The 576,716-nt window shown below is 42.3% G+C and overlaps 14 protein-coding genes and 1 long non-coding RNA gene across 26 annotated transcripts in view; 7 read left to right on the top strand and 8 right to left on the bottom strand.

Annotated features, from left to right (window-relative positions):
- The first annotated feature begins 9,197 nt into the window (after positions 1-9,197).
- bgnb (biglycan b) lies at positions 9,198-25,005 on the top strand. Of its 2 annotated transcripts, XM_061797737.1 has the most exons (9): positions 9,198-9,415; positions 10,278-10,445; positions 14,936-15,197; positions 18,961-19,073; positions 19,499-19,712; positions 19,810-19,920; positions 21,837-21,930; positions 23,326-23,464; positions 23,543-25,005. In XM_061797737.1, exons 3-9 carry the CDS (start codon positions 14,951-14,953, stop codon positions 23,741-23,743), a joined length of 1,119 nt encoding a protein of 372 aa, XP_061653721.1. In that variant the 5' UTR covers positions 9,198-9,415; positions 10,278-10,445; positions 14,936-14,950; the 3' UTR covers positions 23,744-25,005. The 2 variants fall into 2 exon arrangements, with proteins under 2 accessions (XP_061653721.1, XP_061653633.1); XM_061797649.1 differs by lacking the exon at positions 10,278-10,445 and having other exon boundaries at positions 9,199-9,415.
- Positions 25,006-26,418: 1,413 nt separating this feature from the next.
- Positions 26,419-38,698, top strand: b4galt3 (UDP-Gal:betaGlcNAc beta 1,4- galactosyltransferase, polypeptide 3). 2 transcript variants are annotated; one of them, XM_061797442.1, is made up of 7 exons: positions 26,419-26,691; positions 27,830-28,313; positions 28,697-28,932; positions 29,578-29,768; positions 34,583-34,705; positions 35,271-35,375; positions 36,301-38,698. In XM_061797442.1, exons 2-7 carry the CDS (start codon positions 28,028-28,030, stop codon positions 36,650-36,652), a joined length of 1,293 nt encoding a protein of 430 aa, XP_061653426.1. In that variant the 5' UTR covers positions 26,419-26,691; positions 27,830-28,027; the 3' UTR covers positions 36,653-38,698. The 2 variants fall into 2 exon arrangements, with proteins under 2 accessions (XP_061653426.1, XP_061653510.1); XM_061797526.1 differs by having other exon boundaries at positions 26,419-26,590.
- A 3,428-nt stretch (positions 38,699-42,126) lies between these two features.
- Positions 42,127-59,128, top strand: atp6ap1lb (ATPase H+ transporting accessory protein 1 like b). Its single transcript, XM_061797862.1, has 7 exons — positions 42,127-42,400; positions 50,889-50,926; positions 51,418-51,500; positions 52,672-52,910; positions 53,110-53,160; positions 53,888-54,131; positions 54,731-59,128. The coding sequence occupies exons 1-7, from the start codon at positions 42,267-42,269 to the stop codon at positions 54,965-54,967; spliced, it is 1,026 nt and encodes a 341-aa protein (XP_061653846.1). The 5' UTR covers positions 42,127-42,266; the 3' UTR covers positions 54,968-59,128.
- Positions 59,129-64,548: 5,420 nt separating this feature from the next.
- LOC133489155 (voltage-dependent calcium channel subunit alpha-2/delta-3-like) lies at positions 64,549-166,631 on the top strand. Of its 6 annotated transcripts, XM_061798325.1 has the most exons (37): positions 64,551-64,933; positions 65,123-65,204; positions 87,103-87,219; positions 94,566-94,625; positions 105,604-105,766; positions 107,624-107,755; positions 109,202-109,413; positions 110,251-110,325; positions 113,823-113,912; positions 114,326-114,439; positions 116,707-116,785; positions 122,473-122,606; positions 124,050-124,067; positions 128,722-128,793; positions 129,508-129,588; positions 130,366-130,440; positions 131,328-131,411; positions 131,486-131,557; positions 132,772-132,833; positions 132,904-132,971; positions 133,963-134,008; positions 134,821-134,918; positions 135,014-135,107; positions 135,202-135,297; positions 135,556-135,677; positions 136,275-136,352; positions 152,270-152,331; positions 152,776-152,820; positions 152,904-152,966; positions 154,072-154,142; positions 156,559-156,634; positions 156,760-156,812; positions 157,367-157,422; positions 159,172-159,286; positions 164,039-164,151; positions 165,101-165,183; positions 165,305-166,631. In XM_061798325.1, exons 1-37 carry the CDS (start codon positions 64,815-64,817, stop codon positions 165,395-165,397), a joined length of 3,273 nt encoding a protein of 1,090 aa, XP_061654309.1. In that variant the 5' UTR covers positions 64,551-64,814; the 3' UTR covers positions 165,398-166,631. The 6 variants fall into 6 exon arrangements, 4 of the variants coding, with proteins under 4 accessions (XP_061654222.1, XP_061654097.1, XP_061654309.1 ...); XM_061797993.1 differs by lacking the exons at positions 164,039-164,151; positions 165,101-165,183; positions 165,305-166,631 and adding an exon at positions 162,470-164,032; XR_009791841.1 differs by lacking the exons at positions 156,760-156,812; positions 165,101-165,183; positions 165,305-166,631 and having other exon boundaries at positions 64,550-64,933; positions 164,039-164,174.
- LOC133489383 (leucine-rich repeat and transmembrane domain-containing protein 1) lies at positions 140,677-147,830 on the bottom strand. Its single transcript, XM_061798442.1, has 4 exons — positions 147,548-147,830; positions 144,931-145,315; positions 144,629-144,834; positions 140,677-141,985 (listed from the first exon to the last, which is right to left on the bottom strand). Exons 1-4 carry the CDS (start codon positions 147,648-147,650, stop codon positions 141,477-141,479), a joined length of 1,203 nt encoding a protein of 400 aa, XP_061654426.1. The 5' UTR covers positions 147,651-147,830; the 3' UTR covers positions 140,677-141,476.
- Positions 166,632-183,110: 16,479 nt separating the features above from the next.
- Positions 183,111-193,608, bottom strand: wnt5a (wingless-type MMTV integration site family, member 5a). 2 transcript variants are annotated; one of them, XM_061798803.1, is made up of 6 exons: positions 193,168-193,604; positions 192,717-193,095; positions 191,383-191,531; positions 189,295-189,542; positions 185,994-186,286; positions 183,111-184,946 (listed from the first exon to the last, which is right to left on the bottom strand). In XM_061798803.1, the coding sequence occupies exons 2-6, from the start codon at positions 192,717-192,719 to the stop codon at positions 184,488-184,490; spliced, it is 1,152 nt and encodes a 383-aa protein (XP_061654787.1). In that variant the 5' UTR covers positions 192,720-193,095; positions 193,168-193,604; the 3' UTR covers positions 183,111-184,487. The 2 variants fall into 2 exon arrangements, with proteins under 2 accessions (XP_061654787.1, XP_061654795.1); XM_061798811.1 differs by lacking the exon at positions 191,383-191,531 and having other exon boundaries at positions 192,717-193,608.
- A 1,911-nt stretch (positions 193,609-195,519) lies between these two features.
- LOC133489445 (ERC protein 2-like) lies at positions 195,520-334,490 on the bottom strand. Its single transcript, XM_061798565.1, is given in 18 exon segments — positions 195,520-197,533; positions 234,574-234,632; positions 236,741-236,902; positions 240,698-240,845; positions 270,578-270,738; positions 279,094-279,165; positions 279,167-279,247; positions 281,770-281,863; positions 289,708-289,901; positions 290,201-290,242; positions 295,704-295,892; positions 298,296-298,433; positions 308,352-308,519; positions 316,473-316,640; positions 318,156-318,311; positions 327,531-328,235; positions 331,074-332,212; positions 334,124-334,490. Coding segments are annotated over 16 exon segments (3,357 nt in total). The 5' UTR covers positions 331,926-332,212; positions 334,124-334,490; the 3' UTR covers positions 195,520-197,533; positions 234,574-234,605.
- A 945-nt stretch (positions 334,491-335,435) lies between these two features.
- Positions 335,436-346,522, bottom strand: apeh (acylaminoacyl-peptide hydrolase). Its single transcript, XM_061798683.1, has 23 exons — positions 346,368-346,522; positions 345,794-345,923; positions 345,597-345,723; positions 345,426-345,513; positions 344,615-344,687; positions 344,395-344,486; positions 343,771-343,845; positions 343,535-343,672; positions 343,225-343,316; positions 342,343-342,383; positions 342,095-342,216; positions 341,880-341,940; positions 341,699-341,796; positions 341,527-341,578; positions 338,761-338,849; positions 338,519-338,657; positions 337,960-338,043; positions 337,563-337,643; positions 337,068-337,156; positions 336,318-336,508; positions 336,085-336,187; positions 335,853-335,959; positions 335,436-335,778 (listed from the first exon to the last, which is right to left on the bottom strand). Exons 1-23 carry the CDS (start codon positions 346,377-346,379, stop codon positions 335,670-335,672), a joined length of 2,193 nt encoding a protein of 730 aa, XP_061654667.1. The 5' UTR covers positions 346,380-346,522; the 3' UTR covers positions 335,436-335,669.
- Positions 346,523-346,845: 323 nt separating this feature from the next.
- Positions 346,846-353,396, top strand: capza1b (capping actin protein of muscle Z-line subunit alpha 1b). Of its 2 annotated transcripts, none has more exons than XM_061799311.1 (10): positions 346,846-347,033; positions 347,923-347,986; positions 348,810-348,861; positions 350,207-350,270; positions 350,380-350,586; positions 351,371-351,450; positions 351,636-351,714; positions 351,804-351,875; positions 351,978-352,040; positions 352,167-353,396. In XM_061799311.1, exons 1-10 carry the CDS (start codon positions 346,995-346,997, stop codon positions 352,305-352,307), a joined length of 861 nt encoding a protein of 286 aa, XP_061655295.1. In that variant the 5' UTR covers positions 346,846-346,994; the 3' UTR covers positions 352,308-353,396. The 2 variants fall into 2 exon arrangements, with proteins under 2 accessions (XP_061655295.1, XP_061655205.1); XM_061799221.1 differs by lacking the exon at positions 346,846-347,033 and adding an exon at positions 347,052-347,309.
- A 46-nt stretch (positions 353,397-353,442) lies between these two features.
- On the bottom strand, positions 353,443-367,808 carry LOC133489772 (CTTNBP2 N-terminal-like protein). The gene is given in 6 exon segments (XM_061798878.1): positions 353,443-357,528; positions 357,530-357,691; positions 359,113-359,217; positions 359,571-359,795; positions 364,893-365,000; positions 367,173-367,808. Coding segments are annotated over 6 exon segments (1,746 nt in total). The 5' UTR covers positions 367,179-367,808; the 3' UTR covers positions 353,443-356,388.
- Positions 367,809-367,953: 145 nt separating this feature from the next.
- LOC133489818 (cytochrome P450 3A40) lies at positions 367,954-373,081 on the bottom strand. Of its 2 annotated transcripts, XM_061799005.1 has the most exons (13): positions 372,927-373,081; positions 372,331-372,424; positions 372,190-372,242; positions 372,008-372,107; positions 371,805-371,918; positions 371,263-371,351; positions 371,025-371,173; positions 370,814-370,941; positions 370,627-370,705; positions 368,859-369,019; positions 368,554-368,780; positions 368,291-368,453; positions 367,954-368,211 (listed from the first exon to the last, which is right to left on the bottom strand). In XM_061799005.1, the coding sequence occupies exons 1-13, from the start codon at positions 372,995-372,997 to the stop codon at positions 368,104-368,106; spliced, it is 1,536 nt and encodes a 511-aa protein (XP_061654989.1). In that variant the 5' UTR covers positions 372,998-373,081; the 3' UTR covers positions 367,954-368,103. The 2 variants fall into 2 exon arrangements, with proteins under 2 accessions (XP_061654989.1, XP_061655076.1); XM_061799092.1 differs by lacking the exons at positions 371,805-371,918; positions 372,008-372,107; positions 372,190-372,242.
- A 61,949-nt stretch (positions 373,082-435,030) lies between these two features.
- On the top strand, positions 435,031-463,798 carry LOC133484798 (uncharacterized). 2 transcript variants are annotated; one of them, XR_009791664.1, is made up of 6 exons: positions 435,031-435,136; positions 443,756-443,776; positions 452,574-452,735; positions 453,798-453,854; positions 456,472-456,656; positions 463,252-463,798. It is a non-coding gene; the product is annotated as an uncharacterized LOC133484798 (long non-coding RNA). The 2 variants fall into 2 exon arrangements; XR_009791084.1 differs by lacking the exon at positions 443,756-443,776 and having other exon boundaries at positions 435,039-435,136.
- An 8,612-nt stretch (positions 463,799-472,410) lies between these two features.
- Positions 472,411-570,235, top strand: kcnd3 (potassium voltage-gated channel, Shal-related subfamily, member 3). The gene is made up of 8 exons (XM_061799437.1): positions 472,411-472,702; positions 474,617-475,796; positions 553,552-553,720; positions 565,142-565,243; positions 566,316-566,348; positions 566,433-566,525; positions 567,366-567,619; positions 567,853-570,235. The coding sequence occupies exons 2-8, from the start codon at positions 474,694-474,696 to the stop codon at positions 568,025-568,027; spliced, it is 1,929 nt and encodes a 642-aa protein (XP_061655421.1). The 5' UTR covers positions 472,411-472,702; positions 474,617-474,693; the 3' UTR covers positions 568,028-570,235.
- Positions 570,211-572,867, bottom strand: LOC133490028 (neuromedin-U receptor 1-like). The gene is made up of 2 exons (XM_061799572.1): positions 571,050-572,867; positions 570,211-570,480 (listed from the first exon to the last, which is right to left on the bottom strand). The coding sequence occupies exons 1-2, from the start codon at positions 571,989-571,991 to the stop codon at positions 570,325-570,327; spliced, it is 1,098 nt and encodes a 365-aa protein (XP_061655556.1). The 5' UTR covers positions 571,992-572,867; the 3' UTR covers positions 570,211-570,324.
- Positions 572,868-573,149: 282 nt separating this feature from the next.
- ddx20 (DEAD (Asp-Glu-Ala-Asp) box polypeptide 20) overlaps positions 573,150-576,716 on the bottom strand; it is a 7,663-nt gene continuing 4,096 nt past the window's right edge. The window contains exons 8-11 of the mRNA XM_061799703.1: positions 576,481-576,563; positions 576,287-576,392; positions 575,360-575,461; positions 573,150-574,962 (exon numbers count right to left, since the gene is read on the bottom strand). Of these exons, the coding sequence (XP_061655687.1) occupies positions 573,830-574,962; positions 575,360-575,461; positions 576,287-576,392; positions 576,481-576,563 (1,424 nt within the window). The 3' untranslated portion in view covers positions 573,150-573,829. The remainder of the gene's footprint in view (positions 574,963-575,359; positions 575,462-576,286; positions 576,393-576,480; positions 576,564-576,716) is intronic.

Consider the following 576,716-nt stretch of genomic DNA (forward strand, 5'->3'; position numbering starts at 1 on the left):
CAGACCTCCTAACTACTTGAAAGTGCTAAAGTGATTATTTTCCTATTCAAGCTGTATCTTTTAGCTGTAAATGACATACGAAAGTGACAAAATATCATATCATTCACAAATTCCATCTACAAAAGTATTGATAGCTTTTGAATAGACGCATATCGATCCATCCATCCATTCTCCACATGGCTTATCCTGTTCAGGATTTTGGGCGAGTAAACCAATGCACCGGGCATATCCCGTGTTCCAAATTTCTCATTGATTAGAATGCTCTAACTTATGCTTCAAGTTAGGGCACTTTAGAAAGGTTGCAAAAATATTGCGTTTCCTCAAAATCAATTTTCAAATTGTAAACGAAACTGAAAACATGACTATCTTTCAGACAAAAGGATTTGCCCCTCTCTTGTGTCATTTCCTGCCAGAAGATACTCATTCAACCAATAAACATGAATTCTTATTTGGGCCAGGGAGTGAGTAATTTCGGGTTTGACGGTATTTGATCATCCACGCAAGAGCAAACAAGTCGGTGCACAAATACGTGGAGACAATAGAGTTTCATTTGGATGCCAAGCCCTCCAGCTCCAGACCAACACCATAATCAACGAAGCCACAGTAAGAGAGACAGAGAGGGATACAAAAAAAAGAAAAAAAAGAGAGAGAAGCACAGCATGCGTCTGAATCTACACAATGAGAGCTCGAGGAAGTTGAAAGAACAAGAAGAATGCTATCTGCCAATCCCCCAGCGTACAGTAGCACGAGGCTGGCCTGCAACACTGGACTGTCCCCTGTAAGAGGGGACGGGAAGTCGCTGTTGGAATAGATAGCGAGGCTAAATAACGTGATGTGACATTGAAAAGCCAGAGACTGCGGTGCTCAGGGCCAATGAAAAATATTTGCGCGGCTGGTTTTTGGACGAGGTGGGAAAAGCTCCCAGATGGTGCGGCTCGCCAAACTGCCTCATTCTGGGTGCTGGAAACCCGGAGAGGAAATCAGAGAACTGAAGAGTGACAATGCTCATCCTGCCAGAAAAAAAAGAGAGAGAAGAGAAGAGAAGACACAATTCCTATGTTTAATAAGCATTATCCCACAAATAAATTTGATCTTAATTCTTGATGGAGCCTGTAGTTGACACCATGTCCTCTACGTGGATTACAGTACGGTTGCACAACCACGTTACTGCATGGACTCTTCTTTCTTCTTTTCCTTTGGGCTTGTCCCTTTAGGGGTCGCCACAGCGCCTCATCCTTTTCCATGTAAGCCTATCTCCTGCATCCTCCTCTCGAACACCAACTGCCATCATGTCTTCCCTCACGACATCCATCAACCTTCTCTTTGGTCTTCCTCTAGCTCTCTTGCCTGGCAGCTCCATCCTCATCATCCTTCGACCAATATACTCACTATTTCTCCTCTGGACGTGTCCAAACCATCGAAGTCTGCTCTCTCTAACTTTGTCTCCAAAACATCGAACCTTGGCTGTCCCTCTGATGAGCTCATTTCGAATATTATCCAACCTGGTCACTCCGAGAGTGAACCTCAACATCTTCATTTCTGCCACCTCCAACTCTGCTTCCTGTTGTCTCTTCAGTGCCAGTGTCTCTAATCCGTCCATCATGGCTGGCCTCACCACTGTTTTATAAACTTTGCCCTTCATCTTAGCAGAGACTCTTCTGTCACATAACACACCTGAGACCTTCCTCCACCCGTTCCAACCTGCTTGGACCCATTTCTTCACTTCCTGACCACACTCACCATTGCTCTGGATGGTTGACCCCAAGTATTTAAAGTCCTCCACCCTTGCCATCTCTTCTCCCTGTAGCCTCACTCTTCCCCCACCACCCCTCTCATTCATGCATATATATTCTGTTTTACTTAGGCTAATCTTCATTCCTCTTCTTTCCAGTGCATGCCTCCATCTTTCTAACTGTTCCTCCACCTGCTCCCTGCTTTCACTGCAGATCACAATGTCATCTGCAAACATCATGGTCCACGGGGATTCCAGTCTAACCTCATCTGTTAGCCTATCCATCACCACTGCAAAAAGGAAGGGGCTCAGGGCTGATCCTTGATGCAGTCCCACATCCACCTTAAATTCGTCTGTCACACCTACAGCACACCTCACCACTGTTCTGCTGCCCTCGTACATGTCCTGTATTATCCTAACATACTTCTCTGCCACTCCAGACTTCCGCATGCAGTACCACAGTTCCTCTCTGGGTACTCTGTCATAGGCTTTCTCTAGATCTACAAAGACACAATGTAGCTCCTTCTGACCTTCTCTGTACTTTTCAATCAACATCCTCAAGGCAAATAATGCATCTGTGGTACTCTTTTTAGGCATGAAACCATACTGTTGCTCGCAAATACTCACTTCTGTCCTGAGTCTAGCCTCCACTACTCTTTCCCATAACTTCATTGTGTGGCTCATCAACTTTATTCCTCAATAGTTGCCACAGCTCTGCACATCACCTTTGTTCTTAAAAATGGGCACCAGTACACTTTTCCTCCATTCCTCAGGCATCTTCTCACACACTAGAATTCTATTGAACAAGCTGGTCAAAAACTCCACAGCCACCTCTCCTAGATGCTTCCATAACTCCACAGGAATGTCATCAGGACCAACTGCCTTTCCATTTTTCATCCTCTTTAATCCCTTTCTAACTTCCCCCTTACTAATCATTGCCACTTCCTGGTCCACCACACTTGCCTCTTCTACTCTCCCTTCTCTCTCATTTTCCTCATTCATCAACTCCTCGAAGTATTCTTTCCATCTAGCTAGCACACTGCTGGCACCAGTCAACATATTTCCATCTCTATCCTTAATCACCCTAACCTGCTGCACATCCTTCCCATCTCTAGCCCGCTGTCTGGCCAGCCTATATAGATCCTTTTCTCCTTCTTTTGTGTCCAACCTGGCATACATGTCATCATATGCCTCTTGTTTGGCCTTTGCCACCTCTACCTTTGCCCTGTGTCGCATCTCAATGTATTCCTTTCGCCTCTCCTCGGTCCTCTCAGTGTCCCACTTCTTCTTAGCCAACCTTTTTCCTTGTATGATTTCCTGTACTGTGGGGTTCCACCACCAAGTCTCCTTCTCTCCTTTCCTGCCAGAATATACACCAAGTACTCTCCTGCCTGCCTCTCTGATCACCTTGGCTGCAGTGGTCCAGTCTTCTGGAAGCTCTTCCCGTCCACCGATAGCCTGTCTCACCTCTTCCCGAAAAGCTGCACAACACTGTCTCAGCTTCCACCACATGGTTCTCTTCTCTGCCTTTGTCTTCCTAATCTTCCTCCCCACCACCAGAGTCATCTTACACACCACCATCATATGCTGTCTAGCCACACTCTCCCCTACTACTACCTTACAGTTGGTAACCTCCTTCAGATTACATCATCTGCACAAGATGTAATCCACCTGCGTGCTTCTACCTCCGCTCTTGTAGGTCACCCTATGTTCCTGCCTCTTCTGGAAAAAAGTGTTCACTACAGCCATTTGCATCCTTTTTGCAAAGTCTACCACCATCTGTCCCTCCAAGTTCCTTTCCTGGATGCCGTTCTTACCCATCACTTCTTCATCAACCCTATTACCTTCACCAACATGTCCATTACAATCTGCAGCAATTACGACTCTCTCTCTGTCTGGGATGCTCAGAACTACTTCGTCTAGCTCCTTCCAGAATTTCTCTTTCCCCTCTAGGTCACATCCTACCTGTGGGGCATAGCCACTAATCACATTATACATAACACCCTCAATTTCAAGTTTCAGCCTCATCATTCGATCTGATACTATTTTTCACCTAAGACATTCTTAGCCAACTCTTCTTTTAAAATAACCCTGACTCCATTTCTCTTCCCATCTACACCATGGTAAAATAATTTAAACCCTGCCCCTAAAATTCTAGCCTTCCAAGATGGCGCCGACCAGTGTGGTCGCCTCGGTAACGCGCTCTCTAGTATTGTTTTTGTTTTTGTGTTTTTCTTCCGTCTTTGGAGACCTTACACGACTCACTTACGCAAGGGGAGACCTGCTAACCATCAAGGAGGCTACTCCGGACTTTTTGTCACCAACTTTCGCAAATCCGCTCAGTTTTTCCCCCGAGTTACTCACCGGAGCGGCGTCCGCGGTTTTCGGCGCATGGAGACGGAAGCGGCGCCACAGAGGGAAACGGGCCGGCATTCAGGTGAAACTCCGCAAGAGAGGACACAGGTTGGCGTTCCCGTCGATCCACCTCGCGAATGTACGCTCCCTACCCAACAAAATGGACGAGCTTCTTCTTCTGTTAAAGACCAGTAAAGACTTCGGACGTTCCGCGGCCATGTGCTTCACGGAGACCTGGCTTTGTGAGGCTGTACCCAATGGCGGCGTCATGCTTCCCGGCTTCCTCATTCATCGAGCGGACCGCGACATGGAATCATCGGGGAAAACAAAGGGCGGCGGGATATGCCTCTATATCAACGAAAAATGGTGTGCGGACGTCACGGAGCTCAGCACACACTGCAGCCCGGATTTGGAGTCGCTATTTTTAAACTGTAAACCACTCGCCACGTGAGTTCGCATCGTTCATACTGGCTGGAGTCTACATACCGCCTCAAGCTAACACGAATGCCGCACTGCTAACGCTCGCCGAACAAGTCAACGAAATTGAAAAAAAAGACCCGGACTCACCCCTCATTATTCTCGGGGACTTTAACAAAGCTAAACTCAACCACGAACTCCCTAAATACAAGCAGCACATCGACTGTCCTACCAGGGAAAATAATACTTTAGACCACTGCTACACTACGGTAAAAAACGCATACCGTGCTATACCTCGTGCAGCCCTGGGCTCGTCTGATCACTGCTTAATTCACTTGATACCAACGTACAGGCAAGAACTTAAATGCGCGAAGCCTACAGTGAAAACAGTGAAAAAGTGGACCAATGAAGCAAACATGGTACTTCAAAGCTATTTAGACTGCACAGACTGGAGTGTCTTTGAAAATTCAACTGGCAGCCTGGATGAATATACGGACACTGTCACATCCTATATCAGTTTCTGTGAAGAGGTTTGTGTACCAACAAAATCATTTCACACATTCAACAACAACAAGCCGTGGTTCACTGCTAAACTTAAGCAGCTTCGCCAAGCTAAGGAGGACGCATATCAGAGCGGGGACAGGGCCCTGTATAATCGAGCTACAAACTAAACTGAACTGACTAAAGAAATTAACATTGCAAAGAGGATCTATGCAGCAAAGTTGGAAAATCAGTTTAGCGCAAACGACTCTAAATCGGTCTGGCATGCATTCCAATCGCTGACTAATTACAAGCGACGATCCCCCCAAGCTGAGAACAATAGCACACTAGCCAACGACTTGAATACCTTCTACTGCAGATTTGAAAAGGACAGTTTCACACCACACACCCACCCGGCCGCATCCGCGACCACAATCACACCTCTGACTTCTGCGTTAACCATCCATGAACAGGATGTGAGACGCATCTTCAAACAACAAAAGATTAACAAAGCGGCAGGCCCGGACCATGTGTCCCCATCCTGCCTCAAAGTCTACGCGGACCAGCTCGCTCATTCTTCACTCAGATCTTCAATAGATCTCTGGAAATGTGCGAAGTTCCATCGTGTTTCAAACGCTCCACCATCATTCCAGTCCCCAAGAAACCTGCAATCTCGGGTCTGAATGACTACAGGCCTGTCGCTTTGACATCTGTGGTCATGAAGTCCTTTGAACGTCTTGTGCTGGACCACCTCAAGAGTGTCACAGGTCCCCTGCTGGACCCCCTGCAGTTTGGCTACCAAGCGAACAGGTCTGCGGATGATGCAGTCAACATGGGACTGCACTTCATCCTAGAACACCTCGACAGTGCAGGGACCTACGCGAGGATCCTGTTCATGGACTTCAGCTCAGCGTTCAACACCATCATCCCTGAACTCCTTTCATCCAAGCTTCTCCAGCTCAGCGTCTCACCTGCCATCTGCTAGTGGATTTACAGCTTTCTGACGGGCAGGACACAGCAGGTCAGGCTGGGGGAGGCCACCTCATCCACACGCAGCATCAGCACTGGGGCGCCCCAAGGTTGTGTCCTCTCTCCGCTGCTCTTCTCTCTCTACACGAACGACTGCACCTCAGCGAACCCGACTGTCAAACTCCTGAAGTTTGCAGATGACACCACTGTCATCGGCCTCATCAAGGACAGTGACGAGTCTGCATATCGACAGGAAGCGGAGCGGCTGGAGCTGTGGTTCTGTCGACACAACCTGGAGCTGAACACGCTCAAGACTGTAGAGATGATCGTGGACTTCAGGAGGCATCCTTCGCCACAGCTGCCCCTCACGTTGTCCAGCTGCCTTGTGTCAACCGTCGAGACCTTCAAGTTCCTGGGAATTACAATCTCTCAGGACCTGAAGTGGGCGACCAACATCAACTCCGTCCTCAAAAAGGCCCAGCAGAGGATGTACTTCCTGCGGCTTCTGAGAAAGCACGGCCTGCCACCGGAGCTGCTGAGACAGTTCGACACAGCGGTCATAGAATCAGTCCTGTATTCTTCCATCACAGTCTGGTTTGGTGCTGCTACAAAAAAGGACAAACTCCGCCTGCAACGGACAATCAAAACTGCTGAAAGGATTGTCGGTACCCCCCTACCCACCCTTGAGGACTTGCACGCTGCCAGAACTAAGACAAGGGCGTGCGAAATCCTCTCGGACCCTCCACACCCCAGTCACCAGCTCTTCCAGCTCCTTCCCTCAGGTAGGCGCTACCGATCAATGGAAACTAGAACTAGTAGACATTCCAACAGCTTCTTCCCTCTTGCAATCAACTTCTTAAACAGCTAACCTATAATTCCATTACAACAAGCTGGCAATTTTTTGACTTGAGTTCGTTGTTACATTTCTGTGGGGCCAATTATGTATTACTCGTGCACTCACTGTGGTTGTCTCGCCATGCTGCACTATTTGCATATACTGGCCACTCATGCCAGAGTAGCATCTGCTCCATTTGCACACTGATTGAGGAGTATCTGTAACATTTGCACAACCAACATTGTCCCAGATTATCGCACTACTCGTCACTTTAAACCGCATACACTCCTTGAAGTCTCAGCGCCCTTTGCACAATGGTCATTGCACCGGACTATTGCAATATTAGTCATTCAGACTGCTCTAAGTGCTAGAGGACTCTGCATCTTTTTGCACAATTGTTTTTTGTCAATGTCTTTATGTCTCCAAAGTGTTCTGTAAATTGACTGTCTGTTGTACTAGAGCGGCTCCAACTACCGGAGACAAATTCCTTGTGTGTTTTGGACATACTTGGCAAATAAAGATGATTCTGATTCTGATTACTGCCTTTCCACCTGTTCTCCTGGACACACAATATATCAACCTTTCTCCTGATCATCATCGTCATAGTCCCAACATTCAAAGTCCCCACATTCAGTTCTAGGCTCTGTGCATTCCTCTTCTCTTTCTGATGAAGAACCCGCTTTCCACGACTTCTTCTTCTTTGACTTCGACCCACAGTAGCTGAATTTCCAACGGTGCCCCGCAGGTTGACGGCGCCGCTGGCGGACGTTGTTAACCCGGACCACGACCGATCCGGTATGGAATTCTTTGGATGAACGCTCATATTTGTTTGGCAAGGTTTTAAGCCGGATGCCCTTCCTGACGCAACCCTCTGCATTTATCTGGGCTTGGGACCGGCCTACAGTTTGCACTGACTTGTGACCCCCATAGGGCTGCATTCACGTACTGCATGGACGATTACGAATAAAGTTATCATAAAGTTATTATTATTTTCTTTTTTTTTAATCTTGAATTTGGATTTTGTATCGCATAAAAGCTCGTCTTCACAGAGTCTAACAAAGTTCAAACAAAGCACTTACTGACAAGACACCCACCAGCCACAATATTAAGCACACATGAATCTAATCAGTTCCAATAGAAGATGTATGTCTAAAATTCACAGGAGCAGCTAGAGCCTAGTGTGTACTTCAATCCTACGTATGAAGAAAAAATTCCATCTGGATCTAATGAGACTTCGCAGAGATACAAATATTGCTTGTGCCTTTTTATCTCCTTTTGTCCCAGTTTATAGTTTTTAGTCCTGAGCAAATGTATTGCGTCCCTCAAATTTCTCTATGCTGCTTTTCCTCATGAGGGTCGCAGGTGAGGAGGGCCCTATCCCAGCTGACGTTTCGACGAGAGGCAAGGAAAAGAGTGTTTCCATTACAGTGGTGCCTGAGATACGAGTTTAATTTGTTTTCCGTGACCATGCTCGTAACTCAAAGCGCTTGTATCCTAAATCATGTTCACCCATTGAAATGAATGGAGATGCCATTAGTTCGTTCCAGCTTCTGCCCCCAAATGTTTTTGAAGTGTTTTTTTAATTTTTTTTAATTTAATTGTACTTTTTAAAAATAGAGAGTAAAAACATAAGGAAATATGTTGTACAGACATACGAAATCCACTTTATGGAGCCGGTCAAAACACTTCAAGAAGCCCCAGCGATATTAGTCGTTCTTCGCAGGGGATAAAGAATATGCCTGTGAGCATTGTTATATTATCTGTCTGCAAGTGTGACTCGACTGTTTATGTTCAAATATCTGTTACTCAAAAGGGAGAAATATCTTAACACCGATGCTATTTATTAGCCTGTCAAAGGCGTTTTGCTTTGTTTTGTTAGCATTAAGCTAAGCAGCCTTTCCTAAAAACAAAGCTATGTGCTTATTTTAAATATGCAACATGTAATTCTTTTGGCTTTAGGTTTAGTTTGACAGTAAACTTCAACTGGGAGTGGCAATAAAAAGAAAGAAGAAGAAGTAGAAGAGGAAGAAGAAGAGATTAGCAGGAGTTCCTAATGGGGTGGTCAGATTCGGATTAAGATGATGACAATATCCTGTTCATCCTGTTTTTTAATTGTTGTATTTCGGATTGTGCTTGTCTTGTCACTTGCAATAAACTGTCACTGACAATCCTGGAGCTCCACCATGGTGCTCATCACTTTACAAGATGCATATTTAACAATGCTTGTGATGATGTCCAATCATCAATGTTGTATTATTATTATAATATTTAAGACTTCTAACAATAAAACTGCAACACTTTTTTCTCTAGAGCAGCAATCACAGCTAAATGGTACTGCACTTCTTCTCCTCCTCCTCCTCCCCCTCCTCTATCCCCAAAAAAGGGGAGAAAGGAGGCTGGCTTGTTAACTTTATGGGCTGGAAGCCCTGGTTCGGCTCGCAGTGGCGCACGGTGTTGGAGGAGCAGAGGCTGGATGTCAGAGGACCTTGAGAAATACTGTAACAATCCCCGAATGTGATGAACATATAAAACCAATCATCTGCAGGATAATCTGACGCACAGAGGGAGGCAACACTGTTCCATCTATTCTTGGAATTTGGAATTAATATCAGATTTCTATTCAAAAGGTAGGGGATTTTTTTTTTCCACTATAATATTATCTTTTAATTGTAACTTTCGTGTTTGACATAGCACTATCAGGTCTGCAAACACAAATGTAAAACTTTTGATGTCTGGTTATTATTATTGAGAATCAACAGAATTTAAAATACAACTTCTCGGCATGGTGCAATTCCTATAATGCAACAAAGATGATATTCAGTGTCGTTGTTATTATTTTTCATCCATCCAAATGAATGCGCTGTAATCTTTTATTATTATTTTTTTGGTCATCTAAGACAATTGATCGGTGTCGTTGATAGAATAAAGTGACTGTCACAGCAATCATCTGCCTTCAACCTTTATTCCAGATTTACACTAGATGGCGCAAGCTGTTGGTAAAGAGAAATACTCCTTTCCTACTGTTTATCTTAAAATTAGCATTCCCTTTTCCTCTCACCAGACTCTACATATAATACCTCTGCTAATATTACATTCGGCTGTCACACGAGAAGTGTAAAATAAAAAAAACGTCTCCCCCGGTGGCCCCGTTCGGTCTCGTCCCAATGACCTCACGCCCACCGAATGAGCCATTGGTGCCATTGAGTCACCTTAACTGCGTAAAGTCAGAGCAAACAGTGCGGTGTCACTGGTCAGACACTGTCAATGAAACGTGCCTGTTTCCTGCCCCTTTACTTTTCCCCGCTTATTAGCCAGTCTGGCTTTACCAACACACTCCCACATGTGTCGCCATTCACCTGTCTCGCTCAGCCTCCATTTCAAAGTCATGTGTCATCGGCTATTCATCCGACTACTACTAACTGCCGCATTCATAAGTAATTGTTTTGATTGGGATCATCTCACAGGCTGTTCCTGTTCTTTTGTGTGCAGCTTGGCTCCCTGCAGCTTGCCACCACATCCAAGCTGGGCTGCCTCACAGAGGCTGCCAAACACTTCCCCTTTTTTTAGGAGCAGCAGTCACCAAATTACAGCCGCTGGGGCACTTAACTCCACACGGAGCCTGCTACCAGACACGCCTAGCTCAGCCTGTGTGCGGAGGTGTGTGAACTGGACTTGTGGAAATAGAATAGAATAGAATAGAATAGAATAGAATAGAATAGAATAGAATAGAATAGAACAGGCCATTATTAGTCCCACAATGGGGACATTTCAGTTTTACAGCAACAAAGAAGACGTTAGCAGCAAACACACACACACAAAATCTATGCATGTATTTACTATATGAATGAGCAGAAATAAACACAAGTTTATGCAGATGTGCATGTGAACAAAGACATTAAGAAGCAACAGCAGCACTTTGTAGCCTCAACGTTTGTGTGTGTTCGCCTGCATGTACAAAGTTGAGAAATCAACTAAAGCAACCCTGAAGGAAGGTTTAATTTAATTTCGGACTAAAACACCTTGTCAACGTGCATGCGGTGGCGGTGAGTTTGGCCCACAGGCAAATACTTGTGAGTTTTACGTTTGTGTTGTTCTAGCTTTATTGGATTGCTTTTTATATTGGATTTCTGTTCAGAATAACACAGACTTGTTACAAAACACTTTTGGTAAACATAATAAAATCCCCCCAGGCCATGAATAGCTTTTCTCTCCACATAACAATAAAAAGCTAAATCTGCAATTGGCACTTTGCGGTCCCTTGGTCTGCCCGTGTGCTCATCAGTAGTGATGCATTGACGTGGCAGGTTTCACTAAAAATTGCGTACTCCTCTTGGACGTTGCGTTCCTTTTGGATCATCTGCTAGCAGGGTATGGTAATGTTATTATTAAGCTACCCACTGACTAATGTTGCTATTAACCGACTGACCGACCCACCCATCTGTACCCACCCAACCAAACCGGTGGTTGGAGAACAATGACGTGGCAGCTTTTTCTTAAATCCTGACCCAATCTTGACTGCGCTTCCATTCAGTATCTTCTGCTCAACGGAGCAATAGAAACAAATAAGAAAAATGGCTACCTTTCTGAACCCTCACCCTGCTGCTTGTGGTACAGGATGATAATGACAGTATATTATCTACATTGTGTGACAAGCTGAATGTACATTGTATAAGCAGTTTTAAGGATGCTAGGTAGAAAAGCGCTCGTCTTACAAGGCATTTGAAAAGTGACTCAATGACGACCAAACACGGTGCGGGCTGTGTCCCAGGGTGATTGTTCTTGCCACCCAGAAAGCATATAATATCATAAATACATATGGAGTTTGACAAGAGCAAAACCCGCCTTGTGGGAATGACAGCAATATCCGATATTAGTGATGGATGAAAGGTCTGACAGCTTCCCACCACATGATGGATAGTCCATACAGAAAATATTAAGCTATTCTCAGATCCTGGGTGAAGGAACCTTAAATGGCAAATAACTATGCAGCCTTCAATCAATGTGTTCCTTTTGAACTACATCACTAAATGTGTTAATTGAATTCAATGACTGAGTATGTCGCAAGATGGGTTTGTGCAGGAATTTACAGTACAGGTATGGAATTAACTGTAACGCTAACCCGCTAACCCTAACCCTGAGCAGAAATTAGGGATTCAAGATGCTTCTTGCACTTTGGATGAACATCATGAGACTGTTGGTCTAAAAGTATGTGGATGTGTGAGCATCACAAGACACATGCATTTTCCAAAAGAGCATAACTGAGGCGTGGTCACGTGTGGTCAATTTATTGGTTTCATATTGGACGGAGTAAACTATGGTTTAACTTGACTTTATTCCCGTGTTTCCTCAACCAATTCCTCTTTTTCTTGTGCTCGATAATTTCCCTGTCAGACCCCATCGTTTCGCCACTGGTGCCGAATTGTCTCGCCGGTTTACATCTTTTTTATCTTATCTATATTATCTTTGTCCATTCTTGTTGGCTCCATTTTTTTCTTCAGAATTAAACTGGATGTAGAGAGGAAAGGAATTCCTACAGAAAAAAGAAAAAAAAGTGGCTGGGATGTCGTTGTGTTAATGGTAGCTCTCTGTTTCTCTGCAAGTAGTGCTCGCTCGCCTTTATTCCTTTCCATCTTTTCGTCCTCTTTCCAGTTCTTTCCCCTGAGCCCTCATTTCACGCCACATCCAGGCAAACGGCAGACAAATCATTGGTTTGACCATAGAAAACCCACTGATTAGGGCACACATTTTTAGATGGACAATATATTTGTGATATCTCCCATAATTTTGTGCTGCACACGTCGGAGAAATTGTAGGTGTGTGTTGGTGTTGTGTTGCAGCTCTTCTCTGTGTGCCATTGTGCGATGCTAGATAAATGTGTCGTCGTGGCTGTGTCCTGTTGGCTTCATTCTTCTGACCAAGCCAAGGCCACAGCTGTTATTTCTTCGCTGCAAAACGGTATAATTTGGCTGCTATTTATACTGCAGGGAACAGTCTGCAAGGGCCAGATCAGGTCCACGTCATGCAGTATTTTTTTTTCTATATGATTTAAAGTAGAAGAAAGGAACAGAACTGTTATCTTGGTCCCCCACCTCCCCATACTTGTGAATGTGCTTGTGGGTAACAGAAATCTAAAATTATTTTCACTGACAAAGACATTGTTGTAAATTAAGAAGCCAAACCAATTAATGTACCCACGAATTACGAACAAAACATGTCTTGAAATAGACATTTAGTGCGTGAAATATTTTATCCATGTGCAGTACACAAGTCTGAACAGAAACATGGGTGTCAAGGCTGGTTCAGCAATAATATAGACCATTAAAGTATTGTATGCAGTTGAAAAGCTTTTCCTCCCAATTGAAACCCAAACCCGTGATAGAGCTTAATGATTTAAAGCAGTGGAAAAAAAACATTAAGCTTTCCAATACCACCATAATGATCAACAATAAAATGCGTGTCGTAAGTGTTCATCAAAATCGAGCCAAGAGGTTTGATTCCTAAAAAGTATATTTAATACTATCGTCACTGTAACATTATGCAGCTAGAACATTAACACTGTGCTGACATAGGAAAATAAAAAAAATACACACTTACAAAATGAATAACTTGAAATCTATTTGCACATAACAGTTAAATAAAAAGTGTACAAGCAGTTCATAAACATTAAATGCAAATGTATTGGACTTAAAAGTTGAATAAACTGAACTGCACTTGGCCAGGGATTCTTTCACATACCAGTAAAGGGAACCCCTTTACTTACTGTAATTACTAATTTAAAGGATGAACGTAAAATATAATGATGATCAAAAGGCTCTACAAACAACTAAAAATGCTTTATAATGAAACAATTAACGCAAAAAAAGTTATTTATTCCAAATACTGTCTACGACAATCCCTTCATAAAACATTTTTTTTTACATTTTTTGTGCTTTTCAGATAATCTCCTGATACATTTGATGAAAACATTAGAAACTCAGTGAAACCCAAAACTCAAACTGAATATATTCAATAGCTCAATATCAGTCTCTCTCTGAACCACTGACTGTACATTTTGCACAAACTTATCATTCCCCCGCTACTTGTCAAGTTTCTACTCAACCTTGTTTATGTTACAAACCAGAAGGAGCTGCTGGCGCTGATGGCACGCAAGTCGCTGGCACCCGAACCTGAACACCAGTTCCAGCACCTTGTGGGGTTATGCAGCTATGCATCAGAAAATGGCTTAACGCGACAACGCTTGCGAGCTGTGTTTTGCTTCGTGGGATTTGCCTTAGCGCTAAAGAGCAACAACATTTCCAGCCGTATGGATCAATTAATGGAATCACTCTTATTTTTGATTAGACCAGTGATTCCCAACCAGCTTTCTGTTTGGTGATATGCCGAGAGATTTTTGTAAATTAACCCATTAAAAGTTGTGAAACAAATGGATTAGTCTGAGTGGGAAAGGGTGTTTGTATAGTCAGCACAGGCAGAATAAATCAAGCCAACACATACTCACATGTCTGTAGATCTCAATTAGCAACACGTGCAGCTGGGACATAATGGAGTTTTGCTGACACGCCATGCAATAGGAACACGCACACACTTGCGCTTAGCCTGCTAACTCTGCGAATGAATTGCATCTTTGTTAGGCTGCACCGTTGCAATAATTTCCACCTCGAGAGCCACGAAGAGACCTGACCTCAGCTCGGTGTGCAGGAAGCAGACGCCGACATTTTGTGGTTGGAGTGGCTTCAATTCCCTGAACTGATTTTTGGCTCCCTCTTGGTGCGGTGTAAACATCTGAGCTGTGTTGTTTGGATTCATCAGACCGTATCATATTATTACAAAGTGCATTAATCACTATACTTAGCTCAAAAACACCGGCAATCATTGAACTGTTAAAAAGCAAACGGAAAAACATTTGCTGTTGGCCTACCTCTCCCCTTTGTTGGGTGGGAACACATCAATTTGAAGTCAAGCGGACATGTCGGACATGAAAAGAGTTTAGAGACTATGACGGGTCTATGGCGGGGTGAATGATTTGTCCTCTTTTTTGGTATTATAATAATTTTATTAAAAAGTTGACAGACTTATTTGTAGTCTAATATGTCGAATGCTGTTCCTTTTCATTCTGCTTTGTTTTTTTTTGTTTGTTTTCTTCCAAGGTGTGCCAAACCAAGATGCAGCCCTGTTGTTCCTTCCTGTTATTACTATGCGTGGCCCAGCTGCTCTCCCCGTCCGCTGCCCTGCCGTTCGAGCAGAAAGGCTTCTGGGATTTTGCCATGGACAGTCTGGACATTGACATGAAGGCCATGATGAAGGATGAGGAAGAAGGATCAGCCATTGAAGAGTTGCCCCCTCCTGAGATGCCCACGTGCCCCTTCGGCTGCCAGTGTCGACTCAAAGTGGTCCAGTGCTCTGACCTCGGTTGGTGAGAGTGTGCTTGTGTGTGTGAGAAAGTGGGTGTGTGTGTTTGGGCGCAGGGAGGCAATAACATGGAGATGTATCTGTGATACATACAGAATGTGCAAGATTTTCAAAAGGGCCCGTGGGTGAAGCAAACGTGACGAGTGAAATCCAAGTGAGTCGCACGCTTACTGGAAGTCTGAGCCTCGTACGACTCTCACAACTCCAGAAAGCGGAGACGTCTTTTCTTCTAATATCAAACAGAAGGATTTATCCCTTGGGAAAAGTGTATTTTCAAAAGGTTCCAGATTCTGTGTGCAGATACTGATCGGAAGATGAGGTTTAGTCAGAAAATAAGTGGAGCTGTGGTGGGAACTGGACAAAGTTGATGGACTGAGAGGGATCAAATGAGTCAAGGATTGAGGTCAGCGGAGAGAAAAGCACTATGATCTTGGACAAATAACAGATACTTACAGTATATGATGGGTGCTGACAGGCTACTTCACATTTAGGTCAATGGGTTCTCACATGAATTTAGTATGAAAGTGAATAATATGTTTGGTTTCACAAACGATAAATCACATCCAAATGGACCTCTCTGTAGTGAAATACAATTGACTTTAGAACTAAAACCTTACTTCATAGTTCACTTCTCTTTTGAATTAAAAGGGAAATGTTTTTGACATCTAAGGAGTATGGATGCTTTCAGTTCAACTTTCGGATTACCATAACCGACGGGTAATATAGTCGAGAATCTACACAGACTTTATGCTCAAACAATTTCCATTAATATGATGAATTTTATCTGTCAAAATTCCCATTTCAAGTTCACATCAATAAGCAAAACTATATCAAACATGATGTTGCGATCAGCTACAGTGTTAAGGATTTCCTAATGGTTCCATTTAAGTTTGATAATCAGGTTTGCTTAGACTAAAACTAATGTGATCTTCCATATTTACAGGTATGAAGACCCGCAACCGTTGCCCTTTTTCTGTTGGGACACAATGCTTTTGTTGATTCATCACTTTGCAAACTCTCTGCATTTACTGTGGAAGCCTGGCATTTCTGCAGAGGATAAATGTGGAAGCATATAATTTCCTGAATGCTTATTTAGAACAGATGTGTGTTCGGCAGTGGCGTCTGTCTCCGCTCCGTGTGCATCCCCACATGGTGTTAAGTATTTGTCTGGAGGGGCGCTGGGGTTTGACAAGGTGCCAGTTTTGTCAGTATGCGGTGAAGCCTTTGAGCTGTGTGGCTTTACGGGTGAAATGGTTTTAGGTCACTGGGAGATTCATTTTCTCAGTGCACTTCTTGGATGTTTGTTCAACTTTGTTTATAAGGACTATCAGCTTTGATGCCGCATTCCGCATTTGAAGGTGTCGGCGGTAGCATGCAAGCTGAAAGCTGCTCTGGCACAAATAAAACATGTTTTTTTTATCCTAAACTCACCGAATGAGATTATGCTCCCAGACCAGCATATTGTTGAGAAACAGTCAGGAGTCTATTTGAAATATTATGTTCTGAAAGCTGCCTTTGCTCCCACAAAGTGAATTCAGTGTATGATTAAGGCTACCATGCAACTTGAATGCGTCTCAGAAATGCTTGCGTGGATTTGAACCCAAGCTGGACGGCATCCCGCCGTTCGATCCCCGGTGGTGAAACAGAGGGCGCGGCTCGTTACAGCCCAAGCCATGTCTAAATTTAACTCTGAATGGACAGCTGTGACTGGTAGATGTGGTTGGTGGAACGCTGGATGCCAATGGGAGAGCTGGTACTCGCTGCCAAGCTTGACCGGCTTGCATCATGCTCGCGGTCGAGATGAAGTTCGCTCTGGTCGGGATTTTTTTGAGTTTTGTGGCTGGTTTGAGAAACGGACCCCATTTGATACATAAATGCAATTTGCTTTGTGATGTGGTTAATGATCAAGACAACACAATTTGTCATTTGTGACATCCATGAATAATGAGACACCAACAACGTTAGGCTACACCAAACGGTTAACAATCGTGATTAGTGCTAGCGCACTAGCAATTAGCAATTGAGGTCAACAAACACTAACTACCATTCAGCTCAAACATACATCATGTTATATGTACATTACACTTGACTAGTACAGGTGTCTTAAAAAATCACTTACAGACGATGCTTAAACAAGAAGAATCCATAAGAAAACCTAAGATGGAGTCGCTTCTTAGCTACAATGAAGTCAATGAATGAACTTCCTGTTTTTGTCTTCTTTTTGATTTCTGGCAGACTGGGCACGTTTAGTTCATTGCTGCCCCCGACTGGTTAAGTGAGGAACACCTAAAACCGAGCCAAACTATAGCATGGTGCTAGTGGTTATATTCTTGTGGAAGTTGCAAACATCCTTTCCTCATTTTGGGGGGGGAGCTCCATGTCCTAATATTGTCTTTAATAGAAACATACTACTCCATAAATAAATGAATGCACAAACTACTTTGCTGTGCGACACACGTAACATCATAACATAACAGATCACAAACTCAAAACCGAGAACATAACAATTGCAGAATCAGTCAACTTTTATTTGATAACTGTTTATTAACCTTATTGTTGGTTATTTGGTATTGTTTGATGCCACACTTTCGACATTATTTCTCATTTTGGGTAGTGCTCTTCACTGGCTGTTATGATTGCAGCACTGTGTGTATCTGCAATAAATGTCTGGAGAATAAAGATGGACATCAGTGCAAACTTGGTTTCGATGGAGCTCCAAGGCATAATTTTTTGTTTATTTTTGTACTTGACTTATCCAAGTTATTCGACCCCCACCCCCAGCTCCCGACTATTGGCAGTTGGCGAACCAGTTTTAACGGTGCATTACCACCTCCAACTGATATTAACCATCCACTGCAAGGAAATCAAAGTGAATTGATGGTGGCCAAATGTTGTGAAGTTTGCTGCTACGGCCATCTAGTGGTGGGGGTCTAAAACTTGTAATTCAAGCCAGTCGTATCTCCACCACTGTGTATAGTTTTTTTTCTCCAGATTTTTGAAAACGGCGACACGCCGCCTTTACCAGCGACGTCTAAGGCTATTTGCCGGAATTGAGAGTTACTAGTAACTTGGCCTATTTCTACCACCACTACATCGTGCAGTTAGCCATCAATATGCCTTCAAGCCGAAAAATGCATTTTCCTTTAAACTGTTAAGTGTTATGTAGGCTAGTGTCTCTGTTGTGGTGACCCACGCGCGGCTCACGCAGCGAGGCAACAACGAGTTGGATGGCTCCACTACGAAGTGGCCAGCTATTAGCTAAAAACACTCTTCTCTGTAATGTGTCAAATTTACAACACATCTTTGGGACTTTTGGTGGGTCTTTAAAGTAACAAAAAAAAAGGCAGTTTCTTGTGTATGTGTGGGTAATGTATGTAAGTGTGCATGTCTTTGTACGCAATCAACCTGTTATGCGCTACTTTGACATCTGTGAGTGACCTCCATGGTTGTGTCTATGTCCATCTCTCATTAAAGTAATGGCTCAGAACCACAAAGTGTTCATTTGACATTGTGTGGCATTGTGATTGGTTTATTTTTCAGGCTTTAAAACCAACTCCTTACTCTCCTTAAGTCTAAATCTGGATATCTGAAGTGATTGCACAGTGAACACAAACCAGCTTTTAAGGGTCTTGGTTCACAAGTTACCCGTGGAAGTGTTTACTTCACTGCCAGCCTTCCCAGTTTACATGGATATTTGACTTCTAAAGCCGTCAATGGCAGTTAATGGCGTATGACTCCCTGCTGTGTTTTTGTTGGTCTCCAGGTCTGAGTGAGGTGCCAAGTAATATTCCTCCTGACACCAGGTTCCTGGACCTTCAGAACAACCATATCACGGAGCTGAGAGAGAATGACTTTAAGGGCCTCACCAATTTATATGTAAGATAAACATGAAATCTGGACACATTGAATGCGGCGTTTCTGGCGCCCTGCTGGTTGTGTAACTGACTGACAGATTTATTTCTTTTCTGTTTTTTTCTATCCTCTACCCTTCTCTATGAGTGCTTAAATTTTGTGAAAAATGAAGTCTGAGGCCAAATAGGAATAGTCAACCTCTGCTTCTCTTTTTTTCAGAGAAGCTTTACTCACTTCTAACCGACATTCTCTAGCACCGATACTTCGGCTGGCAGACAAGACATTATGCAATAAGATTTCTATTTGAACTCCTTACATCAGTCCTAGTCTTCCTCAATGTTTCAGGTGGAGAGATATTCATCTCACTTGAATTCACACATTCTGTAGGGAATACATTCTTTTCTGTTGACTATTCGGGAGCTTCTACATAACAGACTCGCTTTTCACAGGGATTATCTCTGAGGAACAACTACATCTCTAAGGTCCACCCCAAGGCATTCATCCCTCTGCAGAGCATGCAGAAGCTGTACTTCTCCAAGAATCTGATGACCATGATCCCTAAGAACTTGCCTGCCTCCTTGGTGGAGATCAGGATCCACGAGAACCGCATCAGGAAGGTGCAATCTGGTGCCTTCTCAGGACTGGGCAACATGAACTGCATAGGTCAAAGACCCCGAACACAGCTCTGTGTTGTTCACTGGTGCACTGATGATTGAAAGCATCTTTGTTTTTAAATAATGTTCTGCCTTCTATCTTGCAGAGATGGGAGGAAACCCCATCCAGAACAGCGGTTTCGAGCCTGGTGCCTTCAAGGGCCTCAAACTAAACTTTTTGCGCATATCAGACAGCAGACTGACTGGAGTGCCCAAAGGTAATAGCTCTTTGTGGCTGATATGCAAAATATATTTAGGATAGAGCCATTGGGCAAAGACGGGACAGCAGTTGAGTTGTTAGTTTTGCTGCCTCACAACAAAACAGGCTGGTACTTTCTGTGCAGCTATTCTCCGGGTACTCGCTCTTTCACACACAGTCCATTTAACGCGTTAAACGAAGATACCACACTTCCTGTTGGTGTGACTCAAAGTGTGAATGGATGATTGTCTTCACATGTCAGCACTGTGACAAATTGGTGATCAGTTCAGCACAACTCTCATCCTAAATCATCTCGGATCGACATCAGCCTCCACATGTACCTCAACAGGATTAGCAGTGTAGAAAATGATGGATGAATTTATGGTTGGCACTATGATCCTCTATGGAGCTAAATGCCTTAAAATATGTAACAAAAGTATTCACTCACAGCCAACTGAATTATTTTGTTTCCAAGCACATCCTCTTAACCGTTTGTAATGTCCATTGTCTCATACTGTTATTGTTTATATTATTATTCTTTTTACTTTAATCGTTTCCATTTTTTGAGAGATAACTGGCCTAGTATGAAGTACAATTAATGCATTTATCAACCTAAAGCCTGACAAGAAATTAGAACAGTCCAAATTGGAAAACAACAAACAGCTATGAAAAATATATTTAGTCAGTCTCAGTGGAGTCCTTCTTCTTTTCCTTTGGGCTTGTCCCTTTAGGGGTCGCCACAGTGCGTCATCCTTTTCCATGTAAGCCTATCTCCTGCATCCTCCTCTCGAACACCAACTGCCTTCATGTCTTCTCTCACGACATCCATCAACCTTCTCTTTGGTCTTCCTCTCGCTCTCTTGCCTGGCAGCTCCATCCTCATCATCCTTCTACCAATATACTCACCATTTCTCCTCTGGATGTGTCCAAACCATCGAAGTCTGCTCTCTCCAGCTTTGTCTCCAAAAGATCGAACCTCGGCTGTCTCTCTGATGAGCTAATTTCTAATTTTATCCAACCTGTTCACTCCGAGACAGAACCTCAACATCTTGATTTCCGCCACCTCCAGCTCTGCTTCCTGTTGTCTCTTCGGTGCCACCGTCTCTAGTCCGTACATCATGGCTGGCCTCACCACTGTTTTATAAACTTTGCCCTTCATCCTAGCAGAGACTCTTCTGTCACATAACACACCTGACACCTTCCTCCACCCGTTCCAACCTGCTTGGACCCGTTTCTTCACTTCCTGACCACACTCACCATTGCTCTGGACGGTTGACCCCAAGTATTTAAAGTCCTCCACCCACTAATCACATTATACATAACACCCTCAATTTCAAGTTTCAGCCTCATCACTCGATCTGATACTCTTTTCACCTCCCAGACATTCTTAGCCAACGCTTCTTTTAAAATATCCCCGACTCCATTCTCTTCCCAGCTACACCATGGTAAAATAACTTAAACCCTGCCCCTAAACTTCTAGCCTTACTGCCTTTCCACCTGGTCTCCTGGACACACAATATATCAATCTTTCTCCTTATCATCATGTCAACCAACTCCCGAGATTTTCCCGTCATAGTCCCAACATTCAAAGTCCCCACATTCAGTTCTAGGCTCTGTGCTTTCCTCTTCTCTTTCTGCCGAAGAACCCGCTTTCCACCTCTTCGACTTTGACCCACAGTAGCCTAATTTCCACCGGCGCCCTGCAGGTTGACAGCGCCGGTGGCGGACGTTGTTAACCTGGGCCACGACCGATCCGGTATGGAATTCTTTGGATGAACGCTCATATTTGTTTGGCAAAGTTTTAAGCCGGATGCCCTTCCTGACTCAACCCTCTGCATTTATCCGGGTTTGGGACCGGCCTACAGTTTGCACTGGCTTGTGGCCCCATAAGACTGCATTAGAGTCCAACAGAAACAATGCATGTTTTTCTTTCAGATCTCCCCGAGAGTCTCCATGAGCTTCATCTTGACCACAATGAGATCCAGGCTGTGGAATTGGAGGACCTGAAACGCTATAAGAACCTGTACAGGTAACCTCCAGTAACAAGCATTTTAAGCATTTTACACAACATAGAAGTGAGCAAATTTGGATTTGGTTTACAATTTCTCTGTTTTAACAATCATTGTCATTGGCTGTTGATATCCATTTTAAATAATTATCAATTTAACAGGAACATGCTATATGTGGGATGGGCAGCACAAGTGAGTGTAAGCAAGAATGGTTTTTTTTTTTTTGATAAATCCAGATTCTGCCTAAGAAAGTCTAAATTGTCAGGACAGAGCGTGTTGCAGACGCTAAAGTGGTTTGCGCACCAATTAACTGACTGACACCTTTTGGTGGAGGCTGCGCCTTCGTTGAAGACAATTTCTTTGAGAGGAACGGCTCGCCCCCACACAGCAGTGTTTTTTCGAGACTACCGCCGGAATTTGGCCGTAGAAAAAATAGCCTGCCAACAGTCCTGACCTCAAACCTATATGGAACACGTGGGATCATATTTAATTCACACAGAAATAATCTACCAAAACACACAGTTGTGAACTCTTTGTTTTATGTTTATTATGGTTTTCCTTGTTATTTCAACAGAGTTAACCCATATAGAGAAGGAATGAAAATATGTCAGTAGGGATTTGAAGTTTTTGTGTGTGTGTTTTAATGATGATTACTGTATTATAACTTTAATCAGGTACTATGGTACCTCGATTTATGGGTTTTTCGAAATGTGAGCCGTTGCTGGGCCAATTTTTTGTCTTGACTTGAGAGCTAAAATTTGAGATATGGGGGGGCTAGCTATTATGGCAATATAACTTCACAACAAGCAGCAGCAGCTTGGCAGATAGTGAAAAAGTCTTCAAAAATGACACATGGTCTGTGTTTAACCAAACCACATTAACGTTGTCTTGCAAAACTCTGCTAAATGCTAATTCTTAATGCAAAACGCCATAGATGGGCTAATGAATGTTGCTTTAATTATAAACCTTTAAACAACTTAAATTTGAATACAAGGGGTAGCAATACATACAGAAAGAGAACACAACAATACTCACATCTATACTGTATATATTCTTTAACACGTGAGAAACGACTAATATCATTTTATTGTAGCGTAGTTGAGATGGTCCTCTGTTTCATCATCAAAGCTACGTATAATACGGATGTCTGGATTATGATGCCACCTAGTGGCCAAGGCGCACACTCCACAATGAGGAGCAAAAAGCCCATTGAATGAACATGAAACATAAACTGTTGATTTACATTATATCCATCCATCCATCCATTTTAAATTTTGATTTTATTAGAGTTCTATTTTTTGGGACGCTGGTCTGGATAGTGACATTTCTAATCATTTAAATGCAACAGCAGCCACACAATCTAAGTAGAATTGACTAAATAAGACTATTTACACCCCGATTTCTTTTTGTTCCAGGTTGGGTCTTAGTTTTAATCACATCCGTAATATCGAAGGTGGAGGTCTCGCCTTTGTACCGCGGCTTAGAGAGCTGCACCTGGACAACAATCGTCTCTCCACTGTTCCCAAAGGCCTCCCTGATATGAAGTACTTGCAGGTGTGTCTACAGTAACCCTTGGCTATGTCACGTTTTTGCTCAAGGATGAGCCACAAATGTTCTACTTTTGCTCTCAAGGTGGTGTACCTTCATAATAACAACATCGGCAAGGTGGATTTGAACGCCTTCTGTCCTAAAGGAGTAGCAGGAATGAAGAGGGCTTTCTACCATGGCATCAGTCTCTTCGCCAACCCCGTCAACTACTGGGAGGTGCAGCCCGCAACGTTCCGCTGCGTCAGCGACCGAATGGCCGTCCAGTTCGGAAACTACAAAAAGTAGAGGAGGAGGGGGGGGTTTGCTTGGAAATGCGGTTTAGGAGGGTCGTATGATGGAGAAATGAACGAGACAATTTAAATTAATAAAAATTCTAAATGTTTGGGAAGATTGACATTTTCTTTAATTGTTTTTCTTTGTTGGGAAGGAAGTGGATAAAGTTTAAGTTTAAAGTCAGTTGAGAAGATAATTCTCATCTCGGAAGAATGTTTGGCCCCAACAAAAGGAGTAAAAAAAAATAAAATAATAATAATAATAATAATAATTGCCCCTTGCACAATGCCGCTTTTTATAATTGAAGCCTATTTCTATTGTATTAAGATTACCCGTTGACACAACTCAGAAAAGCCTTGTTATAGATATTTAAATTTAGAAATGTTTGCTTTTTATAACTGAATGTTGTAATACTGGAGAGTTGTCTTTAAATCTTTAAATTGTGCAAATTATGGTGTTATGATCCAACACTATTTCTCACCATGTTGCAACCAACAACAAGACTTACAGAAACCTAGATACTAATTTGACTTTAGGTGGTTCAATAACATGTTTTCTTTGGACTTGGGGTTCACTTGACAAACGGGGCTCTTGTCAGCAGTAAACATGTTTTGTATTCATCTGACTGAACTGCCAGCCTTTCTGCGTCAAGAGTCTCTTGTGCCTTTTATCACTATTTCGGTGTCTGTAAGTAGTCCTCGAGTGAGCACTAAAGTCGTGGGGGTGTGCCCCATTTAGAGCAACGCACACACCAGCTTTGCTTGCGGACAATAGAAAATATTGTGTACACGTAGTGCTGCAAACGCAAGTAGTGTTGATGCATTGTTTTGCACAGTTTTTTGCTCACTTTTCTCTGTGCTTGGTAATGCAAACACGCTTTTTTACCGTAGATATGTTGTCCTGTCTCCACTCTGTAATCTGACAAGCTACTGCTGCATGTGAATAAAGACATTTCTAAATGCTGCATTAAGCCAGAGAGCAACCTCTGGGTCCAATATCATATTGAGGAAACATTTCATGGAATGAATCATACACATTCTATTATTATCATAATATAACTGTTATTATTTTAATTGTTCAGATTGTTCGAGAAGATGTCATCGGGTCCTTATTGGAGTTTACGCATACTGGCTTGGGGACATGAATCTGTCGTCAATTTAAATCCATATTCTGTTTAATGGTGCTATACAGTATGTGCATTTTTTTTTTCCCAGTGTAAACCTTCACAGATTATTACCAACACAACAGAATGCAAATAAATGATGTCAAAGATGTCTATGTGCCATTTTCCAGAGATAGGTCTATCAACTGAAGTCCGACCATCCGACCATCTACTCATGCGTCATCTATGCACCCATCCGACCATTTTAAATAAGCCAGATACGTTTAGGTGTGAGACACACTGGACTAGTGTTGAATCAGCATTGCGCGTCACTACTATTGCAGAGCAACAAACGATCTGTCAAGGCGAATGTAAATATACGTAAATAAAGCGCAGTGTTCCGTCTACCCTCAGTCCAGCAGAAGAGGGAAACGCTGCTGCCCATGGGCAAGAATAGGAAACAAAGCATTCACCCTGTGGCCTGCTTCGGACAATTCGACGTGGGGAATTTAGTGTGACAAATGCATCCATAAATCAATAAATAAAGAAGGCATATTGCGCCAGCAAAATATTGGCTCACGAGACAAAAGAAAATCCATTGAGATCAAACAGAAGGGCAGTATCAAAATTCTGCCCGCCGGCTCGATGGACACGCAGAGATTCCGGTGTTAGGTCAGGGGTGGGCAAAGTATGGCCCGGGGCCCCCATGCGCCCCGCTTTGTTCTTTAATTTGCCTTGATGAGTTATATTATCAAGACTCCTGTAATATTTGTTGGATCATTTTTGTTCAAAAATGGGTGCATTAAAATGGATTTTTAATTCATTTATCTCTTCCAAATAAATACAATAAACAATAATAAATCAATAATATTATAATATATAAATGAATAATCATAGTAATCATCATCATCGTCATCCACAAATGACCTGGCCCATCTCTCTGTCATTACTTCAATTTGTATTTTTCATTTTTTCCTCGTGAGGGAAAGTTTCTTGGCACCCGCTGTATTTATTAGTTTTCTATGGAATTGATACATGTATCCTTATTTTTGTTATTATGGACATGTTTTGTTATTTTGTCTTGATTTTTTAAAATATATATATACTCACAAAAAAAAAAAAAAAAAAACACCTTTCTGAACCTGTGGGTGAAAGGAGGACAAATGGAGCGGGGAATTTCGTTTCATTTTTACAGAGCAGTTCTCAAGGCAGCCTTGGTGGCGTATTAGCCACTTCTAAAAGGACAGACTGGCAACCAAACCCCCTTTGTGGAAGTTTTTTTTTTTCGGGTTGTCTTTGAGGGATTTGGAAAAACACGACAGCTCGATATTTCGTCATCAAAAACGCGTGTCTGCAAGCCATTAATCCGAGCAACAGAAAAGTCAAGCCCAAGTCACAGTCAATCGCTTCCTGCCACCCGGAAGTAACCTGCTGCCTATTGTTTACACACATGGAAAGCTCTATGCCAGCGATTTATAATGACAGGCAGAATCACTTCCAATAGATGACAAATGGTACAATTCACCTGCTGCCATAAATACAAGAGAATAATCTCTCTTTGATTGGCAGGGTATGTAAATAACGTGGCACTCGGCGATGACGCGATGATGCGTCGACAGCTGGAGGACGACATCATGCACGCGGCCGCTGCGGCCGCGCTCTCGCGTGTCAGCCCGTCTGCATCCGACCCATTTCGCCCCCAGACGAGCGATTAGGAGGAGGAGCGAAGAGCATCTGCAAACAAGCTGGATCTTTTGGTCCGTCGCCTCTTTTTTTTTTTTGGGGGGGGGGGAGGCTGGCTGCGGCCTGCGGATTGTCGGCGGGCTGGTTCGGGAACGTCGCAGCGATGTGCGAGCTGGTGAGTGCGCAGGAGCGGCAGAGCTTGCGAACGCAGCAGAGTTAGCAGCTGGCTTGTGACCGACGAGCCGATGCGTGCACAGAAAAGAAAAAAAAAAGATGATGAATCGCCTCGCACGGTGTCGATTTGCACTGTTTGTTATTGTCCTAGCTCATTCCACAGCAGCTGCTCCGTGACTGTCAAAAAAAAAAAAAAAAAAAAAAAAACAACAACAACCCCAAAATCCAGCGTGAGTCGCGTGATGAATTTAGGCTTGCTCTTGCATGTAATTGTTTGGACTGACAGAGAACTGTGAGGCGGGATTGATTTGATCTGCAGGCAAATGCCACGTAGCTGAATCACGACGTAAACATGACATTTAGTTGGGCTTGCGTGCGATTGAAGTTTGCGGCAGGGCATCGTGTGGCTCGTGCAATGTGACTTCTTTTTTTCGCGCAGTGCATGATGAGGGGAGAGAGGTGGAGTTCTCTGCAATCTCCACCTCTCTCTTCCCGTCATGCGCTTTGCACAAACGTGCACCTTGTCCCGTAGCAGCTTAAATGAAACCCTTGCAAAAGGACTCCCGTTATGATCGCAAGTCATTCTTCTATTAAAAAGAAGTAACGACGGTTTATACCTTGTATTAGTCCAGAGAACGATATTAAGCTGAGGAATTGGGGAAAGCTCATCAAATGTGCTCATCTGTTCCAGGTTTAATGGCAATTTACATCTTTAATTTAAAGACTCCAAAATGTCTATAGTCCAGTTCACCGGCAACCATTATGAGGACAAGCAGTATAGAAACACTATGGATGGTGACTTACTAGAATTGTGCTTGGTAGAGCAGAGACCTTTAGCACGGCTGAGCTGTGAACACGTGGAGAGACATTTGCGGAGGACCATATTCATGTTTTGTTTTTAGCATGTCACTTCCTGGTTCTGCCTGTGCATATTAATGGGGATTTGGTGCATGGATTCTGTGGTGAACCATTCATGCTACTGTATAGTGCCTTACGCAGTCAAGAGTCTTGGACCGACACCAAAATCTGGATCTGCACCAAAACGGAAATGGTTCTTCCATGGCTCATGCCCCACCTTGATACCGAATTTCATGAACTTCCTATTGGTGAGCGTCTTCTTCCTTTGTGTGTTTTCTCAGTGAGGCCTCGCGGTGATGGCAGTCCCGACTGAGCTTCAGCATGACTAGCATCTGTCCCTGATGATGGCCGCCCTCCTCGTGCGGACGTGAGCCTTCCCCCTGTGCCGTCCCCGCATCCCCTCCTCTTCCTCTCCTTTGCTCCACGCCCACCCCACAACTGCACCCATCCTGTTTCCGTGTGTGGAATCGGCATCCCTTATGATGGCATGCTGCGGGCGCTCTTTGGACTCCCCGTGCACACTGGCCTTGCTGGTGGGCTTCCAGTTCGCCTTTGTGCTCTACTTCTCCCTCGGGGGCTTCAGAGGCTTGGTGTCCGTCCTGGTTCACACCACGGAGCGAGAGTTCGACTACTCGCGACCCCACGACGTCTACACCAACCTCAGTCATCTGAGAGCGCCGCCTCCCCCACCTCGGAACTCTGGCACCGGACCTCCTGTGGCGGGACCGCCACTGGCCGACTGCCAGATTGTGTCCCCGCTGCTGGGTGAGGACGCAAATACGGTGGACCCCCGCGATTCGAGGGGGATCGGGATCGGGCTGGACTGCGAAGAGCCAAAATTTGCGTAGAATTGACGGCCATTCGAAATGCAATTGAAGAAAAATCTTAACCCCAACAATTCTTGAATAAGCAGGGATAAACTGCCAACAAGTGTTTTTGGGATTGGTTATCGCCCCCCCCCCCCAAAAAAAAAAAGAAAGGGGGGAAAAAATGTTAAAACTGAAAAAAAGAAATAATAATCATAATCCACGAATAGGTGAATCAGTGGGTGTTCGAACTGCGAGTATGCGGGGGTCTACTGTACATAAAACAAAGTTTGATTCGTCTGATTGGAAGGATTGTATGTCAAATCTTTCCTTTCCCCACAGTCGGGCCCGTGTCTGTGCACCTTTCGTCACCTCTGACTTTAGAGGAGATCAGAACGAGGAACCCGTTGGTGTTGCCAGGCGGACTCTACCGTCCACCGGACTGTGAACCTCGGCACCGCACTGCCATCGTGGTACCGTACCGGAACCGGCAGACGCATCTTCGTGCTCTCCTCTACCACCTCCATCCTTTCCTGCAGAGGCAACAGATCCACTACAGCATCTATATAGTGCAGCAGGTCAGGAGAACAAGTTATCGATCCAAACTGTTCCATTAAAGTTATCGTCAACGTTCATATTAATTAAATGTTATTCTGTACATCTTTGAAATCAGGTTGGTGAAATTGCAAGCGTTTTTGTTAAGAAATGTCACATTGCTCATATGATTTGCAACATATAATTATTTGGACCAAAACAATGGGAAAGATTTGGAACAGTTACTTTCAGCCCACTTGAGATCAAACTGGGGTGACCTGTTGTGACCTGCACACTGAAATGAGTTTGACACCTTTGCTGCATTTATAGACACATGCCAGTCTGGCAGGTGCAATTCAAGTGTGTAATTATTATTATTATTGGGTGCAGCGTCACTCTGAGCTGCTACGTTGTTGGTTTCGTTCTGATGTGCTGAATCCATGCAAGAATGCAACTTCCCTTCCACAGTTCTTATTTTTCAAAGAGAATGGGGGAGAGACAGATACTTGTGTAGAATATGGCATGAGTGATGCAGCGACGTGTGCAAGAACCCTTTCACAGGTATCGCATTTGCGAAGAAAGCATGAACTATTGCATGAGGTCAGAAGAAGGTGGCGTGATCGACGGAATGGATTCGTGTTGCTTCCGCCAATGTTTTTGGAAAATATCCTGCATGTTTTGTCTCGCAGTGGGGGAACGGAACCTTCAACCGAGCCAAGCTGCTGAACGTTGGCGTGCGGGAAGCTCTCCGAGATGAAGACTGGAGCTGCATCTTCCTGCATGATGTTGACCTGCTGCCTGAGAACGACCACAATACCTACACCTGCCACAAACAGTTTCCCACACACCTGTCTGTGGCCATGGACAAGTTTCGATACAGGTAGACGCTCATCATGAGAATGCGTATGACCAGTTGAGCTCTACAAGTGTTAGTCTACTTGTGTTATAGTCCCTGTAAAGTTACAATACAACCGCAATTCCAATGAAGTTGGGACGTTGTGTTAAACATAAATAAAAACAGAATACAATGATTTGCAAATCATGTTCGACCCATATTTAATTGAATACACTACAAAGACAAGATATTTAATGTTCAAACTGATACATTTGATTCTTTTTAGCAAATAATCATTAACTTAGAATTTTATGGCTGCAACACGTTCCAAAAAAGCTGGGACAGGGTCATGTTTACCACTGTGTTACATCACCTTTTCTTTTAACAACATTCAATAAACGTTTGGGATCTGGGGACACTAATTGATGAAGCTTTGTCGGTGGAATTCTTTCCCATTCTTGCTCGATGTACAGCTTCAGCAGGGTACAGGGTACAGGGTCTCCATTGTTGTATTTTACGCTTCACACATTTTCAATGGGAGACAGGTCTGGACTCCAGGCAGCCCAGTCTAGTACCTGCTCTCGTTTACTACGAAGCCACGCTGTTGTAACACGTGCAAAATGTGGTTTGTCATTGTCTTGCTGAAATAAGCAGGGGCGTCCATGAAAAGCCGTCGCTTGGATGGCAGCATATGTTTCTCCAAAACCTGTATACCTTTCAGCATTAATGCTGCATTCACAGATGTGTAAGTTACGCATGCCATTGCCACTAACACAGCCCCATACCATCACAGATGCTGGCTTTTGAACATTGTGTCCATAACAGTCCGGATAGTTCTTTTCCTCTTTGGCCCGGAGGACACGACGTCCAGAATTTCCCAAAACAGTTTGAAATGTGGACTCGTCGGACCACAGAACACTTTTCCACTTTGCGTCAGTCCATCTTCGATGAGCTCGGGCCCAGAGAAGCCGACGGCGTTTCTGGGTGTTGTTGATAAATGGCTTTTGCTTTGCATAGTAGAGTTTCAAGTTGCACTTTCGGATGTAGCGCCGAACTGCATTTACTGACATTGGTTTTCTGAATTGTTCCTGAGCCCATGTGGTGAAATCCCTTACACATTGATGTCGGTTTTTGATGCAGTGCTGCCTGAGGGATCGAAGGTCACGGGCATTCAATGTTGGTTTTCGACCTTGCCGCTTTCATGGAGTGATTTCTCCAGATTCTCTGAACCTTTTGATGATATTATGGACTGTAGATGATGAAATCCCTAAATTCCTAAATTGAGGAACATTGTCATTAAACTGTTCGATTATTTGCTCACACACTTGTTCACAAAGTGGTGAACCTCGCCCCATCTTTGCTTGTGAATGACTGAGCAATTCAGGGAAGCTCCTTTTGTACCCAATTATGGCACCCACCTGTTCCCCATTAGCTTGTTCACCTGTAGGATTTTCCAAACAGGTGTTTGATGAGCATTCCTCAACTTTCTCAGTCTTTTTTGCCACCTGTCCCAGCATTTTTGGAACGTGTTGCAGCCATAAAATTCAAAGTGAATGATTATTTGCTAAAACCAATCAAGTTGATCAGTTTGAACATTAAATATCTTGTCTTTGTAGTGTATTCAATTCAATATAGGTTGAACATGATTTGCAAATCATTGTATTCCATTTTTATTTATGTTTAACACAACGTCCCAACTTCATTGGAATTGGGGTTGTACATACTGTATATCGTAAATTTGACACGCCACAGAGAAGAGTGTTGTTAAAATCCCTGCCAAATTTGAACAATAAGAAAATTACCAAGTGTATAAAATGAGACTTCAAAATCATGAAAAATCTCCGCTTTCATACATTGTCGGCCATAACCGTTGAATGCTGAAGCCACGCCCCGCTCATCTGCCAGCCAGCAGTCAAATATCACTACTATCTCTTGAAAAATGTATACTACTTTGTGTAGCATCATTCTTATGTCAACATGTTTGGACCGCAAAAATCATCTTAAAGCCTCCAGTGGCTGGAATATATCCCACTAAGTCGTCACGCTGCTTCTCTATGCCGCGACAACGGGGCACTCTAAAGCGACCACGCCAGCGCAAAGCCTCTGTCCACACGCTAGCTGTCATGTCGGACTTTTTCCCCCCCCTTCTTTTTCGCTGTTCCCTCTGTGATCTGCACACACTCATGGCTGATAACAAGGCGCTCTAAAACAGCAGTTGCACCGGATAAACACTGATGAGAACGAAGGCGCTCAAGTTCTTACATAGTGGGGGTGGAGGACTAGCGCTGGATGCCAAGTGGAGCACCGGGATAAACACAACTGGAGACTATGACATGGCAAGACATGTGACAACGACAATGGACCGACAAGAACTGAAAGAAACCAGGGAACTAAATACAAACAAATTGACGAGACAACGAGGAACACCTGGACAAGACACGAGTGGCTGGAGAGAGCTGATTGGTCGACACAAAGTAGACGAGAACAGGTGGACACAACAACCTAATGAGCACACGACAAACATGGAACATAGGAAAACATGGAACAAAACTAGACACAACCCAAACCAAAACACAGACCATGACAGTACCCCCCCTCTAAAGGAACGGATCCCAGACGTTCCCCAAACAACAACCAAAAAGTCACCAACCCAGGGTGGGCGGAAGGGGGCCTGGAGGAGGGTACAGAGTCCACCCCTCAGGTCAGTCTGGTGGCCATCCAGGCTACCCGAGGTGAGGTGCTTGGCTGAGCGGTTCAGGAGGTCGTCCAGGATGCCAAGCACCAGGGTCTTTACAGGGCCATTCAGGCAGACGGCCACAGTGCCGAACCCAATGGTAATGCAGGGGCCAGGCAATAGGGTTGGGTGGCGGCCGCTGGACGAACGCCGCCGGAGCGGGGTCGGGCGGCGGCCGCTGGACGAACGCCGCCGGAGCGGGAACGGTCGGCGGCGGCCGCTGGACGAGCGCCGCCGGAGCGGGAACGGGCGGCGGCCGCTGGAGCAAGGACGGGCGGCGGCCGCTGGACGAGCGCCGCCGGAGCGGGAACGGGCGGCGGCCGCTGGACGAGCGCCGCCGGAGCGGGAACGGGCGGCGGCCGCTGGACGAGCGCCGCCGGAGCGGGAGCCTGGCGCAGCTGCCGAGGAGCCGGAACGGGAGCCTGGCGCAGCTGCCGAGGAGCCGGAACGGGAGCCTGGCGCAGCTGCCGAGGAGCCGGAACGGGAGCCTGCCGCAGCTGCCAAGGAGCCGGAACGGGAGGAGCCGGAACGGGAGCCTGCCGCAGCTGCCGAGGAGCCGGAACGGGAGCCTGCCGCAGCTGCCGAGGAGCCGGAACGGGAGCCTGCCGCAGCTGCCGAGGAGCCGGAACGGGAGCCTGCCGCAGCTGCCGAGGAGCCGGAACGGGAGCCTGCCGCAGCTGCCGAGGAGCCGGAACGGGAGCCTGCCGCAGCTGCCGAGGAGCCGGAACGGGAGCCTGCCGCAGCTGCCGAGGAGCCGGAACGGGAGCCTGCCGCAGCTGCCGAGGAGCAGGAACGGGAGCCTGCCGCAGCTGCCGAGGAGCAGGAACGGGAGCCTGCCGCAGCTGCCGAGGAGCAGGAACGGGAGCCTGCCGCAGCTGCCGAGGAGCAGGAACGGGAGCCTGCCGCAGCTGCCGAGGAGCAGGAACGGGAGCCTGCCGCAGCTGCCGAGGAGCAGGAACGGGAGCCTGCCGCAGCTGCCGAGGAGCAGGAACGGGGCCTGCAGTCGCTTCCTCAGCCTGCCGCCATTGCGGTTTGGGAGTAGAGGGTACGGGAGTGGAAGAGTGCACAAGTTCTCGGGAAGGTGAACTAGGAAAAATGGCTTGGTGGCTTGGGGGGCAGGTTTGACTAGACGTGACTTAATTGGAGCCGTGGAACGTGTGGGAACAGGTGAAAAATTAAGTGACTTGTGAACAGGGGAAAAACAACGAGGGGGCAAAATTTGACCTTTACTTGGGCGCCTCCGCTGGCCACCACGCGGCGGTCCTGGGTAGATGGCCAAACGGGTGCCCAAGAAAAGGTCCGAGGGAAAGGATTTGGATTCACTGGGGTTGGAAACGGGGAGACGTGACAAAAACTGACGAGGACGGGATAAACTAGGGAAGGAACCAGAAAAATCTAAATCTGTGTCAGAATCAGACAGGAGGTTAACTAAATCGGGGCCATCTTCACAATCAGAAAAATCAGAATCTAAAGAAACATGTGGATGTAAAATAGTAGGGCATGGTGAATAACTAGGACAAGTGGGGGGACCCGATGAAAAGGACAGAAAAGACTGAACGATAGGGCTTACTGGAGGAGGGTAGGTATGGATGGCAGGCTGAGGACGGTGGGAGGCAGTTTGGTGGTGTCCAGGGTGACGCCATGTTCTTCCTGCTGGGTCCTGTTCTGGTCGGTTCATTCTGTCACGTACGTGGTTAGGGCGAAGGCGAGGAACGCAAGGCAAGAACATGGTGGACCCAATTGCAGGGAAGCAGGGAGGCAAGGCAGGAGTGCGGGAATCTCAAAATAATAATATTTAATCACAATGATAAAAACAACTGGCGACTATGACATGGCAAGACATGTGACAACGACAATGAACCGACAAGAACTGAAAGAAACCAGGGAACTAAATACAAACAAATTGACGAGACAACGAGGAACACCTGGACAAGACACGAGTGGCTGGAGAGAGCTGATTGGTCGACACAAAGTAGACGAGAACAGGTGGACACAACAACCTAATGAGCACACGACAAACATGGAACATAGGAAAACATGGAACAAAACTAAACACAACCCAAACCAAAACACAGACCATGACAGTTCTAATTATGATCTTATGTTGACTGTGTGACCCTCCTAGGCTACCATACCCGCAATACTTTGGTGGGGTTTCTGCAGTGACTCCAGAGCAGTATATGAAGATGAACGGCTTCCCTAACCAGTATTGGGGCTGGGGGGGGGAAGATGACGACATCGCCGCAAGGTACAAAGTTAGTGTGACGCGGTCGATTCACAAAGATCATCTTTGGCTTTGCTCGCTCATCATAGTCTTCTGTGTATACTTTCACTACTGCATGTTTATTTGCCGAACGGCAACACAACAAAACAAATAACAGGTGGCATAATATGAGTGCAGCTGCGGACAAAACTGTGCAGCTGCCGTAATCCAAAACTGCAAATATCAACAATTCACGTGGGAAGACCAAAAGCTTGCAAACATTTGAATATGAGGAAAACTGATGTAATAATGTAATTACTGACACTGCCTCCTAATAACTTCAATAGTTGCGTGCAGTTTTGTGCATATATTTTTTTAACTAACCTCTTTGACAATAATATGAAAAGAGGGAGGAAAGTACCTAAACCTAGAATTGAATGTTGAGCGCCCTTCTGCCTTGAGATGCCAGAGACAACATAGAGAGATTCCACCTAGCAGTGGTACTAATAATAGTCATAGCAGCTAGTCTTTTATTTTGAATTTTGCTGACTGATTTTCCATGAGTGTTGATAATCTGCTGTTTTTCTCGATTTTTCTGCTGCTCCACCAGGGTGCGTCTGTCTGGCATGAAGATTGTGCGCCCCCCAGCGGCCGTTGGTCATTACAAAATGATTAAGCACAGAGGAGACAGAGGGAATGAGCAAAACCCACACAGGTACGAACGACTGCAGCAGTCGCCTCACTATCACTGTAAAGTGCCTTTGGTGTATTGTCAGAATCATGAAATTGTGAGGTCTTATTATAAGTGGCCAAACATTTGCACACATACCAGTACAATGATAAGACTCTAAAAATGTGTACATCCATTTTATATATATATAATTTTATAATATAATAATTTATTAAAAATTAATTAAATTTTAATTGAATCGTTTAATTTTTTTAAATTAATTTAATTTTTAATTATATATGTATATATATATATATATATATAAAATTAAAAATAACTGATTGTATGATACATTTAGATGATTTTTACATATTTTAGTGTCTACAAACGCATCATTTTGATCATTTATATTTTATGTTCATGATGGCATTGCACATTTCCCTCACCTTATGGGGTAACTGCCCCTTTAAGAAGCCCTCCTCTGTTTTCGCTTCAGCGACATTACGACCAGCATTTACTTTCGTCAACGGAGGCTGCAACAGTGGCGATTTATAGAGTCAAGAATTGCGCTTTTCATCCTATTATGTTTGTAGTTAGATGTTGTCAAACTTAACATGTCCACTCGGTCATAGTGAAATATTATTGGATGTAAAAACCTTTCAGTAATTTGAAATCAATTTGTTCAACAGTACACAGTCCCCTTGCTAATGGAAGCACATTGCTCAGTGAACGTCCACCATGTGCTCTGTAATTGCTAACATGAGCCAAAAGTGTCCACCCTGTGGGAGTCTTACCAATATGCATTTTAACAGCATAACATCGACCTAATACAATAAGTATGAAGGTTAATGGAAAATGTCGTCTTTTTAGGGTGAAATGGGAATGTATCCAAGGCACCCTGTTGTAATATTGACTCGGTCGTCTTGTAACCCTTGCAAAGCGTAATGTCAAACTGATTTGAACATTCTAGGTTTGACCTCCTGAAAAGGACCAGACTCAACTGGCGCTCTGACGGCCTCAACTCTCTGACTTACGAGCTCCTCTCCAAAGAACGGGAAGCCCTCTACACTAACCTCACAGTCGACATCGGAGAAGAGCCCCATCGCCCTCAGGGGAAAACTGCAACCCCTGTTCATCAACGTAGCGCCTCCAAGACCGCAGCCACGGATAATCGGGAGACCAAGAGGCCAGAAAGCAAAGGATCTGCGGTGGTAAATGTCACTGCGACGAGACCCGACGGCCTGAAGACAGAACCTCCTCGGACAAAGGCAGCTAATGAAACGAGACAGGAGAAAACAAATGTGCATGCTTCTCACCTGTAGCACTCAATGGCTTTTTATTATTATTATTTTTTTTAAAGATGCGGGAATGCCTACAGGACTCGGTGGTAGACCAGATTTCCTCGCTCGCGACGGGTTTTGGATGCCACTTGGTTTTCCCTTTGGGCTTTCTAGATAGACTGGGTTGAACAAGTAACATCTAGCGCGAGTAAATAACCCAGCTGCAAACCTGCAACTCCATCCGGCGTGCTGCCAATAAACTTGTGCCTTCTCTTATAAAGCGCTTTTATAAACTAGTACCGACCTGAGATTCATGACTTCGCCTGCCTTGCGGCAAACATTTCGAAAGCAGGGAGGCGCGATTTGAAAGATTCCATGTTTGTCCCCGGATTGCTGTTTTATATCAGTGCATCGGTGTCTCTAGAGATTATATTTATATAGAGAAACCTCTTTATTTGTTTACTGGTTTGTATTTTTTGTTTTGTGCCTCACTCTCTTTGAGTTTTAGTTTCTAGACAATCAAATCACATAGGGCAACAGAACTCTATTCTATGACTCAGCATATAATAGCTATGTATCATGGCTGTCAGATTATCATACACTGGGCATGATTCGTTATGATTATTCTCCTGTTACATGGAGTAATGTTTCTTGATATTGTGCTGTTATTCACTTACCAGGTATAGGGAAAGCAACCTTGCAGTAAATATTTTAAGGCACATCTCAACCTAGTGTCTATAGTGACTATCGTGACAATTAAACACTGTGTACAGACTCAGATTGAAATCATTTTATGGAGGGCATCGCTATATATTATGAATCATTATCAGAAGCATCAAATTGCGTAAGTGGGTAAGTTTGTGAATCTTGTTTTCATTCATATCATTCTAACATGCATGGAAGCAATTTAGAAGGAAGACATTGGACTCAGATGACAGACATGTTATTTATGTTTTTTAACTCAGCCATTTTGAATGTTTTTGATCCGTTTTACAAGAGGAGACGTATGTGTTCGCGGGGGAGAGAGCGAATCCAATGCGCTGGTTTGCATCTATTGCTGCTCTATACAATGGTGAATCGGAAGACATCATTTGCAATATGATGCTTTTGTCTATGATCTGCAATGAGCATTCCATGTAGTGCAGATAACAAATTTGAATGTATTTAATTATTGTTGTTTTTCCAGTCGCTTGTGAGCTACATGACTCGTTTCATGGTAGATGACGTCTGTCTCTCCTTGTGCCTATAATATACTCTATGTCCATCTCTCTCGTTGTACTGAACTCACATTATCGAAGGCGTGCTGATGGCTTTATAACATGAGCTCATCAAGTGGCACAAAGCCGAGTGGAGCCTCGGAATGAATGAAACTGCAGCGTGTGTGACATGAATGTTAAGTATTAATGTTCACCATTCACAGGATTCAGCCAATCACGTGTGTGCATTGCTCTGCGTAGAGGTTTTCTCATTTGCATCACATGAGAAGATCCCGCCAGCTTAAAGCTGTACAAGTTCATTCTCAATTCTGGCTCACCCAAAACAACATGCTGGACATCAGTTACTCAATGGATGTAGTTTAAGAAAGAAAGAACAAAATCTATTGAGAAAGAGTATCTATTAAAAAACAAAACAAAAGAACTTTCAGACTTTTACCTTTGGTTCGTATTGACTGAGTGTATAAAACAAGAATTTGTCCGCCTTTGGCAACAGTTTCATTTAGTTTAGTCATACATATTTGTTTGATATGTAATTTCAGCGATGTTATCAGCAGATTTTGAGTTTACGTTGGGATTGTTCTATAGTCTATAAAAGTGTGAGTTTTATTTCATGTAGAAGAATTAACTTGCAATGCTGGCCGGCTTTTTCTTTACTTGTATTTGTCTACATGTGCAAAATATCAGAAAAAGCATATTTTGAGTTGCAGACTATGTACATACACCCACAATAATTCATAATTTGTTCAATTAACAATGTACCTCTGACAGTGATGTGACAACAGCATAATTATCTTTGTAAAAGCAGATTCTTTTATAAAGCTCTTGAATTGACACTGCCGATTGGAGCAAATAAAGAATAATTCTATAATAATGTGCGTGTTTAGTGTAAGTGTGTTCCAGCATGCATCACAGCAACAGATTACTCGTAGGTTATGATATTACAATAGCAAGTCGATTCATACCAATAGCATCATTGTGCTGTGAACACACTTGGACCGCACTGAACCTCCCACACCATTTGAGTGTGAATGTCGATGACAACTGGTCACTCGAAGATCAGCAGCCATGTATAATAATCAACACATGGCTGTGAAACTGCACAAACCTGTTACATCACTGCTAGCGTGAGTGTTCTGTGTGGGCATGAAGAACAGGATTAAAAAAGTTGGATATGAGATCATTCCTATAAATAGACAGTGACCCCTCCCGGCCTTTTATGTTCGATCTGTTTCATAATCGCAAATGCTGCATGACTCACTGAGAGAAGGCCAAACGCAAAGTTGGGTGAACAAAAGTACAGCCGAGGTGCATCACAAACGCATGGGAATAAAGTCGATAACAAGTGTCGCAGAAAATATTTGCGTTTCTGTATTAACGATCATGTGGGGGAATATCCTCATTCCACCTGGATGCTTTCAGCGTGCTTTACGCCAGTAAGTGACAGCAGTGACGGTCTAGTTTGCACTTTCCCTGCAGCAGACTGACACACTGGCCTGTTGAAGTGACTGCAGCAGCCTGAGACAGCCTTTAGTCACTTCCTGTTACTGTGAGCCCCGTGAAACAGCTGACCTATCGTAACCCCTGCAACACTCGAGCCTCTAGGCACACGATATTGTCGAGCCTTCATATTATCCTTCGACACATTTGCTATTGTAGTTTTCTCAAGACAAGACTTCATCATTTAGCAACCATGTGGTAGAACGAGAAATTGTATGGGATTGATATTGGTGTTCTTAGGTCACTACATGTGAATGAAAATAGACTTTGAATCGCCATTTAGGGGAAGAAAAAAACTTCACAGCTCAGGTTAATAAATCTGAAGTCAGCACAGAGAATGTTGCTCAGTGGAGTCCAGACTTTGGCATTGCTAAATTCAATGCGTACCAAATTTGATATGCTCTCATTTTGTCAAAAGGATTCATGATTTCTGACAAAGCTAAAAATAAAATAAAAGGAAAATTATACCATAAGCATTTTAATCCTGCACCTAATTTCTATTGGTCAGTTCCCACATGGATATGTTAGTTTTACAAATTATTGACCAATCTAAAGTGATGAAAATGGCTTGCTCTCTTTGACGGTGCAATGTTAATGGCTCCACAAACTCTACTCTTGGACTTCTGAAACCCCGGCCAGCTTGTGTGCGGGATTGTTGACAATCAATTAATACTTATCAATTGTGATTGATAAATATGACTGGAAGAATAGACAGGGAAAATGTACTCAGCTGAATTTGCACATCTTTCAGTTTAGCCATATTGTGTCAGTTATCATATGATATCGCAAGCGGCAGCTTTTAAATACTTAACAAAAGAGGGCCAAGCACTGATCCCTGTGGGACTCCGCAAGTGACATTATAATACTCAGCGGTCACATAACCATGGCGTACTGGTATTACGGGCCAAGCACTTTCTTGGCTTAAATTTTATCTCTCAGATACGATGCACCATGTAATCAATAGGGTCCATGCTTAAACATCTACAATTATAAAAACCATCATTCGATGAAATCTGTAACTGGTACAACACTTATAATATTTTATCGACACTATATTGCCAAACGTATTCACTTACGAGCCTATGAATTTAAGTGACATCCCATTCTTAATCCATAGGGTTTAATATGACATCATTATAGCTTCAACGCTTCTGGGAAGGCTTTCCACAACGTTTAGGATTGTGTTTATGAGGTTGTCTTTTTTACCATATTTCTAGAAGCCTATCTGTGAGGTCCCCCCCACTGCCGGGAGAAAGGTGTGACCATAGAATTGTCCAAAATCTTACAATAAGAGGACTCTGGATGACTCAGCATACGAACAGATTTTAGCCAATTCCACACTCCCAAATTTGTGGCAAGAGTTTAATGATGGACCCTATCTGTTCCAACATGACTGTGCACCAGTGCACAAGGCGATGTCCATAAAGACATGGATGAGAGCGTGTGGTGTGGAAGCACTTGACTGGCCTGCACAGAGTTCTGGCCTGCACAGAGTTCTGGCCTTACTCAACCTGAAAGAACACCTCTGGCATGAATTAGAGCGGAGACTGAAAGCTGGGCCTTCTCGTCCAACACCAATGGGAGACCTCACAGATGCGTTTCTGAAAGAATGGTCAAAAATTCCCATAAATACATTCCTAAACCTTGTGGAGAGCCTTCCCAGAAGTGGTGAATATAGCTCCAAACAGTAATCTGATGTCATTTCCTTAAGGATTTGAAACATCCCATTCTAAATCCTTCACTTAAGTTCATATGCAAGTCATAGTATATCTACTGGATTGACCTTGATGATGAGAATGAGTGACCACTGATCTGTAACCTACCGTCAGCAAAGAATTGCAAAAGTGACTGACAGGATACTGACTGGAAATATCGTATTTACTGATCTTACCTTTGATCACCTCGTTCATCTTGTTACAGTCATCAGTCGACATAAATGGTGTTCTTGCTTTCACGTTGAGAAATATAACATGAAAGGTAAGGGAGATCAGTTTATCTCGGTGAACCGAAGTCAATGAAGTCCCATTACTTCTCGGCAATATTTACTCGATTATTTCCGCTAGATGTCACGATAAGGATAATATCTGAACGTTAACTGTGTTGAAACTGTAAACGAAGCACTGCTCTTGTGAGAGGAAAAAGGACAGATGGAGTTCTTGTGATGCATCGATGAGAAAATCTCCCACGATAGTAGGTCAAAACATTTTGTTATATAACCACTCTCGATATTTTGCTCATTGGTTATGGAAAAATAAGATAATGGACGACGAGGTGAGATATTCATGACAGATGAACACCATGGCGGAAATCGAATCAGTGATCAGGGTCAGCGGAGGTCGGACCTTTTCTCCTGTCTCGTCCCCGCTGCTGCTCAGCTGCTGCTGTCATCCATATTTGCAGCCTCACTGGACAATTTCCTCAGCTGCGAGCTCGCAACAACGCATAGATCAAATGAATTAATTCTGCTTTTGTGGCAGCACACTGGAGATCTAGGTCACGCAGTCGTGGCGCCGATCCCCCCCTTTTGTCAACCTCCCCCTATCATCCTCTGGGATCTGACCTTGACATTCCCAGGTTTTTGCATGTGTGTGCTTGCGCTTGTGACTGTGTGTCTGTGCAAATGTAAGGATGACATTGGCTGCAGCAACGGTATGTTAAATAGAACAAGACGCTTCCTAAATGTGGGACTGGCCTGCAGCTACCTGTGTATAGTGGATGGAGAGCGCAGAAGTGGATGTGGGAGGCTGAGTAGTGTGAAACAAGCAGAGTCGAGGAGAGGAAGAGGAGGAGGAGGAGGAGGAGAGTGCAGCGAGGGGGACTGTGACGCACGCCGATGCTCTGTGCTTTCCGCTGATTGGCCCCGGCCAGTGCCGCTCACAAGAGCTTGCGGAGCAGATTATGAAGCGGCACTCCGGCAGCGGCAGTTTCCTCTCATTGTCTCAATGGCTGCGCACGCATTCCTCCTGTGCTCCATCGCCTTGCTGTCTGCTCTCAGCCGGCCTGCTGTGACTCTCTCCGACGAAGCGCTGCAGCCGGGACTCAGCTATGATGAAGTGCCTGAAATCTTGGACAGAAGGTAAAGCCATCCTCCTCTCCATCGCTATGAACGGAAGAGGTGTGTGTGTGTGCGTGTGTGGTGGTGATGCAAGGTGGATTCTTCCTTTTGTATTCCTTCATTTCGTCTTACCTCTCCATCTCACCTTGGCCGCTTGTCTTATAAACAGTGAAGGCGGCTTGTGCTTCCAGAGTGCTGCACTGCGAGCCTTTGTTTGCCTCAGTGTTGGGGACCGCATCAGACGCCACTCATCGATCACAGATGAGGCTGTCGTCTATGTACAATCGTGTCGGGTCCGAAAGGAGGACGCAAAATAAGGCTGGGGGGGCTGCGGGCATGCGAGAGGTTGGAGGGGGACACGGACAGAAGGTAAACAAGGATGGGACAGGGAGGAGAGGATGCATCAGGGGTGGTCTGCTGGAGTCAATTTACTGATGCAGTCATTGAGAGAGAGAAAGCGGGAGGGAGTGAGGGAGGGAGGAGGAGGGATGGCGGTGGTGGTGTGGGGGACAGAGTGAGAGACGGGGGAGATTGGGGAAGGGAATCTGTCTGCATGTTGCAGTCCTGCAGGTCAAATGTGGATCAAACATTCAGAGACTGAACATCAGTTTTGGGGCCTTGCCGGCTCACAGAGTCGTTACAGACACCAAAAGCCATGTCCGGCTCGTGAAACAATTCTTTAAATGTACCTTTGCAGGATGAACAGTTGACACGATTACGCTCACCAACAAAAGGAGCAGATACATAATAAATAAAAGGGTGCAATAGGTCAGGGCCAGCAGTAGCTGATCTGCAGGGACTTGAGCTTTGGAAACGCAGGGTCACGGGCCAAGTCCCCGTGTGTACAAAAGAAATCGCAACTACAGTAGTTGTTGGAGAGGAAGGCTTTAAGTTGCTACTGGCGGTGCATTGCTTTCCACAGCAGAGTGTCATAAAGCTAGTGTGGGACGAACTCCCACTCAATGCCTTGTTCACAAACTCCACGCAGCTTACTTGCGAACAGTCTGGGGTTAGGTCAACTGGAATAAACGCCAGATTCTGTGGCTAAGAACAAGCGGAAGACACAATGAATGGCTGGGATGGAGGGAGGGCCTTAACTTAATGTTTGGTTTTGTTGTACAACCCCAATTCATATGAAGTTGGGACGTTGTGCTAAACATAAATAAAAACATCCATCCATTTTCTGAGCCGCTTATCCTCACAAGGGTCGCGGGAGTGCCGGAGCCTATCCCAGCCGTCATCGGGCAGGAGGCGGGGTACACCCTGAAATGGTTGCCAGCCAATCGCAGTAAATAAAAACAGAATACAATGATTTGCAAATCATGTCAACCTATAACTAATTGAATATACTACAAAGACAAGATATTTAATGTTCAAACTTATAACTTGATTGTTTTTAGCAAATAATCATTAACTTAGAATTTTATGGCTGCAACACGTTCCCAAAAAGCTGGGACAGGTTCACGTTTACCACTGTGTTATATCACCTTTTCTTTTACTACGAAGCCACGCTGCAGAATGTGGTTTGGCATTGTCTTGCTCAAATAAGCAGGGGTGTCCATGAAAAAGACATCGCTTGGATGGCAGCATATGTTTCTCCAAAACCTGTATGTACCTTTCAGCATTAAAGGTGCCTTCACAGATGTGTAAGTTACCCATACCTTTGGCACTAACACAGCCCCATACCATCACAGATGCTGGCTTTTGAACTTTGCGTCCATAACAGTCCGGATGTTCTTTTCCTATTTGGTCTGGAGGACACGACGTCCACAATTTCCAAAAACAATTTTAAATGTGGACTCGTCGGACCACAGAACACTTTTCTATGTTGCATCAGTCCATCATAGATGAGATCGGGCCCAGAGAAGCCGGCGGCGTTTCTGGGTATTGTTGATGAATGGCTTTTGCTTTGGATAGTAGAGTTTCAAATTACCCTTACAGATGTTGCACCAAACTGTATTTACTGACATTGGTGTTCTGAAGTGTTCCTGAGCCCATGTGGTGAAATCCCTTACACATTGATGTCGGTTTTTGATGCAGTGCCGCCTGAGGGAACGAAGGTCACGGGCATTCAATGTTGGTTTTCGGCCTTGCTGCTTACATGTAGTGATTTCTCCAGATTCTCTGAACCTTTTGATGATCTTATGGACCGTAGTTGATGAAATCCCTAAATTCTTTGGAATTGTACGTTGAGGAACATTGTCCTTAAACTGTTGGACTATTTTCTCACCCACTTGTTCACAAAGAGGTGAACCTCGCCTCATTTTCTCTTGTGAATGACTGAGCAATTCAAGGAAGCTCCTTTTATACCCAATCATGGCACCCACCTGTTCTCAATTAGCCTGTTCACCTGTGGGATGTTCCAAACAGGTGTTTGATGAGCATTCCTCAACTTTCTCAGTCTTTTTTGCCACCTGTCCCAGCTTTTTTGGAACGTGTTGCAGCCATAAAGTTCGAAGTTAATGATTATTTGCTAAAACCAATCAAGTTGATCATTTTGAACATTAAATATCTTGTCTTTGTAGTATATTCAATTAAATATAGGTTGAACATGATTTGTAAATCATTGTATTCTGTTTTTATTTATGTTTAACACAACGTCCCAACTTCATTGGAATTGGGGTTGTATTTTACTTCTTACTAAGAATGAGATAATTCTATTTTCTTACAGTGAGGTGTAAAGCCGCCCCACTTAAATAACACATCTTGTATGCTCCCTTCCAGATTATGATGATGATGATTATTATAATTTCACAGTCCTACAAGACAAGCCCCGTCACTGAATGATTAATTTTATGGTATTGCCGTAATTACACTGAACTTGTATTTAACTTTCACACCTATCTGCTACCAGGGCTACATTGCTTTTTTTCTGAAGGGCCTGATCCCATTTTCCCAAGATCAAAGTTTGTACATGTACAAAGTTTGTCACCTTAGTAATGTGACAGCTCAGTTTCAGCTCTGACACACTCCAACATGTTGTTAAGTAATTTTCTGAAAACTTCCAAATAAAAAAAACCTGTTGGCTGAAAGTGAAGTGTGCTTCAGAATGGATTGCTGCAAACCAATTTTCAATATTTAAAAAAAATGCAGACTGTAAAATACTTCTTTTGCTCACCAACCAATATATTGACCAAAAACAGTTAATTAATGTACCAGCCAATCTTTGCATGTAAAAGGTATAACCAAACTTTGTCAATTTGGGATCTGTGTGATTGTAAAAAAATACCATTACATAAAAAGTATGCATACAAGCGGATATTGGGAGATTAAAACTGGTGCAGCATAAAAATGAGACATTTTTCTTTTTCAAATACTGTATAATTCAGTAATATTAAGATACGTTTTTTTTTTTCTTATTTCCATACAAATAGGATGCTGAACGAAAAAAAAAAAGATAAGTTTTATATCAGCATATGATATATAATAATAGTATGCTGTTCTATATAAACGAAATTATACGAATGTTGACCATTACACCCCATGTTTTTCCAAACATGCTGCTATAATTCTGAACACTACTGTAATACTAAAGTATAACATGTTACGACACAAAATAATGTAATTACTAATAATGTCGGCGACGCTACAATTCTCAGACATCTTAGAATGACCTCATTTCTTTCGAAGCACAACAGAATTCCCCTCAGGGGAAATTGAACATCCAAAGGACTTTGTGTGACATATGACCTGCAAATGCAGACTTCCTCTAGTGCGCCGCTGTTGCTAAGCAGGGCAGCAAAGGGACGCTGCATCAAGATTAAGTGTTAAGCCATATTTTGCTGTCTAGTCAGAGTTTGTGTGTGTGTGTTTATTATTATTTATTATTAAATTTCTTATTGTGTTGATCCAGAAACCAAGGAGTCTTGAGTTTAGTAGCCAAAATCCCGTTCGATCTCTGCGGCAAATCGAATTGTTCGTCAGCTTCGACGTTTGACTCGCCGTTAAATTAGAAGCCGTAATGTAAATTTCCACGAAAATGCCAACAGGGACGAGGAACACCTCATCTTTATCTGCACGAAGAACTCTCTAAATAGGCCTGCCTGCACCTGCCCACCGTGGGATTAAATCGTGTTTTCTTTCACCGAGTACTCAATCCGAATGATGTTGGTTCATGGGCTGAGAAAGAACTCTTTCAATTTTGGTGTACATCCGGATAAAGGTGTGGCTCAATGAACTATTTTTCCTTATTCTGAATATTGCATATATATTATTATGAAAATAAAAAAAACAGGCAGTTCATATAAAAGCTCATATAATTTAGTGCTGACCCAAAGTAGGATTGTTTGACCTTGGCAGAGGTCGTGATGTTTATTAAATCTGCTGTGTTTTGAGCGATCTATACCTGAGCCACATGAAGCAAACATTGTTTGTCATTATAAAGAATTACAGCAATGCCAGGGAAAGACACAAAGACGTTTGTTTTTCAGGTCTTGATTTCTGTGTTTAAGCGGCCGAAAAAATTGTGACATCATAGATAGTCACTGCCCAAAATAGAACATCCCATAATGTAGTTTTGGACCTTAGCGATCCATCATTGCTCCATTATGAGGAATATTGCACCTCTACCTACAAGATTACATTTGATTTCTATTGCATATGGTCGTTATTTTATCATCATAATAAGCGATTATTGTAAAAGAGTAGAAAAGAGTGAGCTGGAGAGGCCGGATGCACGCTGGACCGACTAGACGAAGAACCATGCCCAATTTAGTCTTGACTTTATCGCAAATTCATGTCTTTAGAATGTGGGAAGAAGCCATAGATCCCGGACAAAAGCCACGTTAGCACGGGGGGAGATATGTAGTCCACATGAGTCCTTTGTGGTCACATCACAACAATCCCACGACGTCAGGTGGCACACTGGCGGGCGTGTACGCGTTTCCGGGATATATCAAAAGGGAGTGAGGTGAGCCAAAGGGGTGGCGTCGATTACGTAAAAGGGCATGTTCGGCACTCGGGCACCGTGTGACCGGCTCAGCCAATGACGCGGCCGCAGCGGTCCCAGGTTGCTGACCTCGCCAAACTGGCATAAGAACAAATACGAGGGCTTTAGCTAAAGCACTTGTGCACTCCTCTGGTCCCCTTCGGCCAGCTGAGGCCTTAGTGGGCGTGAGGGACGGAACCCTAGTAGTAGTTTTGCATGCGCAACTCTGATCATTTTTGTCTTTTTTTTTCTTCCCTCTGTCCAGTTATTATTTCACAGAGACATGAGCCATTAAGCGATTATCATACCCTTGGCTGGGCATGTTTCAGGCTGATTTCCTTGATAGAGGGACCCTACCAAAAACAAAACAAACAAACAAACCAATTCAGTTCAACAATCCCACATTCTGTAATATTTGACTCCATTTTTTACATCAGTTCTAGCGAGGAGCTGATCAGGTCACAAGTCATTGTCACCTTTCCCAGTCAAAATATGTCGACTAAGGTTTGGTGGTGAGTTCTCGTTTTGAATCAGATCAGCGACAGAAATGCAAGTCAGCCAGCATTAAGTTTGTTTTGTTTACTTGAACCGTTTGGTGTGGAAACAGATGCGATGCCTGACATTTCCAGACGGGTAGCACATAGAGGCTGTGCGTGGAATACTTCAAAACAACATTAAAAGGACTGTAATATTTATGTAAACTTAAGTTATTATTCGTCTTTGTATGGTATGATTATTGTTGGTTGGGGGCACGTCATGGAGAGAAGGAACATGGCCTTACTGGGATATGGATCAGCCTCATTTTGTTTGTTTTTCACGTTGAATTGTTATTGTCTCACAGATTGCTCAAAATGCTCAGTCAGCACTTGTACTGTCCAGGATACTGCCGACTCTGACTCGATTAATCTCTAACTTTGTTAATCTCCTCAAATTGCTGGTGGCCTTCGTCTCTCGGCGGCCGCGCTCTAGTCGACCTGGGCTGTGTTCACCGCTAATCCTAATCCACCTGGCACCCGACTTTACAATATTGTCCAGGTGGAAATTGCACCAGATGGGTGGATACCTGCTGCAGACCGCTGGGACTTTTATATAAATACATTTGGCAACCTGCAGCACTGTTTGCAATCACTTCAGAAGGGCAGATTTGACCCAACCTTGCTTTCAAAATGTTGTTCTTGAAATCTCTGAATCTGAAAATGTGTTATGCTCAGATAAAAACAAGATTAACTATTTTGGTCATATTTCCAAATGATATGTTAGGCGCAAGCACAACACTGCTCATTAATGGCAATTATGAAGAGTTTGAAATAGCAGTCAGTGTGTTAGCACAAAACTCAGAAAAAACCTAATATATCAGCTGAACTTTATTTTGGGTTAAGAAGAGGCACTTTAAAAGGTGACAGGTGTTTGCTGACTCCCATTTAACAAACTTGGGAATGTGACTAGTTATTTCTAGCGACACACAGCCACATCCCCAGTTGGAAGAGGGTGTGCACACTTGTGCAACCACATTATCTCAGTTGTTTATTTTACTTCCAGTCTCAAGAAGATGACAGCGTAGCCACCACAGGTCACTTGAATGACGTTTGAAATGATCTTGGTCTCCTTTTTTTAATGTCACAAAACCTGGCAACCTGTGTACTTTTCATATGCACTGTACTTTTTGAATGAAATCACATGCAATGGAGAAAATATAATCATAAAGCCCAGTCTACTTTAACCTTGCAGAGATTTTATAGGTGGACTATAACTCTCCCTGTAGCACGACACTGAATGGTTAATGTCTGAATGGAATACTGAGATTTATTTTGTGTGTGTGTGGGGTGGAAATCACGTCAACTGTGTCTGAGCCATTCTGCACATCACTTGGATGCAGGAGCCAGGAAAAAAAAATAAATTAAAAAACCCTTTGGGCAACAACAAGCACGTAGAAAATAGGCTGAACATCTCAGTGACGTCAAAAGATTTTGTTCTCCATGAAAGAAGCCAAAACCCAGCGCAACTGCTTCAAATTCACAACTTGACTGTCTCACAGCAATGCATGAATGGAGAAAGTATCTTTGCATCCAGATATTGATTATTTTGAAGGAATTACAAAAAAAAAAAAAAAAAAAAAAGTTGGATGTAGCCACCCCATTACCCAATAAATGACTTTTAAGTGTTTGAACTTGACATAAATATTGATTCCATCATGTTTTGATTCCAGCAAGGTCTAACGGCATTCATGCACAGCTAAAGTGTCTCATTGGCTGTCATTAGGTGATAAATAAACATTTAAACCGGAAAAGAAATGTGACACAGAAGGCAGAGTGTAGCTGTCATGCTACCTGCAAAAGGTCTTAGGCTTACCTTTAACAGGTCAATTATAAAAAGCTATTGTGTGACGAGTAGCGAGCGTCCTAGATGATCGCAGATAGGTCGGCGCAGACCACAGAGTTAGAGCAAAGCATAGCGACAAGTAGAACGGGACCACCCGGTGCCGCCCAGTAAGCCAATTTCCACTGTATGAAGTCTTTGATTGGACGGTTAAAAGGAAAAAGGATTAGCTTCACTTGAGCAGTCGCACACGTGAGGCAAATGCATGTCCAATATGCCCCTGAAGCGATATGCGTGTCAGTACCACATCAGTGATTAGCAGTCCACCACAGACTGGAATGGTGGCAGTGAACTCAACACAATTGAGGGAAAACAAAAAAAGCATCTGTTTGGCAAAAAAGTGAACAATTCATCCCAAAAGAGGCTGCAAGCTGTTTAATGCCACTCCCAGTTCAAGCTGAATGTCAAACTTAGCCTTTCAGTCTGCTAGCGTAGTGCAAATGCTAATTAGCGCCAATGTTGTTAACCGAAAACAAACGGTGCAGCAACAACATGTACATTGACAACATAACAGCACTCACTTTCATATATGTTGTATCGTCTGCGTATAACAACTAATAATAGGGCCGTACTGTGAGCCGAGAGAGGAGTTAGGTGTTATTATGAATCCCGCCTCTGCTGTATCCAGGCGGGACTGAATGCAACAGCCAATCATAATGCAGCTGAGTGTGTCCTGCCCATAGATATGAAGACGTGATACGCCAGAGCGTTCTAGAAGCCCGGCTAACCAACGAGCGTACGTGGCGGCCATGTTTGGCAGGTTGACGTTTCCATCATAGGCAACAAATGGACACTGAAATTAAGTTGGAACTTATTTTTTCATTACTGTACGCTTTTATAAAGTACAACATTACAGTATGAAGGGCTATTTTTCCAATTTAATATACACATTACAATATGTTTTATTTGTGTAAGGCAGGAACAGGTTAATGTCATTTCCATTCATTTCAATGGGAAAGGAAAATTTGAGATACAAATATTTTGAGTTCCAAGCGTGGTCACGGAGCGAATTAAACTCGTTTCTCAAGGCACCAGTTTTTGACATTTCTGCTCTAGCCTATGTCTTCTGAACTTCCTGCAGGAAAAAAAAAAAAAAAAAAAGATAAAATGTGTAAACATTACGGAACATTATTTGCAATAAATCTTCAATGTGTCACTTCCTGCCGTGTTCTCCAAATCTGATGTTGTCTTTTCTTTCCCCCACAGCAGAGAGAACCCCAAACAAGCCACAAGAGTCACATCAAGTAAGTGACAAACGTGGCGTGATGGAAAGGCCTGATTCAATCAAGCCGGCCATGCTGACAAATGCATTTTGTTCCTGACACACGTTTGCTTCACTGTAATGCAAACAGAAGTGGGATGTCTTGTGTTATCTATGCACCCCAAATCCGGCAGATTACCTTTCGGCGGTCTGACAGAAAGACCGATAAACACTGCTCCAATTGACATCATCTCGTGATGCGACCAAATGAGGATATTTGTAAATACTGAATAATGGTGTTGCTGCAAAAATAAAAAAAATAAAAATAAACAATGATGCGTCACAGTGATGACGCAAAACAACTGGCAATAGAGAGGAGCCTCGGCACGGAGGTGTAGGGGATCTATTTGTGCCTCTGTCTCAGTAGCATGCGTGTGTGTTTGTGTGAAAGGGGCTGAACTTTTTTTGATTACGTTGAATCATCTGAATGTGCATGCTGATATAACCTCGCCCTGTGAAAATATGTGTTTTCAGGTCAGGACGGCGAGTATGGCTTAGAAAACGAAGAGGTCATTTTAACGCCCCAAGATGAAAACCCACTCAGGAGAATCCTGCAGGTACGCACGCACCCCACTTCTGCCTCTGCGCCATTGTCTCGTCTTGATCTGCACGTCACACTTGTGCATCCACTTCTTGTACCCGCGTGACAGCCAAACAGAGCACTCGGCCACTGTGCGTGACCTCGGATGTGAGAATATTCCTAGGTGTCACGTTCAGCAGAGGAACCTCTTTGCCTGCACGCACAAACACACGCATGCACAAACACACACACAGCAGCATTCTCCAAATGACACATCTGTGTGGCCATATGTCAGACATGCTTACATCTGACTTCTATAGATGAAAGCATCCTAAAAGTTTCCGGTTCTTTGAAAATTTTCTTTTCTTTTAAAATACACTGCATTCACAAAGGTGGCTATTCCAGGCATGAAATACAATATGTACCATATGCAACAACCCTTAGCCAGTTAGTTATTCATAAATGATGAGAGAAAAGGCACTCACAGTAAAACAGTTGTGGATTAGCACAAAGCGATTCAAAAGATGGATTTATATGACAGAAAAGCTGGGAAAACCCAACATTGCGCCTGTGTCGGGTGTCAGGAATGTTGCTTAATTTGTCAGAGGAACAAAACGACTTTCCGTTCATTTGCTGGATCCTCTGATCATCTGCAATTATGGTTTTAGTTCAACACTACAACATTTGTATCGATTAGGGTTCAATCAACTAGCCAATGCACAGTTGAACCAGTTTTCACCAAATTGGTAAACGTGGGATCAACATTGCTTGTGCGGTACAATAAGGATTCAGTTACTGTCTCCCTCTAGTGGACAAAATGTAGTAGGGCCGCGTATCTGCTTTTGTGTTCTATTATCTGTCAAGAGGGCCGTGTAGTTTGCAAGGCAACGTATTACAAGCCATAATGTGTTGTATTTTGAAGCTTTTAGACAGTCCCATAGCTAATTGAGTTGAAGTTACTTCAGCCAGCACTACTGATTCTGAAGGCCCAGGGCAGATTAGCTTGACACGGTAACACATAGAGGCTGAAATCTGATTTGGGGAGAAAAACCAAAAAAATAAGTAACATACTCTTACTGGAAGCAGTGCAGGCAAGAGAACACTACAACATGAAGAGAACATACTGTTGGTAACAAATCAAAACGACGTGAAGTTAATACTAAAAGTTCAACTCAATAAAGTGCCTACGTCGTTCTTTGTGCTCTCAGCCTTTCAAGTGGAACCATGCAGCGATGTCTCACAGCAAGAGGAAGCTGCTCCAGTCGCTGATGGGCCCGTACGGCCCCTTGAGCGTGTCCTACAATGGGAAGACCTGCATTCTGTTCAAGGCCAAGCGCCTGGCCATCCGCTACCGGAATCACACCTTCATCGATCTGACTGAGAGCGTGTTCAATCCCAACTCACCCGTGGACACCAAAGGCTCCGTCTGCACCAAGGAGAAGGCCACGTAAGGAAGATTAAGAACCCACGTCACATGCTTCTCCTTGCGGTCGATTTCTTGCTTTCCTCCTCTGCAACTAAACTGGCAAACATCAGGCACTTGTCTGAAAAAAAAACAACAAACTCTAAAGCAACACATAGTAATCAAAATGTTTCAAGGTTATTTTTGACTGAATTAACACATTTTTAATGTTGTTCTTGTACAGGCTTTCATTAAAGTTTGGTGATGTGGAAGACTTGCGAGGTCTCGTAATCAGGTACCTTTTGTCTTCTTGCTTGAAATGTTTTCAACAATCAGCAACCTTTTATGGACATTTATTTTATTTTTTTAACTGAATTCATCATCCTGCAGTTAAGGAAGACTGCTCACAAAATTGAATGCATGCATCATAAATAAATACAGCAATAGAACAATAAATAGTCCATCTAGTGCTTCTAGTGCTTTCTGTTCAGGGTCACGGGTGAGTTGGAGTATAATCGGGATTCACCCGGGTTACCAGTCAATCGCTGGGCACATTTAGACCAACATGCATTCAAACTCAAATGCACGCTGGCTGTGGATGATTTCAGAGTCTCGAGGAATTTGCAAAACAATAAAGGAAAGGAAAAAAGAACGGCTCAAGCCCAAATTCTAACCCGAATCCTTTTTCCTTGTGAGGCAGATGCGCAAACCAAATACATCATCAATCAATCAATCAATCAAACTTTATTGATGAAGCATGTTTCATACTAAAATATTGTAAGTGTCACAGTTCATATGTTATATATTCCTGCTATTACGTTTTGTTGCTGCAGCAGTTAAATGCCCAAAACAGCACACGATTACTTGTAATATCCATTATATTACTAAATAGCAGTATCCAGAAAGAGATGTTGTATTCCTTTCCCTGAGGTTAATTTCTGAAATATGAGGTTGTTTTTTTTTTTTTTTTTGTTGTTTAAAAAAAAACCAATTTATTTATTGATGTACGCCATCTGCTCCAGGCTTCAGATGTCAAACACCTTTTACGAGGCAGCAGGTCAAAACTGGTTCACCCTGGACAGCGTGCACATCCACTACAACTGGACGCAAGAGGCCACGTTCAACGCCAGCGAAGTTTACGCGCCCGCCACCTCGTCCTACCACTGCCAGCACGTCAGCAGTCTGCACAAATATGACACCCTACTGGTGCCCAGCTCCCACACGGACACGTCCGCCAACTGGCACATCACTTTCACCGATTTCCAAGTACGATTTTAGAAAGGCGGTGCGGGCGTTGTTCCCTCAGGCTCCCACCAGTGTCTGCCAGTGATAATAATGATTTTCCCACCTACTGTTTAATTTAGTAAAACCGAGGCTGGTTTTGCTGACCCTGATATGGATACGCGTGTTGAGAAAAATCTAATAATAGAGCAGCTATTAGTCATAATTTTCTATGCCTGCCTGTTCAGATGTATGTCATGACTCACTTTGTATATTTGTGCAACTATTTCAAATGGATCTGTTTTAATCAACTAGCATTGTTGATTTTTTATTTTTATTTTTTAAACGTACGCTGGCATGATATTTCAGGATGATGGTAGCGTTCACTCTCGCTGCTACTTTAATTCCCCCCCCCCCCCCCCCCCATCCCATTTTCTACTTGTGTACATGTGTATGTTTGCCAGCCGCGTTTCTTAGTGTGCCATCAGTCTGTCACACCGTATGTTTGGCAGTCTGTTGGTCTGTCTGTACTCAGCGTGCTGGGCCATCTGCTAGGCTGTCTCAACCTGCGTCCGCTAAGTCCAGTAAGAGCCACTCGTCCTCTTTAATTCGGCCTAATCTCAGCTCTCTGCCTTCTCTTTCAGATTCAAGCCTTCAATGTGCAGTCGGACAAGTTCGCGTCGGCCAGTGACTGCGCCACTTTCCTGACGCCGGCCATCCTAATGGGCTTGGTGACGTCTCTGATCCTGCTCCTGGTCTTGGCCTACGCCCTTCACATGGTGGTCCACCTCAAGCACATCGACCGCTATGAGGAGCACAAGGCCACCGTCTACTTCCCCCGCAGTCCAGAGGCCGAGTTGCCGGACAAGAACAGTCTGTGAGGAAAGCGGACAGGGGCGGAGAGAGGAAAAGCGAGGCTGAGGCGGAGAGCAAGTCATGGAAAAAGTATCCTCCACAGAGTATTTCTTGAACAAAATGCCTGTCCACGTGAAAACCTTGTAAATCGCTCGGAAGTAAATGCAGGATACTCTTTCCTCATTGACTTGTATCTTGGCATCCATTGTCTGGATGCTCAAGCCTCTCCTGGGCCTTCAGTCCGTGATCCAAATGTCAAAGGTCAAGGACAGTCCCGGTGCCCTGAGGGGCAACAAGCGGCCTTTACCCCAGCCAGCCATGCGACCCGTACTTGGCTATCTGTCGCTATCACAGCTAACATCTGATGCTCTCGATTAAATGTCTCACAAGTGTCATATTACAAGCTTCCGTCGCTCGTCGTCTTTCCAGCTTTCTCTAAAGTATCCTTTGTCTTACTGCTGCAACAACTATATTCTTCAAAGGGCCAGTTTTAGTCCTGCTAGCTGCATGCCATAAAAAGCTGCTCAATCTGAGCTAGTGCAGTGTTTCCAGATAATCGGAAAGTGTTGCATGAAGCGCAGTTTAAAATAAGCCAACGGGGCACAACGCAGAGTCCGCCAGAATGAAAAAACAAGGAAACTCTGGTCTGGCGTCTGGCTGGAGTGAGCGGCCCTTCAGAGCTTTCGATGTCTCCCGCCCCGTCCCTAAACGAGACTGCTGCTTGGGATTTAACTGTGAAATGGCCTTGTACCGGACCGGACTGGACCGGACGGGCGATGAGGGCGGAGGGGGTCCTACAAACTCAAACTAGCACAACGTCGGTTAGTAGTAAAAGCACTAACGATCGAGAAGACTTTAAAGACTACACGGGGAACAATGCTGCAAAAGAGGAGCGCATCCCTCCGGTGAAACGGCTCACCCGAGGGTCACGTTTTTGGACAAGCGAGGCCATGGCTCCTCCATCCGAGACACTGAAAAGTGAAGCTTCAAAGGTCTTGCCACAAAATATGGTGAGTGGGATATTGTGGGAAAAGAGCTAACCGTTCCAGCTATGTGCAAAAAAAAACAAAAACAAAAAAAACATACAGTAAATGTACAGAAGTGTCACTCTGCGGAGGTCATTTTTTTCTCCTTTTTCTTTTTGTCTTTTTTATATACGACGTAACCATGACAAATTGTTACTGGTGCAGGACAACGACGCTCATATACAAGTTGTAGATGCATCTGGATCTCTTTGTAACTACAGCTGTTTACTTCAAATACAGCACAACTAAGAAACGTAATGACAAGACATTGTGCAATGGGATGAGGATTAGTGATATGATTTCCCCCCCTCCCCTTAAAATGTTTGTTTGTTTTAAAATGGGGTCTGATGAAGTCAAGTCCAGTCTGATCGAACTGTAAATCCAAATTGCTGCCATAGAGGGACAATGCGATGAAATGCCGTACAGCAAGTGGGACTTACAGATGCCATTATTATGCCAGACGCCACACTAGCATCAGGAACAGCATCAGTAAGTCATTAACACTGGTTTAAAAAAAAAAAAAAAAAAAAAAAAAAACACAAATAAAAAAAGTCAGCATGACAGTAAGTAGATATCTTAACATTCGATATGGCAGTTCTGTTAATCTGTAGCAGTGTCAAACGTGTTCTTTGGTCATAAGTGTATCCTACCAAGTATGAAGTGAGTGCGGGTAGTTTGTCCAAGGACCAAGTGATTGAACAATAAATGATATTTAGAGGATATGGCGTGCTTTGTTGTGTTGTGGACGAACACGGCTAATATTCCCATTCACGGTTTTACATGCGTTGTATTGCATGTTTATAGCCTGAATTCCACCAATATGAAACTGAGAATACCGCCCAACGAAATTGCCGGATTAATATTTTCATTCAATGGTTACATGCGATCGATTAAAAGAAAAAATAATAGTAAAATAAATTAAAAAAAAAAAAATAAATAAATATATATATATATATATACATATATATATATATATATGTTTATATGTGGCTTGTGATTGGCTGGCGACCAGTTCAGGGTGTACCCCGCCTCTCGCCTGAAGATAGCTGGGATAGGCTCCAGCCCGCCCGTGACCCGTGTGAGGATAAGCAGCACAGAAAATGGAGGGATATATGTATATATATATATATATATATATATATATATATATATATATATAAAATCACCCCCCCCCCCCCTTTGGATTTTGAAACACATTCTGGGAAAGTGACGTGAGGTGTCGCATAGATACAGAAACAAAAACAGAACTGTACTTTCCTAGGCGAACCAGTAGAGGTCAGAAAAAAGAATGTCCAGCGAGAAAAGCTTCTTTAATTAGTGATTGTGTGGTGACAACGTTGTGAAAAAGAAGAAGACAAAAATAAAAAAATGAAAAAAAAAATCAGAACTGCACGTTTAGATACTTAATTCTCGGTGGTTTTTATAGTTGAATGATTCGGTGTGACATTCCTTTACATCCTCTAGATGTCACTGTTTGATTGCCTAGTAATCATCTGCCCTTGCTTATGGTAAGCCAATACAGGACTCAAGTGTCTCCAACTTAATGTTTGCTTGACGCGTAACAAGATTGACAAAAAAGATTCGGTTGAAAATGCAAGCTAAGAAAAATATACCAGGAAGGAGAAAAAGGATTCCTCAGCATCTTTCAACGGATTTCTTTATAATGGCCTGAAAACATCAATAATCGCTAATCATTTGTTGGCTTCAACCTCTGAAAGAATCTCCTCATCACACTTTTTTTTTAACATTTCAGCATTAAAAAAAATATATAGCTAGCTCACATTAACAAAATTTGCAGTCAAGACAATCACAGACTCAAAATTCCCCCCCGTCCCCTATCAGCACAACTGGCACGGTGGGGCCTAATTTTAGCCCCCCTAGGCATGTTATTATTGCAAATGAGGCGCTAATCAACAAGGCAGCGCAGCCCGTGGGCCAGCAGCGAATATTAATTCCGGGGGTGGGGGGGATCGCGCTGTTCCACATATGCTGCTGCACAACCAGGAATATAAATATTCTTGTAGGCTTTGTAGCAGGAAGTTTCACATCTGAAATAACAAGATTCAAGTGGAAAGCAAGCGAAGCAAAAATAATGAGGGGAAAGGGGACGTTTATTACGGGAAGGTGTTGTATATAAAACAGAAGCAGGTGCAAATCATTCGTCCAGAATGAGGAGCGCTTGCGAACACAAAAATAATACAAGAGTACCGACATTGTTCGCTTGTTATCGCTCCAAATAATGACAACACACCTCTCCCGTTTCTTTGAACCAGTTTGACTTCCTGTTAGAGGATCATTTCATACAATTTGTTTGGTTTTACGCAGGCACGGGGAGAACATGCGAACTCCTCTAATTAACCCCAAATGAATTAAAGTGGAAGCATATGTAAAATTCTCCCAAGGACTCAAATAAATGCCCCTAAAATATCATAACACTTTGGTTGCAATTGATGACAGAGGGGATAACTTTTATTGTTTTAAATGCATGAATGAAGAAAAAAAAGGTCTGCTGCGAAAAGGGCACTTTTTTTTCCAACTGTGGCGAAAGGGCAGGTGCTTGAGCACTACTTGGGGCCTATGTGTGCACGTGCCTGAAAAATCATTCATGTGCTCTTTGAAAGCAGTTTGTACTCTTTCCTATTTTGAAAACTTCTCACGGAGGCTGTCTTCATAAGTTTTTTCTTTTTTTTTTAAATGTACTGTATATATTCCAGTAATGCAGTGGGTTGTTGGTAGCCTTGCTTATATTGCGTTTTAAAATGGATTCCATCTGTTCTTTTCAAGGTTTAGGTTTTGTCCTGAGATAGTTTGCCTCACCCTAATTTGTCCACTGTGCGCATAATGTATACATGCACATAGTCAGAGCTGGATCAAGGCATAAGGGAACCAAGCGGCACAAAAGGTGTTTGTTTGTGTGTGTGTGTGTGTGTGTATGTGTGTGCTTTAAATTTTTTAATATTTTTTAAACACATTAAACATGGTGGGAGGAATCAAATTCTGCTGCTTTGGGTCCCATTAAGGTTTGGGCCAGCACTGTACGTATAGTCATGTACTGTATGTAAAACAGCGACATCTGGTGGATACTGCAATCATGGCATCTGTTCTGGCGCAATGCCCCGCTCTGTGGAAATCCTAATGTCTGCAATAAAAGTGTTCATTTTAGTACTCTTTTGTTCATTATAATACCGAATGTATGATTAATACTTTTTTTTGCATGATAATAAACTACAGTTTATAAAAAAAAAATATTTGTTGACAATACTGCTTAGCTGTAAAGCTTGAAGTCCCCTGTAGTTGTATATTTGTGTGTGTGTGTCATTGTTAAAGCTGGGGAAAGCTTTAACAATGTTTCCCCACTGCAGACAAAAACTGAAAATGGCAACTAGTTGTCGGATAGATGTTTGCTTCTTAACGCAGGTTGTGGTGCCCTTGAGCAAGGCCCTGCTCAAAAGGTGTGGCGTTGTTTGCGCGCCTCTTTCACTTTGACATCTCTCCTCGCATGCCTCCGTGTCTGCGATCTGATTGTCTGTGTTGTGTACAGCAAAAACACTGTTTATTGTTATACTGTTTTCTTTGCTCACAAAGCCTTTTTATTTCACAAATGATAGTACAATCTCTCAAGCTGTCAAGTACTTGACTGAGCAGGTCTCCCTGCATTCATTCATTCATTAGTTGTCAGGGGGATTATCTAAATAAATTATATTTTAATGTATATTTATATAGCATAAGGTTGATACAAAATTAGCACACCAAATATTGCACATTTCTAAATCTGTTGTATATCAAATGGGCCATGTAATGCAGTAAATGTAGCTCTACAAAATAATTTTCACGGCTAATAAACATATTCCTGCTGTTCAATGGTGTAGGAGGAGAAAATGTAATTCTGCTGCGTTATTCACAAAAAAATATGAATGATATTTAGGACTGTGGGGTGAAAAGGAAGTTGTAATGTTACAAGAAGCAGGGACGGTCAGGGAAGGCAGCGCATTAGCTGCATCATGTAGAGTAAAAAAAAAAAAGAAAATCATGAAAAAGTAGTATTTCCAATTTGAGTTCTCTGGTCTGTGATTTATCTTGATTATTTTTTTTTTGGAATCCAAAAATGATTGAATTGCTGAATTTGCAAATTGCCGAAATATGAAACGTGGCAAGGGGCAGCCCGCCTCAACTCAGATTGCAATCCTTTACTCAAAAGCAGAAATAGCACAGAGCATGAGCACTATATATTGGTGAAATACTGGTACTGCAACAGATCCAATATGTTTTCAGATAATGTCAATATGCACTCAGATTTTCAATAGTCAAGCTCATGTATTTAATATTTACGTTGCATATTTAGTTTTGCTGGTCGCATAAAACCACAGATAAAAGCACAAGGTGAGGCAAAAAGTATTTCGCCTCACGGAGGGGGACTCATCATTGGGCAAACACATGCAATTGATTAGGCCATGAGATTTCCAGGGACAAAACGTCTCCTAAAAACTTATCACTGGTAAAGTTTTCGTCGATTTAAAGCAATTATTGTTGTTTTGGTCTTAATTGACGTGCTTAAAAACACATGAAAATTACTTCCTCTATCATGATCATTTCGACTACTGAAGCACGTGCAATACTACTGTAGATGTCTCCTTTCAAGTTCAAGTAGGTGCAGCCGTTAACAAGTCAAACATGAAATTACTAATTAAAATGCCTTAAAATCTTACATGTGAATTAAGGATTTTTATCCATAATTTGCTCCTGGATGCCCCGTTGAAGCTGCCAACTGTATGCCACTATGCTTTAGGCAAGCCTTGCATTTATTCTTGGGTGAAATGAACATCCGTTGGGATTTGACTCCCATTTTAAATCAAGCTTGTCAGCCTGCAGGTGTCCTCTGCTGAGTCACGTCTGCTTGCAAACCAGCGAACGTGTAAACATTATGCCTCACTTTTAAATGATCAAGAGAGTGTTACACCACTGTGGATTTAACCAAGCACAAATGTGTAAGATTAAAAGATTTAGACCTCATAAAATAGTCATACGTTACATTTCCACTTGCCGTTTTATATCCTGTACACTAAAATCCCCTTATCCTTGTCAGCTAGTGAGAGGTTGTTTAGAAGCTCTTTGATGACCTCTGCTGACATAAATAGTAGGAATGATGGACTATTTTATTTTTGTTTTCATTCTGTATTCTTCTGTATTCATTCATCTAGGAGAAACACTTAGGAGAAAAAGACAGCAATGGACCTATGCCGCAAATGCATTTTAATTAAAATGCTCGCGCACCATTTTCTAATGCTGAACCTGTTCAGGGTCAAGGGTGACACCCAGGACTGGCCGCTAGCCAATCACAAGGTCCATACACAAACAACCGCTCACAATCACAGGAAATTTAACAAGCATTGATGAACACTAGAGGAGCTGAATCATCTATTCATCACTGTGCTTGATATTGACAACCACTATGGAGGATAACTTTTGCCCCGAAAGATTCAATTAACCTTCGTTGTCAAATAAACTTACTTGCGGCCAAAGCCATCCTTGGTGTTTGGCCAAGATCAGCGATCAAACGTTTCATTCAAGGACATGATCCATTTCGGCCGGAGCAAAGCCCGACGAACGTCGCCCTGATGGATTTGACAAGTAAGTGACATTGAGCAAACAAACTACTGCAGACCGCATACAGTACATGACTGCGTGAACACAGTTGCAATTATAACCAGTGTAGTCTCTGTCCAATAACTCCGATGAGCAAAACAGCATGGGGTAATTACTTAAACATGGTTTTGTTCCATTTTATGTTGAACTTCTGAAACATGGTTGGACAATAATGAACGAAAAGCTGCGTATGCGCACCGATGAATCCACATGTCAAGTTCTATCAAGCACACCCATCCCTGTGCATCTTTAGTTTCATCAAAGTTGACCTTGAGCCTAATGAGCAGCTGGAAAAACAATAACAAACAAACAAAAAATAAAAAGATAAAGTGGGAGCAAACAAAGTAGGAATATTGGAGAGATGAAGTGCTAACAAAAATGCACTCACCGGCCTCTTCATTAGCTACAGGACACAGGGGATCCAGTGAACGAACTGCGATAAAAAGTAGCAAATGACACTCTTAGGAAGATACTAAATTAACAAAATGTTTATTGTTGCGTTAGTGGTATAAAAGGCACTGCTTTATACTGAGAGCTATTTCTAATACAGTGGTGCCTTCTGATACCAGTGACACGATTTAATAGTTTTTGGAGATACGTGCCGTCGTTCGGCCGATTATTTTTTTTTGCTTTGACTTGCAAGCTCAAATTTGAGATACAAGCGCTGAAGATGGCGGTCAGTGAATGCAACTTAAATCCGTTCACAACAAGCAACATCCATCCATCCATTTTCTGAGCCGCTTCTCCTCATTAGGGTCGCAGGCATGCTGGAGCCTATCCCAGCTGTCATCGGGCAGGAGGCGGGGTACACCCTGAACTGGTTGCCAGCCAATCGCAGGGCACATAGAAACTAACAACCATTCGCACTCACAGTCATGCCTACGGGCAATTTAGAGTCTCCAATTAATGCATGATTTTGGGATGTGGGAGGAAACCGGAGTGCCCGGAGAAAACCCACGCAGGCACGGGGAGAACATGCAAACTCCACACAGGCGGGGACGGGGATTGAACCCCGCACCTCAGAACTGTGAGGCTGACGCTCTAACCAGTCGGCCACCGTGCCGCCACAACAAGCAACAGTTGGGCAAATTGTGATCAATTCTTCTTCGTCGTCTTCGTCAAATAAATGCCTTCGAGCTGTGTATTGTCACTCCCAGTTGAAGTTTATCATCAAACTATACATGCACAACAAAGAGGATTACACGTTGAGCTGAAAGCTGCAGTGTGTTCCTTCTGTCGCCCCCAGGATGGAATTCAGTATTACAACAACAGAGCCGAACCCTAACCCTAACCCTAGCTCCCTGCTGCTCACAGTGTGATTCTAAAACCTTTTTATTCGGTTTTTTGAAGGACAGCCGATAAGGAAAAGAAGAAAACGAAGAATTATTGTATTATTATTTTATACGATATTGTATTTTGTGCTACATGAAAACACAAAATAATAGGCTTAGTTAGTGTTTTACAAATAGGGGGACAAGGGACCGCGCTTCCCGCATTGCTACATAAAATTTATCATTTCTTTTATGTCATTTTGGGTGTAGCGCGGGAATGACGGTCGACTTGAAATATAAAGGCTCAAATATGTACACTGAAAAATACAGCAAGATGTTACCGGTCCCGATAGGCTTAATCAGTTGACTCATGTTCTCTAGTAGTAGCTTGGCTGAATTATTTACAATATACATATTTTATGTCAGGCATCCAGTTGGGCAGTTAAGGGGTTCCTTGGGAAGATGTGTGGATTTCGTAAGGTAGTTATTATTTTCTTTCGTCATGGAAGCCTGTCTGCATTCGTGATGAAGAGCTTGTGCATGCATTGTTTGGGGCATATATTTAACATCAGGCACCTTGTTGGGCAGCTGAGGGGTCCTCGGAAAGAGGTTTTGTTGGTTCGTGGCAATTCTTGGTTTTGTTTTCACAGTACTAATTGTATGAGGTTTTTTTTCTGCTACAGAAATGCAAAATAAAATGTTTAAGTGAGCTTTTTACAAAAGGGGCCGCGCTTTGCCCATTGCTAAGTGAAATGCGTCATTTCCGTGGCGTCATTTTCCGTGCGCCACCGAGTGAGCCAGCATGGGAAATTCACTTCATATAAAAAAAAAAAATCAAATATTTAAAAATACAGCACGATGTTAGAGGACTGCTTTGGTACTGGAGTGAGAAGAATTAGAAAAGACAAAACCTGTTGTGAAGCAAATTGTTTAGTGGAGTTTTCAATTGGTTTTAGGGGGGCTGAGACATTAAAACTTGGCCTTCAACCCCCCTAAAATAGGCCAAGCACCACAACTGCTATTCAGTAAATGTTATTCAGCGTCGTCGATCCCATCACAGAGCTTTTCCAGAATATTTTGTAGCTCCAAGAGAAATGCGAGCTGCCACACGGGATGTGTCGCCCCAAGGCCTCGCATCACCTTTCACCTGCAGCCAGATGCTCACACCCGTTGCCAGTGCCACGTCGCGATGACATGACACAAATGTCATGTCATCGCCCATCCGCCAAGACGCTGAACAATGCCAAACACCCGCTTCCCATTCACTACTCCTTTTGTATGCACCCACTCCACTTTTTTTTTCTCTCCTCCATCAGCACTTTGTCAGTAATCTGCTTGAGTGAACTGGCCATATAGTGCATGACTTGATGTGACATGAAAGCTAAAGGACATCTATTAAATCCCTGTCATAAAGCCACTGTGTGTGTGTGTGAGAGAGAGAAAGAGAGGGGGTGGAGGGATATGAGTGTGTGCTTGGGTCAGAAGTATGGCGTAATTCGACAACAGCATCCTCTGTAGCCAATCCTCAGATGCTGTGAGAGAGAGAGAGAGAGAGAGAGAGAGAGAGAGAGAGAGCGAGAGAGAGAGAGAGAGAGAGAGAGAGAGAGAGAGAGAGAGAGAGAGAGAGAGAGAGAGAGAGAGAGAGAGAGAGAGAGAAGCGTTTTTTTAATCTCCCCCCCGGTAGCTAACACGTGAACCTCCACTCCACTTCTGTCTCTTGTCCTGTGTACGCAAAGGTAGCGGCTGTGGACTTTTCCCATCCGAGTCGTGTGCGCCGGAACCGGTTCGTGTTCGTGAGCCAACTGTCGCCACCATGCATCTATCAGCCAGACAGCTTGGCTGATTTTCCTGTTCTTTGAATTCCCTGGAGGAGGATACATCCCCCGAGTGGCTGCGTAAAACCAACGCGCACTGTGCGTCAGAGACGAGCAGAGATGCAGGTTGAAGGGGGCAAGGTCCGCGCGTGGAGTGCGTGTCTTTTCTTACTTTTCTCAACTCTGACTTTCAGTATAACTGAGGTTGGAGGCTCCCACCAAAGCATCCCTCCATCCGTGTGAGTACATGCTTTTCTGAACGAGTTTTGACTCTCCCTGTACTATATAAGATAAAAGTTGACGATTTGTATCCATTCACTTGATCTCTTTGTGACTCGTGCTTGTCGTTGAGCTAAATCAATATTTGTGAAGTTATTAACAATGATTCAATCCTCGTATGGTTATTCATAAAGTATTTTAACCTGCAGAGTGAAGCTCTGGGCTTCAGCATTTGGTGGGGAGATGAAGTCAATCTCTGCAAAGTACTCAGGCTCCCAGCTGCTGCAGAAGGTTAGTTGACTTCACCTTAATTCAGTCCCCCCCCAGCATGATTGCAGGTATACCTGCACAATAACTTACCTTGGTTGCCTTATTAAGCTACATGAGTGGGCTAAATGAGAAGCAGTATTATGCAGTGCAATTGAACACTGTACAAATGTCGTTGGAGCATGTGCTTTTAGTCACTTAGGTGAAGGTGAGGTGGGATGAACTACTGAATGGAAAATGATTTGAAAGGATTTTCTGAAAAGGATTTGTGCCTTTTTAAATGAATATACTGTGTTCAGGCACTCACATAAATGCATTCACTCAACATAAAACTACGGGAGGGCATCCAGTTGCCATGGATTATTATTATTTTTTTAAAGTAATGTGCTGTAATTAGTAGAATTATTGAATAGTTATTTTTGGGCTACTAAAGCACTGCTGATTGAATATTATCCACTAAACGGTCCAGAAAATGGATGAATGTATGGTGAGCAAGCAAAGCGGCACGTTTTCAACACATACTGTATTTCAGTTTGTATGTTGCTGGAGGATGTGCCATATTTTGGAGCACTGTACATTGTTCCAGGGGTTAGTACTTGTGCACGTGCTTTCACTGACGCAGTGAGATTTATGTTATTGAAACATGTCCATTTCTGAAAAAGAAACTAAAAAAGAAAAGTTGTACCTTGACATGTAGGCTTGCAACTAAAGCTTGTGTTTCCTTAAAGGTTCTTGACGTACCCTTGACACCTGACTTTCCAAGCAGACTTTAGCACTTGCTGTTCCAACACAAGAATGCAAGAATTTCAAATGGTCTTCCTTTGCATTGTGGCATTTTCAGGAGAGGGGAGTCAATGAAAGAAGAATGACTAACTGTTGAATACATACAGGTGGGGATAAGGGGTCATATTTACAGGGTCGTTGGTTCAGCACCGCTGTGGCGAGGTGCTGCGGTTCATGTGTGTGAACATGACCACACACTGCATATTCGCATGCACCATCATCACACATATCCCACTGTATGCCTGCAGGCGTGGATTTCAGGGTGTTATCTTTTTGCTGGCATAAAAACTGGTCCCCCTTCTCATTTTTTTGCCGCCTCCAAAGAGGAGATAACCCTCCTCACAGCGCGACGACCTCCTTATAAAATGCAAATGAGGGCCACAGGGTTAACTGAGCAAAGAAGAGACTGCAGACCTTGTTGCTGGAAAATTGTATCTTACAACACCAACTGGGGATGTTTCACCTTATTGTATAGGCATAAGAAAAGAGTGCTACTCACCTTTCCCACCGAATGGCGAGCGAGCGTTGTCAGATGTGCAGCCGGTGTATTGTGCACGTTGGTTTCGACATGACGTAGACAGATGAGGAGCAACAACAGATCCTCTCAAGACTTTTATACACGTGCACGAAATTATCGGCAAGCTTTTCACACCAACTACCACCTAAAAAAAAAAATAATAAAAAATACTTGGCTCTCGAAGTACCACCCACATGACCTAAAATGTACATTTGATATAATTGTAAGCCACTGTAACATTATGCACAGTTTGAGTATCAACATTGAGCTTTAATATATTAAAAAAAACTGCTTAAGGGATGATTCAGTTGTAAGCTATTGCGCATTAAAGTTAAATACAGCTGAACTGTATCTCCACTTAAAGCTTCGGATGGCTGGAATATATCCCGCATGGTTGCCAACAACGAGGCGCTCTAAAGCGGCCGCGCCAGCCTGGAGCACTGGTCCACGTGCTGGATGTCAAGTCTGACTTTAAAAAAATATATTTTTCGTCCCTCCTCGCACTTCCGTGTTTCTCTGCGTAATGCGCGCACACTCACGGACAACAATGAGGCGCTCTAAAGCGGTCACGCCAGTAGACTATCGGAAGGGAAGATGCATTTTCGGGGTGTAGGCCTAGCTAGCTAACTAACTGTATGTCGCAACTGTGCCAGTTCATTGAAGTGATCAAAGGTGCTCAAGTCCTTATTGGTGGGGGAGGTGGGACTCATGCTGGACTCCAAACTGCCTCACGCCCTCCCGTTTTAGCCACACCCCCAAATCATGCAAACTGATATATTGAAAAAAAGTTTAAAGCTTTATCGCCACAGTTGAGTACTACATAGGTTCAGCCTTTGCACATTTTCAACATGCAAAAACAAAACATTTTCCCGTACAAAACAGTTGTGGCTTGTGGGAGATTCATAAAAATCCTGTGAGCTCAATCTGGATTACATTATTTTGACCAAACTGAAAAAGATTTGAATCCTCAAACCAACCACCTTTCACCTGCTGTCCTGATTTGTCCTCCCTCTCCATTTCCTGAATCTATCTCACAGCTCTCATTTCAAGGTTATATCAATCAGGGAAATTTGTGTGTCTGTGTGTCCCTGAATAAGAAAACCCTGATCAATAATATATATATTTTTTTGGACACTGCACAGTGTGTGTCACAGTGAAACTGCAGCTTGCAGACTTTTGAAACATTAAACATCACCCACTGATTGTCACAATGAGCTCTGTGTATTTCACCCTCTTCACTGCTATTCTGCTGAATTCTTTCATTTCATGTATCATTGAACATGTTGTCCCTCGTCTCGCCCGCGTGTGTGCTTGTGTGTTTGTGTTCGCATGCGCAGTATGGCGGCTCTACTGGTTTTCAGCTCACTGACATAATAGCTTCCTGGAATCAAAATAGTGGGACAATTTTCCACGGAGCAATCGTTTCAAGCCCTCTAGTGATGGAAGGTATAGTACAAATTACCACACTAGAAACAAGAAGTTCTTTATGGTTGAGGAATTATGTTGGCTGAATTACATTCAAGATGGACAAAAGTATTGGTCCATAACACTTTGCTAACTTTGCCAAAAGAGCCTCTAATTATTATTTGAATTTTCAATGTTCAACATAACAATGCATTTTGGACATTGAGGGGAGAGGGTGTATAATTTTATAATTTAAGATTTAAAAATATAACACTGAACATTAATACGACTACTACTAATAACAACAATAATAGATGGGACTTACTAGATGAAAAGACCCCATAGTTGCATCACATATGTATAGATGGTAATAAATACATGCATGTAGTCTGGATGTAGTACTGTGCAACGACTGAAGAGATGTAATTAATAAAATAATAAAGAGAATAAAATAAAATAATAAATATGGATTGTGTATGTCACACACCATCTTCAGTCCCTGACGTCACCAGACTTCTTAATAAATTTAGTAATCCTGCTCACACTGCTGGGATTAATTTGTCACCCTAGCTGGTAGATTTCCAACAGTTTGTTGCACACATTGAAGGATATGAACTTCCTCAGAAAATAAAGGTTGACCATTCTCTCTTTGAACACTGGGTTGATTTCGGCACGCCACGCCGATTAAAATGTCCTTCCCTCGAAGTGTTCCTGTTGATTTTAATGGTCTTAACAGGTTTGTGCATTATAGACTGTGTGTGAGTTTGCATATCGACATCAAGCATGCTCAATCCGTGATCATCAAAATGCCGTTCTCACACAAGGAGACGATAAGAAGGTGTAATGATGTGTGACAGCTATGCGGGAATCCATTTGCCTAAATGGTGAAGAAGAGAATGTGCGTATGGCTTGGCGTGCCGTGCATATTACGCTTTCTGATCCCATCCTACTTTGCTGCCCTTCAGCTTTCCGTCGTGATCCACTGACATTTCTGATGACAAAATGGCCAAAAGACGGACGCTCCCACCAGAAGAAGCGGGGGGGAGGCACACAGTGATATGAGAACGTGAAAGCTTTAAAGGCCGTAATACTGCACGTCAGTAATGGAGAAGTGAAGACGATACTCGACCGAGATTGAGCAGAAGCCACTCGTAGGACAGGTTTCCACTTTATAGCAGCCCTAACAGTCAGGAAAATCAATGCAAATGAAAAAAAATGGAACCCACACTTCACACATTTTCTTCTGAATATACTTATATACACACACACACACACACACACTTCCACAGTGCTGTGAAAAACTATTGCCCCCCTTTTCAAATTCTTGTATTTTTTTGCATGGTTTCCTCACTTTGTTTAAGATCATCAAACTAATCAGACAAGTCAAATATTATTCAAGTGAACTTTTTATTAATTGATTTAATTTTAAATGGTGATTTCATTTATTAAAGTTAAAAAAACTATTCAAAGTTACCTGGCCCTGTGTGAAAAAGTAATCAACCCTTGTTGAATCATCAATTAATTGTGACTAATCATAATTTTTGGTTAATTTTCACTGATCACACCCAAGCCTGATTACCTCCAGACCTGTTCAATTAAGAAATTGCTTGAATCTGTCCCGACAAAATCAAATCGGACAAAAGATCTAAAAAAAAAAAAAAAAAAAAACGCAGCAAAATGACACGATCCAAAGAAATTCCAGAACAGTCGAGAAATAAACTAATTGACATCTATCAGGCTGGAAAGGGTTACAAAGTCATTTCTAAAGCTCTAGGATTCCAGCGATCCATAGGGAGAGCAATTATCCTCACTTGGAGAAAACATGTAACAGTGGTGAACCTTCCCAGGAATGGCTGGCCTACAAAGATTACCCCAAGACAACTGCAATGACTCATCCAGGAGGACCCAAAGGAATTCAGGACAACTAAAAAACTGCAGGCCTCCCTTGGCTCTGTTAAAGTCAGTGTTCATGACACAACAGTAGGAAAGAGATTGGGCAAAAATGGCATCCATGGCGGAGTTCCAAGGCAAAAACCACTGCTGACCAAAAACAACAAAGGCTCATCTTTTTTTGCACAAAAACATGTGAATGACTTCTGGGAGAATATTATATGGACTGACGAGATGAAAGTTGAGCTTTTTGGAAGGTGGGCATCTCGTTCGATCTGGCGTAAATGTAGCACAGCATTTCAGAAAAAGAACATCATACCAACAGTCAAACAGGGTGGTGGTAGTGTGATGGTCTTGGGTTGCTTCGCTCCTTCAGGACCTGGACAACTTACTGTTATTGATGGAACCATGAATTATGCTCTTTAACAGAAAATCCTAACCGTGTCCTAACCATCCAAGTCTGCTCTCTCTAACTTTGTCTCCAAAACATCGAACCTTGGCTGTCCCTCTGAGGAGCTCATTTCTAATTTTATCCAACCTGGTCACTCCGAGAACGAACATCAACATCTTCATTCCCGCCATCTCTTCAGTGCCACTGTCTCTAATCCGTATATCATGGCTGGCCTCACCACTGTTTTATAAACTTCATCAGCCCTTCATTCTAGCAGAGACTCTTCTGTCACATAACACACTTGACACCTTCCTCCACCCGTTCCACCCTGCTTGGACCCGTTTCTTCACTTCATGACCCCAAGTATTTAAAGTCCTCCACCCTTGCTATCTTTCTCCCTGTAGCCTCACTCTTCCCCCACCACCCCTCTCATTCATGCACATATATTCTGTCTTACTTCAGCTAATCTTCATTCCTCTGCTTTCCAGTGCATGAATCCATCTTTCTAACCGTTCCTCCGCCTGCTCCCTGCTTTCACTGCAGCTCACAATGTAATCTGCAAACATCATGGTCCACGGGGATTCCAGTCTAACCTCCTCTGTCAGCCTATCCATCACCACTACAAACAGGAAGGTGCTCAGGGGTGATACCTGATGCAGTCCCACCTCCACCTTAAATTCATCTGTCACATCTACAGCACACCTCACCACTGTTCTGCTGCCCTCGTACATGTCCTGTATTATTCTAACATACTTCTCTGGCACTCCTGACTTCCGCATGCAGTACCACAGTTCCTCTCTGGGTACTCTGTCATAGGCTTTCTCTAGATCTACAAAGACACAATGTAGCTCCTTCTGACCTTCTCTGTACTTTTCCATCAACATCCTCAAGGCAAATAATGCATCTGTGGTACTCTTTCTAGGCATGAAACCATACTGTTGATTGCAAATACTCACTTCTGTAGCCTCCACTACTCTTTCCCATAACTTCATTGTGTGGCTCATCAACTTTATTCCGCTATAGTTCCCACAGCTCGGCACATCTCCCTTGTTCTTAAAAACCACACTTTTCCTCCATTCCTCAGGCATCTTCTCACGCACTAGAATTCTATTGAACAAGCTGCTAAGAAACTCCACAGCCATCTCTCATAGATGCTTCCATACCTCCACAGGAATGTCATCAGGACCAACTGCCTTTATAATCATTGCCACTTCCTGGTCCACCACACTTGCCTCTTCTACTGTCCCTTCTCTCTCATTTTCTTCATTCGTCAACTCCTCAAAGTATTCTTTCCATCTATCTAGTACACTACTGGCACCAGTCAACATATTTCCATCTATATCCTTAATCACCCTAAGCTGCTGCACATCCTTCCCATCTCTATCCCTCTGTCTGGCCAGCCTGTATAGATCCTTTTCTCCTTCTTTAGTGTCCAACCTGGCATACATGTCATCATATGCCTCTTGTTTGGCCTTTACCACCTCTACCTTTGCCCTATGTCGCATCTCAATGTATTCCTTTCGGCTCTCCTCAGTCCTCTCAGTGTCCCACTTCTTCTTAGCTAACCTTTTTCCTTGTATGATTTCCTGTACTGTGAGGTTCCACCGCCAAGTCTCCTTCTCTCCTTTCCTGCCAGAAGATACACCAAGTACTCTCCTGCCTGCCTCGCTGATCACCTTGGCTGTAGTGGTCCAGTCTTCTGGAAGCCCCTCCCGTCCACCGAGAGCCTGTCTCACCTTTTCCCGAAAAGCTGCACAACACTCGTCCTGTCTTCCACCACATGGTTCTCTGCTCTGCCTTTGTCTTCCTAATCTTCCTCCCCACCACCAGAGTCATCTTACACACCACCATCCTATGCTGTCTAGCCACACTCTCCCCTACCACTACCTTACAGTCGGTAACTTCCTTCAGATTACATCGTCTGCAGAAGATGTAATCCACCTGAGTGCTTCTAGCTCCGCTCTTGTAGGTCACCCTATGTTCCTGCCTCTTCTGGAAAAAAGTGTTCACTACAGCCATTTGCATCCTTTTTGCAAAGTCTACCACCATCTCTCCCTCCAAGTTCCTTTCCTGGATGCCGTACTTGCCCATCACTTCTTCATTACCCCTATTACCTTCACCAACATGTCCATTACAATCTGGACCTATCACGACTCTCTCTCTGCCTGGGATGCTCAGAACTACTTCGTCTAGCTCCTTCCAGCATTTCTCTTTCACCTCTAGGTCACATCCTACCTGTGGGGCATAGCCACTAATCACATTATACATAACACCCTCAATTTCAAGTTTCAGCCTCATCACTCGATCTGATACTCTTTTCACCTCCAAGACATTCTTAGCCAACTCTTCTTTTCAAATAACCCCGACTCCATTTCTCTTCCCAGCTACACCATGGTAAAATAATTTAAACCCTGCCCCTAAACTTCTAGCCTTACTGCCTTACTGGTCTCCTGGACACACAATATATCAATCTTTCTCCTAATCATCATGTCAAGCAACTCCCGAGATCTTCCTGTCATCGTGCCAACATTCAAAGTCCCCACATTTAGTTCTAGGCTCTGTGCTTTCCTCTTCTCTTTCTGCCGAAGAACTCGCTTTCCACCTCTTCTTCTTCGACTTCTACCCACAGTAGCTAAACTTCCACCGGCGCCCTGCAGGTTGACGGTGCCGGTGGTAAAAAGTGGGGAAACTATGCAAAAAATATAAGAATTTGAGAAGGGGTCAAATACTTTTTCCAAGGAACTGTATATATATTTCCCCAATTGTGTTGTATAAATTTCTAATCAGCTGAATTCTTTGGGGTACAACAATGGAATGTCGCTTGTTGCATTCCATGAGTCATAATGAATTGCACTTAGGGTTAATTAACCACATCGAGCATTACCCTCTCATCTTATTCTTCTTGTGCTGATGATTATCCATCCATCCATTTTCTGAGCCGCTTCTCCTCACTAGGGTCGCGGGCGTGCTGGAGCCTATCCCAGCTGTCATCGGGCAGGAGGCGGGGTACACCCTGAACTGGTTGCCAGCCAATCGCAGGGCACATAGAAACAAACAACCATTCGCACTCACAGTCATGCCTACGGGCAATTTAGAGGCTCCAATTAATGCATGTTTTTGGGATGTGGGAGGAAACCGGAGTGCCCGGAGAAAACCCACGCAGGCACGGGGAGAACATGCAAACTCCACACAGGCGGGGACGGGGATTGAACCCCGCACCTCAGAACTGTGAGGCTGACGCTCTAACCAGTCGGCCACCGTGCCGCTGCTGATGATTATTTTCAAATAAAATAAAGTACAATTTTAGATGTGTAATACATGTTCTCAACATGATTCCTTTGGGAGAGAGATGGTGCTGAGCGACTTGGCCACAACATTAGGTACCCCGTCACAGTAAATAATGAGGTACAAAAAAAAGAGCTGTGTCAAATATTCTGCCTGTACACAGATATTGATCCTTCCACTCAGTGAAGTTTAACTGTATGTAAGGAAATGTACTGCGTTACAGTGAGAGGTGTGTTTTTAGGATTGTTTATGCATACACTATAATCCTTAAACGAACACACACTTCAGATGTTCGTGTGAAAAAAGATGCCTAATTGCCCTAAGTTTGTGTGAACACAGTCTCATATTATGCATGTGTGTGCAAAATATATGGCAGACCTCTCAGTATTATGCAGTGCATTTTTTACACCTTCATGGTTATTAAGTATTTTTGTTTGGTTTTTTTACCTTTATCTCTGCCTTTTTTAGACAGCGATGACTTAGTGTGAGTGTGGGATGTGCGATGTTGCCAATCTGCTGTCAAGGATGGGTGACGTTTAAGGCGTTCCACCGTTACACCACGTGTCAGTACACGGGAGACGGCTACAGATTAGATTAAGTTTTGTGGAAATTGACTCGCTGATAGGCCCTGTTTGGCGTGACTGGTGGTGAGATGAGGTGAGGGTGTGTGTAGGGGTTTGTACTTAGCGCAACCTCAACCCTCCACTTCCCACACTCACTCGTTCTCATCCACCAAAAATTATCGAGCGAAATGTGTTACTTTTTGTATGATGCTCAATTGTGAGACATAAAGAGTAAAAGAACAAGGGGCAATGTCATGTCGAGTTAATTACAATGTCAGCAGGAAGGAGTGCAGTCTGTGTTTGGATGCTTTCATTTCCTAGCAAGCCAGCGTTGGCCAATGCAGCCACCTACTCACAACGTAATTAGTGCTTTGTTGGTGGGAAAAAAGCGTTGTGAATCAAATCCACCACCTCTGCTGCAGAGAGCTCAAGTGTAGGGCAGCAAGGCCTTTGGCCACCAGATTAAAGTATTTACATCACATGCGCTGACGCCGTATTTGTGGGCTTAGGAAAATCAAAATGTCTTTTGGTGCCTTGTTCTGCAGTGTGCCTCTTTGATTTTATCGCCAACCTCTCTGACAACGCTGATGTGAAGTGTTTGATTTCGTGGCTAATTTGTGTTAACGAGGAGTTGTTTTTTTCCCCCCCCTCATTCACTTAAATATTTTGGAAAAAAATGCATGCCAGCAACACTTTGCACGCAGATGAATCTTGTGGAAACACATAAGATAAATATATTCTGTCATCAGTGACTCAGGTGTCACTCTGCCTCCGTTGGCCTGCAGATGACGAGCATGTCGGCGTGCAGCAACGCAGGTCAACAGGCGCATTCATAAGTTACAATCACACACACGCACACCTTTGATCCATCACATCAAGTTTGATTTGTGAAAGTCTCGAGGGAAAACCTTAAACTTGAACCCTTATTTTGAGTATTCAGCCTCGCCCAATTATTTGACAACACTTCAAAATCTCCTCCTCTTCCCCTGCAATCACTTTGTTTTAATAATGGATAGAATGCAGCTACGGCACTAAAGAATACATGGAAGGGGATCTTGGGACATGAGGCCTCAGTACACTGAAGTTGTGCTGGCCCAGCACAATGTCCTGCATCGGCGGTCGCAATATGCGTGCCAAGTCGACCGCTACGCCGTCGTCCACAACAAAACAAATGCTCTTATTTTGACTCAACTTTATAGAGCATGGCACTGCGCCTCTTTCGCGCATCGCGCCTCAGCAGATAGACGTTCCAGATGAGCGGAGCGACTGCCCCGCCCGCTGACGACCTTCACCTGCACTTGCTGGCGTCTCACGTAAACAACACATTTCCAACCTTGGGCTGCAGGCAGCAGGAATGGGACTGCATGTCATCAGAACGTACGCAAAGTGCACATTTTCTTGCAACTGAAGCCTCAATATATTTATTTCAAGCATTGCTTTTATTGGTTGAAGGCTTAATCTGCAGAGCTGCAGGCACAGCAAACGTATAAAGTCTACACAACCATGTTCATTTTTTTTTGTGTGCAAATTTTGGTGATATAAAACAAATTAAGATCACGTTAGATCATTTCCAAACCAAAAAAAAAATATATTTTTGACAAGGGAATTAAAAATAAACTGTGATACTGTGGTTTCAAAAATGTGCACACCCTCTTATAAGTGCAACGTGGCTGTGTTCAGAATTAACCAAATCATATTCCAACTGGTTAAATGGGAATCATCACACAACTTCCACCGATTAAAGTGTCTCTGATTAACCCCAAATTCATTTCAGCTGTTCTAGGAGGCTTTCCCTGACATTTTGTTTTCTTTTTTTTTGTTGTTGATTTCCAGCAGAAGCCTGAACTTAGCCAACAATGACTGAGAATAGATTAAAATGTACAGTTTTTATAGCAACTGTAACTCAAAACTAAAATTGGTTAATTTACTTGACCACTAATGATTGCTGATGACACTACCGGCAAACCAAAACATGCACACTTAAACAATTACATGCATTCTTAAACTTCTTTCAGATAGACAAGGCATAATATTGTATTGTATTAATACAGTATTACTTTTTAACATGAGAATAGTATAATATCCAGTTTCACTGCAAAACAAATTGTTGTATACTTAATTACTCCAGTGAGGGAATTCAAGGTGCTTTCCTGTAACTAATTTCTATTAGCACTACTGGTGCAATGTAAAACGGCAGTGAATGACCAGATATTTTCTTCCTTCACAGTGAGTAATAAACTGGTAGACAAATACTGACTGGAAGAACAGCTTATTAGAGAATTATTGAATTAACGACAAGAAGATGAAGCGGTGACTGCTGACCAATTGCTCACCATTTGTTTGCTCAGGTGAGGACAGGAACCGGATTGTGAATTGGTACTGGTCTTCAAAATAATGAAGTTCAAAATAATGCGTGAATGCATTATTGGTTGCCCTGGGTCCACACAGACGCACCCACACCTGATTTCTTCTTCCTCCTCCTCCTCCTCCTCCTCCTCCTCCTCCTCCTCCTCTTCCTCCTCCTCCTCCTCCTCCTCCTCCTCCTCCTCCTCCTCCTCCTCCTCCTCCTCCTCCTCCTCCTCCTCCTCCTCCTCCTCTTCTTCTTCTTCGTTAGTTATTTTTGGTGGTTGACAAACCATGTATTGGTGGATTACTGCCACCAGCTGGTATGGAGTGTGGATCTTGAGTCATACTTTAAAAAAAAAAAAAACAACAACAACCTACCGCATCCATTCATCCATTTTCTAAACTGCAGAATAATATATGAAAAACAAAATTAGCAACAATAATGAAAAAAAACATCCTTCAATTACAGCTAGCAACTGATATTCTTTTCTTTCTGAAGTTTGTCTCAGAATCTCTAAATTGGCTTTTTTATACTTTTATATAATTTTTCTTTCAAATTTCCTGCCTCGGCCTCGTATATTTCACAGCTAAATAAAACATGTTAAACTTTTTCTAATTACCCAGAGTGACAGCTGCCTGTTATCGTGCTCCCCCATCTTAAATAATAAGCTGTTCAGCCTTGTACGTCCAAATACTATCCTTAGATTATTCTTCTTTCTTCTCTTCAGTTTTTTTCCTGCTTTCCTCATTGCACCAATTTTACTTTTGTATTCTGTAATACCGTCTTCCTTTCCTCATTTCCATACCTGGCCAGTTGGTGGCGTTCTAAACATCCATCCATCTATCCTCTGAACTGCGTATCCTCACCAGGGTTGCAGGTGTGCTGACGCCCATCTCAGCTTTTGGTGAGAGGCGGGGTGTTAAACAAAAAACCTTTCACACCTACACACAATTTCGGGTCTTCCATCAACCTACCATGCGTGTTTTTTCTTTTTGCAATTTGGGCAGAAGTCAAGTACCTGGAGAAAACCCACACAGGAACGAGAAGATGCAAATTCCTCACAGGCGAGGCCGGATTTTTTCTCCCGGGACCTCAGAACTGTGAGGCTGATGTACTAACCGGTCGCCCACCGTGCCGCTGCACTCTGAGCAAAAACTAGCATACAGGTTTTAACAACTTAATGTACAATTTCTATAATTATTCATCTCAATTTTAACAATTTATTTTGTATTTGATTTCATTTTGAACAGCCAATAATCCAAAGTTATTAACATGAAAACATAACCAGTTCAGCACTCTTACGTCTTAGAATTTACAATAAAAACAGCACCAAATAATAACAGAACTATTCTCTCAAAACAATGCTGGCAAAATGTTTTCCTTTTACCCTTATTTTTCTGTATCTTAAATTGCAGCAAAATTAATGCTGGAAGGGAAACTCGTGTTGAAGATGCATGCCTGAAACAGCTGAAAACCTTTCGAAACACTTATACATTGTCAAAAGAAGTATTGGGAATAAGAATGACGAAACTAATACATTGCAGCATGTTGAATATTCATAGAAAGTAGTCACAAAGTGAAGCCTGCGTTTGTGACCAACTTGGGAACGTTGTTTTGTAATATGCTTTTCTCTGGTGAGACTGTCAAAATCATGGCACTCGATTGATAGTTACTGCACCGCGATTGTCTGCAAGGCAATTAGATCTTATAATTTGAACAATTTTGCTCTGCGAATACAGGATTTGATTTTGGTTTGGAAAGAGAAAAGTATTTTTTCTTCTCACAGGCATCAAGTTGCCAAAGTCATCGGGAGTACACGTGTGTGTGCGTCGATGGTTGGACATTCTGATCACACTGCATGTAAGGACATGCCAGCCATTAGAGAGCGCATGAATTTGGCTTCCACTCTTACGGGTGATGGTGCGTACCGAACAGACGCCGTGCACTCTGGGAAACATTCCGAGCTCCTTTGAGCAGCAACGGCGACGAGACGTTCTGCGGCATACGCGCGTGCTTGCATGCTTATGTTAGTGTTCATCTGTTATCCTGCTCTTCCACTCAATAAGCCTCAGGCAGCATTTAAAGCTGCAGAAACACACACACACACACACACACAGGAGGTCTGGGTGACTTTGCCTCTTCATGAATGTTGGTGCATATTTTTGAAATTAATAGAAAGAGCAACATGGGTTTTGTCCACCGGCTGGACTGTAGACTCTTTTCTCTATGGTTTGCATCTGTTATTATTAATGAATGTTAACATTAATTTGTGAATAATTGTCAAGTTTTAATTGGACATGGGGATGTAAGAGGGCGGCACAGCGGTTGACTGGTAAGCACGTGTGCCTCACAGTTCTGAGGACCGGGGTTCAGATGCCCGTAGGTGTGAATGTGAGGGCGAATGGTTGTTTGTTTATATGTGGCCTGCGATTGGCTGGCGACCAGTTCAGGGTGTACCCCGCCTCTCGCCCGAAGGTAGCTGGGATGGGCTCCAGCGCGCCTGCGTGAGGGTAAGCGGAACGGAAAATGGATGGGGGATGGATGAAGATGTAACGCTGACACATGAAATGTGATCACCGACACTGCAAAAATACAAAATCGTACAGAATGAATTGATCTTATTTCGACTGAAAAAATCTCAAGGTGCTTATTTTAAGACAGTTTTGACTCTTTTTTTCAAAATTTTCAGCAAGAAGAAAAAAATGACTTGTTTAAAGAAACAAGATCTTATTTTCAAAAATGTTACCAAGTCAGTTCATACTAGTTTCATTTACATTTTTTTCCCACTTATTTTAGGGACCAAATGTCTTGTTTTGAATACTTTTTTCATTTATTTTGAGGTCTTTTATTCTTTATTCTTTCAAGTGAACCTTTTTGAAACTGAGCTACTTCTTGGGTACTGATTAATGCAAAGGTCTCGTCTTATTCATCCATCCATCCATTTTCTGAGCCGCTTCTCCTCACTAGGGTCGCGGGCGTGCTGGAGCCCATCCCAGCTGTCATCGGGCAGGAGGCGGGGCACACCCTGAACTGGTTGCCAGCCAATCGCAGGGCACATAGAAACTAACAACCATTCGCACTCACAGTCATGCCTACGGGCAATTTAGAGTCTCCAATTAATGCATGTTTTTGGGATGTGGGAGGAAACCGGAGTGCCCGGAGAAAACCCACGCAGGCACGGGGAGAACATGCAAACTCCACACAGGCGGGGACGGGGATTGAACCCCGCACCTCAGAACTGTGAGGCTGATGCTCTAACCAGTCGGCCACCGTGCCGCTCGTCTTATTCATACTTTTGAAATAACAAATTTGCCCAAAATACCTTACTGGGTATGCTTTAATAATATTCATCATGTGAAGACTTACCATGTCCAATAGTGATCAACAATGACTTAACAAGGTAGGAAACAGATAAATATCAATATGCAACACTTTTATTTTTTTTTTTATAAATCTCTAAATAAAAAGTGTTACATTTTCAAATGATCACTTCTACAACATTCCTATAAAATCACAATGTCCCATCACTTGTGAACTACTTTTAGAACAGACCTGTGATATACAGTAGTCCTTTTGGTATTTATTATTATTATTATTTTTTTTAGTAATTTCACACACAAAAGGAAATCGAAATCAAAATGACAAATCTTGTAAATAATTCTCATTTAGTTGTAAAAGTTTCATTTGAATGCCTTTTTACAGCTGTTTGCAACCGATCCTATGCCGAGACCTCCCGTTTTTTTTTATTTTTAAATACTGCATGTTCTCGCAGCCCCTGCAAAAGTCATAACTCATTTGAAGATGAGGATTACAAGTTTAATATAATTATTCACCACCTTATTAAAGACACTAAGCATTTTATGATTCAATTATTTTATTTTGCACTAAGTGATGGAAACAAACAAAATAAGCCCAGCATGTTTTGTCAAAAGATTATGCATGCTTTCAAATTTCTCCATGCATTTGCAATGATTTGTCACAAATCAAATGCTACTTATTTACTGATAGATTTTAGCGTGGCCAGTCTTTTAAGAAAAGATCTGCTGATGATGATCGAGTTTTGTCTGCGTGATTAGCACTTACGGTACGGGCGTATGTTACATGTGCTCTCCGTGCAAGGGATTTCTGCAATCGTCCGTCTCTGCGCCACCAGATACGAACTCGGACATACACGCTTTTGAGGCAGCCAGGACAAGCGCGAAATTAATTGTTCCACTCGGTCTCCGGTCGGCGCTCCCCTTTTGAGGGGACAATTTGTCGCCTGGCGCACGAGCGAGGCTATGAAAGGAGGAGGGCAGAGCCACGATTTTGCTATTTTGGGGAGTTTCCCGCTTGGGTTCGGGCCCACGCTCCTGCCACCCACTTTTGGAGGAGTGTAACATCAGTCAATGGTTGGTTGTCATCCGCATGTGGTCGCCCTCTCAGACACACATAAATATTCTCGGGAAAATGTCAGAAAACCAAATTAACTTGAACCAGGTGACGCCCTTTGGGCTCTATTATCACCCCATGTCGGCAGCCGCCCTCATCACTCCTTCACTCTCTCCTCCCAGTGATAAAAATATAATTACAAACATGGCTTTGGGGAGTCAAGTGTTGCTCTGTACAAGTAATGAAAATACAGCATGTTTGTTGTTGTGCACATGGAGCAACGAAAGTGTGTCTTAATTAACCCATACACACTCCTGTTTCCCAACTTTTGTTGAGTGAAGGCAAATCATTTACTTCGGAAAAAATCTCACAACACACCACCAAACAGAAATGCCAAAAAAACGAAATAATGATGATCTTGTCTCAATTTACGCTGCGTTGAAATCTGGGCTTGTTTAACACAAAGCTATTATTTTGCGGATAAATTGGTCAATTGGACCTTCCGCCATCTAGTGGAAGAGAAGTTCATTGTTCTGCTTGACACTATATGTCGCTGGCATAGATAGATGACCAAAAATGTGCACTAATGTGCTACGCCACACCATTTGGGAATCATCACTTGTTCACTCCTTATTCACAAAGAAAGGTCCTCTGGTTTGTGAGAATCCCTCATGGGAGTACATGCAATAATTTTGCAGGGACCACTTCTCATATTTATAACTTTTTGACAAAGATTTTTAAGGACAAACTATCCGAGACCAAGACTTGCCCGAGACCAGAGCTCGTCGTGACCAAGACAAAAACTGAGACTTTTGGGGGGTCGAGACCGGGTGAAGACCAAGGCCGAGACAAGCTGAGAGCTTCACAAGACCAAGACCAGAAAAATCTATTTTGACGAGATGAACAGTTAAAGAGCTTTCGCTATTAATTTAAAATTTCTTATAAATACATTGGACAGCCAATAATACAGTTTCAAGGCACAACATGCAAAAATGTTTTTTTAACTAAAAAAAATTTAACTCCTGGATGCACTTAAAAATGAAGATTTAAAGAAGCGCTTAGTTGCTTTTACATAAGATACTGCATGCAGCATTTGGGACCTAAACATGTATGAGAAGGTCTTATAATAATGCCCCCTCTACTCTCTACTCTCAACTGGTGCAGAGGAGGGAGGAACTGAGAGTACTTTCAGTGTCAACTTGTGGAGTTGTGGGAAATCTGTCATGGTTTTTGTCCCAAAAGACAAATCGGTGTCAGAATCCTGGCACATCCCAACATCAAATTTTTTGCTCATTTGAGTTCAAACGTTCGAGAGTCCTGTCCTGAGCGCCGCTTTTTATGAGCCGTGTGCTTGTCCTTTTCATCACATTCATGAAGTTAAAGAATAGCAGATCAGCGCTGGTCTTGACCCATCTCGACGGAAAACCCTGAGTCCGGCCAGTCCGAGACCGAGACAAGACCGAGACATTTCGACAGTCCAGTCCAAGACCAGGCCAACGTCAAAATTTAGTTTTGAGACCGGGACCCGTCTGGAGGAATTTCCCACAGTGCGTACATACAGCCGCACTCGACTGTTTTGTTTTTGTGTTAATCACCACCGGACTCCTCCACTTGCAGCCTGATTGCCAGCAGAAGGCGAGCTAAACAAACAAGACTCCTCTTTGTGAGTAAAGCATAAAAAAAGAAGAAACAGCTTGAAGGAGAGAAAATATCATCGTAGACACTTATATTTCAGCAGGCGAGCGCGTCTTCCAAATTCGGCTTTGAAAGTTGAATAAGAGAGAGATGGGATGGAAACAGTATGATAACCACATACATAAAAATACTGGTTATTTCCTGAGTTCCAAGTAATTTCCATCAAGAAGTCCATAGAACTGGCCTCTTATTAACAATATAGCACATAGGAAATGTAATAATGATCAAGGGGTTAGCACGACATGCGCCTGTTGACATTTTGAATAGCGATTTGAAAGGGGAATCAGAGAGAATCAAACAGCTGTGAGATTGTGTGGAAATGGGCTTGGATGAAGTGCGTATCAGTGATGCGTTAAATGAGCTCGGATTTGGGAGATCGGGGTTCAGTCGTTGGGTGAAATGAAGTTTTTGCTCCTCCATTAATCACTTGATCATCAGCTCCCAAGGGGCTAATGCAGATTGTCACAGATGATGTCGCTCGTTCGTCTAACACTCCAACACGGAATGGGACAAATGGCTGGGAAGAGCTCAAACATTTTTCTTGCAAAAGAAAGGCCGTCCCTGTATTATTGTAACGTGAAACAGAAGAGGTTGAACAAAATGCATTTGTTCAGATTTCGAATCTGCTTTTCCCCAGAGAAAATCAAGGAAATAATTGGTTCTAGGATCTCATCACCTTTCTTAATGGTCAACGTGATGCTCATATACTGTATGTATAAAAAGATGCTGTTAATAATAAAACATGAAAAAAAAAAAACTCCTTTAGAGGAGAACCTTTATGAAGGAATATTGTGAACAAATGTATAAACAGTTGCAATATTGTCACAGCACAGTTGCGAACAAGTAAAAGGAACGACGTAATACACATTTGAATGGTTATTGTTGACGAGAAAATGTTGGCATTTTGCAAGGACCATTGTGTTCCTCTCACCTTATGTCATTCACAAATTCATCCACAACATTCTTCCAGAAATAAATATATTGATGGCGGCTGGCTGATTTCTCCTATGATGGATGCAATTAAAGTAACCTTTTTGTATTAACGGTCCAACCGAGTCCACAAACTGGAGCCATGTCAGGCAAGCAGTGATTCTGTGACAATGGCAACATTTGCTTTCATCTGCCGACTGGCAAGTGAGGCAAAATCGCATTTTGTGCCACACTGCGCAGCAGGACATCCTGCTTGACTGGTGAACATGAACAGATGCTCCATTTTAACTCAAGTTACTGCAGCCAAAGCATAGATGTGTGTATTTCATAACTTATAACAGTTAACTCATTTCACAAGAGTCTGACATACAGGCTGAAATATTGACACATTTTATTTCATAATGTCGGCGTCTGAAGCACAAGACACCCTCAATCATTCTTGCAAATATATTGACAAGGAACGATTTCGTACAGCGTATTATTAGAATATTTTAGCCTGTATTAACAGGGGCTTTGGTCTAACCGTGTTTTTGACCAAGGAGTTGGGTAAGATGAGATGAGTTAAACACTCCGCAATTTGAGAGCTTAGCCCGTTGGCTCATGCTCAAGTAGAAAACTGTTTTCCTCCCTAAACATGAACCTGCTATAGTCACTCTTTCGATGTTCTAGTAAAATTAGAAAGAGTCAGTTTTCCTTTTGTTGTCATTTGAAATGCACTCTGTTTTATAGTATACTTTATTTTGGTGTCCTTACAAGACACTCTATTGTGGGTATGATTGTAAGTCTGCAAAAATGGAAAAGAAACAAAAATTGTTCCATCCTAACGGTTGTGAAAAGAAAGGGACAACGTTCTAAAACCCGGTTTGACGGCCTGACTCTCCACCAACAACGCCACCCACACGCCGTAGTGAAGTGTTGCATTTGTCACCCACTCAGGGGGATTATTGCCGTGATATCACGATGAATCTGCAGTGATTTGGCTGTTGAGTCATCAGTCACAATGTACCTGAAAGTTCATGCATGTACTTTGCAGTGCGGTTCCATGGGTGCCTTTGTGAGGGGAAAAGAGCATCTATATCTTTACTTAGTCAGTGTTCTTTAGTATGTTTATGTCAAATATTTTGAGATTATATTTACTCATTATTAAATCTGCACAGCTTCCTATTTTTTTTATTTTATTTATCTTACTATGTTGGAGTCACAGCCAGTAAAATAATATGACATTTACATACCATGTCAGTGTATTTCAAAGAGAGATTTTTTTTTTTTCCGGAAAAGTGCTGCCTTGCCGTACGTAATACAGAGATAAAGACAGAAATCCCTTGAAGACCTGAACATTTACAAACAGGAGTTTTACCCACTTACCATCATACTGTAAATTGGACTCCTTAAAAAAAAGTGCCTTGAAGAATCTAACTTACTTTGCTCTAATCTCTCTGATTGCTCTAAAAATCCTATCTACTTAAGAGCCTTTCATTCTTTAATGGGCAGTTCTCTTTTGCGCAACCTCATACCGCATGAACATTAATGCTATTGGTTGTTGTACAACCATCTACAGTATCTGTCTGCCTGTCTGTGTATCCGTCCTAATGGTACCTGGTAAAAATGAGGTTTTTACAACACGTATTGAATATTATATATTCATATATGTTTCGGTGACACGGCACAAGGATGCAGTATTCCTATATATTGTGTGCCCCTCGCTCGAGTAGCGTTACAACATGGCGCACACAAAGTCTTTGCCGTGTGTCTGTTGGCTTGTCATATAGGCAAAAGTACAGACGACAGTACTGAAAAGTATTGCGTGGGCCTTTTTTTTCCTACTCCCCAGTGCCATAATAGAGTCGCAGGTATATACAACCATAATAGAGTCGTAGGTATATACAAGGAAATCCTCACCTCTCGTCTGCGCCGCTTCCCCGCTGCACCGTGGCGGCTGCGAAAATTACTTCCCTTGCAGGCGGTTGAGGTCCCGATGGCCGTAGGAAAAATAGTTGGCACCGCAGCTGGTTTCAGCCTCTACCTCTGTATCCAATGCTTTCTGCTAAGTCTTACTCAAAACACCCCGGTTTGAAGGGATCGGCACAGTAAGAAAAGAAAATTTTTAACACCTTTGTCCTCTGACATTTAAATGCCTGAATTATCTCTTGCCGTAGTATACATACTACTGTATATCACATATATATTTCTATATACTGTATATCTTTGTGTGTGTGTGTTTTCTGGCGTGTGTGATCTTGCTCAGTGCATTTGCAGTCGAGAGTGTACCAATTTTGTTGCATTACAACTTGAAACGACCACAAAGTATTTTCTTCAGATCTTGTTAGCACTGTTTATTGTCAGTTTACAACTGTGTCTTGTTCCAGCACCACAAGACTCACTGCACTTGCTCAAATTGAGTGCATATGCACCTCAATAAAAGCTGGTGTGTCCCCACACACACGCATCACAAAAATCATGGCCATGCATTTAACGTGCCTGAAAACCTTACACTTGGCCATAAAGCACTACATTTGTCCATGTATTCATTGTTAGGACATATTCGTTACAAATCCTCAATATGTTTAAGCACAATCAAGCAAGCCAAAATATATAGTTTCTTTTAAGTATAATGCATTACAACGTCATACTACCTTCTTATGAGAACAGTCTGTTTCTTCTCAGCCAATGACTTGAATATCAAAAACTGCTGGATCAATTCCCACCCTCCCATGAACTCGTCCCTCCTGTCACCCTGCTCTTTTGTCTGCTACCGTGCAGGAGCATCTTAGAGCATGTGCCTAGAAGATGGGAGGGCACACCATATGATCTGACCGTAATCTCCCATTTAATCCCCTCAAGAGTGAAAAATCCCTACCAGGAGCTTTGCACATATTTTAGAAAATCATATAGTATATGCTCCCTTGCTCATCTGTGAGTGTGTCTGTGTGTGCGTGTATGTAAATTTTATCAGGTATTCCTCATATTATGGGGACATAGATCCGTCTTACTTAACAACTAAACGTGTGTGGGGTTATGTGTGGTTGTTGGAATTAACCGGATTTAATGTCACTGTCTCAAGTTAAGGTGCTGTTGATGGCAAGCGTGTGTGAATGGATTTTTAGTGGGATAATGGGATTCTGCGTGGGGCAGTAAGCGAGGAAGTGGTGTGTCACTGCCACTTCCTGTGTGGTTGGTAAAATGTGAAGATGGCTGATAAATGTCTTGGCTGAGCTGCTTGATTTGACATTGCTATAGTAGGAATTTTATCCGTCGATTCATGGATCAAACACCAGTTGTGAGTTTTGCTTGTTAGTTATCCAAAAAGTACTGAAACATTTAACAGTTGTATATGTGCTTTCAAGAGTTTTGAGAAGGTCATATCAAGTTCACCTGTAAAGGTGACAGTGCATTTAGGTTTATCCCGAAATTTTACACCGAGGCCGAATAGCTCCAACTTTTTGTGATGGTCTATATAATAGCATGTACTGTAAGTGTGCAATGTGGTCACTTTTTTTTTTTTGCAACATTAACACACCAAACACAACAGAAATAAGCACGTTTCTAGTATTAGTTGTGGGTAGTTTAATCTTTTCATAAAAAAACAACAAGTTTCAAATGATTAATTGTTCAATACAATAAAATTACCCTGTCAAATATCTAATTTTCATGCTCATTTGTCAGATATGAATAAAATATTATCAGTGAAGATGGTGGTGCTAATGGTTGCGTTACACCATTTCCCCCCCACCCCCCCACCCCTGCAGAAATACAAGGAGTTCGACAGGGCTGTGCGTGTGGAGGAGATTGATGGTCTGCGTCTAGTGAAGAGACTGGCCCAGAACATGGAGGAGATGTTTCATAAGAAAGCCCAGGCAATGAAGGTACTACACATATCGTATTGTATTAAAGTATACAATGAATTCAACCAGTAAGAAGATCAGTCAATTATAAAACAATAAAACATTTATTCAGGCGGCACGGTGGCCAACTGGTTAACACATCTGCCTCACAGTTTTGAGGACTCGGGTTCAAATCCCGGTCCCGTCTGTGTGGAGTTTGCATGATCTCCCCGTGCCTGCGTAGGTTTTCTCCGGGCACTCCAGGTTTCCTCCCACATACCAAAAACATGCATGGTAGGTTGATTGAGGACTCTAAATTGCCCGCAGGTGTGAATGTGTTTGTTTATATGTGCCCTGCGATTGGCTGGCGATCAGTTCAAGGTGTACCCAGCCTCCCGCCCAAAGATTGCTGGGATAGGCTCCAGCACGCCCGCGACCCGCATGAGGATAAGCGGAACGGAAGATGAATGAATGAAAACATTTATTCAATTCAGTTGAACTTACCTTAACTTTGTAAAGTTACATATCTGCATGTGCACAATTCCCAAGGGTGTCAGGTGAAAGTTAACAACACAAGAAAGGTTGTTTCACTTTATTTATCTTCCAACCCCAAGTCCAGTGAAGTTGGGACATTGTATAAAACATAAAAAAAATGAATACAATGATTTGCAAATGCTTTTCAACCTACTACATACATTCAATTGAATACGCTGCAAAGACAAGATATTTAATGTTCAAACTGATATTTGTTTCTGCAAAAATTTACTCATTTTGAATTTGATGCTGCAACGTGTTAGAATAAAACTCGGATAGGCGCACATTTACCACTGTGTTACATCACCTTTCCTTTTAACGACACTCAATATGCATTTGGGCACTGAGGACACTAATGGTTGAAGCTTTGTAGGTGGAATTATTTCCCATTCTTGCTTGATCTACAACTTCAGTTGCTCACTAGTCTTGGGTCTCTGTTGTCATATTTTGTGCTTCATAATGTGCCTGCACACATTTTTATTGGGAGACAGGTCTGGACTGCTTGTGCTGTCGCTATTTGTTCTTGTTTAGGGTCCTTAGTTTGACTGAATGATTGAAGTCTTTCTAATCCCAAATTCTGCTGATAGTATCGAAAAATCTTTAACATTAAAAACAACATAAAGGTTTTGTTTTGCCTTTAATACTGTATGTTGCTCAATATGCATGATAGATTCTCAATGCTGCTTTTGTGACTATGTTTTGTGAGCACATCTTCAGGTCTGTGAATGTGCACATGTGTGCTAGTCTGTTGCGTGCTCCTGTCGCTCCAGGTGATAGATCCTATCAGGGCAAAATGGTACTGGTAACACAAATTAGATTTCTCTGGGAGAGTCCAGTCAAAGGAGAGCAGGCAGAAGATAGACAAGCACAGATGGTGCTAAACCATTTACATGTTTTAGCTTTGCCTCTGCCTCCATTCTGTTATTATTATTATTATTTTATCATTTGATGGCTTTGCATGCTTGTTCCAGTGTGTGCTTCATTTTTCCATCTGGACACAGAGCTGATCTGACTTGCCAAATAGGCTTGTCATTATGCGTTTTGGAAATTTAAATTTCAGTTGTCAGTTTTAAATTATTTCGATAACCATTGCAGGTTTTTGTTTCTTTAACACAACGGTACTTGAAACCAAAAAAATGTCTGTAGCCTGTAGATATAAGGACTCCGTGGGTTAATGGCTCCTCTCGAGCCCTCTTCCTGGATGCAGAATGCCTGATAATTGTTCATCTCAGGGGATTGTGAGTGTGAAGTAAATATTCTGAGAGCTAAGAGAGGGGATAGAGCCGGTCTATAGTCAATTAACACCAATGTAAAAAAAGATTTACACTGAGGCACTGACACTGAGAGCAACAATGTTGGCTGAAGTGTGGGTGGTTCATATGCAGCCATAACAAAACAGCAGCAGCAACAACAAAAACACTTATTTAATGAGACAAATGACAAATGTGATTGAATGCTGTAAAAAGTCAGATGTCCAACAGAAAAGTCTGATGTTTGGGCTAAGTATGTTTCCCAAAACAATGACACCATAAAAATGCAACTTGTATTGATGAAAAAAAAAAGGCTCAATATGTCTGGTGGTATTTGATAAGCTGGAAGTGCCATATAGATGTTGATACAGGAAATGATGAAGACAGAAAAAAAAATGAAAGAGAAACTTGGAAATGTGGATAAGGGAAGAAAGGGAATGGAGACTTTACTCCTTATCAGGTGCTATCATTGTTCCACTTCATGGCCACCTTCCTCATTTTCTCACCTTTCGCTGAATTATTAGTCATGAACACACAATGGGAGTCCATGGCAAGTCCCCTCTCTTCATCTCACATTCTATCCAATTTCCCTCTGCCTATATGAGCAAAACTCTAATCTGTCAGTCCGAGCTTGCATGCTCGCAGCTGTCCTCAAAAATCCCTCTCTCTTTTGTCTGGTTTCGCTCTCTCGCTGTCTCATCCCTGTTGTTTCCTCCTCTTTTTTTTTTTTTTTTTTTTTTTGGGGGACCGTGTATGTGGCGCTCCAGAGATTCAATTTCCGTGCAGGCGCTCAGCCCTGTCCGTCACCGTGGTTTTATCTCCCAGTCTCTTTATCAATTCCCCCTCTTTATCTCTCGCTGCCACCTGCCGAGGGACAAGGAGTGCACCTGTAAATATGTATCTTTTTTTAAAAAAGTAATCTTTAGTTGAAATTGTGTGTTACAGTAATGGTTTTGATTTGAAAAGGGGGTGATGGTATGACAAAGCACTACTTGTCAGCTTGTGTGTGTGTTTATGAAACTGGTTGTTTGTATTTTGTTTTATTTATGTGGTTGTATTTTAGCGTCTTAGTTTTCACCACCACTGTTGCATAGACAGTAAAAATGGACTGTCCATATTTGTATGCCAACACATGCTTACAAGGAACCAGCAACTACTGTGTGTTATCCAAGTTAAAGTGGAGCTCTTGTAACTGTTTGAAGTTGAGCCGTAGTCTATGCACTTCAAAAGCCTCAATTTTCAGCACTGTTTGTCCTTTAATGGCACATTTTCTTCAATCAGTCTGTACCTCCTAATATCCTTTTTTCCTGTGGGAGTCACTCCTGTGTAGTCTTCAACCTGATTACCAGTGGTGAGCAGGGGACATGTCCATGGTGATATGTGACAAATAAAAGCACACACATACAAATGTAATTTCTCTTTCCATGAATTTAAAATTCTAATTATTACAGCAGGCACCAGGATTATTTAATACAGGTTTTCAAAAATACATACAATCATCGCTTGCAGATTAATATTCTTATAAAGCTGTATTTCTTGTACTGTAGCTGTACTGTATTTGCAAATGCGGTTTATTCATGTGCTTTGAATTTAACTGAAGTTTTTCCTCAGCGACCACGAAAGCTGCAATCCGCTTTGCCTGCCGGGACCCATCAGCTGCCTCCGGAGTCCCATAGCCCCCCAAAAGAGCCAATGAGATACTTTCTTGAGCTTGACGACATCCCTCAACACTGGTTTCCACTAACAGGTTTGGGGATTACTGCCATGAGAACAAGTGCGGCCATGACTCAGGTTCGCCCCCGTGTCCTAAAGTCTGTCAAAGGTGGGACTTAAAGCCCCTTATGACAGGGGCCATTATTGCCATACTTTCCCTCAGAATCTTTTTGACATCAGAGACATGTTGACGGCGCCGCCCCTCTCTTCACCCGAGTGTCCGACAAATGCAACCGCAAGTCCAATGACACGAGCACAAAGTCAATCATCAAGTTTTGGCCTCGGATGTCCTGGACAATCCCTGATGAGCGCAGAAGTTGATAACTAAGCACCACTTGGGTTTAGATTGAGTTGGCAGTCCTACCAATCACGTCTCACTGTCGTTGCCCATCAGGAGTGCTCTCCGGCACACCCTCCAAGGACTCCAAAAAGGGTGGGTACGCTGAGTTGATGTTCGGTGCATAGGCACAAACATCAGTCAAGGACCCGTTACCCCACCCAAAGGCAGAGGGCGGCGACCCTCTTGTCCACTGGCGTGAACCTGAAGCTGTGGGACTTAAGTATGCCCACAATTGCTCTGCACGTCTCAGCGTGGGCAACTCCAGATTGGAAAATAGTTAGACCCCTCTCAAGAAGGCTGGTACTCGTACCCCAAGCTCTATGTCGAGGCGAGCCCAACAATATCTAGCCATAACCTCTTGACCTCACACACCAGCTCAGGTGGTGAGCTCTTGGGAAGGAGGACCCAGCTGGGCCCCATGGGCCATTTCTACTGGGATAGCAATGCTAATGTTCATGGCTAGGGCATTCCAGAGTACTGGAGCCTGAAGAGAAAAGGCTCTAGAACCTGCAGACTTCTTTTTGGCTCTCGGAGTCACCAAAAGACCAGCGTGTTGCAAACCGTAAGTTTTGGAATGGAACACACGGTACCACTAAGATAGCAAGATAGGAGGGTTCTAAACCATGTAATATTTTACTCGGTAAGTAACAAAACCTTAAAATCGCTGGGCCGTTAGCTTATGCAAGTTGGCCAGTGTCGGGGTAATATGATCAAACTTTCTCATCCACGTCAGAAGTCAGCATTTTGTACTAACTGCATGCTTTTCATATGAGACAATAGTCAATGCGAGACGTGACAAATGCATGGACTATGATCTCTGTGTCACTAGCGGACAGAATAAGCCGTATCTTAGCAATATTGTGGGGACGAAAAATCTTTGTTTTGGTAATATTCTTAATTTGCAAGTGAAAGGTGAGCGTTGAGTCAAATGTAACATTTTTCTTAGATGAATGAAATTTTTCTTGAAAAATGAAAGGTAAATGGAGTCATGAATGGTGGAAAAGAGGCCTGTGAAGTAAAGAAAAAACAATTGTGTAAAGTTTGAAGGAAAGGCAGTTGCTGATGTAATGCAGGACATGCTGTCTCCTTTCATGTTTGCTTTGTTTCTGTTCCACCGATATCCTTTTGTCCTATTGGCTCTGAGTCAATGCCAATGTGCCAAGCACAGGAAGCAAAGTGAAACTGAGCCCTTTTCCATTTTGTCGAGGCTGCAACTCTCTACTGGGAGCTCTAGCAATATTAATTGCTGTCCCCAGTCCTATTGAACAGCTAAACAGTGCTGATCCCAGTGCAACTCAGCCCGTGCACCTCAAGCCAAACATCAAACTTATAGCGAAAGATCTAGCAGATTGAGCCTGATCCAGCTGCGGTTTAGCTTGCATTTAATTATTCTTCCAGTGGAGGAACATATATGTCTTCAAGAACAATGAGCCAATCAAGTTGACTGCTGAAACGGGGGTCTCATTTGATTTTCAAAAGTAAACAATCAAAATCCTTTATCAGGCAAATTCTAATCACAGGTTGTCACATAATGAAAGGTGCTAAATGAGTGCAAAATGTCAGAGGAATTTACTTGACTTTGGGACAGGGGTGTGATGAAAATGATAAAATGGGAAGAGAAAATGGATTTCATTGAAGGGAGAGATAGTAATTGCTTCAGGTTAGAGAATTATACAGTATGTACTGTGAAATAATTACTGATGCCAAGGATGGTTCTGTTTTCATTATTTTTAGCAGGATTAAGCCACTACAAAACACATTTCCTGAAAGTTTTTGGAGGGTTGGTAGTGCGGGTAATATTTTTTTTTAAACTGCTCTGCACCGCTCCTTAGGAATGGTTTATGTATAGTGAACTTATTTTGATGTCCACCTTTACTTTCAACATTTTCTTGTGGTTCTCTGAGAAGACTCAAGCTTGATGAACGTCTTCATGAAAGTGACACACACGCACACACACACACACACACACACACACACGTGCACACACACACACACAGAGTCAAAACAATTTACATTCAGTCACACATACAGTGACATTTGCAAAAAGTGGCAGCAGAATAGAGAATAAGGGCTAATATCTTAAAACATCACAAATGGGGGAAACGGAGTCGACCAGGCACGCACACACATCCTCACACCACCCAGTCGCTCAAAAATCTAGTTTTAAGTATTTCTATTGACATGAACTTCACAGGTGGCGCCTGACATTTTGCTGTTAGAGGGAATCTAAGTGTTCAGACCTTTAGAGAAAGTGACTTTCCTATTCTATTCTCTCCATCCCCTCGCTACACTGTCCCAATCTTTGTGTGTTCCAAAGGCATTGTTTTCCGGCTCTCAGGCAGATGCACAACCCGCCTCTTCATGCCCATATGTGTGTGGTTTTACGGTTTAAAATAGAAGAGGTTAAGGTTTGTCAGAAACAGAGCAGAATAAACATAGAAATGAATACATATACGGTATCTGCGTCACCAACTACAGAATAATATGAAACATTATTCAACGGGCAGGTGTGTTGCTGTGGTGGAGAAATGATTGGCCAGCATTGGATTAGCACGTTGGCTTCCTAAATCAGCCAGTGAGTGATAGCGTAACACACAAATGCAAACACGGCACAGGTGAAGATGGGAAATTGCAGTCGTTTTACCAATGAAGTCATTTGAATGGAAATGTGAAATGAAAATGCATTACTAAAACTGCAGTCACCAGAGCCAGCTGTGAAGCACAGCCAGCCAAGCTAGTGGCTGCATGTCTGTAATCCCTCAGTTACCCATAAATAGACATTAGCAGCTACGATTTATTGGGGTGAGTTTCGACGTGTAAAACAGCACCAAGTGAAGATTGAGTTTGTTTTTATAACGTCCACTGACTTGTGTGACTTAGACATAGCCTCGGCTGCTAAACCAGTTAGGAAAATAGCCTCTTTTCACAAGATGGTCAAATGTCTGCCAGCTTTGTGTTTGTCCTGATGGCTTTCAGTATTTATCTAGCAAGAACAGCTGTGTGGAGTTCTAAACAGACTTTTGTGCATGATTAAATGAAATCCAACGTGGCAAAGGAAGCTGAAGTCAAAAATCCAATATAGAGTTACAGTGCACTGGCTGTATTCACAATAGAAAATATTTTTTCAGAGCAATAACTTGCTTTTGAATGGTATCTGATCCACAATGTTTACGGTAGTGGGAGTCAATGTTTAGTATTGTTTATTTTGTGCAATCAACATCACTGACTTTACCTCTATACAGCGCATAGAACTTACTATCATTTGCACCGTATAATTTTGTATTAAGTATTTTCTCGTTCGTGAAGCTTGTAATATTTCCTTTTCAATTCTATTGCTCGTTTTTATTCTTCAAATCTTGCCGCTGCACCCCAATTTCATTGTATCTGCTCTTACAATAACATTATTCTATTCTATTCTATTCTATTCTATTCTATTCTAATCTAGTCTAGTCTACTTGTTGACAATCTTCATTCATTTTAGCGTCCGGACCTACCGTACATTATTGAAATGCTTTCTGCTTTTGACACGGTCTTGTCTTCTACATCACCAGAGACTTGTTGTGGCGGCAGAGGAAGCCCACCTACAGCACGAAGAAGATCCGGACCTGCAGGTGAGCATGCACGCTTCCTGTCGTCAACACACGGTCATTAGCAACATTGCTTGTTCTGGTAAACTCGTCAGAGTCAAAATAATATATTTTAAGTATCAAAGAAGTCCATGACCGTGGCAAAGAAAGGATTAGAACTATTCTTCTGCATGATTTACTTTTTAAAAATTGTTTTTTGCTCTTGTACATCTCTCAGTAATTCCATTTCGCAGTCAATGTCTCAGCTTGCACCTGTCATCCTATCAGGTGCTCACAGTTCCCCAGAAGTTACCATGCCAACAGATGAACAGACTTACATAAAAAGCTGCATGATTTAAAATCTAAAGGTGCCATAATTATCATACATACTAATTTTGCATCTGTCCATTTTGCGAGGGGTGGTGTTGAATATAGATCAGCGGAACGAAAATGAAGACAAATAACCATTTTTTATTTGTCCGACGAGATGCGTTGATGAGAAACAATTTATATAAAACGAAAACAGTAAAAGGTCATTATGCAAGTACTTCAGACAGAAGTGTTGCAAGTACTTCGATAGTAGAGGTTTTGAAGTCTCAGATGCTCGCCAGGCCAGCATCACAACACAAAAATCTTTACTAAATCAAGTTAGTACTGAAGTGTGAGTGATCTTTTGCCAGTGAATGTTACATACTGTAATTTCTCATTTATAATCAGAATCAGAATCAGAATCAGAATCATCTTTATTTGCCAAGTATGTCCAAAACACACAAGGAATTTGTCTCCGGTAGTTGGAGCCGCTCTAGTACAACAGACAGTCAATTTACAGAACACTTTGGAGACATAAAGACATTAACAAAAAACAACAACAAACAACAATTGTGCAAAAAGATGCAGAGTCCTCAGTTCGAATGGCTAATATCGCAATAGTCCGGTGCAATGACCATTGTGCAAAGGGCACTGAGACTTCAAGGAGTGTATGCGGTTTAAAGTGACGAGTAGTGCGATAATCTGGGACAATGGTTGTGCAAATGTTACAGATACTCCTCAATCAGTGTGCAAATGGAGCAGATACTACTCTGGCATGAGTGGCCACTAATATGCTCTCGAGTATAATACGCATCCCCAAATTCAAGAATTCCCTTCTACCTATGGATATTACGCTACTGTTTAAACCAGGGGTGTCAAACTCTTTTTTTGTCTCGGGCCGCATTGTAGTTATGATTTTCCTCAGAGGGTCGATAGAACAGTGAAACCATATAAATCATCAAACCATTATTACCATTACACAACAAATTGAGGGATAACTAGTTTTGAAATCAGAAGACAAGGATAATAGTTTGTTCAAGTATTGTTTAAGTTACTGGAGAAAAAGTGTTTGGTAACAGAAAAATACAATATCTCAACATTATTGGGTACAGATTTGAGCAAAAATCACGGAAGTTGACGAGCATGATGTGCTTTTGCAGGCCACGGAAAATGATGTGGCGGGCCGCATCTGGCCCCCGGGCCTTGAGTTTGACACCTATAGTTTAAACTGTACAGTCTCACCGGCTTCTCCTTCGATTTCCTCCATTAGTTTCGTTTATGTTGAACTGCCGAGCTGCTGCACACTTGCCTTCTGACACGGCAACAGTGATCACTTTCTTTTTAAAAGCAGCGAAAGTAGCTTGCCCCCCCTTGATTGCCTGACATGTTTTGAATTTGGGGGATGCGCTCTGTGAAGTGGCAGCACAAGAAATCAATCTGCCCAAGACGCTGAATGCCCGCGAGGCCATCTTGATTGTCGGGGGTGCGTTCGCAAATGTACTCCGGCGCTGCTCTGCTACACTCTGGACTGTTCGGAAACTCAAAACATTGTTCGGATGTGCGGAAGACGCACACTCTCAGAGTAGAGTTAGGGCGTCAGATTGAATTTCCAAACGCAGCAACTCGGTGAGCAACAAAATGTTCACATATCATATATACATTCATAACATGAGACATATCACATTGAAATAAAAGTACACCTTTTTCACATCCCCTAGGTACCAGTGTACGTTTATACAACCTTATACCTATTTATGATACGCTCTGTCAACTTTTGATGAATTTTTTTTTGGGGGAAAAAATTATATTATACACCAGAAATGATGTATATGCATATGTAAAAAATCTGCCTCTGTCTTCATTTTTGATGCTGTTTGCATTCAGCAGCCACCGTGTAACCTCAGAGATGAAACTCTGTTAGTTGCTCATACAAATCCTAATCTTCATCCTCTTGTGTAAGGCACGAGGATCTTTACTAATAGTTACAGAAGATTAAACGATACATGGGAGGAAACTCATCAATTTTCTCAGAGAAGAATAAATCATTTGAATGTTATGTCTTGGTTTACATCTCTGTCATATCTCTGTCATATCTCTTTCTTAATAACTATCTGAACCACTTTCTCTTCCCTCACCGTTCTGCTCCAAATGCATTTGAGCAGCTTTAATTTGTAGAGGGCAATTTAGCTTTATATGTTCGTGTATGTGCAAGAGCCGGCGGGGGGGGGGGGGGGAAATGAAATAGCAATGTGAATGTGTGGTTGTGTGCTCTTGTCATGTTATTTATTTTTTTTATTTTTTCAACTGTGCACATCTGAGTTGGGAGTTTAGAAACGTAGGAGGAGACGCAGCAGGAAGTTGAGGTTTAAATGTGATGCAAAGCCGACTTTGCCGAGTAGTTGCTACTCAGCAACCTTTTGAGTCTGGGGAAGTGCTCAGTGAATTTGGGTTGATGCTGTCAGCTGTTCAAGGTATCAGAGTGACTGTCATGTTATTTTCTGCTCATGCTACGGTCCATTTATTGAAACTACTCGTAGTGGCTGTGTTCTGAATTTCAATCGCTTAATAGGTGTTCTCTTTATGCTCCCATGTCTAGTATTGCTAGACATTGCTTCTTTTTGTATAAAACCACTGAAATGGTAAGACCTTTTATCAGAAATTAAGGTATGGGCATTTTCTGTATGATGTATTGTTTTATTGCATTTCAATTTGTGGGAGAAAAAAAGCAATGGGGCCATCACAGAGCTTTTAGCCTCAAGGACACAGATTATTATTTTTTTTAATAGCCACACTCATTAAATCACACCATGAACACAGTTGTAATATAACAACACGTGCATTTAAACATTTTACTACTAGACAGCTGGTGAAAAATATCATCCCAATTAAATGTTGTTTACATTGTACAGTCAGTCAGTATTTTCCAACATAATAATACATAAACTCCAAGTTGGTAATTGTGTTACATACGGTGTTAGAATATAACACTTAGAGCACATAATGCTGGGAAAGTCCAAACCATCCTAATTAAAAATCGCACCCGAATATCAGACCATAATAAAAAAAAAGTCATTTTGTTCTACCATGACACGAAAGCGACACGCTAATATTCGTTAGTTGTACTGCGGTCGTGGATCGTAATCAATCTGCAGCACTGACATGGAAGATGGAGGGCATCGGGTTAAGTCAATTGCAGACTTAATGTTCTCATTTGATGCAGATCAACAATTTCACTCCCGCCGCATTTAAATTCAATGGTAATTGCCCAAACCCTGTGAATATATATTTGTTCACGTATTTCTACACCTGCAAAGGTTCGCATACATGCGTGCCTGGCACACAGCTCCAATGGTGTTATTTCTGATATCGCTTTCTATTGCAGACCATGGTAAATAAATGGTAATTATCACCAGCTGGGTTAAAAATACCCATCCACCCTGTAGGGTGGAACCTCCTCCATCACGATTCAGGGTGTATTTGTGTGTTTTTTGGCTATTGGATACATATTTGGCTGGCAGGGGTTTGCTTGGAATTTCCTTATCTATCCATTCCAGACCTCTTCTGCTTCCAAGAGAAATTGGCACGGTAATCTGCTCTGATTTCCCTCCCTCGCTCTTTTACCCGCAATGCTCTTGTCCTGTAAACAGGAACGAATAGAGCAGTCTGCCATGCCCTGTGCAGCCAATGAAGTCCATCCATGGAGGACAGAGACAAACAACCAATAGCAGAACCTAGTGCTGCTTCCTGAAAATGGACGTGGGAAGAAAAACGTCATATTTTTGTCCCCCCATGATCATATATCTATGGCATTACCAAAGGAGTGCATAGACGACGTCACATGTTTGTAGATTTGCCAGTTTGTTTGTTTTCCTCGATCAAAGCATATTTGACGTGTGCTGGTGCCGGCCGGCATAATCAGACGCGCACAATTTCGATGACAATGATTACTTCTATGGTTTGAATCGACTGTACTGTTTACATACTGTAGTGTTGTTCTTTTCTGCCTAAGTAATTTATTAGATTGAAGCAACACTAATATAATTTTCCCCAAAACAAAATATTATTTACCTTTACCATTAGGGACAAAAGAGAAAAAAATGCTCACTAAAATATTTTGGATCGCGATTGGGATTCTGCCATCAAGTGTGTAGCTCGTTGAGTGACCGCTGCCGACAGCCGGCCATCGGCGGATATGCGCATAACTACGTGAAGGCTTCTCGCAGCGTCACACAGATGCTATTTTTAGCCCGTCTAGTTCTTTTTGCAATGTTCGTTAGCACGAACTAAGCAGACTTTCTGAGGGCAAAGCTAATTGACTTCATTACTAATTTCCTGTGGACAGAACATGGGCTGCGGAAAGATGCTGATGGCGACTAATAATGACATTTATTGTACCTCTGTGTAATCAGAGGCTTGGTGTTCGTACATTAGTAGTTCCTCTTGGCTGAACATACCTTGCCTTCACCTAGTCACAGAAATACAAAAATACTTGAGACAGCAGTACGACTGCAGTAGAGCTGTTTTAAGGAAAACAATAAACACCACTGTTACACTTTGCCCTACCTTTTCATTGTTTGTTGATGTATTTTTTTTGCATAAAGAAGGGCATTGAGTACAAATCATAAAGTAGTTCCCCTCAGGTTTTTTCTCGCACTGTTGTGTTTACCCCCAAATTACCTGTATCCATGCCCCCGGTTGTTTTCCAGTCACATTTTCACACACGGGGAGTGGTGGAAGTTGAAAGTGAACACCAGAGGGTTGAGGCGTCACGGTCCTTTCTGGTGCCCTCCTCTTGGCTGTGATTCAATTTTATGCTTTCTTGTGTGTGCGTGAAGCCAACAGAAAATAGTTTATATAAAGTGTGTGCATTCATTATAGGAGGAAATTTTGACTTTTTGTCTTCGAACTTTGAATTCTCTTTTCCCGTATGCCAAAGGGTACCTATCTACATTCTCTAAAAGATTTTGAAATTTGTCGCAATCTTCCACCGCAAAAGGGTGATTGCTATTACGATACCTCTTGCCAAAATACTAAACATGCCAAATACGGATGTTGCAAAGACTGTTAGACACAAGAAAACAATTGTACTGTATTTGGAGTGTAAACGCACACCAGTGTTTAATTTCATCACAACTAAATGAAGCCTATACGCAAAAACACCCCTACTTATTGTTAAGCATGATGGATTTTTTGGGATTCATGAAATTAGAGGGTTACCAAGGGATTTCAACAACAAAATGTGCTACCTACTGTAATAGAGCTCCAGTAGGTTTGGCTGTAAGATTAGAATAGATTACAATAGAATAGAACAGAATAGAATAGAAGAGAATGCCTTCTGAGCAATATAAAGACCATAAGCATGCATCCAAAGCACATAAAAATGGCCGAGGAGGAAAAAGTTGAATGTTTTAAACTCAGGTCATTGGGTTTCGGTGACAATTGAGGCTGGAGTCTCCCAGGTGTGCTGTCCAAAATTATTAATTGCAATATTTTGAAGGAGGGGCAGATAAATCAATTCACATGACAAAACATGCTTTTATGCTGTTGTTGGCTTTCCACAAATTGTCAGAGCGATAGATTTATTTATTTTTTTCCCCCCTGAAACTGTTTTGTTTGTCTTTCACTAACACTTCCAATTCCAACACTTCAAAACTCCTTTTGTGCTTGCAGTGCTCTCCTTAATTTCTCCCAAACCACAAGAGCTACATAAAGTGCAAAATCCTCATCTAAATATAGCCGTCTCCTCTACTTTTACACCTGTTGCCAACAGCGCCCACTATCTGTTGGAGTGAGCGAACAAACAATTAGATGCCTGCTTTTTGGGATCGTAGTAAAAGATTGCAATCTTAGCAGATCACGTGTAACACAACCACCAAGAGCGCGCAATATCCGTTAGCCTGAACACACAATTTAGCGCTCGCCATTTGGGGTCTTAGTATATCAGTGAAAAAAAAAAGTTGCTTTTTCTGATATCGGACCCTCACAGATTGTTTTCAATTTATAATCCCACCAGTTTTATGGATGGATGGATTTATCTGATTTCCTGCTGCGCACAATTAGCATTTTATTCTTACAACAACAAAAGAGAGATCAAATACTGTAATCACCAATCAGTGTGGCAAATTAATTTGAAAATATTAATGAAACATACACGTTTTACACCGTCAGATTAAAAGAAAAAGAAAGAATGAAAGAAAGAAAGGTAAACAAGGCACAGAACAGATGTACGAGTATGCAAATATATCTTTTGAAACAGGGAAGTAAGATATGCAGCACTTTTTACTTGCTCTTTTATCCTCCTCATCCTCTCGTCTTCTCTCTGGCCCACACTGAGTGGGTGCTGATGGTGCATATGTGGTCTTTCGGCGTAAAGATCAGGTTGTTAACACCATGATCAGGGACTGCATTAGTGGCACTGGGCACTCCTTCACTGACTGTACTACTGGAATTGAATAATTGACTTAACACATACACCTACACATGGACATGCATGCATACACACACACACACACACACACACACACACACGTACAGGAGCTTGCACAGATGCAAACACACACATTTACACACCCACACTCACTCCAAAACTGCTGAAACTTCCAGGGTAATGGGTGCAATTTAAATCAAAATTAAAGCCCACATGCTATGAATTTAAATAAGTCTATTAAGAGCCTCATTAACCACTGTTTGTTGTATTTCTTTCATCTCACTGTACATTCCATATACTTTGAACAGATAGATTAAAGTCTTGTCACTGTGTTTAAATATTCAATAAATGTTCAATTACTTTATCAGGAGGTCCTGTATCCCACCAGGATAATCTGGATATATATTAATAACATTTTAGGCTATATCGGTCACAGTTTGCATGTTTATAACTACTTAGCTATATGTAAAAAAAAAAATGTATCACTTTCATTTTGAGATTTGTACTTAACCACTAAGAAGAGAAACTAGACAGAGATTAAGTTAATAAAACATGAAAGAGGACTGGGTTGAGGTAGTTTCAGTGCAGTGAAATTGAATTCTGGGACAAGACAAATGGCGAAGCGATTGATGAGAACCGAAGATAATGAACACTGGGTCGTCGGAAGCAGCCCAAGCAAAGAATAGCGAGAGGCAGCGATACAGTAGGAAGGGTAGATTAGATTAGGGCATATTAGCAGGAAAGGAGTGCCATTAAAATGCATGGGGACCTTGTAAATGTACCGATATACCGTAATTGATAGCAGTGTGGTTTTCATTCAAATGTATCTGAAAAGACTTGTCTTTCATTAATAAATTTGATGAAAATAATACTCCCTTACGCTACCCACCATTAGCATGGACGCGGCTTTTCCTTTCTTGTTTTTTTTAGTCCACGCAGTTGATTACACGCATGTACATGCATGCACAGTGACTGCTGTCATGAAATGAATGCATGACTTTTGTGCGATTACCTTTAAAATTAATAGTAGCTGCTGTTTTGGCAAATCTTTTTCTGACAGAATAAGTAAGGACGCAATCTTGTCTTTGTGGGATTTTATTATGAGAAAGAAAGAAAGAGAGATATTTGCAAATAGAGGAAAAGGTACAAGTCGTCACGAGTTGTTACCCCTGACTGAAGTGCAAGCAAAGAATCACCATTATACAGAAGTGAGAGCGACAGAGCAGAAAAGAAAAAAAGAAAAGAAATACACCCCTCTCATTCCCCAACATTCTCACACAATTAGCTTCGTCCAGCTGCACTCCAACCTATCTTTATGGGAATGCGTGCATGCAGAGGATGATGAGAGGGAGTAGTCAAAACAGTCCTGAGCACATTTGCAAGGACACACAAAAGTACTGTGTGCTAAGAGCTATGGAACAATAAAACATGCAAAGGTTACATAAAACTAATATGTGATATATATGAAACAGGCGGCACGGTGGCCGACTGGTTAGAGCGTCAGCCTCACAGTTCTGAGGTGCGGGGTTCAATCCCCGTCCCCGCCTGTGTGGAGTTTGCATGTTCTCCCCGTGCCTTCGTGGGTTTTCTCCGGGCACTCCGGTTTCCTCCCACATCCCAAAAACATGCATTAATTGGAGACTCTAAATTGCCCGTAGGCATGACTGTGAGTGCGAATGGTTGTTTGTTTCAATGTTCCCTGTGATTGGCTGGCAACCAGTTCAGGGTGTACCCCGCCTCCTGCCCGATGACAGCTGGGATAGGCTCCAGCATGCCCGCGACCCTAGTGGGGAGAAGCGGCTCAGATAATGGATGGATGGATATATGACACATGAATCTTCCAAATCACTGCCAAGCTAGTTTCCAAGTCCAACCCAAAATAAAGCAGCTCAAATGTACAGTATGCCGTAGAAAAACAAAAACTGGATTTCTCCTCGCTAAAGTGGCTACATTGTGATTTAATGCGATTCAATTTGATAAAAGACGCAACACGGTGTCTCCTTGTGTTACTATGCTTATACACCCCTTTACACACACTTTTCTAGTGTTTATCTGGTTCTGGGTCCTCGGTGAGCTGGAGACTACGCCTAGGCGGGGTACACCCGAACAACTGCCATTCACAGTGTATACAAACAATGGATAATGCAAGACATATAAGGTACCAGGGTGTGTCTTTCTAAGTGCAAACCAAAACCCATGTGATTTCTGTCTTTGTTACCATCAGATTTAAGTGGTTTGTTGTGCTCCCTACCTGAGTAGGGGAGGCATTGTGTTCAGGTTTGCTGAGTGGGTTTGGGCTTCCTCAGGGGGAGATTTTGACTATTGTAATGGTCTTCTGACTGGAGTCCCCCAAAAGAGCATTAAACAGCTGCATCTCATTCAGAATGCTGTAGCTCGGTTTCTGACCAAAACAAAGAGATCAGAGATCAGGTCAGATCAGATATTACTCCAATTCCAAAGTCTCTACACTGGCTCCCAGTCAGCTATAAAATAAACTTTAAAGTTCTGATACTGGTATTTAAATCACTAAATAGTATAGGTCCTGAATACATTAAAGAAATGCAAATGGAATATAACCTCAGTAGGGCTCTGAGATGTACAGACTCAGGTCAAATAGTGGAGCCCAGAGTTCAAACCATACATGGCGAAGCAGCATTTAGCTGTTATGTTGCACTATAAGATGCTAAAAGAAGTTAAGTCAGCCACAAGTGGGAATGTTTTTAAGTCCCGGGTAAAACTATTCTTTTTTCTCATGCTTATGATTGAGCATTTAAGAGCTTTTTCAGGTTTTTTTTTAAAGTCGCTTTTGCACTGTACACAGTAATTTTAGTAAGATGACTTTTAGTTTTCTGTACTTTGTTTTAAATTGTTTTTTGCACTTTGCTTTTAAAAATGCTGATAATCATGTAAAGCACCTTATGTATGAATGAATAAATTATGTTTTGCCTTTAACATCAGTGAAGATCACTGATGCTTGGGAGGAGGGGTTGTGGAGAAGGTGTTTTTCTAGAGTGTTCTTAATGATTCCTTATGACCTTTAACAAGTCTTATGCTTTTTGTTATAAGATCTCAAGGTTATGTGAAAAGAACAAATCTTTACCATTTACAATCTGACGGCCGGACTTTAGCAATCAATCCAATGCCAGTGTTCGAGAGAAAAAAAAAAGGTAAGATAACAGCAATACCTTATCAAGGTCAACATCATGTGTTCTAAATTCAAAATTGATTGAATTTAAATATGATATCAATACACACATCAAATTAACAACTGGATTAGATTTAAAGGAGTTCTGGAATTAGATTATCTGTGTCCTGACTTGAGGATAGTAAACTTTATAGGAAAGTCTAGGAATGATGTTTGTGCTGCACTAGTTACTTTCTTTTTAAAGGTATGGAATAAGTGGTGGCACATCATTAAAAACTGGGGATCGAGTATGTCGTATATTTGTAATGATCTTGTCTGGGAGAATTCGTCCATTCATTTTCCAAAGTGCTCTTCGTCAAGGGTCACTTGGGAGCTGGAGCGTGTCTCAGCTGACTTTGACCAAGAGACAGGGTACACACCCTGGATTGCTTGCCAGCCAATCACAAGGCACATAAAGAAAAACAACCATTCACACCTATGGACAATTTAGCGTGACCAATGACCCTAACATGCATGTTTTTGGAATTTGTCAGAAAGCCTCAGTACCTAGAGAAAACCCACACAATCACGGGGAGAACATGCAAACTCCACACAGAAAGTTTGGGATTTGAACCCTGAACCTCTGGACCATGAAGCAGGTGTACTAGCCACGATGTCACTGTGCTGGCCAGGCCTAATACTGTCTAATGCTAACATGTATTGATGTGAATTGTTTTTCTGTCGCCACTAGCTTAAATGGTGCAATCTGCGTGTTCCGCTCTCCCCTCAGGCCTCAGCCATGGGTGGTATCTCAGCTTCGGGGATGCAGGGAGCCATGTGTGCTATATTTATCGAGCTCCATCATTTATTAATACTCTTTCCAGCATGTGCAGCTCTAAAAATACTGCAAAGACAGGGCATCACATGCAGTATGTTGATAGGGAAAGAGTGTGGAGGCAAAAGGGGAGAATCGTTACCTCAGCATTTTTCCACACTAATATCATGCATGTCTGTGATGATTCAGGTTACATCAGCAACCATAATACGCTGACTCAGCAGTTCTGTGACTGAGATACCCTGTGCACTGATTGCAGGTTTAAGTATATTTCTTTTTGTGCAAATTCCTTTCGATAGCCTACGTTTTGTCTCTCTCTCGTCCCCAGTACGAGTACTTCAATGCAGTGCTGATCAATGAAGTGGATGAGGAGGGGAATCATGTCGAGCTTGGTGGAGAGTTCATCCTACAACCCAATGACCACTTTAACAACCTGTCAGTCAATCTTAGCCTCAGCGTGGTCCAGGTGCCCACTAACATGTACAACAAGGGTACGTTTGCCTCCTCTTTTTGCAAAAATTAGCTCACGCTGTAATGCAGACAAATATTTTTTTTACTTTTTCAACATAAGAAAAAACCCTATTGTGGATTTTTTTTCTTCGGAGGAAATAATTGCATTGAATAATGCATAGATACTGATGAAGTTTGCATTATGCACTTTATTAAACGTAGCACTTTTGATTATTTCAGCCACACACTTAGTAAATGCAGTGTTCTAAAGTCAAACACTGGTCTAATTCACCATTCACACAGTCATACCAATGAAGTCAGTCCTTTGAACAGTGTTTAGTGGACAGACTACAAGTCGTGTGGGATTAAGTCAGATACCCGAGGCAGAATTATATTGAGGGTGCGTACAAGGGAAGAAAGTAGGTTAAGTCAGACTGATGGAAGGTCTGAGAAACAGTTTAATTATTGCTAGGTGATGGGAGGGGGAAAAAAATCAAATGAGAGTGACAGAACGAGATTGAATGAAAATTCTATGAGAGTGAGACTGGAAGGCTAATGTGAGGAGAGGAAGCGTAATCTTGATTTGATTCACTGGCAAATGAATAGAATGGTGCACAGACAGCGAGGGAAAGAGTTTTTAAATCCTCAGGCTTTGTTCACTGCTAGTGAGAATGTGGACGTATTTGCTGGGGCTGCAGGGAGCTTGTTTGGTGGGCAACAACTCACCCGTTTGGAGAAAAAAAAAAGACTAAGAGGCTTGGATTAGAGGAAAGAACGATCCTTTGAACATTTTCATTTAAGCACTTGTGCTTTGAAGTCAGGGTCGCATGTCTCTGATTCCCAGAACTCTTGTGGTTACGGACTCATCATCCTGTTGCACTTGTGACAGAAGGCAAACTAAAAGTCAAATGTGCTTCAGTATAATACGGCAAAACAACATATACCTTAAAATAATGCAAAACATTGTATCGCAGCTTTGTGAGTGTTTACTGTATGTATTGCATCCACAATTGTCGGGGCTCTGCATTTTGCAGATTGATTTTGTGAAATGGTTATACAAACTCAAAAGTGCAAAAAGCAGAGGTATTGTTGTGCAAATGTTTCCGATCCAAACATGTCTCCCCTCCAATCCACGGAGGTGGCTGGCTGTTGCATATCACGCTCGCTTCCAAAAGACCAATTCATTCCTGGCTTATTGGCATGAGTGATGACAGCACAACAATGGTGCCAGCATTGGAGATGATGAGGAACGTCTTATCTGCTTTTCTGTCTCCATTTCATATGTCTGTCTGTTTGCAATGCTTTTGCTCGCCTCTCCATCCACACTTATTTTTCTCTTTATGTCAGGCTTTTGTGTATGTCTTATTTATTGAGTGTGCTGTGTGTTCACCTTTCTTAATTTAATCACCCCACATTTCTTTTTCACTCTGTGCTTCTCAGAGGCCTTCATCTTGATTTTTATGTATTTATTTATTTTTTGGGTAGCATAATGATCCCCTTGAGTTTGAACTTATTTGACTTCTGATCAACTTTCCCACTTAATGAGACACTAAGTGAGATGAAGTGCTAGGAGAACATTCTATTTGCATTGTGACCTTCATGTTAGCGAGACAGACCAGCAAACCAAATATTTCTAGTTAGTTTGACCTATATGTAGTTCTGACACTTTCTGTGCAAGGCAGTAGTCATCATTTTCTCGTTAAAATGCAAATGAGTTGGCAATGTGTGCCACACCACAGTCTGCTTTGTATAGCAGTTTGACTGAAACCACAACAACACTGTGTACTAATGTCAGTACTTATCTTAATCTATTGAATTGTCAGTTCAAATTGAACTATTTCCTACCTGTGCCCTCTGCCCTTTCTCCCCTTCCCCCATCCCCCACCTTGAATCATTAGACTCCGCCATCGTTAATGGAGTGTACTGGTCGGAAGCGTTGAATAAAGTGTTTGTGGATAACTTTGAGCGAGACCCATCACTCATATGGCAGTACTTTGGCAGTGCCAAAGGCTTTTTCAGACAGTATCCAGGTAAGGGTTTGTTCGTTTTCTTGTCTTTTTGCTGGAGGGTGCCTCTGTGTGTTTTGTCACCATCTTTCGGAAATGTGGGTGTGTGGGAATGTTCAGTGACTTTATCAGCTCGACATTGGAGCCCAGCAGGGAAGCAGCATGAATATGAACATACTGTAACATAATTATGTAGCTAGCTATAAGTAGGGTTGGGCATCGTTTGAATTTGAGCGATTCCGGTTCCTTAGTTCGATATCGGTTCCAAACGATTCTCGATTCCGATTCTTTTAGGGGGCTGGGTCAAAAATGTTTGCATGGTTTATATAAAGGGTGTCCAAATTATGAACATCCATTTTCTTAGCAGTCCGCAGCACAGACTAAAATGAACATTTGGCTCGAGGTTCTTTATAACCAGTATCAATATCAAACCTACGAACTAAAAGGCAATGTGTGTGGAACTAACCCAGTTGATTTAATATTCATTAATTAATGTTTCAGATCAAAGTTAAATATAGCATTGTTAAATAGTTATTTGAACTGTTTTAACTATTTTATTTTATTGTTTCACTCACCCAGTTGACTGAGAGTTGACTTCACTGACAGCATTGTTATGCAATATAGCTGCCCCTGTATTCTGTTTCATCACGTCAAATGGTTTATATGTGCAAGTTTTAACTTGACTTGTAAGCCATTGTAAGCTTGTAGCCATTTATTTTGAAGGGTACGCACCGGAACTCAGCATTTTGGCACGAAAAGTAACTTCACACCGCACCGGTCATTGTTTTTGATATATATATATATTTTTTTTTTCTAATGTTTTTTTTTTTTTTTTTTTTAAATGGATGGAAACAAATGTTATAAAACGCTGATTCTTTTCCCTACCCACCGATGAGGCACAAGGTTAGTGTTTGTGGTACTGTGAGACAACGTTTATGTGAATTTTGTCCCAATTCATTATGATGTTAAGTCTAAGTTTTAGCCCAATGTTGAGTTTTTTTTTCTTCTTTCTTTTGTCATCGGCGCTTATATTGATTTGAAGACTTAAATAAACGATAAAAACCATCAGTGCAAAAGGGCAACCAACCGTTTACCTTGTTAGCTGTCTCAATGTTAGCATAGACATATTTTATCGTTTCACTCACCCAATTGACTGAGAGTTGACTTCACTGAAGCGCTTCTTCTTCTTCGCGGCTGGAGGACTAGGCATCGAAACTGGGAACTGAAATTCTTTAATTTTAACGGTTCCAATCGGTTCTCGATTCTCGATGCCCAAGCCTAGCTATAAGAAAAATTAATAGTTGATAGATTGAGCTTTTTAGACGAAGCAGTACAACAACAAAAAATGTTTTCAGTTTATTTTATGCTCTGGAAGTTCCAAATAATGCAATAAAACTGAAATAGAAGCTGTTATTTGGTGCTCTTGTGACACTTTCTGGCAATGTAATGTCCTTTTTTCCACTGTCCAAGGGATCAAATGGAAACCAGATGAACACGGGGTCATTGCTTTTGACTGCCGTAACAGGAAGTGGTACATCCAGGCTGCTACCTCACCAAAAAATGTCGTGATTCTCGTCGATGTCAGCGGGAGCATGAAAGGTCTCAGACTGACCATTGCCAGGCAGACGGTTTCCTCCATACTGGACACTCTAGGAGACGACGACTTCTTCAACATCATCGCTGTAAGTTCACACAGATACCATAGAAAGGACGATACACGTACATTGCGTTTTAGAACTCACTCGGTTTTGGATTCCGATAGACGAGCCAAGATCCTCTCTCGCTAAGATAAAAAGAAATGCTGGAACAAATCAGCTTTCTCTCTTGTCACGCTCACAGCCAATTAGCAGCTTGCTGAATGAAGATTTGAAGCACAAAAAAAAGACAGTTGTTGATTGGATCCCGCCTCAGGCATCCAAACCATTGTTACTGTGTGTGTGTCACCATGCACACGTCTGTGTCTGATGCTATTTCACATCAAAATGTAGCCTGTCACATTGCCAGCCCACATTCTGTCTCGCCACAGAACAAAGTTGTCATTATCATTTCATATCCTAATCACGTTATTTAGAAAATGATTCTTCTAGAAAGGAGAAGAAAGATTGGGAAAATATGTTTCCCAGATTCCTTTGCCTCATTGTCTCGTTTCCTTGTTATTTTCAATCGTTACTGTTGCATTTTGCTCATAATTACACAAAAACTTTTCAAATCCGTAAGAAACGTTTCGTTTCGATTATCAATTGTTCCAAAGTAATCTTAGTTTCTTGTGAGTGTTTATGCTACTTTGTACAAAAATTAATTGGGGAGGGTAGTTATTAGCCGATGTCTGTTGTCTTTTATGCACTTTTATGTTTTTAATTATCGCGGAGTGGCAGGCGTTTCATTTCATGGATATTCTGTGTGTGCGGCACATTGCAAACCCTCACATTAAGCATTGTTTAACCACTGAATTAAACAAGTATATTGTACATATTGGAACTACTAATGATAACTTACTGATTCCATTTGTGTTGTTTTAGTACAATGAGGAATTGCATTACGTGGAGCCTTGCCTGAATGGAACGCTGGTCCAAGCTGACGTCGCCAACAAAGATGTGAGCCCCCTTTCAGTCTCCTATTATTCCCATCCCTCAAAAGACAGACACTTTTAAGAAAATAAAAAAAAAAAAATTCAAACTAATCAATTCGCTGAAGCTGATTAGGGGTGGTTTCAAAGCTATATTCTCATCAGGTGACTGGTTTTGTTTGGTTGAATCAATTCTAACCATAATGTTTGAATCTGGGCTGTTTATGAAATTTATTGCTCATGGGTGGCTTCTAGAATTGATCTTCTGCAAAAAATACGCCCTCAACCATTTTCTGAACTAATCACAATGATCAGAGTTTAATTGCTCCCATATTTAATGATACACTAAATGTCCATATCGTCTGAATCCTTTCTTTTTTTTCATTTGAAATTAAATCCAGCCTATGTTATATCCCGCCATTTTGTTTCCCCTTAACCTGCGTCGATGGAACGTATTAGTGAATAAACACCATATCACGTGCATGTTAGCCAAATGGTGTGCGGAATTGCTGGGCCAGCACGACGAGTAAGGGCGGGACGCCACCCAATCCCAAGGACCTAGGGCGGTCGCCCAGCCCAACCGAAGCGCCCCGACCAGCCCCGACCAGAAATGTGAATACCCACCATCCACCGTATTACGATGGTTACCAGGTCCCCGACTGGCAACCATTATCCCTGTACCGTGATCGTGTGTGGTGGGGTGTCGTGCATTAAAGTAGGGGAGACTGGTGGGGGTGAGGCGAGACGATCACGGGACAATGATGACTCGCAATCGTCACCTTCACCCAGACAAACCAGCTCCCCAAAGGATGTGCGAATGTATGTAGTGCATTAAAACTTCAGGGGGAGAAAAAGCATGGCGGGCCAGAGAGCAGGTCAGAGTGCCGGAACACCTGGCCGAGTGTCCTCCCCAGCTTGACACTGCCCTCCCCCTACTGACGGGTGTATGATGCATTTAAAACTGGAGGACCGCCCCACCCGGAGGACAACATGGACAACGACCCAACCTACGAGGAGGAGGGAGAACAGGCCCAGGCCCCCCAGAGGCCCCACACTGCAGATCCGGAGCTAAAAGAATAGGAGTTCGAGTACATGCAAGTGACCCTATGGCGTACACAGGAGTCATAGATGAGAAGATATCATTTGGCTACATTACTTTTCTGGGTGACATTCTTTCCCAGGCAGACAAGAATCAAGGATCGAGGTTCATAATTTTTATGCAAGGTGACCAGTTTTTAAAGTTGTCCATTTGGTTATTGCATTCAGCAGAGATATTTTCAAGTGTTATATGATAAGATTTTGCCATTTGTTGATGTTGGTGGTTCATCTTCCCAGTTTAAAAATTTTGTTCTTTTAGGGATTGCTAAAATTACAAGTATCGGTTGAGCATGTTAATTTGCGAGGTCTATACCTTTTCGATGACTCTAAATTGCCCCTAGGTGTGACAGGAGTGCGAAAAGTTGTTTGTTTGTATGTGCCCTGCGATTGGCTGGCAACCAGTTCAGGGTGTACCCCGCCTCCTGCCCAATGACAGCTGGGATAGGCTCCAGCACGCCCGCGACCCTAGTGAGGAGAAGCGGCTCAGAAAATTGATGGATGGATGGATACCTTTTCGATCACCCGATAGACAAAGACGAGGAGAAATTTGAATCCTACAGTTCAAAACTGAGGAGAGTTTCTGTGTTATTAGCGACCAGAAGCGCTGTAAAGGTGTATAAAGCCAAAGAGTGTGAAAGTAAGTGTCTGGAGGGGTTTCAGTACAGTAAGTGCATGTTTGATTTTGAATAGTACATTTTATGCATACTATATTGCGTAATGTGTGATCTACGGAGTACTTTAAACTTGATCAGCTGTCGATTACTGATTTTTTTAATTTTTTTTTGTCATTGAGAATGTATTTCTCCAGATTTGTGCCCAGTATTCATTGTCAGGAGACACTAAGAGGTGTTTTTCCCATTTTATGATTTTATTTTAGATTTATGTAATTTTGCTGCTGATGGTGTTGAGGGGAGCTGCAGCCTATTAAAAGACACGCTCACCCTGGACTGACAAATAAAATACAATAAATAAAGTGCACAACCCCCAAATCCTTGAGTTCAAAAATATATTTGATGAAAGCGCACCAGTGCATACATACACAAGACAAACTGAAAGTAACCATCTAATTCACTCGTATCCATCCATATTAATACTGACGTTAGTATCAATAGCATCGATATTTGGATTGATGCAGCCTCTACTAATAGTAGGCCATATGCCATCACTACTTTGAACGCACATTCTCCAACGGACACACTGCTGCGATATGAAGTGTGTGTCCCGCTGTGTTGGGACTTTTATCGGAATCTTAACTCACAAACATACAGTAAAGTACTGTACAAGTTTTCTTTCTGTCACACTCAAATGCAGCAGGTAATAGGTGCTGTGCTCCAGGGTGAAACCTTTTATTGGAACTGATTAACCTTTTTTTTTTTTTTTAACGCCAAAGGAGAGGGATGCTTGAGGTTATTTTGACGCATTTACTATATAATGTTAGTGATGTGTGTGTGTGTGTGTGTGAGGGGGCGGGGGGTCGACACTGATAGGGCCTTAACACAGCTTCGGCCTCCCACTGAGCGTGGCGAACCTTCTCTCCTCTCAGTGGAGCCAAATACCTGAGGAGTTAAAAAGAGAGGGAGTGGAAGGAAAAAGTGGGGAGAAATAATAATTGATTATTTTGTGGCTAGAATGTTCAGACAGTTGCCCATAGATACCAGAAAGTAAAAACCTGTATACATTGATGTTCCCTTTTTGGTTGGGTAAATTACAAATCAATAGAAAACATTCCATGTGTATCCTAATTGAGACAGAGAGCATTGCACCATGCAAAAATGCCAACCAGAATTGTCTTCACAATATGCAACCAGGAGCCCAAAATGTTCTAAGCCTTCAGCAAGAGTTCGTTTTACTTGGATTTACAGTATGTGAAATGTTTAACAACCAATCCCAACCAAAAGTTAGCATTTTATATTTCCATTGGGCAGGTAAAACAAAACCAAAAAAAACTTAGAAATAACTTTTTTTTTAAATATGAGTCTCCACCAAATGGTTGAGGTGTGACGTGATGAAAAATAAAGAGCATGATAATGGTAAAAACAGGACGAAAAGTAACTTAAAAAAATACACAGTTTAAAGGTGTGGGAACATTGGATTCACTATATTTTCGTATTGCGTTGTTTCATTTTATTGCTGTTTTTGCATGTGAATATTAAAAAGAAGTATGAAATATTACCTTAATGACTACTTCTATTGCTATCGTCATCTTATCTGTCTCGGGTGCAACTCCACACCTTTATTTGAGCTCTACAATAACAACAACAATTTTTCCTTTATAAACATACCAAATGGTTGAGCTGACATCTGCGGCAATGGAATCTATGGCCCTTTAAAACTAAATATTTGCTTTCTCAATGTGTTCTAATGACTGGTTGAGTGTCCTTTGTCACATTGATAGTTAAACCGATTCCCTGAACTATATTTTTTCAGCATTTCCGGGAGCACCTTCACAAGCTGTTTGCTAAAGGCATCGGAATGTTAGACATCGCTTTAAGTGAGGCCTTCAATCTTCTCAGTGAGGTAAGTAAGAACTACACAGATGCATTATTGCGTCATCACTATGCTGCAATTCATCATCTATCAATCAAATCGATCATACCGAATTATGTCAACTGACTCATCGTTGTGGGAACGTAATCAGACGTGCCAGTACAGCGTTCTCAATTTTCAGCATGGATTTAACAAGAAATACAAAACGAAACTTAAACAACGGAATGCAGTAATCTTATCTCAGTGAAATAGTCTCACGACAGCTCATCAGTCATTGAAAAAGGTTTGCTCTTTATATCAGTTGCAGTTTGATTAAGTTAATAAAAATTGATTAGCTGGATCATATTCAATGCAATATTTTGTTTTGTGGTTATTTTTTTTAAATTTGCATTTCTTCTCAAGTAACTCTGTCTTACTTTGTCACTCGTTCTCCGTCTTCCCAGTTCAACGAGACCGGCAGAGGCAGTGAGTGTAGCCAAGCCATTATGTTGGTTACAGATGGAGCAGTGGATACCTACGATGCCATCTTTGCCAAGTACAACTGGCCAGAAAGGAAGGTAGCGTATTATATTATGCACACAACACATTATTGTCAAGATTATGTTGAAGGGCAATTTTGTATCAATGTCACCAACTCTACACAACAGACTATGAATACATTTTACATTTAAAAAAAAATAGAGGGCAAGTTTGAACACGTGAGTTTTGAGCAGTGATTTAAAGGTGTCTAGGTCTGTGCAGTTGTGAATGTGTTGGGGAAGGAAGTTCCAGAGGGATGGAGCTGCAATGGTAAATACTTCTTTCCCACCAGGTTCTGTACTTGGTCCCCTGTGGTTGGGAAAGAAGTTTAGAATCAAAGGAGGAGGTCTGGTGATGAAAGGCTAAAGGGTGAGGAAAATAACTTTGAACTGGATGCGTTGAGGGATTGGGAGCCAGTGGCCACAACATGCTGACACACGATTGTTTTGTTGTCAACAAGGTTTTGTGAAAATAACTGAGTAGTGAAGCAAAGGTCAACTATTGAATTATCCCCCTTTACCTTCTTTCTTGTTAGATCTTTAAAAAAGTCGACCCCAGAAGCAGTCTTCAGAACCAGTTTTGCCGCTCTTACTTTTACAATGACAAGGGAAGGAGGAGATGGAGACAATTTTCTTAGTAATGAATAAGGATTTAGGGAGTTATTCATTGATGTGTGTGCACATACAGTGCTCATTTTGATGCCTTCAAGTCCCTGTAAAGTGAAGGAAAACCGCACAGAAGAGTGTTGTTAACAAACATGCCAAATTTTAGCCACGACCAAAAAAACAGGGAAACTGAAATGATGAAAAACAGTTTAACGCTATATCTCCACAATTTAATACAGCAGTTAGTCTTTGCAGAGTTTCAGTATTTATCTTCAAATATGGACGCATTATGTACAGTATGTAGAAACAAATCTCTAAAATCAGTTTCCAGGGTCTTTAAGGAATATTTGATTGGCAATTTACACATAATTAGCCCCTTATGTGCACTGTATGTTTGTTGTTGTTGTTGTTTTTTAACCTAAAACGGCACTTTGCTTTACATATGGTTATATTCCCATGTGGGTTTTGGTGGGCCATAGTGTGAACCCCCTCTCACCGACTTGTGACTGCTGACTCAAGGCTGAAAAAAAATGAGAATTGGAAAAGGTTCCTATTGTTCAATTTATAAAATGTCCTGCTGATAATAGAAGTCTTCAGTCACTGTCGCTCTACTGAGATTCTCTCCCTCTTCTGCTCTGTCACTTTTCCTTAAGCTTAGAGTGACAACCAACTCGCTTTGTAGCGGAATGAAAATTACTTTTTAATAGCATTCGCTCCAGTATATCCAAATGTTAATCATGAATTATTTTCAGGAATCACACCTATAGGCATCAAGCAAACAAATGTGCTTTTGCATTTATGCTGTAAATATTTGAAACGGTATTCAGTAGATGTATGTGTGCATTCAGGTAGGTTGAAGATTGCATGCAGTGACGTGGGGCCACGGCTTGTTTTTACCTCCGGTGCACTTTGCACACTGCACTGAATCTCTTTCATATTTAATAAGCAGTCTCCTGTTCTTTGACTTCTCAATGACCAGAGAAGTGTACTACTGAGACTTCTTTTAGGACTATAATGTAAACATAGTGTGTCATATTGACAAGGCAATCCAAATGCTCCATGTTTGTGTGAATGTAAATGTTTATTGTCCAGGTGGTATAATTAGATAGCAACTGTTTTAGAACAGCAGACAATGAAGTATCAATATTCATATTAAAAATAAATTATGGACTCTGCAACAGGTGGCTAGCTATAATCATTTCTCTCTTAAAGCTGTAAAACAATATACAGTCTATATGATGCACCATAGTAACAGTGGGGGGAAAGAAATACTTTTGAAGAGAAGCAGCCTAATAAATATATGATTTTGTCAAGTGCAGGTATTCAAAATAAACGCACGCTCATTTAAACATGTAGTGGCCCATTCAGTAGACGTTCTAGTACACACACACACACACACACACACACACACACACACACACACACACGCACACACTCACACATGCACACACACGTGCACACTTTGGTTTCATAAACATGATATTAATGAAACTAAACTACAACGAACGCTAATTTTCATTGTAAAAAAAATAAATAAATATGTTATTAAACTAGTAGAACAGGCCAGCTAATCACTTCCAAATACAGAATGAATTTACTTGTCTTGTTTTGATTGCATTATCTACTCCATGCTGGCGGGGTGGGCCCCGTGGAAACATGATTAAGATGACTGACAGTTGCTGTCTGCTGTTTTTCCACAGGTCCGCATATTCCCTTACCTGATTGGCCGAGAGTCAGCCTTTGCAGATAATCTCAAATGGATGGCATGTGCTAACAAAGGTGAGATCAACACACAGCTGTACTTTGTTCACCCATTTATTTATTTATTTTGCTAAGAGAGTTTGCATCGGCGGCACGGTGGCCGACTGGTTAGAGCGTCAGCCTCACAGTTCTGAGGAGCGGGAATCAATCCCCGGCCCCGCCTGTGTGGAGTTTGCATGTTCTCCCCGTGCCTGCGTGGGTTTTCTCCGGACACTCCGGTTTCCTCCCACATCCCAAAAAACATGCATTAATTGGGGACTCTAAATTGCCCGTAGGTGTGGATGTGAGTGCGAAAGGTTGTTTGTTTGTATGTGCCCTGCGATTGGCTGGCAACCAGTTCAGGGTGTACCCCGCCTCCAGCCCGATGATAGCTGGGATAGGCTCCAGCACGCCCGCGACCCTAGTGAGGAGAAGCGGCTCAGAAAATGGATGGATGGATGGAGTTTGCGTCATGTGAGAGTGAGATACAAAGAAACATTATTAATTTATTTGGGCATTGGTGTGTGTGTATCCCTTGAAGATATTTGGGGTGAGGATGAGCCAATAGAACTGCACAACTTGATAGGACATTTTTTTTAAACCTAAAATAATTCATGCTTTGAACATGGGTACCAGCAAATCAATGCTGCGTATTATACATAGGTAGAAGGGAATTCCTGATTTTTGGGCTTGATTTTACTCGAGAGCGATGCAGTTTGTAACTGAAATGGACATAGCCTGCAAGCCGCTCAGTTAGAGTGAGTTGATGCACTTGATTGAATGGCATGCACAAACACAAGGGATTCTATTTTTGTGACCGCCGTAAATCTGGGCTGAGGCGGGTTAGACCGGGCGTTGGTAATTTCGCGGACGAGCGCAAGGCATTGTATTTAAAAGAGGAAGGTCTGCGCCGCTGTCGGCGTGAACACATCAGATTTCAATCATATCCAATCAAAGTGGCTCCTCCCTTTGAGCTGGTGAGAACCGCTGGCGACTTAAACATATACTGTACGTCCACGGAGCTCAGTATCTGTCTGCCTGTGCCCCGATCAAATTCAGGCGGCAGTTGGACATGGTCTGAGCAGGCGTAAATTTAGATCATCTTTCTGCCACCAAATTAAATTATCTCCATGGACATTTGCGCTCCGACGCATATGCGCTGTTTACGGAAATAGCCCGACATGTTGTGTGAAGCTGTTAGTAGATGTGAGACGAGAGCAAGATTGAAGTCTCATATACTGCATGTCTACAGCCGGGATGCTGCATTTTTAATCTCACAATCACAGTGTGCATGACGTCACTCACGTTTACATCATTTTAGCAGTGGCTCTCGTCACTCTCCAAATCTCCTCTGCGATGCACGTTGGGCTTCTCGTTGTTGTATTCATATACAGCGACAATTGAGTTTATCCTCCAGTATGCTATCACCAGCTGGTTTGACAGTTTAACAGTTCAATCGAGAGCTAAGATTTCTAGTTTAGTTAAAACAGCAGGTAAGATTATCCACTGGACCATTTTCACGCAGACAAATGCCATTTTATCAGACAGTACACGTGCTAAACTCTGAAGTTGTTCTCGTGTACTCTGCAAGGCAATATCGGCTTCCCCTGTGCAGGCACAATTGTTACATACATTATTTTGTTCCAGTTTCAATCAAGCTCCTTAACAGCTAGAAATTAGTTTAAGGGTTCTCTGTTGGGAAATTAATGTATACTCCAGCCATTGCATTTTACATATTTATGATGGAATGGATGTTTTGGTGTGATGATGTGTGAATACTTGTGTTGATGCTGTGATGGAATGTTTGTAGGTGATGTGGAGGTGTATGTGTGCAGGCAATGCATTGGTAGAGCCGTCCAGTGTTGGTTTGTATCTAGTCCGCTACTGTCTTTCAAATAAATGTATTTTGTGTGAGATGTTTGTTTCTGGCGGCACGGTGGATGACTGGTTAGCACATCTGCCTCACAGTTCTGAGGACCGGGGTTCAAATCCCGGCCCCGCCTGTGTGGAGTTTGCATGTTCTCCCTGTGCCTGCGTGGCTTTTCTCCGGGTACTCTGGGTTCCTCCCACATCGCAAACACATGCGTGGCAGGTTGATTGAAGACTCTAAATTGCCCGTATGTATGAATGTAAGTGCAAATGGTTGTTTGTTTCTATGTGCCTTGTGATTGGCTGGCGAAGATAGCTGGGATAGGCTCCGACCCAAGTGAGGATAAAGCAGTACAGAAAATGGATGGATGGATGGATGTTTGTTTCCCGTGTACAATATTCATGCGATGTGGGTTTTCCCCTGGCTCTGAGAGAAATTTCTCCCTGGAGGAGATGAATAAAAGTAACGTGAACCTGAGACAAACAGAGAAAAGACCAATAACGTCGATATTCTTCAAAGCGCTGCAATATTGCAAACGGCCCAGCATGATGGAAAAAGGATGGAAAGTGTAAAATAGGGAGAATCTAACAAAGCTCTTTGTAAACAAGCTGCCAGTTAAGGCGCATGCAACAACAAGCGCCGATACTCTCCTCCAAAGAGTCAACAAACAAAGAAGAAACAGTCGACCAAGATTCTTGGTAAAAGTTTTTCAGAGGTTCGATCAATGGCCAATGACCATGCCAACCATCAGTTCATTACATTTAGTAGATTGTTTTCATGTTAACCTCACAAATAGACTGTGTTGGAGCTTTTATTATACAAAACCAATTCCAATGAAGTTGGAACGTTGTGTTAAACATAAATAAAAACAGAATACTGTGATTTGCAAATCATGTTCGACCTATATTTAATTGAATACACTACAAAGACAAGATATTTAATGTTCAAACTGATAAACTTGATTGTTTTTAGAAAATAATCATGAACAATTTTATGGCTGCAACACGTTCCAAAAAAACTGGGACAGGTGGCAAAAAAAGACTGAGAAAGTGGAGGAACGCTCATCAAACACCTGTTTAGAACATCCCACAGTTGAACAAGCATTCACAAGCAAAGACGGGGCAAGGTCCACCTCTTTGTGTGTGTGAGAAAATAGTCGAACAGTTTAAGGAAAATGCAAGGAATTTAGGGATTTCATCATCAACGGTCCATAATATCATCAAAAGTTTCAGAGAATCTCCCAGAAACTCCGCCAGCTTCTCTGGGCCCGAGCTCATCTAAGATGGACTGACGGAAAGTGGAAAAGTGTTCTGTGGTCCGACGAGTCCACATTTCAAATTCATCCATCCATCCATTTTCCGAGCCGCTTCTCCACACTAGAGTCGCGGGCGTGCTGGAGCCTATCCCAGCTATCATCAGGCAGGATTACACACTGAACTGGTTGCCAGCCAATCGCAGGGCCCATACAAACAAACAACCATTCGCACTCACATTCACACCTACGGGCAATTTAGAGTTGTCAACCTACCATGCATGTTTTTGGGATGTGGGAGGAAACCGGAGTGCCCGCAGAAAACCCACGCAAGCACGGGGAGAACATGCAAACTCCACACAGGCGGCGCAGGGGATTGAACCCCGGTCCTCAGAACTGTGAGGCAGACGATCTAACCAGTCGGCGAACGTGCCGCCCACATTTCAAATTGTTTTTGGAAATTGTGGACGTCATGTCTTCCGGGCCAGAGGAAAAGAACCATCCGGACTGTTATGGACACAAAGCTCAAAAGCCAGCTTCTGTGATGGTATGGGTCTGTGTTAGTGCCAATGTCATGGGTAACTTACACCATTAATGCTGACAGGTACATACAGGTTTTGGAGAAACATATGCTGCCATCCAAGCAACATCTTTTTCATGGACGCCCCGCTTATTTCACCAAGACAATGCCAAACCACATTCTGCACGTGTTACAACAGCGTGGCTTCGTAGTAAAAGAGTGCGAGTACTAGACTGGCCTGCCTGCAGTCCAGACCTGTCTCCCATTGAAAATGCGAGACAAGAATGGGAAAGAGTTCCACCTACAAAGCTTCAACCATTAGTGTCCTCAGTTCCCAAACGTTTATTGAATGTTGTTAAAAGAAAAGCTGATGTAACACAGTGGTAAACATGACCCTGTCCCAGCTCTTTTGGAACGTGTTGCAGCCATAAAATTCTAGGTTAAGGATATTTGCTAAAAACAATAAAGTTGATCAGTTTGAACATTAAATATCTTGTATTTGTAGTGTATTCAATTAAATATAGGTTGAACATGATTTGCAAATCATTGTATTCTGTTTTTATTTATGTTTAACACAACGTCCCAACTTCATTGGAATTGGGGTTCTATTTATGCAATTATTTTTTTTAATGTATATTTGTTTTTATTATAACGAAAGTTGATTATCAATAACCTAAGAGTTAGGTCTTCAGATAATTAAAATTAGTTACACTCATGACGTACTTTGACAACACCTCGTTGTGTGCATTCTCACTAACGCATGGAGCCAAAAGAGCTCCGTTAAGTACATATTTATACTTTCATCTTGAATAGCTCATATTGCTGCTGTCCTGGCTTGTACCAATGACAGGTGTACGATGTCACTAGAAGCAGGGAGTCGTCATTTATTTATTTTTTTTGCTTCCCAGCTCATCTCCCTAGTGGCTCAGCCCGAAGGACGCCTTTAGGCCTCCGGAGGGACTCGTCATTCTTCACTCAGCACCGTGATAAACAATGCTGCTCCACTGAGGCAGCTTGTTTCGTGCCCTATGTGAGCCTTTTCTGTGTGTGTGTGTGTGTGTGTGTTGTAAATGAGTATCTGGTGAAATGATAGCTGGATCCCAGCCTGTCTTAGTATGAAAAGAAGAGAACACGGTTCACTTCCTGGTCAAGCTGGAAAGTCATGCCGTCTCTTTCTATTGAATTATTAGAATTTTACTACTACTTTAATAAATACATTCTTTTGCAACAAGGGAAAGTTATGTTTGAACATTTGTTCCCTATTGCCTGTTCTAAGTTGCGATTGTTGTGACGTTTTGACCGATTCTTCCCCATCACACGTCGATGTTTTGTATTAGTCTGGAATCCTCTGGCGCTGGCCCCTTTCTCCATGTGGAATAAAGGTCACTGACTGAACCATTGACCCCAAAATCTATTTCCTCTAGCTATGTTTTTCTCCTTGACTGCCTCATGGTGATGGTGACAGTTTGTTTTTCTGGATGAGTGGAAATGTGGCCTCTCTCGTTCCCCCTATTCTCCTTGTCACTTTTTTATCCTCTCTGTCTGACTTTACTGCTTCCCTGCCCCCTGTTGAGATAACAGCGCATTTCCTTCTGCACATGGACATTAGCATCATAATGGCGACGTTATCGTCATATGAAATAGCATCACATTTGGATTCAATGAAGTAGTTTTTGCATAACATTTCCATATCACTCACCTATTCCCAAACCCATGCTGGTTTTGCTTTCACGTGACTGCAGGGAATGATCTCGCAATTGCTTGAAAATGTATCGAGCTTCATCTCACAGCTACACTTTCTCATGCTGCCTGCTGAACTGTATTTTAGATGCAATTCCTTCGCGTTTTTCAACTAAACTGCCAGAGATTGTTCTAAGAAGATTCTGATGCTTTTGGAGTATGTTGGGTGGGCTGTAATGCAAGTCTTTTTTTTTTTTTTTTTTTAAATGACGCCCTTTAGAATTTTCACCCCTGTTTGAAGTGAGACTGGTAGAAAAGTGAGTGAGGAGACTCAAATTCCAACTATATTATTGATAAATCTATTGGTAATTCACAGTAGTTTCTTGTCCAACTTTTCTCAACAGGTTACTTCACTCAAATATCAACACTGGCAGATGTCCAAGAGAATGTGATGGAGTATCTCCATGTGCTGAGTCGTCCCAAGGTGATTGACAGGGAACATGATACGGTTTGGACTGAGGCCTACATTGATAGCACCGTAAGTTTACACAATCAATCAGAAAGATACAGTATGCCAACGTTGTGTGCGTTTTTTTTAATGTACTTTAACTTTTTACTGAGCAGGGTAAAACATTTAAAAAAAAAAAGAAAAAAAGAAATGGTGTTTTAACAATCGATTTGTTTGTGTGACTTTGTGTGTGTTTGGGAGTAAAAAGGTATCAGTTCTCTTGGTTTTAGGGAGATTTTTGGAGAATGTACCAAAATAACTTTATCACCCTTTGCTGTGTTCCTTTACTTACAAACACTGCATGGACAAAAGTATTGACACACCTATTCATCAACATAAGTATTTGTATGGCGCATACGTAGACTTAAATATGAGTGAGCAGCTACAATGTCAGATCCAGATCCATTAGTTCTCCAGCACCCATTGGACACAATATAAAATCCTACATGACTGCAACAAATTACAACCCAATCTACCGGTAATAACATTTGACAGCAATGCAAGATGCTAATAAATGTATTAGCATGGTGAGTTTAAATGTTTTTATTGTAGACTATGGCTAAAGGTATCTCTCAAAACCAAGTATTCCTTGTTGCTCTTTATTAGAGGAAATCACATCAATGTGTCGATTTATACCCAAAGAATACCTGTCCCATGTCATTGGTATTATCTTGGTTAACGTAGTGACTTTCACGCGGCTGGTGTGGGATCAATTACCCTCATTGCTCTGTTCACAACTTCCCCGTGCTGAGGGTGCAGTCTAGTTACCAGCGTGTGGCTCCAGCCTCTGCTATGACCCTGAACAGGATGAACGGTATTAAGATGTATGAATACCTATCCATCGTTAAAGTAAAGGCTGGTGTGTGTAGGCCAAAAGTCACACAAAAAATTCCAAGGTACAGATTCAGAATACTTTATTAGTGCCAGAAGGGCAATTCAGTTTTACGATCAACTCGTCCATCTTTTATGTTATTTTGTCCCACGTTTACACAAATTCTGATTCCATCGTTTCTGTGTGTAAATCAAAGTCTGTTAAAAAAAAATGGTTGGATGAGTTTGATACAAAAGAGCTAGAGCGCCTCAACCCCCTCAAATTCTTGGATGGGATGAACTAGAATGGAGATCCCAAATCAGTGACATCTAATCTCCTATATCTTCTTGTTTCATTTTCTTCTGGATAAAAAGAGTGGCCAAAATTTCCCACATAAACCTCTAAAATCATGTTGAAAGTTTGTAAATTCATTGGCCAATTGTCCATACTTTTGTCTGTTCATTGTGTATTTTTTGTCACATTTACCTCTCGGTCTTCTGTACTCTCTACTCCAAGTGGTAAAAGCTTCTAGTATTAGTATTAGTAGTATTGCTTGTTGAACTCTTTTATTGAGTAGAAAACCATGATTTCTGTCACCAATCCAAAAAAGGCAGTGACCTTTCCTGTCCTCTTCATCCTTTTTCCTCTTAAACTGGCGCTAGCTCCCTCAAGCACAAAAGGTAAATGAAAATTGTGATTTGAGATGGTTGCTGTGTTGTGATGTGTTGTGTTGTGGCCTGTGTGGTCATGGGGTTGCTTGGTGCTGTATGTGATTTTGCTCTCAGATTCCAAAACAATAAGCCAGACAGCATAGTTTGGGGAAACAACTATTACACTAGGGGCTCTATTTTCGTAGACGGCGGATCTGAAGCGGCACGCAAAAACTGGCTTATCTTGATTTTTGTGCCAGCGCAAGGTTGCCAATTTGGCATACCGGTTCTGCGACAAGCTGGGCGTACTGGCGCAATGAGGGTGTGTCCTTTGACATGCGCCCGGCACGTGTAACAATTTGGTGGCTGAAAGTCGACCTAAACTTACGCCTGTGGTTTCCGCCGCAGCAGGTAGAATGCTGATCGAATGCGATTTTAGTGAATTTGATCGGGGTGGGTGGCGGACATACAGTATTTAGGTGTAACTCATTCTGGATTTAATAACGGCACTCGCTCACGTTTTCTGTTGCCACATCGTCCAAGAGCAGTGACAGTGCTACAGTCACGCATGATTCGCTGCGTCCTCTTACGCACGGAGACGTCGCCATGCTAACAGTCAATGCGTCTCATTTAAAGGGAATGGGAGGAGCCACTTTGATTGGCGGTGAATGAAGTCGGCTGTGTTCACTCCCATAATGGCGCAGACTGTCCTTTTGTAAATACGCCGGCTTGCGCGTGTCTGTGAAATTATGGAAACCTAAATGGCCTCCGTGCAGATTTATGCTGCCCACTGTGCCGGATTTTCGCCAGTCATGAAAATAGCGCCTTCAGTGTCCTACTGTCACTCTTCTTTCGGCTGTCGTTTCTAAACGTTCATTGTGGTTGTTGTTGTTAGTGTATCTCTTGCATGTTTGCTCAAACATGCAAACACATCTGTACAAATGCTTAACTCTCGTTCATCAGTGGTTATGCCATGTCAGCAGTGCATGTCACAATTTCGGGGCTGGTAATGTGACCATAATCGAGGCAGCATTTATTTATTTTTTGGGTGTGAAAACAAGCCTGCCTCTGGTATTTGTCTCAGTCAGATTTTATGGAATAACTTATTTTTATGTTCTGAATGGGTAATTCAGCAGCCTAGAATGACTGATGGGATAATCTGCTCTGATGTTTTTGTTTCTTTAAATCATTTCAGTGTTTTATTTGATTACACAATTAACATAAACTTGGAGTAGATTCCAGTTGGCAGATATTTGACACTTTTCGAGTGATAGACACCAGGGCAGCTCAGCAGAAATCACAAATAGCTACACTGTTGTCTGTCGTTGTTGTTGTGATTAACTCTATTTGCTTGCTATCTTCCTAACACAGCTCCTGCCCGTGGTGCTTTTTGTGTAAACAAAGTGAAATAGACAAACTCAAACAGACACCCTGTGGACTATAGTGACTAAAATGTATTTAACTATGATTGACTCCCCCCCCCAAAAAAAAATAAATAAATAATGTGTAACAATTTGTCTCGCACAATCTCAGCAAAAGAATGTAAAAATGTTGGACATATTGTGATGCTGAGGATGATTTTGACTTTTCAGACATCCAAATGAACATTTTCTCCATCATGACACTGAAACAACCTGGACAAAAAGATAGATAGTAACATTATGAATCCAGAGGGATTGATACTAAAGTGCAGATGTTAAGATGTACAAATCACAGAAAATTAATGCACATTCTGAGTCTCTTAAGAGTCCATCAAACAAAGTGACTGTGCTCGTGTCCGCGTCCCCCTCTGATCAGCCACTGATGAGTTGTTGTAAAGCCATAGGGTCAGCGGAACAAATTCGTTTTTGTGTTTGTGGTTTGTGGAGCAGGTCACAGACAGAATTCTGGTGCTGGACATTCTCCTCTGCCAGACCAGAGTCTCTTGATGCTGGGTGTTGTCCAGGATGGCCTGGATTTGATCTGTCTGTCTATCTCCCATAGAGACCCAGAAGTCTAGCTCTGTGCCCACCACACCTAATGACTCATCATTTATGGCTAGTAGCCAAAGTATGTAGCTTTCCAAAAGTGTGAAAAATATATTACACTGTTTAGTTTTTGGTGGAACGGTGGACGATAAGTGGTGTGGAAAATGGATGGATGTTTAACTTTAATGGTTTAGTGTTTATTCATTATGAAAGCTTTTATATAGGATTGTACCTGGGCTGCAACAATCCCTTTAGCAGGATCCTAAGGGGTGCATTGCGTACTATCCTGTGCTTACACACCAGCATTATTGAGCTCAGTCTCCAAGGAAATAAGGGTCACCTCATCCACAAGCTCTTGCATTTGTCACGTGAACCTAGATTACAAGGTGCCCCCTTGGACATCAAACATAGGGCATGGGTTTGTATCAGTGTCTTCAGAGGGATGTTGCAATGTGTGTTTGTTTGTGTTTCTGAGAAGGAAACGTTTTTGAGCCTGTGAGCTATCAGAAAAAGGGGTAGGCATCAATTTGTGTCCTCCAAGGTGCAATCGATCTCATGTGGCTAATTATTCTCCCCGACTGCCTGTTCCTTTTTGAGGTCAAAGGTTTACAGGGCAGTCTTAATGGTACATACTTCACTCATATGGAGACCAGATTCACTGCATAGCCGGTGTGGTACTATCCTCTAAAGTGGTCGTATGTAGTCATATTTTATATGTCGTCGCTGTCGGGCGGAATCTCCAGTCACTTTTCAGGCAAAATAGACCAGACATCTTGCTTGAGTTTCCATACACCGTTTTGTTCAAGTTGGCATTATACCTTCGATTGGTCTCTTATATACTGTTGAACACAACAGCCAGCACCCCAAAATTATCTTCAATCGCTTAAATGGAGAAAAATTGCTAATTTATTAGGGTGTCATCGATGACAATTCCAAAAAACACAGCGGCGGGTGCCGTCCTCATCACAAAGCTTGTCAACCCAAGCAATCCACTTCCACGGTGACGTTGACTTTTAAATATGTCACCTGTTGTCTAGCTCCATACAGCCCCCTTCATCTACTTATTACACTTTTTTTTCCATTTCCCAGCATTGTACAACAAGCCTGAATTCCACCAAATGGATTAGCATTCCAGCACAAAGGGCTAGCCACTAGCCAGTGGATGGAAATGCTCAGCAACCGATGATGGCAGTACACAATAACTCCGAGCCCATGTGTTTGAAGACCTCTGATGTATGATCCAATATACTGTACCTTTTTATTTTTAGATGAGGTCCTACTCATTCGCCCCTGCCCTTTGATCGATGCCATTTTTCCAATGGAGAGGTATCTCCGTTGTTACAGCACCAGTACTTAGGTGTATTTCTTTTCTCCCTTTGATGTCCTCGATTGTTATTACCATCGGTCAAAGCTCAGGTCACTGCTTCCTTTTTCCTCAGCGTCTGATTGAGACAGAACGGATGCTAGTAGTTTCCTGTCATTACTTGTTATTGTCGGTGGTGAAAATAGAGGTGATGTGTAATCTGTTCTATCACATAATAGTTTGACTGATCGCTGCGGCAGAAATGGGGAGACATTAATTGGGTCAATATCAACTGCCTTGGGTGTTCTCATCAGAATCACGCAGTCCTAATGAAAATGCAGCAGAATAATGAATCTCTGAGGTCTTATTATGAGTGGCCAAACATTTGCACACATGCCAGTACAATGATGCATATCTTAAAATGTGTTTCCTTTATTTCATAGCTTTTGTTTTTCATTGGATGCATGTGAACCTCGCCTCTTAACTTTATTGTAAGAAATACTGTACATACACACAAATACATGTTGTACCTGAACAAGTCCAATGAACGAAAGTTTATGAACTAGTTCCTATTTTGGGCGAACGTGAACTGAATTTAGTTCATTTCTGCATGATGAACGTTATTGGGAACGCGCTCATTCTGGCATTTTTGAACGGGAGTTCATTTTCATTCAAGGCTTCCAGGTTTTGTTACAAACTTACAGGACAAAAAAAAAACGCATCTTAACACACTATATAAAAGCCTTCATACGTCGGAGCAGCCACATGCCAAGAAGGGAAGGAGACACAGGCATGTTTGTAACTGTAGAAGGGTTAGCAAGCAGAAATGCTGAGGGTACCACCCAATTGACAACACATTATATCCCCGCAGACGTCAAATACTTCAAAGTACATTTTCTAAGTATGCATGCTTTCTTAGTGGACAACCATAACACACAGATTGTGAAGGAGTGCCCACAACAGTGTCAAGCGTTCATCAAGAAATTGAAATCACAAGCGTAGACAGGCAGCCGCTTGAAAGATAAATATCGTAATTATTCCGGCAGTCTTGAGGGAGGAAAGATACTCGCATCCGATGTCGAAGCGCCGCCTTTGGATGAGCTTATTCCGAAGGAGATCAAAGAGAGGCTGTGCTTGAACATGTTTTAAGTCGAATAATGAACATGAATAAAACATGTCATATAAGTTGGGTGGAGCCTGAAGAAGATAATTGAGGATGACTGCATCTGCTGCACAGTTACTCGCAGGTGCGCTATTAATAAGCGTCACAAGTCGGGTTCATAGAATGTGCGTGACAATGGCGACGTCATTTCTTCTAAACATGTTAAATTATGTTCCGTTATTGGTTTCGCTTCTTTCTCCTCCCTCGTGTCTTTTTTTCTGTCCCTCATCTCATCACTCAATATCTTTTTAGCTGGATGATGATCAAGGTCCAGTGCTGATGACCACTGTGGCAATGCCTGTGTTCAGCACTAAGAATGAGACCGTAAGTATTAGCGCCGTTATTCCGTTAACATTCAGGTTTGGGCAAATTTGAAATGAATGATCTCTTTCTTTGACAGGCTCTTTTGGAAAAAAAAAAAAGGTCCCAGTTAGTTTTTGATTGAAATGATCGATCTTACAAGGCCCACTTATGATTGAATTGTACGAATGTTTAAAAGAGTGATTAGCCATTGTGAGCTTGTCAAGAACATCAATTTGAAAATGTTCTGCATCTTTCAACAATTGGTCCTTGGTGCATTTGTCTAGCACGCCCCAAGATGCACTTGTCAAACCATGAGCTCATCTTAATCGACTATTGCATTGTTTAAAAAAAATAAATAAATAAAAAATAGCTGTAGCTCAGAAAAGAATACTCGATGTTGGAGAGATGCTAGTTTGCTTCCTGGCTACTGCTGAGGTGCCCTTGAGCAAGGCAGCAAGTAGATTTTATTATTAATTTAATTTTTTGGATTTTTTTTTATTTATTTTTTTTAGATATGTTTAATTATTCAGAAATGCAATTCAAACTGATGAAATGAAGTGGCAATCCCAGCCCAAATGGCACGCTGAGCGACACCCACCGTTGGTGCTCCACTCCACACACACACAAACACACAGCAAAGTTTTATGTATGAAAAAGTAGATCACGTTCGATGTGTGTTCTGTCAGTAATCTTCAAATACTTCTGAAATGTTAACATTTTATTTTATGTTTTTAGCGGAACCATGGCATTTTATTAGGGGTGGTAGGAACAGACGTCCCTGTTTCAGAGCTACTCAAGACTATTCCCAAATACAAGGTACTCGATGCTATTATTATTTTTCTGAATCTCCAATATAATTATGGACATAGACACAGTAATTGGATACCAAACTGTGGAGAGGATGAAAAAGAGATTTTGATTAGGTTTGATGCTTATTGTTTTTGCCTTCTTGCTCGAGTCCTGTAATTAAGTAAATTATACACCATGCTCACTAATGCTACTTGATACTCATGTCGCCTTTTTTTTTTTCCTCCCCATGTGCAAGTATTATTTGTCAAGAAATTGAAGAAAATTTTCAACCTTTATATTGTCCACCACACATAATGAGAGAAAACAATCATAAGAATTAAAGAAGACATTATTACAAATCACAAACTTCATTTGCGTGTAGTAGAATTAGACTAAAATAGGATGAATTTTGGATTGGTTGCTTTGTGCAGAGGGTGCATTTTGACTGTTACATAGAAATCAACCAGATGTCACCAGCATTAAAATTAAGTACATGCACCAATGCTGCTTGTTAGCTTTCATTGACACTATTAGTATCCTGTGTCGGTTTTCAATTGTTTATTATTTGTGTTGCAGTTTGGAATTACTCTGCATCATAGGATGGTGTTTCTAAAAATAATTTTAAAAATAAAATAAAAATGAACCTCTCACTATGAAGCAGTGAAGTTGTAAACCAGTGCTGAAAATTAACTGTTGCACTGAGACCCTATTGTCAGCCTGGTTTCTTTGTCCAGGCATTGTTGACTTTAAAAAAAAAACTTAGTCCACAATGAATCTGTTTGTTGTGTGTGTTTATTCTCCTAGTTGGGCATTCACGGCTATGCCTTTGCGATCACCAACAACGGCTACATTCTCACCCACCCAGATCTGCGGCCACTTGTGAGTACTAGTGGCCCGTCGGGAACGACTCTTAACAAGTTCACTCATTTCGGACCACACTATTGGAGCCACCTCTAAGTTGCATACACGACTGTTGGAACATATTCCTTCATTACATTGCAGAAACTAGTTTTGTTTTTTTTAAAGTTGGGAGTTCACTTGTGAGTTAATTTCAATTAAAACCATATATTTTGATATTACACCAGAAAGTCAATAGGCACAGAGACATGCATATGTCATTATACAGTAACAATGTCTTGGCTATGCGTGTTCTGTAGAAGAGGAAAGTGCGTTCAGAGTCCTTCACTGCACCTTGCATGCATACGAAGATATAATGTTTAAATGGTTGTGATTACTGTTAACTCCATTGTATTAATTGGGTCCTCTCACACATGAGGCAGAGGTGGAGGGAGGCTGATGGGCGAATTAGTAGGATGCAGTAAAAATGGAAGGATGAGAGGAGAAAAGATGCGCAGCAGGAGGAGGAGGAGAAGAGAAAATAGGCAGTGAGACAGGCCGACAGATGGTTTAATAGTGGTCTCATTAAAGATGTTAATGAGTGTTGGGAGGCTATCTTCGCTGATAGATGAACGAGACGTCGTAGTACACACGCGCTGTACTGCTCAACACAAACATGTTGACACACAAACTGCAAGAAAGGATAAAACAACATAAGGTGGCTTCGAAAGCTGTTGGACCACCACATGCTGTCAAAAAAATAGATTTCACCCGAACCAATGAAAAATAGACCATCACTTCATTCAAACAAAATGTCAAAACAGGTTTTGGAAAACATTCAGTGAAAATTTCACACAATTATGAAGTCATCGTGTCACAATTTCTGTGCTGTCTCTCTGTTTTTGTGCACACGTTTACTGCCTGCCCAGTATGGCGACGGCAAAAAGCGAAGGAAGCCAAACTACAGCAGCGTGGATTTATCTGAGGTAGAATGGGAGGACAAGGACGACACGGTGAGACTCGCGTTGCCATTTTCTGCCGTCATGCAACCGACGTCGGACGCTCAGCATGTTCTTTGTGCTTCTAGCTGAGGAACTCCATGGTCAACAGGAAGAAGGGGACCTTCTCAATGGAGGTGAAAAGGAGCATCGACAAAGGGGTGAGCGATACCCCCCCCCCCCTTTTTGTTTTTTAAATGGACAACATGATAACAAAAGCATTTTCCCAAGATCCTGAATGGGTTTTCAAAGGCAGCACCACTTTTGCCAAGAGGTTATACAGTGATGTACAACATTGACTGGGGAATTTGTCTGATTTGGTTTGTTCTGCATGCACGAGTTGTCTGCCTCAGTGTGTGAGCCCCTTATCTCAGACATGCACATGTTGCTGAAGACGAGAGAGACAGCAGCCTGATGTGTCTTTTGGACACACACACACAGTGTAGTGTGTAGGTGTGTGTGTGTGTGTGTGCGTCTTACTGAGCCTGAGTGCATTCGTGTTGCACTTTCAAAGCTTTGTCGAGAACATTATACATTCAGCTGATTAATAAGCATTCAATATGCAAAACTACATATCTCCAAATACAGTACACACATTCAAGCACAGGACGCTCATGCATATTCATGATAGTCTTGAATAGAAATATTATACGCCACTCGCAAGTACTCCCATAACCGCTAGATGGAGGCATGCTGCAGCAAATGTCATCAGATACAGAACTGCACAGCTGTGAACCCTGGATGTATTAAAAATGGAGAGAGGTGGGTAGAGTAGCCAAATATTGTACTCAAGTAAGAGTACTGTTACTTTAGAATAATATGACTCAAGTCAAAGTAAAAAGTGGTCCTCCATATATTTACTTGAGTAAGAGTACGAAAGTAAAAAGCTACTCGAGTAAAGACTAACTCGTGAGTAACTTCTGATTCAAAAATATAAATCAGACCATGAACGTCAAATACATTCCTAGAAGAAAATAAAAAAATAAAAATAATATTTAATAAAATCCACACACACCTGCCACTGTTTCAATTTTAAACTGTCCATAACAACACATGCATTGGGCCCTACAGAAACATTATATGCTTTTTTTTCCCCACTTAAATGACTTCACGAAGAAGCGTTTTGCTGACCAGACGTATTGATTGTGTGTGGGAGGGGCTATGTGGAAGTCTTAAAAATAGATTGCGCACGCAATAGTGGATAAATAAAAGCAGCGAGCGGCATGTCAATCATTGTTAAAGTAGCAATACATCTCATAAATACACAAGTAAAAGTAAAAAGAATGGTACATTCAAACTACTAAATGTTACATGAGTAAATGTAGTGCTTTACTAGCCACCTTTGAAAATGTATAATCCCCGTTTCTTTTTACAGAGGCGTGTACTGGTGCTGCATAATGATTACTACTACACAGATATCCAGGGAACTCCTTTCAGGTGACAAAAAGACACGTTTTAGCTTTGCTCAACGAACATTACAGAGTAATGTGTTTTATTTTATTGTTAGCCTTGGAGTAGCACTTTCCAGAGGCCACGGCAAGTTTTTCTTCACAGGGAACGTCACTGTAGAGGAAGGTATGCTATATTTATTTATTTATTTTATTTTAAAGCTACATGATATTAAGTATGCATACAGTGGATATTAAAAAAAAGTCTGCACAGCTCTCTATTCAAATGCCATTATTTTTTTTTGCTGAAATAAAAAAAATGAGCTCAAGCTAAATCATCCCAAAACTGTTTCCACCATTAATGTAAAACTATAATCTGCACAACTCAATTGATAGATAAAGACAATTTAATCTTTTCCAGAGAGGAAGTAAAAAAGTTTTTTTTTATTTCAGTTGAGTTGTACAGGTTATAGGGCATATTGATGATGATATTGGTGTCATTTTTTAACATTTCTTTTATTTTACCAGGGGTGTGTAGACTTTTTACATTTATTTACTAATCATAAGTCACTCGCCTTCTCTTTTCTCACTGATTTAGTTAACTCTCACGCTGTAATGTATATTTCAGTGTTATAAAACACTGGTGTTACTCATTAAGATTCGGCTTAATATTGTAATGGTGAAGCACAACTGGGTAGCTGAAAGTTGGCAATAGTCGAGTCAAGAATGCAATCGTAGCTCACAACTTCAGTACCTAAGTGAACATGTTCAGTTGAATTTCACTTCTCAGCTCGCCATCACACATGTTGAAGTAGCAAACGGAACCGAAAACCTCACAATTAAACAGGAAGCTTAATATTTCTTTAGTGGCTCTTTAGATGTGTTGGCGATATCTTGATCGATGCTTATGTCAACCACAGTGTCTAGCTTCCATATCCAGCCTCATGCATGTAAATATTCATGTCACGGTGGTCTCTTTGTAACGCCATACATATCCATCATCGGGAGCCGCCTGAGCATGACTTGGCTCTTCCTGATCCAATCAGACCTGCCAAAACCAGACACAAAATACATTTTTCACGCATGCTGCATGTATTTAAGAGTGTAAGGCTTTTAACAGCTTCTCCAGCTGAACTTCATGCTTGTTCATTTGATCTTTTTTCTTTTTTTTGTTCCAGGTCTTCACGACTTAGAGCATCCTGATGTTGCCCTCGCAGATGAATGGTATGAATATGGAAGACTTCAACGTTACTTTTCGTGTTTAAATCAACTTTTCAAAGTGAAATCAACTCCATTTGTCGATCTGGAGAAATTTGTTATCATTACACTGGGTTACATTTTTTTGTTTGCTTTTTGTCTATGTTTTTTTTTCAACTGGAAATTTAGGACAATTTTGCACCGGATTTCGCTTGCTCACGTCAGGTTTTTATGCCAAGTTATTAAGAGTTTACTAATCAAATGCTATGAACTTTGCTTACTGTAAAGTGAATAGTAGGCATTGATAAAAGTAAGTAACTGTAAATTGAATGTTACGACCTCATTGTTGAAAATTCAGGGCTAAAGCGAACATACCTGTACATGTAAACAAAAACGTGGCCATAGTTAAAAAATTTGACCTGATTGAGTAAAAACAATGTGATATTTGATTCAGCACATCAAAATTGTCCCAATTCAGCTAAAAAATATTTAGACAATAAATTTGTTGTTGACCAGTGTTATTGTTTTATTTGATGCTATGTTTTTGAGAACCATAACATTGCTTTTGAATTAAAAACACTTTATATAGCTTCCATTGTATCTATGATAGGAAAAGTAAGTGACTAAAACACTGTATAACATTACTGATATAAGGATGATTTTTAACTTAAAGCAATTTACTAACATTGCAACCGGTTTCCTAAAAATATTATACTTGCAAAAAAAACCAAAAAACTGTGGGTTTAGTTGCTTTTCTTGAAAATATGTCCCATGTGGAAAACATTTGTTGTCAATTGGAAGTCTGTTTATTGGTCATTTATTTATCCGTCTCGCAACAGGACATACTGCGATACAGATGAGCACCCAGAGCACCGCTACCTGACGCAGATAGACGCAATCAAACTCTACCTCGGTGGACATGAGCCCCAACTACAATGTTCGTGAAAGTCAACAAAAATCCACCTTAATTTACTGATTGACTTTGTAGACATTTGGCTGGTTACATTTCGGGCCCGTTTCTTTTCTTGTCAGGTGATAAGGAGTTGATTCAAGAGGTCCTTTTTGACGCTGTGGTTACTGCCCCACTTGAGGCCTATTGGACCAGCTTGGTGCTCAATAAGTCTGAGTAAGGCACGCACGCACGCACATACACGCACACATGCGGACTAATGTGACGCTTACCTGTCATCCCATGTTTTTAAAAACATTTTGAAACACAGGAACTCTGACAAAGGAGTTGAGATTGCCTATCTGGGCACAAGGACCGGCCTGTCCAGAATCAACCTGTTCGTAGTACCTGACAAGCTTACGAGCCAGTAAGTATGCCGTGTCTCTTGATATCTGTGATTTTAATACTTCCTCTTTGGAAGATTTACAATTTGGTTACCTTACCTACAGTACTTACTGTCTCGCTTACTTCCAATAATGAACACATTGTTAAATTATACTGCATTACCTCGCTAAAAGTGTCATACACATAGAGGTTTTCATTAAGCAACTTGTGCCCGGTGCTTTTATATTCATTTTTGAAGAATGCATTGATCGTCTCTGTGCTTTTTTCCGTCTGTCTCAAGAGACTTCCTGACTGCTGAGGACAAAGAAGGGGTTTTCAATGCCGATCACTTCCCCCTGTGGTACAAAAGGGCAGCAGAACAAGTTCCTGGCACCTTTGTCTACTCTCTGCCCTTCAACACAGGTTAGTGGATGACAATGCTCCAATGTTTGTCTGCAAAGTTGGAAATGTTCCGTTGTAAAAACAAGGTATCAAACAAAATGCTTACAAATAATGAAGACTACATACATTTAGGTCTACAATGTTTACTTATTCTCCACCCAAACATTTGGTTTCCTGCTATTGTATAGCCATGCATCCCTCCCTCCTCTCATATTAATTTTGTGCTGTGTCCTTGTGGACGCTTCTGATTGCTTTGGGTTGAAATCAGATACATGAGGAATATTTCCAGCCCTTTCTGTAGTCACTTGGCCAGAACACGGGTGCACACACACACACAGCTAAGCTTCATACTTCTTCTTTCAAAGGGGGAACTAGTTTTTATCAGTCGTCAGCCTCAGGCTTTCCATTAGTCTCAGCTAATGCAAGAGAGCTCAAAGCCTCTTATTTACTGGCACTGACTTCGCCTTGGATTCACTCACTCATGGAAGGAAGCTGCAGCCACCAAATATTATTCTTCTCACCGATCTCCCTGTGGTCAGTTCAGAACTCATATAAAGAATTTTCAAATGATTCATGAAGTGTGTGTGTGTGTGTGCGTGTGTGTGTGTGCGCTTGTAGGATCCGAAAACAAGAGTGTTGTATTAGCCAGCACAGCCATTCAGCTACTGGATGAGAGGAAATCACCCATAGCTGCGGGTAAGTAGAGGATGGCAGCTTCTATCCAACAGTCTTCAGTTGACACTGGCTGTAAAATTCTCCTCTTACCATCATGCAGGAATATTTAGCCTGCGGAGCTGCTCTGCGTTTGTCGGCCCCTTCTTCTTTCCCTCGTCCCTTTCCTCTCAATACGCGCTCGCTGCTGAGCGAACGCACGTTCAAAAGAAGGTGAAGGTATACAATGAACAGACTCTTGCACCGAGGAGTTTTCAAGCCTGCAAAACATTAATAGATGTCAGGTTCATAAATAAAGTGTGTTTTGCCAGTCCATTGAATTAGCACAATTGTCATCTCACACAATGACGACACAAAGTGTCTCGTCAAAACTGAATTATTACAGATAATTCTGCAACATCAATTTGTCGAGGACAAATGATGGCACTTTTGCTTTTCATGTGCATCGGCTTTCTCATTCCATCCATCCATCCATCCATCCATCCATGGATCCATCCATCCATCCATCCATCCATCCATCTTCTTCCGCTTCTTCCAAGGTTGGGTCGCGGGGGCAGTAGCATTAGCAGGGACGCCCAGAATTCCCTCTCCCAGCCACTTCATCTCTCTATCTCTTCTGGGGGGATCCCGAGGCGCTCCGAGGGCCAGCTGGAAGACATAGTCTGTCCAGCGTGTCCTGGGCCGTCCCCGGGTTCTCCTCCCGGTGGGACATGCCTGGAACACCTCACCAGGGAGGCGTCCGGGAGGCATCCGATGCCCCAGCCACCTCATCTGGTTCCTCTCGATGTGGAGGAGCAGCGGCTCTACTCTGAGATCCTTCCGGATGACTGAGCTTCTCACCCGATCTCTAAGGGAGAGCCCGGACACCCTGCGGAGGAAACTCATTTCGGCCGCTTGTATCCGGGATCTTGTTCTTTCGGTCACGACCCACAGCTCGTGACCATAGGTGAGGGTAGGAGCGTAAATCGACCGGTAAATTGAGAGTTTTGCCTTTCGGCTTGACTCCTTCTTCACCACAACGGACTGATACAAAGTCCGCATCACTGCAGACGCTGCACTGATCCGCCTGTCGAGCTCTCGTCGGACCGGCATCTTCCCCCACCATCGGAGCCAACTCACCACCAGGTGGTGATCAGTTGACAGCTCCGCCCCTCTCTTCACCCGAGTGTCCAAGACATGCGGCTGCAAGTCCGATGACACGACCACAAAGCCGATCATCGAACTGCGACCTAGGGTGTCCTGGTGCCAAGTGCACGTGTGGACACCCTTATGCTTGAACATGGTGTTCGTTATGGACAATCCGTGATGAGCACAGAAGTCCAATAACAGAAGGCCGCTCGGGTTGTGATCGGGGAGGGAGGACGTTCCTCCCAATCGCACCCTTCTCACTGTCATTACCCCCATGAGCATTGAAGTCCCCCAGCAGAACGATGGAGTCTCCAGCGGTAGCGCTCTCCAGCACCCCCTCCAAGGACTCCAAAAAGGGTGGGTACTCTGAACTGCTGTTTGGTACATAGGCACAAAAATCATTCAGGACCCGTCCTCCCACCCGAAAGCGTATTCCGGGGTGAACGCCAATGTACAGGCGCTGAGCCGGGAAGCAATAAGTATACCCACACCTGCTCGGCACCTCTCACCATGAGCAACTCCAGAGTGAAAGAGAGTCCAACCCCTCTCAAGACGACTGGTACCAGAGCCCAAGCCGTGTGTGGAGGCGAGGCCGACTATATCTAGTCGGAACTTCTCGATCTCACACACCAGCTCGGGCTCCTTCCCTGCCAGAGAGGTGACATTCCATGTCCCTAGATCCAGCTTTTGTTGCCGGGGATTAGATCGTCAAGGTCCCTGCCTCCGGCCACCGCCCAGTTCGCACTGCACCCGACCCCAATGGGCCCTCCCACAGGTGGTGAGCCTCATCATCATTACAGATGCCTAAAATTCAGTTGAGTGAATTACCGGTATGTGCATCTGAATTTTCGATACCTGCAACTCCAGTTTGAGATATTGACATCATCATTAAGACTTAAATTAAGATGAAAAGGGACAAGTCAATATCTTGAATTGAGGTGAATTAAAGATATCTTGAACTGGAAATTTGACTACTCAAAATGGTGTTATAGAACTCTTAAACTGCAGTTAAAGCAGATATCTTTAATTCACATAGTGGATCTCTGCAACTGAATGACGTTGCAGATATCTGAAATGACAAATATGGATAGGAGGAAAGTAGTTGCGGATATCTTAGATGTTTTTTTGACGAGGCCAAAATAAAAATTACAGATATCTACGACACATATCCTGTCTAGCTGTTAAAAGTGTGATGTAATTTATTGTAAAAAGGTAAGGTAATTAATGTAAAAAGGGCTTGCCTTTGTCCAGTGGGTATTGCCATTCTTCTCTGCTCAATATTATGTAATACACAGATGCACAAGAATTAACGGACAAAGCTTTATCTTGGGAGAGAACAACCGTTGGGTTAGGATTAACCAATTGGTAAGACAAGCGAAGGAACAGAGAAGGGCAAGAAAAGAGAAACATTTTCACGGTGCCTGGCTGCGTTGACATGAGAGCAGTGCATTGTGGGTACTATAGGCCTGGGGGAAACCATTGGAGCAGAAGGACAGAGATGGGAGAGTCTGTGTGGTGCCACAGCTCTCTCTCTCACAAGCAAGCAAGCACGCACGCACGCACACATGCACGCACACACATGCGCACACACACACACGCACACGCACACAGATACATCAGACTCCTGGCAGAGCGGAAAACATGCAGCAAACCGTATTCTTTTCTCAGTATTCTTCTAAGGTTGCATCCTTGTGTCAGATCTGTAAAGCTGCAATCCAAGTGCCTCGACTCACTTTAACAAGGAGAACCTATCATTACAAAGGCTGCTGATGTACAGTCATGATGATCATGGCTGTCAGATTGGGGGATGTCAGGAAGAATGATTTTATATAAGAGAGTCAGATGGGAGGGGATATGTAGGCTGGAATGCAAATTTAGCGTGGGCCAGTTAGGGCCAGTTTTCGCCGGCCTGCGTTCGACTGAGCTGTAGACTTGCAAATACACTAACGGACTAACTTGACAGGACAGGCTGATGACATCACATGCCACGGAACCCCGTCAGCCTATCCCGCCCCTCCCCGACATCCTCCGCCCCTGCGCCCCGCAGACATCTCTTGAGTCACAACGTTGCCCAACGCACGCACACACACACGTGAATGCCAACGTATCTGTTCGGGTGTCTGCGCGCGTGTCACAGCCTGTGCCACGTGCGGTGGGTTTGCTGGCATAACACACAAAGCACATAAAATGTCAGGTCAGCCGTTAGGACCAAGAGCATCTGCGTATATTTACTGTACATGCTTCAGTAAGCTATAATTCAGTGCTGTGTTCTCATTATGCATATTATCGCACATGCAACTGTAAAATGAAAACATTGAACTGCAAATGGTGAAACCTGTAGATTTTTAGCTTTTTTTTTTTATAGTGTAGTATTGTAAAAACAACTACGAAAGTAACATGATTCTTGGTTTCTTTTATGAGTTTTATTTGGTTTAGGGTTAATGTTCGTAAAAAAAAAAATTTTTTTTGTATAAATAAATAAAAAATACATCTTTATCTCCATTCGAGAAAAAGGACCGCCGCAATTTATTACTATTACAAAGTGAAATCCTTCAGAAGGATCATAAATTTAATCAGTCAAAAAGTATGCAAGCATCTCATCACTCCGAATGTGGTTGTGTTCATTAATCACATTTAAATTCGTGCTAAGTTGTAGTGACCGAATATTTTTTCATTTTTTTTATATCGCTTCTTGCTCTTAGTTTATCAGTTCACAGTCCCCCCTTTTAATTCATTTAAAATGTTCATAATTTCCGAATCGCTGGTATCAGTCACAGCCGTGAAAAATAATCGTTATCTTTTGGCCAAATGCCTTTTCTTTTGTGTAAAATGATCATTTGGGTGTACCTGGAGCACCCATGTGATTTTTCTTATGCAAATCTCCAAACGGAGGATAATGAAAGCTTATATTAACGTCGTTCTTTCCATTCTGAGAGTGCTTAACGGGGACTGGTTTCCTCTTTTGGCTTCTGTAAAGGAAGTTATCATTTATTTCTTTTACTTTTTTTAGAGTAATGTTGCCCCCGTTGCTTTGCAGTATTATTATTTGAGTAGTTTCAGAATTGTACAAATTTCTCCATTTGAGCATGTCCACCTTCTTACTGGTCAATATATGTAAATACTGTTGTTGGTTAAATATATTTCCATTTATTTTGTATCATACATGCTGAAAGATTGGTATACGTAATTGGCATGACTCACAAACAACAACTCAACCGACTGTTCAGTAAACGTTTTTCATGTGTTTATGTCATTTTGTGCAGCGGTACAATAATGGTAAATAATCTGTGTACCCATAAAATTCTTATTGCTTCAAAGAAGTTCCCATCATCCCCTCAAGGGTTGTCAGAAAAATATTCTTAATAAAACATATTTTTCTCTGCAAAACTATATCACATTATCGGGCGCAAACAATTTAATTCTCTACAAATATTTGCATTCAGTACACATACACACAATCACTCTTTTTTTTGTGTTACTCATCATGAACAAATGAAAACATTACAGACACCAGCTGCCAACTATGAATTTAAAAATAAGTTTGATATTAGACAACAAAACTATAAACAACAGCTGAAAGACAACCACATTCTGAAATGAATTTCAAATACCAGAGTTTTACAAAAACCTAGAAATACAGAGTATTAAATATAGCCGTCTGTATCTGTGATATGCGCTTCTTGGAGAAAATGGAATATATTCAATTCAGTACTTTGGCCTGCCCCCGTGAGTTCACATGGTTGCAGTTCTTTTCAGTGCATAGTCATATACCTGTGGAATTTAATTAGCTACCCAGGTTTCAAAAAATGTCAACTCACACAAACATGAATAATTTCCCACTCTTTTTTTTTTTTTTTTCCTCTCACAGCACCTACACACACACACACACACACAAACACACACACACACACAAACACACACACACGCACACACACACACACACACACATGTCATCCAAAGATGATTAGGTTAAAGGGTTGAGGCCCGAGTTTGACGTTCAAGGGTTTGTGTTGTCATCTCCTAGGCAATGGCATTCTCCAGTGGTTCCTTCTCATCTAACCTGGCATGATCGGCGGCACGAGCCGCTGCCAACTGTTCATTTTTCTTCAGTTCCCGCTGATATTTGGCCATGATGGCAGCATAGGCGCAACCGTATACCGCTGCAGCCAGCATCATCAGACACACGATCCCACACACGACTCCTGTGATGATCACTGTGGCGATAGCGTGGCGCAAGTTGACTGGTCTCTGCCTTTGCTTAGTCTCGCACTCTGGGATATTACCTCCTCCGCCCCCGAATCCCTCCCCCATTGCCATCGGGACGTGGAGCGCGTGGCTTGAGGGATGAGCGTGGTTGCCATGGATGTGGCCTCGCAGCAGCCTCTCCGATTCCAGATGATGGATGTTGGCAAACAAGTAATGGTAGCTTGTGGTCATGCAGGTGTGGAAGAGCTGGTAAGGGATCTTCTGCAGGTCTCTGTCCCGCATCTCTGTGGGCTGGGCGCAAAGGACCTCATCCACCACGCCACCTTGAGGGCAGAGATATCCATCATCATTTATGTTATAATCCTTTTGGAGTCACACTGTACAGAGGACCTCAGCCATAGCTCAGCCTTAACCAGTTCATGGGCTTGAGAGGCAATATTAATCAATCTCGCCTATAATGTCTTTCTTGAATGGCCTCTACAGAGTCTGTTGTGATTAATGGTAGGACTTCAACCGCCGCCCTCTGTCGCCCCTCTGAGTCAGTATTTTATTTGTCTCCTGCTCTCAGCACACTTTTTTTTCCTAGCTCCCTGGGTGATCTTCTCTTAACCACACATTCTTGTTTCAAGCCCCATTGTTCTATTCTGTGGCAATTGTACCCCAATTCCAATGAAGTTGGGACGTTGGGTTAAACATAAATACAAACAGAATACAATGATTTGCAAACCATGCTCAACCTATATTTAATTGAATACACTAGAAAGACAAGATATTTAATGTTCAAACTGATAAACTTTATTGTTTTTAGCAAATAATCATTAATTTAGGAATAAGCAGGGGCGTCCATGAAAAAGCCGTTGCTTGGATGGCAGCATATGTTTCTCCAAAACCTGCATGTACCTTTCAGCATTAATTGTGCGTTCACAGATGTGTAAGTTACCCATGCCATTGGCACTAACACAGCCCCATACCATCACAGATGCTGGCTTTTGAACTTTGCGTCCATAATAGTCCGGATGGTTCTTTTCCTCTTTGGCCCAGAGCACACGACTACCACAATTTCCTAAAACAATTTGAAATGTGGACTCGTCGGACCACAGAACACTTTTCCACTTTATATCAGTCCATCTTAGATTAGCTCGGGCCCAGAGAAGCCGGTGGCGTTTCTGGGTGTTGTTGATAAATGGCTTTTGCTTTGCTTAGTAGAGTTTCAAGTTGCACTTACGGATGTAGCGCCGAACTGTATTTATTGAAATTGGTTTTCTGAAGTGTTCCTGAGCCCATGTGGTGATATCCTTTACACATTGATGTCGTTTTTTGATGCAGTGCCGCCTGATCGAAGGTCACGGGCATTCAATGTTGGTTTTCACCTTTGCCGCTTACATGCAGTGATTTCTCCAGATTCTCTGAACCTTTTGATGATATTATGGACAGTAGATGATGAAATCCCTAAATTCCTTGCAATTGTACATTGAGGAACATTGTCCTTAAACTATTCGATTATTTTCTCACGCACTTGTTCACAGAGAGGTGAACCTCGCCCCATCTGTGCTTGTGAATGACTGAGCAATTCAGGGAAGCTCCTTTTATACTCAATCATGGCACCCACCTGTTCTCCATTAGCCTGTTCACGTGTGGGAGGTTCCAAACAGGTGTTTGATGAGCATTCCTCAACTTTCTCAGTCTTTTTTGCCACCTGTCCCAGCTTTTTTGGAACGTGTTGCAGCCATAAAATTCTAAGTGAATGATTATTTGCTAAAAAAAATCAAGTTTATCAGTTTGAACATTAAATATCTTGTCTTTGTAGTGCATTCACTTAAATATAGGTTGAACATGATTTGCAAATCATTGTATTCTGTTTTTATCTATGTTTAACACAACATCCCAACTTCATTGGAATTGGAGTTGTAATTTACCGCTTTTAAAGCAGGCAGCCGGTGAACTGCGTCTTTTACCGTGCAATGGTTATTTTGTTATATACAGTACATCTACGGTACATGCCAGGGTAGTTCTGCATGGGAAAATAACATGAAAACATTCACCACTGAAGAATTGTATTAGTTCATGATACGCTTGTGTTCTCAATGCCACATGACTTCAGTTTCATTCAGAACTTTAAAACAAGATCTGCTAATTTACTAACATTGGGGAGGAAGCGCCATCCGACAACAACAAACACCACAAATTTTTTTTATAAATTATACATCAACTGTGTACTACTCAGAGTGCATTATTGTTAGAAGAAAACAGACTAAAGGTTAAAGTGAACTAATAATCACCACCAAGGACCTAAAGCGCTGTACTGTGATCCCCTCACTCTAAAGGGTGTCCCAAAAGTCACTATACGCTTTCACTGTATTTCGATTCAGGCATCTCTTCGGACAGACGTGAGGCCATCAGCACTTGTCAGCTTTCGCTTTGCAGTGTTTCAAAGTACATCTTTCCCTTGCCCGTAGCTCGCCAATTGACATCGGAGCAGTGTTGCAAAATTGCCGCTTGGCAAGATGTTTTTCTGTCCCCAACTACAATTCAACGCCAGTTTGAGAAGCTTTATGGCCATCACACTGCTCCAACGCAAAGTACAATATACGCTATGCACTGCTCTAATGCCAATTGGAGATCCGTGGGCTAGGTAATGATATACTTGGAAAAATTGCAAAGCCATAGCTGAAATGAAATAGAAAAAAGGAAGTGTGTTGTGACTTTAAGGTCACACTGTACTTACACATTGAATGACACACTTACTTGCACACACACACAGACACACTTGTTTTTTATTGGATATGCTGCACCAGGTTTTGTAAGGCTATGAAACAATTATTCTATTCATGTGGGTTCAGACAACCCATTTGTGTTTTACATTCTTCTTCTTAATACCAGTAGTTCACATCAACATTGTAATGTGTATATTGTATTAATACAGAAAGGACCTTGGAGTAACACCAAATCATTTTGAGTGCACACACCTTTGAAGAGGTAGGTCTCCAGCCACAGTTTGAGGCCTATAAGGTGACAGTCACACCTCCAAGCGTTGCCTCGTAGCGTGAGACTATCCAGGCGGCCCAAGGACTCCAGCAGGGACCGGTCTAATCGTGTTAGCCTGTTGTGGGCGAGCCCCAGGTGGCTCAGGTTCCTCAGAGTTTCTCCCATGGCTCCGGACAAACCCCACAGGCTTAGTGAATGCACAGTGAGAAAACAACATGAAATCCAATCACCGAAATGATTACAATTCCCTCACGGTCCGATTGGGACAATTGTGATGTCTAACCTGTTGTGTGAAAGGTCAAGGTGTGAAAGTGAGTGAACGGGTCCAAACAACCGCTTATCGAGCTCTCTCAGGCTGTTGTAGGCGAGACTGAGATGCTGCAGAGTTCTGAGCCCCAGAAGAGCAGTTGGGGAAACAGATGTTATGGAATTATTTGATAGGTCGAGAACACGAACGAGGGGTATTTCTCGAAAAGCCATCCATCCCAGGCCTCTGATGCGATTGTCTTGGAGATATAATTCTTGGGTGTCTGGATGTAATCGTCGGGGAATGTCATACAGGCCTCGACCCCGGCAGTCCACAGCTTTGGTGTTTGTGTTGCAGCTGCACTCTTTTGGACAGGCACGTGACAGAGAGAGCAGCGAGAGAAGGCAACACACCAGTATCACTGCAGAGACAGAAAGTAGCGATTATGAATTAGACATATAGAAGCGCAACAAGACGGTAAAAGTAATTTGATCGAGGTACTGTACTTAAAAGCACTTTACATAAACAGCCTAATAATCAAAATAAAACTCAAAACAATAACATTGTATTTATGTCCTGCATTCAATAACATTTTGGAATGTGTACCACATTTCTACTGTTTGGATGGTACTAGTAAAAAAGAAAAAAAAAAAGAACAAAAAGAAAACCACGTGATTCCAACAGGACCTTGCGGATGCTTGTGGCATGAACCAAGAAGCTTTTGCATTTTATTGCGTATTAAAAAAAAACAACAAAAAAAAACAATTACTGCCATCCACAGCATTTATTTGTTTGGGCTTGTGTCAAATTAATAATTTGTCATTTGAGTTTGGAGGGATTTTCTTTTGAAGGGGATAGTTTAGTTTGTATGAGGGCGTGTGGCAGTGGAGGAATTCAAAAGACTAATAGACTTTTTGAAACTGAGAGTTACTTCTTGGCTATTGATTAATACAAAGGGATACCAGTTTGATACAAACTTCTGAAAAAAAAAATAAAAATGCAAAAATTATTTTGGGATAAATCATCTCGACCATCTCTATGACCATACACCACAACACTGACCTTTGGACTATACTTTTTTTTTTTTTTAAATAGTCATTTACAAATTTACAAGCTTGTTTGAAAGGAGGAAATGTCTGAGTATGATGAATAAAAAGAATGGCGTCTCACTAGTAAATGGAAGTTTGTTCTTTTTTTTTAAGAATAACAACACAAATTTTTTTTCGATGTATCTTACTACTGAGCTATTTTTAGAACAGCATGTTCACCATGTTGGTGACTGCTACTTTAGAATATTCAAACTTATGATTTGGAATAATAAGGATGTCATACCTTATGTTACTCTACATCACTTTCTACAGTCGCACTGATCTTCAACTACCATCATAAGGCAATGTGTGTACAGGGTAACGTCGCGAGCCCAAAGTATAATTATGGTCTTAGCCATAACATCAAATTGTTTTGAATAGTTGAACGTATTTTTTTTCACGTTTGCTTGAATGCAGCAAAGGTCTGAGTAAGAATAAGAACGATGCTCACTCCCACCTCGCCAGGCTGCTTAGACACGGCCCCCCGCCCCCGTGACGTCAAAATCTCGTACTCTTAACCCCGCACCCACTCGCTACCCACACACAAATCCATACATAGCAGATATTGGGTGTCTGATTCCTTTTGAGTTGACTTCACATGTCCATTCCTCCTGGAACATCGCAGTAGTATTTATAGCATGGACTGGACTAGCTTGAGGCTAAATGTAATGCGATTCAGGCCCAACTATTGAGTCTATTTACAGATTCTGAACTGATTGGCTCACCATGTTTTGCTTTATGAACCCAACAAACTTAAACATTACAGTGAAACAAAGTTTAGAAAGCATCTAAATTGTGGTCACGTCCACAACATTCAACACATCTCCAATAGAAGCATGACTTCACTGATATTAAAACGTTATTAGGCCTAGTGTGTCAAAAACAAAAAATAAATTTTAACTCCAATTCATTAATCAAAATGCTTTTTGGCAAAAACTTGAAACTTGATGAACTTATGAGGAAGAAATATTGAGCATGATTCATACACATTCCTAAACAAGTGTTTCCTTGAAAGAGTGCGCCGACACGTGTGTTCTCCTTCCACCCAGTCGCGCTTGTCCGTATGCACGGAGCGCATAAACAGAGCATCAAGCTCAGTGGAGCATTGTAGTTCCAGAACAAGGTCAACACTGGAGAAGGGCTCTTTGCTCGGATGTGTCCCTCCAGCGCCAAGTAGCTGCATGCAGAGAGGCTTGCTACCGCTTGAAGTCAGCCTCGTTCCAACACATGAGCTTTTTTGGAACAGCCAGCGATGAGAGGTGATGCAAAAAATACGACAAGAAACAAAACGACCTCAGCTGAATTGCTGTTGTATTTCAACTCTTTTAATTCCGGAAGAGTTATGAGCAAGGGTAACTTCCTTGGGTCGGAGGAGCTATTTAAATGTAATCTATTGTTAATATTATCATTATTATTATTAATTTTAGCAGTAGTGGTCATAGTAGAAGTAGTAAGCCTTTGCTGAATTAGACGACCGTTTATCCAACATTCTGAGAGTCCACCAGCCCACCCACATGCACACATACATAATTCTGAACCAAAATATTATTGAATTGCTGTCTTACCTCTCATATCTGCCAGCCGTCCTTTGACCGCTTGAGTTTGCTGTCCTTTTTTTCTTATCTCCCCTTTTTGGGTCCTAGTGACTGACCCTTGTTCAGGTTCCATTAGCTGTCATTGACGCTGAGATGAAATGTCCTGATTCTCATTTTGGTTGCCCGATATGGTCAATGAGCAGTTTTTTTTTTTTTTTTAATATTTTTTGAATTTTTTACAAAGGCTTGGAAATCTGTGTTGGTTTTTGAGAATCCTCAACACTGCCTCCAAGCATGAAACCCCATCAGAGGGACACAGAGATGACTGCCAGCCAGACAGCCAGTGTGGGAATCAATGAATCTCTCTCTCTCTCTCTCTCACTCTCTCTCTCTCTCTCTCACTCTCTCACTCTCTCACTTGCCCGCAGCTTGTTTCTTTCTGTCTCTTTTATTTTCCATCACACTGTTTTTGTGCTTCATCGTATTTTTTTCCTCTTCGCTTACCGTTGCCTTCATTTTTCTTTCTTTTTTTGTTTGTTTGTTTGTTTCTTCAAAATCGTACGCCTGCTTCTGCATGCTTGCTTACTCCCCCCCGCCCCCGTCCACAGTTATATCAGTAAAGTGTCATACCCTGGCGGACAGCTGTGCCCCTTAAATCGTAAGGTCCACGTGCACTTTGACATTCATCTCTGCTCCTATTTCTATGCCACAAGCTTAAAGTTGAATTCGGAGTCTAATACTGAAATAATTACATGCCGTGCAAGAACACATTGAGAGGATGCCCAATGTGGTGGCATGCTCTAATGCTAATACGCATGAGACACGGGCAGAGGGGATGGCAGAACATGCTCCCAGCACAGCAAAAAAAAAAAAAAAAAAAAAAAAAACAAGAAGCAATACACACGAATGCACACATGCACACGTAGACGAGCATGATATTAAGCTGCTGTGGCAAATCTACACTGAATTCTTTTTGCTAAGCTCTCTTGAGCTCTTGGGTCACTTGAAGGCGAGGCAAAAATGGACAAAGGATGAGGCAGATTAATGAAGGAATATTTCCGTGGTTATTATTATATTTAAGATCTCAGCATGCCCTTGGATTATGTCCTCTGTGCTATTTGCCTCCTTGTCCACCCATATCCCCATCCGATCTTCGGATGAATGATTTCCCTTCACCCTGCCATATACAACTGTCATTTATGCAGTATATTGGCAATTTAATTTCATAGAATGACGCACCCCAGGGCTGAATTACTCTACACATTATAATACTTGAAAACACAATAGATCACTGCACAGCCCGCTACACACACTGGCAAATATTTGATATGTATTTGTATGTTAAATGCCTTTGGATATTGTCGGTCATCCAGTTCATAGTGGACTGTAATGCATGATTTGTGCATTTTATTATTAAAAAAAATAAATACACAGAAACCACAAGCAAGTTTGTCAGAATCCGAGTCAGCTTTATTGACCAAATGTCTAAAGACACAAGGGAATTGTTTGTGGTTGTTAGTGTGACTCGCACACTTTATAACAGTACAGACTAAATAGCGTAGCGTCTCCAATAGACAAACCAGATCCAGACTCAGATACTTTTCTATTCAGACTCAGTTAAAATGAAATTATTTGACATGTGACTACTGCGATGCAGCCTAACTGTTCAGGAAAATATAATCCAGTAACCTCTACGTACATATACAGTCAAAAAATAAAAATAAAAAAAAGACTTGCTCAAATTGTGCAAACTGCCATGAAAATCATTGAGTTGGATAAAATACGCATTGCTTCAAACACTACAAGTAATGTACAGTTCTCACACTATTGCTTCGGCTTTGTATTGTATTTAGTTCCGCACTCACTCAAATGTCCTTAGGTTTTACAATCTGGAGTAGAATTCCAATTAACTGTAGGCATTAAGCCGGTTGTCATCTCTTCCTGCCTGGGATTGTGCTGCATGATGGGATGCTGGTGATGGGTGGATTTGGAGTGGACTTTATGACTCTCCAGCTCAGAGCATAATATTGCACACCCCCACATGCTTAAATCATACCTAGGGGAATGTATTTCTCCCCTATAGTGCAGAAACTTGAGCATGACAGATTTAGGCCTTTTGCACTGAGGTTCTAGCTAGAAGACGATGTGGCTGTTTCTTTATACCTGAAATGCACGTTGACAGTTTTTCATTCATTTTGCATGAGAACTGAATGTTTCCCGGCGGCACGGTGGACGACTGGTTAGAGCGTCAGCCTCACAGTTCTGAGAACCCGGGTTCAATCCCCGGCCCCGCCTGTGTGGAGTTTGCATGTTCTCCCCGTGCCTGCGTGGGTTTTCTCCGGATACTCCGGTTTCCTCCCACATCCCCAAAACATGCATGAATTGGAGACTCTAAATTGCCCGTAGGCATGACTGTGAGTGCGAATGGTTGTTTGTTCCTATCTGCCCTGTGATTGGCTGGCAACCAGTTCAGGGTGTACCCCGCCTCCTGCCCGATGACAGCTGGGATAGGCTCCAGCACGCCCGCGACCCTAGTGAGGAGAAGTGGCTCAGAAAATGGATGGATGGATGCATGTTTCCCATCTGTCCATCCATCCATTTTCTGAGCCGCTTCTCCCCACTAGGGTCGCGGGCGTGCTGGAGCCTATCCCAGCTATTATCGGGCAGGAGGCGGGGTACACCCTGAACTGGTCGCCAGCCAATCGCAGGGCACATACAAACAAACAACCATTCGCACTCACATTCGCACAATTTAGAGTCGCCAATTAACCTACCATACATGTTTTTGGGATGTGGGAGGAAACCGGAGTGCCCAGAGAAAAGCCACACAGGCACGGGGAGAACATGCAAACTCCACACAGGCGGGGTCGGGGATTGAACCCCGGTACTCAGAACTCTGAGGCAGACGCTCTAACCAGTCGTCCACCGTGCCACTTGAATGTTTCCCACCCTTCTTATTTTTGTTGCTCACAGTCACTACTTTAAAAAAAAAAAATTATTTTATTGTTTTGGGTAGTAAAATCATATCGTATCTGTTTTGGCATTATGAGCTAGGCTCTCTTTGCATTGCCAGCATCTTAAATTAGCTTTTCCTCTTGGGTTTTCCAAGTGGGTGGAGAACTGGTGGGCTGCTGAAAGGATCTGGCAAAGCTTATGATGAGATAATCTGCACCTGTTCCTCTGGGCCACAGCTAAAACAGGCCACAGCGGCACACCACTGCCTTTAACAATTGCACAGACATACAGAAGAGCACTGCAAGTCCCCCTTTCATCAAATGATGTATTTGAGCAGCTGAAAGTTCATTACAGTGATCATTAACGTGACCTATAACCTGCCCAAGTCATTTGAACATTTGAACCTTTTCGAGAGGGAAAGTAAAAGTAAACAGCTGGAATAATGTGCTTGTACAAGTGTGCAGACGCTATTATAACCGGGGTGGGGCTATGTTCAGAATTGACCAATCACATTCAAACTTATTTTAAATAGAAGTTAGCACACACCAGCCGCCATTTAAAAAAGCTGTATTTTATTTGGGGTTAATCAGAGGCACTTTAAATGCTGACAAGTGTGTGCTGACTCCAGTTTAACACGAGCTTGACTGTGATTGGGTAATTCTGAACACAGCCACAAGTTATAAGAGGGTGTGCACACTTGTGCAACCACATCATTTCAGTTGTTTATTTTCACTGAACATGTTTTTCAATTGAATTGTACAGGTTGTAGGTCACATTTATCTTGTTTTTTTTCTTTTATATCACAACACACTGGCATTTTAATGGGGTGTGTACACTTTCTTTTTTTAATAGCCACTGTACAGCTTTTGATACGACAAGTGTCTTTTTGCCTCCCTGGCTGAGCACCTCCTGTACTACTACTGTTCTATTTGAGAAATATGTTCATATTGCAGGATTTTTTTTTTACTTTTTATTTTTTTGTGACAAGGCAATATGTAATACAGGAGTAGAAAAAAAGTTGAAACAGGATCTATTTTAGACAATACCATCCATCCATCCTTGCTATTTTGCATAGTGCGTATCCTGTTGCGTCCGGGTAAAAAAAAGTCTATCCCAAATGAGTTCGGGTGAAAGCCAAAATACACCTTGGACTGGTCAGCAGTCCATAACAGAGGCAGAGAAGCACGCACACGCACGTTCAAACCGACACTGAGCGGGAAATGAACCCGCGCTGTCAGTCGAATGAACCATCCGTGATTATTGTAAGCAATGCCGTGTTGAAAATGTAGTCACCTCACCTCACCTCAATACGAAGCCACAATATCAGTCAGCAATATCATCTTAGATTTTTTTTTCCCCAGCAGAATAAATGCATTTGGTGAGATTATAAATGGATGGATGAAGGCGAAGAGAGATGTGTAAGCAAATGGTGAATATTAATATATTTGTTTTCCCTATTTTGGGACCAGCTGAGATTGGGACTATGGAAGAGAGATCAGCTCCCCAGAGGAATTAAAAAAAACAAAAAAAACAAAAAACAAGAGGGAAGGGGGCAATTTCGTTTTGGTGCAGGGGGGTGTGGTTTATTCTGAGTGTGCCAGTCATATAAAGTACTGCATTTACATTACGTGCAAATGAATATACTGTACTAATGAATACTTCCAAATAATTGACTGTAATTTACCTTTTAACTTGTTATTTAGCTTCATTGCTAGCAATGGTTGCGTTTTGAACTATGTGAAATTGTACTGGACCTTTTCTCATGATCTTACTTACTGGCAGTTTTGTGATTTTCAGCCGTTGGCATCCAAATGAAGCTAGACTTCTTTCAGAGGAAATTCTGGACAGCCAGCAGACAGGTACACAATCACAAATACACATTACATACACAGGAATAAGTTGAAGATATAGGGGGGGGGGGGGGGGGGGAAGTGCAATAAATGTTTCACTGGAAGCATTATTTTGAAGCGCAATTGGATACAAATGTTATTTCAGGAGGGCGGCACAGGTACAAAATACTTTTGAGAATGCTTGTAAATTTCTAAAGTCAATTAACTGTGAAGAAAGCAAGGTTGGGTATACAAAGAACAGCATTTCGTTCTCTCGTTAGTACTTCAGGCAACGGTTGTGAATGTTTCCTAAAGGTGTTTTTCATTTGACTTTCAAGGGTTGTGAATCACCGCGTGAAATGTATTTCTTTTTAAAGCATGAGTTTATAAGATAATAAAGGTGAGCACCTGGCAAAGCGGCTTCGTGTGCTTCAGCTTTCCTAATATTGCACATGCTTTTCTTTGCTCTCACAGTGTGCTGCCCTCGATGGGAAATGCTCCATAAGTTGTGACGATGAGGTCTGTCAGCTTCGATCCGACGTTACTTGTCCCTTTCTTATGCATCCACTTGAACTTTTTTTTTTTTTTCTTTATTTCAACAGAACATAAACTGCTACCTCATTGACAACAACGGCTTCATTCTGGTGGCAGAGGACTATACTCTGGTTAGACATGCATACTGTATGTTATATGGGGCCAGTAAAGTCTTGCACAGGTCAAAATGCATATTGGGGATAGATATTGTTGGTGATGAGCAAGTTAACAAGATTATAACGTGTATGTGTCAGAGAAGTTGTTTTGGTGTCTTCCGTAGCGCATGGAATTTAGTTCACTTAAAAAAAAAAGTCAAACAAATAAAGGGGTAAAAGGCTTATTCCACTTTAAGGTCCAGTATTTACAAAGACACAAACTTTCATCGTAAACGGAACAAATGTGAATGTGCAACGGTACCTTTGCAACGCGAACTATTCCCACATTTGAGCTTATTCATGTGGATCATCGAGATTAGTAGATGGCCATTTTAAGTCAAGATGGCGACACACGCATGAACAACTAATCCAAGTTATTTGGTGAGCAAGCATCAAGTTAAAATAAAAATAACTATTTGACAAACTCAATATATATTTGAGCCAGTCATTTTAGGACTAAGTGCTGCACAGTATTATCATCACTTTGGACCTATACTGCCCCCAAGTGGTATGGATAACGTAATAATGAAGATGGTAATGTACAGGTACAGTAGGCTATTTGAGAAAAGACCTAAATAATTAAAACATACACGATCCTATTATATAAAACAGTTTTGCTTGCTAAATAATCTCTGATTGAAATAAATCCACTCAATAGCCTTTGTAGCGGCTAATAATAAACGCTAATAGTACCATGTACTATAAAATACTGTCCTCTATGTCTTTGAAGGGCTTTGAATTGGAATGTTTGAATTTTTTTCCGAATAAACCTGGCACGTGTCAACGTGAATAATGTTCTACCAATAAGACGATGTCACATTTGACTTTGATTGCTCTCGTTCTCGTTCTCGCTTTCTGTCTTGCCTCCATCCCTCGCCCCAGCATTTCTATTTCAAGCCAACGAGTCGAGGTTTGCTTCCGAAGAGGCAACTTCTCCTTGCCTCTGTTGCCAAACTACTTGCTCATGTGGGGTCCAGTTGTTATTCTTCAATGTGTGAGGAGCGTCCCTCTGGACATGCCTTGAGCTCACTTTTCTTGCGATGTAGAAATAAAGTTGGCTTGACTTGTCACTGTCTTTCAGACAGGGAACTTTTTCGGGGAAGTCGAGGGAGCTGTAATGAGTAAGCTCCTGCAGATGGGCTCTTTCAAGAGGTAAGTCACATTTTTGTCTGTGCGTGCATGTTAGAAAATCCACACGTCTAATATCACGGTGCACAGACGGGCCACAGAATGAGAGCATGTCTCCAATGGCGCTGACAGCTCTTAACTCGGCCAATCATGTTGAGCTATTAAGTGTCGAACTCCGAACCTTTGCGCAGCGTTCTTGGTTTGGGGATTACCGCAATTTTTTATTTTTATTTTTTTGCTGAAATGAAGGAGAAACTTGAAATCACAGACACACCGCATCTGCAACACATCCTCGGGATACAAAGCCTGTTGTAGAGATGCTGTTCTTGTACAAAAAAAAACCAAACTATTAAACCTAACTGCACAGTATGTTGTCTTAAGTTATTTACAGTATTAAGTGTGGCTGCCTTGTTTTACAGTCCCACACTGTAAAATATATAGTAACTATATAATCATATTATAAATATATAATAATATGTAAATAAGGATCATCCCAATTATTATAGGGATGAATCTGAAGTGCTGACGTTACAAGTTGCCAAAGAGGCCTGTGAGAGATTTCAGGGAATCTTCAGGGTTGGATGACGAGGATTAGTTTGAAGTTGAACGTGACGTGATGTGTGAATAATATTGCTGGTAGATCTTAATGCTAATGAAACCAGTACCGTGTTAACGCATTCCTACTATGGCCATCTGTGTAGAATCAACGCGCTAATGTGAACAGTTTTGATTCGGAATAATCCTCAGTTTGAGGTCAATATGAGCTGCCAGCTTACAGTATTTGTCAGGATCAACTTGGGTTTTTTTGTTTTCAGCCCACTTTGCTGATTAAACGTGACGATCATTTTCTAATGCGAGCATCAGAAAAGGCAAATTGATGAGAATTGGCAAAAAGTTTGCAGGCAATATAACAAGCACAATGTGCGGTATTACTCTGATGTATCATATTTAAACATTCGTTTGCTGCGTACAACATAATGGCACCTGGCTTAGTGCTAATTGGTTCCTGGTGGCGTGTTGCAGTTGTGTCATCGGTACTGCGACTGAGGTTTTAACATGACCCGAGGCTGCGTATGGAGCTGGTCCCCACAAAAGTAACTTAGATGAAACGTGTTTAACTGCAGACATGTTTTTACATCCACGTATAATGTACATCATATATATATATATATATATATATATATATATACATTTTGAGCAACACAGGCTGTCAGACCCAGAAGGTTTTCTACTTCTCCAGCAGTTCAACTAGCAATGCGATTCCTCAGTTGTTGTTTTTTCCATATCATTTGCATACCACGTCGAAAGCAGTACATAAGCCCGCTCTCACACAGCTCCTGTGAAACCACTTTTAAGTTGCACTTTTTTCCAAAGTCAAAGCACAAACCTTTGCAAAGATTCTTAGTTGTTTAGGTGTAATGTTGTGATGTAGTCATAACCATTCACTGCATCTTGGAGTTGAGAATGCCGTGAGAGAGCAATGGAAAAGATATGCAGTGGATATAAAAGGTCTACACGCCCCTGTTCAAATGCCAGGTTTTTGTGATGTATAAAAATGACAATAATATAAATCAATTCAAAACTTATTCTACCATTTATGTGACTGATAACCTGTGTAAATCAACTGGGGGGAAAAAAAAAACACCAGGTAATGTGTTTGCACAAGTGTGCACACCCTCCTCTAACTGCAGCTGTAGTTGGGTGCAGAATTAAACATTCAATCTCATGTAAAATGGGAGTCAGCACACTGCTGCCACCATTTTAAGTGCCTCTGATTAACGTCAATAAAAAAAGTTCATCTTTTTATTTTGATTTTTTTGATTTACATCACCTCTCCAAAAGATTTCCTTTTTTGTAATAATTATTATTTGTGTTGTATGGGTTATAGGTCACATTATTAGCGGAAAAAGTTTTCAAATGCGCTATCTTGGTCTCATTTTTTTAAGATCACAAAATACGTTGCAGTTCAACTAAAACATACAAACATACAAATACACACAACTGGAAAGATCAATACTTGACCTGTCGTTATTTGTGGGTCTTGCCATTCAATGGGCCATATCAAAGTAAGCTAAAGATTTGTTTTTGCGGGGGAGGGGGGGAGCTGAAATAATCAATAATATCAGAACAATGGAATCTTCATCATCGCCACAGGTCTCCTTCTGCCTTTGTGTGGCCAAAGTAAATGTTTCTATTACTGCAAATAAAAAGCATATAATGTCAGTGTATGTCTGATACACATTCATTAAAACCTCAGTGCAGACCTCTCACTCTGGGGCTTTACTAAACCCTTAAATACATCAATCGCCCTCAACTGAAAAGGCAAACTTTTAATAGTGAAATGATGTGATCCAAAACGTTGATAAGTGACTTTCTTGGGATTATATTGTCCTCATATAAGTGACATCGCCAAATTGAGGGGTTTCTTGTGTCTCCGCAGGGTGACTCTGTATGACTACCAGGCGCTGTGCTGGGTGTATTCAGAAAGTAGTGACAGTGGACACACGCTGCTGGATGTGAGTTTTGTACTGGTTAACTAACCTATTTGTTCACGATCTCTGGGTTAAGCTACATCAAGACATGAAGAACGTGTTGTTTGTAGTGAGGGCACTTCTGTATTTGTTGTTCTTCTCTCCTTCAGCCTTACTTTGCCTTCCTCTCGGCTGTGAAGTGGCTCCTTACAGAGCTTGTCATGTAAGACTTGTGATGTGTCGGTCTCTGGTTGTAATTGAAATCCTCTTCAAGTTGTCTTTTGTTGGAGGATTCAATCACGTTAATGTGTTTTTGTGTACCATCTGTGTATTTGTTCGTGAGCCTCCGCTCATTGCATGTCGACGTGGTGGTCGCCGCCTGCTGTTCCCTGTAGCCAGTGCATGCCTATGATGCCACGCTGTGGCGGAAGAATGATCTGGGTGTTTTTTTGTTTTCTGTCACCGCAGTGCATCTTGGCAAGTGTGAGCAGTCAGTGTGAATATTATGCTTTGTCTATGTTTTTCATTAAAATGTCTGCTTCCATCAATATTCCACCTTATTTTAAATATAACAATGTAGCCTAGATGTTTGTTTTTTTCGCCCCTTCACTTGCACTTTAAACTTTATTTGTAAATGCTAAATATTTAGTTCATCACTTGCAGAGATGTAAAATATAGAAGAACTTTAGACTGATGACTGCTGTTCATTCTGCTACGGTGTGTGTTGAATTGCATTCATCTTGTAATGTTACAGTCAAAATTCTCTTCATTTAATAGATTTTTGGTCGAGTTCAACTTGTACAGCTGGTGGCAGTCCGACCTCACTGCAAAAGGTAAGGGTACATGCACACACACACAAACACACACGCAAACACACATTTATTTGGGCTTTATTTATTCATGTTATTTTTAATTAATAAAAAAAAGACCCTGTGACTGATTCTCATCAACAGTATTTTGGGAAAATTAATTGAAAACATTGTATCATTCAATGATTTTTCACAATACTTAAATGTCCTTTTAAAAAAAAACAACAACTTAAGAGTTAGTTGTATGATTAAGTCTTAAAAGGAAGTAAATGTTTTTATTTTGATCATAGCAGAATGGTCTTAAACTAAGCAGCTAAGCTTAAAATAAATACATAAATGTTGTTGGCATTTAGACAAAACATTGTATTTTTACTGTACCTCTGGTTTCCATCTTATATGAAAGATAAATAAAAAAAGAAATCAGGTTCTCTACTTTATGAGTAATATAAACATGAAGATTTCTCTTTCAAATTAAGCATTAATAACAACTATTTTTCCATCTGGAAAGGCCTACCCACAGACCAAAACGTAAACTGATCCATAAACTGTTTGAACAAAAGTCACTGAGCAAAGACCAGGACTGTTCGACTGCATTTACGTCAGTTTGACCACGGAAAAACAGAACAGAAGAGGCAAGAATCCAAAAGGCAAAAATAAAAGCGACAAAAACATGAGATTGCCCCAAGCGACCTCAGCCGTGGTATGTGTCTGTCAGCACACAGGTTTTTTTTTTTTTTTTATTTATTTGTGTGTCCAAAAAGAATTGCTTAGGTGATGTACAGAACTGTGCACTGCATTGGAACTTGTGGTGAGCAATATCTACTATGGAGTGTATTCATGTATGCTTTTCATTTTCTTTGTTAGCTCGAATTTTCTTCTCACACACACATTTGATTTGATTATTTCAACATTTGAAACATTGTGACGGCTGATACTGTGAGGTATACTGGAATACCGAACGCCTGCCTGGGAATAAAGCTTAGTTATGAATGCTAATATTTTGTGTTTGGAGGAGAGAGAACGAGAGAGAGAGAGTGGAGAGAAAGTCACTACTTTCCTCACATGCGCTTATCGTGAATGAAGGGAAGCTGAGCGTTTCTGTTCACCCAACAGTTCACAACAATTTCACAGCTGGCTGCCCTCAGGTTTTAGCAGCGCTCTCGCCAGCTTCTCACAATGCACACATAGGCCCGTGACACCCAGATGACATGCACCAATATAGAGCAGTCTGCAACACCTACCGACTTGAACTAATCCCACACATTAATACATGCAGCCTTTGTATACACATGCACACATTAATGGCCAATAAGTGCAATTAAAGGAACCCATTGAAATTACAGACGTAATCCACCTTCCCTTAAATACTTGCTTGGAAAAATATGTTAAGAGGTTATGAAAGGAAGCCACTTATGTTTAAATGTTTATTTTTGGCATGCAAAGTAGGATTAGCTGCGGCTTTGATAAGGCTGCCTTGAAACATGTTTACACTGTAGTTTGCTTTCAGACCTCTGGGTGGCAGGAGAGTTCAACATCAGCCTCCTAGTTTGGGTCCAGGTTTTCTGTACATGTCCTTAACAGCACTACTTCAGAAATTCAGTTTTCTCTCAAGCGTGTATATTTACTAGGATGTGGTGTGTCTGACTATTTGCTTGCATTCTATTTGCACAACTATTTTGGCAGTTCAGGTTCCAGGAACTCCTCACAAACTGGTTCGCTTCTTTCTCTTTTCCTCCCCACCTCATCCTTCTCCTCTCGCCTTTTCTCGTTCAGCTCAGAGGATGGGCCGAACCATGCAGGTTCCATGTGACACCGAGTACCCGGCCTTTGTCTCGGAGAGGACCATTAAAGAAAACACAGGAAACGTCGACTGTGACGGCTGCATCAAGTACGCGAGACACGCGAACGGACACGTGAACGTACATTCGTGTTAACAGTATCTAGAGCGGTGATTTCCAACAAGGCTGCTGTGGTGTGCCACGAAAGATCATCAAGGGTCTGAAAATGATGATTATTTGTAAATTAAAAATATATCATTGTTCATCTTTCGATGCCAACGACGTATAATGACAGGCACAACAATTAAATGCTCCTCCATTAGATGGCAGACATTCACACAAGATGAAACAGTTAAACAATTCCAGATTTTACACTGTGTAAGTTAATTTGGGAATAAAATTGAGACGAGATCATGATTATTTCATTTTGTGACCATTTTGCTTCGAATGTAAAATTGGTGCTTTGGCGGTTGGGAAACACTGATTCTCGAGCAGCAACAGTCAGTGTGTACCATAAGGTTTTGCAATATTCCAGGGACTTCAGCAGGCCTCTGAGAGCTCATTAAAGCAAGTTCCTACATTTATATATAATTTTTTTTGGGGGGGAAAATGTATAATCCATATAAATCATTTGTCTGGTAACACATGCTTGCAGTTGGATACGCGAGGCATGTTGAGAGGGGAAAGGAGAGGTGGGAAAAAAAGGCTTCCTTTTAAAAATGGGAAAATGAGTGTGGTCCCCATTAACAATTTGCGCTTTTCTGTCAGGCAATTGTGGGGTGTTCTCCGGAACCCTCCAATGGGGCCTTCATTGCTCCCAGCTGTGGCGCTGCCAGAGAACTATGCGTGTGCGCAGTCCTCATGCATCTCTTTATACAATCTCACTGCAGGGATGCATACATTAAAACTGTTCTAACTGATACTGTCAATTTATTTAACAATGTTAGGTTTATTGTTTGCAACTCCTGTGTAGTCTGGTAACTTTAGGCTGACACATGCAAGTTGCTGATGTGTCGAAAAAAGAAGCCATTTTGTCAGATAGGTTCCGGAGATTTCTTGATTGAACGGGTCTGGAGGTAATCAGGTTTGGGTGCAGTAAGTGAAAATGAACTCAGCTTTCAAAAAAAATGCGATAGTCACTGTTCATGCATGATTTAAGCAGCGGGGCCATTACTTTCTAAAAAAAAAGGGCCAGGTAGCTATGAATATATATATATTTTTTGTCTTCTTAATAAAATCACCATTTGAAAACTGTATTTTATGTTTACTTGGTTATCTGACACAGATTACGCAGTTACAAAGACTAACTTGAGTAAGAAATCTACAGTGTTTTAACAAATGTATTACACAGCAAGCAATTTAAGATTTATGCCACCGCTGCTCTAAATTAAGAGCAGTGGTAATAACCCCAATTCTTTTTCAAGAAGTCGTTTACTATAATGATTAAGACATTGGTATGTAGAAGCGTTTTAACCCAAACAATATTTTTAATGATTAAAATATAATTAGTATTAATTTCAGATGCCCTGTTGAAAAAAAAAATGAAATTGTAAAGCATATTATCATATAAATCACTATAATTATCTTGATTATAATTATAGTGGTTTACTTGCACTCCAGCTTCCGTGGTTGAATTTTATGCTTGGATTATTTTCGGACTTCTCAGAGAATCCCTGTGAGGCGCCTCGACTTTGTGTTTAAAAAAAAAAATTTATTTTGATATTCCTCATTATTTTGCAAAAACACAGAACGAACTGAAAAAAGCACTTCTTTATCCTGGAAGCTCTTGTGTAAGATTTAGTTTTTTTTGATGATGATCAAATCCATTTGTTAAGCACTGTATCAGCAGTTTCATCTGCTGGACCGTAAAAAAATAATGGGGGTTCTGTTGCTTGTTGCATCATTTTGCTCTGACTTCTACTGCAGTATCAAAGTGAATTTCATGACCACGAACCGATTTTGCTAGTGTGTCCAAAAAAAATGTGGCTCTATTTTGTTATTTCATGGTAATGTTTCAAGTGTTTGAACTACCAAAGAATCACACCCAGAAAACCCTCACTGAATTAATGTGTTGAACCGCATACAGTAATAATGATCATATTTCTCAACTACGATGACAGACGAAAACCACACATGGAATTGGAAAATATGAACCCACATGCTCATTAAGTTAAAAGTGAGCAAAGAAGGTGCATAACATTTTTCTTGGTCCATAACAAAGCATGCAAACTTAATCAAATTGAGAGCATTTTCACTCTCATTATCATAGTCTTAACCTGAAATGTTCTATGTTGACTGCCAGTGGTATTTTGTTGTTCACCTCCTGCTAAGACTGAAAAAAAATCACAAAGCTTTACGCTGCTTGTGTGTGAGTGTGTGTGTGTACGCACACACATGCGAATGTGGTGTTTGCCGTGGGTAGGATATGTTCAAGGCCATCGGGCAGACAGTCAGTGAATGTTTTCCCCCAAAAGCAGTGGATTCACGATGAGTGTGACAGTCTTGGACTATGAGGGACCGTTAGGACATGATTCAGGATTAGCTCTCTCACTTAATATTCAAATACTTTCACACACACAAAAAAAACTACTGAAAGGCTCTCATAAGGACTACTCAAAACACTTTCATCCGCATGAGTCTTGCTGTCATTAACACTACTCAAATGCTCTCATACGCACGAGTCTTGCTGTCATTAACACTACTCAAATGCTCTCATACGCATGAGTCTTGCTCTCATTAACACTACTCAAATGTGCTCATACGCACGAGTCTTGCCCTCATTCACACTACTCAAATGCGCTCACGCGAGCACATCAATCACATTCTCGCACACATCACTGGCATTCACGAGTTCGTGTCAATCATGCTCACACATGAATAGTGTAAATCTTTTATTAGGTAGTTCAATACAAAAAGTGAAATTATAGAGATGAACTGCACACTGCACACAGTGAAGTATTTCAGCACATAGCAAGTAAAAAAATAATTCCCCATATTGAGAAACTAAAATATAACGTCAAACGAAATTGTGAATTAATACAAGAAATAAAGTGATTTTTAACGTAGAAATTAGGCTGGAATTTGCCCTCTGAAAAGTACTTAAGTGTTTAATCACTCTATGAGTACTGAAGAAAAACGTTTCAACTATATTCTAATTTATTGAGATGTACCTATATTTAAAAAAAGGCATGAAATATTTTCACTCTGACTGTGTGTAGTCTGGAGTGCATATCTATGACAAGAGTTTCACTACGACAATTAAATTCCTTCATTCCCTTTGGCCACCTCATTAGGTACGCCGGAGCAGGGGAGCTTCCTGCCTGCAACGAACCGTGTGAAAGCATTTGAATAGTAAGTGTGAGAGCTATCCATCCATCCATCCATTTTCTGAGCCGCTTCTCCCCACTAGGGTTGCGGGCGTGCTGGAGCCTATGCCAGCTATCATTGGGCAGGAGGCGGGGTACACCCTGAACTGGTTGCCAGCCAATCGCAGGGCACATACAAACAAACAACCATTCGCACTGACATTCACACCTACGGGCAATTTAGAGTTGTCAATTAACCTACCATGCATGTTTTTGCAAACTCCACACAGGCGGCGCTGGGGATTGAACCCCGTAGCTCAGAACTGTGAGGCGGATGCTCTAACCAGTCGTCCACCGTGCCGCCGTGTGAGAGCTAATCCTGAATAATGTCCCTAACGGCCCCTCATATTGGCTTGTATGCCGGCTTTGGTCTGTCACGGTCAGTGACTGTTTCAAAGTGTGGTGCAACTGAAGGCTGCTTGCGGTTGGTTGAAATGGCCACACTATTAAATTAGGAGACTATTCCTGTAGTTATTAAGTAATGTTTGGTCTCAGCTGCGAGTTCAATTCAATTCCCTTTTATTTACGGTATGTACTGGCACAATAAAAGTAACCAAGACAGTTTTTTTTTTTTTTTTTTCAAAGAGAGTTTTTGGAAGGAAGGAACATTGAGCCTTGTGGGTGGGACATGTAATCAACACGTCAGGGTGAAAGAGAGACGAGATAGAAAAATGAAGATATGTAACTGGGAATATGCAAATCGAATCGGTACTGGTCGTAGTAATAGTTATGTGAGTTCAATGCCTTCTACACTGGGTACACGCCACAATTTAACATGATCCAGTACAAGAGCTGTATCAAAAAGTCTGCCTTGACAAAGACAATATTTTTCAAATAAGATATGAAAGGGAATGTATGACGCAGTGAACTCCTACAGCTCAAAGACTGAGCAACATTATCTTTGAAAGACAATATATTTACAGCTTCTTCTTTTTTCTTTTATTTTTAATTAGTGGGTCTCATTGCCTCTGATAAAACGTCCTTTGTGACTTCAGTAAATCAACCGATAAGAGAGAAAGAAGGGGAGGGAGGGAGAGAGGCAAGAGATAAAGGGAAAAAAAGAAGACGACATAAAGAAGAGATCATCTGTCTGGCTTCTCTTCTTCATGAACTTTATCACAAACTGTTGGCCAGGGTGCTGAGGCGAGCCAGCCCCGACAGTAAGCGGGAGCCATGACGCTATGAACAAGTGTGGTTCCCCTTTGTCTCCTTCAGCATGTTTTATATTCGGCAACACTTCATTGAAGCGCACCTTGGATTGCGTACAAGAGAAAAGTTGAAGAGGACAAATTGATGAGGATGATGTGTTGCTCGTCTCTGAGTGTTGATTGACATCTGGCAAGTGAGTTTTGATGTGCATTCAGTGGAGTCTCTTCTAGGCCAGAGGAGATTTGTAACGCCAAGCTGTAGACGTATATTTCGTCCTTGTGTTCTTTGAACTCCCAATATCGATATACTGTCTTTCTTGATCGCTTTGCCTCTGGCTGTGATTGGCAGGTCCTTTGTGATTCAGCAGATCCCCAGCAGTAATCTCTTCATGGTGGTGGTGGACAACAAGTGTGATTGCAGCATGTTCGAGCCAATCACCATGGATCCTGTTGAAATCATGTATATCCTTTACTACGAACAGCCTGGACCGCAGCACCGGGCTGTGGGTCAAATACATTTACCCATTTAACACAAAGAATGATAATATTTCAAAAGTGGCGCGCCTATTTAACAGTCGCGAATATTAAGCATGGACTTCTAAATGTCCTCTTTCCTAAAAATATAAATCTAAGTATAAGTTTCTCGAAACAGAATCTGTTCTTGACAAACGACGCAGCAGAAGGCCCGCTACTCCCACCGCCATCCTCAAAAAGCTCGATTCAGCGGATGCTGTTTTATGTTGTATGGTGTTTTCACTGTTTGTACTGAGGACCAAAACGAAACAAATCCCGGAGCTTTATTGTGTTTTTTATCTCTGGTGACGATACTTGACTGTAAGCCGGGAAGTGCTAATGTGCTCTTTTCTGTGCTATCACCAAATGAAATCAGTCAATGTTTGGGAGAGTGAAAAAGCTTGACCCGTACTGACTTCATGTTATTGTGCATCATAATCTTCAGTTTAAAGCCTTTGAACAAACTGAAGTTGGCACGGGGAAAGCGTTTTCTCTCTCAGATGCATTAATTGAATCAAGCTTTTGTTGATGCTGAATTCCAGTGCAGCCCTTCAAATAGACTTTCCCCCCCGTCTTTGCGCAAACGCCTGCTGTAGCAGTTTGGTGTTTTGAACATTGTGTTAAGGAGCAGTGAAATGGCCATAAACCTTCTCAAACCGGTGCTAAACTGCAGTTGGGGAACTAAAAAAAAATAATATTGCCAGGCAGTTCAGTTGCCACAATCAAAGGACTGATATCAAATTAGAAACTGCAATACCTGAACTGTCAAATGCTGATGGCCTAACGTCTGCACGAATGATACCTGAAACGAAATAGAGAAATGAAGTGTAAACCAACTTTTGGGACACCTTTTTATCCAGAAGATAATCCTTATTAACCACCTTAACTTTTCCCTCACATAACGAATCTCTGAAATGTGAGCGACTTAAGATGCAAAAGGACAGAAGGCGTCCAGATACCTGTCACCCGTTCCACCCAGAGGTATTTACACGCTCGAAGAAACGTCAGCATGTCGTGTTCTCAGCTGAGCCAGCATGTGGGTTATATTAAAATGTTCCATAGCTGTTGTACATCATCGTGTTTGGCCCGCTTCGTTCTGCAGGAGAACTCAATGGAGTGTGGAGGAGCTCACACTCTCACGTCGTCCTTTTCTGCAACACTGCTCTGCCTCCTCCTGGCACTGTTCCCCAGGTGACCAGAGCTGGGGGCATCTATCCATCCGTCCATCCAACCAGAACTTTCTGTCAGATCGATTTGGCATGTAAAACTATCACAAAGAAGTCACGCACACAAAGAAAAAACTCTAAAAAAAAAAAAAAAAAAAAGCACACACCAAAACACTCCTAGTGTTCCAATTGTAGTATCTTTCACCACCTTTTCCTGAGTTACCTCCTGACGACACATATTCAGGAAAGGACTGAGCGCTCCAATGTACTGTGATCAGTCAGGTGCTATAGCAATATCACATGCAACAGGAACTTAGCTTTTGTTTTTTTTTGTTTTTTTGTTTTTTTGGGTTGTTGAGATTTTAGCGTGATGACAAAGTGTTGTCAGAAGTGGGCATTCAAGTATTCAAGTCATGGACCACCCACGAGCTGGAGACTGGTGCACTTTCTCCTCTAAATGACTTGTCATGGACAATTATCATTCTGAATATTTAAAAACAATGACGATAAAACTATTGTATGTGGCTGGGTTTAAAAAAAAAAAAAGTTTAAGCGGCTTACGTTTTGAAAAAAAAAAATCTAATTCTGTTTTTGTTGTGCTCTATCTGTACAGTACTGTAGATTTGATTCAAGAGTTTAATATTTAATTTACATGTGGCACCCATAAACTGTGACTATGAGATTTTGAGTCCTCTGATGTGAGTAGTTGTTAAAGTTTAAGCTTTGCCTTATTCAGCGATATTGGTCCTGTTTCTGTACTTTTTTTCGAAATAAAATCACGTATAAAAGGGCATAAAGAGCTTTCACCAAGTTTATCGTCCCAGGTTACGGACAGATTTTGACTTGAGTGTTTGAATTCAATAGCAACACACATCTGCACATGTTCAGCAAATCGACACAAACAATCCTTTTGATATTCATTTTCAGGCCATGTGCGCACGTGCATGCAAAATGATTTTATGGCATGTTGGCTCAGTCTTACTGTGTTTGTGCAAACAAATTAGTACAAGGACTAATAAACCACAGAGGTTCCGTGAGAGTATCCTCGCCGCCTCATCCATGGTTGTCAACATGGAGGTCCCCAAGGTCACACGCTTCACCTCCCCTCTCCTTCGGCATCTCTGACCCAGTCACCTCCGTGGGCCACACTATTTTGACAAAGTATAGCTCACTGTTCTTGCAATTCTGATCTCTCTTGTATGTTTCAGCAGTTCTGTCCCTTGAGCAGAGCTACAGTATGTGACTGTAATCACTCCCAGTTCATCCTGTTCTTCCTCTTTCAATGCTCCAAAGGCTCCCTGACGAGCTGCTGGGTCATTTATCACTCTATAATGGGCTGAGAGCTGTTTGGGGTCAGCACACATTAAATCCGGTCTGTGATTCCTTCCTGGTTGCCAGATGACTTATACGAAAGTGTGTTGCAACACAACATTGGAGGAAAGGCAGACTCGTGGAAAGCAATCTTCTCTCTGGGGACTCTGCCACAATTGCAGTCCTGCTGCCACCACCAGATTGATAAATGTTCATCACTATTTCTGTTATGCTACCAATAGAACATGATTCATGTTTTGGTGATAATCTCACCAAAATAACAGCACATTTTAGGACAGCATAAAGCAAAAATGTTGAGTCTAGAGTCACTTAGCAACGACAACATATATTCTTGCAAGTTCGGCGGTCGCTGATAATGGTTCATCCAAACGGTGTTCAATGGCGTTGAGGTCGAGCTTCCACACCAAAGTCACTCATCCAAGCATGCCTTTTATGATTTTGAATTTACCATGGATTGAGTCACAACTCTGCATTAAATATAAATTGCACATTGGAAGGAATGACAAAAAAAAACAAAAAAAAACAGCAGACATTCAGAGCGAGTGTAACATTGCCCCCCTTCTCCCTATAGTGCAGCGTTGTATAATGTGTATACTGTATATTTATCTTGACAGGACTGTCTCGGCTCATAAATCTGTGGCCAAGACAGCCACACCCAGAAAATGTCCATCAAAAGCAAGAGAAACATGGCTGAATGTATTTTACGGTTTAGCAACCACATTCCTGATGTGTGGTACGCTGCTGTTTGTGGTGGGAAGGGGATCCTCGCATGGAGCAGAGTCGCTCAGCACTCGAGAAAATATCCTCAGAACGGGCCTATGCACATTCATAAACAAAAACTGTTTACTTGCCATTATCTTGACTACATAAAACGTGAATTTTAGGTATTGCACATAAATCAATTACATACATATACAGTATGTTAATGCTTTTACTAACACCCAAATGGACACTAACTGTTCCGCATACACATACAGAATCTTATAAAGTACCTCAAAGCAATACTTGAGTAAAATTACAAACAGAAAATAACTTTGGGAGAGGTTAAAGTCACTTTGTAGAATATTACTTGAATAAAGGTCTTAAGTACATTAAATGTCAGATACTTTGAGTACCGAAAGTAATTTTCCCATATTAAAATGTAGGCCTACTTAAGTATGTGAATTCAAAATATGTAACAAAGGAAGTGGTTTGAATTGTGATTGCTTTCGTCTATTTTATTGAGTTGACTTCAGTGGAGTAGTTAAAAGATATGTCCAAAAGGAACATGGATGTTGATGGAACCTATCGGGTTGGATGGGGAGTTTTTGAGCGACAATATTTCTGTCACTTTAGGCGGGCATCAGCGGCACTTCATCCAGTGTACGTAAAGCATTCGCATAAATGTGTGCGAGGTTATCCTCGTTATCACCGCTGTAGTCATCTTGGACGTTATCTGCTGCTGGAGATGACATCAGCAACGTCCATCTTCGAACTCAAATACATAAAAATAAACTTAATCCTATTCTAAGCATATTCGACACTACAAGTTCGACCAAATGAACGTTATTTTCTGGTAAGATACTTGTACTTTTACTCAAGGTTCACTTTCAGGTACTTCATACAAGACTAATGGAGGGCCACAGATATGTTGAAATGGAAATGATTTTGGGTAACTGAACCACACCAGGACCACACACAGGCTTGGCGGCCACAACAAGCCATGGTGAAGGCAGGCTGGGAAAACACACAAGCCGTTCTGTCGGCATTCTACTTGGTGACTTGCAAAGCCTCACTGTCTGTCACGTATACTGAGGGAAGAAATCTCTTGTGACATGAACCTCTAACTATTCAGAAAAAAAAAAAAGTTTTTAGCATCTTGTCTGTCAAGAATGCTCTCTGCCGACGATTACGCATTGCTTATTGTGTGGATTACGCAGCGTAACTGTAATGCAATGCATTTTTTTGTTGTTGTTGTTGACATGGGAGATTTGGCTTTTATCCCTTGGCCTCTAAGCATCTATGACAGCTCCTTTCTTCTCAGTCCTCTTTTACCTAATCCTTTATGCTTTGGCCACATCCATCACACTTGCTGGCTGCAGTTGCGATAATGAGCAGACACACAGACACAAACAAGACACGCACACACAAAATCCCAAAGGCCCATGTGAACTTGCAGGTGTTGCCGCTGTCAGGGGAATCCCTGCTAAGGTTCGGAGAAACCACTTGAAAAGCGTCACCGACGTAGCTACAACAGAACTCTTGGTCACTTTGCTGAGTTTACGGATGTGAAAATTGTTAAGGATTGTGACAAGGTTGGACTACAAAGCAGTAGCTAACAGAGCATTGTTGCAATAACTCAGCAGCCTCTGCGTATTCCAAAAACTAAAGAAACAAATAATAATTGTTAAATACGAAAGCGCGACAACTGGAGAACAAAAAGCACTACCAAACACTCAGGGGGGTAGATGAAAACTATGTTGCAAACAAAGGCACCACAAACAAAAGGAGCTGAGGAGGAAAACAAGTGGCTCCAGAGAGAACGGTATTGGGAAGGGGGAGCAAGGAGCGTTGCCAGGAAGACACCAAAAACTCACGGGACAAGGCGCGGAACAAAAAGATGTCCAACATGGAGTAAATCATAACCAGGAGTGAGACAGGAAGCAAACTGCAATCAGCTCACACAAAAGAACGAAAGGAACTATCCGGTGTCTTCCTGGTGTGGGTGCAGCACTTAAGACTAGGGGTTGATTTCCGATAGCTCCCAGGTGCGTCTCGCCTTGCTCCAAAGTTGCGCTACACTTGGAGTTGAGGCAATGGGAGGCAATGGAGGTTGTTGTCCTCTCTGTATGATTGGTCACAGCGACCAACAACGACCGTCTGGTGGCCCCTCATTTGTCTCCACACCGCCTTGATGCATTCAGGACTGCTTTAGGATCCTGTACATTTCAACATTACCGCAGGGCAAAGGTCATAGCGTGTTAGAAGATGGTGCTCCCTTTTCCTGATAGAAATCCCAGCATGTGATGATGGATGAAGGCTTGTTTTTGTTCTATGGTTTTTCTGGCCTTAGCGTGGTTATGTTCTGCTTTTCTAAAAGTCTATTTGTGCGCGCAACGGCTGTGAGTGGGTTCGTGTCCATCTGTCATGTTTGATTTGTTTCTTTATACCTCAGCTGGAGAGCTGCCGCAGCCAATCCTCTATGAGGTCAGTGCGGACGCAACTAAATATTTTGGCACATTAGTGTGCATGTACTATGTACGTGCGCGTCTTATGTTGGGCCACAGACACGCTACACGACCAATACACTGGGCCTTGCGATCCAAGTTTAATTTGTTATTTTGGCCACTCTCGTGCACTAACACAGCGTATCTCAAATTGTCTTTCACAATGCAAATGAATGGAAATGGTATTCATCTGTTCCGGCCTACCTCCCCCAAAAACTTTTTCCAATGGTTTTCTTAATTAAGAAAAATAGCACTCTATAATACCGTACTCATAAAAACATATTGTAATAACATAACTAAATAGAATGTAAAGAATTAAACAGTTTGTGTGTATTTAATACCTCAAATCAAATCATTGCGCTTGTCCCTTGCTTAGCCCTGCGTCTCCCCTCTTTCAACCATCATTTCTTCTTCGACTGTTGGACGAGCCAAAGGCTCGCTGCTGACGTTGACCAAAGCCTTGTACGCTCTCCTGTTCTCTCTCAATCTAATCTGCCCGTGCATACGACGCATACGCGCTCGTTTAGAGACAATGCTCTCCTGTGTGCTGTACGCACTCGTTAGTATATTACACCTTCATATGACGCGTCTTTCTGCCCTGCTCTGTGTCAGCATAACTGGCGGTAGCGTTTAGGGGACATGACATCACAGCGGGCTAATGTCGGCCCACGATGCCGTTTGTTGTCGGAGATCCGCAATCTGCTTGGGAGGCCGGTGGAGACAGTTAATTAGTCTTTTCATTTGTGTAGCACTTGCAGCTCTACAGTTCATGGTCAGGTTGTAATTAAAATAATCAGGGCTGCAGCGTATTACATGGGAGTTTGCCAAGGTTGAAAGTCGTACCGTATTTCTTCTGTTCCCGTCTTCCCTGTGAGATTGCCAGTCTCAAGAGAGATCGGGATTCCTATGTGCGTATTAGAGAGGTTATTATCAATGAAGTGTGTTTTCTGAACGTTCTATTTGTCATTGGTGGGTTAGGAAAATACCACAAACCTACAATCTGACCTACACAAAACAGAAAAGGTAAGAAGGTAAGAGAGAGCCCACGCATAGAGACGGAGATTGCGAAAGCAAGCATATGTAATAGATATTCATCACACAGTTCAACTTGTGAATCTGACAAAAATCATCATTCTTCAGCTATAAATCCTTACATGAAGCTTTGTGAAGGGTTTAATTAGGATTTATGTTAAGTGAAGGTTTACCTCGCACAATTAGTGGTTAGGGCAAGTCCCCGGGAAATGAATGGAAGCCAATTTAATTCTTTTTGAAGTAAAAACACGGCTCCAACCCCATGGTTATGTGTGTGCGTGAGACACGCTCAAAGAGAGGGCTTTTATAATGAAGACAACTGCGGGAGAGGCACCCCCGCCGTGACCCCGTCCTAGCCTCCCGCAGAAAATGTTAGCGTTATTGCTGTCATCATTTTCTTGGCCTTCGCATGACAGAATTGTTCTGACACTGTTTTGCGATATACACTTTAGACCGTTTAATGGCGACGTCTTGGAATTTAAAACAACAACAATTGCTCGTGTAAACACGTGAGCTTCAATCGTTAACGTTCACGCGGGAACTCATATCAAACTCGAGGCCCGTGGGCCAAGTCCGGCCCGCCACATTATTTCATGTGGGCCGCATAAGCAAATCATTTCCGTCAACGTCCAAGACTCTTGTGGAAATCTGTTATAAAATTTCTAATTTTCACAAATAATAACACTGAGATATTGCAAGCATTGTTTTCTTAACAAACCCCTTTTTGCAGTACCTTTATGGGGGTTGGGAGGGTTTAACACTAACCCTGTTTAACGTTGCGGCGCTGGAAACCAAACGTCCTACCTAGGCAATAACTTTTGTATTTCACGAGGACCGATTGTCAAACATCCCAAACGAGAAACATTTGGAAAACATCGATCTGCCCTAAACCAGAAGTTGCGTCCTAAAATGAGACAACTGGAGACAAATGAATCAATTTTACTCATCACTAACTGTTTACTGTTTATCCTACTTGTCGAAAAGTAGATAGACATATAATTTGTAATATTTTCATTTTAATACTTTATTTTCATTTTCATTATTTTCCTTTTCAGGGGAGCGGTGGGGAGGCACCTTAGCGCCCTCTATTGAAACTAGTGAATTCTATGATGAAGGTGAAGAAACATTAATCTGAGGGAAACCGTAGCAACAATGTGGCGCACGACAAAAACGACTTTGACACCCCTGCACTAAAAATAACGGAACTTTTTACACACATGATGTCATTTATATGCTGTCATGGCGTGTCTGATTAATTACAGTGAAACTGATGAAACCACACTCATTTTGGGCCTGGGTCTGGGGAGGTTCCACAATTTTAAATGCAATAATTAGTGCACTATGAGGGTTTAATTATATGTACAACAACAACAGCATAGAGCAGTGGTTCTCAAAAGTTTGGTATGGTGAGGGCTCCCCCTACTGGTACCTGAAATAATCCTAATTAAAGGTTCAAACTGTTGCTACAGCAGTTTGAGCTTTTTTATGATTTTGTTTTGTGAAAATACAATTTAGTATTTTTACTAAGTACAATTCAGTTGTATTTAACTTTTAAGTATAATGGAATTGTATTTAATAATTCAGGAATTTATTTATTTAGGTACAATTTAAATTTTACTTAATGTACAATATATTTAATTTGAATCAGTAAGTACAGTTTATTGTTTTTATATATTTGAAACACAGTGTTAATATTCCAATTGTGCGTAATATTGGATACACTTTTAGGGATAAAACCTGCGCCGTTTTTAGGAACACTTGGGCCGACGACATTACTGTATTTTAATGTTGCTCTTTACGGTGGTACGTCGAACTAACATACTTATTTTTGAGGTGGTATCAGGGTCAAATGTTTGAAAATCACTGGCCTAGAGGCTTGTAAATACAAAGAAGTCATAGCCAGTTATTTCAGTGAACATCGCACTTGGCGGGTGGCGGGAAAAAACAAATCGTAATTTACGGTTAAAACGTCTAAGCGCCGTGATCGGACCTGCCGAGTGTCATTTACTCTACGCCGATGCTGCTGTAATTGGTTTGGCGAGCGATGACGTCATCGTTAAAACACGGCAGCTCGCTGTCCGAAGCCGTATCGAATTGCACGAATATGCACATCGCTTGTGTATCCCCTCTCTTATACTCTCGTCCTGTAGACTTTTATCATTTGCATGATTAATCCCACCACACTTGAGTTGTACAGCTGGGTTCACGACCCCTGTCCTGCATGCTTCTTCTCCTGTCCTTGTCCTGTTCTATCTTGTCCTGTCCTTCCCTCACAGGGTTTAGCACTACAGCCCCACGCAACACTCATATTTCATGTTTCAATGTTGTAGATAATGTCATGATTGACTTCACTCATCCTATTTACAATTAGTAAATTCTCTCCCTTCTAGAAACTTTGTTCTGTTCGACTGATCGACTCTGATTCTCAATAAACCTTAATTATAATACTAAGAAACCAAAGCGGAAGGTTAAAAAGTCCACTGTGAAACAGTAAAACTGTTTCGGCATAAAAGGGAGAGAGGTTTTCCATTCTGCAGCCGAAGAGGACAAAACAAAAATGTTGTAAAGTTTTTTTTGTTATATGAAAGTTAAACAACTAATTCCATAAATTGTTGTAATAATGTGAACGTTAATCGAGCTTATGTCTGTTGTGCAAGGTCAAAATTCAACTCTAAAGTTTGCTACAGAATTGAAACGATAAATCGGATCTTCAATGATAAAATAGATGAGACATAACTAGAATAGCAACGAAGCAGAGTGTATTCTCTTACAATTATTTCATTGAATATTTAAATGGGGGGTAAAAAAAGCAATATCTGAACTATTTCTGAACTTTACAGCAAGGGCAGGAAGCATTTGATGCGCGATGTGACTTTATAGCATCCGTGGGGAAAATCTCGCAACATTAACGCAACATTTTGCAGAAATAAAAAGTCAGTATATGAACAGTTACAAGGCCTCTGTGACTTGCAGTAGTTTTATCTCTCCGCAGCTCCACTGCAGAGGTAGAAGTCTAAAAGGATCATCAGTCTCTTAAAACCCGTTGGGTAAGGGCTAAAAAAAAAAAAAAAAAAAAAAAAAAAACACGGCCTGACTGAAAACACCTGCATCTTTAGAGTCTAGTGTACAGAGAGATTCAATATCTTAATCCAACGTACTCCTCCATGTGCTTCACATAAACACACGTGTGGGTTAAACACACACAAATCTCCAGCAACAAAGTTTCTACGTTTAAGCAAAGACACGTAAAAGTTCTGCAGTTATATTTCATGTCATGTGTGTTCCATGACGACTCAGCCCTTTTTTACCATCACTCACATTTTTAGAATCGTTTCCCTCAATAGGTACAGTGCAATGAAATACAATCCAGCGTTATGGAGATGGCCTGGACCCAAAAATGCTCTACGCTCCCCCGAAAAACTTCCTCTTCGGTCGTTAGGGGGGCGGCGGGGTGGGGTGTGGGGGGGGCAGTCTCCTCTGTAGACAGTGAGCTATTTGTGCCGTTCTGCTGCATGTCTGCTGCAAGGATGGGTGACTGTGAGCAGTACAAGAGGAGAGGAATTCATAGAACATCATAATTGTGAATACGCCAGCGATGGAAACAGTTTTCCGGAGTTAATAAATCACATCGCACGGGATCTTCTAACTAAAGATGACGTCGTCTTGTTAACAGTTGAACAGCAAGGCTCTTAGATAAACCGCTTCACATTCTATTCAATGAGTCAACTGAAAAAAAACGAAATAAATTAAGTAACACCGGACAACTTTTTTTGCAATCATGCAATAAAAAGAAAATATAAAATATAACTAATATAAATATAAAAAATATATATATAAAATATATATAAAAAAATAAAATAAAATAAAACTCATAAGGAAACATTTACATTTAACAGACTTATCATTGTACTTGTATGCTTGGCCACTTATAATAAATCCTGAGAGTTATATTATTCTGCTACATTTTCATGATGACTTAATGATTCTGGTGAGGACACCAAAGGCACTTTATAGTGAAATTGTTGAACGCCAGTACAATCTTTGTGATGCAAATGTTAAAATTCATAACAATCAAAAAAATAATAATAATTCGTTGATCCCCCACTTCAGTGTTCAGAAGTCAACGTACATAATAATCTCATACGGCAAGATGTCCTGTAGTTTAATCCTTGCATGTTTATTCAAAACATCACTTTGGGTTTCTACCTTGAAAGCTTTTTTTTTTTTTAAGAATGCTAAATGTGTGTGTATGGATGCTTTGGTCCAATACAGCATGTCAAATCATTCGCAAGTGGGATTTAACACACAGAGACCGTAGAGGTCCTCAGAGGTCACATCACGAGAGGACAAAGAGGCCGAGATGCACACATGGACACACATGTATTCTTTTATTTCCATTGTTGCTCTTTTGTATAAACAAGGACTTTAGAAAAATAAGGGAGGAGAGACAGGGGGATGAATCACAAGCGATAATATCGGATTTGGGCCAGAGTGAAAAGTGAAGGAGGGTCACATGACGAGGAACTGTTGGAATCTAATAATTCCCAGTTTTGTTGCAGGGCTGAATATGTTGAGTCGACAGTTCAGGATATCACAACTTTCCCTTTTCACCTGATCTGATTTTACACCGCCGACTCTGAGGCAATTTTGACACACTCTCCTTTTTTGTCTCAAGACTTCGGTTTCCTTGCAATAAGCGATATACACCAGCAACATACAGTAGTTGACTAACATTGAGCTCTCAGATTTCGCTATTGGATGCACCGAGGCCCCTTTTTTTGCACCAGGAATTTGTGTCGCACATTTCTCTGTCAAACACCAGTGAATTTGCTACACTAAGTCATTTAGTCACTAAGGCATTAATATGCTAAACACAAAAGTCAATCATCAGTTCCATAGCTTACTGCCACTATTCATCGAGTCAGCGCTAAAACGGATTTCCACTTCGGCGAATTTACTCAAAGTTAAAACAGACGAAATATGTAATTGCTTTAAAAGTGATAACCGGACTTCTTTTTGGAACTCTGGGCTCAACCCAAACTACATGAATTCCACTTGTGGCATTTGTGCTTTCTGGAATCCAGCACAATATTATTATTATTATTATTATTATTATTATTATTATCCTTCTATCCATTTTCTGTACCACTTATGCTTACTAGGGTCCCAGGAGTTATTATTAATATTATTAGTAGTAGTAGAAGTAGTAGTAAATTAACTGTTAATGGGCTCTAAAAGTAGTACATGGTCACACATAAATTCAAACATGCGTGAGCACACACAAATACACGCACACACACACACATGCTTGCGCCAGAACACATTCATCAGGTCTTCATAGCCGGGCCCTGTCAAGCTCCAGCCCCAGGCCTGTCGGCCTCCAGCCAGGGACTCGAGCGTCAGGCTCTGCGCCAGTCTGTCATGATGCCGGGCCGCGGTCCAAACTTCCATCAGCTTTCATGTGAGTTGGACACCAAAATGGCCGCAGAGGGGGTGGGCCCTCGGTACAATGAGCAGGTCAGTCACGGCAATCATTGCGCAACCTTGAACAGGTTACACACAGATGAAATAGAAAAAAGTTTGCTTTCCAGTGTGATTGAGTGGAGTTGTTTAACTTAATTGTTTAATTTGGAGGCTTTATAGAGTCTAATTAACAGCAGTAAATACAGATTTATTTATGTTTTATTATTATTGCTCCACATGCTGAGCTGTAATTTGTCATATATTCCTGATTCTCCAAAAGTCAATCATTGCATTTTTATGGCACCTGCACTTTGATTACATTGGAGCATAGCAGAAAATGGCAACACAGCGCTGAATTATGTCTTGTTATAAAGTCCTGCGCCAAGTGTCAGGCGAGAAGTCGCGCTCGCATCATGCAGCCGCAGAGTGCTCATCTCATCGTCTTCCTTGAACTCCGCAGCACTGATTTGAACTCGTGCGACGTGCACCGCAAACAATTTTGGTCAACTAATAGCAACATCCAACAAACTTGTGCTGATTGACGGTTGTTGGTCATGTTTGAATGTGAGTTAAATTATGAAGTGATTATTAATCTGAAACATACGTTTGCTCACCATTTCCTGGACTTGATATCGTTAGAGAAGGAAATGAGTTCACCAAAACACAGGACCAAATGATCAGCTAATATTTCTGGCTCCGTTTTTTTTCCCCCCAAAGTCTGAACTTTGGTCTTTGTCAATATAACTTTTGCCCACTATTCTTATTTTACATTTTCTCTCTGTTTGATATTTAGAAAAAGGATTTGTGTATTGATGATGTAAAAACAGATCAGTTTCACTTTCTGGTCCCCGAGGTCTGCCAGGTTCCTGGATTCCTCCAAAACCGCACTCATCTGTACTCATATAGTCATAAACTCCAGTCAGCCCTGAAGCAACCTAAAAAAAAAAAATATTTTTTTGAAAGATTTAAAAAAAATCTCCCACTGAGCAGTGTAGTTAGAACTAAAGCAATTTCTCAGAAGAATACTATTTTGTTGTTGTTGCATGTTGAAATGCATTTAGTCCTTGTCAAAGCAAACAAATAGGGTTGGGGGTTAAAGGTTAAGCTTTTACGGTAGGGGGTTAGGGTTACTAAAGTAACCTTACCTTACCTAACCCTAAGGAAGCAGCCAACAACGCCCCAACTGGAATTAAACTAGGAAGCGTAAATATTGCATGACAGGTTTTTGCCCACAGAGGGATTTGGGCTTTATTGGATCTCGAGTGAGACGTTACCTGCGTCTCCTTCATTTTCCCTTCTGCGGTGCGTGTATTCATTAACCACAAAGACCTCGGTGGACAACGTCTATTGAAACGCCTTATTTCCCCTTGGTAATGGTGGCACTAACTTGCCAAAGGTGTCCGTCATATGGGAAAAGACACGCAAAAGCCATTGGGAAAAAAAACAATTGGAAAAATATCCTGTGGTCTCTTCATTTTTCTTGAACGCTACAAGCGTGTGTGTCTTCTTCTCAGTGTCCAAAATGCTTGCTGCGGCGACCTCGTTGGATGAACGGAAATCCTTAATGATAACACTGGCAACGACATGGCTCGCCGTTCCACAACTGCGTGACTACACTGCAATGATGTCTTGCGGAAATAATTTACTCGGTTTGTTTTCAACAGAGCTAATGAGGAGTGAGTAAGAGGAGGTTTTTTTTTTTTTTTTTTTTCAAAAGCTTCTATTTGTTTTTAGCAATTTGCCATGTTTCCTCTCAAATTTAACCACTTAAAATAACAATAGCATGAAGTCATTTTAACCACTCAACCCCAGTTCACCCGCATTTGTCACAGCGTATTGGAGTTAGCGTTAGCATTGTTGTAAATGATCAAATGTTACAACACAGATGTCATAACAAATTTTATTTTATTGGCTAGGCTATTCATTTTTGTTAACTTTATATTCGGTTATGGATGTTCGGTTATTGTTTGACTTAGTTTTTATTTTCCTTTCCTTACTGAGCAAATATGCAACAAATTCATACGCAGAATAAAGGGTTGGGAGTCCTTTTCACATCTCATAAAATAGCCCAATGAATCTAAACAGTTGCTTCAAATAAGCAAAGCAGAAAGACCGATAGATGATCTTCTTATTGTTGTCATCCTTTCTTTATTACATGCTAATAGATAGGACGTGACAAGTGGCTTACTGCTGATTGACAGGCCCCAGAAGCCGAGCTCCCAGTAAACGCGAACTTCCAACACTTCACTGCTATGCTTCATTAATGCGAGCGCTGACTTCATCTGAGAGACCCAAAGAGCATCCGTCACTGTCCGATTTCTTCGTCTGACATTTCCTCTTGCTGAAGAAAAATGTGCTTTGACAACTTTCAGTTCATCCCAAAGTTTCATTAAAGCTACAGAAACGGACAAATGGGATGTTATTCTTCAAGCATCCCCCTTGGGTTTTGTAGTGTCATTTACCTTTAAGCCTCTGTCCCAGCTTATTCAAGAATTTCTTCAATGCATTATAAGAGGCGTCAATTATCCGTGGATTTTCCCTAGACGCAGTCTGTGAATGGCGGGGGGCGGGGGTTTTAGGGGTCTACTATATTTGGAACAACCTTTTGCACGTTACATCATAATCTCATCATCTTGGAGTAAACATCGTCTGGTCAGGTAATGTAACAGTAACATTTGCACCGTTATTATGTATGACTCTATGAAAGGTCTAAGTAGGCGACCTAGAGTTGCCGTGGTAATGACAGTGACGCTTGTCTTGTAATTAAAAGCCAGTAATCAAGGTTATTTTTGGGGCTAGCATACTGAATTATCGCTTTGTAGTGCCTGGATTGCCCTGCGCACTGTTCATCTTTCTTTAAAAAAAACAAAAAAAACCCATTTGATCCTGTTTTTAGTCAGCGATAGTGTAACTTCTGATTCTGTAATCGCATTTCTATAAATGTATACACACACACACACACACACACACACACACACACACACACACACACATACACGCGTGAGAAGATCCCTTGGTATCACGAGTCTTCCGAGCATTGTTCACATCTGACAGCATAATAACGATTATGTTCACACGGAAGGGGTGAGAAAGTGCAAAGTGATTCACGGGGAAGTGTGTGTAACTTACAAAAACTAAATACAAGTATGCCATAGCGAGGATAACACGTTTTATTGAAAACATTTGATGTCGATGATGCTTTCCGTGAAGTACATATGCAAACATCTTATGTCCACTGTGCTGTGTGAGAAGAAAAGATCATGTGTCCAAATGTTGAAAAGGCTCCACTGTGAATGTTTACCTTGGTCACACAAGTTCTGTAAATGCAATTAAAGCACACCTCGAAAGAAAAATGTCACTTGACAAAACGGTCATCCGGACATTTAATATGGAATAACAGATTGGAATCCTCCCCCGATGAATGTGATTATCTTTCCACATCTGTGAGCAATAAAGCGAGATGAGCTGCAACACTGTGCTATTTCAGGGCACATGCGTGCGCGCGCGCACACACACATCCCACACGCAGCTATTCTGCTCGCTGACATTTCCACTTTGCAATTACCTCATGCGATATCATTTATTCTGCTTTGTAGTTGGACTGACAAATGTGCACTCTAACAGTGGTTGCTATTGGAGGGCAACCGGGGATAAGGAGTTTGACCCAGAATAAGATTAACTGGCTAAAATATTTGAAAAGATGAGAACGGTGATTGAACTGACTTTGATTTACTCGAGTCATTATTTTCCCTTTGCGCTCCACGTGCTCGCACATTCTATACATAAACAAGGACAAAAAGCCTCAGTCATGGCACACTAGGAAACTGTGACCTCTTTGTCTAACCTTTCTATTTTCACCCGGTGTTGTGCCCTGTTGAAACAACTTGTGGTGCAAGCGGTTTCTGGGGGGGATACTGGGATAGAACTGGCAGGGAGGCGAGCGAGAGCTGGCAGCTGTGTGGCACCAGCCCGTCTCTCTGATCCAATCCAGACTTTTTGCAACGTCACAGTGTGGCGTCCTGCCCTTCTTCTTTAAAAGACACAACCCACAATCCCAAATAGTTCTAAATGGAGCACTGCGGGGCACACTTATTTTGGCCCGATTGTAGCTATGCGACTTTTACAGTAAGAACCTCGGAATGGAGCAATCTGAGCCTCGGCTTGGAAGGCTGAGCTTTGCCAGAGCCGTTGAACCTGGCAGCTCATGGATTCACTTCTCTGAGCAAAAGGTGCCCAGATCAATAGTGTGTGTGTGTGTGTGTGTGTGTGTGTGTTTTTATGGCGTTGCCTTGGCTCTGGCCAATGACACTTCACTGTGCACAATGTAGCTGTGATTTGATGTGGCAACATAAGCAGTAATAAGTAAGAAGACTCCTATGGACCTAAGAATCCACCCCGCCATTACATGGCCTGTTTTCAAAAAAAAAAAAAGTTATAGCAGAGGTTTTGTTTCGCAGATGGTAAGCAGTGGTGTAAATGTATCGCATCAATTTGCACGGTTGTTACCCTTTCACTATGTTCCACTGCATGAACACAAGTCAAACAATTTATTAATCTTAAAAAGCGGTGGTTAGCGAAGGCACGCAGCCTTACATTAAGCAGCTGCTCGGTTTTAAGAAAACACGACTTGTCACGTAATCGTCCTTTAAAACGGAGGAGGAATTTTAATGTGCTTGATGAAGAACTCGCTCAAACTGACGTGGGCCTTTTTGTGCGGCGTTTGCAAGTTCTGGCCCGACCCGTGTGGGTTTCAACCAGGTGTTCTGGCTGCCTACTACGGTCAATACAGTCTATTTAGCTGCGAAAGTCGCCACCAACGTGGGTTTGAGATTAACACCAGGCTGCGACCTTGAACAGAATAAGCAGCGGTGGTTTAAACGAGGGAAAACACCTACAGCAAATACGAATTCTAGTTGATTTGCATGGAGAAACGGCGATTAAAGCAGAAGAAAAGTCAAAAGTTTGGGTTTCCTTACATAGACTGTTCCAAGTTAGAATAATTGCGTGTGTGCGTATACTTGTGGTGAAGGTTAATTATGTGTACAATGTCCAAATAACAAATCCTCCTGACCACAACCTGCGAAAGGAAGTGTTGTTCTGTACAGAGCAGGCATGAAAATATTTCCCCAGCCTCACAAACGGTTTGAAAGCAAATGTGGTGAGGTCGAGCTAAATGGATACCTGGGCACCTGTGGGCGTCAGGTTTCCTCCACCATCTGCTCACTGTGCACCTGGAGTTTGTTTTAGGCTAGGCTTGAAGTACTTCGAGGGGCCTGGTGCATCACGACGAGCGTGCCGTTGGAGGGGAATACACGCTCTTCCAAACCACAGTGTTGACAGAAGGTCATAATGTCTCCTTCACCGTTTTCTTACACTTCTGCTCACTTTAATTGCTCTCCTTATTGGCCGTGATTGTTATGATTTAGCACAAGTAGAGTACACCTTCACAATCTATTAAAATGTGATTAAAGGAAGATAATCCTCGGTTTCGATTGACAATGCCAAATGCATTCGTTGAACAATGTGTATTTCAGTGTTTGTAGTTTTTTAGTAGTGGTGTAAAACTACACTGCATTATATTTAAAAGGGTTTCCAACGCAACTGCTTGACCCCGTCAAATAGCAAAAAGGTTTCAGGGAAATATTGAAAACACTTATCGGTATGATGTAATGCTTCAACACGTGAAAACACATCTGCTGGGGTGTTTTCATTTATGCTGATGAACATTGGAATCACTTGAATATGTTGAATGAAATATTAATTAGGCAGATTATTTTCCTGTCTTCACTTCATTTGTGACTCATCAGTCTTTCTCGATTTTCCGTTGTGACTGCTCTTTTCTCAAATTTGTTAACAAAGACGGTTAGTGGTGCAAAAAAATAAAATAATACAAAAAAAACCTAAATGCAAGATGGAGGAGGAAGTGGATCATCTCCAAGCGGTAACACCGCTGCAACATGAGGACACCTTTGAAACATTTGCATCACATCCATTTCTCGGTGAAGACCTTTTGTTAGAAAAAAAAATTATATATATTTTTGTCTGGACACTGTCAAATCTCATTTGCAACCAATGGCCCGCATTTGCGGGAATTTTTGTAGCATAATATACTGTACCATAGAAAATATTGATTCGGAAAGTTGTGAAGAACTCAATGAGCACTAATGACTTTATGCACGTGTACCTAATAAAGTGGCCAGGATGAGAATGTCATATTGTATTTTGACGGACTTTGAAAGGGTTCGGGCAGTGTAACGAAAGTCGAGCCACTTTTTATTGGTCCTTTAACTTCACTTTCATTTAACCACCCCGTCTGTGGCTCCTCTCACATTACTCCAGTTTGTGTAATCCCTTGTTTCTTCTGACCTAATATTCTCTCCTGTTCTCTTTGTGAGCTCCAGCAGCCTCCGACAAGGTCCAGTCTTCCCCCCCATCCAGGCACTGAAAATCCCCATCTCCTGACAAAAATATGATTAATGGTTCCATTTACTGACCCACTGTCAGCGGATTGTTGAACGCGGCTTATAATTCGACCACAAGCGAGACGCCTTCAAGGCACACCATCTCCGGGTCTCCTCAGTGCACAGTTAAAACAGCTGTCATTTCATAAAGGTTGGAGAATTGTGAATGAAGCGCTCCCCACTTGGTCATGTAGACGTGTGCGGCGAGCCAAAAAAGACAACTTGCCAAAGATGATATGAGTAAATAGTCTGGTTTTATATATTTATTGAAACAAAGTAAAGCATTTAGCCAATTTGTAAAAAGTAAAATATTTGCTATTACACATAAAGTTGAACAAACCTCAAATTGATGAAGGAAGCTTATAAATATACATAAAATTTAGTTGGACTAGTGGAGATCGTTCGCTTTATGAGAGGCCAAATACGTGATATTGGTGAATGGGAGCCTCCGGTATGTGTAAAATGTGTCTCACGCTAACACTGAACAAAGGTGAGAAGAAAAACTGCGAGAGGACAAATAAGGTGCATTTCCCTTTACGAAAACTTTGAAGAGTTGCGAGAGTGATGTATAACTTTTGGAAAAGTGACTTCCACATAGAGTGTCCAACTAAAGGAGTCATGTTTTGCTGCTATAATGGAGGATCCGGTTAAAGAAAAAATAAATACAGTTTACTGATCAGTTGACTAGACAATATATATACACAGAACATGGACTATTTCACCAATGTAATCAAAACCTTGCCCATATATACTCAAACCAGGTTATGTATTGTAGACTATGGTAAATGAATAATCTGAATTAATATGGAAAACAGTGTTGGCTATAATATTGATATATTAACTTATGCACTGCAGTAAAAAAAAAAAAAAAGATTAAAAAAAACAGCTGAACAGACACATACAGACAGGTTTAAGCCTCTGTATCAAAGTGCATAATGGTGGCGAGGTTCTGCAGCACCTGTGGATCGCTAAGGTTTCTGGGACAGCTTAATAAATAGCCCGGCCCCTAAAACAGTCCTCTGACTGAACCCATTTTTCTCCACAGACTCGTACGAACCAACAAGATCCCTCACGCTCCACGAGTGGAGAGGGGAGAAGTTGGGCTCGGGGATGTGAGAGCCGGTTTGGGATCGAGCCCGTGAAAACACATCCGTCCTTGCAACACAAAGGCACTCTCCTGTCACCGCAGCCACACAACAAACCAGGACCTTGAAGTCAACTGCGCGTCAAGTATCACGCTCTACTTTTTCTTACAAAACGGGAAACACAGTCCAATTTTGTTATCCATATGACAATTCTGACAAAAGAAACAAACCTTTCCGGAATTAATGGAGTTGTTGGGAAGGGATGACGGTGTTTCCAGCCATTTTAGGCACTTGCAGGAGTTAAAAATCAGCTGGACCAACGTAAAACAATCTTAAAATAAATATTTTATGATACTCTCAGTTCCTGAAGATGTGATTTTTTTTTTTTGGGGGGGGGGGGGGGGCAGGGTGTGAGTCAAGTCTTTTTGCAATGGCATAATTGTTTAACTCTATAAATATAATTTATATAGTTTCTCTCTCTGTCTCGGACTTCTTCGCTCACACAGGTGCACGGCCATCGTCTGCTACTCGCCTCTCGTCTCACTTGCAGACGAATTGGTCTACGATTTTGGTGCAGCGCTTGCACTTGACGTAGCAGCACCAGTGGAACTTGCAGTGGCAGCGCTCCACTAACTGGGCCTTGAACTGGTCGTAACCGCGACCGCAGCACATCAGCTCGCACCCGTCCATCCCCTCCGAGGTCTTGTTGCAAAGACGTCCCACAGTGCCCAGTGAACCGGTGCTTTGGTTCTTCAGGCAGTAGTCTGGACTAGACTCGATGTACACCAGGTCGTGGCTGGTGGGTGCGTTGAACTTGTTGTTCATCTGCACCAGCTTCCCACGCGAGTTGAGCTTCATGGCGGCGGCGCTGTCGTACTTCTCCTTCAACGCGTCGCCCACTTTGCGGAAGTCGGCCAGCTGCAGCCAGCAGGTCTTGAGACTGCACGAGCCGGACACCCCGTGGCACTTGCAGGACACGTGCGCGAGGTCGGACACAGTCTGGGGTTGAAAGGGACGACAGCACCGATGAGCGCACTTATATGGAAAGTGAACAAGTCAGGATTTATATTAATTTATGCTGCAGTCACACATTTCTGCATTTTACTAATGAGCTCATTTAGCAGTATAGGTTCTCAAACGTTTTACACTGAGGACGTCCTAAAAAACATATAATACCAACATTACGAGCAACGTGAAAATGCAGTGGATGTGGGGTTATAAAAATGAGAAAGTATATTTAATATTATTGTGCCCACTTGGAACAATAACACTGCACCTAAATACTGGAAAATTATATTATACTTAAACCATTTTATTCAAATGTATTGCACATAAAAGTCAAATGCAAATTGTACCTAAATGTTTAAAAACCGTTCTGAAAGATTAAATGCAAATGATTTGTACTTAAAAGTTAAATGCAACTGAACTTTCCTTGTATTGATCTGGATTGAAAAAAAAAGAAAAAAAAAAAGTATAAACCACCAACATTATGCAGAATTATTCTTTTGCATACCACTAGAGGGAGCCCACATACTCCTACCACTGAGAATCACTGTTTAGTGCAGTGGTGTCAAACGTAGGGCCTGTGGGCAAGAACCGGCCCGTCAGGGGGTTCAGTTTGTATGCTTTGATGAGTCAGTTGAGTTTGTCAAGATTTCCATGTGGATGTGAAAATGTACCAAAATGTAAATTCTGATCCCGTGCATTTGTGCAATGCAAAGTACTGTCCAATGAAACAGTCCACTCTTCGAAAGGGAACTGCCTGGCTACAGATATCTTGGCACCATGTTTGCTTTGAGGTGGTTTCAAGATGTTTGGGGAGGAAAATGAAACCCCAGAACTGTCAGAGTGCTGCTATCTACCCCTCAGATCTCAGGACCCGTGGGGGAAAGCGGACAGAGCCGTTGTATGATTGACCTGGCTTGTCTCCCTTCCAGCTTGGGCTTTCATCATGAAAATCATGCAGAATGCTAGAGCATGCGGCTTTATAGCTCACAACTTTTAAGAAGCAAATATAGAGATTTGACTGCATGTCTGTGCACGTACCCTTCTCCCAGCCTCATTATTATGAAGATTCATCATGAGCCGGGCACTGTCTTGCGAGCCTTTCGGGTAGCTCTTCTCCCTCTCGCGAGCGTCCACAAACTCCTTGGAGAACCTGTAGCCATAGTTGAGGTTATCGCCACAACCGCCCCACAGCCAATCTCGTGGCAGGTCTTTGGGCCGAGCGGCACGGCTGCACCCGCAGCTGGACAGCTCCCCCTCTCTGCAGGCACGGCTCACTGCGTTCACGACCCCCGCAGCGCTGATGGCGTAGGTGAAGGCCGTCTCTCGACTGCCTGTGCACAAATGACCAGAAATGTTACCAACGCATTTGAAAATCATGCAACTACATTCATGACACACGGATTTGACCCACATTACTTTTATTTGCCATGGCGATGTCACTTATTGCAGAACACCTAATCAGTTCTGCAGGCTTTTGGTCAAACATGTTGAAAAGTGGAGTTTGGTTTGCTATTGCTGGGGTTGAGCCAGAGAGTGGACAGCGCCCTCCGGTGACAAAGAATTCAACCCACAAACAGCTGAGACTTTTCCCGAATGGAAAACCACAAAGCCTCTTTCACATTGTCTGTCACGACTGACGGATTCTGGGTTTTTTGCCCATGAACCCCACCCTACCTCATTATTTTCTATAGAGAAAGAAACTTAAAATACACCTCAGCCGTTTGGCGCTCACCATTATGACCAAAGAACAAAACTGAGGGGAGATGTGGCCAGAAAAGGCAAAATAAGAAAAAACAGCTGACAAAAGCATAGGAAGTGTGTGATATAAAGTGGAATTGCACATCTCACAGAGCCCTGAGGCCAAGCAGCAAGCACTGTAATGACAAAAGCAGATGGACAAACAGAGAAAGAAAAACTGAAAAGCTTCGTCAATAGAAACTCAAAAGAGAGGTAACAGAAACGACAAGGAGCTGTTTGGGTTAAGAAGCCTGTCAGAAAGTTTGAGCTATATCCAGCTGGGAAATCCTGGAAGGAGTGGATCCAAGAAGGGAGGATTTACTACTCAAATGCTTTACTTTTTTAATTCATCCTTTGAAAATTGGCGTCGTATCAGACTTGTCGACAGACTCAAGTGTCTTCTCCTTCCCCGCTGCCTCGCCTTTAAACCACCCTGAAGAAAAGCAGCAAGGCAGAGAAGCTGAGCCCAACTCCTCCACTCCTGCTTGGGGCTCGGTTTTAAATCAAAAGCAGTTTCCTCAGACAGCAGGCAGACAGTCAGACTATGAGAGCAACGTGTTTGTGTGACCTGGAGAAGACCAAAATGTTAGGGAGGATTCATGTAAAGAAGGAGCAAGTAGGATAGTGGAGGATCACCAAGGGTTAGGCGCACAAATACATTACAGGGTAAACTGCACTGATAAAGAAACTTTAGCGCTAACCTAGACTAAGATCTATGTTCAGTATAAGATATTTGATACAAAGCACTGAGGTACAGTGGTGCCTTGAGATAAGAGATTAATTTGTTCCGTGACCATGCTCTCATCATTCCCCATTAAAATGAACTGAAATGCCATCAAGCCGTTCCAGTCTCCCAAAAAAAAAAAAAAAAAAAAAAAAAAAAAAAACTTTTTTTTTTTAAGGAGCATAGTAGCACCCTGACACAAGGCCATTTTGACTTAGGACCCAAATGCAGCCCACCGGAAAAGTTGGAAGGGATTTTAATAATCAATTTGAGATCAATTGTGGCAGGTTAAATCAAAGCCAGGATGTAGCGCACTTCACTTCGCAGTGGAGCGGGTCAGGCTTTGAAGATAGGGACGTTGGCCAAATTAACGCAATGTTCCATAATCCACAGTTAGGAGGTCAGGAATGCTGAAATCTCATTATTGTCTTAATCCACAATGCACAGAGAGTAGAACGGGGAAACACATTTCTGGCAGAATCCACAGCTGCTATGGGGACAGCAAACGTGGTAAGGCAGAAATCTTACTGGGTCGTGTTTGGAGTATCGTGCTTGAATCACAGTCACACACTCTGACACTGATTGCATCATCAACAAGGCCTTAAATAAGGGGTGTATCCCTGTGGCTAGTAGAACGTGATTGGCTTTGACAGCACTCTATAATACTGTACTTGATAAAAAACAAACATGAACATGAAGAATTAAATAGTGTTTCTCACACTTTTTGCTTCAATTAAATGGACATTGTGCTGCTCATTCTGGCTCTTTGTACTTTGGCCTCTTGGGGGCAATATAATACAGACATACGAATATACATAGAGACTCCGCATTCCTCAGTAAACCCCACTAATTTATTCTCAGAGAATAAAGCATATAGGCTTGTGACTATAGTTACATTATTTGTGTACTTGTGCTTCTTCACTGTTTGGGTTCAAATATCTGTTGCTTAAAGGTTTATAATAACGTCACATAAATGCTACATGCTACCCATCAATGAGATTTCCCATTTTGTGTTAGCATTAGGCCAGTGATGGCTCTGTGGCTGTTTACAATATACAATGTGCAATTCTGTTTGTTTTCTTTTTAGATTGACAGTAAACTTCAACTATGAGTGGCAATAAACAGCTTTTTAAACAGATTTTTTTTTTTTTAAAGAATTGGTCGATATCTGCCACCATGCAACCAAGTCCAAACAAAAAAAAAAAAAGAAATTGTTTGAATGACGGCTCTTATCTCGAAATAAATCGTCGAGTCACTCGTATCTCAAGGCAGCACCGTATTAGATTCGCAACATCCCAATGTAAACCACAGCGTCTCTGGATCATCCACACCTCCATTTTCAGTTTTCTGACAAGCTACAGTATTTTCTAGTGCCGCTAACTGTGCATTATCCAGCATAAAAGAAACTCATACAACATACAATGTACATTCCTCTTGCCAGGTCAGCCGAAACTAAGAAATCCCGTAATTCAGTCAAAACTGCAGCAACACTGCTGACATCACAACAAGCATATTGCCTGGATGTATTATAATCCATCTGGAAGATTATGATCAATATAACTTGACGTCAATTATTATTATTTTTTTTCCTTTCCTGAGATGCAGGCACGTCTCCAGAGAAAACATTAAGCGGGTTTATCCGAGCAGGGTTCATAAAGTTCTGCTCGCTCGTATGAGAGATCAGAACATACTGCACTTAAGTGAAACACACATAATTTTTAAGACAGTCTCCCGTCCATCAGTGAGAAAACCTCATTTTCCGGTGTGTTCCATACAAAAAAAACGCAACCAAGCTAACTACTTGCTCCGTGCATGCCGTGTGTGGTGTGTGTCAGCTTCCAAACACGGATCTAAATCCATGTCCTCCGTCTCGCTTACCTATTTGCATGACCCGTCCAAAGACAGAGGAGTTGTCCACCGTGCTGCAGTTCCAGCGCCGATGTCTGAATTGGTACTGGCACTCTCTGATGCCCGTCTTGGCACCTTCGCCGATGTACTGCATGTGGTCCTGGTAGAGCTGGCACAGCTTCTTCTGGCCCTGCGAGAGGCCCGCCAACTGGCTGCACAGAGGCTGGGCACCGATGATGTAGGCCTCCGGGATCAGCGGCTGGTTCATGGCTAAAGACCTGGGGCGGGTGGGGATACAACGCAGGTGTTTTCAATCGCGAGCCAAAATGAGCTGTCACGAAGAAAAAACTATATATAATGAACAGCTGATTGGTTTTCTGCCTCTCAGACTTCTAATCCACAGAGCAGCCTGAAATCTTCATGACATTGTATTGAAACGTTATGATATGCAGAGTCAAGCACGTAAGCGGCGGGCAGAAAAGAAATGCACAGGAGGAAAGAAGGAAATGAGGAGAAACAATAAAAGTCAAACATTTTTTTTGGAGGGTCTCTGGCAGTTTAAATAAAGAAATGTTCAACTCCTCACATGTTGAAGGAGTTGAGTTGAGAGCAGCTCAAGTCAAGAGTCAATGTCCCATGACTGAGTGTTTTTTTTTTTTTTTTTTTTTTTTTTTTTTTTTTACAGCTTTTGGAAGCGTTTATTTTGCTTGAGAGAGAGAGAAAAAAGTGTATACATTTTCCCATTGCAGGATTTCTCCACTAAAACTCTACAACTTTGCATACCTTTGAACTATAATCCACCACAAGACCATAGATAGGTTCGCTCACTTATATCTTTCTTAATGTACGCTCAGCTGAAGCTATGAAGATGAAACTGCACCCAATGTTCTGCTATTATTAGCCGATTTTTCGCGTTTACACAGCAAAACGTGCGAAATAAAGATTCGGAGAGAGACATTAAGGAATAGCAGCACAACTCCATGCAGGCATCTGGTTCCAGGGGCCACAGGACAATCCGAGCGGCCCATCCCCAAGCCCCACGAGAGAGACAATTAGCCTCTCGTGTAACTTGATCGACTGGGGGAACTGCAACGGAATATACACACACACACACACACACAGCAGGAAAATAGAGTCTACATAGACACTATGCAGACATGCTAACCCCCCTTAAATCATTTAGCCCTGACGTTCTCTCAAAGAGGAAAGTCATTGCCACGTCATCGGTGGCCTTGCTCAATTAAAGCAAATTTAAATGAAATCTGTGCGAGTGGAGTTGAGCTCATGCAAAAGCTCGCAATTACACGCAGTGACAAATCGGTACATTGACGTGGCGATTCCCAACACACCGTGCCGTGACAGATCCTCTAGGTCGCCGTGGGTAATTATCTAATTTGCCCGAAAATATTACAAATATAGTGTTATTCATCTGTCTAGCTATGCCAGCGACGTATAGTGACAAGCTGAACAATTAAATGCTCTTCCAATCAAATGGCAGAAGGAACAATTAACCTGTGCGTCAACCTGTTGCCTTTCAGAAGAAGTCACGACTTCCTGCAGTTTAGCAGCTTTGTGTTCAATTAAACAGGCCCAAATTTCACACCGAGTAAAAATTATTTCAGTCTCTGTACTTATCGGGACATTTTTGTTTGGTGGTGTGTGCGGCGTGCAAACTTTCTCATTTAAAATGTCTGTAAAGTTTGGGGAACACTGCATTATTGTGTGACTAACAGCATCGTGCAGAAATAGAGGCAGTTTTCTCCTTTAATAGGAGCAGGACATGCATGTCAAACCATTTGGACTCAGACCCATGAAAGCACAGTAACTCTGCATTTCTATAATATTCATAATTTTGGCTTGGCAAAAAGTCAAAGAAAACGGGGGAGAAAAAGTTTCTTCCGGAAAGGTTCATGTGCAACAATCAGCATGTTGTGTTACTTCAAATATGGGGAAAGTGGAGTCAAAGGAGACTTGCAAAAAAAAAACACAATTTTGTTTCAAACCAACTGGCAAACAAAATAAACAGGAAAATCAGCTGCACAATTACAAATGTGCAAAGTCACAAACAAAAAAGAACAGTGCACAGATGGGCAAATGCACCATAAGAGCAATACGTACCACCAGGAGTTGGCCTCCACCACCACCTGCATGAGGAGTGTGAGGAGTGTGAGCGCAAACACGCAGTGTCTGGAGTCCAGCAAGCTGCCCAGGGGCCAGCAGGCTGGCAGACACGCGCAATCCAGTCCCAACTTCATTGCCGCGCCGGTCTGAGGGACGACAGGGACAGCGGGTCACTTATGTTTGCGCTCGCAAGTGCATGCCGCAGCTGGTCTCTTGCGCGCGCGCGCATGTGGGTGTGTGCGAGCTGACTGATTTTTTATTTTATTATTATTATTTTTTAAATAAATGACGATTGCATTACGAAACAAAATAAGGAATAAAACGTCCTCATTGGAGCAGGCCTCGCAAGTCAGACATTTTCTATTCACGCGCGCGCAAAGCCAAGTTCGCCAACACTCATCTCGCGAGCACGCGCGCGGGGATAAGTGGGTTTGGGGTGCCTATTTCGTTGAGGCCACAGGTGCATGCCATCGATATTTGCAGCCAGTAAAAAAAAAACTTTCAATGGGAGTTGAAATTGTCGTGAATAATTCTCGCCATTTATGATTTTCTTTGACGCTTCGATAATTGCGCGATGGAGTGTCTAGAAATGGATGAGGCGTTGCTGGCTTGTGCAGTCGGCGATCCCCCACCCCCCACCCGGAAACATTTGACCCCAACAAAAGCGCCCCTGCTCGTTGACCTGCTGACCGAAAAGCATTTATGGAGCCAAAAGCGGCATCGATTTGAGCCCACTTCCGCTCCACACCAATTAGAGGAACGTCGACAAAAGTCATCACGGCCAAGCAGAGGCAAATTTCAATTCAGTAAATACCATGAGGCAATTATTTTCATTTTTAAATGAATTGTTTTTCCATGCCGAAACTACTTTAATAGCAATTAGGAACCAGGACGACGACGCAGGCCATTAGACAGTTTATCATTTCATTAAATGTATTGGCCAATTGAGTTTGATTTCATGCAGGGGCTGAAAATATTTGCATATATTTATGTCAATCCAAACAATAATAAAAAAAATATATATCCCTATTTAAACCCTTCACGAGATACGTGAGAAATATCTAATTATTGAATTTTCTCTTGCCTTTGTTTCTCCCCTCGTGACGTTCAAACCAGGAGAGGGAGCCAAGTGCTACGATTTGCTAAATGACAGCAAAGCAATTCGTTACAAGTAAGAGCTAGTTTGAAAACTTATTTCATGGCCTGTTATTTCTTCTTTATTTCATTTTCTGATCATCATGATGTCAAAAAAAATAATAATCCATAACAACACTGACATGTCTGGCACATGTAAAATCAAAATTGCAGTGACTTGAAGATGCTCGACTCACCATGGAGCTGCAAGATGTAATCCACTTTCTGCAGGCGATGTCAAACCAATAATCCCAGTGGTGCCCTGATGGGACAATTTATTTCCGTTCCCCTCGCAGTTTTATCCCAATCTGTTGTACACTCAGGTGGGTGATCAAGTTGGCAGTTCTTCGGGTTTTTCTTTTTTTGGATACCCCCAAAAATAATCACGACACAATAAATAGCCGTGGATGCGCGCTCCGTGCGCCAAAAGCACTGGACAGCAGCGAAGTTCAATCAAGGAATTCTGCGCAGTTAATGAGTGGACGAGTGCAGTTCTTTCTCGAATTATTGGAATCTTTTAGTCAACTTTTAGCTGGAAGAAAGGGGGGGGGGGGATCTCCACGGTTTGGGCCAATTCTGCTGGAAGGGCATCCGATTAAAAACAAGAAATCCCAGCCGGGCGCGCGCTCAGGTCGTTGAGCGTTTTACCTGCGAAAAGATCCACGTGTTGATCCGCGCCACGAGCGACTTGTCAATTGAACTTCCATTCTGCTCTCGAACGTCTGTGCCGATCCGTCAGCCCGAGCCGTGCAGGCAAACCCGTCATCCGCTTTGCGACAATGGCTCAGCTCCAAACAAACAAATAATAAAATTTAAAACAATTTTTTTCCCCCCCAAGACACCAAATAAAAAATAAAAAAACTGCTTTCCAAACGCTGCGGCTTGACGCGTGGACGGCAAAAGCAAACAAACAAACAAACAAACAAAAAAGCAGAATATTTTGATTTAGTTTAGTTTTGTGGAGGATCCCGAGTGTCGTCGTCCCCCCACGCCGCGCGTGTGTGCTCAAGTGCAGCGGACTGCAGACGACTTGTCCTTCCCTCTCTCGCTTTTCCTCTCCTCTCTCACCTGCTCGTGTGGCCTCCTCCCCCAAATGCAGCGTGGATGCGCCGGGGCGCACGCGCAGTCTCTCCCGGGCCAATTGAATTGAGGAGGAGAGAGGCGAGGGTGGGACAGGCTGTAACATAACAAACCTCTCTATTACCTAAAATAAACTGGAGGGGGAAAAAAAAGGAAAAAAAAAAAAAAAAAAAAAAAAAAAAAAAAAAAATCACCCGAGGCTCTTTCTTACCTTATCCATTCCAGAGCACAGTTAGTTTCCCCTTTAGCAGATCGAGTTTCGTCTCAGCAAAAAAAAAAAATTAAATTAAAAAAAAAAAAAAAAAAAATCGTATCGAAATGCTTTTACAGGCTGCTCTCATCACCTACGGGCCTTTCCAGGACGGCAGCCTATACTGTAATTATTATTCTATGCTACATGATCTATAAACACGCAGCAGAAAGCCACAGGCTCACACCTCGAATATTATTCGGTGAACCCGACGACCGGTGTCGAAGGTCACAGTCTTTGAATCATTTTGCGACACTATGTCGCTTGGACATTTCTCACCGGGCACACTTGACTGGCGGGACAACAGGAAAATGCAGGTCCCAGGATGAGAGAACCACTAATTTAGAGATACTCGCACAATATAACAAGCAAGAGATGTGCAAACATTTATTCTGTTTTAACAAAGATAACAACACTGAGTTTACTGAACGGTAACACATTCCTGCTTGCGGCCTGAGCGGATAGTTTAATAAGTGAAACACTGCAGCGAACAACAATTGAGCCGAATGGGAAGTGGCACTGAGAATTTATGAGTCACAATCATGTTCCATTGCAGTTCAGTCGGTGGCGGCAACGCACGTAGCAAGCAAGTCAAGAATGGAAAAAACAAAAACAAAACAAAAAAACATGCATCGCTTACAGTAATCAAAGGTGCAAAGCCGTGAAAGAACGAGTAACGGATGCCCCCCTCTAAAAATCTTAACAATTACCTGCAGTATATTCATAGTTTAAATCCTAAGTATACCACAAACAGATATCCTTTACACGTTGATGTCGGTTTTTGATACAGTGCCGCCTGAGAGATCGAAGGTCACGGGCGTTCAATGTTGCTTTTCGGCCTTGCAGTGATTTCTCCAGATTCCCTGAAAACTTTTGATGATGTTATGGACCGTAGATGAGGAGATCCTTAAATTCCTTGCAATTGTACGTTGAGGAACATTGTCCTTAAACTGTTCGACTAGTTTCTCACGCACTTGTTCACAAATAGGTGAACCTCGCCCCATCTTTGCTTGTGAATGACTGAGCAATTCAGGGAAGCTCCTTTTCGACCCAATCATGGCACCCACCTGTTCCCAATTAGCCTGTTCACCTGTGGGATGTTCCAAACAGGTGTTTGATGAGCATTCCTCCACTTTCTCAGTCTTTTTTGCCACCTGTACCAGCTTTTTTTGAAAAATGTTACAGCCATAAGATTCAAAGTTAATGATTATTTGCTAAAAAAAAAAAAAAAAAAAGGTTTATTAGTTTGAATATTAAATATCTTGTCTTTGTAGTGTATTAAATTAAATATAGATTGAACATGATTTGGAAATCATTGTATTCTGTTTTTATTTATGTTTAACACAATGTCCCAACTTCATTGGAATTGGGGTTGTACAAAGCTTGTCTGTTCGTCAAGATGTATCACTGCAACGTGCTTCCTTGACACCAATTAGTGTACTACTTTCCTATTTAGACAAGCTTTGGCGGCATCTTAGGACGTTTCAGAAGCACAAAAACCATGAATGCAATATTTTTTTTAGCAAATAGCTGGTGATAGGTATCACAAAGAAAAAAAAACGCAAATAGGTGAATTTGTGAATGGTGAGGGATTACAGTAGTCAGCTGAGATAGACGTCGGCTCGCCTGCAACCCTATTAAAAAGCAGTTTCTAAAGATGAATGGATCTCATTTTATTGTGCAGGTGTACCTGGTAAAGTGTTCTTGAGTGTACAGTATATTTACAGCAAAAGTTTAGCAACAGGACAGGGAGTATGAAAGGCGAGATGACACAGACACACACACACACACACACACATTTCTACGAATATTCTAGTATTTGCAGGTCAGCTGTTGGCAGGCTTGCGTGCCAAGGTGCATCCAGCTGGTGTTAGCAAACATGCTCAACTTCATTTTGGATCCCGCCCACTGCGCCCTCAGGAACCTCCCTCCTCCATCACCTCCGCATCCACCCCTGAGTTCTCTGAGGGAGAAAAGCCGTGCAACATCTGGCTGAGTTTATGAGAGCGGGAGAGAATTGGTAGACCATGAAAACTGGGAAAAACTTCAAGAGGCTATTGTTGAAAATGCCATTAGTGGCGGTGAAACTTTAATCTTGTGAAAATAGCCATTGTTGCACTCCGTTTGACCGCTAAACACTGACAGTGTCAATGTTATTGACATTAGTTCACATAAAACACAGCTCGTAGTTCCTGTGAAAGCAGAGTTTATTAAAACAACAGGAAACACGCTGACCACTGGAAAACACTGTGGATCAAGTCAAGGGTGAACACCGTGACCCCGCCCACAAACATTCACAGTCATGGTGAAAGTAGCACTAAACCACCCACACACATATATAAACCGAATAACAAAATAAATCCATACTTTATTCCAGTAGAGCAAATACAACAATAAAAAAAAAAAAAAAGATTTTTAGATTTGAGTGACAACACTGGACATCATACCGGTATTGTCGTCAACTCAAGAAGCATTTGGTTTTGAGGCCCAAAGTCCTTATTTTGTCTTTTACCTAAAACACCAATCATAATTTTAACTTTTTGTGTTTTGGTTTTTAAATCTATGGTTTATATAATCTTTGGAAGCATGGTTCAGTTCAGGTCTGCTTGGCAGCTTACTGATCAAAAGTCGGAAGAGGGGAGTTGCACACGTAACGTTTTCTGTTTGGGACATTTTATGGCTTCAGGAGCATTTTGTGTCTTTTGATTCCTAAGGCTCAGGTCCAATCATCCGTGGTTGTGAGTCACTGTGTTTGAGACTTCACCTTGCAAGTTGCTTCTTGATGAATATTATGCACTACGCGAGAAGCAGAAGAGCAAATTAAATGCATCACTTTTCAAAACCAAAAATACTGGCACACAAATATGAATGGAATGTCATAAAAAAAAAGCAAAGAAAACGATGCTTAATCAAACAAATGCACAGCAGGCTGAACAGAGAGATATATTGCTGCTTTTATATAAATTGTAATTTGATCCTGGCTGGTTAAAGCGACACTCCAACTCATGTGGGCGACTTTCAGCCTTTTCAACAAAATCAAGCAGGAGAAAGTCCAACAGAACTTGGGTCCATTTGCTGTGTAGCTTTACAACACGATACAGTCCGATATCAGAAGAATGCTTCTGCAAACGTGCGTCTTCATTGGCACAGTACATCGAGAAGGTCTTGGTGGATCTGAGGCTGTGAGGTCCATGTTGTGATACAGTATTTACAAAAGTCCAATATTTCGTGGCAGAAGTAAATGCATTACTACTGTCGGGAGTCGAGTTGTACCAGAGGTTTTTAGGTAATTCCACTTGCTCTGGCTTGGCTACATTCGTATCAAAAAGCGTTGGGCCAATTGTCACTCGATTGAAAGGTCGAACTCAGAACTGAGAAAAATGGAACCCCACGCCCAGCAAACAGGGAGGAATATAAAGGCAGGACGGCACATTAAAACCAAGCCCATCAATGATGACTGACATGTCATGATATTTGTCAGCAAAGAAGATGACAACATATTTGGAGCTTATCAGAGGTGAGTGGAAGTAGTGGCTCCTGAAATGGGCGTACAACTGGCGGTAATGATGACGGGGGGGGGGGGGGGGGGGGGGTGGGGTGGGGGGATGGGAGCCAGGGGAGTCGCAGTAATCCGTATGCGTCACTGGAGCTCCCGGACATTTTGATACCTGGCTGTCCGAGCAGCTGTTGACAAAAAACAGGATGAAAAAGCATTTATGTGAGAGGTCAAATACCAAGATAAAAAAACAACAACAACAAAAGAAGATAAAGTGCTAAAATTGACAGTAATATGAAGATTCATCATCCAGCCGGTTGTTTTAAAGGTAATCCGTCATCTCTTGAAATGTTACAAAAACATTGCTTGGTAGTGGACAGATAAAATGTTTTTCCATTTCTCTACCACTTTCTTCCCAAATGTCTGGCGCGCCTCTACAGCTCCTTAAGAATGCTCTAAAGGCAGTTGGCAGCAGCCCAAACATCAAGTGCTCATTAATAAAAAAAAAAAAATAAAAAAAAAAGGGGTAAAGAAACTCGATTTGGAATGTGTCTGTTATTCAGGCAGCAACAACTCACTGCTTTCCTGAGGGTTGTACAAAAACAAAAAACAAAAACAAAAACAAAAAAAACAGTGATGTATGTCTGAGGGCGCCCCATTGCCTCAGCCCCAAATGCATACCAATCATTGGCTTCATTATTGTGAGTCACACTCATTTTAAAGCTGCTGACCATCAATACAAATAGATAAGCGAGGGAAAATATTAGAAGAGTCTTAAAAGCAGATAAGCAGAGTGAGCTGTTTATGAAGTTGGATCATATGGAATGGGTCCAGCTCTGCAGGGCTGCTCAAACTCTGATCGATGATCATTCGTTAAAGCCAGGAGTAAATAAACGGGGACTGCAACTAAAGTGCCATCATTTGTTATGCAAAAACGTGTGCATGTAAATATGCATGCGGCTATAAACCATAGCATGAGGTTTTCTAAATTTGTGCATGGGAGTCAGACTCAAGTTTCTCTTCTGTTGCCTGCACTTAAGTTAATGATTTGGGGGTGGGGGCATAAAATCAACAAATATGGCCCCCGGCAGACCATAATAGAGTACGAACTGCCTGTTGATGTGCTCAAAGAGCGCTCCTCTTTCTTCTCTGTCAACACGTCTCTCCACCATCACACAGCAGATGCATTCACTACACAAACTCACACCTGCGTCCTTATTTTTAATAAGGATCCGTTTCGCGGTGTGGCCACGCATGCATATGCCCTCATTGGAATAAATACAACCATATTAAGATAAACAACGATACGATTTATTTTTCGTCGGACTGTTAGGTGAGCGCCAAAGACTCGGACGGGCTGCTTAAAGCCTTTCAAGCCTGAATGTTCTGCATCATCGGCTGACAAACTCAGAGACGGCTTGTACACATGTTGGGTCAAGGATTAGGCTCCACCCACAATCAGGTGAAAATCCGAACGGGAAGAACATGTCGGAAGGGCCCGAGATAGGGCAACCTTCTTCGGCCACGACCTCCCACACCTGGCCAAGGGAAAAGGGCAATGCGCCAGGTGAACCGTGCGTGCAAGAACAAATAGTAGTAGTAGTGGCGCACAAATGCACTTCAGAATACAGAGTGGCATTTGAACTTTTTGGATACCTTCATTAGCTCAATAAGAGGGACGCTCTATTAGAAACAACCCACGAGCAATTGCGATCCGGATAAGTAGCTCAGACAATTCGTGGCTTGAATGAAGATAAACATACCGCTGAATGGGTGAGCAAATGATTAATTACACTGAACTGTATACTGAAACGTCAATCAAAAACGTTTACCCTCTAGTCGACGAGACAGGAAAACAAGCACTTGAGAGATTTCATCGAAATTCGCATGCAATACGACCAGGAGGGCTGTATGTCCATTTCTCCTCAGGCGAGGTCATATACTGTTTACGCACATGCACAGGCAGTTATCATTTGCCTCGTGCGACAGGCACCCCCCCACAAACCACAGACGTCTTGCTTTGTCTCACAGCAAAGTGATAATACAATATCAGACAGAAAGAAGAGCAAGTTCTACTTTCTTATCCTTTTATAAAAACAAAAGATTACATGAGGTTATAATTGACACAGAATACATTTTACAAGTGCAAAGAATTTTTTTTTTTCTATCATGTCAAAGTCTCAAAACTTAAATGTAAACCATATGAAATGAAGATGTTCACATTGCGATTACCACAGAGAGAGAACTCTCCTGAAGTTCACGTCCACAGACACGACGTCCATTCCCCCGTCTACCTTGGAATCCAATCAGCCATTCCTATCTTCTACTCCCTGAGTGGCCCTTATCCACCTCCCCATTCCTGCGCTCTCAGAATCTTTGCTGGTGCAGTCAAACAGGATGAGCACTTTCTTATATAGTGTACAGCAATGACGCTTCCAACAGAGAAAGAAAAGTGACCGCCGTGTCAAAATGTTGCAAATGTCAAGAGATGGCGGTCTAGTTGACATTTGTCATCCTGTATTGTATCTAATAGCTTTGTCTTAATTAAACAGTTGTTGGGATGACCTGGCAACCGTTGTTGACGTATAGTTTCAAAATCCTGAGCTTGAATTTGTTGCTTCACAAATCCTCAGTTACTCGAGCTGCTTTTCATTTAACCGACATGTACCAAAATATACATTGCAACCGTCGGGGGAGCCATTGAGTAAAACCAGCCCAATTATTTCTTACTGCTAACTTATAATTACATCGTTACAACAAACATCACTTATATGATGTCAAAATTAAACCCTATTATAGAAACTTAAAGCACATTTTAAAAATGACATCCCAGGACGAGAGTGCATCTCCTCAGAAACAAAGGCCTCGAGAGTTTACTATTGCTATTATTCCATTTCTCATTTTCCTACTCTTTCTTTTTTTCTTCCTGACTTTTACAACTTCCTCCTAGATGGGGCTGCAGCCCTAACCCAAACAAAACTCAATTTTTTAGTTATTGGCCCTCGTGGCATGTAATGGAGAATCAAGCTAATTATCCCTACAGCTGTTTTCACTTGCTTTTTATGTAAGCAATACCTGGCTGATCCAGAGAGCAACAGTGAGGCCCTTCTTAGCGCTCCAGGCCTCCAGGCTGGCTGGAATTAGAGTGCAAAATGCCAGATTTGCGTCCTCCCCCAATGCTGCCCATATGTACCGCAGCACCCATCTCCCAGCATACAGCGTGCTCTAACTAAAGCCAAGCCGACACACACCCTTAACATCAAAATGTTGCTTTTGACCCCGTCATACACCCCTCCAATTCCTCTTTTGATGTTTAAGAAAGTGACTGTTCAATCATTAAAACGGACTTGTATGACAAGTGCTCATTTTCTTTAACTTAGACGCTATTATGTCCCTTATTAATGAAGGAGGTGATGTGGCTCGGACCAAATTGGAACCATCTCCTGCTGTCGCAGAACTAGGAGGAAAGCGCAAGCGCGAATGCAAAAAGAGAGGATAGAGACAGAGAGGTAATGGCAGAAAGTGGCATTTCTAGGATGGTTTGGGGGGGGGGGTGGAACGTGAAAGAAAACAATCCCTCACAGGCTAATTACATAATTTGCTTCATCTGAGCAAACATGCAAGGGGAAAGTAAGAGTGAGTAAGCCTCATATGTCAGACTGTGAGGTGCTGAAGAGACGTCCGTGCACACACGGCTGCAAATGCTTTCAGGGGCTGGACAATGGCTACGATAGACAACCATCAGAATGCACTACCAGTGTAATCTTTTCTACAACCTTTTAATCCTTTATGCCTGGATCAGACTACAAGACAAATTTGATCTCTCACGATGGCACTATGTCCAACTACTGCCTTAAAATCCTGCCCCGTCTCAGTCAGAACACTGATAACACTACACGATAAATATTACGATATCACTGTTTCCCGTCTTTTATGATCAGTGGGGGACTGGAAAACATGTCAATGCTAACGGATACAGTCATTATCACGGCGCTCATTTTGATTGTGGTAATGTTTTGTATTTACAAAAAGGAAAAGAAGAAGAAGAAACGTGTGTGGTGTCTTCCCTGGGTGCTCTGGAGAGGACAGTTTGGGCTCCCCATTCTTCAAGGAGAGCTTGAGGTAATGTAGGCAACATAATGTTAGGTAGCAAGCTAGATAGCTTGCTAGTGCTAGCACTAACGTTTGTACATAACCACTATGCCGATTGATGCTCTAAAGTTTTGGTAAACATTGGCTTGTTCGTGCGAATAAATGTTGACAACGGTGACCAAGGGAGGCAAGGCTCTGTTGGAAGACACAATGCAGTTGGTCGACGTCAAGGTGCTATGTCGCAGGCTTCTCGCTGATATGTCGTACTACGCAGAAGATATCCCCAAAAATGTAAAATGCTAGACTTTTCATTTTGGCATCGTACAGCCACATTTTTGATAGTGGATTATGTCAAACTACAAGGAGATTTGTCATTCCCGACAAAAAAATGTCAAGCTCCATCTGGAAAATCACTTGTGATAGCAAATCGGGCTGCTAACGGGGCTAAAATCTTCCAGTCTGATCCAGGCAAGGAAAACATCCGTTCCGTTCAGATACCACTAGGTGGAGTTGAATGCTGATGAGAAAGCTTCAGTGTCTTCAAAAAGCAGAGGCAGTGTGTATCTGTGCACCATTTCCAGGTACATATCAAACGAAGTCAATACAGAAGTGTGCACTTTGAATACATTTAGACAGAGAATCACAAAAACTACTAAAGAACAAAAAAGACTGTCAGCTCCCAAAGGAAAGAGAACAATCCCCCCTTTACCTCCTTTTTTTTGTCAGTCTCTAATCCTGTGAGGAATGATGGAGGCCTGTGTGGAATGGTGGGAGCTTCATGGCCAGGGTGTGTCAATGTACTAATGATACAGGTGGAATTTACAGAACCAGTTCCTAATGGAGAAGTTTCTGTTTGATACATTTTGTGCACACAGATGTTAACCTCCCCGAGCGTGTATTTGCATCATGCAGTCCCAAAGCTTGAAGACAAAATGCATGAAAACCAAGAGTGTACTGTATGCTAAACACACGCAGTGTACAAACTACAAAGGCGTATGCAACCAGACAGGAAGAGAGAAAAAGTGTTATTGGCAGGACATATTCATTTAGTGCTGAAAATGCCCTGAGGTAGATGATGAATAGTATAATGTTCATACAGGTCCTAAATACAGGTTAGTGCAACGACAATAAAAGGTGCTAAAAGGTGCATGGAAATCTATCTCTTCCCTCCCGAATTCCTCTGTCCTCCTCCCCCACCTTGTCTCCCTTGATTTCTCTCTTACAAGTTCATCTTGGACTAATCTCTCATTCACTCCTGTAAACTGCTGCTTCTAATCACAGGATTCCTTTGCTCATCCATTCTTTTGTTCTGAGCGCAGAGGCAACCTTTACGTTATTTCAGAGAGATGTCAGGAATTCTACCAGCTGAATCCGAGTCAATTGTCTTCCACGATCACAACAGCGTTAGCAACCTCAGACACATCAGGTGACAGGAACACTGAAACTTTCCTGCTTGACTTCCATTTACAGTGCCATATATGCCCCCAGGAGTAAAAAATTTCCCCCCACTGTGTTTTAAATAGAACACCTTACCGTACAGAATAAGAACAGGGTGAATTTGCCCTGGAAAGGTCCTTCATACTCCCAAATCAAAATATATCACGAGCAAAAAAATAACAAATGCATCAGTTTTGTTTACGCTCCCATGTTTCATGAGCTAAACTCAAAGCTCTAAGACTTTTTCCATGTACACAAAAGCCCTATTTGTCTCAAATATTGCTCACAAATCTGTCTAAATACGTTTCAGTGAGCACTTCTTCGTTGCAGAGATTATCCAGCCACTCAGCCCTTATGGTAGAGCAATGAACATTCAATTCATGGGCAACAGCAGCTCTGGTGGACATTTATGCAGTCAGCAAGCCAATTGAAAGCTTCTTCAAAATTTTTTTGCTGTGTGATAAAACTACACATTTTAGAGTGGCCTTTTATTGTGAAATTGCACCGATGCAATAATCTTATGTCTAATCAGCACCTTGGCATGCCACTACTATGAGTGCGAGTGAAGTGCTTACGAGGACAGATTTAGTAACATGAAAACAATGAGAGGAATAGGCATTTTGTGCACATAGAAAGGGTCTTAGAGCCTTAATTTCTGCTCATGAATAATGGGAGTGAAAACAAAAGTGTTACTTTTGTACTCAATGTGTGTTTAGTATATTTGTAACCATGACAATGGAGGTTCCATAAGACTAGGAAGAAGCACACAGCAAACAGATCTTTCTTAACCTAACGTAATATTAAACATAATTGTCATCCTATTTGTTTATTTTTTTTTGAGTGTGGTACTGGCACCATAAAAAATGGTTTTAGGTGCAGTGTCATACTTACGACAAATTTGCATTGTCATAGTTCGCAATGTAGGTCCAGGGTTGATCACTGTCAGGTCAGGGGAAGTATGAGTGTGTGATGGAAGGTTTGAGTAGAAATGATGGTGGGCTGTCATAGAACTAATTCCAGTTCCACAGGGATTGAAGATTAAAACCACATTTCCACCGAGCAGTACAGTTCAGTTCTAAGTTCTTGTGCAGGGTCGTTGAGGAATGGTGATAGCTGCATCCACTATCTGTGACATCAAAGCAGCACAACACAGAGTAACCGGCCAATTCAACTATTACAGTGTTTGTGTATAAAAAAAAAAAAGAAAGAAAAAAAAACAATACCATATTAAGATTCTATTTCAAAATGGTGCACTTTTGTTAATCCCATTGCATTCCCTTAGCCACATGTGAAGTGATCATTTGGTAAAAATGTCGGTAAAGTAGTCGGGACTTGTACTACTTTGGGCTACAGCTGGATGGCAAACATGGCTGGTCAGAGAATCCAGACATTGTATGCAGGAAGGACCAGAGTGGGCTTTGACATCTGAAGGAAACTCCTACAAATCTTACCACTCTGTGGTTGGCATGCTTCTTTCCTTGGCTGCGGTATGCTGGTGGCATTAGGCAGAGACGCAATGTGGCTGGACAAGACGGTCAGCTGGCACTGTGGTTGGCATGAAGTTGTTCTCTGCGGTGGCGGTGTCAGAGAGCGGGACCCTGTGTAACGTCATACAGCACGGCAGTCTTTGCACTTGACTATAATAAAGCAGGCGGGTATGTTCAGTGGTGAGCCGCAGTCTCGGGGCTCCTGTATGGGCAGGAGCTTGCTATTATAAGAGGAAGCACACACTGGACCTGTTGCTCTCCGCTCTGCTTTTTTACTTTGTTTTTTCCTGCCTGCGCTTTACTTTACCCAACCATCTGTCTGCAACACTTTGACCTCAATCTAAACCTCTCAATTGAGCTTCAACAGCCCGTTAGCACCCAGGTTTCTGGACCTTGAACATGCCAGAATGCAGATACCAGTGCACGCCTGGTTGATGGGGGTGTGGGCGGAGGGGACAAAGTGCAACTTGAGCCCACATTAAAGCATCTCCATCAGGTAGGAGATCAGGGGAGGCACCCATTCTCTCAGTGTCTGCGGGGGACTGGGCTTCTGGAGCCCTATCTCACCTCCATCTGGAAAGAGAATCTGAGGGTAGTCTGATGTTCTGATAAGAGGCCATGCTGACTGACATGGTAACAGCCTCTCACCCCCATCTGAAAAAATACACTTTATGGATGCAAGCCTCGCAATGTTGCTTTCTCATAAGGGCATGGGAGGGAAGGCTGAGATTTGAAAGTTTAGAACGCAAAAGTGCACACACAGGCATGATGACATTTACATGAATATAAAGAGAAACATAGATATCATAAATATGAGAGGAGGATATGACTAGTGAAGGCCAGACTTATTTCATTCACTAGAAAAGTCTCCCATGCCAACTCTTTTACATGTGTTTGCATGTCACACAAAATACGACCTTGCTCATTTTCTGCTGCACCCCTGAGCCGTTTCCGGATGTCATAATAGCCCCTTGGCTCCATCCTCTGCTTGATGTCTTCTCAAGATGGCACCAAAGCCAGTGACCCTTCAGTTCTCACTCCCAAACCAACGATTCACATCTCCACTCTCCGGCCCACACACTCACCATTTCTCCATCTGTTCTTTATTGACCACAGTTCAAGTTCTGTCTCTTAACTGATTTGCCCTCATAACATACTCAGCTGGGGAAGTAGCAACTTTTCCCAGAGTTCCGTTTGTCAACAGAGTTTAAAGTTTTAAAATTCAACACACCTTGATTAGACATAATACAGGCCACGAAAAAACATTTCCCAAAACCCTGCCTGATTGAGATAACACAAAATGTTAATAAAGGGCTGGTTAGTGAACTTTATCTGCACCACAGCACTAGACATTTGTGAATGTGTGCCAAATGTGAACGCAGACCCTGAAGAAGTGTGCTTGCTCCGAATTGGTGCAAAGACAAAAGATGTCGAACTCCGGATTGCAAACGTAGTGGTTTAGTCTAACATCTTTTGCGAAAACGTTAAACAAATGAGCATAATCCTTCAGAGTCCAATCTGCTCTGAAAGAAAAAAAAGGGGGTATGATGATAAGCCCAAACAATCTTTACGTAGGAGTCTGTTTCTGCTGACTATATTTAAATATTTCATTCCATTTTTTTTCCCCCCCAATTGGATTTCTTATATTAGTATGCCGTTATGCACAACACTTTGCTATAGTTGATTTAACCAAATGGATGAGTGGCTACAGACTAGATTGTTAGAGCTTGCTGTCAAGTGGACTGAGAGTGTTTGTTCTAGCGCAGCTGCAGCGTGATGCTTAATGCTAGGTAAGTCCGGTCTCAGGAAGAACCAATCATCTTGTTGGCTAGGTCTGCTTGCTGCCCCTCGGGTCAGAAGGAGCCCCAGGACATTAGACACATTGGATACACACTGGGGAAAAGAGCTTTTACAATGCTTGGTGGTCTGCTACTGATCTCTCTACCTAATGCCAAGCAGCTAAGTGCCAATTCTGAGCAGTGCCAAATAGATCCACTCTGGAGGGAGATAGCAAAAATAACACTGATGACTGGATCATGGTTTTAATGATTCCTTGCTTAGTCACAATCTTTAAAAAAAAAATACCATGAATGTCAGATCAAACAGTGTGTGTGTGTGTGTGTGTGTGTGTGTGTGTGTGTGCGTGCGTGCATGCGCGTGCGAATGTGCGTGTGTCGATGTTTGCATGCACATGTGTGGTAAATTCTCCATGCTGTGGGATCCCCAACACCTCCAGGCATGAATCTGAGGCAATGAACACAATGGGGGAAAAGTGATCATCAAAAGACATGGGTTTGGAGGGAAATGCCCACTTTTGCAGCCATAGGGGGGAGGGGTTAGTGGGAGTGAGATACGAGAGACAGAGACTATACACTATTTACACACTATTCTGTGAAGAACCTCAGCAGAGGAGGACCACATTTGATAAGATATTTCAGACGGAATACTCTGAACTCTAAATTGCCTCTGCTGGGCTGTAAACTGACTAAAACCACTCACACTCTGAAACGCATCATGAACATTTGAACACTGTGGGATGCTCTGTACAACGTCATGGAAAGGGCTACGCAAGTAACGCTTCAATGGCGATAGAGCCAATCGTAAATAAGTCTCATAGAAAGTGACAGAGCTCGGGTGTAGTGTGCAGATAAAGAGTAAATAATTCTTAACAGTTTTGACAAAGTGCTTCATGTATTTTTGATATTTATTGCAGAAATACAGCGGAGCCCATAAACAAGATCCAAGATAGTGGTTAGGCAAGCATTTTACATTTAGTCTAGCTGTAGGATTCATACAGCAGGTTATGATGCACTGTTAGCTTAAGCTAAGCAAATAAGCTTTGTTATGATAGGGAGGAATGATGTACAGTCCAGCTGGAATGATATTGTACGTAAACATGTCCTCGCCCTGTTTATGAAAGTCTGAGAAGTGGAATATAAATGCGCTAGCTAGGTTAGGATCACCGTTTCCTTTTACAAAAACTTATGATGTGCTGTTCCAAACATCTAAACATCAAGGCAGCAAAATAGATTCCCATCGTTCCACTAAAATAAGCGGTGAAAACATATTGAGCAAAGTGCTTGCAGACTTCCAGTAACTAGAAAAGAATCAGACAGCTCATTCGGTATGAAATGTTACTTTGTGAGGCTGTGTGCGTGTGTGTGTAAACTTCCATCCATTTGTTTGGGCGGTGCTGGGAATAGTATCGGCTTAACGCTGAAAGAATTCAGGCCTCCCGAGCAAGGTCATGTGCTGATGTTTAGTAGGAGCTTTCTCAGGTCACAGATTGTGACTTTCAACCATCACTCACATTACCCCACATCCTTGAGTAGGCCAGTTAAAATGGCATAACCCGCATTTCTCCCCCGGTTTGCTGTAATGACAGATGACAGCCGTCTCAGTCGACTTACGTAGTTGAAGGAGAAGTCAAGCAAAATAGCTGCAATGAAACAAATGCCCTTCGCATATACAAACTTAAGGCAGGGTCATTTGGAATTTTGAAGGAAAAAAAAATGCAATTCTTCAGCATACCAAAACATTTTGATTGATTCTATATTTCCAATGTTGTAGGCACAATTTAACGGGAAATAACCTGTACAGGGTGAGCAATTCAGAAAGACTGAAGATAAGTTTGTTTTAGTAAAACTTGAGTGATCTGAACCCCTCGACCCCTGCAAACACATTTGGAACGAACTCTAATGTAACTTGTGAGTCAGGCGCTCTCGCCCAACACCATTGTCTGACCTCAAACGTTTCCTTTCGGACAGACGCTTGCTCACACGCTCCAAAATCTTCCCAGAAAATTGGAAGCTGTTATACTATAGATTCTATGGTGGGACTAATGCTGCATTAATACTTTTGATTTAATGCATTATCTACCGAGCGACTGAGCGACCGATCTGCCTGCCTGCCAGAATAACACGGGGAACCCGCACAGGGAAAACATAGTCAACCTTGAACTGTCTTGCAGTGATTGCACAATGCAAACCAGTCATTTACTGTGTGAAAAATAATTAGGTGGTGTGGTGCAAAGAATGTGGGAAATGAAAACACACATAACTGACAACTTTTTCATGTAAACAACACAATGCTGGACTAGATATAAACAGTAACATATGCTGAATGTGTCATCAGTGAGACATAATATGGATGGGCTCGAAATGTAAGATTTGCACATGGTGCCAAATCTGAGCCAAATAAGTGGTAAATACAACCAGGAGTGGTTAAGCAAACAGAGACTGGTCTGATGGCCTGAAGTGCACGGACCATAATGTACCCAATGCTTGATTTCAGTTCTGCTCCATACTGAACAGGAATGCCTCCATCGAAATCTAGAATCCTGCTTCATAATTGTTTTCACTGCACTTATGTGTGTGTGCGTGCGTGCATATTTGTGTGGGAAAGAGAGAGACTCTGAAACTAATCTGCAATAGAAGAAAAGTTCAAAGTTCAAAGTCTGCAAACGAAATCACTTGAATATAGAAGCATTACCATTAATTAGCAGCTGTCGCCAAACACTACACACATGGGGATTGCAATGCCTGTTGGTGACACGAATACATACGTGTAGTCTTCACGTAAGGCTGAAACCATAGATTTGCTTTGGATACCGGTTCCTTTAATCATTTTTTATAATTCTAGTTACCCGAAACACTCGTGTACACATTTCACCCCTGATTATATATTTTATTGGTACAGTTTGGCGGCCATTGGCTGGATCTCGATTCGTACCCGGAAATGTAGTTTTAGTTGTGTTTTTGATTGGCCGTTACATCTGTGACATTGCGATGCTGTTCACCTGCGTTTCAAATATCTAATCTCAGCAGAATTAGTGGCTGACGGACGGCAACACATTAATACTAGCTGCGGAACTCTGCACACAGCGCTGCACAACAGCCAGTGTTGCGCTGGCATAATTACATTGTCTAAACCCCACCTGGGACAAGTGGGTGGTGAAAACAAACGATCGTTGGAGTGGACACATATTTTAGTTGTCAGCAGTTTAAAACCAGCTCATTCTGTATTTAATAAGGACACCCGCTCACGTTCAATGCTCCACTCATGCACGGATCGCTGCGTCGTCTTCCGCATAGAGAGATGTCTCCATGCTAGGCTATTGCGCCACTTTTAAAGGGAATGAAAAAGACTGCTGAGATTGAAGTCTGTGCCGACGCCCACACCAGCGCAGACGTCCCACTTTTAAATGCACTGGGGATACGCTGGTCCACGAAATTACCAAAACCCGGCCTAGCCTGCCTCCTTACAGAGTTACGCCAAGCTCAGCGCTGGTCACGAAAATAGAGCCCTAAGTGTTTGGGTGTAAACTTCTTATATTCTTTTTACGACATCACAGTGTCTATCTATCAATACATCCATTTCCTACCACTTATACTGTTCAGGGTTGCAAATACGCTGAAGCCTGTCCTAGTTGACAGGGGTCGAAAGACAGACTATACCTTGGATTGATCGCCAGTCAATTGCAGGGCACAGACAAAGACAACCATTCACACTCACATCAACACCTACTTGTCGGCGAGTTTATTGTGACATTTCTATATTTTCTACCAGCCTATGTAACATGCCTGGCTCAGTGGCTCTGTGTTGTTGTTGTTTTTTTCTGGGGTATGCCCGAAAGACAAGCCTTGTTGCAAAAAATATTCTATGAAACTTTCTATACAGTTCCGAAACATTCAAGTGAGGAAGCAGCAAATGACAAAGGCCAAAGCATGACTCAAGGAATAAGAGAGGCAGAGACAGAAACAAGAAGTGATGTTTAAAAAATGAGGGGGTGTAATAACAGTGCTTAAGTCCTGCTCTTTCATTGAGTAAATCTGGCCAGGGCTTTTTCCACAGTGTAGGAATCTCCTGCGGCGCAGATCAAAGACTCGCCCAGAGACAGGGTTTGTGGACGGCACGAGGAACAGGTGACAGCTCTTCCACATATGGAGACATTCACACACGCATGCACGCAAAAAAACCTTCGTGGCAACACCACACACATCTGGATGAACACACGCTGAGATCAGAAAAGCACAGAGTGACAGCTTCTTTTGTGTCACGAAGAGCCTGGGGGAAGCCTTTCGGAGGAACTCTCATAAAACCGTAGATCTATCATCTGGGCTTGGAGAACCACTTAAAAGGAGTCAATGCAGGATGCGCACATACCACACACTAAAAATGCAGCGGGTATGACAAAGTGCATTCAGACGTAACAAGTTTAAGCACGACAGGCATCATGTGAGTTGAACATACTAAATGAGACCGAACATGCACAGCTGACACACAGATACAAATGCAAAGGAAATATGTGGAGGTGGAGAGGAGCCTTATGATGTATAGATCTAATATAGAGAGCGCCATATTCAGAAAGGGTCAACATAAATCTTATTCAAAACCCACTTTCTCCTATTAATAGCGAGGCATGGATACTTAAATTTCCCACAAAAAAGAAAGGACACATGCGCTCTCATAACAACCGACAAGAATTCAGTCTGTTTAATCAACAGTTGTACTGCAGAACATGGGCAAAAGTAGCCATGCCAACAACATCAGCGTCAAAATAAATTTACCCCGGGTGGTCTCTATTGCAGCAATGTTCCCACTTGAGTGAGGTGTGGTTTGGAACGATCCAGAACATACCGTGCATAATAGAACAGCTATACACAACAATTACAACATTAGACACACCTGTGTTGTATAAAAAAAATGCTGCCTTAAGACATAAAATGGGAACGGTATAATACAGTTGAATTGCAACAGAAAGATATACTGTATAAGTATCACGTGAGTTACAGTACTTTGTATTGCTACTAGGGCTCGAACCCTAAATGAGACCGTTCGCACAGTCACTTCAATATATATATTCAAGTAAATCCTCAAATACAACAAAAGCGCAAGTGCTACACACTCTCCCATCTCAAAAGGCACCCGCTAACACTATAAATAAACACTGCAAAAATTGGAATTAATCCCTCACATTTAATGTTTTATCTTAGATTAAAAGAAAATGATTTATTTTGTTTATCCTAAAAGTTTAACCTGAAAGTTTTTATTTCACGTAAACCATGTTTGAATGTTGGAACAAACATTACCAGAGTTGGTCAAAACGTTAGCTCTTGCTAGCTTAGCTTGGTCATGTTTAAAAGCACAGCGAGCTTCACACAAGGCACACACTTTTACAGTTGGGGAGAGTTTTACAAGTTCCAACTGTCTGCGAGGCCACAAAGGCATCCGAATGCAACTGGATGAACGACGCTTGAATGTGATAGGCTGAACCCTTCAGGGGGTGGGGTCTGTTCAACTGAGGACGGCGGCGAGAGTGAGTGAGTGATCTTGAGTTTGGAGGCGCGCATAGCGAGTTGATGACTGACAAAAAAAAACATCAACGACGTCATCGGTTATCAAAGTCGACTCGACTATCAAGTAAGCGTTGACAACAAAACAAAACAAAAATCTTTAGTCATTCAACCCCTACTTGCTAGCCAAACAGAGGTAACAAAAAGTGGCGCTGTTATTTTGGTACCCTTTGCAGCTTTTGACAACAGAAAGACGAAACAATGCGTACTTTAGCAAACTAAATGCAACTGTACTGTTTGGGTGGAAACAGAGCTTTCAGCGCACTATAAAATAAAATAGTCCCACCTGAACCGTGCCCATTATGACCAATAGCTTTCGTTGTTTTCACAGAATATGAGAAGATTACACAGCACTATAGTGAGCCAATTATGCTCTTCACTAAAACACGCCTCGAGCACCAACAGCTTCGTAATGATGATGGCTTAAACGTTTTCACCAATTCAGCCGGCCATCTTACACGCACAAAAACATACTTGGCTGGTAAGGTAACACACACACACACACACACACGCACACACACACACACACACACACACACACACGTTACACTCGGCCACAGAAGCTGACAGAGTCAAATTGAATCCTTGTGGTAAATGCATAGAACATCCATCCACCCACAAAGGGCCATCTGTGTGTGTGACTGTGTGTGTGTGTCAATGTGTGTGTGTGTGTGTGCATCTTCCCAGTCGGCCGCCATCAGCCGCCAGGTCAAGGATTGTTTTATGTTGAAACTAAGAAACAGTTGCAGACGAACTACACGTTTCAGCCTTCCTCTTCCTCATCTTCTCGACATCCTTTCTCCACTAGCACTCCAAACGGCATCACCTCTGACCCAGTGCCAATTCACTACTGTCATTATGCAATTAACACCAATTAAGTCATTTGGCTGTAAGAATGTGTGTGCGCGCACACGGGCGCGCGTGCGCCAGTGCGTGGGTGTGTGTACATGCGCATGATAGGGCAATTACAACAGCACAAGGGAGCCTTTTGGAAGAGGCGAGCACTGCAATCAACCAATCAGCCTTCAGATGGCTTTGACATGAAAAGAGAGCGCGGCCTCTTCTAACCCTGCGGGTCAGCCCCAATTTACTCTATTTACCCACTCAGGAATGACTCTCTGTGTGTGATGAAGGAGACAGAGGGAGGGAATGGAGATGTGGGGGATTGGGTGCAGAAGAGCCTTGGGGTTGTTGGGCAGGTGAATTGTAGTGGGTAGGAGGGTGGGCTAGATTTGGGGTGGGATGGAGTGGAAAGCGAGCGTGAGAGAGAGAGAGAGAGAGAGAGAGAGAGAGAGAGAGAGAGAGAGAGAGAGAGAGAGAGAGAGAGACAGACAGACACCTTCAGGTTGTGTTTGCAACGCTAAAAGGCCAGCATTTGGAGTCAATTTTCTGACTACCCTTGGAGAGTGGTTGTATGCACACACATGCACGCACGCACGCACACGGGCGGGCGTACACACACACACACACACACACACACACAATATTTCCATACCTAAGAGCAAAAGAAGAATTTCACAATGATAAAAGAGTCACAGTCAATAATTATTTCATTATGTAATTTCTTGATGTTTTGATTAGACTATGATTAAAATCCCCCACAGCATGTTTGAATCACAAATTGCCTTGAAAAGTGCATATCATAGCCGTGCGTTTTCTAATGGAATGTTTCTGGATCTTCTGTTTATTAGGAATAAGTAGTTTGAATTTCAAGGAATACTGATTTTGTGTATTGCACTATGAGACTGCCATGAGAATAAAACTATATTGGTGTCAGTGGCATGCAAGGGGTGGGGCAATGGATATTCATTTTTTTGTTGTGAAAGCTTGTGATGCGACCCAGTAATAATAAGTCTGCAACGTTGCATCACCATACACCTGCAAACTAAAAAACTAGTGGTAGAACCAAAACAGTCCAGGCACGTTCGTCCGCGTCGCTCAGTGTGCTGCGGGCTTTAGAGGGAAATGGAAATGTGCTTGTTATTCCTAATAAATAGCAAGCTGCTTGGTAACTAATGCTGACATGTCAGTCTGGGATTCCAACTGGCAAAAAAAGCAGTCTGTGACATTCAAATATATCAGTGATGTGACTGTGATAATGAAATGCAGAGTGGGCCACCGACTGTTAGCAAAGATATGTGAAGATTTGTCCTGATACTGGAACAGCACACAAAGCTCAATTCACACACACAAAAAAAAAAAAACAATGTTTGCTTTCTCTCCAATTCGACAAGTAAAATTGTATTGATTTTACATGTGAAAAAGCGTGTGTTTGTATTGCTTTTTTGCACAGAACAAACCGACCCACAGATCAACACCCCAGCTGTGAGGGCTGGTGCCAGGGCTGGGATGCAGACCAGTCAGCTAAACGGGACCAGTCATCTCTTCATCACACCAAACAGCCTCCTGGCTACACAACAAGGGGAGGCAGAAAAACTGAAAACAGACAGAGAAACTTAAAGAGAAACGAGAGTCAGTATTTCCACAGCTCCTAGTCAATAGTATCACATATCTAAGGAGGGGGACTTGGAATAGCCTATATCTTCTGTGTTTGTGTATTAGTACAAAACTGTCCTGCTTCAGGGGTTCCGAATGTGCACTTTAATCAGGACAAGATGACTCTGCCACAGGAAGTCCTCCAGCAAAGGACAGGAAGCAGCAACACAAGGACCACATCATTAGTCTCGCCGCTCTCTCCAAAGCCCCGCAGCCAATAAGAGACTTGGACATGAAGAGAGGGGGTGTGACCTGTGGCATGTCTTTATGTCCTCTCTTTGTCTGCATGTAGCCCACAGGCAGGAAATTAATAACTTATTTGTTTAAAGAACGTAATGATACCACGCTCTGAGTGTTTAGTTGAGCCATAGGTGCGCAAAGAGAAGGTGTGGCCTTCAAGCTAGAACACCATTAAGTACTAGTTTAAGATCTATGCACAGTGGGTACGGAAAGTTTTTAGACCCCCTTCAATTTTTCACTTTGTTATATTGCAGCCATTTGGTAAAATCATTTAAGTTCATTTTTTACTTCAATGTACACACAGCACCCCATATTGACAGAAAAAAAACGGAATTTTTTAAATATTTGCTGATTTATTATAAAAGAAAAACTGAAATATCACACAGCCATAGGTATTCAGACCCTTTGCTCAGTATTTAGTAGAAGCACCCTTTTGAGCAAATACAGCCATGAGTCTTTTTGGGAATGATGCAAGTTTTTCACACCTGGATTTGGGGATCATCTGCCATTCCTCCTTGGAGATCCTCTGCAGTTCAGTCAGGTTGGATGGTGAACATTGGTGGGTAGCCATTTTCAGGTCTTTCCAGAGATGCTCAATTGGGTTTAAGTCAGAGCTCTGTCTGGGCCATTCAAGAACAGTCATATGGAGTTGTTCTGAAGCCACTCCTTCGTTATTTTAGCTGTGTGCTTAGGGTCATTATCTTTTTTGAAGGTGATCCTTCGGCCCAGTCTGAGGTTCTGAGCACTCTGGAGAAGGTTTCCGTCTAGGATATCCCTGTACTTGGCCGCATTCATTGCAACCAGTCTTCCTGTCCCTGCAGCTGAAAAACACTCCCACAGCATGATGCAGCCACCACCACTCTTCACTGTTGGGACTGTATTGGACAAGTGATGAGCAGTGCCTGGTTTTCTCCACACATGCCAGGCTTTAGATTTAAGGCCAACAATTTCTATCTTGGTCTCATCAGACCAGAGAATCTTATTTCTCACCATCTTGGAGTTCTTCAGGTGTTTTTTTTTTTTTTTTTAACAAACTCCATGCGGGCTTTCATGTGTCTTGCACTGAGGAGAGGCTTCCCTCGGGCCACTCTGCCATAAAGCCGACTGGTGGAGGGCTGCAGTGATGGTTGACTTTCTAGAACTTTCTCCCATCTCCCGACTGCATCTCTGGAGCTCAGCCACAGTGACCTTTGGGTTCTTCTTTACCTCTCTCACCAAAGCTCTTCTCCCCCGATTGCTCAGTTTGGGCGGACGGCCAGCTCTAGGAAGGGTTCTGGTCGTCCCAAACGTCTTCCATTTCAGGATTATGGAGGCTACTGTGCTCAGCAGATTTTTTTTGTAACCTTGGCCATATCTGTGCCTAGCCACAATTCTGTCTCTGAGCTCTTCAGGCAGTTCCTTTGACCTCATGATTCTCATTTGCTCTGACATGCACTGTGAGCTGTAAGGTCTTCTATAGACAGGTGTATGGCTTTCCTAATCAAGTCCAATCAGTATAATCAAACACTGCTGGACTCCAATGAAGGTGTAGAACCATCAAGGATGATCAGAAGAAATGGACAGGACCCGAGTTAAATATAAATAAGTGTCACAGCAAAGGGTCTGAAGACCTATGGCTGTGTGATATTTCCGTTTCTCTTTTTTAATAAATCAGCAAAAATGTCAACAATTATGTTTTTTTTCTGTCAATATGGGGTGCTGTGTGTACATTAAAGAGGAAAAAAATTACTTAAATGATTTTAACAAATAGCTGCAATGTCACAAAGAGTGAAAAATTTAAGGGGGTCTGAAAAATATCCGTACCCACTGTAGCGTTTTGTTGCCATACCCTCACACAACATACACAAAGACCTCTCCAAAAAGCCAAAGCAGCAGCCTGCCGACCACATTCTCACCACCCTTCTCTGTTCTGCAAGCCATCATGGCTAAAGACGCAAATTTTTGTTGATGGCTTACAGGTGGCCAGTGCAAGGTGAACCACTTCCACGTCGCTGGCCGACAGACAGACGCATTCATACGGGCATGCCTCTACGTACGTTGACAGTAAAATCAATCCTTTTACAAAGCCAAACATCAAAGGCAGCAACACACACCATATTAAAACATCCCCAGAAAAGCATATGCCCTCTCGTAAAGAATTTCCAACTCAGGGTCAGAGTCAGTTCCAGGACGGGGGAAACTACCAGAGAGCGACAAACACTTCCATAAATTTCTCTTTTCACATTTACGATTTATTTTACCACTAAATAAGTGTTATAGGTACAAGTATTAGTTTGCAGTATTTTTTTTATTGGAACAAGACTAACGAAGAACTCTCTTACTCTTCAACTGACAGCTTCAATCCAAACAGTATGATGTAAGTGTTCCAAATGACACTGATATTGTGTAGAATGATGTCTGGGCTTTACATAATGCATATCCGACAATTTGCAGATTAACTCCGAAATGTTGTCCTTCGTCGAAACATGCCACAGTTAATCTTCTGAGACAAGCACTAACACACAAAACTACAAATACAGCGTTTCAATCTGTATATTTCACCCGCTGTTGATTTTTAAGCTTGAGTTCCACTTAAATTATAAGATCAAAACCCTTTTTTTCCTGTTAACATTTTTCACTTTTTCTCCACATGCTATAGATATTTCATGGAACTCCATCTGCCATCTCATAAAGGTTCATAGCTAGCCGGAAGAGGTCTGTCGTGTGTGCGTGAGCTCTTTGAAGCTAGACCCTGAGCTTCATTAAACACAAGCCTCAAACTACTTTCTTGGAATGTGTCGATACTGCATGTGCACATACAGAGTCAATAAAAATGACCTGTACTTAGTGTCGCTGAGCAAAGTGAGAGGACCAGAATTGATCAACCACATCAAAAAAAATTGTGCAAAACTTCAAATACATAGTGTGCCGACACCAAGAAGGACCACAAGGACTACGTGCCACAATTATCCGAGTGGATAAAGACAACAAAGAAGAAAATGTACAACAACTCTTGTCCGGGTTTACGGCATAACTACTGTAGATTTGAATTCGTTACCAGTGTATGTTATTTTGTGAAAAGTTGAAGGGAGAATTTCACAAGACTGACATCAAGACATGACAGTCACATTTCCACTGTCACAGTATGATTTGGCCTGATAAATCTTGATCCGGTTTGTGTTTCCGTTGTGGGGCGGGCGTGCAGGCGAGATGGCGATAGCCTCGCCAGGTACAGTGCCGTGAAAAACTATTGGCCCCCTTCTCAAATTCTCTTTTTTTTTTTTTTTGCATAGTTTCCCCACTTTAATGTTTAAGATCATCAAACAAATGTCAATATCCGACAAAGAATGAATGAATGAATAAAGGAATTAAACATAGCAGCTAAACGTGAACATGGAGTAATGCTGACTTTGCCATAAACAAGCAACACAAAATGTATAAATTCATCTCTCTGTACCATACTACTGTGACCAAGTGTGCTATAAAGTTGAACATTCTGAGACCTGTAACAATAAAAACAACCAAAAATATCTCACATATCGCCTTTAACCAACGAGACCATACTGCTTGGTGGAAACACGTCGAGTGACATCATTTAGAATCAACTTGTTTTTAGAATATGTGAGGCACTTAGATCATTTAAAAAGAGCTCGGGGAGATGCCAGAAGAACATGTAAGCTCATAAAAAAAAGGTTGCCACTGTTTAGCAACCAACAGTACCAGGAGGTATAATCCTGAGTGAAAGACAGTTAATTATCTTCTTTCATCTTACAGTTTGCACGGCATGTACACAAACAAACATGCAAACAAGGTGGAAGGAAGGGATAATCCTTGTTGAGACGTGCAGGTAATGATGGGAGGACCTCCTCGCACGCATTGATGCAGGGTTTACCCCCAGCACTTTGATACACCTCCCTGTAATTGCCTGCGTACATTTTTTAGGCCCAGGTTTAGAGTGCATGTGTGTGCGGGAATTTCTTTTGTTGTTCTGTCCGTCAATCTAGTTTGTTACACTTAATCCCAAGGATGACACCCTCAATCCTATCTGTCAATCTGGGCCTTTGTAGCAGCACTCAGGCAAGGAACTTGGTTTCGCACTCTCTCCATTCCCTGATACGCACACACGGGCGCACGCACACCGACAAACACTTGTCAGATAACACACCGGAGCGGATCACAAAGAGAACAAAGCATTTTTGTCCGTCAAGAAAAGCAAACAATTATACCACATCAGTGAGTGAGTGAGTGTGTGTGTGTGTGTCTGTGTGTGTGTGTGTGTCTGCTTGTGCGCGTGTGTGTGGAGGCAAGTGATGAGCGAGTAAGAGCAGCAGGAAACGAGCACTGCACAGGACCTCAATTTAAAATCCACAGAAATATCATTCCGTAGCCATTCATTATCATGTTGATCCCGGCTGTTCTTGTAACGTCGTCCCGCCCACCCCACCGTACTGCAAGGGAATGCAAATAATATCCACAAAACATCTTTCAGCGGTTTTTCATACAATTTCTGCTCGGCCACAATAAAAGCTTGGTACTGTATTTGATCTTTCGCTGCACACCCACACTAATACCTTTAAGGTGCACGGGTACTGAAAATGTATATCAAATGTTATTATGTCAACACACGCACAAAGGTCATGCCCAGTTCAACACATTCCTGCTACTGCTACCTTGTACATCCCTATTTAGATGAATAAGATGAACCATTACAATGGCAATGATGCAGGGAGGTTGGTATTAGATTACGTAAGAAATAAGGAGAGATTAAAACGGACAGAATAGCAATTGTCTGGGCACGGCTTGTTGCCTAGTTCAAAAGGGACGTCCTCAGCTGTGTATATTTGTAAAATGCAGGGGCATGCATATAGAAACACACATGCGCACAAATAACTGATAGCTTAGTCCGTTATTACCTAAGCAAACAGAGTAGTCCGAAAGGAATGCCTGCTGTGAAACAAACTAGTTCCAGACACGAGTTTTGCATTACAGCGAGGGGGGGCAAAAAATAACCAAACTGAACGTACACACTCGTATGCAGACTGTGTGAGAGAAATAACTGTGTAAAAATAATTAGCAGGTTAAAACAACATAAACACGTTTGGGTCCTCAGTTCATTTTTGCTGTTGAGCAGACACTTCAAGTTATTATCTTCACTACTAAAACATACGGTGCCTTTTTGGAGTACTGAGGATGAGCACATTCGTGTCTGTGATGTTTGGCTAAGTGGCAACTATTGGGTGAAATTGTTAAAAAGTGACACATATGTTTGCAATGACTGTTTGGATGTGTTTCCTAAAAAGAACACGGTGCCTTCCAAGGCTAACAGCTTCACGGCCGAAATCAATCAATCTTTGAGGAATTCTTGGGAATTATTATTTTTTTTTCTGAAAAATAAATACATCATCTTTACCAAGTCCTATGCTGAACTGTTAAGGGATATGCACTCAATAATTCCCCATCATCATTTGATTATTCATAGCGGGATAAATACGGCAAGAGAGTAAGAGGTGAAGGCAACAGACGGAACGTGGCTGACAAATGAAATGCAGGAGAGAAAGAGATTGCATCCACTCTGGTATGCCATCTTTCAAATCTGTCAAAATTGGACAGGATGCCCACAAAGCCGGTCCCCACCTTAGGTCTCTGAAATCTCACATAAACAAATTACAAAAATACTTTCTCTGTAAAAGAGTGGCTTGCGCGTTCCCTAACTGTGCAGTGAAACCTGAGCAGGGCCTTGTTTATATGTGTGACAGAGTGTTTACATTGTCCTCCATTCCCATTGCTTTAGATGAGGAGCACACTGGGCCTTCATTCCTGTGCAACCTGTCTGTCTCCCAAGTTAAGGTGAGAGAACAAGTGCTGCATCTGCACGGGGAAGCGAGAACGACTCGTGAGGCTTTGCTGTTTTTTTTTTTTTTTTTTTTTTTTTTTTTTAACTCAAGATCAAAAGAGATACATTGGTTCAAATGAGTACAAATGTAGAGAGCAGAACCAGAGAGAATAGTTGAAAAGTCATCCCGGACCAAAACTGATTGCTGTGAGACAAATCAGTATAATGTCTGTTTACAAACTTACAAATAAAAATAAATCTTTGCTCATCTACATAATCCCAAATGGCTCTTTGTCCTGCTCTTTATAGGAACGTTTCTATATGCTCCCTCCAAGCTCCAACTGACCACGGCCATCACAGACAATCTCGAGTTTGACACCTCCAATGAGTGATGCTGTTCTAACCCGAGTCGGGTGAGGAGGAGGAGGAGGAGGAGGAGGAGGAGGACCACCCAGCAGTGGATCCAGCCTAGCTGCAGGGATGAAGCTTTGCAGCGGATGCACTTTGACAGGCGAGACCTCGGCCGCTTAGAACATAGACGTGGAAAACTGCTGCACAATGGCAGCTATTGATGACTGCTCTAAGATTTGAATCTGCCATTCTCACCACCGCTCCTCTGAGACATACGGCGAGATATCTCATGCCCAACTTTGTCATAAATTTCAGCTTTTTGTGTTTTGTACATAGAATTCTGGGATATTATATATTGACTTCACTATAGCAGCCTATTAGTTGATGTTGGATTGAATTGAACTATACATCAGAAAATCACCCAAAACAGGCAAACCTACAACTACAATTCCAATGAAGTTGTGACGTTGTGTTAAACATAAATAAAAACAGAATACAATGATTTGCAAATCACGTTCAACCTATATTTAATTGAATACACTGCGAAGACAAGATATTTAATGATCAAACTGATAAACTTTATTGTTTTTAGCAAATGATCATTAACTTAGAATTTTATGGTTGCAACACGTTCCAAAAAAGCTGGGACAGGTGGCAAAAAAGACTGAGAAACTTGAGGAACGCTCAGCAAACACCTGTTTGGAACATCCCACAGGTGAACAGGTGGGTGCCATGATTGGGTATAAAAGGAGCTTCCCTGAATTGCTCAGTCATTCACAAGCAAAGATGGGGCGAGATTCACCTCTTTGTGAACAAGTCCATGAGAAAATAGTCGAACAGTTTAAGGACAATGGCCGAAAACCAACATTGAACGCCCGTGACCTTCGATCCCTCAGGCAGCACTGCATTAAAAACCGACATCAATGTGTAAAGGATATCATCACATGGGCTCAGGAACACTTCACAAAACCAATGTCAGTAAATACAGTTCGGCGCTACATCCGTAAGTGCAACTTGAAACTCTACAATGCAAAGCAAAAGCCATTTATCAACAACACCCAGAAACGCCGCCGGCTTCTCTGGGCCCGAGCTCATCTAACATGGACTGACGCAAAGTGGAAAAGTGTTCTGTGGTCCAACGAGTCCACATTTCAAATTGTTTTGGAAATTGTGGACATCGTGTCCTCCGGGCCAAAGAGGAATAGAACCATCCGGACTGTTATGGACGCAAAGTTCGAAAGCCAGCATCTGTGATGGTATGGGGCTGTGTTAGTGCCAATGGCATGGGTAATTTACACATCTGTGAAGGCACCATTAATCCTGAAAGGTACATACAGGTTTTGGAGAAACATATGCTGCCATCCAAGCAACGTCTTTTTCATGGATGGCCCTGCTTATTTCAGCAAGACAAAGCCAAACCACATTCTGCATGTGTTACAACAGCGTGGCTTTGTAGTAAAAGAGACTACTAGACTGGCCTGCCTGCAGTCCAGACCTATCTCCCACTGAAAATATCTGGAGCATTATGAAGCGTAAAATACGACAACGGAGACCCCGGACTGTTGAACAGCTGAAGCTGTACATCAAGCAAGAATAGGAAAGAATTCCACCTCCAAAGCTTAAAAAATTAGTGTCCTCAGTTCCCAAACGTTTATTCAATGTTGTTAAAAGAAAAGGTGATGTAACACAGTGGTAAACATGACCCTGTCCCAGCTTTTTTGTAACGTGTTGCAGCCATAAAATTCTAAGTTAATGATTTTTGTTAAAAACAATAAAGTTGATCAGTTTGAACATTCAATATCTTGTCTTTGCAGTGTACTCAATTAAATATAGGTTGAACATGATTTGCAAATCATTGTATTCTGTTTTTATTTATGTTTAACACAACGTCCCAACTTCATTGGAATTGGGGTTGTATTACGGGTTCTGTTTTAGACACACAGAAACAAACACAAACAAAGCAGCCAGCAGCCCCATTAGATGCAATAGTAATTCAGAGGAAAAAGAAAACAGGTTGAAACTGAGATTAAGTGGCAGACATTCACTGATTCAAAGCAACCTCCAAAAGTGCAATCTTGGAGATAAACAACCAGGCAGAGAAAGGACTGTAATTTAGTCCAATCTGAACATTTCACTCTACTTTTGACATTACACCCTCAAGGTCCACACCGAAGCTATGAAACAGCATCTGCAGTTGGGTACATGGAATCTTTTTACATCTAACATCTTAAATCTGTATGTAGTCCACCTTTAGCTAGACACAAACTAGTCCAAATTCTATTATGGATAGCACTTATTCTGTTCAGCGTGGCGGAGTGAGAGGCAGGGTACACCTGAGATTAATTACCAGTCAATTTAAGTGCTGACATCGTTCACACTGCAGGCAAATCCCAATCTGCCACAGCAAATATAACAATTAAGTATTCATTCACATTCACAACAACAAAAACCCTCAAAGTTTAAATGAAGTCTAACATTGATTCTTTTGTTCATGTGCGAGGAAGGGGGAGCACCACGCAAGCTCAGGGATTCAAACGACTGTGACGCTGTGAGACAGTTGTGACGAGATAATAAGCGGCAAGGGTGCGTGTGAATGCTGAAATATTTGTGCTCAGCTGCTCACTGTACAAAGACGTATGACACTTTGTGGTTGTATGTAAACTCTCTTAGCAGCGGTTTTAAGTGGTCTTTAATGTGTGCGATACTGTGGTGATACTAATTTATGTGCCCACATTTGAGCGAGGTCAATCATTATACAAACTTGAATTGATGGATTCAGACATACATCTCTATAAATGCACACAAGTACATGCATTGGGGCTGATTTTCTTACAATAAGCGAGAAAGAGGATACTTTTGAATCAAATTTTAAGATGTCACTGCAAAATATACTTCTTGATCAAGTAAAAACTCTCCAAACCGGATTGAGCCAGGCAAAAGTTTACTCACTGGTACTCCCAAAAATGTTAACAACTTTGTTGTGACCAACAAACACAAACCACCAGTGGAGTACAAAATTAATGCTTTGTATTTTTCTCGTGGCCTAAATACATCCAGTACTATAAAAAATATTGCAAATAAATATAAAAAAGTTTTCTAATATTTGATAAGTTTTAGAGTTTATCCAAACTTACCTTGGTGGTGTATGGGAGGGTTGATTTTGGGTTCTATCCATCCATTCATTCATTTTCTACCACTTACTGGACACTATTTTATGTCCCTTACAGGTAACCAACCATATAACATGATTGATAAGGGAAAAAAAGTAATGCTTAAAAATAAATGATTACATAATAATAGGACCGACCGACAGTTCATAGCATGTGACGGCAGCTCAAAGGAGTGGGTATAAGCTATATTACTATAACTAGCCAGCTTCTGTAGCCGGGAATCGGATCGCCAAGGTCCCCGCCTTCGGCCACCGCCCAGCTCGCACTGCACCCGACCCCTATGGCCCCTCCCACAGGTGGTGAGCCCATGGGAAGGGGGACCCACGTTACCCTTTCGGGCTGTGCCCGGCCACCAGCCGCTCGCCTACGAGCCCCACCTCCGGGCCTGGCTCCAGAGGGGGGCCCCGGTGACCCACGTCCGGGCAAGGGAAACCTGAATCCATTTATTGTACTCGTCATAGGGGTTTTTGGAGCCGTGCTTTGTCAGGTCCCTCACGTAGGACCTGTTTGCCATGGGTGACCCTGCCAGGGGCATAAAGCCCCAGACAACTTAGCTCCTAGGATCATTGGGACACACAAACCCCTCCACCACGATAAGGTGACGGCTCAAGGAGGGGCAAAGTTCTGTCGGAGGTGGGAGTTGAAACTCCTTCTGACAGGGGATTCCGCCAGACGTTCCCGGCAGACCCTCACAATACGTTTGGGCCTGCCATGTCGGACCGGCATCTTCCCCCACAATCGGAGCCAACTCACCACCAGGTGGTGATGAGTTGACAGCTCCGCCCCTCTTTTTACCCGAGTGTCCAAGACATGCAGCCGCAAGTCCGATGACACGACCACAAAGTCGATCATCGAACTGCGACCTAGGGTGTCCTGGTGCCAAGTGCACATATGGACACCCTTATGCCTGAACATGGTGTTCGTTATGGACAATCCGTGATGAGCACAGAAGTCCAATAACAGAACACCACTAGGGTTCTGATCGGGGGGGCCGTTCCTCCCAATCACACCCTACCAGGTCTTACTGTCATTGCCCACGTGAGCATTGAAGTCCCCCAGCAGAATGATGGAGTCCCCTGCGGGAGCGCTCTCCAGCACCCCCTCCAAGGACTCCAAAAAGGGTGGGTACCCACCCTTTTTGGAGTCCTTGGAGTCCTTGGAGGGTGTGCTGTACGTTGGCTACCCTCTCGTCCCCAACGTACAGGTGCCGAGCTGGGGAGCAATAAGTATACACACACCTGCTCGGCGCCTCTCACCGTGGGCAACTCCAGAGTGGAAGAGAGTCCAAACCCTCTCGAGAGGACTGGTACCAGAGCACAAGCTGTGCGTGGAGGAGAGTCCGACTATATCTAGTCGGAACCTCTCGACCTCACACACCAGCTCGGGCTCCTTCCCTGCCAGAGAGGTGACATTCCACATCCCGAGAGCCAGCTTCTGTAGCCGGGGATCGGCTCGCCAAGCGGAATGCAGCTTTGGTGGTCACTGAAGCAAAAACTCGGGCATGGGAGGAGTTCGGTGAGGCCATGGAGAAAGACTTCCGGACGGCTTCGATGAAATTCTGGTCCACCATCCGGCGTCTCAGGAGGGAGAAGCAGTGCACCGTCAAAACTGTGTATAGTGGGGATGGGGCGCTGCTGACCTCGACTCGGGACGTTGTGAGTCGGTGGGGAGAATACTTCGAAGACCTCCTCAATTCTACCGACACGCCTTCCCATTTGGGAGCAGAGTCTGGGTTCTCTGAGGCGGGCTCTCCTATCTCTGGGGTTGAGGTCACTGCGGTGGTTAAAAAGCTCCTCGGTGCCAAGGCCCGGGGGTGGATGAGATTCGCCCGGAGTTCCTCAAGGCTCTGGATAGTGTAGGGCTGTCCTGGTTGACACGCCTCTGCAACATCGCGTGGACATCGGGGACAGTGCCTCTGGATTGGCAGACTTGGGTGGTGGTCCCCCTTTTTAAGAAGGGGGACCGGAGGGTGTGTTCCAACTACAGGGGGATAGCACTCCTCAGCCTACCTGGTAAGGTCTATTCAGGGGTGCTGGAGAGGAGGGTCCATCGGGAAGTGGAATCTCAGATTCAGGAGGAGCAGTGTGGTTTTTGTCCTGGCCGTGGAACAGTGAACCAGCTCTACATCAGGGTCCTCGAGGGTGCATGGCAGTTCGCCCAACCAGTCTACATGTGTTTTGTGGACTTGGAGAAGGCGTTCGACCGTGTGCTTCGGGGAGTCCTGTGAGGGGTGCTTCGGGAGTATGGGGTACCGAACCCCCTGATACGGGGCTGTTCGCTCCCTGTACGACCGGAGTCAGAGTTTGGTCCGCATATCCGGCAGTAAGTCGGACTCGTTTCTGGTGAGGGTTGGACTCCGCCAAGGTTGCCCTTTGTCACCGATTCTGTTCATAACTTTTATGGACAGAATTTCTAGGCGCAGCCGAGGCGTAGAGGGGGTCCGGTTTGGTGGCCTCAGTATTGAATCTATGCTTTTTGCTGATGATGTGGTTCTGTTGGCTTCATCAAGCCGTGACCTCCAACTCTCACTGGAGCAGTTCGCAGCCGAGTGTGTGAAGCGGCTTGGATGAGAATCAGCACCTCCAAATCTGAGACCATGGTCCTCAGTCGGAAAAGGGTGACGTGCCCTCTCCAGGTCGGGGATGAGATCCTGCCCCAAGTGGAGGAGTTCAAGTATCTTGGGGTCTTGTTCACGAGTGAGGGAAGAATGGAACGGGAGATTGACAGGCGGATCGGTGCAGCGTCTGCAGTGATGCGGACTTTGTATCGATCCGTTGTGGTAAAGAAGGAGCTAAGCTGAAAGGCGAAGCTCTCGATTTACCGGTCGATCTACGTTCCTACCCTCACCTTTGGTCACGAGCTGTGGGTCATGACCGAAAGAATAAGATCCAGGATACAAGCGGCCGAAATGAGTTTCCTCCGCAGGGTGTCCGGGCTCTCCCTTAGAGATAGGGTGAGAAGCTCGGTCATCCGGGAGGATCTCAGAGTAGAGCTGCTGCTCCTTCACATCGAGAGGAGCCAGATGAGGTGGCTGGGGCATCTGATTCGGATGCCTCCCGGATGCCTCCCTGGTGAGATGTTCTGGGCATGTCCCACCGGGAGGAGACCCCGGGGACAACCCAGGACACGCTGGCGAGACTACGTCCTTCGGCTGGCCTGGGAACGCCTCGGGACCCCCCCGGAAGAGCTGGATGAAGTGGCTAGGGAGAGGAAAGTCTGGGCGTCCCTGCTAAAGCTACTGCCCCCGCGACCCGACCTCGGATAAGTGGTAGAAAATGGATGGATGGATGGACTATAACTACAGCAATATATCAACGGTAAAAATAAATGTCATCTAATTGTCCTTTTTGGCTCTGTAAATGGGCCAAAGTGCTAATGTTTATTGAACAGTGTGAGTGCAGACCAGTGAGGGACAGGAGAGGGTGGGGTGAGCGGGGGATTGTGCCCAAGTAGGGCATGGTTCCAATAGCCTAGCATGAGTACTGTACAGACTGTGTGCCCAGATATAATTTCAGATTTATTTATGAAAATACAGAGGAGCCAAACTAGTGTGCGCATGTGTGTGTGTGTGTGTGTGTGTTGGAACTAAACATTAAAGGCAGTGCAATTGTAACATTGGAATGTGTGACTTTTTTGTGGCAAGGCCGTGTACTTGGTGGATGAAACAGCAAACAAACTAAGCCCCCTTGGAACGACTTTCATTCAGGCTGAAGGGTTTCGAAACGTCTTAGGTTTCAAGCCTAAATGAGGAGTTTATTCTGCAACCTTTCAGACTTAAGGCCCTTAAAAATTTTACAACGCTTGTCATATGTGAACCCCGCAGCAATAGGCCCGTGACCTACTTTTGGTTTTTGAAGCCCGACGTCATCAACGATTTTGCTGGTTTGAAAAGGTCACTGACACCACATTAGAGCCTCTCAAGGAAGAGAAGACGATCATAACTCATGACACATCCATTCTACAAGAGGTGTTGTCATTTTGACAAATGGTCACGCAGCACCTTAACTTTTTACAAGCTTCCTACATACGGATGACCTTTGGAAAGTGTTGGGCTAGCGTGAGACATAAACTGCAACCCACTGTTATATGAGGCCTAATTAGCGGTCCGGCTCTAATGTTGAGTGTCAATCCAAGGGTTGATGATGTTGTTAGCGCATGATACCCCGAGCTGTGAACGCTGCTGACTCTGCACTGGGACGACGTTTAGCGGGAGGCATTCCTGTTCACTTTCCAAGGAGAGCCCAAAAGCAGCTCTGACATTTGCAGAAATGTTTTTAAAGAAAATCTCCATAATCATATTCCTTCAGAAATAAAAAAAACATTTCTGATATATTCCTTCCTCTGGTGTCAATCCTGAAGATGAATGCTATTTTTGTTTTTAAATATGCTTATTAACTACTGCACTGGTTCTCCAACATTTGCACATAATACCACTTGAAAACAAGTACTTGCTCTCCAAGTACCACCATAATGACCAACATTAAAATAGCACAGTAGTGACCTAAGTCTTCATTAAAAGTGGGACAGATGATTGGTTCCTAAAAAGTTATACATTATTGCAAGCCACTGTAACATTTTTGCAGTTTGAATATTTACCACTTCATTTAAATTACAAAGCATCCATCCATTTTCTGTACCACTTATCCTCACTCGGGGCATCTAAAAATATTTCTGACAATGCATTTTTTTTCCATTGCAGCGAGTTGATTTATGCTAGGGTCAGTCGCCTGGTGTGCGGTTGGAATCGCTGGCTGTATTCTTTGAATATATTTTTGCGTAGGGTCGCATTGCTCAGTGTGTGGCGGGCTTTCGGCAAGACTTGAGGCAGTGTGGTATTTTCAGTGGTTTTATCTGCATGTGTTGGTAAAGCGTGGCGCATGAAATCTGCAGAAAAAGTTAATGCTGAAAAAGGTTGTGATTCTTTTTTTCCATTTTTTCTGCCTCTAAATTCTGCTCACTCCCTCAATCAGTCATCCTTTTGTAGATAATTTTTCTCTTTGGGATATGATCTGACTGACCCTCACACCATTCCACTGAGGGCTCTCCTTTGCACATTGCATTTTTTTACCCTGTCATCCCAACATGCACACACACTTGCATCCACACACTTGCACCCACACACACACACACACACACACGCAAACCCTGGCTTCCTCGTAGTGCCTCCACAGGTGCGAGGATCTCCTCAGGGAAGGGCTTTTGTGTGCTGCCATTTCGATAAGCTCACAAAACAGACTTGTAATCCAGTCAGAATTTCTCTATCTTCTTTCTTGAGCTTTCTTTCACATACGAACACACGTGGGCACAAACACAGCAGAGTAAAACAATAAAAAAAAATTTCATCAAATATTAGACATCATCAACCGCAAACAGGAGAAGCACTATTCCAGACAGACACAATCACTCCAAGCATGTCCAGACAGACAGAGCTGGCTTTCAGTGGTTCAGTCCAAATATGTAATTTACATATGCATTAATACATCTCACGCAACAGAAATGCCATTTTGGACACAATGCACAAGTCAAGGTGTGATATAAGGTACAAGAGGTGGTGAGTTGAGGCAAATGGGGATGTGAAAGGTTGGTCCGTCTGCCCGCCCGCCACCGATGACCCACACGCGGATGCACAGATCCAGTCTCAAGAACACAAGAATGTGAACTGGAGATTAAATCATAGAGGAGTGATAAATCACTTCCTTGCTCCATAATTGCTGGTATTGCGTGCGGTCATGTCTCAGTGTGTGTAATGAGTGTGTTGTGGGAGGAGCAAAGGTGCTTACTCAGGCAAGGAATCTTAACATCCACACACACACCAGGTGTCAAAATTATTTGCAGGGGTTTCGGGACTGAATACCGAATTCCCATGAATAATTGACGGTGCCCTAAAAGTGATTATATTTGCCTCTATTAATTGTTTATACAAAATTTAAATATACCACAAACTATGAACCCAAAATACTTAAATAAGCATGTCAAATGCTTACAAAAATCTGAATCATCTTTATTTGCCAAGTATGTCCAAAACACACAAGGAATTTGTTTCCGGTAGTTGGAGCCACCTGGGTCAACCAAGTCTATTATTCCTGTTAATGGACCTAGTTTAGAAGAACAATTCCCGTGAGCTTGTGTTAATGGTAATATTAAAAAAGTTTCATTTAATCACATAATTTGAAAGCCTAAACCATTGTGACACGAGGATGTCAATATTGGACGTCAATAATAAAAGGCACTGCTGTAAGATGTACTGACGTACATTTGGCACACACAGTTGTGAGTGTACAGGTGTTGCCGAGTTATTGATTTCACTCTTCTCATGTTCAACGTGGTGGGACGACCTTTGACCTCACAGGCTGTTGATGCTGACAACGGGATGAGGGATGGCTTTGGTCAGACGCCTCTTCTGACCCCCCCCCCCCTCATCTGTGGTTCACTGGTCACCAAAAAGATACTTGCCAGCACGGCTGCAAGCACGCATTAGATGTGCGCACAGCTGCACACCCAAATATTACATAAGACACACATGTGTGCGCATATGGCGGCACGGTGTACGACTGGTTAGCACATCTGCCTCACAGTTCCGAGGACCGGGGTTCAAATCCCGGCCCCGCCTGTGTGGAGTTTGCATGTTCTCCCCGTGCCTACGTGGGTTTTCGCCGGGCACTCCGGTTTCCTCCCACATCCCAAAAACCTGCGTGGTAGGTTGATTGAAGACTCTAAAATTGTCCATAGGTGTGAACGTGAGTGAAAATGGTTATTTGTTTCTCTGTGCCCTGTGATTGGCTGGTGACCAGTTCAGGGTGTACCCCGCCATTTGCCCAAAGATAGCTGGGATAGGCTCCAGCACGCCCGCGACCCTTGTGAGGAGAAGCGACTCAGAAAATGGATGGATGTGTATATATATATATATATATATATATATATATATATATATATATATATATACACACACACACACACACACACACACACACACACACACACGCGCACACCTGTCTGCTTTTCTCAGTAAATGAAGTGGGTCTGAAGGAAAAACATAAGTCACATTCTTGCGACTTTTCACACGTAGTGACACAAAAATGAAGGCCCCTGAAGGAAAATTATTATTATTATTTTTTTTTTAATAAATACTAACTAATGTTTTAATAAATACTAACTAATATACAAACCTTAAGTAAACAGCATCGGAGAAGGGGTTCCCCGAGTAGCAGATGAAACAATAGGGTCGAGGAGATTATGTTGATAAATAATGTTAATTTGAAAGTGCTTTTTGAGCAGTTTTTTTTTTTCTATAGGCGATATCACATAAAAACCTTCCCCAAAAAGGCATTTTTTGTCTGAAACAAAAACTAAATTTCTCAAGAACCCAACATCTGATTTTCAAGATTCTTGGTGCGTTGCACCTAGGTTGAAGTGGCAATTCCAACCAGAATTTGATTTTTGGCAGAAATATTGTCACGTTGGTACTAGTAACACTTTCTCTCAGTATATAATTTAATGAGATCCACTTTCATTAAAACCATATTTTTGTTGCCTCAAATAGGGGCCTGATCAGAGGGTCCTTATCAGTTCTTGTCCCAGACAAAACTCTAGACTGAAATAAGGATATCACTGGCAGGTAGCCTTTTGATAGCTGATCATAGAACCTGTTATCCATTTCATGTAATTAAAAATGGACACGTGCCCCCATGCTTCCAATTATGACGCTGTCATAATTAGAAGTACTTTGCTCTCAAAACAAAGAAAAATTGTCTTCAGAAATATGTGGGAAACCTGGGTAGTATTACATAACACTGAAGCTTGGGGTTAAGTTATTACTTACTTTTAAGGCTTTGTGACTGATTGTCATGGTTAAGATAATAACTCAAGAGTAATTCTTGGAAACAGAAAACGAGCAATGGTCGCACAAGTATGCCGTTTTGTTAAAAACATGTCACTCACACTTACACTTGTGGTTGCAGTCGGGATTGGAACAATCCAGGGCTGTCGAGCATCCAGCATTTATTTGACCAACAAACACTTTCTTCCTATATACATCATCACTACATGCCATCTTCAGCAAGCAGCACATTGCCATGTGCAAAAGTGACTGTTCGTCTTAAATTTGAAAAAGGCACTGACCGATGGGTGGAGATGAGAACAGGTTTGCTCAAGCATCTTGCCCACCATGCGCTCAATGATAACTGTACAAGCGATTTCTGTCTTTCCAGGTATAATCTACCTAATTTCCCCATACGTTTAAACAATGGACTCCAAGGTACAGTGACTGTTTCTATGTCAAAGTTAAGTGTTCGTGGTATAAAACACAGTACTACTCCTTTGTAAAGCTATTTTACTATTGTACCAAAACAGAATGATGTCGCTTTTTCTTGTGTCCACAGGTTCTCTTGAATGGTTTCGTAGACCTTCAAGCCCGTTTTAATAAACAGGAGCCCTTGGCCTTGGTTCGAGCCGATCAGATTCAGGCTTTAGGCGAGCAAAACAATTTCCTTGACAACAACTAAAGTGCATTCCAGAATATTAAACAGCACTGACAGTCCCTTTCGTGATGAATGCGCTTTTCTCCTTCCTCCTGCATGCACGAGTGGAATACTTACAGATGTACATAATGTGGACACACAAATGCTGCATTCAGTAAAAACACAGCATGAGCAAATGTAAGCCATCTTTTTGACTTGTTTTAGCCGGAACAAACCTGTCCCCACTAGGAAAGCCTCTCAGCTTCTTTTCTCTCCATTCAGTACAAACAACTTCACGGTGGGAATAAAAGCATAATGTTTCCAGAGAACCTCTTCCCCCCACACTGCTTCACTTTTTGGCCTGAAGTTCTCGTTCACTTTTTCATCGAACCCCCCTTTCGTGTGCTCTCTGCCCAAAAGGGCATTCTTATTTCATTAGAGTAGGGGGTGTCTTGGAGGCCAAGAGGGTAAACAAAACCTCTGTAATCATCAGCAGGGCATACGCAACCAACAAGCCAATCAGCATTTGGTGTTCTTATAGAAAAACATCCACATCTATATCAGGATGCTCCAGTGAGCGTTGCCAATTCCAATTTCAAAGCTCAGTTTGTGTGGAATACAAAGGCCAGCCTCACATTGGCAGTCCAGGGAGCATCTGTCAAAGAAAGCATGAATTCCTGCAGCAAAGACTGTGATGTCCGCACAGACGCGCAGATCCCTGGCTATTTTGCTGTCTATTTGGCTATCTGTGCTGTCATCTCTGTTTGTTCATATTAGGGAGGGCTCACTCAGGGACAGGATATGGGGATTAGGTCTGGCCTTTTTGCGCTGTAGCTACACACCACTAAATAGCTCCCATCTGGTCTTCCATAAAGGGTGGCTAACACACGTTAGCTGTGCTCGCATTGCACACTGCCAGAACAACAGCAGCGGATAGATGAACTGCACTGATATTGCTAGCCACAACACCACTTTGCGCTAAAGGCTAATGTGCCTGGCTTATTGTATTAGATTGGGATAAGAAGAGCCAATACGCACACACGTCAATGCGCGCACACACACCACCGGCATATCTGATTAGCAGCAGGCTAAGTCAAGACTCTGAGTCCTAGGTTTACCTTGAAGGAATATATATTACAGAGCAGCCCACAGAAAAAAATGGATGTAGAAAGAACAGCATGGAAAAAAGATGGAGAGATGGAAAGACAGAGAATTGGAGCAGTGTGGTCGTTCATGATGGTGAATCCTGACACTGCTGCCGCCCCGCACATATGGACTACATTACAGACTATATAGACTGCTCCGGTACTATATGTCGTGCTTGCTAATGCGCTTGTGCACAAATACACTCTAAACTAAACCTATCGTGGCTACACTGTGGAAAGACAAACCATTTGCTCCGACACACTAACAGAATTGTAATCCGTTAAGCACCATCAGGCCAAAGTCCATAACGGCTAAGTCACTGAGGTTAGAAAGACAATCCGCTTGTGATGGTCCACCTGTGGATTATTGGTGGGAATTAATGAGATTCATTGGAAACTATGAGTGCACGATGCCGCCTGCTATTCACTTCACTTGGCACATAAAAACATAGGCAACCTCCTTCTCAGGGCCTCGAAGGCCTGTATGTCTTCATCCATGCTTCATTCCGCCTGACTTTTTGTTTTAAACACACACGTATTAGCGCCAAGCAAACCAAAGCACAGGTCTGCGTTGAAAGGCATCTTGAGTCCATGGGGGGCTTCGATATAAAACCTCCACAACAGGAATTACCCTTTATGATTCTGCATTCTTCATTTTATGCTTTTTCAGCTTGCACTCTAAAAAAAACCCATCATGACTGTTCAGTGTTCTATTGTAATTAACTACCTCACACACACGGGAACACAACAGGGTGGGGGAGAAAATTTTACTATGGCTCAAAAAAAAAAAAAAAAAGGCACGGCTTGGAGGAGATTGACTTGTCCATCTCTGGTTTGTGTCACCGTGTCGTTTTTATCACCGCTGGACCCTGGTACACCCACATTAGGCTGCTTAGTGCATTTAGATCTAATATGCGCAGTTGCCTATATAACCATGCAGGCAGTGAATAGAAAGCACTTGAAAGAACCAGCAAATGTACCTTCACCATAAAGGCAGCTATAAATCTTCAGGCAACGGAAATTCATAAGCAACGGGAAGGTTGTTAGACTTTGTCAGAGTCGGGTAATGGTGTGGTTCCTGTGGTTGAATCAACATTGCTGGCCAGTGATTATCCTAGCTAACTGTAGGCTATTGTGTAGTTGATCATTAACGCATCTGGGCCGGATATACAAACATGGGTACTCACTTTGTTGACAATGATCCAACGATGACGCCAAATCATGCCCAAATGCCCTCTTCATCCTCCTGGGATATAAACAGGGGAGATACATCACTGTCAGTATAAACATTTTAAAAGCACACTTTCAATGCACAGACTATAATACTTTTTTGAAAAGTACATTGTGACATTCCTTGCGTTGAGTGCTTGTGACAAGCTCGGTAAGCTCGCTGGGCTGCAACTCTGCAGTGACTAAAATAGCCTTTGTATGCAACATGCTAGCTCTTCAAAATGCTAAATGTTAGCATGCAGCAACTGGCTGTGACATAGGCTCTAAACAAAACCAGACATATAAATACTCATTCTGGCAGGTTAAACACACAGACGGACACGCACTCACACACAAACAATCAGGAGTGCCATGTGCAATTTCTCACAGATCTGAAGAAAGCAGCACGTTAGGGCCTAGAAAAGCAGCAACAACCCAAAAGAAAAGGTTGTATAATTCAGAATTTGATAAACACTTTCAAAATGTTTTCTATTTCCTTCGGTGCTTGCTGCCAAGTGTCTGGTAGTGGAGCTGGCATAGCTAAATGAGAACAACATGGACACAAATATGCCCGTCAAAGCGCACACACTTCATGCTGAGCCACAGAGTTGGGGTACATCTCAAGAGAAAAAAAAGCACTTCCAGTACTCGTCTTCGTCAAATATATTTCACCTGTACCTTGACAAATAACAGTAGAATATGGTTAGAGTCTGTATTTATACCGTATAGATAGATAGGCGGATTGCATTTATGGAAAACAATCTGTGACACCTTTTTCAAGAGTTTGTGTTTTTATTTACAAAAAAAAAAAAAAGTCGCCAAAACAAGTTTTATCCATTTTTATTTTAAAACTGTCTCATGTAAACAGGACTAGATGCTAGGCATGTGATACCTTTACGAACAAATAAATAAATATGGCTAAGCCACTCCAGAAACTGATGGTGGGAAGAGAAAAGAATGAGAGTAAGGCACAAGACCACGTTGAAGAAAAACAGAGTAATTAATCATGCTTAGATGAAAGAGAGAAATAAAAGGAGGTGTGGAGTCTCAGCACGGGGACTTCTGTGACATTCAGACTGTGCGACCTGACATACCCCATCAGCACTACACACACGCACGCACGCATACACACACGCACACAGTTGCTCCTTGGGGGCATTGTCGTAATCTTGGGGGTCAAAGAGCAGATATAAGGAAAAGCCACTCACTTAACAGTAAATGTGATCTGACCTGGAGATTCCAATGAAATATGAGCATGGTTTGGATTTGGTCAACACTGTTTGGCTTAAAACACGACGTTATCCGTACTAAATATTATAGAAGAATATACAATATAAACTCATTAATTTTAGTTCAAAATGGTACAAATGGACACATTCATATACACTATTCTAATGCATTCTATAACTCAAACCTGAAGAGCTGAGTTTCTGCACACAATCTCCCGTGCATATTTCACTAACATTTAGACAGCAGTTTCAGAAACATTTAATCAATTATGAATTGTGTAAAAGCACATGTAAAAACAGACATTTCAACCAGTGGAAATCCCCAGGTATTCATCATAAGCTGCCAAACAGTCACACATACTCAAGACTTTATTCTCGCTGTTCGGATTTCCCACTTCCCCCCACGTCAAATCTTCATGGGGTCCTATTGCATTAATAAAAAAAATAAAAAATAAAAAAAAGTCAACAAAAGTGGGAGTATTTGAAAGTGTATTTTTTTATAAATAGCAATTACATCTTGCATGGAAATATTACTTAATGTCTACATAAACATACAAAGTGATGGAAACATTCAAGTGTTGAATGGTGTCGTGCTGATAAGAAATAAAAGTGTGTTCTTCAAAAAGGCACGCGAAGACTAATTACCGCAGGCTTGTCTGGTAATCATAACCAGACAGAGAAAAACAGGTCAGGAGAGAGATTCTTAAGCTTAGATAAATTCATACACAAATTCCAAATTTGTCTGCTTTGACTTGGCTGGAAGTATCAACTTTGACGAACATAAATAGGGAAGTGTTGTAGTTGTGAATGATAAATGACTGAACATGTTGAAAGATGAGAAACCATCACATGTCCTTTTGCGGTATCAAAGATGAACTTGACACTGATGTGTGTTTGTGTGGACATTCAAACTGACCTGGTCCATAGAGAGTCTGTGGTTGGCATGCGGCGGTCCTCTTGGGAGGCTTCTGTGATGTATATTTGCAGAGTGCAAGTGGAGAGAATGGTGAGGATGATGTTGAGAGTGGATCCGATCTTCCTCATAGTTATCGGCCATCATCTTCATTCTGCTCTGAGTCTGCAAACCAATGAGAAAGCAAAACTATTCGGTTATTAGGCTGTTGATGGGCTTTCTCGGGGTGGAACATGTTGAAAGCCATCAAAGACGTTAAAAGCAGTGGTGTTGACAACACCTGACAGGTGATAAATTACATAAATCGGAGTGTCTGATGGAAACACCATAAGTCTGTCAAATATTATCCATTTCTCAGCGTAATAAGACAAATGGCAGTAAGAAATGTTAGGAAGTGTTGCACAAACCCTGAGGCTGCAGACATTCCCACACTTGCATTAGATTTAGATTCCTGAGACTAAAGTTATGCTTCAATGTCTGTCGTCCTGGATGTCCCAAAATGGCATTTTTGTGTGTTTGTGTTAGAGAGCGTATGTATGCGAAATAGGCTGTCGTTCTGCTAACATTTTAGCACGGGAATAGAGATAACAGCCTCCACAGACATTAGGCTGACTTGTGTAAGGCCAGCTTTCAAGGAGGTAGACATAGATGGAGTGAGTGCAGTTTTATTGACAGGTTCAGCTCTATATTTTCAAATACTTTCCCAGGGGTGGGCTTCGGTGCTGTAGGTGCCATGAGGGTGAAAACGAGTCGAGGGAAAGATAAGAGCATGGCTGTAATCCAAAATGATGTGGCATGTGTTGAGTCAGCCTTAAATGAAGAGACCAGAAGCCATGGTCAGCTGTCACAGATACAAGGTAGATACAGCCCGGGGACACACCTGCTGAGATAAGCAGTCAGTGCCTAATGACTGAGGAAATGAGGAAGGCAGGATCACAAGAGAGGATGTGGCTCATATTAAAGAGCTTAGCCGTTCCATTCAATTGGAGAGGAGTTCCTTAGATAAGGCAAGAACCTTGACACCATGGTTAGGGGAGGAAGGACGAGGGGTAGGAGGGCTCAGACAGACAACAAGATGCTTAAGGACTCGACTGAAGTTGCCTGCCCTTCTTGACCTCAGGTGTTGACACTCCCAGGTGTGACTAGGTGGAACAACTGTTACACAGCGGACACCTGTCATTGAGACTGGGACAATTACATACCACACACACGCACACCATACTGTACTAAAACATAAGCCCCCCACCTTCCCCCCAAAATAAAATTATGCTTATGATGAACTAGCTGTCTGTGTCCTTGTACATAAAGATAAATATTAAAGTGGAATGTCAATTCACCAAGGCTCAACAATCCTACCGTTGTCCTGTTTATGTCTGATTTGATTTTTACCATGAAGATTCAAGCTTTATTATTAGGAAATTTAATTCACTGCCATTGACGGCTTTAGAAGTCAAATATCCATGTTAACTGGGAAGGCTGGCAGTGAATGAGTTAAGATACTATAAATGTTGAGAAGAGTAACAGTTCACACATTCCAAGGGATTATTCCTCTCAAGAATTCAATTGATGTTGAATTGAAAACAGTACCCGTTGCTTATGCTCTAAGTCCCAACTTTCAACAAGTAATAAAACTTTGCACGAACAATTCTGTCAGTAAAAACAATAACAACAACAATATTTTGTATAAAATGACAGCAAAAACAGAGTAAACATATGTAATAGCATCTAGGCCTGATTGTAGATTGAATCGGCAGTAACAGATCCAGGTGGCACCCCTCAGTGGACTGGTCAAAGCAGAGTCATAAAAAATGTGCCATTGTTGGCGAGACCCTCTAAAACCATGCCCTATGTGTTACCACAAGAGATTTCCAACCTGTTTGTATGTATTGAATGTGTCTCTGCATGTGTATCCGAGTGCAGCTGTTGGTGTAAACATATCACTGCTCAGCTCACAGCTGCTTGGGTCAAGTCCTGCCTAAATCTGAAGCTTAACCTGATTAGAGCAGAACTACATTAACACATGGATACATGGAAGGACTTGAGATGAACTAGACATCTGAGGAAAGTCTTCAAAAAGTTTTTAACCGTGCTTTCTTCATTTCTTTAATCAGGTCTGTTTGTAGGCATGTTTGTGTTTGTGTGAGCACGCATTCCTGCCTAACATTACACATATTTTTCCCAGTTGGAGTGACTGAGACACAGTGACCCTGCTTCAAACAGACCGATTGTATTACATAGATTCCTTCCCATGGCACACCTCAGAAAACAGTATTCATCTCGCCACAGTGGAGGGATGCATTTCTTGGGGATGGATGCATAATTATCTCAGACCTAAAAGGTGGAGAGGTATGACTACAAGTACAAATGCATCATTTCTCAGTTTTAAAGAATCGCTGATGCTTGGGGGCAGACTATGAGGGCACATTCATTCTGACTCTCCTGATGAAGTCTAATAATTACAATTTTCAGGTGCGTGAGTTAATCTAAATCTTTGAACTTCAAAGGATAACTGGAAGTAAGAAAGCATGGTTGATCTTAGACCGCAAGCTCACACACACACACACACACACTCACACGATATACCGAAAGTGGTTGATGGAGAGGTCAGACAGGGCACAGCTATCTGTAAATCTATCTTCTTCTCCAGATCATTTTCTCCTCAGAGCCCCTGAGTCCCATAATTCTTTGGCATTTCCTGGTCAGTTTCTTTCTACCGGTGGATGTTGATGATCTGAGGCGGGCAACCTATCCTTCACATGTCAGTTGGTCCAAAGACAGCAGGAAAACGTGTGGGTCTTGTTGGGAGACGTCACGAGAGCTCATGAAAGGAAACGTAGTGCTATAAGATCTACTCTTGGGAACTACTAATCTTACAGCCTTCATAACATGAATAGATTTAGTCGTCGCATGCTTTAAGGGCCCTGGTGTTAGGTGGTCGTTGCATTGCCTGGTAAATCCATGCGCTTGGATGTGATATTTCCAAGGATTTATGTGTATCCCAGGAATTTGCCAGAACTTCAAAATTAACAATCCTTCATCCCATCTTTCTCCTTCATTCCAGACCACATTGTTGCAATTACAAGCCATCACATCATCAGATGTAACTGTAACCTCTGCTTACCCAACGGGAAAACATGATGAAACCAATGGTGATAAACAGATAATGAGCTTTCCCAGAAATCCCTTTAAAAGAACTGCAGTGCCTGGTAATTGTTTACGAGGCACGTACAAACATGCAGGTAGGTGAACATTTACCACTGCATCCTATGACTTTGAAATATGACTTTCCCAGAATGCCCTCTGATTCAGGACACAGGCAGACTCCCTGCTGTTGGATCATTATTGCTAGTGTTCATTTTGGTTCAGTCAGCCATGTGGTCTGACGAGCACCTAATAAACCACATACCTCGGTTGCCATTGGGTTGTATTGAACAAAAAAAGGTCAATCTGGCAAATAGGTGATGACAATTAACATCTGTGAGACCAGAAGCTATCAGACAGAATGCTCCGCTAATGACTCACCCCTGAATCACATGCAGGTCTGCATTATATAGACATAATTGCAGAAACATTCCTGCCGTATCAACTGAAGTGATATTTGCCTTTTGCATGGATGTGGAACCACAGCCCGTCCTGGGTTTGTCGTATGATGACTGAGCACAAAAATCTGGTTTGAGGCGGAGGAGCCAATTCTGTTTACAAGAAATTATTAACTTCTGCCTGTTCTTGGTTTAAAAGTACAAAGTTTGCCCGAGAGGCTGCTTTGCAAGCAAGGCCTGGTGATCTGCAGCAGGTTTGAATTTGTCGTCCTGCTTTGATTTACCAAAGCCACAATGTCCTAAATTGTGACCACAAGGCGAGGCTCCACATCATTCACATGCCAGTCACCCATTTAAACCACAATTGCTGTATGTCTACTACATTCTTCATAGCTTGGTGGGCTGTGTGTGCTTTATGTACCTGCTGTTTGAGTTGGTGCATGAGCCGGTCCTTCTCCCGCTTTAGAGCCATCACTTCCTCTTGGGCTTTCCTTCGCTTTGAGGGAGACAACTCCAGAAGGGCTATGTTAGCATCCTTCTCACTGATAGCTGCCAGTAAAGCTTGCTGCCTAAGGAAGACATGGTTCAAAGATAGTAAGAAGTTAATCATACGATATTTATTTCATGTGACACCAATAAACATTTGGCTAGTCTTTATATGTCTACAGATGTCACAGACATTCTGCAATCGAGAGACATCTTTCAAGAGGTCTGCTAAGTGCTCTGGTACCACATTGTGACTCATGGTCACGTAATAATGGAATGAATGAGTAGCCTAAGGGGCAATGACATCTTCCCTGTGTCACTGCTGGTTCCCACGAAACGTGTACAAATACTGTAAGGGTCCACAGGTGCAGAGGGAAGAAGCTTAATCATACACACACAATCAGACATTTAAATCTACGCCCACTATCCGGGGGAAATTATATCCTGAACAGAACAATGATGACTATACCCGGGAATAAACTTGATTTTGTAAATACAGTGGTGACAAATACACTAGTTACGTGCACTAATGTAAACGCACGCCTCAAAAACGATGGGCTAAATGTTGAGATGGTCACCATTTGAAATCCTAACTATTCCACTCTTCCCAAAAGACCTTGTACAAGATTGTTGTGTTTCTGTGAGATTTGGTGAGGTTTGAAGACAATGTTCTCAAATGAGACAGCCTGTCTCACGATCTCTGTTTGATGGATTTGCGGTAAGGACATTCAAGTTGTTGTTTTTGTTTTTGCTCCACAACAAACTTATGCAAGTGTGCCCTAACGGACTTTGCTTGTTTGTGCAAACAGTCATGCTGGAACAGAAATGTGCCTTCCCAAAACTCTTCCCAAAAAGTTGGAAGTAAACAGCTGTCCAAAATTATGCAAATACAAGGTGAGCTTAAACAATAATGTAAGATAAATTAAGAGAAACTAAGGCCACTTTCACATTAGATTTCTAGTTTCAAAAAAATATTTTGCCCGTCTCTTTCAGACCAATTTTATCAAAGTCAAACAACGCATGTGCACATTTACACATTCGTTTCGGCTCGGTTAAATGAGATAATTAGATGTATACCGGTGCCAGCGCCCCAACGACAGTTGCTTTCAACACAAAGTGAATGTGAATCGCTAGTGAACATCACACTTTCTTACACACAGGCGGCAGTGACTTCAACCACACATTTTGCCTTTCACACGGGACCACGAGCTGGTAAAAGGCTGGAAAAAAAAAAATGCTCAGATGAGCAAAACTAAGCTAAGCTTATATGGCTTTCATTAAGATTCAAGAGGTATGTTTTGTTACATTTATACAAATAGAAGAAGATTAGTTAAGAAATGTGACTGACAAGGCGCTGACAAGAAAATCCTACTGATGGACGTGATGTCTGCTGCAACTGGGTCCAAATCCAAGTTTTTTTTTTTCTTTCCCGATTGTGTTTATATTAATGGGGTCAATGGCGGATTTTCCTGCAATCCAACACCCAAGTAATTGTTCTAAATTATATATGCTAAAAAACAGCATCTGTTGATGATGGAGCCATAACCTCCTTGGCGGAGGTAATCAGGAGCATGTCAGTACAAGGTAATGTGTGGGTTGAGTTTAGTGGAAGAGGAAGAGAGAGGGCACATTCAAATTGCACTTCGGGCTCAATTAAAAATTGACCTGCATTGGAGTGTTTTTATTCCATGATTCAAGTCCCTGCAGTAATAACTCAATTGCAAAAATAAACACACTGAGCCCCGACCAAAGTCTCGCTGGCCTGGAACTCTACATTTGGTGTTTTTAGTACAATTATCCTTGCACCGCATCTGGATTCTCCCATTCAAGACCATTAATAGGCCGCTGTGTGTTTGTGTGCGCTCACATGGTTACTCCCATTCATGGCGGTATTTGTGTGCACACGGGTGTGTGTTCTGACATGTGGATCGGAGCAGCTAATCACACCATTAATCACGCGGCAGCTCTGACGTGACACTTTTCGTCTCCACACACCTTCACTGTTATTTCTTTTAATGCTCACTGTAATGGGAACGCACACAAACACGTGCACACACAGACCTACATTGCACCAGAGCATGTGCTTTCATCTGAACCCAGTCCGCACCAGACCGCATTTCAATATTGTGTTGGTGTCATTAAACTTTTACAGTCTGACAATCTCTGAGTAAATACAAGTAACTCAAACTCTATACACTATTCACTACTGAATGGATGACAAGATGGACTGGAATGCGACTAATCGAATGATCGAAGATCAATTGTTGGACCATGAGTGAGTTTGCAGAACTCGAGAAAAGAGTTGTGAGAAATACAGTAGATCTAAGTAGGTCTAAGAGGGCAACACAGTGTGCCCACAATCATGAACATGGCCAACAAGTCCAATACACTTCAGGAAGTGGCCATCTTTACAGCATACTGCCAGATGTAAACTCTCTAAGTCAGCTTCCCAACCCAAGTATCTCCATACAGCTCATCTTCTTCTGCATTATCTGCACTCGAGCACAATTTTAGGAGGCTTATCTATGAATATGTCATAAAAAAAAGCTGAACAATAGGGAGGACGTTTTTAAAAACCCAATCAGCAATCTTGTGATGAGATTCATGTCATGTATGGCGGAAGAAAATAGTGAGATAAAAGGTTAGCAGTTGTGAAAGACAAGTTTATCTTATCTGAGAAATATGGAAAACAGAGATCCATCTCTCCGACCCCCACTGATTCACTTCATCAAATGTTGCTACACACCCATAGCTCAAGATGTCTTTTCAATCGCTTGTAAAAATAAAAGACAGGTGGATTTTTTTTTTTTTACCTGTTGAACAGTGATTCATTACAAAAAGAAAATCATGATGTCATACTTTTTACGATTCAGCTTGGATGTAACACATCTGGACCTTGTAGAGATTTAAGTGCAACAGGTTCTTCCCCCTTATATTGCAAGCCAACTCTCTGTAGAATTGCATTTCTTTCGTTATTGATTGACCCCCAGACCCTCTGAGACGGACCCCGGAATCAACGGCTGCCCTGTCCCCTCCAGTTTGTAAATGAGCTCAGCAGATTACAGTGCTGTCTCCCTGTGGGCCGCACTCTGAGTGGTCCTGTAGGGGTATACTGACTGATGTCTTCCTAAAACAATAAAAAGGATCATTATTATGATTAGCCAGCCAATAAACTCTGTCTCCCACATCCTTAATCAATGAAATTGTGTGCAATGGATGCATAATGTGCGTCTGTGGGCTGATTTGTCCTTTGAATCCAACTAATTTGATTGACCATTTGGCCTCCAGTGTAAAACAGCAGGATTCATCCATGAGGCCGACACACACAAGAAGAATGCTTGGACTTTTTACAAAGTGAACAATTGTGCTTTCCCACCCTCTGGTCTCACTCCCTGCTTAATATACACTTGGCGTGTCGTTGACCAACAAAGGATTATCTTCATTTCCTGTCCGGTTGGAAGGGTGACAATGAAATGTTGTTGTCATGACAAGCGTGTAATCGATCTTCATAAAACTCAGACCGTGTGCACTCAGAAGTCATGAGGTGCTATAATAAGAGGGGAGATAAATCCTAAATCTCCAGAATTACAGAACATTTTTATAAGTCTACTAGATAACAGCTTTTGGGTAACAGAATAAACATAGTCCTTACATGAAAAGCTGCGTGTTAATGCACATATCACGTGTTGGTTTTAGGACCACAAGAGCTCATGTTAGCCTCCAAAATGGCAAGCATATACTGTAGCTTGGACTGACATCTTATTTATAAGGGGGTGGATATCTTAGTTCAAGTGCAACATGTGATTCCAATTGAACTTCCGTAGGCCCAGGACATATTGAGACCCTCAGATATACATTGGTGGGAGATGGATGGTTAGAGTACATGACCGTGTGACAGGAGGTGAAAGGAAAAGGAGTCGGAGAGGTCAGAAATGGAAAGAAAATACACACAAAGTAAAAAAAAATAAAAAAATGGGGGGGGTGGTATTGCGGACAAATGAGGAGAAAGGGCTTGGATGAAGGCACCCTTAGTGGTGGGACTGCTGTTGACAGACTGTGATGTCACAGGGTAAAGGAGACGCTACCAGGCCAGACCGATCTCTGAGTAATGAGGGTTAAGAAAACAGATTTTTAACACATTCCAATGTACAGGATATTGCTGGAAAAGCATAGCTAATCAAACACACACAAAAAATGCAGATCAAAAGGAAAAGGTTATGGATGAGAGAAAAGTGGTAAAGAAGTAAAGGTAACGATTTAAGAGTGCAAGTCTCTCATAAATCAGTTCAGTTCACTTCACGTTGTTATTCCTTGGCGTCACAGGAAGATGTGTTTATAATTTGTGTTATGACTTACTTGAAATTATGTGTGTGGAGAGTCAGCCGGACAGAAACAGATGCGTCCGTGGGATGCCCCAGGGAACCATCAATACTGCCCCTGAAAACAGCGCACTTTAGCCTGTCTGTGCGCACATTTGTGCTTTCATGTCTTCCATGAAAGTGTGATATATTCCTTCAGCAAGATCATGGGGAGCCTACTGATATCAGTTCCCTGAACATCCATGATAAAGTTTGTGATCAAGACTCCCCACCGCTTAACTATCCAGCTCTGCAGAGACATCCCATGGGGATTTTATAGCCATTCCTTGATTGCAAGTGTGTGAAGCTGCAGCATGGGCTGCTGGTGGTGTAGTGTTGGGATGAGGGGCGGGGGGCTAGCTATTCAGTCTGCCTCTGGTGAGAGCAAGCAGAGGACATGAGAAGGGACATTGTTGACTGACACTGTCATTTATAGACTTGAAAGTCAAAGGAGGAAGCGCAAAATGTATATTTCCAGCATTAAGACTAAAATATTAATTATTACATAGTAATTCTGTGCTTCAGGCAAAAATGCTTGAATGTTAGCCACCCCCCCCAAAAAAAAAAAAAACCATGACAACAGATGGTTCCCCCAGAACTAGGCGAGTTTGTGTGTGTTTTCACTTCACTAATAAAATATACAACCCACTTACTCTGCTCACTCTGACTCCCTCACTGGTGCTCTGACCGACTGGTCTAATTGAAAGGGTATGTATCAGTTTTACAGCAACAAGAGGAAAAACACAAGGGGACAAAAATCAACAAATCTGCCAAAAGTAGCTAAATGTTTAGAGTGGGAGCAGAGACGAGGAGAGGTGGCTGACTGCTCCCAGAGATGAGCAGGACCAGACGGGCCACCGGTGCATTCCAGGCGGGAAGTCAGATAGAGAGGCACAAGCACAGAGTAGGACCAGGTGGCCTTGTGTGTAAGAATGCAGATTAATGACACACACAGAGCTCGCTAACATTTGTCCCAAACTAAACTATCAGATTCAGCTAGTGACAATATTTATCATACGCAACAAGATCTACAGATGCACTTAAAGAGGAATTCAATGTGTTTTATATGATCTATTAGAGTGGGGGGGGGGGGGGGGGGGGGGAATATACAATACTGTAAAAGTTCTACGCTGATGTACGAATTTGCCAAATTGTGCACTACAGTTCAATTTGACAGTATTTCATTTAGGTTTCAGTGTCAACTTGAGCTGAAGACAAATGGACGATACGTGTGACTGTATGTCCAAATGTAGTTGGAGAACCCTGGTAAAATAAATTAAATAAAAATAAAATGTTGGAAGAAAAAAAAAAAAAAAGAGCAGCTGGTACATTTCTCCCAACCATTCACTTCCAGCCTTACGTGTAAGGCACTGACAAGACAATAATAATTATTAAACTGTTGGTAGGTTTATTTTTCCACTGAGGGCAGAGCCAGGTTGTCTGTGGTCTTCATGCCGAACACATCCTGAATCGGACTCCACATCTGAAGCAAAAATGTCAAGATTGAGATAGTGATCTTGAAAAGCAAATAAGCATACGAGTACCCAAAGCCAGTGCTTTTATTATACACCAGCTCTCGCTTCCAGGTTCATTGTATCAACCTTACAGGATCAGCAAAGGCTCGGGTGGATCCTTTCTGTAAACCCGCATAAATAAATAGAGAAAGCTTGATCGGACACCAGGCAAGTGAAGCTTGTGATGCAATTGGCAGTCCCCCCCCCAAAAAAAAAAAAAAACTTACTACAAGACTTTCTGCCTTTTACATCAACTCAAGCATAACATACGGTATATTAGGTTTGTCAAATTGTCTGGCAGAGCCTGGCACAGGGCTCCAACACAAACTAACAGATGAAGTCTGACCCCAAAAACTTCAAAAAACAGCAGTTCGTAATTTCTTAAAGGGGAGGTTTGCTTTCAGCATTTATTGTTTATCTGGTTTTCTTTCCCCAAGTACCACAAATGTAGACAGAGCCTCTAAACATGCACATGCACAGACATCAAGCATCTGGGTTCTTTAAAGTGCCCTGTCACCACTGAGAAAGGTGAGCGAGGTGAGTCAAAAATGAGTAACATGGCTGCCAAGACTTCTTCCTTTCATTCATTTATATTAAAAAAAGAAAAGAAAAATGAGGCAAAGAAGAATGCCATTTGAAGAGCTCAGATGACATTGAAGAAGCATAATGAAGGGAACTAAATAGAATGCAGGCTGACACCAGGGGAAAATAATTTGATTAGCGCTCTTCCTGGAACCGTCACTTTATCATGTTGGAGCTAAATTGTCAGAATCATCTTTATTTGCAAAGTATGCCAAAAACACAAGGAAATTGTCTCCGGTAGTTGGAGGCGCTCTAGTACGACAACAGACAGCCATTTGACAGAGAATACTTTTAAGACATAAAAACACAGGACGGAGAGTCACTGAGAAATGAAATGTTACCAGTAGTGTTTACGTTTTGTGTATTTATTTTTTGACAATTGTGCAAATGATGCAGAGTCCTCTAGCAATTTAGAGCAGTTTGAAATGACTAATAGAACAATAGTCTGGAACAGTGTCAATTGTGCAAATGGTGCAGTTACTTCCCAAGCACAAGTGGCCCATATTGGTCAACAACAGATATGTAAGTAGTGCCGAGTGTCGAGACTACTACAGCGAGTGCACGGATAATGTATGATTGGCCCGACAGAGCCGTAGCAACAATCTCAACACAAAATTAGCAGCATGTTACAATAGAATTGTAAGTTAACTGTTAAAGAAGTTAATGGCAAGAGGGAAGAAGCTGTTGGAACATCTGCTTGTTTTAGTTTGCATTGTTCAATAGCGCCTACCTGAGGGAAGGAGCTGGAAGAGGTGGTGACCAGAATGTGAAGGGTCCAGGAGGATTTTGCATGCTCTTGTCTTATTTCTGGCAGCGTGCATGTCCTCAAAGGTGGGAAGGGGGGTACCGACATTTTTTTCAGAAATTTGTCTGGAGCTTTATGACAAAGCATGCTCTAAGACCCCTTATGATGAGTACAAATATTGGAACTTTTTTTTCCCTTGCCTGGACGCAGGTCACCGGGGCCCCCCTCTGGAGCCAGGCCCAGAGGTGGGGCACATTGGCGAGCGCCCATGGGACCCGGCCGGGCACAGCCCGAAAAGACAACGTAGCTCCCCTTCCCATGGGCTCAGCACCTGTTGGAGGGGTTAAGGGGGTCAGGTGAATTGTGAGCTGGGCGGCGGCTGAAGTCGGGGACCATGTTGGTCCAACCCCCGGCTACAGAAACTGGCTTTAGGGACATGGAGCATCACCTCTCTGGCAGGGAAAGAGCCTGAGCTGGTGTGCGAGGTTGAGAAATTCTGACTGAATATAATCGGGCTCGCTTCGACACACAGCTTGGGTTCTGGTACCAGTCTTCTTGAAAGGGGCTGGAATCGCTGCCACTCTGGAGTTGCCCACGGTGAGAGGCGCCAAGCAGGTGTGGGTATACAGACTGCCCCACATCTCGGTGCCTGTACGTTGGGGTTCACCCCAGCGGATGTGAGGGTAGATTCCCTATGCCTACAGGTGGGGGAACAGGTCCTGACTGTTGTCTGGGCCTACACACCAAAAAACAGCTCAGAGTACCCACCCTTCTTGGAGTCCTTGGAGGGCGTGCTGGAGAGCACCCTTGCTGGGAGTTCCCTCGTTCTGCTGGGGGAATTCCCCTCTCACGTGGGCAGTGAGACCTGGAAGGGCATGATTGGGAAGAACCCCAAATGGACTTCTGTGCTTGTCAGGGATTGTTCATAACGAACACCATGTTCAGACATGAGGGTGTCCATATGTGCACTTGGCACCAGGACACAGTTTGATGATCGACTTTGTGGTCGTGTCATCGGACTTGCGGCCACATGTCTTGGACACTCAGTTGAAGAGAGGGGCGGAGCTGTCAACTGATCACCACCTGGTGGTGTGTTGGCTCTGATGGTGGGGAAAACACTGGTCCGACCTGGCAGACCCAAACGTATTAAGGGTCTGCTGGGAACGTCTGGAAGAGTCCCCTATCAGAAGGAGGTTCAAATTCCGGTAGAACTTCGCCTTCCTCCAATGGGAGGCGGGGGACATTGAGTCCGAGTGGACCATGTTGCGCAAATCCATTGTCGAGGTGGCCATCCTAAGCTGTGGCTATAAAGTGGTCGTGCCTGTCGTGGCGCGATCCCCGAACCTGTTGGTGGACACCAGCGGTAAGAGATGCCGTCAAGCTGAAGGAGTCCCATTGGGCTTTTTTTGCCTGTAGGACTCCTGAGGCACTGATGCGTACCGGCTAGGCAAGCGGAATATGGCTTTTGTGCTCGCTGAGGCAAAAACTCGGTCATGGGAGGAGTTTGGTGAGGCCATGGAGAACGACTTCTAAACGGATTTGAGGAAATTCCGGCCCACAATCCGACGGCTCAGGAGGGGGAAGCAGTGCACCATCAACACTGTGTATAGTGGCGATGGGGCACTGCTGACCTCAACTCGGGATGTTGTGAGTCGGTGCGCCGAATACCTCCTCAATTCTACCAACACGCCTTCCCAAGAAGAAGCAGAGTTGGGTGCTCTGAGGCGGCCTCTTCTATCTCTGGGTTTGAGGTCACCGAGGTGTTTAAAAAGCTCCTTGGTGCCAGGGACTCGGAGGTAGATGAGAGCCGCCTGGCGTTCCCAAAGTTTCTGGATGTTGTGGGGCAGTCCTGGTTCACACGTCTCTGCAACATTGTGTGGACATTGGGGTCAGTGCCTCTGGATTGATAGACTGGAGTGGAGGTCTCCCTTTGTAAGAAGGGGGACTGGAGGGTGTGTTCCATCTACAGAGGAAATCACACTCCTCAGCCTCCCAAGTAAGGTCTATTTAGGGGTTCTGGAGAGGAAGGTCTTTGTGGAAGTCAATTATAAGTTCAGGAGGAGCAGTGTGGTTTTCGTCCTGGCCGTGGAACAGTGGACCAGCTCTTCACCATCAGAATTGTCCTTGGGGGTGCATGGGAGTTTGCCCAACCAATCTACATGTTTTGTGGACCGTGTCCCTCGGGAATACTGTGGAGGAGGCTCTGGAAATATGGGGTCCCTGTACGACTGGTGTCAAGAGTTTGGTTTACATTGCCGGCAATAAGTTGAATACATTTCCGGTGAGAGTTGGACTCCGCCAAGGCTGCCCTATGTCACTGATTCTGTTTATTACCTTAATGGACAGAATTTCTGGGTACAGCCGAGCTCCGGTTTAGTGGCCTCAGCATTGTGTCTCTTCTTTCTGCAGATGATGTGGTTCTGATGGCTTCATCAAGCCGTGACCTTCAACTCTCGCTGGAGCGGTTCACAGCAGAGTGTGAAGCAGCTAGGATGAACATCAGCCCTGCATGATCCTCAGTCTGAAAAGGGTGATGTGCCCTCTCAAGGTCGGAAATGAGATCCTGTCCCAAGTGGAGGAGTTCAAGTATCTCGGGGTCTTGTTCACGAGGGAGGGAAGAATATAGGAGGAGACCAACAGGTGGAACGGTGCAGCGTCTGCAGTGATGTAGACTCTGTATTGGTCTGTCATGGTGAAGCAAAACCTGAGCTGAAAGGCAATGCGCTCTATTTACCTGTCCCTCTGCATTCCTACCCTCACCTATTGGTCGCAAACTGTGGGTTGTGACCTAAAGAACAAGATCGCAGATACAAGTGGCTGAAAAGAGTTTCCTTTGCAGGGTTTCCGGGCGGTCCCTTAGGGACTAGGTCATCTGGGAGGGGCTCAGAGTCGGGCCGCTGCGAGAGGCTCCAGATGAGGTGGCTCAAGCATCTGGTTAGGATCCCTCACAGACGCCTCGCTGGTGAGGTGTTCCGGGCATGTCCCAAAGGGAGGAGGCCCTGGGGACGGCCCAGGACATGCTGGAGAGACTATGTCTCCTGGCTGGCCTGAGAACGCCTTGGGATCCCCCGGAAGAGCTGGAGGAAGTGGCTGGAGGAAGTGGCTGGGGAAAGGGGAGTCTGGGCTTCCCTGCTTACGCTGCTGCCCCTGCGACCCGACCTCGGATAAGCAGAAGAAAATGGATGGCTGGATGATTAGCCCCGCGTTATAGAAATTCATAACCACCCCCTACCTAAGGCTGATAATATGCCACTCATGCATTATTCATTGACAAATTCAAAGTTATGTAAAAATATTCACATTAACAAAAGTGAAAATACCTCATTGATGAATGCATCTTTAGCCACATCTGGATAAAAAAAAAAATAAAAAAAATATTTTTCTTGTGCAATGCTAGGGATGTATTGTACGTGTCAGTAGAGCAAAACCTCCTTGGAGATTGGCTTTATATCCGTATTATTTAACTGTTTTAACTTATCATAGTCCTGTAACAAGAGCCTTTTGTGTAGTCAATTAATGCTTTGGTATGTGATGTGGTGAATGCTGTCTGCTGGACTGCAGCGACAGTAAACAGTTCAGCTCTAACATGTCTGAAGAGTAAAGCACTGTACAAATACGAGGTGGATGTCTTCAGCTTTGTATCATTTTAAATCAAATCAAATACTTTGAAATACACTCTTAAACAGGACGGCCACTGTAAAGAAACAGACTGAATCTCACTACCTTTCATCACCCAATCAACTCTCCTTATACATCTTTGTTATTGAAATCACAGACCGGCCACATCTCCGCTTCAGGCTTTTGTGTGCCCGATATTCTTTATTCAGATCCAGAGTGACCTCTACTCATTCCAGAGTGGGGCAAAATATTAAGTTCAAGGAGGTTATTCAAACACGTTGAAACAGCAATGCTTGGTCTAAGTATTACCCTGAACCCTTCAATTACCCTCCTTGCTTTCCTCTCTCTCTCCTCATTCCTCGAGCCTTTCCTGTCCTCTAAAAAAACTATCGCTCACATTGGTCATTTAACTTCCACTTGGAAATACATTGAAAACTCTTGACACTGGGCCAGAAAGCCCTAAAATATCATGTGCAAAGAGTATAACCTGGTGAAGTGCCATTACAGAAGCACGCAGACTCGCACTAAAATTGCACGTGTTTGCACGTACATGATGAAAGACTGGTCTTGCGTCCCGGATCCTCAACGTGTTTTCTGAGCTCCAGTTGTAGGTCCTGGCAGTGGACCACAGTGGAACCACAGCCGACATGCGGTGGAATGGGAGGCCACCGCACTTATTTCCAGGAGCCATAGTGACACACAGAACAACACGCATACAAAGTTATAGCCGCATGTTCACCAATTTCCTTGATAACACTGTCCTGACGATGTGATGCTTGTTTAGTTTAAAAAGTGGTTTGAGGTAAAGGGACAGATCAGTATCTGTGTCCCACAGTATGAAAAAAAAACACCCCAGACAATTATGTAACCAACGAATGTGGTCTCCGGAACACAGGCTAGCTAGGACTTGGCCCAATGCAAGTTTAGTGTGCATGGATGCTTGAGACAACACATGTGAACTGTCCTTTGGTCTGGATTAGCCCCAATATGACTGTTTTCCTTGGAGGCGGGACTGTCGGCTTTCCCGTCAGAGAGTAAAGGATACCCAAGTTCACACTAACATTCAACCCACACTCTGCCGATTACAGCTACAACCATTTGGTGCTACTTCCAGTAATAGTTGCTCTGAACAACTAAACTAGAACGAAAGTCCTTTGACCTCCTACGTTAAAACCTCCCAAACCTTGTACAATTTAGAGATCAACCAAAATTTTGAGATTAAACCATTAACATTATCACATCAGTGAATCTTACATTATCATTGAAAAGTGGCTTTACTCCACAGGTGTGTTTTGCTTTTTCTGTCTTCAACTGAAAGGAATTAGAATGTGACATGCATTAAAAACAAAAAAATATGCTTTTTATCTCCTTGACACCTATTAGTACCGTGGTCACCAACCTTTTTGAAATTCAGAGCAACTTCTTGAGTACTGATTACTGCAAAAGATTTACCAGTTTAATAGGCACTTCTCAAATCCCAAATCAGAATCAGAATCAGAATCATCTTTATTTGCCAAGTATGTCCAAAACACACAAGGAATTTGTCTCCGGTAGTTGGAGCCGCTCTAGTACAACAGACAGTCAATTTACAGAACACTTTGGAGACATAAAGACATTGACAAAAAACAATTGTGCAAAAAGATGCAGTCCTCTAGCACTTAGAGCAGTTCGAATGGCTAATATCGCAATAGTCCGGTGCAATGACCATTGTGCAAAGGGCACTGAGACTTCAAGGAGTGTATGCGGATTAAAGTGACGAGTAGTGCGATAATCTGGGACAATGGTTGTGCAAATGTTACAGATACTCCTCAATCAATGTTTTCCTTTATTCATGTTATTATTCATAATGAATAGAGACAATGATTATTTTCATGATTTTTCACAATAGTTATCAATAATGACTTCACAAGATAGAAAACAGATTAATATGTAATGTAACACTATTTCTATAAATCTCTGCAAGTGTTTACATTTTCAAATGATCCCTTCGATGACATTCCCAGGAAGTCACAATGTCCCATTAGTGGTGAGCTATCTTTACAATGTGATCCTTGGGGGCTGCCATGTTGGTGACCCCCGTATTAATAGGTTGTGTCAAAGTGGGGTGCATTTGAATGAAAATGTATCTCTGATATTCTACAGTAACCCAACAAAAGCAAAACTTTCTATCCATCAATCCATCCATTCATTATCCTCACTAGGGTCACGGCTGGAGCCTATCCCAGCTAACTGCGGGCAGGAGGCGGGGTACACCCTGAACTGGTTGCCAGGCAATCGGAGGGCACATATCAACAAACAAGCATTCCCACTCACATTCACACCTACGGGCAATTTAGGGTCTTCAATTAACCTACCGTGCATGTTTTGGGGATGTGGGAGGAAACCGGAATACCCGGAGAAAGCCCACGCAGGCACGGGGAGAACATGCAAACTCCACACAGGCGGGGCCGGGATTTTAACCCCGGTCCTCAGAACTGTGAGGCAGATGTGCTAACCAGTGGTCCACCGTGACACACAAATATTTCTACAAACTACTAAATACAACATGAACAGAAGTTCAGTGGCAGACTAAAGAATACGTCCATCCATCCATCCATTTTCTGAGCCGCTTCTCCTCACTAGGGTCGCGGGCGTGCTGGAGCCTATCCCAGCTGTCATCGGGCAGGAGGCGGGGTACACCCTGAACTGGTTGCCAGCCAATCGCAGGGCACATAGGAACAAACAACCATTCGCACTCACAGTCATGCCTATGGGCAATTTAGAGTCTCCAATTAATGCATGTTTTTGGGATGTGGGAGGAAACCGGAGTGCCCGGAGAAAACCCACGCAGGCACGGGGAGAACATGCAAACTCCACACAGGCGTGGACGGGGATTGAACCCCGCACCTCAGAACTGTGAGGCTGACGCTCTAACCAGTCGGCCACCGTGCCGCTAAAGAATACGTTTCAGTGAAAAAAAATCATTAACATGAAGATTCTTACTGTAGCGCAATTTAATGCATTGTAAAAGTGTCTTGAGAAATGTCTCAAATTAAGAAAACAGAATACCATTACTTCCATCCATCCATTTTCTACTGCTTATCCGAGGTCGGGTCGTGGGGGCAGTAGCTTTAGCAGGAATGCCCAGACGTCGCTCTCCCCAGCCACTTCATCCAGGTCTTCCGGGGGGATCCCGAGGCGTTCCCAGGCCAGCCGAGAGACGTAGTCTCTCCAGCGTGTCCTGGGTCGTCCCCGGGGTCTCCTCACGGTGGGACGTGCCCGGAACACGTCACCAGGGAGGTGTCCGGGAGGCATCCGAATCAGATGCCCCAGCCACCTCATCTGCCTCCTCTCGATGTGGAGGAGCAGGGGCTCTACTCTGAGATCCTCGCGGATGACCGAGCTTCTCACCCTATCTCTAAAGGGAGACCCCAGACACCCTGCGGAGGAAACTCATTTCGGCCGCTTGTATCCGGGATCTCGTTCTTTCACTCACTACCCACAGCTCGTGACCATAGGTGAGGGTAGGAACGTAGATCGACCGGTAAATCGAGAGCTTCGCCTTTCGGCTTAGCTCCTTCTTTACCACAACGGACTGATACAAAGTCCGCATCACTGCAGATGCCGCACCGATCCACCTGTCAATCTCTCGTTCCATTCAGAACTTGAACTCCTCCACTTGGGGCAGGATCTCATCCCTGACCTGGAAAGGGCGCACCACCCTTTTCCAACAGAGGACCATGGTCTCAGATTTGGAGAGATTTGTAAGTGCACCTATATACAGTATATATGCTCTGCTAAGTTCCATACACAATTACCACATGTAGTAAATGCTAAATGCAATCTAAAAATGGTTCTTTCCTTTTTTGTGTGTGTATTTATGAAGGTGGGTCAAATGTTAGCAAGGCAAAAACATCTTTAACTGCTCTGCTTTGAGACCAGGCAGCAAGAACAGTGCAACATCTTTATAGACTGAGACGCAAACACACTCGAACCACATACTAATTTTGACTTCATTAAGTCAGCTTTACTGCATGAACATTTAGGGCAAAAAACAACAACAAAAAAAGCTGCAATAAACAAACAGATGTGAATAGGCAGAACGAGGGTTACACATCACACACACATACACACACACACACAGAAACACTGAGGATGAGATCAGGGCGATGATTAGAGGAGCACTAACCAGGTCCGGACAGGTCTGTTGTGCATTTAAACAGATCAGGGAGGATCATAGGATCAAAGGGTAACGTAATTAGCACTTGGTCTTTCATGAAAAGTCATTTTTATTTGTTATCTCAATACGAATAGGGAAACATTTGGAAAGAGACACACATCGAAGTGCCAAACTGGTTATCAACTTTAACACCTATAGAACATGCACAAACACACACACTTAAAAAGACATCCCCACTCACACGCAGACAAGACAGTAGAGCCGGGCCACACTGCTCTATAATCTGCGTAATTTATATGTAGGTAGTGCAGACAGATCTCGCCTCTGGTGTACTCGGTCTTGTCATTGCATTTTGCTTATACGGTGTAAATTCCCAACAGCCATAGTTGTAGTTATAAGTATACAGTAGTTATAATAAATATGATTCATGTGCAGAAGACTCGCAGCTTTAGTTACTGGAAGATGGTGTGTGTGTTTTTTTTATATTTTACAAGCGAACAAATAGAAGAGCTGAAGCTCCATATACACGTACACGCGAGCACGCAACGGCAAAACTATTTGCCTTGTAATCACAAGTGCATACGCTCTTTGACGTTCCTGCTTGATGATGTCGCAATGTCCACAAACGGGCATACTGTAAATATAAACCTATCCGCAGATGACATAAATGCAGACTGACTCAAATGTCAAGTGCTCAGAAAGCCCTCCCACACACCTGTTCATGTCTGGTTTCTAACAAAGAGACCGGTAGTTTGCAGTCACATGCTACAGACAGAACCGCTGATTTCCACCTAGCACTACACACGCACAGCCAAGCAAGCTCCTTGGGTGGGTTACATCATAGTTATTTTAACAATGGCTTCCACTCAGGCTTTTTTGCTGGCTATGGTTACACGAAGGAGCGTGCTGTACTGTATATGTGTTTATGAGCACCCAGTTTGGTGGTGGTGGTGGTGATATTGTGCCACTGCTGCACCTTGGCCTTCAGAAGGGAATGAAAAAGCAGATGTGAACGTGATGCATTATTGTGAGTAAGCTATTACGCTCACTTGTAATGTTTCCTGCCCTTTTTCACACGCAGTTAAGTGTTCAGATTTCAGACAATTTTTCCTTGTCTCAAGCGTTTCTTTACTTGAACTATCCATCCATCCATCCATTTTCTGAGCCGCTTCTCCTCACTAGGGTCGCGGGCGTGCTGGAGCCTATCCCAGCTGTCATCGGGCAGGAGGTGGGGTACACCCTGAACTGGTTGCCAGCCATACTTGAAATAAGTAGCACAAAAAAGGTCAGTGAAGTGTTTTTTTTTCATCCTCCACTTGAATTTAGTTTCCTATTTTTTTTATATATTTCAAATATAAATTAGATTGAAACAAGTAAAAAAGGTCTCAAAACAAGTGACATTTTTACGTGGTGAGTCTTATTGTAAGTGTAATCAGATTAGTTTGGAGGCTTTTCACTCGAAATAAGATAAGGTGGTAAAATGGTAAGATTTTGAGTGTTTGCAGTGCGCTTGGAGGTTACGATAATTTATGTGTTTGTGTATATTGCTATCTTAGTTAATTGTCCGTTTGCATGTATCTGCATGTGTGATTACTGTGCGCTAACCTGCCAACGTGACATGTCCGGACACTGATGTGAGAAAAGCGAGGCACTGAGCCTAAAAAACAAACCGTGCCAGGAGGCGGACCTGAACAATGTGCTGCAATTACTTTATTACTTATTATTTGCCCAAGGTGTCATGTTGCCAGAGTCACCGGCACCATAAAAGACAGTATGGTTCAACGCTGTGCTTGTGTGTGAGTGTTTGCTCTGGCGGAGGCTCCCTTGTGACTGGTTACATCGGACATGCTCAAACAAAGCCAAGTAGACTACAGGAGCAGCAAGCATTTAGGGTCTGCCAGCGAGCATGAGCGCTCGTTTGGTTTCCCTACTTGCCATCATCTGGTTTGCTTCAGTCTCTTCCACACAATTTTCTGGGCTTTACCACCATTTGGATGTTCAATTGCTGCCGTCGTCCCGTGTGGCTTCAATGCTGATTTATTTGTGTGCATTAAAGGTGAGATCCACTTGCAAGCCAAAAAGCTGAAATGATAGCAGGCAGGCTAAGCCCCCGAATAAATACATATTAGCAACGGCTTAGCCGAGAGCTTGGTGGGCCCTGCGTCTTCATTCCACTTAGGCACGGGGCCAAATTTGTCTGCAGCCACGTTTTCTTTAGACGCCTACTGGCTCGCTTAATTTGCTGTAGTTGTTTAGTTGCTGGATACGGCTTAAAACCAGCACATGATGTTTTTTCTTGTGTCCTCGCGCCTACATGGATGATAATGACATCCTTTCATGGTAGAGACAGCAGAACAATGATGAGGATATCCAGTTCCAATCAAATCCCTCCCAAACCCCCAAGGCCAAGTGCAGAGTGACGCTATCTCCGTACATGTTGCTTGGCCAGTATATGTGAGGCAGATCTGTTTCAAATTAATTTGAAAAAGAAAAGCCATAAACCCCATCTGGGTCAATCTCTCGTCACAAAGCCCGTTTAAACACGTTTAACTTCATCTCCTCGTCGCTCCTCCGACCTCTCTCATTGTATTAAGAATGTCGCCCAACACCTTATGACAGCGACGTTTCTGTATGCTCTGCAAGAAGTCAAGGACATGACTGAGACTTCAAGGCCGTGTTCTACTTGCGGACTGTGTGAGCATGTGTGTGTGTGTTGGGGGGCATGCCTGTATCACTTGTAAACTCTAAAAGTTAATAATAGCCATCTGGCCAACAAACTGATTCCTAAATTCTTGTTTTTCCTGTGTCACTAATTTATCACATCATGATACATTTTTCTTTTAACCAGACTATTATCTCCAACTAAGATGAGTGCAATGAATGAAATGCGATGTAGAATGGATATATGTTTTTAACGGTAATGCGGCAAATTAGGACAACAGCCTTGTTGCCTGCTCACATATGGTAACTTCAATTTGTAAATATGTCAGGGGTCTGCATACCTCAGTATGTTTGTCCTGTGTGTGTAAACCTTTTGTAGCTCTCCAATTACACACACACGCACACACACACACGCACACACACGTGTTCTTTATGGGCAAGCTAATGGAGCTATGCTCTTCCTGCCCCTGTGATGTGGTTTACTGTTGTTTGATGTGCTCAGGAATCCAGCATAGGAGAGCACTCCGACCCGATCTTATCACATAAAAGCCCTGGCAATGGAAGAAGACACCCAACTTGCTTTTTTTTTTTTTTTTTTTTTTAAACTTAATAGAAATCAGTGTGCTTGTGAGGTTGTATGTTTGTGAGTGCCACTGTGAGTGTGTTCGTATGTGTGTATGCACATGTGTGCACCATTTCTTCTAATTCAATCAAGTGTAACCTAAGGCCAAATACACACTTTTGATTTTTGTAAATGCTGAACTCAGAGACCTGTGTATAGAATGGGGCAGTGAGTGCCAGGGAGTGTTGTGTTGTAATCCAATACATATTGTCAAATTCGGTGAATATCTCCACACAACACTCCATCTGTGTGCGGGCTGAGGAAAAAAAAAAAAAAAAAAAAAAAAAAAAAAAAAAAACCTAAATTTCTCCTACATAGCTTTAGAATAAAGAATCAAAGTTAGCTTAGATGGTGACTTAAATATATGATACTGAGCTCAGTATCTGTCTCCCTGTTATACTCATCAAAGTCACCAAAATCGCGTTAGTTGACCTTCCGCCAGGATTTTGGACATGGTCTGAGTAGCCGTAGGTTTAAACTGACTTTATACCACCAAATTGTCACACTGCCAGGTGCATCTTTAAGGACATGCGGTCGGAGGCGGCGACTTTATTCGGTTGACTATTGTATGCTGAAACAAAGACAATACAGTATATCCTTGATCTTAATAAAGACAGACACATACTGTGTGTATGCAAGCTCAACTGCAATTATTCAGGAATGCTCACATGTTGCACACTGTCTTTTTGTCTCTTTTACATTATTTTTCATTTCATCTATATATAGCTTGAATGCCAAACTGTCATCTCTTCTCACACTGTCCATTCTTGTCTATGCAGAACTTCTGTCTTGTTTTGTTAGTGGTGACCAGTCCTTTTTCTTCCCACTTGTTCGGCCCACATGAAGGCCGCCTCTGTCTTACTGACGCAAGTTTTACAAATGCTAGACTACACACATTATACTGCGGTTGCCATCTTGTGTAAGGAGACCATTTGCCTCAAATAGACTCTGGCTTTTTTGTTCCTTTTCTTTTCTTTGGATCACCACTAATATCTCAAAAATGACAGTTTATTGCAGAGTTGAAAAATCGCAATCGAATGAAATGTATTGTGCTTAAGCCATTTTAGAGCCTGCTTTTGAGATAAATTTATATTTTTTTTCTTTGCTCGCTAGAGACGACACAAATGACAGAATAAAAAGGAGCAAGCAAGAGAAGTTAAGCATGTCACACTGCCGAGCCACTGGAAGAGTCTGCTCATCTTTTTTTACTATGAGCGCCCATGCTCACATGGTTGTTCTTGTGTGCCTGAGGACTGGCATGCAAACACAGAAAAACAAATGCTTGTAGGCACTTGTTTTTGTGTGCACATAAACACATCAGAAAGATACACAGATTCAGCCAAACTTGCTCGGGCTGTTTTCTGCCGTTGCCGAGAAGCGCATAATGATAATTACGGTTTAGATCTGCATCCATAAATTAACCAAATCAGACACACGTTCGCAATCCACAAGTGCCAGCGGCTGCTGTGGTAAATTCATAGTGGGTGGTGGTTCGGTCATTCTTCTTGATTAAAACCTCCTGGGGAGGTGCTGTATGCCTGGCAACAGCATGCATTTTCACAGTAACAGTATTTTGAAAGCAGGTTCGATATATTTGAAGAGCACTACCATTCGGGTCACCATGTAAACAACTTGACCGGCACTCAGTCGAACTATGTCAAGACTAAACAACCCCTTTAATGTATCAAACCCAAACTGAACACCTTCCCAAAAAAATAAAAACAAAACAAAAAAAATAACCTCATAGACGTGATGAGAAGAATGAATCACCTCAAGGCTCTTTATGGCTCGAAGCCTCGTGAGTTTTTGACTTCTCACACCCTAACATTTACAAATGCTCTTCAACCGGTTTCTGATTAATGTACCACTAATTCATCTCAAAACTAAATGCACTGCCTCAAATTTTTTTTTAAACGTCTTTTATGCTCCTTTCATATCAGATAACGATTGACTTATACTGTAGAGCAGGGGTGTCAAACTCATTTTTGTGAATCCATATAAATGAAAGATTACCTCATATACTGTAATTACATACAGTATACACAACACATTGATGAATAACCTGTTTTGAAATAAGAAGCCTATAAAAACATGTTTTTCTTATTTCTTTTTAACGTGGGATTGGTAACAAAAAAATGCTTGCAAATATCTCAATGGTATTACACCAGAACACAATGAGCAAATTTGATTTGCTTTCGCGGGACACATAAAATGATGTGGCGGGCCGGGTCTGGCCCCCAGGCCACCAGTTTGACACCTGTGCTGTAGAGCAACATCCAATTTATAACAACTGTCTTATTTATCCTGTCATGTTTTTTTGTTGTTGTTTCTGTATATTATAACAAACTTCAGCAGTGGGCTTTGCATGTTTTATATTCATATTCTACTTTCAAACGTCTACCTGCACCACTGTGAATGAAGGTCAACTTTAGAGCTGCCATCCGCTAAGCAAAGTATGAGAGAGATGAAGGGGCAAAAAAAAATAAAAAATCTAAATCAAAAGTGAAAGTGACCTTTACAGAGGATTCAGTGAAACAAATTTCAACAACAAGATGATGAGAACGTGTAGAAGCAAAAGTGTTTAGAAGTAAATTTTCCATCCATCCATTTTCTTTACTGCTTATCCTCACGAGGGTCGCGGGCTGCTGGAGCCTATCCCATCTATCTTCGGCGGGAGGTGGGGTACACCCTGAACTGGTTGCCAGCCAATCGCAGGGCACATATCAACAAATCACCATTCGCACTCATATTCCCACCTACGGGCAATTTAGAGTCTTCAATCAACCTACCACGCATGTTTTTGGGATGTGAGAGGAAACCGGAGTGCCCGGAGAAAACACATTCAGGCACGGGGAGAACATGCAAACGCCACACAGGCGGGGCCAGGGATTTGAACCCCGGTCCCCAGAACTGTGAGGCAGATGTGCCAACCATTCGCAGACCGTGCCGGCAAGTTAGTTATGTTTACAAAAAAATAAAAAATTAAGATTTGTATGAAGAGAAAAACAGCCAGGTGGAGTCGGAGTCACGCACGCACACACGCAAGCAAGGATAAAGACAGACATGTATTTACACAAACCAGAGAAAACTGCAACAAGAGTTGGAGATCAGGTGTGTGTGTGTGCGTGTGTGAGTGTGTGTGTGTGTTTGCGTGTGCGAGTGTGTGTGTGCCTGTATACAAACCACAGAGTGTAAGAGGTGTTTACAGTGTGTGAATATGTGCCAGTAAGCTCCACTGGCTCACTTTGCATGGGCACAGAAACATTTTACATGCCCATTATGGTAAACCATGAAGGCATTCCTCTCAGCCACCATTTTAAATTGCTATTTTACAACTCAGCACATTCTATAACGTTACACACCCAGCTGTATCAAAGTCAAATAATCCCAGTGTATATCCCCTCCTACTGTGACAGACCCCCGACCCCCACCCCCACCAACTTCCTTCTCCTCATTCCATCAGTGACCCCGAGGGCTGGACTGTAGTTTAGGAGGCTATCACTGGTCACATCTGGGTGCTGTGTCCTGAGCGGGCTCTTTATGGCTGCAGGGACTGCCTAATCAATCGCGCGCTCACGTGCACACACGAACACGAGGCTTTCAGTCAATTAGCCCTGAGATTTATACAACCACACAAACGCGGGGGTGTTAGTCTCCCAAAAGCCAATCAGATTAAGCCAACTGGAGACTTGTACGCCAGCCAAATGACACTTATTAGCTTTTTGTGTGAGAGTGTGTGTTGTGTGTATTTGTGCATTTGCAAGGGACACTAATTAGCAGAGCTAGTGCACCTACTTCCCTACTTCCTCAGGACCATATCCTGGGATAGTAATTATTAGGTACGTGTGATAAATTCCAGGCCTTCTTCCACCCGTCAAAAGATAGAGCAGCAGGCTGAGGGAGTGGCAAACGAAGAGGAAAGAAGTTTATACTGAAAGTATCAGGTCAGTGTCACACAAGTCAATGAAGTAAAAGACAGGAGAGACTATCATACATACTTGATTCTCAGTATTTGGTACTTGCTTCTGCAGTATTGTCCCAAGTACCACCTTTGATGGGGCCCCTCTATCTTTTGCTATGCCTGTCACGTGTGTTTCAAATCTTCTCTACTTTAGCCTCCAAAATGGACATGATTTATTTATTTTTGCCCCTGGAAAAACGATTTCATTTATGTCTATAACTTTAACTAAACACTTGTGACGACACATTATAAGCAGTTTCTTCCGAGCAACAACTAATCACATTGTATTGAGGAGATGTTTATTCAGACGCTCAACCATACAGTCTTTTGATTCCAATATTGTGCAATCACTACTAGTGACCGTAAATTAAAGTTATAGAAGCCATGGTCCAATTCGCTGGAATCATATACTTATGATTTTATGCAAAAATATGTAAAGGGCGTCCTTGATTTACGACCTCCATCCCTACAGCTGCGACATAACCCAAAGTTGAAGTCAGAACGCGCCGTAACCTATCGCTGACTTGTGCTAATACAGTAGAAAAGCCAAAACGACACCCAAATATTTGTATGAAAAACACTTGGCCATAAATATCAAACATTGAAATGAAAATCAGTAGGTAGGTAGGTTAGCATCCGACTCATTTAGGGTTGCAGTGGTCTCAAGCCAGTGGTGAATGGTCTTCTCTGCTGGCCTAAACATTAACAGAAGCACTGGTCTACATTTCCAACCAAAATTCATATATATGTTTCATGAAAGTGTATTAACCTATTCCCAACAGTCTATTCTCTTCATTTTGAAGTGTTTCTCTCATACTGCTTCCTGTATGTGTAGTAAATGTTATATATTTTGTCCAATCAGATTTTAGCCTCTATGTATGTGCTGCCATGTGAATCTAATTTGCCGCAGGGCCTCAGAATCAGTGGTGCTGATTGACGTAAGCGTTGCCCAAACAGTGTCTTAAACCAATCAGATTTCAAATTCGTCCTCGCAGTGCCAACAGGCTGGCCCTCGATGACAGTCAGCATTTCAAGTCATCTAATTGGTTGGACAGAACAAAACGGGTTCAACCCAACTTCAGCTAGCAAATCTCAACACATTAATGCATTTAAAAATCAAGCATCTCTGGTGAGTATGATGTATTTATTAAATTTTTTTTGGGGGGGGGGGGTTTCATCACGTGATATCATAAATATCAATTCTGAACTGCTCTAGACTGTGTACGTGGGACAGTTGCTGGCTGTTATATTGGGTTTTTGAATAGTACAGTACTGATGTTTTCTAGAATTGTGATGTGATTTGGTGATATAAAGAGTTTGAATAATTTGGGCATGTCCCCATTGAAGGCCCAGGTACCAAATGAACGGCCTGACAGAATCAGAATCATCTGCATTTGCCACGTATGTCAAAAATACACAAGGAATTTGTCTCCAGTAGTTGGAGCCGCTCTAGTATGACATAAGCCACCGTATAAACTTTACACTCGGTGGTAACCTAGTAAATGTGTTAAGCACTCGAATATACTATATTGTTTCCAAAGACCTAGCTGGTATACAGTATATATTCTTCTTTCAGCCCACTTTTCCCCCCATCTTAAGCTCTCTTTTCTCTTTCCATTTATCTCTAAAACTCCTATGTTGATCTGGCCCCCCCACTGACCAAACGGAGAACGGAGAGGTAGTCAAGTAGGGCGGAGCCGTGCCCTGACATAATAACACAGCCAGCAAGCTGACAGCCGACACACATGTCGAAGGTAAACACGGGTGTCAGAGGGCACCGGAGCACAGACAGACATGATGAATGGCCCCGAGTTCCCACGAGGCGACACGCACACAAACCTGTTCAGGAAGAGGAAGGTGATGTGTGGTCAGCTCCACCTCATCACTGCAACACAGAGAATCCCTTTCAGCCACCTTCAATGTCTCATCGTTGCCTTAACACAACAATCGCACTTTTTTGAACACCATACTTGTGCACGCGTGCATCGGTAAGTGAGCGTCTAATCGCTCGCACAAAGCATCGACTGTGCGCATTCTTGTCTGTGTACTGTATGCAAGATCTTTTGAAGGTGACTAATTTCACAATCACATATGTGAGCACAATGCTAATGCAGCCCGATGCTGTAGGCTGGTCCCAAGCCTGGATAAATGCAGAGGGTTGCGTCAGGAAGGGCATCCGGCTTAAAACTTTGCCAAACAAATATGAGCGTTCATCCAAAGAATTCCATACCGGATCGGTCATGGCCCGGGTTAACAACGGATAACGGTAACGGATTAGTGGCTATGCCCCACAGGTAGGATGTGACCTAGAGGTAAAAGAGAAATTCTGGAAGGAGCAAGATGAAGTAGTTCTGAGAAACCCAGACAGAGAGAGTCATAATTGGTGCAGATTGTAATGGACATGTTTGTGAGGGAAATAGGGGTGATGAAGAAGTGATGGGAAAGTACGGCATCCAGGAAAGGAACTTGGAGGGACAGATGGTGGTAGACTTTGCAACAAGGATGTAGACTTTGCAACAAGGATGCAAATGGCTGTAGTGAACACTTTTTTCCAGAAGAGGCACGAACATAGGGTGACCTACAAGAGCGGAGGTAGAAGCACGCAGGTGGATTACATCTTGTGCAGATGATGTAATCTGAAGGAGGTTACCAACTGTAAGGTATTGGTAGGGGAGAGTGTGGCTAAACAGCATAGGATGGTGGTGTGTACGATGACTCTGGTGGTGGGGAGGAAGATTAGGAAGACAAAGGCAGAGCAGAGAACCATGTGGTGGAAGCTGAGACAGGACGAGTGTTGTGCAGCTTTTCGGGAAGAAGTGAGACAGGCTCTCGGTGGACAGGAGGAGCTTCCAGAAGACTGGACCACTGCAGCCAAGGTGATCAGAGAAGCGGGCAGGAGAGTACTTGGTGTATCTTCTGGCAGGAAAGGAGAGGAGACTTGGTGGTGGAACCTAACAGTACAGGAACTCATACAAGGAAAAGGGTTAGCTAAGAAGTGGGACACTGAGATGACCGAGAAGAGGCGAAAGGAATACATTGAGATGCGACATAGGGCAAAGGTAGAGGTGGCAAAGGCCAAACAAGGCATATGATGACATGTATGTCAGCTTGGACACTAAAGAAGGAGAAAATGATCTATACAGGTTGGCCAGACAGAGGGATAGAGATGGGAAGGATGTGCAGCAGGTTAGGGTGATAAAGGGTAGAGTTGGAAATATGTTGACTGGTTCCAGTAGTGTGCTAGATGGATGGAAAGAATACTTCGAGGAGTTGATGAATGAGGAAAATGAGAGAGAGGGGAGAGTAGAAGTGTGGTGGACCAGGAAGTGGAAATGATTAGTAAGGGGGAAGTTAGAAAGGCATTAAAGAGGATAACAAATGGAAAGGCAGTTGGTCCTGATGACATTTCTGTGGAGGTATGGAAGCATCTCGGAGAGGTGGCTGTGGAGTTTTTGACCAGCTTGTTCAATAGAATTCTAGCGTGTGAAAAGATGCCTGAGGAATGGAGGAAAACTGTGGTGGTGCCCATTTTTAAGAACGCGGGCAAGAGAGCTAGAGGAAGACCAAAGAGAAGGTTGATGGATGTCATCATAAGGGCAGTTGGTGTTTCTAGAGGAGGATGCGGGAGATAGGCTTACATGGAAAAGGATGACGCGCTGTGGCGACCCCTAAAGGGACAAGCCCAAAGGAAAATAAGAAATGTGAGCACAATGCTGCTGTACTGTTGAACAGTAAAACAGCAAACGTCTATGTGTGTGCATTGTAAAATATGCGCACTTTTTCCATGTTTTCATGGCGTACTTGAGTCTGGAGTGAGAGCGTCTAGGCCCTTCAGACAGATCAGTGAGCGGGGACATGACCTTGCCGCTCCAGCTGGACTCTTGAGTGTTTTGCTGCCGTAACCACGGCGATGGCTTTACAGAGACAGGATGTCTACATCGGGGATTTGAAAGTCATAACGTTGCTATTGCTCCAAGCTTCATTATGCCATGCTTGCTTGTTTGCTCAGACTTGCCAATGAAAGGTCACAGGAGGAAACTTGATGGACAAAGGAGTGAACATCAATTACGGTACGTGACGTTGGGATTTAGGGAACGGTAAGACTTGGCTTAAGACGGAACAATTTTTTTTAATAAACAGATGTTCAGCTGTTATACAGTAGAGGCTTAAAGTCTTTAATGAGTGAAAAGTTCGGAGTACATTTTGGTTTTTCAGACTGATTCCATGATTTCTTTGGAAACCTGAATTGGTTATTTGTTCTTTGAAAGATTTTGAGCAGTGTAACTTTATTGTTAAGACAATGAAAACCTTATTTTTTTTAATTTATTTTTTTATTTTTTATTTTTTTTTATTATTAAGAGGGCCAGTCAAACACAATTGGTTACACCTGCCTAATCTAAAAGTAAGAATCTAGTCCAGGACATAATTTCTAATATTTTGTCTTCTGCTGAATAAGCAAGCAAACCATTAGAAGCACATCCAGTTGTAGCCCATTGCAAACCTAAATCACAATCATAAAGATGGACAGTGTCATTCAAAACTGAGCATTAATGACCTTTGCAAAGGCAGAAGTTTTGATTGTATTGAATGACAGTTGGCAGTTCTAATATTGTAGATAATGACGATTATCTTTTGGATAGTAATAATCGTCAAGGTCTGCCAAAGAGGATTGCAAAAATCTCACCACTCCTCCTTGATCTGCTAACCGGTGCTGAAGAAATCACTCAAAGTGCTGTTCCAAAGTTTGCCGCCGTGGAATGTTTATTGGTATAGCGGTACATGGTGGCTTACAGAAACACCAAACACGGCTTCCTCCCATGTCATTTGCAGCTCCACTCCTTGTTTTCTCTGCCCTTTCTTCACTCACTCCTTCCATCATTCCCTTACTTCTTTTCCTCATCAACCACCCTCTCAATCAATCACTCCCTAAATCTACCATCTTTTTTCTATCATTTACTATTCCCTCCCTAAATCATCTTCTGCCTCTCTTGTAATTATTCTGTCTTTTGACAAATGTAAGTGTGATAGATGCCTCATCTTTCAAATGTTCAAGCAAAAACATTACTACTTCTAACAAATCTCCTCTTTGATGTAAACAGTACAACGCATCGCGTCATGCTTCAAACTTCTGCCACTTCTCTTTGCGAGACAAGTGAGGTGCGGGAAAGACCTACGGAAGGAAGCGGTCAGTTTTTGAAATAAAATAGTCTGCAGATGTGCTGCATACAAATGAGCCAAAAAAAATAAATCAAATCACTTTTCATCCTACTTTCTCTGCTGCCTGGTACCAAATGATCCACTAGGCCGCCGCTGCCACGTAGTTGGGCACGCCGGCTCTCGATGCATTTAATTACGAGTTCTAGTGTGCGTGTGTGACTACTGAAACTCCAGTCTGACTGACATTAGAATGAACCTGGCGTATAATTTTGATATTTGTAAATCTACATCTGAAAGAGACAAATCAAAAGCTCTTCGATCGATTAGTCTAATTATTACTTTTAAAAAGACTTTTCAACACTGAATAACCAGGAGGCTTTTGCTCTGGCACTCACCCCCGCCCCACAGACACACAAACACACACACATACACACACACACACATTTTAAAACATTGTCACATTGTTTGCTACAGCTGGTCATTTTCAATTTTTTTTCCCCATTTAAACAAATGCCACACTACAATTGAATGAAAGAGAAACTTGGCGCACACACGCGCGCACACAAACTTTTCTCCTGATTTCTAAGATTTAAATGGTTCAATGTGTGCAGACCGAATTGGATTGCAGCCTTCTCTGCTGCAAGGACCTCCCTCCATCTCACATTCTCCCATTACTTCACATTCTGTAGCCTCTCGGTCCCGTTTGCTTGTGTCTGCGCTAACTTGAACCAGAGCTGTGCTGTGGGAAAATGGTCTGTGAGTGTTTGGCTGTGTGTATGCATTTATCTAGAGGAGAGAGTGATCATATGCAAGCATGTGTTCTCATTCGGCATTCGTATGTCCGAGGCACCTTAAGATGCAAGTGAGTCTCACAAAGCTTCGCTCCACTCGCAGTTCAATGGTCTTCTAATCCTCATCGTCGGTGACCCCAAACCGATGCTTCTGACCTCCTCATGCACACTGCGTTGCATATGTAGTGCAGACCACACACACACACACACAATCATGGCCTCCGTGCCCCCTCCATCACCTTTTGTGAGTGTAGACTTACACACAAAAGGCATATGTAATTTTGATATTTGTGTCAGCCAACCATCACACTGATATTCTTCCTCAAATATGGCTGTAATGCTAATAGAAGAATGATTTAAGACTAGCGCCAGCAGACTATACAAGAGTAATTCAATTGTCAAGCAAATGTTCTGTGTTTGCATTTTCACATCTAAAAAGGAGACACAGCTTGTGACTGTGTCCTGCTGGAAACCACTGCTTAGATGGGGGAAAGTGGAACCGATATTATACCATATATGTGTTTCTATCTGTTTATATGCACACATTCTCTTTGCAAGACAATGGAATTAAAGGTTCCAATGACTATGTGTGATGTCATTGTCTGGCACTGGGTGTTGGTGTTTATGTTACTTTTCTGACGGCTATATTTTCAGCAACATGCACCTTCTACCAGAGATGTCAAAACAAACGCATATGCAGTTCCTCCACTGACACATTACTGAATTCACTCACACATTCATACACTAAAACACATCCAGTTCTACGTTTTTTTTTTTTTTTTTTTTTGTTAAACACAAAAACATCACATTTTATTACAGCTGCTCTCTCTAAGCTGAGGCTGCAGCACCTGTACTCAAACGCACAAAAGCAACAACTGATCCGACTAAAACTTCATGTGATATCCATGGGGGACTCATATGCATATATATTGCTTTATCATTTCATCTTACATCCAACTTGGGGAAAGCCCTTTTTGCTCCAGCATGACTGTGCCCCGGTGCAAAAAAAAAAGCAAGGTCAATTAAAGTTGCGAGCAACCCCCATGCCCCTTTGGGATGTGTAGAATTTGCTAGATTGTGCCAGAAGGAGGCACAGAGTTGGCAGGAAATCGGAGCTTTCATCAGACGCAAAACGTTTGGCCTGACTCTGACCTTGTATTTGAGTTCTCTATACGTGTGCTCAACCTTTGCTGCCATACTATGCCCCCCATGCATGTCATCCAGCTTTCTAGGAGGTTCAGATTCAGTCGCAATCAGACAAAATCTTTCAGGCAACTTTGAAGGACACTTTGAAATGGTTCAAATGACCATAAAATGGACAAAAATGACAGCCATCCTGTGTGCTTCAGGTCATGGGTTTTTGAGACTCGGTTGTGGGTCTGCTCATGATAGACACGCCTGAAATTTCATTGAGTGAATTTGGACAAATAAAAGCTGGAGGGAACCCCTACCAAAGGTTTTCATCAGGTTGACATTAGTATAAAAAATAATAATAATCAGTGACCACAGCGTACACCAACGCTCACTTTAAAGCAGCAGGGATACAGCCGCAAATGTTGTTGACACACTTATTCATTCAATCCATGCATTTAAGGAAGGAAGGAAGGTAGGTAGCTAGGAAGGTAGAGTGGGTAGAGTGAAACTAACTTCATTTCCAGAATCTCCTCCAGCTGTTTCCGTCTTTCCTGCCGCAGGCGGCTGAGGTGTCCATCTCGCTCGTGCAAGGTCTGCTGAGTGGAGGCCAGATGCAACTTTGTCGCGTCCAGTTCCTGTCGTGTCTTCTCCAGGGCCCCTATCAGCTCTTCCAGCTAATCAAGGGGAAACATACTTTGGTAATAGACAGTGCCTAATTGTTTATGTCTATTTCATATACACCAGAGGTGTCAAACATAAGGCCTGCGGGCCAAAGCCGGCCCGCGAGGGGGTTCAATCTGGCTCGCAGGATGAATTTGCTAGTGAAAAAATACATTTGGGGTTGGGTATAATTTTGATAATTATGCTTATGTAGAAAATGGGGTGCAAATAATTTCTAAATCTTCATAAATTGATTTAATTTGAAGTGCAATACTATATTTTTTGGTTCCAAATACCTGTGACTCAACATTTTGTGCCTTTGTATACAATCACTGTGATCAGGTATTAAAAAGTGATCAGGTATTAAAATGTGGATGCTAAAATTTAAGCAAAAAATTCTGAAGAAATCTGAGGTTGTTTTGTAAAATCATAAAAATATAAAAAAATGTACTTGTATAGCTTTGCATTAAAAGTAAGGGGAAAATTGTATGACATATGCAATGATTTTACTGGCCCGGCCCACTTGATATCCAATTAGGCTGTATGTGGCCCCAAAACTGAGTTTGAGTTTGAAACCCTGATATGTATACACTGATCAGCTACAACATTAAGTACACCTGTACGGTATAGTGGGATCCATAAATGTATCAAAATTTAACAGGGGTAAAGAAGTAAAAATAAAAAGACATAGTTACACGTACATGTCACTAAATAAGGTACCGAGACTGAATAGAAACACATCTCCGAATGATTCAATGCAGCTCACAATAACGTGCTGACAGTTAAATGAATATCTGCTCAATCTAACCTACGCAACATTACTTTTCAAAAGACTTTTCAATATAGATGTTGTATTGGGTCTTATTAGATTGTGCGGGTGTAACTGCCGGTCAGTGTGGCTTGTGTGAAAAGGATAAATTTAGGCGAAATGAATGAATGGAATGTATGGCTGCTTGAAAATGGGGGAGGTCAAATGACCGCCGTCCGTTGCGGTAGCAGCTAGTCTTTTCTCTCCTCCTCTCCCTTTGGCTTGCTTATTTTTATTTTTTATTTTTTTACTCGCTGCAGTGTTTGTCTAGCTGATAGCAGGTGAGATCAATGAACATGCATGCCCTCCAACCATTCAGGCCCACTTGTCCCACCTGAGCGTCTGACATACAGGATGTGACCTTAGGGCATCATTATCCGAACACAGGAAGTATGTAATTGTGTGACAGCAAGCGCTTCACAAAAGGATGCACCGCCGTAGTACCACAACGCCATTGTAAAACTAGAACAATTCATCTTTTTTCAATTGTGGCTTTCCCAGATAAGACAAATTATTGTTGGATCTAACATAAAGAAAGGGAAATAGAAATGAAAGAAGTGGAACGCACTCCACGGGGTGGGGCATAAAAGAAGGAGTGGGCCTCTTTTATGATGGGGCCAAATCGTTCGCACATTTTCAGGACGCTCTCCATCTCCGCCTGTTCTGTAGGTGTGTTTCGCAGATGTCAGACAGTCTGCTCGCTGTTCATGCAGATCACACGCTCGCGAGAGTAGAGGGGGATTAACATTGCAGAGTACAGTACTTTGAAATGCAATTTTGATTCATAGTAGCCTGGAAACGTACTGAAGCATCGCTATAAAACTAAATCGACCCAACATCCCTGGCAACAACATTTAACCTCACAACAGTCCAACAGCTAATTCACCCAGAAAACAACATATCAAAATGTCTAACATCACGAATCAAAGTCTGACAGCACATGAGAAGTGGGGGCATTGATAAATGGATGGCTTGGAATGATTTTCATTGTTTGATGTTTTTGTTTGAAAAGCTAAACTCTCCATTATGAAAGCCAAGGGTCACCTACATCACACATGGATCTGTCAGCCCCACACTGGCCCACCACCCAGACTAGCCCGCGTGTCACAATCACATCATTAATAAGGAATACAATGCATTTTAGTGAAATTAGGGCCCTAATCAGCTTAGTGGCGAGCCTGTGCGTGCTAATTTAGCTCAACTTCAAGGGAAAGACTCACAGCCTGGCTAAGGCTTACTAAGACTGGTTAAGCTGATTGAGGGCTCAGAGGTAAGGGCCAAATCCCCCTTGTCCATTTTCATCGGTGTCGCTGGTTCAAAGGGCGGGTTCAAATGCCACAGGGGGGAGTGTGGGGTGCAAGAGATTTGGACAGATAGTGGGACAAAGGCAGAAAGAAAAGAGTGGAGATAATTGGGCGAAACGAGTTGAGAAGAAAGCTGGCTGAGAAAGAGGCTCGGGACGATGGCGGCAGGGGACGGACCGAGACTACATTGACGGTGTGAAGAAAAGCAACCCAGAACATTACCACGCTCCATTTTAGCCAGTCAGGCTGATGGAAGACTTTCAGCGCATTACATCTCATGAGACTGATTACTTTGAGACACAGAGGAGAAGAAAGAACATTTCAAGGGGGGCAAATGAGAGAACGCCAGGAATGGTGCCAAGATCAGGTGATGTTTTACTGACTCAATACAGAGAGGTTTTTTTTTTCCCCCCTCCTTAGTCTGGGCCACGGGTGGCAGACTGACAACGGTGGAACTGCATGCTTATGTTCACATGCAGCCTCCGTCTTGCGTGCATGACGTCATGTTGGCTTGCAGTGTTCAATGCGTTGACAGCAGCGAGCACAGAGCATCATGGGCACAGAGCAGCTGGAGCCCTGAGCCAAATGGTTACCTTTTGTTGGGGAGACAGCATGACTGCTAGATTCTGGCTCAGTATGCATCAAGTCCATTCACCAGCGTGACAGCACAATGGCTCAGTATGTTCTCTGCATGTAGGGGCCCGATTTTTTGGGGAGGCGTTCCGCAGTTCACAGGGGGGGGGAAAAAATGCCTTGGTGCGTGTGAAAAGACCCACCACCATATTTATACATTTCGTTCCCACCTGTCACTAAAGCTTGCTTGCTAAACACTAGTTGTACACACACAGACTGGAAATAGAAGAAAAAAGAAAGAAAAAAAAATCAACATCTATCAAAATGCATGTATAATGTACCAAAAATGAACAAGTAAATTCCAAACTTTGTGAGCTGAAGATAAATATATTATTTATTGCTGGAAAAAAAAGTGAATGCTTAAAACTCCAAGCCAAGAAGTTTTATGGTCCACAGATTTTAAACTAGCTTGATGCTCACCTCAAACCCGCCCGATCTCTTTTCATCTTCAAGAGGCTTTTAGAAATTGAATTACTGTCCATGTAATTCTGTTTTGCGTTGAACCTACTGACTGCGATCGATGTTCTTGTCAGTAAAGTATTAAAGACCCTTTAAAGTAAATGCAGATAGTTGTTTCGAAATAAATTAAATTACATTATTGAAAGAAAATTGCTGAAAACCTGTGCAAAAGACTAATTCCAAGTAATACTGAAGTGTTAGCTTTCCAGTTATCCTAATTATTATTATTTTGGGCATGGCTATACGATGCGACGATGCAGGGACGGATTTTGGCGTCCGACATAAACTCCCCCCGCCAGTTTGCAGTTGCAGTTTGTTCGCATTAGTGGTTACTTGGTGCAATTGCGAGTTACTTAATTATTACCTGGTAGCTCTCGAGCTAGCTGGTGGCTAGTGCCTCTCATGGCGGCATGAAAAGCCTTGCAACGACCCGATGGGATGTATTCCAGCCACCGGGAGTTTTAAGCGGGTATATTTGAGGCTTGAACTTAATGCAGCCCTATGGGGAGCACAAGACAGTGCAAACTGTAGGCCGGTCCCAAGCCCGGATAAATGCAGAGGGTTGCGTCAGGAAGGGCATCCGGCTTAAAACTTTGCGAAACAAATATGAGCGTTCATCCAAAGAATTCCATACCGGATCGGTCGTGGCCCAGGTTAACAACGTCCGCCACCGGCGCCTTCAAACTTCAGGGTGCCGTTGGAAATTCAGCTACTGTGGGTCAAAGTCGAAGAAGAAGAAGAGGTGGAAAGCGGGTTCTTTGGCAGAAAGAGAAGAGGAAAGCACAGAGCCTAGAACTGAATGTGGGGACTTTGAATGTTGGGACTATGACAGGAAAATCTCGGGAGGTGGTTGACATGATGATTAGGAGAAAGGTTGATATATTGTGTGTCCAGGAGACCAGGTGGAAAGGCAGTAAGGCTAGAATTTTAGGGGCAGGGTTTAAATTATTTTACCATAGTGTAGATGGGAAGAGAAATGGAGGCATGGTTATCTTAAAAGAGGAGTTAGCTAAGAATGTCTCGGAGGTGAAAAGAGTATCATATCGAGTGATGAGGCTGAAAGTTGAAATTGAGGGTATTATGTATAATGTGATTAGTGGCTATGCCCCACAGGTAGGATGTGACCTAGAAGTGAAAGAGAAATTCTGGAAGGAGCGAGACGAAGTAGTTCTGAGCATCCCAGACAGAGAAAGAGTCGTGATTGGTGCAGTGCAGATTGTAATGGACATGTTGGTGAAGGACATAGGGGTGATGGGTAAGTACGGCATCCAGGAAAGGAACTTGGAGGGACAGATGGTGGTAGACTTTGCGAAAAGGATGCAAATGGCTGTAGTGAACACTTTTTTTTCCCGGAAGAGGCAGGAACATAGGGTGACCTACAAGAGCGGAGGTAGAAGCATGCAGGTGGATTACATCTTGTGCAGACGATGTAATCTGAAGGAGGTTACCGACTGTAAGGTAGTGGTAGGGGACAGTGTGGCTAGACAGCATAGGATGGTGGTGTGTAAGATGACTCTGGTGGTGAGGAGGAAGATTAGGAAGACAAAGGCAGAGCAGAGAACCATGTGGTGGAAGCTGAGACAGGACGAGTGTTGTGCAGCTTTTCGGGAAGAGGTGAGAGAGGCTCTCGGTGGACGGGAGGAGCTTCCAGAAGACTGGACTACTGCAGCCAAGGTGATCAGAGAGGCAGGCAGGAGTACTTGGTGTATCTTCTGGCAGGAAAGGAGAGAAGGATACTTGGTGGTGGAACCTCACAGTACAGTACAGTAAATCATACAAGGAAAAAGGTTAGCGAAGAAGAAGTGGGACACTGAGAGGACTGAGGAGAGGCGAAAGGAATACATTGAGATGCGATACAGGGCAAAGGTAGAGGTGGCAAAGGCCAAACAAGAGGCATATGATGACATGTATGGCAGGTTGGACACTAAAGAAGGAGAAACGGATCTATACAGGCTGGTCAGACAGAGGGATAGAGATGGGAAGGATGTGCAGCAGGTTAGGGTGATTAAGGATAGAGATGGAAATATGTTGACTGGCGCTATTAGTGTGCTAGATAGATGGAAAGAATACTTCGAGGAGTTGATGAATGAGGAAAATGAGAGAGAAGGGAGAGTAGAAGAGGCAAGTGTGGTGGACCAGGAAGTGGCAATGATTAGTAAGGGGGAAGTTAGAAAGGCATTAAAGAGGATGGAAAATGGAAAGGCAGTTGGTCCTGATGACATTCCTGTGGAGGTATGGAAGCATCTAGGAGTGGTGGCTGTGGGGATTTTGACCAGCTTGTTCAATGGAATTCTACCGCGTGAGAAGATGCCTGAGGAATGGAGGAAAAGTGTGCTGGTGCCTATTTTTAAGAACAAGGGTGATGTGTAGAGTTGTGAGAACTATAGAGGAATAAAGTTGATGAGCCACACAATGAAGTTATGGGAATGAGTAGTGGAGGCTAGACTCAGGACAGAAGTGAGTATTTGTGAGTATGGTTTCATGCCTAGAAAGAGTACCACAGATGCATTATTTGCCTTGAGGATGTTGATGGAAAAGTACAGAGAAGGTCAGAAGGAGCTACATTGTGTCTTTGTAGATCTAGAGAAAGCCTACGACAGAGTACCCAGAGAAGAACTGTGGTACTGCATGCGGAGGTCTGGAGTGGCAGAGAAGTATGTTAGAATTATACAGGACATGTACGAGGGCAGCAGAACAGCGGTGAGGTGTGCTGTAAGTGTGACAGACGAATTTAAGGTGGACGTGGGACTGCATCAGGGATTAGCCCTGAGCCCCTTCCTGTTTGCAGTGGTGATGGAAAGGCTGACAGATGAGGTTAGACTGGAATCCCCATGGACCATAATGTTTTCAGATGACATTGCGATCTGCAGTGAAAGCAGGGAGCAGGTGGAGGAACAGTTAGAAAGATGGAGGCATGCACTGGAAAGCAGAGGAATGAAGATTAGCCGAAGTAAGACAGAATATATGTGCATGAATGAGAGGGGTGGTGGAGGAAGAGTGACGCTACAGGTAGAAGAGATAGCAAGGGTGGAGGACTTCAAATACTTGGGGTCAACTGTCCAGAGCAATGGTGAGTGTGGTCAGGAAGTGAAGAAACGAGTCCAAGCATGTTGGAACGGGTGGAGGAAGGTGTCAGGTATGTTATGTGACAGAAGAGTCTCTGCTAGGATGAAGGGCAAAGTTTATAAAACAGTGGTGAGGCCAGCCATGATGTACGGATTAGAGACGGTGGCACTGAAGAGACAGCAGGAAGCAGAGCTGGAGGTGGCGGAAATGAAGATGTTGAGGTTCGCTCTCGGAGTGACCAGGTTGGATAAAATTAGAAATGTGCTCATCAGAGGGACAGTTCGATGTTTTGGAGACAAAGTTAGAGAGAGCAGAGTTCGATGCTTTGGACACGTCCAGATGAGAAATAGTAAGTATATTGGTAGAAGGATGATGAGGATGGAGCTGCCAGGCAAGAGAGCTAGAGGAAGACCAAAGAGAACGTTGATGGATGTCGTGAGGGAAGACATGAGGGCAGTTGGTGTTCGAGAGGAGGATGCGGGAGACTTACATGGAAAAGGATGATGCACTGTGGCGACCCTGAAAGGGACAAGCCGAAAGGAAAAGAAGAAGATTTGAGGCTTGAACTTGAGATGTGGAGGCAAAAGAAAGGTGCTAAACAAAGTCGTATTTTTTCAAGTTTCAAGCATTCAGCAGACACAGCCGCAAGGTTTGAGACCAGAGATAACGACTGGATGTTATATTATTTTTTTAGACTCATTTTATATACTTGGTTGTTAACAGGGTTGTTAAGACAAATATGGCAGGGTTGTTAACAACACTTCTCTATTGTGTGTCAAATTTAGAAGGGCCTTTAATTGTTTATTTATCCTACACTATGTTAACTTTTGTAACTTTTTTACTTGGTTCCTCTTTTCCCATGTTGTGTGGTATACTTTGATACATCATGGTGCTGATGTGTGTAATGCTGTAACTGCTTGCTGACATGTGAATAAACATATATTATGTTACTGGAGTCATTAATGGCCTGGTGTCACAAATACAGATTGGAAATTAAGAATGAAAGGAGTATGAATAACACTGAGGTTTCGTAAACTGAGTTCAACCTCCTTTTTTTTCTGCCCACACTTTTCTTTTATATTCCTCTGTCAGTATTTGTCTTTCTCTGTGTGTGAGTGAGGAGGTATTAAACTCTGCCGCAGAAATGTTGTAGTTGAAACCGCTAGTGGCTCCCGTCTTTCTTATGACACATAACTAATGTAAGGCCATTCTCATTCAAATGCAAACACACACACACACACGCAAGGGGGAAACACACTCATTCAACTCGTTTCTTAACTTACCAGCAGACACACAGTAATGCAGACACATCTGTGAAACACACTTAAGGCACGTACCAACCTACCAGCCATCAATCACAAAGACTGCAGAACACACAGGCTTAAAATCTGAAACTACATTACAAAGATAAAAGTCCTGGGAAGCCATCGCTTAATAAATTGAAGAATACATTTGGGTTCTGGATTCTTAATTCCCCACGGTTCTTCTTCATACCAAAGTTTTTTCAAAAAAATGTATGCTTCCAGGGCCTTTACCGTCCCAGTGTGACTACCCAAAAGTGAAAAAAAAAGCAAAAGCTTAGAGGCATGATTCAGTGAGTTTGTTGTGTATGAACTTTTGGGATGAGCTAAGAGATCAATGAAGGCCCACATGCATGTACAAAACCCACGAGCTCACAACAGTTCTTCTGGATGAATGTAAAAAAAGAAATAAATAAATGATTAAAAAAATAAATTTAAAAAAAAACAAATAATAAAAAAATAAAAAAAAGGTACACAAGACACACTCCAACTCTCACTCCAAGAGTGAATGTCCCAATACTTGTGTCTTGCGTTGTCTCATTAATTATAACGACAAGCGAATAAACTCTACACATGCAAAGTCTTTCATGATGCAAACCTTAATGATGCCTTATTTGGAATAATGTGTCTGGAGCGTCACATTATTGGAGTAAATGATTGAATGATTTAACCCCATCTTGCCTCCAGTTACACAAGTTAGCCACCGGAGGGTGTACCTCATACTCTTTGGGCTGCTTTGAAAAAGTTCTGCAGCCCTCTAAGACATGAATGAGTGTGCGCAGGAGGTATCAGGTCCACCTGTCTCCGGGCCCGAACGCGGGCCGTCTCCTCTTGAGCCCAGAGCACTTCCCTATGTCCTGAAGTGTTCATTGCTCTCCCTCAAGGTCTTCTCCAAATCCCCTATCCTCTCAACTGTCTCCTGCATGGCATCCCGGGAAGCTGACAGCGGAAGCTGTGGGGCAAGAGGATTTTATTTTAAAAGGTTTGGAAGTAACATGATGATGACGAGAGTATTTTAAAATACTCCACACTTTTTTATACTGTATGAGCCCATGATTAAATGATTGTTACTGTAAGGTAACACAGCTAAATTCATAAAAGAAATGAAAAAGTCCAAATATGATAAATGTTATGAACTTTGCGGACTTCCATATGACGACGAAAATGTGAGTGTGCATTTTCACATGCGGAGCAGGCAAGCGTGTATGTTCTGTGTGTGTTTGTGTGTGTGTGGCCTCTACAACACCCATGTTGAGTAGGAAAAGGATCACTCTCCACATTGGCTGATGGAACTGTGAAAGAAAACACTGAAGTGAAATAATAAACCCACAGCTTCCCTCGGACGCTTTCATTTCGGGGTCGGTGTGGGACTCGCCTTCAAGTTCACGCGTTCACGCTGCGCAGTAATCTTTGGGTCACATGGGCAACGGAGACAAGGTCAGCTCAAACTTCAGTCGGTGGCCGCATGCTTGTTACAATATACTCACAAATATTTTGAAACCAACAGGCTTTACAACCGCTTATAAACACCACATCGCAATACGGGGATTCCGAGGACTCAAATCATAGGACACCCAAATGAAGTAAATAAGTCATAGGGTGATACTGACAGCAGCAATGGGATTCTCCCTGCGGGTGATGAGAACGGTGCCAAGCCGGGCAAATCACAAGCGGAAACTTGTTGCTCGTCACGTCAGCGCCACGCAGCTGGAGGTAAGCGACAAACCCCTGCGCACATACACAGAGGGAGGCTGTGTGCGTCAGCCCTCCAGCGCTGTAATTGGACGTGACAGACGGCCAGTAATTCGATGCAACAGAATCAACAAGTGCTGCTCTGATCCCGCCCAACTGAGATATGCGCACACACACATTTATAGGAATCGACCCTACCCGCCCAACCCCCTACTGCGATGGTGCCGCTGCCGGGACCCTGAGCGAAACCCTACCAGAAGGCTTGTCCGTCAATATGAATACATGTACATCCTTTGCGTGTTATGTGACTTTTATTATCAACGAGAGACTAACGCTGTCTTTCAAGGATGCACAGAGAAGGGAAAAATGGGTGTGCATAGGGGGGGAAAAAAGAAGAAATGGAGCGATAATTGGCTCTACAGCACCAGTCATCACCCAGGTCCCCGAGGAAAGGTCATTATCGAGTCTGACCCTTTCTGCTGGGATGGAGGGATTATAATCATTACGATAAACCAGAAGGAGTGACAAAATGCAAACTTCCAGCAGCTGTGCACCCCAGACACACACACACAGAAATACATACACATGACTCACAAAAAAAGTTTGGGATATTCGGCTTTTGGGTGAAATTCTCACTTTACAGGTGAACTTAATTTGACCTTCCCTAAACTTTTGAATACACATGCAGAGTAAATCCAATGTTCTGGTTTCATTACAACTGATAGTTCAACAACTCTTCTACATGCTGCTCACATTTTCAAATCATAAGACCAACAACTAGTTACTGGATACAGAGAGACTGAAAGAGTCACAGAAAGGCATAGAAGTTGGAAATGTGTTTATCGATTCATGGATCAAAGACACGTGGTGAATTTTGCAGTTCAGCTCCTTGTTAGAGAACAGCAACTTGTGCAAAAAGTAGTGACAACAGTTGAAGAAGGTCAAATTAAGTTCACCTGTAAAGGTAATAGTGCATTTTACGTTCATGGTAAAAGTTCACCCGAAAGCCAAATATCACTAACCTTTTATTAGTAGTAAAAGCATACACTGCATGTAAATCCACACACAGCATGATCCAAAGGATAAAAAGCAAAAAACAAATATATATATTATTTTATTTTAATGGTTTAATTGATATTAAGTATGTGTGTGTGGTGTATATAAAATGTTTAATTTGTATGAATGTATAATTTAGTCAGGTGTACAGACTACGGGGAAAAGAAAATTGCGAAAGACCGGGGTAGAGATGGAGGGAGGTGTGGTAGATTTCTCTCTCTCTTATGGTAAAAAAGTAATAAGAGGCCACTTTGAGAGCTTAAAGTGAACATTTCCGAAGTGTGTTTTCTTTGTGTTGGCCTACTGCAGCGTAATGCGATGGAGACGATGAAGCGGAGAGATGCTATCTCTTCATCCCACATAAACTTTCCTGCATGGACGGGGAGCGGGAAGATGGAGGCGCTGCCCAATGTGTTTGTGTTTACCCTCGGGGCATGTTTTGTTCCTCGCCAGTGCAGAGATAATTGTAGAACGGCAGAGGTGAAAAGTGAGCAAGATAGGGGTTGGCCGAACAATCTTACCGCAAAGACAATTTCATTAAACAAAGATGATAAACGCAACACGGTAAAGTGTGCAGGTAGTACCTATGTCCAAAAAAAAAGAAAAACACAGCTTTGAATCCCACTTTTGTCATAATAAGTACTTTATATATACACTTGTATATTTTTTAATTAATTTGATTTTCCTCATTCTCACACAGACAATTATAAATGGATAATTTCAAACCTGCGATAAAGAGTGTGGATGTCCATCAGGCTGGGCATCTTTCCTTTTTTCACCAGGCACCATTTGCTTTTGGATATGAGGGGACTTGATTTGCCTTAAGATTTAAAAAAAAAAAAAAAAAAAAAGGTAAAGGTAATTAATAACCAATTAATTAGTGATCGTTGATAGTGTGATTTTTAACATGAGTGATACAGAATTGTACAAAAACAAAACAAATGTGTGACTCGTGGCAGATGAGATGAGTGACGCCGTAAGTCTGTCAACTGCAAAGCACACAGACAGGAAGTACACGCGCCGACAGATGCCTCAACTCCCTCCTCAGGACAGTTCCAATGAAAAATTTGGGTGATGAGACCAAATTTGTTAATTGCCTTTCGAGTTCAGCAGGCCTGTGTTTATTTATTTCATTCAATCAGGTATTTATTCATGGTTTAGACTTTCATTGAACATACCATTTCAATAAGTAAAAAGGTAGTGTCAAAATTGTTAAAATGTACAAGTTTAGCACTCTCTCTATTTTGAGGGGTAAAAGTGAAAATGCAAGAAAGCTGACAGTGACAAATTAGCGCAAGAGAACTCTGTGGCACTGTAAACAAGCTGTGAGCAAGCAGCTGCTAAAACGTGCCACATTATTATTCCACATCCATGCTGGTGTGTTTATTTTGGGTCAGAGCTACAAGCTGCCCCCACATGTGGGCAAATATTTGCTGTCATTTCCCCCAAAATGTTGTTTGTGTGTGCTAAACATGTGAGTGATGTCGGCGAGCAATTCATTTAAATATGCCTAAAAAAAAAAAAAAAAAAAAAAAAAAATGATGAAAACATTTAACACACACACGCAACGGGCACGCACGCGCACACTGCACAAATTCACTGCATGCAGACCAAAAGCAAATTTAGTTAGTCAAGATGCATTCTGGAAAGAGAATTTCCAGCTTTGTAAGGAAAGCCCTGTTCTGTTCCATGGCAGTTCTTTCGTCATTCACACCAAAGTATTGTTGGTGTCACAGTGTGCAATTTCTTCCGTCACGTCAGCTGATCACCTTCTACTAGCCAGCCAATCTGTCAGCCAATCATGTGCTACTGGGCAGAATTAGTGTCACCTCCCTATTTAAGGCCTGGTTGACGATGCAATCGTTGTCATAGTGTCGCACGATCTTCCGTGTAAGACCCGAGAACGCTACCCCGTGAATCCACTCTACTTCCCGTCCATGACCAGCACTTCTCAAGGTTGCCTGTTCCTGTGGCTGTTGGACCAGTCTTCTGTTATGACCTCGAGCCCTGCTATGTCTGCGTGATTCCGCTACAAGGTCAACTCAGTGTGAGTTCCCCGTTTTCCCTCTTCTGCTCTCTGCGAATCGTGGAATAAAACAGTGAAATTTTAGCATTTACTGTTATCTGTGGATTACACACCATTGATCATCTGGGTCAAGGCCAACCTATCTTCAAAGCCTGACCCTCTCGACTGTGACGTGGGAAGTGACTGCCCTTAACTACACTGAATGTGATCTCAGGTTGATTATTAAAATATCTTCTAACTTTCCTGGTGTGCTGCATTTGGGTCCGAAGCCACACTCACCCCGTGACAGTTGGATGTGTTCGATTTACAAGGACTTGAGCGCTCTCACCTCAACCCCATTAAATACCTTTGGGATGAAGCAGCGATTCTGAGCCAGGCTCTCTGATCTCACAAGTGTCATTCTGGATGAATGTAAAAAAAATTGAATGTTGCAATTAAGAGAAATGAGATCTACCCTGTGTCCTTCCCCTCCTCCCTGTCTGATGCTCACCTGCTCCTTAATCTGCCTTCCTCACCTGCACCTCATTATCCCCGATTACCTCATGTATTTAACTGTGTGTGTCATCCTGTCGCATCGCAAGTTCATTGTCGGACCTTGTCGTCGCCTTCCAGCATTCCTTGTTCTCGTCACTGACTCATAGTAAGCTTTGACCACATATAATTATTGACTTTGACTAGTTTTTGGATACTGTTGCAGCTAAACGGTGGACCTTTTTTGTGAAGTAAAATCTCCTAACCTTTATACCACCTTTCCTTAACCTTTGTGGAATACTTCATCAGGTCAAGAAGAGATGAAAAGATGCCTCCTTTCGAACATAGGAAAGGACAGAACTGTTTGAAATGAATTCGACTCCACTTTTCCTAACCGTCATGGTTGCGAGTATTGCTGATGTACATCTGTAGCACGCTTTCTTTTCTTTTTCTGTCCTTTTTTCTAGCTCACTCAAAGTTATATCCCTCAAACATTTTTGTAATTGTTGATAATATTTTGTGTTTACAGAGGGGTTTTTTTCTGTGTGGATAGTAATGTTAGTCTTACAATTATAGAAGCTTTTTTTTATCTTCACATTGCTCCTGTTTTGTAAACAGAAGCGAACAGTATTTGTTTACATATACTGTTTTATACTATTTGCTAATAAAAGTTTTTATTTTATTTATTTATGTATTTATTTTTTTAAGCCTGAAACTCTTTTGTGCTTTCACAAAGTTGGTAAACTTTGTCAGTGGTCTGTTGCTTTACGTTTTGCTGCTATGAAGGATTGTGGGTAACGTATCGCCTTTCTTTTCAGAAAGGTTGGTAAGAGTGAGCAATGCTAAAAAGTGGGTGAAAGATTTCATTGAGGCACCTTTCCTGAGCATTTTTGGTTTGAACAACCTTTCCTCTAAGTACTCCCGGTCATCTCGCTCGAATAGAGAAGGAAAAGAAAGTTCCTCAGCAAAAACAACAATCCGAAGAGGACCGGTGTATTTTTTGCAACTATCTTTTGTCTCTGAGTCTTGGATTTGAATCCTACTCCATGTACTTTCCATGACAATAACAGATTTATACCAGTATCTCCTTTAATTCTGTTGCAAGTCATGAAATATATGTAGCCTAAACCCTCATCTAGAGGAGTTGAGGGGAGGAATCGGTTTCTACTGCAATGTTTCTGTGTGTGTTTGTACAAGCTCAGACCCATGTCCACTGAAAAGTCGCTGGGCCATGAGGGCATATCAGCTCTCACATGGCTACCGGCGCAGGTGTGTAAACCAGCAGACATGCTGGTCTCCTTTGATTGCGAATAGAGTTCCATCAAAGTATCCGGGCAAGGTTGATGGGGTATAAAAGTGTGAATAAAAATATCGGGGCTGCATGTGCACGCACGAAAACGTGATCGGGAGAACAGTGTTTTGGTGCAGTAAGATTTCTAAGATAGACAGAGTTGGTGGAAAGAGAATGGAGAAATGCACTGTGCATGAAATCTGATACATTTGTAAGTCATTTTTCACATCCTTGTGGTTCTTCCACCTGGAGCACTCTACACATCCATGTTCCAAGACAAGCAGCTCCAATTTATTCCTGGCTCCGCGAGCAACTGTGTTTTTATCTTTTTTTAAGCATATTTTCCCATCAATCTTTTCCCATACGTGTCATTGTAATTTCTTTTATTGGTCTCAAATGCTTTTTAGGTTGGCAAAAAAATTGTGAACTACTGAGATAATTATCAATGATTACCAATTACTAAAATCATTAAGCCACAATTTTAAGATTCCAAGTTCCACAAGGTTTGTGTCCCACTGAGTGACAAAACATTTGTAATATGCAGGGACTGTGTATATTGTATAAATGTATAGAAATTCTGTCAACGTTATTTAAGGCACTAAAAGGACAGTTGTTGCTGAAAAGACATTTACATTTTGCAGTGTGCGTCACATGCAATTCAACATCCTGAAGGCCAGTGAATAGAAAGTATTAATCTGATCGTAATATACAAACATACAAAATGTTTACTTTTTTTTTTTTTGCAAAGCTCATTCAGTAGGCCAAACACTACATAATCGATATTTGAAGGACAATCATTCCTGAACATTTAAAGATGATGGGTTGAGTTGTTCTGACAAAAAAAAAAACAATATATCAACAGGCAAACAGAAACTTACACTTAAATTGGACTAATATTAAAGGTTAGTAGGAATAAGATGTTCAGACAGCATAATTAGTCTCTCTCTTTATAATACCTATCGCTTTATACTGTGTTTTTTTTAAAATAAACAACAAAGGGGAACTAAAGCCTCCGATTTTAGGTAGACAAACAGCAGGTTATGACTAAGATGATCAGTTTGTGGGGGGTAAAGAAAAAGTAGATATAATCTGAAATACATACATTTTTCTTTCCGTGAAGTAAAAAAATAAATAAATAAAAAAAATACTGCACAAAGCATGAAAAGGAAGGGAGGGAACAGGAACTCAGAAAGTTTAGAGTGAGGCAGTTGGGTCAACATTGAAGTTTTATCTGAGGCATTTGTCTTGATGCAGTGCTGAAAGATCCAAACAGGACAAGATTGTTTATTATTTATAGATTGTTTATGGTGCTTATACATCTTATCACAGTCAAAATACCATTTGACATTTGCCGTTACATGTACAGTACGACTGGTGAAACTGGGAAAAGCCAAAAACGACTTAAAGAGTGTTGTTTAACACTGTGCTTCAACATATTGTCCGCCAAAAGCAAGAAACGATGAGTCCTTCAGTATGCACTATAATGCCCTTGCATATTTGCAAAAGCTCGATGATTTCAACATCTGAAAATTCTATGAGTTAGGCTCCAAATCTATCCGAATGTGTCTTGGGGGATGGTCTATGAATAAGTCTGGCAACAAGAAATGCACACTGAAAATGGCACTAAGGCAATTACTGTATATGCACACGCATAGAGTAAAGTCTCCCTTACATACCAGAGTGCTTACCATGTCACTAAATGGGATATGGTCACACTGGGAGGAAGATTTATTTTCCAAAGTTACGTCCCCGTACAGGACCATACAGGAATGATCAAAACCACATGAGTAAAACAACATCGTTTCTCTGGGCTTTTCCCAGATTTGTGAAACAAACCATCTGACGGTTCCCATTTGGTATCTCGCCCGCTACCTTAAAATGTGCTATATTTGTGAAGTATAAATTTTTACCATATAAAGTTAGAATTAAAACAAATATAAACTCAAGATTATCCCTACGAAAATGTCACAGTGAGATCTAAAACGGCATTATACATTGTCAGCTCTGTCAGTTGGTTGTGAAAGTTTCATCTCACCTGTTTCGCCTCATCTCCCCGGAAAAATTGTTTTGTCATTTTCAGACACTCACACAGAAACATTCCGCCGCCCACGTCTGCACAGTAACATTCTGTTGCACAGTGATTCCATTTCAGGGAGCTCTGGCAAGTTAGTGTGCATGAGAGATCATCATGGGTGCTGTGTGAAATGATCCAATTTCACAGAATTTGTCCTAAAATGCAGATAGATTCATAACAAATATACATTTGTGCACAGTGACAGGCAGAACAAATGAATGCGCTTCCATTAGATGGCAGAAGGTAGGCGACAATAAACTGCGGTATCCAAATGTTGCTGTTCAAAGAAAACAAAAAGTCATGGCTTCTTGCGAGTGTATTATCAGATTTGTGTCCAATTAAACGGCAGGATTTCACACTAAGTAAGTAAATTTGTGAGTAACTTGAGACAAGATTATTGTTATTCAATTATTCAATCTCATGTGACTTTTTTTTTTGCTGGTGTGCGGTGAGATTTTTCTTTTGTAATACGGGTGCCTTGGCCCAATAAAAGTTGGGAAATTGCTGTAGCACACACTAACGCTCTCTCTCTCTCTCTCTCTCTCTCTCTCTCTCTCTCTCTCTCTCTCTCTCTCTCTCTCTCTCTCTCTCTCTCTCTCTCTCTCTCTCTCTCTCTCTCTCTCTCTCTCTCTCTCTCTCTCTCTCTCTCTCTCTCTCTCTCTCTCTCTCTCTCTCTCTCTCTCTCTCAGGTTTTCTCATTTTAAATGAAGACTTGAGAATAAACAAATACAACTACTCCTGTATGTCCGGTATCTAAAGCTGCATTATACAGTATCAACTACCCTGGGGTAAAAATGATAAAAAAAATAAAATAATAAGTAAGGGTAAAAATAATTTGTATGAACTGATGATGAATTAGAGTTATACTGTCCCATATAAAACCCGACTCCAATGTAATGTTGTAGGAGTCATGCATAATATTTTGTTTTTGTTTGTTTTTTTTTTTCCTTGGGCTCCTTTCTGAAATTGTGCTTAATTTTCTCTGTGTCATTTCTTTTCTATGTGTAAAAGAAGTAGTTAATAGTTATGAAAATGCCATCCTATACAAAGTCAACACATTAAAAAAAAAAAAAAAAAGGTGCAACTAGATGACAACACTGACGCCTGTTGCAACAAAATACAGAGGAGGTCACAAAATAAAACACAATCAGTTTTTTTCCTTTTTTTTTTTTTTTTGTAAATAAAACCTCCTTGCTAGACTTTTCCAAAACTCTTCTTCTTCTCTTCAAACTCAATAAATGGTACTTGCTCTGAGAATGAGAAACGATATCTATGGACGCAGTGGATTCCCTCCAATAACCCTCCAGCGACTCTCAGCTCGGAATTCCCAACTATGCAGAGCCAGAAGAGGCTGCGAACTTGAACTGCACGCAAACAAAATACAAACGTACTTCGGGGCTGACGGCTGCATACACGCAGCCGATACATGTGGAGCTTGAGCTCGAAGCGCGCAACACACACAAACGCACATGCACACACACACACACACACACACACACACACACTCTGCGACAGCTACTATATTCATTACATTTGATCTTCCTGGGTTCCCACAGAGGCTGATTTAGTAAGAGGCTGATTTAGTTTCCACACCAAAATGGAGAGTCTTTAAAACGGCTAATAAATAAGACAGGAAACATTGTTGAATCCAGCCCATGCACACCGAGGTTCTATTAAACCAGTCAGAGACAAAGCGATTCAGCACCATAAAAACTTCTCTCTTCTTTGCTTCTTTGTTTTTCATACTTTGACACACAAATGTGCACAAAAACATTCAAAATGTAGGACCATTAACATTCGACCAGAACGACAAACTCTTTTCAGTAGAAAGCCACACCATGTCAATCCCAATGCATACATCAGGTGATAATTCATAGCACTCTTCCAGTTTGAAGCAGGGTACTATAAATAGAGCATCACCTATAGCATCGGCATACAACTGACTGCATCTCACTCTATCGCAAAATCACAGATAAAAACGCTTATGTTTATGTACGTAATAAACCACTTTTGGGATATTTGAACTCTCACACAAGTGAAAGCAAAGAAAATGAAAAGGGAAAACATGCATGACACGACTGATGAGAGCAACAAATCTGGAAATGGTGCTTTGATAACTGTGATTTCCTGCAGAGAAAATGTATGGCACCATTAACTGCTCTATGGGTAAACCAAGCTTCCAATCATATTGAAGCCAATATGGCAGTTTAAGCGTTACGCATGGTAAAGTATGAAAGAGGTACGGGGAAACCGAGCATCCGATCATATTGAAGCCAATGCGGCAGTTTAAGCATTACGCATGGTAAAGTATGAAAGAGCTACGGGGAAACCGAGCATCCAATCATATTGAAGGCAATACGGCAGTTTAAGCGTTACGCATGGTAAGGTATGAAAGAGTCTAAGCAGTCATTTTCACGTGTGTGTCGGCAGTGCTGATGGTACAGTGCGTATGTGTTTAACAGGTACACACACAAAATGTCTCCTTACCCAGGGCTGCAAACATTTAAGCACCCAAAACAAAAAGATAAAACATTTAGTAGAGGGATTAAAAGTGAGACATGTACACAAAATACTGTACACATTTGTGGGATTGCATCAGGGAAAAAATGAGGATGGAAGCACTTTCTATAAGTGGGTGGAAGAAATGGAAGAGTTTATATCGTGCGGATTGCTCCTTTATAAATAGAGCACTTAGGAAGGACTCAAGAACTTAAAATGATCTGGTAACTGCGAAAGACAGTGTCTAAGGACACCCAGAAGGGGCCTATACATGCTGCCTGTGTTCATTTAGAAGACACTCACCTCTCAAGATCATTTATTCTCTTCTCTCTGCCAGATCTGTCTATCTCAGCATCCTTCAGTGCCGCCATCAACCTCGCGACCTCCACTTGTGACTTTCCAGATTCTTCCCTGTAGCGAGCCACTTCCTGCTCCAGAAGCTTCAGGCGATCTGCGATGTCGGGACACTTGCGCAATGTGTCCTCTGGGTTTTGGGCCTTGGGGGAGGCAAGTTCATGCATCAGGTGCACAGATAGTCAAAAGACCAACTTTGGACATTCTAGATGTCAATGCATCAATCAATATTTACAAGGGCTGAAAGGGATATATATATATATATATATATATATATATATATATCTGCCGATTTAGGCCAAATGTGAACTACACATTCAGTACTAGTCAAACAGATGTTCTCATTCAATGGCATGAGAAGGTTTTTTTCCTCCAAACTTTTCACTGCTCTGTTTGAGATAAAGACACAAACACAGGAGGGACATAAAAACATGGAACCTACCGTGGAGCTCACAGCTGGTAATGGATCTATTTTGGCTGGCATCTAGAGCATGAGATAAGTAGGAGTTGATTATTGTGTGTGAAGAAAAAAAAAAAAAAGTCATACTGGCTTGTCCTACTTTTAACTTTAGTTAACTGAAAAGTCGGGAAAGGGTCAGTTACACAATACCCAATTTTTCACTTTTGATTGTAATTCGGGTCTCAGTTTAAGTGAAGCAGAATCAATACATTCAATTTCATCATTTTTAATCAGTTACCTCCCTGGGGCAAGCTTCATGCAGAGATATCGGTTCAGTAATTCATTCTGTTTCTTAATAACTCAAACTGTAATAACTGAGAAATCCATACGCCAATAAAGGGCATTGGGCTTAAGTTGGTTGCTATTCACTTTCTTCGGATTGAGTTGTATCAACAAAAGTTGGAAGTGCTGTGTAAACATATATATATATTTTTTTTAATATACATTACCATAGCCCCTGAGTTTGTGAGACTACACTTTGGATAATTTCGACTGGAACATCTGGCCTCTGCAGTGGACAAAAGATGTCTTAGGGTGTCGTGCATTTAACAAAAATTGGAATTTGAGCATCAGACACGAATTTTTTGCGACAGTTTCCCGTTGCCCAAGAAAGAATCTTACTGATACCCTTTTCATCAGGCAGGGCATTTTTGGTTCAGTGCGGTAGACCATTTTTCAGAACAAGATAGCAGTAGTAGAAGAGGTAAACGGTTAAATGAGTGTGTTTGTGTAGAGGGTTCGAAATTAACACGCGCCAGACACCACGTGCCACTAAATTATTTGATTGGCACGTGTATGACAACAACCAACCAGAGACGTCATTTTCCGGTTCCACATCCGTTCGGAAGTTGCAGGAGTAAACAGAAGCCGCGCTTCCTCGGCTGCCCCGAGGGCGACCTCGAGACCCCGACTCAACCATCCTCGGAACCTGCTGAGTTGGCGACGGCCCGTCCTCGCCACGGTGACGGCGGTCCGCGAGTGCACAACGCTGGTTGTGTGACGCCGCCTCCAAAGCAACGTGGAGCCATGCTATTATAACTAGCCAATGTGTAAGACACGTCGGCACCCCCAAAAATAAAATTATAAATAAAATGTTGAACTCCTCTCTAGCTTCTTTAGTTTTCAGTGTATAGACTGTGTGGTTGTGGCAATATTTCGCCCATTATATTTCGCCGGGTTACAAAAGCCATTTCTAAAGCTTTAGGACTCCAGTGAACCATAGGGAGAGCCATTCTTCTCACATGGAGAAAACATTGAACAGAGGTGAACCTTCCCAGGAGTGGCCGGCCTACAAAGATTATTCCAAGAGAACAGCAATGACTCATCTAGGAGGCCACAAAGGAACTCAGGATAACTTCTAAAGCACTGCAGGCCTTCCTTCCCTCAGTTAAGGTCAGTGTTCATGACACACCAATAAGGAAGAGACTGAAAAAAAATGGCATCCATGGCAGAGTTTCAAGGCGAAAACCACTGATGACCAAAAAGAACATAAAGGCTCGTCTTACTTTTGAGAAGAAGAAAAAAAACATTGAATAATTCTCAAGACTTTTGGGAGAATATTATATGGACTTACAAGATGAAAGTTGAGCTTTTTGGAAGGTGTGTGTCTCGTTCCATCTGGCGTAAATGTAGCAGAGCATTTCACAAAAGAACATCATACCAAAAGTCAAACATTGTGATGGTCTTGGGCTGCTTTTCTCCTTCAGGACCTGGACAACTGTGACTGATGGAACTATGAATTCTGCTCTTTAACAAAAATACTGAAGTGACCTCAAGGGTTCTGCAGATAATGATCCAAAACACAACAGTGAACTTTTAAGTCTGCATTTTTGCTGAATTTAAACAATTCTGCAAGGAAGAGTAGGCCAAAATATCTCCACAGAGATGTGAAAGACTCATTGCTAGTTGTAGAACAAGCCTGATTTCAGTTGTTGCTGCTGAGGATGCCCCAACCAGTTATTAGGTTTAGGGGGCCATTACTTTTTCACATTGGGCCAGGTAACTTTCAAATGCAATCACCGTTTAAATACAGAATTTTAAGATCAGTTGGGTTATATTTGTCTGATATTTTATTTGTTTGATGACTTTAAACATTAAAGTGGGGAAACTGTAAATAAAATATAAGAATTTGAGAAGGGAGCCTATACTTTTTGACAGCACTGTAATACTGTATTATAGAAATGTGTGTAAAATTAGGGCTGCACACATATACACGTTGCTTGTGCCATTATCGCGATGATCTTTTTTCGATATATTATGCAACACTTTGTAAAATGATTTTATATTTTAGGCAGAAAAAATAGGCTAGGCCGGTGGATTTGTTTTCCAAAAGTGAGTCAAAAAGTTAATTTTGGGCCCTGTTTGTGTTCAAATGTTGATCAGATGCCTTCTAGTAATCAACATTGCTATAATTATTGTCAATATAGCTTGAAGTATTGATGATAAAGGGAGATTATGAGCACATCTCATATCTCTTTATTAGTGCGATACCATCATTTAAATATAACAAATTAAAGAGTAGCTGGTGTCGCAAAAATAGCTAGCAAGTGGTGTTCTCAAGCTTTTTAGGAAAGATCACTTCCTTCCGAGAACATCTCTCAATGTCTCTTTGAAAAGCTAGCGTTTACTTCCTGCAGTCCTTTACTAACCGTGGGATGAGCGGATGTGGTGTTTTAAACAACTTTGAGATGAAAAAGCTTGACTAACAGCTCGACTGAGTCAGACACCAAACATCTGCAGGGAATGTGTCTACCTTTTGACATCAAACCCCAACTGCAACTACTTGAAGGGAAATTCCTCACAAGACATGAAAGTATTTACTGGAATATGTGACAAAGCAACCACTTAAATGAAGAAAAGTGGGGAGAGATATGTCTCAAAATTATTTGCACATTATGCAAATCCACAAATATATCCGGGATTCACACCTGTGTTTTTCAAATCTACAAACATATCCACGATTTACACGTGTTTTGCAAATCCACAAATCATTTGCACCTTTTTTCAAATCCACAAATATATCCGCAATGTAAACGTGTTTTTTTGAATAAAAAAATAAATGCACGTGCTCACTGATCAACAAACCCAACTTCAACAATTCACAAGCAAAATTTAATATTTACAAATGGTAAGTCATGATAAATGCACACACAACATAAAAAAAAAACGTGTATATTTGTGGATTTAAGAAAACGCGCAAATTATTTGTGGATTTGCAAAAACATACGTGTGAATCGCGGATATATTTGTTGATATATTGAATTTGCTAAAAAAGACAAACAGTCCCTGAGAATTCTGAAGTTCAGTGAGCGTTGACCTGAAGCTAAGTCTGCTATTCACCAGGGAGAAAGTTGAGTGCAACTCTGAGAACCCTCTACGGATGAGGAGAATAGGTAGCATTTTCACAGTATGGCATCTAGAATATAGAGTTTGACACAAAAAAAAAAAAAAAAAAAAAAAAAGCCAATCATGTGAAAGATCCCTTTTTTTTGCCAGGCAGGACATTTTTGGTGGACAATTTTACATTGCAATAGTCAATGTAGATACAAAATAAATAAACTGATTTGTAACACACTGTACCACTTTTACTACCTGATTGATTTGTCAACAGAGAATCATCACTTCCAAGTAACAGCAGAAATGGAATTAGATGAAGGCAACACGGGGTCATTCACAAACAAAGCTTAACGCCACATGGAGAGCAGAACATTGAAGAAGAACATTTTGGATTTCAAAATCCAGCAGAATGGCCACATCAGAGCAGTAACAGAAGATCCCAGCATGGGCGAAATATTGCCACAACGACCCAGCGTTCCACAGAATGATGAGTGTGGACATTAACACAGGCAAAATACTGCAGGGATGACTTTCAGGAGCTTCATGTTTCCCCTCTTTGTTGACATCAGCAAATTGTTGTGTTGTGTTGTATAAATAGTGGGAATGTTCATGTGCACAACTGAAAAGTATGAAAGCACGTTCACCGCTCTCCTACAGGATGAAAAAGAAATTTGCGGCTTGTCACATTGTACTTCATTCTAAAAGCACATTCATACTGTACATGCTTATTTACGTACAGTACATGTGCGAAAGTATGTCGTGCTCATCGACGCATCGAAGAACGCACACAGAAACACCCTAAGCCCTTTTTTAAAAAAAAGTTTACAAAACAGGTCTCGCTGCTAGCCACGTCACTAAATAATCCAATTATGGCAACATTTCTGTCAGACTAAATCTGATGGCTCCAAAGAGTTACCGAGCTGCCATCCCTTTTTTTGTGGCCCAACACTCAACACGATATCATTTTACAGGAATGAGATGTGTGTATGCTTTCTATGACTATAAAAGAAAAGTCTCTCATACATTCTGCCGGATGACAGTCTATAAACTGGTGAGTGAGGGAAAAGGGAGGAAAAAATACTCTTACTTGGCACCCAATAAGGGATGGACAGATTGTTATTTTTTCATAAATCACATCCTTTTAATATCATCCTCTTATCCTCTTTTAAGATATATCTGCTGCAGGACGCCCCATCGATGGGGAGTTGCTAAGATTATTGTGGATACTCGCAGGGAGGTAACAGAGAGGAATTCAAGACGCATTATGGATGTAAGGAATATTTGGATTCAGCAGTTCCTGCAGAGTTGTGAACTGTGTGTACTTTTAAAGACATCAAACACATATTTGATGACAAGCTGATTTAAGTTGCGTTCGGATAGTTGGCAGACATTCAACACAAAGACGCGCCATGTAAAGCTGCTTGTCTGGGCATGGTCAGAAGTTAAAAGAAGCCAAGCCAATGAGTGCACGTAGAACACTGCGTCTCAAAATAACCCTTGTTTTGTGCTTTTCTTGTCCTGCGACGTTTGTATAACCCCATGAAGGGTGCCCTGGCTAGTCCGCCAAAGACATTTCTTGATTGAACAGGTCTGGAGTTAACCGGGCTTGGGTGTGGTCAGTGAAAATGAACCAAAAAAAAAAAAAGTCATTAGCCACAGTTAATTCATGATTTAACAATAGGGGCATTACCGGGCCAGGTAGCTTTGAATATTTTTTTTGCCCTAATAAATAACATCACCGTTTATAAACAACATTTTATGTTTACTTGGGTTATCCTTGTCTGGCATTTGTTAAACTATGCAAAAATATAAGAATATGAGAAGGGGGCCAATACGTTTTGACGGCACTGTATCTAGCACTCACAATCTTCAGGGTGTGCAGTGCTTGAATCAACAAGCAAATCGTTTTGCCCATTTGTTATATTGGTCTTGGATTATTTGAGTTTCATATCGTAGTGAGAAATGAATACAACAAAAACCAAAATTATACAGCACTGAATGTGAACCTTTATAATGTTATCTACCCCAACATCATTTGTTTCAATTGCTCCTCTCGGGTGCTGTTTGGCAAATAAATTCTTTAAACACACACATGCTCACATTTCCACGTTTTGAACCCTCCTCCTCCCCGTGCTCACCCCATACAGACCTCTCCATCGGGCCTTTGGCCTTGGTTTGGGCCCAGGATAGGAGGCTGGCTGGGGGACAGTTTCTGAGGTTGGAGGGCTATGAGCTTGTCCTTCAATTCCTGGTTGTCCTTCCTCAGTCGCTCCAACTCCTCCAGTTGAACCCTGTCCGCCCGCTCCTTCTGTTCCCGAAGGTTCTCAATAACTCGCTCCTAAGAAGTGGGGAAAATTGAGAGGCATGAGATCTGAATCTGGTAAAGACCTTATATGATATGATCTACTTGCACGCTTATTCCCATTAAAGCTATAAATCATTTCACTTCTAAAACGCAAACGATTGTCCATCTTGGGTGACTAATCGTCTCTGTACTATCATTAATGAATCATAGCCTCTTAGTGAATAGGCTCAACAGCATGATTTGCAAAGGGCAGCCAAACTCATAAATAGAAGTCTTAAATAAGACCACCGTAAATAATGGAGAGAGAGATCAGAACAAGACAAGAGTATCGAGACAGATGTATTGAAAATGGATAATACAGTACTGGAGATCGGTTCTTTACAACCCCACACTGACTCCTGATAAACCAAGTTGGAATGTTTAGATCATAATTCTCCCTTTTCTCTAATCACAGCAGCACGACTTTGGGCATTGGCCCGAAACCACGTCAGCAGCATGGGTGGGAGAGCAGACAAGGTGTGTATAGTAGGTGTGTGGACTGGAGTGATTATCAAGGTGTTTATTCTGGTGTTTATTTAGGCACGCAATGCAACTCAGAATTGGGCCTTTACGATGTGGTATTGCCGCATGATTGGCAGCTTTAAACCCCTGAGTAAATTGGACATATACACCCTCTAACGAGAGCTGGCAGAGCAATGCATGCATAGCAGCTTTTGCAGGCGCAAGAGAGAAAAAAGAGACAAGGATGTTTCCCTCATATTAGGAGCTATCGCAAAGATGTTTGGTGTTTTGGGATGGAGAACAGGATGTGATAAAAGAAAAAAATGCCAACGTGAGGAGGAACGCGAGGCGTGCAAGCGCACCGTGAGAAATACACACGATGGCAGTTCCAGGCTCGGTATGGGCACAAAACCTCAGCGTGTTAAGATCCACAGGAGTGTGGCTCGCAGGTTTGTGATTAGCGATACACATGCTCACATTTCACAGCCGTTGCTGACCGCAAAGTAGAAAAGGCTTGCTAATGCTCTTCAGCTGAATTCCACTGTAAGGAGGCTGCGTCAGAAGCGGGTTTGGGGGGAAACAGATGGGCTAACACAGAAAGAAAATAGCTGCTGTCGGACGCAAGCCTCGTATTTCCAAATATGGTCGGCTTAATATTTGTTTCACAAATCGTTAATATTGCTCCGTCTCCACGTTATCTGTCATTTGTGCACACTATTAACGAATTTGAAGCATTGGAAATAGCTTGAGGACAAATGAACTCTCTTGGACACTTCAACTTTCTGAGAAGTGTCATAAAACTCCGCTTCTTTCTCACTCCGCGGGAGCCACGCGGAATTTTGTCACCACAAGATTAAAAGTCTGCAAGATGTTTTTAAGACAGTAAAGTGTGAAAATAGTTAGGTTAGATACATTTGAGTCAGCTTGTTTTGGTAAAAATGGATAGCTGTAACACAACAGGAACTAGTCAGCCCCAAAGGTAAGTTTGCGTGCAGACTCATTTCCGCCTATTACACTGCTTCGCCAGCTCATTCTTTTATTCATTGTCACTTATGGCTTTAAGACCTTTGAAAAGGAGTTTGGGAAGATGATGTATACACAATCGTTTCCTTTTAAGAAGTATGAAAGGTTTTTTTTGTCCGGCTGGGGGCTGGTGTAAACGCATGGCCCGCGGCGGCGACGTGTCCATGCTAGCGTAATAAATTCATACAATTTTTTTAGCACATCAAACTCGCACTTGAACATGACTTTGCGGTGGTGTGTTGATGTTGGCGTGCAATGGCATATGATAGCATTATAAAGTATAATTCAAACTTGAACGACCCAGTGTTTGATAACGCCAGCAAGATGTTTTTTTTTGTTTTGTTTTTTTTTCCTAAAAAAAATAAAAAAAAAAATGTGATTTGGGACATGTAAGGATTCTCCTCGACACCCACGATATGTGGTTTATTGCACTCGTATGCTATGTATTTGAAAGATCATCAAGATTGAAGGCTAGACGAACATATTCCCACCAAAATTCTGCATAGGGCTTAATCCTGATTCAATGCTCTCTTCAACTCCCTCCTGCTTCCACTTTCACAGTTTTCTCACATCTTCTCATGTGGTCCAAAGTCTATAAAATAGGAGGTATGTGTCCATAAATTATAACAGTGAGACACAGCGAAAGAAGTAAGCTAATAAAGTCCTACCAGATTCCTTAAAAATCTGTGTACATGGATGAGTAAAAGTTTCCACACCATTGAAACCCAAATAGTTGTCTAATGGTTTCATTTTGTGAGTCTACAGTATCTGACAAGGCAGTTTGAGCATCACTGCCAATATATTGCTGCTTTATTCAGATAAGACAATGTGCACACACATACTGTAATCTCTATAGCATTCAATGGTCAGCTTTGTGTATTTTTAATGAATATTTGCAGCGTTTGCTTATACCTTCTCCGAGAGGGCCTCCTCCAGCGTGGCAAGGGCTGTGTCTGTGTTGCTGGAATCGGTTTGAAGACCTTGCACCCGATCCTTCAACCCAGTCAGCTGTTTGTCCTTGTCCTTTAACTGCTCCAACAGGTTGTCGATCTGGCAAAAGGAGGTGAAATGTGTGGCAGTGAGGATGATTTTAATAGACCTTAGAGAGAACAATGTAACACAATATTTGATCTCACTGAAAACATCACTAAAATGAGAAAAGTAACGTCTCCAGCTACTTTTATTTCAAATGCAAATGGACCCAGATAGGAATATGAGTTTAACCATCAAAAGGTTTGTAATACAAGTTGAGAATTGAAAGCAACAAAGTGCTGAAAAGAAAGGAAAAGAAAGAAAAAAAAGCACTCCAGACCTGGCAGACTGAGCTAAATCTTATTTATTCACTGGGACGACAAAAAGTCAATCCAAGCTGAATGTCGAATTTTGTCTTCAGACACACAAAGCACCTTTCAGGCAGGCACTCATTAATACCAGATTTAACCCAAACAGCGTTTTTTTTTCTTTGTTTGTTTCAGAATGGACCGTGAGTTTAGCAAAATCATTTGTATTATACTAGTAAAATGAGAATTGAATAAAAGCAAGAAACGCACTTGTGACCAGAAGGAGGGGAAACAAAAACAAAAAAACAAATGGGAAGCCACATTCCAGTCATGGGTACACAGATAGAGAATGTTGAAATCTCCACAGCTATTGTACAAATGAATCCAATTAGACTGCAGGCTTTGGAGTTCTCCGCTGTCTGGAGGCCAAGCAGCCAGCTTTAATGGAGCCATCTTGGGTTTGGCAAAAGGAAAGTAGCAGGAGTCAATGGCAAAAATAGGCTTCTTCCCTTCACTAAATCTTGATTGTTCATGGCAGTCATTGGTACGTTGATTAATCAGTACTTAAGCGATAGGGACAGTAAACCCTTCAGGCAATGATGAGAACGTTTAACACGAGCTCTGACAGAATTCCAGCAGCTGACGCTTTCAGTGATTTCATTTGTTCTGCTCTGTTTCTTTAATTCGATGCATGTAAAAATAGTCCGGCATTGTAACACAAAATGTTATGCGTCTTGAAGAGGTCACAACATAGATGCTACCTTTTGGGTATACTGTATAGAAAAAAAAAAAAAAAAAAAAAAAAAAAAAGAGTATTCCAGAAAGTCTTTTGAATACAATGGAAGCATTTAAATACAAACTTTTACGAAATACTGTACACCTGAAAAACTGTCATACACATTGCTCCCACTCCCTATGGACACTACAGAGCCCTATTTCAGGTCAAATTCAACACATTGGCCCTGCTCTTAGATAAATCATTACACTCTTCATGAGGCTGATGTTTGCTTTGGCTTCTTCACATAAAATAACCACCAGTCAGTAAAATATTGACCTTGACATTCAGCCTCCCGTGGAACCGTCTTGTAAAACCCAACTTAGGTCTCGGACCGATAGAATTTGTCATTGGAGTCACATCAGTCAAAAAGAGAATGTGACATTTTGTCCAAAATGTCAGAAGCTCAGAATTTTTGAGGAGACAAGCTTTTTTTGGGTATGGCTAAGATGTAGTTGACTGTGTGCCGTTCTGGAAAGTAGAGCCTTCCTTTAGGAGCTTGGGTGTTGCTGATGAGAACAGCAGTGTAGCTCTCGGTGCATTTTCCTAAATGCGCACATGCGTTGGCTTTTATCATCACGTTGTCATGCATGGCATCCGCCCTTGAACTGTATACACCTCCTGCTAGAGCAGACCTCCAACAGTGTGCTGCTGCCATGACTCTGCAGGCCTGATGATGCACTACGACTTACTGTATGCGTCAATGCCATATTTTCACAAAGCTCCACCTGCAAATATTTATGGCATTACTGATAACTTTATCTACAAGGTGATGCAACCAGACTACGATATCCTTGAAAAATGGATTGTTGGAACAACAGTACCATTCTGTGACACTGACATGGCACCAGCAGGTTGGCGTTTCAGCCAAGAGGGCGAAATAGCGCAAAACTCAGACATATATAGTATAGTATGGCGATACAATAAGGCTGATAGACTCTGAAAAGGTGGCGGGATCAACTAGAAAATGATATAATCAGATAATGGGGAGGCAAATAAGCAAAGCAGGCTTACTTCACGACCAAATAATATAAACCGTTAATACAACATCAAGGTTAACAAAATAATAATATGCACATCCGATCACAGTTTGGCTTGCCATTGCATTGTGGTTCCAGTTTGTTGGTAACACTGTTATTAGAGCTCAGCTTGATGTGATGAGTGAAAAGCTGTTGAAAATGTGTTTCTGGCAAAAACACTGTGACCTAAAAGCAACATCTTCCAGAGGAGAACCACAAACTCAGTTGACCCATCTGTCTCCCATCCAAAGAAAGAACAAGAACTCAGTGGCCTCCGGAAGAATCATTTCTGCAGAACACCGAGGAGGCCCGGATGGATCGTGACCACCATAACATTACAATTGTTTGTGCAGTTTTTCCGCAAGTCTCTTGGACCAATAAAGTGCCGAACAAGAACCTATTTGTCTCTGTAAAAGCCAACCTATTTTTCAGTTTTCGCCACTTGTAGTCATTTACGAATATAAAGTAGGACAGGAGTTGTTGTAGAAAGCCAGACATTGATGTACACAAAGACACACAAACTGTAGTTTAAACATAATGTAGCAACAGATTGTGAAGAAATCCAGGTCACAGTCAATCACACTGCCAGATTAGAAAGTAGCCCTTATACTGTATATGCCGTGATTAAAGCAAAACAAACACCTTACACACGCAAATTTGTCAATGTCAATATATTCATTCTAAATGTGTTGTAAAACAATACGCTCCAAAGTGTACACCTGCATACTGGACCCATCTCCAACTACGGCAGCTTCTTGATTCTCGCATGAATCAACCATCACAGATGTGCTCCTGCTTGAGAGCTTTCAGACGTGACTTTTCAGTCATGGAGCTCAGAAGAACACATTTGCACCTTTTCAGTATGGCCTTCATCTAACCGCTCTCTCTCCATCGCATCTCAGTCTGTGCCTGGAATATTCAACAGGAGGCAAAGAGCTGATGGAAGCTGTGATATTATGTCAACTGACGCCCCCTTGTGGACGGTTCTACCTGCTGACAACTTTCCAGGTTCAAACAGGGAGGAGAAGGAAGGTCAACGCACAATTCCACAATGAGAAACAGAGATCAGCCATCTCGCCATCCATTTTCAAACGCGCTTGTCCTCACTCGGGTCGCAGATAAGCTTAATTGAAACTTCTCCTTGAGCTTCAGGAACAAAAGAATCACGGCTAGCCTAAACTACGTGACATTGTGTCATGTCACGAAGATGTTAACATACTGTATAAGCAACTTCATGCAGTCAGGATTGTACGACTTTTGTCACGTCGTCATAAAAGTTTGGCCTCTCGTCAGTCAAAAGGATGAGGAATTGCACACGGCACCACAACATGCTATAGAGTATGTCCTCCTCCTCCTCTCTGGACACAGTGCTGCATCCATACATATTGATTAGAAACTAAGACACATATGTGGAGCGCACACACACACAGAGAGAGAGAGAGAGTAAGAGCTCGACATAGAGGGAGTTTCTTCAACTGAGCACAACGAGCAGGGAGGTAAAGCTTAAGCTTTGGAATAAAGACAGATTGTACTTGTGTGCGCCAAGCTCTACCTGACCGTGTGTGTCTGTGTGTTTTGGCTAAGTTGAGTCACGTCTCTGCTCTTTAGGCTCAAGACCATATCTCGAGCCCCCCTTCAGCTGCAGAATGCTATGGTAATTGCTGTGTAATTACCCTGTTGCTTGATTCTCCTGCTCCCAGTTCCATTAGGATTTTTTTTTTCTTTTTCTCTCTTTTTTTTTGTTTGGAGAGGATGGAAAGCAAGAGAGAGAGAGAAAAAAAAAAGTTACCCACCGAGTACTACAGCAGATGCAACTTCTCAACTTAGTGATTTACCAGATCTGGTGTGAGACGGAGCAAACGTCATCTTCCCTAATACGTTACAATAACAAAGCAAGTCAAAGAAAAGGTCTGCGTCTGATAAAGTATCGAATTGCAAAACTTGTGGTCTGTTGGGACAAAGCAGGTGAGCTTGAGATGTGGTTTGCCATTATCAGGATACAGGCAGGCGTAAGATTTTATCGGTGTCTTCAAATGCATGTGATTTGGGGGACTGAAGTGCAGGTGTTGTGGTCAGGCAGAAGATGGACTCGGATCGCTGACACGCGGCCCAACGTTAGCTTCGTGCTGACTGATGTGCAGCCTGCACGGCTCCAATCAGTCAGCCTCAGGCTCTCGACATTAACCCGTCTGATTGCTGATAGGAGTAGCAGAGGGATACAAGAGCTGAAGGATGGGGGGGTCTATCGCAAGCTCTTTACCGGAACTTCTCCAGTTCCGACTTCTCGGCTTATCTGCAGCCATGTGCCCGTGTTCTGATTGGTCAGATGGAATCCATTAGGATGAAAGACATTGGTGGACTTCACAGCAGCAGGAATGGATGTGTATAGTTCAGAGTAATCTCAGATGATCTGAGAAGTACAGCTGATACACACACTCAGTCACTTAGCTGGAATACCTCCAGGGCCATCCACGATGTATCTAGCTCTCTGGATAACTCCCGGGCCCGCGTCCTTTGCAAAAAGTTCACCGATACCGCAGTTGAGACATTCTTTGAAAACATCAAAGCTTGAGAACTGCACAAATTCAGCTCAATAGGTTCTGCAAGTTCCTTCAGGAAGATAATCCGGAAGCAAAATGCAAAACATACGCCTTCTCTTTTAAAACGACTTGGGGTACTTTTACACAACAATTAAAAACATATTTCATTTTACTCTATTCTGCACATATTTGGGCTGAGTTTTTTTTTCAGGGGGGGAAAGTCAGTTGGTCTATTTTGAGACCAGTTTTAAAAGCTTTGGTTTTCAAAACCATTATTGTATAAAGAGTTTTATCCATTTGCAGTCCAAAAAGTCACTCAGGCTCAATATTAAAAAAGCATTTGGCTCATTTATCATTTCCCAATCACACTTCATCTTCAATACCCATTTGTTTTCCTGAAATAATGATGAATTGATGAAATGAAATACAGTTAGAAATTCTCATTTCCACTCAAACAAAGCCTTAAATCACAGCAAGAGGTGCTTTGACATTTAAGTGTGTGCATGCGTGTGTGCATGTATTTAACACATAATAAACACTGTGCCGGTGGTGGAATAATATTTCGCATTTAATCAAAATGCAGCACCCTCTCTCGCCATCCATATGCATTCAACAGTGTCGCTGTTGTTTCAACTCGGTGTGTAAAACATGCAATACGAGGGGGGAGGAAAGGGTCTAAGTGAGTTGTTTCATGAAAGTATGGGTACAGTACATACCACAAATCAGTCAGATTTTGTGCTTCCATTTATTCAATGAGGGACATGAAAACTGACTGTTTTCAACTGTAGCTCATACATTATGAGAATTGGTCGAGGGACACAGCATTTTTCTTAACTACAGCAAAGAGCAGAGTGAGGAAAGAAAGGAAACATTGAAGCCAAGAACGTTTCTTTTTGTCTGTTACACTATCTGCACTAGGCCCAGAGGAAGCGATGACCCCCGGACCAGAGCTAGTGCCGAAAGAGTCTGGAAGACGAGGAGCTAGTGACATAGTCCAGGGAGACCTGAACCCACAGGGATCCTTGAGAGAGAGGGAGAGAGAGAGAGAGAGAGAGAGAGAGAGAGAGAGAGAGAGAGACAGAGAGACACACACACACACACACACATACACACAGAGTGGACCCCACTATTCAAAGGCCGGACCTCAAATAGCAAAAATCCACAAATAATTGATGTAAATTTTAAATACATTGAAGACTCTATATATATATATATATATATATATATATATATATATATATATATATATATATATATATATATATATATATATATATATATATATATAGACATATATATATATATATATATATATATATATATATATATATAGACATATATATATATATATATATATATATATATATATATATATAGACATATATATATATATATATATAGACATATATACATATATATATATATAGACATATATACATATATATATATATATATATATATATATATATAGTCAATTGCAGCCAAGGCAGAAGTAACTGAAGCTGCCCGTCTGCGGTTACCATAGGGAGGGAACCTGATAGTGGATACTATCCTTCCACACACAAAGCTTGGCTTTTTAAAAGCATGAATATGGATTGAGACGACCACAATGTTTGAACATGAATAACACATGCATGCCAAAACCGCACCACAACCATCTCTGCCTCTGTGCCTCCGACAACACCCGCCAGCAAACGAGAGGAGCGGCGAGGGAAAGAAACACCCCGCCCCCCCTGCCCCCCCCAAAAAAAGAAATAAATAAATGCATCATTATGCATTGGTCACGGTGGCATAGACGAAGGGGTTCCAACAGAGTTCTCACTGTTTCGCGCTGTGATACTGGAAACCAAAAAAATTAGAAAGTAGAAACCTCGCAAATTCACATTCATTTGTTCACTTTAAAGGGCACTTGCTCATTATTCTTCGTTAAATTCAGGCTCGAATTGTTAGAATCAACCTGAGGCTCAAGCTACAGCAGTGACATCATGGTGCCACGCTATAAGTCATAATGGCTGGCCATGGAGAGGCCCTTAGGAAACATTGACAATAGTCTCCTGAGACAAGAAATACATACGAGCAAGTCAAGTATCCCTTGCTCTATTAAAGAACAAGTACAGCACAAATGAGGGGTTAAAGTAGAGCTTTTTACCACTCTAAAGTTCCACGTCAAAGCGCTTCAGAAGTTAAGTTTAAACAGATGAAGTGAGGTACACTATATGCCGCTACAGTACAGAAATAAGGGGGAGAGAAACAGCAGCAGGATTGGTTAAGTACAAAGCAAACGCCAGACTGCCAAACTTTTAAGACAAAAAACACTAACAGAAGATCCCTTATTGATATCATATATTTTGAGTTGCTTTCATTTGTCTTTAACTAACCGTATACACCCACATAAATGGTCTACAGACTGTTTTCTGCTGCGACTTATTCAGATGTCTTTATCTTTTGTATCATCCTTAATTCTGTTGGTTTTGACTGCCTTTCCGTCCTTACTCGGGTTCCCGACTCACAAGGTCGATGATGACTGCTACCCACCAAGAGCTGTTGCTCTCAGAAAAAACTTTTTTTTTTTTTTTGTGGCTCCCGTACTGTGAAGGCTTTTTCACACTGCACACTTAGCACAGCGCAGCAAGCCATCAAGCCATCCATTCATTGTGTATGCGCTGCCACGACACAGCGGCCGGCTGGAGGAGCCGAGATTGTGCTAGAATGGCCCGTTCCGAGTTCGCTGCTCAAAGTGGACAGCGAAAAATTGCCGATTCAAAATACACTGAAATCATCATATTAAGCTGTATGAAGAATTCATTTCAAGAGATCAAATTCTTGGCAATTCTTGACACAACAACGAAAGGCAGCTGGATGCTCACTTGGACTGGTGTGGATTTTGGGTAAGCACAAAAAGACATTGTCAGACACAGAAATAATGACAGAATTCATTACTGAAGTGGATAAAAAGGGGACAAGACAGCTCAAATTAAGCAAATCTCTCAGTTTTTCTTAATTTAGTTCGTCAAAATCGAAATTTCATTTTATTTTACTTTTGTATTTTTTTGTTGTTTTGAATGAAAAGGACGTTTTGTATTTGAGTATCCCCGACCTCGACCACCCAAAGGACATGCCAGCTCACTGCCTGTCAATAAATACTTCCTCACTGGGGAACACTGGGTCTTTGAAAATTAAAGACTACAGTCTAGATCAGCTTAATGTGAAAAAAAAATCCTTGACTCACGCCATACAAATCAAAATGCTGCAACTTAAAGATCACAAATAATTACAGGCAAACTCAACAAATTACTATTGCTGGCTGACATTTTCTTTCAGTTCTGCTTTCATATCAAACATTTTACACACTGTAATTGTCTGTTGCAGACACAAAAATGAGAGAGGCAACAGAGAGCACATAGCAGAGCACCCCAAATAGCAGAGTGAATCGTAAAAAAAAAATATATATAAATAAATAAATAACATTTTTAAAAAATAACATCCATAAATTCATGAAAAGGGAAGGAGGGTTGACCGAAACAGCAATTAAAATAGAACTACTGTACACTGAAATTATCTTTTCTTGATCTATCTTCACATCAAACATTCCCAGATATGACTGGAGCAAGAGGGAACAGGGATTTGTATGTTGTCCTTTTAAATCGCTACCTAGCTTTACCATTTCAGGTGGGGAACATAACAAACAAGTTGAATTTAATGATCCCAAATGGGAAATTGTAAAAAACGTAGACGTAACATAACATTTCATATTAAATGCTGTTTTGCACAGTAAAGGTTGCACACAGCACAGAGGGTCACGCTTAACTCATTCACTGCCAGCCTTCCCAGTTAACATGGATATTCGACTTCTAAAGCCGTCATTGGCAGTGAATGTGTTAAGTGTCTTACAGAGAAACGCTTGGACGTATTACATATTCATGCAGTCAAATGTGCAACCACACAGAGTACAGATAGAATAACGTGACCTTTAAAGGCAATTTTCAATTAAAAATTGAAAGGCGAAAGAGGGAGATCTAAACTGAGGACATGAGGAAAACAAAGAGTTGACAGGGGACCTCCATGGGCGTGTGCGAATTTGGCCTATAGAGGGAATGACAACATGTTAACCAGAGGTGCTCACAGGCCTCATCTAAATGTGTAACCATTCAATGTCATTAAGGCTGGTGAGCTATGCATGCTTGTGTGTACATGCACGTATATGCTGGATGGTCAACAAGTGAGTATTATTTATAAAGAGTTTCTTTACCATTATGAAAAGTGGAGTTGCTGCAAACAAACTGAATAGCTAACTTCTTAATCGTTTTTCTAGAAAATGCTTGGTATATAACACTAATCTAATACAGTGGTGGCTTGAGATACAACTGACACAATTTATTAGTTTTGCGAGATACAAGCCTTCCTTTGGCTGATTTGACTTGCAAGCAAAAACTTGAGATCGGAGCAATGTATGGTGGCACTGAAGTCAACTCATTTCAGAACAAGCAGCAGTTTGGCAGATAGTAAACAACTCTTCAAAAAAAAAAAAAAAAAAAAAAAGGGGCTTCAACATTGTTTATTGCCACTCCCAGTTGAAGCTTACTGTCAAACTAAAAATAAGATTATTTGTTTTAAAAAGAACCACATACTGTAATTAAAACCCACTCGCCTAATGGGAAAAGCCATAGACAGATTAACGATTATCATCGATATCACCAAAGTGTGCACACCAGAAGGAGCAGCACAATGTCCATAGAATTGAAGCAAAAAAAAAAAAAAAAAAAGATTGTTAAATTTCGTCATGATTGTCTGAACCCAAACTTGCGAGAATGTAAAACCATTATGTAGACAACCCGCAGTTCTGCTAGTTATTGCAGACTACACGGGGAGCCCGCTATCGTGATTTCCGGGTTTGGTCATGTGACCTTTGCAATGCAAGCGTGAGGGCACTTGTTACGTTAATTTCAGTCGACAGCAGAGGGCGATATTGCCCAACATTGCTGCCCCCTGGGATCGATGAAAATGTATTCATTTATCTGTTTAATTCTTATTCCACAAACACAGTATCAATCGTATATACCGTATAAATCGTTTACCGTGTTTAGCCTAGTGGGGGCACATATAACATATTGTTGCCCAAACATTTTTGTGTTTCCGACCTCTTTAAAGTACTTCCGCCTTAGACCACACCTTTTGCATTGACTTTGTTTTGGAGACACGTGGTGACACACAGGATGGTAAGAAAAGATACTAAGTCACAATTTTTGTGTTCAACATACTGTAATACAAGTGTGGAACTAGTTGACACGTTAACTCAACACAGGATGGAACACTTGCGTTATTCTTTGGTCGCTACGGTAAGTGGATGCACCTACCTTCTTCTGCAGGACATTGACCTTCCTCTCCTTGACATCTAACATATCCTTCATGTCTCTGATTTCTCCCGTTAGAGTGCTTTTTTCATCAGTTAGGTCTTGAAGTTGCTTGTTCTTCTTTGTCAGGAACTGCTCTTTTTCTTCCAAACGCACCCTTAGAGCATCTACCTAAAATTGTCACCAAAAAAAAAAAGGAAATAAGGTCACACAGTTTACATGTAGTACCCTATGGCATTGTAAGACATAAGCAGAACGTTGAGGATCGAGAAAACTTGAGCTCAATATAAAATGGGAGCTTGTGCAATATTTTTTGAGCCCAGGTGGCCCACATGGAGTAAGTGGTGAAACTGACATGTTTCACTTAGATTTACTTGTTGACTTTTGAAAGTAGTACACGTTCAGCTTTGTGCCAGCGAAGTAAAATCGTGCGTGAGTGTGCAAAGTATGATCATGAGCAGAGCTGCCAAAGCTCTTACTGTCTACACACTTAACACACACACACGCACACGCAGACAACTCACTAACGTCCCTTTAGGACATATATCAATGTTCTTCTTTACCGCCTGCTGTGAGGAACCCACACACACATAAAAACTTCTCTGGCTGTCATGAATATGATAAGCATCTCTCTGCTGTGACTCATCACCAAATTATATTACCAGCATCTCTTGGACCATTTCAAGAGATGAAACTCCATGTTTGTTTATTGTGCTTAATCCAAATTATTATTATTTTATTTTTTTAACTCCGTCATTATTACGCACGGTCTCGAGCATAATTTCTTGGATTGCTCAAGATTGATGTAAACACATCTTTAAGTATTTAAGAAGCTTTTTTTTTTTTTGGAGTTTTTAAAAAAGTTCCACATACAGATGAGGAAAAACTGAAAACAAATGCCTGCAGACTAATTAGTAAGTAATGTGTACATGCTTTTGTTTTTTTTGTTTTTTTTTTTTGTTTTTTTTTTAGGAAAAACTGTTTATCCATATTTAAAAAAATAACTTGGTCCATTTTGCATTTATTATATCTTCAAAACCCTATTGTCATTTATTTATCATTTCTTTTTGGGGGGGAGGGGTTGGTAGAAAAAAGAGGTCAGTACACAGGCCTTAGCCACACAGTGGTTGCCTCTCAAGAAAGTAGCATTAGTAGCAGGGCAGGACCCGCCGGTGTAAGATGGTGCGGCACGTCTTATTGCGCAGACAAGCAGAGCCAGACAACTGAGCCAAGTTCTGCCCTGCTGCTGCTGCTGCACTCGTGCGCACACACAACCACTCTCGCAAACCAGGTGACACCGCTAATCCCTGCGCCTTTGCTAACATTAGCGCATTCACATCAATGCGCGCTGAACTCCGGGTTCTGCAACATGAGTGCAAAGAGCCCCGCTAGCCTCCAATTCCACCTGGAAAGGAGCAATTTAGCAAGAATGTTCTAGAGAGGCTGAACAGGAAATCCCCACTCTCACCTGCACTGGCCCACTAAGCTGGGATAGTACAATAAGGACACCCTGCTAATACCCTCTAAAAGCACTGACCGCTGCCAGACAGAAAACTGGAAAAAAGGGAAACTGAGATGAGGAAAGAGAGCTCAAAAGATCCCAGTGAGTTAAAACAGAAGGCGAGATTAGCAAAAAATAAATGTGAAATCACCGATGTATCACTCCACTATAGAATGAACAACAATGAAAGACTTCTTAGCTACACCCTCACTGGGCCTGGTTTCTGCAAATAATATACAGTAGTAGTCTTTGTCTGCTAACAGCTAAATGGTTACAAAGATGAACTGCACAGTATTATTATAATTTACAAACCGAAACAGTACTGGCTGATAAATGTTAAATGAACTGATGAACAGCAAATATATCTGACCATTAAAATTCATTCAGTTTTCGTCAGGATTCTGTGGTTGCACAATGCGTACTGATTGGAATCTTTGGTATTACTTGAGAAAACATCTACAGTATGTATGCTTGCCACATGCACACACAAAAAAAAGCACATATATGAAAGGTTAAATTGACATCCACTTGAGCCGACTTCCTCTTTCTTTCAAAGATAGCGAAAAGTGTATTCTGGAAACTGGTTAGCAAAGTGAAAGCAGAGGCTCAAAGAAAACATCTTCTCTGTTTGTCCACACCTCCCTTTTTCCTACCTCACATTTCATCATAAAAGTTTTTCTGGCAGCAAAATCTGTAAAGGTATCAGGCCCAAAGTGGGCTCCGGACCGCAATAAACATCCCAGGGACCATATGAGTCGACCACAGTCAAGACGGCAGAACCAGAAACGACGGAAGGACCGAGTCCAGTGGACACTTAGGCAGCTTACGTAGCAACTGCCGCATTCCCACGAGGATACATATTCATTGTGGGAATCTAGTCAAGGCAGTGGTCTGAAAAATTTTCCTAATACACCGCAAATATCCTGATGTAACATTTTAATCGTCTGTGACCTTCAAATGAGTGTAAAATGATACGACACAATATCGACAGTGGATATGAAATGGCAACACCCCCTGTAAAATTTCAGGTTTTATGATAGAAAAAAAAGTCATCCCAAGATAAAACACGTTGTTACTTTTTCCATTTTAAATGTGAAAAGAGGCCTGTTCAAACAAACTGGAATCATTTACGGGAGGAAATAAAAGTAAAAAAAATAAAATAAAAAAATAAAAAAACTTTGGTTGCATAATACTTTTTTTAACCTTTAGATTGCATTGCAGCATTCAATCTTCTGGAGATTAATGGGCAATATATTTTCTACCCTACTGAAACGCTCAATATTATATAGTTCTTAGAATTCATTCAGATCTGGGTTACGGCTGGGTCATTCCGCAACTTTAATCTCGAATTCTTTGGTTGATTTGCGATGATCCATAAATAATTTTGTGAATTTTATTAAACCACACGACCAAGACATTTTTCTCTTTGCTTTTGGAAAACTTTATAAATGTTTTTTTTTGTGTAATTCCGATGGGCTTGTGTTAAGACCAGGGGTCACCAACATGGTGCCCACGGGCCCCCAAAGACCCCATCAGTAGCCCGCAGGCCTGATTTTAAAATAGCTCACCAGTGATGGGAAAATGTAACATGATCAGTGATCAGTGTCTTCACATAAAGGAATACTAATTAATACATATGATTAAGAATAATTTTAGCAAATTTGTTATTTCAGAAGTGTGGATCAAACTGTTTGCCTTTCACATTTCTCAGTACCTAAGAAGTACCTCTCACTTTCAAAAAAGTTGACGACCTCTGCATTGGAATATAAAATGGACAAGGGAAAAAAAAAACAGATTGTAACCCCGTCACACACACACAAAAGTCATAATTCGAAAATAAATTGTTTTACGTCGAGACATGAAATTCAGTCATGGTCTATTGTAAAAATCGACGGATTTATGGCACAGAGGAAGAAAGTAGTACCAAGCTGTCACTGTGCGCACTCTCCCTCCATCATCATGACCACTTACAGCATTGACAGACACATGGGACGCAAGCATACAAAGAAAGAGCTCCCACTCCTTAACTGATAGTGTTCTTTCTATGAATATTCATCCTTGTCATCAAGTTTGCAGAAAATGAATTGTCAGCTCCTCATTTTGTCTTCTCATGATTCGTCCTACCCTTAATTTAGTTTCATCTCACCAAGCATAAGATGCAAATGTATACCAAAGCTGTGTATGACTGATGAAATACTCCACATCCAGCTTGTGTCAATGTTTGTTTTTCACATTGGGGTTCACGGAGTATTAGTGTAAGAACTTAAGAACCACTGAACCATACAGAATAGGGTTTATGCCACGGACGGGCGGGACTTTTGAAAAAATATTTGTGTCACCACAAGTACTTCGGGGGGCCACAAATCACCATGGCGTCAGGGTTCGATTTTTGTAAACGCTATCTGCCAGTCAACGCAACGGCATGCTCCCAAAGTAAGATGAAACGGCTCAAGTTTCAGCAAATAAAAAGCACTGCTGTCCATCATTAATGTGTGCTTATGTCTGTTTTTTGTTTTGTTTTTTGAAATAAATGTGCCTTTGTGTGAGGCTTCTCTAGTCTTTGCCCGTGTGAACGGCAGCCACACAGCACTCGGCACCACTGAGCGAAGCATTGGCCGAGCAATATGAAGAGCGACAAGGAGAGCTTTTACGATTGTGTGAACATTGTGCAAACGAAATATATTGCGACACGTTGCCTATTCGATTTTGGAGCTTGTGAGTCCAACCTGGCCGGGTGCCGTCCTGCTCTCTGTCCCTAATCAAGTGGCCGGCCTCAAAAACAAAAACGGCTTGCTACTTCTTTCATCACGAAAGAAGGAAGAAAAAAAACAAGACAATGTTGTGTTGATGTAGTTTGCTTTGCTTATAGAGGTTAGTAAAATGTCAATGTTTGTGTCGTCTCGTAATGTGGACTCAAGAATTGAGTGGGCTCTAGTGAGCTAACATGAATAGCTATGCTAGCTACGTCCATGTTGAACACACATTGAAATTTTCTGTGCGCCTTGAGTGAATTGTGTATAATACAGTCATTTGGCGTAGAGATCAACGGAGCGGAAGAGGCTGGGCGGGATCAGTCCTTAAAACCGCAAGTGCGTGGCATAACCCCCGTGGGTTCATGTTCACTTGCATATTCATGTCAACACCCCCCAAACACCCGACAAGAGTTAAAAGTCAGCAATTCCTTCAAGTAACTGTTTCATGTCAAACCCAGTGTGCTGAATTGGAGCGAGAAGAAAAACAGTTTTTGCTTATTTGGTTTTACGGCGCAGAAGAAAGAGAGTGAAAAACTCTACTCCACAGTGAGAGAACATCTGCGGGGCTGTATCATTGGCTTCTTTTTATGTTTGCAAGTTTATTTGTGTGCACGGATTACAATTTGCGGTTAAGTGGTAAAGTAAAACGGTGTGACCCTGAAGTGAGACAAACTTTGAAAGAAAAGACACCATGTGTTGTTTCTGGCTGTCTCAGCGGCCTCAATTCTGATAGCAGAACGAGCCAGGCCATTGTTAGTGTGCATGTGTGTGTTTCATTGATCTTCAGTGTGTTTAGACAACGGAGAGGTTCCACAAAAGGACACACATGGGATACATCATCACAAAGATGACGTTGTATATCTGACATATGAGGTGGACAATATCAGAATGCACATTTTGTACATTTATCTGCACATTTTCATGCATATTAGCGATCCCTTTAGCACATATTCACCTTGATCCCTGAAAAACACATTAAAGATCCCATCCCTGTAATGACCTCCATAACTCCACTTTATGGTTTTTCCACATGGCCTCTACGGGGGCTTTATTTTGGACCTTTCTGTGTTTGTTCTGAGGAGCCCAAACGCATTACTGCTTACACTGCAACCCAACCCACACGAGCCAAAGAACCAGGGCCTGAGAATGGTAACCATAGTTGGTTAGTTTCGGATGAGGCCGACTCAACCACCTTAAAGTTATCTTTCTTGATCTCTGTTCACATGCAGCCTCTTTTTTCCCCCTCCTTTTTGGAGTGGGAGGTTCTCCACTTCCGTTCGAACACAAATGCAGAAAACGCATATATAGCCCCTACACAGCTGGATTATCATCATCAACTGACGTCGATGAGTTCACACAATCGTCAGAATTCTTACTGATCACGTCATAGATTGATTGTTGCACAATTGTCAAAAGAAAAAAATATGTACCAGCATTACCGGTAACCTTTCATTTCTCAGTGACTCTCCGTACTGTATTTTATGTTTTTATGTTATATTAAGTCTTTTCTGTCAAATGGCCGTCTGTTGTCATACTACCGGAGAAAAAAATTCCTTGTGTTTTTGACATGCTTGGCAAATTAGGATGATTCTGATTCTGAAGATGCCAATCCCAAGTAATTTTCAATCCCAACCTATTTGACTGCGCCTGTACACACAGTAATATTTGTAAGTTTATAAATGTATGCATATATACTGCCCCATGCCCCATTTTAAGGAAATCATCCATCTGATTTCGATAATTACTTCATTCTCAGTCCGTTCAGACAATAGCTAAAAACAGTGGAGGATGGAAAGCAAGCGAATAGGGAAGAAGAAAATGAGACAGTGAAAGAGAGAAAGAGAGCGAGAGGGGCTCGCTCCAGGGTGGCGAATAGCCAGGCTGAAACCACAAACATCTTCTATGCCTCACTAACCACTTTAACAATCAATCAGGTAAAAGAACAAGGAAGGTTCAAGTAAAATAATCCAGTCTGAGGGGGCTACAGCACTCTATTTCATTGCATCTCTCACTGAGCAAAGTTCACACACTTACATACGATCACAAAATTATTCTCTTACTTCTTCTTTATAACAATTGCATGCTGCTTTTTTCTGTGCACATGCCCACTGGTGACAGGGTGCAAAGGACAGCAGTGTTACATTCAAATTCATCTGAATAATCTCCAGGGCTCTTGCATTCGATGCATGGGTCACAGGGAAGGAATTTGTGCAAAAAAAAGAAATAAAAATATCATCATCATCATAAGATCTGCAATCATCTTGTTTTATAAGTGTTATGCACTTTTCTTGCGCTGTTGAAATATGCAAGAGGCTTTGTGTCCGGTCACCTGATCTGAGGAGTACAGTTTCAACCATGCGTGGTCATAATCGCTGCAGGAAGGACACGTACACCTGTATTAAGGCTAACTTTCCACAGACAGAGAGCAAGTCCTTGCACCCGTGCTCACTCTCAACATTTCCTACAGTTTCACTTATCTGAAGATAAATTCAAACAACGCCATGTGCAAGCTGTCCTCAGAATTGACCGACAAATTCATCCACTGCTTTTAGATACAGTCCTGCTTCTCGGATTGCCGCTGCAATGTCCTGCGAGCCGTTGTGCGCCAACTGTCAGTCACATGAACCACAACTGGCAAAGTTACTAACTAGAGGAATTCAGGGCAATACTTGGCCCCAAATGCCCTAAATAGCTTTACTCATCCTGGGGTTTGCCCACTTACATGCGGAAACCCAAGACTTTCTCAAGCAAGGGAAAATGCTACTTCAATGGCAGGAGAAAACCTCTGGAAACCGGACGGAGATGAGGGCAGAGCAATCGTGGGTGGATTTTGTATGTTTGTGCTTAACAGCGTGCGCGTTTGGTGATACGATCAGAGCCGATTACATGTCATAGGAGTCTAAGCACCCACCATCAGACGCATTAGAATCAATTGAACGTCACCACCTCAGTTTGGACCCGCACACTGACTGGGATGCTGATCATATACAAAACAAGCCACTGATTGAAAAAGTATTGCAACACACCTCAATCAATTACTTCATCAGTTAGCGGAAGGGATATGCAGTACCTCTTCGTTCAAAAAACAAAACAAATGCTCCAACTTAGTAGGAACAGTTTGAGTTTCCCCTTTTCATCCATTTAATAGATTAGTCGACTGACCGATGCATCCTGATCTCAACCCCATCAAATAATTGTGCGATGTAGCGGACATAAACTTAAATGTCAGGACATCGACTGAATGTATCCAAATGCTTGCCCTGATCATTACCAACTTCTGACAAAATGCCAGGAAGTGTGCCTCGAGTGTGAATTCTTAAAATGTGTTGGCATCACAATATGAATGGATTCCGTGGAGTATTTGCATTGTGTCTACACTGTCAGCTGGGGGCGGGGGAGGCGGGTATAAATGCTCTCACAGAACCACCCACTGAAATCCAAACCACCCACTGAAACCAGTCCCTATAAGTATGATGTATTCACGACAAGAGCCAAAATTCCTTTCGCATGTATGGACAATTAGGCCTAATTTTGGCCCAAATTGCTTCCTGTAATGATGAGTGGACAAAGTTAGCAGGCCACTCTCAACTGGGGAAACACAGAGAGATCTAAAGTATCAGTTCCAAGTCTTGAGCGTGATGGAGAAAAATGTTAAATGCTCCCGGCCTTCGCATAAAAACCATCGCTGTACATACAACATGCCGCCATCGCTCATAGCGCAGATAAAAATCATTACTGCCATAAAGTTTGGGAACTTCAAAGATGGCCTCCTCTTGTAGCCATTCAACAATTTAATCTTGAGCAGCCTAATTGTGAGAATGTGTGTCTGTACATGTATTTCTTTGCACCTGTGCTTACATGTAAACTAACCTCTGTCTGGAGCGTATTGGCACGTTGCTCCTTGGCGCTGAGGGACTCCTTCAGCACCTCGATGTGTTGCTTGCAGTCGGAGTTCTGATTGGTTAGTGTTTCCAATTTGGTCTGCAGGGCCTGCATCTCAGACTCCTTCCTGTTCAGCTCTTGCTTCAGCTGCTCTATCTGGTAATCGCACACACACAAAAATATTTGGTTCGTCATTCTTGAGTGCACCAATGAAAAGGATGACATACAACGCATGCAAACAACAGCGACACGGCTGCTCTCAATCACGCACACAACAAATTCTCACCAACTTCCAGACCCAGTAGTAAAGCGACCCAAAAAAAATGTCGTGTGAATTTGACACACCACCAAGAAGAGTTTTGTAAACATGTATGCCATGTTTGAATGAATTTAAAACAAAACAAACAAAAAATAAAACTACGCCAAACTCAGTGGACCTGTGCACATTCGCGGTTCGGCTCCCATGGATTCACCTATTTGCAGATTTATTTATTTGTTTGTTTGTTTTGACTAAAGATGACATTGCACTTTATACATGGAGCAAAATAATCCTATAGTTGTATCGCAAAGCCAAGTGTACTGTGACCATAACAGTATTTGTTTCGAAAGATGATAATGTTTTCTCCCAGTCTTAACTTAATATGGCAAAACTTTAGGTCGAGAGTCAGAACACATTATGAAGCATTCTGGGAAACACAATGTTCTAAGAGTGGTTACATAAAGCAGTAGCTACAGAGGGAAGGAAAACACTCTTCAAGAGAACCCTTTCTGTGCTGAGGCGAGCTCTGTGTCGAAGATTGTCATCTGACTTCTGGTGCCAAAAAAGAAAAAAAAAATGGCTAAATGTTGATGTGGCCTGCTGCTACAAAGACACAGACAGACCAAACGAGGTTTTCTGGTTAGGCTCTCCAAAGCCACTTTATCGAGCGCACAGAATAATTATGTCGCATTTGCGCTCTCTAAAGTAAAAAATAAAAAATAAACTAGTCACCACCACACAACAGTTTAAGGAACCAATTCTATGGGGGTGTCGGTCTGTGTGTCTGACTGGCTGCATGAAGAAAGATAAAAGATGGCATTATGAAATCAAAAACGGCCAGGTAACATGAGCCCAAGCCATCTTGGAAACACAGCTAATGACTTTGATAGGGTATGTTTTGTTTTTTTGTTGTTTTTTTCTTTTTTATTTCCTACAGGTTTCATATGCAGGAACAAAACATGCGTGTCATTGGATATATTAAAATTAAGGCTCAGGGGCCACATACAAAATATTTTAGAAACGCAAATTTTAAGCATAATTGGATATACACACACAGGGATAAATATATGAACAATTATTATTCTTTAAATATTCACTAATGAGGAGCTCCCTCACCACGTTCATTCGATTACTTTTTAAATGGCTCTCTTCTTGTGAGTTGCATTGTTTGGAGCTGAGCTTTCAGGTACTTTACAGGTATGAGCATGAATCAAAGAGAGGAATAGAGTAACACATACCAAACAGGAATCACTCGATTGGACAAACAGAACTATCAATTGTGGGCCCAAGCGTCATCACGCCAAACACACTTAGCATGCATTGGAGCCATGCGCATCACAGGTTCTTAGACAAGTCTTCGTTGTAGCGTGCAACGCTCCGGACATGCAGGTGTCGTCTTTAAGACATTCTACCTTGGTCTTCATGAATTTAGAATGGTTCTTGTAGACCTCCACCTGTTTGAACTCATCCTGCCTGTTGTCAGGATGTAGCAGGCCGCTGGTCTTTAACATCTGGACCTCATCTTCCAAGTCTCGGATGTTTCTCTCCAATGAAGAGATCTTTGTGTCCTGCACCAGCAACAGCAGGTACATTTAACTTTCATAAGAGATTGTCTGTCTTACATGTCAGTAATTAAAGAACAATTTCCTTTCAAGCCGTCAGTCTTTTCAGCCACACGCTCATGCACAAAACTAAAAGGGAGGTTTGTGCACAAAGTTCTTGATCTTGACTACCATACACTGTTGCAAAATTGAAAGCTTTGGTTGCTTGATTTTAAACGAAGCCATAGAAAAGATAGAACTGTTACCAAGTAGAAATTTGGGAAAATCCAACCTATTACAGAGTAGGCAACAACAAACAAGGCTAATTTGAGATTTGATGCAAAAGACCATAAAACAAACACCAACACCATAGGCTCGCTATATATTGACGTCTGAGTAGGGGACAGGAAACATCAAGGCTGGCAACCAAGTATGGCTGAGGGAATGGAAGCTTCTGGCATGAACAGGTTCCGGGATTGTTTAGCTGCATCTGTTAATGCATACGTTGAATGCTAAACCTTGGACGAGAGGAGACCGGGAATGGAATAAATGCAAGCAGATTGCATGATGCCATCAGCACACTCCACAGGCAACATGGAAGCATCTGACCTCTATTACTATCTCTGACATCAGCCCTGACCAGAACACGGTGCTGCAAATACTCGCCAAAACGACGCAGACACCGTGCAAATCTCCACACACTGACGCAAAAAAAGGTTGAGGTTTAGTTTCCTCTTGAATGTTCAGATATGACATTGAGTATATATAATACTACTAAAGCTGATACGATTAATCAAATAATTTGAACAATTCAATTACAAAAAAAGTCAAAGCAAAATCTCTGCCTCGAAGCTTTGAAGCGACCGTTTCTCCACAGGGACTAACGTTACTGCAGACTAATGCGCCACGCCGTACAGAAATAAGTTGGCACTACGGCGGGGAGCAAAGAGTGCACGAAAAAACAGAACATCCAAAGTTGTTTACGTTTACAAAATAAGATAAAAGTGCAATGTGTCTTCGGCAAAGCGGAACCAATTAACCAACGTTACGCAACAGCATGATTACGATTGCAAATACAAGGTATCGATGTCAACTAATTGAATATTGATTACCGCCGCTAGTCAGAACGTGTTGCAATCCCCCTGCAAGTGGTCGAGAACAAACACAGCCGCTGGTGTACTTCCAATCGCTTTAACAAACAAAACATAATAAGCATGTTTATACACGGGCCGTTATCGTCCACTCAACACTTAACAGCCATGCACGAAACTGAGTTCACGACAGAGAACTCTGCCCTCTCATCGTCTGACGCCCATGTCACTCACCAGGCCAGGCCACCCCTTTTAAAGCCGCTCACACTAAAAGTCACAGATATTACACACGTTGTGTACACACAACGTGAGGATGGCAACCCCAAGTTGACAAAAACAACACCTCCACCTCACATGCACATTTTGTTGTTCAATCATGCAAAATAAATTTTCCAATGGGATAATCGATAGAATAATCAATTGTAAAAATATTTGATACTACAGCCTCTCTCTGTAAAATAACCTGTTGAAGGTTGCCTGTTGCATTTCCAGAAGAGTGGCTCAAGAGCAAACACATACAAAGAAAGAAGGCAAAGCCCGAGAAAATACAGAGGCACATCAAATCCTTAAGCTCGAGATGAAAACAGAAAGATCAAGGAATGAGCACTCATCACTGTACCTGCCAGATAATGTCAGGATCAAAACAGAAAGGAGGTGCGCTGTTCTGTAATCACAAAGGGAAAATTCCAACTGCACGTTACTGACTTATTACAGACAACAACAACAGACAGCGTTATTCAGCAACGTTGTCGTTATTTATCGGTCTTTGTGTCACTTCCACTTCATTCATTCAAAAATCTAATGTAAACGAACTGTTGGCATGCCAGCTGTGCATATAATGTGCATTTTTTTGTCACTAGGCAGACATACTGGATCACCAAGGGTGCATAAAAAGTCACAGGGGGGGTTGTAAAAAAAACTGTCGGGTGGGTGTGCGGTTTTGCACACCTCCACATATGGAGGAGTCTGCAAATTTGTTTCACAGCGCGAATGACTTCAAAGGGTTGAGCTGTGAGTGAAAGCTTCCATATGTGGCATTTGAAACTAATTGAACTTGTATAAATAACTTTGCATGGACGAGTAATAAGATTGGGCATAAATCTTACTACTTTTCCCTGCCTGCGTTTATGACTCTGAAGTGGCCACTCCTTCTCACATTACAGCAGAGCTCATCAATAATTTAAGTTATTGTTAGAGGTGATCCGCAAACTACAATAGCTGCCCGTGTGTTGCTGGGGTGGGAAATAAAAATAAAATAAAAAGAGCAGCACAGTAACGTTTTGTCATCGTTTCAGAACAGCATTTTTAGTTTTACGCGCAAATCGGAAGTATTGCAGAACCACACTCGAGGCGTTGCGTTGTATGAAGTCCTACCTTCATATCAATGACAGTCTGCAGTGCCCTGGACTTAGCTGCGTCCGCCTGCTGGTTGCGCCGATGGAGCTCTTGAGGCGGAACCCGATAGAAATATGCTTGGCGGCTCATCATCTTTAGTGCTCCTGAATGGCTACAGCTCCAGGCAATTAATAGGAAGCTTTTCAACATTGGTCCATGAAAGAAAGTATAATTTTCTTCTTGAAGCAACTTCCTGGTTGATTAGATGGAAGATGTATTTTTTTTTTTCCCAGCAGGTGCTCTTACCTCTTTATGTTGATCTCTCTGAGTCAGTCCTACCACAGATTGGAGACAAGTTCATATAACCTATGTACTGTTTAATACTCTCACCACTTGACTCAGTCTGTTTTCAAGACTTTCCTAAAGCTGTTTGACACGTTAACGCTGCTGCAGCAACACTGTCTGCCCGCGCATGCGCTTAACTTCCCCCATCAATAATTCATGATAGCTTTTACTTATAACTACCCCTACGCAACTATTTATAGTAAGTTAATAGATGAAGGGGAATTAGAGGGATCATTTAGGAGGTTTCCCTAATGAAGTTACTGAAAGCAAATGTTTTGAAAGCGTTAACTACTTACATGTGTTATTTTCTGGGTAAATAACAGACTAGAAGTGCAATGACAAAAGTCTCAAAAGTCATTTCGTTGGCGCTAAATTGTCACCGTTCAGCATGAGTCCATCCAGCCATCTACATATGTTGTAGTCATCTTATCCTGATCGGGATCATGGAACAAAAACACAAAGTCCACATCCAGCACTTCACTCCCTGTTCAGTAGTCTATTATTGCATATGTACATACAACAAGCTCAACAGCTTTTCCACCACATGGAGAAAAAAAATGTCACAGGCAATTGATCCTGAGAAGCAAGCACAAGCAGTGAAAAGATGCGTTCAAAATTGCATCTGGCAGATTTCTGACACAAAACATGAAGCAATATTGCATTTCACTCCAATTACCTCGAGCACCTGCTATTGGATATTTTTCCAAATCAACCGGATTCTGGCTCGGACATGAAAGCCAGCGAAAGATTGTGACTGGGGTCAGAAAGTCACATGGATGTTTAATCTCATTTGATATCAGAAAATAATCCACGGGAATTCATACAAGACTGATTGCTGCACTTTGAAATTGTAACAATTTGGGAGTACGCACAAATCAGACCTTTTGACTCCAACTTTGTCAGCCTTATTATTGATGCCAACAACCACTCGAAATCAATATGTTTCTTGTGTAGACATATCCTTGAGAGTTAAAAAAAAAAAAGTAAGAAAGAAAAGACAGTTGAGATGTGGTAAAGCGGTCAAGGGAAACCTCAATGTACAGTACTGTGGTGGACTGAGACGAGCTGGAATCTTCTGAAGTTCTTCCAATGAAATTAGAGGAGACGAGCCTTATCCTCTTGTCCTATTCACTTGTGCATAAGCGGGGATTACTCCTCTAAGAGCATGTCTGTTGCTGCCCACTGACCATGAGTGGACTATTGTGTCACTCTGTGTTGATTCACATTTAAAAATGACTGTGGCCCTTTTATAGTGTGCAATTCAACTTTTCCTTGACAAATATTTTACAGCAATGATGTGGCCCCCAGTGGAGAATTTGTATTATTCAAGACAGAGAAGCATCAAACATTGTCAACTCGGCTCCATGTGTCAGAACAGCTAACACATGGAATTAATAGGATCAAAAGGTAACACAATAGCAATAAATTGCAGGCATCCTGAGAGACGGACACGGTCACAAAGTTCAATTCTCGCCCGGAGGCGACGGTGTCATAGGCACCACGCAGAACATGCGGAGAACTGATTCATCAGTCACATTCCCACCCTTTCTCCATCCGAGAGAGGAAAGGGCAGAGAAAAAGCAAACACACACATACATGTGGAAATGGGTCTGCCTATCATCTCAGACAATTTAGTCACAATTTCATTTCAACGTTTCAGCTGCGTATACACTCTACTCCATTGGGTTGGGAGACAAAACGGATACGCTGGCAAAGAAAATGGAAATGCTGCTATTTAAACCAAATGTACATTCACAAATGTGCTTCAAAGAACATTGCACGAGTGAAAAAAATAAGTCAGCATTGGAGCAATGGGGAGGTTTAATACTGACGAAAGCAAAAACAGATACAACAATTATGCTTATTTGACCCACTGGATCAATACAACGGCACCAGAACAGCTCATCCAGAATGAGACGTTTTAAACAAAGGGTTTTTTTTTTTTCTTTAGGTTTTCTGTTTTTAGATTCCTTCTTGACTGTGTCAAACCTGCACTTAAATGCCATAAAATAGATCTCCAAGTTGAAACGAGTGTGTGTGTGTGTGTGTGTGTGTGTGTGTGTGTGTGTGTGCGCGTCTGCATGTGTGCAAACCTTTAGCAACAGGTCAGGGCTGGGCTGGAACAGAGCAGCGGTGTTGCTGTTGTTATTGGGCCTACTGGGAACAAGCGGCTGGGGAGAGTCGATTACAACGTGTGCGCGGGCGCGTGCGTGTGTGAGACTGTGAGATCACACACAAAGCGACACTTGCAGGCAAGCCTGATAGAACACTGCCACTTAGTGGTTACTGCTAGTACTGCAAAAATGTTTTTGTTTTGTTTTTGCTAACTTTTTATACTAACTACTAGAAAGAATAATAAATGGAACAACACAATGCAGTTTGGAAGCCGAATAGATTGTGAATCAACTTCATCAGCTGTGGAAACGAGAGGTAATTAGCAAGACAACGCTATAAAGGAATGGAATTCATGGTGGTGACCACAGATCGTAGCCTTTCTGGCTTATTTTGATTTATTAGATTTTTATTTTGTCACTTTTGCATTTTGCCACTGCTCTCACCCCTAGAGGTGCGACATCTGGGTCATCATGTCTCGTTCCATCCATCAACGGTTCAATTCTCATTCCAGACCTGAATGGGATGGGGATTTTGATTTCCATTCAGCATTCTTATATTACTTTGTCCTCAACGCATTCCACTACGTCATGAATAAAGATTTTCAACCGGAATATCTCATTTATTGAGATTCGTGATGTGCTGTTTGAGTGTTCCCTTTATTTATTTTTTGGGAGCTGTCAGTGATTCCCAACCAGTGTAACGTAGCACTCTCATGTGTCATGAGAGAATATCAGGGGTGCTGCAGTGAGTTATCCAATTTCACTTCATGGGTCTGAAAATTATTATTGATTGACAACAAATGTATCTATGATGAATAGTGACAGGAAGAACAATGCAATGTTTTTCCAATTAGATGGCAGTAGATGCAATAAACTTGCATGCAACTTAGATGCAACTTATAACTATATTATATTTTCCATCAGTGGAGTTGGAATACTAAATGATGATTAGGTTAACCAGTCCTGCTTATTTACTGTCGCTCTTCGATTCCACAAAACACAGAAAATAGAACCTGTGTTTGGGTTTGTGCATATCGGAAAGTCTGACAGGGGACACAAAATAGGAACAAAAGAGCCCCATTGCACGCGGCATCCCTTTGAAAGCAAAAAACAGCAAGTGAATGATGGCCTGTGCTCTTTATCCACACAAACTCCTCATGAGCATACCATCCAGACATAAACACAGACTGATGGTTCAAGTGACTACACATCTGGTGAAGATCTCCAAGACCTGAATGCTACTAGCAAGTCTCATGGAATTACAAAGCAGATTTCCAATTTATGCTGACCTTTAAATAGCACAACTACTTGAAAATAAGTCCCCTAAAACTACCGGTGCCCTAAAAACTATCAGTATGTGTCCATCAGAAAATGGGGAAAAAAAAGAAAAAAGAAAAAAAAAGGGGCTCATGCATATTAACTAAGGTGAGAATTGTGCTTCATTCCATTCCAACATAGCATCACCCGTAAAAAATAGAGCAAAAGAAAGTCTACACATGTTAAGCATTTAGTATCTTAGCTGAAGCTAGACAAGCAGGGTCATTTCAAAAGAGCTTAATGGGTGCGCTAATGGAAGGCAGTTGTGCCGACTTCCTTCGGAGCTAATCAAAATATGGAAGAGGAGCGCAGCACTACCGTAACAGCCATCAAAGTCCAAGTGTGAGGCCAAATTGCCACTCCGATAAGTCAACACAGGCAAGAGGCCTTGACAGGAAAAAGGTTACCTCACAGTTAAACACATGCAAAGAAATCTTTTGATTAATTAGCGGTTAACCCTCACATTTGACTTTTTGAATTCTTCACTGACCACAAAATGATCAAAGTGCAAACTAAAGTATCAGACTACCTGATTGAATTGACACTTTTTTTTTTTTTTTTTTTTTTTTTAAATCAAGATTATGCAATTCTTAAAAGTGCCTTGGAGAGGATGCTTTGTGAAGTAATGAATTAAGTGAAACATTTTTTGAGGAAAATAACATGGCCCCAATCATTTCCTCCACTGTGTAGAATGTGATTACTGTGCTGGATGACTTTTTTGAGTAGAGTGGAACCCCCACTGTTTGCGGGACATATATATATATTTTTTTTTACCTGAAAAATTTCTTTAATATGCGGGAATATATCGTCAATAAACGTTTTCAATGAAAAACGGGGGTTGGCCCGTCGCAAAAAAATAAAAAATCAAACAAAAAAAAAAACAAAAAAAAAAAGAAGAGTGAATAGGTGAACTGCGGGAGTCGACTGTATACCCATTGTTGCTACATCAATATTTTTTTGTTATAGGAGAAACCAAGGTCTTTTTAAGACATTTCTTAAAAAACAATATCTTTATGCAATGAGCCATGCAAATGCATACAATTATCCTCCACTAACACAAAAAACTAAACTATTTAGTAAAAACACTTGGAGCATACTATCCATCCATCCATCCATTTTCTGAGCCGCTTCTCCTCACTAGGGTCGCGGGCGTGCTGCAGCCTATCCCAGCTATCAACGGGCAGGAGGCGGGGTACACCCTGAACTGGTTGCCAGCCAATCGCAGGGCACATATAAATAAACAACCGTTCGCACTCACATTCACACCTACGGGCAATTTAGAGTCTTCAATCAACCTACCACGCATGTTTTTGGGATGTGGAGGAAACCGGAGTGCCCGGAGAAAACCCACACAGGCAGGGGGAGAACATGAGCTAACAAAAATAAACTAGGCAAGCAAACTATTTGTTGTCCTTATGCTTATGAAATACATGGAAACACACACACACACACACAAACTACATCATCCCATCTTACCCTCAAAAAGCCAAGTTTGAGTTTTTCCCCTGCTTACAGCGCATGCAAAACAAGTTAAAAATAGAATACTACAGCATGTGTGTGTGTGTGTGTGTATGTGTGTGCGCGCGCGGGCGTGTGAACAAGTACTTACCTATTACGCACACATGCACAGGAATTATTGCATTGTGAGGCCCACAATTGCCAGAGACACCCAACAAGGGTGGATCGTCCATGCCCAAGTCCAGAGGGGGTGTGGCCTTGGTAGAAACGCTAAACCGACCGACTCCAGATGTGCGCCCGTGATGTTCACATTCACCGACACACACAATTACTTGGTGCAGCAGACACACAACACAAGGGCAAAAACTAAATCAACGTGGTACAAAAAAGAGTAAGTGTACACACACGCACACACGCAGGTAGGGAAATTAAGAGCTAAGAAGATTTTGGAGTTAAAAATAAACAAAGCAGGAGCCAGACGGCCAAAGCAGTGTGCCACCAATCCACCTGGCCTGCTTGGATAACAACATGCATATTCCCGCAGCAAACTACATTTCCATTTCTCGATCAACGGATGTAGCTCTCTAACATGTATAACCAAATAGGAATTGCTTTTACAGCTGCCACATGAGCATGTGCATCTCCAAGAACATGCGGTACTGTTAAAACACACACACACACACACACACACACAATCAGCGTGAACACAGACTTGTTAATCTGGCCCACATGAGTTGATTTCTGCTTCCACAAATAAAATAATACAGGTGCAGGAAACATGCATAAACAATTAAGAGGGATGTCTGTAGGCATGCCTTGGATGTCATACAGGCGTTTCCAACAAAGTGATGATTTCGAGGAAAAATCTAGTAGTGGCTATCAAATGTCTACACACCCCTGTTTGTTCAAATTAAATGGCAGGTTTTTGTGATATACAAAAATGAGATCAAGATAAATTGTTTCCAAACTTTTCCCACCATCAATTCAGCTTATAGAACCTGTATAACTTAATTTTGGGGGGGGGGGGAATCTTTTAGAAAGGGGAAGTAAAAATAAGCAACTGAGCTGATGTGGTTGCACAAGTGTGCACACCCTCTTATAAGTGGGATGTGGCTGTGGTCGCCAGCCAATCGCAAAGCACATATAAACAAAAAAACATTCGCACACACATTCACACCTATGGGCAATGTAGCCAATCCTATTCAAACTTAGGTTAAATGGTAGCCAGCAAACACCTTCCACCATAGCCCAAATAAAACTCAGTTGTTCAAGCAATTGCTTGTTTTTACTTGCCTTAGGTCATAGGTAACATTAATGGTAGGAAAAAGTTTTTAAATGACTTATCTTGCTGTCATTTTTCACATCATGAAAAAAAAATCATTTGAACAGGGGTGTGTACATTTTTTATACCCATTGGATATATCGCAAAATACATCCAGTCTTGATGGGATTTTTTTTATTATGAAAATGTTGTCCTTTGGAGATGGCAAATGTACCAGGGTTAATGCCATTCTGAGTTAAACATGCCTCAATCTCTTCTTTTTTTTTTTTTAATATTGTTACGCCAAATTCAAAACCAAACTCACCTCTCTTACGTGCATGTTTTCGAGTTGAGCTTCAGCCTCGTGCGCAGCCATAGCTAAAATGCCCGTTCTCTGGCTGCGGCCCCACTTCCCGTGAACTTGACCCTGGCTCTGAAGCATCTCCAGGAGCCTCTGGATGCTATCGTCTCTGGCACCCAGCGTCTGTTTTTGAGAGTCAATCCTCGTCTCCATCTCTTCCATGGTTCTCCTCAGCAGGGACAGCTCCTTGGCCTGACGCTCGTGCTCCGACTGCAGGTGGATGAAGTTCTCGTGCGATGGATCCAGAGGTGGCGAAGAGAAGCCGTCACACCCCGGCACTTGGCAAGGGCTGCAACGCCGTAGCGAACTGGGGCTGCAGGGGACGGTCGGGCTGCGCTTCGGCCCGGGATGAAGCGTGCCGGCTGGGCTGACTCTCTGTGTAGCTACTGGACCGGCACAGCCGTACCCAGAGCTGTGAACGATGACGTTGGCTTCCTGTCTCCCCGGATCATATGTGTTGGACGGGCTCGCTCTCGGGCTGTTCTTTGGTCCGGGACTATGGAGATTGCTGGGACTTTCTCGAGGACTGTGGCCAGGACTGAGCCCTCCTCTGTGGTCCTGGTCCGTGCGGCTGTCAGGACAGGAACCGGATGTCCCTTGCTGTAGGCGGCTGTTCAATTCCCTGTGGGCCCTCAGCTCCTCTTGGAGCTCCTGAACTGTCAATGGAACCTGTTAGAAATTGGACAAGGGAAACAAAACTTTCTTTTGTCATATTCAAGTATTTGACCGAGTACGGGGATTCTCGAGCACATGCATGAAGCCCAAACACAAAGTTGCTTTTTTTTAAAAGCCTGAACTCAAAGATTAAAGCCACTTGTTGATTATTTTGTCCTCAAGGGGGCGTCACTTCATTTCAAAACACCAGGCGATTATGAGCGTGTGATTGTGAAGAGGGCCAGTCAAGTAAGAAGTTAACAGAGTGTTGGTGAAACATTCATACTTACGTTTACAAACCTAGAATAGTTAAGTTAAAATATAATATTGAGAAATCGCAATTTGATGTCATCAATCAACCTGATATATTGGAAATTATCTGTTGTCCATGGAGAGAACTCACGCAAGCGAAGGTAAGGCATGCAAGAGCCACACTAATCCACGTACATTATTAAGAAATATACAGAAGGTATCTTAAACAGACTGTCAAAATGAAAACTGCCATAAAAAAAAAATTATATTGCCGTGAATATTCATACTCTTCTACTCTCGTATGCAAAAGGTAGGTGGCACCAAGGACACACATGCAAACTCAATATGTACACAAATACAAACAGATGGTTAGGTGGGAGTCTGTTTGGCACAGCTGATGGAGAAAGTGACATTCCTTATGCAAATGAAACTGTTCTGATGTCAACATCTTTGCAAGGTAACTCAAAGGATGAAATAAAAACAAAATGAATCATCCACAGTGGACCAGTGAAGGGGATTAGTATCCATTAAAGAAATTACAAAGTATGTATTTTCCTACATTAGAAATGGCAAATCTCAAACGTATATCAAGAATAAATTAGAGCAAGAGTTTAAACATTTGAGGGAAAACTATGGGGGGGGGGGGGGGGAAATGTATAACAAAAAAATTGAAATAAGACAAATACGTGCTGCGTTTTGCAAATCTGCCTCATAGCAAAAAAAAAAAATGTGTTGAGATGTGGGTATACAAATCTTCGTTTGGGCCTTTTTCTGTGGAGAGTGTTTGACCACCCTCTGCTTGTTGTCTACGGGTACTCCAGAAAAGTGTCAGAAAGGTTCCAGGACTGGCATCACAAAAGATATATTTCAAACCCAAGCTATGCTGGTTTTTTTCCCCCTTTAATATAATAATCCCAGAGTACATAAGTGTGACTACAGCTCTCTTCAGTCATTTAACCTTTTCCCACATGCTTTTATATACAAATCCTGGTGTCCTACAGACAAATGTACTAATTTCCCAAGAATTATATTTTCACTCTACATCGTATCAATGTCAAATATTGTTTACACCTTCTCGTTTCGAAAACATGCGCGCCAGTACAAGTATGAGTAGGTGCAAACGCAGAGGTTGTTGCCTAGGTAACAAGATCTGATACAAGTCAGCCGACGCATTCTAATCAGATCGATCACAAGAGCAGAAATGAAGATTCTGCGTTTGCGTGCTCAGTTGTCGTCCTTATTAATCGCAGCGGGTTTGAGTTCCGATTTTTAACCGCTGAAGTGGTAGTTTTAGGTGCTTCAGTCATTTCACATATTTTGCCTTCAGCCTATTTTGTAAAGATGTGTTGCCGTGCGGTACAACGAAATCATGACAATAAAGATGCACTGTAAATTAAACATGAGCAGTCCTTTTTTTTTTTTTCATACTGCTGTCATATTTGATCTCATTAGAATGTTCTGGTGTACTTAATTTGTGGCCAGTGAGTGTACAGCTGTTATACACGAGGAGATGGCAAAGAAGTGAGTGGTAAATATCCCTTTGGACAGTTTTATATTAAGTACCTTAAAGCAACAATTGAAAAAAAAAAAAGTAAGTATCTTCACAGAAAATACCTTATTATTAATATTACATTAATAACTGCCGGAAGTTAAAGTCATGAAGATGGCTAAGAGAAATGTATTGGAGTAAAAGTATATATTTTTATTTAGGAAATGTAGTACAGTAAAAGTCAATGTTTCCAGAAATAAGTGCAGTACAGATATGTAAAAAATATATACTGTAACACATATTTTTACTCCGTTAATTTACGAGACTTCCTTGAGGAGTAGCTGTTAAGCTGTGTTAGAGTCTGGCAAAGACAAAGAGGGCACGTTCCCATGGCAACTCAAGCCCGCAAGCCGCGAAACCATCTTTAAGGGAACTGGAGAGGCGCTTTCCTATGCAACCTCAAAGACGGGTACACAGAAGGTATGAGAAGATGTGTGATGTCCATATGAGACACATGAATACAAAATAATAACACGGATTTACTTGTGTGAACATGACTCACTGTTGAAGGCACTGTTGACTCATTTGGTGTGAAGTGCGGTAAAATCTCAGTGGATGCGAACACTTGAGGTTCCCTCATCGGCATTTAAATTAGTCTTTCCAAAAGACACGTCAATTCTAAAATAAACACAGTTGACTACAGGTACATCGCAATACATTAGCATATGAATTAGAATTCATTGAGATAATTGACATACTTAAATAAATTGTGCAACAGAAGCCTGCAGATGACTACGCATGTAGATGTGATTTATTAACTGGAAAATGCAAATTTGAGAACAATAAATCACATCTAGAGTCATCTGCAGGCTTCTGTTGCACGATTGATTTAGTCATGTCATCTCAATGAATTACAATAAATATTAGGGCCTGACTGATATTGATTTCTTAAGGCCGATGAATGTCATCTTTTTATTTTGCTCTAATGTGCCTGTGTTTAAATATAAAAAAAAATAAAATAAATAAAAAAAACAGGCTAATATTGGCCGATTAAATCGGTCAGGCCCTGATAAATATATTCTAATGTATTGACCTGTACCTTTATGACATACCTGAATAGTATCTTGGTCTGCCCCGTAATAGTCCTTCGGGGCAGAGGTCCTCGCTCCATCCTCTCGCCTGAGGCCTTTGTCCCTCTTGACATCCGGACTCCAGAAGTTGACGTTGTTAACGCTGTGGCCTGTCCTTCCATCCCTGCCTCCGTCCAATTCCCTTCTTAGGCTGTCATTTTCCCGCTGAAGCTCTCTCAGCTGAGCCTGGAGATCAGATGCAGGAGGCTCCTGGCGACCAGCCGAATCCAGCGCCTGCGGTTGTCTCCCAAACTGGTGCTGCAGACTGGAAGTCCCCGCAGGGCGAAAGTTTTGTTCTCTGCTGTAGTGGTTGGACCGGTGATTGAGGTCAGTGGAATTGATATTTGGGCTGCTGCCCACATCAGTTCCCCGGCCGCTGTAGGAGAAGCGGCTGGTGTTCCTTCCGAGCGTCATGGTGCCTTTAGGGTAACCGCCAGAGGGTTCCAAAGCATCCCGCTCACAGGAGTACACACCCGAAGTGCCGTAAGCTGCATTTAAAGACTGGATGTTCTCCATTGAGAGAGTTTTTCCCCCTGGAGCTGTTGCTGAATCACTGGTCTCTTTTGCATGTGTCCCTGCACCAGGTTTCTTTGGACTGAGCCTTGACATTGATCCTTGCCCTGCGGGTACTTTTGCAACAGGTGCGGAAACTGAGCCAGGTTCTAGCCCTGAGCGGCAGCCTGGGGTCGAAGTGGTCTTGGCCTGTTTACCTTTGCCCTGTTTTGCAGACTTTGAAAAGCGTGAATGAGGTGCATTGCCATCTGCGTCCCCACTGCTCCTTGAGGCAGCAGACAGCTTGTTCTGGGCCGGCTTGGCTCTAATATTTAAAGGCATTTTTTTTTTTTACATATACACATATATATCGTGAAATGTGGCATTTGAGATGATTCCCTTTTGGATCCTTTTATGGATTCAGTGTGGATTTGAGGGTTTAAATGGCCATCTCCTGGCCTCTCACTTTTCCCATGCCCATCGCGGATTGGATGGGGCTTGAGGCTGAGACTTGCAGTATTTAGTCCAAATAAGAGGAAGAGGTTGCTGTTGGCAACAGGCAACAAGGCTCCCAAATACAGCAACCCAACATGACTCGGTTTCAGGTACAGGCCGGGACATCATGGAGCCTTGACAACAAAACAATGAAAATCAGTCAAAAGAAAAATAATACAGCAACCCTGAATGTCAATTAATACAAAATTCCTTTTATTTTTTTTTTATTTGTGGTGTACTGAAAGATGATACATGATGTTATGAATTATCGTTAAACTATTTTTTTCCTAATTGTTTGGAAGGCATTTATCTTATAAGTGTACCGTACCTTTGAGAATTTGCCCTTTGATACATTTTTACAAATTTATACAACCTCCAAAATAGTGAAAAATAAACTAAATGGAACACCTAAAATATATCTTTGTTCATCTTTATATGCCAGCAACGAATAATAACGGACAGAACAATTAAATGCTCTTCCATTATATGGCAGAAGGTACAATTAACCAGCTGTGTATTCATCTGTTGCCATTCATATATGAAATATATTCAAGAAAATAAGTCATGACTATTGCAATTACCCATGCAGATTTCACACCGAGTAAATCACGATGCGAGTACGTTGAGGAGCTCATCAATATTACAGTATTTATACTATTTGTCACGTTTTTGTTTAGTGGTACGGTGGCTGGGAAGTACAAAACAATACAACAAATTTCGCAAACACATTTCAAGAAACAAATTAACAAAAGTTGAAACGAATTTACATTTCAGAAAACTGGTTTCTGTCACTTGTAATTCGTTTTGACTTTTGTTCATTTGTTTTTTTTCTGAATTGCCAAAGCGTTTATGCTTTTGTTCATTTGTTTTCCAAAATGTAAATTTTATTTGGCATTTGGTATTCCCCCCCCCCCCCCAATCTAAATTTGTTTCAGCTTTTGTTAATTCGTTTTCTGAAATGTAAATTTGTTTTGGCTTTTGCTTATTTGTTTTCTGAAATGTAAATGTGTTTAAACTTTTGCTCATTTTTTTCTGAAAAGTAAATTAGTTTCACAATTTGTTATATTGTTTTGCACTAGTTGTCAGTAGTGAAACAAGCATTCACAATTCACACCTAAGGACAGTTTAAAGTTGTTGTTGTTTTTTTTTAGCCTAAAAAAAGACACCAAAGTACTCGGAGAAAAGCCACACAAGCACAGGTGGCGGAGTCCGGATTGGAACCCCCAACCCCAGGACTGTGAGACAGATGTGCTCCTCCACCATGCCACCAATGGAGAATAAATTTAAAAAAAAAAACACACAAAACTATCTGTGACGGTCCAGATATTAGGATGGCCTGAAAATCACCGTCAAATCCAAACATTAATCCCTCCTCTAATCCAAGAGGATTGGACGATGGTGGTCACTGCACAACATACAACTGAGTGATTGGTTAAATCTGCTTGTCAGTCATAACGCAGCTGTCAATCCCTCATCCGTGATTGTGGCACACGATGACTTTAGATTCTGGTGCTTCGTGGGGGGGGATCTCAATGTTTGTTACGTCAGTACATTTTTTTTTTCTGCATTTCAGTTGAGAGCGGCTGGTTTAGGACTGCACGGTAACTGTGAAAGCAACACTCCACAAGTTGCACAACGCGACCGTGCTATCTCGTTAGGACAACTAAGGGCAAGACAAACAACAAGCACAATCAGTTATAACAACGAAAGCCAGCAAGCTGCACGCGTCTCACTTGCCTTTGCTTCCTCCAATTGTCGTGATGGAACAGCTGTTGAGTGACGTCACAAACCCTCGGTTAAAAAAAACAAAAAACAAAACATTTCAACTCGCCGTGATCCCCAATTTTCGCTTCATTGCGCCCCGAGCAACTCTTACTACAACTGCATGAGGGGGATTAGTTTCTTGCTCATATGCGCACGCGGCTACATGCTACACAAGTCCGATGCCTTACATAATAATTAATCTCAATCCGCATAGTTGTCATGCGTTTTACGAGTCCAGTCGAGAGCGGCGAGCACCTTCACCGGACACGTCGGCAACGCACCTCGCATCCTCCTCCACCGGTCCGGACGGGACCTTCCCCTCGCAGTCGGGCCCCCTGCATCACGGTGTCATCCGTCCGAGCTCTCTCTCTCTCTCGTGGGTGACCTCTGCTGCCATCGCTCGCAGCGTCCGCGTGGGCGCGCACTCCCAACTGTTGGCGCGTGCGCGACGAGAGAGACACGGGACTCAAAATCAGGTTTTATTCAATTGAGTTCCTTATTTCCTCATAAAAATGTTTTTTAAAAAAACAACAGGGTTAAAAATCTAAATCAAAATGAAATTGTACAGATTCGGAAAGGAGTAGTTATGGGAACTTCCAAAACTTTCTGGGGAATATTTGATTGTCATTTTAGAGATGATGCCACAAGTGCGTTTGGCCGCCCACGGTGGCTGCTTTATTGAGTCTAATATTTAGAATACATTTTTTGTTTGTAGATTGAATGGCTTATTTGTGCTGTGCTTTCATTTCAGAGCAAAATGAGAAATGGAACTGCATGAACTTCAATTTGGAAAAATTGGGGTGTTTGACAAATTTGGACTGGAAGAGTATTGCTCAACAATTCAGTACTAAATTGTTCAGTCGTAGATTTAACAACGGAGCTCTTGGCATATGTCAGTGATTTATGCAAGTCTTCAGCTGACACTTTTTTTTTTTAACCTTATTTGAGCATTCTTCACTGTACTCCTGCGGTCATCTTTACAGGACGGACGCGTTTTGGAAGCGATGCAACAGTGCTGAACCTTCTCTATTTATAGACAATTTGTCTAACCGTGGACTGATGAACATCAAGACTTAAGAGATACTTTTGTAACCTTCCAACCAGACATCCCAGGAAACTTGTTGAACTGCAACAGTTTTGTCAAAAAAAAAGGGTTGCTTCAAAATTCATCCTGGTCGTTGTGCAACTATAGATCCTTGCCTTGGGAATGCTTATGTTATTTTCAATAAAAATATGAAAACATAATTGTTTGTGTGGTATTAGTTTGAGCAGACTGCTTGTTTAGCCTTGGGATTTAGACGATCAGATTTTATGCAGAATTTTTAATTCCAAAAGGGTTTACATACTTTTTTTCCTCTCCCATTTAAATTACTCTGCACTGTATTTAGAAATACACACAATACTGTGAATATACTTTAACACAAATAGATAATCTTCCACAAACCTTGTGAATGCCATCACTTTCTCAAGGGTTTCGTGCTTTAGGGCTGCACTGAAGCCTGTTACAGTTTTACTCCACATACCAAAAAGCAAAATGAAGAGATGAGAATGACATTTAAATAGGACATAACAGAATAACGACGGCATCGGCAATTATTTAAAACAGCCTTTATTCAAGTTTTAGTAGAGTTAAGAGACAGTTTAAAAATAATTATTTTAAGATTGTAGAACACGTGGTAATCACAACAGACAGAATCAAATGAATATAAAAGTCATTTTCTGACCTCGGAGCACTTTTTTGCTTTGGCTTCACAATGTTCCAAGAACAGTTAAGAACCTAGCATGTTAGTATTCTGATGTCTTTTTCACAAGTCAACATACTAATCATCACTCACACAACAAGTGTTGTATTATCCACAAAGCAGTGTTCATGAAGCCATCAGACTCAGCATCCACATTGGACAAGGTGTGGTTGTTCCCCGGATACAACAGCAAACTTCACACCAAATATCAGAGTATCAGAGAACGAACAACTTATGACAAAACAGACGAGTCATAAATGCTGCTTACCGGACAGGCACCTGCTTTGCTTTCAAAGCTCTGTAATATTCAATTCCTTGTTCGTGGGGCACACGCTTGTCGTCTTCTCCTAATATGAGCAGGACCGGTGTCTGCACCTAGATCCGTGTTACGACATGTTCACAGATGAATTAAAAGCAGTTAACTCCCCGCACACAAGTCGTTAATACACACACACACACACACACACACACACACACACACACACAATCACTGCTCGTACACGTGTGGTGAGTTTGATTGGAGACTTGTTCAACATTTGCTCCACATTAGCGGGATCATGTAGACTCTCTGTGCTGTAGTCACAGCCAGCCTCAAACATGCACCTGTAAAATCAGAAACAACAGCAGTGAAGCGAAATTGCAATTTTCTTTCCCTGGGGTGTTCGTACGCATTACTGAACACGTGCGGAACATGCTTTGATGCACACTCGGGACAATAGCGCAAACACTATACCAGTCTGGGATGTCTGTGCTGCAAACCATAGAGGCCAAATTGACGACAGGGTTGAGAGCCACACAAGCCTTGTAGTAACCGGGATATTGGCCAATGAGATGACAGGCTAAGAAACCACCGTGAGAACCTCCATAAACTGCCAGCTTCTGCTTGTCAAACTCATCACCCTTGAGGACACTTTCCACAGCAAACTGACGGTAAACAACATGAACACAACATGCATAGTTAGTAAGAAATGAATTGTACAGACTGTTGACCTTTTGCAACTGCAATCAAACAAATTGAACAGTATTGAAGTAAGAATCTGCATAATTTAGAACAGTAGCAAAACAGAAGAGCCATTGGTTGCCATTGATGTGTTACTCTACAGTGCTGGTGTCAAACTGGTGGCCCGGGGGCCAGATCCGGCCCTCCACATCATTTTATGTGGCCCGCGAAAGCAAATTAAAAATTGCTCATTGTGTTCTGGTGTAATAACATTGAGATATTTGCAAGCATTTTAATTTTGTTACCAATCCCCCTTTGAAAAGAAATGTAATCCTTGAAAAACATTCTTATAGGCTCCTGATTTCAAAACTGGTTATTCTTCAATGTGTTGTGTATACTGTATGTAATTATATGAGGTAATATTTTGTTTATATGGGTTCACAGTCGTAGCGGCCCTCTGGGGGAAGTCCTAACTACGATGTGGCCTGTGACAAAGATTACTTTGACACCCCTGTTCTACAGCATGCACAGTATTAATTTTACTTGAACATCTTTGACGTCCTGCGTGCCAACATTGCCCGGCAATGAGAGGATATTGTCCTGGCCAAATCCAAGGGATCCACGATAGTTCACTAAAACAAGCAAAACAAAACAAAAAAAAAGGTATGGATGTCCAAATCATGACTTTTTTTTTTTTTTTAATTAGTTGGGGACAGTTTTGCTCTAGTTGCAACTTTTGGACAGTTTGAGACAGTATATTCCAATATTATATGAGGGTTGTTTGAATGTGTATGTGGAGGAAACCAAATCACTGACACCAGAAAGTAAAAATTAGATAAATGATTAGAATACAGTCTGATTCTCCAGTGCAACAACTGCGTAAAAAACAAAACACTACACTAATGTAATATCAAATCTTGGCATTGTATCAAGAAATATAACTATGTGAAAATGCTCTTGTTGAGCCACCATTGTCTTGAATTGCCACGCATAAAAAGGTGTAACATCATAAGGCTCCACCTTGGGATTTGAACTTACCTAATAATATAGCAAAGCCCATCCGACATAGCACAGCTGGGGACAGAAGCCAGTCAGCAACAATCACAGAGTGTGGACCGCCTACGACAAAAAAAAAAAAAAAAGAATAAAAATAAAAAATTTAAAATAAATAAATAAATAAAAAAAATGAAACACAGTTTTATATTAAACGTTTGTGCATTAAAGTCAAAGTAACAGTCCGACTAATAACCTAGCTTGTTGGCCTTCTACAATTGAGATGCGTAAATACCCCCCAAAATTATGACACCCCATTTCATCATGCGTTATCCGTTTCAGAACAATTAATCAGCAAAGTCATGTTCACTATATCTTGTGTTTTCTAAGACAAAACTGTAGGAGACCAATAATAAATACTTATGTAGGCGTGGACACCAACCATGAGGAAACACAATAAGAGGCAGCTTCACACCATTCTTCACCTCCTTTGGTTTAATCAGTAACGCTTCAAAGTCAAGGCCAGCTGGAAAACAGAAAACGCAATGATGCTCATGAAATACCTCAATTCCAATTTTAAGACGAGACAATCATCAACAAAAATAAAAAATAAATAAAAACCTAAAAATATAATTAGATTAGATTATATAATCAAATTGTGTTTTTCTTTATATTATTTATATGTATTTATATTTTTAACACCTTAATACATGATTAAAATTTAGCGCTTGCCTCGATAGCGTTCTGTGTTCACATGAACAAAAAAAAAAATCCCGGTCGACTACTAATTAGAATTTCCCTTTTCGTCCTTTCGTAATTAGACAACAGAAAGACAAAAAACAGCAACAATAATAACCACTAGTTAACTCCTACATATCAAAACATGTTTGAATTTGGGCTATAAAGAACCTGTACCATCAAATATCAAATATTCAGAACAGGTCTTATGTGCATTTTGAGCGAAAACAGAAAAAAACTACAAGCAGAAGGAATGATATTACGGTATTGACTGTTGTCTTGCTCTGAGGGAGGCTTGAACGCCAAGATCTGCCAATCAACTTCTGGCATTGTCTGCGATTCCTCCAGTGTAATCCAGACCACTTCTTCTTCAGAATCCCTGGTGGGAAGGAAACCTACTCTCTGGACAAGAGACACAAGAAACATTCCAATGGGAGACAGAACATTTTCCTTTTTGACACACAATTCCAAAACAAACACTTGAATAAAGAGGTGATGACCCTACCAGACTTGGGGGGCAGTTTGGAGAAGAGCAGCTTGCCACTATCAGATCTCTCTCTACAGTCAGCAGACACCAGGCACCCATGCCAGACTCTACAGAACACGTGAATACATTCCATCACTGGAAAGACATTTTAGACTGGTGGACGTCTATTTTGGCTTGCTTCTCAAGACCCCTTAAATTCTCAGCAACAGGGGAGAAATGGACCAGAAATCTGCATACCACTCACAAGTCAATTTTTCTCCTTTTGTTGTGGTTGGTCTATTATCTGTGTTTGACTCAGCGAATGAAACTAAAACTGGTATTCACAGTTAAGGTCAAAATGATTAGCTCCTTAAGCACCATTGAACATTTCCCCAAACGAATGCCCGATGTTTACAATATTCATATGTATAGTCAATCATCACTATGTCACCATTTTGATACATTTTGGAACATAAAATAAATAGATGTCTTGATGATATAGTGAATAGTCAGATGGACAAAATTATTATGTCATGCCATGCCATTTTGTGGCTTAAAAATACAAGTTGGTTTGAACCCACAGCTAATGAGTCAATTACCACTGATTTGTCCTCAAGGGATGCCAAGAAGTGGGGTTCGTGTCACCTGACAACTTCATCAAAAGGGACTACGCTCCAAAAACGTGGCAAGAATTAATATCACCAAGCCAAAAATAAAGTCAGACAGGACAGATGATAGTGGATGCTCATATTAAGCAGGAAGGATATACTGTACTGCAGTTTGAAAGTGTTTCACGTTTTGAGAAGAGCTGTGTTGCATCATTGCAAGCACAAAGAAAGGCAGCCTGTTAAAAATAAACATAGCTATAGTCAAAAACACAAGATTTCCTAAAGTTTGGAGAGAAAAATATTCATATTTGTGATCAAGAATAACCTGATCTCTGCAACATTGATTACTGCTGGACTGGACTTGATCTTTGTTGCTGAAGGGGACTTGATGTTTCATATACTGTAAAACTATTGGGAGGGCTCTTCATTATGGTTGGACTTCATGGTCATGGTCCTAGAAAATCCCCTTTGCTCTCATTGGCATATCAAAGCCTGACTGAAGTTTGCAGAGCGAAACTGAAAGATGGGTTTTGGAAGTTGGTACTTGGGTCTGATGAAACCAAAGGTGAGATTTTTAGGTACCCGGTATATGGATGTTGAGGCCTTCAACCCTTCGAATACTATTCCCATAGTGAAACATAGTGGTGGGAGGAGAATGCTGTGGAACCGGTTTGCTGCTTTAGGCACAGGAACATTGTTGTGGTGCACAACACCATGACAAAATAAATAAATAAATAAGATGAATATGTTGATATATTGAAGAAGAACATAAAGAAGTATGCCGTCAGTCCAGGTAGTTTCTGAGTTTTCTAACAAGAAATGACCCAATGAGTAAATCAAAACTAGTGAAGTTTATGGAGAGGCCCTCTCAGATCTCAATCCTATCGAGAATATGTGAAGGGAGTCCAAGTTTGGGGTCTGTGAACAAAGGGCAAACAAAATGTATGGTCTTGAACAATTTGCCATATACTGTAGGAATGGGCTTAAATCCATCAAGAGATATGTGCCAAACTACCATAAAAGTTTTTTTTTTTTTTTGTCAGTTTTAGATCATTAAGTGTAATTTACAGTTTGCAAAAAAAACAAAAACAAAAAAAAAACTCGAAAAAAACCCACTGCCATACTGTATATGTTGACCTCTCTGTGACCTGACAGTAGAGTATAAATCACCTCTCTCTGACCCGCATCTAATGCCTCTGATGTAATTTTAATCATTGTTTTACAACTGGGCACGGCGGGATAATCGTAGCCAATCAGAGAGAGAAGTGACAGAACGCGTGATAAAATAGTCTGTCAATCAATTGCGCACACACCCACCGCACGTGTGAGGCTCGCAGGGATTTACCGTAGCCTCTTGCATAGAAGACTATTATAGTTTCTTGGCAGGATTATTTAACTTCTGTTAGTAACAAAAGTTAAAAAGAAGGAATTGGACAGCTCTCTCCTTCAAATTAAGGGTAAAGATATATAACAGCGGTGTGATTCCTATACGCAGACGGCTTCATGGCTGAGCTTGAAAAAAAACCACTGCGTACGTCACATCACCGTTCTCACAGAGTTGTCACGTAAGTTGATCACCTCTCTTATATTTTTAATTGACTGTACATTTAAAAAAAATACAACATCAAAGTGGTAGCATTACATGTAACGTTGCGCACTCGCGGCTGGCCATAAGGTGCACTTTGAAACGGCCACAGGCGAGCAGGATGCAACGGTCCCTCCCTCCAGGCCAATTCTAGCGGGCCGTCACCAAGTTGCGGCTGACCGAAATGCACACTGAGGCGGGCACATGACCGCGATGAATCCGGTCTGTTCCTGGCTCTTTTTTGTTGTCCAAGTTTAGTGACCTAGAGGCGCTTCTTTGGGCAGAGACGGCAGGGTGTGGGGGCAGGAAATGAAATGAGGCTACGCTCAGATTTTGCTAGCGGTTTGAAAACTGCATATTATCCCTTAAAGGCAAAAGTATTGACTATGAATTATTATTCTGAATCTTAATTGTCAGGGGGCTAATTACTTTGGGCTTTTGCAGTTGCTTTTTTTCATCATTGGAAAAAATATGGGTTTTATTTGATTTCATAAGGGTGGGGGGTGGGGGGGTGTAATAATTTCGACCTGAACTGTAGTTCCACACTTAAAAATATAAGCAGATAAAAATACATTCATATATGTGACTGTGGACATTTTAATATTGACTCACTTGCAGTCAGAGAGGTGACACTCCCTGTATTTATATCCACCATCAGCAGCTCCTTCAAAACAGACAACGATCTTCAATCAGGGACATGCGACATACAGTATAAGGGCCAAAAAACAAACAAACAACAGTCTATTCATTTTTTTAGCAATTACTAATATGTAATGAGAAAGACCTTGCGGCTGCGCTGAGGACAGGCAACAATTATTCGCTGACTATCAGCTGACCAGCATTGAGGTGGCAACTGAGTGCAATAGATGCCAGCGAAGCCATCTGTACCAACACATAAATACAAACATTCGAGACTAATTTTATGAGAAAAGTGTGCATTAAAAAGACTAATAAATGTAACTTACCCTCTCCTGGTCTCTTCACCACATCCACCACCACAGAGGTCTTCTTAGTATACCAATCATACTAGACAGAAGATCCAGACAGAGGAAGTGATTCAACATATTCAAAATATACAGTCTATCCACAACCCCCTAAAAAAATTATGCTAAATAATGTACATTAGCTCTGGCAAGAAGCAGAGATTTGCCAACTATAAATGTCGTGGAACGAGCTTTACCATACACAGTCGGCTACACTGCATGTGTGGTCCATAGACAGTATTTTCTTGGTAGACAATCCGGCACTGGTCTGGGCTCAGCCTGGGAGAGGAGACTGCACTAGTTCCAGATGACAACTGCTCTAAGAAGCACAAAATATGCAATAAAATGAGTCAGCTAACTAAATTAAATAAACAAAGCAACCACACTCATATGTTCAGTCTCATTTATTTTAGTATGAGTAGCAGCTCTTGCTAAATGCACTTACCACATTTCCCTCCAGTGAGATCCACATAGAACAAAGATGAACTGACAGAGAAAGGAGAAAAATTAATGGTGGCGACAAACTAAATGAGCCTTTTAATTTAAACATCCATCACTCAATAAAATTTTATCATGGAAAAGGATGACGCGCTGTGGCGAACCGCTGTGGCGAACCCGGGACAAGCCGAAAGGAAAAGAAGAAGAAAGAGAAAGGCTTTGCGATGGTCTAAACAACTGAAGATAAAAGCATGAATCAGCACCTCCGTGTTAGCCTGAGAGAGAAACAGGCCGACTCTACGTATATTCTCAAGATGGCAAAAACCTCTCTCGGTTACATTCTTGATGTGTGGGATAAAAGTAAGCTCAGAGTAAAAAATGTCACTCAGGTTTTTACATTTATGAGGATTTAAAATTTTGTTTTAGTAAATGTTTCTCTCTTGCCTTCAAAAAAGATAATTAAAACCTCTCTTTTCATGGTTGAGCTGTAGGAAATTCACTACCATCCATGACTTAATATCTAAAATACAGTTAAGAAGGGTATTAATTGGCCCTGTGTACCAGGAGACACGGAGATGTACAGCTGCGTGCCATCTTCCTAACTGTGGTAGCTGATGCCATGTCTACTGATGATGTCCCAAGGGGACGCTTATATGGATTAAAAAGAATTGGACCTAAAATTGATCCTTGGGGCACCCCACACTCAATTTTATGTCTTGTGGAAGAACATGTATCCAAACCCACAATTTATTTTCTTTTTATGTGAGATAAGAGCTAAACCAGTTAATCTTGCTAAGTCCTCACAGAGGGCCTCCAATGGTGTAATGTCAACATACTTAACATGCAGGGCTAACTCCACAAAATGCTGATGAGAATGAAGAGCACTCACCTCCTGTTGGGACAGAACTTAAGTCCAAGTCTGAAAGGCTCATGACACCATCCAACAAACACCACACCTGTGTCACCCGGAGCCCAAAATGCCTGCAGAGACCAAGAGAGGCAAGGTATCTTGTAGATATGATATAATTTCATAACTTAAAAAATAAAAGTTGTCCAATATGTTGATACTGTTACCGAAACTTTGAACGTTAATTTACCATTGATTTATTTGGACTGGTATTTAAGACAAGCTACTGTTTTATTAGGTAGCTAAAAATAAAAAGGAAACAACATGCACATCATGATACATGTGCACTAACCTGTCCTGGTGAGATGTTGTCAGGCATTCCTTCTAACACAGAAACATTGTTACCCTCAATGTCCACAACACAGAGCACTGGGCTGCTCTTATGAACCAGTGTCTCTCCCCAGTCCTCATAAAAGACAAACTGCTCTCCCTTCAGGTCAAGCATATTAAAAAAAAAAATTACGATATTAGCCACATAACACTGAAGAGAGAAAAAAAACAAGTCTCAGATGTGCTTATTGGCTCTACTTTGACAGCTTCCTTTTTCTCTGATCTCAAAGTTTCTTCTTCATCCACAGTAGAAGACAGCGCTGAAGACTCGGTCTAAAATCAGAAAGTCAGACACAGAATAACAGTAGTATTTTTAGAGGAAAACATTGTTCAGCCCATGTGAGTATACAGTCAACTACGAATAAATAACATTATTTACCAGAATTCGCAAAACTGTTTTTCACGGTTTATAAAAATGCAAACTTGATGGCCAGAGTGGTGCTCTTTTCTCTTTATGTAAACTGTCTAAATTTATATTAATTTAAGAAATCATTCATTAATTTTTGTTCATTTTTATTTTATTTTTTAAAGAAATACTAGCTTTAAGTTGCAGTTGCATAAATAGTTATGTACAGTTTAACTGAACAAAAGCTCTTTGAACAATTTTGAAGTTGAACCACAGAATGAACTAACTCACACCATTAAAGTTTTCATTAACTAATAACTTTGGGCACCAGTAGCTTAGCAAGTTCAGGCTTGTCTTTGGAAATGCAAATATGGAACCGAGTCTATTGCATTTAACATTTCAAATCTATTGACAGAGAAACGTGGTTCTTTGCTTTTAGGGATAAATCTACTACCAAACCAGCCTTGCGGAGCTACCTGGAAGAAAGACTCGGCCTTGGGCCTCTTTTTCTCAGCCACGTACAGGAGGTGAGTCTCAGAATGGGACCAGACCAAGCAACCAAACTGCTCTGAGGATACAAAACACATTGAGGTTATTCTTTGACAGCAAGTATGTTGAACATTTTTCATTAGGAACTGGGAATTCATTGGGAGGTCTTATCATAATTTTAGTGAATCAGATACTTTTCATACTCACCATCTTCATAAACCTTTCCATGCTTCTTTAAAGCTGTGAGATTGATGCTTTTCATCTTGTTTTTACTCCAGATCTAGAGATTCAAATCGTTGCAAAAACTAAGTAGGATCTCAGGTTCAAAGGACCAGCAAAATATAGATGAACATGTAGAGTAATACAAACACCAGCAGACTGCAAGCATTTGTACAAAAGAGATGACTATGACTTTGTCTAGCTACATCAGTCAGTCACGAGCAAATAGAAATTGCACTCACTTCAAAGTGTAGAGGCGTATCAAAAACTCAGCCTTTACAAAGATACTAATGTTCCGTTTTGACTGAGACACGGCCAGAGGAGTATTATTTTAATCTTGATATTGTAGATGTAGTGAATTGGTAAACTTTCTGACCGTGTCAAACGAAATTGAGTAGAATTACTGTCACAAAGTAACATTTTATAATGCTGCAACTAACAATTATTTTAACAATATAATAACCTGTCAATTACTTTTTTTTATGAATCCATTAAATGAATGAAAATAAAATCAGCAGAACATCATTTATGATTGACAGCGCAGAAAATGCATTGACATATTATTGGTTTGGTCCGTAACATATCATTACATACGCAAAAACGGCGCTCTGTCGTTTTTGATTAACACTCAGGCCTCCTAAGCTACTGCGTTTCAATGTTGGTTATTATGGTAGTATTTAGATAGCTAGGTACTTATTAGGTGGTACCTGGTGTAAAATGGCTGAGACACTGCACTTAAATATATAATAATAATAATAATAAAATAACATTTAAAAATAAATAAATAAAATAATCAAACCTCCAAAAACTGGTTCTCCTCCCCCTTAACTGTGCCCTTTCTGACAACAGCCTTCATTTCTCCAGAAGGGGCATCTTTACTTAGCAACCTGACATGATGGGGTGGGAAGCATGCATCTATTACAACTGCTTCAAATTCACTCCTCAATGTAACTGCACAATTTGGACATACACTCCTTGGAACTCGGTGCAGTTGCCCGATGGTGCTGAAAAGACCACCGACTTGTCATCATGGAACACGATGTACTGCTTGCAAAACTTGACATTCTCATTCCTTTCCAGATCGCGCTGACTCCACTCTGCAGCAGATACTCATCATCAATGTCAGCGATCATGTTGGGATCTGGACTCGTCAAAGTGAACACAAACCTGTGTAGATGTTGCTGTATTTGCCTCCATACTGGGAGGTGATGACAGGTCCCACTTCTGCCCTGCTTAGTGAAGGGAAAAGGCTGAGCTGTCTGTAGAGTCTGGCGATCTCGTCTGGGTTAGTCATCACCTGAAAACACGCAGCACAACTGCTCAAACTACGAGCAATTGGCACCAGTACGACAATGCCCTTGCACATTTTTGTAAACAAGAGACTAGCCAGCAACTGTCACCTGGTACGCATGGAAACGTGGGATAATCAGCAAAGCCTAACCCATATCAACAAACCATGTTAGCTCAGGTATGACTGGTAAGAATACTAGTAGAAATGAAACGTTTTGACTATCAATGTGCGACAATGTTATTTCAATACAGAACTTCCTGTATCATAGCAGCTGACAATCAAAACAGAAACCAAGCCATGACTACCGTGTGCGAGCTTGGCTTAAACGCTCGATAACAGTTAAGTGAGTTTATTCTCAGAATGCGTAACTATCACCGCCAAAACCTGCACATATAAACTAGTGTGAAAATCGTCGGTTATGGTCACTAATAGGATGAGTTAGTAGGTTACCTGTGAATCCATGTCTGGACGTTGGTAGTCGCTGTGGTCGAAAGCTCACTGAGTTCAGTAAATTAAGCGCTTCCTCTTCTTCTTGAAATTATTGGCGGTTGGCCAACAACATATTGGTGCATTTCCGCCACCTACTGGTGAGGAGTGTGGCCCACTAGAAGATGATCATAAACAAAGTGTTTCCTTTTATATCATTCACAATAAAAGAAAAAAAATTAATAATGAAATAAATGAATAAAGAGACAATATAAATATTGATTCAACGGTCATGAGGCGTACATGTATGGAATTCAGAACATGGGAAAAACGTGCGTATGATTAAAACCAGTTTACAGTATGTACAGCTCGTTAAGACCATACTTTTATTTCATAGGATATTTTACTCTGTGAAAACAACCGGAAGCAGAACTAATAATATGCGAAGGGGTTAACCCACCTATCCTACTTTTTTATGTCTTTTAAAATGTTGGTGATACTTATGAATGTGAATATTTGTCACAGTGACGTGCGGTGTATTCTTTTGAGGTAGAAGACGCCGCACATTCCTTGTCCTCGTACTTTTACTAATAACGGTCACAAAAGTGTCATCATCATCAGTCAGAGTAGGTGTGGTCACAATGAGCCAAGATGGCCGACTTTGAGGAACCGCTGTCAGACGAGGAGAAGGTTTGAACCATGTAAACTTCTTTGAATCACAGCTCGAACTGCTTTCGTGCGCCAAGAAGTCAAGTTCACAGACTGTGGCGGGTGGCCACGATTCGGCGACGCCGTGAAATGACAAATATGACTGTATTTCCCCAAGATAGCTTTAGCTTTACCATTTAGCCAGTGCTGGCAAGAAGGCTTCTGCATCTCGTTAGCTCGCAGAATTGATTTCAGCTAGATAATTGTGTGATGCACGTTTCAACTGTTTGCACATCTGAATTAAACGCACCATTACTAGTGAGTAATCGTGTAAAATGTTGTCAACAAATCGGATGGTTTGCTTGGGTGGAAGAGATGAGAGTTGCATGCAGCTCAAATATTTGTTCGCCTCACATGTCCCCGTTTCAGGTCGTGTAGTTTAGATGGAGCCTGGACACCCCATGGAATCAAAGTGACAGTATTTATTTAAATTTTTATTATTATTTTTTTTTTTAAGCGGCAATGGATCATGCTCATTTTGTTATTGTTTTTGTTATGTGCTCATCGAAGTAACCAGGTGGCAGATTGATTCGGGCTAATGTGACTGTTTATACTAAAGTCCCATTGGCATTCCCATGCACTGATTAATATCAGTTGTTAATGAATTAAAGAAAAATAACAGGAAACTCGTATAAATAAGTATTGGCAATGTCACAAAATCAGTTTTGTCCTAACCCCTTTCTATTCAGAATGTCTTTTGGACATAATTGAGCTTCATTGGGTGTGAAATATGCAGTCACAAGGACGATTGTAGACATCACTACCAGTTTGCAGTCACATAAATGCAATCAGTCCTTTCTTTTTTTTTTTTTAAACTGACATGACAGGTCAATTTGATGTTCATACTGTGCATCTATTTTTGGTCTCAAAGGTTCGCATTGCAGCTAACTTTGTGACCCGTGCCCCCCCAGGAGAGTTCAACGAGGTCTTCAATGGTAAGAGGTCTCTCAACATCAAGTTTTGGGAGTATTTGGATACATTAATATAATCTAGTGTACTGTGTATGATTAAAATATTATTGGATTAATATCGTAAATTAACAACTATTTGGAGATGAATGGTTATTACTACATACGTCTTCTACTTTCCCTTACTCCTTTTAAACTTGGAAGCTGTGCTGGATGATGTCATTTATTACCTCTTCTATTTGATATAGGTTCGTTTTTGTTCTGTTTATACGTTCAATGAAAGCAATAAATCAATTAAGTAAGTTACTTTGTGCAGAACTCTCTCATTAATTTTGTCAGCCGATTTAGTGTGGCAAAAATGATTGAGAAGTGATTAGAAACGAATCGTTCCAGGAGCTTCTACTTAACTGTTTACACTTGGGTGAGCCATCTTTGAAAGTCAACTGGAGTAGTGAGAAATCTCAGATTTTCCGAGTGGGAAATCCGACTTCACAAAAATGGAACGTACCTCGGAAGTAATGTTATTGGAAAAATACGCTGAATGTTGAATTTGCTGCTGAATGTTGAATTGGGCAACGTAAATTGAACGAGACAGTTGCAAATTCAACATTTTGAGGTAATATTTTATAATTCACTTTTAGTAATTCCGATTCAAAAATCATAATTTCACAGATATACTTACATATCGGAATAACTATGTAGCCAGTCAGAATAAGGCAAATCAGTTTGTAATTTGTGGCTCATATATCGAAAATAGTTGGATCCTAAGCATGGGATACAATGTGGTTGTCTACATTTCCAGTTGTAAAGGTCAGGTAAGAAGGCCATAATATTTTTTTTGTCTTTACAGATGTGCGGCTTCTTCTCGACAATGATACCCTCCTCAGGGAGGGAGCATCACAGTAAGTACTATTTATATTAGTGATGTACCGAAATGAAAATTCTTGGCCGAAACCAAGGCAGATAACCGAAGCACCGAAATAAATTATTATGCCAATTATTAGTAAAATTGCATCTATGGCTGTGTACTAACCTAGGGATGAGCTATATGGCCAAAAAAAAAAGACCACTATATTGATTCTTGTTGATTATTATTTTTTTTAATCGTTTTTAAACTGACAGTTTTAAAGGTCCCGTGTTTTGCCAAACCAACTTTTTTCTCGTATTTGGAATGTAATATTGTCTCTATGCTGCCACAGTTAAATGTGAAATATGAATTAAAATCGTCCACGCGTTCCTCAGTACCCAACGTTTTTTTCTGCCGAGAGGCCTGAAATCAGGTCACTGGAATTTCTCGAGCTTACCTACGTCACCAGCGAAGAGCTCCGCCTACCTCTCCACGCCGAGCCAGCGCTGTCAACATAACAAACACGTGCATGCTCACGAGTGGGTCTTCTACAAGGAGGCAGCCAATCAGAGGAAAGGTGGTTGTAGCCAAATATGGACAAAGCGGATACAATACTGGGTCAAACAGAAGTAGCTGTCAGAGGGGCCTTTTGTGGACACTCGTATGACAAAACCAAGGTGTTTTGTTTAAATCAAATTGACACTTTTATACTAAGTCCATATTAGAGAGTCACTCTGTGGAGGTCTAAATAGACCAAATAGAAGAAGAAGAAGAATCATCTTTTATTGTCATGAACATGCATGCATGCACACGAAATTTGTTCTCTGCATTTAACCCATCACAGTGAACACATACACATGTTAGTGGAACACACTGGAGCAGGGGGCAGCTGAAGCGCCCGGGGAGCATTTCGGGGTATCAGTGTCTTGCTCAAGGACACCACAGCCGTGAGTCCGGGGGATGTTGGCGGATGGTCCAGTCGGGGTTTTGAACCTAGGTCCCCCACGGTGGCAGGCGATGATCTTAACCATTGGGCCACGGATAAAGCCCATGTACTGAAAACTAAAGAAATTAGAGCGCAGTTCATCATTTTATTAACCTATGAAGTAAATTTTAAAAAATAATCAAAAGATGAACATAGAGAAATATTAAAAACATTTTTACTCAGCAGTATTAACAAATGTAGAAAAAAATAACTAATAATTTTTGGAATTGAATTTATTATGATCAAAGTCATTGGTTTATTTTAGTTTTATATTTCAGTGGAATAATTTGTGGCTTTATTTTGGACTTTTTGGTGGCCGAAAATTTGGTGCATCAGTAATTTATTTTATACTGTATATGTATCCTATATTGTGATAAATCCTAACTGTAGTGTTGCATCTTTCTGATTTGTCCAGCTCCTTTGCCCAGTACAACATGGATCAGTTCACACCTGCCAGACTTGATGGCTTTGAAGACCCAGTAAGCTTCAACATAATCTTTACTTCTTCACTCCAGAAACACAGTTTTGCAGACTTTTTGTTTTTAAAAATTTTTTTTAACCTTCCTTGTTTTTGTTTTTTATTCACAGGTTCTGATTACAGAGCATGGTGACCTGGGTCAGGGGCGCTTCCTGGACCCTCGCAACAACTTGTCATTCCGCTTTGACCACCTTAGAAAAGAAGTGAGCGACGTGCAGTCATATGAAGGCGATGCGCCGCTTAAAGCCTGGAGAGATTCCTGCGACCATGCCCTTAATGCCTACGTCAAAGAGCACTACCCTACTGGAGTCTGCACAGTGAGATGCACACGAGCGCTGTAAAATATCGTACAGTGATACCTTGACTTACGAGTGACCCGGCTTATGAATTTTCCGAGCTATGCTTTGACATGCGTGGCTGCAAACTCAACTCTGTTAACTTCACAACAAACAGCAGTTTGGTATATAGTGAACAATTCTTCAAAAAAACAAGCTTCCATACCCTGTCGATGTTTACTGTCAAACTAAACTAAACAAAGACAATTGCGGCTCGTGTATTTAAAACAACATAACTGCTTTAGGAAAGTCTGCGAGCTTAATGCTAGCACACAGTGCAAAAAGCATACAGGGGCTAATGTATAGCATCAGTGTTGCGGCGTTATCACCCTTTTAGCAATATATATTTGACATTTCAGGAGCAACAGGTGTAGACAAACAATATAACAATATTCACAGTCATATATTATTTAATCTGTAATTCTCTAAAAACAACTGTCACTGCTGCTTACTGAGTCAATTGTTAAACTCTTGTCTGATGTCCTAATTATACTGCCCCCTGGTGTCCAAGGTGCGCACAACAAACTGAGCACAATGTGGGGCTGGACTGAAGTAAGGGATTTTCCAGTCATTTCAATCCGGAAAAATGTGTTTTGAGTGGTCTTGGAACGAAATAAACTTGTAAGTCAAAGCACCAGTGTTGTAGTGTACAAACTACATTTGAGCCATTTTTGTTCTTTTTATATATTATTTGTGCGACACTTAAGTGCGAGGATAAGCGGCTCAGAAAATGGATGGATGGATGGATATTATTTGTGTGTCACAGGTATATGGGAAAACTGTTGATGGGCAGCAAACGATCATAGCCTGCATTGAGGGACATCAGTTTCAACCCAAAAACTTCTGGTGTGTTACCCTTTTATTCAAACAGCTTTCTAATAACTTGGCATATACTTTAGTATGTATAAGCCATTGGATAAATTGGGTCAAAAGTTGTTTTTATTTGTTTCTTTTTTTAAGATCAGAGAAATTGTGTAATGTTCTTGTTGCTACTAACTATAAATAATGAAGGATCTTTGATTGCAACACAGGAATGGCCGCTGTAGGTCCGAGTGGAAACTTACTATTGGCCAGTCTACTGCGCAGGTAGTGGGTGTGTTAAAAATCCAAGTGAGTTCATCTCTGTCGACCTTTTTGTTTTAATGTTGAATGTATGCTGAACGAAAAAATAAGACAAATCTTGCTTCTCCTATCTCCAGGTGCACTATTATGAAGATGGAAATGTGCAGCTGGTTAGTCACAAGGAGGTCGAGCAATCAATATCAGTGACTGTAAGTAAACCATTAGGTCGTACTTTCCTCTCTGCCTAGTTAAGTGTTGGGTTTTTTTCTTTAAAGATTGTAAATGGAGTGGCTTTATTGTGTTTCAAACAGAGTGAAATTCAGACGGCCAAGGAATTTGTTGACATAATTGAACATGCTGAAAATGACTACCAGGTAAGATCCTCGCTAATGGCTAAAGGTCATGTATTAAATAGCAGTTACTTTACTGAGACTCTTTTAAGTGACAATAGATGATGTATTGTAATAGTAATATATTTTCCGCTCCACTTTTGCCACCAGAGTGCAATCAGTGAGAACTACCAGGCCATGTCTGATACAACCTTTAAGGCTCTACGTCGCCAGCTGCCTGTCACACGCACCAAAATCGACTGGAATAAAATCCTAAGTTATAAAATTGGCAAGGAGATGCAGAATGTCTAAGTGGAAGGTCAGGGACTGGCCAGGGAGATTCTGGCTCCACTGGTCCTCCCTCATCATACCCACGGACCTACCAAAGCAAAATGATAATCAGTTTGGGGCAAGGAATCAACTAAAAAAATGCAGACTGTAATATAGACTGTAATGTATGTCTGATTTTGGGAGAAGTGTACTAAGGAAGCTAGATCATCATAGTTTGCAGTAAGTGGTTATGAATGTGTGGTGTGCGAGAGTTGTGTTGGGTCAGTGTACAGGGCTGCACTCTGGATATCTACAAAATGCAATCAGTTATCTTAGAAAGAGAATTTGGTCAATTGTGTCAGAACAGCATTTCGATATGGACCCGCAGTGTACACAAACGCAAGATGTGAGAAACAAAGCACATCATTCATGAAGAAAGTGCTTCATTGTGGTTGACATGAATTTGGGAATCTGTTGTGAGGTGATTGACATATTTGTGATGATACATGATGAAGTTGCTTTTGAGTTTTTCTAAAAAAAATTCATAGTACAGTATTGGCAATTGGAAGTAGCACAATCCTTTGCATAGCTCCTGCAATGTAAACCACCTTGTAAAGTATGTCTGCCAAACAAGGGAATGTTTTTAAGTTGTCCTCCGTGTGTCTTCGCCTTTGCAAACCATAATGACTGAAAGAAGACAATGTGTGTATGCTTCTCTAAACTGTAACGTGCTCTTGCATTGGCAGCTTCACCGCCACTGCTTTCCATTTCCGTTACGAAAGGAAGACATAACCTTTTGCCAAAATCTCTTTCCTATGGTAAAGAACTCCACTCTCCCACCCACAAATGCACATTTCTATTTTAAGAGTTTTCTTTTGGAGTCATGAAATATTGTACTGTAAAAAATTGTGTCGGTCAATGCCAAGTGCACACATCCGTTGCCATGCATAGCCAGACGTGAACGTCGAGGGCCACATCAAACTGTAACTGTATACCAATACTTCAAAGCAGGCATTTTTGGATGGATGCTATGTTTCACCATCAGACTGCCACCAACTGTGTGTGCTGAATAGTTAAGTGTTGCCTGTACTGCCCCATTCTGTTGTATGAATTAAATACAGAATAACGTGAGTGATATGGTTGGCATCTGTGTGGAAGAAAAATATTGTATACACCGTGAGCACAAAATTGTAGTTTATTTATACTTTTAATTATTAGCAGCTAAAATATTGAATTGTTTTACCCCAGGAATTAGTCTGATTCCTGACTCATCCTGCTACTTCAGTGATCTTGCTGAGTTGTCTGGGAGAGACTGAATCTCTACAAGGCCCCTCTGCAGACTTTGTGCTCTTTTTTTATTGTAAAGCTAAGTAAAAAGGTCAGTGTCACAAACATACAAATTATTCTGAAGCAAATACAATCTGTTGAAACATACAAATTATTCTAAAGTGAATAAAATCTGTTCAAACACAATACAATGAATGACACAAATGGCTGCAGTAGTCACAGGAATCAAAATGACACCGGTTTTGATTTGGTTAAAGTAGAGCGCTCCCTGATGAACACAGACAAATACATTTTTTTTCCAGTATTGCAGTGCGGTCTGTGTACTCAAAAAAGGTGCAGTCATTTACTTGTCTGCATTCAATGTCCACTGTAATATTCTTTAAGCAGCTTTCAAAAAAGTTCAATATTTTCTGTGGATGTGTGGCAGCTACTACTCTCATTCGAAGAGGTTCTTTATTTTTGTCCCATCTACAACTAAAACAGTTTTGCAGCAAATGTTTTTTTCTTTTTTTTTTTTTTTTTTTTTGTTTTTAGCAAATAATCATTAACTTGGAATTTTATGGCTGCAACACATTCCAAAAAAGATGGGACAGGGTCATGTTTACCACTGTGTTGCATCACCTTTTCTTTTAACAACATTCAATAAATGTTTGGGAACTGCATTTGCTTTGTAGGTGGAATTCTTTCCCATTCTTGCTTGATGTACAGCTTCAGCTGTTCAACAGTCTGGGGTCTCCGTTCTCGTATTTTGCACTTCATAATGCGCCACACATTTAAATGGGAGACAGGTCTAGACTGCAGGCCGGCCAGTCTAGTACCCGCACTCTTTTACTACGAAGCCACGCTGTTGTAACACGTGCAGAATGTGGTTTGGCATTGTCTTGCTGAAATAAGCAGGGGCGTCCATGAAAAAGCCGTCGCTTGGATGGCAGCATATGTTTCTCCAAAACCTGTATGTACCTTTCAGCATTGATGGTGCCTTCACAGATGTGTAAGTTACCCATGCCATTGGCACTAACATAGCCACATACCATCACAGATGCTGGCTTTTGAACTTTGCGTCAATAACAGTCCGTATGGTTCTTTTTGTCTTTGGCCCGGAGGACACGACGTCCACAATTTCCAAAAACAATTTGAAATATGGACTCTTCGGACCACAGAACACTTTTCCACTTTGCATCAGTCCATCTTAGATGAGCTCGGGCCCAGAGAAGCCGGCGGCGTTTCTGGGTGTTGTTGATAAATGGCTTTTGCTTTGCATAATAGAGTTTCAAGTTGCACTTACGGATGTAGCGCCAAACTGTATTTACTGACATTGGTTTTCTGAAGTGTCCCTGAGCCCATGTGGTGATATCCTTTACCCACCGCCTGAGGGATCGAAGGTCACAGGCATTCAATGTTTGTTTTCGGCCTTGCCGCTTACATGCAGTGATTTCTCCAGATTCTCTGAACCTTTTGATGATATTATGGACCGTAGATGACGAAATCCCTAAATTCCTTGCAATTGTATGTTGAGGAACATTGTCCTTAAACTGTTCGACTATTTTGTCACGCACTTGTTCACAAAGAGGTGAACCTCGCCCCGTCTTTATTTGTGAATGACTGAGCAATTCAGGGAAGCTCCTTTTATACCCAATCATGGCACCCACCTGTTCCCAATTAGCCTGTTCACCTGTTGGATGTTCCAAACAGGTGTTTGATGAGCGTTCCTCAACTTTCTCATTCTTTTTTGCCACCTGTCCCAGCTTTTTTAGAACATGTTGCAGCCTTAAAATTCCAAGTTAATGATTATTTGCTAATAACAATAAAGTAAATCAGTTTGAACATTAAATATCTCATCTTTGTAGTGTATTGAATTAAATATAGGCTGAGCACGATTTGAAAATCATTGTATGTTTAACACAACGTCCCAACTTCATTGGAATTGGGTTTGTACAACATTACCAAACTGACCTGCTCCCGTGAGAAAGACTTGCGCCTACTAGCAATGCCACAGATCTGTCGATTCTAGGCATCCTGAGTATACTAGCACTGCTTTCTTTTGTGACACTTGTGCGGCGATGCCCACATCTGGAGCGGGTCAGCTGTCCACCCTAAGAAGCACACTGGGTAACTCCTCAACAGTCTCACAGAGCTCAGTTTACAGTTGCAGTGAGGTAGTGGCTCACGAGGATGTGAGCAGGGGATCCCTCCAGGTGGAACGTGACCTTGCTGAAGTCAGCTAGACCAGGTCCGTGAAAATAAAGTACTTTTATATAAAAAAAAAAAAAGATCCTGTGGCATTGATATAGAGAGGATGATTTTAATTAATTGTGACTGAGACCTTTATCAACGTAAACTACCAAGAGCGTACAGGACTCCTCCCCCATCCCCCCTAATTCCACTGCTTCACGAGTGTAATTCATTGCATATTAATAAGGTCTCTCGCCACCATTTGCAATGTTGAAGTCAGGGGATCCTCAGGTTCAATTACAAATTTGCGGGGGGGGGTCCCGGACCATAAAATGTTTGAGAGCCACTGATCCAGACGTCCTCTGTCATCCCCTAGATTTGATACTGTGCAATTTTTTGAACGCAGACAGTGAGCAGCATGAGGTTTACTCATCACAGATGATTCCTTCGTCCTGCGACTTATTCTGGTGCCAGTGTCATCCATTCTAGTCAAAACATGCCATGGCAAGCTTATATTTTCTGGCTCGATGTTTCCTTGCCTGTCTTATGTGCAGCCCTCCAGAGAGGCAGCTATGCAAAAATTCTGATGGATTTTACATGACACGGCCGGTGTGGCAAGCACATATTGTGTGCGTTTTCAGCGTTTGTCAGTATGATGTGGACATTAACTGCAAGAAGATAAAACCAGGTCCGGCTCTGTTGCTTCTTCTTGCCCGCTGCTGTTGGGTCCACAGTTTCCTGAAAGCTCAGAGAACACGCTTGTTTGGGCAGAATGGCTCGGGGAGCCTGGAGTCGGACTCATGCCTAGCTTCTTAGGGGGAATCGGAGGAGGATGAGTCCTCTCCGATCGAGGGTTGAGAGGGGAACGGATACCTGGAGACAAAGGCCCGGAAGGTGATCTCCCCCCAGGAGGCGACGCAGCTAAATTACGGTAGTCTGTACCAAATGGAGAGTTGCTCATTGGTACCAGCTTGACGCCAGCCTGCTGGCTAGTGAACCGGGACAGCACCTGTGTGACCGTGTTGCGGGCCAGCTGCTTGACTGCACTGTGCTCTGGTGGGGGAGGGTTGGAGGAGATGGTGGGCGAGAGGTCCCTGGGGGAAAGGGGTCCGTTGTGCTGTTGCTGCTCCAGCTCCGCCTGGCTTTGAAACTTGTGTCTGGCAGCCTGGAATCGCTGATTGACTCCAGCCTGGTAGGAGGACTGATGGAAACCCGGGCTGTTGAGATGTTTGGCCAAAACTGGGGAGGAAATGGGAGAAGAGGAGAGGGAAGAGGAGGCGGTACTGGAGGGCGAGTGAGGAAAAGTGTGAGGATGAGGATGGAGAGGAGAGTGTAAGCTTGCTCCTGTGCCGTTTTCCAGCACGCCTGTGTTTTCCGTTCCTCTCCAATCCTGAGTTGCCTCTGTCTCTTTGAGAATGTGATGGCCATTGACCTTTGACATCGAGCTTGTTTTTGCAGGGCCAATTACTTTTCCATCAGGCTCAGTCTGAACCGAGGCGGGCACAAGTGTCATCTTGGAGGGTGACTCTTTTTCCACTGCCAGTGCCTCCTTTGGGCCCTCTTTGGTCTCACTGGTTTCAGCCAATCTCTTTTTCAGCTCTTCAAGTTGTCTCCTCAGGTCCTTGCTCCTTTCCTCTTCCTTGACGAGTCCGGCTTTCAGTTGCTCTTGCTCGGTGGTAAAATCAGCGAGTTTCCTCTTAGTTTGAGCCTCCAGTTCTGCCGCCCTGCTCTTTTCCTCTTGGAGGAGCGCCTGTAGCTTTTCCACAGCTCCTGTCTCCTCTTGGAGCAAAGTACGGAGCCCGTAAGACCTTCTGAGCCTCCTCCTCTGCTCGGCTGCTGGCTTTCTGGAGCTCTCTGCTGAGAGTTGATGAAAGCTGTTGCTGCTGAGTCAGCGACTCCTCTGCCTGGCTTACGGCTTGATCCTGTTCCCGCTCCAGTCGTCGCACTGCTGCACGCTCAATTTCAAGCTGGAGACATAAGAGCAAAGGTGAGTAAAACATGGCTGCGAATCTTGTTATGGCCACAAGGAGGCACTAAAACCCTGCTTTGTTGAGTTGCAGCACTTGCTCGTGTAATGCAGAGGTTCACAATTGGCAGACTCCAGTCTGAGACTTATTATTACAACATTTAGAAGAGAGCCTGTAATTTAACCTGCACAACATTTATGGGATTTACAGTAGTCATAAAAAAAAAAAAAACCTATAGCTTTCTGGATGTTTTTTTTTTTCAACTTCTTTTCCATTTCTTTTTAAATTATGTTTCTTTATCTTTTTGTTTGTATTTTTTTATTTGGGCGGTAATTCTAAAAAACACTTATTGATGGTTTCTCCCTACTTATTCAAATATTAAATATTAATTAATATATATATATATATATATATATATATATATATATATATATATATATATATATATAGGCGGCACGGTGGACGACTGATTAGAGCGTCAGCCTCACAGTTCTGAGGACCCGGGTTCAATCCCCGGCCCCGCCTGTGTGGAGTTTGCATGTTCTCCCCGTGCCTGCGTGGGTTTTCTCCAGGCACTCTGGTTTCCTCCCACATCCCAAAAACATGCATTAATTGGAGACTCTAAATTGCCCGTAGGCATGACTGTGAGTGCGAATGGTTGTTTGTGCCCTGCGATTGGCTGGCAACCAGTTCAGGGGGTACCCCGCCTCCTGCCCGATGACAGCTGGGATAGGCTCCAGCACACCCGCGACCCTAGTGAGGAGAAGCGGCTCAGAAAATGGATGGATATATATATATATCTATGTATTATGTTATCAAAGCAATTATAATGGGTATCAATTATCTGCAGATTTTCGCTATCCATGGTCTGGCCCGCTCCCTGTCTCAGGGTCCACAGCATATACATCTCTTTAAATCCAGCTTTGCTAGCCTTTCAATGGTATGTCCTAATTTTTTACAATTAACTTGTTTGAAAAATGACATTTTTATGTGTGCACTGCCACTTTGACAAATCTCATTTGAGCTGACCAGACATGTTGATCCATTAGCTCAAGTTTCCTGAGGCTGTAAACTCCGGGCAGGACAACTCAACAATGGGCTCTTCCTCATCTGTTTCCTCTGTAACAGCCATGTCCGTCTGCATAATGGTGCCTGTGTATGTTCTTGAACTTTAAAAGCCCACTGAGTCATACAATGGAGCCCCGCTGATGATTTCCCGTGACCTCCCGGCTTTCTACAGTAAATCACAGCTTTCAGTATAAAAAAAAAAGAAAAGAAAACAAACGGTCAGAAAGGAGAAGGAACGGAGAAAAATGAAAGCAACACCATCTCCTCGGCTCTCCTAGATCATGTATCAGCATGTTGACTACTTGGACACATTTAACACACAAGCGCATCTCCAGTATTTTGTGGGTCAGCACCTGTTGCAACAGTTCGTCTCGTTCTGTTTGCAGTATCAAGGAGAAATTGTCGCTCTGTGATTGATGGGCATGCCGCAGTTTCTCCTCCGCTAGATCAGCTATCATCTGCCAAACAGAGAAACATGAGACCTTCAGGATCAAAGGAGAAACACGCCTCACCTGCAACCCTAGAGAGGATAAGCGCAATAGAAAATGAATAGATGGAAATTTCCCATGAACCTGGAACCTTCCGCAAGAACTCATTTAATCTTCATATCCCACTAACTCTGGGTGTGGTTGGGGAGGGATTTGTTTCTAAAACATGGAGCTCAAATAGACATTCACACGCTCACAAACAGGCTATTGTACGAGCTGGCGCATCTAAGTGACACTTCCTGGGGTTTTGGAGTCATTATCGCACACAAATTGAAATGCGTGAGCGTTTTACAAGCTGAAAAAAAAAAAGATGCATCCATTACCCTTCTGTGTCTGCTCTCAGTCGCTGCCAATTGTCTCATCATCCTTTCCTGCATCCTCTTGCAGTGGGCCATAACCAGTTTTAGTACAGCCAGAGGGTTTGCGTGAGTTTGGGCGAGTGTGTTTTGGTGCTCTGCTGCTTTGCTGTCCCGTTGTAAGGCCAGAAAAGGGTCGCTGAGGTCATACTGGCCATAACGCTCTTGGATGAAAGCATCTTTGTGTTGAGCCTGAAGGACACACAAATGAATCTTTGGACGTTTCTTACACTGATACGCTGATATACTCCATGACACTTGATTATTTTTGCACATTACACACATTTATTTGCAATAACTATTTACAACTGCCAAACTCAAATATACTGTCCTTTTTTAAATTGTTCTTATGTACATGGCCTAGCCGCCCCCCCACCCCCTTTCTTTCAGTCGCCCATTGATCTTTTATTATTTGTAATTGTTCTTTTTAAAAATATATATTTTTATAGGTGGAGGGAGACGAGCTAAGTAAGAATGTCATTGCTCAGTGCTATCGATGTGCTATTACTGTGCACGTGACAAATGAATGAATCTCGAACGCGAGGTGGAAAGCTGGAGACGGGTATATAGGTCACTCAGCCACTTTCCATACTTCGAGACTTTTCGAAAGGAATGAGGGTAATCCAACTTGACACCAAAACCAGACCAATAAATCAGAGCAAATTTAATTCATGCCATGAGATTTCCTAAGTAAAGGGGATCCTCGCTTCACATATGTCTCAACCTATGTCATTTTGTGGTTACAAACGGTGCTAGATGAACTAGTTTGTGCCACTTGTAGTGTGTAAGCTAACCACATGGAATTGCTCTCTAGTTTGTTATTCTTTTTACATGAGATTTTCTATAACTGTATTGTCCTCAGTCTTTTTAATACAAAGAGACTATACAGTGCATACAAAATTGGATCCCGTTGGTGTCAGCGAATTTTCCAATGTCTATCGCATCTGAACCAATTAAGAGTTGTAAAACGTATGTGAGCACAGACGTATACCGTACAATGTGCAGTTCAAGTGTGTGCGCGCGCGCCTGTGTGTGCGTAGGAAATCAATCCAGTGATGTTATTGTCAGTGTGAGCACAAGCAGATGGTCTTTCCCCACAACCAAAACACAAAGGGGTGAGACTATACACCCCCTTTCCAAAAGCAAATGTTAATTCCTCCCCAGGGATGCAGAGGTGAAGGACCAGGCCATGAAATCAAACGGATGTGGATTGTAGCAAAGATAGTTAATATATATGTTAGAATCAAAGTAGACAAATACTGTGTCATATATGAGTCAAGGTTGTTAAAGAGAAGCAGATGACAAGAAATGACGTGTGACTTTGTACTCGGTGACTATGAAATATTATAACTCTGGAGCAGATGCAATTATGCTATCGCACGTCACTCCAGGCTTTCCTCCATCGCAGTTCTTACAGGACCTGATCATCTTCCTTCCCAAACATGCATGGCACCATATTCTTCTGCCAGTTTAGTCTTCTCGGAAAATGTCACACACTGACAAGTTTTTTTTGTTTTTTTCTTCCACTTGCTCATAGACTACAACAATGTAAACGCACCAACACACACACACACACACACACACCCTCGGGGCATCAGTAAAGACGCTAAATTTGAGTCTCTGTCACTGGCTGAACAAAGAATGTGACCCTCAGAGAAGAGATTAGAGGACTTGCACAAAGACACAGTCTCAATGCCTTCAGTCCCAGCCATTGTCTCCATGTGTGACCCACTAGGCTTCAGTTTGAGGGTGGCTGCACAATGTCTGTCTTTTTCATTCTTGTGCATGTGGCATGTGTGCCCTCCATCGTATGACTACCTGTGATCGAGTTAAACAGCTTTTTTTCCTACTTCCCTGGGATGCATGTGTGTGGTTCTTTTTTTTTTTTTTTGCAAAATAATTCTAATTATAATAACAGGGTGCACGTTCTTTTATGAAACTGTTGTAAAACTCATTCCTCTGCAGCCATCGACAAGGAATGTCTTCACATCTTAAACACGCCAATTAAACTAATCAAACAATAATTATGGGCTTTGATTTTTGTTTTTTGTTTTTTCAAGCAGGCATGTAAACACCTCTCTATTAGTTCCTGGAATAGTTTTGCGACTGGAATAGGCACGCTACACATTCTTCGGTTGTCTTTTCATCAGCCTGTATGACGTCTGGCAGCTAATGTGACATATGACTGACAACCTGACCCACACCTGCAGGAATGTGTTGTCAGGCAGTTAACTGTAGCCTCAAGGCACAATCACAGCCTTGTGTGAGATGAGAGGGGCCACCGAGTCTCGTTTCCGCAGTGGGACCGTGGCAACGACTCAAACATTGAACTCTGCTGCTGAGAATAGTATTATTAAAGTGCATTTCTCCTATTGCAAATGTACAGTCAAGCCTTTCATTGCACTCCTGAACAATATATGAACTAATAAATGATGATGAATGGATACGGGCCCACCTGTGTGTGTGTCACCGAGTGCAACGGGGTCATGAGCATAAAATGCAGCATTCGTCTCGAGGATATCATCGCAAGTCCTCCGGCCTTGCAGTATGAGGGAGTATATGGAAATGTATGCAGTCTTTTGGAATAGTCTTTGTCGTGTCATTTCGAATATGACAACAGGGCATCATGACCAGAAAAGCCAAACTTTAGAAACATTTAATAAACAAAAACATTTGCTATGGTTTTTGAATGTGTCAAAGGCAAGCAATAAGTTAAATGTGGGAAATTTTAGATGTACAAAAAAAAATGACACATTGTCATTTGAAATGCTCACTAGGAAAGGCATAATGTGTCAACACTGGGAATTGCCTTACCGAACTGACCGTGTACACTACTTCCTTTGTGGTTAAACGTTAAGCAATTATCATATGTTCAAATTTTAGGTTTTAACCAAGAACTGCAACAGACGAAAAAAACGGGGATGACATCAATGCGCCAACCAAGTCCAGACTGGATTTAAAGACAGGGTCAACATGACTACGCCCTATTGTTAAGCGCCAAAAAACATAAAAGAAGAAGCAGAAAAAGAAATTAGATCTCCAGTGTGTTCTTCACGGAGTAGAGTTGTGTCCTTGGTGCTTTGGACCAATAAAAAAAACATAATCCATCTCATGGGACGTACAGCGAGACAGCTACCAAGTAATGTTTAACTAACTTAAACATTAGTGGTTATTAAAGAGGTAATTATCAATCAATTATCACTTTCTGAGAAGCATTTTTTATTTAGGTCAATCTGGTAAAGTTTTAGCCTTTTTTTCCCTCAGTTTTCTTGTCAACCAGTTGAACACAATCATATTTTGTTAGTTAATGAATGACAAAAATTACAAAACTAGTATAAGTTAAATTTCAGGTCACTGTGCTTTACCGTCCTGGATCAAACACTTTCATCTACAAACCAGACCAGTTTCTATTATTTAGTTTTTGGGTATTGTAAATCAAATTGTTGCAAAGGTTAAGAGTACTTTGACAACAACTGTCCATAACAAAAACTGACCAAACAGACCATTGTCTGGACTGTTAAAAAAAACACATCACATTGCAAACACAAAAAAACAAACAAACAAATGCAGGAATGCGGCTGCAGCATTTCTCTAAGGTCTTGAGAACATTGTGACATCTATTGTCTTACATCCAAAAGAACTCGTGATCGCGATCTGAAATACTTAATTTCACTGTTTGGCGTTCGAAGTTTCCAATGTCGAAATTGTAATACCGTTGGGGTAATTCGCAATGAACAAGAGCACAGCTCCCACTTTCATGCCTTCAACTGGCATTCCTTTGAGGTGCCGAGCCATCTGTGCCATTCATGCCTGATATGTGCTTTCCCTATTCGATAAAGACAAGTGAAAAGATGGGCCACTCCCACTGGAATATGACCTGTTTGTGGTGTCATGTTCTCAGGAATTTTCCCTCTACTACAACTGCTTATCCAAGTCCTCTGGATGGGAATTAAACCAAGTCTTTAATGTTGCAATATTTACAGTAGAATGACTAAACACCGAGACGGTTCACATTTGTTGTTTCTTACGGCGAAGCCACCATAAATATTGTCCAAAGCTGTCTTCGTATTTATTTGGTTGGCTCGCAGCTTTTACAACAACCAAGGTGGTGGCCTTTACTGTAACCACCTGAGTGAAACCACAGTTGGAATATGAAAAGAAAACACGTATAATATAGACTTTTTTTATGAACGCTGCCAGAACAGCTGTCCTGTATACGGTGGGCGGACGGAAGGCTTTGATTTTGTAAGAATGTACATCCGCCACAGAGTCAACACCCAACCTTAAAAGAGCCCACCAGAGACCATTTGAGAATGTGAGTGCGAGCCTGTGCATGTGATTGGGCAGATGGAACAAGGGTCATGGTTAATTATGAAAGCTGCCTCGTATTATTGCCACGTAACATTATTGGGGGGGGAGGCTGACAGGAAGGCAACAAAGCTTGATAGACAAAGAGGATGGACAATGAGGTGGCAGGGGGAGCTTGTTTTGTCTCTTGTCTTATACTATACATGCATCCAATCTTGGTTGCTGACATTTAAGACACAAATAGCCAAGATTGAAATGCTCCAAGAGAATTGCGGTAGCTTCATTTGTTCATTGTGATCCCACTTTTGTCGGTATGCTTTCAAAGGCATTCAATAGCATTTAATGGCTCCATCCAAGCATGGAGCAGCCGCTGTGCTCAAAGTGTGCGAAGCGATCGCGGGCCTGGGGAGAGTCCAATGTGAGTGCCCTCAAAAACTGCAAAGCAATGCAGCTGCCGGCCGACCGTGCACGGATGAATGACCAAGCGAGCAGGCTTGTGTGGGGAATGGCCCTCAAACGTTCCTGATGTCTCAGCAAAGACTTTCAAACTCTGTTCTTATAAGGGCCTGTATCCATGTTTTTTTTTATTTTTTATAAAGTCTGCATTCAAACTGGGTCCTGTTCATTTGCCAGAACTACAGACCTCACGTCAGAGGCCAAATTTCAATTCCAGCCACATTATTTTCCCATTTGACGACTGAGAACAAATCACTCACTCCCCTCGCTGAGCAAACAGCAATAATGTTGACATTGGTGGAACCAAAATCCTGCACCATTGTCTGTACTTGCGCTGTTTCCTCGGTTTCCTGTTTGCGTATCCCCTCTCGGGTAAGTGACATTCTTTTTTGCACGTGTAATGCGGAGACAGGTTCATTTCAGTCTTTAAAAGCGAGCACGGCCACAGAATAGCGTAAATGGTTCGTCACTGTCGACTGTTAGACGAAGAAGAGTCGGTCGGGTGTTGGTGATGGTTGTACTTACCCTGAAGGCGTGAATGACAACCTCCTGGGCCTCGAGCTCTCCCTCCAAGATACTGAGGAGGGTCAGCAGCTCTGCTCTACTCAGAGCCTCCACATTCATCTTCTCCTCCTAAAGAAAGGGGGGGGGGGAGGAATACAGAGTGAAAACAAGCTGTTTTTCTTGCAACAAACTGCAAACTACAACCCACAGTCCTTAACCTCTTTAAAATTCGGACATTGGATGGATATTTTATGACGTGTTTTTTTTTTGCTGAAAAACATGAGCTCAGTTTCAACGTAAGATTGCGCTTTTCGTACAATTTTCCACACAATTTCAGCGTTCAGACTCTCAGGTCTATAAATTGGAAGTCATTAGCATACCTACACGCTAAGCTGCTAAGAAACCGAGAGCAATTCTGTCTTGCTCACCGCAACGCTCCAGTGTACAAGTGCTGCTTTTATGATCATAATAAGATTCATCATCCGAGTTCAGCGGGAACTCGCTTCTCATTGACGTTGGCAGACGTCTTTGAGTTGTCTCCTTTTAATTCGGCGACGATATGAATCGGTCTGATTATTTTCAGTTCCTAATCGCGAGAGCACATACAGTAATTAGGGATGTTATGTGTCTGTCTGCTACTGCGTGGGCACGCCGTGAGGTCGCGACCTACGCAAGACACCTAAATTGACCCCTCCACCCTTAACCCCCTGATGTGGAAAAGTTGTTAATGAGATGTTTTCTGTCTTCCTATGTAGTAGCAGTAGTACTAGTACTACTGTAGTAATGGATAGGCTGCCTAGATAGGATGCAAAGGAGCTCATACGCACAGCGTCGAGTATTCCGGGAATTGAAGGGCACGCGAAGCATTCCAATGTTCGTTTTGCCACACATAGTTCAAATCATTGTTGCCCTGCCATTAAAAACAACCTCTGGTGTCATTTTTCTTTGTAACGACAAGCCACACTTTGAACCCTTGCGTCCTTGCTACCACAATCTCCCCGTTGTAATTACAGTAGGAAGCAATGAGCAAGTATGAGTCAGTCATTTGTTACAGTGCACAAATGGCGGCGTTGGAGAGTTACCGAACAAAGGGAATGAAGATCATAATTATATGGAATTAGGAAAATTGGATTTTCTTCTCTGTGTGGAGTTTGCATGTTCTCTGCATGCTTGCGTGCCCCCCCCCCCCCCCCCCCCCCCCCCCCCCCCAAGCACCTGGGCTTCCTCCCACATTCCAAAAACATCCTATGTAACTTAATTGCAGACGTTAAATCAGCCATTAATGTGATTAATCTGAATTTTGGGACTTTCCTATTCATTCCTGAGATAGTCATTTCTTTCGCAATCTTTGGTTGAATTTTGTTTTCATTCGTGGGCAAACCTCCTGTTTACATTGTTTTATCCCTGGTATGTATTCTTTCTCGTATGTTGCCGTTAAATTTTGTTTCTGAAGTCAGAAATATTCATTTTTTTGAGAATCACATTGATGACGCAATGCGAAATGACATGATTCTGTATTTAAAAAAATAATAATAATAATTTAAAACTTCTGAATCTCACGAGATTATCTTGTAATTAATAGTGCAATTTTATTTCTTTTTTGAAATATCTCACACTTATTGCAGCTGGTCACTCCCACACATGATTTCACAGTGGACTCATGTTTATGCTTCAAAGTGTCTCCTCGCTGTCTGCAGTCTGACACGTGAGTGCACTTGAGTGTTGTCTCTCAAATTCCTCAATTTATCCTGTGGCTCAGCACGCCGAAATGCCAAAAGTGAAATCATTTGCAACAAGCTCCAGCGCTTTTCTGTGAAATTACGCTCAGATGGTGTACGCAAATGTCAACTATCACCTCCAGCGGTTACTTTTTTTCACTAAATACAAATATTTGGGGGTGTCTACCTTCGATGTGGACCAACTTTGCCTTGTCACTTGATATGTGGTGCTCAGCTTCTATGAAGAACCATTCCAACATTCCAGGGATGCCCAACAGCATGGGATTCAACACTCGAGAGTAAATATGAATCCCACTCCAAAGCCTGCAAGTATTTAAAAATCAGTCCTGTTAAGTCTGCAAAAGAGGGCCTCAAAGTGTCATTATGAGCTGGTTGCGTTTTTCTTCATTTATTTATTCCCCCCCACCATCATTAATCTGGCAGAGACCAACACAGACAAGATGATATCCTTTCCAGGGTGCGTTCAAAGCAATACATTCCACCCTTCTCATTTAAAATGGCAAGAAAATGAGCTATGAGGAACGGAAAAGAACAAATGAACGCTCCTCTGCGTTAAACATACCTTCATACACTCTCGCGTCCACACGTCAACAGCGCACAAATCCAAAAATTGCAGTCCGCTGTCAAAGGCGCTCCTGCTCCCAAACCGAACAACAGACGGGCCATGACAAAATCCCGCAGCCAATAGCAGACACGCTTCCTCGTCATCTGACCAATGGCAGCCACGTTCCTGGTTAAGGGGGCGTTGCCACTCGGATGGGCTGGAGCTCTTTGTTCGGACGTCTTGTGATTCTGGCTCACACCCGCCTCTTTGGGACACATAACAACAAGTGCAATCGTGCCCATTGAGCACTTCTGACTTATTTCCATTGTGTTTTACCGCCTCTTAGCGGTGAAAAGACATTATTACAAGAATAAAGCAACCCATTCGGCACACCTGCTCAATCTCGTCACCTCTATTACGGACTCCATCGACATTTGTGCTTGCTTTTGCCAATTAGTACGGATAAAGTAGGACATCAGATCAAACTAACATATCTTTTTTTGAAATGAATACCTCTCTAATTGTCTTTGTAAAGGATCGTTTGTTTATTTCATAATGAAAATAAACCAAACCGAAGCAAATTGTCTTAACAAATGTCTGTGAAGACATGTTTGTGGTGCGGCCATTGCTTCCAAATTTAGCTATAGTCATTTAATTAGTTGGTTCGGCTATTTCATGCAAAGTAACAACGTAAAAGAAAAAGTGTGAAATAATTGGAGCGACCATGTGGACGGTCTCCAAGTGTCACATTGTTTGCTGCAACTTTAATTCCGTCAGTGTTAAAGGATAACCAAATGCGTCAGACACAATGCCAATAGAGAGACATTTATTCACCTCCCATCGCAAAGATGGGCAGTAAAAAAATACTTTTTTAGTTTTTATTATTATATGTATATATATACATATATATATATATATATATATATATATATATTTTTTAAACATAAAATCAAATTTCTCTTGAAGTACAATCTGCTGCGGCTGCTCTCGGCTCTAGTTTCACTTTGATAGGATTCTTGGGCGTCGTAAAGCCGTCTTTCCCCAACTCCATCGGAATCTAGGAAAAATAACAATAATCCAAATCAAAAAAATGTTTCAATCATCATGGTTGAAAGTGAGTACAATTGTTGACTCACGTCTGTTTCCTTGCAGGTGACAAAGCTGTAGTGCTGCAATATCTCCACTAAAGCCAACTTCATCATCAGGAGAGCAAATCGCATGCCAATGCAGTTCCTTGGCCCCGCCCCAAATGGCAAGAAGGCGTAAGGATCTATATTGTCTTTCTTCTCCTTGCGGAACCTAAAACAAGGACACAACAAATGCCCATCCAGGGCCAGTTGCCAACGGTGACGCTGCAACGAATTTCCCCCCCCCCCCCCTTTGCCGTTCCTTCTCGTACCTTTCAGGTTTGAAAGAGTCCGGCTCAGGCCACAAAGAAGGGTCACGGTGGAGAGTGTAAATGGGTACCATGACAACAGTTTCCTTAGGAATGGTCACACCACTGACTTCCACGGATGCCTTTGCTACCCTTTCCAGTCGGTTTGCGATAGGGTACAGCCTGGATGACTCGTTCACCACCATATCCAAGTATTCCATCTGCATCAGGTCATCATAGCTCGGCCGAACCTAAATTAATTTCGAGTGCAGTGGCGGCACATGGAACTTTAGTTGATAACAAGATGAAAGAAAAGTGGGATAAGTGACCTTGTCTGGAAATGTTTCATCAATCTCCTCTTGCAGGCCCTTCTGGATGTCAGGGTGAGTTGCTAGGTTGTAGGCTAAGAAGCACAGTGAGCTGCTGCTTGTTTCATAGCCGGCAAAGATGAATATCATGGCCTGAGAGAGGATTTCGTGATCCGTCAGACCTGCAAGACAAATGCAAGGAATTTTCCACGATTGCAATTTTAGTTACATTTGAAAAATAGCTGCAAAAACTCAAGATTTCTTCTTTCTTTCGTCCTCCTTCTGAAGCCGACTTATCATAATGCCATTCTGCCGTAGTCTCAAACATGACATATGTTTCCAAATATGACTTCAAAGCGCAACCTTGCGGTGAAATGTATTAGTTTGTGAGCTTTTGACTCAGAGTGACACTTTTGGACACATAAAATAACATTTGAACTGACTTTTTTTTTTTTTTTTTAAATGGAATATTCACTTGTCATATGAAGCGATATTGAAGCGATATTGTCTAAATTGTGCACATTTGTCATTGGGTCAACATGCACAGCAAAAATTGGAGTGCTAAAATCTCAGGATTGAGTTTTTGGGAGTTGATTCTAACTCCCAAAGCGTAATTTTCACATTTTTGGAGTTTAATTGTGTCCAGAGTAGGTTTCTTTTTTTTTTTTTTGTGTTTCACTGAATTAAACACGCAGTGTTAGATGAACTCTGCAGACAATTAATTCAGTGCAGCCTTGACACTTGCACTTCTTTGAGAGAGACAAATCGGCGCCATTTTCCTCCTCCTGAATTTTCCCACGGCGAGTGAAATGAAGTTCAAACTAAAATAATTATGAATTTGATGCTGTGAACTGCTGTATGTACAGTGGGAAGAATAGCGTATGCCTTGTTTGTTGCCAGGAATGAACAGTAAGTTTGCTCATAGCAAACGATGGTAAAATTAGCCTTGTTAGCTAACTGTTAGTTGCCGAAACCTTCTCTAACTCAAATAACAAGTCAACAACATTTCACATGCAAACTTTTATGTTTTTACTGCAAAATATCTTGTCTAAGGTTGGTTGTAATGGTCTTGTTTTATTCCTTGCTTGTTTTTGTTTTTGTTTTTTCTTGCCTTCATTGTGGTTGACCATGAAAGTTTCTTTTCTTTCCAGGCTTGGCATTGAAAAAAAAAAGGTTTCGAAAAAGCATCCATGCTGTGTTAAATCCTTAATATTCTGCCTCTGATGTATTTAACCTGCTGACTGTTGTTTTTTTTTTTTTTATGAATGAGAGTAAATGACTTTGCTTTGCTTTGCTTTCATAGAGGACTAAAGAAAGAAACAAACAAAAAAAATCACTTTTAGATCAGAGAATTTACTTTTTTCCTCAAAAATGTCACAAACGGATAAATCTACGCCCAAAGTACTTCTAATTCATTTGATCATCTCTTGTGATCTTTTTCAGTCCTTGACAGATTTTTGCACACCACGTGATGCTCAAGTTATTTACACGGGTGCGACAGCAACAGAGGTTGATGCAGAAATATTTAGTGACCTTGTTGGACAAGGCAATGTGGTACTGACCGTTTTCGCAAGACGCTGACCGATCAAGACAGGTGTAAGCATTTCTAACTACATTTTCAAAGTCATCTTCCCAACACTGCATATATCTGTATATTACTTTGAAGAAAACTCAAAATCTAAGCTTGCCCTATCCTCGGTCAACTAACCAAAATGAATACAGAAGACATTGAAGAGTATTATGTTAATGTACAGCATGTGCTGCATGTAGCTCACGTATCCCACCCTACCTTTCTGGTTGTTCCCATTTTCTTTGCTGGATTCTGAAATTTGAGAGTCCACCATCAACTGCATGAAATCCACTCGGTTCTGTCAGCCAAGAAAAACATTTTAGTTTCAGGGGAAGAAGATGAATCCTCAAAATGATATAATTGTACAACCACCAACTTCACATTCATCATCTCCTGACTAAATTACTTCGCAATTGTTTTTGTTTCGTTCCGATTTGATGGTCTTCAGGAAGTTATAGAAGAAAGCCAACACGTCAGCGGGGAAGAAGGAAAATTCCATCTTCTCGATCATTGGCCGCAAAAATGGAAAGATAACTGAAATCAGAAGGCAAAGATTGACTGTTAAAAAAGGGGCCACGGGAACATGAGCGAGGCACTTATAACAGTATGGGACCTACCAATAAGCACAAGCCAAGGATTCATGAGGTCAAACTTGGTCATTTTTTTAATATTTGCCACAAATGGATCAGCGGGACGGTTAATAGAGTCAATGTCCACGCTGAAAGCAGTGCTGGCCACAACATCCATACTGTAAGGTCCAAATACACTGCAAAAACATCCCGCATGGCCTTATAATTCATTGTCAAAGGAAATGCATTTTGAATTACATCGCATAGCACAAAAATCCCTACTCACTTTTTGACGTCAATGACCTCATCAGCGTCTACTTTCCTCTGAAGACTCTTGATCAGATTACTAGAATGCTGCAGCATTATTGAATACATCTGTAGAAACATAGATACAAGATAGGCAATTCATCCATCCATCCATCCATTTTCTGAGCCGCTTCTCCTCACTAGGGTCGCGGGCGTGCTGGAGCCTATCCCAGTTGTCATCGGGCAGGAGGCGGGGTACACCCTGAACTGGTTGCCAGCCAATCGCAGGGCACATAGAAACAAACAACCATCCGTACTCACATTCACACCTACGGCAATTTAGAGTCTCCAATTAATGCATGTTTTTGGGATGTGGGAGGAAACCGGAGTGCCCGGAGAAAACCCACGCAGGCACCGGGAGAACATGCAAACTCCGCACAGGCGGGGCCGGGGATTGAACCCGGGTCCTAAGAACTGTGAGGCTGACGCTCTAACCAGTCGTCCACCGTGCCGCATAGGCAATTCAATAGGTGCACAATGGTCAAAAAGTGCTCATGAGAAAAACAACAACTTGTTTTCGACCTCTTTTAGTCGCCCGCTTGTGAATGAGGGAGAGAGTACGCTGCGGATCCTCTTCCAATCCTCATCTTCTACTATAGAGACGGCGTCACTTAAAGGCCCATTTAGGCCCATATCCTGAACACACCAACACACCAGCGCGAGATAATGAGCTGCTTTTGTCTCGTGTTGTTCGATTACAATTTTGTATCTTGAACTTGTCTTACCCGTCTGTTGGTAAAGACAGAGTAACACTCCTTAACCAAGATGGTTTTGATCATAGCTGTGTCCATAATAGCCATGACAGGCTGTCTGCCATCATACAACCTTCCAGCAAATATTGTTAAGTAACTATCTAATATCAACAATATACACTAAACAACAAAATACTGTTCATACATACACTCACCCCCACACTTTTCCATACTTTTGAAAACATTCTTGGTCAAAATTATGGATGCCCTAGTGATTAATGGAGAAAAAAATAATTACATGTCAAACCGTCAAGCAACGTATGACCGGTCAGATTTTATGGTTGAAGATGTCTTACCCGCCGGTACTCCAGAAATGTCCCAATAAAGGGCAATGGTTTGGGACCTTTGATCCCTAGTTTTTTGAAAAAGCCGTAGGGGGCATTTCCATACCTGGAAATAAAAAAAAAAACACTAAGTTCCAATCCAACTTTTATTACCAGCAAAATGAACACATTTGACAGTCCAAACTCAAGCCACCTTCTCATAATATATTTGAAATAAATTGTGTGTGTGTGTGCGCGCACGTGTGTTTCATATAATTTGTCTATATCTTTTCTCCAGAAAAACCTAGCTGACAATCAAAAACAAAGTGTTCATGATTTACAATGTTTCCTTTAGCATGTAGCACCAGCTTGATTTTATGACAACAAGGTCCATAGTCCGGACAAAGTGCACTCAACACTTTGTGCAGGCAAATGTATTTATTTATTATTATTATTATAAATTGTTTTTTAAGGAAACCACTGATAGTTGTTATAACTTAGATTATAGAATGTGTTATTTGTATGCACCATTCCACACACTGTCAGTTTTGCGTTAGAGTTAAGTTAAGAATTACATGAAACGTGAAACTTTCAAAATCTCAAGTAAACATATTCAAGAGTTGACTTACAGTGCTAATAGAGCGATGACAATGGCTATTAGAGTCCACGTCTCGATGGAAAAATACAAGGAAAAGCCCATCTTGTCCTCCTGCGTGGTGTCAACAATGTCTGTTCAGGTTGTGGCAAGTCAAGTGGCGTTCGTCAGTGGTGTTGGTGTAGAAAAACACGGTGTTATGTAACAGATCCTAACAACCAGTCCAGTGGGACAAAAGCCCGGAGAGGGGTGGCGCAAATTACGCAATACTCTTTTTTTTTCTACTCAACATGGTTACAGTCATATCAGATTTAAATGATGGTAAATAACGTCTAAACCTTGCACGTCGAATGTACTTGGATGAGTTGTGTTTTTGAAAATAAAAACGTGCTCATTAGATGGCATTTAATATATACAGTACACTATATTATTGTTAGTAATTCTTGATACTTGCTCTTCTCAATAAAATTATTTCTTATTAGTCCACTACTGTTAGTCCTAGTTCCTCTACTTAAATGGGAAAATCAACCATTTGCTATTATCAGTATTGATAAGGTACCATAAAATCTAATTTATTAATTAATAAATTAGTGTAGTGGTTAACACAGCTGCCCACCATGCACGTGTCCCGTTCAAATTTCCATTCCGTCAACCTTGTGATGACTGGTAATCTGTTTGTGTGTTTAAAGGTTGAAAAATTGTATATTAAGGGGAAAAAAATGCCTAGTTGACTGAACTTTAATCTGCACAGTCCTCTCAACCTGACTTGGAATTATTTATTATTATTATTTTTAAACCTTGCAATATAGCACTCAAGTCAAATAGTCATCACTTGCTAATCTTACGGTAATTATAACTTGTGGTCAAAAGTAACGTTTAGCCTCTGTGATGGCATTGTCGATGTTGAAAGGTACACCGTGTCACTGCACTACTATTACGTATTCAACAGGGTAACTTGTAATTATAACCAACGACAAACCCCTATTCCAATGAAGTTGGGACGTTGTGTAAAACCTAAATAAAAACAGAATACAATAATTTGCAAATCCTTTTGAATTTATAGTCAGTTAATTACACTTCGAAGATAAGCTATTTAATGTTTTTTTTTTTTTTTTTTAAATATTGACTAATTTTTAATTTGATGCCTGTAACACGTTTTAAAGAAAACTAGGACAGGGGCATGTTTACCACCATGTTACATCACCTTTTCTTTTAACAACACTCAATAAGCGTTTGTGTCATGAACAGAACAGAGGATAGGACCCAAAAATGCACAACTCCAAAACAAATGGACAGTTTCAAAATGAGAGGTTTAATATACAGGCAGAGGTCGGTACACAGGCAGACAATCAAAAAAAAAGGCAACAGTATCCAAAAACGTGAGGCAAAAAGGCAAGGTCGATAATTGGAACAGGGTCTAGTCTTACTGTGAGTCGGTGACGTGGAAACAAGGAATGCTGGAACGCGACGACAAGGTACAACGAACTGGCGACGAGAAAGAATGAGACACGAGGTTAAATGCAAGGTGTAATTAGGGTGAATGCGGCACCTGTGGTGAAGATGGTTTCAGGAGCAGGTGTGGTACGAAACAGGGGGAAGACAAAAACCGGACCACACACCCATGACAGTTTGAGAACTGAGAACACTAATTGTTAAAGCTTTGTGGGTGGAACACATTCTTGCTTCATATACAACTTTAGTTGTTCAACAGTCTGGGGTCTCTTTTGCCGTATTTTGTGCTAAACATAATAATGAACAGAAGTCATACGGAGGGTGCCTTGACACAGTGGTGAGATCCATCCATCCATCCATTTTCTGAGCCGCTTATCCTCACAAGGGTTGCGGGAGTGCTGGAGCCTATACAGGCGGGGTACACCCTGAACTGGTTGCCAGCCAATCGCAGGGCACACATGAACAAGCAACCATTCGCACTCACGCCTAGGGGGAATTTAGAGACTTCAATTAACCTACCTTGCATGTTTTTTGAGATGTGGGAGGAAACCGGAGTGCCCGGAGAAAACCCACGCAGGCACGGCGAGAACATGCAAACTCCACACAGGCGGGGCCGGGGATTGAACCCGGGTCCTCAGAACTGTGAGACAGACGCTCTAATCAGTCGGACATTGTGCCACCAGTGGCGAGATCTCCACCTGCAAAAAGTGTCAAAATAAAAATACATGTTTCCTTTGCAATGAAGCATTAATGTCAGACAGGCTATTCGTGTATTTTGAAAATATTTGTAGTTCTTAATTTGATAAACAATTATTGTGAGGAAATCCTTGGCTTGGGTCAAAATTGACCCAGAATATACTATGTGCATGGAAACTGAACAGTATGTAAGGGTTAAAAATGATCAATGTTTGTTTCAAGTTTTAGTGTCGGAGGATAGCACTGTTGCTTCCTTCAGATCATGCCATCCATCATCCATTTTCAATGCCGCTTTGCAGTTTGGACCCTTGACACTGACACTTACATATAGTTATTGCTGTTATTTTTAGACAAGAGGACATAGTGACGTGCAAAACCATCTGGGTTGCCAGATTTTGCCAAGTTAATTGACCTGCTAATTAAAAAATTGGGCCCAAATTCTTTTATCAGGGGTATTAGTGACATTGGAAGGGACACTGTCTGATAATGCCCATTTTGTAAATTATGTGAGAGCGCCTTCCCCCTCTATATTCAATTTATTCATCAATTACCATGCAACTGCAAAACATGGATGCGGCTCGTGCTGTGACCCCCTCCTGGCCGAACAGAATGTCACATTCAAGTGTTTGCATCCAAATTGCTGTGACTCTGTCAGAAGAACGTTGCCGATGACATGAGTCACGCTGGGTGGATGTGAAAATTGATGAAGGCATTTTCAACAGAAGAAAATATAGCTTAGTTTTTATTACATATTTAGTCAAGTAATTAGATGCTATGCATCTTTTTTTGTGTGTGCGACTAATTGTGTTGTGATTGATTACATGAACGAAATTACAGTTACCCGTAAATGGGCTGGTGTTTAGTCACCAGCAGAGGGCAGTATATTGTAACATTTATGGTAATGCTGCAGGTTGTTGCGGGACGAAATCTAAAACTTGGACTGGCTGGCAAGAGAGAACCTTTTCCTCTTGTTTTAAAAGGTCATCCAATACGGCGTTAAATTAATTCCACAGCACATCCACAATCCCAATTAGCTCACATTAAGTCAAATTGATGAATGGAATGAAATGAAATTGTAGTCTGTGTTGCGGATCGTTTATCATCCAATTTTCTTTGCAAGTCAGTGCTTTGCTAATGCAAAGTCCTTCAGAGCAGCACTTGGAAAGCAATAGACTGTCAGTTGTTCATAGGTGCAACTTGATAGAATGACGTCACCATGTCAAAAGGAGCTGGGGGACATTTTCTGGCTCTGGCTTAGAAAGAAAGGTTAAAAAATACAAACAATTAGTGACGATACAATAAAGCAAATGGAAAAACTAAACCACACCCAAAGCCTTGAGTTCAAAACATTTTTCATCTAGATTTGGATCTGCTCATACAGGAGATGAACTGAAACTGTATGTGCCAGTCTCATTGAACTATTATCGATTAATTTTAATACCAAAGTTGGTAAAGATATTTGTCTCAGTCCGCCCACCTCTACAGTTATGCAGACAGATAATGTCTATCAAGCTGGCGCAATGTTTGTGCGGCAGCAGGTATAGCTAAGTTAACACCCTCCAAAGCCCCACCCTGGGGAGCTGAGTAATGTGACTTTGTCCCGACTGTGCTACTGCAAAGTCACAACCCTGCATCATTGTGACGACACCATACAGCTTCCCTTTGTACTGTGTCACATTGTGATATGGGAATGAAAATTATAGTCAGTTGTTTTTCTCTGGAGGAGCTAAAACTGAAGGTAAGAGATGGAAATGTGCATACTTGAAGGATGGAGACATTGAGACGGTCTTCATGAGTGTTTACCGTTTACTTGTTTCGATGCCAACTCCGTTGTCCAATCCATCCCATTAAGTTAGAGAGGAAATCATGTTCGCTGTCTGGTGGACACTTTCCGAGAATTATGGCTGGTCATGCGAACAAGCTGCTGTGATACAAAGTAACATTTCAAAGAAAATAGCAGCAAGAAACAAGTACACACACACACACACACACACACACACGTGCACGATGACAGGATTTTTATCATTACTAAATTGCCTGTCATATCCCCTCCCCTCTTCATACACTAGTGAAACACGTGAAGCAAAATTGGATGTTGGACAGGCCAGAAATGTGAAAAAGCTTTGGAATCCATTGCAGTTTTTTTTTTTTTTTGGTCGGGGAGAGAGTGAGGAGGGACCGCAGCAAAACCTCCGTATAGCTCCAGTTTAGAGACCGTGAAGACCATCGGTGTCATCAGTAGTGCGTGCTAAATCGTTGAATCCACTAAATCCACTTGCCCCACTTGCCTTTCCAAAGCATTTCTGAGAAATGCAGTCCTTTGAAATCCCAAGTGTTCTATGTACTGCCAAGATGATGTTAGAAACAACTGAGCAGCATCCCTTTGCGACCAGCATCCTCATTTGGGGGGATCTGTGTTGATAGAGCCCTCCTTTCCTTGAGTCACTTTTACAATAAAAAGAATCCCAATAAACAAAATTATCGTGACTGTACAGAGAGACATATGGATGTACAGTACTGCTGTACATCCACTCAGTGCTTTACTGAGTGTAAAGGATGTGTTCAAGCATCTTTTCAAATTATCTTCACTGTTAAAACAATAAATATAATAAGATAGGATTTCCAAACCTAACCTTGTGTTAGAAATAACAATAACTTGTTCACGCAAGTACAGTAATTTCCAATTTCATCGTAATGTATGTTTGACACCCCTGGGGTAAGGGTTCGGGTTTGTGAACTTTTCCGCTGAATGACATCAGGCTAAAAACCCAAGAAGGCAACAAATCAGCGAATGTGGACCAACATGTGGATCAAGCTTGCTGCTTATCTTAAAATAGTCCATGCAATATGTCTGCCTGTTCACATCAGATTTAAACAGCTACACAGCCTGACCAACAAACACAGCATCTGTGTTTTGGCTACAGTTGGAGCTGAATACAATCATTGCTTTTTTAGGGTCATACATAAACATTGCTCCTCAATACAAAGCATTTTGTAACGTGTTAAAGCTGCTTGGAATTCTTAATCTCTTAAGCCATCCCTGGATATTTTAAATGGGTTTTGCTGTTGTTTTGGACAGGCGCCCTGGGTTCAGGATGTCACCTCTCCAGATTTTAATGCACCACACCACTCGGGGGTGGGCGGGTGGGGGGGGGGTCACTGATACTGGGGGTAGGGCCAATGACTGCCAGTCGGGGACCTGGCAGTCATAGTAACAGGGGGGGAGGTGGGTCTCACTTACTTGCATGGCGGTGCTCCTGAGGCCGGGCCCCCCGGGCTGGATGACCGCTTGGTGTTGGGGCTGACCTCTCATGGCCCGCAGCTGCTCCTTGGTGCATGTAAAACGGTATCAATTCACTTGCATGTATCCGCAGACACACACCCCTAGGACTCTTTCACTGCTTGTGGGGTCATGCACTTACTGCGACAATTAACTCATGAATATGCAAATCGCTTATCCCCTCACTTATACTCTCGTCCTGTAGACTTTTATAATTCACATAATTAATGCCACCACACTTCAGTTGTACAGCCGGGTTCACGACCCGATCCTGCATGCTTCTTCTCCTGTCCTTGTCCTGTTCTATCTTATCCTGTCCTTCCCTCACAGGGTATAGCACTACAGCCCCATGCAACACTCATATTTAATATTTCATTGTTGTAGATAATGTAATGATTGACTTCTCCCATCCTGTTTACAATTAGTGCTTTGTCTTTTGTCTTTGTTTCTCTCTCCCCTCTAGAAACTTTGTTCTGTTCGACTGGTCAAGTCTGATTCTCAATAAACCTCAATTATAATACCACAGCGGAAGCTTCAAAACTCCACTGTGACACAGTAAAACTGTTCCGGAATGAAAGCGATACAGATTTTCCATTCTGCTTGACCTAACAGCCGAACAGGACAAAGAAAAAAAAAAAAAAAAAAAAAGAAAGAAAAGGATGTCACCGTCTGACTGCCCACTAGAAGGCGGGGATTAATACACGCAAACACACACAAATGCCAATATGCCACATTACAGACCCAGCGCTCTCTTGGGAGGCATTGCAGAGCCGTGTGAAGTAAGTAAACATCTGAAGCAAGCAGACAAAATCCACACTCCAGAGGCGGATTGTGTGGTCATTCAACGGTGGATGAATCACACAAACGGTCATGTCCATTCAAGCTTTTTCTTTAGACAACAAGAACAACAAGTCCCTGATAGATAATATTGCCTTCCAAGAGGCTCATTATAAATCCTTGTTGGCTTCTGCAAAAGGAAGTGCAACGCGCCGCACATTATATCAAGCAACAGCCTCGTCGCTGCCTGCTGTTCCATTGTGTGTCTCCTAGATTAGCAGGGTGTTAAACGGTCTTTGGACCTCCCGACGAGGAAAACGTACCATCTTTGTCACTGTCATTTCAGTAGAAAATTGAGGGTTCAACAGTAGCTTGTTAACTCTCGAGATAGCAGCAGTGGGGGGGGGGGGCAATAGTGCGGCAAGATGGAGCGAGCGTTGTGTTAATGCAGGTTAAACTATGAACATCACAAAGAGAGAGGCCTCACGAATCACTCAGCGAAGACGACTTCCCGTTCGCTTAGCAAAGAATGGAAGTCAAGCTGGAGTATCTTGGTCTCGTGTTTCTCCACTAACAAACAGCTCCTTTGCATGTGTGAGGTCTAAAGCAGAGTTCTGGAAAATCTGCTGATGCAGAATTTCCTGGTGTACTCATTTTTCATGAACTGATCATGAGTGGAGGTATGATTCACTATTATGCAAATTAATTGCTTCCACTGTTAAATATTTTACACAAGGGATGGCTCGTAAAAAAAAAAAAAACACAACACCCCCTTGAGACGCACTGACAGCACAATATGAGGTACATCTGAGCAATCTAATGAGAGCTAAAATAAGAGCTGTATCAGAAATTCTTCAATTATAAAGAAAATAATGATGCTTTGTTTTGATTAATACTGTCAAAGGGGTGTTGTTTTTCAAGATGTTTATCATTAAATGCAGTAGAGCACTCATTGTATTGAGAGCTGCTTCAAACATTTTAGTTGCCAGCTACCTGAGCGAAAATTAAAATGAGTATGCTGCAAGTGCAGTTCCATAAATGGATTGAAATGCCACTAGTCCGTTCCAGCCTTTCAAAAATAAGTTTTCATAAGAAACATACACTCAATAATATTGTACTTGATATAGACGTATAGTGACAACACAATTAAATAGAATGTAGAGACTGAAAAATTTTTTGCCAAATTCTTTGCTTCAATTCATTGGACGTTGTGCTTCTCCTGGTGTGCACACCTTGGCCACCGGGGCCAGTACAGTACAGACAAACTGATATATACTGTACATGGAGTATGAGTATTGTGATATTGTCTGCCTCCATGTGTTCCTGCACCATTTGCAATTAAATAGCCATTACTTAAAGGGTTATAACTCAGCAACACAGACGTTAATTGCTAACCTATGGTTTCTTGCATTATTTGTTAGCATTAAGAATGAATGAATTTACATAAGGCAAAGCTATGTGGCTGGTTTCAATAAAAAAGATATAACTCACTCTGTTTTGTTTAGTTTAACAGTAATAAACTGCCTGCAGCCTGTTTTTTTTTTTTTTTGAAGAATGGCTGACTATCTTCCAAACTGCTGCTTGTTGTGAGCTGAGTCGCGTTCACGTCCACAAAACAGCGCTTGAATCTAAATTTGTTACTCGTAAGTCAAAGCAAAAACTTGGCGGAACGACAGCTCATGTCGCAAAAACCCCATAAGTTGAACCTTTGCCATCATTTTATCGAGGGCTCGAGCCTAATATTGTACACATTAATACATCAATCAAACACGCAATGCGAATGATCTGGTGTTTTCAACAATGTAAAAGTTTTAGAAACAGCACTACTCTACTCCTGACCTCAGCAATTCACTGGGTAAAATGAGGGTCACTTGGAATGATAATATCCCTGCACATACACACAGATGATGCTAGTACATCATAAAGTTTCAAGTCTCATGCTAATGAATCCTACTGAAACCCCAGCCCTTGTAGTTAAGCCTCATTGCTTCACGCTGACTGTTGTGAGTGCTGAAGGACTCCCTCGCGTCTGCCCTCCCTTCTCCCTCTTCACATCGCTCTGTCCATCTCCTGCTCCGCGTGTTTTGTCAGAGCAGACAGCGAGCCCCATCGCGCCATTAACCCCCTCTCGCAGCGCACTCCACATCCTTGATTCCGGGTTTTTTATGTGTCGTGCTGGCTCATGGTCGGTCTAATTTTCTATTAATGGAGGCAACGCATCCTCATTGCTCATTAAAAATGAATGGAGACAAGCTCTCTGCACTGATAACTACACACACACACACACACACACACACTCACCTGGGTATGAGCGACAGTGTGTGATTCTCATAACAGTGCACACATCCGTACACATAAATATATATGCATGGGTGATCAAATGACACAGACGAGGTATAAAATATATTAATTGAATAGAATCGCTTCATATTAAATAGATGGGACTGGAGGCAGGATAGTTTTGGCAGAGATCATGTTGTTCCAGCTTTGTCGAGGGAGACGTTGCCCTTGCACACCAAATGCACCAAAAGATGAAATATTTAAAAGTAAAACAAAGGCCGACAAGAGCGTTAACGGCATAGTGGTAACATGCTGAGAGAGAGTACGTTGCAGGGAAGCAGAGGGCGAAAAATGCCTAGGCTGAAGGTTAATAAAACTACTCCTAGTTGTTGTACTTTGGCGCTTTGAGACCACAGTTTAATTCATTCCATGACCATGCTTGTCAATCAAAATATTCATATCTCAATTCATACAGTATTTACCTATTGAAATTAATGGAAATGCCACTAATACGTTCCAACCCCCCTTCCATTAAAAAAAAAAAAAAAAAAAAAAAAAAACATGGTCGTGTGTAATTCTCTTTGTTTTATGTTTAATTTGACAATACGTGTCAGAAACAGCTTGAGGCCTCTCTTTGAAGAATTGCTCACTAATTATTATAAATCAATAAAACAGATACCCCTCCCTGAGCCGTCACCTTATCGTGGCGGAGAGGTTTGTGTGTCCCAATGTTCCTAGGACCAAAACCTTCTGGGACTTTGTGCCCTTGGCAGGGTCACCCATGGCAACCAGGTCCTAGGTGAGGGACCTGACAAAGTACAACTCAAAGATTCACTGTGATGATTACGAACTGGAAAACATTTTCCCTGGCCCTCTCTGGAACCAGGCCTGGAGGTGGGGCTCGACGGTGAGCGCCTGGTGGGCGGGCCTGCACCTATGGGGCCCGGACAGGCACAGCCCGAATTGGCAAACTCTTCCCATGAGCTCACCACCTACGGGAGGGGCCAACAGAGGGGCTACAGAAGCTGGCTCTTGTAAAGTGGAATGTCACCGCTCCGAATAGATATAGTCAGGCTCACCTCAACACACAACTTGGTACCAGTCCTCTTGAGAGGGGTTGGATTCTATTTCATTCTGGAGTTGCCCATGGTGAGAGGCGCCAACCAGGTGTGGGCATACTTAGAAGAGAGGGGCGGAGCTGTCAACCAATCACCACCCGGTGGTGAGTTGGCTCCGATGGTGGGGGAAGATGCCAGTCCGACCTAGCAAACCCAAACGTATTGTGAGGGTCTGCTGGGAATGTCTGCCAGAGTTCCCTGTTAGAAGAAGTTTCAACTCCCGCCGACAGCAGAACTTCACCCACGTTCCGGGTAAGGCGGGGGACATTGAGTCTGAGTGGACCATCTTCCGCGCCTTAATTGATGAGGTAGCCGAATGGAGCTGTGGTGATGAGGTGGTCGGTGCCTCGAACCCGTTGGTGGACACCAGCGGTGAGGGATGCCGTCAAGCTGAAGAAAGAGTTCTATCGGGCCTTCTTGGCCTGTGGAAGCTGCAGCTTCTAGCCTTTTAGACGGCTTTGAGAAAATTCTCGTCCGGCGGACACTGTGTATAGTGGGGACGGGGCGCTGCTGACCTCGACTGGAGACGTTGTGAGTTATTGGACCGAATACTTCGAAGGCCTTCTCAATTCCACCGACAATTCCTGTGAGGAAGCAGTCCAGGGACTCTGAGACAGGCTCTGCTATCTCTGGGGCTGAAGTCACCGAGGTGGCTAAAAAGCTGCTTGGTGGGAAGGCCCCGGGGGTGGATTAGATCCGCCCAGAATTCCTAAAGGCTCTGGATGTTGTGGTTGACACGCCTCTGTAACATTGTGTGGACATCAGGGACAATGCCTCTGGATTGGCAGACCGGGTTGGTGGCCACCCTTTTTAAGAAGAGGGACCGGACTGTGCATTCCAACTATAGGGGGATCAAAATCCTCAGCCTCCCTGGTAAGGTCTATTCGGGGGTCCTGGAAAAAACAGACGGAGGCCACGATACGGCGAGGGATCCTGGTAAAAGTAAGCCAATTCTAAATAAAAAAAGAGCGTTTTGGCAACCTTGTATTGGCGGTTGCCAAAATGTGTCAGTGTACGCTCTTTCTGGTGTTTTGGAATAATCTGCACCCCCCCAGAAAAAAAAAAATTATTGCCAGGATGTATATAGTTTTGAAATAATAGAATTGAATTTTTAATTTGTTGGAGAATTATGTTTTTATTTGATATAATTCCCCAAGTCATTCATTACTGTCAATGTGAAAAGTGATTGGGGATTTAGACGGCAAGGCCGTTTGCTATATGATCTAAACAAGGCCAATCAGCCTTAAGGGCCAGAGCTATTAAGTAAAGCAGCCTTTTTTATTGATCAACTCTAATATTAAGAATGTAGCTGCCAGCAAGACCCCCTTTTTATCTTTGCTCGTATTAGAGGAAGTGACACAGTCATAAATTGCCTCTGGTTGACAGTAGATGGGACGACCTGTTCCTAATACGTGGAGCGATTTCCCCGCTTGACACACTTCCACACTAGAGCAGAGCTGCTCCACTGCTAAAAGTGCTGAGCTGAGACTTCTGGTGAATCACAATTAAACAGCCACTCTGTTCAGAGCTCATAAATAAATCAACTCAAGAAAAATCCTTGCGCCCACTCGACATGTGCTCAAGCTGCGGCACCGAGACTTGTTCATCAAAGTCTGTGTGGACATAATAAATAATCTACCTAATTAAAAATGCTTTTTTTTTTTTGTTAAAAGAGTCTCAAAAGTAAAGTTGAAAAGCACCAAATTTTTTAGTAATCTGATCATTCTTTAAAAAAACAAGACCATAAAATATCAAAATATCACTATTTGAAACATAGTGTAGAGCAAATACATTTGTTTGCCCAGATTCAATTTGCAAAGTTTTGGATTATCATTACTTTTACCCATATCAATTGCTATTTCAATATACAATCATAATCAAGACTTTTCTTTTCTTTTGGGGATCCGTTTGTATATTTGCTTTTCTCTTGTGATGGATCATTTTGTGCAAAATTTCATGAAATTTTACATTTTCTTCCTTCAATCATGACAGTGCCTATTTGACTAAAGAATGTCTAGGATAAATAAATAACCATTATTTAAATGGAAGACGTGAGCAATTCTGGTTTACACTGCATTTGTTACTACACTTACTATGTTACCAGATTCATAATTACCCCACCCGCACTCACCGCCCCACTTTCGCCACGCGGGGTTTTAAACACCCCCTCTTCCTGAAGTCAGATGTCCAACTTAGCAAGGCAGACGAATCTTACAAGCCCGACATGGAATTCATGCTATCCGCTTCTCACATGAACACAATAGTTACATGTTTTTGTGCGGTACCTATTGTATTGTTTAGAAAAAAAGAAAAAAAAATGAAGAAACAAACAAACAAAAAAACAGCAACAGAGTGTTTACCCCCCCCCCAAAATCAAGTAAATAGGCTATCATATCCTGTGTCTGTTGATGAGATGTGGCAGTTAATAATTTTGTAATGTTGGGTCGAATGTTGGGTCAAATGTTAAAATAAAAATATATTTTGTAATGAGTACGAAGTTTTAAAGGCGGCACGGTGGCCGACTGGTTAGAGCGTCAGCCTCACATTTCTGAGGTGTGGGGTTCAATCCCCGTCCCCACCTGTGTGGAGTTTGCATGTTCTCCCCGTGCCTGCGTGGGTTTTCTCCGGGCACTCTGGTTTCCTCCCACATCCCAAAAACATGCATTAATTGGAGACTCTAAATTGCCCGTAGGCATGACTGTGAGTGCGAATGGTTGTTTGTTTCTATGTGCCCTGCGATTGGCTGGCAACCAGTTCAGGGTGTACCCCGCCTCCTGCCCGATGACAGCTGGGATAGGCTCCAGCACGCCCGCGACCCTAGTGAGGAGAAGCGGCTCAGAAAATGGATGGATGGATGAAGTTTTAAAGAAACTGTTAACGGTAAAGAAAATGGATGGATGGATGGATGGATGGCATTATTGTTTAGCCATGATTTCAGATGGGTGTTTACCTTGCAGAATTATCGTGCATCTGGGCACACATAGTCCAAGAAGTAAGAGACAGAGCTCCTGGAAATTACAAGTACCCTCACACAATTAATTAAGTGTAATTAAGTGGCCTCATAACCAATTGCAACAAATCAGACTCCCCTGTGTTACCATGCCAACAACTGTCACATGGCCTCATGTAAAAACCAAAGGCTGAGAGGCGCTCTCTCAAAAATGACGGCTAATGTTAATTCAAATCTTTCTTTAGAGATTCATATAATTGGGGAAAAAAATTGGTATTTGTGCCAAACACAAGGAAAAAAAGAATATGTGACATAAAATTTTCAGCCAAAGGTTTTGGTACAGTACAGTTCCGTTAAAAAAAAAAAAAAAGGCCACAACGGCTGTAAAGACTGTAATTGTCATGAACATGGTTAGGGCGACGGCGAGGAACGCAAGGCAAGAACATGGTGGACCCAATTGCAGGGAAGCAGGGAGGCAAGGCAGGAGTGCGGGAATCTCAAAATAATATTTAATCACAATGATAAAACAACAGGCGACTATGACAAAAACAACTGGCGACTATGACAAAAACAACTGGCGACTATGACATGGCAAGACATGTGACAACGACAATGAACCGACAAGGACTGAAAGAACCCAGGGAACTAAATACAAACAAATTGACGAGACAACGAGGAACACCTGGACAAGACACGAGTGGCTGGAGAGAGCTGATTGGTCGACACAAAATAGACGAGAACAGGTGGACACAACAACCTAATGAGCACACGACAAACATGGAACACAGGAAAACATGGAACAAAACTAAACACAACCCAAACCCAAAACACAGACCATGACAGTACCCCCCCTCTAAAGGAACGGATCCCAGACGTTCCCCAAACAACAACCAAAAAGTCATCAACCCAGGGTGGGCGGAAGGGGGCCTGGAGGAGGGTACAGAGTCCACCCCTCAGGTCAGTCTGGTGGCCATCCAGGCCACCCGAGGTGAGGTGCTTGGCTGAGCGGTTCAGGAGGTTGTCCAGGACGCCAAGCACCAGGGTCTTTACAGGGCCATTCAGGCGGACGGCCACGGTGCCGAACCCAATGGTAATGCAGGGGCCAGGCAATAGGGTTGGGTGGCGGCCGCTGGACGAGCGCCGTTGGAGCAGGGTCAGGTGGCGGCCGCTGGACAAGCGCCGCCGGAGCAAGGACGAGTGGCGGCCGCTGGACGAGCACCGCCGGAGCAGGGTCAGGTGGCGGCCGCTGGACGAGCGCCGCCGGAGCAAGGACGGGTGGCGGCCGCTGGACGCGCGCCGCCGGAACATGGTCGGATGGCGGCCGCTGGACGAGCGCCGCCGGAGCAAGGACGGGTGGCGGCCGCTGGACGAGCGCCGCCGGAGCAGGGTCGGGTGGCGGCCGCTGGACGAGCGCCGCCGGAGCAGGGTCGGGTGGCGGCCGCTGGACGAGCGCCGCCGGAGCAAGGACGGGTGGCGGCCGCTGGACGCGCGCCGCCGGAACATGGTCGGGTGGCGGCCGCTGGACGAGCGCCGCCGGAGCAGGGTCGGGTGGCGGCCGCTGGACGAGCGCCGCCGGAGCAGGGTCGGGTGGCGGCCGCTGGACGAGCGCCGCCGGAGCAGGGTCGGGTGGCGGCCGCTGGACGAGCGCCGCCGGAGCAAGGACGGGTGGCGGCCGCTGGACGAGCGCCGTTGGAGCAGGGTCAGGTGGCGGCCGCTGGACGAGCGCCGCCGGAGCAAGGACGGGTGGCGGCCGCTGGACGAGCACCGCCGGAGCAGGGTCAGGTGGCGGCCGCTGGACGAGCGCCGCCGGAGCAAGGACGGGTGGCGGCCGCTGGACGAGCGCCGCCGGAGCAAGGACGGGTGGCGGCCGCTGGACGAGCGCCGCCGGAGCAAGGACGGGTGGCGGCTGCTGGACGAGCGCCGCCGGAGCAAGGACGGGTGGCGGCCGCTGGACGAGCGCCGCCAGAGCAAGGACGGGTGGCGGCCGCTGGACGAGCGGCGCCGGAGCAAGGATGGGTGGCGGCCGCTGGACGAGCGCCGCCGGTGCGGGAGCCTGGCGCAGCTGCCAAGGAGCCGGAACGGGAGCCTGGCGCAGCTGCCGATTAGCCGGAACTTTCACACCCTACACCCACCCAGCCGCACCACCGACCCCTATCACACCAGCAACTTCTGCGTTAACTATCACACACAGGATGTGAGACGCATCTTCAAACAACAAAAGATGAACAAAGCGGCAGTCCCAGACCATGTGTCCCCATCCTGCCTCAGAGCAGCTCGCGCCAGTCTTCACTCAGATTTTCAATAATCTCTGGAACTGTGCGAAGTACCATCCTGTTTCAAACGCTCCACAAGCGTTCCCAAGTCCCCAAGAAACCTGCAATCTCGGGTCTAAATGACTACAGGCCTGTCGCCTTGACATCTGTGGTTATGAAGTCCTTTGAACGCCTCGTGCTGGACCACCTCAAGAGCGTCACAGGTCCCCTGCTGGACCCCCTGCAGTTTGCCTACCGAGCGAACAGGTCTGCGGATGATGCAGTCAACATGGGACTGCACTTCATCCTAGAACACCTCGACAGTGCAGGGACCTACGCGAGGATCCTGTTCGTGGACTTCAGCTCAGCGTTCACCACCATCATCCCTGAACTCCTTTCATCCAAGCTTCTCCAGCTCAGCTGCCATCTGCCAGTGGATTTACAGCTTCCTGACGGGCAGGACACAGCAGGAGAGGCTGGGAGAGACCACCTCATCCACACGCAGCATCAGCACTGGGGCGCCCCAAGGTTGTGTCCTCTCTCCGCTGCTCTTCTCTCTCTACACGAACGACTGCACCTCAGCGCACCCGGGTGTCAAACTCCTGAAGTTTGCAGATGACACCACTGTCATCGTCCTCATCAAGGACGGTGACGAGTCTGCATATCGACAGGAAGTGGAGCGGCTGGAGCTGCGGTGCGGCCGACACAAACTGGAGCTGAACACGCTCAAGACTGTAGAGATGATCATGGACTTCAGGAGGCATCCTTCGCCACATCCTTTTTGTTGAAAAGAAAGACACCACTCTCCGCCCATGTATCGACTACCGTGGTCTCAATGACATCACCGTCAAAAATAAATCTGTGCTTCCCCTCATTGACCCCTCGTTTGAACCCCTCTGCGATGCCCAGATATTCACCAAGTTGCATCTACGGAACGCCTACCACCTCATCCGTATCCGAGAGGGGGATAAATGGAAAACCGCTTTCAACACCCCCTCTCGGACACTTCAAATACCGGTCATGCCGTTTGGATTGACTAATGCCCCCGCTCTCTTCCAGACCTTCATTAACAACGTGATATGCTGAACCGGTTTGTTTTTGTCTATTTAGATGACATTCTCATTATCTCTTGCTCCCTTGAAGAACATCACCGTCATGTACGCCAAGTCCTCCAACGCCTCCTTGAAAACTGCCTGCATGTTAAACCTGAAAAATGTGAATTCCACTTCTCCTCCGTACACTTCCTGGGCTACGTTATCTCTACAGGACAACTACAACCTCCGTAATTACAGCAAGGTCGCAATTCCCCTCACATCCACAGCTCCCCCTTTCAGTGGACCCCGGCAGCATCCCAAGCATTTAGTCAACTCAAGACCCTGTTCACCAGTGCACCCATTCTTCGCCACCGCGACTCCTCCCTCCAGTTTGTGGTCGAGGTTGACGCCTCATACACGGAAGGAGGGGCTGTCCTCTCGCAGCGGGACTCCCCCGACCCAGAAACTTCACCCCTGGGCCTTTTTTCCCCCCGTCGTTTGTCCCCTGCCGAGAGGAACTACGAAATCGGCAACCGAAACTTGCTGGCCATTGTATGGGCCTTGGAAGAGTGGAGACACTGGCTGGAGGGGACTGAACTACCATTTATCATTTGTACAGACCACAAGAATCTCTCTTACCTCCATTCCGCCAAACGCCTTAACCCTTGACAAGCTCGCTGGGCTCTCTTCTTGAGCAGGTTTACTTTAAGTCTCTCCTTCCGTCCTGGCTCCAAAAACAGCAAACCAAATGCCCTGTCTCGAATTTACTCACCCCCCCCCCCTCCAGCCCTGACCAACTGGAACCCATCCGTCCTTCCTCATGCTTCGTAGGAGCAGCCACTTGGCAGATTGAACAGGTGGCCCGGAAGACTGGGCCTCCAAACCGCCTGTTCGTACCCAATTCTGCACGCTCTGACGTCCTTCAGTGGGCCCACAACTCCAAACTCACCTGTCATCCCGGCATCACCCGCACCATTTACTTCATTCGGCAGCACTTCTGGTGGCCCAGCCTTGTTAAAGAAACCAAGGAGTTCGTCCAAGCCTGCTCTGTCTGTGCCCGAGGGAAGGCTTCACATCTGCCCCCAGCTTGGCTTCTGCATCCATTGCCTATCCCAAGCCACCCTTGGTCCCATATCGCGCTGGACTTCATTACCGGCACACCCCCCTCTGAAGGTAACTCTGTCATTCTCACTATTGTTGATCGCTTTTCTAAATATGTCCATTATGTTCCCTTCCCCAAAATACCATCTGCCTTTGAAACTGCTAACCTCCTTGTCCAGCATGTCTTCAGACTCCACAGTATTCCCATCGACAGCGTCTCTGACAGAGGTCCTCAGTTCTCCTGCCAGGTTTGGAAGGAATTCTGTAAAGCAGTGGGCGCAGCAGCCCGCTTGTCCTCAGGGTATCATCCGCAGACCAACGGCCAGACGGAGTGGGCCAATCAATCCCTAGGATCAGCCCTCCGTTGTGTTGCGGCACGCAACCCCTCATCCTGGAGCTCATTCCTCCCATGCATTGAGTACGCCCACAACTCTCTCACCAACTCCGCTACTGGTATGTCCTCGTTCATGGCTTGCTACGGTTTCCAACCCCCACTATTAAAAATACAGGAGGAGGCGGTGGCGGTTCCCTCCGTACAGCATCACCTCCGGAGAGTCCAGGCTGTGTGGAACAACATCCGGGCGGCGTTGACCCGGTCCGCGGCTCGCAACAAACTGCTCGCGGACCATCATCGCTCCCCAACGCCCGAATACAAGGTAGATCAATCCGTCTGGCTCTCTTCCCACGACCTTCCACTTCAGACGGAGTCCCGGAAACTCACTCCGCGTTTCATTGGTCCCTTCCCTATTACCAAAATCATCAATCCCACTTCTGTCCAATTAAAGCTCCCACAGTCCCTGAAAATTCATCCCACATTCCACGTGTCATTGCTGAAGCCTCGCTCCACCTGCGCCCTAAGCGCTCCGGCCGAACCCCCTCCACCCCCTCGGATTATTGACGACCATCCGGCCTTCACGGTGTCATGCATCCTCGACGTGAGGCTGAGGGGGAGGGGGTTACAGTACCTGGTCGACTGGGAAGGTTATGGGCCGGAGGAGCGGTCTTGGATTTTCCGGAAGCTTATACTCGATCATACACTTTTGGACGACTTCTATGCGGCACACCCCAGGAAGCCTGGCAGGACGCCGGGAGGCATCCGCTGAGAGGGGGTACTGTCATATACTACCCTGCAGTTCCATTATTGTAGCCGGGTGCTTTACATCCTCTCTCTCTCCCCCCTCCCCTCTCTGTTTTCAGCACCTGTCTTCAATCAGCCTCATCACCACCGGTGTATATAAGCCTGCCTGTTCCTGGAAATCCTCTCCAAAGTATTGTAGCCTCTTCCAGCAGTACGACGGCCCATCTGACGCAAGTAAGCCACTCTATACCTCGTTCCCCTTTTAACTCTTGTGTCTCCTCATTTTCAGTGTTCCCCTGTGTTCCTGAGCCACGTCATTCCTGCCACCAAGCCAGCCGCCTGTCCCCTCTACTGCCTGCCCCCTGTCCACGCCACCGCGTGCCAACACATCCAGGACCATCTCCATTACCTTGTCACAATAAATTGTTCATCACATTCTATCTGCCTCCGCTTGCTCTTGGGTCCAGCTCCTTTCCATTCTTGACAACCTCATGGCAAAAAACTCTTTGAGGCTCTGACTAAAATAATTGTTGCTCTACATAAAATTGCCACCACCTTGAAACTGAACTGCAGCACGGTGGCCAAGACCACACAGCAGTTTAACAGGAGAGGTTCCACTCAGAACAGTCGTCTCAAAAGGAAGCCTCTTCGAAAGATGATGCACAAGAAAACCTGCAAACATTTAGCTGAATTCAAGCAGCTTACTAGAACCGTGTCCTGTGGTCTGATGAGACCAAGATAAAGGTATTTGGTTTGGATGTTGTCAAATGTGTGTGGCGGAGTACAGGAGTACAAAGATAAGTGTTTCTTGTCCAAAGAGAAGCATGGTGGTGGGAGTGTCATCGTATGAGGTGTAGCTCCGGTTTATTGACGGAACCATGAATGCCAATGAACTGTAACGTTTGGAAAGTTGGCTACAGGGCACTATTCTGACGGGATACTGACGACCCCAAACACGATGACTGCCTTGCTAAAGAAGCTGAGTGTAAACGTGATGGACTAGCCGAGCATCTCTTCACAACTAAATCATATTGAGCATCGGTAGGGCATCCTCAAACAGAAGGTGGAGGAGCACAAGGTCTTTAAAATGCACCAGCTCCGTGATGTCGTCATGTAGGAGGGGAAGAGCATTCCAGTGGAAACCTATGAGGATCTTGTGAACTCTAAGGCAGTGCCAGAAAATAATGGAAGCCACACAAAGTATCGACACTTGGGACCCAGCAAAAAAAGCAGTCTGCACTGGATGTTTTGAATCTATGCAGGGACAATGGACTCCAAACTATCAAGGCATTCTGTAGCAAAAGATCTTGCCCGGTGTCATAAAGCTTCATTTTCAACAAAAGGGCTTGGGCACTGGCTGCGAATTGAACCCGTACTGTCTGCATAAAAGAGCACAGCATATACCACTACATTATCAGTGCCACAGCTATAACTTTACAAGATGAAAATAGTGCATGCATTTGAAGTCACTCATTTTCTAAAACTGCAATAGAAATAAATGGGCAATAATGCAAATATCACTACTTTTATTCTACTGCATTTTGGAAGAGCAGAAATTACTTCTCTCCTCCAACAGCTTCTAAAAATGACCAAATATCAAATAGAGCGTTAGCCAGAAAATCTTTACTCCAGATTGTGTTAGAACCCGCGACCCTAGTGAGAATAAGCGGTAAAGAAAATGTATGTATGTATGTATGTTAGAAGTATGCAAGTTAATAATGTTAATAATGTCAGCTTCTTGCATTTATGTGGAGGAAGTTGCAGAAATGCGGGACATTCATACAATGACTACCTTCCTTTTGTTCACTTTCAACACACAAAAATGGATAACAATACACTACAACTACCACACACACACACACACACGCACACAAGCATCTTGTAAAAATCACAAACATCTAGTTAAACTGTTACCTGTTCTTAAGCAGGTCACTTTCCATGTATGCACAGGTATGTCCTGAAAGTCAAAACAAGACCACAAATAAAAGTGGTTCAACTTGCGGCCTGTCATGGTTCCCTGTATCAAAACATCATTACCAATGTCAGGCAGCTTTGCAAGACGCAACACAACTAGCTTGACAGTTTTATTCCAATATGAGGGGTGTGATGCCAATACAGCCATCATAAATATGTGACCACACCCCCACTTGCACTATTGAATCCAAAAGCATGCAGTCAGTGTGCACTTTTCTCGCAATTAATTTGTGTCTGTCCTCTCTCTTCTCCCACCTCGCCTGTGTCCTAAGTTAGGAATTCATTTATGATGTCCTGCCGACAACGTCAAATGTATTTATTTATTTAAAAAGAAAAACTGAAATATCACACAGCAATAAATATTCAGACCCTTTGCTGTGACACTCGGTTGCTGCCCATTTCTTCTGATTATTCTTAATATGGTTCTACAACTTCATTGGAGTCCAGCTGTGTTTGATTATACTGATTGGACTTGATAAGGAAAGCCACACCCCTGTCTATATAAGACCTTACAGCTCACAGTGCATGTCAGAGCAATTGAGAATCATGAGGTCAAAGGAACTGCCTGAAGAGCTCAGAAACAGAATTTTTGCAGGGCACAGACCTGGCCAAGGTTACAAAAAAAATTCTGCTGCACTTTACGTTCCTAAGAGCACAGTGGCCTCCATAATCCTGAAATGGAAGACGTTTGGGACGACAAGAACCCTTCGTAGAGCTGGGGGTCCGGTTAAACTGAGCAATCGGGGGAGAAGAGCCTGGGTGTGACAGGTAAAGAAGAACCCAAAGATCACTGTGGCTGAGCTCCAGAGATGGTTCTAGCAAGTCAACCATCACTGGAGCCCTCCACCAGTCAGCTTTATGGCAGAGTGGCCCGACGGAAGCCTCTCCTCAGTGTAAGACACATGAAAGCCTGCATAGTTTGCTAAAAAAAACACCTGAAGCACTCCAAGATGGTGAGAAATAAGATTCTCTGGTCTGATGAGACCAAGATAGAAATTTCTGGCCTTAATTCTAAGCGGTATGTGTGGAGAACACCAGGCACTGCTCATCATATGTCCAATATAGTCCCAACAGTGACGTGTGGTGGTCGCAGCATCATGCTGTGGGGGTGTTTTTCAGCTGCAGGGACAGGGAGACTGGTTGCAATCGAAGAAAAGATGAATGCGGCTAAGTACAGGGATATCCTGGACGAAAACCTTCTACAGAGTGCTCAGGACCTCAGACTGGGCCGAAGGTTCATCTTTCAACAAGACAATGTCCCTAAAATACACAGCTAAAATACCGAAGAAGTGGATTCAGAACAACTCTGTCACTGTTCTTGAATGGCCCAGCCAGAGCCCTGACTTAAACCCAATTGAGCATCTCTGGAAAGACCTGAAAATGGCTGGCCACCAACGTTTTACCTAACCTCTAACATCTAACCTAACAGAACTGGAGAGGATCTGCAAGAAGGAATGGCAGATGATCCCCAAATCCAGGTGTGAAAAACATATTGCATCATTCCCAAAAAGACTCATGGCTGTATTAGCTCAAAAAGGTGCTTCTCCTAAATATTGAGCAAAGGGTCTGAATGCTTATGGCTGTATGATATTTCAGTTTTTCTTTTTTAATAAATCTGCAAAAATTTCAACAATTCCGTTTTTTTTCTGTCAATATGGGGTGCTGTGTGTACATCCATCCATCCATCCATCCATTTTCTGAGCCGCTTCTCCTCACTAGGGTCGCAGGCGTGCTGGAGCCTATCCCAGCTATCATCGGGTAGGAGGAGGGGTACACTCTGAACTGGTTGCCAGCCAATCGCAGGGCACATACAAACAAACAACCATTCACACTCACATTCACACCTACGGGCAATTTAGAGTAGCCAATTAACCTACCATGAATGTTTTTGGGATGTGGGAGGAAACCGGAGTGCCCGGAGAAAACCCATGCAGGCACGGGAAGAACATGCAAACTCCACACAGTTTGGGGGATTGAACCCCGGGGATTGAACCCCGGACAATTTGGGTGATTGAACCCCGGACCTCAGAACTGTGAGGCAGATGCTCTAACCAGTCGTCCACCGTGCCGTGTGTACATTAATGCGGGGAAAAATTAACTTAAATGATTTTAGCAAAGCGTCACTGATGGTGTAGTGGTACACTCGCCTGACTTTGGTGCAGGCAGCGTGGGTTCAGTTCCCACTCAGTGACGTTGTGAATGTGAGTGCGAATGGTTGTCCGTGTCTATATGTGCCCTGCGACTGACTGGCGACCAGTTCAGGGTGTAGTCTGCCTTTCACCCGAAGTCAGCTGGGATAGGCTCCAGTGTCCTGCGACCCTAACCAGGATAAGCGGTGTTGAAAATGATGGATGGATTTTAGCAAATGGCTGCATTTTAACAAAGAGTGAAAAATTTAAGGGGGTCTGAATACCTACCGTACCCACTGTATTGTGTTCATGGAGCTGAGAATGGGTGAGCAGATCTACATATGGTATACATATTTAGACAGGAGTGTTTGTTTATTTTGTGGTTGCCATTTATAGCCTTAATTATTAAATTTTTTTGGGGTGGAGCGGGGATCTACCCTCAAGCCACCAGAGTGCTTGTATATCCTTTAAAGATTCTCCTTACTTCTGTTGAAGGCAATCACAGCTGTGTGTCCATGAGTCAGCTGTCATGCCACATTGCTGACTTATTTATGCTTCCACGACATTGCCTGTAAAAACTGCCCCGAGCTATGACAAGACAAAAGAGCACACACATTCATAATTGAGGACTACGACACTAGAAACCCAGATGGATAAAAGTGTCGCTCACCTCCCCCAGGCCTCCACCTCCTAAACAAAAACCAGCATTGGTATCAAATCAAAAAATAAAGCTCAGACACTGTCTAAATGTGTTTGAAGTATCTAAATTGTATTAATGGAACAGTCCTTAAATGATTCAGGTCATACCTGGAGGAAAGGAGTTATTTAATCTCATCGAATGGCAATGACCTATGAGGTCCCTCAAGGGTCAGTTCTTTTACCTCTCCTGTTCAGCCTGGATATGCTACACTTGGGTGAAATTCTTCAGAACCTTAATGATGACTATAATAGCTATGCAGATGACACACCGTTACTGTATATCTAGCAGTGTTTCCAGATGAATACAGTTCAATTAAGGTGTTGAGTCAGTCTAAACGAGATAAATAACTGGATGAGCCAAAACTTTCTTAAATTAAACCACAACATAATTGACATAATTGTTTTTGGCAGTAAAGAAAAGAGGATGTTGATGTTAGTAAATATCTGGAGTCACTCTCTTTAAAAGCCAAAGACCAAGTACGAAACCTTGGTGTATTGATAGACTCCGACCTGACTTTCAACAGTCATATCAAATAAATTACTAAAACTGCCTGAAGATCACATCAAGAGTGAAGGCTGTGCCAAGCAGAAGCTCATCCATGCTTTTATCTCAAGTAGACTCGACTATTGTAATGGTCTTCTTACTGGACTCCCCCAAAAGAGCATTAAACAGCTGCAGCTCATTCAGGATGCAGCAGCACGGGTTCTGACTACAACAAAGAGGTCAGAACATATTACACCAAAATCTAAAGTCTCTCCATGGCTCCCAGTCAGCTTAAGAATAGATTTTAGAGTTCTGCTCCTTGTCTATAAACCACTAAATGGTTTAGGTCCTAAATACCTTGAAAGAAATGCTAATGGAATATAAACGCAGTAGGGCTCGGAGATCGACAGACTCAGGTCCGATAGTGGAGCACAGAGTCCAAAGCAAACATGGTGAAACAGCTGTTAAGCTACACACAAATGGAATAAGTTGCCAACAGAAGTGACGTCAGCCCCAAGTGTGAATGTTTTTTTAAGTTCAGGTTAAAAACGTATTTTTCCCCTCATGCTTTTTAGAGCATTTCCACTTAAATTATCTTTCGTGCCACTGTACAGTGTTTTTATTTTTTCTATGTTTTAAATATTTAAGTTGTGTTTTTTTGTGGTTTTTCTTTGTTTTTAAATGCTTTTAATCATGTAAAGCACATTGAGCTACCTTGTGTATCACATGCGCTATAAAAGTAAATTTGCTTTGCTTTGGTAAGTGAAGAAAAGAACATTATTAGAATGCAAAAAGGACTGTATACAGTGATTAAAAAATAATTCTAATAAATATAATAATATAGAATTATACAGGTGGATATTCTGCCAGTTTCAGCAAATTTCCAAAAGTCCAAGATAACAAGTCAGCGTGAGGCTGCGGTTGTGTGCCCGACCTGAATGTGCCAGCGAGTGCGAGAGAAATGATTGACATCTCATCAAGCGGTGGTTTCTTGCAATTCAAATTAGAGGCACAAGCTGAGGCCAGAAAGGACTGATTCCCCACCCCTCCAGATCATTTTACTCATCTACTACTGTCAGGTCATTCTAACAGTTTTAACAAATATTAATATTTTTAAATTGCAAACTTCCACTTTAAGTCACACAATTTAAAATGTATACAGATTTTATATATATCCAGTATACTATCCATTCTCCAGTCTCTGCACCACTTATCCTCAATATGGTCGCGGGCTTGCTGGAGCCTATCCAACCTGACGGGTGAAAGATTATGTGACTTTGAAACAGGGGGAGAAAAACGTGACGAGGAAATTTGACCTTTACTTGGGTGCCTCCATCGTCCACCACGCGGAGGTCCTGGATAGATGGCCAAACGGAAAGAACCGTGAAAATCAAAGAACCGAAAAAATCTAAATTTGAGTCAGAATCACTGTCAGAAAGAAGGTAAAATCCGGGCCATCTTCACAATCAGAAAAATTTTAATGTAAAAAATTAGGTGAAGGGGAAATGTTAGGGCTTGGTGAATAACTAGGACAAGTGGAGGAAACTGGTGAAAAGAACAGAAAAGAAAGAACGATGGGATTTATTGGACGGGGGTAGGTTTGGTCAGCAGGTTGAGAGCGCTGGGAGGCAGACTGGTGGTGTCCAGAGCAACACCATGTGCTTCCCGCTGTGTCCTTTCATGGTTGCTGCATTCTGTCAGGTTCAGGTTTTCAAGGTGTTGGAGGCAAGGCAGAACGTGGAGGACCCAAATGCAGGGAGGCAAGGCAGGAGTGCAGGAATATTAAAAAAGGTATTTTTAATTCCAAAAACAAAGAAGGCAAATAAGGATCATGGCGCAAACACCAAATTAACAGAGTCCAAAAATCTTAATTCAAAGTAACAAAGAAACATGGAAACCAAAATACTGACCACTAAGAAACATGACGAGATATGGAAACATGGAGTAAGATGAGTGATGACATTTGACAAAAGACAATGCAGCTACACTGACTGAAAGAAAGCAGGGAACTAAATACAAACAAATTGACGAGACAGCAAGGAACACCTGGATAAGACACGAGTGGCTGGAGGGAGCTGATTGGTTGACACAAGACATGAACAACATGGGACACAGAAAAACATGAAACAAAACTAAATATAATCTTAACTAAAACACAGACCATGACAATCTCTTTTTTGTGCAATTGGGGAATCCGCCTTTGGCGTTTTCACACCCACAGAATGATGTCACTGTCTTTGTCAGGATGTCACACACACTGACAAAAACTTTAAACACGAATCAAACTATGTACAAAAGTGCATTTCCAAAGCAGCTTACGTAAGTCACCAGCTTTATGCAGTCCAGCCACGTTCTTTTTTTTTTTGCATTTTTTTTCTATTTCATCACCCAAGTACTGTCACTGCAGGCACAAACAGCCCTGCATCTAACATACGGTGAAAGGGTTGCTAATTAGTATGCCTTCTACGCTGCAGACCTCTGTGTTAGCCACGCACATTCAGACAGATGCACACAAGAATAACAGAACATTTAAAAATCTACTTCTGACATAAGACGACTGCTAGCTTAGGTTTTATATGTTCTATCAAGCTTGTTAATAATGCAGAGCAAAAGGATACAATTTGTCTGTTTGCCCAGATATAAGTATGACCCAAAAAAATGCAGACACAGACGTTTCTAACCAGAGTAGCCCTCAGCTTCGTTATTATCATTATACTCCAGTCGACCCCCATCCTGTGTTACTTCAAGTCCAAAGGAGGCCTCTTTGTGCTCATGATTAGATCTGGAATAGCTGTGGCTATTTGGAGAGTTGTTTTTTTTTTTTTTTTTTTTTTAAATCACCTTGCAGCCATTATTAAGGGGATGGTATACCAAACAATGACTTGAGGCATCTCAAGTGTTGTCCGAGGTTTTCTGGAACCCCATCTCCATTCATCTGTTGCACGTGGATGTTTCTTTTAGCAGCATGAAAGAAAGCCTGAAAGAGGAAGATGGCATCATTGCAGATTTCAGAATATAGATTGCTATTCACTGACACTCTCATCTCTCCATGACCAAATCCATTTTGTCAAAGGGGACTGGGGAAGCTTTTATCTCCATGCTGGAAAATGTAGACCACAAAAGACACAGTCATGCTGAGATCGAAGGTCAGGCTCTGAAGTGCCATGTGGAGAACTGAGCCTTTGTAAGGGGCTCTCAACCAAGCACTACACCAAGGAGACCTTTCCACCTGTCTGCTCGTTTTTCCCTCCATAACCATTAGGCTGTTTGAGGCAGCCACATTGGTATTACCCCAGCTATAACTCTCCAGCTCTTGCCTTAAAACTCCAAAATGAAGCATGGCCCATGGGTCAAAATGTAAATCACATTAGGTGATGCAGAAAATCATGGCATTGGTGCTTGAGGTATGTTTATTTATTTATTTTTATAGCATTCACACAACAAATGGATGCTTACTTGAGCAAACACACAAGCGTGCAATCTTTGAGTCAAACGTAGAACTCAAGGGAAATTACAATGGTAGAAAAGAGAAGGTAAAGTCATTCGGACTGATTTAAAGAAGAGCAATCAGCCATGTGTTTTGGAGTGATCCTTATTTCCCAACGCCAGCCAAACCATCCTCCTCAAGGTGTCATTGTGGAAGCACAGCAAAAGAACACAACAGCAAGATCTTTAAAAAAACAAAACTAATAAAGTTCTGTTTGCTGTTTCAGTTCAAATGGAGTCAACAGAGTTCAGTACAGTAAGGGAATTACGTTAGTTCCAAGTGAGTTCAGTTTCATTACATCACCATGGCCATGCAAAGACTACCGTGTTATCTCTGTGGACTGGTTTGTCTGTCCGAGGATTACATAATACAGGGACGAATTCCACTGAGAGGTGTAGCATTTTCCGAGAAAGAATCTACAAATGGTGTATCACTTACAGTATGTGTTTAAAAATGTCTTTCCTCGTGTTTCATTCTAGTTTTTTTCAATCAAATTGAATCAAGTGAAGTCAAATAAATTTCTACACATACTGTATGTCGCTTTAGACGTACAAACGGTGGACTGTGGGTGGGAATAGACATTTTGACAGCTGATGTTTTGTCTTCCAGACCCCAAGATTCTACGTGTAGCTAAGCACCAGGAACGAATAATTGTTTTATTTGGCTCAGGGCTCCGTTTCCATTGTAATGTAATTGACCTTAAACCAATTAGGTACAATAAATGGAAATTGACAGGAAGCAAACTTTTTGTTAACAGACTAAGACATGGTCTAATTGAACAGGATGCGTTAAAGACACTCAACTGTGTGTCTTTAAAACATATGTCCTATCCTTTTAGAGCACAACGTTTGTATAAGCATTGAATTCTCGCGTTGAACAAAAATTTGTTCTCTTTTCATCGATCTTGAGCATGTCAGCTCAGTGACAGCTCACCTTAGCATCCACATCTAATTTCGGAAGAAATGCTACTTTATAGTTACAGGGGCCGCTTTTAAAAGAGACCATTTTTAAAGGTACTTCCATCATTTTTAAATTTTATTTTTATGATCTTTGATGTCCTTTTATCAGGTTTGCAAGATAATTTGGGTTGGAAATGTCCAGAATGTCCTTTTTCGAATTATTCTATTTGGTCTTTTCCACCTGATATTTGGGACGGACCGATTTCTCAATATTATGTGACAAAAAAAAAGAGAGTGTTGCTATATATATCAGGGGTGTGACTTTAACACGTATGAATACTAAACCATCGAGGGTCAAGTACCCTTCCCTGCAGGACTATGCAAGTGACATAGCAATACTCAGAGGCCACATTACCATGGATTACATGGTGTATCCTCACTGAGAGATAAGATCTAAACTAAGAAAGTGCTGAGCCTGGAATACCGACACAGGTTTCGAGGTGATCTAGTAGTATGTTAGTTTCGACGGTATCAAAGGTCGTGTAATAATACTATTGATGAGGTGTTGTAGTCCATAGCTTGTGAAAGATAGTCAATTTTGGAAGGGCCATCTCGGTAGAGTGGTCTGTATCTGAATTTAATTTTTTCTTTTTAAATATTTCTTATTGTCATGAACCTGCATATTCATGAAATCTATATTCCTTTAGCAATGAAACCACATGGCTGATGTCCACTGTTTGTGGCACACTGAAGCAGGCTAGATTCTATTTCACACAATAAATGGTGGCATCACTTTGTGGATTCAAAATCAATCAAAGAATAAAATGTGCCTCCTTTTGGGGATGGGTGAGCTCTACCTTTTTTCAGGCCGAAAACTTAATCGCTTCCAAATATTGGAATATGAAATGTGAGGATTGCAAATATGTAGAAATGATGGCATAGCATTACCTCAAAGCATTTATGAAGGCTTCCAATGAGGTCACATCTCATTCTCATGATCTGTTGGGAGCACGCTTGCATGGTATGTGGTATCTAATATCTTATGCCTCTTTTAACAATAACAATAACATTGAGTTTTTCCTTGAAATTGCAGTTCATAATTATATACACACACTTGCTGTGAGACTGCAAGAAAGGTTAAAGATTAATAGCATAGCAACTCTCCATTTGTGACACACTTGTTACAGCACATTAAGTTGTGGCTTGCTAAATTGCAAACAAGTTTTTCATCAGGATGTAACACACTACACCCAGCTCGTTGTGATGACAAAGCCTCCAAAGGTGAAAATGTCAGGGTAGGACAATGAGTAGCATAATTTAGTGTACTTTAAAAATATCTATACTGTAGGTATATTCTTACGTATTTTTGTCACCAATATTTCGATGAAAGAGATTGTTCATGTCAATGACATCGAGAGAATCACATCATGTGATTGTTAAATCAACCACCATCTCTGCAGGTAAATCAAACGGCACGCTTTATCTAACAAATGAGGACATGGCAGGTGTTGTCCTCAGCAGGCCAATCATTTCCCCCCTGCGCAGAAAAGAGACCGAAGATAAAACTGTCACATCACTGAAGGAACACACACACACACACACGCACACACACATTGCTCTGCAGTGAAACATGTCTCATGACCGGTTTATTTTAGACCAACATGCTTCCATGACCATCTAATTTACTGTAAAACCCCTGTGAAGTGAATTCAGGTATTTGTTTTTAGATACATTAAATATGTTTGAAGATAATTGATAATTGTTGAAAATGTGCAGGGTTAGGGTTTATTTATACACGTACACACACACACACAATTTTCCAGGATTCCTTTGGGTGTGGCTTAAACAGCGCCCAGTAACGCACTTCATCAGTCGCCCGGCCCCCACTTTCTAAGCACTTGTGCGCCTTCATTCACATCAGCAGTTATCCAGCGCAACTACGACATGCAGGTAGCTAGCTAGCTATACCTACGCACCAAAAACGCATCTTGTCTTCGGATAGTCCGCTAGCGCGGTTGCTTAGAGTACCTCTTTTGTCAGCTGTAAGTGCGTGCCTGTCATGCAGAGAAAGGCAAAAGAGCGAGGTGGGTGGGGAAAAAAAATGTCAGGGCTGGGTTCTGGGGCTGGCGTGACTGCTTTCGAGCGCTTTATTGTCTGCCGTGAGTGTGTGCACATGATGGATAAAAAGGCGGAAGAGCAAGAGTCTAAATTGAAAGCCTGTGTGTAGACAGGGGCTTCGCGATGCCATGGCCACTTTAGAGAACCTCACAAGCGCGCAAAGACCCGGTGGGGTATGTTCCACCCACCAAAGGCTTTAAATTGGTACATGTTCATGGTTCGAACATAGTTATGTATGGGCAAAAGAATGTTGGTAGACTAAGTAGCATTTATTTTTCCATGACGTACTATTGGAGAGTGAGTGACAGTTGAGTGGGGCGTGGTTTCAACGTATTCATTGGATGCATCCACAGTATTTGAGAGCAGCTTGAGTTTTCACGATTTTGAAAGCCCATTTTATATAAGTGCCAATGTTTTTAAACATTCATTCTCAGTGGTGTGTTAAATTTAGAAGACATATTTTCCCTTTCCAGGGACTCTAATAATTGTAACCTATGAGTGCTGGATGCCATTTTACCTCAATCTTATTTCAGTTGTGGGGCACATTACCAGTAGTGTCCCTACTTCTAAAGAGGACAACAGCTGTGTTGGAACCAAATAAAAAACAACAACATTGTCATTCAGTATGCGACTGGGACTAATAGCAAAAAGGCCTGCGTGCTTAGCCCATCTTGACTCAAATTACTATTGTCTATTGATAGCGAAAGTGATGTAACGCCTGGGGGAAATTTTTTGGCTGGAAAAAAAAAAAAAAAAGAATGATGCACGTGTTTTTTGTGGAATTAAAACAACTCAATTTCTGTCTCACAATCAGCTTACTGTATATTCGCTCAGGTTCACCATATTAGCATTGAATTAAGGGGATTTCTTTTTCTTATGACTTCATAGAAGACCACATAGAACAGGCTGTATTAATGTAACCCCAGTAATTTTTCATTCCTTCCTCCTCAGTCTTCCCCTCATTTTTGTTCTTCTTCGTGACATTATTTTCATTCATAGCCTCGACTCGGGCACCTGCGTGGCTCAGTCGCTCCAGTGTAACCTCCCATGCCAGTCTCTTCGCCACCTTGTCCAGTTATGGTTAGGCCATCATCCCCAGTGTCCGTTTTTGCACCTTACCTATAATGTCAACCACTTCACCGCAATTGGTACTGCTTGGCCACAACTGGCTGGATCTCGCTTGGTACCGAGAAGTGAGTTATTTGTTATGACCGCTCATGTGATACAACATGGTGTATTTCATTGGCAATAGCGATGCCGTTGATGTGGTTAAAATTGTGGAATTGCGACAAAACTATTTGCTGATGACTGGCCACTTGTGAAAACTAGTTGTAGAAGATTTGCATTTGATCGTGTCGCTCGGTGTGCGGCGGGCTTTGCACTTGCTTCTATCAGTGCGCACAGCTATTGGAAGGAACAAAAGAGAGAGAACAATTCTTGGGTGTGATTACAAGTTTCTGGTGGATTGTTGTGATGCTGTAAATAATGTCAATCTTTATCTCCGGTCCTTGCCGCCCATCCAAATGACAGATACACTGATGGATGTCTGCAGAGCTCAAAGGCGAAGGCAACTACATCTTAATAAGGCAACGTGACAACACATTCAGGCGTTTCATAGGGAAAAGAAGAAAAAAAAACGGACACCAGCTTTCACCATGTTGTTCCACTCAAGGAGAGCACACAGCCAGTAATTTGGTGAGCTGCTTCTGCATTTTCAATTTTGTTTAATTTCATTGATCATTACCTTGCATTCCAGCTTGCTTCCATATCTCTCCTTTCTGTCAGTCACCATTGTATTTACTTCTTTTGTTTCGCTGATGTTACAACAGAATATGTCGGGTCTGTTAAACAATCAACTTAGCAAGAAAATAGCTGGGCAGTAACTGTAATTTTTCTGATATCTGTATTTTCTTTTCTGCTTCAAAACACTTCTGTTACTGATGACATTCTACGAATCATATATCCTTAACATCACAGCCTCCTCTGATATCTATGATCAATTTGTAGTCACTGTTTCGGACGTACTGTAGATTAAGAAAAAATTTGGTCATAGTGGCAGCTGCCGTTATAAATCGTCAACTGATTGGGTGTAATCAGTGACACTGACTAACACTCAACTGGAAAGAATCCTGGCACTGATTTAATGTGGCTTAACCTGTAAAAATGGATGGACACTGATGAGCATGAAAAGAAATGGATGTCTCTGGGGAAGCAGGACTCCCACTGCGTAGCCAACTTGTCAGTCCGGTGAGGGGGATGAATCAAAGACATTTCTAAATTTAGCACAGACAGAATTAGTGAGACGCTCCATAGTAGAACGCAACGGCTGGTGGTTACTAGGCAACTGCTGCTTGGCAACCTTGTTGGTAAGCATCGATTATGCTTTGGGGGTATGCTGGGGGGGTGGGAGTTTGGCTGATTGAGGGTGGGGTGTCTTTAAAAGCTAAAAGTCTCTTGCAATGTTGAAACATCTAGCTGTTTGCAGTGTATTTTCATGCAAGTCGTATGGTATGATAACCTCCTGAAAGCTGCTGTCCAGAGATGCTGTTCCTAATAGAAAAAGTCTTACAGCAGCAAAAAACCCAAAGAACTGATTTGTCCAACCAAATGAGTGCCTTTGGTAATGGTATTTTTCATCATCTGCTGCAGAACTGATAACACAATCAATTACTAAGCGCCAAGTTAAGTGGAGAGAGCTATTTTGCATACGAACGAGTGTACAAAGCTTTGATGTGGAGATGAAGACTTGTATTTTCGTATTTTCTCCCTAGAGCCTGTGTACGTGTGTGTGTGTGTGTGTGTGTATACACAAGGTTGCACATACGGTGTTATCTCTGAGAAAATCAGAACGGCAATGATTTGTGCAAGTAGTGACAATGACTGGTGAGGAAGACATTTGCTGTAGTGACTATTCCATGTTATATAATTATTACAGTGTTTCTAAGAATACCCAATAAGTATTTTCAAGGAAACTAGAAAGACAACCCAACTACTCAGACCTTATACAGTCCTGTCTTTGGTAACCATTTTACAACAGAATGAGAGACAGACATCGTTGGAGAAACAGTACTTCTTGGCTAATGAATAATACAGACAATTTGCAAGGAGACACGACAGACCAATTTTATTTCCATTAAAAATTAACATTTATATGTATATTAGGACATAAAGCTATTTGAGACCGGTACCATGGCCAACCAGAGCTGTAAAACTGTCAACTTAAATTGAGCAGGCCACATACAGTACGTTGATATGAGGGGCCGTTAGGGACATTATTCAGGATTAGCTCTCACACTTACTATTCAAATGCTTTCTCACATTCACACAAACTACTGAAAGGCTCTCATAAGGACTACTCAAACACTCTCATACACATGAGTCTTGTTCTCTTTAACACAACTCAAATCCTCTCATTCAAACGAGTCTTGCTCTCATTAACACTACTCAAATGCTCTCATACATACAAGTCTTGCTCTCATTAACACTACTCAAATGCTCTCATTAACACTACTCAAATGCTCTCATACAGACAATTCTTGCTCTCATTAACACTAATCAAATGCTCTCATTGACACTACTCAAATGCTCTCATACAAACGAGTATTGGTCTTATTAACACTACTCAAATGCTCTCATACACACGAGTCTTGCTCTCATTAACACTACTCAAATGCTCTCATACGGACAAGTCTTGCTCTCATTAACACTACTCAAATGCTCTCATTGACACTACTCAAATGCTCTCATACAAACGAGTATTGGTCTTATTAACACTACTCAAATGCTCTCATACACACGAGTCTTGCTCTCATTAACACTAACTCCACACAGGCGGGGCCGGGCAGTGAACCCCGGTCCTCAGAACTGTGAGGCAGACGCTCTAACCAGTCACTCACCGTGCTGCCAGCGTGTATTTAAATGAGATGAAAAGGAAGTGGTTTCAAAATAAAATATGTGGAGCTAACCCAATTCACTTAATATTCATTGATTAATGTTTCAGCTAAAAGTTAAATATAGCTTTGGTAAAATAGTTATTTGCGGCTGTTTTATCATGTCAAATGGTTTATATATGTTTTAACTTAAGTTTTAACTTAACTTCTTGTTTTAAGCATGAAGCCTTTTATTTTGAAGGGTACGCACAGGACATCAGCATTTTGGCAGGAAAGGTAACTTCACACGACACAGGTGAATATGAAAGTAAAACTAGACGGCATGAAAAAGAGTAATGAATGGAATCAAATGCTCTGTAAAATGTGCATTCCTTTACCTACCCACCGATGAGGCACAAGGTTAGTGTTTGTGATACTGTAAGACAACATTTATGTGAATTTTGTCCCAATTCATAGTGATGTAAAGTTGCTAGGTTGTCCTTCTGGTGAGGTTTTAGCTCAATGTTAAGCTTGTAATGAGACTGTTTCTACTTTCTTTCCAGTATTGTAAAATAATCTATTTATATTTTATTTTGTGTCTGACATGAGCTTTGATGTTGGTTTGAAGACCAAAATAAATGCTAAAAACCATCAGTGCAAGAGTGCAACCCACCGTTTTAACTTGTTAGCATGTTCGCATAGACGTATTTTATTGTTTCACACTCACCCAGTTGACTTGACTGAAGTTCCGTGTAGTGTAAGCTGAGGCTCGGAGCGGGAGGGAGCATGTGAGACTTCTCCACATCGCGAAAGCCTCCTTTGCAAAATATAATCTTATTCCAAGTGTTGCACTAAGGCGGCTGGTCATTTATTTTAATAAACAACTAAATCAAGCAAGTCCAGTCGAGTCGCGACTAAATTTCAAGCTAGTGAAGTCATTACTTGGTTTAAGTAAGTCGCAAGTCAAGTCATACTCTTGCTCCAGTTGCAACATATATTGGAGTGGTAATAAAATGTTTTTTTCACAAATCATAACACACTAAAAAAGTATTCACACCTTATATAAGTTAAATAAACAACAAGAAGATAAAAATGATAAATGTGGTTGCTTACGTGTGCACATGCTCTAATAACTAGGGATGTGGCTGTGTTCAGAACTAAACAATCTCATTTAGAAGAATTGACTCTGGACAATTGACAATTGTCATTAGAGTAAAGGTTATCTTTCATATGCTTTCGTCTCAATTTTGAAAAACATAGTGCAGACAGCTTTATCACAGAGCCAAAACAACAGATGACATTTTAATGGTGACACTTCAATAAACACGTTCAGTGGTATGAAAATTATATTCACACGTAGCTACACACGGACGGCGGCACCTCTCGGTGTGGATGGCCCCCATAGCTTTGTCTTTCCTCACCTGGATCCTCAATGCCTTGCCATTTATATACACGATTAAACAATGTGTGCTGTCTGCGTGTGTATGTGCAGGTTTGCATGTTCATGTGGGTGTGTTTTGCATTCACTGTAAATGTGAGGGCGGGAGGAGTTGGTATACTTCTTGTATTGTCTACTTCGTAATTTTTTCCATTTTAATTTGTGTAAATCAATTTGTGTTGCATTTTAATGTATGAAAAGTGCTCTATAAATAGATTTGATTTGAATTTGTACTGTGTATACTAATGGTGGAACGCAGTTTTGTCAGACTTTTTTTAATCACCGTGAACGTAGTGCGGAGTGATCCGATACATCAGACCTATAACGCACCTGGCATCAGTGTTGTACCTGTATCAGTTCGATGAAGGAAGATTCATGAACTAGTTCATATTTTGTCCGAATGTGAACTGGACTTAGTTCATCTATTCTGTTCATCATTTTGGCGTCAAAAGAACAGTTTTCGAACGAACGTTCATTTTCATTCAAGAGTGCCAAGTTTTGCATTGGGCAAAAACCTTTTCAACATGAGCAATCATATGTTGGCGGATAAACGATTTATTTGGCAACAGATTCAGTGCGGCCAGGGCCGCCATTCACGGCAGGCACTTTGCAGCTGCGAGGAATGCAAAGTTATCAATGTCCTTTCACCATCGTTCCTGTCATACTGTGTTGCATGTTTTTGTTAGCACATTCAGGACAAAAGTCCTGTTTTTGTTTTAATTCCTCATTAAAAAAACCAAAACCAAAAACAATTGTAGGGTGAAAGATGCAGCTGGCTACTACCGTGGACTGGATGGGTGGCAACAATGGGAAAATCAAGTGCCAGTATTTTAAGGGGAATAGCCCTTCAGCAACATATTGAGAAAAAACAAAAAATAACTATGAACTAGCTAATTTTTGGAATGGTGAACTAAGTTCAAAATTTTGAATTATGAACTATGAACTGAACGAGTTAGTTTTTGAAATGGCAAACTGAACTTTGAACTAGTTCATGTACAACCCCAATTCCAATGAAGTTGGGACGTTGTGTTAAACAAATCCGGGGTCTCCGTTGTTGTATTTTAAGCTTCATAATGCACCTCACATTTCCAATGGGAGACAGGTCTGGACTGCAGGCAAGCCCGTCGAGTACCCACACTCTTTTACTACGAAGCCACGCTGTTGTAACACGTGCAGAATGTGGTTTGGCATTGTCTTGCTGAAATAAGCAGGGGCGTCCATGAAAAAAAACTTTGTTTGGATGGCAGCATATGTTTCTCCAAAACCTGTATGTACCTTTCAGCATTAATGGTGCCTTCACAGATGTGTAAGTTACCCATGCTATTCCCACTAACACAGCCCCATACCATCACAGATGCTGGCTTTTGAACTTTGCGTCCATAACAGTGCGGATGTTTCTTTTCCTCTTTGGCCCGGAGGACACGATGTCCACAATTTCCAAAAACAACTTTTGAACACTTTTCCACTTTGCATCAGTCCATCTTAGATGACCTCGGGCCCAGAGAAGCCGTATGCGTTTCTGGGTGTTGTTGATAAATGGCTTTTGCTTTGCATAGGAGAGTTTCAAGTTGCACTTATGGATGTAGCGCTGAATTGTATTTACTGACATTGGTTTTCTGAGCCTATGTGGTGATATCCTTGACACAGTGATGTCAGTTTGTGATCGAAGGTCACAGGCATTCAATGTTGGTTTTCGGCCTTGTCACTTACATGCAGTGATTTCTCCAGATTCTCTGAACCTTTTGATGATATTATGGACCGTAGATGATGAAATCCCTAAATTCCTTGCAATTGTACGTTGACGAACATTGTCCTTAAACTGTTGGACTGTTTTCTCACGCACTTGTTCACAAAGAGGCGAACCTCGCCCCATCTTTGCTTGTGAATGACTGAGCAATTCAGGGAAGCTCCTTTTATACCCATTCATGGTACCCACCTGTTCCCAATTAGCCTGTTCACCTGTGGGATGTTCCAAACAGGAGTTTGATGAGCATTCCTCAACTTTCTCAGTCTTTTTTGCCACCTGTCCCAGCTTTTTTGGAACGTGTTGCAGCCATAAAATTCTAAGTGAATGATTATTTGCTAAAAAATCAAGTTTATCCGTTTCAACATTAAATATCTTGTCTTTGTAGTGTATTCAATTAAATATAGGTTGAACATGATTTGCAAATCATTGTATTATGTTTTTATTTATGTTTAACTTCATTGGAATTGGAGTTGTAGAAAATGAACATTCTCAAAATTGCCTGGCATCTTCTAGGAGCGACGCTTTCGTCGTGCCCCCACCCTTTTTTTTAATCTCCACAGCTGACTGCGAGCAACGCTGCTTCACTTCTTCTGCACTCAGCGGTTGGCATTGCCTCATTTATAAATGAGAGAGAGAAAAAAATGTGTTGCATCCCTATGAATCAAAAGGAAAGGTTCAGACAATTATAATAAACCATCCCACTCCGAGTTACGTTACTTAACTGTACGAAAACGTTCACAATCACATCGTTTTTGTTTGCAATCGTCCCAAACCAGTCTATGTTTGACCAGCTAGATAAACTGTTAAATTAGCTTACCTGTCCTTGTGAGTTTTGGAATGACAGATGGAATTTGACGTTGTTGTTGTCTTTTTTTCCCATTTTCTTTTTTGTTGTCCTATTTGGCTGTTAGGGCAAGCAGTGTCACAGTGGACTTTTTAAGCTGTTGCTGTGGTTTCTTTGTATTTTGATGGTTATTTAGGATATTTATTGAGAATCACAGTCGAACAGAACAATGTTTTTAGAGGGTAGTGAAAAAAAAAATGAAAAAAACGAGAGTGATGTTGTCGGTGTTGTGTCTTTAATGTGCATGCAGGTTGCCGTCCTCTTTTTGCAGACTTCATTGACAACATAATTTTTGAATTCAAGTTGGGGTGATTAATTTACCTGGCGACTCGGTGTGAACGGTGACGTACGCAGTGATTTTCCAAGCTCAGTCATGCAGTCATCCACTTAAAGGACACACACCACCATTATATGCAGTATCTTTACCCTTGATTTGAGGTAGAGAGCCAGTACCTTCTTTTTAGCTTTTGTTATCAACCACAGTTAAATAATCCGGCCAAGAAACTATAATAGTCTCCATTGGCGAAAGGCTGATTGTGAGCCTACTTGTGCGTGCTGGGTGGGTGCAAATGATTAACAGACTATTTGATCACGCCTCCTGTCACTGCACTCTATGATTGGCTATTCTTGTCCTGCCATGCCAAGTTTTAAAATAATAATTAGATGGTGACAGAGAGGGGTGATTATTTGTTTTTTTTTTATAGAATTGAATGTTTGGGACTTTGAATTTTGGGACTATGACAGGAAAATCTCGGGAGTTGGTTGACATAATGATAAGGAGAAAGGTTGATATATTGTGTGTCCAGGAGACCAGGTGGAAAGGCAGTAAGGCTAGAAGTTTAGGGGCAGGGTTGAAATTATTTTACCATGGTGTAGATGGGAAGAGAAATGAAGTCGGGGTTATTTTAAAAGAAGAGTTGGCTAAGAAAATCTTAGAGATGAAAAGAGTATCAGATCGAGTGATGAGGCTGATACTTGAAATTGAGGGTGTTATGTGTAATGTGATTAGTGGCTATGCACCACAGGTAGGATGTGACCGAGAGGTGAAAGAGAAATTCTGGAAGGAGCTAGACGAAGTAGTTCTGAGCATCCCAGACAGAGAGAGAGTCGTGATTGGTGCAGATTGTAATGGACATGTTGGTGAAGGAAATAGGGGTGATGAAGAAGTGATGGGTAAGTACGGCATCCAGGAAAGGAACTTGGGGGGAGAGACTTTGTAAAAAGGATGCAAATGGCTGTAGTGAACACTTTTTTCCAGAAAAGGCAGGAACATAGGGTGACCTACAAGAGCGGAGGTAGAAGCACGCAGGTGGATTACATCTTGTGCAGACGATGTAATCTGAAGGAGGGTACCGACTGTAAGGTAGTGGTAGGGGAGAGTGTGGCTAGACAGCATAGGATGGTGGAGTGTAAAATGACTCTGGACGAGACGAGTGTTGTGCAGCTTTTCAGGAAGAAGTGAGACCGGCTCTCGGTGGACAGGAGGAGCTTCCAGAAGACTGGACCACTGCAGCCAAGGTGATCAAAGAGGCAGGCAGGAGAGTACTTGGCATATCTTCTGGCAGGAAAGGAGAGAAGGAGACTTGGTGTTGGAACATCACAGTACAGGAAATCATACAAGAAAAAAGGTTAGCTAAGAAGAAGTGGGACACTGAGAGGACCGAGGAGAGGCGAAAGGAATACATTGATATGCGACATAGGGCAAAGGTAGAGGTAGGAAAGGCCAAACAAGAGGCATATGATGACATGTATGCCAGGTTGGACACTAAAGAAGGAGAAAAGGATCTATACAGGTTGGCCAGACAGAGGGATAGAGATGCGAAGGATGTGCAGCAGGTTAGGGTGATTAAGGATAGAGATGGAAATATGTTGACTGGTGCTATTAGTGTGCTAGATAGATGGAAAGAATACTTCGAGGAGTTGATGAATGAGGAAAATGAGAGAGAAGGGAGAGTAGAAGAGGCAAGTGTTGTGGACCAGGAAGTGGCAATGATTAGTAAGGGGGAAGTTAGAAAGGCATTAAAGAGGATGGAAAATGGAAAGGCAGTTGGTCCTGATGACATTCCTGTGGAGGTATGGAAGCATTTGGGAGAGGTGGCTGTGGAGTTTTTGACCAGCTTGTTCAATAGAATTCTAGCACGTGAGAAGATGCCTGAGGAATGGAGGGAAAGTGTGCTGGTGCACATTTTTAAGAACAAGGGTGATGTGCAGAGTTGTGCAAACTATAGAGGAATAAAGTTGATGAGCCACACAATGACGTTATGGGAAAGAGTAGTGGAAGCTAGACTCAGGACAGAAGTGAGTATTTGCGAGCAACAGTATGGTTTCATGCCTAGAAAGAGTACCACAGATGCATTATTTGCCTTGAGGATGTTGATGGAAAAGTACAGAGAAGGTCAGAAGGAGCTACATTGTGTCTTTGTAGATCTAGAGAAAGCCTATGACAGAGTACCCAGAGAGGAACTGTGGTACTGCATGCGGAAGTCTGGCGTGTCAGAGAAGTATGTTAGAATAATACAGGACATGTACGAGGGCAGCAGAACAGCGGTGAGGTGTGCTGGAGGTCTGACAGACAAATTTGAGGTGGAGGTGGGACTGCATCAGGGATCAGCCCTGAGCCCCTTCCTGTTTGCAGTGGTGATGTATCGGCTGACAAATGAGGTTAGACTGGAATCCCCGTGGACCATGATGTTGGCAGATGACATTGTGATCTGCAGTGAAAGCAGGGAGCAGGTAAAGGAACAGTTAGAAAAGTGGAGGCATGCACTGGAAAGCAGAGGAATGAAGATTAGCCAAAGTAAGACAGAATATATGTGCATGGATGAGATGGGTGGTAGGGGAAGAGTGAGGCTACAGGGAGAAGAGATAGCAAGGGTGGAGGACTTCAAATACTTGGGGTCAACCATCCAGAGCAATGGAGAGTGTGGTCAGGAAGTGAAGCAACGGGTCCAAGCAGGTTGGAACGGGTGGAGGAAGGTTTCAGGTGTGTTATGTGACAGAAGAGTCTCTGCTAGGATGAAGGGCAAACTTTATAAAACAATGGTGATGCCAGCCATGATGTACAGATTAGAGACAGTGGCACTGAAGAGACAACAGGAAGCAGAGCTGGAGGTGGCGGAAATGAAGATGTTGAAGTTCGCTCTCGGAGTGACCAGATTGGATAAAATTAGAAATGAGCTCATCAGAGGGACAGCCAAGGTTCGACGTTTTGGAGACAAAGTTAGAGAGAGCAGACTTCGATGGTTTGGACAAGTCCAGAGGAGAAATAATGAGTATATTGGTAGAAGGATGATGAGGATGGAGCTGCCAGGAAAGAGAGCTAGAGGAAGACCAAAGAGAAGGTTGATGGATGTCGTGAGGGAAGACATGAGGGCAGTTGGTGTTCGAGAGGAGGATGCAGGAGATAGGCTTACATGGAAAAGGATGATGCGCTGTGGCAACCCCTAAAAGGACAAGCCCAAAGGAACAGAAGAACAGAGGGGTGATTTTCAAAATATAATAATAATAATAAGGCGGCACGGTGGGCGACTGGTTAGAGCGTCAGCCTCACAGTTCTGAGGACCAGGGTTCAATCCCCGGCCCCGCCTGTGTGGAGTTTGCATGTTCTCCCCGTGCCTGCATGGGTTTTCTCCGGGCACTCTGGTTTCCTCCACATCCCAAAAACATGCATTAATTGGAGACTCTAAATTGCCCATAGGTGTGAATGTGAATGTGAGTGTGAATGGTTGTTTGTTAGTATGTGCCCTGCAATTGGCTGGCAACCAGTTCAGGGTGTACCCCGCCTCTTACCCGATGATAGCTGGGATAGGCTCCAGCACGCCCGCGACCCTAGTGAGGAGAAGCGGCTCAGAAAATGGATGGATGGATGGAATAATAATAATAATAAAAGTCATAGAGACAGTTTTAACATACTGTATATGACAAAAAGTGTGGCCTATTTTAGAGGATAGTACCGAAATGAACACAAAAGGTTAAACGTTTGATTTGAGTATTTCAATGAGGCTGTGAGCTTCTGAATGTCCATTCAGGAACAAGCAAACACACACACCCATACAAATGTGTTTGTGTGAAGCCTAACCCCAGAATAGTCATTTTGCTGAGATTAACCTCTCATCCCCTGTGAAATAGACTATTTCCAGGATGGCGGCTGACGCACACGCTTTTGATTTTGCAGGATAAACCTCCTGCTGCAACATATAGCTCAGAGGTCACAAAAATTCTTCTCGTTGTCTCCCTCATTTTACCCCGCCAATGCACACATAATGCAACACCGTCAATGCCCTGTGACAAAGCAATGCATGAAGATACAGGGATATACAATAACTCCTAGAGGTACATTCAGATTAGTATGCATTCCATACTTGTAAAGATAATACTCAAGCAGTGACGTGCAGTGATGTTTATGGCTGGTGAGGCAGACATTGGAGTCAGATTTACAATTTATAATCAAAACAGAGTGGCGTGTCAACCTGACATTAAAATATCCAGCTGTTTAGAGAAAGTCATCATCATTTCTTACATATTGACATGCATATTAGGCTTCTGCACTTATCTGCTATCCAGCTGAGCCAACATTAACTACATGCCCAAACGTTTGAAAAATAGCAGCATGGGAGAAAAACAAAAACCAAAAAAAACACAATGACATTGATAGAAAGATACTTGAAACACGGTATCACAGTGGAATGGTAGAATGGAAGTCAGGTTTTGGTCTTGGGATATTTCTACATAACACGTGAACAATTGCGAATCAATTTAAAGCGGAAATCTCGTACGAACGGAGTGTGAAGACTTAATTATTAATTCAGGGCCGTGCAAGAAAAACGACCACAGTGCATTCTTACAGCGCTGTATGTTAGTATATTTTAATCAATTCCATATAGACCACCAATAGATACATAAATTGCTGTTTACTCAAGTGAGATTTACATCTTTAAAATGCATTCTTAATAAAAGTTGCTCGTAATTCATTTTTCCTCCAGTAATCATGAGGTACAGGTAAGCCTTTATCAATGTCATAGCAGTAAAGTGCAAAGATTCCTGAACAACAATGCTGCTTTTCTCACGTTGCATTGAAATTATAACAATACACGGGCTCAACATTCCTCTCAGATGCTTGCAGTTTATTTCTGCTGCTTCCTATTCAGAGCTGTGCGATTGTTAGTGTTAAATCTGCTGTTTGTGTTTGTGAAAGGAGGCTGCCAGAATGCTATCCAGCCTCAATAGACTGTCGGGAAGATCACTGCTTCCTTTTCCTGCACGAGACGGACCATCGCACTGTTACTGTTAAAAACAGCCTCCTCCTCATCATAATGCAGTAAAATGAAGCTGATTTGACAGCTCGTATTTTATTTTACCCCCAAAAACGTGGATCTCTATGCAAAACCATTTTATTGATGCAGAACAATGAAATTTTTTCCTTAACGGAAAGTGAAAAAAGAAAAAGTTAAAACATTTAAACAACTGGCCATATTGCAGCACTGTAATCCAAAGTATAAGAATATGCATGGCATATTGTGTTCCCCATTATCTAGAAATCCTCAGACAAATGAGGTTGGTTTTACTCTATGTGTGGCGCGGGATCACCCAGGCTTAGATTTCGATTTAGATCTAGTGAGTGCCATTTGGCCTTGATGTTCATCATAAAACAAATGAGGAAAGATACAGTACAAGTATATTCCTGCTCCACCTCTTTTACACCTGTTGTCATTAATTCCAAAAGGTTCACATACTTCTTCTTGCAATTACTACTTAAACAGAGTCACGGTGTCCAATTTGTCTCATTTAGGGATAGTTGTCTGGTCACATCCATCCATCCATCCATTTTCTGAGCCGCTTCTCCTCACTAGGGTCGCGGGCGTGCTGGAGCCTATCCCAGCTGTCATCGGGCAGGAGACGGGGTACACCCTGAACTGGTTGCCAGCCAATCGCAGGGCACATAGAAGCAAACAACCATTCGCACTCACAGTCATGCCTACAGGTAATTTAGAGTCTCCAATTAATGCATGTTTTTTGGGATGTGGGAGGAAACCGGAGTGCCCGGAGAAAACCCACGCAGGCACCGGGAGAACATGCAAACTCCACACAGGCGGGGCCGGGGATTGAACCCGGGTCCTCAGAACTGTGAGGCTGACGCTCTAACCAGTCGCCCACCGTGCCGCTGATCTGAATTTCAAATATTTTAGGTCGCAGTTCGATGATTGACTTTATGGTCGTGTCATCGGATTTGCGGCCGCATGTCTTGGACACTCGGGTGAAGAGAGGGGTGGAGCTGTCAACTGATCACCACCTGGTGGTGAGTTGGCTCCGATGGTGGGGGAAGATGCCGGTTCGACGTGGCAGGCCCAAACGTATTGTGAGGGTCTGCTGGGAACGTCTGCCAGAATCCCCTGTCAGAAGGAGTTTCAACTCCCACCCCCGACAGAACTTTGTTAATGTTCCGGGAGAGGCGGGGGACATCGAGTCCGAGTGGACCATGTTCACCGGAGCTGTGGCTGTAAGGTGGTCGGTGCCTGTCGTGGCGGTAATCCCCCAACTCGTTGGTGGACACCAACGGTGAGGGATGCCGTCAAGCTGAAGAAGGAGTCCTATCAGGCCTTTTTGGCCTGTGGGACTCCTGAGGCAGCTGATGGGTACCGGCTGGCCAAGCGGAATGCAGCCCTGGTGGTCGCTGAAGCAAAAACTTGGGTATGGGAGGAGTTCAGTGAGGCCATGGAGAAAGACTTCCGGACGGCTTCGAGGAAATTCTGGTCCACCATCCAGCGTCTCAGGAGAGGAAAGCAGTGCACCACCAACACTGTGTATAGTGGGGATGGGGCTGCGAGGTAGTTAAAATGCTCCTCGGTGGCAGGGTCCCGGGGGTGGATGAGATTCACCCGGAGTTCCTAAAGGCTCTGGATGTTGTGTGGCTGTCCTGGTTGGCACGCCTCTGCAACATCGCGTGGACATCGGGGACAGTGCCTATGGATTGGCAGACTGGGGTGGTGGTACCCCTTTTTAAGAAGGGGCACCGTAGGGGGTGTTCCAACTACAGGGGGATCACGGCAGGGTCCTCGAGGGTGCATGGGAGATCGCCCAACCAGTCTACATGTGTTTTGTGGACTTGGAGAAGGTGTTTGACCGTGTACCTCGGGGAGTTCTGTGGAGGGTGCTTCGGGAGTATGGGGTACCGAACCCCCTGATATGGGCTGTTCGGTCCCTGTACGACCGGAGTCAGAGTTTGGTCCGCATATCCGGCAATAAGTTGGACTTGTTCCCGGTGAGGGTTGGACTCCGCCAAGGCTGCCCTTTGTCACCGATTCTGTTCATAACTTTTATGGACAGAATTTCTAGGCGCAGCCGAGGCATAGAGGGTTTCCGGTTTGGTGGCCTCAGTATTGCATCTCTGCTTTTTGCAAATGATGTGGTTCTGTTGGCTTCATCAAGCCGTGACCTCCAACTCTCACTGGAGCAGTTCGCAGCCGAGTGTGAAGCGGCTGGGATGAGAATCAGCACCTCCAAATCTGAGACCATGTTCCTCAGTCGGAAAAGGGTGGCGTGCCCTCTCCAGGTCGGGGATGAGATCCTGCCCCAAGTGGGGAGTTCAAGTATCTTGGGGTCTTGTTCACGAGTGAGGGAAGAATGGAACGGGAGATCGACAGCTCTCAATTTACCGGTCGATCTACGTTCCTACCTTCACCTATGGTCACGAGCTGTGGGTCGTGACCGAAAGAACAAGATCCCGGATACAAGCGGCCGAAATGAGTTTCCTCCGCAGGGTGTCCGAGCTCTCACTGAGAGATAGGGTGAGAAGCTCGGTCATCCGGGAGGATCTCAGAGTAGAGCCGCTGCTCCTCCACATCAAGAGGAGCCAGATGATGTGGGTGGGGCATCTGATTCGGATGCCTCCTGGACGCCTCCCTGGTGAGGTGTTCCGGGCATGTCTCCGCAGGAGACCCCGAGGACGACCCAGACACGCTGGAGAGACTATATCCTTCGGCTGGCCTGGGAACGTCTCGGAATCCCCCCGGAAGAACTGGATGAAGTGGCTGGGGAGAGGGAAGTCTGGGCGTCCCTGCTAAAGCCACTGCCCCCGCGACCCGACCCGGATAAGTGGTAGAAAATGGATGGATGGATGACGTAAATTGTGTAATGTGTTTTAGCAATGATTAAACTTTACATTAGGGGACACTTATTTCCTATTCATCTGCAACACACATCATATCAGTATCTGATAAGGCAATAATAGATTTTGCAGGACACTGCAGAAAAAAAGTACAAGAAGGAGCAAATGAAGAAAAACATCTTCCAGTCATTTTTCATTTTGGCTTTTTGTCCATGGGCAAACATATGTTTTTGTCCATGAAAACTGATTTTTCCAAGGATGGCTGAAGACTTTCCCAAACCTCTGTTTTCAGTATTTGTAATAATAGTTCATATTAGACTTTACACTGATTTTATCGGGCTGATCGGTATCGGCCGATAGTTAGCATTTTATGCTGATCGGCTTTAATCTCATAATACGGTGATCAATGATCGGCTCCGCAAAAGACATTTACTCCGCGTCGCCGCATGCACAGTCGGCGGTGTGGAACAGACAACACAAATTACCTCTTTCAAGATTGCACTATGTCAGACTCTTCTTTCTTCTTTTCCTTTCGGCTTGTCCCGTTAGGGGTCGCCACAGCGCGTCATCCTTTCCCATGAGAGCCTATCTCCTGCATCCTCCTCTCGAACACCAACTGCCATCATGTCTTCCCTCACGACATCCATCAACCTTCTCTTTGGTCTTCCTCTAGCTCTCTTGCCTGGCAGCTCCATCCTCATCATCCTTCTACCAATATACTCACTCTCTCTCCTCTGGACGTGTCCAAACCATTGAAGTCTGCTCTCTCTAACTTTGTCTCCAAAACATCGAACCTTGGCTGTCCCTCTGATGAGCTCATTTCTAATTTTATCCAACCTGGTCACTCCGAGAGCGAACCTCAACATCTTCATTTCCGCCACCTCCAGCTCTGCTTCCTGTTCTCTCTTCAGTGCCACTGTCTCTAATCCATACATCATGGCTGGCCTCACCACTGTTTTATAAACTTTGCCCTTTATCCTAGCAGAGACTCTTCTGTCACATAACACACCTGACACCTTCCTCCACCCGTTCCAACCTGCTTGGACCCGTTTCTTCACTTCCTGACCACACTCACCATTGCTCTGGACGGTTGACCCCAAGTATTTAAAGTCCTCTACCCTTGCCATCTCTTCTCCCTGTAGCCTCATTCTTCCCCCACCACCCCTCTCATTCATGCACATATATTCTGTTTTACTTCGGCTAATCTTCATTCCTCTTCTTTCCAGTGCATGCCTCCATCTTTCTAACTGTTCCTCCAGCTGCTCCCTGCTTTCACTGCAGATCACAATGTCATCTGCAAACATCATGGTCCACGGGGATTCCAGTCTAACCTCATCTGTCAGCCTATCCATCACCACTGCAAAAAGGAAGGGGCTCAGGGCTGATCCCTGATGCAGTCCCACGTCCACCTTAAATTCTTCTGTCACACCGACAGCACACCTCACCGCTGTTCTGCTGCCCTCGTACATGTCCTGTATTATTCTAACATACTTCTCTGCCACTCCAGACTTCCGCATGCAGTACCACAGTTCCTCTCTGGGTACTCTGTCATAGGCTTTCTCTAGATCTACAAAGACACAATGTAGCTCCTTCTGACCTTCTCTGTACTTTTCCATCAACATCCTCAAGGCAAATAATGCATCTGTGGTACTCTTTCTAGGCATGAAACCATACTGTTGCTCGCAAATACTCACTTCTGTCCTGAGTCTAGCCTCCACTACTCTTTCCCATAACTTCATTGTGTGGCTCATCAACTTTATTCCTCTATAGTTGCCACAGCTCTGCACATCACCTTTGTTCTTAAAAATGGGCACCAGTACACTTTTCCTCCATTCCTCAGGCATCTTCTCACGCACTAGAATTCTATTGAACAAGCTGGTCAAAAACTCCACAGCCACCTCTCCTAGATGCTTCCATACCTCCACAGGAATGTCATCAGGACCAACTGCCTTTCCATTTTTCATTCTCTTTAATGCCTTTCTAACTTCCCCCTTACTAATCATTGCCACTTCCTGGTCCACCACACTTGCCTCTTCTACTCTCCCTTCTCTATCATTTTCCTCATTCATCAACTCCTCGAAGTATTCTTTCCATCTACCTAGCACACTGCTGGCACCAGTCAACATATTTCCATCTCTATCCTTAATCACCCTAACCTGCTGCACATCCTTCCCATCTCTATCCCTCTGTCTGGCCAGCCTGTATAGATCCTTTTCTCCTTCTTTAGTGTCCAACCTGCCATACATGGCATCATATGCCTCTTGTTTTGCCTTTGCCACCTCTACCTTTGCCCTGTGTCGCATCTCAATGTATTCCTTTCGCCTCTCCTCGGTCCTCTCAGTGTCCCACTTCTTCTTAGCTAACCGTTTTCCTTGTATGATTTCCTGTACTGTGAGGTTCCACCACCAAGTCTCCTTCTCTCCTTTCCTGCCAGAAGATACACCAAGTACTCTCCTGCCTGCTTCTCTGATCACCTTGGCTGCAGTGGTCCAGTCTTCTGGAAGCTCTTCCCGTCCACCGAGAGCCTGTATCACCTCTTCCCGAAAAGCTGCACAACACTCGTCCTGTCTCAGCTTCCACCACATGGTTCTCTTCTCTGCCTTTGTCTTCCTAATTTTCCTCCCCACCACCAGAGTCATCTTACACACCACCATCCTATGCTGTCTAGCCACACTCTCCCCTATCACTACCTTACAGTTGGTAACCTCCTTCAGATTACATCGTCTGCACAAGATGTAATCCACCTGTGTGCTTCTACCTCCGCTCTTGTAGGTCACCCTATGTTCGTGCCTCTTCTGGAAAAAAATGTTCACTACAGCCATTTGCATCCTTGTTGCAAAGTCTACCACCATCTGTCCCTCCAAGTTCCTTTCCTGGATACCGTACTTACCCATCACTTCTTCATCACCCTTATTACCTTCACCAACATGTCCATTACAATCTGCACCAATTACGACTCTCTCTCTGTCTGGGATGCTCAGAACTACATCATCTAGCTCCTTCCAGAATTTCTCTTTCACCTCTAGGTCACATCCTACCTGTGGGGCATAGCCACTAATCACATTACACATAACACCCTCAATTTCAAATTTCAGCCTCATCACTCGATCTGATACTCTTTTCACCTCCAAGACATTCTTAGCCAACTCTTCTTTTAAAATAACCCCGACTCCATTTCTCTTCCCATCTACACCATGGTAAAATAATTTAAACCCTGCCCCTAAACTTCTAGCCTTACTGCCTTTCCACCTGGTCTCCTGGACATACAATATATCAACCTTTCTCCTAATCATCATGTCAACCAACTCCCGAGATTTTCCTGTCATAGTCCCAACATTCAAAGTCCCCACATTCAGTTCTAGGCTCTGTGTTTTCCTCTTCTCTTTCTGCCGAAGAACCCGCTTTCCACCTCTTCTTCTTCTTCTTCTTTGACTTCGACTTCGACCCACAGTAGCTGAATTTCCAACAGCGCCCTGCAGGTTGACGGCGCCGGTGGCGGACGTTGTTAACCCGGGCCACGACCGATCCGGTATGGAATTCTTTGGATGAACGCTCATATTTGTTTGGCAAGGTTTTAAGCCGGATGCCCTTCCTGACGCAACCCTCTGCATTTATCCGGGCTTGGGACCGGCCTACAGTTTGCACTGACTTGTGCCCCCCATAGGGCTGCATTTGCACTATGTCAGACTACTGCAATAAAATCTTGTTTTCCGATTTTTTTACGATCACTGGGCTTCATCTTGTCAACTCAAATGCGACCAGATACAGTCGTTACCGTGGCGACGACAACAAGAGTGGAGCGCGCCGACTTTATATTATAAGAACAAAATGGGGGAAAACGTGTGTTGGTGGTCACCGGTGCTCAGGACAGGAGAGGACATTCAAGCTTGCTTGAGGTATGTTCATGCACTTTTAATACGATACTGCTCGCAAGCAGTCAATAAAATGTTATGTAGCCTAGCAAGCTTGTGCTAGCACGAACGGTTGGACGTAAACATGCCGCCGTTCTGTCGAATCATGCTCTAAAGTTTTGGTGTGGGTGAAGCAATTTAATTAAAAATAAAGTAATTTAACTACAGTAAGTTAGCAGCCATTATTTCTGTCATCTAATGTTGATTTGACCTGACTGATTAGAATACACGAACTGACTAGCGCAGTGATTTCCAACCTTTATGGAGCCAAGGAACATATTTTACAATTGAAAAATCTCATGGCAAACCAACAAACAAAAATGTCACAAAAAGCGGATACATTAATTACTGTATTTACTTCCTGCCATCAAATAGAAAACCATTCATTTGTTCTGTCTGTCATTATGCCTCACTGGCATAAATAGAGGAACAAAGATACATTATTTATTGTAAATATAATTTTTTGAGCAATTAAGTATATACAGTAAATGAACAGGTCATTTAAATAGACACATTCCTCCCTCTTGTGATCAAATCGGTGATCGGCTATCGGTTTTTTAAACTCGCTGATCGGTGATCAGTGATCGGGCCCAAAAATCCTGATCGTATAAAGCTTAGTTCATATTACATTTTTGCCTAACGTGAGCTGATATCATTTTGTGCAATGACAGACGTGAGTGCAACTAACACATTGAAATACATATGAATTTATGTTGTATCCTACATTCCTATAGACAAACTCTGATATTAAGCATAATGTACATCATCTAAGTCCAGTGACCATCAGAAAATGCGCTTTCATGTGTACATAATTTTTCCCCCCAAAACCGTTGATTTTGGACGTAGATCACTAGGAAAATATATATTTTCAAAAAAACCACACAAAATTGATGACAATACAAATCACCAATTTTGTCAGCACCATGAAATTTGGAAAAAGTTGGAAAATCACTATATTGAAGTAAAGCACATTTACTGTCCATATTACATGGTAAATTTATTGTTTGCCTGTTAAAGCAATTACTGCAATTACAAAACACATTTTTCCACACTTATTAATTAATTCGAAACAGTTCCCAACTCAAGGCACCTAATTTTATCCAACATTTTAGCAACAACCACAGCTGTAACAAAGTGCTTAACAGACAAAAGACAACAATTAAAATATTAATAATACAATAATTAATACCAAAATAAAATATTATTAAAATACCAAAGTGCTCCCTTTCTATTGGCATTTAGCATAGATGGGTGGGTGGGGGTGGGGCAGAGTTTTATTCTCTCTTGTTACGCTTGTTTTGTGAAGCTGTTAGTAGATGAGAGAGAAGTTGAAGTCTCAAACGACCAGTATGAGAGCCTCGGGATCATAGATTTTCTATGGCTGGGATACTAAAATTTTCATCTCATGATCAGTGCGAATGATGTTTGCTACAACTTGAGTTTCAATGTAAGCAAATACGACTGCACCTCAGCGAACCCGACTGTCAAACTCCTGAAGTTTGCAGATGACACCACTGTCATCGGCCTCATCAAGGACGGTGACGAGTCTGCATATCGACAGGAAGCGGAGCGGCTGGAGCTGTGGTGCGGCCGACACAACCTGGAGCTGAACACGCTCAAGACTGTAGAGATGATCGTGGACTTCAGGAGGCATCCTTCGCCACAGCTGCCCCTCACGCTGTCCAGCTGCCTTGTGTCAACCGTCGAGACCTTCAAGTTCCTGGGAATTACAATCTCCCAGGACCTGAAGTGGGCGACCAACATCAACTCCGTCCTCAAAAAGGCCCAGCAGAGGATGTACTTCCTGCGGCTTCTGAGAAAGCATGGCCTGCCACCGGAGCTGCTGAGACAGTTCTACACAGCGGTCATCGAATCAGTCCTGTGTTCTTCCATCACAGTCTGGTTTGGTGCTGCTACAAAAAAGGACAAACTCCGACTGCAACGGACAATCAAAACTGCTGAAAGGATTGTCGGTACCCCCCCTACCCACCCTTGAGGACTTGCACGCTGCCAGAACTAAGACAAGGGCGTGCAAAATCCTCTCGGACCCTCCCCACCCTGGTCACCAGCTCTTCCAGCTCCTTCCCTCAGGTAGGCGCTACCGATCAATGCAAACTAGAACTAGTAGACATTCCAACAGCTTCTTCCCTCTTGCAATCAACTTCTTCAACAGCTAACTTACAATTCCATTACAACAAGCTGGCAATTTTTTGACTTGAGTTCGTTGTCACATTTCTGTATTATGTATTACTCGTGCACTCACTGTAGTTGTCTCGCCGTGCTGCACTATTTGCATATAGTGGCCACTCATGCCAGAGTAGCATCTGCTCCATTTGCACACTGATTGAGGAGTATCTGTAACATTTGCACAACCATTGTCCCAGATTATCGCAGTACTCGTCACTTTAAACCGCATACACTCCTTGAAGTCTCAGTGCCCTTTGCACAATGGTCATTGCACCGGACTATTGCGATATTAGCCATTCGAACTGAGGACTCTGCATCTTTTTGCACAATTGTTGTTTGTTGTTGTTTTTTGTCAATGTCTTTATGTCTCCAAAGTGTTCTGTAAATTGACTGTCTGTTGTACTAGAGCGGCTCCAACTACCGGAGACAAATTCCTTGTGTGTTTTGGACATACTTGGCAAATAAAGATGATTCTGATTCTGATTCTGATTCTGATGTGCCGTTTTCTACCCGCTAGTGGTTTGTAGCCTGCATAAAGAAGAATTGGTGCAATTCTCTTGTCCCATTTAGTCCTCTCTCTCACTTCACTTTACTTCATTTTCGTGCCTGTTTTCAACCCCATCCATATCTCCTCCAGGATGTATTCTTTGCCAAATGGATGACGGTCAGGTGTCTTAATAACATTTCACGTGGCACACTTCGTAAATACCACAAGTATCAATAATTATAGGTCACATTACACTCTTTACTCACTCGCACTATTTATTGTCAAGCTGAAATTAGCTCATTTTGAAGGGGTGACACTCTCTCATGCAAGTCAGCAGTCTTTCAAATAGCGTCGTCTGGTGGCCAGGCCAGCTGCCAAATCATGAGTAGAGAAACTCTTTCTGAGGGAGCTAATTATGCAAATGAGCTCAACTGGGATGTCACAATTCTGTAAAACTCAGAACAGCTTGCGCTCAGACATATTTTCAGAAATGGTCAGATGGCATAAGATTTACTTGGTTGCTTAATTTCACACTTGATATGGCCCAGGCACTCCAGAGTCACAACTGTTTGTACTGCATACAAGTAATTAAAAAGTCCATCCATCCATCCATTTTCTGAGCCGTTTCTCCTCACTAGGGTCGCGGGGGTGCTGGAGCCTATCCCAGCTATCATCGGGCGGGAGGTGGGGTACACCCTGAACTGGTTGCCAGCCAATCGCAGGGCACACATAAACAAACAACCATTCACACTCACATTCACACCGTTGCCAGCTTAAAGGGACATATTATGGAAAATTTACTTTTTAATTGGCGGCATGGTGGACGACTGGTTAGCACATCTGCCTTACAGTTCTGGGGACCGGGGTTCAAATAACGGCCCTGCCTGTGTGGAGTTTGCATGTTCTCCCCGTGCCTGGGTGGGTTTTCTCCGGGCACTCCGGTTTCCTCCCACATCCCAAAAACATGCGTGGCAGGTTGATTGAATACTCTAAATTGCCTGTATGTATGAATGTAAGCACAAATGGTTGTTTGTTTCTATGTGCCCTGCGATTGGCTGGCGACCGGTTCAGGGTGTACCCCGCCTCCCGCCCGAAGATTGCTGGGATAGGCTCCAGCAGCCCGCGACCCTGGTGAGGATAAGCGGAAAAGGAAATGGATGGATGTCCCTTTAATTTGTGTGTGTCAGTACAATTACACATAGCACTGTTCAGTCTTTGCGATCACAAAGGGACTCCATGCTCCAGCTTTGATATACCAGCAGTCTTGTCACACAACAACTGACAGTAGTGCAGTTTTCCTTGCGATTGATTCTTCTCGAGTGGAACCAGCGCAGTTGGGATTGATCTTTCCCTTTGAGACTTGCACACAAGCATCATTCACTCGAGAGGACCAAGAATGTTCCAGTAGAGGAAAACATTTGGTTTAATGGATTCACAGTGGAGTTACTGATGGTGCAATGGCACGCTCGCCTGAACTTCTGAGGGTTCGGTTACGTTTATGTGCTCTGTGATTGACAGGCGACCAGAAGAAATTGAGAAACAAAAAAAACATTTTTTTTCTGTATCAGAGTGAACAATATCTGTATATTATGTGAGTATAATTTTTTAGATCTCTGCCAAGTGGTCATGTATGTACATAGTGCAGAGCGATGTATGAAAAAAATTGGTCACTATCATACATTTTAGCGTATATTGATCTTTTATCACAATATTTAGCATATTTTTATAATATAAAAATGGTGTCACCATTCAACCATTGCAGATTTTTGTCAAGGTCGGTGCTGAACCTACTCAGCATGCAGTCAATGATGTACTTTAGCTAGATGCTAAAAGTCCTCACTGAATACAGTTGAAGCTTTTGTCCTCTTCGGTGTCAACTAAGGGAAAGAACAGTGTGTGCAGGTGTGTGTGTGAGCGTGTGTCATTTCTTTCAGTCAGGGCTTAAACAGGTCAAGCGCTGTCTGCAAAGATATACATTCTGATCAAAAATAGAACTATTCCACATCTACCTACAGTAAAAAAAAAAAAAGAAAAAAAAGGATACCATTAAAATTGGAGTTACATAATAAAAGCGCAGTGATGAATCCAGGTATTTTACAGTCAGCGTTTTCATAAAGTGTTGGCGGATAGGGCTGGTCTTGAAGATCAAGTAGTCAACGTGTCTTTGATCCTTTTTTTGCTTGGGGTACATGCATGTGTTGACTGGCGCCTATCAACCTCACGGTTATGGAAATGTGACTGATTATGACTTTGAAGGCTCACTGCATGAATGAAATAAATGTGCAAGTGGGCAGCTCGTGGGAGGCTTTATGCAGCTAAATTGCAGCCTTTGACGATCAAAAACAGTTCATTGTTGCCTGTGTTGAAAGTTATTTGCTTCCCCCACCCCTCATCATAACTATCTGTGGTATATGAAGTCACACAGCATGTCCCTCTAGTTTTTGGGGATTTTTTTTCTCTCTCTTTTGCTTTGCTGTGTCTTCAGTGTCCCGGCATGCATCAATGTCAGCTTCTGATTTATGAATCCTATCCTGCTCTGTCATTACTGCCTCCAGAAGGAAGCATTGATGGGCCAATATGTTGAGTCTAGCACCGTGAGAATTACCTCATTTCCACAAATATCATGAATATTCTTCTGACAACCTGTGGCCTGCAGGAGTTGACATATAAGTGGTACAAGATGAAATATTACAGCGATACTAGAAATGCTGGGTTATTTTATTTTCTGTGAGAATTATTTTTTTGGTCATCAGTGTTGGGAAAGTTCATTTTCTACGCGAACTAGTTCAAAGTTCAGAACACCGTTCCAAAAATGAACTAATTCATAGTTCTTGTTTTCTTTTTCTCAATATGTTGCTGATGGACTTGTCCCCTCAAAATATTGGCATTTCATTTTCCCATTGTTGCCACCCATTCAGCCCACACTAGTAGAAAGCTGCAGCTAGGATTAAAAATGATAACAAAATATGAAGAGATTATTGATGCTTCTTTGCTTGTAGTTGCCATTCGTTCACTACCCTGTCATTACCATAAACAGGTTGTGTTGATTTCTGTTCATGTATGTTTATATTCGCATGTCGTATGTGGATGTAACCAAAAGACGTAAGATTACTGTTAACCACAGACAGATCACTTGATCATCTCCATGTGATGCAGTTTTGTTATTAGACACCAGTTTTATTTTAACTGTATTTGAATAATTAATTTGGAAAACATGGTTGCATTTTGCATGCATGCAATTCCGAAACTGAGAAACAAAATAACGCGGCATGCCAGCATTTGTATAATATTCCACTCAGAACAGTGTTGAGATCTGGAAGAGTCAAACGGGGTTCTGTTTCATTGAATATCTTTGTGTTTACATGCATGATGTGATGTCCCATCCCCTTGGCTTTCATACTTAAAAGCTATATTTGTTTGCTTGTTTTTTATTAGCTAAAATATCAATAAAAGCACACGAGTCAGTGACAATTTGTTCTTGGACCCTCTTCTTGTATCAGACCGAATTCAAGAGCTGCAGAGATCATTTTACACTTGTCTATGCAAGTCCCAGGATGCACATGTCTGGAAACAATGAGTCCAATCCCGGGAACAATGAATCCCTGCAATTTATCATCAGTACAAATACAGTAATCCTCCGGTACATGACGGTTATTGCTTCGCACTCCCGCTATATTGCAGATTTTTATTTGTACATTTGTACAGTACTTTTGTGTTATCCATTGCTCTTGCTCTCAATATATAATGTTTCAGTCTGCCACAATAGCACATTTTATAGGACGATATATTATCCCAAGAACTATCACGACATCACTTATATGATGATATTATAGCCCATAATAATTCAAGCACATGCTTTTTAAGAACAACTAACTTCAATTCTAAAGAACATTGAACATTGTTAAATAAATAAATAAATAAATAAATAAAAGATATAAATAAACCAGACTCAGGCTCTGTTTGGAAAAACGGCACTGAAACAAATATTAAACATTTGGCTCATACTCTAGGTATAGAGTCATTAACCCACTAAAGAGACCCCAAAATGACTTAAAGCCTGCCAAATTTAAATGAATAAAACAAACAAAAACACCGTATACGGCCTCGAAAGCATTTGTGCTTTGACAGTTTTAAATCAGATGCCATACATTTTCAAATCACTATTTTTTAGTCTTTATTTGTATCTATTGTATGAATGTTGCCGTGTCATGTACTGTATAATCTCTGCTCCTTTTGAAAAAGAGATTTCCCCTCTCAATAAGCTTTTACCTGGTTAAATAAAGGATGAAATGTAAAATAAGGCTCGCCCTTGAGCTGCCGGACTGTGATGTGAGACCTTCACCTGTCAACCCAATGACGCTGAAAATGGATTCGCTCAAGTCAACTACTGCCTGAATATTGATAACGTGTGCCGCTGTACTTATGGTTTATAAACAGTTACTGTAACTTTCCCATGTGTGTGTGTTATGTGGGTAACACACACACACACACACACAGAAATATGTAGGTCTTCAACCATGAGTCTATGGACACAGACTGAATATGCTTCATGCGTCCCTGCTAATTTGGGTGCGTCTCAGACGCGGGACGCACATCAAACGAGATCCCTGAGCTGTATCAAAAATGCTGCCTTACAAATGAAATGATGCTCACTTTTTCATGACACTGAGCTACATATCCATAATAACATTGACAGAATATAACTTTATTCTCTCTCCCGAAACAGAAAAAAAAAAAAAAAAAAAGGCAGGTATAGCCAATGAAGTGGCAAGTGTATGTTTTTATGTTGCTTACATTTATTACGAATAAATGAAATGAAATGTTTTGGGTAGAAATGTGATGCAATGTTGCTGCAACAGTGAGTCTGTGGAAGGAAGCTGCAGAGCAGACCAAAGGAAACACACACATAACATAACCCCACCAACGAAATACACACTGGCACAGTATTTCATTTAACGCCCTGTTGTCTCTTAGGTTGGTATCAACTGTCATTTGGAGCTAATGTCTCAGATGTTTCCATACGGCTTGTGTCCCTATGCATTACCCAAACTGATGCTGATACAATAGCTGAGAAGATGGGACCAATGATATTCTGGCTCGCCTATTGAGCCACTGACCTCCTATCACAGGTTCCCTTGTAACCCAATGCCTAGGCAAACGCCACAGACATGAACTCATTGACCACTGTTTCCAACAACCTAGACCAGGATCATGGTCACCTGTGCAACAATCAGACCCCAAATCACCCCGCAACATGGGCTGTCTTTGCAAGATAGTTTTTTTTTTTTATGATTTAAAGCTACATTTCAGATGCATCATTTAGGAATTAGATGATGATGCTTCTTGGCTGCATATAACAGCAGTTCCACTCATCTGGAATTGGGCCAAGTATTATCTGGAATAGCAGGGGTGGGATCACATACTATGTCGTGTTTAGTCCCAACAGAGAGGAGCAGTTTCTAGACTTGAAAAGTAGGGAAACAAATGTTTTATCCCCGAGTCAAGGTTATTTATGCCATCTTACTACACTATTTAGTATCAACAAAAAAAACTATCTAATGGAATGAGTGTCCAGGGGATTCTAGAATCTTAACTTCTTGTTGATCTGGTGAAAGAAAACATCTTAAGAACTGATTCTGTTTCAGTTTTTTACTCGTTTAGCGCAGCCATTTCACATGTGCTCATTTTCTTCAAAAGCCTCTTCTCGGTCGTAGGGGCCCCTTTATCTGCTTCCTTTTATGCTTCCTATACCATCCTGGAACTTTATCCTAGTTAATATTCAAATCAATTCATTCTCATACAGGTTCTCAGCCTCAAAAGACCCCCTGCTTGCCCATTCTGTGTTTTGAGTAGATAAAAAAAAAAAAAAAAGTGAATATGTATGAGGGGAAAGCGATTCCAGAGTTGAGCTGTTCTTAAGAAATTCCAGGATCAGCGATAGATCCGTCAAGCTAATATACAGAATAACTGCTCCCTCATGCCTCCATTATTCCCTCCCGCTCAAACAATTCTTTTTTTTGTAAGTAAGGATTCAGGCGGTTTTGAAGTTTCACCCAAATCTTATGCAAGCAAAATTCAATGACATAATATGGTGAAATGATCATTTTGAAAAATTTGCTCTGCTTATAGAAACTTGTCATTTGTAGATAATTAAGGATAACAATTTGTAACAAAATGGAGATAAGTTCAATATTGTAGGTAGTTCCGTCAGTTGCATAAACTTATGCACAGTCATTTACTGTATTTGCCTAAATTAAACTCCCCCATAGGCAACTGTAGGAAACGCTGCTGAGCGGAGGAGACAAGAAATCCCAAACAAAGAAACTCCAAAAATAGCAACTAAAATGATCTTGTAATCAAATTTTGTATTTTTAGACATCGTTTGAATATAGACAGGTTTGAATATGCAAAATGATGCACAACCTTCATTTTGTGCTTGTGATGCTCTTCAAAATTTTCCATGGTGAAAACCATCAGAGCTACCTAAAGCGCAAAATCCTCATTTTTAAAATGGGATCTCCACCAGTTTACCACCTGTTGCCAATAGGCAAGCCATCGGTTAGTGAGAGTAAACTTGGAATTTAGCAACCGCTATTTGGGATCTGAGTAAAAGTTAGTAATCTTTGTAGAGCACGTGCGACAACGCCCACCAACAAAGCGTGCAATCTGTGTGTGTGAACACGGTAAGCAAAATTTTGTTTGAACTTTTGGGGATTTTAGTGAGTTCGGTCCACAGTCTGACAGAATCAATAGTTTTAGCCTTTCACTATACACATGGAAAGGTTGAGGTGATGGAAAAGAATACAAAACACATTTTGTGTTAAGCATCAGGGAGAGTTGCTATATAAAGAAAATTGAGTTGAAATGATAATCATGGGCCCAATTACAGCAGTGTTGGAATAATAGCTACAATCCACGTGGCTAAATTGTCATTTATCTTGCATAAAGTAGTTTAAATCCAAAATTAATTGTCAAAATGCTTGGTATTGTATTTTGGGTTTGGTTTGCAAGAGGACTTAATTAAAGCTTCACTCCCATATCAGTTGTAATACAGTGAATCATGCTGTTTGAGTCTAATCACCCTTTCAGTCTTGCTTAGTCATGAAGGAGGTTCAGTGTGTCTTTCTTGTAGTTATAAGATAATTTGAGTAATTACTGTGGTCGGAACTAGTAATGTCTTTCCTCACAGTCAATGTGGATTTGTGAGGGAACATCACATCAACATCGTGTTATCATAGCACACAAGGCCATTACTAAATGCATTACTCACATACAGTAATTGCTTTGACTCATAGTTGTTGCAGATGTGCGCGCTGATAAAAATCCATCCAGAAGAGTGTTACTAAATGATTGAGCAAGGCATTTGCTATTGGACCTCATCGTCCTTGCCACCTACAATATCTCACCTCAGAACATACCGAATGATATACAGCATCTGTAAATACTAAATAATAATTTTCAGATAAACCAAGTAAAATTGAATTGACTGGTATAGTTTGTAGTTCCCGTATAATTATTTTCTGGCTGTTATTTTAACAAGGTGTGTATCGCCACAGCTGCATTTTCTACAGGAGTAATGTTGGAAAATTAGACCTGACATAGTTTAATATTTAATAACGCTCGCTCACTCCTCTGGTCGTTGACTTGGGTTTCAATATAGTTGCTGGGAGCCAGTCGCTTGATGGAAAACCTCTGTTCTGCATCACTCTAGCAAGTTGTAAATCAAAGGCTGTCATTTCCTTCCACTGACCAAGACTTGTTTTTCCTCCGTTTCATTCATTTTAAATGAGTTCAGTTAGATATTGTTTTAAAAAGTTCTTTCAATAAGGATTCATTAGACGGTACAAGTGTGGCACGTTTTTCCAAATCCTAACGAAGGATTGAAAAACCACATTTAATCACAGTTTTCTATTTCAGCTCGATAGAAGCCAAGCCAGGTGGAATTCTGTGTATTATGTATAAAAGCAAAATGCCATTCAAAAATATTTTGAATGGCATATGGAAAGGGTGAGTCATCCATTGCGTATAGACATCTCAGACTCTTTGCTTGTAAGTCTTTTATGTGAACTCTGGCAAATTTTAAGCAACTTAAGTCCCTCCCATCAAGTAAATTGTGAAATTAGTCAGACATTTGACTTGTAGCCTCAGTCAAGCTTACATTATTCAAGCGCCACCCTTTGCTTCCCAAACCAAGACTGAACTGCTCCCTTGCAACTTGATACTGTAGGATAAAATATGTGTATACATACAGTATGATGTTTTAAAGCGACATTTAATCTGCATTATTTTCAGAAATTCTCTTGTCACTCAAAAACATTATTCTTGAATAATGAGTTTCGATTCCCACAAATACAAACTCGAATGTAAATTGCTGTGATCGATGATCCGATGTTGATCCTAACTTAATTTCCCAACGGTCTCAGTCCGTAGAGACTGCTTTGACAGACAAGCAAACAATAACTTGTTTATTCACCAATAAAACAGAGATCATTGGCAGTCTTTTTAAGGCGGTAAAAAAATTACAGTTGGCTCCTGTGATTGAAGCCCATTAGCCACTGCTCCATTGACTCCAATTCCTATGAATCTTTGCATATATGTTAATGATCATTCAATGCCATGCTCTTTGCAATGAGTGGCTGTCTTTATCCATCATTTCAACCAATAAGATGTCTATTGGTTCAACCACGTCTTTCTTGCCTTGTGTTTTTATTTTTTTTTAAATAGTGATAAATGCCTTAAAAAATGTGGTATGGTTTGAATTCACTTTCTATATTGTTTAATACAAATAAAGGAGAGAATAAGACAATAGAAAATTTTGTTTATATTTGAAACTGATGATGATTGTAACAAGAAGTAGCTGGATATACAATGAGGATTGGCCTATTGAACAGCTGGCACAACCTCTTTTTATTGATGGACTTCCAAACATCATTCAGTCAAAAGCACAGTTTTCCAATTAAACTACTTTTATTGGATTTATTTCATACATAAAAAAACATGCTGTCCTTTAATGTGTTAGTTTATTAACTGTAGCAGTGTGCACGTCCCGACTGGCTGACAACACATCAGCTACCAAAGGTATTGTCATATTTAAAGAGTCAATAGAAATGATGCTTTCAGCGCAGGCATACATTACTAAGGCCTTCAATAATTGTTTATATCCTTAATGTACATGTTTTCGTTTTCCTTAAAAACAATTCCAGCAGCTGTTTTTTCAATGCAGGGGGCTTTGCTTCACTGTGGCAAATTAGTTCTGAGGCTTTTACGGATTCATTAACCATACGGTCACCGCTGTTTTTCAAAACAAGATACCTGAAAGACTGGAATGAACTATAATTTCAAGTAGTATCCTTTCTTTGAGGCCTGGTACCAAATGATCCACAGACCATGGTTTGAGGACCCCTGGTGGGAGGAACCAACGCCATAGTACAAGCAAGTAAAAGTAACACTTTGTACAGTAATAACATGACAAAAGCTCACATGACACATTAGCTGCTCACAGAACACACTTGCTTCACTTTAAGCATTCCACCCTCAGGGCACACATTGTGATGTTTACTTAATAACACACGAGTGACTTAGGATCTTCTAAATTGCTCTGTAAATCAAGTCTTCAAACATGTTAATTAATGTAGAGAGACTCAAGGGCATCACGTGTAATAGTAGATGATTAAATTCTTTTTAACAGAATTGCCAGGCCTTCCTTTCATGCGCCACACATTCTTATAACCAACTGTTGGATTGCAAAATCATTTCATCACGCTGCTGAATATAGTCGTTTCTTGCCGTAGTGGAAGATCTCCTGCATTCCCTTCAAGAACATGCTTCAATAATCAGGACTTTTGCCAGGTAGCCACACAGATAGCTATGCACTATGAACTGTGATATTTAACATTTAACACATACAGGAACTGTATCTGACTGTAAAGTCTGAGATGAGTCGAGTAGAAGTGTATTCAGCTAGGAAATGTGTATTAATTACCAACTCATTAAACAGTAGAAAAAAAAAGAATAATTGACACTGTACATTTTGATATGTCAAAAGCCTTTTGAATCATTCACATCGAGTGCTGCAATTTCTCCCCTGATATTGTGTCTGTCACCACCAAAGCCCCTATTGTCATGATGCATTTCTGGACCGCCAGTCGCTTTCTCTCCTCAGTCAGATCCGAGCTTCTCACTGCTCCTTTTCATTTTAATATTCACCAAACAGTTTGAATATACCATGAAGCTTGCGCTGCAGCGTGGCTGCTCTAATTGCACTGATATAATGTTCCACCAAAGATTTATGAGTTATTAATCTGGTCATGCGGAATGATTCATGAGTCGGAAGTTGAGATATTGACATATGAATCACTATTAATTTGTCATAGCTGTAAGAGACATAAGATTTACACTATAGATTATTCACCCAAACGGCAGTGTAGGTCCCATACAACATGTCTTCATCAGGACTATGTACGGATTTGTGCATTCCCGTATGCCGCAACCCCTGCATTCATTTAAAGATAATTCAATTAAGACAAGGGTTCAGACATTGCTTATCACTTATGTTGTTCTTTAATAGTTCTCAGCCACTGCTTTTATAATCCACAATTTTCAAAGATACGATTTTACATGATACATTTTGAGACTATTGTTACAGGTTTGTTTGATCACATGCATTTTTTAGGATAACTCAGTCAATGCAGCCCCTTGAATGTCACACTGACACTGGCTCTTTTTAAGTGTGAGTTTGCAAGGACGTTTGGCAGAGATAGATTTGTTGAGAAACAGTTTGGTAACTGTTTTCATGAATGGCCGATCATTTTCCGGGATTAAAATTTTGACCCAGGCTTCTTACATATGTGGATATAAATAAGATATTTCTACGACTTGAGGGCAATATGGATGCTCAGGAGGCATGCATCCGAACTACACGTCATCAAAAGTCGACAAACGTCACAATTGTTCGACAAAACAGACAGGGGGATGAAGCAGCAGATAACAGTCAGTGGCGAAAAGAAGATGATTTAGAACTGATAAACTGAAGAAAATGTTGTCTCCAGTGGCATAAAATCCACAAATGCATCAGGACAAGACCTCCGCATTTACTTCTGTAAACATGCCGCCTCACAGTTGTGCGTATGCGTGTGAAGTCACGGACGCATTCCGTCTACAGGCAAGGCTACTAAACGACTACATAAAAAGAACGGATTGAATAAATTTGAATTTGCCATGATGCCCTGCAGTGTGAACGCAACCTTAGTTTTGTGTGATGGTTTGGTCCAATCAGGTTCGACCACGCCGCAAAGTCTGCAGGTCCGATGTGACTGCTTTTTTTCAGTAACGAGAAATGTAGCGCGTTAATGCAGCCTTATGGTGGGCACTAGCCAGTGCAAACTGCAGGCCGGTCCCAACCCCGGATAAATGCAGAGGCTTGTGTCAGGAAGGGCATCCGGCTTAAAACTTTACCAAACAAATATGAGCGTTCATCCAAAGAATTCCATACCGGATCGGTCGTGACCAACCGGCGCCGTCAACCTGCAGGGCGCCGTTGGAAATTCAGCTACTGTGGGTTGAAGTCGAAGAAGAAGAAGAGGTGGAAAGCGGGTTCTTCGGCAGAAAGAGAAGAGGAAAGCACAGAGCCTAGAACTGAATGTGGGGACTTTGAATGTTGGGACGATGACAGGAAAATCTCGGGAGTTGGTTGACATGATGATTAGGAGAAAGGTTGATATATTGTGTGTCCAGGAGACCAGGTGGAAAGGCAGTAAGGCTAGAAGTTTAGGGGCAGGGTTTAAATTATTTTACCATGGTCTAGATGGGACGAGAAATGGAGTCGGGTTATTTTAAAAGAAGAGTTGGCTAAGAAGGTCTTGGAGGTGAAAAGAGTATCAGATCGAGTGATGAGGCTGAAACTTGAAATTGAGGGTGCTATGTATAATGTGATTAGTGGCTGTGCCCCACACGTAGGATGTGACCTAGAGGTGAAAGAGAAATTCTGGAAGGAGCTAGAGGAAGTAGTTCTGAGCATCCCAGACAGCGAGAGATTAGTGATTGGTACAGGTTGTAATGGACATGTTGGTGAAGGAAATAGGGGTGATGAAGAAGTGATGAGTAAGTACGGCATTCAGGAAAGGAACTTGGAGGGACAGATGGTGGTAGACTTTGCAAAAAGGATGCAAATGGCTGTAGTGAACACTTTTTTCCAGAAGAGGCATGAACATAGGGTGACCTACAAGAGCGGAGGTAGAAGCACGCAGGTGGATCACATGTTGTGCAGACAATGTAATCTGAAGGAGGTTACTGACTGTAAAATTGTGGTAGGGGAGAGTGTGGCTAGACAGCATAGGATGGTGGTGTGTAAGATGACTCTGGTGGTGGGGAGGAAGATGAGGAAGACAAAGGCAGAGCAGAGAACCATGTGGTGGAAGCTGAGACAGGATGAGTGTTGTGCAGCTTTTCGGGAAAAGGTGAGACAGGCTAAAGAGGATGAAAAATGGAAAGCCAGATGGTCCTGATGACATTCCTGTGGAGGTATCGAAGCATTTAGGAGAGGTGGCTGTGGAGTTTTTGACCAGCTTGTTCAATAGAATTCTAGCACGTGAGAAGATGCCTGAGGAATGGAGGGAAAGTGTGCTGGTGCCCATTTTTAAGAACATGGGTGATGTGCAAAGCTGTGGGAACTATAGAGGAATATAGTTAATGAGCCACACAATGAAGTTATGGGAAAGAGTAGTGGAGGCTACCCACTTGTGAGGATAAGCGGCTCAGAGAATGGATGGATGGATGGAGTACCCAGAGAGGAACTGTTGTATTGCATCCGGAAGTCTGGAGTGGCAGAGAATAATACAGGACATTAAAAGAACCTGTGTTTTAAAATCTCCTATAACTCCCGTGGTTCCAAGCGTGCTCGTTTTCGTGAAAGAACTTTGTTCACAACAATGTATAAAACCAACCAATTTATTCCTGACAGAGGAGTCTATACATTTGCAGAGCTCTGGGTTCGTAACTACCCTATCTTATCCTTAGCAGATAAAGTAGTCGAACTAAAACTATCTGATTCTACCCCAGACCTATACAATGTTTCAAACGGGCCAGTATGGAATCGCTGTCGTCTGATTGGTCGTGGTCTAATCTGACGTCATCGTTGTTCTGCAGAATGATGACCATCTGATCTGGTTCCAGATGTCGCGTCCAGACTCCGGCCCACATTCCTGCATTCAATGTTTATAGTGGCTCCCCGCATTTCTTTCTTCTTTGTCAACTGTTTCAAATACCCCCTGATGGGGGGGTTTTCCTGCAATAAAAACTCCTACCCCCTTTTCTGATTATACTGTAATACACATCCTCTTCCAAACTAGTTAGACCCTGAAACTCTATATTATATTCTATTACATATAGAATTACATATTAGAATATAAAGTATTCTATATTCCCTTCAACATGTACGAGGGCAGCAGAACAGCGGTGAGGTGTGCTGTAGGTGTGACAGACGAATTTAAGGTGGAGGTGGGACTGCATCAGGGATCAGCCCTGAGCCCCTTCCTGTTTGTGGTGGTGATGGATAGGCTGACATATGAGGTTAGACTGGAATCTCCGTGGACCATGATGTTTGCAGATGACATTGTGATCTGCAGTGGAAGCAGGGAGCAGGTGGAGGAACAGTTAGAAAGATGGAGGCATGCATTAGAAAGCAGAGGAATGAAGATTAGCCGAAGTAAGACAGAATATATGTGCATGAATGTGATGGGTGGTGGGGGAAGAGTGAGGCTACAAGGAGAAGAGATAGCAAGGGTGGAGGACTTCAAATACTTGGGGTCAACCGTCCAGAGCAATGGTGAGTGTGGTCAGGAAGTGAAGAAACAGGTCCAAGCAGGTTGGAACGCGTGGAGGAAGGTGTCAGGTGTGTTATGTGACAGAAGAGTCTCTGCTAGGATGAAGGGCAAAGTTTATAAAACAGTGGTGAGGCCAGCCATGATGTACGGATTAGAGACAGTGGCACTGAAGAGACAACAGGAAGCAGAGCTGAAGGTGGCGGAAATGAAGATGTTGAGGTTCGCTCTCGGAGTGACCAGATTGGATAATATTCGAAATGAGCTCATCAGAGGGACAGCCAAGGTTCGATGTTTTGGAGACAAAGTTAGAGAGAGCAGACTTCGATGGTTTGGACACGTCCAGAGGAGAAATCGTGAGTATATTGGTCAAAGGCTGATGAGGATGGAGCTGCCAGGCAAGAGAGCTAGAGGAAGACCAAAGAGAAGGTTGATGGATGTCGTGAGGGAAGACATGAGGGCAGTTGGTGTTCGAGAGGAGGATGCAGGAGATAGGCTTACATGGAAAAGGATGACGCGCTGTGGCGACCCCTAAAGGGACAAGCCCAAAGGAAAAGAAGAAGAGTAATGTTGCGCGTTACTGTTTGGAAATAGTAACGCGCAACATTACTCTTAACAACAACAACACTGCTGCTTCAACTTTATTTAGGCTATTTCATGAGCTTTACCCACCATTCCTTTCTGCCATAAGCATTCCTGGAATAGTTTGAAAAGCATTTTTGTTTTCTTTGACAATATCATTACTAAACCAGCCAATTAGTTATTGTTGTACTTGGATAGATAAACTTCAAAGGCAGTGGATTTGCTTTAATGGAATACCTTGATTTAGCGACAACCCCAATTCCAATGAAGTTGGGACGTTGTGTTAAACATAAATAAAAACAGAATACAATGATCATGTTCAACCTATATTTAATTGAATACACTACAACGACAAGATATTTAATGTTCAAACTGATAAACTTTATTGGTTTTAGCAAATAATCATTAACTTGGAATTTTATGGCTGCAACACGTTCCAAAAAAGCTGGAACAGGTTCATGTTTACCACTGTATTACATCACCTTTTCTTTTAACAACATTCAATAAATGTTTGGGAACTGAGGACACTAATTGTTGAAGCTTTGTAGGTGCAATTCTTTCCCATTCTTGCTTGATGTACATTTTCAGCTGTTCAACAGTCCGGGGTCTCCGTTGTCGTATTTTACGCTTCATAATGCGGCAGACATTTTCAATGGGAGACAGGTCTGGACAACAGGCAGGTCAGTCTCGTACCCGCACTCTTTTACTACAAACCCACGCTGTTGTAGCATGTGCAGAATGTGGTTTGGCATTGTCTTGCTGAAATAAGCAGGGCGTCCATGGAAAGGACCTTGCTTGGATGGCAGCATATGTTTCTCCAAAACCTGTATGTACCTTTAGCATTAATGATGCCTTCACAGATGTGTAAGTTACCCATGCCATTGGCACTAACACAGCCGCATACCAACACAGATGCTGGCTTTTGAATTTTGTGTCTATAACAGTCCGGATGGTTCTGTTCCTCTTTGGCCCGGAGGACACGACGTCCACAATTTCCAAAAATAATTTGAAATATGGACTCGTCGGACCACAGAACACTTTTCCACTTTGCATCAGTCCATCTTAGATGAGCTCGGGCCCAGAGAAGCAGGCGGCGTTTCTGGGTGTTGTTGATAAATGGCTTTTGCTTTGCAAAAAGTTGCACTTACAAATGTCGCGCCGAACTGTATTTACTTACATTGGTTTTCTGAAGTGTTCCTGAGCCCATGTTTGATATCCTTTACATATTGATGTCTGTTTTTGATGTAGTGCCGCCTCAGGGATCGAAGGTCACGGGCATTTAATGTTGGTTTTCGGCCTTGCCGCTTAAATGCAGTGATTTCTCCAGATTCTCTGAACCTTTTGATGATATTATGGACCGTAGATGATGAAATCCCTAAATTCCTTGCAATTGTACATCGAGGAACATTGTCCTTAAACTGTGTGACTATTTTTTCACGCACTTGTTTACAAAGAGGTGAACCTTGACCCATCTTTGCTTGTTAATGACTGAGCAATTCAGGGAAGCTCCTTTTATACCCAATCATGGCACCCACCTGTTCCCAATTTGCCTGTTAACCTGAGGGAGGTTCCAAACAGTTGTTTGATGAGCATTCCTCAACTATCTCAGTCTTTTTTGCCACCTGTCCCAGCTTTTTTGGAACGTGTTGCAGCCATAAAATTCTAAGTTAATGATTATTTGCTAAAAAGTATTATGTTTATCAGTTTGAACATTAAATATCTTGTCTTTGTAGTGTATTCAATTAAATATAGGTTGAACGTGATTTGCAAATCATTGTATTCAGTTTTTATTTATGTTTAACACAACGTGTGGTTGTATTTATCACAAGATTTTTTTTTTTTTGCAGTTTTCAGTATGACCGACATATTGGCCACCTCTGTGCCAGACCGTTACATAATGTTTGTAAACAATAAGCGGGAGGGTAGTTCAAGGTGACAGAGTGCCTACCGCTAAACTGAACTGAAAACGATTTGCTGAGTTTGGGTTTGTGCCACCTTATGCATGGCCAAAGGTTTAAATTTCATAATTAATTGAATTAATCCATCAGAAAGGTGATGAGGATAAATTGAGCAGATGTCGTAAAGAGTATAGTAGATACTTCTTAAGGGGCAGACTGGAGAACTAAACCTCTATCATCCAGTGCAGAGAAGGCATTTTCTCACAGGTATGAATAAAATGTTTGGTTGGATTGTCTTTGTGTAACTTTGACCAACGTTAAAGGATATGATTAATTGCTATCTCCAGAATCTCCCAATTAGCCAGTCTCTCAATAATCAGTTTAACTATGCCTGAATTTCCACCACGTCTATTTTGGAATCAACTTACCCGTTAAATGTAAATTACGGACAGCGTTCCACCTCTCTTTACCTCATGTAAGATCTTCCTTTCGTCTGACAGTTCACACAATCAAATTGCGGTTGTAAAGATGAAGGCTAAAGCCATTTGCCATGTTTTCTCAATGGCTCTCTGCCCTGGTCTTTTGCAACCCGAAAGTACGTGTGATGTCAAAATGACACGGTGTATAGCCGCCCCAGCCTATCACATCAAGTCTATTATATTCTTTATATTATGAGGTGAATGTGTCAGAAGAATTGTTTCCCCCCAATACCTTTATAACACACCGAGAGAGAGATATTTTGCTGTGTGCTGTTTTTACCATGTAATATTACATTCCATTAATTTGGGGGCCATTCATCCTTACTATAAACATTACACATTCATGTCTTTGCATTCAGTTGTAATGATGGAGCTTCACTGTACAATGATGTTACTTTTCTTCAGTTCAAATGAGTGCTACATTTGAGAACTGACATTTCTTAGAAGGCAATCAATGCAAATTGAAAACGCCAGGTTCTGCTTTTGTACCAAACTGTCTCAAATGTTGTTGTTGTTTGTTTTTTTTGTGTCATAATGCAATTGAATCTGCTTGATGAGACGCTACAAAATAAACATAGCATTTCTCCTAAAGATATCTGCAGTCTTATAAGATGAATGCAAGGCACATTAGACAACATGAAGTGAGTAGATATTCTTTTAATAAATATTCCACGCTGTGCGATTGAATCTAAGCTTTTGTGGAGAAAATTTCAGACTAAATGCAGTGCCAGTCTGCGATCACCTTGAGCTGTTAAATGAAGTGTTTGTTTCCATGTTGAAAAGAAATAAAAGCGGGAGGAGGAAAGTGGTCACATACATGGCTGGAGAAAAGGGGCCAGAGTGACACATTGAAATTGTATGCCTCACTTCTCCTCCATATCCTTTGTTGTTGCTGCTGCTGATGAAGTGGCCGTGACTGTCTGGATGCTGTGATATTCACTTCATTTTAGGGCGTCTTCCTATTGGTTGCGTCTCTGACAGTGATCGTGCCTCATTTCTGGCACTCATGGATATCTGTCACAGCCCATCTTTGGTCTATGACAGTTACATCTTTCATCTTGGCTCCTGTCTCACTGTGACCACGTTTTTTTTTTTTTTTTCTCCCACAATCACATATTTCATTTGAGATGGCACAGTGTAGAATACTCTTTAAAGAGTCACATTTAGTTCCTCAAAAAAAAAAAAAAAGATTTGTCTTGAGTTATGTTAAATATAATGTATTGTGCAGACAGACATTGAATCTGAGGTGAGGAGAGGAAGAGAGCGTGTGACTGCCGGAAAGGCTACATCATATCTAGTGCATCATATAATTTTGATCCAAAGCTTACTATTACCATGATAATTCAAAATGTCCAAATGTGCCGTTTAAAGTGACCAAACCTCTGCTCTCCCAGAGTGCACTTGCTTCCTAACAAGTGCACTAAAACAGGAAAGTAGACTTATTAAACATGCCACTGTCTACAAATTAAAAATACTTTTTTTTAAATGTATTTTTTATTTTATTTTTTAAACCTTGAAACAATTCTTAAACTCTTACCATTCGTCTCCGTTGTGAGGATTTGGTCTGGGAGTTAGCTCAGTAGCACTGTCTGAGTTCCGTTTTCTCTGGTGGTTACTTTTGTATAGGCTGAACAGAGAATCTGCGATCTAATAATATCCCGTCTGACATGCATATTTCATGTGTTTTTACAGCTATTTCTCAAATCTGCTTTGGTGAGTCATTTAGTCATACATTTGGATGTCACTACATACCCTTGCAAATCAGAATCCATTTCCTGCTCAAATTATTGCTCATGTTTAATTCACTGCCAATACATACATTCTAATTTGACCGCACTAAATTATTAACCTAAAAGATGATGGATGGAGGGTGAAACATTAGTTCTATGACTTAACAACACAAGAATCAATGCAGAATGTAAACTGCACATTTGGCCACAATAATACAAGTGAAATGGCTCTAACCTCAATATATTTGCCAGTTGTGATGAATGAATACACTCAATCACGCTGCTTAACCAGTCCGTGCGGTGAGTGATTAAACTGAAATAGCAGGTCATTCATTAGATAGAACGGTTGGACTTCCATCCATCATCAATGATGTACAGAATATAAAGATATACATTTTCTCCATTGAAATACAATTACAGGTACGGTGTATTTTAACTCTATAATAGGAAATAGTATTTGTGATTAAGGGTAAATAGATGCCCACTTTCAGTATAATTCACTGAGACCTCAGTGGCAGCAGAGTTTGATCATTGCAAGCCCAAGCTAAACCTTTTTAGTGTTTGCATTTATTTCTTCCTTAACATTCTTAACCCTCTTTAACACCCGCTGCCTCTGCTGCATGAATATCGAACTGGACTTGACCCCCCCCCCCCCCACACACACACACACAACACACACACTTGATCCACTGCTATGTACTTACAAATAGACCAAGAAGGGTCGATGCCAGGCATCAACTGGGTGCAGCACCATGACTAATGCAGTGATCACTTTAATCACTCCACATCCATTTGGTTCTGAATTTTCATATTCCTCATTATCAAATTGGACTGTGGGGATGCTGATCTGTATTGAGGTTCCAGGAGTCAAGTATTTTGGTCCATTGACTCTCACATTGCAGTTGGAGAGGTGTTCAGTGTAGGATTTGAGAGTAAGACACAATGTTGAGAACAATACATTTTGTTTGATTGTAGCTGGGACAAGAGAGACGAACTGGCGATGCTTTTGCAGCTGCTACAGAACCCCGCGAGGCGCGTGCTTAGTCAGATTCAAAGCATTGCTCGTGGGATTGACGACACTGATTGCAGTGAGTCAAATAAAACACTTTGCTGCTTTGAATAGGCTGTCATTGCAGGCAGTGATGACAGAAACTACAGTATACACACACTTTTACTTTACTTTTTACGTTTTTCAACTTGACTGCCTCACATTTAGTGAACCATGAGTCATTTGTTGTTTACCCTATTAGGGCGCCACAATGCTGAAAACCTCATTTGATCAACTCCAGCAGACTGCTTGCATTTCAAAGCTATTCTAATTTAGTTTTCTGTTGCATAGATTCCGCAGGCTCATGCTACTGACTTACTCCTTAGCAGTAAGCTATTAAACAGAAAGTTTGATTATTGGCTCAACGTGTGAAATGATGAAGCACCTTTTCTGTTTTATGTGTTGTCACAAGCATTTATTTTCATGAACAAACATTCTCATCAATTGATTCTTTAATGGCGCACATTTTCTCCCCGTTTATTTATAGAGCAGCTCGTAGAAACAACACAATTCACCATCTGTTATGCTACATCTACAAATGACAGGCTACAGTTGCTGTAGATTGGAAATGGAGCCAATTATTTATATGGGCTCAAACAGTGAACATGTGGCGCGGCCAGGGAGGATTGACATGTGCCTGTGCTCCATCTCGGTGTAATGGAGTCATAACCATGGCTACCCAGGTCATAAATTGCACTCAGAGCAGCGTCGCACGTTCCTGCTGGTACAGTGTGGAACTGTGCGTGGACATGGTTAGGTGATGATGGAATGAATCGTGCAGAGTTGGTAACGATGATGAGAATTACGGTGACAGTGAAGGCAGTGTTGATGATTATGATGATGGCAATCAAACAAAAGCGAAGCATTCACACAGGTACTGTGTATACAGGAAAGCGCTCTTGAGACATTTAGCAGTTTGTTCACCTGACTTAATTTGATTTTGAAAAATTCACCATTCTCAAGAAAGAGGTGATTTCTTCGTAGATTGGCACAGTAACAGGAATAGAAAAAGGACAGCCAAGTACTGTGAGAGGAACAAGAACTGACTGGAATCATACGTCATCATATGAATGTAAAATACAATTTTTAACTACTGTAAGGGATACAACTGCAGCTACTTTGCACTTCCGCCGCTACAAAGCATTTACAGTCTCTCTCATCAAGACCCACAAGTGACTTTCAACTGGGTTCCATGGTATTTCCACACCGACTTGATCTTAAAGCAAATGCCCATAAAATGTAATTATAGAGAGGATTAAAGCAGAGTTGTGATGCCAAGCGGTTCAAATCCTCTCAAGGCACAGAGACATTCTGTATTAAATTATCTGCCCACACTGTGGTTTCTGTACTGGCCTTGGTCAATCTGGGATGATAAAGTCATAGCTGGGTAAAGGATTTCAATCAGAGTCAGAAGCACATTACTGTATATCTTTGTTGTATGTGACTATACAGTTAGACTAATTACATTCTCTGTCTCTGGTACAAAACATCCTAGAAGTTATCTTGGATAAAATCAAACAGGTTTGAGGTAATTAAATACTATCTACTCTCATTTTAGGCATGCAAAGTAGTGCATCAAGTTCTGAAATACCCATCACATGCAATCAAAGCAATTAGTTGCAATCTGGCTCAAATCAAGCGTAACGTTTTCAACATTGACAGATGACACCTTGTTACTGTGAGAGTAAAGTCCAAACTCCATCTCTATGCCAAAGACGTTTTATGATCGTCTAAAAAGAAAATAGGTTCATCCCATTTTTAGAAGATAAACAGAGCATTCAGTTTGCCTCATCATACTACATTATTATTTTTTTAAATGTATTTCTTTTTTGCCCGAGAATATGTTCGTTCGTGAGTTATAATTGTTTTAATTTTTCAACAAAATGTCGCAGTGACTTTGGGGACAACAAGACCACACATACAGTTCACACACACCATTTCCGACAAATCTATAATTACCATTACGATAAACCAGCCTAAATTTGCATTCATTATTTGTGGTTTTCCTCTGCTGCTGCCACGAAAGTAGATGAGAGAACTCATTATCAAGTCTGTAGAGGGATCAGCCAGGTTATGAATACAGAGCCAGTTCTTATCTGCTATATAATTACATTCCATGTTCTAAATATTGATAATCGGGGATTTGTGTTGTAATCAGCTGTGTTGTGCTGAGTTAATTTGATGTTGAAAGAATAAGTCCAGTGGGGCCCATGCTCTAAAACTGGAGCTTCAGTTTTTGGGAGTAGAATAAAAGTCAGTCAGAGGTCATTGTATGACTATTGTAAAATATTTTAACTAATTTCCCTACCCAAAATCCCATGAGCTCTATGATTATTTTGCAATGTATCTCTCTAGCAATTCCAATTTATTCTGCATGAATGGGATGAGATGAGGGGATAAAAAGGGTGTTGTAACGGATGCATGGCAGACTTGATGAAATGCAAAGGCATAAGTCCATCCATGATTGAGTTTTATATCAGTCTGATAAGTTTGCGTTCCAACTTCATAACTGGACGACGTAGCACAAAGTCTCTCGGCAGGCTTTGGACAGAGACATCCTCAGAAAGGTTGAGTCATAGTGGAGGAAATTGGTCATGCAGTGGGGATCAGTGGGAGGTCTGAAAAGTAGATGACCTGAAATAAATGGAACGTCAATGTTTCTTTATCAGCGTTTCATAATCTCTGTCTTCTTCTGTCACAACCTTAATATCATAGAGTTGTATACTTTGTCTGCTTTAGTGCTCAGATCAGACCGTCTAGTGGATTCCAACATTCATTGTGGGATTAAAGTTTACATTTCAATATAACTTGCAATGTTTAATCCATACGTGTACATGCATAAATATGAATCTGTTTGCGGATAAGATGAAAAAAAAAAACACATGCATGTTTGGCTCATTGAGGACTAATTCTACAATCTACAGTGCGACCAGTTTGCATGTGAGAGTGAATGCTTTTTGTCTATAGGTGACTTACGATTGGCTGGCGACTAGTCCAGAGTGCACCATAGCTCTTGTTGAGTGAGCTGGGATAAACGTTACCCTCATGAGGAAAACAAAAAAAAACGCTGAAAATAAATGGATAAAGGAATAAAAACCAAGACGAGCGCAAAAGAATAACATTTTCCGCAAGTATTGTATAAGGTTGCAATCCCAACATGACAGTACAGTAGTGACTTTGTTTAAAAAAAAAGCTGCAGAACTGTTTCGGTAGACTGGTGTTGTAGGCCTAAAAGAAGTACAAGCTGCATTTATGTTGGAGTGAGTTAGAAACCATAATTAAACAGTGTGTTTTTGTTTGTTTTGGAGCTCTGACGAAACAATGTACAGTAATTTCTCCAATGAAAGCCTAGACTTCATAGATAAGTAATTACTGTACTGCATGGGATTCCACATTTCTTTTCAACGGTCTTCCTTAAACAATAATTTTACGTCAGTTTCTCCATGCTGCATTGCTTTTCTCACAATCATTCTTTTTGGGGTAAAATTTCCTCTCTGGCTGACAGTATTAGGTCAGTTACAGCAAGTGCTGTGAGACCTGGGGCATGCCGTGTTGTGGCGGACTGGACTCCCACTTCCCTGATATGCAACCACAAGCAACATCGTCTTCAACAGAGCATATTGAAAACCTTGTGTTTTGTCCACAAACCGACTCCTGTGCTCCAGAAACAGTATGAATGCTCCTCATATGCATAAATGAGTTTACATCCTACAAATTCTCTTTGGGGTTCATAACAAAGGGAAATGTAAAAAAAAGTGTGCTTGGCAGGATCTAATGGCGTGTACAGTATATGCCGCGGCTATCTGGTGAATGGAAATCAGCTAGCTCGATTTTTTGTTTCAGGTGCGTCTAGCTTGAGGCAGAATGACAGCATTCTTCGCGATATCACTCAAGACACATCTAAAATGTCACTGAACGACGTGAGTTCTATCATTCAAACAAATTAATCCACGTCAATGAGTTTGATATGGACTGATAGCCTATTGCATAGCTTTTTATTTTAGTTTACGAGACGCCACTCATGCTTTGGTCAAAACTACAAGACCACACGTGGATTCACATTTTAGTAACATCTTTAAGGTGTGATATAAGACTTAGACTTACTTTGCTCTAATCAGTCGAAACTGAATACAAAAGCTACTCCTAACCAGTTTTATGTAAGAAAAGGTTTGTTTTAACCTGTTCTTGCAGCTGGCGAATTTCCGCTCTGAGAGTTGTCTTTTTGTCTAGCACCACATGCTCAACAGCTGGATCAGGAACTACTCCTCATTCCCGAGAAACATAAAAAAAAAAAAAAAAAAACTGTTGCAGGCTACTTACTAAAAAGCTGACACAAAGGCACACATCACATGGTTGGCAGTGATGCCTCTTGTTCACTGAAATTTAAGCTCTTTCATTTTCCTTGGGGAGTGTGGCGTAGCGTTGACAAGCAGATAGTGTTTGTTGTAATGCTGTAGAAAAGATGACAAATGGAAATACAGTATATGGGCTGGGTGAGATTTTATAGAGAAGTTCACTATACAAACATTGGCATAGATTATATACTGTAGTCCCTAGTCACTCAGATTGAAGCAATACAGTTGCAGCTGTAGCCTCGGCATTGCATGCATTATTAAGTAAATTGTAGTAACGTTGTCGTCAAGTTATTCTAGATGATACAGGTTCATGTATGTCTTCAAATCCTGGGCCAATACTCAAATTAACAGACAATGATAAATTAAAGTGAAGGACATGCTCATAGAAGGCTTACACATATGCTGTGTTCAAAGTTTCTGAGGCTCTTCCATGAATATGATTTCCGAGACTTAACATCCACAGACATCAATTTCAGAGAGAGACAATTTGTTCCAAGAAAGTCTTTCCATATTTCCCAAAAAACAATTTCCTCTACCAGATTAAAACACATCTTCGCTGCTACTTGGTAGTATTTGCAGAATCTATTAAAAAAACATTGTTAATTTTTTTTCAAACAAAATATTTGTTCTTGGGCTTTGGAGTCTGAGGAGACAGGTTTAAGTCCTACTATGGACTAAAATGTAAAAATGGCAACTAGTTCTTGTAGAGGTGCTAGTTTGCTACTGTCGAAGTGCCCTTGAGCAAGGCATCACCCCATCACCGTAGCTCAAATGGTGCAGCACTCTTTGCGCACTCTTAATCTCTTTTTGCATGCCTGCATGTGTGTGATCTGGCTTTTTGTGTGTGATGTGCAACACAAAGTATACATCGGAGTGAGGGTTGAATTTCCCTGAGACACGAATAAGCAGAGGTGTCGACTCGAGTCACATGACTTGGACTGGAGTCTGTTTAATGTCACTTCAGATATGAAGAGAGAATAAGTAAGTCATTTTAATAGAATAAGAGAAAAAAGGTTTATAAAGGTTCGATGCACTTGTTTATAAAATTTGTTTGGATCAATAATTTCTTTTGATCAATAAAAATTGATTTTAAAATATATGAAATATATAGATGCAGTATATAATATATACATATTAATTAAATACAAATATTATATATATTAAAATGTATTTTTATTTTGTTGGTAAAATGACTCGAAAGGACTCAAAGTGTAGCACAATCAAAGTGTAGGACTTGCGACTTGACTCGGGACTTGCCTGCCTCGATTTGGGACTTGATTTGGGACTTAAGGGCAAAGACTTGAGACTTAATTGTGACTTGCAAAGCAATTATTTGGTCCCACCTCTATGAATAAGTATAATAATACATAATAAAAAAAAGACAAAAATAAACTTTAAACAATCTCATAATTTAAGGGCAATAGACGATCTTGTTTTAGCAAGGTTAACTGATTTACTAATTCCTTGCATTTGGTATCACTAAATGCATCCCTGTCTTATTTCTACTATGGGCTGCGTTTAGAAATGAGTGATTACTTTCAAAGCTCAGAGAGGCCTCGTCCCATGATGTTTTCTAGACCTTTTATTACCCTACATCCCTTTTTTACTCGCTGATGCATGATTCCCTTTTCCCAGCAAGGTTCAGACATGTTAGATGAATCCTTTTCATCCATGAGTGACTGGAATAACATGCCTGAGGTCATTGGGTCTGCATGCTATCACTCTGGACCCACAATATTACAAAAATTAGTCTTTTTTTTATTATTATTTTATTTTGACATTAATGGTTTTTCAGATTTATTAACTCCCTCTGTGTTATATTATGTGTTAATAATGACTTTCAATTTGTTTCAAACTTTTTGATAAATCTGCTGTACTTGTTAATGACTTCAGCTGGTTTAAGAAGTGCTTTGCAAATCTTTTATCATTTTTATATCAAGCAGTTGAATGTTAAATTTTTTTCCTCCTCGCCTCCTCACTGAATCGTTATAAGGTAAAATTAGAAATAGAGCGCACAAAATGAATTTAGGCTGTTTGCACAGTACTACATTATCTGTGTGTATACATTGTTGTTTATGCAGTATCAAATTTAATCAAATTGCTTTATATGTATTCTAAATGTACCACCTTCAGTGTACTTTCAGGGCACTGAATCGATCGCAACTGGACTTTTCAAGTTGTTTTAGGCCAGCCGCACACTGAGCAACGCGGCCGAACGCAACTAAAGTGGACCATGGCAAAAAAATTCCATTCACTGACTCAAAACCCGCACAACAAACGACTGAGTACCGCACATCTACCAACACACGGCAGCGGAAATACTGCAACCCTGTATCAGGTTTTGAGACGCCACATACAGTATACTATTCCTTATTATTCTGTATCGAATCACAGAAACGTGTCACGATTGCCAAGGAAGAATCGGATAGCCACAAAGAGATGAAAAGTAGTGTGGATATTTTGAGTGGCTGTGGGCAATAATCAAAACCCTACTCACTGGCTTCACTTTTGGGCGACAGGCCCTCCTTTGCCATAGGTACATATGAAATTATGAAATACAATTAAGGAAAATTGTAAAACAATATGTATACTATTTATACTGTATTGATACGGTTTTGCGGCGCCATGGTGGCTGGCATTTAATTCTATGACAAAATATATTTTTTAAAAGCTCATGCATTTTTTTATTGACTGTTACATCTGCAATGTCGTAACACCGTTCACCAGCGATTCAAATTGTTAATCGCAGCAAAACTAGTGGCCGACAGTCGGCCACTCTTGAAAAGTAAGTGCCAAACCCCGCACGCTGCCCGATGCTCGGTGTGCAGCTGGCTTCAAGAAGCTGTTTCACCTGTCACCCGAGCTTCCCTCTAAGACAACAAAAACAAAAGTTAAGCTGCGATCAATTCAATGACTTACGAATGAATGGATTCAATGAGAATAAAATGATTCAATGAGAATAAAATGTAATGATCTGGATGAATGAGAATATTCACAGACACATTGGCAGTATACTGAAATAATTTGGCCTTAGTGATGGAGATTTATGTCCTGACTAGCTATCCATTTATGTGCTCTATAACTAAAACGTAATATTCATGTCATATTTAAAGACACTCAAATTAAACTGCGTACTGCTACCTGGACATTAGAATGAGTATATTATGTGTATAGCATATTCTTACAAGAGCATAATTGGAGCAAAGCAAAAGTCATTATTAAGCAGCAGCAGTAATAAAAATTTTGTTTTTTAAAAACTGTCTTGATCATGAGGCATACAGAACTCATGAGGCAGTGGAAAATTTGCAGGACATTTCTCCAGTTGTATTAATTTGCAGGGACACTGAGGTTGCAATTCTTTTTTTTTTTTCTCTGAGTGATGACCATGGAGGCCTTGGTTACAGTATGTTGGAGGCACCTGACACCTTTTTGGAGCAGCTGTTCACACTTGTATTGCAAGACACTCTGAATTCCGATCAGGCAGCAAGTGGCCCATGCACATCCTTTGCTTCCTGCCTCAGTGACCGTATACAGTACAGGTAAGTGTTGCACTGGTATATTAATATTTATGACTGACGATTTTATCATTGTGAGAGACCAGCTGCAATATCCAAAGGTTTTACAGTCGGATAATCTTTGGAAACATCTGTTAACCCAATACAGTCTCTTTCAAAATGAGATGAACAAGCTTGGAAGTCTTAAAGCTGATTTGGAGCTGAAATGTACTTAAAGTAATCGAGGCTACAGGGAAAACAATTGCAAAAGGGGACTTAAGCTCACCAGTGTATGACTGTACTATAATAATTTCAAAATAAACACTGGACCTAATAGAAATAGTGTGTAATTCAAACTCAAAAGCTGCCTTAAATCAGGAATAAGGGAGACAGTGTGCGAAGTTTACTTTTCAAAGTTAAGGTTGAGTCATACTTCAAAGTCTCTTTAATTCTGACTTGTCACTCAGTTTTCCACTTTATCAAACTGGATCTCTCACCTGAAAAAAATGTCAGGAACCACGACTTTTAATTAGTTTCAGCAAGAATGCTGGGGGGAAAGAAGTTTAATTAACTCACATGAATTATTACAATAGCTCCAGTTGATTGTACATAGCTATGTTGCTGAGTTATTGTTATTGTGCAATTACGGTGTTACTTACCCTATTCATAGGTAGAATGGTTATGAAATTGACTGATGTTGACATTCACTTATTGTGCTGTTATTTTCTGTGGATCACACAATGAAGAAGATATAGAGTATTCTGACATGCCAATAAAAGTCTTCAAAACAATTTTTTTTAAAAATCAGACCTCATGTTGTGATTTTCATAATAAATGATCCGTTATCACTGTTTGCAACATGCAGATTGTAAACACTGCAGACACCAATAATACTACTTTACTGTATGAATGTGTATGTTGCACAAGTGCCTGTTGAAGTGCATGAAGCACAGCCTTCGTTGTTAAGCCGCCAATGAAAACCCTCTGATGTTTTTTGCTTCAGATTTCTTACAAAGAGAGGGGCATGTCCGTGTGTGTGTGTGTGTGTGTGTGTGTGTGTCTGCATGCATGCATGTGTGTGTCTACGTGTATTTCATTCTCCTGCAGGCACCTCCACCGTGGTGCTGTGAAGGAGTTCCACAGTGCAGAAAAACATGCTTAAAGGTAAATGCCCATATTAAAATGTACTTGTGCTGTACTACTACTAGAAATATGTATTGTCACTTCCTTGTGTCATTTCCAATAGAAGCAGTCACCAAATGAAAATTTTATTTGTTGCAACATTATGAACTGTAGGGCCTATACACCTACAGTTTCAGATATTTAAATCCATTTTGGACAATCAGCCCTTCGCACTATAATGAAGGGATGTCAGCAAATCTTCTGTTTCGGGTGTAGGGATAGGGCCTGAGAAAATTTTTACTACAATTGACAGGCGGTGATTGTGATTTAGAACCAAAGTGCAAAACAACGAGCCACCGGAGAAGTTGGAAATGATTTTAGCAATCTCAGTCGAGAGGGTCAGGCTTTGATGCTAGGGAATTTGTTTCGGCCAACATGATGCAATGGTCCGTAATCCACAGATAGCAGGTCAGGTCAGATTTTATTATCGTCTTAATATACAAGATGCAGAGAGCTAGAATGGGGCAACTCTGACAAACGTGATCTGGCAGAGCTCCTGGTTGTCGTCGGAAGGCGGAGTAGATTCAAAGGATAGCATTGTTGCCTCTTGGATGGATGTGTGTCAGACACTCTGACCCTGATTGCATCATCCACAAGGACTTAAATCGGGGGTGCAGCTGATTCTGGCTGACAAACTGTGATTGGCTGGCTTTGGCTGTCATGACAGAAATGACAGGCTGTGACAACAATGTCAAGTAAAAAGTAGTAGCACTTATTTTGCTATTCAACTACTGGCCACTAAAAAAACTGTGTTGAAGCAGATGCAGCAAAATTAACTGATCTATTTTGCACTACCTGATAAGAAAACCACACCAAGGGATGACAATGATCTTCCATTTAACTGAAATGGGACGTGGGAATAAAATAAACTAATTACACAGCGGCGGCACAGGTAAGTAAAACCCAACAAGAGGCAAGGATATGATTGGCTGACACAGACGATTCAGGGCAAGGCAACATCAATTGTAATAATTATAATTGCACTATAGAAGACTGAAAACTGAAAGGTTTCTCCATCATATTTGATCCAACAGAATGCCTCAAACTAATGTGCTGGGAAATTGCTACCAGCAATTGTTTGGAAAAGTGTAACATTTTCTTAATCAATAAACTTAACTTGATGTGAAACAGAACATTGCCAAGGGACACCAACGGAATTTCTATGCAAACCCGTGAATATTTAATATTTTTTAGCCATTTAAAACATCTAATTAAATCTCCCTTTCCCGGGAGCAATATTCATGATGATCCTCCAATTAATTTGATACTTAAAGGCAATGAGCTTACTGTGTTAGAGCGCACCCACTGAAATGCGTGGGATTTTATTTGTATATATGCTCTTAGATCAGTAAAGAGCAGAAGTTTAAAAGAAGAAGAATCACCTTTTATTGTCATGAACATGCATGCATGCACATGAAATTTGTTCTCTGCATTTAACCCATCACAGTGACCACATACACATGTTAGTGGAACACACTGGAGCAGGGGGTAGCTGAAGCGCCCGGGGAGCATTGCAGGGTATCAGTGTCTTGCTCAAGAACACCACAGCCGTGAGTCCGGGGGATGTTGGCGGGTGGTCCAGTCGGGGTCTTGAACCTAGGTCCCTCACGGTGGCAGGCGATGAGCTTAGCCATTGGGCCACGGCTGCCCAATGGTTTAGGAAGGGCTATATAGTGAGAACCCGCAATAAAACGTGTCAACCAAGATGAATAAAACATATAGGTGAGATGCAAAAGGTCAAGTCAGCAGTAAATGTGGGTGTAGCTTGTGTCAGACGATGTAAATAATGTTACGAAAGTGACTTTTCAAAAGCAGAAAGTGATGCTGCCTGCCAAGAAAAAGCAACATACGGTCTGAGTTCTCCAAAAGAGAAAGTAACCTTGCATGCGATTCTTTATGATAAGAGTCATTCATTATGCATTCAGCTTTGAATGTGGCAGCCTTGAAAAATGTGAACGGGCGTTGCTTTGTATATGCTATACAGGAAATACTAAACAGATAAGGCTTGAAAGAGGTCAGCTGGCGGGAAAGGTTGATTGAGCTGAAATGTGTCAAGAAAGTACTCGGCTGGAAGATTGGGATTGCTAAGGTGAAAAGAAAAGCCACATAAGACAATCAGACCATAAATTTTAATGCACAAGGTGTTTTGAGTGTTATTTACTGAGGATTTCAAGCTTCAATTTTATCAGTAGTGAAGTCTGGCTGTGTGTGACTATTACAGCAGTCGTGAAGTGCAAATCAAAAGAACAAATGGCCCAACAGATGCAAAAACATCTAACACCTAACAAACCAACAATAAATTTATTTACACAGTACAGTCAAATACATAAAGCATTGCATGATATCATCTATTAACATTAGGCTGATATGTGGAAATTATTCTTGACAAGTTCGCAGTAATTGGAAGGAAAAGACCACTGTGAGCCATTAAAAAGGCATGGGATGTGACCCACGTAAAATTAAATTAAACTATTACAACTCAATATGACTGCATTAATCACAAGTGTGTGTGTGTGCATGGACAGACACTGATACATAAACTGAAAAAAGGTTCTCTGTTCTTCCCAAGACATTTCCTCTGCTCGTTTTCATCCTGCAGATTAGATTCGCTGGATCGCTCCCTCAAAGGAAGCTACTGTGTCTCTGACAGCTGCCGGTCGCAGATTTTGTGTGGAATCACTGTCGCCAACACCTACTCTACTTGGATTCACTCACACCCGAGCTACTGGAAGTTGATAGAACAGAGACTGTTGTGCAATCCTCCAGAGAATGGTGCTGAAAGAGGTGACCGCATTTAACATTGTATTCAGAGAAATGATAAGTCACCCTGTTGCACAAAATGAGGAACAGCTAAGGTCTACAACGGCCGCATATAATGAAATAATCCCCCACATGGGAAGGGATTTGAACACTTTTATTTGATGCTATCGTCGTCGTATATTCAAATATGAAATATCCAGTATGTGGAAATGCATGAATCTTTGAATGTAGATTATACATATAAAAATCAACAGGATGGTAATGTGTCTAAGCGTCACATATACAGCAATGCGGAGTTCTTTGTCTGTATATCCTCTACATCCTAGCAGGGACTGAACATCCACTGGGACCGATGAGGATTTTGGGTAGAAAGGTAGCAATTGTGTTAGCCTTCACACATAAGCTGCAGGGGAAAATACTCTGTTCCACAGGATCATTTATTTTAGAAAGGCAAAACACTGCTTCTTTGTGAATGAAGACAAAAAGAAAATTAGGGAAAATGTCACAGCAAAGAAAGAAATGAAATCACTTTAAAAATCTCAACAAAGACCGCATAGTCACATAAAATGAGAAGCCCGTGAATTAGAAAGCATGACGAAAAGTCCAGTGGGTAGTGCAACCCAACAGTGCTACCTGGGCCTGAGCCCTAGGGAGGGTTGCCTCATTGATCATTAAGTGCAGCTTTAGGTGAATGGCGGCAGAGGAGCCAGGGAGTTGAAAGGAGGGAGGAGGTGGCTGTGAGGAAAGGTGCTGAATAATAGCCGGGATGGTTTTTGAGGGCTTTAAGAGGCAGGTCTAAGAGAGCTTTAAGTCCAATGAAAAAGGGTGAGATGGCTTCCTTAATTGAAATGGGATTAATGATGAATACCAGCGGAAAAGTGTTTGTGTAGGTTCTCAGTCATCCAGGTGAGGCTGAGGATTGGAACCAGGTACTGTCACAAGAAGCCTTTCGGATTAAAGGTGAAAGGTCTTCAATAGTCAAGAAGAGTCCAGTTTCCTTCATTCAACTTTTGCAGAACGTCCGGGGGGCAGGCGGGTTAAAGGGTGAAAGAAGAGTGGGTCATGGGAGAATAAGCCTCAGTTTTAAATGGGTCTTAAAGATCCTGTATTTTGACAATTTAGACCTCCATAGAGTGACTCACTAACATGGACTTGAACTAAAATGTGTCAATTGAATTTAAAAAAACAAAACACCATGGTTTTGTCATATGAGCGTCCAGGAAAGGCCCCTCTGACAGCTACTTCTGTTTGACCCAGTTTTGCATCCGCTTTGGCGTAGTTGGTTGCCTCTGTGTATAAGACCCACTTGTGAGAGCGCATGTGTTTTTTATGATGACAGCACTGGCTTGGGAGCAGAGAGGTAGGCGGAGATCTTCGCTAGTGACGTAGATAAGCTCGAGAAATTCAAATGACCTGATTTCAGGCGTCTTGGCAGAAAAATGGAGCTCAGCAATGCGTGGATGATTTAAAAATCCTATTTCATATTTACTGAGGCACCATAGAGACAGTGTTACATCCCAAACATGAGAAAAAGTTGGGACCTTTAATATTTGTGTTTAAGAGCAATATATACAATTGAATTGCATTTTTGATTGTTTGCTGTCATCTCTCTGACGAATGCAGCCCTTTGGGGGGCACAAGCCAGTGCAAACAGTAGGCTGGTCCCAAGCCCGGATAAATGCAGAGGCTTGCGTCAGGAAGGGTATCAGGCTTAAAATTTTGCCAAACAAATATGAGCGTTCATCCAAAGAATTCCATACCAGATCGGTCGTGGCCCGGGTTAACAACGTCCGCCCCCGGCAACGTTAACCTGCAGGGCGCCGGTGGAAATTCAGCTACTGTGGGTCGAAGACAAAGGAGAGGTGGAAAGTGGGTTCTTAGGCAGAAAGAGAAAAGGAAAGCACAGAGCCAAGAATTGAGTGTGGGGACTTTGAATGTTGGGACGAGGACGGGAGTTGGTTGGCATGATGATTAGGAGAAAGGTTGATATATTGTGTGTTCAGGAGACCAGGTGGAAAGGCAGTAAGGCTAGAAGTTTAGGGGAAGGGTTTAAATTATTTTACAATGGTGTAGATGGGAAGAGAAATGGAGTTTATTTTAAAGGAAGAGTTAGCTAAGAATGTCTTGGAAGTGAAAAGAGTATCAGATCGAGTGATGAGGCTGAAACTTGAAATTGAGGGTGTTATGTATAATGTGATTAGTGGCTATGCCCCACAGGTAGGATGTGACCTAGAGGAGAAAGAGAAATTCTGGAAGGAGCGAGACGAAGTAGTTCTGAGCATCCCAGACAGAGTGAGACTCGTGATTGGTGCAGATTGTAATGGACATGTTGGTGAAGGAAACAGGGGTGATGAAGATATGGGTACGTACGGCATCCAGGAAAGGAACTTGGAGGGACAGATGGTGGTAGACTTTTCAAAAAGGATCCAAATGGCTGTAGTGAACATTTTTTTCCAGAAGAGGGAGGAACATAGGGTGACCAACAAGATTACATCTTGTGCAGACGATGTAATCTGAAGGAGGTTACCGACTGTAAGGTAGTGGTAGGGGAGAGTGTGGCTAAACAGCATAGGATGGTGGTGTGTAAGATGACTCTGGTGGTGGGGAAGATTAGGAAGACAAAGGCAGAGCAGAGAACCATGTGGTGGAAGCTGAGACAGGACGAGTGTTGTGCAGCTTTTCAAGAAGAGGTGAGACAGGCTCTTGGTGGACAGGAGGAGCTTCCACATGACTGGACCACTACAGCCAAGGTGATCAGAGAAACAGGCAGGAGAGGAAGGTGTCAGGTGTGTTATGTAACAGAAGAGTCTCTGCTAGGATGAAGGGGAAAGTTTACAAGACAGTGGTGTGGCCAGCCATGTTGTACGGATTAGAGACAGTGGCACTGAAGAGACAACAGGAAGCAGAGCTGGAGGTGGCGGAAATGAAGATGTTGAGGTTCGCTCTCGGAGTGACCAGGTTGGATAAAATTAGAAATGAGCTCATCAGAGGCTTACATGGAAAAGGATGACAAGCTGTGGCGACCCGTAACGGTCAAGCCAAAAGGAAATTAAGAAGAAGCTGTCATCACTCTGACTGGAGGACATTCAGATTTTCTTTTGGCACATCAGTAAGGTTCAAAGAGACAGTAGAGGTAAGAATGAATCATTAGCATATATATATATATATATATATATATATATATATATATATATATATATATATATACACACAGGTTAACATAAGTTGTTAAGGGAAGAAAATGTTACACGTGACGACAAAAACTCGGTTACTACAAGAACCTCTTGAATGAGATGTGTTGTGCCAGGATTTTCACATTTCGGATTTGGTCGAAGGCGAGGAACGCAAGGCAAGAACATGGAGGACCCAAGTGCAGGGAAGCAGGGAGGCAAGGCAGGAGTGCAGGAGTCTCAAAAAAAGAATATTTAATCCTCCAAAAACAGCCAACAAGGAACGTGGCTAAAGCAAAACTAAACAAAGTCCCACAACCCAAACCAAAGTAACAAAGAAACACTTAAATACCTAAAACTGGAAACAAACTATCACTGGTGAGTAGGACATAGAACAGATAGGGACAATGACACCTGACAATGGCATAAAGCAAAGACAACAACAACGAACTGATAGAAACCAGGGAAATAAATACAAACAGATTGACAAGACAACGAGGAACACCTGGACAAGACACGAGTGGCTGGAGAGAGCTGATTGGTCGACACAAGGTAGACGAGAGCACACGACAAACATGGAACAGGAAAACATGGAACAAAACTAAACACAACCCAAACCAAAACACAGACCATGACAAGGATGGGTTTTTTGTGGTGTTGGAGACAAGGCAAAACATGGAGGACCCAAGTGCAGGAACACAGGGAGGCAAGGCAGGAGTGCAGGAATCTCAAAAAAGGTATTTTAATTTCAAAAACAAAAAATGCAAATTAGGATTGTGGAGCACACCTGGACATGACATGAATGGCTGGAGGGAGCTGATTGGTTGACACAAGGTAGCGCGCTGACGAGAACAGGTGGAAACAAAAACCTAACGAGCATGACAAGACATAACATGAAACAAAACTAAATATTCGAAACCACAAATACACACATCATGACATGCTGACTGTTTTTCTCGTCCTTTGTTTAGAGTTGTTAACATTATTTACTTGCTGCTCTAGGTGCCTTTATATGCCATGGGGACAATTTATTTATTTATTTTTTAATTTAGGAGCATCTCTGTTTTATCATTTTAAATTTAGGAGCATCTCTGCTTTTCAATGGCAAGGATAATTTAATTAGAGCCACCTTCTCCCCGTGTGCTTAAGTCAGAGAAGGCGCGCAGGTGCGTGGATTCACTTGTCCACTTAAACCTTCATGCCAGATATGCAATCTCTTTGGAGCAAACCTAAAATGTGTGCTTTCCCAGCCAAATCTGAATTTGGGTTAGTATTAAATCCAGTGCCCTGTGATTGTGAGACATCATATTTCACCTGAAGATTGATTTCACTTAGAAGATACATCACCACACTTTGTAAGCGACTTTCCAAAAGCTACCAAATGTATCGAGACTGAATAAAAGATATTTTACTGAGCTGTTCGAAGGAGCATTGTGAGTCGGCTATTATAGTTTTTTATTTTATTTTTTTTAAATTATTTTATTTATTTATTTCTTAGTCATGATATTTACCGGGTGGCACGGTGGACGACTGGTTAGAGCGTCTGCCTCACAGTTCTGAGGAACGGGGTTCAGTCCCCGGCCCCGCCTGTCTGGAGTTTGCATGTTCTCCCCGTGCATGCGTGGGTTTTCTCCGGGCACTCCGGTTTCCTCCCACATCCCAAAAACATGCATGGTAGGTTAATTGAAGACTCTAAATTGCCCATAGGTGTGAATGTGAGTGCGAATGGTTGTTTGTTTATGTGTGCCCTGCGATTGGCTGGCAACCAGTTCAGGGTATATCCCAGCTCCTGCCCGATGATAGCTGAGATAGGCTCCAGCACGCCCGTGACCCTAGTGAGGAGTAGCGGCTCAGAAAATGGATGGATGGATGAAAAACCTGGTCTCAAAAGTGTTAGAGTGTTAGCGGGAGCGGTGTGCATGTTCCGACTGGCAACGACACATCCATAACATAAAGTATTTTAATATTCGGAGTGTGATATATTTTTCTAATTCATTTCAAATGACAATTCAAGTCTCAGGAAAACTCCATTCTCAATGATTTACAGCCAGCCTCAAAATTCGATGAATCACACATCCGTGACATAAAGTATTTTAATATTCGGAGTGTAATATATTTTTCTAATTCATTTCAAATGACAATTCAAGTCTCAGGAAAACTCCATTCTCAATGATTTAGATCCAGCCTCAAAATTTGATGAATCACACATCCTTGATGGTTGCACACTCACTCTCTGGTTATGTCACAAATGTGGAAAGGAGAATCCGTGCAGATGAAACGTGGGCAAGCCCAGGTGTGGAAAAAAAACACGAAGCATATGTGCGAACGGGAGAATATAGCCCTTAGTGCGGAGACCAGTGTTAATGAATTTGATGACCAGAAAGAGTTGCATTGAAAATGATTTTGTATTATTTGCTTAATTGCGCAAACCATATCTGTCATATTATTTATTGATTTGCTTCTTCAAAATTATTGCTGTGAAACATGTTAAGACACAAGAGTGCTCGTGATTCTCCCATGATTTTGCCTAGTACTGATCAGTATCCACAGTCATACACATATGTACTTAGATATGCATGTAAAAGTCTTGTTACGGTAAGTTTGTTCTCCAGAGAGGGGAATCATCATCCAGTTTGTCTGTCACTTCTATCCATGTGATAAGCAGTCAAGTCTGGGCGACATATCTTAATCAGCAGCATAATGAGAGGAAGATAAGCTCCTGTGAATTCCAGTCTTGGTCTGACAGACATGATCAATAATTCCATATCACAGCATCTCGTTAAGCTCTGCCTGGCCTGCCAGAGACCATGCGTCTTTGAGTTGATACATGTAGCGTTATTGGGCTTTCCATCACTCTCACAATTCCCTCCTCTTCCCTCACTTTGAAACAACAAAGAGATCGTGTGAGAAATGTGTTTTGAGTGTAGAATTTGCAAACAAGACAATGGGTTCCAATTACTAATACTACTAAGCTTGCAACCATGCAGCTTTTGCTTGAATTTCTGCTTGCTTGCTGCAATTAAAAAAAATTAATGAAAAAAAAAAAAACACTTTGGTATGGTTCTGTTTTGCACACTGTTCAGTGAAACACTGACTCAGCAAACAGAAATTCAAAGAGTCTCCACTGGAATGTTGCATCTTTTGGGTGTCTGTCTGATTTATGGTAATCAACTTGAGAAGAGTTTCTTCAATGCCCTGTGCAACACTTTCTGCTCCGGTTTTGGGCCAGAAGTGCATTTTCAGCAAGAACACAATGACGGTGTGGGAAACCAAGCCATATGCTGCACATTGGATGACATTATATCTCATTATAAATTGATTTAGCTACTTTGCATACTGTCCAGTTCTCCTTGCTTTGGGCCCCTTCATTCCATCCCATTGTAATTACGCAAGGTTGCTCAATAAAGCAATAGCACCAGTGATTGACTTTATGGCTCTTCTTAATTTAGGAAGTCTACATTGGAATCTATTGCATTTTACATTGGATGAGGACTCGGGCACACCTTGGACCTCTCACAGTTGGCCTGGGAGTGTCATCCTGGTGGAACTCGAGGAGGAAGCCATGGACAATAATGTCTGTCTCTCCTGTTTAAACTGCTGTCCCCACATGAGTGGAAGAATACAAGTTTAAATAGGTGGATGGATACTAAATGCTGTCCATGTGGCATGTCACAAATAAAGTATCCTTTCATTTCATTTCACATCTAACATACAATTCCATTGCAACATGCTGCCAATTTTGTGTCTTTTTGTCTTGAGTTTGTTGTCACATTTCTGTCGGGCCAATTATATAGTACTTGTGCACTCACTGTAGTAGTCTCACCACGCTGCACTATTTGCATATCTGTTGTTGACCAATACTGGCCACTCATGCCAGAGTAGCATCTGCTCTATTTGCACACTGACTGAGGAGAATCTGCAACATTTGCACAATCAACATTGTCCCAGACTATCGTACTACTAGCTTGAAGTCTCGGCGCCCTTTGCACAATGGTCATTGCACCGGACTATTGCAATATTAGTCATTCGAACTGCTCTAAGTGCTAGAGGACTCTGCATCTTTTTGCGCAATTGTCAAAAACAAAAAAAACAAATGTACCGGCATTACCAGATAACTAGCAACCCTTCATTGCTCAGTGACTGTTTTTTCTCGTCTTTATGTCTCAAAAGTGTTTTCTATCAACAAAAGGTGGCACATCAGCTGCCTGTTAGCTATCCTAAATTGCTCAAGAGATAATTGCTCACATAATATATATATCAATTCAATCAAAGGTATACTGTATTAGTGCAGTGTCACTACAGACACCTTAATTTAGAGTTTCCAAATAGTACATTTTAAGTAAGAAAGAACATGGCCAGGGAAGGAGAACATTGCACTCTGCGTTTTTTTTTTTTATTGAGGTAAAAGGTGGAGGACACAAATCCACGGAAGCAGGGAGACAAGGCAGGCAGGTAGAAGTCTCAAAATGATATTTAATTTAAAAAATGAAAAAAGGCAGACAAGGTCTGTGGAATTATCAAAACAAAAAATCAAGATTCAAAGTCACAAACAAACACAGGGAATATCTCACCACAAAAGGAAACAACATGACTAGATTAATGCCTAGATCCGATCGGATTTTAGCCATGATATTGGCCCGATTAGCTATCGCGGGGGATTTCCCAGATCGGACCCGACATATTTTGTCGGGAACGACAAAACTTGTTGCAGTGTGACAAATTGCACGACCAACGATTTAGCCCTACGATAGCCCTACGACACAAAAATGAAAAGCGTATCATGTTTGATTTTTGGGATACCTTCCGACTAGTGTGACATATCAACGACAACTCTCCGACAGCGTACCTTTACCAAACAGGATTGCGTATTGTGACCGACGCATCGCCTCCTGTGCTTGCCGTTGTCAGAATACTAGGTCACCATTGTCAACATTTATTCACGCGCACAAACTATTTGGCTTTAGAGCATGAATCGACAGAACGCCGGCATCTTTACATACCAACTTTAGTGCTAACACTAGCTTACTAGGCTACATAACGTTTTGTTGCCTGCTTGCAAGCCGTATCATATTGAAAGTACGTGAACATACCTCAAGTCAATCCTTGAATGGATAGCCAAAACGTCGTCTCCTGAGCACCCACACGTTTTTGTGTTCTTTTTTTCCCCACAACATTGAAGCAGCGATCCATTGTTTGACAACCATGGTAACGGTTGTATCCGCTCCCCGACGGAGTTTGATTTGCCAAGATAAAGCTCAGTGATCGGAAAAGACGAGATACGGTGGTGTCAGACTACACGTCATGTAGTGTTGCCACTGTCTGACCGAGATACGGCAAGATTTGAAAGCAGTAGTTTGGCCTCGTGCCAATGTGAAAAACCAAATTTGTCTTGCAGTCTGATCAAGGCATTATGTGACTAACACAACAACATCAACAACAATGAACAGCCGTAGACTGAACGACCCCGGGGAACTAAATACAATCTAAGTGATGAGACAACAAGGCACACCTGGACAAGACATGAGTGGCTGGAGGGAGCTGATCGGAAGACACAAGGAACAACTGCAAATAGAAACCTAACGAGCAAGACAAGAGATGAACACAGGAAAACAAGACAAAACAGGGAACTAAATTAAATAATTCCAGTTTCACTTCTACGCTTTGAAATTTTTGAACTTAGTGTTCTTAGTGCTTTGATCCAAATTCACAACAGAGTAATACGCATTTGTAACTGTTCGACCTTAAGCAAGTCTTCAAGTTCATCAGTTTTGAATCCAGCCTGCAGTTTCTTCACATTGATCTTTAAATGACTAAATTACAACACCAAAAAGGATTTATTATTATTATTTTTAATCATGGCAGCACGGTGGGCGACTGGTTAGAGCGTCAGCCTCACAGTTCTGAGGACCCGGGTTCAATCCCTGTCCCCGCCTGTGTGGAGTTTGCATGTTCTCCCCGTGCCTGCGTGGGTTTTCTCCGGGCACTCCGGTTTCCTCCCACATCCCAAAAACATGCATTAATTGGAGACTCTAAATTGCCCGTAGGCATGACTGTGAGTGCGAATGGTTGTTTATTTCTATGTGCCCTGCGATTGGCTGGCAACCAGTTCAGGGTGTACCCTGCCTCCTGCCCGATGACAGCTGGGATAGGCTCCAGCACGCCCGCGACCCTAGCGAGGTGAAGTGGCTCAGAAAATGGATGGATGGATTTTTTAATCATTATTTTATTGGACCTTAACCACTTATGGTACTTAATGATTACATATGTCTGTGTGTGTGTGTGTGTGTGTGTGTGTGTGTGTGTGTGTGTGTGTCTGCGTGTAACCTTTCTACTCATAATACATATAAAGAATAACGATTTTTTGCAGTGACTTCTTTTCATGTACTATTAATATTGTTGTCTTTTTCTCTACTGCCCGTGAACTTATTTCAATACAAATATTGATGCTCTCTTATCAGACAGTAACACCACTGCTGATAATGAAATTCTGCCTGGCAGAGCCCAAATACTTTGTGAGTCAGCCAGGAGTTGTTGACTTAATTAGACCTTTCTAAATCTCCTGTACTCCTTTTGGCACAATTTAGAACAAACGTGTATAATGCTTCATCATGCATAACTGTGATAAAGTACATTTGCTGTAGGTAAGGAGGATTAGGATGGTCTTCTGGCAAAGAACCTTGGGCATAATCGGTGGCGGCGGAAGGGAATGTTGATGTGTTTGTGGAAGTTACTCCTTAACAGAAAATGAGGTGAACACGGTTCGTTAAAGTGATGCGGCATCAATAAGATATTGAACCAGGTGTTTCTCGTGAGATTGAAGAGATGCTCTTACTACCTTGAAAACAGCAATGAACATCTGAAGAACAGATTAGAGGAAACTAATTTGAACTAGATTTGTGGTTTGCCATGCTGCTGTAGAGGTTCTTTTTCTTCTCGAATGTTCGCTACCAATTTTGGATTAATCACATTATAACGAGGGTCACAGCAAAGTTCCCGAGTGGACAATATATGACTTTCTATGTGCTTTTCTGTACATTAAATGTCTTGCAAGGTTCTACTTCCTCTGTCTTTCCTGTGCACCTCAACCTGTCACGAAGGGAAAAATCGGTCACATTCAACAATGACACACAATCCATTTAATGCTCCGCAACACTGCCAGGAACTATTGTGAGGTACGGTGAGTTCAAATCTTCTGAGAGGGCGCATTCAAATTTGACTGATGGATTTTGACATTGACATTGTCCTCTCCATTATAGTGTAAAATTAAGTCTTGTACTGAAGAAGAACTGAATTATATTATCAAGTCAGTATTCTCACACAGATGACTAGGATGTATTCATTGGTCCACGCATGGCATGTAGTGTTCTGCTATGTTAGCCGTGTATGGAAAATTACAAACAACGCATTGAGGCAGATGCAATATCAAGGCACTGAATGACAAATTCAGTGCTATGGAGTGCTTAAAATAACATTTGAATCATGCATTTGTCTAAAGCACACTATATCCACATATTGCCATCAACATGTCTGTATTGCTGTACACACACATTAAGCAAAATTCATTTATGCTCACGATAAGAATAGTTGTAATAAATTATGACTGAACAAGTGCTGCCAGACGGGTGTTGCCATGGTTACGGCAGAAGCATCATTAACCTTTCTCACCATCCACACTCAAAGCCGCACGCCACGCTACTGTGGTTATATCAAGGTGTTGTGATATTTGATGACGTCATGCGCAAATGTGAAAAATGCATGCTGAAAGACTGCTGGGGAAAGTTTAATGTTTATGGGGTTCTGTATTCAAAGTTGCAGCTGATAGTGAAGAATGATTACTTGACTATCGATATTGCTAATCACACTTTGCAAAATGTATGATTATGCAGGCACACGGTGAAGAATACATGTGAAGCAGAGTGTACGTAAATGTCTCCCTTTATTGTTATCCGTTTGTCAAATCAACTTCAGTGATAAGATGATCAAATCCACCATTTTTGATTCAAAGCATGCACATGTACCGTAATTAACGTGGTGCACCCTCGGTTAACCTTCAGTGATTACATCTCAACCTCGTAATTAGGATGAAGTTCAGGTGCTTACAAATCATTCCAGAAGTTCCCCATTTCCAATTAAGCACAAAAAGAAGGCTCAGCTTTGGAAATAGATTGGCTTATCTTAAATCAGTCAATTGCTGCTTTGTAATGCCCACGAATAATGACCCATATAGATGGGCAAAATTGTCAGAGACCAAATCAAAAGGTTTATATCGTGCTCATCTTCTGGCTCATAAATTTTCTTGGCTAAACATTTATTTTGTCTGATCTTTGATATTTACTGCTTGATTGCATATTGTCCATCACTGGTTACAGAAGAGCCCTGGAATGGGAACTGAACGCTTTATTAATCTTACTTAGGCATCAGTGATGAGTCAGAGTCCCCGGGAAATGATATGAGTGATGATTTTATTCACTTTTATTTTTCATTTTATTCACCGAAACGAAAGGTTTGTTCCCACAACAAAGAAAGCGTACTTATGCGCACAGACGTGGATGTTTGTGAAAAGTGCTGGTGTTATTTATTTCTCTGTCGTCGGCTAGGAAGAACTTTACCAATAAAGCAAATTAGGTCACTTAAAAGCAGATTTCTGTTTCGTTGTGTGGACCAACTCAGTTTCTTACGGCAAATTTTACGAGCACATTCATTGTTATTTGTGCCCTTCCTGTCTGGGTGACACAAGGTTGAAAGTGCAAAGGTCATCTGATATATTTACATAGTATTTTTCCCCAAGTAAGATTTGTTTTTTTTCTTTATACCGCCATAACCGAATTGTGCCATTTGGAAGCAAAAAAATAATAATAATTAAAAAAAAATTTTTTTTTAAAGAAATAAAAATCTCTAATTTGACTTGTCACTTAAACCTTGTGGGGTGAAGCTGTCTTTTGTGGACTGTGTGGGGCCCAAAGAAACATCTATAACCTCCTTGAGCCAATGGCTCCCCGAACACTCGACTGAGGGCCTGCCAGATCAATACGAGACAAACGGATGATTAACCACAGTTACAGACTAAACCCTTGGAGGACCATTTCAGTACCTACATGTAGATGAAGCAAACCAAGACAAGTTGTGGGCAACGTAACAGGTAACTGGCCCATATGAAGCTGATTCAAATAAATAAAGAATAAACACAAAGGTTATAATGTCAGAAATGAAAAAAGACAGTGTCATTTATTGATTGCCAATAGTGATGCTTGGTCAGTAGTGGATCCATGCAGGAGTATTTGCAAAAGACAAACTGTATAAATGGCAAAACATAGAACGAAAGTCTGTTGGTATGTTGGATTAAAAATTAACTCCAAATATTAAAAACAGCCCCCAGATGTCCCTTTGAACTTACAGTTGTTGGAATGGAGGGAATTTATTCATTGCAAATCTACACAAACATAATCAAGGGGGGGAGCGGCTTTAGCTTTGTAGAGTCAAGCGTTACAGCATCGGTAATAAGGAATAAACTTGCACATTCAATTGAAAATAATGCCAGAAAGCTTGAGACTGATGTACCTGCTAAGGGTATGGTGAAGCAGTGTATGCATATGAGAATGTAAAACAATTCACTGATGATTTATGTACAAAGTTTAATTTCAGATTTCGGGCACAAATATTTAATAAGCTCACTCTGCTTGCAGATCATTTTTCCATTGTGTTTAGAATGCCAAAAAAAAAAAAAAAAAAAGCAGGCAGAGAGGCAGATCGATAGATAATATATACTGCAGAGTGAGAATTTGGGAATTTTGCTTTGGGGATTGCGTAATCCCCCCCACCCCAAAAAATAGATAAATAAAAAAAAATTAAAAAGGGGACAGTGTGGTGTATCAGAAGACTTTTAGCCTCGATATTTTGTCAGACAGCAATGGAGAAAGAGTTTACAATTTTAATATCACTGTCATGGCAATTACAGCGTCCTGCTGACCGTGAAATTCAACCCACCTTGTTATTCAGTGACATTTGAATTGCTGAAATTTGTCACAAACTCATCAGTTTAAAAGTCCAGTTTTAATGCAGTGATGTTTTTTGTGTGTGTCTTTTTATGGATTTAAGTGTGTGACCCTGTCATTCTCATCACAGCCAAAACTTAAGAAAATTTTTCCACAAGGTCATTTCACCCTTTATGGATGCCATGTATGGTACACCCATAACCATGCTCAGATACTATATAGTGTATATACTGTACAGTATATGCAGAGCTGGGAACACCCGCCCTATTTATTATGGAATACACTGCGGAGTGATAATATCCCAGTTGACTCAATTATGTCCGCATTTTTTTCATGCAAAGCAAAGCAATGAATAATGTGGAGCGAGAGAGACTGAGACAGAATGTGAATACAAATCACCACATTCTCACATAAACATTTTTTTTTACTTATGAGCTTTAGCACCAATGACCTTGTGGTGCTTGACGGCTACATTAAATAACTTTTTTATTGGAATACGTTTGACACCAAGTTGACTAAAAATAGAAGAACTTTTGAAGTTGCCCGTGCTTTGCAGACTTTGTAAGATTTTGGATTGTGCCTGTGGAAATTTCTATTGCCTTTTGACAAGAATTTTTTTTAGGTCAGAGGTCACAGATGTGGGAAGAGAGGACCTACCTCACAATTCATGGGGTTGAGGTCAGGCCTCTCCACTCCTTCCTCTATCCATCCAATTGTGCTTTCACGGATCTTGCTAGAACAGAAAATAGCTTTCGTCAAACTTTTCTGCACACCTCAAAAAAATATATCATGAGTTAAATGAATTCATGATCATCAAATGTAAATCCAATGGCTTCTTCTATGTTGAGATCATAGTTTTCCACTTTAGTTTTTTTTTTTGCCTTCATGAGTCACTATAAATGTTGAGATGATAAGCAGACTCTAATGGGAGACAAGAAAAGGCACAAATCATGCACGTCTGTTTTTATTGCAGCACTCTTACGATTGTGTCAAGCATGCCATTGCGTAGACTATTATGTTATATCCGATTGTTGAAAATGAGTGTCATATTTTACAGCTACTAGAAATGCAAGATAGCACTGACATCCAAGCAGGTTTGAAAATACTTTAGTTTAGGAAAAAAATTATCCTTGCTTGAGCGCTCAATCATTTACAAAGTTGATTTAAAATGTAAGCATTATCTTGCCTTGAGACCCACAGGCTAATAAATGACTAAAGTTTTGCATGTGTAACCAACATTTCACATCATTGTTAGGTTCCACATGGATTTAAATGGACTTCAAGATAAATAGATTTGGACTCTAGTTATCTGAAATATTAACTTTCATTTTAAAGTGATCTTGAACAAATGACATATTTCTTCATACTATAATAGGATCTTGATTGTGTGATGTCATCAATATAATATCTGGAACACCATCCATCCGTGGTTTATTCTGCTCCGGGGTCACAGGTGAGTTAGACACACGTCCAGCTGACTTTGGACAAGAAGCAGGTTGGCCTGAACTGGTCACTAGTCAATCATAATGTGTAACTTAATGAAAAAGAAACAGTCCAATGCTGGTTGCAACACTGATTGGTGAACATAAGCGTCAGTGCAATTCAGTTACATCTCATCATAGACCAGATGGAGGGAACGAAGGTCAGTGAGCAAGCTGAGCTGATGAAAATGATTGACAGCAGATGATAATAGTGTCATGTCTGATATCCATCCATCCATCCATTCTCTGTACTGTTTATCCTCACAAGAGGATAAGGCTGTGCTTGGGTTTATCCCGACTGACTGGGCGAGGACCACAGGAAGGCCGGACCCCGGATTTGCAGCAAAACAGCAAGTACAATGGCACAAAAACGACTACCGACTGGAAATACATAAATGTAGGGCTGGCAAGCAATGGGTAGTGAGCATTGAGCTGACGCCTTCCTGCAGCTTCCTCAGATCCAAAGTACCCAACTGACGACAACGGATAGCAGGTGTGGTGCTGTAGGCTCCGCCCACCAATGCAAACACTGAGGACTGGAAAAATACAGAAGCCAGCAGGCCATTGATTGAAAATGTCATGTCAATGTGCCAATAGTGTTTAAAATTTAGTAGAGACCAATGAAAATAAAAAAAACAAAATAAAAAAAAAAGATTCAAACAGGTGTGTCTTACAAAAACTCATTCTGAAAATGGTTTATTTTTGTTGAAGATTAGTTTTCAAAGGGGGGTGTACACATTTACGTCCAGCACGGTCTGGAATTATCAGCATGACTTAATTTCCCTCGCTGGCTACTGCTTTTCTCAGCATTCATTACTGTAATCATGGACTTCAAATAACGAGAAAAATGTCAGCGACATTAAACCAGAAAGTCAAACGAATGCAGCGCATGAAATAATCATTTCAAGTTATCGAGGACCCTCGTGTAATCTAGAATTATTGGAAGCCAGCGCTTTTACACTTCATCAATGGATTATGTTTCTTCTATGAATCAGAGTGAGGTTTCACATCGCTGCGATGTTTTAAGAGCTAGAGAGATGAAGAGCGAGCGAGAGAGAGAAGAGAGAGAGAGAAAGAGCGCTCCTCCTCCTCCTCCTCCTCCTCGCCTCGATCTCCCGCCTCTGCTCACGTCGAGAAGCCGAGTAGCGGGTGTCTCTCCGGCTGCGTGCTCTCCCCATCCCTCCGCTGAGCAGGATGGCAAGTGAGCTCACCAATTTGTGGTACGTCCACTCGTCGACGCTTTACTCCGCTCTCCTCTCACGGTGACACATTGACTGGTTTCACTAGGTAACTTCATTGCTACTGTGCATTTAACAGACACGCCTTTTTTCAGAAGGAAAAAAAAAAGAACGTAACACGATTTAAAGGGAACTAAAGTGCTCTGGAAGAAGATTGCCTTTTTTTTTTGGATGGAGAATTTCCAATAGGTGAGTTAACGCCTAGGTGTTTTGTGCAAAGTGTTCAACCTGCCTCTGTTCTGAATACAGTATATTTGTTGAGGTTTTTGTAGGCAACTGGCCAGCAACGATGCAATAACTTGTTGCCACTGTGACTTAATAGTGATAATTCAACATTAACTAAATTTTTACTTCATCTGGATTAGTTTCAATGCGCATTTACTGGGGAAACTCAACAGGTTTGGCTGAACATCTTGCCCGGTTGCACTCAGCTTAATAGTGAGTATTGGCAAGATGCAGCAAACTGTGTCCTGCAAGGCTGCTTCTTAATTGCAACTCAATATACAGTGGATATAAAAAGTCAACACACCTCTGTTCAAATGTCTGGTTTTTGAGACAATAAAAAAAAAAATGAGGCCAAGATAAAGAATTGTCAACTTTTCCATTATTAATGTAGCCTATAACCTGTGCAACTTAACCGGGAAAAAAAAGGAAATATTTTCAAAAGGAAGTAAAAATAACCAGAGATAATGTGGTTGCACAAGTGTGCACACCCTCTTGTAACTGAGGATTTGGCTGTGTTCGGGTTTTAACCAGTCACATTCAAACTCGTTAAAGGGGAGTCAATGCACGACTGCCACCATTTAAAGTGCTGTTGGTTAACCTCAAATATAGTTCAACTATTTTAGTAGGCTTATCCTGATATATTTTTTAATGCATAGCAGAAGCCTGAAGGTTTTTTTTTTTGTTTGTTTGTTTTCCCCCCACTCACACTGACCTCTATTTGGAACTGTTCGTATTTTCGTCCATCTTGACTAAGGCCCCAGCCCCAAGCTGCATAAAAACAGCTCCAAAGCATGATGCTTTTTTTTTGGGAATTGTTCATCCTTGGTTTAATTGTACCATAAGAATATTTTCCCACATGCATTTGGAAGAATTTTTTTTAGCTTTTTTTTCTTTGTAAGATCTGGCTTCCGTCTTGCCAGACATACAGTAGGCCAGACATACAGTACGCAGAAAACGGGGGGTTTGTTGGCACGTGTACTAAACAGCCAGTACTTGCCAGAAATTCCTGCAGCGCCTTCAATGTTGCTGTTTGCCTCTTGGCAGCCTCCTGGACCAGTTTTCGTCTGTCTTTAAGTCAATTTTGGAGGTTTTTTTGTCTCCACTTGGTGACGGCTGTCTTTACTGTGTTCCAAAGTACATTTATTGTCTTGGAAATTGTTTTGTACCATTCTCTTTAACGTTAAACAATGCGATCCCTTGGATACTGTGGAAACTGACGCGATGTGATGTGAAAAGATGTGACTACAAAACTGTCAGGAAAACTTCTTAACTTCATTTGGGTTTAGTCAGTTAAACTTTAAATGGTGGCAGGTTTGTGCTGACACACATTTAACATGAGTTTCAATGCCACTGATTCATTCTGAACACAGCCACATCCCCAGTTATAAGAGGGTGTGCACACTTGTCCACCTACATTATTTAAATTGTTTATTTTTACGTTCCCTCTTTAAAAGAAAAAAAGAAAAACAATTGAGTTTTACAGTTAATAGGTCACATTCATTGCGGAAAAAGTTTGGAAATTATTTATTTTGGGCTCACATTTTTGTATCACAAAAACCTGGCATTTGAATGGGGGTGTGCAAAATGTTTATATCCACTGTAGTTGTTGTGACAAAAGAGTGTTTAAAGTGATTAACTGGAATTGCAGTTGATCAGATTTAAGTTTCTGCTCCCAAATTACATTTCAGATATGGCTAATTTTTTGTTTTACTGTAAATGAGATTCCGTTTTATGTCATTCACTCAACGAGACTGTTGGTGTTTTTCCAATTGGAAAGTTATGAAGCCAGACTTACATATTTTAAAATGTCCCCATTCTGCTGACCTCAACCCGCGCCTCTCTCTCTTCTGCACTGCTGTCCTTCTTCTCTCCTTCTAGTCGGTGTATGAGCTGAAGTCAAGCTGGTTGTGAAGGTGCAAGATTTGTTCCCCCCTACACCCCGGGTCGGAGACAGTATGGCGGCGGGAGTGGCGGCATGGCTTCCCTTTGCCCGGGCTGCGGCCATTGGCTGGATGCCTGTGGCTAATCTGCCCATGCCAGTGGCGCCAACTGAAAAGAACAAGCGTCAGGATGAGTTGATCATTCTAAACGTTAGTGGGCGGCGCTTCCAAACCTGGAGAAACACTTTGGACCGCTATCCGGACACCCTCCTGGGGAGCTCCGAGAAGGAGTTCTTCTACAATGAAGAGACCAAAGAGTACTTCTTCGACCGGGATCCCGACGTGTTTCGCAGTGTGCTCAACTTCTATCGCACAGGCAAACTCCACTACCCTCGCTATGAGTGCATCTGCTCTTACGATGAAGAGCTGGCGTTCTTCGGCATTGTCCCGGAGATCATCGGTGACTGCTGCTACGAAGAGTACAAGGACAGGAAGAGGGAGAATGCAGAGCGTCTGATGGATGACCAAGAGGACAACAAGGATGCTAAGCTGCCCAACATGACCTTCAGGGAGACCATGTGGCGGGCTTTCGAGAACCCTCACACTTCCACCATGGCCCTGGTCTTCTACTATGTCACTGGCTTCTTCATCGCAGTCTCTGTCATCACCAATGTGGTCGAGACAGTGCCCTGCGGCTCTGTGCTCAATATGAAGGAAGTACCGTGTGGCGAGCGCTACACCGTGGCCTTCTTCTGCATGGACACGGCGTGCGTCATGATCTTCACCGTGGAATACCTGATGCGCTTGTTTGCCGCACCGAGCCGCTACCGCTTCATGAGGTCCGTCATGAGCATCATTGATGTGGTGGCCATCTTGCCCTACTACATCGGCCTAGTGATGACTGATAACGAGGACGTGAGCGGCGCCTTTGTGACCCTCCGAGTTTTCCGAGTGTTCCGTATCTTTAAGTTCTCCCGTCACTCGCAGGGCCTTCGCATCCTGGGCTACACGCTAAAGAGCTGTGCCTCAGAGCTGGGATTTCTGCTCTTCTCCCTCACTATGGCCATCATTATATTTGCTACCGTCATGTTCTACGCAGAGAAGGGTTCAAGCTCCAGTAAATTCACCAGCATCCCAGCCTCCTTCTGGTACACCATCGTTACCATGACAACACTTGGGTAAGAGCAGAGCAAACACCTTTTATCTGGTTACAAGTGCATGTGTATGCCTCTGTGGCCCCAAAACCCACAACGGCTTCTGCAGTTTGTGTCACATTTGCAGAGACATACTTTTTACAATGGATGCACAGTGTCAAGACAACATTGAAACAGTAGTCAGTTTAAAGCTGTTTTTATAACTAATGGTGCTCTTCTGGGGCATAGCAGCCATCAAGATACACTCTTCTCTCTTACTAATGGTTGTAGCGTTTCCTTTATACGCAGTAGATAAGAGAGACTTGGGAGATGGCTCTTGGACAGAATGGGCTGAGTTGAAAAGCATCGTAGCGAGACAAAAACAGTGGCTTGGAAACAAAAATTAAACCGTTGGTTCCCTTTCTAACCTGCCCTGTGGTTACCAGAAGGCACTTTTAGAGAGTGAACTCAAGCACAGACTTTGTGCTGTGAGGGTCTTCATGCTCCTTCAACCGGAATTTTGTATCACACTAGTTGCTGGTTTTGCATCAAGTGCTTCTTGATGCTTTGATATACGGGACACTCAACAGCCACTTAATTTAGTAAGACTGCACAGTCTAATGAGATGCAATGCAACAGCTACTGTGTGTATAAAAAAATAAGAGTTTACAAAGATGCTTAGTTTTGACACTGTCAGATTAGTGTTCTAACAATGTGTTTATTATTGTTCTTTTAGTTTGCAGTGGTGACCAAGTGTTTGGTACCATACTGAGAGTTCTTCATGATATTTTGATCCGCTCATGTACGTAATAACATTACGTACTAAATTACAGAAACACTTTGTATTAACCTGTGCGACAACTCAGTAACCAAAACCATGGCAGAAATGTTGACATTTTGCATCGGATCTCATAAGATTCAGTGGGTCTCCTTACCATTCTAGCTGGGAGTCACAAACACTTTGGTTGACTTTAACAAGATATGCCAGTGTGTGTTACGCCATGAGACATTTACCGGTCGTTTAATGTCAGTGATGGGAGCAAACACACGTAAATGTTTGACCGTGGATGCATTCGTGTGTGCTTGCATGTGTATGTGATGTGTGTGTGCTCGTAAAGGGTTGAATGTGGGAATCAGAAAGAGGCTGACATTTGTAGCACCCTTTGAAATGCCAAAAGATGTGGGCCCCCGCCCCCTGAAAAAAAAAACACCCCGACTCCTTTGACTTTGACACTCAATGCCATGTCATGTGCCATTCTGCCAAAGAGAAGAGTACTGGACTTGTTGGAGAAATGAATTTGCCCGGTCGTCTGTGCTGTTGTGCCGAATCCACACATCCCTGTCATACATACGTCTCTTCCCAGTGGAGTGAGACCTGACACACTAAACCTAACTTGTTTCTTTTTGCACTTGTTCTTTTTTTTGGGGGGGTAGAGGAGAGTGTGTGTGTTTGTGTATCGCGGTGGGGTGTGGTGGGGTGGGGGTTAGCTTTTGAGCTTGGTTTCATCAACAAGCAAAGGCCGGAAGTGGTTGTCAGAGTGACTAATGATGCGGCCCACTACATCTGCTGACAAATGAAAACCTGTCTGACGTTCTGGCCTCTGCCCTTTGTTTACACCATAAACAAACACAGATGTTCAACGACAGCGCACACATGATATTTGTCTGTTTGCTTTTGTACATGAAGACAAATATTTCTGTGTATTTACATTTGCCTACATTTTTTGACTTTCCATAGCAGGGTTATAGTTCAGGTTTTGTTCTCACCACTAATTTTTTGATAGAAACGTGTGGAGAAGCATCATTAATAGCTCCTGTTATTCATCAATCTATCCCCGTGACATATAGTGACAGGAAGAACAATTACTCTATTCCAGATGGCAGAAGGTACAATAAACCTGCGTATCCACATGTTGCTATTCATACAACAGAGTAAGTCGTGACTACCTGCTCTTTCTTCATCTAAACAAGCCCAAATTTCACACTGAGGAAATTTGTGAGTGAAGTGAGACAAGATCGCCATTATTTCAGAATTACTAGTTTTTGTGACATTTTTGATTGGTGGTGTGGCGTGCAATTTTTTCAATAGGTGCCTTGGCTCAGTAAAGTTTGGGATTTAGAATAGTGAGGCACAAAAAAAGTTCATCCATTTAATCTTGTAGTGATTATCTTGTTCAGAGTCACATGTGAGCTGGAGCCTATCCCAATCTACTTTCGCCAAGAGTTCCCCCTGGACTGGTCACTGGTCCATTTTGAGGTGTATCCCAATTGTGTTATAACCAAGTGTAGAGCTCAGCCGGGCCAAGCTGGTACTGTGCAGTGAAAAAAAAGTGAGTTTCTCAAAAGGCTTTTTTTTTTTTTTAAGCTTCCAAAGTAGAAAATTGTGTTGGATGACCTGCTATGTTTGAATTTCATTAGAATTTCTAATTTTTAAATTTTAAAGTTATATTTTCTATAATGATACAACATGAGAAATGTGGCCATATCAATAATGACTCGCCTTTTAGTAGTAACATTCCCGGGCAACAGAGATTAATCATGGAAGCCTTTAGTTTCAGTTTAAATCAAATCCTAGTGATACATCTTTGGTTTGATAATTTGGAAAGACAATGAAAGATAGCTCGCATTAACAATGTTTTGCTTGTCTCTTTGTCTTCTGTCCTGATGCCACTGGCCAAGACTCTCTCTGCCAAGTGTTCCAATTTGCGTTTCCACACATATCATTTGCACACGTATATTTAATGTACTGCTCAAAGTAATATTTTTTTGCTTTTGCCAGAAAATGTGTGCGTGCATGCATTTGTGTGTGTGTGTGTGTGTGTGAGAGAGAGAGAGAGAGAGAGAGAGAGAGAGAGAGAGAGAGAGAGAGAGAGAGAGAGAGAGAGAGAGAGCGAAACCTGCCATGTCCACTGTGGTTTTTTTGGGCTTTGTTTATGTGATGATAATCCGACCTCCAACAGAAGCCGTAATTCTCCTTTCCAAGAGAATAGCTTTTGAGGTTGCATAATGTTAACAGTGCCACAAGAAGCTGTGCCGAGACTATTGGAAAGACTAACAAACATCCATTTATTCCAGCCTACATCTTCGTAATAGCACACTGGCTGCGGACACGGCTGGTTAATCTACTTTCTTTGCTACCAGCCATGTAAAATAAGAGCCTAAAATGGCTTTATTGCCTTTTTGACCAATAGGGTGAAATAAGGTTTAACCAAGCGAGACTGTGTTAGTCTGTCGCCCTTGCCTGTGCTTTTTTTAGGCTTTTTGCTAGGCTCTAGCAACCTGTGACCCTAATGAGGATAAGCGGTTAAGAAAATGGATCAATGGCTGTTCTTTTTCTCTTTCCCTTTCTCCCTTCCCTATTAAAATATTACCTCTATTTTGTGACAGTCCATTGGTTCATTTAGCCTTCTTGTTTAATTCATCGTTTTGTTCTCATTGTGAAGGAGGAACAAAGAACAGCAAGACCTTTTCATGGTGAATTAACTTAAAATCCCTAAATATGGCTTGTCGCAATGCAGCTCAGTGACACTCTTGATTAATTACCAACTCACAAAATAATGACAGTCATTATTCCATTTCGTCGTATAACTGTTCCACTGATGCTACCATCTGCCCATGACTTGATCTTGATTGCAATACACCGTAATTGATCTATACTGCCTAACTAAATGAATGTATAGTGCTACTTTGAAGGCAGACTGCAGTCCATCCCGTGATCATGCATTTATTGTCTACTTCACTCTTTTCGCCTTCTTGTGCAACGGCACAAACGGATGCACACAAATGTTAACACTAACAGGGCTTATACTATATATATATTTTGTCAATGAGTTAGTGTGTTCTAAAAAGGCATTCTTTATGCATCACGTCATTTAAAAATAAATTTTTTTTTGTGAACTCATTAGGCCATTCAAATCGACCACATCATTAGTGTACCCCTGGGTTAGATAGACAATGCGTGGAGGTGTGTACATATTGGGCCATCCCTTCACATCCCCAATCTCAGTTTTATTATAGCGTGTGTGTTTGTGTGTGTGTGCGTGTGTATGTGTGTATGTGTGTGTTTAATTATGAAAATGTGCAACTCTGCCCCCTTTCACTACTCATTACCAGGGAGCTTTGATAAACACTACATGAATTTATGGAGCAACAGCTTGTGAAAAACTATGATCAATGCAGATGAGCATATTGATTTGGGTGGTTAAGAGAAATGCCCTCATGCTACCAATTATACTGGCAGGTGATGAGCTTGCGATTGAAAGATAGGCTCATCTCAGTCTTTTTATTAGATCAGTTAATGAAGCAGTTGGTCTCTGAAAATTTAGGTCTCGGTATATTCTTAGCCTTTTCTTAGTCAAGATCAGTGTTGAGCTAACCTGCTCTTTTATTAATTGTTTGCATAATTCATGACTTGCATGTACTATAAAGTCTTCTGCTTCTCTGTGGTTGCTTTAAAGGCATGATAAAATTGGTAAAAAAAAATTTAACTGGTTTCCTCCCATATCCCCAAAACATGCATGGTAGGTTGATTGAAGACTCTAAATTGCCCGTAGGTGAGAATGTGAGTGTGAATGGTTGTTTGTTTATATGTGCCCTGCGATTGGCTGGCAACCAGTTCAGGGTGTACCCCACCTCCTACCCGATGATAGCTGAGATAGGCTCCAGCACGCCCGCGACCCTTGTGAGGATAAGCGGTACAGAAAATGGATCGATGGATGGGTGGGTTCAAAATTGAATAAAAGAAAACAGTCTGCATCACAGTTTTTGAGTGTTAACTGTACACCAAATCAAATATTTTTAGAGCACCCTTTTTCCATCAGCTACTCTAATCAACATAGCAATAGTTCTCATGATTGGCCCTGTGGTGCTGTTACTGTAGGGAAATGTACAAATAAACTTTCATGCAGCGTGATTTTTAATACCAGGAGTTGGGATTGGAATTGATGAGAATTTAGATATTCCGATTCTATTATCGATACTGCTTATCGATTCAATTAATTATTAATTCTCTTATCGATTCTCAATGGGCGAGGGAGTGAAATAATACAAATGATTTACTGTATGATATAATTTCCTTAAAATTACCATAATTTCTAGTGTATAATGTGCACCCATGTATAATACGCACCCCAAATCCTTCTACCTATATATAATGCATTTTTACAATGCATGATTTTGCTTCTACCCATATGATCAAAAGTATTATCTGAAGTATGAAGTATTATCTGTATTTTGTTAGTTTTTTAAAAAATAATTATTCTGAAGTTAAGCACTTTATTTGAACATGTAATACTTTTTTAATTGACTTGCTTTTAGTTTGAAATTCCCAGCCCTACTTTTATTTAGTAAATGAGTAAACAAAAAGTTGTGCTCATATGTTTGATTACCCAGGCAGAATTTGTAAGATGGGTACAATTCTTTAAAGCATGATGGGCCAGGTGAAAACCATTTAATTGTATTTTAATGGGATTCAAATTAAACTGTCAACCATTTCAGAAAAACATTACCATCAAACAAAACATAACCATGAATAAATTAATGATTGTTGTTCAGTCATCAGTCGTATTTTAAAATATTTCACAAATTCTGCCAGGGTATGTAAACTTATGAGCACAACTGTAAATATATGCAGTCATACGTACCCCTGTCATGTTGGAATGAAAGTGTAGGCTACACCTTTTTTCATAAAGACATTTTTTGGGAGGGGAAATGCGCATGATACACGAGAAATTACGGTACATGAAATTCATGACAATTTTCTTCATAGCAAACATCCGGTTGAAATACCAATCAAATACGCTAATCATAAAAATAAAAATATATTAATAATAAAATAATAATATGAAAAATAAGAAATAATAATAATAATCCAAACACCATTCAACATATCTGGTTGCACAAAGGAATCTTCACTTTTTTTGTGTATAATGTAATGTAGTGTAATGTACAATGTTGTTTACATCCACACTCCTTGTCATGGGTGTGTGTTCCGGTTGTTGTCTTCCCCCTGTCTCATACACAAAGTGTATGCTACACCTTTTTTCATAAAGACATTTTTTGGGAGGGGAAATGCGCATGATACACGAGAAATTACGGTACATGAAATTCATGGCAATTTTCTTCATAGCAAACATCCGGTTGAAATACCAATCAAATACGCTAATCATAAAAATAAAAATATATTAATAATAAAATAATAATATGAAAAATAAGAAATAATAATAATAATCCAAACACCATTCAACATATCTGGTTGCACAAAGGAATGTTCACTTTTTTTGTGTATAATGTAATGTAGTGTAATATACAATGTTGTTTACATCCACACTCCTTGTCATGGGTGTGTGTTCCGGTTGTTGTCTTCCCCCTGTCTCATACACACCTGCTCCTGAGAGCATCTTCACCACCTGTGCCTCGTTCACCCTAATTAGCCCTTGCATTTAACCTCGTCTCATTCTTTCTAGTCGCCAGTTCCTTGTACCTTGTCGTTGCGTTCCAGCATTCCTTGTTTCCACGTCACAGACTCACAGTAAGACCAGACCATGTTCCGATTATCGACCTCGCCTTTTTGCCTCACGTTTTTGGATGCTGTTGCCTTTTTTGGATTGTACTGCCTGTGTACTGACCTCTGCCCGTATATTATACCTCGCTTTCAGAAACTTAAATCGAGCTTTACCTCCGCTCCCATCCTCACTTTGCCAGATGTCAAACAGCAGTTTGTGGTAGAGGTTGATGCGTCTGATGCCGGTATAGGAGCAATGCTTTCCCAGAAATGTCTCATGGATGGTAATTTATCTCTCCAAAAAACTGATCCCAGCTGAGAGAAATTATGACATTGGTGACCGTGAAACTGGTGGCAGTCAAGGTGGCTTTGGTGGAGTGGAGGCACTGGCTAGAGGGGGCACATACTCCATTTTTAGTATGGACAAATCACAAAAACCTGGAATATCTTTAGTCTGCTAAGTGATTAAATGGGAGGCAGGCTAGATGGGCTCTGTTTTTCACTACATTCAATTTCATGTTATCCTACCGACTTGGTTCTAGAAATGGTAAGCCAGATGCTTTATCGCGCATTTTCTGCGCAGAGAATTCGTTGTCCAACCCTAAAACCATTTTGCCCAAGTCATGTTTCGTTTCTGCTTTTGTTTGGGACATTGAGACTGTGGAAAAGGAGGCTCTGAAGAACACTCTTAGCCCTGAAAATTTCCCTGAAAACAGTCGTGGACAGGTTCTCTAAAATGGCACACTTCATTGCACTCCCGAAAATCCCCTCAGCTAAAGACACTGCTGATTTAATGATACACCAGGTATTCAAGTTCCATGGTTTCCCCAAGAATGTGGTATCCGATAGGGGTCCCCAATTCGTTTTGCAATTTTGGAAGGAGTTTTGCAAGCTCATAGGTGCTACCGTCAGTCTGTCATCTGAGTTTCACCCTGAAACCAATGGCCAAAACCGAGAGGCTGAACCAGGACCTGGAGACTGGGCTCGCTTCACAGGAGCCGCGATCCTGGTCTCAGAAACTGGTTTGAGTTGAATTCTCTCACAATTCCCTCCCCTCTGCATCCAATGGTGTATCGCCTTTTCACGTTGTGCATGGTTACCAACCATCTCAATTTCCTGCCATAGCCCCAGAGTCCACAGTTCCAGCGGTATTGACCATGGTGAGAAGGTCCAGGAAGACCTGGGAGCGAGCCCGCCAGATGCTGCTGCGCCAGGGACGGTCCTACAAAACCGCTGCTGACCGTCGGAGAACACCGCCCCCGAGCTACAAAGTGGGTCAGCGAGTTTGGCTCTCTACCAAACATATTCCACTCCGGGTGGAGTCCAGGACGCTCGCTCCCAGGTTCGTTGGGCCCTTCCCCATCACAAAGATCATCAACCCTGTCACCGTGAAGCTTAGGCTCCCAAGGTCGATGCGGGTCCACCCTGCTTTTCACGTCAGCCTGCTCAAGCCTGCCCGGGAGCCCCCTCTGGTCCCGCCTTCCAGGCCCCCTCCTCCCCCCCGGTTCGTGGATGGGGGCCCTGTCTTCACTGTGAGGCGGCTGTTGTCATCTCGTCGGTGGGGGAGGGGGTTACAATATCTGGTGGACTGGGAGGTCTACGGGCCTGAGGAACGTTTGTGGGTGCTGTCTGCGTTTATCGTGGATTACTCGCTCATTCGGAACTTCCACTTTGCGCATCCAGAGGCTCCGGGGCCATCTGGGGCCGGCCGTTACCATGGGTGTGTGTTCCGGTTGTTGTCTTCCTCCTGTCTCATACACACCCGCTCTCCTGAGAGCATCTTCACCACCTGTCCCTCGTTCACCCTAATTACCCCTTGCATTTAACCTCGTGTCTCATTCTTTCTAGTTGCCAGTTCGTTGTACCTTGTCGTCGCGTTCCAGCATTCCTTGTTTCCATGTCACAGACTCACAGTAAGACAAGACCCTGTTACGATTATCGAGCTCGCCTTTTTGCCTGACGTTTTTGGATACTGGTGCCTTTTTTTTGGGATTGTCTGCCTGTGTACCAACCTCTGCCCATATATTAAACCTCTCTTTTTGAAACTGTACATTTGTTTTGGAGTCGTGCAATTTTGGGTCCTATCCTCTGTTCCGTTCATGACACTCCTCTGCCATTGCCGTAAACGAGTATTTGCTGGTGATTAACCTTAATTCATGTTTCATACAATATTAGTGTTGGGCATCTAAAGTCACTTCTGTCACACATAAACTCATTCTGTGTTGGAGCACATGTATGATGGTGGTCATTCGGCAATGTCCTGCCCCTGGCTTCAACCCATGTTACCACCATACCCTGGGTTGAAAGTCGAGCGGGCTAACCAGCAGTTTAAGAGCCTGTCATGTCAACCTACTGGCTGGCACTACTCTTAAGGTTCTCGAGGAGTGAGGTTTAACTAAAGTATTTTTGCACAGCGCAAGCTACCATCTTTTACACGTTCACAATGCATAGACTTCCTCAAATAAACTCAACTCATAAGTGACCACCAGTGTAAAAAGTCTCTTCTTTAGCATGGCATCCCTGCACCCCACTCTCTTTCCAGGCATGACTAATCTATTTACGCTCAATGCAACTTTTAGTGTCGCAGTTGGTTGATGTGGGTCATGCCTAGAGAGTGAGGCACAAGGATGATGTAATAGAAAGGCAACCGTTGAAGTATTACGATCTCGGACACTACATTAGTGTAGCAACAGAGCTAACACAATACCCCACACATTAAAATCCATCCATTTTCTGAGCCGCTTATCCTCACAAGGGTCGCGGGAGTGCTGGAGCCTATCCCAGTTATCATCGGGCAGGAGGCGGGGTAAACCCTGAACTGGTTGCCAGCCAATCGCAAAGCACACATAAACAAACAACCATTTGCACTCACATTCACACCTCGGGGCAATTTAGAGACTTCAATTAACCTCCCATGCATGTTTTTGGGATGTGGGAGGAAACCGGAGTGCCTGGAGAAAACCCACACAGGCACGGGGAGAACATGTAAACTCCACACAGGCAGGGCCGGGGATTGAACCCCGGTCCTCATAACTGTGAGGCAGACGCTCTAACCAGTCGGCCACACATTAAAATAACGATATAAATTATAGGTGGTTATATCGTATGGTCGCGTCATGTTGGAAAGGTTCGGAGCCAAAATACACTTCTTGACGTTTGTGAGAAAAGACAAATCGATAAGCGAAATCGTCAGGCAAGTAAACAAACTATTCCTAGGATTTGAATTACTCTCAAAAATAAACTGTTTTCGATTCCCATCGCTAACCATGAAACACTTAAAGGAAATTGGTAAATGCAGCTTTTGAGTATATAAATAGGCACAAGAGTTGTATCAGACCTCTTTATGGGCACCTGTTGATGTGTTTTGAAGATTTGTAACCAGTATTTGGAGGGTTTAGATTAGGGGATGTTCTCAATAATTTCCAACTGTGTCGCCTGTGAAGCCCTTTGAGACTCTTTTGTGATGAATGGCTATAAAATAAACTTGACTTGACAATGTCTAAATACCACACAGTATTAATGATAAATACGCTTTGTAGGGGGCATTCAAGGATTGGCCACTGACATAAGTTTAGGTTAAATAAACATTACAACTGACAGAAATAATGGGCGCTAACTTACTGTTATTAAATTACTTTATTTCAATTAAATTACTTTAATAAATACTGTTAATGACATGCTTACTCTAACTTTCTCACTGTCCCGACTATATCGACGGGTGTTGTCCAGAGTTTGAGTCAGTTTGAGTTTTATTTATTTATTTATTCCCCCCTCCCCACGCTGCATTGCTTGAATGCGACATGCTCCTCGTGTACATTATTCTGGTGCGCGATCAAATTTGTTGTGTTGAAGCATTTAGATGACGTTCCCCATGACGTATTTCAGTTGTGCACAGACTGCAAATTACTTACGTGTTGTTTGTCTGAGATAGCGCAAAATAGTCCCAAACTGTTTTTTCACCGAGAGATTTAAGATTGAAAAAATTTTATTGGCCGTCAGATAGTTACAGTACTGCGCAACAAGACACATGACAAGGTTAAAAATAAACTAGCTTTTGGAATCATATGTGACGAAGACGCAGAGTTAAATGTCTTGTGCGGAGCCGATCGATGACGTCATTGATCGGATCAGCGACTTATGACATGAAAGCCGATCAGCCGATCATCATAAAATGCTAATTATCAGCCAATAAAGCGATCGGATCGGTGTAAAGTCTAATGATAAACAGTAAATGTTCATCTGCAGCTTATATAGTCTTTCATGGCTGTCTGAGTCTGAGGTTATGGTTTAAGGGAGAGAAATTGTTTGCAGTTGGTTTTATTCATGTTAGTGTAAGTGCATTCCACAACCACTTTTGGCCTAACAAAGGATATGAAACACTGGCCTCCACTCGAATCCACTGATAGTGAAATTCAATAGATATTATCACGAAGACACAAGTATTCAGATCTCAATTCCAGATATGAGCCATCGAAACTTTGACCTCCCAGCCGTTATTCTCCTTCCATTTGTGCTGCTGCTGAGGAAAATGAGAGTAAGGCGAGAGTAGAAGAGGCAAGTGTGGTGGACCAGGAAGTGGCAATGATTAGTAAGGGGGCAGTTAGAAAGGCATTAAAGAGGATGAAAAATGGAAAGGCAGTTGGTCTTGATGGCATTCCTGTGGAGGTATGGAAGCATCTAAGAGAGGTGGCTGTGGAGTTTTTGACCAGCTTGTTCAATAGAATTCTAGTGCGTGAGAAGATGCTTGAGGAATGGAGATTAGCCGAAGTAAGACAGAATATATGTGCATGAATGAGAGGGGTGGTGGGGAAAGAGTGAGGCTACAGGGAGAAGAGAGAGCAAGGGTGGAGGACTTCAAATACTTGGGTCCACCGTCCAGAGCAATAGTGAGTGTGGTCAGGAAGTAAAGAAACGGGTCCAAGCAGGGTGAAATAGGTGGAGGAACGTGTCAGGTGTGTTATGTTACAGAAGAGTCTCTGCTCGGATGAAGGGCTAAGTTTATAAAACAGTGGTGAGGCCAGCCATGATGGACAGATTAGAGACAGTGGCACTGAAGAGACAACAGGAAGCAGAGCTGGAGGTGGCGGAAATGAAGATGTTGAGGTTCGCTCTCGGAGTGACCAGGTTGGACAAAATTAGAAATGAGCTCATCAGAGGGACAGCCAAGGTTCGATGTTTTGGAGACAAAGTTAGAGAGAGCAGACTTCGATGGTTTGGACACGTCCAGAGTAGAAATAATTAGTATATTGGTAGAAGGATGATGAGAATGGAGCTGCCAGGCAAGAGAGCTAGAGGAAGACCAAAGAGAAGGTTGATGGATGTCGTGAGGGAAGACATGAGGGCAGTTGGTGTTCGAGAGAAGGATGCGGGAGATAGGCTTACATGGAAAAGGATGACGCGCTGTGGCGACCCCTAAAGGGACAAGCCAAAAGGAAAAGAAGAAGAAGATGTAATATTTACCTTGGGCTTTTGAATTCACATGCAGGAAGCTCTGTGAGATCATAGCCAAATTGGAACACAAGTTTCGTTGGTATTTAATTTAACTGAATTTAAAAAAAATAAAAAAATTAAAAAGTCTGGATTAATCACAGTATGATAGGAAAACATGAATATTTCTAGCAGTATATGCCAACCCATCCTTGCCCTATTTTTCCATGTTTTTCCATGTGTGAAACAAATCATAAATCAAAACCACAGTGAATAAAGTCACCAGGAAAGTTAGTTTCTCAGCTGTGCTTTCGAGTTATGCAACTCAGTACTTCCCAGCCACTCTTCTCCTTTTAAAAATGTGTCACCGAAATGTTTTTTTCCCCTCTGAGTTCAATGAGATAGTGTCTTTTGTTAGGATGTGTTTTATCCTTCCTTCATGCAAAGCTCTGAATGGCAGCCAGTTAGTTTGAAAGAAGATATCGAGCGCCAATCCTTTGCTTTGCGGTCAATATTATATTGCTTTCACAAAATGAATTTACTTGGAATCAGCAAGGAAAGTGGGGGAGGGGGTAGTGGCCAGGGGATCTGTTGTGGCTAATGTGACTGTGAAGGGTAATTGACAGGGAAAGGCTGTCAAGCATGTGCTTTAACTTACATCCCGCCTTTTCAATCATGGTCTTGCCATGCACGCTAATGCTGCCCAGTCACAGGACAAGTGTCCGGACAAACTTCATCTCAACTAACTGGTCCAAAGTAATTGGTGATGCTCAAGGTGCTACGAAGAAAAAAAAATGTACATCGGAAGTGGTGAAATTTCATTATAGAAGCACTTTACCTCCTTCTTTGTCTCACTCTCATTGCTTGTCACAGTAGACTGCCTTCACCCACAGACCTTGCGAAACCACTACACTCACAGTATATCCACCCCATAAATTCAATTACTGTACCACCAGACTCTTACTGAGTAGGCTGATTATGAGTCAGTGATGATAGGTTTGCATGCCACTTAGCAGTACTGTGGCCAAGTGGCGCTACATAACAAGGTAGGCACACCATACTATTGTGTATCTGCTATAGAAAACAGTACAAAAGGCGCCATTGTGATTCCCTTTTGGACATATTATGGAAAATTTACTCTTTCAATGTTTGTACACAAATAGTCTGGTTTCTCGACCCATCCCACCCATCAAAGCTGAAATGAAACAACCAAGTAAATATTTTGGTGTCAAACTATTTCTGAAAATGTTTCCGTAAGCGAGCCGTTCTGCTGTTATGAAACAGTGGGACTGAGTATTTTATTAATATCCACACACTTGAGTTTCTCATTTAACCCATTCACTGCCATGGACGTCTATAGTCAACAACTGGAATCTAAGCGTTCACTGCCATCAACGTAAATTTTCAATGTATAGGTGTGGAGGAGGATGTGGTTCAGCTCATCTGTGAATATCAATCTTGTAAACAACTGTAATGAGGAAAAGATCCCTGTAGATGGTGGCAGTGCAGCGATTTTGAGTATAAAGATTAGGCAGTAACTTTCGTTTTTTTCCATCGATTATGAGGGAGAGAAATGGCAACACGTAAGGGCTGGGGGAAATATGGAAAAAATATTAATCATGAATGTCTTGATTGATATTGAAATCACGATTAATAAACATGATTTTTTCATTAAGTCAAAATTTTGTATTTGTTCAACTACCAAAACTCTAATTTAAAAATATAAGAACAACCAGAAAATAAATCAGTAACAAGTAAAATAATAATATATATAAAAATAATACAAATTTAAAAAAACTAATGAAAATAAATAGTCATGGCTAAAAACGTGCCGTTGTTTTTACCCATGACTGTATTATTTATTATATATGCACAAAATCTCTCTTTTAATGTGTTACCAACACTAACGCAACATCAATGCTAACTGCATTTCAAATAATAATCATGTTATTAAATGAATCAATGCCTGGCCTTACTAGTTTTGTGAAGGCAAGAATATTCAATAGAACCTTTTACTGGAGCTCATTTTATGGTGTAGATATCACCTAGTTTTACATGTTTTAGAAATTTTATTTGATTGCTTGTACGTATTCCCAATTGCGAAAGACTCCCGTAAAAAGGCCAGTATCTCTCGGCACTGCATTCATAGCAGATAATATCACACCACATGATTTTAATCACATTCCTCTAGTCAGTGCTAATGTGAGAAGTATATCACACTTTACGATGCAAAGCAAAGCAAAAAGGTGTGATGAATTGTCCATGTTTAAATATACAGCAGATGTGAGAAGCAACAAAGGATACAAAAGCAGAAAAAGGAAAATTATACTCGGACTCTTTTAACTTTTCCATAAATCATATGACTGCTGTCCATGGTCATAAGAATATACTTTTGAATCCTGACAATTGGAGTATTTATCATCTATGACCACTTACACTATTGATATTTGATGCCAGCATCCTCCTACAGATTACAATAGTTGTGCTGTGAAGAAACAGTTACTGTATAAAGATTTATTAAATTATTCTGTCCATCTCTATTTTTTCCCCTCATTATTTTTAGAACAATTTTCATTCTACTAGAGCATTAGAAATTTTAATGTTAGATTTAATGATGTACAGGCAGTGCTTTTCTTCTCATTACCGAGAAGATGTGCCAACCCCCTGTAAAATGTCAAAGTTGTACCTTGATGCTCCTATTTGTTGGAATTCCATCTATTTCAGGTCGGCCCAGTGAGCCAAATCTCTTCATCTTTGTGTATTTTTGTAGTATCAATAATAAACTGCAAATCACTTTCCGTGTCACCTCCCAAATATGCTGCAGAGATGAGATCCCCCTGCTGTGTGAATACAAACGCCTAAAGCTATTATGAACTGAGCACAAAATCTGCCAAATTCATTGAAATATAGCCTAGGATGAGTCTCTTTTGTCTGAGAGCGGCTGCAATTCAGATCCAGTGTGTGTGGATGTATTTCTTTGTTTGGGGTGTGTGCGCATATTCAAGAAAAGACAACAGGCAAGATACAGCCTCTGGCAACAAGTACACCTACAAGTTCTGGTCCATAGCTCCAATTAATTAGAACGGTATCAATTCAGTATGTGTAATATTGTTGTCGCTGTTTGCAATGATGTAGAAATGCACTGCATTATATTAAGTATCATGTGACATATGTACCCCTCATGGAAGCCGTCACCTTATCGTGGTGGAGGGGTTTGTGTGTCCCAATGATCCTAGGAGATAAGTTGTCTGGGGCTTTATGCCCCTGGCAGGGTCACCCATGACAAACAGGTCCTCGGTGAGGGACCAGACAAAGCACAGCTCAAAGACCCCTTATGATGACGACAAACTATGGACTCATTTTTCCCTTGCCCGGACGCGGGTCACTGGGGCCACCCTCTGGACCCAGGCCTGGAGGGGGGGCTCGAAGGTGAGTGCCTGGTGGCCGGGCCTGCACCCATGGGGCCCGGCCGGGCACAGCCCGAAGGGTAATGTTGGTCCCCCTTTCCAAGGGCTCACCACCTGTGGGAGGGGCCATAGCCGTCGGGTGCAGTGCAAGCTGGGCAGTAGCAGAAGGCCGGGACCTTGGCGATCCGATCCCTGGCTACAGAAGCTGGCTCTAGGGACATGGAATGTCACCTCTCTGGCAGTGAAGGAGCCCGAGCTGGTGTGTGAGGTCGAGAAGTTCCGACGAGATATAGTCGGACTCGCCTCCACACACAGCTTGGGCTCTGGTACCAGTCTTCTCGAGAGGGGTTGGACTTTCTTCCACTCTGGAGTTGCCCACGGAGAGAGGTGTGGGTATACTTATTGCCCCCCGGCTCGGCGCCTGTACGTTGGGGTTCACCCCGGTGGACGAGAGGGTAGCCTCCCTCCGCCTTCGGGTGGGGGGGACGGGTCCTGACTGTTGTTTGTGCCTATGCACCAAACAGCAGTTCAGAGTACCCACCCTTTTTGGAGTCCCTGGAGGAGGTGCTGAGAGCGCTCCTGCTGGGGACTCCATTGCTCTGCTGGGCGACTTCAATGCTCACGTGGGCAATGACAGTGAGACCTGGATGTCGATGATCGACTTTGTGGTCGTGTCATCGGACTTGCGGCTGCATGTCTTGGATACTCGTGTGAGGAGAGGGGCGGAGCTGTCAACTGATCACCACCTGGTGGTGAGTTGACTCCGATGGTGGGGGAAGATGCCAGTCCGACGTGGCAGGCCCAAACGTATTGTGAGGGTCTGCTGGGAACGTCTGGCAGAATCCCCTGTCAGAAGGAGTATCAACTCCCACCTCCGACAGAACCTTGCTCATGTTCCGGGGGAATCGGGTGACATCGAGTCCGAGTGGACCATGTTCCGCACCTCCATTGCTGAGGCGGCCGACCGGTGCCTGTCGTGGTGGCAATCCCTGTGGACACCAACGGTGAGGGATGCCGTCAAGCTGAAAAAGGAGTCCTATCGGGCCTTTTTGGCCTGTGGGACTCCTGAGGCAGCTGATGGGTACCGGCTGGCCAAGCCGAATGCAGCTTTGGTGGTCGCTGAAGCAAAAACTCTGGGATGGGAGGAGTTCGGTGAGGCCATGGAGAAAGACTTCCGGACGGCTTCGAGGAAATTCTGTACCACCATCCGGCGTCTCAGGAGAGGAAAGCAGTGCACCACCAACACTGTGTATAGTGGGGATGGGGCGCTGCTGACCTCGACTCGGGACGTTGTGAGTCGGTATGGAGAATACTTCGAAGACCTCCTCAATTCCACCGACACCCCTTCCCATGAGGAAGCAGAGTCTGGGTTCCCTGAGGCGGGCTCTCCTATCTCTGGGGTTGAGGTCACCGAGGAGGTTAAAAAGCTCCTCGGTGGCAAGGCCCTGGAGGTGGATGAGATTCGCCCGAAGTTCCTAAAGGCTCTGGATGTTGTGGGGCTGTCCTGGTTGACACGCCTCTGCAACATCACATGGACATCGGGGACAGTGCCTCTGGATTGGCAGACTGGGGTGGTGGTCCCCCTTTTTTAAGAAACCGGAGGGTGTGTTCCAACTACAGGGGGATCACACTCCTCAGCCTCCCTGGTAAGGTCTATTCAGGGGTGCTGGAGAGGATGGTCTGTCGGGAAGTCGAATCTCAGATCCAGGAGGAGCAGTGTGGTTTTTATCCTGGCCATGGAACAGTGGACCAGCTCTACACCCTCGGCAGGGTCCTCGAGGGTGCATGGGAGTTCGCCCAACCAGTCTACATGTGTTTTGTGGACGTGGAGAAGGCGTTCGATCGTGTCCCTTGGGGGGTCCTGTGGCGGGTCCTTCGGGTGAGTATGGGGTACCGAACCCCCTGATATGGGCTGTTCGGTCCCAGTACGACGGGTGTCAGAATTTGGTCCGCTTATCCAGCAGTAAGTCGGACTCGTTTCAGTTGAGGGTTGGACTACGCCAAGGGTGCCCTTTGTCCCCGATTCTGTTCATAACTTTAATGGACAGAATTTCTAGGCGCAGCCGAGGCGTAGACGGGGTCCGGTTTGGTGGTCTCAGTATTGCATCTCTGCTTTTTGCAGATGATGTGGTTCTGTTGGCTTCATCAACCCGTGATCTCCAACTCTCACTGGAGCAGTTCGCAACCGAGTGTGAAGCGGCTGGGGTGAGAATCATCACCTCCAAATCTGAGACCATGGAGAATACCCTTTTTCAGTCGGAAAAAGGGTGGCGTGCCCTCTCCAGGTCGGGGATGAGATCCTGCCCCAAGTGGAGGAGTTCAATTATCTTGGGGTCTTGTTCACGAGTGAGGGAAGAATGGAACGGGTGATAGACCGGCGGATCGGTGCAGCGTCTGCAGTGATCTTTGTATCGGTCCGTTGTGGTAAAGAAGGAGTTAAGCCGAAAGGCGAAGCTCTCGATTTACCGATCGATCTACGTTCCTACCGTCACCTATGGTCACGAGCTGTGGGTCGTGACCGAAAGAACAAGATCCCGGATACAAGCGGCCGAAATGAGTTTCCTCCGGAGGGTGTCCGGGGTCTCCCTTAGAGATAGGGTGAGAAGCTCGGTCATCCGTGAGGATCTCAGAGTAGAGCCGCTGGTCCTCCACATCGAGAGGAGCCAGATGAGGTGGCTGGGGCATCTGATTCGGATGCCTCCTGGACGCCTCCCCGGTGAGGTGTTCCGTGCACGTCCCACAGGGAGGAGACCCCAGAGACGAACCAGGACACGCTGGAGAGACCATGTCTATCGGCTGGCCTGGGCACGCCTCGGGACCCCCCCGGAAGAGCTGGATGAAGTGGCTGGGGAGAGGGAAGTCTGGGCGTCCCTGCTAAAGCTACTGCCCCCGCGACCCGACCTCAGATAAGCGGTAGAAAATCGATGGATGTGACATATGTATTCATATTTCTAATAATAAGTGCACGTCATGTTTCAAAAGAAAAAAATTATGAGAAACTCCTCTCGCAGTGCATTTCTACCCCTGTGCAGATCAATATACAGTAAAACAATGTCTTGTAGAATTAAATCAGCTTGAGGTTTAGAATCAATTTATGCCAGCTCTTGAATTTAACTCTTTGCTTGTTCTCAAAATATCTTTGATCTCATTCACATTTCCAAGAGCGAGCAAATGGAATCACACACACAGCCTGGGTGTTAAGGTTACATGCACACCAACACATTAAGAGGCACTGCTCCTGCGGCGAAACAAAATCCATTTGCTGGTGCTGCACAGGTTTTGATGTGTCTCTCATGAGTGGTTGGTCCAGTTCCTATATCCATCAATCCACCCAGTTTTTGAACCGATTATTCTCACGAGGGTGGGTCGTGACCGAAAGAAGAAGATCCCGGATACAAGCGGCCGAAATGAGTTTCCTCCGGAGGGTGTCCGAGGGTGAGAAGTGTGGGTGTGCTGTAGCCTATCTTAGCTGACTTCAGACGAGAGGCGGGATACACCCTGAACTGGTTGCCAGCCAATCGCAGGGCACATATAAACAAACAACTATTCGCTCTCACTGTCACACCTACGGGCAATTTAGTGTCTTCAGTTAACCTACCATGCATGTTTTTGAAATGTGGGAGGGACCCGGAGTACCCCGAGAAAACCAACACAGGCACGGGAAGAACATGCAAAGTCCACACAGGCGAAGCCGGGTCCTCAGAACTGTGAGGCAGATGTGCTAACCAGTCGGCCCCCGTGCCGCCCTCCGATATACATGCGCTCTCACAATTATATATCACGTCATATGAAGGGCTTTTATTTCCCTCTTTTTCCCATGGTGAATCTTAAGCTTTGTATACGCTTCTTGTGCATTTAGAGGTTTCTCTGATCCTGTCTTACATATCAACTGCCAACTGGCTGGACTGAAAAGCTTCTGTTTTGAGCAGATTTTTGAATTGGTGCTAATACACTGCTAATAAGATTGAAACATAATGGAGATTTGTTTTTTCTTGTGAAACTAAGCTGGGGAAAATCCTTCGAGGAGAGCTCTTGTAAAAAGCAAGTGAACTAAGCAACGAGGTGGATGATGGGTTACTTGAGAGATGGGTATAGAAATTAAATTGACGGTGCCACTAGTCAACCTTTTAAGAGAAAAGGGGGGCTTACAAAAATCTATTAATGGTGTTAGTCCATGACCTGACTCGAATGCGCTTTCCAGTGCATGGTGCAGTCAGATACTGTAGATAGATGGGTAGTAGGATAAATCTCTCATGAAAATGGGTAATCCCCTGAATCTGCATCAACAGAAGTTATTTTTGAAGGTCATGTCTGGTGTTCTCTTCTGTCAAGAAAATGGGAATACTCTGTAAAGAATCCAAAAAAAGACACCAGTATTAGGAACAAAGGTCAATTGATTAGAGGGCTAACATTTTGTACCAACTCAGTTGTCATGGAAATACTTTTACATGAGTCATTTTTGGGAAAAAAATAAAAAATAAAAAACCTGTCAGGGTTCAGACACTGAAAGATTGATCCCAACTAAACTCACACATGCACAGTGGGACAAGCTTCACATACAAACATTAATCCTGATAGATTTACTGGAGAGCAACGACTGATTTTGTCAACCAGCATAAAACTGGAATATACTGTATGCATCAGAATAGGTTGAGAAAGACATACACATGCACACAAAGTAAGCGTGAATGAGTGTGGATGACAGGAAAAATAGAAAAAAAATGGAACAGTCTCCCTATACAAATCTGGGAGATTAATCAGATTCATTCAGACAGCATTTCTCACAATCTCTGCAGGGAAATGAGAGACAATTTATTTCTATAACCTGGCCTACATTTATGGGGAATTATCATTCACATTCACCTCCACCACCATTATCTGCTCAGTAATGAGTGTCTGCCCAGTGGACACAATAGTGTCTTATCCATAATTGCTCACAGTCGGGTGTTTGCCCAGGGCAGACCAATCATCGTTGACCCAGAGATGACTGCAACAATGCTTCGTTAAATCCTGCAGTAATCTGCTTGTATTCCTGCGTCAATGAGATTAAAACATAGATTTATTGGGAGGCATTAAAAGGACCGCACATTTTTTTTCAAATCTTCAAACAAAATTATTTCTTATGCAGTTGTATTCTGTTTTTTCAACAAATGTCTTCACGGTGTGCATAGCTGAGTTACACAAAGAGCTGGAGGACCTAATTTACTGTCACCAAATAAAGACATGCATAAACATGAAGGTATGTGGGATTGGACCAAACAAAGATCCCCTGCTGGAATGGAGCTCACTTCATTGTATGCTGATGGATTTAAAACACCTCAGATGGGGTGCTTTTTATTTTCTATTGATTTGGTAGGAGCAATGGAGTTGGGCATAATTACAAGATTAAACCGATGTGCTGCACAATTTTCACCTCCAGTTTCCAGTTCGGCATTTAAATGTAGAATACATCAAAATCTACATATACATGAAAATGCAACATAATAACTGCACACACATTTAAAGCTAGTGTGTGTAACTTGCCGGCACGGTGGTCGACTGGTTAGCACATCTGCCTCACAGTTCTGAGGACCAGGGTTCAAATGCCAGCCCCGCCTGTGTTGGTAGGTTGATTGAAGACTCTAAATTGCCCGTAGGTGTGAATTTGAGTGTGAATGCTTGTTTGTTTCTATGTGCCCTGCGATTGGCTCAGGATGTACCCCGCCTCCCGCCTGACAATAGCTGGGATAGGCTTCAGCAGCCCGTGACCCTTGTGAGGATAAGCGGTAAAGAAAATGGATGGATGGATGGATGTCACTTTTTTTGTTTAAAAAAAAAAGTCCTTTTTACTTAATTTCTCTTGGTAACACTTTTAAATGTCAGAGATGTAGTGCAGGTAAAATTTACCCTCATTTTTAGGGTACTTTACCTATCTAAAATAAAAATGTAAATATTAGATGATTTTCATGGATTATATTTACCACTCTTCAAAATCATCTTACGTAAAATACAGCACCGTCCAAACAATGCATGCACAAAATGCAGTAATAATTGGGAATTTACAACAATTTCGTCTTCCGAAGAATCCGTATTTTTTTTCTTAACCGGGCTGTCCCTCAAAACGGAATAAGAATTGTGTTGTCCATACGTCATATGGAAGCAACGGCTCTGTTGTTACAGAGCAGAATTCCAGCCTTAGGGGCTGACACAAGTTACATACTATAGGTTCAATGCTAATTCTGCACAACAACAACAAATTGTTTAGGATGAAAATGGACACACCGCTCATAATAATCATTGCTGCACATGCAATATTTCACAGCCAAGCAGTGAATTACTGTAAAATAACACTGATGATTTTGTTTTTGTATTCTACTCAAGACTCATACGGCCTAAAAATTAGGAAATTGAGAGAGGCTTTAGATAAGATAAAATGCCCCCCCCTCTCCAAAAAAAAACAAAAACGGCGTAAACTATAAACGTGTACGAATACATGCCCTCTAGCGGCATAGGGATAACATCAGATTAAAATGAGTGATTCTTAAGAAAATTATTTTCTGGTTATTCCATTGCAACATTGCCATATTACACACACACCATGTTGTACTTTTCATTCAAAAATGAAGAAAAAAAATACACATACTTAGAGTAGTTTGCAGTTTACACTAATCTCTTGCTTAAATAAGCGTAATTTTGCATTCTGCGTTAGTCGTCCACATGACTAAAACCTTGGGAGTGTCCTGGGGGAGGCATCTATCCAGGTTTCTATCCTCTCACATTACCGGTGTGGCTAATCAGTGTTGGAGTGTGATGATAGCAGCAGTCTAATGAGTGAATATAGATCGGGCTGTGGTGATGGATGTTGTTGTCAAGTGATTTGGATCATAATGAATGTTCCCAGGCCAGGTGGACTAGTCTGGCAGCAGGAGAGTGTATGCACAGCAGCTTCACAGTCATACCGCTTCACTTGGCTCAGTGAGGCCACACACCAATTGGACAATTGGACAATTATGTATGAGCAACAATGTCAGAAACGTAACATTAAGAGAAACATTTTAAAAAGGCAATCGTCATTGCACAGCTAAAAAACTGGCACACTGTGTTGCTTTAGTTCGGGGGGGAACGTTGCCTTTTAAACAGATGCAAATGATGCACAAGCTTTCATAATTAGCTGCGGTGGGATTGTGAATCACACATGAGACTTCTTTAGGCACTGCATCGCTCCAGACGACCAGAGGACGGCGTAACAGCTTCTTGTGTGCATTTAACCCTCCTGTGACCTTCAAATCTTTTTATACTTGGGGTCAATTGGACTCACAAAGTGAGGATCATTCAAATCGCTGCCCAAGTTTGTGTCAGAATGTTTGTTTGTTAGTTGTTGATCTAAAGAAAAACAGCAACAACAACCTCTGACCCCTTGTACATCCACAATACCTGGTCGGCTAACTATAGAGAAAACACTTTCTTATCTTTTAATGTATTTGTATGATTAGAGTAGTACATACAGTATTTATGCAGTCTAAAACATTTGGATTGCTAAAATTGATATTGTTATCAAAATATGCTTATGTTAGGTTAGGGCCGTACAGGTTTTTGAATATTTTAATATATCATTTTGAATATCAATGTAGTGTATAAATGTATGTATATTAGCGATGCCCTGTAACCAAATTGCGCCATATAACACGGGCGAGTCACTTTAACGTATTCAACAACCAACATAGTTTAAATAAAATAAAATGATTCGAAATCTAACTCAACGATAAGCTCTTATGATGACTGTAGTTGTAATAGTGAGCGACGCTTTTTGATGTTTGAAGCAGAAAGCTCTGCGATCGCAGAGCTGAACATAAGTCCGCTTGTGCCATTATATATTTTTTTGCCAGTTAATAAGATATAATATGTTGATAATTGGCGTAATGTTGTAGGGCCACATTTCGGAGGTTGGGCATTCGGTGATCGGAAGCGAGCCTTACGGGCCAATTGTGTGCCGCACCATCAGCACGAGTCAGCCGGGGCGTTGGCGGGCAGTTAACGGAATCAAAATGTGCAATATGATGTTTGACCTTCACAAGACGCTAGACTTACCGGAGACTCTGGAGTGTGGAAGAGGAAACCTGCTAAAGTCCACGGGAGAATGCGTGCAGCATGCGCGAAGGCCACATTTGACAGGGCTCGTCCACATTTTAGGGTTGCTCCAACCAGGTTGTGTACCTGGAGGACATTTTCTGATTTACACACACGGAAGAATATGGCCCTGTAAAAAAAAGTAAGTACTTCTTAAGTTAGATTGATCACGTCGCCGTACAGTTCCATCCACAAGCTGCTTTCAATTGACTGTGTCCTTTCTCTATTGAGCAGTTATTAGTCATAAACTTGGCCTGCTTCTGTCTCCAGCTGTGAGGTCATTGATGTGTGCTCTATACAGAAAACATGCTGGGAAACAGTAACAGATTGGAGCCGAGCCCCACGGACAACCAGATTGATATCGAGAACCAAGCCAAATCTTTTAAAAATGTCACAGATGGCTGCTATTGTTGACATAGCCATCACAAATAGGTTTTTTTTTTTTTGCTCGTATACATGCCTGAGTTATACGTGGATATACAGTTTGCCGACTAACATAGAATAAGCACAATCCAAGGAATTTAAACTCAGTGTGTGCGGCGTACCTGATTCCGTGTGATCATCTAACATCATCAAATTTTAGAGGTTAGATTGTCTCTAATCAACTGCATGTATTTCATTTGAATCTTAAAATGGAATTGAAATGTAAGAGTATGTTGAGTGCTTAGTTTTTTGTTTTGTTTTTGTACCAGTTTTTTGTTGTCGTTTGTTTGTTTGTTTTCTGGATTTTTATTGCAGCACATTCCTCTCGTATACATGTTCAGGTAAAAAGTTTTTCATTTATCACTTTGGTAAGGCAATTGTCACCGTCAACTAATATTAGTTGACAATGTTGATCACCTTTAGTCTGATAAACATGAGTAATGCAATTAGTTGTATTGTCTACCTCCAATCTTTTGGAAAACCCCTGAGGGTCACCGGTTTAATTATTTGGCCCTTCGGGGAGGACTGTGAGAAACTGAGACAGAAAGGGTCAAATCGGTCTCCAATGGCGAAAAATACATTTATGATTAGTCAGGAAATGCGTCAATTCATCAGGCTATTTATGAGCAGATCATCAGATCATCAGATAAATGCTTTTGGTAAGAGGAGGCCGGGCAGAGCACAGAGTGATTGATTTGATTGCCATATAATCCAATAAGTCATTGTGGCTTCTGCATTGCAGCACTGCAAACAGAGATGCATCACAGGGAGCGGAAGGCACATTTGAAATGACACGCTAATGGGGCCAAAACCATCCCAATGTATCTGTTCCATCGTAATTGTGTTTTGCATGGTCTTTGGAAAATGGTCTGGATCTGTTGGGATGTTTTGATTTTGCTCATGAATTGGAATTTATGGATGGATGTTACTTGAGCCATCTCTGATCCATATGTGTGTGTGAGTGCATGCGTGCGTGTGCCTTTCTGTGTGTATGTGTGTGTGTGTGTGTGTGTGTGTGTGTGCTCGCAAATTCTTTCCCAAAGCACAATCATTTGGGGATTAGCAAGTGATGGAATGGTTTTATGAGTATAATCCTGATTTGATTTTATCATGGTAAGATTTTTATTTTATTTTATTTTTTTATGTTTTGTCCACAGTAGACTCAATTTAATTTCAGCACATTCAATTTATGCGGCTATAACTTGGCTTTGCCTCTCGGTCAGGAAAGGAAAATTAAAGAAACACCCACTTGCCTTATAAACAAACGGCTATTATAATTGTTACAGCGGTCTTATGGCTGAAAAGGTAATGATACAAAATAAAGTTTTAAGTCTCAGTTTTGACTTTCGAATGGAAAGAAATAAGCTTTATTTTCTGTCAACATCTCATTCCTTTTCTAGTTATAACCCCTCTTGGCATATATCACACCTGCAGGTTAAAAACAGAAACCCTCCACACTCCCACCAACGGCTCCTCCCGCTATCCCACCTCCTCCATCTCCCATTATCACCCCATTTTCAACACATCCCTCTCCTTTTGCCTCCTCCCTGCATCGCTCACACTGTGTATATTCTACCACACACAGTAACACACATGCTAGTCAAACAACATGCTTTTTTTTTGTCGGTGGCGTATTTTTAGCCATGTCGCCTGCTGCTCAGTTCATTGTGTTTCTGTGGAACTGATGCTTGATATGATGCTTGCTGTGTGTGTAAATGTTATAGTCAATTTTGAATTGCGAGTGTGTTGCCAAAAACAGCTTCTTTTTATTATTTTTTATTGTATTTTCCCTTCAATTACAAATACTGTGCCGTCATCCTTGCGCGCTGTTGCGCGGACGTTTCGCACTGAGCGAGTGCAGTGTTAAGAAGTCTTTACACTTTAAAGGAAAGCATGTTTTTATTATTATTATACTGTAGAGCAGGCAAAATGACAGGAGGCGGGAAGAACCTTTATGCTCATATAAAAAAAAAATTTTGGAATGCCAGAAACAAAAATGATCGCAATTATCGCCCTTGGAATGATCGAAGGGTTGACTTGGAGAAGGAATCGTGCACAAAACTCCTTTGGGCATTTCCGTGCATGTGGTTCATTTCAGCAAAACAATGACAATTGGTGCTGGCCTCTGCCAGAGCGGTTTTCCTAGTGTGCTGCCCCAAGTTTTAAATGCGTGCATCCAATCGCCATCCACTAAATCAAGTTAAATCAAACAACAGTGCGAGCAATCCTTTTGCTATTTGGGATCTTAGTGAAAGATAGCAATCTGAGTAGATCATGCGCAACAGGCCCACTAACATCGCGTGCAGTAGGTTACAGCAAACATGCAATTTAGCTCCGGCCTTTTTGGGGATCTTAGTAAATCAAGCCCATAGTGTTCTCTCTGTCTCCATCCCACCTGTTATGACTCAAATTAAAGAGTGTGACTGTTAATCACGCTCATATTGTCTCATGTGTGTGGCTATAAATGCCTTTGTGGAGCACAGTCTGGAGCAAGCTGCTACCCAAAATAGCTCACGGCTTTTACTTGGTCTGTTTGTCAGCTTTTGGTTTGGGGTTAGCATATGTGAAGCGTTTGACATTCACTCCCTTCCCTGAGCCTCCTCTCTCCGGAGTGTCTTTATAAAGAAATGTATGCATGTGTTTATCAGAGCGAAGGCCTCCTTACAGGCTTTTCTCGACAGGCTGTTTCCCTACGAGGCTCTCCTTGTATGACAAACTCGCACATCCGTTATCGGCCTCCTGCTTTCCACAAAATCAATAATGGACTTGGAATCTTGGTTTTCTTCGGAGACACAGTGATGCATCAGTTAACTTTTAAACGTGCACAACTGTATTGCAATTTAACTATGGGGAAGGTCCCATTTTATGGAGGATTATTTGTTTTTCTAAATGTCAATTTATGTTTGGCGATTGACTTGAAAAGCACGTTGGAAAGAAATAGTGTAAAATGATGCTCTGCGCATGAAAAATGCACGAGGCATTGACGGAGTGCCATTGTTGCCAGACAGGCATGGATATAGCGCCGGCATTCATATAAACAACGAATGGAAGCATGAAACATTCATCTATCATAGCTCTATCTAATTTGTACTGTACTGTACTGCCAACATCCGTTACTCATCAGCATGTGATGAGTGTACTGCCAGCAAGAGAAAGGAAGCAAATGTGTATAAAATAGACAAACCATGTAAAAAAGTCACACAAAATGTAGGTTTAATATAAAATCTGCAGTTTGAGAATTCGCTTATTCATGATTTCCTACAGAACAAATATGAATTTTTGCTCGAGTTGTTGGCTATGCAGGAATGTTTATGTAACTGAACTTGACATGACCGCCCAAATCTCCTGACAGAACGTTGAGTGGAAAAAAATCACAGTAAACAACAGTGTAGTCTCCTTGCAAGACCTTTACTGAGGAACAGTGAAGAAGATTAGTTTAATGCTGAACGCACCTAAAATGTGTAACAATTACACTTCAAACCTTGACCAAATGTGTGGATTATTGCAAATTACAACCAGTCAAATGATTAGCCCGTAAATTCAAAATGGAAAGGACTTTTGCTTTGTCATGATCCATTATTATTGTTTTTTAACAAGAAGAAGAAGAATCATCTTTTATTGTCATGAACATGCATGCATGCATGCACACGAAATTTGTTCTCTGCATTTAACCCATCACAGTGAACACATACACATGTTAGTGGAACACACTGGAGCAGGGGGCAGCTGAAGCGCCCGGGGAGCATTTCGGGGTATCAGTGTCTTGCTCAAGGACACCACAGCCGTGAGTCCGGGGGATGTTGGCGGATGGTCCAGTCAGGGTTTTGAACCTAGGTCCCCCACGGTGGCAGGCGATGATCTTAACCATTGGGCCACGGCTGCCAATAATAACAATAATAATGGAGTTCAGTTCTAGCATCTTTGATAGTTTGAAGGTGATTGGGAGCGCTAATAACAACAAGCAGATTTGACCTTGGGCCTCAAGTACCTTGTAGGTGTTGTGCCAGATCCTAACCAAAGATTTTTGCAGATTTTATGTTTCACGGGCCTACTGAGTAAAAAATGGCGACGTTCGTATATGTTGTATTGGTGTACAGTAAAGCAATAATGTGAGATATCTCAGGTGAGATACTACCTATTAACAATTGTTGCGACTTTCATCAGCTGTCTGTGTGATGTGGTGGAGTGTACAGAGTCTCGCTAGTTACTAGATACTGTATGTTATGGATGCCTTTTCAATCAGCTGACATTGAGAGCCTCTTGAGGAAATATATTTTTCACACCTGCATGAGTACCTCACCCCTCTACTTCCTTTTTTTTTTTTTTTTTTTGACAAAGTCTGAATATAATGACTGCCGAAGGGGATTGAGTTTTGAGAGGAGACCAGAAGGAAAGGAAACATATGAAGGTCTGGAGAGGGTTAGGCACTTGGCTAACGACCTAGTGGCAGGCTGCACAGTAAGTGTGTCTGTCGCTCACCTTTCCTGACTAGCCAGGTGGGGTCACAAACATGCTTTTGATTGGTAGACGGTTGCCATGGCTGACACATTTGGATAGGCTGTGACGGTTATAAACAAAGCCCTGACGGGGTCTTGCAGATTGACGAGGACTGACCTTTACACCCCTGACCCCTTTCCGTGAGCTCTTGTCCCAAAGAAATGGCTGGAAGGCGGGGAGCGCTATTTTTGGTATCGGGGTCATACTGGGTGTTGAAAAGACACAATGGCCAAGATACTTAGACAGACTGACGGCACTGGGCATGGAAGATGCACTACAAAAGTCCAAAATAATACTGTACTTGTCGGGATGTTTCTTGATATTTTGACCTTGTGTGTTCAAGTAATTTAAACTGTGCGGTTAAGACACTGAATAGTAGAGGCGCACAGTATTTGTTATGTGTTTTTCAATTGTTGAGTCTTCGTTTTTGATTTGGGTTTCAGTGTTGTTGTTTTTTTAACAATTTCGAAAAGCATTGCTATCTTTTGAAAAATTCGAAAGGACATAGCGCATTTGCTAGTCAAAGGGGACTCTAACATGTTTTGCTCTGACCGACCAATTAGCGAATGGAAAAATACCAGTGAGGACAAATTTGAAATCTGATCGTTTATAGAAACAGTTCAATTCCTAATACAGCCCGCACTACAGCTTCTGAAGGCGCTGGACAGAATTGAGTGACAATTTGACATGGCATCAAATAGAGACTGAACTCGGAATCTAAAATTCACATACAGTACACTGCTAGAAACATTGCAGCCGAGATAAATGCTACAAAATGAAGAAAATAGACCGTTAAGAATAAATGAATACAATTTAGTGGAACGAATACTAGGATTTAGGTTGTAAATGTGTGTCAGTATGTAGAGGATATGTATTGAGGATGATACTTTTTGTCTCTGAGGCATGATTCTTGGACATAAAAGCTGCAGTGTTGTAGGTGGGAGAGTTGTATAAGTGAGGAGGCGCAGAAAAAAGATGAGAGGTCAAGTAGCCCTGATTATGTAAAAAGATTCAGGGAGTTAGTAACACATTTTTCTGTACTTTCGGAGAAATTTGATTATAGGAACATCACACTGAGTGGCATACTCAAAATGTGCTGATTGAGTAAGTGAAGGATGTCATTTGTATTCACTTTTCGCCATAATTTAATCAGAATTGTTCTGTCTCCAAGGTTTGGATCTCAACGTCATTTCTCTTTTCCTTTAAAGCACTTCTTCCCACTCGCTGACTCCGATCTCTCCACTGAAATGTCAACACACTCCCCATCCTTATTTTTCTCTCCTGCTCCTTCACGAGCTACAGGTATACACATTTTCTTTTCTATTTAGATGAGTTAACGCTGAGACCGGCTTGGCTGAGTCGCAGGCTGGCTGAACTGCAGACTGCATGAGCAGCGACACTGACAGCAGTTCGGCCTCAGGCAACAGCAGACGTGCGGAGGTACACAACCTTGTTGCTGCTGGATGCAAGTGTCAAGACAATGTTGGAGACATATTATTTGCTATTATTTTGACTAACACAACTTTTGGGGGATTTGCGATTTTCTAGCACCGTTTCTGGTCATACGGTAGCAAATGCAGGCACACAATATTCGTCCAAGGAGTTACAGTTACAGTGAAAAATGAGAAAGAAAAAAGTGGGTAGGAGCTCCGGTGATGGGCATTGATTAGTGAAGACGCAAATGTTGACTGATAACAGATTGTGAATGTAGTTCATCTCGAAGGCTATGAGGAATGGACAAATGAGGAATGTTAAAGGCTCGAAGGATGCGGTGAAGGAAGGATGATTTCCCAGAGGGGATGGAGATAGATAAGTGAAGAAGACATTGTACATGGTCAAGGCGGTACAGAGAGAAGATGAGGACTTAATTAAACGATTTTAGTTCGGAAGAAGTACAGCCGGTTGCCTCAAGGACAGTCAGTCTCTTTTCAATCAATGCCCATGAGCAAGGCACAGAACACTCACTCATACAGTCCGAATGCAGTTACATGTGCTGTACATGTGACTGCATCTGTTTAGTTTCATCATCGACTGTAATAAACATTTATACTTAAATCTTTACATTTTCACTTTTTCTTTGCTCAGCCTTTAATGAGATTAGTAAAATAAATAAATAAATCCTGCTACTTAGTATGTAGCCGTGCTAATACGCAAATGCCGATGCATGCTCGAGACAACATGCGCTCCTTTGCTGAGGTAAAAACAACCTCAAGTTAAACATTATTCACACATTTTTCATTTTCTCTCGACAATGCTGCAATAAATGGACAGAATTATTGGTAGCCAGAATGGTCACTGAAATAACTTGCAAGTGACAAAAGTAGTAAGAAACAATAAAAAAAATGAATGAATGAACACATTCATATTGCTTTTTTTAATGGTCAAACAAAATTGTTTTAAAAAGCTAAAAATCAAACAGGCCTGGTCAGAAATTATGGCACTCTTAACCTAATATTTTGGAGGAAATCACTGCAAGGATTTATTTTATTTAAATATTTTTTTTTGGTCTCAATGAGACTTGTGCACCCGCCAACAGGTATTTTGGCCTACTCCTCATGAGCGAACTGCTGCAGGTGTCTCCGGTTTGAAGGTTGCCTTCGCCGTGTTCCATGTTTCCGCTCCTTCCACACAATGAGCCAATGGGATTTAGACCGCTTCAGAATGAAGTAGACCCGTGAGCTGCGGTTGAGACCGAGCTTTCTGACAATGAGCTGCGCACCTCGCAGCATATCAGCGTATTCTGCTGGAGAATGCCTTACAAACCTTGAGATTCCATTGTACGCCTGCAAAGATTCAAAAAATCCTTATGCTGGATGTAGCAATGCAATTCCAGAATATCTCAGAGCCTCCTTCATCTTTCAGAATGTCATCTTTTGGCAAATGTGTCACTTTCAAGTAGTCTCAGTATACAATGTGGCTATTTCTTTTGTTAATCAGTCATGTAAGTGTTTAAGTAACAATATTAAGCACACCCACTAGTTGGTAATCATTCCTCTAAACAATGATCAAACTTACTCATTGTTCGAGTAAGAACAATATTCAGAAATATGAAAACTATCTCAATCAATTTGTGTCAGTAAAGTCTGAGTGTTGGCAACAGACATGTAGGATCACTTAACTCGGGTTTGGTGAAGCCAAAGACAAAGAAGAGTCATAAGACAGATAGTTCATCTCAAATCAGTATCTCTGAATCATTGGTCCCGTTCACCCCGCTCCAGTCTCCAGAACGATGAATGGGAAGCCTTGGGTTAAGAACAGTAACACGGCTGGCAGTTGGGGCCCGTAATGATGAAATGGAGGTAGCCCCAGGAGCACGCTCGCTTAGATCTCGCTAACCTTGGAGCAACTACAAAATAGCCTCATTCATCAGCTGGCAAACTCCAGCTAATCCAAAAACGCTATGAATCATTAATGGCGACTCATGTGAGTCGTGGGCCATCACTGAGATAAGGAACACGTTATGAATGTCTTTTTAAGCACCTTATTTACAGAATATTAAATTCTCACATGGACCTCCTATTCAGTAGAATTATAATAATAGTTTATAATATGGTAATAGCATCATTATGCTGACATTATGGGAAAGCCTTCTTAGAGCCTCAAAGCACTTGTTGAGAGTGTGAGACTGAGCAGGGAAGACGATATGATGTAGCTAGATGGATTTTCGCCATTTTTCCAACGGAAACTCTCATGTGAGGATGTGGTCCAAGGATGGCCTGACTGATTATTAAATGTTTGCACCTGCGACTCACACAAAAATGCATGTAATCGCAATCTTTTGACAGTTGTTGCATATACTTCAGTGCTGTTCTCTTGGGGTAATCTGTAAATTTGTTGAGGATGTTATTGGTCTTCCTATTACCTTAGCGTCAAGTAAACTATGTCATCCCTTTTGCAGCACATTTATTCAACATATACTGCGATTTAAAACACATACTCAAGGCCGAAACAGTCAATTAATGGCCATAAATTCACAGATCATTTGACAGGCCATAAATCTTTGTATTCGATTCGAGGCCATGTTAATGTGTTGTTCTGGCAAGCTTTGCCATGACAGATGGAGAAAGCTCTGATATTGTCCTGAAAGGCCTGAACCGCTGACTTTTAACAGTGGGGATCAGGAGAGGCAGCTATTGGATCCCCCCCCCCCCAGGAGGGAGTTGGAGCAAAACAGTCGAGGCAAGTATCATGCTGAGACACGCAGCAAAGCAGGTGGAAAGGCTTGTTCCTCGGGTCAGAGGAGTGCGAGGAGGAGATACAAGGGTGGAAAAAGAAAGTGTTTCAAGGGGCCGCATTCGAGGAGGTAGGAAGGATGTTACAGCATGATGACATCACCGCGTATAGCCGGGTAGAAAAAGACTGCACACTGTGTGGTTGCATCATTCTGTTGCCACACATCACAACTCCACTTTAATCTTTTTATCCGCCCTCATCCTGTACTGTTACTTCACTAGGAATGTGATTTTTCTTTGTTATTCACGCACTGTACAAATACGCAAAAGGTTTCTATAAAAATGGTGCAGTACATGAATTAGCATGTACTGTTAATTTGTAGTTTGTAGCCTGAAGGAGAAATGCAGATTTTGTCGAGGGAGATCGTTCACACCATCGCATAAAGCTTCGCAACTCTTCGCCTCACTTCTATTTATGCACTGCGTTTACTCAGGTTAACTGCCAAAGCTGATGTCAAAGCCTCTTGATCGTTGTCTGACAGAAAAATGAAACTTGTTGGAAGGTCTCGAAAAGATTGACGCAGGCCGGGCGGGCAGCGCTAACATATAATCGGGCCAAGAGGGCTTTCTGTTGTGGCTGTCTTGCAGTGTCTCGCACTGTGTTTTCTCTCCCTTTGGCGGATGGAATAATGGATCTGACAAATTATTCAGAATCTGTTGCCTGTGGCTGTGGGTCGCTGGTATTGGTTAGACAGGGCCACTTGCTTCCTCTCACTCAGACACTTGTGTGTGTGTGTGTGTCAGCATGCTGGCAACGAAAATGCACATGCACAAGTTACATAATACTTCCATAATACTTTGGCTTTTTAAGCACTATGATAGATTTACAAACCACAATTTAAAGGTCAAACGGGAGGAGAGAAGCTTGTGGTTTAAGTCTGTGTATCATAAACTAATACAAGCCGTGCTTTATTTGAGAAAAGAAAAAAAAGGGTTTTAAAATTTTGCTAAATGTACTCAGATTGATGTTTGATGTCATCACCCTTTGCCCTTTGCTTCTTGTGAGGATTTCTGTTTAAAGAGGATTTGAGGATTAAATGTGGGCAACAGTCCTCACAGGAAATTTTTAGGCATACGGTTTCATGTTACTGAGAGTCTCTTGGCAATGCAGTTTGTGTGTGGATATATATATATATATATATATATATATATATATATATACACATTGTGTGTATACCAAGGCAGACACAATTGCCTGTGGTCACAAAGAGATCAATAACCTTCTAGAAAAGCTCAAAATAGAAACAAATCATTTGCCCAAATGGATTATTGTGACAGCAGCACAAGCGAGGACACAACATTCAACATGTGTTCTTGTGTATTCTTTGAAACATGATTCCATCAGTAACGGCTGAGCTGATAGAGAGTTAGGTGGCATCGGCTCATAACATTATTAAAGCAATGTGTGTCTCAATCCAAAAAAAAAAAAAACACTTGTCATACAAATTTCAGTCTTAAGTAAACATCTCACAGTTCAGTTAGATAATAGTCTATATAGTCATATATATATATATATATATATATATATATATATATAATATATATATATATATATACAACCCCGATTCCAATGAAGTTGAGATGTTGTGTTAAACATAAATAAAAACAGAATACAATGATTTGCAAATCATGTTCAACCTATATTTAATTGAATACATGACAAAGACAAGATATTTAATGTTCAAACTGATAAACTTTATAGTTTTTAGCAAATAATCATTAACTTAGAATTTTATGGCTGCAACACGTTCCAAAAAAGCTGGGACAGGGTCATGTTTACCACTGTGTTACATCACCTTTTCTTTTAACATTCAATAAAGGTTTGGGAACTGAGGACACTAATTGTTGAAACTTTGTAGTTGGAATTCTTTCCCATTCTTGCTTGATGTACAGCTTCAGCTGTTCAACAGTTCGGGGTCTCCGTTGTCGTATTTTATGCTTCATAATGCACCTCACATTTTCAATGAGAGACAGGTCTGGACTGCAGGCAGGCCAGTCGAGTATCCGCACTCTTTTACTACGAAGCCACGCTGTTGTAAGACGTGCAGAATGTCGTTTGGCATTGTCTTGCTGAAATAAGCAGGGGTGTCCATGAAAAAGATGTTGCTTGGATGGAAGCATATGTTTCTCCAAAACCTGTATGTACCTTTCAGCATTAATGGTGCCTTCACAGATGAGCAAGTTACCCATGCCATTGGCACTAACACAGCCCCATACCATCACAGATGCTGGCTTTTGAACGTCCATAACAGTCCAGATGGTTCTTTTCCTCTTTGCCAAGGAGGAAACGACGTCCACAATTTCCAAAAACAATTTAAAATGTGGACTCGTCGGACCACAGAACACTTTTCCACTTTGCATCAGTCCATCTTAGATGAGCTCGGGCCCAGAGAAGCCGGCGGCATTTCTGGGTGTTGTTGATGAATGGCTTTTAATGCAGCCCTATGGGGGGCACAAGTCAGTGCAAACTGTAGGCCGGTCCCAAGCCCGGATAAATGCAGAGGGTTGCGTCAGGAAGGGCATCTGGCTTAAAACCTTGCCAAACAAATATGAGCGTTCATCCAAAGAATTCCATACCGGATCGGTCGTGGCCCGGGTTAACAACGTCCGCCACCGGCGCCGTCAACCTGCAGGGCGCTGTTGGAAATTCAGCTACTGTGGGTCGAAGTCAAAGTCAAAGAAGAAGAAGAAGAAGAGGTGGAAAGCGGGTTCTTCGGCAGAAAGAGAAGAGGAAAACACAGAGCCTAGAACTGAATGTGGGGACTTTGAATGTTGGGATTATGACAGGAAAATCTCGGGAGTTGGTTGACATGATGATTAGGAGAAAGGTTGATATATTGTGTGTCCAGGAGACCAGGTGGAAAGGCAGTAAGGCTAGAAGTTTAGGGGGAGGGTTTAAATTATTTTACCATGGTGTAGATGGGAAGAGAAATGGAGTCGGGGTTATTTTAAAAGAAGAGTTGGCTAAGAATGTCTTGGAGGTGAAAAGAGTATCAGATCGAGTGATGAGGCTGAAATTTGAAATTGAGGGTGTTATGTGTAATGTGATTAGTGGCTATGCCCCACAGGTAGGATGTGACCTAGAGGTGAAAGAGAAATTCTGGAAGGAGCTAGATGATGTAGTTCTGAGCATCCCAGACAGAGAGAGAGTCGTAATTGGTGCAGATTGTAATGGACATGTTGGTGAAGGTAATAAGGGTGATGAAGAAGTGATGGGTAAGTACGGTATCCAGGAAAGGAACTTGGAGGGACAGATGGTGGTAGACTTTGCAACAAGGATGCAAATGGCTGTAGTGAACACTTTTTTCCAGAAGAGGCACGAACATAGGGTGACCTACAAGAGCGGAGGTAGAAGCACACAGGTGGATTACATCTTGTGCAGACGATGTAATCTGAAGGAGGTTACCAACTGTAAGGTAGTGGTAGAGGAGAGTGTGGCTAGACAGCATAGGATGGTGGTGTGTAAGATGACTCTGGTGGTGGGGAGGAAAATTAGGAAGACAAAGGCAGAGAAGAGAACCATGTGGTGGAAGCTGAGACAGGACGAGTGTTGTGCAGCTTTTCGGGAAGAGGTGATACAGGCTCTCGGTGGACGGGAAGAGCTTCCAGAAGACTGGACCACTGCAGCCAAGGTGATCAGAGAAGCAGGCAGGAGAGTACTTGGTGTATCTTCTGGCAGGAAAGGAGAGAAGGAGACTTGGTGGTGGAACCTCACAGTACAGGAAATCATACAAGGAAAACGGTTAGCTAAGAAGAAGTGGGACACTGAGAGGACCGAGGAGAGGCGAAAGGAATACATTGAGATGCGACACAGGGCAAAGGTAGAGGTGGCAAAGGCAAAACAAGAGGCATATGATGACATGTATGGCAGGTTGGACACTAAAGAAGGAGAAAAGGATCTATACAGGCTGGCCAGACAGAGGGATAGAGATGGGAAGGATGTGCAGCAGGTTAGGGTGATTAAGGATAGAGATGGAAATATGTTGACTGGTGCCAGCAGTGTGCTAGGTAGATGGAAAGAATACTTCGAGGAGTTGATGAATGAGGAAAATGAGAGAGAAGGGAGAGTAGAAGAGGCAAGTGTGGTGGACCAGGAAGTGGCAATGATTAGTAAGGGGGAAGTTAGAAAGGCATTAAAGAGAATGAAAAATGGAAAGGCAGTTGGTCCTGATGACATTCCTGTGGAGGTATGGAAGCATCTAGGAGAGGTGGCTGTGGAGTTTTTGACCAGCTTGTTCAATAGAATTCTAGTGTGTGAGAAGATGCCTGAGGAATGGAGGAAAAGTGTACTGGTGCCCATTTTTAAGAACAAAGGTGATGTGCAGAGCTGTGGCAACTATAGAGGAATAAAGTTGATGAGCCACACAATGAAGTTATGGGAAAGAGTAGTGGAGGCTAGACTCAGGACAGAAGTGAGTATTTGCGAGCAACAGTATGGTTTCATGCCTAGAAAGAGTACCACAGATGCATTATTTGCCTTGAGGATGTTGATGGAAAAGTACAGAGAAGGTCAGAAGGAGCTACATTGTGTCTTTGTAGATCTAGAGAAAGCCTATGACAGAGTACCCAGAGAGGAACTGTGGTACTGCATGCGGAAGTCTGGAGTGGCAGAGAAGTATGTTAGAATAATACAGGACATGTACGAGGGCAGCAGAACAGCGGTGAGGTGTGCTGTCGGTGTGACAGAAGAATTTAAGGTGGACGTGGGACTGCATCAGGGATCAGCCCTGAGCCCCTTCCTTTTTGCAGTGGTGATGGATAGGCTGACAGATGAGGTTAGACTGGAATCCCCGTGGACCATGATGTTTGCAGATGACATTGTGATCTGCAGTGAAAGCAGGGAGCAGCTGGAGGAACAGTTAGAAAGATGGAGGCATGCACTGGAAAGAAGAGGAATGAAGATTAGCCGAAGTAAAACAGAATATATGTGCATGAATGAGAGGGGTGGTGGGGGAAGAATGAGGCTACAGGGAGAAGAGATGGCAAGGCTAGAGGACTTTAAATACTTGGGGTCAACCGTCCAGAGCAATGGTGAGTGTGGTCAGGAAGTGAAGAAACGGGTCCAAGCAGGTTGGAACGGGTGGAGGAAGGTGTCAGGTGTGTTATGTGACAGAAGAGTCTCTGCTAGGATGAAGGGCAAAGTTTATAAAACAGTGGTGAGGTCAGCCATGATGTATGGATTAGAGACAGTGGCACTGAAGAGAAAACAGGAAGCAGAGCTGGAGGTGGCGGAAATGAAGATGTTGAGGTTCGCTGTTGGAGTGACCAGGTTGGATAAAATTAGAAATGAGCTCATCAGAGGGACAGCCAAGGTTCGATGTTTTGGAGACAAAGTTAGAGAGAGCAGACTTCAATGGTTTGGACACGTCCAGAGGAGAGAGAGTGAGTATATTGGTAGAAAGATGATGAGGATGGAGCTGCCAGGCAAGAGAGCTAGAGGAAGACCAAAGAGAAGGTTGATGGATGTCGTGAGGGAAGACATGATGGCAGTTGGTGTTCGAGAGGAGGATACAGGAGATAGGCTCTCATGGAAAAGGATGACGCGCTGTGGCGACCCCTAACGGGACAAGCCGAAAGGAAAAGAAGAAGTTGATGAATGGCTTTTGCTTTGCATAGTATAGCTTCAAGTTGCACTTACGGATATTGCGCCGAACTATATTTACTGACATTGGTTTTCTGAAGTATTCCTGAGCCCATGTAGTGATATCCTTTACACATTGATGTCGGTTTTTGATGCAGTACCGCCTGAGGGATCGAAGGTCACGGGCATTCTATGTTGGTTTTCGGCCTTGCCGCTTACATGCAGTGATTTCTCCAGATTCTCGGTACCATCCATCCATCCATCCATTTTCTGAGCCGCATTGGGCAGGAGGCGGGGTACACCCTGAACTGGTTGCCAGCCAATCGCAGGGCACATACAAACAAACAACCATTCACACTCACGTACACACCTATTTAGAGTCTCCAATTTATGCATGTTTTTGGGATGTGGGAGGAAACCGGTCCTCAGAACTGTGAGGTTGACGCTCTAACCAGTCGTCCACCTTGCCGCCATTCTCGGAACCTTTTGATGATATTATGGACCGTAGATGATGAAATCCCTAAATTCCTTGCAATTGTACGTTGAGGAACATTGTCCATAAACTGTTCGACTATTTTCTCACGCACTTGTGCACAAAAAGGTGAACCCTCGCCCCATCTTTGCTTGTGAATGACTGAGCAATTCAGGGAAGCTCCTTTTATACCCAATCATGGCACCCACCTGTTCCCAATTAGTATGTTCACCTGTGGGATGTTCCAAACAGGTGTTTGATGAGCATTCCTCAACTTTCTCAGTCTTTTTTGCCACCTGTCCCAGATGTTTTGGAACGTGTTGCAGCCATAAAATTCTAAGTTAATGTTTATTTGCTAAAAAAAAAAGTTTATCAGTTTGAACATTTAATATCTTGTCTTTGTAGTGTACTCAATTAAATATAGGTTGAACATGATTTGCAAATCATTGTACTTTGTTTTTATTTATGTTTAACACAATGTCCCAACTTCATTGGAATTGGGGTTGTATATATGTTTCTTTTAAATTATTAATAATAATCCAAATAAAGCACTGTAGGCAAAGTCCCTCCATGATGAGGAATATTCAAAAGGGGAAAAACTCCGGACTACACCAACAGCTGACGGGAAACCTAAAAGAAGTGATAAAACCCGCACGCTTAAATACACAGACACACCGACTAACCACTGATGAGTTCCAGCTGGGGAAGACTCAAGTGAATGAAAGCAGCTAGATGCTGACATAGAAGAGCAGATGAAACCAGTGAGACAGCAAGCACACTGAGATGCACACAAAGTGCAAGAAGAAAATATATTATTTTTATGCTCAGCACAGGTTGTCACGTATAGGGAATGGCTGGATCCAAGAGTAGGCGGAGGCAGATGTAAAATGATGAACAGTTTATTGAGGAAAGGTACTGGCGGTGGTCCTAGGTGAGTTGGCAGGCGGTGGCATGGACAGGTGACAATGCAGCCCTATGGGGGGCACAAGCCAGTGCAAACTCTAGGCCGGTCCCAAGCCCGGATAAATGCAGAGGGTTGCGTCAGGAAGGGCATCCGGCTTAAAACTTTGCCAAACATATATGAGCGTTCATCCAAAGAATTCCATACCGGATCGGTCATGGCCCGGGTTAACAACGTCCGCCACCGGCGGCGTCAACCTGCAGGGCGCCGGTGGAAATTCAGCTATTGTGGATCGAAGTCGAAGAACAAGAAGAGGTGGAAAGCGGGTTCTTCGGCAGAAAGAAAATAGGAAAGCACAGAGCCTAGAACTGAATGTGGGGACTTTGAATGTTGGCACAATGACAGGAAAATCTCGGGAGTTGGTTGACATGATGATTAGGAGAAAGGTTGATATATTGTGTGTCCAGGAGACCAGCTGGAAAGGCAGTAAGGCTAGAAGTTTAGGGGCAGCGTTTAAATTATTTTACCATTGTGTAGATGGGAATAGAAATGGAGTCGGGGTTATTTTAGAAGAAGAGTTGGCTAAGAATGTCTTGGAGGTGAAAAGAGTATCAGATCAAATGGTGAGGCTGAAACTTGAAATTGAGGGTGTTATGCATAATGTGATTAGTGGCTATGCCCCACAGGTAGGATGTGACCTAGAGGTGAAAGAGAAATTCTGGAAGCAGCTAGCCGAAGTAATTCTGAGAATTCCAGACAGCGAGAGAGTCGTGATTGGTGCAGATTGTAATGGACATGTTGGTGAAGAAAATAGGGGTGATGAAGAAGTGATGAGTAAGTACGGCATCCAGGAAAGGAACTTGGAGGGACAGGTGGTCGTAGACTTTGCAAAAAGGATGCAAATGGCTGTAGGGAACACTTTTTTCTCGAAGAGCCAGGAACATAAGGTGACCTACAAGAGCGGAGGTAGAAGCACGCAGGTGGATTACATCTTGTGCAGACGATGTAATCTGAAGGAGGTTACCGACTGTAAGGTAGTTGTAGGGGAGAGTGTGGCTAGACAGCATAGGATGGTAGTGTGTAAGATGACTCTGGTGGTGGGGAGGAAGATTAGGAAGACAAAGGCAGAGCAGAGAACCATGTGGTGGAAGCTGAGACAAGACGTGTGTTGTGCAGCTTTTCGGGAAGAGGTGAGACAGGCTCTCGGTGGACAGGAGGAGCTTCCAGAAGACTGGACCACTGCAGCCAAGGTGAGAGAGGTAGGCAGGAGAGTACTTGGTGTATCTTCTGGCAGGAAAGGAGAGAAGGAGACTTGGTAGTGGAACCATACAGTACAGGAAATCATACTAGGAAAAAGGTTAGCTAAGAAGAAGTGGGACATTGAGAGGACTGAGGAGAGGCGAAAGGAATACTTTGAGATGCGACACAGGGCAAAGGTAGAGGTGGCAAAGGCCAAACAAGAGGCATATGATGACATGTATGGCAGGTTGGACACTAAAGAAGGAGAAAAGTATCTATACTGTTTGGCCAGACAGAGGGATAGAGATGGGAAGGATGTGCAGCAGGTTAGGGTGAGATGGAAATATGTTGACTGGTGCCAGTAGTGTGCTAGATAGATGGAAATAATACTTCGAGGAGTTGATGAATGAGGAAAATGAGAGAGGGGAGAGTAGAAGTGTGGTGGACCAGGAAGTGGCAATGGTTAGTAAGGGGGAAGTTAGAAAGGCATTATAGAGGATGAAAAATGGAAAGGCAGTTGGTCCTGATGACATTCTTGTGGAGGTATGGAAGCATATAGGAGAGGTGGCTGTGAGGTTTTTGACCAGATTGTTCAATAGAATTCTAGCGCGTGAGAAGATGCCCGAGGAATTGAGGAAAAGTGTGCTGGTGCCCATTTTTAAGAACAAAGGTGATGTGGAGAACTGTGGGAAATATAGAGGAATAAAGTTGATGAGCCACACAATGAAGTTATGGGAAAGAGTAGTGGAAGCTAGACTCAGGACAGAAGTGAATATTTGTGAGCAAGAGTATGATTTCATGCCTAGAAAGAGTACCACAGATGCATTATTTGCCTTGAGGATGTTAATGGAAAAGTACAGAGAAGGTCAGAAGGAGCTACATTGTATCTTTGTAGACCTCGAGAAAGAGTACCCAGAGAGGAACTGTGGTACTGCATGCGGAAGTCTGGAGTGGCAGAGAAGTATGTTAGAATAATACAGGACATGGTGGTGAGGTGTGCTGTAGGTGTGACAGACAAATTTAAGGTGGCGGTGGGACTGTACCGGCGATCAGCCCTGAGCCCCTTCCTGTTTGCAGTGGTGATGGACAGGCTGACAGATTAGGTTAGACTGGAATCCCCGTGGACCAGGATATTTGCAGATGACATTGTGATGTGCAGTGAAAGCAGGGAGCAGGTGGAGGAACAGCTAGAAAGATGGAGGCATGCACTGGAAAGCAGATAACTGAAGATTAGCCAAAGTAAAACAGAATATTTGTGCATGAATGAGAGGGGTGGAGGGGGAAGAGTGAGGCTACAGGGAGAAGAGATAACAAGGGTGGAGGACTTTAAATACTTGGGGTCAACCGTCCAGAGCAAAGGTGAGTGTTGTCAGGAAGTGAAGAAACTGGTCCAAGCAGGTTGGAAGGGGTGGAGGAAGGTGTCAGGTGTGTTATGTGACAGAAGAGTCTCTGCTAGGATGAACGGCAAAGTTTATAAAACAGTGGTGAGGCCAGCCATGATGTACGGATTAGAGACAGTGGCAATGAAGAGACAACAGGAAGCAGAGCTGAAGGTGGCGGAAATGAAGATGTTGAGGTTCGCTCTCGGAGTGACCAGATTGGATAAAATTAGAACTGAGCTCATCAGAGGGACAGCCAAGGTTCGACGTTTTGGAGACAAAGTTAGAAAGAGCAGACTTCGATGGTTTGGACACGTCCAGAGGAGAGGACTGAGGACTGAGCTGCCAGGTAAGAGAGCTAGAGGAAGACCAAAGACAAGGTTGATTTATGTCGTGAGGGAAGACATGAGGGCAGTTGGTTTTCGAGAGGAGAATGCAGGAGATAGGCTTACATGGAAAAGGATGACGCGCTGTGGCGACCCCTAAAAGGACAAGCCGAAAGGAAAAGAAGAAGAAGAAGGCGTGGACTGGCGGCTGGCTTGACGGCAGGAATGATGTGGATCAGGAACACAGGGGAAAACATGCTGGAAGTAACTGCAATACTTTGGAGATTTCCTGGAATAGGCAGGTTTATATATACTGGTGGTGATTGGAGACAGGTGCTGACAACAGAGTGGGGAGGGGGGAGAGCGAGAGGACGCAAAGCGCCCTCCCGGCTCCAATAATGGATCTGCAGGGCACTATATGACACAGGTGCCACTATTTTGCTCAAATTTGTTAGTGCTTTGGATCATCCATCCATTTTCCGAGCCGCTTCTCCTCACTAGGGTCGCGGGCGTGCTGGAGCCTATCCCAGCTGTCATCGGGCAGGAGGCGGGGTACACCCTGAACTGGTTGCCAGCCAATCGCAGGGCACATCGAAACAAACAACCATTCGCACTCACAGTCATGCCTACGGGCAATTTAGAGTCTCCAATTAATGCATGTTTTTGGGATGTGGGAGGAAACCGGAGTGCCCGGAGAAAACCCACGCAGGCACGGGGAGAACATGCAAACTCCACACAGGCGGGGCCGGGGATTGAACCCGAGTCCTCAGAACTGTGAGGCTGACGCTCTAACCAGTCGGCCACCGTGCCGCCTGCTTTGGATCAGGTAAATCAAAATAATGGAATAAAAAGTGAAACTGTAAAACATAAATGTTTTTTGGGGGGTGTTTTTGTCTTGTTAACGCAGCATCATAGACGTGACATTTTTGGTTTGTCATTTTAAACACTTTTCCACTATTACATGCATATATTTAAATATTTCTACCAATGCATTATTTTTGTGTACAGCGTACAAAAAGTCTTCAAATGTTGATTGTTTATCACAGACAAGAAATTTGTGGATTGTCATGCAGATAATAATTTATGTAAGCACTTTCTGTCACTTTGACATACAATAGGACTACTGTGTATTTGGAATAAATGCATGTAGGTGCACATTCTGGGACTTAATGTGCTTGTGGGGCCGTTTGTGTGACTTATTACACTTCAGCCTTTCCAAGTGTGCATTAGCATGTGGTGAGCCTGATCTGACTTGCTAATCTTTAGCTACTTGGTGAGCTCAACACTTTCTGGAGTTGGAAATCATTTAGAGGCCAGCGCTTGCTTCACTCACCTTGGCCTAAACAGACAAAGTACACATTTATGCTTGGCTTTGTATGTACTTAAAACTGTAGGTTAATATCAACTACAAGTTGATGGCGGCATGGCAAACCGGTTGTTTTATTTCTTCCAGAAGTCTTAATTCTTGTGCAAAGTGACAGTATAGTGCATATCACACTGTCTACTTTTTTTTTTTTTTTTTTTTTTTAGTTCAGTTCAGTGTATTGTCCATACACAATTTCAGCCTGGCTGATGTTATGATAACCACAGGGTTAGCTTACAATTAAAATGCAACCAATTCATCCATCCATTTTCTACCGATTATCCGACGTCGGGTCGCGGGGGCAGTAGCTTTAGCAGGGACGCCCAAACTTCCCTCTCCCCAGCCACTTCATCCAGCTCTTCCAGGGTGATCCCGAGGTGTTTCCAGGCCAGCCAAAAGACGTAGTTTCTCCAGCGTGTCCTTGGTCGTCCCCGGGGTCTCCTCCCGGTGGGATGTGCCCAAAACACCTCACCAGGGAGGTGTCCGGGTGGCATCCGAATCAGATGCCCCAGCCACCTCATCTGGCTCATCTCGATGTGGAGGAGGAGCGACTCTATTCCCTCTAGATCTTCCCGGATGACCAAGCTTCTCACCCTATCTCTAAGGGAGAGCCCGGACACCCTGCGCAGGAAACGCTCGTGACCATAGGTGAGGGTAGGAACGTAGATCGGCTTAGCTCCTTCTTTACCACAACGGACCAATACAAAGTCCGCATAACTGCATACGCTGCACCGATCCGCCTGTCGATCTCCCGTTCCATTCTGGGCAGCCTTGGTGGAGTCCAACCCTCACCGGAAACGAGTCCAACTTACTGCCGGATATGCGGACACAACTCTGACACCGGTCGTACAAGGGACCGAAGAGCCCGAGCTCAACAGCCCGAGCTCAGGGAGTTCGGTACCCCATAGTCCCCAAGCACCCCCCAGAAGACTCCCCGAGGGACACGCTCGAACGCCTTCTCCAAGTCCACAAAACACATGTAGACTGGTTGGGCAAACTCTCATGCACCCTCGAGGACCCTGCCGAGGGTGTAGAACTGGTCCACTGTTCCAGGGCCAGGAGGAAAACCACACTGCTCCTCCTGGATCTGAGATTCGACTTCCCGAAGGACCCTCCTCTCCAGCACCCCTGAATACCTTACCCCTTACCAGGGAGGCTGAGGAGTGTGATCCCCCTGTAGTTGGAACACACCCTCCGGTCCCCCTTCTTAAAAAGGGGGACCACCACCCCAGTGTGCCAATCCAGAGGCACTGTCCCCGATGTTTCATGCCATGCTATCCTAAAGCAGCCCCACAACATCCAGACCCTTTAGGAACTTCGGGCGAATCTCATCCACCCCCGGGGCCTTGCCACCGAGGAGCTTTTTAACCACCTCGGTGACCTCAACCCCAGAGATAGGAGAGTCCGCCTCAGAGAACCCAGACTCTGCTTTCTAATGGGAAGGCGTGTCGGTGGAATTGAGGAGGTCTTCGAAGTATTCTCCCCACCAACTCACAACGTCCCGAGTCGAGGTCAGCAGCGCCCCATCCCACTATACACAGTGTCGGTGGTGCACTGCTTCCCCCTCCTGAGACGCCGGATGGTGGACCAGAACTTTCTCGAAGCCGTCCGGAAGTCTCTCTCCATGGCCTCATCGAACTCTTCCCATACCCGGGTTTTTGCTTCAGCGACTACCAAAGCTGCATTCTGCTTGGCCAGCCGGTACCCATCAGCTGCCTCAGGAGTCCCACAGGCCAAGAAGGCCCAGTAGGACTCCTCCTTCAGCTTGACGGCATCCCTCACCATTAGTGTCCGCCACAACAGGCACTGACCACCTTACGGCCACAGCTACGGTCGACCGTCTCAGCAATGGAGGTGCGGGAAATGGTCCATTCAGACCCGATGTCCCTCGCCTCCCCCGGAATGTGAGCAAAGTTCTGTCGGAGGCGGGAGTTGAAATTCCTTCTGACAGGGGATTCTGCAAGACGTTCCCAGCAGACCCTCAAAATACATTTGTCCTGGTGCACAGTGCATGTGTGGACATGAGCTGCTTTCGAAGGCACATGAGCTGCTTTAGAAAGGAAACATGTAGCACATGCACGTTTAAACTTAAATTACAACTTTATGTTCTTATAGAACCAAGACACAACTAGCCGAAGATACAAAGCAGGTTGGAGATTTGGCTGTGAGTTGTGAGCCCGCTCATGTTAAATAAAACACAGTCATGTTTCTCATTCATCCCAAAGGTATTTGATGTCAGGGCTCTCAAGTTTGTTCACATCAAACTTTTGTAAACATGCCTTTATAAGTGTTGTTTTGTGGAGTTGGGATTAATACACATTGAATTTGAGTTAGAACTAAGGATTCAAGCTCAGCCAATGATTAATTAGAAAAAAAGGGCTTACCCAAATACTTCTGTCCATATGAAGTTCTGTTTCACCTCTTTAAAAAAAAAAAAGGAAATAAAGTGCTACTCATTACAGATGGGACCAGCAACATATTTCATCACCATTTTCTGAATTATTTTTAGCTAAAATGGATGAAAGAGTTCTCAGTGTATAATGATTGTTATATTCCCGGCAGATCAATACAGACTTAAATCAAACAACTTGTGTGACCCTTGCTAAATTCCACAAACTTCTCCTGTCTTTTTCAATCTCCACCTCATGCTTCATCCTTTTGTTGTTTGAGACGGATGAAAAATGTGTCTACACGGCAACAGGAGCTCCCCAGGGGACAGAAGACAATCGACAAATGCTAAACTGAAGTTCGACTGATGAAAACATTTCCAGAAAAGACTCTTGCAATGTAAAAGGTAATAGACCTGTTGCCGGAGGTTTGGTAACAAAACCGGTCACTTGCTAATAGACCGGTCACTTGCTAAGTTTGTTTTTCTTTGTCAAAAGAAAATGACAGGCGTGTTTTTCACTGGGACAGATTGGTGCTAGGTGTCCGAGGGAGCAATCAGTGGCTGATATTGACATCATACTGCAGTGCCAAGTCATTCTTCTTCCTGACAGCAAATGAAAAACCTGTCTTTTAATATATATGCACACGTTTCACTTTCACTGACATATTGCATACACAGTCACCGTGTGTGTGCATGTGTGAGAGAGTGACAAGAGAAAGATGTGGGAAGTGGGAAAGATCGGACAGATTCAATCAACAGCGGTACAAGAACAAAAGAAGGAGGTAGAAAGAACAAAATGGAGGTGTGTGTTGAAACTGCGAGACATTCAACAGGTCTCCGTGTTCAAATGTCAGGCCCTCAGTTATTTATGGAACCTGTAATTAAACCAAGAACTTCTCTTCTGTGCTCCCTAATTCTCTCCTGAACCTCATCCACACCCTTTGGTTCTCCTGCTCTCGGTTTCTCGAACTCTTTTCCCATTTTCAGTTTTGACCACGCTGCCTTCCACAGGCTACCAATTAGCCAAATCCAAATTTGATAGCGATGCCGGTCTGTTTTTGTATAGAAATCACAGACGCATTTAATCTGCTGAGATTAAAATCTTTCTCGCCCCATCAGCACAGTGACAGACGCACACGCGTGTGTATATGTGTACACACACATTGTCATTTAAAGGAGCCTTGATTGTCACATCGGCTCGTCTTGGGGGGTGGTTACTATAGCAACTCCAGATGAGGAGTGTGTTGTGTGCATCTGTGGCCACGTTGTTTTCCCCATGATTTAACGCAGTCGTCTATTTGTGTGCCTTATTGAATTTTATCGATGAAGAAATAATTGAAATATATAACCCTGAAGGGCAGTAAGTGACCTTTTTGATCGCCCAAAGCACAATATGCCCCCCAGTGTCTCTCCTGACCCGACTGCGCCACGCCCCTTTTGTGGGCGTCGATTCTCATGCAAACTGTAATAAGACTGCTGCGTGGAATAAAAAAAAGATGAGTGTTATCTTTCCGAAATGTGTTACGTTAAACCAATCAAATTCTTGTAATGCCGTGATGGCAGTGAACAATCACACTACGGCAAAATCGCTGCATTTTCAATACAAACCGCCACAATGAAAATGAAGCAAAACGGAGGCTGAGAAAGCCCCATGGAAATACCAAAAGCAAAAGCACGACTCCAAATAGTCACAACACAACTGCGTCCTAAAAAAGCTGAGTGTTTAGTGTGTAACAATGTACTGTATATGATATAGAACACAGGTGTCAAACTCAAGGCCCGGGGGCCAGATCTGGCCCGCCACGTCATTTTATGTGGCCCGCGAAAGCAAATCATGTGCTTGAACTGCCATGATTCTTGCTAAAATCTGTAGAAAAAAATTCAATTGTCATATGGAATAAATATTTCCAACCGTGTTTTTGTTACCAAACCTCTTTTTACAATAACTTCAATAACAATAACAGTAACTTCAACAATAGTTACAAAGTATTACCCTTGAATTTCGATTTCCAAACTATTCATCTATCAATTTGTTGTCTTTGTAATATAAGGAGGTGATTCAATATTTATATGATTTCAAAATCTTAACGGCCCTCTGAGAGAAACCATAACTACAATGTGGCCCGCAACGCAAATGAGTTTGACACCCCTGATATAGAATATCAAATTAGATACCTTTACCTATATTAGAGTAGAGGAGTGCTTATTGTAGCTGCTCCGATTGAGCTCCAATACTGACTCCAAAAGATTTATGAAAAATTATGCATTCATAAATATTTCTTCTTGCTTTTTTTAGGTGTACAAGAGTCACAAAATAGTTGAAAAGTCTATTAGTTTCATGCCATGCTATCCTAAATAAATCAAATTACAAATGTCATTTGATTGTGTATCTTTACCTAATATCACACCAAGCAATGTATAGAGTCAGAATGTTTTTACTTGGTCTTGTACATAGCTGTTAAATTTAAAAAAATAAAAACCTAGAGAAATGGGGCTGTTGTTGGATGTTCCTAACCCTTGTAATGGATGAGTGCGCAGCTGTTACTATTTATATACTTTGTTAATTCTCCGCACGGACAGAAGGAAGGAAGGACAGGAAAAAAAAGTGTAATTAGGTGGCGATGTGTGAAAATAGAACAGCTGACTGAAATGTCTGGGACTATTCAAATTCGGGCATGTTTTGTGGGGATGGGAGGCAGGGTGGCTGTGAGCATCCTGTCGTCAGTCTCTGAGTCCAGCAGCTGTAATGCCTTTGCCTCCTCTGACCAATTAAACCATTTGCAGTGCGGCTTGCACGTTGCACAGGGGAATTGAGCATCAAGCGCTAATGTTCCTGCTCCAAATTGCATTGTTTACTGTGAAGTCTGCGAAATGGCCTTTTCCCCCCTACTAGCACATAACAATAGTTTGGGAGGAAATGAACCTGTCTCAAATGGAATGACTAAATACTGCAAGTAGCATAGTCCAGATGTTGAAGTCTGACGCTTCTTTTCCATGTCAAATTTTCTGTTCGTTAACATTTCTACAACCTGCTTCCTGTTCAAAACCAACCCGGTGTCGCAGCACAGGGCTCATTACTGAGGCTCGTAGCAGCAGCAGTCACACTCTGTCACCAAGAAAGCCGTTTCAGCCTGCCGCCATCACAGATGTCAACGTAACCGTCTAGCCCGTGGCCCGAAAGCTAATAATCGTTGTTTCATATTCAAAGTCAGCTGCGATCCAAAGGGTGGTGTGACAGTCCGGCTGTATTCCGACCCATTAGCTGGGATTCGTGATCAGGAGACTGAGCAGGTCTGAGACATAAATGGACACTATTTGGCGACGCCACAGTGTCAGCTTTTGCCAGCTGAGGCTCCCTAGAAAGGGAGGAGGGAGATGGAATGAAGACATGGCCTTATTCGCTGTCACCCTTTGAAAATGAGGAATATAGATATATGGGCCATTCCACAGAATGGGTGCCATTTACAGTGTGCTTATTGGAGATTTGTTTTGTGCGATATGCAAGTTGAAAAATAATGACCTATGACTGGCTCATGTTTGAACCCACAAAAGGCAGGTTTTCACTACTCCATTCTTAAGACAATCAGATTCATGGGAAGTCAACGCCCACATTAGTTTTTAGAATTAGAAAAGTGGCGACAGTCTGTGGGCTGGTGACTTATGTACAGTTGAAACCAGATGTTTGCATACACTATATAAAAAGACACATCCTAGGGTGAACTTTCCTGAAGGTGCCACGTTCATCTATTCCAACAATTATCCGCAAGTATAAACACCATGGGAATGGTCATACCGCTCAGGAAGGTGACTGGTTCTTTGTTCCAGAGATGAACGTGCTTTGGTCAGAAATGTGCATATTGACCAAAGAACAAAAACAAAAGACCTTGTGAAGAAGCCTGTAAGTGTAAGTCATTATCCAGAATGAAACAAGTATTAACAAGAAACAAGAACGCCACTTTGCTAGGAAGAAGCCATTACTCCAAAAAGCCAGTTTACAATTTACAAATACACACAGAGACAAAGACCATAATTTTTAGAGACATGTCCTGTGGTTTGACAAAACTAAAATTGAACTGTTTGACCATAATGAGCATCGTTACATCTGGAGGAAAAAGGGGGAAGCTTGCAAGCCTGAGGACACCATCCCAACTTTGAAATACGGGAGTAGCAGCATTATGTTGTGGCATTGTTTTTCCACAGAAGGCACTTCACAAAATAAATGGCATCAAAAGAAAAGAACATTATGTGGAAACACTGAAACAACATCTCAAGACATCAACCAGGAAGTTAAAGCTGAGGCGAAAATGGATCGTCCAAATGAACAATAACCTGAAGCCTACTACCAAACTGGTTACTAAATGGATTAAGGATAACAAAGTCATTTTTGGGGGGGTGGCCATCATAAAGCACTGATTTCAAGCCTGTTAAAAATGTATGGGCAAACCTGTAAAGGAATGTGGGAGCAAGGCGGCCTCCAAACTTGACTCAGTTAGACAAGTTCTGCCAGGAAGAATTCCTGCCAGGAAGAATTCCTGCCAGTGAGAAACTTCTGGGAGGATATCCAAAGCATACAGTTTAACTCATTCACTGCCAGCCTTCCAAATTAACATGGATATTTGACTTCTAAAGCCGACAATGGCAGTGAATGTGTCACGTGTGGGGAGTAGCTGGACCCAAGAGCAGGCGGAGGCAGATGTAAAATGATGAACAGTTTATTGAGGAAAGGTTATGGAGGTGGGGCGCAGGTAGAGACAGGTTTCAGCAAAGAGACGTGGAATGTGGGCTGAATTTTCAGAGACTGTGGAAGCTTCAATTGGATGGAATAGGGATTTCTGATCTTGGTAACGGGGAAGGGACCAATGAAACGCGGACTGAGTTTCCGGGACTCTGTCTGAAGCGGGAGGTCGTGAGTAGAAAGCCAGACAGATTGGCCCACCTTGTATACGGGCGTTGGGAAGCGATGATGTTCCGTGAGCTGTTTATTGCGTGCGGCGGACCAGGTCAACACCGCTCGGACATCTTTCCACAATGCCTGGATTCTCCGGAGATGATCCTTGACGGCGGGGACTGCCACTTCCTGCTTCTGTTCTTTGAATAATGGGGGTTGGTAACCATAGCAAGCCATGAATGGGGACATACTGGTAGCGGAACTGGTGAGGGAGTTGTGGGCGTACTCAATCCATGGGAGGAATGAGCTCCAGGAGGAGGGGTTGCATGCGGCAACACAACGGAGGGCTGATTCTTGGGATTGGTTTGCCCGCTCCATCTGGCCGTTGGTCTGCGGATGATATCCTGACGACAAGCTGGCTGCTGCACCCACCGCTTTACAGAATTGCTTCCATACCAGGGATGAGAACTGAGGACCTCTGTCAGAGACAATATCGATGGGAATACCGGGGAGTCTAAAGACATGCTGGACAAGGAGGTTACCGGTATCGAAGGCGGATGGTAGTTTGGGGAGGGGTACGTAATGGACGGATTTGGGAAAGTGATCAACAATTGTGAGAATGATAGAGTTACCTTCAGAAGGAGATAGACCAGTGACAAAGTCCAGAGCGATATGGGGGCAGGTGTGAAGATTTCCCTCGGGCACAGACGGAGCAGGCTTGGATGAACTCCCATTGTCTTGAACAAGGCTGGGCCACCAGAAATGCTGTTGGATGAACTGAATGGTGCGGTTGATGCCAGGATGACAGGTGAGTTTGGAGTTGTGAGCCCACTGAAGAATGTCAGAGCGTGCGGAATCAGGTACGAACAGGCGGTTTGGAGGAAAAAAAAGGCACAGGGGTTTCTGGGTCGTGGGGTATCGCTGCAAGAGGACAGCCCCATGTGAGAGGCGTCAACCTCGACCACGAACTGGAGGGAGGGGTTGGGTTGGCGAAGAATGGGCGCACTGGTGAAACAGGGTCTTGGGTCAGTTGACTAAATGCTTGGGATGCTGCCGGGGTCCACTGAAAGGGGGAGCTGTGGATGTGAGGGGAATTGCGACCTTGCTGTAATTACGGATTAATCGACGGGAGAAATTGGCAAATCTAAGGATACGTTGCAATTCTTTGCGGGTGGTGGGAGGGGGCCAGTTAACGACGGCTTGGATCCTGGCAGGGTCAGGTTGTAGTTGTCCTTTAGAGATTACATAGCCCAGGAAGTGTATGGAGGAGAGGTGGAATTCACATTTTTTGAGTTTAACATACAGGCGGTTTTCAAAGAGGCGTTGGAGGACTTGGCGTACATGACGGTGATGTTCTTCAAGGGAGCAAGAGATAATGAGAATGTCATCTAAATAGACAAAAACAAACCGGTTCAGCATATCACGTTGTTAATGAAGGTCTGGAAGAGAGCGGGGGCATTAGTCAATCCAAACGGCATGACCGGTATTTGAAGTGTCCGAGAGGGGGTGTTGAAAGCGGTTTTCCATTCATCCCCCTCTCGGACACGGATGAGGTGGTAGGCGTTCCGTAGATCCAACTTGGTGAATATCTGGGCGTCACAGAGGGGTTCAAATGAGGTTCGATGAGGGGAAGCAGAGATGTATTTTTGACGGTAATGTCATTGAGACCACGGTAGTCGATACATGGGCGAAGAGTGGTGTCTTTCCTTTCAACAAAAAAGAAGCCGGCCCTTACTGGAGAAGAGGAAGGTCCTATGAGTCAGGAAGCCAGAGAGTCATGGATATAGTCCTCCATTGCCTTTTCTCAGGTCGGGAAAGGTTGTAGAGATGGCTGGAAGGAAGAGGGGCCCCCGGCAGAAGATTAATTGCGCAGTCATACGGGAGGTGGGGGGTAGAGAAATGGCCATGTCTTTGCTAAACACTGGAGAGAGATCTTGGTATTCTTCAGGGACTTGGGAGAGGTCAACGGGGGTGGAAGAGGGTGGCGGTTTACCAGAGGGAGGTATAGCTGAGAGCAGACAGTGTGAGTGGCAGTGAGGGCTCCATCCGGTGATGGCTAAGTGTGTCCAGTCTATGGTGGGGTTTTGTTTTTTAAGCACGGGAATTCAAAGGACTAATGGGGTATCAGGGGAAGGGATAACAAAAAGAGAGATGTTCTCATAGTGATTTCCTGAAATAAGCAAGGTGAATGGCACTGTTTGGTGGCTAACGGGGGAGATGATTCGGCCATCCAGGGCTGTGACTTTCGTCAGGGACGGAAGTGGTTGGAGAAGAATTTGGAGCTGGTGAATTATTGAGTCATGAAGTTGTTATCGGCACCGGAATCTATAAGGGCAGTAATGGGGGTGTTCTGAGCAGAAACTATAACTAACTATAGAGCGGGAACGGTCATGCGAGAGAGAGCGCTTGGGGGAATGGAGGTTTGGCTCACCACGATGCTCTCGGGTCGCGGTGAGCCTGGTCTTTTGATCGGAGGGGGCATGAGAAAATAAAGTGACCGGTGAGAAGCCGACGGCGTGGTGCTCTGAGTTGGAGGTTTCTTACATACGCGGACCCTCCTCTCTCGTGCTCTCTCTCGAAGTCGGTTATCAAGCCGAATGGAAAGCGCGATCAGATCCTCGAGAGAGGAGGGCTCGTCCCAGACCGCTAGCTCATCCTTGAGTTGGTCGGAGAGGCCATTTGAAAAAAAAAAGGAGTTTTGCCATAATGAAGTGGACCATTTTGCCACAGAGGAGGTTAGTGACTTATGCTACTTTGGAACCTTTGGTGAGATAACTGTACAGTTGGAGATTGAATACGAGTGAGCAATTAAGAATAAACTGGCTACAATCACCTAGGTCCCTGGAGTAAAGCTCGGGCGGAGGGACATGGGGTTCTTTGTACGGGAAGCGGGGTGGCTCTGTGGCTACGGGCTCAGGAGGAATACTTATAGGGGATTGAATGGATTGCATCTGTTGGGAAAGGAGGGTGACCTGTTGCGAAAGGGAGTGGAGCGTTTCGGTGATTTTTTGCAGGTTTTTGTCCTGTCGTCCAATGTGGGCGCCTTGGAGGGTTAGTGCGTTCTTCAGAGCCTCTGGAGTTGCTGGGTTGATAGTGGCCTAAGTATTCTGTCACATGTGGGGAGTAGCTGGACCCAAGAGCAGGTGGAGGCAGATGTAAAATGATGGACAGTTTATTGAGGAAAGGTTATGGAGGTGGTCCTGGATGTGTTGGCAGGCAGCGGCGTGGACAGGTGGCAGGCAGTGGACAGAACAGGCGGCTGGCTTGGTGGCAGGAATCACCTGGGTCAGGAACACAGGAGAGCACTGGGAACGAGGAGACATAAGAGTTAACAAGGGAAGCGAGGAACAGTATAGCTTACTTGACCGCTGGTGGTACCGCTCGGAGAGGCTGCAATACTTGGGCAAGGATTTCCGGGAACAGGCAGGCTTATGTACACCGGTGGTGATGAGGCTGATTGAAGTCAGGTGCTGAAAACAGAGAGGGGAGGGGGAGAGACAGGACACAAAGCGCCCTCCTGTCTCCAATAATGGAACTGCAGGGCAGTAAATGACATAATGTGTTACATGCTATGGTACCAAATACTAATGAAATGTATGTAAACTTCTGACTATGAAGAAAGTAATGAAAAATTGTCTAAAAAAAATTCTTCTTTCATTATTCTGGCAATTAGCAAATAGAAATAATTATGGTGCCGGTAATCATAATTGACCTAAAACAGGAAAAGTTTCGTCTAATTTCACATCAGACAGTGAGGGGGAAAAAAACATTTGTCTTTTCATATACTGTAGTGTATGTAAACCTCTGTTTTCAACTGTATGTACTGTATTTGTGATGCTATATGGCTTAGAATATCAGGTGACTATGATGGCAGTATGATGTTACAGCTCTATGATGAAGCCCAACTACCTTACCTCTCAAGTTTATAACATGGGAACATATATTGGAAGTAAGTACAACCCAATTCCAATGAAATTGGGACGTTGTGTTCATCCATCCATTTTCTGAGCCGCTTCTCCTCACTAGGGTCGCGGGCGTGCTGGAGCCTATCCCAGCTGTCATCGGGCAGGAGGCGGGGTACACCCTGAACTGGTTGCCAGCCAATCGCAGGGCACATACAAACAAACAACATTCACACTCACATTCACACCTACGGGCAATTTAGAGTCTTCAATCAAACTACCATGCATGTTTTTGGGATGTGGGAGGAAACCGGAGTGCCCGGAGAAAACCCACGCAGGCACGGGGAGAACATGCAAACTCCACACAGGCGGGACCGGGGATTGAACCCCGCTCCTCAGAACTGTGAGGCTGACGCTCTAACCAGTCGCCCACCGTGCCGCCACGTTGTGTTCAACATAAATAAAAACAGAATACAATGATTTGCAAATCATGTTCAACCTATATTTAAATGAATACACTACAAAGACAAGATATTAAATATTCAAACTGATGAACTTTAAATAATCATTCACTTAGAATTTTATGGCTGCAACACGTTCCAAAAAAGGCACCATTAATGCTGAAAGGTACATACAGGTTTTGGAGAAACATATGCTGCCATCCAAGCAACATTTTTTTCATGGACGCCCCTGCTTATTTCAGCAAGACAATGCCAAACCACATTCTGCACGTGCTACAACAGCGTGGCTTCATAGTAAAAGAGTGGGGGTACTACGGGTACCAGACTGGCCTGCCTGCAGTCCAGACCTGTCTCCCATTGAAAATGTGTGGCGCATTATCCATCCATCCATTTTCTGAACCGCTTCTTCTCACTAGGGTCGTGGGCGTGCTGGAGCCTATCCCAGCTATCATCTGGAAGGAGGCGGGGTACACCCTGAACTGGTTGCCACCCAAACGCAGGGTACAAACAAACAAACAACCATTCACACTCACAGTCACACCTACGGGCAATTTAGAGTCTTCAATTAATGCATGTTTTTGGGATGTGGGAGGAAACCGGAGTGCCCGGAGAAAACCCACGCAGGCACGGGGAGAACATGCAAACTCCACACAGGCGGGGACGGGGACTGAACCCAGCTCCTCAGAACTGTGAGGCTGACGCTCTAACCAGTCGGCCGCTGTGGCGTATTATGAAGCGTAAAATACGACAACGGAGACCCCGGACTGTTGAACAGCTGAAGCTGTACATCAAGCAAGAATGGGAAAGAATTCCACCTACAAAGCTTCAACAATTAGTGTTCTCAGTTCCCAAATGTTTATTGAATGTTGTTAAAAGAAAAGTTGATGTAACACCGTGGTAAACATGACCCTGTCCCAGCTTTTTTTGAGCCAGCAGCCATAAAATTCTAAGTTAATGATTATTTGCTAAAAACAATCAAGTTTATCAGTTTGAACATTAAATATCTTGTCTTTGTAGCGCATTCCATTAAATATAGGTTGAACATGATTTGCAAATCATTGTATTCTGTTTTTATTTGTGTTTAACACAACGTCCCAACTTCATTGGAATTGGGGTTGTATAAAAACAAGAAATTGGAAGCATACTGTATTTCTCAACACCCACTCCTAGGGTGGCCTAGCCTTTCTTTTTCCGTATTCATCCGTGTGCCCTGTTTAATCAGACCTAATCTCAGCTCCTTATGTTCACCAACAATATTTTGGCGCTAGGGGAAGCTGATTGTTGTCTAACATGGCTGTTTGTTCCACCACATGCAATCTGGAGGCTGCAGACTGTCACAATCGTCTTTTTTTTTTTTAATATTTTATTAATAACATCAAGCTGAACCCTGCTCAGAGTGTAGCACCTATAGGGTCTGAGTCCACATGCATGTAAAGATGGTTTGATGAGTTGATTCTGTTGTTTTCATGCTGTCAGTGAGTGCGGCAAATCATTTCGCGAACATGGGGCTGCGGCACAAAACGTAGATGACGATATGGAGCAGATGGAGCCAAAAGCCAGACCAGACACGTTTGGGAACATTTGGTCGTTTCTTGTTGCTTTCCGCTGTCTTCTTTGAGCCCTAGTTATTTTTCCTGATTCAACAAATGGATTGACTGAATTTCATTTCATTTAAAAGAACCTCCGGGGAAGTTGTCAGCTTTGATGTTTCAAGAATTTTTGACCTCACACAGTTCTGCAACTGACATCGTACACGTTTACTTAATTTGTGTCTGTGATATTAAAATTTATACAGACATATGAAGTGGATCTAAAAGGTCTACACAACCCTGTTCAAATGCCAAAAACGAGACCAAAATATATCATTTCAAAACAGTTTCCACCATTAATGTAACCTATAATTTGTACAACTCAACTGAAAAAAATAAATCTTTTTTGAGAGAAGTAAAAATAAACAACTGAGATAATGTGGTGGCACAAATGTACACACCCTCTGATAACTGGGGATGTGGCTGTGTCCAGAATGAACCAATCACATTCAAACTCATGTTAAATGGGAGTCAGCACACACCTGTCAACATTTTAAGTTCAGATGTTCTAGTAGGCTTTTCTTGCCATCGTTTGCTTTCTAGCAGAAGCCGACACTGTCTGCCATTTGAAACTGTTCATAATTCCCTCCATCAGGACCAGGGCAGAAGAAAAACAGCCAAAATAATATGGTGTCACCACCACCATCCTTTTCTGTCGCCATGTTCGTTATTGTCTTTGAAAATATTTTTATTTCATTTTTAATTGAGTTTTACAGGCTATAGGACATAAATAATAATTCGTTTTATTCATAGACACTCAAGGTCGCCGTACAAACAATAAAATAATACAATAAAATAACATAAAAGCTCAATTAAAATGGGAAATGCATAAAAATAAGAAGTGGTGGAAACATTTTTGAAGTGATTTATCTTAGTCTTATTTTTTCATACCACAAAAACCTGGCATTTGAACAGGAGTGTGTCGACTTTTTACATTCACTCTAGCACCAAATTGGGTTCAGAAAGGAATGTGTGAAGATCCCTGTGTGTGTGTGTGCGTGCGTTCATGTGTGCATGTGTGCACATATGTGTGTGTGTGTGTGTGTGTGTGTGTGCATGATGTACGTGTACATATTCATTCTCTCTGTCTCTGACTTCATATTCCACCTCTGCTGCATATTTTATGAATGTTCTTTTCACAGCGGAGGACAGAGTGATTCTATCCATGCCTCCATAATGATTTCGGTCTTGATAATGTAACTTGTCACGCTTGTGTGTATATAATACATTTTGAATTTGAATTGATTTTGGCTGTACAGGAAGTCCCTGAAGCAATGACGTTAAAAGTTTGGACTCAAAGATGTCTCGCAATATGACGACATGGTTCTATGACTGATACAAAGAACATAAAAAAAATACATTGTAAAATAAGAGAACAAAACAACCAACTAATTAAGTTGTCTTACTTAAATTAGTTAAATTAAAAAAGGGCAGGGGGGTCATAGGCTGGGCAGGATGAGTGGTGGGTAAAGAGAAGGTTGCAAAAGTCTCCAGAGAAGAGGCGAATGCATTATTAAACACCTTTTTGACAGCCTTCGAATCTCTGACTATGAGCGTCAGACCAAGGAGCGAGCATCTCTAACTACTTGGGTGTAGCTCCCACTGATGGAAGTCAACAAATCATCTTTTTGTTTATATGCATGAGAAAATGGCTTTTGTTATCTCTGCTAAGCACGAAGACAGGATGTGTTGGTTAGGATGTCAGTAGGATTAAACTACAAACAGTCAAGATTGCTGGGAGATGAGACATTGTTTTTTTTTCTGTCCATCACTATGCCAATATGCACAAACCCTAGAATGAATCGGCAATTTAGCACCAGACTTGAAAAACCAGACATTGCACTGTGTCGAACTGGTTAGCACGTCCGTCTCACAGTTCAGAGGTTGTCGGTTCTAATCCTGGCTCTGCCCTTTCTGTGTGGAGTTTGGATATTCTCCCCCATGCCTGCACGGGTACTCTGGTTTCCTCACTCCAAAAACATGCACATAGGTTAACTGAAGACTCTAAAGTCATCCACAGGTGTGAATGTGCGTGTGAACGGTTGTTAAGTCTATTTATGCGCTGCAATTGGCTGGCAACCAACTCAGGGTATACCCCGTCTCTCGCCCAAAGTCCGCTGGCAAAGGCTCCAGCACACCCGCGACCCCAATGAGGATGAACGGTACAGAGAATGGATGGCTGGATGGCTCCAACTACCGGAGACAAATTCCTTGTGTGTTTTGGACATACTTGGCAAATAAAGATTATTCTGATTCTGATTCTGATAAAAGAGAGATGCTGGATACATGAGTTCAAGTCACTATGCTGTCATTGGAATATTCTGGGTGTCCAGGAACAAAAGTCACACCGCCCACCCCTTTTATAACATCTTGTGTCATCCTTCACACGCCATAAAGTAGCCTGCTAACTAACAGTACAGGCTTGTTGGGCGTTTATGCTCTTACTGAGTGTGATTCTAGTTTGCCCTTTTGCTGCATTCCAGAAAATTGTAAAGTCATCAATTTCCAACATCCTACTGGCATTCATGCATTGGAAAATCTGTTTATAGTACTCCAACTGCACAGAGATGCGTAATCTAACCTTAAACAACAATGGTAGCACTCATTTAGGATGCCAAACATCAATTTAAAGCATTTTTGTTCCTTGTTCAGTTTTTTTGGACCTCAGGAGTTCAAAGTGGTGTATATATATATATATATATATATATATATATAATATACCATATACTCTCTGGTGTCTGCAGAGGATTGCTCCATGTAGAACAATTCCGCATGCAGCTCGGCTAAACAGCCATCCTGCACTGACTACATTCCAATTTAACACTTTACAGAGTCAGTGGAGCATTGTTTTAGGTCCGGAACACCTCCATGATATTGCAAAATATGACTTGTCGCAGCACTGGCAATGTTGCTGACCAGAGGCATTGAAATGTACAGACATTGTGGGTTAACTGTCTGAGGACCCTTTGGCTAAAAATAGCTCACATCACTGAGGGGCGGCAGCTCCTCCAGCTTGAATAAAGATCAGTGTGAGTGCGCAACGTGCTGTGTGTCTCCAAGGTCTGTCAAATACCTGTTTGCATTGCATCTTTATCTAGATTTTTCATACAAATATTTACTGATATTATGACTGAGTTTTACTGAGATTGCAACTCTCCCTATACTTATAACCAAAAGCTGAGGTAAGGCCACCGTGAAGAATGATGTATCACTGCTAAAGAGCGAAGGCAAGTTGAAAAGAAATGGTGTTTGAGTTGGGGAAAGGAAGAAATAGAAGCAGAAGGAAAAAGAAGACGACGAATGAAAGGAGTGAATTAAAGGCATCAGCAGCGAGAAGCAGGAATTCTCTTTGTTCCAACTTCAAAAGACGCTCGGAGGCACCCAGCGTCTTTGAACGAAGGCTCGTTTGTGATCGCACGCAGGAATACGAAAGCGAGATTTTGCTCTGCGATTACTAGCCCTTGCCAAGAGAACCCGACTGCCGGATGGTGAAGGAAACAAGACAAGTGAGGATGAATCATAAGCCAGCGAGAGCGAAAGACGCAAATGACACTATATCACAGATATCACATCTATAAACGCTCAGGAGGACTCATAACATCATGTGTAGCCTACTTTATGCGTGTGCATTAGGAGTGACCACAATCCACATTGTGGACAAAGTCAAGCAGCCTCTTCAAATTCAGTTTTTTTTTTTTGCTTAGCAACTTTCCTCTTTTTTTTCCAATCGGTGCGAGATGACGCAGAAGTACTTTGAGGCGCTATCCATCCGTCCATTTTCTGTACCGCTTATCCTCACTAGGGTTGCCAATCGTAGGCCACATAGAAGCAAACAACCATTCGCACTCACATTCACACCTACGGGCAATTTTGTCTTCAATCAATCTAGCACGCATTCGTTGCAAAGGGAGGACAAATTCTGTATTGTTTTTCTAGTTTTACTTCTCATTGGAGTAATGGACAAGTGTCCCAATAGTTTTGTAATTCATAGCAGATCTCCTGTTCAAGTTAAAACTCAAAGACATTTCCAAACAAAAGTAATTGGCCCCACAAGTGCATTGACCTGTTATCAGGTTCCCTTCGGGGTACTTTCGTTTTCCATTGACCTCTCTGTTTACTGTCACATCTTTTTCCCTCTGAGGTTCCTACACAGGCAGGTGGGAGTCGGTCACTGGATGAAAAATGACCTTTTGGTGTACATGCGAGCTGTTACATCTCCTCCATAGCAAAGGTCAGCAGCATCTCGTCCACGTGTACGTATGCTATTATTAGAAATTGGGCACAAGTTGATGCCACAAAAGATGCTTTGATTTCATTCCGTTAAGTTCGCCGACACAATCTAGTGTGGAAAACCTCTCATTTTGATGCGGTGCAGCGTTTGCATTGTGCAGTTGTGCATTGACCCTTTTGATTTCATGACTTTTCGGCACCTGCGGATATTTCCCGGAGCTCCACTGCCATGAAAACTTTCTCAAATTGGCGTTTCTCTTCTAGCGCTTTTGCCCTTTTGAACTGTTCTTTACATTCATTCTTCAATGTAAATTGAAATATGTACGAATGGGATGCGGGGACCGTCACACCTAGATGCGAAACTGTCATTGTGTCTGTTCGTTCGCTACCATAACAGCTGTGAGGCAGCAGACTTAAACGGAACAATGGAGGAGAGGGCCATGATGTGGAGCTGATCCATACACAGTGGAATGGGGGGCCGGGAATAAATTATTCACTTACCGTATGCGTTTGTTCTTGAGGTGTGACACAATCGTCGTTTTAAATGTTTAAGACAGCTGCTTCAACGCAGATGACGTGCGACATTTGAAACTGTTATGAAAACTGCATCTTTTGATTTCATTAAGACCATTCCTTTTGCCGCAGAGTGGAGCATGTGGTCCGTCTCAAACCGCAAAACCGCTTTCCTCCAACTGTCCAAAATTGTTCTTCTTAGGTTAACCGAAGACTTTTAGAAAGCAATTTTTGAAGAAATTGTAGGAATGTTTGTTAATCTATGTGTGCCCTGTTATTTGGCTGGTGACCTGTTGAGGATGTACCCCAACTCTCACCCAAAGTCAGTTGGGATAGGCCCCAGCTCATTCGCAGCCCTGAACAAGATAAGCAGTAGAAAGGAGACACATCCTCTCACCCACATTGCAATGCAAGCACAGTTCAAAATCTATTTTTCGTGGTTTTGCCCATTTACCGTCATAGCTATTATTTCATTCACAAACAACATGTCGTCTTTTGCGGCGGCACGAGAGCTTTGAATGTGCGCGCGTTCCTCCCCCTTAATTTCCTGCTTTCGTGTGTTTGTGTTTACTGTGCTGCCAGCCTACATAAACCCTACACACGCCCCCTGTGAGCTCCACATGAAGCGGCAGCTCAGCGGGCCAGTGCTTTCTACTTGGGAGTCGGAGCAGCGGGCCGGCTGTCAGCAAAGCCTTACAAGGCTATTCTCAGCTGCCTCTGCTCTCAGTGCCGATGACCCGCTAGACCTGTTCCACGCTACGCTGATGCAGTTCGATATGCGGCGTGGGCCGTGTAGGAGTCACAACACTTGTTTAAACACTTGCTCTCTTTGGCTCACCGGAGCTCACCATGAATGCTGAATTTAGCTGGCTGAATTTTACTGCCTTCCCGCTGCAAGCCTTTTCTTGCTGCGTTGCGTTTCGCAGTCATGAATCTTGCTATGTCACTTGCTATGTTCTTTCTGCTTACATGGGATTTGTTCTCATCCCTTTTGTTCTTTTGGTTGTTCCCTGGTCTTACACGAGCTGATTGTAAAGCGTAGTTTTAGTGTTTTTGCCTGCTTCTTTCTGACTCTGGCTCTGTTTTCTTCTTGTCTGCCTAATCTCGTTCTTTGAACAGGCAACTTAAATTTTCATGTCGCCACATTTAGAAGAATGTACTTTCTTAGGGCCTGTCGGAACGAAACATAATTCTCAAGTTTGTCTTGCCAATTTCCTGCATCGAGCTCTACTGTTGAGAAGGATAACACCACTGCAGCCCAAAGTCAGCTATCGCCCATAACCGCGCTGGAGGGGGATGCAGGTGGAAGACAGAACAGATTAAATGATCCAAAAGTCACTGGAGCCCCAAGGGCATCGCAATTTGCCTCAATTAATTGAGTCTGTCAGAGCGTGAAAGTCCAAGGTCCCTTCATTGGAAGGCGAAAGGACAGAAAGGTCCGGTGAGGCCTTTTCATCCACATCGCACGTCCAGATCTGCTGCATGTCAGCATCTTGGCCCAGGGTGCTGCTATTTGCAATCTTGAACGGGCTGTAATTTTACACTTCCTAAACTTTGCACCACTCGCTGATTTAGTGGTTAATCTCAAACAAACTCTAATGGCCTCACTAAGATGATTAAATTGCACACTTCCAATTATGGGAGTTCTGGACCAGGCAGCTCGACTGTTGCTTAATGGAACCCACATTTTGCCAGTGGGGGACTTGAGAGCCTCGTGGTTATTGTGACGGTAACAGCGTGGGACTAAAGATGGGCACATTTTCTGAGGCAACGGTCTGTGTTGTTTTTAGCCTCAGTATTGTGTTTGTAACCATACTGGCTTGATATTAACGGTTCTCTCGTTAAAGAGTTTATGTTTAATTAATGTTTGATTAGTGGTATTATTTGTAATCTTACAGGGCTCCAGACGAAATTTTTCTACTTGGAGCACAGGGGCCCCTAACTTAATATTTTAGAGGCGCAAGCAGAAACTATAGGCCTTGAAGCACACACTCTAAATCAACTTACAAATCAACTCTCATTTGAACTGTTTAAATATGGGGCCACTCCAAAAACATAATTTCCTGCTTTTTTTTTCCCACCCCATGGTCGTTTCCTCACAAAACGAGTCGGACTCATTATCAGCTTTTGTCTCCTCTTGCCACGTCGGCTTTACGGGAAGAAAATAAGCACTGATCGTCCTCTTTTTCATTGTTCACAGGATTACAAGAGTAATGGGAAACCCGTAGAATCGCACAATAAATCCAAGTCCCGCCTCTTTTCACATACTGTCTGGAAAACCGCAGTGGACAACCGTTCACTGCGTCACAATGCTACATGCATATTTTATTGCATCTCCATCCATCCATCCATTTTCTGAGCCGCTTCTCCTCACTAGGGTCGCGGGCATGCTGGAGCCTATCCCAGCTGTCATCGGGCAGGAGGCGGGGTACACCCTGAACTGGTTGCCAGCCAATCGCAGGGCACATAGAAACAAACAACCATTCGCACTCACAGTCATGCCTACGGGCAATTTAGAGTCTCCAATTAATGCATGTTTTTGGGATGTGGGAGGAAACCGGAGTGCCCGGAGAAAACCCACGCAGGCACGGGGAGAACATGCAAACTCCACACAGGCGGGGGCGGGGATTGAACCCCGCACCTCAGAACTGTGAGGCTGACGCTCTAACCAGTCGGCCACCGTGCCGCCTTATTGCATCTCTTATTCCCCCAAGTAAAAGTAAAGTAATGCTGTACATTTAGTACAAAAACGCACACAGAATGCACATGCCGAGAACATAAATAAGCCAGGAAAAGAAACCCTTCACCTTCAATCCATCAGGTTCATATGGAATTCGTTGAATTGACACACAGACCCAAACACAAACAGACACGCACTTTCAAAGCAGTACCTTGCTTCTCTGCAATGGAAAAGCTTTCAGAGCCGCTCCAAATGTTTACCAAAGAGAATACACTGACCATCTGTTGTGTTTCCGTAACCCTGTTAGGTAATTCTGCTTTTGGAGATGCTGACCACATTAATTGCGGCCATTTCGCTGCCAATGTCAACCGCATTAGTTCACGTTATTTTGGGCTCGTGTAACAGTAATATCTTCAGATGACATTATCATTCTGTCTTTCAAATTACGTTTTGAAACGATGAGGTTGCACAGGAAAAAAAAAAAAAGGAATGCGAATGATTTGCTCTTTATCGAATAGTAAAGCAAAGCGTGTACGTGCGTGTGTGTGTACTCTTGTGTGTGACCTTATATATTCTTCCCCGGCTGTGTTGAATTGTTTTGACAAAGTCATTAGCCTTAACATATACACTTCAGTGGAAAGAATGTCAGAACACTACACTATACACAACATTATGTGCACGTGCACAACGTAATGACAACAAATATGAGAGCTGTATTACATATTCTGCTTTTACGACGGTGATAATGCTCACTTTTGATTGGCATCGTCTCTGCAGCCGGCGGATGTGCTGTTGATTCCGTCTCAACTAGTTTTGTGGTCGCAAGAAGAAGAGCGTTGTCCTCGATGGGAAATTGAGCTTACTCTGCTTAAAACACCACTGTCACTAAAATAGGAAGTCTGAATATTAAAAATTAAATAAAATTCAAGTTTGCTCATTCCAGATTCAATGTAAGCAAAACATAAGTTTGCTTTCACATTTTCGTCCGCAACCTTGTCCCAGTTTTTAATTTGACACCCCCGTTTTGTGACTCTTTGTGACTTTAGAGTCATATTTTTCTGCAAAACAAAGACAACGGAACGCAGAAAGAACGCAGATTCAGAGGAAAAAGATTGACTGCATCACATTAGCTGTCTGAATCCAGTGGCTATAATGACCAGAGCAAAAGGCTGAACATCCAGCTACGGGGGGGCAGAGAGTGGGTCGAGTAGTCGACGAGCTCGTGCACGCCCGCTGACGGGCAATATGTGAACATCTCGGATACACGTTGGCCACAAGATGTAAATTCGAGTTAAATCATGAGATGAGGGCTCTACGGGAAAGATAAGTAGCAGAGTGTGTGTGTGTACACGCGTCTCTCGGTGGCATCTGTCATGCCTGCAAATTTATTTTCATTAAACCAAAGCTGTTAGTCCAACACATTTTTCCATGCAAGAAATATTCTGTCCCATCTAATCTAATCAGAGCAGATTCCGCATACAGGGGTGCCTTGAGATGCGAGTTTAATTCGTTCCATGATCACGTTTGTCATGCAAAACACTCATGTCCCAAATCACCCTTCCCCACTGAAATGAATGGAAATGCCACTAATCCATTTCACGCCCCCCCCAAAAAAAATTGTTTTTAAAAAGGAGAATATCTGTTTGTAAAGTGACTCAGTAAACTGCAGTAATATTAGTCGGTTTTCACAGAGGACAAAGAATATATGCCTGTGAGTATTGTTATTTCATCTGTCTACATGTGTTGATGCACCTTCTGTGTTCAGATATACTGTACGTTGCTTAAAGGTCCCATGCCGTCAAAACATTTTTTTTTGTTTTATTTACTGTTTTTCTACTTTTTTTCTGCATAACGTTGGTCAAAGTGAGCCTGTGACATGGTTTAAGTTTGACATTTCTGCAGTCTGTCGATTGAATGCAAAATGCAGTAACCGCTCGGCCGCCCGGAGATTCTTTCGACGCTGGTCGACGCCGTGACACGGACCAATCAGAGCCTAGTTGATTTCCATATTTAAACTGCGGACGATGAGCGATTCAATCGGAGCAAAGCTTATTTACATGTTGCCTATTAACGAGAAATCCGTCCGTTTCGACGGCCAGGGGTAGAAGACCAACTAGAATAGCTTGAAAAAGGACATTGTGGGACTATTTATAGTATGCATGCATTACATATTTTCCTTGATTCCGTTCATAGAAAAAAAAATGCATGTGTTATTTCTGTCTATTAGCTCTTTTGGATTTATGGCTCAGCATCAGTTCACCATTAAAAGTAGCTTCCGAGAGAGAGAAATGCACACAGTAACGGGACCAGATCCTGCACAGTGATAAACTTGACAAGAGCACATTGGACCGTCTCTGGCATCTGAAGTGTGCGTACGTACGTGCGTGCGTTTTCTGGATGAAAGCCAGACAGGGATCGCTGCCAAAGAAGGAAGTTGAATACCGAACACGGCTTAAGGTTTGGCGGGGGGCAGCTCATCTGCCCGCGGAGAGTGACAGAGGTTAATGCAATCCCTTTAAGTGGACATCGAGCCAGTAAAAACGCAATTTAGAGTGCAGGAGACTAAATGAGTCATCTAGGAAAGCCTTTGGGGTAATAATGTGGTTTTATTTTTATTATAATATATTTTTGACAGGCATTTGGATTGAAAATATGATGGAATCCTTATTTTATTTGGTTCCGCGTGGGACATTTAACTGCTCTCTTTTCAACGTGAACAGGCCATGAGCACTACTGCTAAGTACTAACATGCTTTTGATAGAGTCACTTGTGTGGTAACGCTCACTTGACCTTTTTGGTGGAATAAAAGCAAACACGTATTTACACCTGCGAGTTTGTGAGCTGCTCGATCTGACAAATTGGCGGCTCGCTGCAAAAGGCGTCTGATCGGGTTGGTGTGTTTTGGAAAATGATTTGGTGCGTGCGTGCGTTTGCATTCGCTTCTCTGTGACATTTACATAATTCCGCTCGCTTCTTTTTAAAGCCCGTCTGCCGCCATCGTGTATCACCATGGTAACTAATTGCCTCATAGTATGCTTTAAAGCTGTGACGTTCTTTTACTCGAAATGTGCAGTCTGTTTTGATTTTCTGTTGAGTGGGTGAGACGTCCCACAGAGAGTCTCTCTATTTTCGAGCCGAGTCCCGAGCTTCTTTTGAAGGTTATTTTTCTGTTTGACCTCAAGGAAAAACTGACCTCTGACGAATTAAAATTTAATGGCGTCTTCCTTTTGGCGTGCCCTCTTTCCTGCACCTCCACCCACCCACCGCGCTCACAGCCTCCCGCTCTAGACCAGTCAAGATGCAATCAGACAGAATCAATATATGAAATGTAAGAGCGCGCCCACTCGGACACCCTTTCAGTGCCAGTTATTGTTTTGAAAGTAATAGATAATCAGATATTTACTTGCTGGCTTGTTTTAACTAAATCATGCCAAAAACTAAAATTGTTATCTTTACTGGGATCTGTAACCAGATTTGCTGTAAGAAAAACCGAGTTCCCATTACACGGCAGGAAGCGTGACCCTAGCCTTACCTGGAAATTTGACACTCCAGCCACGCCCACTGGACAATGTTGGCAGCTCGGTCAAAGAGCAAATAGCTGAGTAGGATTTGCGCGTTAACCGACATCGGCATTCTGATTCCGTGGTCGTGTTGCTTTGGGTTGCACCTCTGATACTGTACAAGCTTACAGTCGGAGCTGAAGTGTAACCTGGCCCGGCCCGAAAGGGCCGGCGTGAATGTTCAAAGGCGGCCCTGACTGAGCTGAGGGAAATGGCAGGGATGAATTAGTGATGTGTTGCTGGAAAGCTCCGGAGGAGAGCAGTGCTGGAACTGGTAGATAAATAATCTCTGTCGTGCGTCTATAAACACTGAGTGTGTGTGTGTCTGTGTGTGTGTGTGTGTGTGTTGGTGGGTGTATGCATGAGTACGCTTGCGGAGATACAGAATGTGTGCTGCGCTGTGCTGCGCATACTTTTGAAAAAGTGAATATTTTCAGCGACACTCTTTTTTTTTTTTTTTTCCTGGCACCCACTCATCGAAACAGAAACACCTACACTCACACTTCCCCCTCCTGCTCGTTGCCTTGTTTCAATCTCTGTCCTGTTGTGACTCATTTGCCCATTTGACGGTGGAGACTCACAAACGCACAGATGCGCATGCATGGGCAAATGCACAAAGTAATACATTCGAGATTTCCACTACGTGTGCAAAGACTTCCTTGCCATTTGGCCGCTGCCCCAGGGATTGCTCGCAATGTTTTCCACACCAGTAAAGAGGTCTGTCTTTCCAACAGGTATCCCCCCTAGAGCTCATCTTCTATCTTCCACCTTGAACTTTTCCCTTGACTGCCCAGGGTGCCCCCTTGGTTGAAAAACACACAATATATACATACTAGTCTGGTCAGGGAGGGAAATAGGAAAGGAGGCTGGGCTGGACACACCTCTCCCCAGTCTCAAAGCTGCCCTAGTTTTTCCACGAAGCCTACTTTTCTCTGCAAACACGTGCATGCAGACAGCTCCCCTCATGTGCGAACGTTGATTCACCCTGACGGGTAGACACCTGACCGCTGCCACAGTTGGTTTGGGCCTTTTTATATTCATGTGTTAATGTGTATTTCACAATTAGAGGTTTTGCCCCTTCACTTTAACAGGACTTTGAAAAGAAATTTGCACTTTTAGGGTTACTTTAAAGTTAAAGATGTTATTGTTCTTAATACATACGAAAACAATATTGTGGCCCTTAATGCCTAATCCTATTATGACAAAAAAATACCTATTGTGTGGCACAATATAGCATTTTGTATATTGTAAGTCAGAGTACTTTATGTTTTGTCAGGACTAGGGACTAGTTGTCTTTGAGAACCGGTTCCCAATAATTGAATTCCCAGGAATCGTTTGTTAGCCTGCCTGATGATTGCGCTTATCAAGTCCTCTTCGGCATGGTACACAGTTTGGGCCGCCGTACTGTGTGTGGTGTACTCTGATAATCTCAACACAGAACACCTCACAGGTAAATTTGCTGGACAAAGTCACTCTGATTTCTTGCGACGTATGCAAAAACTGCATTAACCGTTTTGTTCTCTTGACATACTTTCAGTTGTGTTTTGTTTTTCTCCAAAGGATACATTACGGATTATGAGTGCATACTGGATATTTAGTATCTTCCATCCAGATTTAAAGCAAACAAAGCCATTTGTATTATTTCATTCTCTCACCCAATGAGAATCGATAAGGAATCGGAATCTCTAAATTCTTATCCATGCTTATCCCTCATCAGGGCGAGCCATTCTTTAAGCGGTAATGTATTTGATATTATATGCACAAAAATACTTAATTAGGCTGCCTACCTGGGGGAAAAAAAATCCACTTTCGCTTCCAACAGCAATGTTAAAAATACCACTAACATTCCAAATGTGTTTGATTTATTATAAAACTTCAAGACTCAAACAAAAAACAACAATAACAACATAAACCGGCGCAATTGGACTGATTCTTTTTCCTGGTCAGATCAGACTTTTGGATAGCACATTGGCCAGCGTGAAGCGGATTGAGCAGCTTGGTGGCATTGGCCGCCTCGCCGTCACATTGCTCATAGATCAGTACAGTCGACGGCACCAGCGTAGCTTACACTGATGAGATTTATTGTTGTCTGTGCTCACAGTCAATAAATCAGGCAGCATAAAACAGTGTTTGATATTCACGACCAGAGATAAACAATCGGACTGAGACATCTTTGATTCAAGAAGATGTGAGCTGCAAACTCCTCTGAGGGCACAGCTACTAAATTACTGTTAAGGGATATGTGTTTTATTGTATTTATAATTTTGATGTGTGTTTCTTAAAGTTGACCAAAAAAAAACAAAAACAAAGATTGCATCACAAATATAAAAACCGAAGTATGGATTTCCCCTAAACACAATAATGCAGCTGATAGCAATTTATGGGACCGCAGAACCGAAGTCCCCGTGACGACAGATATCATCAAGGACCTGAAATATTTGAAGCACAGACCTCACAAACTTTAATAAACACCAATTTTACCGAGGCAGGTGGCACATACATCTGCACAAATCAATGTTTGTGTCGTGTCTCTCCCTTAAATCCCACACTACTTTCTTATTTATGCTACTTTAGATTAGTTTTACCTGAGTGAATTGTTTAGAGCAAACTATATATTGTAGTGAGGAAAATGGCCTCAGCTCGGGAGTCACTTGGGAGCGCCAGCAAGGAAAGCAGAGCAGTTTTAATTCATTTATATCTCCTTTATATTTTACATTTCATCGTTCAATACGGTAGTCAAGTCCATCATCAGGCTTGCAGCGCCTTTTGTGCCTCCAAGGGACTCTCTTAGTGGATTTGTGTGTCCAATTGCCACATTATTGGCAGACTGCAGCCGACCCAAAGATGACTGAAAGAACTGTGTAAGCATTTAGTTTTATGCTATTGTGTTAGAGTCAGATGTAGTGGAAAAGTGGTAGCTTGAGCAAATCGAGTCACACTTATGAGATATTATTGTATATTATTATGATTATTATTAATATTATTATCATTAGAAGATAAAACTGCAATAGCGATCATGACTAGAATAATAGGAGTATTTTGCCACTCGTCTCTTCTTCTTGTCAATTCATCGCCGAAGACCCGACTGCTCCCTTTTCCCTCCTCACCCCAGGCATTCCCTTTTCATGTTTTTCCTTCCATCTACTCCTCTTTTTTCACTTTGATCACTGCATAACTGCGTGCCGGGGCGTGCTGAGCAGTGACCTTGCTGCTACGACCTTGAGCTCCCTGTAGATGACCTCTGAACTCCTTCCTCTGCCTCACTCCTTTCAGCTCGGGTCTTATCTTTCCTTGACTTCTTTTCATCTCGCAACACTGCTCCCAGCTGGGGGGCAAGCACTGGGAGGAGATGCCGAGATATAATTTTTTTTTTTTTTAGTGGCGGGAAGCCAGAATCGTACTTATGTGCTCCCTTTTACGTGCTCCAGTTGAGAGACAAAGGGAGGACTGACTGACTCCAAAATGAAGTTCATTACAGGACACAAAAACATTTGGTTGCTTGTTACCTTATTCTTTCTTTCTGGCAAGGAATGTGATGATATTCTTTCAGAATATTTATTTTTGTCCTAGTTAGAGTGTTCACAAGCATGGTTCATGTTTTAAAGGTCCTTCCACCAACTGATGGAATTGTGAAAGGTGACAAAGACTTTGAAATCTTCACTGTCTGCTTGTATTTTACTGACTAGACAGTATATAGTAGTATTGTTAAACTAATGAAGACAGTCACATTCATGTCATATCCGATCTTTCCCTGGATCTCTTGTTGATATAAGTTACCGATATCATGAGGCACCGTGTTTCAGAGGTTATCAATTCACTTTAATTACACGTCGGCTAATTAATCTCATATTTCTCCAGATATTCACAATCCGGCCGAGTGCAGTTTTCTCTGGTTGCCAGTCTAATTGAACCACATATCAGCGTAATTGTGTCCCAGCGCCTCAGCGTCCGCGCACCTTCCACAACGTGACTCCCACTCACGGAGATAGATGGCTCGGCGCTTTTTAATTACCAGCAACCCCCTCGCTGATGTTATCCATACATACGCAGTGGCCCCGAGAGGCTCGAAAGCGTTCGAGCACTTGGAGATGTGCCTGTTATGAAGTGTGTGCACACTGGCATGCATTTCAAGTGGCTTCTCACCTGACACGCACAAGGGGGAGAAGCGCAAATGAGTTCATCGGGGGATCTCCGGCGAATCTGGAATGATGCAGGCTGGCGTCATTGCAAGTTTGAAGGCCCCTGCGTAATTCATATTTAAATGTTGTTTGTGAACGTTCTCTGTTAATTGCACTTCCCAGTTAGTGGAGGAAGTGGCTTTACTGAAGCATTCTGTTTATAGCAGTCTGGTAATCACTAATTATATAGGCGAGTGTATACGAACACATAAAGGAACAGAGCTTGTAACGCCGCCCTTCGCTTATGTTTTTCCAGATCCTGAAAACTAATTGTACTCATGCTGCTTCATTGGTGGACTCCTAGAGTCAAAAGTCAACTTTTGCAATGTAATCACTTGTAGATTGCTTCGGAATGAGAGGAGGTTGTTCATTATCGAGAAAGACTTATTTGTGCAAACGGGGTGAAGGCCAATTGAACATTTGTTAAATGTCGCAAGAGCTCAGTCCTAGTTTGATTTATTTTTTTTAATTCACCCTTCATGGAATGGAGCAAATTCCTTCAAGCTGTTAGGAAATGTTTGTGTATCACAAGAGTTGGTTTTCAATGAATCAATTCCAAAGTGTATGAATCTGTGTTCAACTTCTATTAAATGTTTCAATATTTCTTCTGCAAATCTTTGGAAGTATGAACCCTGAGGATTGTGCAGGATAGAAAGAGTATACGTGTTTTGTCAAGGGGGAAAGAAAAGTTACTTTCCTGTGTAGCTCATCCCCTCTAATTACACAGACAAGTACACGTCCTCCGCATTTGGTGGAAAGTAAATTTTAAAGTACAGAGATATGAAAAGTCAGCATTAAGAGGGGGGAAAAAAAAACAAGTGTCAAAGTAAGTAACTGGAAGTATGTTGCAAAGAAATGATGGTAATCCCTCAGCATGATTCACTATAATATTGGGTGTGAAGTGAGTGATGATAATGACCTTTGCATGCTGTGCAGTGAAGTGAAAGAGAAATACCCTTCACTTTATCAACTTATCTGTGTGTTTCGTTCTTGGATTCTCTACTTGTCACTTGACAAATGCAAATGGGGAGATAACATATGTGTCTGGCCACAGCAGACCCTGCAAAGCCAAGGAATTGGATTTTGCCTCAAGCCGCCCGTTGCGTTTGCTCTGTGTTGCAGAAAAATGCATTTCAATGAACATTGGCTGCAGTGTTGCTTAGTCTCCCCTCTTATGAATATAGCGGGACGCTGGAAAGAGAGAAGCTACTTTTTCTCATTGGTAGATTAGGAGATGAATTTATGAATGAATATAAAATGAATAAAAACACTTTGTTTCGATTGAAAATACATTGCGCTCGCAACCCTGTCACCCTAACTGCTTTAAAATTTGGGCAAAATGGAGCATTTTGGTGGAAAGGTAAAACAATAGCGATACAGCTTGTCGGCCACTTTTGTAGAGTAGTTTGAAGCCCGCGCCGCATTAAAGCTTTTATAGCTACGAATGAAAAACGATCGCAAATGTTGCTCTCAAACCCGGCGTCTCCATTGCACAGTCAGAAACTTAATTTGTTGTTCTCAAGCGACTCTCATCTTGACCTTTTTCTCTTGCTCCCTCCTCATCCTCTTTGATTGTGTCTCTGTACCTGCTCTTTGCCGGCGGCATCACAGTAAACCTTTGGTCCCCCTTCTGAAGAGCAATTTATCACCCAAGTTACTTCCCCCTGACTGACTGGCCGTGAAAGGCCGTCAGATGGCGGCACAGATGAATGTTGTTTGCAGGTCGGAGGTCTGGAGGGGCGGCCTGTCGCTGCGCTCAACTCGGAAGTGCTGGTTGTTGGTATGCCGCGTTTTTAAATATGATCTGACAGAGAAGAACTGGCGCTTGTGTACTTGAGTCCGGAAACACAGTACAGTAATTGTGCCTACATCGCTGGGGTTATGTTCCCGACCGTGCCCCTGAAATAAGTGAAATCTGCATTATAGAAATACCTTATTTAAAATACCTTTTCATAACATTTATGGCATGTCATTTTTTTAAACAATACAAACACATTAGACACATACAGTATCATATACTGAGAGAGAAGAAGAGCAATGGATAACACAAATATATTGTGTAAAAACTATAAATATTTATTAATATTAACTAATGATATTATATGAATACTATATTATTGATATTATAATATATAATAAATGTGTGATAAAAATATAATTTTATGTATATTAATATATGTAATATTGTAATGATTATATTAATATTAACAAATGTAATAACACTCTTAAAAATGTGAAATAGTAACCAAAAAATTATTAATAATAATAATGTGGTATATGTCATTTATCTGGTACGAAATCGTATTGTGATCTTAGATTATATTCATTTGGTGAGACTAATTACCTCTGCCAAACAGAGTACAAGTTCGTGTTGGGATTCGAACCTCGGTCACCGGACGACCCGCTCTCCCTAGTGAGCCATCCCTGCCCCATTCATTTTCATGACAAATTCCATGCATTTGTCAGCCAAGCCAGATATTAGCACTCGACTGAAAAATATAAATGGAAAATGACCATCTATCAAAAGTTGTTCACACATCGACGACATTGCACGCTTTGTTTTCAGCAGTTTCAATTCATCTGTTGCATGAAGACGCATTTTGTTACATCACAAGCGACCCAAACCTTATTATTATTAAAAATCGGTTCTGTTGTGTTTTCAAATCAAAACCAGACATACTGTAAGGGAAGAAAAAATAAATAAAAGTCAGCTGTGATGTTGATATAGTACACGTTTAAAAAAAATAATAATAAAAATCCATTCAGGGATCATGATAAGGATTTTTAAAATGAACAAAGGGTGTCTTAAAGTTTCATCTAATAGCAACATGTTTTTATTTTGCCGTCATAGAACATTTAAAAATAGGAAGAGGCTAAAAAAAAAAAAAACCTTTCAAGCAAAACAATAAATATCACTGAACTTGTCTGGATGTCATTCAAGGCGGGTTATGGGGGTTATGAATTTAACACTAAGACCTGGATGTGCTGCGACAACCCTGACCGACGGCTGACCTTCTCACCTCAACCCGTGAATGTGTACGTGTGCGTGCATGTGCGCGTGTACAGATGCAGTATGTGCATTTGCTTTTTTGTGTGAGTGGAATTTGAGAATCTCTCACCACCTTTAGCAAGAGGAGCAAAAGGACTTGCATCTGCAAAACAATATCATTCCTGCCAGTTTGCTTGGCTTTCGCTGCTTATTCATCTTGACTCGCTTTTTTGAAACATTTGGGCTCATTCTCCATCTCCGTCGTCTTCCCGAGTCGGAAGCAGACACAAGAGCTCATCCAGGCAGGAAGGAAAGAAATTGTGACAAACCTCGCTTACCGCACACATGCACTCGCATCCTTCCTACGACGTACGTGGTACCAGTTTTTTTTTTTTTTTTTTTTATGTGTAAAAATCTTTATCTCTGTGCCGTGTATAATGGCTCAGAGACGCTATCATCGGAGAAAGGCCAGCTTGACTAAATGGGGCCGGCAAATTGACTGTCGTATTAAAAGAGGAGAGGCTCTATAAAGCGATCTGATAGCATCCCATTATAGACGGTTTGCAGATGAATATGATTAGCTTTTCATTCCTCCTAATGAGAAGATCTTCTGAAGAGGGGAGGAGATTAAATGTTACGCAGCGCTTGTTATTGCCTAATTTGGGTAAAAATACCATTAAAATTTATCGGAAGGGACGATGAATACTTCTTTGTACAAGTATTGTCTGTTTTGTTGGTTCACTATGTGAAAGGTGCATTTGGCTTTCCCATTTGACTAATGTGCATTTTTACATCTCGTTTGGCATTTCCATCGGACTTTTCAACATTCTAAACAAAAGATCGCAACGAAAAAACGGTCGAGCTCCATAAAGGCATGCTTGGAAAAGTTGTGTGTGTCAGATTTAAGTTGTTCCCCTCAATGTACAGACATGTTTGATCCACTCTTTGAGTATTATTAACAATTAAAACAAACCTTTGGTTTGTGTTGTGCTGCACTCAAGGTCATTGAAGGCTGTGCATTGCAAACACACCAGCAGCGTAATGCAGTGTATTGTTTGTGCAGTACTTTATGTCTGTCACTGATTTATACAATGATGATAAAGGATTGATGGACAAGAAGCAATGAAAAATATTTTATTTTTCATTTTTTTTCTTTCAATTTCCCCCATTTAACACAGCATATTTCTTCATATTGAGTACATGGATTGATATAATATCAGATATAATCAATGCATATGTGCGTCAGCGTCATACAAGTTGCATGTAGGATCATAATTTGTGTTCCAACATTGTATGATGCCATAAATCATGCTTGAAAGGCCACTGCTCTATGAAATGCATTTTCTTATGGTCACTAAAACGTTTTATTGATTAGATTGTATTTTTTATTATTGCAGTAGAGATTGTATCTTACAAGGAAAGAGAGAGCACATATGGTTGAGGTAGGGAGTTGGGGGAGTCCTCGGCGGTTGCACCTTAATGCATTTTATCCCCACGAGAGCACCCGCAACCCGCTGAAGTATATTTCTATTTTCACCGTCTGACACATCACCTTGCCTTCTGCAGAGGTGACGATAATCAGACAAAGGCGAGGCCCTGCGAGATTTTGCGGCCGTCTTTCCGGATCTCTCTCGGCTGGAATTCACCTTCCAGCCTTTCGCTGCCAATCAAACTCACGTTCACTAAAGATTTGTTTTGTTTTGAATTCTGATACGATGCTTGACAAGTTGCCTTTCAGTTTTACTACTGTTTTACTTGCAATGCTTCTTGTGTTTGGTTTATTCTCATGGTTTATGTTGTCATTTTTTTAAATTAAGTGAAAAGAACATGCACTCACTGGCCTCCAGTGCAAGAGGCTTATCAATTACTCAGCCAATACAGAAAAATAACTTACGTTTTGAATGACGCCAGGTAGAGATACTGAATTGGTAACGTTTAGAATTGTGCTTTGGAGTGGAGTTTGAGAGATATTTTTAATTCATAAAATCAATATCATTTGGAATCTGGTCTAATCCATTTGGTAGGACATAATAAAATGAACTGCCTGCGGATTTAGCTCTGTTTTCTTTTCTTTTTTTAAACATTGCATTTCAGAGAAAGACTGAAGATCTTTTAGTTTCTTCGTGCCCTCTCCACCTTCCCTTCAGCGGTTTTCTGATTCTTGCTTCGGTTTCTCCATTGGGAAGAAAAAAATACTATAATAATCTGCCTGACGCACTGACAGTGAGATCACATCTGACTTGCAGAAATATTAGGCTAGATAAAGTTATATGCTTCTAGAAGGTATTGGCGCCTGTGAAGTGTTGAATAAGTAATGTTGAATGGGGATTAGGGGCCATGTAAAAAAAAAAAAAATCATTTTGGGCTCCTCGGCGTCATTTCCCACGAATCAAAAAATACTTTTTTCAATGGCCCATGTCACTCATGGGTTCTTGGAATGGCCATCACTTGACGACATGCAATCACTTAATGATATCTGAACAGTTGAACTCACGCAGACAGGTTTGTACTAAAAGCATCGTACAACCCTTAAAATGTTCTCTTTGTCCCTAACACCCCCTTGCAGGTATGGAGACATGGTCCCAAAAACCATCGCAGGGAAGATCTTTGGCTCCATCTGTTCTCTGAGTGGGGTGCTGGTAATCGCCCTGCCCGTTCCTGTCATCGTGTCCAACTTTAGTCGCATCTATCACCAGAACCAGAGAGCAGACAAACGGCGGGCGCAGAAGGTACAGGTGAACACAGTTTTTTATTTGCTTCAACTGGGATCCAGAGGCTCGGACCCCCAGACCTCCAGCCAAGAGGGCACTTCTGACTAACTCCAGATTGGAGGACTCCACAGGGTTGGGTTAGAGTTTTCTTTGAGATGGACCTTGTGTGTAAGACTGTATAGTGATGCACTACATACCCTTTTGAAATACATTTGACCATCCAGTGTAATCTTTGTTGACGTGTCCCCTTTTGGATTTACATTTGGATTACATTTTGGGGAAATTCATAAATTATATGAATCAAAGTCATGCTTGAAGTACAACATTGGGAGGTTTAAGCATATTTGGAGTGAATATGCATGCCTTTTTAGCCATGGCCCCAAGACATGAGAAATAATTGTGTTGCTGTTGTCTGCATGTGACAAATTTGGTCGCAGCATATAAAAAAAAAAAATGGGTCCAAATAAAAAATCATAGTTTATGGGCAAACCTGACTGTTCTCATTCTCCTGTGATACATAGTAGTACTGTGCTAATATAGAGATGGGAGCCATACTGTTTATCCATTCATATTTCTGCCACACGTATTGATTTTAATATTTTAATTATTGTAGTCATAATTTGCGTAGAACAGCACCGCATCATACTTAGAGTTGTTTCCAATAGTTTGCCTTTCTAGATAAATAACCAAAATTTGGGGAACAGCACTAATTGCTATTCTATACCACGGCAAAGTGCAACCACAATAATAAGGACACTGTTCAAGGTCCCATATTTCGTCTATTTAGACCTCCATAGAGTGACTCTCTATCATGGACTTAGTAATAAAAGTGTCAATTTCATTTAAAAAAACACTTTGGTTTTGTCATACAAGTGTCCAGAAAAGGCCCCTGTGGCAGCTACTTATGTTTGACCCAGTTTTGTATCCGCTTTGTCCATATTTGTCGAAGACCACCCCCTTTCCTCTTATTGGTTGCCTCCGTGTAGAAGACCCACTTATGAGAGCACAAGTGGGATCGCGCTGGCTCACGAGCGAAAAGGGATCGTGATCTTCCCTCGTGACATAGATAAGATCAAGCAATTCCAATGACCTGATTTCAGACCTCTCATCTGGAACGTCTGGAACTCAGGAATGCGTGGACCATTTTAATTCCTATTTCACATGTTTACTTAGGCACCATAGAGCCAATATTACATCCTAAATACTACAAAAAGTTGGTTTGATAAAATATGTGACCTTTAAATAAGTAAGTATTATATACCGTAATTTCGCGTGTATAATGCGCATTTTTGTGCCAAAAAATTGTCAAAAGTCAATAGTACGCATTATACATAGGTATAGAGGAAAATGGAAAAACTTTCACATTTTATAAATGTATGCCGCCATCTAGAGGTTATGAAAAAGCTGTACACTTTCATTCCAATATGCCACCGCCACCAAGAGGTTATGAGAAAGGTGAAGCCTACACTTTCATTCCAATATGACAGGGGTACGAATGACTGTATGTATGTACAGTTGTGCTCATAAGTTTACATACCCTGGCACAATTTATAAAATATCGTTTTTTTTAATACGACTGATGACTGAACAACAACCATCATTAATTTATTTATGGTTATGTTTTGTTTAATGATAAAGCTTTTCTGAAATGCTTGACAGTTTAATTTGAATACCATTAAAATAAAATTAATTGTGTTCTGCCTGGCCCTTCATGTTTTCTTTATAGAATTGTACCCGTCTTACAAATTCTGCCTGGGTAATCAAACATATGAGCACAACTGTGTGTTTTCTAATGTACTAAATAAAAGTAGGGCTGTGAATTTCAAAATAAGAGCAAGTAAATAAAAATAATTACGTGTTCAAATAAAGTGCTTAACTTTAGAATTCTTTTGAAAAAACAAACAAAATACAGATAATACTTCATGTTTTAATCATATGGGTAGAAGAAAAATCATGCAATGTAAAAATGCGTTACACATAGGTAGAAAGGTTTTCCAGAATGTTTAGGTCCACTTTGGTTGTGCGTATTATACATGGGTGCACATTATACATGAGAAATTACTTATTGGTGCTCATTCAATTGTGCAGGTATACCTAAAGAAGTAGCCAGTGATTTTATGTTGTGGATGCAGAAAACAGAGAGGAGATTGGTGACAAGGAAGGCGAGAGGGGAGGCAGAATCAGGTTAAGCAAGCGTAGAAATAGACAAGCGCTAGAGGCGATGCGGGCACGGTGTTCTTTCCTGAAATAGCCCTCAATCCAGATGAGGTGCTAGTTAGAAGGTCAGAACATGTCTGTCTATCTGCTCGTGTATGACTAAGCCCCTGATGCCCATGTCCTTGTATGTGCACTATACTGTAAATACATGTTCACTGGGTCTCATTATGCTCCTGAAAAAAAAACTAAACGAACTAAAAAAAACGGTAGCAGGCAGCGCTGTGAAGAAATCCCTGCCATTAGTTGTGAGGAAAATACAGGTACCGATATGTTAAATTACAACAGGTACTTTGAAGAAATAATTTCCAAATCCATACCCGTAGAGCGCTAATCTGACCTTTGACCTCATCTACCTCAGTCAACTTGGATGGTTGGACATCCCTTTACATGTACAGTATAGCGGAGATCGTGTGCCATGTGAGATCATCAGGTGTGTCGTGGGAAATTATCCAGTTTCCCTTTTTTTACAATTTATTTGCACGAAAATTATTATATATTAATGATAATAATGTATCTTTGTACATCTCGTCTATGCCAACGATGTACAGTGACAGGCAGAACAAAGTTAGGAAAAAATTGAAAAGGGTTATGGATGATATGGATATGACTCAGGTAATTAATGGCCCTACGAGAATTACAAACTCCCCCCGAACTCAGATTGATCTAGCCATTACTAATAGGCCAGAAAGGATTTTGAAGCCATACAATATGCTCACAGGATTGTCTGATCACAATCTTATAATGGTCACAAGAAAATTAAATAAAAAGCGCTTCAAACCCTTGGCCACCACTGAATCCAATAGGATACCAAAACATGAACAACAAAATTTCCAAGATTCTATCCAAGAAGTAAACTGGGATGTATTACTCGCTGGTAAAAATTTAGATGAGGATTGTTCTAAATTTGCCAACAAAATACAAGAAATTATTATACAATTTACACGGGTAATTAAACTAAAAGCTAGAAAGAATGGCCTTCCTTGGTTAAACACATTTATTCTGAAACTGATGAAAGAACGCGATCATTCCTTGAAGTTGTCGGTCAAATCAGGATACAATAGACACCACTTTATTTCACTGAGAAATAGGGTAGTGAAAGAAATAAGAAAATTTAAAGCTGACTTTTTCATTACTGCTCTGAATAGTGCGAAGGGAAATTCAAAAATAAGCTGGAATTATATTAAAAAACTATTGGGTGATACACAAAATAACAAAACAAAACTAATCCAAATTAAATTAAATGGAAACATCCTGACGGAACCTCAAGTGATGGCTGATGCTTTTAACAAATACTTCATTGAATCTGTGTCAGAAATCTCTTCTAAGTTTGCAGTAAAACAAAGGAAGGAATACCCTGCATTGTCTGCAACGCAGTTCTTTACTATTACAAATATTACTGAGACCAAAGTTATCAATTTAATTCATTCATTCAAACCATCTAAGGCAAAGGATGTTTTTGGAATGGACACGAGCATGCTCAAAGATCTAGGTTCAACTCTTGCTCCTCCTATTGCCTCAATCATTAATCTTTCAATTTCATCTGGTCACTTTCCAAAGGCATGGAAATCTGCTATTGTTACCCCTGTCTTTAAATCCGGTGACTCAACTTCTCTGAATAACTACCGACCTATAAGCATTCTTCCGGCCATTTCCAAAGTTGCAGAAAAATGGGTGTCAGAGCAGATTGTCCATTATTTAATCAGCAGCTCCCCCTCTCTCCACGCCATGCAGTTTGGTTTCAGATCCAAGCATTCCACTGAAATGGCTACATGCCTCTTCATTAAGAAAATAAAATCTTCTCTCGACAAGGGTGCAGTTGTAGGGGCGGTGTTCTTGGACCTCAGGAAAGCTTTCGATACAGTAAATCACTCTGTTCTTCTTACCAAGCTCTCAAAATTGAACTTCTCTCGCAAAGCTGTGAGCTGGATTGAATCATATCTGCATGACCGAACACAATCTGTATCAGTTAACAACTGCAGATCAGAGTCTCTTAGGCTAACCTCTGGAGTCCCTCAGGGATCAATATTAGGCCCCCTTTTATTTAGTCTTTATATCAACGATTTGCCCACTGTTTGCTCTGAAGCAGAGTGCGTAATGTATGCAGACGACACGGTTTTCTTTGTTCATGGTCGCTCCAAAGATACTGTTGCTGCTAAACTCACTAATACAATGTCCTGTGTCACAACATGGTTGCAGGAGTGCTGTCTACAGCTAAACGTTTCTAAAACTGTAGGCATGTATTTCACTAAAACAAATAGAGTATCACCTGACCCCGACATACTTGTTAATGGCCAAAAAATGCAAATTGTCAGCCAATGCAAATATCTTGGGTTAATAATAGATTCACAGCTTTCCTTTAAAGCCCATATTGACAAATTGTGTAAAAATATCAAATTAAACCTCGCAAATTTTCGTGCAATTCGAAATGAAATGTCAACTGAAGCCGCAAATATTTACTTGCATTCAATGATTCTTAGTCACTTTAACTATTGCATAACCAGTTGGTCCCAGGCTGGTCAGAATGCAAAAAAAAGATTGGAAGTTTTGTACAAACAAGTAATTAAAGTGATGGATAAAAAACCAAGGCACTATCATCACTGTGCAATTTAAAAAAATACAGTCTTTTAAACTGGGACAGTCTTCACATAAGGAGCACTTTCAGTAAGTCAGCCTGGTCAGTGAGGAGCGCTGGTGAGTGGAACTCAGTACCTGAGGAGGTTAAACTGCTTACAACATACAAGGCCTTCACAAAAAAAGTTAGTTAACACCTATAGCTGCCAACACTAAAAGACAAGTATGTTTTTTTGTTAGGATAAAAAAATTATGGTTTTATTCTCTCTTAATATTATAGTTTGATTATGTATCCTGTATTATATTGTCTTGTAGATGTATTTTACTGCTTTTTTACATCATGGCCAGGGGACTACAGATGAAAACTAGCCTTCTGGCAAATTCTGGCTTTTTTAACCATGTGTACTTCATGTGTTTTATGAAATTGCATTGTCCCCTTTCAAAAATAATGCTCATCCACTAGATGGCAAAAAGTGAAAGCTTTGTATTCATGTATGACATGAAACAGCTGCTGCGTCTTTGTCAATAAAGACATTTGTTTAGTACATTTTCTTCATAATTTAGCATTAACACTGACTTGAAATTAGACAAACAACCGCTCACACTTTTCAAGTCTTCAATTGACCAAACATGCATGTTTTTTGAGAGGATACCCGGAGAAAACTCGGAAGGTCAAGATTCGAACTCGGAACTTCAGAACTGTAATGGATATGCGCTAACCGCTACGCCTGCCATGTACGTAAATATACATCAACACAAATCTTCGCACAAAGGCAGATGCAATGGTTGATACACACAACAAGATTAGAGAAAAAAATCAAGGAACCATCATCTTGTCATAATTTTACTTCTACAACACATTTCCATGTCATAATAAAAGCATACAAAAAAGATTATGGGCTTTTCAAAACCAAAACATGAGGCACTGAAAAAGAAAAAAAACAATAAACTGAGATAATCCAGCACCTCTTGCATAAACGGATAGAATGAACAAAATGATTAACCTAATGTGCATTGTCTGTGGTTAGTTTGTGGCCACCTCGCGTCAAGTGAATGTGGTTGAACAAAATGTAAACACGGTGAGCAGCCGCACGTAACGGCGTGACAGTTTTGGCCCAACAGTTCTCCGATGACGAGTGGTGGCTTTATCCCACATCTGTTCTGCTGCGCTGCAGGCGACTGTCAGGATTTAATGATCTCAGTGTTTCCATACAGTGTAAAGCTGCATGAAGCTCCATTACAGATTTGATACATAAATGAAGAAACGTATGAAACTTTATCAAATGGTGCAATTGTGTATTCAGGGTGGCTTCAAAACATGCTCAAGACTAACCTGGAACTCTTCCTTAAGCCTTTCTATCTGAGCAAGCCTGTTATTTTGAAGCTAAATTACATATTACATTGCAAAGAGAAACTATGCAGCAAAGTTGGAAAAATGACTCTAAATCAGTCTGGCATGCATTCCAATCGCTGACCAATTACAAGCGACGATCACCCCAAGCTGAGAACAATAGTGCACTAGCCAACGACTTGAATACCTTCAACTGCAAATTTGAAAAGGACACTTTCACGCCCCACACCCACCCGGCCGCACCACCGACCACAATCACACCTCTGACTTCTGCGTTAACCATCCACGAACAGGATGTGAGACGACGCATCAAGCGCAAGCGGCAGGCCCAGACCATGTGTCCCCATCCTGCCTCAAAGTCTGCGCGGACCAGCTCAGTCCAGTCTTCACTCGGATCTTCAATAGATCTCTGGAACTGTGCGAAGTACCATCCTGTTTCAAACGCTCCACCATCATTCCAGTCCCCAAGAAAACTGCAATCTCGGGTCTAAATGACTACAGGCCTGTCGCCTTGACATCTGTGGTCATGAAGTCTTTTGAACGTCTCGTGCTGGACCACCTCAAGAGCGTCACAGGTTCCCCTGCAGTTTGCCTACCGAGCGAACAGGTCTGCGGATGACGCAGTCAACATGGGACTGCACTTCATCCGAGAACACCTCGACAGTGCAGGGACCTACGCGAGGATCCTGTTTGTGGACAGCTCAGCATTCAACACCATCATCCCTGAACTCCTTTCCTCCAAGCTTCTCCAACTCAGCGTCTCGCCTTCCATCTGCCAGTGGATTTACAGCTTCCTGACGGGCAGGACACAGCAGGAGAGGCTGGGAGAGACCACCTCATCCAGACGCAGCATCAGCACTGGGGCACCCCAAGGTTGTGTCCGCTCTCCGCTGCTCTTCTCTCTTTACACGAACGACTGCACCTCAACGCACCCGGCTGTCAAACTCCTGAAGTTTGTAGACAACACCACAGTCATCGGCCTCATCAAAGACGGTGACGAGTCTGCATATCGACAGGAAGTGGAGCGGCTGGAGCTGCGGTGCGGCCGACACAACCTAGAGCTGAACACGCTCAAGACTGTAGAGATGATCGTGGACTTCAGGGGGCATCCTTAGCCACAGCTGCCCCTCACGCTGTCCAGCTGCCTTGTGTCAACCGTCGAGACCTTCAAGTTCCTGGGAATTACAGTCTCTCAGGACCTGAAGTGGGAGATCAATGTCAACTCCGTCCTCAAAAAGGCCCAGCAGAGGATGTACTTCCTGCTGCTTCTGAGAAAGCACGGCCTGCCATAGGAGCTGCTGAGGCAGTTCTACACAGTGGTCATCGAATCAGTCCTGTGTTCTTCCATCACAGTCTGGTTTGGTGCTGCTACAAAAAAGGACAAACTCCGACTGCAACGGACAATCAAAACTGCTGAAAGTATTGTCGGTACCCCCTTAACCCACCCTTGAGGACTTGCACGCTGCCAGAACTAAGACAAGAGGATGCATTGCACCGGACCATTGCACCGGACTATTCCTATATTAGTCATTCGCACTACTCTAAGTGCTAGAGGACTCTTCATCTTTTTGCACTATCGTCAAAAAAAATAAATAAAATAAAATAAAATAATTGTACCGGCATTACCAGATAACTAGCAAGGCTTTATTTCACAGTGACTGTTTTTCTCAATGTCTTTATGTCTTGAAAGTGTTCTCTGTCAATTGACTGTCTGTTGTCGTACTAGAGCGGCTCCAACTACCGGAGACAAATTCATTGTGTGTTTTTTGGCAAATAAAGATGATTCTGATTCTGATTCTGATTCTGATTCCTGATTGATGCATTGAGTGTGGATGACATTTTCTACCGCTCATACAAGTGATTTAGGCGCTGTGGCTCCCTCTAGTGTTTCGCAAAAGAGTTGCTGCCAAAGTACAGTTCACTTGTATTTAACTTTTAATTTCAACACATTTGCATTTAACCGGTAAGAACTGTTTATTTTTAAACATTAATTTAGGTACTTTTTTTTTTTTTTACTTTTGTCTGCAATAAATATCAATTCAATCATTATTTATTTGCAGTTGTTTTCCATATATTGAAGCAGCATTAATGTTCAAACTATGCATAATGTTACAGTGGCTGACAATAATATTAAATAGACTTTTTAGGAATAAAACCTCTGTCTCGTTTTTGATGAACGCTTCGGCCTGACTGTATTTTAATGTTGGTCATGATGGTGGTACTTGGGGATTGTTTTCACACAGTGTTTGGTGTAAACTGCTTGGCGAACCACTGGCTTAGAGTCATGGGTAAGTTGGAGCTTTTTCGAGCTCACCAACAATTTTGATTCTTTAATTCACACCAATGCGGGAGGAAGCCAGAGCACCCGTGTTAGCCCTAATATTTTATTTAGGAAGTTAAACCTCTTGTAAGTCTGTTTTTTACTCCGTTCACAGAATCTATTGTCATTGGACATAAAATGTCATTTACTACATAATAAATACATTGCATATTAAGCTTATACTATAATAGTCTTTATTTGCTGCTTTTTCATTTTTAAACGTACGCGGTTGTGTTGAGGTCAGGGTTGGTCTGTCTTGACAGATTGTTTTTATTCCAATCCAAACACTCTAGTTTTATGGGTTGCCATTTTATAGCATGTACAAGTACCACATGTTCAGCTCATTGCGTGCTAAATCACAAGCATTTAATGTGCTTGGAATATGTTGGCAGACAAGAGTTAATCGCTGCACAAGATGGTCACTTCAGAGAAACAAAACGGACTTTATTACCGTTGTATGTTTTTGTTTTTGTTTTTTTTTGGGTTTTTTTTGCTTCTCAATGCCCCACCCCAGTTATAAATTACACTGACATGGCATATATTTCAATACGCCAATACCATCTACATAACACAATGTTCTTTCATGGTCCATTACTTTAATGACTTGTGACCTACCCCAACATTACGCCAACTGATTAGCAAGTATAACTGGCCATTAAATATAGCAGACACCTGGTTTTACACGCAATCGGTTGCATTTCTTGGAAAATCCATTCTTCCTCAGATCATTTCCTAGAATAAGTGCATGTTCTGTATTTCACAATATTTTAAGGTTGAGGGGTGGGGCAGCTCGGCGTGCTGCCAGATCAATTTCCGTGTTCCTCCCTCATCTTCGTTTTTCTCTCCTCTCGTATATTCCAATATTTCTGCAGCTATCTTAATTCAGGTTTAATTGTTATTAATTCTGGGTGCCCATTACAATTAGCCATCCATCTGGCTGGCAGTTGAGCACGAGCCAAGATTCCTCTGACTCCCGGTGGCTACATGTGAGTAAAATCCGCAGCTGCAACGCAAACAGGATACTACAGTCGTCCGTTACAGTTCTCGCTAATCTGCCCTCTCGTTGGCTGTTGAACATTGACTTCAAAGTTCCCTGACCTTCATGACATTTGATTGCATGATTTAATCGTGAACAAAATGTCCAATTGGCAGAGGTCGAACTTTGCATGCTTTTAGAATATTAGCACAAAAGTGAAAATATCCTAGTTAGGTCTAAATACCATTATGGATACCCAGGCAAGATGTACAAAAAAATAATAGAGAATCATAAAGGCCAAGGAAAGCAGATTAAAAATTGGATAGGGCGCAGGGAGGGGATTACACCAAAATGACAGTCATATGTTAACAACAAGCGGTAAACTTTTTGGTGGTAGTCACGGAGCTCACATATATGACTATGACTTTTTCTGCATTATCTGCATACAATATAAGAAGTGTAAATATCACTTTCGTCCCGGTCTGAACAAATCAACCGCCTCCACAATCCATTGCCATGTGTCGTGCATGGAAAGATGTAAATGTTCTCCTTTCTCCATAATTCAAAAGGTTATCTGCAGCTGTGGGGCTGCGAGTTGCCTGAAAAAGAGCAAATGAGAGAGTGTTGATGAGAGATGCAACCAAAAATCCCGAACATCTCAGTTTGGAGCTGTAAAGCGCGTTTGGCGCCTGTAAAAGGAAGTAATCCAGGCTTAGAAAAATTAGCAGAGCTAGTTTGAGGTCTCGGTGGGTGGCAGGTGTCTTAATACATTTTTCTAACTTTGCCAACAGTTAGGCAAAGCTCCATAGACGTGTTTTTTTTTTTTTTTCTCTGTAAGTGACGATGATGATATCACTTTAGTCCATTTAGATGCTGGTTTGGGCTCGACTCTTCATCACGAATGCAAACAACACGCTGGCCGAGTTTAACTTTGCAGTGTTTATCTTTATTTACTGTTTATCGCAGTAGAAAGATAATCACTGCTGTTGCACTGCCGCAAGGTTGACACTTTTTTTTTTTTTTTGTTACCGCGCAGAATGTAGCACTCGCACGTTTGTTATAGTTAAAAGGTGTGACTATAGAAGATATTTAAAAACATGGTGCAAATCTACTCTTACATAGCAGCCAATTCTATGGAGTGGTGAAATTAAATATAGTTTGGTGCGTAGGTTTGAAAGTGCTCTTCAACACAAATTTACGATGTGTTGATGATGAATGCGGTCATGAAGTGTTTTTAAATGTGTGTGTGTGTGTGTGTGTGCGTGTGTGTGTGTGTGTGTGTGTGTGCGTGTGTGTGTGCGTGCGTGTGTGTGTGTGTGTGCGTGTTCCCTCCCTAACCGCAATCGTTTGGGAATTAGCTAGTGATGGAATGGTTTTATAGGTATAATGCTTTTTTTGACTGTCTTGTCAACAGTACATTCACATGTTAATGAAAGCCATCTACGCCCATAGTTTCCTCACACTCCTGTAATATTGTAGCATCGATCTGTAACGACACTTTGGTCCCGAAGTCCTGGGGATCGTTCATTGTTATTAAGGAACTGGCGATATGAGCATGGAGTGAGCTGAAATGCGTGCAGTATATGCTGGTATGGGTGTGATAATCAATTAAAATTTTTTTTTTTAAATGAATGGTCTTAGATGCTTGATCAGTTTGACTCACGTTTTCAATTGATGCATTTCTCAGCTAAATTCTTTACCGTTCTACCTTCACCAATCCTTGTCGCTTCCGCTCTCAGTCATTTTCTTCCCAAGGAATGTGTGTTGTCGCGCAGTGACCATAAATCATTCATAAGTATAGCGAGGGGATCAGAGTGAGTTATCACAGGAGATCAGAGGGAATAATCTAGTAGCATATGTTTGATTTGAACCAGAAGATCACAACTAATACATGAAGCATGTGAAAGTGTTGTAGCCTATCAGTGGGAGATGTCAGAATGATTCCCCAATCAGTCTCACGCTGGAGGTGGTGCAGCCTCCAACTGACATCACTATCAATGTTTCCTGCAGAAAGCTCGCCTGGCCAGGATTCGAATATCCAAGAAAGGAAGCTCCAGTGCCTTCCTCCACAGCAAGCGCAACGGCCTCTTTAACGAAGCGTTGGAGCTTACGGTAAGACCAGCGAACGCTTACGCTTGACTGCTGCTTACATTCAAACATTCCAAACGTCTGAATCGCCATTACTCCGAAATTTGAGTCTGAGCAACCTCGGAAATGAAATGAATGATTCGATCAGTTCCAAGAGCTCCTATCGCGTCCATTTTGCCACTTATTTGGCATTGTATCTTTGCAAAATTGGTGCATTTAACAATCAATCAATCAATCAATCAGACTTAATTTCTACAGCATTTTTCATACATTAAAATGTAGCACAAAGTACTTTACAATTATCTATAGGTCATCTTTGTGGGTTCGCCTGTCTCTCGACTTTTGCCCAGTTTATTTGAGTATTTTTTTTGCATCATCCTGCTAACTCGCAAGAAACAAAAGTAAAACATAAGCTCTTTAGCACAAGCAAATGTTTCCATAAAATTGTGGCAGCTAAAGTTAAATTGGCAGCTGTTGTCGTACGTGTAAGTATGACGACTGAATACAGAAAAACTAGTGTGATAATTGTTAAAGATGCATAAGTGAAAAGGAAACATTGCATTGAAGTAACAACCCTTCAAATTAATATTTGGACTCATTAAAAAAAAAAAAAAATGTATTTGGAAAAAATATGATGACAGAATTGTTGGGTTTTTTTTCTCCAGTTGGTCTACTTGTTAGAGGGTGCACATCAGCCTGTGGTTGTGTTGTTTATTTTAGTCACATTACTTTATGGCCAACCACCACAGAAGCATAAATATTGCCCTTTTTGTTCAGGCACATAAACACATGACTGGAAAAAGAAATAATTATGGGAAACAAGTCGTTAGAAACTCCCTGTCGGCAGCCTTGTCGGTGAAGGAGCCAGAGGCAAAATGTTCTGCATGCAATGCAATGCACTTTATATCCATAAGGGGCACAAATCAATGTTCTGGCTCCATTGATCTCAGCAGACGTGCCTCCGGGGTTCACGCTGATAATGTGACCCTGCTTCTGCTGCCTGGCACGTCTGAGGCTGTGACAGCTTTCTGATCTCGGTGCTGAACTCCAAACACAAGTAAAACTGCCTGTCTCTTCTTCTTCTCTCCCACTTCAGCAACTTCCGTACAAGATGAACATTTCTGATCAGGTAGTGACACGTCACATTTGTTTCTTGTCTTCCTCAAAGACAAGATGGGATGCCGCTCATTTTGGATCGTTTGTGTCGTCACAGGGTTCTACTGAGGAGGAACAACGGTTAAGTAAGTCCACCTCTCTATTAGAGAGCCAGCACCATCACCTGCTGACCTGTTTGGAGAAAACCACTGTGAGTTTACAAGTGCCCAATAATTAATTAACAGAATGAGCTTTTCACAATTTGTATCTTTTGGAGATATTAATGTTGCACCTCCTCCGATGCTAATTGCAGATAAACAGTTCTAAGTAGCAGACGCTGTTTTACATTCCAGTACTGTATGTGGACATGTTTGGTGCTCAGCTAACAAATGAATCAATAGAAGTCCGTGTCTCTGTTAAACATTTTTTTAAGTGAATTATGGACCAGATCCAGACCCCGATAGAAATATGTTTTTTTTAATTTTATTTTATAATACAGTAAATTAAGTGTCGGCAGCATCAGAGTATAGCGCTTTTGTGCCAACCTTTCTATTTTTTTAATCTAATCTTTAATCTTAATCAAAACATTTTCTAATGTGTAAATCCATTTATTTGAGGCACTAGCAGTGAGCTAGGAATAAAAATGATAGAAACTATTGCCTGCCGTGTTACACCTATTCGTAACACTTAATGTTGTGTGCGTGTGTGCCGTTAATGGAGCGGCGGAATGACCTAATGCCACCTGCCCCCCCCCCCCCCCCATGTCTGACGCCGACACTGAGCCAACTCAATATGAGCAAATGAACACACCTAAATATCCAGACTCTTTAGAAGGGGCAATATTCTAAGCTTAAACGTACTCTTATAGAGTTTCTTCTTAGTTGTTGCATGAAGTCTGACATATTATACTTTTTATTAAGCAAAAATTTATTATTTTTACATTACATTCAGCACTTTAAATTTGGATTCAAATAGAAATCGAGCCGTCAAATTGTGAAAATTCTGACTTTCTTTTTTTTTTTTTTTTTTTTTGATCTCTTGATGGTCACAGAACCACGAGTTTGTGGATGAGCAGTATTACCAACAGAGCTACCTGGAGGCGGGACTTCAGAATTACCCGTCTCGAAGCCCGTCACACTCCAGCCAAGAGGGCGTCACGGGCACTTGCTGCACCCGCAGAAGCAAGAAGCACCACAGCCCTTTGCCCAATTCCAGCGAGCCGGCGCACATGCAGCCTTTGACGCACGCGCACCAACAAGGCTTGCAGGAGCTCAGCACCATCCACATTCAGCCCCTCAGCACCAGGTGGGATCGCTGACGTCGACGCATAACATGATCCCGATATGAAAGTTTCAATGTTACCAAGATTGAGTACGGCCTTAACCCTGTCAAACACATTTTTGGGATGAACCAAAATGGAGATAGTGAGGCCAGGCCCTCTCAGCCAACATCAGCGACCTCACAAATGTCACATTGATCATTTGAGATTTGCAAAGCATCTGCATGAGTTCCATTCTTTGCTCTCCCTCGCTTCCTAGCCGCTCCAGTTTGAACCTGCGCATGGATGAGCCAGCGCCACTCAACTGCCAGGGCGGCCAGATCACCACCGCCATCATCAGCATTCCCACGCCACCGGTGACCACCCCCGAGGGCGACGCCCATCTTCCAGCAGGCCCCGCCCACCAGAACATTGTGAAGGTTTCCGCACTGTGAAGGATGCGAGTGTGTTATACTCAGAGAATGTTACAGACTCACCTAGACAGACTGAAGGACAAGTGGAGGAGGACCCGGCCAGATGGTGGGTGGGGGGTGGTAGGGGGGGTGGGGTGATGTGACGCTGTTCAGAGACTTAATTTGCTCGTGGTGGAGCCTGCCATCTCCTGGTCATATACTGTAACAACATCGACTCCTTGAAGAGGAGAGATCCAGTGCACCATGTCCTTTGAGTGTATGCGTCACTGAGCATTAAGCACCTTTTTTAAAAAAAAATAATAATAATAATGATAATTTTCGCATCAGTTTGACTCTTTGAAAAGCAGGAGGTGTACGCTGATGAAGGGACGAATCCCAAATACATGATTGTGCCCTTTTTCTTTGTGTCACCATTCCTTATCACTTTCAGTATCACCCCACTTTTTTTGTGGGGGGGGGGGGGGATACATATGAATGTCTGTATTGCCAGCAAATGAGTTTCATATTTGTGAATGAGTGCGTGCGTGTGCATTTGCCCAGATGGAAGAATTGTGATGTTTTGGGTCAAAGGTGTGTGGCCTGTGTGGGAGCGTCGCCTCGGGTGATGGAACTTTCAATTCTTCTGGAAGTCTCTTTATGGTTGTGCATTTGACTAGCTACCACTGTCGAGGCTTCGAACGGCAAATTTCTGTCCAAAACTCTCAGCTGTGAGCCTTTTAATACAACACGTGCCTGTTTTTTTTTTGTTTTTTTTTGTCAGCGGGAAATCAGGAATTCATAGATTCGTAGTTGATAGATTTGAATATCCCGTCTCGTTATTTTCCCCCTGTGGCTGTGGACAGACCTCAAATGACAAAATTGCATCCAATTATTTTTTATTATTATTATTTATTTATTTTTTTTTATGTAAAGCCACCCTATTTAAATAAAAGAAAAAAAAAAAGCACAAGGCATTTGCTGAGAATTTTGGACACTAACGTGTTCTGTGTCCAGGTCCTTTGTGAATATTGTTAATAGAATATTTTGTAATATTTGACCATCGTATGGCAGAACCTGTGAAGCTGTGCTCTCTCTCTTTCATCTCACTCTCTCCCTGACTCCTCTGTTTGTATTTCTCTCTCTCTCTCTCTCTCTCTCTGTCGTCGTCCGCTCGTGTTCCTTATCCCTCCTGTGTTAACGACCGTTTTTGCTGACAGTCGTCTTTATAACTGTCAAGCAGCGTTATTCCTTCCCCTAACTCATTGGGAATTTTTCAAAGTTGTTGACTATGTGTACTCTGTGTGGTTTAGAAACTTTGGTGTTTGTACTTTTTGTCCTCCTGGATGTTCCAATTTTTTTATATTTTTTTTTTGGTCCCACTGCATTTGCAGGAGAACTGGAAGGAGGGAGCGGGATCTTTTGTGTTGGTTTCTATGGCAACACGAAGGCCACTTATTGAACCAGGCCCACGGCTCTTTGCCAACTCCACTTGACCTTTTCGAATGTTAGTCCAACAGCTTTGAACCCGTGCCGGAGATCCAAATTCCATCCCAATCTTGCTCCTCCATCTTGTATTACAACCCAAATCCCTGATGTGTTTCCTTAATCCTAAGGATGGGGACGACTCCGAGAAAGCCAAATGGATTCTACAGAGTGAGAGCAGAAAGTGTCACTCCTCTAGTTTAAGTACTAGTACTATTTTTTTGGGTGCCGTGACAGCAGCTGCCCGGAAATATTGTGAAAATGACCATGCAGGCATTAAAACAAAGAGACAAGCACAGACAAGCGGGCCTTTTTGTTTTCTGTCTTTTACTGAAAGCGGTTTTAAAGACAACAGCATAGCATTAATTCCAACATTTTGGAATATTTAGAACTACTGTACAACAGGTGATGGCAGAAGTGAGGTTTATTTTCTTTGATGTTGCAGGGACTGGGATCAAACTTGTGTCAGCTGCACTTTCGAACACAGTTTGAGTCGGGCTCAACGTGTTCAATTGACTTTTTTTTCATGCAACAAAAAATAATAACGCCCTCTTGTAGTGTGTTATGCTCTCTCTTTCTCTGTTATGTACTCGCGTTTGTCTTTAAAATCAGTCAGGTTTTCGTCTCACTCTTTGCTTTGCCACCTGTCATTGTTGCAATTACTGCTGTGTGTGTGTGTGTGTGTATCTTGTCATGTGTTTGATATTATTTATGACCTTGTCTCGTGTCCCAACTGTGAAAGGCCTGATAAAACATCTATATCTGCCACATATGCCAAGTCTGTGGACTTTTTCCCGGCCTCGTTCATCGCATTCTGTGTGTATTTGTGATCAGGGCGTTTGTCGTGCGGCGGAATTTCAGGATCCCAAATTCAGTGGACACCTTCGGATAGACAAGAACATCTTGCTGAGTTCAAAGCGAAACTGTCTGGTGACCAAAGTGTAGATGAGTGGATCCAGGGCAGCTTGCACGCAAGTGAGCACCATCGCTGAGGTCTCCATCTCCAGCAGCAACTGTGTGACAAACAAAAACGCATGTCACTGTCTCCGAATGGAGGAGGTTCTCATTAGACTTTTTACTTTTCATGAAAGCACGCTTTCTTGCGCTTAACAGTAACAATGCAGTGGCGGTTTCCGGCATGCGCGTTATGTGCGGCCGCACAGGGCGACGCTCCTGGGTTGTTGTTGTTGTGTTTAAATCAACGTGAAACGGTGTTTGTAATGTGTAATTTCATGACATGTCAATCATTTTCCATGCCCAAATTGACAGCAAAAATTGACAGCTGGCATCATACAAATTTGCGCCAATGAATTCAAATTGCAAGCACCAGATGATGACAATGGATGCTGACTGGGGTGGGTAATAGCCTCCAATGGGCTAATAAATTTGTTAAGCACTTAGAGTAGAGATGAATTGATGTTTTTTTTTTAGCGTTTGCATTTAATATTCTGGTATGATTCCCAATTGAAATCGAAGAGAAATAGCAAACTTTTGTTGCGTCGCTTGAAACTACCCAATGCTGTTTTGTTTTTGTTTTTTTGTTTTTTTTTCTTTCCCTTGTCTTTGTCTTTGTGCAACTCACTCCGTCGGCGTCCGGCCGTGCGACGAGGTGTTTGATGATCAAAATAAGCACCATGGGAAGCCAACAAAGCGCGAAGGCGACGATCATGTAGCCGAAGCGTTTGGCCAGTTTGCCCTCCATCCGCTTCTTGCCCCGCTCTCGGGCGCCCGGCGTCAGCAGACACACCGCTCCCGCGATCTCCGGAGTCGCCCCGCGGGCTCGTCCGGCGAAACGGCCCGAGGAGTCGCCTGACCACCTCCACGCGTGCCGGGACACCGCGGGCATCACCCGAATGCCGCGATTGAACGCCTTCTTTCGGTGCTTCCTCACAATGGCGACGATTCGCCCGTAGTGAATGACGATGACGGTCAGGGACGAGACCCACACGGGCACCAAAACGTAAGGGCCGAACGGATCCGGGTGGCGCGGCCAAGCGTGGCCGTAAGAGGCGGCGGGCCGGCACAGCGCGTAGAAGAGGGGCCGCTCGGAGAGGGTCAGCGAAAGGAGAGCCGAGGCGGGGCCGCAAAGCCAGATGAAGACGATCCACAGGCGAACCCGGGCTCTCCTCCGCCGCGTTCGGAACGGAAAGGCGACGGCCTGGTAGCGCTCCACGCTGATGCCGGCCAGCGTCAGCAGCTGCACGCAGCCGCACGAGGCCCACGTCAAGTGCTGCGAGGCGCACGCGGACGCCGGCAGCCGCTCGCCACGCGCGCGCTGCAGGAAGGAGGCGAGCAAGAGCGGCGCGTCCACGGAGCACTTCAGCAGGTCGCTGGCGGCCAAGCTGACCAGGAGCGCGTTGTCGCTCGTCCGGAGGCTCTTGGTTCGGAACACGACCCAACACACCCACACGTTCCCGGGTAGGCCCAGGACGAGGGCGAAGACCAGGACCGTGCATTGGGAGACGGCGAGCAGCACATCGGGCTTGGTCTCGGTGTCGTTCCTGGAAACGAGCACGTCCGTCATTGCTGCAGAACGACTTCGCCTCTCGAACCATTTTTGTGCACATCCTGGAAAATCACCTCCTGCTCGTCACGCGGTCGCCACTCAAGGATTTCATTTGGGGCACAGCGGAGAGAGAGAAAACAACAACAAACAAACAAACACGATTGAGTGGCCCCTTGGTTGAAGCACTCGAGGGGTTTTGTTGTCATCACTGATTGTCAGCGCTGATTAGCTGCAATCGCGTGAAGATGTCTGACCTTGCTCAAGGTTGAAATAAGTATTTAACTCGTCACCGTTGTCGGTGCTATTGACAGGACATTTTCGCAAGATGTTGGGATGCCATAGAGCAAATAAGATCTGAAATTAAGTTGTGCGTAAAAATGGGGGGAAATGCGTTCCATCGTGAAGGGAGGTGGCAAAATGGAAAGCCAAGGCAACACCTAAAATCTGTCAATAACCGAACAGCAATCCAGCCACTGGTGATTGCCAATGGATATCAGCTGGTTCAGTTCTAATTGATGGCCGACAAAAAAAAGGTCTCATTGGCCAAGGTGTGAGTCAAGACGCATCTCATGATGGGTAAGAGCGAAGAGCTGTCTCGAGACCATTGCAAACTAATTGTTGCAAAACATAACGATGGACTTGGTTAAAAGCCGCAGATCCAAGCTTCTGAACGTTCCAGTGAGCACGCTTGGGGCCATAATACGTAAGCAGAAAGCCAATCATACCACCATAAATTTGCCTCGATCAGGTGCTCCTCGCAAGATTTCTGACAGAGGAGTGCAAAGAATAATCAGAAGAGCCAAGGACTACCTGTGGAGAACTGCAAAAAGGCCTGGAATTAGCAGGTATGGTTGTCACAAGGACAACAGTGAGTAATGCACGCCGCCGCCATGGCCTCTATGCACACTCAACACGCAAGACCCCATTGTTAAAAAAAAAAAAAAAAAAAAAAAAAAAAAAAAAAAGGCTTAAAAAGTTTATTGAACATTTGGACAAGCCGGTTAAATACTGGGAGAATATAGTCTGCTCCGATGAGAGCAAAATTCAACTGTTTGGATGCCATAAAGCACACCGCGTTTGGAGGAGAAATGGCACTGCACATCATTGCATTTATTTGCCAAGGAACACCATACAGTAGCAGTTATATATATATATATATATATTTTTTTTTTTTTTTTTTTTTTTTTTTAAAAAAGCCTAAATGTAAGCAGCAAAATGTGCACTTACCAACAGGGTGGACAATGACAGGATGGACAGTTTTTCTAATAATGAGCACATGATGGACCTTTATTTAGCAACAGTTAGCAAGCTGTATTTGTACTATCTACCAAATATGTTTCATATTTCTGCAAGCTTTTTATATCAATTGAAATTTTACTGACAGAATGGACATGTTAAGGTTGACAACATCCAACTACACTCATAACATGATAGACATCATGAAACATAAGTGTCATTATTTACTCTGCAATGAGTCACTGTTTCAGCCTGAATTGGAGGAGGACAAAATGCTGGTCGCAATGTTCCTGAAAACATCAGGAGGGTTTCTTACCATAATGACAGCGATTTCAGGGACACATGCAAAATGTTAAATATAGTATATACATGATCAAAAGTTGTTCGAAAAGAAAAACGTATAACAGTATGTGCAACGTTCCAAAACCATGTCCATCCAATTGAAAAGCGAAAGCAACACTTGTATCGTACTGGTACGTTTGGAAATGTTTTTCTATTCATAAGATCTCACTTTTGTTATTCTGCTCCGTTTTCATGATAATTACACAAATTCTGATGAGGACACGAAAGGCACCTCAGAGCGACATTGACCCCGCCTACTGGTATTTAGGCACATCAAATCAGTGTTTGAGCAGTTCCTCCATGTAAACTGTGTTCATGCGGTACGCTGCCATCCAGTTGTGAGCGGCACTGTAGTAGCCTCGGTAACTTTGTTCCCCAAAAGGAGACATCGAGGCGTAGTAAGCATTCCAGGCTCTGGAGCACTCTGTCCAGTAACTCTCAGCACTGGAGTCTTCTTCTATGTCATACTTGTCATCATCCCTTTCCCATTTTTGCTCTGTCCGCATTGTCTCTGGCTTCCTGCTGCTCCATTTTTCCAGCCGACCTTTCTTCTTTACTAAATCCTTTCTACTCGTTTTGGCTGAAGACACCAGTTTAGTTTGCATGTCCGCTTTCGTACAGAGCACTGATTTAAAATTGTCAGTCAGGGGTGAAGTTCTGCTGCCTGTTGCGTTTGTTGTCGGGAATGTTCCAGGAGCGTCTGGTGTAAATGACTCAGTCTTCGCTTGTGCTACGGCACATTTAGGGCTCGCGTCTGTCTGAGTGTGCGTGACTGCAGTGCTCTCACTGCCAGCAGTCATATTGTACTTTGGCTCAGGGTTCTCCTCCATGTCATCTTCAGAGAGTGAAGAACCAGAAGTCACTTTTGCAGGGCTCCGCTCCAACTTCCATCCTTGACAGATCTCACCTCCGTCGTCCTCAAGCGTGGCAAACTCTCTGTGCCCGTTATGATCACCACCGTCTCCCTGGCCGCTGAACTCCCTGATGATCTCCACTGATCTACCCAGCCCTGTCATAATGAACACTTGGAAGTCCCGCTCAGCCTCCTCGAAGGTCATAAACGCAGACGCGCGGCTCTTAAACGAGGTAAGCGGAGGGATCTTGGGCAGCGCGTCTTGCAACTCTTTACGAGTGGGTGCCACTTTTGAGGGGTTCTGCAACAGCATTTTCTCTGCAGGATATTCTTTTCCAGACAGGCCTTCAGCTCCGACACAGGCTTCTGTGCGGCTCCTATTTGGCTCCCCGGCCTCCTCCGTGATGTTGGCGGAAACAGCAGGCGAGGACACTTTGGACCGCGCCGCCTTCTTTTTCTCATTCGTGGAGAACGCCCGGGCTCGGAGGCCCACAGTTGAAGCCTGAGCGCAGACATCCCAGTCACACTGCTCAGCCATCAGCCCAGCATCAATGGTGGCTAAATTGAAAGAAGACAAATATGACTGGACGAAATCTGTTGAGCTGTTTTCACTATGTGTAACACTTCCGATCAATTTGGTAAGCAGTTTGTGCATTCTCATTGTGTGACAACACAAACATTCACCAACGGTGTCTTTTGTTAACTTTGTCGCTGTACAGCTTTTTGTGAATTCATTGGTGGGTTGGAATGTGTGATATATCTATGTAGGTGATGCCAAGATCCTCACAACAGACATTTCACGGGGGGGGGGGGGGGGGGGGGGAAGAGATTACGTTGAACCTTTCTGTGTGTATGTCTTGGTGGGAACATGGTTAGATTATTTTAAACAAACTAACAGGAAAGATACCAAGCATGCTACAAGCAAAGTGCTCGCCAATATGCGGGCGGGGCTTACATGGCAACGCTGACAAACTCAGGCCGCACTTTTGAGCAATGGCCATCATCTTGTTCTCCTCTTCACCGTGGCAACAGTAGGTCACAGCCAGCCCCTGAGTGCCTGTGAACAGGGTTTGATCCCGATTAGAATGTGTCATGATGTAAAGCGTCTAGTAGGGCTCAATAATTGCTTCTTATATTTCTCGTCAAAAAGTAACACGCAGCAGAAGATTGACTTTGTTGTCAATCCACACAGGTGAATTTTTTTTGGTCCCCATCCTGCTTGCTCATCTGTTTGGAGCATGCACCGTTTGTTTTTTTTCCCAGTCATATATGTGGCACAATTACAACACTATATAAAGGCTTAGCATAAAAACTACATTGTCTTGTGTGGATAGGGATCATTCCTGATAGCAGTCAATTTTGACAGATAATTACAAAAAGGGGAAAAAAACTTCTGTGGACAGGAGGACCCAAATTCTTAGATAGCATTAAATTCAGCAAAATACTAACCCTCCTTTTTAGGTTTGGAAATAAAATTCACTCTTTCCAGTCATACAACTTTTAATTCATTCCAAAATAAATATATATATATATATATATATATATATATATATAAGCCATGGAAAAGGACATTTCATACTAAATCAGTTACGTCATAAAATCATTCATTACGTATTGTAGCGGCGTAAAGCCGATAAAATAATTTGCAAAGACAGCTCGAAAAAGTATGCATCCAGCCAATTGTGGGGAAATAACATTAAAAAGAAGCAGCAAACAAAAGCTGCATAGCAGGTTTTCTTTCGGATGTGTGCTTCAAGAAAGCATTGAAAGTTCTCTCCACTTCCTTTTGCCTAATTGCGCAGAGTGATGAGGAAGATGTACCGCCTTTCACTCTGCAGCGATCGCTTGCTTCTGCCTACGAATAACCACGCTGGACACTGACCGAAGCGCCCGGCTCGTCCGATTCGGTGCATGTACGTTTCCCAGTCCTGCGGCACGTCCAGATTTATCACCAGGTTGACCTTCTCTGCGTCTATGCCTCTGGAGGTCTAAAAAGGGGACAACAAAAAACAACAATACTGATAGTAACACAATTTTTAATGACCAATGACTAAATAAATAAAAAGTGGGACTCACCAGGTCAGTGGAGATTAGCACTCTGCACTGATACTGCTTCAATTTGGACATGGCCTCAAGTCTCTGTTCCTGACTCAGACTGCCTGTACAATTATTATTAAGATTACAACAGAAATTGGAACGCACTTCTGTTACGACAAATACGCTAGCCTATCCTAACTCGGTGATGCCAAGTTCAGTTTTGGACGATGTCATCTTGGTTGTTTATTGGCTGTAAGTCCCCCTGACCTCTCCCT

The sequence above is a fragment of the Phyllopteryx taeniolatus genome, chromosome 1, assembly GCF_024500385.1.
Source record: "Phyllopteryx taeniolatus isolate TA_2022b chromosome 1, UOR_Ptae_1.2, whole genome shotgun sequence".
Taxonomy (NCBI): domain Eukaryota; kingdom Metazoa; phylum Chordata; class Actinopteri; order Syngnathiformes; family Syngnathidae; genus Phyllopteryx; species Phyllopteryx taeniolatus.

Excerpts from the sequence above, each read along its gene's own strand:
- apeh (XM_061798683.1), bottom strand. Across the intron at positions 344,487-344,614 it reads TGGAAAGGTTTATGAAGATG|AGCAGTTTGGTTGCTTGGTC; the intron begins GTGAGTATGAAA and ends TTGTATCCTCAG. Across the intron at positions 343,846-344,394 it reads AGGCCGAGTCTTTCTTCCAG|ACCGAGTCTTCAGCGCTGTC; the intron begins GTAGCTCCGCAA and ends TTCTGATTTTAG.
- kcnd3 (XM_061799437.1), top strand. The coding sequence starts at position 474,694 with ATGGCGGCGGGAGTGGCGGCATGGCTTCCCTTTGCCCGGGCTGCGGCC. Across the intron at positions 566,349-566,432 it reads AGATGAACATTTCTGATCAG|GGTTCTACTGAGGAGGAACA; the intron begins GTAGTGACACGT and ends GTGTCGTCACAG. Across the intron at positions 567,620-567,852 it reads ATTCAGCCCCTCAGCACCAG|CCGCTCCAGTTTGAACCTGC; the intron begins GTGGGATCGCTG and ends CTCGCTTCCTAG.
- capza1b (XM_061799221.1), top strand. The coding sequence starts at position 347,262 with ATGCACGTTTCAACTGTTTGCACATCTGAATTAAACGCACCATTACTA. Across the intron at positions 351,451-351,635 it reads TTTCAACCCAAAAACTTCTG|GAATGGCCGCTGTAGGTCCG; the intron begins GTGTGTTACCCT and ends ATTGCAACACAG. Across the intron at positions 352,041-352,166 it reads ATGCTGAAAATGACTACCAG|AGTGCAATCAGTGAGAACTA; the intron begins GTAAGATCCTCG and ends TTTTGCCACCAG.
- wnt5a (XM_061798803.1), bottom strand. Across the intron at positions 189,543-191,382 it reads GTGGAGGCCAACTCCTGGTG|GTCTTTAGCCATGAACCAGC; the intron begins GTACGTATTGCT and ends CACCCGCCCCAG. Across the intron at positions 184,947-185,993 it reads ATAATGAGGCTGGGAGAAGG|ACTGTGTCCGACCTCGCGCA; the intron begins GTACGTGCACAG and ends TTTCAACCCCAG.
- LOC133490028 (XM_061799572.1), bottom strand. The coding sequence starts at position 571,991 with ATGACGGACGTGCTCGTTTCCAGGAACGACACCGAGACCAAGCCCGAT. Across the intron at positions 570,481-571,049 it reads CACGGCCGGACGCCGACGGA|TTGCTGCTGGAGATGGAGAC; the intron begins GTGAGTTGCACA and ends TTTGTCACACAG.
- LOC133489155 (XM_061798325.1), top strand. The coding sequence starts at position 64,815 with ATGCAGGTTGAAGGGGGCAAGGTCCGCGCGTGGAGTGCGTGTCTTTTC. Across the intron at positions 65,205-87,102 it reads GCTCCCAGCTGCTGCAGAAG|AAATACAAGGAGTTCGACAG; the intron begins GTTAGTTGACTT and ends CCACCCCTGCAG. Across the intron at positions 165,184-165,304 it reads GTCACCCGTTCCACCCAGAG|GAGAACTCAATGGAGTGTGG; the intron begins GTATTTACACGC and ends TTCGTTCTGCAG.
- b4galt3 (XM_061797442.1), top strand. The coding sequence starts at position 28,028 with ATGATGGCATGCTGCGGGCGCTCTTTGGACTCCCCGTGCACACTGGCC. Across the intron at positions 28,314-28,696 it reads GATTGTGTCCCCGCTGCTGG|TCGGGCCCGTGTCTGTGCAC; the intron begins GTGAGGACGCAA and ends CTTTCCCCACAG. Across the intron at positions 29,769-34,582 it reads ATGGACAAGTTTCGATACAG|GCTACCATACCCGCAATACT; the intron begins GTAGACGCTCAT and ends TGACCCTCCTAG.
- LOC133489383 (XM_061798442.1), bottom strand. The coding sequence starts at position 147,650 with ATGGAACCTGAACAAGGGTCAGTCACTAGGACCCAAAAAGGGGAGATA. Across the intron at positions 145,316-147,547 it reads ACGGCTGGCAGATATGAGAG|TGATACTGGTGTGTTGCCTT; the intron begins GTAAGACAGCAA and ends CTGTCTCTGCAG. Across the intron at positions 144,835-144,930 it reads CTTGACCTTTCACACAACAG|CCTGTGGGGTTTGTCCGGAG; the intron begins GTTAGACATCAC and ends GCATTCACTAAG.
- atp6ap1lb (XM_061797862.1), top strand. The coding sequence starts at position 42,267 with ATGGCTGCGCACGCATTCCTCCTGTGCTCCATCGCCTTGCTGTCTGCT. Across the intron at positions 50,927-51,417 it reads AGCCACAAGAGTCACATCAA|GTCAGGACGGCGAGTATGGC; the intron begins GTAAGTGACAAA and ends ATGTGTTTTCAG. Across the intron at positions 54,132-54,730 it reads TCACTTTCACCGATTTCCAA|ATTCAAGCCTTCAATGTGCA; the intron begins GTACGATTTTAG and ends CTTCTCTTTCAG.
- LOC133489818 (XM_061799005.1), bottom strand. The coding sequence starts at position 372,997 with ATGGGCTTTTCCTTGTATTTTTCCATCGAGACGTGGACTCTAATAGCC. Across the intron at positions 372,243-372,330 it reads CATTTCTGGAGTACCGGCGG|GGCATCCATAATTTTGACCA; the intron begins GTAAGACATCTT and ends ATTAATCACTAG. Across the intron at positions 368,454-368,553 it reads GACTCTTTCAAACCTGAAAG|GTTCCGCAAGGAGAAGAAAG; the intron begins GTACGAGAAGGA and ends TCCTTGTTTTAG.
- bgnb (XM_061797737.1), top strand. The coding sequence starts at position 14,951 with ATGCAGCCCTGTTGTTCCTTCCTGTTATTACTATGCGTGGCCCAGCTG. Across the intron at positions 15,198-18,960 it reads GGTCCAGTGCTCTGACCTCG|GTCTGAGTGAGGTGCCAAGT; the intron begins GTTGGTGAGAGT and ends GTTGGTCTCCAG. Across the intron at positions 19,713-19,809 it reads GGGCAACATGAACTGCATAG|AGATGGGAGGAAACCCCATC; the intron begins GTCAAAGACCCC and ends TCTATCTTGCAG.